General features: G+C 44.9%; 2 protein-coding genes across 3 annotated transcripts; one reads left to right on the forward strand and one right to left on the reverse strand.

Annotated features, from left to right (window-relative positions):
- Positions 1-11,744: 11,744 nt before the first annotated feature.
- LOC146207322 (caveolin-3-like) lies at positions 11,745-47,430 on the reverse strand. The gene is made up of 2 exons (XM_084585663.1): positions 47,092-47,430; positions 11,745-12,181 (listed from the first exon to the last, which is right to left on the reverse strand). Exons 1-2 carry the CDS (start codon positions 47,263-47,265, stop codon positions 11,810-11,812), a joined length of 546 nt encoding a protein of 181 aa, XP_084441789.1. The 5' UTR covers positions 47,266-47,430; the 3' UTR covers positions 11,745-11,809.
- LOC146207323 (voltage-dependent calcium channel subunit alpha-2/delta-1-like) lies at positions 22,791-254,236 on the forward strand. 2 transcript variants are annotated; one of them, XM_084585571.1, is made up of 39 exons: positions 22,791-23,151; positions 62,487-62,541; positions 204,511-204,592; positions 204,984-205,097; positions 205,726-205,785; positions 211,571-211,706; positions 213,429-213,560; positions 220,528-220,588; positions 221,722-221,772; positions 223,520-223,619; positions 224,391-224,459; positions 225,939-226,028; positions 226,655-226,774; positions 227,178-227,256; positions 227,383-227,432; positions 227,613-227,696; positions 227,801-227,857; positions 229,196-229,273; positions 229,376-229,450; positions 229,549-229,620; positions 229,705-229,776; positions 229,865-229,926; positions 230,103-230,170; positions 233,167-233,215; positions 234,212-234,300; positions 235,009-235,102; positions 235,890-235,952; positions 236,589-236,692; positions 237,326-237,418; positions 239,749-239,846; positions 240,354-240,428; positions 240,622-240,692; positions 240,922-240,997; positions 243,814-243,872; positions 243,952-243,978; positions 244,269-244,448; positions 248,199-248,314; positions 248,767-248,843; positions 249,917-254,236. In XM_084585571.1, the coding sequence occupies exons 4-39, from the start codon at positions 205,014-205,016 to the stop codon at positions 250,025-250,027; spliced, it is 2,982 nt and encodes a 993-aa protein (XP_084441697.1). In that variant the 5' UTR covers positions 22,791-23,151; positions 62,487-62,541; positions 204,511-204,592; positions 204,984-205,013; the 3' UTR covers positions 250,028-254,236. The 2 variants fall into 2 exon arrangements, with proteins under 2 accessions (XP_084441697.1, XP_084441667.1); XM_084585541.1 differs by lacking the exon at positions 62,487-62,541.
- The last annotated feature ends 238,264 nt before the right edge of the window (positions 254,237-492,500 follow it).

Consider the following 492,500-nt stretch of genomic DNA (forward strand, 5'->3'; position numbering starts at 1 on the left):
TGGCGAGCATGGACAAGGAACATCATCAAGGCAGACCTGCGTGATATAGTGCGTCAGCAACATATACGTATACCATTGCATAAAAGAAGCTCCAATAGTTGGTAATTTTGTACCAATATATATTTTATTACAATGCTTTCGATGCATTTCCTAAACGCCGCCTGATCACCTCATTAAAATTGGTGTGCCTGGAGAGGGAGCATAGTTGTGCATATCTATGCATATTTTCTTTTTTGTTTTTCAGCACGCAGCATTATATAGGCAATTAAAAAGAAAGTGACTCGCTACATTGAAGGCTTGAATCTGGAGGTGAATAAAGCGTTATATAACTTATGATTTTAATGTCGCAGCATAACGCAAGCGTAATTAAGGTAAGGTTAAATAAGTAAACGTGCTGCTTTAAAAATGAAATTAAGACTGGGTGGCAATCGGCAAGGGACCCTTGGATTCCGAGTCAAGCTCCTCTAGGCCGCACCAGCATGTTCTTATTGCATCGCTAAAGTGGGCTTCAACAAATGCCCAGGAACAGTAGCGTGGCCATTCTTGTTGAAGATAAAGAGGTACCACTCCAGCAGTTTCTCCATAGTGTTGGTGTTCTCCTGACGTGTGGGTCGAACTCGAACCTATAAAAGCTATAAAATGTCAGCAGAGAAAAAGGCGTTACATAACAGTTTGATTAAGAAGCTAAGAACCAAATAAATATAGAAAAAAAAACAATACTAAGTAAACTACTAGGTAAATAAGCATTTGGCTTCGCCAGGGAAATCGAGTGCCATTTGTTTTTGCTCGACAACAGCTGAACATATTGGAGGTTCAATTTGGCTGCAAGTTGAACCTGCGGACGGTGATAGTTTCATACATCCTTGCCCGGGAAATAGCAGCTGCACAAGACGCTCTCCTGGTCAATTTGTCTGGCATATAAAACTTACTTCGTTCTTGTTTGCTACTTCAGTTTGGTGGAAACCTCCTCGTGAAAGAAACCCAATGGGTCTTTCTTCTACCTTATGGAAGAAAAGGTGTGTCTCTGATGTATCGTCTGATGTAACTGACTTCTACACAAACATTCGGGCTGCCGCAGAACAAATATGTACCGTGCGCGCATCGAATTGCGGTAAAAAAAGAAAAAACCTAGCCATTTGTTGATGTTCGAGCACAGCAGAGTAGCACAGACCAACAGCTAGGTTACACGATGCCCTATCGAAAACTCACGTGTATACGATTTATAACAAGCTCGTTCATAAGATAATAGGGAAACAATTTTCCATACGTCGCGATGGTCGATTTATAGCGGTTGCGCCAAGTACGAATTAAATAGGTACGCTAGCGCTTCGGTGTTTACTTCGGTTATAATTTTGGTTTGAGGATCGGTTTTCTAGGCCAAGCATGTTTCCGTCAAAGATCAGCAAAATCGGGGACTGGTGGTCATAGTGGCAGCACACTATACTATTTTGGGGCTGCCTAACGCGCCCGAAGAAGGCAATGCGATAGTGACGTCTTCTGGATCCAACGAGCAGGAATGGAATTTGGTGAAAGTGAGAACATGCAGTGAATAGCTCGAGAGAGTGAACAGGGGCGAGAAGAACAAGAAGAAGAAGAAGAAGAGAGAGAGAGAGAGAGAGAGAGAGAGAGAGAGAGAGAGAGAGAGAGAGAGAGAGAGAGAGAGAGAGTGGGGTGCTTGGTTGAGGCGATGATGTAGGGGGGTCTAATGCAATGACTAGCGAAACTGATCTGTCTGCACCACCGCGGGTTCAATACCCAATACGACCATAAAGCATCATAGTTTAGTTTCTTTTCGCCTCAAATACTTCCCGCCGACTACCACTTGCAAAGACCGGACAAATATAGGCGAAATCAGCGAATATGTTCTCTATTGCCAGCACACTAATAATGAATAAAAACTTGTAGTAAAAGCTCGAAGGTTTGTAGCAGGTGCCTGTTTCGTGTATAAGACGGCTAAAAACGGCAGTGCAAAAGGCAGAACGACCGACATTAAAATTTTGGACTAGATGTTTCATTACAGTTTTCTGCCTGTTCGATTTCTTTTGTCCAGAGAAGAAATTGCGGCTGTACAGGCGGTAATCTCAGAGAGTGTGCTGAAGGAGATGCCTCATTGATATTCCGAAGCTTAATCCACGCTATGATACGCGTCGAAATGTTGTGAAATATATGAATTTTCACAGCGTCGGCAGTGTGGTCGCGCTCTTATATAGGGCACGTATTTCATAGCACATGCGGAGATCCGGCTTACCAGGGCCTCGCATTATGCGTTGCCCAGCAGCACAGCTTGCCAACGGATCAAAGCAGGTTAGATTTTAAAGTAAACATTTCATATGTGCAATCAAATGAAGAAGAGTTTGGTGACTGAAAGTACTAGTTTATATTTAGAATAAGAAGTTTTTCAAGCACAGAGAAACACGAAGAAAAATGCGCGAAACATGTGCCACGGTTTCTCGGTGCACATTACTGCCTAACTTATTAGAGGCTGCTTTTTCACGTGTTTCACGAAGAACGTGAGCGTTTACTCAAGAGACAATGTCTTTTGTTTCTTATAAGGCAAACGCCAGAGAAGTGCAAGTTAAATACGATGGAGCAGTCCGAGGGGTTGAGTGTTCGGGTGTGCCTTGTTGATGTGCCCCCACACAATGTCATCCGAGACGCACTATGACATGCATGGACTATTATGTAGCACATATGAATTCATAGAAGATATCTGCGGCACACAAAACTCGAATATACCGCATAGGATTTCATACAAGAGATATATTCACTCATATGAGATCTCTCGACAGACTAACAGGAACAAGCTAGATTTCAAGGTAACACGTGCAGTCAAATAAAGATCATCAGTTCTTTCTTTCTGGGTCACTATTTATGCTTCTTTCAGCGTACAAAGAGTGGCCGTACTGCAGTCCGGGTCGGCTCGTGGCTGAAACCGATTTCTCCTTCGCGGATTGCGGACAGCAGCGCATTAATATCGCTCAAGGGGACAAAACTTGGTCGCCCCACCCAGCTTGAATTCACGATGTCTGGCAGTGTCGTCAGAAAGGGCTTTCAGGCATAGCCTCAGATTCGCAATGGAAATGATTGAGGATGATGGCACAGGGCATTAGTCAGCAAGGTGCCTGTGCGTATCATAGCGTTTAGTTTAGTTTTTGTCTTTTTCCCTGTCATTGCATCCATTGTTTGGGCTGGAATATAGGCTAGGACGGTGTCGTCCTCTGGCGAATTTTGTACCGCCCGTTCACCTGCGTGCGTGTTTGTGTCATTAACAAAACGTAACGTGCCCACAATAATTCATCCTGAAAGTACGTTTAGAAAGTTTCGGAGGTGGCATGTGAAGTGAATTGAGGGACGAAGCGACTTGACACGAGCATTCCGTATCTTCATTGCGATTTTAATACTTTTGAGAGGCCCACTTAACGTAACAGTCCTCGTCCTCGCCGCCTCCCCAATCAGGTTTCCCTTCTCTGCAGTATCCATTATGAGTGCAGTATATAACGGCAGTTGAGCAGTCTGCTCCATGCACGTCCCGCTGATGTTCATCTCTTCTTTTACAGCGATTTTGTTTTAAACCACATCTCCATTTTCTGTGCCGTTGGTGTTAGTGTAATACATAAGCTGCGTATTGTTGATCGATCAGAATAGATTGATGTCAAGCATGACGTCGCGAGAGCACGTGCGCCATGCTGAGTGGGGGAAATGAATAGGAGTCACGCACAACGTGATGACAACACGCCTCGCTGATTGGTCAGAATGCGATTCACTGATTAGACCTATTACATCATATATTATTTAGGTCACGGAACATCATGAGCCGAGCCAACCTCCTTTTACAGGTAATGCTCTAATAAATGATTTCAACGGGTTCGGGTTCTCGGGAAGGCGATGAACGAATTTGTTTCATTTAGCAATAGGCGATACAACGCAGTAAGCAACATCCACTATTAATAATAGTTGTGGAGCACATTAACACAACACATATTTTTGTTGCGACTTTGTACGACATGCAGAAAGAGTGAACAATTTACACGGAGATGCAAATTAATTTGGAAATCTAAACCAATGTACATCGATAATTAGAATGTCCCTACAGAAGCATAGACAGTCTTCATGTAACTTCACCAAGGATATAGGGAAAGAAAGTGAACTGTTATCGCTTTCCTGAGATTTGCTGGCACCGCGGTCTCTATACTCAGTGCACAAGCGCGCATACAACGATGGCGCAATTTCATTTGTCAGCTCTTTGCTTAGCGTGGCCATCCTTCCAGGACAAGCGCGTAAACTGCTGGGCAAGCTGGTTCATAATGCTTACAGCGGCGTTGTATGTGTATCTCCCCTGTCCTGTCCTGCGTCAGTGTTCGCTGGTTCCACCTTTGTAATCCTTACATGAATGGTCACAGTTCGACTTCAAGTTTGGTGTTGTAAGGTTGAAAGTTGGGCGAGTTGAATCTGGTTCATTTTGAAGGTAGCGCGAAAAACGAGGACCAAGAGTAGAAGGACACAAAAATGTTCAAGTTTGGTACCCGATAAGTTCCTCTGCATCCGAATCTTCAGCAATTCGTGCTAGGGATAATTATGCAAGGATAAAAGTAACTTGCAGAAAGTGTACCCCTTCCTATTACAGCTTCGTTATTATAAGTGACGGTCAACGCCTTAAGCTGCAGCTGTGGAAGATAGGACGAAGTGGGCGACTCTGCCGGTTTTATTGATCCGAACACGACAGCAAAGTGCCCGATATATCGAAAGCTGCATTTTAGCATGTGCTACCAACCCGGTGATACGTGACCTGCGTGTTATTATTTGAAGCTATTTTGACGGGGCCTGTATAGTATTTCTTGCGGCGAAGTTTTACAGTTGTCCACACTTTCGCTTTTGACGGCCATTTTGTCGCGAGGAAAGGAGCGGACAACCACGTGAACCTGCTGGAATGCACGGTGAGGGACCTACTACCTTGACACCTAGTTTATAAGGCCCTCGCTTATAATCTCGTCATAGATCTAAGCAAGCTACTCTTGCTGCCGTCCACTCCAGACCCGATGTACGAGTTTGACAGCTCGGAATCCAAATGCAGCAATGCTACTCCGTCATTTTTTTTTTAGTTTCTTCCAAGTGGTAAGCCTCGCTTTGTCAAGATCGTCTGAATTTCAGCTTATCTTTCAGAAGTTCCTTTTTATTGGAATAAGTTAATGCATTTATCTGTCAATATAAACCCCCCCAACATGGAGATTTCAAGAGACTATAAAAACTTACTCAGACCCGTCTAGGTCTGGCTTCATGCATTCTTCATGCATTCCCTAGGCGCCTAAAGGACCGAGTCGTTTCTTTGCTTCAGTAGCTTCGGGCAGAAGAAAGGTAAACACAAAATGAGTGTTGAAATAACCCCTCCGCACATTTAGACATACAGTTGCTCCCTTAGAACATTCCTCCTTGGAGTCGGTGCATTACTGAGTACTCGATTACATATGGAGTGCTTCGACCAAACACTTCTGTCAAAGAAGTGGCACACTTTTCACGTGGTATTATAGTAAATCCTCCGGCCATTGGTGTTACTGGCAATGAAGAAACCTTGCTTGGATAGAAAATTCCCGTTATTCACGCTCCTGTTTGGAATAATGAAGTCTCGGCGAATAGTCACACATGCTAGAGCACATCGGAATGGGTGTACGACTGCGCTGCGTTCTGCAGCTCCATGTACTGTAACGCCAGTAGGTACGCTGGGTAGGTCCCTTCATCCATGGACACGACATTGTGCTGGCTGTGCAGGTGTTTTAGAATGTGCGCTTTCCCCGCCCGCGCTTTGCCTCTTGTTGAACCGGACCGCTCAATACGTTGCCGACTGCCACTTATTTCGAGGTTAAAACGTATGGGCGAGAGTGAGTGAGTGAGAGAGAGGGAGGGAGGGAGGGAGGAAGAGAGAAATAGGAGGGGACAGATGCGCAAGAGAAACGAATCGACTAACGAGCTTGGGGCACGTACTGAGCGCATCTGCGGCAGATGAAATAGATAATGCTCTCATGGCTGCGACACCCGGCTGGTCTGTTAGGAGAAAAAAAGTTCAGCAGCATGAGTGAGCAGTAAACTATGTTCGCCTTTACTTTTGTTGCATTCTGCTCTCTTTTTTGATAGCTAGGCTCTATATACATATATTCATTTTTTACTGGCCGGAGTAGGTCACTGGCTGCCAGCGCGGCAGATGTCGACGACCCCAAACTTTGAACCAGCTTGGTAGAATTTTCTATTTCAAACCCTCGCTTTCGTCAACATTCAGATTTGTTTTCCTCCGTTCTTAGTCGTGCAATGAGCTGCTATTCCCTTCATCAATTACCCACATTCTTAACAAATGTTTCAACGAAGGACTTTGAAGAATTGGATGTCGTTTTAACCTAAAATTCGCTTAAAACGGTGTTTGTTAGTTCACCTCTCAATTGGTGCAGGCATCAAATAAAATAAATAATAATAAAAACCTATCTTACCGTCAGAGCAATCATTGCCGAATCAGAAGTATTCACTGTGGCGCCTAATGTGTGCTGTATCAACTCCTGGCTGAGTTCTGTTGGTGGCACTCTAATGCGCACGTCGCCCAGTTTACTAATGCAGAATGCGTATTTCGTAACTTTAAAACCTTTATTTTATTTATTTTTACCTCTGTGAAAACTTTATATAACCGCGTGCTCTTTTATTTCATTTGCCGTCACAATGATTCTAGCGCAGTACGGCCCGCAACTAAATTTTCTGCAGTGGACGTGTAAGAGGGGGTGAGAAGAGCCGGATAAACATATGTTTCATTCTTGCGAAGCTGCGAGTTGAAACATGTATATGTTTTATTTATTTTGAGCAATGCGCTGGAAACATTTTTACAGGAAGGGCTAAAATAAAGGTGCGTAAGAGAAAACTATGTTGCATTGCCGTGTACAAGTGTCACAAGACCTACGCATGACAAGTGGATAGACAACATTTTGAGCGCATTATTGACGTTTTAAAAATCTAGGCACGCGCTTGTGATTGGCAAAAGCTTTTTCTGTGTCGGTAAAATATTTTACTGTCTGTTTGAAGGCTTCACTTGTGTAGCGAGCTTAATGCGGCAAGTTTCATAAAAGATTGCTGTGAAGGCTGTGTAAAAATTGAAACTTGCGTAAGTTTGGTTATGTGGAGCGTGGTGTCAGGATCCTGTTTTTCGAGTTTGTTACTATGTGAAGAAAGGTGCTACCGAGAATCGAGGTTATTATGAACCAAGAAAAGCAAACATGCTAAACTTGCTATTTTTTTGCCAGGTACTAACTTGTTTAATTTTTTAGTTGTGATAAGGATAGATAAAGATTCATAATTCCTGTATTGATTCTAGCTGAAAGGCACGATTGAGCTTTATCTCTGTTCAGCGCCTTCTCTAACGACCGTACACTTCTCCTCATGCCGTACAAGCTTCTCGCAATATTGTGTTACGAATGTTGTTAGATGCAGGATAATTCTGCTTCCCCCGATTCGATCCTGCATCCTTGGGCACAGCAGTCGAGCGCCTTAACCACAGCACCACCACGACGGGGAAAATTAGAGCGACTCCTGTATCACATGCCACCGATATACACTCATCCTGTGTCTACCATCCTTCTGGTCCCTAGTCTTTTATGCGCTGTTTTTCCAATAATGAACCTATATTAATTCGCCCAACTGAATGTTCTCCATGAACAGAGCTGGCTACCCCTAAACCTTGGTACTTCAATTCATTAAGTGCCTATCTTCCCTCTGGAGTCCACATCTCCTATCCCCTTTAATAAAATGCCCTTTCTTGGCGTTTTTTAAAGGTCACCAGGTCTTTTTCGCAGCGAGAATGCCTAAGCATCAAGCTCCGTTGAGGGCCATTGTTGTAAGAAGACCTGATAACATACCGTGTTGGAATTATTCTATGAGCACGTAACTGTCCTGTACGAACATTGAGTGTCTATTTTCTTTTCGTCGTAGCAGCCAGTGAAAAACATTCAATATAGACAGTGCGTCTGTTACATTTGACCAGGTCACCCGTCATTTCGATCTGACCTGTCGGAATTCTGTGCTGTTTACTTTCGACTAAATGTGTGCGTTCGGGTGTTTATGTAAGAGTTTTGACACGATATGCTCCTCCTCCTCTATTTTTTTATATATTCACCACATTTCTTTAGCTTTGTTTTTGTACAGATGTCTTTGACTTTTTTCGTGCTGTTTCGCTCACCCTGGGATAGCAGTACTGCACTTTCTATGGCAACGTTGACACGAGAAGTCAGCAAGCACGCCTACTTTCTTGCATACGTGACCCTTGTTGCCCAAAGTTATGATGTTTTCACTGCCTAGTAGCTGTGAGAGAGATATTGCAGTGAAAATGTATTGGGGGTGACGGGGGGAACTCGAATATCCCCCCATTGCTACGTATGAAAATGATAGCAGCAGAAATAGTGAATGTTGTTTGCTCATTGCAACTGCACTACTTCACCGAAAGTAGCCAGTGGTGACAAGTAACAACACGAAAGACGTAATGTTCGTGCAGATATGACATTATTCTTTATTGCAGTACAAATCGCGACAAGACATGACATTTTCTGAAGCCATATGAGACATGACATATTTGTACAAATCTTACGTAGCGCAGAGCAATCTCTGCCGATAACTTTGAAGCTTTCCCTTATCAAGACACCTACGATGATTGAGTAAACTTTTGGTTCTTTTCATATGGAATCTCTTAATAGACTACACACTAAATTCAATTAGGATCACGTGCACGCATGAGAATCAGGGCCTAGAACTGATTTTAGGATCGCTGATTGCAAAAGTGAAAACTTTGAGACACATGGACAAAATATGCCACTTTCTCCTAAAACATCTGCTTTTGCTGCACAGAGAATATTGTATACGCCACTGGTACCTCAAACCACTAGGCACACACATAAAAGAAGGCAGCGCGCACAGGTTATTGACGCCTTTCCGATGCTTAGAGCCAAGCGGTACTCTCTGTAGCATCGGATGGACGTCGTGAAATGTCTGCTGCACAGCAGGTTAACACCTCTTAAAATATAATACATAATTTCTCCCAACTTCACAGCAGCAGCATGTAGCACTTACATCGATGTAAAATTGAAACAGCGCTGTAACTGAAATGTTAGGAGATAGAACACTGCCTGCATCGCCGAGGGCTGGCAAAGTTTTAATCGCACTGTGATTCCGACATGAGAACATAAAGCTGACATGAATAAGCACGATTGTATTAGTAATGATGCTCACGGATGCTGTTACACCTAGCGCAAGTGTTAACGAAAAAGGAACGCTAATCCCCTTGTCTGTTAGGAACAGATATATTAGCTCGTTTATTCTCTGTTATTCTGCTTGTGCACGCGCTAATCAAAGGTCAAATAAACATCTTAGCAGTGCTCTCAAATAACGACACTGCAAAGTCTGCGAAAAAGCGCATATCAAAGGCACACAATAGTGAGGCACAGCACCCGAATACCCTCATTGGATGCAGTTAACAACAATGGTTTTTACACCCCGAAAGAAAACGCCGAGTTCAATAGAAAGAAAAATGATTAACAACTTCCTCTATGAAACTGCATTGGCTATCAAGGTAGAAAACTTAGCTTTTCTACTAACTTAATACTAGAAACTAAAAATTAGGTAACATTCATCGTCAGCTGCCATATGTTGATGGTATTTATTTTGAAGCATGCGCACATTACCGAAAGACAAACGCACTAAAATGTGCCAAACCAGAAATAAAATGATATAATGCAGGCACATGTGTATAAGTGAGACACTGTCTTCAGAGCACCAGCAAAAATAACATCGTAATGTTTGAGCTTGGAACAAACACGACCGTCTACTTTTTGCTTTAGGAATACAGTGAACACGTCCGTTATAATGCCCTAATAGATTAAACATCGGTGCGAATAAGCTGTAAGTAACCATAGAAAGAGGCAAGCTTTCTTTGAAGCTTATATTACTGTAAAGCGGTAGTATATGCCAGGCACTTAGCTATTTGATGATAGGAATGACAGGCTTGGTCATTGTAACAACACCTGCATGGGCTGGACCACTGTACTCAGCATGCTATCAGTATGGCGTCGGTCGAGCCACCTTGGTCATGTGATCACACAGAGTACGTTCCCGATATCCATCTGAAAACGACTTTGGATTTGCGCGGTCATTGGACTATGTCGGGTGGTCTCGCGGAAGCGCTGCCATAGTGTCATTCTGGGATACTATTTTTACTTGACAGTCGGATATTTTCTAACAGGAGCTAATGCCACGGAATCAAGTTTTATATAGCTTAGAAACCACATTTTTAAAAACATATTGTACCAACAATTTTTGAGAGAATACGGAGTGGTTTGAGGAGGGGGGGTCATTGTTATTGTCCTTTAAAATTGCAGATGATCATAATCATAATTTCTTTCGTTCCTAAGCAATTCAGACTCACCTGGAGAACACTGCATAAAATGGCCCGACAATCGTGTGCATTCCGAGAACTTCAACCTGATGTTTACAAATTGTATTAAAGAAATGGTATTCTAGGTTGGTTTAATTTTACGCAGTGGACAGCATGTTGATGATATATTACATCAAAATACGCAAAAACGTTTGTTTCTTCAGCATAAGAGGACTCCACTGATGTCAAGATGGCGGGAAACACAGCGCTAGGAAAGAAGTTCATTACGCCCCAGGTCTAGAATAAGGCAATGCATAAGGGGCAGAAAATACATCAAGGAGGAAACATTAGTACGGCCCATTTTACGTGACGTAAGTAACAAAAGCGAGTATCTCCTCAATAACGCCCATTATATAAAAATACAGAAGGAAGTGGTTACTCATTGCTTGGTTCGTGCATGTAGGGTTGATTGACACTGAAGTGCACTGCGTTTAGACACCGGGTATACGAAGCGACATTAGACGTCAAGACGATAACCAAAGAAATCGCAACTCTGCGACACTGCTCCGTTCCCGCGCAGATAAGACAGACCGCCTAAAAAGGTGTTGCTGGACGCGCCAATTTGTTCCCAAACCTACTGTGCCTTTTTTTAATGATACCACCACAGGGGCAGGGATATTTCCAAATCGCGGAAAACGTAAAATCAGATATGTATGAAAGAAGTCTTGCTTTTTACCTACAGGTTTGTTCAGTTTAAGTCATCACTCAGTTCCGGTAAAAGAACTAACGACATCCTTTCCCTTTCTCATCTTTGTTAAACAGAAACTAAAACCAGATTTTGCTCGAGTACAATCCTCGCCAGTATTATACACGAGTACTGAATGTGGTTTGGAAGGGTGAAGGCTGCCTCCGTCAAGGGCGCAATCCAGTCGTCTTTGCGGCATGTCTGCTTTCTGTTGCCCCGTCTTTCCCACTGTACAGAAGATGACCTTCTTGCGCCTATAGTTACCCAGAATAAAGGCAGTTAGTTGATATTCTTGGACGACTACTCCCCTGCAGGATTCTTCCCGCACCCAGTATTTTTTTAATTTTACGTAAACGTATTACATTAGAAGCTCTCCTGCTTATTTCACGTCTGCTCATCGAGAGGTGTATGCGCACATTTCAGCCAAGAAAAGCTTTCAGGACAGCGTCGTGAAATTCTTGCGCTCTGTGAATTTTGCGGACGGTAGAGTGGTTTCTTACGAAAAATCTCGGCCATATTCAGCTGACTTTAGCCAAGATATGAGCCTTTTTCTATTAAAAACTTAAGCGCCAGCTGATGGTCAGCACCCATACTATTGGTGGACATCATCTTACATGCCTTTTGTTTAATCCCCTGTGCTGAAGATGGCAGCACAGGGCAGCCGTGTAGATGACGCTCTAGATGGGTTCCATATGGTGCCTGTCAGCCCCGTTGTTGTGGAGGTGCTGCACGCGGATCCTGCTGAGCACGAGCCCCATCTCGGAGAAGCAAGGGGCGCAGCAGGACTCGAGGATGATGCGCATGTAGGCGCGCACCACATGGCAGTTGACGCGACAGTGGCGGATGGCGGGGCCGATGCACCAGATGTGCTGGAAGGAGAGGCAGGCGAAGCTGATGCCCACAATCAGCGCCAAGGGCACGGCGCAGAGCAGGCTGAGCGCCCGGTAGCACACGTTCTTGGTGTGCGTGAAGGTCACCGTGGCCGCCTTCCACACGCCGTTCAGGGAGTACGTGCCCTCTGGCTCTGCGAACACGTCGTCGAACTCCACCTGCGCGCACACAAGCACCGCCCTTTGTGAGGGAAGCGCAGCCTTAGCGGCTTTGTTGCTAATCAAACTTTGCACACATTTCAGCATTGTTCGTCTGGATTTACCCTCCAACTCAATGAAGCGCATGCTGATGCTGCATTTTCCTTCTGTGCAAAAGCACTGCTTAACGAGGTCGACTGACTCACCATTTCCTGCACCATCAAAATGGGAGGTGCGCGAACTCGGGTTTCGCCATTAAAATCGAAGGATTAGATCAAAACGCAGCCTTCCAGGACCCTTTTATCCCCAGTTAGACACTCTGGCTTTAGGCCACGCAGACACGTTCGTGCGGTGTGGTTAAAGCGGGGATTTATATCTATGTCACTGTTCGGAACTTGGGCCACGTACAGATGACGGTACTCCTCACGAGTTTACCTCTGGCTGGTGTTAGCGAGAAGATGACAACGTCAAATGCATATGCAATCTACCAAGGTAAGCTGGACCAAATTAGTGCTCTCGCACGTTATACTAGGTTTATTCGCGTTAAACGTCCGCATTCCGTATGCTTTAAAAATCATAACGCCACATGTCAGTATCTTAGGCTGTATGGCTAAGTGAAGCGAGATGCATGCTTTTTGCCCTTTCTCACGAGTTGTTTCTCCTGGAATGGAGCCAACAAATACAAGTATTAAGTACTTTACGCAATGCCGTAGTCGCCGGAAGAGAACAAGCATTCACAGGACCGCATACCTTTAACTCATTGACATATCTTCACTTGAACATAGTCCAACGGAAACACATTTAACGTGACAGTTGAAGGTCTCGTTGATTAGAAAATCGGGTGTCAACGTTGTTAGTCAGAAATCACAGGCATGACTCTCGCGAGGGGTAGTTGGTGGCTGGAATGGCCGGAAACTGATTGAAATGACGTCACGGGGCCACATGACGGGGCCGATTTGGCAAGAGCTGCCAACTCGGACATCTTCATTCAGATGGGAGGTGAAAATCAGGGTCAGCCTTCCAGCATTTTGTATTCTGAGTTAGATACGCGCTACCCCTTAGGTCACGCAGGCACGTCCGTAACGTTTGGTTAAGTGATGCGGTAATCTATGTCGGGGGGTCTTTCACATACGACTGTATGCTAAAGAGCATGTGTGAGATATTAGATGAAGAAATTAAGTTATTACTCATTGAGCGAGTAATAACTAAAATCGCTATTATGCCTACGTTTAAGGCGAAGCTCAAGCGTCTTTGTAAATCTTTTTTCAGGATAGAAATTTTTTTTTCTCCAGCGCTTTGTTAAGCGAAATTTAGGTCACAAAATAAGTAAAAAAAAAAAAAAAAGCGGGGGGGGGGGGGGGGGGTAAAATTTAGGCTTCGTATTTAAGCAAAATTATATATCGGCCTTACACGAAATACACTTGTCTACTGGCATAATGGCAAGCTTTGACATCTTTATGCCACATCACAAGCAGAAGGAAGAGCACAGACTAGATAACAGAAACATAAAGTAGTCGAAGACGAAATGTATTTCCGTACCTAAGTTAAGAGATCGGCATTCTTTAAATGCCCTACTGTCCGGAGCTTCTCAAGTTTTGCAAACTACAATCAGATATAACGAGGCTAGTTTAGTCAACGAATCTAATGTTATCTGTGTTGTGTGGCAAAAGAACATTTGCAACGAATAATTCCCTCTGGCGAGCAGAACTAAGATTTACCATAATTATACGGCGCAGTTCTACCAAAAGCCGCGAAAACTTGTTTTCGTATATGTTGAATTATTCACCGTTTACAGATAAAAAATTTGGTTTTGCAAAAAAAAAAAAAAAAAGAAAACATCTCGGGCTTTAAAGTAACGGGTTGGATTAGAAATAGACGGCCCCGTCCTCGAAAGCGACAGAAATATGTAGGCCGGCTGTCTCGAATGGCATAATTGCGAGTGTGTGAAAGTATGTGGCAGTCCAAGAAGCAACTCAAATGCCTATGGAGCTATAAAGTCTCTAGAAACAAAATGTATATAATAAGAAATTTTGAAGGTTATAAATAAAAAACAAGTTGCCAATATTTAAAGCGTGGTTTATTACTTTACATTAGGAATCCGGTGTCTCAAGTGTCGAATGTGTGTGTGTTGGGAGTGGCACGTGGTGCTTTTCGCACCGATGAGTGTACGAGTTTTTCCCGCACATATATTTCCAAGGCCTTCTTACGCTATTCCTAAATACTCGGCACAATCTGATACCAAGTGCTTTATTGCAGCCTCCTCTACTGAAGGGACGGTACGACGGTAGAGCACTGTCTCGGCTGCCGGGTGGACACGGCGTGACGCGAATGAGGAACCGTGGCAAGACTTATTGCGTATTCTTCCCGAATTAAATCTCCAGACACCATGCACATACAGCGATCGACCGAAGAATATCGAGAGCACCGCTTATCATGCTGGCTTCTTTCTTTTTACGCTTTTACAATAGCTGCGGCCCTTCAGAAAAATACATATAAAGGTGTGAAGCGTAGCGGGCGTTCTACGAGTGACGTGCTTTGCATAACGTGGCGCCGAACGATTTCTTTCCAATTCTATTATCCAGTCCGGAAATAATCCACGGAAATAGTGAAGTCACGTCGCATGGAGACATTGGGTAAGGCGTGGAGGAGATGCGCTGATTGCTGACGTTAAGGTACATGATTCGCGACGGGGCGTTGGCGTCAGCGAAGGTAAAGAACAAAAGAGGCAGATAGAACAGCCGCTTAAGTTACGTCACGACGTCGGGAAATTAAATCACCTTGTTCAAGCTGCACGTTTGTACCCAGAAATCCTGAAACGTGCAGGAACGAAAAGCACTGAAACGTCTAACGGTGCGTTTGTGAGGTCGAGGGCGATAATTTAATCCTGAGCTGAATTGCTGTTCAGAAACGAAGTGGAAAGTGTTTAAAGGAAACTTTGCGACGGCCGGTTGACGCTGAAAATAACCAGCTCTCCACCACAGCTGCATGATTATATGAGAGAGAGGAAAAGCTTGGCTATTCGACTATTCTAATGTCACAAGTGCATTCAGTTCCTAAACTGCGGTTCCGGTGTAAAAGGACGATGGGAGGCACATCGAAGTTGGCCTCCATCGACAGATTCTCGCATGCAAAATTGAAAAGTATAAAGCTTTAGAAGTTGAAGGAATAATTACAAGTGTCTTCATCAGTAGCTGATTTTGCAAATAAAACTCGGGTGAGTCGACAAAGCTTTCTTTTGCATGGATCTCAGTTATGCTGCACCGGCTGTCCAGGCCAAACGGTGATCGCAGTGTGCGTTTCCCTGTAGGGGCCACAAGGTTGAATCGAGTGGTGGGGAGAAAAATAAATGTTATTTTCTCAACCAGAAATGCGTGTTTTGGTGCTGTATAAACTCTGATGTATTTAATAGAAACACAAATTACGCATTTATTCTTCGGGGGAAAAAAAAAACACACATGGAGTTGTATTGAGCGTCACTTTCAGCTGTATGTTCCTTCTAAGAGATGCAGTTCGGCCGCAGCAGCTTAGCTGGAGCCCCTATGCACGCTAAGACAGGTGGGGCACCTTAGTATTCTTGTGAGTTGAAGAGGCTCGCTAAGGATTCCCGTCCTGAAAAACGTTCTAGCGCGAAGGGAACAGAACTCGGGCCTCGTCCGCTCACGAGGAAACTAAGTAATCCCCTGTCCGAGTTCGCTGGAATTTCCTGTACGGGTCTCGCCGGAAACCGTACTTTCTCGAAACCTCGAGAATGCTGAAGCCGCCCAAGTGATCCCGATAGAGAGAAAGTATGAGGAATAGTTAAACAAAAATACGAAAGCACTTTTTCTTGGCTGCACTTCTTTACGAGAACGGGTAGGTGCCCAGTGTGACCTGTTTGAAACGGGCTGAGTGGGCGTTAAGTTCTGCATGCAATGCCTCACGATGACTATACTCTCAGATATTTTCAGGCTATTCAGCCAAAGCTACAGAGCCGAAACGCATGAGCTCACTGCGCAGCCAAGTATAGTCCCTTAATAAATGTTGCTGATCGTGCTCTGGAACTTATGCCATTACAGAAATATTCCCGTTATTATTACATAACTCAATGCAAGCCAGTACAACGTCGGTGCAGTGCATTTTCAAACCAGTACAGTACGCCCAGCAAACAGGGTGGCTGCGCAAAGTGCCGAGATTCTCCTGAAGAGTGTGCCGTCTTCTTCTGCTGCGTCTACTCGCCGATTTCTGCACGCTTACGCAACGCGCTTGTTTCGGCACAATACGCACCGTGAGATGATCATTAACCACAAATTTACGTTCACTTATGGCTTAAGTCGTCTAAACAAAAACTTTCTGCGTCGTTGGTGGCTTGAAAACTATAATTTCAAGCAAAAATTGATCTGAAACCGTACCTGAGGCCAGATATGCCAGAACTACGGGGTGTAGTAATACCATAAAGAAAGCTCCGCCCCCGTAGCCAGAAAAGATCCAGGAGTAGAGTGCCTGTTTAAAATGGCAACGTGGGTTTGATACAGGTTACAGCTAAAGAAATGTCCGCTTCATAAACACTCTGTTACAATAAACTTCGCTTCCTTCAGTCTGATTGACCGGACTAGGAAGGTGGCTCGGGTGCACAGCTTCGTGCATGGACCCAAGAGACCGCCTACTTACAGCGGATAATTCTCGCAAGTTTTGTGTCTATCTTTTCCGACAGTTCGGACCTTTCTGTTGCTGCCTCTTCTCTGCCATAACTTCTCTGTTGCAGCTTATGCTGAATTACAAACGGCTTATTTCTGAAAACTTGACAATGTAAAGCTTAGCATCTGCTTTAAAGCGGAATGTTTACCAGTCCCACTGATCGAAAGAGCCCTCGGCGTGCTGCCACTTTTACTGTTCGTTGGCAGCATCGCGAAGGGGGGCGCATGTGAGAAGGGAGAGATGCGGCAATCCGACACTTGCTGGCGAGGTCATGTGGAGTTTCAGGTGTCCAACGACGTGAGCGGCGCGCAGCTGGGAAGACTCGGTAGCGCTTGTTCCGTGCGACGGCTCGTCCCCAAGAGCCGCAATGCCTGGTCGACATGTGCGATGTTTTGAAGAAACGTGTGCGTTCTCAGAGATTCCAGCGTATGTTTGCATAAGCACGGGAGTAGCGGCCGTGTCAGCACTTAAGGGTGCAATGCGAAACGGCCCCTGCGGCCTTCGCGGTCGTGTTCATGCTTTCACATAATCATGCATAAGCACTCTTAAGTGTCTTTACCGAATTTTGTTAGTGGCTTCCTCCATGGCGCGAGGGTTGGCGTCGAGAATTGGCGTAATACATCGCGTGACCATTGACGTTCGCTTGATACTAAGTGGCTTAATCAGCAGCAAAAAGCAGTCCGAGCGCGCTCCGCACAAGTGATGGTGGAACCTTTTCAAATAAGAGCAAATCTCAATGATGGTGGAACCTTTTCAAATAAGAGCCAATCTCAAAAGTATGAGGACCTTTTCAGGTCGAACGCAGAAATAGAAACCGTAATCAAATGGGAATTTTTGTTTTATGCTTGGTTGAGCAAACCAAGTTAATTTGGCATAGTAGGAAGCGCATTATTCCAATCCTGGCGGGAATAATTCCTGGTTACAAAATATTCATGCACTGTTCGATGCCTGCGCCAATAGTACAACTTAAGATGTGTCCAGGTGCATTTTAATATCCGAGTATCAATGTCGCACGTTAGTGGCGAAACAGCCTATATTATAAACGCCGGCCTGCTGAACTCAAAAACCAGCCCCAGGATTAGTCGGTATAAGGCAGCATAAGCGCTTGTAGATGAAAAATTGCTGGTTTCAGCTTTTCTAGTCAAACAATACTAACACAGACTGAACACTTTACACGAAAATATATATGCAAAATGAGCAATTATTTACTACTTTTGAAACTGTCATGTAAGAACAAAAATAAGCCTTAAACTAGCTTGCCTTCAATAATTTCGCCCCATTTAGTTTTGTATAAGTATTTATTGTTCATATTTGTTTTTTTTGTGTGTGTGTTCTGTCAACACCAATGCTGTCTAGGGTCAGTTTATTTTGTACTTTGTTTTATACCGTGCCTCTCCTGCTTGGACCATGTTTGGTCCGCAGTATGTGATAAATAAACAAATAAATTTGAAGTGTTCTAATTGATCAGTAAAAATGAGAGGAACTTATATATAACGATCCTTCTCCCCATATCATATAAGTGCTTGAGGCAGAAGCGTTAGTTCGTTGGCGCGCTAAAGAACCCTAGGCGGTCTAAATTATCCAGAGTCCTCAACTAGCGCGTCCTTCAAAGCTTTGAGTCGCTTTCAGACGTTGAACCGTACAAACAAAATCAAACCTATTTCACGAGACAGACCATATGTTATAAATGAAAAATTTAGCAAATACCATTTGACAAGCTTTCCTGAAATAAAGCAATAAGAGGGTATATTGAAGTGACAGAAGTCTCAAGGACGCACCTATGTGACCTTACGTGCTGCAGGGCGAAAGCATTTTGATCGCCCTGCTCCTTAAAACGCCCGATTCCCCGAAAGAAAGAGAGAGAGAAAAAGGGGGAGGAAGAGAGGATACAGAGAGAGGCTCACTCTCTACTCTCTCCATTTCTACTAGAGAGAGAGAGAGAAAGGGAGGAGGATAGGGAGGCTGATGAAGATAAGGAAGGGGAGAGAGGGGTACAGGGACAGAAGGCAGTGAGAGAAAGAGTAGGAGAGATAGATGGAGAGAGTCTCTCTCTCTAAAGAGATATTTTCCTATCTCTTTCTCTCTTTGTGAAAGAGAAAAAGAGTAGAGAGAGGCCCTCACTCTTTCTCATCACTGACTATCATTATTTATCAATAACTATAACTGTCGGTCGCTATATACCAGAACCTCAACGATATCCCGCGGAATCTCGAGGACATACCTCGCGGAAGCCATTCATGAGCTGTTAAAGGGTTTCGCCTTAATAATGAGTCATATTAGTTGCACCCATGTAAGTAAGAGATCGAACAATATGCTGCAGCAAACAGTCATCTTTCTGCGCTTTGGGAGGGCGCAGAAACTAGAACAACGCTTGTCATAACGGGAAGCGCTGCAAGCAAACACTTGTGGTGTCATTTCTGCCTCAGCATCGAAATAAGCCCTTAATTTTTGCAGTAAATCAATTATAAGATTTATTTGAGGTTGCACCCAAAGGCAGCGAAGATGAATATTTTATTACGATGATAAACAAAACGAAAAATTCTCGGAAGAACCCCAGCCCACTAGCCACTGAGCCATGCCTCGACACTTGTTAATTTTGTGTCATGTTGCCAAGGATATCATTTTCCTTCCTTCGCCGCTTTTACCGTATTATCGTAAAAGGAATTATATTTACGGTATTTTTTTTTTTTTTTTTTTTGCAAAGCCGAAATAGAGAATTCAATGGGAAAGTGGCCACCCACCTTACCAACTGTAATCGCTTGTTAGAAATCTTAGTACGCGCTAACACAAATCACATGCATAATACTGTTACCTTAAATCCATATATAAAATAATAGGTTCTCAGTGTTGTGCTGTTGTTATCATGATAATGAGACCGATTTAACGAAAGCCAATGCGGTTCCTGGTATCTTCCAAGCGATCCGATTAGTTAGGAAGCAAAGTGAAGTTTCAGGTACTCAGGTACCGTCCTTTTACGTCTGTACGGTCGGTAGTTGAGGCACGCAAGCTAGTTTTTGCTGCGCATAAAATTCGACCGCAGAAGGACACGGGCAATCGGAGGCTATATAAGACATAGACTATGCATTGACATATAAGACGGAACATACATGAAGCAATAAGCACAAGTGTCACATTAACACGGACCACGCGCAAATTGTACGCAGACATATGACCAAAAAGTATTTAAGACAGAAATGCGAGTGACATTAAACGAACACACCACCAACGGAAATGTCAGGGAGGGCCCGGTAGAAACACTGGCGGTTACCTTGTTCCCTTGAACGCCCTTTACGAATGGTTCATGCTTTTGCCTTGATTTTTATATTTCCTATTTCGTTATGGTGGACGTAAACAGCACCTTGCCATTTAACGCCTATAGCTTCTAATCTGCCGACGATAAAGCCTCACCAAGCATGTCCCCCGGCAGCACTTGGGCCTGGCTAGGCCACCTACAGGCCACGGAGAAGCTAAACAGCGCCACCTACAGCAGCCCAAAAACCATAGCACGGCGGTGCACAAATTCATTTTATGCGGTTGTTTGCTTTCTTCTTTGCGTATAGACACCACTAATGTCCTCCACAGCGACTACGTGATTTTCTGCACCGGCGTTGCGGATCCACAACTCTCCCACACCGGCCTCCAGCAACCTCCCCCATCCCCTTCGAATAATCACCCCTACCTGGAAAAAAAAAAAAAAAAAAAAAAAAAAAAAAAAAAAAAAAGAGAATAAATTATGACATAAGAAAAGAGAACAGCAAAACCACGTGTGCTATAAAGTGGGTCACATAGGCGTACAAAGTCACTGTGTGGCCCGAGCTTTATTAAAGAATTTTGCAAGAGCGAAAATATTGCCCTTTCACGTAAGCTGCAGAGGCTAATAGCACCCTTTCCTGCCTTGTCGAGTGCAGAGCCTTTAGAGGGACCAGCTGGTTACGGGTCAGAAAACCGCGGGCGCTCCGTTCAAACAACACGAAGCATGGTCGCCAACAGCCAGCAAAAGACGCGAAAAAAAAAAAGTAAGTAAGAAAACCGCAGCGCATAGATCGATAACACGGTACAGGTACGCCCGCTCCGAACGAACACGGGACGTTTCATTATTCGGAGAGTTGTCGCTTTTTGGAAACCACACGTGCTGGAGAGCTTGCGCCGCTTGGCACACAGACGAGGAATGAAAGCAAGCGGATAAAATATCGAACAAGTAAGACTGTAAGCTGCTGCTCGCTGTCATTGAAAGAAGCGTTTCTCTTCATTTTATTCCACACTATGTTTATCTATCTATTGAGAATCTGTTGCAGGGCACCGGTCGAAAGTTTACCAAATCACCAAGGGGACGTTCTCCACGAAATGCGCGGAAAATAGAGTTACTTTTGTAGAACACTTTTCAATTGTGAGGCAGCTTTGGGATATTGAAAGAGCTGTCACTCGCATGTCGATAGGAATGGCCCAAGTTTGCAGTGTGGAGCTAACGTTTCTATTTAAAGATTTCCCTTCACCAGTATCAAGTAGTTAAAATTACCAAAGTAAAATTATTAATTTATTTTTCAAATAATTGTGATGTAACTGGGAAATATCGTGCGATACCATTACGGACATATTGATAGCAATGGTCGAGGCTTCTTATGAATGCAAAAATTTCGCTTCTGAAGTTTGCCCTGTGCTCACAACAGTAATTACGACTGCACAAAACCTAAACGGGTTTTTATAAAAATAAATAGCGTAGTGAAGAAATTGAGCCGCAATGGTCGAGGCGGACGAAGACGAGAATCATTGCTCCCTGGCAGACTTTTATCTGAGGGCACAACAACTACTACTACGAGCTGCCAAAGTAGTCAACAATCGCTCCGTTCCTGACAACTTGTGGCCAAATATCCCGCCTTACGCCAGCAAACAACTACAATCATGCCGAGAGAGTAACTTGGTATATATTGATTGTTGAGGAGCAGTTATATAGTATGTTAAATAGACGCGTTCGAAAACTCATCTTGAGGATTCATCTAAAATTTCCAATTCAGAAGATTCAAACATTGACGGCAAATGAATCCTGCGCTTGTTTTACTAGAAATAACCACTGTCGCTCTTCGTGGCTACGTTGATGCTTACACGTAGCAAGACATGTATTTATTGTTATCATGTAATTAGGATTTTAAAAATGTAACACGCAACAAAGTGGAACTCCGGACGTTAATGCTGAATGCGACCACGCGATCACCTACCGGAAGACGATGAAGAGGAAGCTAGCTGTCTTGACATAACTGCACTATGCTTGCAAAAATAGCCGATGGTGCCTACACCTGTATTTATTAACATGGCATTTTCGAATCAGGGGTCCTTAAACTGTGTTTCGCGAGCTCCATGTAGACAGTACCCCCCTTTAAACGCGCGTGCGACACACACACACACACACACACACACACACACACACACACACACACACACACACACACACACACACACACACACACACACACACACACACACACACGCACGCACGCACGCACGCACGCACGCACGCACGCGCACACACACACACACACACACACACGCACGCACACGCACGCACGCACGCGCACGCGCACACACACACACACACACACACACACACACACACACACACACACACACACACACACACACACACACACACACACACACACACACACACACACACACACACACACACACACACACACACACACACACACACACACACACACACACACACACACACACACACACACACACACACACACACACACACACACACACACACACACACGCGCGCGCGCGCACTTTCTCTTTCCCTTACTCCTTTCTACGCATGCGGGCCAGGCACAGTGCCTGGTTCGTTGAAACCAACTTTAGAGCGTTATCTTTTCTTATGACAGCTTGATTCTAGCATGGCGCCGTCAGCGTCCGCAGTGTCAGCTGCACAAATCTTGGCAACGTTCTAATACGATCCCCGCGCCCGTGCCTGCCTGACGGCTTGGCCCCACTGCTCCGTCAAAGGGGGCATGGCGCACAAGATGGTACGTACGTGTGGGGTTCGTGCACTAGTGTGTGTGGTGACTGAAGGTATTGGCCGCACAACCGACTCAGCCGTGTTAGCCGAGTCAAGCCATCAACGAAAAGCTTGCGCGTCTCACTGGCCGTGCTTACGGGAGTTTCGATGACGTTAGCTGTGCCAGGGCGAAGTTCCACCGAAAGCGAGTCCCAAAAGAAGTATTTGCGAAGTAGAAAATGCGTCTACGCTGTGTTGCTTCCAGAGCAGTGAGTGGTAGACAACCAATGAAAGCGTCGCATGTCGTCAAGGGTGTTCGGTGAGTATCCATGGTCGAGCCGCAGGCGTTGACCGAGCATTTAAACTGGTATGAAACGCTTGTGAAACGTTCATCCGTTTGTCTTGTGACTAGTTTCCTGAGTTATTTAGAATTCTTAACATCGGTGATAGAAGAGTATTTAAAAACTTTGGGGTCAGTGCAGAAACTGCTTCTAATCGACGACTTGCCCACTCCGTTATGATCGCGCTATATTTTTCCGAATGATCCTATCCATATTTTCCGCTTTTGGCGTTTCTTGAGAAAAAAAAAAAAGTTTCAGGATCCTTTGCTAGACTGCGTAAGCTACGTTTGCACTGAAAGAATGGCTTTTGCTGTTGAAAGGCCACAATTTCTCGATGCAGGCCAACTTCCGCCCTTCGGTGTCTCGCTTCGTGCCTGAAAATCGTGGTTGGTCTTTCATGCCGTCACAGTCACACGACCTCGCGCGAGAAGGTAAATTGTGCCACGACTCTCACGTGAAACGGACGTCACGCGTGGAACGAAAGTGATTAAAACACAATATATAAAGCGAATTTAAATGCGCCGTATGTGTCAAATTGTTTTACTGTAAAAAATGTATTTCGCTTCAATACAAATGCCAATAAGTTTAGGCTGAGGGAGGTAGTTGAACTCATGACTTGTTCTGAGACACACACACTACCGGCCGAGTTAGGGAACAAGCAGTGATTGACATGTATGTCCTCTGGCCTGCCACATAAAGTGATATCTTGCCACTGTACGACAATGATAACTCGATCGTGTGTGTGTGTGTGTGTGTGTGTGTGTGTGTGTGTGTGTGTGTGTGTGTGTGTGTGTGTGTGTGTGTGTGTGTGTGTGTGTGTGTGTGTGTGTGTGTGTGTGTGTGTGTGTGTGTGTGTGTGTGTGTGTGTGTGTGTGCGTGCGTGCGTGCGTGCGTGTGCGTCTGTGTGTGTGTGGTTAGAGAGGACCACAGGCCGCTATCGCGTCGTACGCTTAATGCGTGTAGAGCTTAATGTCTCTTACCTTTATTTTCTTTACTTGCCCATTTCTATCTAGGTGATGTGGATTGAGCAAAATGCCTGCGAGCATGTGCTGTTTTATAAGGAGTCAGGGCCTGCACTCACAGATGTCCTCTCGTCTGTGCCCGGTTTGTAATTGGCAGATAATTTTATCATTGACCAACTTTGCGGCTCAAGGCCCGTGCGCAGAGAAACTACTTGATGTGAAAGCGTCGAAAAGGCAGCGTGAAAGCTCATTCACGTAAGCTTCCTCTTTCCATTGCCGGTGACTGCATCGGGGGTAGGATAAACAACAGCTAACTAGATGATAAATAGGATAAGCTAGTCATTCCAGCGTATATATTATGCAAGTAACAAAAGTTCCAGGACAACTTCTGAGGACAACCAAGCCCCTTCCCATTCTTCAACAGTTTATTTTGGCATTACAACATCACGTGGACAGTTTTTATTTCAACCTTTAGAATTCAAGACAGTGGTACATGGTGCAATAATAGGGTCACTTCGTCTCCGCCTTTAAGGATATGACACGAAAAGTCATTGCATCGTGTCTGTGGCTCCTATTGTGGGGACTCTATCCGGGAGATGCTCTTTAGTACTCACTGAATGACAAATCCCTTGACTGCTGCCTCTATTATCTCACACATAATCAATAGCATACAATCGTATGGTACCACTTTGTGTGAATGACCACCTTACATCCATATGAAACCTTACTTTAATCAAGCCTTCCCGTCTCACCTACCACATCGGCCATGTAATGACGTCACACAACCCGCTGCCGAATCAGTATTCTATAGTTGCGATGGTCGAATGAAAAAAAAAAAAAAAGTGAAACTTCCGGAAAGCACATTTTTAAGATTTTTTTTTTCAGGGCAGTTGGAAAGGAAAAATTGACCAGCATTTCCGCGAGAAAAATGTGCAGAAATAAAACTTTGGCAATACGTAGCGCACAACGTGGAACCGAAACGCCGAACGACGACTGACCAATCGTCATCAAGGTCACTTAATGTCAGCTCCGCCGTTGCTAAGCTTCGTCGTCTGGGTGCAGGCTTGTTTTTTATAGCTGTATTTTGGGTTTCTATCGTACACGCTTGCATAACCGTTACGAAAGTTGTCATTAAAAGCCGCATGGAAGCGGATTTTGCAATGGTACGGCCGCTTTCAGACGTGTGAATGCACTTTACGGTCAGAGACCATTGGCGGGAAACGGGGACCCGCAATCTGTAAGTATACTGCAAAAGCAGCTATGCTTTTTCAATGCCACTCGCCTTTCCGAGCCCATTTCTCAGTGAGTGAAATACCCAGGACAGGAAGTGGCGCCACAAAACTGCTCTCGCAGCCCTTCGTGTGGCAGTCTCAGCTTAATCGAAGCCATGAGTGCAACAATCAGCACAGCATCAGCGAGTGGGTTGCTAAATGTCATCCTCTAGGACATCGATGCGATGACACTTCAAGCGCAGAGGAACGCCTATAAAGCGCTCGCAAAGGCAAGCCATGCGTCCGACTCTCCGTTTACCTTGGTTATAGGTCATTACTCGCAGGCTGTATTTAATGCACTCTAACCTTCTTACAAGCTCCCCAAGCCTCATAGCTTGGCGGCTGCCGTACAAATGAAATGTTTTATTAAAAATGCTTCATGCATCACCCTTGTCAATGACGGCTGGACAGACGTCGAAGGATAATATGCCATAAACTTTTTTACGCTGCACATCTTCATTCTTTGTGAAAAGTCAATCAGTACTGGCGCAAAAGGCATGCCACAGCCTATATGAAAGAAGAGGTCTGCGCAGTTATGGAATCGGTCGGTATCTGAAAGGTAAAAGCGCTAGTAACCGACGACGCCAGCAACATGAAAGCGACATTTGCAATTGTTATTTACCAATTTTCTCTGAGATTGGTTGCTCAGCACACTCTCTAAATCTTCTGATGGTTGATCTTCCTACTCCGGGCACAATCAACGGGGTTTATAAGCAGACGAAAGACATAATCGAATACGTAAAGAAATTTCGCGTGACATTATGCCCCATTCAAGGTACGCCAAAGGTGTGAGCACAACCTCAACTTTCCGAGAAAGACAAAATGGAGTGGTCTTTCTCTTCTGTGAAAGGAGGTCTTGCAGGAAAGTCCGACAAGGCTTTCAGGCTTGTTGTTCTAGACGGAGAAGAGTTCTGGGTCGCATTGAAGTAATGCAATACTTTGCTGGAGCCTATCGCAAAGGTTATCGAAGCTGCATAAAGTGACCAAGCACTGTTGTCCGAATTCATAAATTTGTTTCACAATTTAGCAGAGTAGGCGCAATCGAATCTGCAGTGAACTTGTATTCCGCGAAGTGGACGGAACCTCGCCGAAAACGCCTTAAAGACACGCTAGATGTTTATAGTTCATACAATGTACTCTGCAGCAAACCTGCTTGACCCAAGATAGAAGAAAGGAATTTAAGTGACGCCAAAGTCGTGCCTTCATTTGACTAGACCTCAGAGTAAAGTAAGGACATGAATCTAGTAGTCAGAAAATTGTGCTTCTGTCTTGCAGAATGCACGATAAACACAGGCACATGGTCAAGGTACGGAATATGGGCCTCTGCTAACCACACGCGGCCTTTAACATGGTGGGAGGGAATTTGCACTCGGCTCAAAACGTTTTGCAGACTGCAACATCGTCAGCTGATTGTAGGCGGAACAAATTGAAATTCGTCAACATTCACCTTAGCGCAGGAACAGACTGCGTGATGAAACTGTGGTAGCCAGGGATACTGACTCTGAATAAAAGGTAGAACTTCATCTTACATCTCCTGGTGAGTGTTTCTGTAATCGGAGCAACGACAAAAATACGCTTATTATAATGTCTTGTAGGGAGGGCATGGAATAATGTGTGTGAGTTTATTTAAATTTATTTTTTAAGCATCGAAATCTCGGGTTCCTGTGAAATAGGAGCCGCAGAAGAGATATTTCAGTGCTCTGTGTTCTAACTGCCGTAACGATTCCAGAAAGCCGCACTTACTTGCAGAGAACTGGTTGCTAGACGCATTCACGGTTATGGTTCTAGAATGTGTTAAATCTGTTAAACCTGGAATTTGTTTGTGAAAGGGCAGAAATAATTTTACGCCTGTTATTTACATTATGAGAGTCATAGCTCTTGACTTTGGACAATAAATCGTTGTCATAGGCAAAATAACATTTATTCGTTTCCATTCTTTCAGTTTTTTTTTAATAGTTTAAACAAAAAAAATTTGAAACAGATTTTTTTTTGTGGTTCAAAAATTTTGAGAAAGTTTGTATCTCTAACTATAAGGCCATTCTACCTGCCCATTACCGCCTGTCATAGATATACTCATGAATTTTCTCTTACAACGCCGACATCCCAATTTCCGCCAAGCTGCAACTTTAACGCTGTCGACGTCACTGAAGCAAAAATGAAAAGTAAATACAGCTATAGGTCAGCGGCACAGACAAGTTGACGTAAAAAAACAAAGGACAGCAATGCAAGCATATGAGGTCCTACTCCCAGGCGAAGACTCGTTCGAGTGTAACCAAGTTAAGGTACGTGTTTGAAATTGTGGCCGCATCCGCTCGATACTAATCACGCCTATGGGGGCGTGTCCGGCTCAGTGGCCCGGAGAGCGAGTGCCTAGCGAAAGCTTCCATTCAAGGCGGCTGCTTCCGCGGTCGGAAACATCTCCATGCGTCCCGCGCGCACGTGTCCCTTTGTTATTTCCCTAAAACGGCGACCTGCTGGGCGAACAGCCTATTCACTTATGTGTAATTTCTGCGTCGCTGTTCGGGATGTTGTATGCCCTGATGCCGCATAGAGGTGGCGAATCTAACTCGCTTACTGCTGGCCGCGTCTGTGGCTGACGTGTAATCGGTCACGGGTGAGATTACGCCGTGTGGTGTAGCTGGTCGTGCGAAACAGATTGGGACAAAAATGGCAAACTCATATCGCTATGTATTTAGCAGGCGCTGAATGGGTGGAACGAATAGCGATTGTATTAGCGAGAGTGGTGAATGTTCCTGGTGAAGTATATTTCTTGCGACTGCGTGTGGTTGAACGTCCACGTCAAAAAAGTACCGTGAACTAGAGTCGAAGCGGTTAAGGTAATCAAAACATTGCTTTATATATTTGGCAATTAAAATAAATGAAAACAATAAAATAAGACCTTAATTGTCAGAGCGAATACCACGCGTGCCCGTAAATTTGTCACCTTCTTTAAATAACCTTATTGAGATATTGTCACCAGATTACTTGCTGATAGAAAACAACGTTTGCATTATTGTGTGCCTGCCTTAACAACAGTCGGAATGCAACAGTAATATAACGTATGTGCGTCTTTATTCATTCCAATGTTAGTCTTAGTTCGAAAGAAAGTTAACAGATAGCAAAATAAACATTAACGTTCCTGACTCGCTCACAGCTCTCTATCGCATTCGAAAATTTAAAAGCCAAAAGCAAAAACAGCTCACTGGCTTCATTGCCTTGATTGATTTTGAGAAAAACACGTGCGTTATCCGGCCGGCAAAAATTAAGGTAGTAAGTTGTGAGACTAAACGATTTTTCCACATCGAGTGAAGCGATGGCAGTACGCACAAAACTTCTCGCCAAATTCGAGCCAGTGTCGTGACGCTGGGGCTATGTCGACCCGGCCTTCACTTGGTAGCGTGCAGAGACTCGGGGTTGAAGAAGGACTGAATCTTCGAAGTTGGTGAAATATGTACAAGCAGGTTTAATGGCACTTTGAGAAACTTATTTACAAGATTATTTACACGAAAAAGAAGGGTACATCAGCAAAATGGCAAGCGTTAAGAGTTCATAGCGAGAAGCGTCTGGATGAGCCGTTTACCCAGGGCTCAGAGCGACATTTCGTGCTCTGCAGCGTCCTTAAAAACCCCCTATGTCCAGCCCCTCTCTGAAGATGCTGACCAACCAAATCCAGGGCACGCCCCTCAGGTATCGGCATCCAATCGAACACATCACTGCACTGATGGTCTGAAGCACTGACTGGTCCGGCATTCATTCGTTGGGCGTGATCACTTGTTGGCGGGAAAAGCTTGGGAACGGCGAGGAGAGGAGGTACATTTCTATTCTTCAGCAAAGAAACCACAGGCTGGTTCTGACAAGGGGTTTTACTTCTCAGAAACCCGAGTGCACGTGGCGCCGCATAGGGCTCCCAACATGGTCCCTTTTCGACAATTGCAAATCTTTCCTGCATTCCCGGGAAATCACTTAATGGCCGTATGAGTCATGCTCTTCTCTTGTCCTGCACGTCAGCGGACATGTCACTCTGTCGTCTCCTTTGGATAGGAGGCATTCATCACTGGAGGATAGCACTTCTCGACTGGAAGGGTGAACAAAAGAAAGCACTTCCTGCTATTTCCCGCAGGGGGACGTTTCTTTGTGTTTTTCCAGACGTTCTCTTGACAGGGCCAATTTGGCATTTGCAGGTTGTCCACAAAGCAAAACATGCTTACAAAACAGGATTCCTGGAAACAGGCTCACTTAGAGCCAATGGACCATCACCACATATTCACAAAACTTTTCCATGCCCACAGGCGAACAATAGAGCGCGCAAATGCGGATGCTTGGTCGTAACAGCCTCCTCCCCCGCCAGAAGAGACTCGGAGGGCAGCAGCCGCAGCTGCTGCATGAAGAGACGACTTAATGGCCTGCACGTGAACGCTTGAAGCTCGCTGTTGCATGTCGCGTTGTCTTGATTGTTGTAGGCCAAATTGCTTGAGCTATCTGAAACTCAACCACATGTCGAAGCAAGCACTCGGCTCCCGTCTGAAGAGACCAGGTCAAAAGAAAACTGCCATTGTTGTTCGAGAAAAGCCCACTCTCAAGACGTTCAGGACCCACGTAAACCTCGAAAACCAAACGTGCTGCTTTACATAGTCATCTATATTCAAGCGCACGAAAAAAAAAAAAAAAAAAAAAAAAACCTGATTATCAATTTGGATACATGGTGAGGAACATCTCGGACCGCTTAGAAAGAGCGGCTAAGCGCGTCCGCATTCCCATTTAACTTCCCCTTTTTGTATCTTATTTCAAAATTGTACTGCTGTAAAATCAAGCTCCACCTAAGAAGGCGACTGTTCTTCGATGTCGCAGTTTGCAGCCAAGCCAGGGGACAATGGTCCGTCTCTACGGTGAATTTGGCCCCTCCAAGATAGCACTGCAATTTTTGAATGGCCCATACAATGCAAGCGCATTCCTTCTCTGACGCGCAATAAGCCCTCTCTCTAGAACTCAGTTTTCTGCTCAAGTAGAGCACGGGGTGCTCATTACCGTCGTCATCTCTCTGGCAGAGAACAGCACCTAACCCTCGATCACTGGCATCACACTGGACCGTGAATTCTCGGCCATAGTCTGGAGCTCGCAATACCGGACGGCTAATCAGCACAGCCTTCAGGTTTACGAAGGAGGCTTCCTTTTGTTCGTCCCAGACTACATTTGTCGGTTCTGTCTTGCGGAGAGCGTCGGTCAGAGGGCTAGCCAAAGCTGAATAGTTAGGGATGTAGTGATTGTAGTACCCAGTCAGACCCAGGAATGCTCGAATTTCCGTCTTCGTGCTCGGCCGCGGGTAGTCTGCTACCGCAGAAATCTTAATCTCGCTGGGTTTCCTGAAACCTTGACCTACATTGTGACCCAAGTAGTCCACGGTCGCCCTTGCCAGGCAACATTTCTCGGCCTTTACGGTTAGTCCAGCTTGACGCAAAAGGCTCAGTACAGCTCTTAGATGTACCATATGGTCCGCCCATGAGTCGGAAAAAACCGCAATGTCGTCTAAATAAGGCACCGCGAATGTTTCACACCCCTTTAAAACCCTATCCATGAGTCGGGAAAAACAAAATGGAGCATTTTTGAGCCCGAAACTCATCATTGTTGGCTGGTAGCTGCCCGTCGGAGTGACGAAAGCCGCGTATCTGCTGGCGCGTTCAGTGAGCGGTACTTGCCAGTATCCTCGAGTAAGGTCCAGCGTAGTCACATATGCCGCTCTACTGACCTGTTCTACTCTCTCCTCAATATTCGGAATAGGATACACTTGATCCCTGGTGAGAGAATTTAGCTTTCGGTAGTCTACCACAGGCCTAGGGTCTTTACCTGGAGCTTCTACTAAGATCATAGGCGAAGCATAATCGCTTTCCGAGGGTTTTATTACTCCCAATTCCAGCATGCGAGTTACTTCCCTATCCAGAATTTCTCTTTGCCTTGGAGAAAATCGGTAGCACCTTGATCGCACTGGCACGTCTGAAGTCAGCTCAATATCGTGCTCAGTCAAATCAGTTCTGCCTGGCCTGTCCACGAAGCAGGCCTCAAACTCTGTTATTATCTCGCCCAGATCGGACAGCTGGGATTTCTTTAGTTCTCCTCTCTGCTCCGTCTTTTTGAGAAGCTCCTGAGCGTTGCTTCCTTTTCCGCTGAGGCAAATCAAGTTGTCCCCCATCTCCTCGGGAAGGTTTAACGTTAGATTTACCACGGCTTCCCTCTGCACATAAGGCTTCATAAGATTGCAATGATAAATGCGCACTTCTTTACGCCTACCGGGAATTTTCACTGCGTAGTTAGTGTTAGAAAGCTTTGCAACGACTTCAGCCGGTCCTTCCCACTGTACTTCGAGCTTATTCTGCCTTGAACTTCTCAGCAACATCACCTGGTCCCCGATACAAAACGTCCTTTGACGGGCTGACTTATCATAGTACACCTTGGAACGAGCCTGGGCTGACTTCATGCTGGCCTCAACGAGTTCCTTAGTGTTATGTAAGCGATTCAAGAGGTTCAGAATGAATTCTACTACTGTTGGGTCTTCTCCGCGCCCCTCCCAGGCTTCGCGCACCATTCGCAAAGGTGAGCGCAGTGACCTTCCGTACACCAACTCGGCTGGGCTAAATCCAGTGGATTCGTGCGGCACTGACCGCAAAGCGAAAAGCGCTGCAGGCAGGCAGGTATCCCATTCGCGCTTGTTTTCATAGCACAGTCCCCTCAGGACTCGTTTGAGAACAGAGTGCCATCTTTCTACGCTGTTGCTCTGCGGATGATGGATCGAGCTATGCACTACCTTAATGCCGCATCGCTCGAGAAATGAGGTGGTGAGGACACTCGTGAAAACGCTACCCTGATCACTTTGGACCTCGGAAGGGAATCCAACTCGTGCAAACACTGACAGCAGCGAATCCACTACACTCTCGGACGTCACCTCGCGCAGCGGAACAGCCTCTGGAAACTTTGTGGCTGGGCATAACATAGTGAGGATATAACGGTACCCTGACTCGGTCACAGGAAGTGGCCCAACTATATCTATTACTAACCGGTGAAACGGCTCGGTAATGATTGGTACTAACACCATCGGAGCTTTCCACTTATCTTGCGCCTTTCCAACCCGCTGGCACGTGTCGCATGACCGTACAAAATTTTCCGTGTCCTTAAAACATCCAGGCCAATAGTATTCTTGCAACAGCCTCTGCTTTGTTTTCTTTATTCCAAGGTGACATGACCACGAGCTGCCATGGGAAAGTCGCAGTAAGTCTCCGCGGTACTTTTGGGGAACGACTAATTGGTCCCGCTCTACTCCGCGCTTATCCTTGAATAAGCGATACAGCACTCCCTTTCTCATCTCGAAAGAAATATTGTTTGCTGTCTTAGTGGCGCGGTGGCGCTCCCTTATCTCCTGTATATTGGGATCATTGGCTTGCTCTATAGCTAAGTCCTCTCGGGTTCCACTTAAAAGTCTCGTGAGATTACTAGACACTGGCGGCAAGAGGTTACTCTCAAGAACGTCCTCATTCCGCGTCTCATCAAGCTCACTTTCAAGTTGACTTATCTGAGATGCCTCGCTCTCAAAGTTTTCTGACCTGCTATCTTCCGCATTTACCATTGTTTTAACTGCCGTTTCCTCCGCTGTGGATTTTTCTGGAATGAGCAGTGTAGCTAGTTCTCGCGCCTTTGAACGTGTTAAGGCTTGCACAACTCTGTCTCCGAAAAGGATGCCCCTCTTTCGCAGCAGCATGTCCGATTTGTTGGAGAACAAATACGGATAGCACTTAGGAAGCTTTCCTGAAACGGCAGCCTCGGTTGTTAATTCGCCGAAAGGGCCCTCGATGACCACGTTCGCGATCGGCAAGCACACACTCTGTTCCTCAACTACCTGTCGGATCCATGCACACTGTCCTGTATAGTCGGAAGGCGATACATACGCCGGATGGACAACATCCATCGTTGCGGCCGAATCGCGCAGTACCTTGCAAGGCTTCCCGTTGACTACTAGGTCATGCAGGTAGGGTTCTAAAAGCTGCATATTTTCATCGCAGTCCCTGACATACGAGAAAGCAATCTTTTCTTTCCGGCAGTTGACGGCAATGTGACCCTGCTCATTACACCTAAAGCATGTGAGCGGCTTCCTAGCCTCAAGCTTATTCTTTGTGTTCTGCACGTTGGTCACTTCCCCACTTTTCTCACTGCCGTCCTTTCTAGGGAATTTGCCTGAAGAAACCTTCATTTCTTCGTTTCCAACTCTAGCAAAGTGCCTTTCCTGACGGTTTTTCACACTGAACTTGGGATTGCGGGGCCTATCCACTGCTGGGTTGCTGAATTGTCGGCGCGAAGCATACTCCTCAATAAGTTCGGCAGCTTCAGTTGCCGACTTAATTTCGCCTCGGTCCTGTAACCAATTTCTTTCTTTTTCTGGGAGGCAGTTATAAAACTGCTCCAAAAGAATTTGCTCGACTACAGCGTCCCTATCACTGTAGGAATCTGTGCTCTTTAGCCACTCGCCCAAATTAACTCTTAAATTGTACAGGAATTCAGGGTAACTCTCGTCCCTGGACTTAGTAGCTTTCCGAAAACGTTGTCTGAACGCCTCGGCGCTAAGCCTATACTTTCTCAGAAGGCAAGCTTTGACCTTCTCGTAGTTGTCCGCGTCCTCCTTGCTTAGCCGCGCGACAACCTCCGCTGCCTCGCAGGGCAGAACCGTCAATAATCTCTGAGACCAAGTGTCTCGCTGGAAGGACAGTTTTTCGCAGGTTCGCTCAAAGTTAGCCAGATACAGACCGATATCCCCTGATATCACATATGGCTGCATGTACTTTGACATCTTGAAATCTGCCTCCTTGTTGAGAAGAGGTACCGCTAGCTGGGGACAATTGCCCGACCTCTTGCTCAACTCTAGTTCTAATTTCCGGAGCTCAATTTCTTGGTCCAGCTTTTTTGCTTCTCTTTCACGCTTCTTTTCCTCTTTTTCCCACTCACGTTCGCGCTCCCTTTCCTCTTTTTCCCTCTCAAGTTCACGCTCACGCCTCTTTTCCTCTTTTTCCCGCTCTTTCTGCTCTTTTTCCCGCTCCTTTTCCTCTTTTTCCCGCTCTTTCTGCTGTCTGAGCTGTTCCTTTTTTTGACCGATGAGGTTCCATGCTTCACTGAGCTCCTCATCATCGGCTCCCAAATCTGTGATTGCCTTTATAATCAAAGGTTTTCGTGCCAAACCACTTGTATCAATTCCCAATTCCTCACACAATTGCAACAGTTCCGGTTTCTGCAGCTTTTGTAGGTCCATGATCGCTCCGAGTGTCGGCTACTTCCAAAACAACAGTGCAAACTACCAAACCTAAAGGCGTTTCCACACTCTCTTTACCAGTTCTAAAATCTAACCCTGTTCTAGAACCTGGTCCACATCAGAAGAAAAGCCAAGCACTCACCCACACATGCGATCGATGTTCCGAGCTGCCCTCTTGTTGGCCGATTGTTGCTCCTGCTTGTTGCTTGAGATGCCACCTCCGATCACAAGGTGTTGTGGCTTGTAGCTTCAGATCCACCTCCAATCACCAGATGTTGTGGCTTGTAGATTCAGATCCCACCGCTGGTCACCAGTCGTTGTGCTTGTAGATTCAGATCCCACCGCTGCCACCAGTTGTCGTGACGCTGGGGCTATGTCGACCCGGCCTTCACTTGGTAGCGTGCAGAGACTCGGGGTTGAAGAAGGACTGAATCTTCGAAGTTGGTGAAATATGTACAAGCAGGTTTAATGGCACTTTGAGAAACTTATTTACAAGATTATTTACACGAAAAAGAAGGGTACATCAGCAAAATGGCAAGCGTTAAGAGTTCATAGCGAGAAGCGTCTGGATGAGCCGTTTACCCAGGGCTCAGAGCGACATTTCGTGCTCTGCAGCGTCCTTAAAAACCCCCTATGTCCAGCCCCTCTCTGAAGATGCTGACCAACCAAATCCAGGGCACGCCCCTCAGGTATCGGCATCCAATCGAACACATCACTGCACTGATGGTCTGAAGCACTGACTGGTCCGGCATTCATTCGTTGGGCGTGATCACTTGTTGGCGGGAAAAGCTTGGGAACGGCGAGGAGAGGAGGTACATTTCTATTCTTCAGCAAAGAAACCACAGGCTGGTTCTGACAAGGGGTTTTACTTCTCAGAAACCCGAGTGCACGTGGCGCCGCATAGGGCTCCCAACATGGTCCCTTTTCGACAATTGCAAATCTTTCCTGCATTCCCGGGAAATCACTTAATGGCCGTATGAGTCATGCTCTTCTCTTGTCCTGCACGTCAGCGGACATGTCACTCTGTCGTCTCCTTTGGATAGGAGGCATTCATCACTGGAGGATAGCACTTCTCGACTGGAAGGGTGAACAAAAGAAAGCACTTCCTGCTATTTCCCGCAGGGGGACGTTTCTTTGTGTTTTTCCAGACGTTCTCTTGACAGGGCCAATTTGGCATTTGCAGGTTGTCCACAAAGCAAAACATGCTTACAAAACAGGATTCCTGGAAACAGGCTCACTTAGAGCCAATGGACCATCACCACATATTCACAAAACTTTTCCATGCCCACAGGCGAACAATAGAGCGCGCAAATGCGGATGCTTGGTCGTAACACCAGCAAGTCCTCAGGCACGCGTCGATGTGCGCGCCGCTTTGACCCACAATAAACCCCAGGTGCAAAGCCGCGTCGGCCGATGGCACTTTCCATGCACGGCGGGGCTTTTAGCGGAATACAATGAAGCCAATTAGCTCCCCGCTCCTCCGCCCAAGTGCTCCCTCCTCCATCGCTCTTTCTGACCTGGGTCGGGGGCGTTCAATTAAATGACCTCACGCCTGGACGCTGAGCAGCGATTATGAAAGGGAGCGTGGGCGCGGTTTTTTGGGCCGCTTTCACAAAAATGGTCCGCTTCTGCACCGTCACGTGCGCAAACGCAAGCGAAAGGTAAAACCGCACTAACTAGTGACGTCTGTCGAAATGTCTCGAGCGCGGAATGTTCAGGAATAGGTTAGCATTGCAATTGAGAACGATAATTTCTTACAGCAGAATTGTAAACTTCAGTAAACCCTATTGTAAACATCAGTAAACCCATACCCTCATCTCTAAAAAAATACGAAAGAGAAAGTTTTTGCGATTTCACCTTAGGTTCGAAAGGCTTTCTTTGAGTAACTCTTCAATAATTCGATATGAAAAGCAGCCTTCTTTTTTTTTGAGAACGGTATTCTTTTCACAGACACAACAGCCGAAAATCGTAAAGCGACTACCAGAGCTTAATGTCTAGCTCCATCGGAGGGGTGTCTCTACTGATCCGAACACAGGTGGAAAGGAAAATAAAAAGGGAGTGTGAGGAATCAGCTGATGGCCTGTTTTGCGCATCTTTTTATACAAAGGAAACAAAACATTTTTTCTCTCCGTCTCGGGTTTTAGAAAACATGTTCTTATTAAGGCTCACTGCAAAACTATCGAAATTATAGAAAAGAAATGTTCTGATTACCACTGACGAGTAAAACTGATTGTCTGCTTCTTATTCATGCAGTCCTTTACTGTCAAGTGCGCGGGGTCTCAAACCCCTCTGAAACATTGGCTGGGGGTCCAAGACCCACTGAGACACCCCCGGCTTTAAGCCCTGACGACTACGCAACTATAAATGCGTTAAGTGATCGCCAGGTCACATGTGATTATGATTAAACACGAAAAGGAGCAGTCCACAACTATCCCTTACGCGGTAGCATAAGGATCTTATTGGGCTCAAAACAAAGCGCCGTCGTCGTTTTGCGTCCATCACAAAAAAAAAAAAAAGAAAAAAAAATCCTAGAAGTTTTGAATAAAGCTGACGAATTGCGGCAGAGTGGAAATGAAGCCAAAATTTTTGAAGATGCCCCTTTGATGGGAGCATGTAGGAAATAGAAATAATTTATAAAAAGTTGTCTCCATGGGGGTTCGAATCCAGGGTCTGTGCATGTGTAGCACATAGGACACGGAAATTCAGTGATATCAAGCGTGTCAGAGGTGAACCTAGGGAATACTTTGCGGTGGGTGTGCCTTACTGACGTGCGTTTGGAATGTGTACTGACGTTGAAGGCTCGCTTTAGCTTCTCTACACACAGGTGCACTTTTGCGAACTTCGGCTCGGTCGCTTTTTTTTAGACGTCGCCGCTGCAATGATGCACTCTTCCTATCCTCTAAAGAATCATTGGAGAACGAAATACCGAACACCGTGAGACCGACTGCTGCAACACGATCGACTGTACCCGTTGCGGGGAACGCAGCTTAGCTATGCTTCACTCTTCTCCGTTCAGCCGCCCGGCTAATCACTGCCTCTTTCCTGCCTTCACATTACAGTAGGCAGAAGACCGGTGTCTTGCGTTTCGATTCCTTCGGAACGCAGCCATCATTTTGATAGAGGTTAAATAGAAGGCGCCCATGTTGTGCGCAACCTCAATGCACGGTAAATAGCCTTGGGTGGTTAAAATTTCCCGGAACTCTCTACTACGATGTTTCTCGTAGCCTGAGTTGTTCGAAAAATCAATCAATCAATCAATCAATCAATCAATCAATCAATCAATCAATCAATCAATCAATCAATCAATCAATCAATCAATCAATCAATCAATCAATCAATCAATCAGGCGAAATATAGAAGACCGCCGTGGGCGTGCCGTCCCACTTCTTCCCTCCCTCCGACTCTCAACCACGAGAGAAATAGGTCCTGATAGCTTCTGGCGAAAAAATTTCATTTAATGAACGTACCATGCCATTATGTGCAGCATTCTTTTTGCTTAAACAGAAAGAAAAGTTAAAAGAAAAAACAAAAGAAAACACGGTTCGTGGTATTCACACCCAACCCATTTCTAAGGGAGTGATTGTATCATTGCACCATCCGTCTATACGCTTCTTTGTATAGTTGGTTGGTTCGTGGCTGGCACCGCTGCAGAGCTCTCCTGTAGTGAAGAATCGAAATTTAATCGAAGAATCGAAGAATGAAGAATCGAAATTTAATCGCAGGCTGGACAGATAAAAAATATCGAAAAAACTTTGAATAATGCATCGCACAGCATCAAACCCCATTGAGCTTATGCGTATGGCTACACGTCGGCTGTAATTCTAGTAAACCTGCTAAAGAAGTGCATGACATCGATTTCCGTCCCTATAAATGAAGCAGTTGTCTGCTCTGATTCTACGTTCTATACTTTTGATCACTCAAAATCGTTAAAAATGCATCGGTCTTTATTGTGTGTGCAAACAAAGAACTTTGCTGAATGCAGGGTCTGCAGACTCAGCCAGGGTACGGATATTGCAGAACGCCTACTGCCCGATATTTATATTTATTTCTTGGATATCTGCGTCGCCTTGCGGCTTTACAGCAGGGACGTCTATGCGCCATCGCCTGAAGGGAGACTGAATGCCAACAAATCCTGTTGCTGGTATCTACAATAAGCGAAAATGCTTTCTGTCGACATAAATTGTGCAGTGTGGAGCACAAAAGAGAAGAAACAAATAAAAAAGGGGACAAGGATAGAACGCAAATAACGTGGGTTGAAAACACGAACGAAGGCAACTAGCGAACTAACAAAAAAGTACGGTAAACACACATGCAGGCCGTTACAGCAGCATTACTTACAAAGAAAGAAATAAGCAAGTAGTTCGATACCGCAGGAGAGCAAAGGAAACGAATGTGGTGCAATTGTCCCGCGAAAGCAAGGCCGGCAACAAGAAAGGGCCAAGACGGCGCATGCGTCGCCGAGAGACGCGCCTCAGGTAGCGGGGTGGACGCTGGTCGATTTGTCAATGCGTGTCGCGCGAGAACGCGGCAAGCAAGAGCGCGTGCCACGCGGGCGAAAGCCCCGCCGCACAGCGGTCGGACGAAATGGCACGTGGGTTCCCAATCCCATTACAGGCAGAACACCGACATGCCCGGCTTTTTCCCCCAACTTTGCTTTTTGCGGAGACATGCATGCTCCAGCATCACGCGGTGCGGCCAGCATAGACAGGTATACCGTAGCGTAAAGCAATGAAAACAATTTGCTGAGGAGTGCTCTATCTCGCACGCAAGCCCACATTAACAAATAAGGGTTTCTTCTAGGAAATAGAGGTCAACAGATTAGCGAGGAAGTGAAAAAACAAAAACGAAACTGGAACGGCACGTACAGTCCTGAGCAAAAGTGGTACACAACACCCAGCCGGTGGCAGAGCTCGAAAAAACTGCATGCCAACTTTATCTAGCAACAGCTATCTAAGATCAAGGCAATAGTGGTAGTTCCCCATTTCATCCACGTGCATTTGTCATTGTCGCTATCCCTTAAGCTCTCACTAGATGGCATTTCGATGCAGTTTTCTGCGCAGCTGTGTCACTGGCTGAGTGTTGTATACTACATTTGCTCACGACTGTACATAAACGGAAGCAAGGCCTAAGGCTTTTTATAACTTGGTATCCAACAGAGCGAGGATAAAATAAGTATTATATTTAAATTCAACCCTGCTTTCGGTAGCTGCAATAGGTCCGTCGGCGTAGCTCGTGTTAAGAATTGTACATTGGAGGTGAAACACTAGGCGCCTGTGTACTGTGCGATGTTTAAAGAACACCAGGTTGTCGAAAATCTTGAAGGCCTCCACTACGGTGTCTCTCATAGCCTGAGTCGCTTTGGGACGTTAAACTTCAACTAAACTAAAACACACCGTAGGACACAACCCGTAGACGGCCAGGTCGAACACGCATAGAGATAACAATGCAATTGTCTTGAATGTTCCGCATGTACTTTTTTCTCTTCACAAACTAAACTAAACTAAACATTTGTAACCAATCCTTATTGTTCAGAGCTGTTGTGTAGCGTGTCGTTGTTGGCTGACATTGTCACCCCTTAACATGTTTTGCCATCTGGCCACTATTTGACCTCACTTCAAGCACTATGAATTAGGCGCAACTGAGAAAGAAAAAAGAACACATATTGGTTGATGTAATCATTAAAACGAGGGAGAAGAAGAAGAAGAATGGTAGTGGGTGCAAAATACTTCATTTCAAAGCACGCACGAACAGCTGAAAAGACTTGGGTAAACAGAAGCTCCGTATTTAAGGGTGTGAATATTGAACGTTAATGGCTCCTGTCTGCGGTTCCCTTTGCAGATACTCGTTCGTGTGCACGCATTGATCTCTTAACTTGGGTCTATCTTATTTCGGACATACTCATTACCACAGAGTAGTAAGCTTCTGCCGCTTTAAGGCCGGGATGCATTTGCTGATGCATTTGCTTTCGCATCGAGGGGTGGTGGTGGTGGTCAGTGATGGCGCTCGCGCCGCTTCGTCGTTCCATGTATCTCGAGCTGGGCGTTGCGACGGCGCGGCAGTTTTCGACGCGCGAAAATCGTGGGAAAAAACGCCGCATGTATCCCGGCCTTTACTCCGGTCATTTCTGCGCGCGTTCATAACGCGCGTCTGTTTTTGACAGGAACGCGTTGTAACTAGCGTCTTTTTTCTTTTTTTGACAGCGTACGTCGTGCGCAGTCCCGAGACCGCAGCCGAAGTCAGGTACTCGAAACTACATGGCGTAGTAACACAGTTAGGAAAGCCCCGCCCCCGTAGCTTTGGCTCCATTGCCACAGAAAGTTGTCCCCGAGTATAGGGATTCAAAAGTCCCGGTCAGATTGCCATCCCACTCACCCATCTCGAATAAGCTACCCAAGCTGGCCGCTACCAGCCATGTTGCACAGTCTTATGATGTAACGCAACCTTCCGACCAATCTATTACTGACCACGTCACCTGCCAACTACCATCTGCCAGAGGCATGATCGCGGGTTTTCGTTTACAACGCCCACGCTGGATTTTATGGAGAATGGGGCCATAACGCTGTAGGGTTAAAATGTATTTCGCCAGCCACACCAGGCCAAGCTTCATGAGAAGACAGTCAGAGGTTAGGAGAAGAGGAATCGTAATTAGAGAGGGGGATAGAAAGAGGAGAAAAGTGCCTCGGCACAGTATAAAAACTGCGTGCAAAACCGGCATAGAGTACCAAGCGGAAGAAGTACTTACTGGTGCAATTAGTACGCTTATCTGATTTTTCTGAAGAATATGAACTTCGTAAATAAAGGTTTGGGAGTGCGAGTGGACAGCCCCTTTCTGAATTGGAGGACATGAGACGGCCCTACTGACCAGAAGATCCTCGTCACACACTGATGGGCTGGACAAGAAGCTGTTTGGAGCCCAGTTAGTAGTCTCACGGGTGAGCTGGCGTAGTTCATGGCTGGTGCCGTGAAAGTAAATGTTGAATATGGCTTACACAGTACTAAGAGCAGTGATTCACGTTAAGTTCATGCTGTTTTCGGCCAAATGTAAGAACATCGTATAGATGAAATTGCAGTTGGGAGAACGCTTAGGTATGCTGTGAATAAAGATGTCCAGTTCATGTGGGCCGTGATGAATATAATTGATTTTGTGAAAATTCGCGTGTAATCAATCTAGTGACTGTAAGCACGGAACTACACGTTCTCCCCTACGGTACTGAAATCCCAGTGTGATGAGAAGAGTATCGCTATGCAAAAAAAAAAAAAAAAAAAAAAAAAAAGCAGTGGCCCGCTAGCTAATAGGGGCAGGGTAAGGGCACGGTTTAATTCATCCTGCCTTTGAAAATAAGCTCCACAGTTGAAATCACTCACCTTCTTCCGTGCAGTGGATGGAGCGCAAACATATCTGATATTCTTTGTACTTCCCAAAGGGGGCCGTACATTTTCCTTCATTGTTACCAGTTCATTTAAGTCTCATAATTTCTGCCACTGATTCTTCTAGTATGTTTAGTCTCTGTGTTGATGAATACATGATGTACAAACAAACCTACTCAGCTTCTAATCAAACCTCGCTATATACCGCATTTAACGATGTTATGCAACCGATAGGAAATGACGAGACATGTAGAACAGTTGCTTACGCAAATAACTGAAAGGAAATGCTGCAAAATCTCACTACTTAATTACTAACATACCTATTTCTGAGGTCATAAGATTTATGCGCGCAGGTGTGATATCCATTTAAGTAAGACCAATCACATTAATGCGTTAACAGTATAATCACGTCTGCAAAAATATGGTTAGGTCTCTTGAGCCATAATTTCAGAGATACACCCTGTAAAGTGAGGAAACTGGTACATACGCCTCTCATTACAGCAAAGCTCTCGTATGCTATTATAGTATAGGCTCCTATAAAAAAAAATCATTTTTGAACTGAAAGAACATATAGGTGTCCAGTGCGCTTTATTTATAATTGCCAATATAATACGGTCGCTTCATGTGAGACGCTAAATTTCTCGATTAATATTTCTTCAATCACTGATTCTCGATCGTACTGTAGCCTCATTTTATGCACTCAGAAACATGGAGGGAGCACCCACGACCACAATCACACACTGACCTTACAATAAAGACACAAATAAGTATAACTGTTCATATCTCCCGTCAACTATCCCGGAGTAGAACGCGTTACCAGATGTTTCAAAAAAAAAGTCTTAAAGATATCTTTACCACCTCTGCGGAAGGTTTTTTCTCAGTCGTATCTCTCTTAGCATTCTTAAATGTTTATTTCGAATTCTGACCACACAAGGCGTGTTTTCGAATTTTACGGCCATTGGATATGAATATCCCTAGTCTATAGTGTTTAGCTCATCCTGCTTGGGTTGCACGATGTATGCAGCGTCGCGTACAAAAAGCAATAGAAGTATATTTTATTCGGCTGGTCCGCTTAACCTATCATGAAAAGCTACATCACTATATGCACCTATTAATTAAACGTGAAAAAATAACAGATCCTGTAATAAGTCCCCCGCAGCCGCACTATTTGAAAAGCACATGCCAATGATTGAGTTGTAAGGCAGCCTAGGCATTGATAGGACAATGCAGTCAGTTCAGACAGTGCCGGCTGCATGGGAACCACGACTCTGGCATACTTGTGAAGAACGGCCTGTCTGCCCGCAGACACTTGAAAATGTAGCACGTGTATGAACATGTTTTTAAAACTCTAAATAGGCGTGGTTTAACCTGTTGGTGCACAAGTGCACCATTTGGCTACTTTATAATGCACGGCGTACAACAGACAAGCTCTTCAATTTCGAATCTCTCTCTGTCATGTGTTTATTTCGTTTCTTCATTCCATATATAGCAAGGGTCATGTTGGACATTGAAAGGGGGGAAATCATCAACCAATAACAGAGAAGATTCGCAATGATGCATGAAGTGCCGTAAAAATGAAATAAGCCAAGAAAAGGTCCATTTGCGCACGAAAAAAAAAAAATCAAATGCGTAGGAAAGCGAAATTGATAAAAATACATTTCGGATGATTTTGTTAATGCTTACAGATTTTTATTTTGAAACCTGCGAGATATACGCCTGTGCGGTGTATGCAGATGATTGCACAGTAAGATGAGCATATCTGTGATAAAGCAATTATCAATTTATTACGTACTCAACTTTATTGAATGTAGCCCCCGTTGTTGGCGACCTTGAGGAAACGTCGAGTTAGCACGGATTGTCATTTATCCGGGCACTGATTTCCCTTCATCTGGTCACCAAAATGTAAACATCCAGGCACCGAAAGAAGTCTAATGATACGAGTTCTCCGCTCTCTGAGGCTGCTTCTCCGTCCCTAAGGATGGCGCCACGGTGCCGCACACTCGCGCGTAGAACACCGCCCGACACTGTCGATCACCGTGCTGGCGAACGAGGCGGCGGCCGTTCGAAACGTTTTCGAGTGTTTGGAATCAAGTCCGTCGCTGCGTTCTGTCGTCAGCTCATGGCGTTTCTCTCTCTAGCAGGCGGTTGTATAGACACCCGGGGAACATTCTAACGCGCTGCTTCTCCTACCTCGTGGGCGCGTACGCATCTACATCGTTCTGCATTTCAATGCCGCCATCATGAAAGTCAAGTGCTTAGGCCGACCAATAGAGTCTGATGAAAGGCGCGGTAGGAAGCGTGTTGCACATAAGAGATCGCTTTGCGAGTTATATGCGCTACAGCAGAAGACTGCTTGTCCCTGCCGGCAACGGGCAATGCCCGTAACCATTTCCTGCTTTGTATACTGCCGATTACGTGAGAGGCAGAAGTATTTTTTTTTTTAATTTTTATCTAGAGGGGTACAGGTGCTGAATTAAAGATCGTCGACGTCGAATGTGAACCAGACTTGCAATTGTTTTTGAAAATTCCAAGTGTCATAAGAAACCGAAGTTAAGTAGAGGAGGAGTCTATTAGTCCACTAGCCAACGTTTCGACAAGTGGACTTCTCTTCGTTGACAAGCGCATATGTCGAAATGTTGGATTGCTGAGTGGTGCTCTACCTCAACCCTTGTTCGGTTTCCTTTTACATTTTGTGTACCCATTTTCTACACCTCGTTGCACCATTAATCCGCATCATAATTTATCAATTGAAAAGCAGAAATGCACATTTGAAAGGTCCTTGTGCTGGCTTTTCCGCACAGCATATTTATAATATGGCGTCGCTGTGAGTGGTATTATCGCCAAAAATCAAGTTAACTTTATTTTTGCATCACCAAAATAAATAGCGTCTGCATTGGACGCATAAGAGATGTGAGCGATGGCCTTTTATTATTATGCAAGGCTGGAAAACCAACTCGACAAGTTTACAAATGCGTATCTTTTGCGCTTTCCTGTGAAGACAATCGAGAAAGAAGGCCTTCAAGCAAAATGGCGTCAACCGATAATAATGACGTCATTTTTTGACATGCTAGCGTGACATTGCAGGGGACAACAGATGAAAGAAGATAATCGTGGTTTAATTGGACTGACTGCTTGTGGGATTGAAACAGTCGACGCTATTAGTTGGAGGGCGTTCTCCTGTTGCTTGGTCTTGTGTCTTATCCGAATAAAGCAATTATGTCGTCGACAGAGAGAGGAAGAGAGAGTAAACTTATCAATATGTGAGCTGCCCAGAGTTGCGACAGCTTGTGGTGGACTGAACCAAGTGGAACAGCCCGCCTCTCCAAGAAAACGAAGACTGCAAAGTAAACTTCGTAGAAGATAGTGCCTTAATTTGGTGATGCGTGAGAAGTACGGCAGGAAGGGTCTGTGTGAATGAGTGGCCTCGCTGATTAAGTAGCAGATCAGAAAAAAAAAAAAAAACGAAACTATTTTGCGCTCGCTGGCATGAGTAGCAAAATAAAAAAATAGAACGAAATGGATTATGTGAGCTAAAAATAAGAAAGCAGGAAGAATTATTTTTTAATTTTTGAAGTGTGGAGTAGTAGGACCGAGATGACAGGACTGATTAGTTATTTGACTCTCTCCCGTGCATGCTAGGAGTGACACGCGCGCCCTTAGTGCCGTAGTCTTCACCAAGGGGAAAGGGTTGCCCGGGCCTGTTCTTTTGCTTCAGTGCCCTCGTGACCTATTTCAGGAGGATATGTAACTTATCTTCCTAAGAAAGAAAGTGTTCAAATTTCCATGAAAACTTCTCGGGAATGAATTAGCAAAAACATCACATGAATGGCAACACTGCTTTGCGTGTTCACTGAGGTGGTGCTAGTCACGTCACTGCGGTGATGGAGGTATTTATTATCTCGTGTTTCAGCTGTTATCCTTTAATCGTGTCCTAATGACGAACTTCTTGGTGCGGGACCTCTATATGCAGTCAATACAATGGAACTTCAGGAGGAGGCGTGTGACCTGGGCAGTAAGGGCCATAAGAGGGGACCATGGAATTAAACACGCTGCTAACTGGGTAGTGTTAACTAATCTTCCCTCAAGTTTACCAGAATGACATCGGGAGGAGGGAGATGCATATCCTATAGTTCCGCGCGGAGTCGAGGTTGGTTCAGGGACTCACAATAAATGCGAAGTATGCTGTATCCCATTCTTTCCAGTGTGGTAAAGTCTTTGGGTGCTTTGGTGAAACGCGACAAGAAGGCAAGCGATGGCCCTAGAGACGAACAGAGTGAATTTTGAAAGAAAGCAATTGTAGCGGAGAGTGGCGAGAAAAAAAGTGTTGAGAGATGACATCAAAGTTGTTGGAGATAAGGTGGCGGCCTGGGCAGAGCAACGATACGTGGGGGAGATCCGCAATAAACCTTCATTCCGTCGTGTACTCAATCCTCCTGATTATGACGCTGAAAGCAGGAGGCCTACTGCCAGTGAAAAATTGTAATTTTAGGAGGCTTCAACTTTTCGTACGTAAATTGACAAAAAACACATAGGGACCGTAGCAAAACAAGGCGGTAAACAGGAGTTTGCAACTGCATTTACCTTGTAATACCATCAATGAAGTTCGGTGTGCTGGCAACTTCCTCAATATATTCCAGCAATGACTTCTACTTCGTTTTTGTACAACCTTTGACATCCAACCTCTGGCATTGCGTGATAAAAGCATAAATATCGCTGGAGCATTTGCGAAGTTTGCCGTGATGGCGTGGGCTTTATGTGAAGGCAAGGATTCTGGACCCTTTCGCGACTGTTTTCAACACAAGGGATAGTCATCTATTATTTCACAAGTTCCAAGCGTTTTATAATTAATGTCGGTTAATGGTAAAAGAGGATAGCCATAATTTGATCATTTTCAATGAAACCATCTGCAGCCTTCATCACGCTCTGGATAGAGTTAAAACAAAGTCCGCTGTCGTCGACGGGATGCACATAAAGCATTCCTGGCCGCTCCGCTGATCTTTGTCAAGCGACTGAACACCACTAGCTGCCACCCACCTGGAGGTACTCGCTGAGGACGTTGGGGTCCCTTTCGCCTCCCCCGCGCGTCGTGGTCGAAGGGCCGCCTGCTCCGACCCGCCTGGCACCCGCAGCGTCCACCACCACCACGCCGGCGTTGGTGGTCACGGGCGCGGGTCCCGTGCCCACCAGGGTGGCTGCGCTGCCCAGCATCTCGGGCCGCACTGAGGCCGTGCGCTTCTTGCCGGCCGCGACGTTGGCGTCGAACGCGAGCGTGGTCGCTTGCACCGCAGCCGCGAGGCGCTTCCTGCGAGCCGCCGCCGCAGCTGCTCCCGCCGCGGGCCCGGACACCGAGTGGCGCGCTTTGGCCTCGGACGGTGCCGCGGCCAACACTGCCGTCGCGGGCGCCGTGGCCCGCGCGTCCGGGCGACGCGACGCCGCCGCCAGCGCGGCCGCCCGCCGTCGGCCGACGCCCCTCCGTCGTCAGTCACCCCGCCCTTCCTCCGCCTTTTTTCCTCAACCGCCTCTTCTTCCTTTATTCATGCCCAGCGGCCGATTAGGGATCACGCACGCGCCTTCCAAGATCGAGACGCACGCACCGACGCACAACCACGTGGGCGAGGCAGGTGGAAGACGACGGCGGCTGCCGGGGCGACGCGGGGAGAAGTCCTTTCCTACCCTCCTCCTCTTTTGCTCCTTTCCACTCGGTGCTGGCTTGTGTCTCCTGGGAAGCGCGCTTATCTGCTTTCCACTGCTAGCTTTAGCGGCCGATGTCGCACTCGTGACCGCTGGCGTCGTCAGGTTCCTTTCCGGCGGACCCGCCCGTCCGCTCGCCACATCCGGCACCCCACCAACCTCGTCCGGAGCGAAGCGAACCAGACCTCGATTGAAACTGGAAACGCCGCTGACCTGGCCGCTGCAGCGGCTCGACCGCCGCTGGTTACTGCCGTTTTTTTTCGGGACAGCGCTCTGTCCGCGCACGCAGGGACAGAAGAGAGAGGTCACCTGGGGTCCACGACGCGGGATGCTTTATACTTTTTTGTCCCCGCTACGTTCCGTTATATTTCGGCGCTGACTGGGGAACTTTCCTTTCTTGTTAGGTAGCTGCATTTGACGACTGCCTGCCGTCGTCGGTTTATGGATGGTCCGCGCACCGACGCAAGCAAGAATTGAGAAAGAAAAAAATTGCTAGTGGGAATGGCTCGCACGAAGTCACCCCCCGCCTCTCTAACCTCGCGGTGTCCACTTTTGCCTGTTAGTTTCAGTGCAAAGTGCTCGGAAAGAGGAGAATAATGGCGCTCATCAAAATTCATTCTGCAAACTGAGCGGGCAGAAGGGGGTATGGGGCAACTTGGGGGAAAACGCAAGGGCTTACTTCATGTAAGTCCTCTTCCCCAGTGGTAGCGAAGGAAAGTGAAAAAACGACAAAGCGAAACGAAAATTCAGTTCTTCTAAATAAGCAATCAGCGTCAGTGTCATCGCTGTCGACAATTTCAATTTTGAGATTCAACGCGCCTCCCCTTTCGTGGCGCGCGTAGAAGCTCTCGATTATAGGCGAAGGTTTTTAGGTGACCAGAGGCGCAAGTTATTAAAAAAAAGAAAAGTGCGTCGTCAATGTTGTCATGGAAACAGCGCGTTCCTCTCAAATTTCTGCGAGTTCTTTGTTTATTTCTTTCTATCTCCATGGCCGCTCTAGTACGGGGAACCAGTGTCGCCATTCACAAGCGCGAGCATGCATCCAGGCGCACCGTCAATGCGCACGTCGACGCAATCACACGCACACAGATCCGAGTCGCCCTAGATTCCTAAGGAGCAAAACCTGATCCTTGTTATTAACAAAAAAATGTAATTAGAGTTCTTGAGCCTCAGTGCAAACTTTAGAGACTGCATAGTACCGTCGGGATAATGCCATGCTTATCCCCCATTTTAATTGCGCTGTGCTGAGGTATAGGCGTGCGTCGTGCACTGTTCGGATCCTGCCTGTGCTGATAAATTTCCCTGCCCTCGTGTACGATCCCCGTGTGTGCTGCTCAGCTGTTAGCATATCTACACGGCCTAGGTACCACGTCATAGTGTGCAGAAGACTGGGCTAGTTGGTTCCTGCGTGGAAAATGCATACATAAGCCTAATGACTAATTAGTTACAAAAAATGCAATATTACTTAATGGAGCCCGCATGTGTTACTTGTTAATATAGGACGGACAAAAGGAAGTGGTGTCTTTAAATACAAATGTATCAAAAAGTATAAATGGGTGCTTCCCCATTTCCGAAATGAACAACACAGATATAGACCACAAACATGCGCCGTTTCTTCAGACATAGAAGACACCACGCGTTTCTGTTATCCCACTCATCCGTGCATGTCCGCTTTGGTGGCTTTATAGCTGAAATACTTCCGTTTACAGGCCTTAGGTATATGTTACTCCACTGCTCAGGAGATGCCCACGACGAGCCGCCCCGACTAAGCAGGCACGCTCGCCATCCCATGTATTGCAATTCTGAGAATGCGTTCGCTGCACACGTCTCATGCTACTGTGGCGAAGTGCATGGCTTTTAATGCCAATGCATTATATGTCTCGTCGACAGAAAAACTGCCGCGTCAACACGCATAAAAAAAGAAAAACGGCGTTCAGAAAACTCACATTGGTCAACCAGGAGTGTGAATTCATCACTCCGAGGACCATTCAGGAACTGCCACCAAATTTGAAAGAGCCCCTTGGCTCCTGAAAATTTTCGGAGTCCTACCGTATAACAGTCGATGGTTTAACCCAGAATTTGGAGTCACCCCCGAAATTTCAAGTTGGCCCGTGCAATCCCCCGTTTTGTTTTTCGGATTCAAGGCAAAAAGTTCGAAGCAGTATTTGGACCATCCCGAAAGTTTGGGAGTCAACTCTGAAATTAAGCATGGCCCAGAGAAACTACTGAAAAAAAAAAAAAAAAAAAACAAGAAACAAAAAAACTGGTCCATCTCGCCAGTGACGACCGTACTGCCAAGACAAGGAAAACTCCCCTGGTCAGAACTTTGCCTTGCGAAATGAGGCTCCCTTTGAATTTTTGTTTGGTTCGCTATAGTGCAGCCAGTAATTTTCTTATATGCTTGGTCTTTCTCCTCGTCAGCTTTGTCCCACTTTAAAAAAACTTTTTATTCCGTAGTCATGAACGCGGCTTTCTTGATTAGGCGCGAGATATACAGCATAACTCATTCAAAAGAGATGCTTTGACAATTGCCACTGCACGGCCTCACACAGCAACGCCGCCGCGCGTTTGACCGAAGCGGCCGTTGTCCCACTTTGCTGGTTCGCCGACTTTCTCAGATTAGCGCCACGGCGCCTGGCCATGGCCGACATTTAGTGCGCTGACGCAATGCGAATATAGGAAAACTCTTTCATCAATAGATGCATTTGGAAATATGTTGACTCATTGACTGTTCATGTAACGGGAAGAAAGCGCTGTCAACGCAGTGTAATCGAGAATAAAAAAAAAAAAAAAAAAACAGGCTCTAGTGAGGGATATATATCAGAACGCACCAGAACGTCACAAAACACCCCGACCGACCATTGTCCACCCATGTCATTTGATAAATACCATGTGATGCTGGTAATTTTTTGCTGGAAACACCAACGCCGACAACGGATTTCCTGGAAAACGAAACCTCTCTATTGCGTTAATTCATGTAAGTTGTCAAATGATGCAGCGAGAGCGCAAAATTTTATTGTCCAACCTGAAAGGTGCGCGCCCCAACACCATCGGACACAGGCTGAGGATGCCAGTGAGGCGCACCCCGGGTTGGATTCTGGCGCCTTGACCTTGCTCCTCGGCGGGTGGAACGAATTTCTGCTGCTACTCGAGGTCCGAGCTTCCTAGCGAGGCTTCCCAGACTTCTTTGCTATAGATGTTCAGTGCTCTTCCCGGGGAAAACGAGCATTACTTCATAATGTGGTCGAGAGATCCCCTCATACGACAGTGATAAAACTGATCCAATCTTATTTTTGGAAACTTTACGTTCACGAAAACTGGATTTGGATATGTATACGTGTTGAGTCGCCTCCAGGCTATCGCCTGTTTATTATCCAGCGACGTGCAATGCTTCAAACGCAGCCTCGCACAGGGTGACAAGACATAAAAATACCCACAAAAACAAACACAGAAACACAAGCCAAACCAAACGTGTGCTTAATATCATTGCACTGGACAGTACCGCGGAACACTTTGTTTGTTTGTCTGCGTGCGCGCGTGTTTATTTGTTCCCCTGTCGTCTTTTTTTCGCGCTTACAAAATTTTGATCCTGTATGATGTAAAAAGAACCATGAGCAAGAGCAGAACATGTAATGCTTACATAAATAAACGATGGTTTGTAACAACATTGTAATGGATGGTAAGAGAAGGAAACGTAGCAGGGACGTCCCGCTAGTCCAGAGGGGCGAATAGGATTAGGAAGTCTGATGGGGTAAAATAGCCGCAGTTGGCTCATGCAGGGCTAATTGGAGGAATACAGGAACTGTCTGTGCCCCGCAGTGGTCATTGCAGCTTTTGCTGTTGCTGAGGAAGGAAGGAAGATGCAAAGCAGAAATTCTATAATTCAAATTTTTGGTGGTAACCAGATCGAGACAACTGCAAACAAGCTGCATACGAGAAAATAAACGTGCTTTGTATTTCTCAACGGCTGCGCTCGCAAGTTCGTAAAGTGAGGGTAAAAATATGAAACATAGAATCTAATCCGTGCGATCATGTCTTCTGCTGGAGGGTGCAACATACGATGATCACGCTGAATTCCTCCCAAACATCTTTGATGTGAGCTCATTGTGCGCCGCTAGCAATGGTGGGTTGGCCAGACTTCTCCATTTGGACGAGGTGGCCTCGAGTCGCTTACTGACGCTTTAGAGTCAGTAAGCTCTTTGATGTGACCCTTTCTATTGGAGACCTAACAGTACTTTGTCTCGGTTTGCGGGGTCTAGATCAGTTTTCGATATCAGCCGGCGAGCGAACCACCATGTGTCGCAGCCTAATGCTGAGAAAGATTGAAAATTAAACGTTAGCACTGGGGCGAGAAAAGCGAAAAGTGGCAATACAGCGGAGGCCGATCGTCGCTTCCCTTTGACCCGGCCCCACGCCCAGCCCTGGCGAGAGCACTTTGTCGCCGTTGCCGAGGCGCACCGAACGCGGGCAGGGCTGCGATCGAGGCACGTTCGGGCTACGAAACGGGCTGGGGAAAATTAATCTCGGGGGGTTTCTTTCATGGTCTCCCTCCCGGGGCAGGTGTTCACGCGTGGCAGACAGTTCATTTTAAATGCGTTTTTCTCGTTTGGTTTTCGCGACGCATGGATGTGCATTTGTTTGCCTCTTTAACCTTCAGGATTCGCCGCAGAGAAAAGCGATAGGCGCTGCAGGCAGTCCTTGAGGGGCCCTGCAGTCCGAACTAGCTGTCATGTCGTCGTCCACTAAGGCCGTCGAAGAAAAATACGTTGAAAATTCGGAAACCTGTAAACACATCAGTAAGTAAAGCGTGCTGGCGTTCTTCACATATTTTAAGTGCCAGCTGCGGGTATGCGAAGGACTTTAGTTTGAACATAAATAGGAAGCACGACGCATTATTATTATGCACTAATAATATTACTTTCATTTTCCCTTGCCGGAATAAAAAAAGACGCAGAATTATGTTCCTTATTGGTTCTTGTGCTTGACTTCATTAATAGTTGCCGGGGGTTGTCGCAGAAAGGCGCTTGAAATGAATGACTACAAGAATATATCCACAAAACAACTTTTTGGGATGAAAAGTTTCCAACAGCGACGTGAATAGTCCTCAACCCGTTTGTGGCTGGAGCAGCAATCCAAGTACAGATAATGACAGTTTCCACGATCATATAAAACGTATTCTAACAGCCATTTTCAAAGAGAATCGAAATAAATACTGATTCGGCGAGTATAAAGACTATAAGTAGGAACAAAATGCTTAAATGCACCGTGTTTACAGCAAGGCTCAACATTACTTAGTGCTAGACTAAGTCTTCGACGCTTAGGCCATTTAATACTTTAAGCATAGTGTAACAGGTCATTAGCGTTGCACAGCGGGTACGTGAGTGTATTGAAAACCAATACCCGAGACCCTCCGCAGCAATAAGGGGGGCTCGTTTCCTTTTATGGCTCATACTGTCGACCGCTCGCTAAAAGTGTCTCACTTCTTCCCGAGATTCCGCGGGATATGGAGAGATTGGGACGTCATGACTTGGTGATGTCATCGACCATGACGCACAGCATATGTTTTGTCTACCATGAGGGAGATAGGTAAATATAAATAAATAAATCTTGTCTCCACCGGGAATCTAACCTCCATCCCTTGGATCTCCAGTCCAGCGCTTTAACGAACTGTGGCATGTTCCGGACTGTGAAACCCTCATAGTAATTCCCCTTGTCTACCGTGAGGATGATAGCGGGATTCCGCGAGTGACAGGAACTGCGCCTTTCCTTTCCTGTAAACGAATTATAGAACGCCTATGAACTTTGATGCGTTTAATGGAATGCTGGTTGTGTTCGACAAGAGGCGCGTGATGTACAGTCACGACTGGTCATGACGCCACCAGGCGATTCATACAAGCGGCGGAGCCTCAGCAGGGGTCGAAAATTGTAAGCTTTGCTAGCCGGTCTTCCCAGCCTAAAGATAAGAAAGATGAGGAAATCGACAAACTTAAAGATAGAATTTCAGAACTGAGGAAGTAATTAAAAGCTAACTCAAGAATTACAAAGGCTTAAACAACCTGCAAACGTGGGATCCCCCTCTCCCTCCTCACAAAAAGCGCAGCCAAAAACTATGTCAATAACGACTCCCACGCCGCCTCCCAGGGCGCCGACTCCGTCGTCGTCTTCGGAGGAGGTAATGATAGTAGAACCACCTAGACCACCCCCGATGAAAGGCAAAGGGGAGGACATCGATCCGTTGGTGACACTAGAAAAGAGACCAGAAACTAAGTTCGAAGCTAAATTCACTCAAATAGAATCTAGAATAGACCAAATTGAGGCCAGAATCGAAGCCAAAATCGAGATAAAATTAGAGGCTTTCATGACTCATATTATGGGTCTAATAAATCACATACAAGGCCATATCCAAGCCCTTACGGTCGGGGCCCAGAGACCTAGAGTAGAATTGGCGGCCTTTGGAGAATGGCAACAAAAAACACACAAAAAAAATTCTAACAGCTTCAAGTTGGCTAGAGGAGAAACAAATGAATCTCTTATCGGCAGTAGAACTGCCGAGGCTTCCAACGCAAGCGAGCTCTTATGCAGCAATACCTTACGTTCATAGATGAAAAACCGATAGCTATTGCTCTCCTAGAAACAGGCAAGGAAGTTAAACTAACGGGGTATCAGTCATCCATTAGTGATAGAGGAGCGAAATCTCGCGTCGCTACGCTAATTAGGAAAAAGATTGTGGCCATATAGCATGATGTAAATTCTAAAGACATAAAGGCAATCTTGCTAGATAATTTAACTGGGAAAAAGGAGGTGCCCAGCATTTTCCTCTTAATGTTATATTCCACCCCGCGGCATCGAAAGGTGCGCTTCCGAGCCTTCTTTCGCAAAGCGATAAAGCCGGCTGGAATGAGCCCCCTGGTATAGCAGGAAACTTTAATGCGGCACACCCGGAGTTGGGGTACGCTAAACAAGACGTGACAGGCAGACAGTTATGGGAGGACGTGCACGAGCTAGGACTAACCCTTTACACGGACCCCAGCTGTCCGTCTATGGTGGGGAATAGCGTCAGTGCAGACACCTCCCTAGACCTAACCTCCTGTAAAAAGGGAGTAGATTTAAACTGGCAAATACGGAACAGAACTTAGATCCTGGCCTCTACATTTAGAAAAGGCGTAAAGTCGCGCAGGAACCATAAACCCAATGTTATAGAATGGGTCAACTTTCTAAAAACAAGAGACAAAAAGAAGGCCAGAGGCAAGATTACGGATATCGAGGAATGGGCGGAAGTCATCAAGCGACACGTTGGAGAGGCAACGAAAACGCTAGAAGACGACGACGTCCCAGAAATTTCAGACAGCAAACTGCTCCATATGTGCGAGGCGAAACACAGTATGGAACGTAGGCTTCAAAATCAAAAATGGAACAGGAACCTTCGCAGAAGGCTAGGTAGACACAGCAAAGAAATTGAGAATTACGCGATTAAATTATGGGAATAAAATTGATGCGACAGGTGTGATGAGATGAACGGGGGTATGAGCCTTTCCAAGGCCTGCTACGCCACCGACTAGATCCAACAAAGTCCAAAACACAATCGGGAATCAGGTTGGCTAAAGCTAGACACACGCACGAAGAAACAGACGCCTCTCCATGCTCACCGCATAAATAACATCTTTAGGAGAATCTTCCTTAGGGGCAGAGGCCTTAAAGAGAGAAGCCTACTGAAATTAGTACAGGCTTACATCTTTAGCCGATTATGCTACGCCACATCCTTCCTAAATCTTAGAGTGGATGAAAAGAGGAAATTAGGCTCTCTCATCCGAACATCCTTTTAGGCATCTCATCCTTTTAGGCAAATGTCTAAGAAAGAAAGAAAGAAAGAAAGAAAGAAAGAAAGAAAGAAAGAAAGAAAGAAAGAAAGAAAGAAAGAAAGAAAGGAAGAAAGAAGGAAAGAAAGAAAGAAAGAAAGAAAGAAAGAAAGAAAGAAAGAAAGAAAGAAAGAAAGAAAGAAAGAAAGAAAGAAAGAAAGAAAGAAAGAAAGAAAGAAAGAAAGAAAGAAAGAAAGAAAGAAAGAACATGTATCAAGAAAGCCCTAGGGCTCCCGATGTGCACCTCTACGGAGAAACTCTTCTCCATGAGGGTGCATAATAACTGGGAAGAATATGCAGAGGAAGTTCACATGTCTCAGCTAGAGAGACTAAGCAGCACCACCACAGGCAGAGTCATCTTGCACATGGCAGGTTAGCAGACTGACCGCGGGCTGCACCGTAAAATTAACATCTCCCTAAATGTAGGAAGAAAATAGGGATATCCCCACTCCCGAGGAATATGCTTCCGGAGCATAACACCGGGATGAGGAATAAGAGAAACGAAGCGATAACAAAATGCTTCGAAAAAAAAAAAAAATGGATCCCGAAGAGGTCGCCTACATGAACGCGGCTAGTGGGAAGTCAGACTCGGCGGTTGCCTCAGTAATCAACGCACTATGAGCCCCCAAGTCGGCAGCCTCTGTTCGCAGCCGCAATATAGAGACGGCCGAAGAAGTTGCTGTAGCGCTCGCTTGCGTTGTAACGGAAGCAAAATTTGTAGTCAGCGATAGTAAAACTGCTATCTGGAATTTTATGAAAGGCAGATTCTCGCCGGAAGCGGCGAGGATCATGGCCAGAGAAGAGTTCACACGCAGAGTCAGCCTGATACGGACCCCAGCACATGCATTCGTTCCCGGCAGTGAAGCGGCACACGAGTTAGCCCGACCAATCTACTTCCGGGTAACCGTAGAACCACCGCATTGCCACAACCTAGATGAACGCACGAACATATTCTGAAATCGTTGAGGATTAGAGATTAAACAGAAAACTACTACCACCACCGGATAAGATACTAAGTAATAGAGAGGCGACCGCATGGCGGCGACTGCAAGCTGGAAATTTCGTTAACACAGTATGGGCCTTTCACGTCCTACCAGGGGAACAAGAAAATTATCTTTGTAAATAATGTGAGGAGAGGGCTACCCTCGACCACATTGTGTGGGAATGCATCGACTTCCCTGGAGTCGAGGAAGATATCAATAGCAGAGAGAGCTGGGAAGCCCTGCTGCGAAGCGAAGACCCCGCTCGGCAGCAACAAGCCATCCGCCTGTGGGCCGTGGCCGCGAAGAGACAAAATCTCTTTGTTAGCTTTTAGTCGCGGAGGCTCCAGCCCCCGTCCCCTAGACCTGCGTGCCCGGGTGGGGAGTAAGCGGCCTCCATTTGCGGTGGACAATTAAAAGTTGTTATCTATCCATATTTACGAAGCTGACCCCGCCGGACATCCGATCCAGGCGTCTGTGCGCCGCCTTTCATTTGCCGCTTCCTGGAACGCCGCACCACACAGAAAACAGAAGCAGACCCAGATGTCTAGGAGGCGTTAGTACAGCAGGCATCAGCGGCGTTTGAAGTTGGTTTGCAGGATAGGAAAGCCACAGTACCTGTCATAATAACCTCAGAGTAAGCCCCAATAAAAAAAAAAAAAAAAGCGTAACACCCAAAACTAACCCAGGCAGGCTCGCGTTTCCCATCATGTTCATCTTACTAATTCCATAATCGTGTACACAAGTGCATCACGAACTACAATCGGAGAGGCTACTTACTCAATTGAGAGCTGCAGCGAGGTAGTGACGTATACCCTCGGTTCTTACATATACCCTCTTTCTACAGCGACTCGCGAGACCAATGGCTGCCAGTATTCAAGACCTCTCACAAGCATCCCCTCATCCTTCTGGATATACCACATACACTGATTCAATACAAGCTATAGCGCCATTCATACGGGTCGCATTGCTGAAGAACTACAGGATGGACTACATGGAAATCTTACCAAACTACGTCCACGAACTCTCACACTGAGGGGGATTCCTGGTCCCGCTGGAATCTCAGGTATTGAATGAGGAAGTGAATTGCCTCACCCGCGAACTTCAGCACCGGTGCCTGGGATTCCCTGGTCTTATCCACTAATGCGCAACGCTACTCTTCACTACAAAAAAAGAAATCAATCTTCACTATGACAACATTAGGGAAACTCTTCGTACACTTCCTCATTCCGGATAAATCTTCATTACCACGAAAATGCGCATTCTTCGACGTATAACACCTAAATACACTTTTTATTCCTGCCTGATCGTTTCTATACCGCGTCAGACATCCTCCCGCATGCCCGAACTGTCCTGAACCCTATGCTAACTTAGAGCGCTGCATGTTTTATTTCCCTGTTTCAATCCAGTCACCTCACTTTTCACACCCTCCTTTCCCAACGGGGTGAGCATGGTTAGCCTCTGACCAGCTGAAAAACCAGTTGGCCCTGGTGACCCTGGTCCAGGACATTCTCGATGTTTAATAGCGCGTTCCATTAAAGTTGTTTGCTCCTCCTATTGCGTACATTACCACTGGTGCATATCAGAGAGTTGCTAGAGAAAAAAAATATTGGCCCGCTGAGAATCGGGAAGATGAACTATCAAATGCAGCGTTCTCCTTAGATTGGTTTGATCATGGCTCGGAAATTCCTTTGATCGAATAGAGCGTTGATTGCAGCAGCCTCCTTGAACTGGAAGCGCCACCTTGAAACGATCTGACAAGGTACGACAAAAATCGATACGGGCTGCAAACGGCAACCTAACGCCATCTACAAAAAGCGTTTGAAAGAAGTGGCGATGCTACTCAGGTTGACAACGCAGGAGTCTAACCACTCTAACAAAGAATATGGCCCCTGGAACAAAGCGTGCGGACTCCTTATAATGGTTAACTTCGCTATTTTCACTTAGAGCCAGTTTCGAGCAAATGTGAAGGGGTGTGATGGCAGGAAATGTCAATATCAGCGCTCACATTGCGCAGTGATGAAACACCCTTACAGGTGTGTGTGTGTGTGTGTGTGTGTGTGTGTGTGTGTGTGTGTGTGTGTGTGTGTGTGTGTGTGTGTGTGTGTGTGTGTGTGTGTGTGTGTGTGTGTGTGTGTGTGTGTGTGTGTGTGTGTGTGTGTGTGTGTGTGTGTGTGTGTGTGTGTGTGTGTGTGTGTGTGTGTGTGTGTGTGTGTGTGTGTGTGTGTGTGTGTGTGTGTGTGTGTGTGTGTGTGTGTGTGTGTGTGTGTGTGATTCCGTATAAGTGGACATGGAAAAGTCCTAACGGGGAGACCAAAAATGAAATTGACTTCATAATGTGTTCTAACCCCGCCATTATGCAGGATGTAGAGGTAATCAGGAAAGTGCGATGCAGTGACCACAGGATGGTAAGGTCTTGTATTAATCTAAATGTGAAGAGGCAACGAAACAGATTAGTAAGAAATAAGTCCGTCAAAGAATTAGCGGTGAGGGAGAGGGCAGGAGAGTTCAGGATCTCGCTACAGAATAGATATCCAGCTCTAGCCGAGGATGACGGCATTAGCCTAGAAGCAATGAACAATAATATTACTGAGTGCGCCGTAGAAGTAGGCGGTAGGGTAGTTAGAGAGAGGATACCAGTAAGCTGTCCAAGTAGACGAAATATTCGATTAAGAAACGCCAAAGTATGAAAGCGTCCAATCCAGCACACCAGATAGAATTTGCAGACATATCAAAGCTAATCAATAAGCGCACTTGGCCGGTATAAGGAAGTATAAAATGGAGAATGTTGAGCATGCTGTAAAGAACGGGGAAAGCCTTAAAGCGATGAAAAAGAAATTGGACATAGGCAAAAAACAGATGTATGCGCCAAGGAACAAGGCGGGCAATGTCATCACGAATATAGATGAGGTACTCAAAGCAGCCGAAGAGTTCTATACTGATCTCTACAGCAGCCAAAGAAGTCAGGACAATAAGGAGATTGGCGGTAAGGAAATGCAGTCAGACGTTCCACCAGTGACGAAGGACGAAGTTATGAAAGCATTCAAAACTATGAAAAGGGGAAAAACAGCTGAAGAGGATCAGGTAACTATAGATTTGTTGAAGGAAGGGGAGATATCATGCTAGAAAAACGGCCACCCTGTATACGCAGTGCCTGGTGTCATCGACGGTACCGGAACCATGGAAGAATGCAAACATTATCTTAATTCATAAGAAAGGGGACGCTAAGGACTTGAAAAATTACAGACCAATCAGTTTACTGTCTGTTACGTATACGGTATTTACCAAGGTAATCGCTAATAGAATCAGGACAACCTTAGACTGCAACCAAGCAAAGGATCAAGCAGGTTTTCGGAAAGGGTATTCTACTATCGATAATATCGATCCATACCATCAACCAGGTGATACAAAAATGCTCGGAATATAACCAGCCCTTAAACATAGCATTCATTGATTACGAAAAAGCATTTCACTCAGTAGAAACCTAAGCGGTCATACATTTCGGAATCAGAATGTAGATGAGCCGTACGTGAAAGTACTGGAAGATATATATAGTGGCTGCACAGCAACCATAGGTCTGCATAAATAAAATAACAAAATTCTTATAAAGAAAGGTGTTAGGCAAGGAGACACAATCTCCCCAGTAATATTCACAGATTGCTTAGAAGAAGTATTCAGACTTGGAAAGGGAGCAGTTAGGGATAAGGGTAGATGGAGAATACCTCAGTAATCTGCGATTTGCTGATGACATTGCCTTGCTAAGTAACTCAGAGGATGAACTGCAAAGAATGGCTGATGACCTAGACAGGAAAAGTAGAAAGGTAGGCTTGAAAGTCTATATGCAGAAGACCAAGGTAATGTTCAACAGCCTCGGGAAGGAACAGCAGTTTACTTTAGGAAGCGAGGCACTGGAAGTAGTAGGCGAATATGCCTACTTAGGACAGGTAGTGACCGCAGATCCGGACCATGAAAAGGAAATAACAAGAAGAATAAGATTGGGATGGAGCGCATTTGGCAAGCACTCGCAGATTATGACTAGCAGCTTACCGGTATCGCTCAAAAGGAAAGTATACAACAGTTGCATCTTACCTGTACTCACCTATGGGGCTGAAACGTGGAGGCTAACCAAGAGAGTTCTACTTAAGTTGAGGACAACCCAGAGGGCTATGGAACGAAAAATGGTAGGAGTAACATTAAGAGATAGGAAGCGTGCAGAGTGGGTCAGAGAAATAACTCAAGTTATCGACATTCTAGTGGAAATTAAGAACGAGAAATGGGCATGGGCAGGACATGTAGTGCGAAGAGAGAATAACCGATGGTCGCTTAGGGTAACAAACTGGATTCAAAGGGAAGGAAAGCGTAGCGGGTGGCGGCAGAAAGTTAGGTGTGTGGATGAGGTTAAGAAGTTCGCAGGGATCAAGTGGATGCAGCTAGCACAGGACCGGGTAAATTGAAGGAATATGGGAGAGGCCTCCGCCCTGCAGTTAGTATAATGATGAAGATGATGATAATGATGATTACGTGCTATTTCAATAGTTAAGCTAGTGTTAAGCTAGGATCCATTTTCACCAGCGCTGTCACATTGAATGATAAGCATTTAGAGGTAAAATAAGGAAACTATGTTACAGAGGACATGTAGGCTATACAGCCAACGAACCGACCTTAGAACTGAAACGGCAGTCCCATTCGCCTTCCAACTCTCTCCATCTTAACCATGAGGAAAGGGGAAATAGGTGTTCCTTTTCTTTATACTGCTAACCTTGGTTACAGACATAATTGTAATTCCTTGTGACAACCGGCTGTTGCTCTGCGGAATAAATGCAATCAATCAATCAATCAATCAATCAATCAATCAATCAATCAATCAATCAATCAATCAATCAATCAATCAATCAATCAATCAATCAATCAATCAATCAATCAATCAATCAATCAATCAATCAATCAATCAATCAATCAATCAATCAATCAATCAATCAATCAATTTTGTACAGCCTTTGAAAAGGAGGGGTATGGGGCTAAAATTGTAACAGCTTGCCGAGGTCCCGACCCTTTAAAGCTGACAGAGCAGACAAGATGACGACCAGGCGTACGCAAAAATTGCAATGGAATGAACAAGCACTACTGGACATCCAACAATTAAAGTAAACGCCAAACAAAACGATCACATGTAACACATTTGGTTAGCAACAGCAAAGATGAAGGAAACAAGGCTTTTCCTAGTTCAGCAAACAAATAAGCTGGCAAAAATTTTAACTGGGTAGCTTGAGGTACAAAGAAGATCAAAATGTTTCTTTTACATATCTTACTTCCCCAGGGTGGTGGGTGGCTAGTTTCGGACCAGCTGACGACCAGCTCGCCTTGGTGATCCTCTCTCAGGGCATTTTGGCACTTATTAGTCTATGTTATTAAAGTTTTTTTTTTGCACTTTCTCTTCCTCTGTGCTTAATAAGTTCAGAAGTGAAAGTAGCGCGGAAGACAAATAATGTTCGTTGCAGGAATTTCTAGGGATGGGCACCACCCGTGTTCGTTTGTCTTGGTATGAAGGACACTTGTAGTTATTTGTTGCTTTTCAAGGTGGACTACATCATCAATGATATTTTTAACGAGATATATATGACGCAACATCAACGCTTAATTGTACAAGCAAAACAACAGAAATTTTCGAAAAGAGGTTTTGAGGCGCAAGTATAATGTGTATCGACTATGTAACTACTCATTGCAGCCATTTTTGTTTTCATAACACTTGACAAAGGAAAGTAAGCCGAACAAAACTACTGTTATGCACTCCTTATTTACTCACGCTACACGTGTAAGTAATAACTGGTATTGACAACGCATACAATTAGGAATTAAATACATTACTACTTCCAATTGGCGCAGACTTGCCTTTTTATTGCAGGTCACGCTGATCTCGTAAACGGTGCGAGAAATGGGCCCTAGGCACCTCCAGCATGGTATGTTTGCGTATTTTATTGAGACAAAAAATCATGCAAGTGCCCACCTAGAACTATAACAGATACGAAGTGATAAGATTTTGGCACATTGGTGATTCTCCTTTAAACGTACAACGGAGCACAGTACAAACCGTCTTGTCAAGTCATCCCCTCGATAAACAGTGCGTCAAAAAAAATCGCATCATAGTTTAGAGCAAATTCTCCCAAACTATACTAACCTTCGCAGAGGTCATAAAATGCAATCGCAGCGATCATAACAAATCTAGCATACGTTTATTTTCCCCTCCACTGCTGAACCCAAGGATGCGGGATCGAATCCCTGCAGCGGCGGCCACTTGTCGATGGAGGAAAAAAGCAAGGCTCTCGCGCACTGTGCGATATTAGGGCACGTTGAATAACCCCAGGTGGTCGAAATTCCTGGACCCCTCCGTTACGGCGTCCCTCAAAGCCTCAGTCGCTTTGGGATGGTAAACCCTATAAACCAAACCAAATTAAACATATATATTCGTTTCGTAAAACACAGACGGGATCCTTTTGAGAAGCGCGTCTTTTTAGTGAGCACTTATTTGCTCTACTAATTACAAAGAAATCTACTATGCCGAGTAAAAATGTGAACCCGCAAAGTGTCGTGTTTCGCCAGAAATTTCATTTGAAGCATTTGCGATTTCAATTTTCAACTGGTAAGCGAATTAGTGGTGGCAATATAACGGGTAAGCCTGTAGCAACACAGCCGAGCTCTGGTTACGCGAACGTTGACAATAAAACCCAGAAAACACTAATCTACTACGGCATACGACGGTATTGGGTGCGTGTATACTTACTACGGAAAATGGTTTGAGAAAAAAATTGCGAGTACCGGTCTGCAGAGGATCGTAGAATTAACCCAACACGTTTACAGTGTGGAAGTGGAATGATGGCCGAGCACAAATCCTCCTCATGAGAATCGGAGCCTAGAAGCCCACATTGATTGGAAATGACTTGAGCCCCTTATAATAGGAAATCTTGAACTCAGTGTTGTTGTTTTTTGTTTTCTTTCTGTACACACACTGGCAGAGTAGCTGGTGTAGATAGCCAAATATACATGATGAGTGTAGCCAGGAGAGCTTGAATACTACCTGAGGCTATGAGAAAAAGAAGAAAGATCTCGAATGTCATTACCCGCAACTCACTTTTGTCGCATTTTGATATTATCGTTCGGTGCCACCATGCTTGGGTACAGCCACAGGTCTGATTTTAACGCCATTCAAAACTTCTTAATAAAAACAAAACGTCTGCCTTGCTAATATGCTTTGATTTTTTAATCTGTACATACAAATCTTAGTATTCTCCTACTGCGTGCGTTCGTAATTACCCTTTTTATTTTGGTTTTTCATATTTACACTTCCTTCTGTATTGCCTAGCAATTATTTCTATCTATATTTTTTTGCGATGTAATTATACATCTCAAAATCTAATATCTCTGCACCCCAATTCTTGGCCGATCCCCCTGTGTGGGTATGTGCCATCAAATTAGAGAACAACAACAACAACAACAACAACAACAACAACAACAACAACAACAACAACAACAACAACAACAACAACAACAACAACAACAACAACACAACAACAACAACAACAACAACAACAACAACAACAACAACAACAACAACAACAACAACAACAACAACAACAACAACAACAACAACAACAACAACAACAACAACAACTTCGTTTTTGTTCAGGCATATTAGCATTCGGCGCCTGTGCAGCGCGGAATTACAAAATTCCCAAATACGACGATAATAAAAGCCTAGCAGCCAGTGCTTAAAGTCTGGCTCCTTCGGAGGGGAGCCTCTAGTGATTCGAGGACAGGCGGAAAGGGGAAAAAAAAAGAAAAATAGAGAAAGCTGCTGGTAGCCTGTTTTGCACATCGTTTTATGCAAAGGGGAGAAATCATTATTTGCCTCCAGTGCGGGTTTTAGAAGACATGTTAATTTTTCTTATTAAGACTCACTCCGGAACTGCTAAACGATAGAGAAGATATATTTCGATTAGCACTGAAAAAAAAAAAAAAAAAAAAGAATGGTTGCCTGCCTTGGTATTCATGAAGTCACACTTTCAAGTGCGCGGCGGAAGGGGGGGGGGGGGGGGTCTCAGACCTCTCCTAACTATTAAGGGGGAGAAGGGGGGTCCCCCTTTTCCTGGCTTTAAGCCCTGATAGCAACCATTCTTGCGCGCGTAACCGCTTAAGACAACGTTGCAGTGCTCTTTTACAAAGAGCGTGCGCTCTATTTCCCGAAAGAGAAGCCTTTGGTTGTTGCTGTCGATTCCAGTCCCTCTTGATTAGCTGCTCCTTATTTCACCTCGCTCAGAGAGCGCGGTCAAGGCGTTGCCACGGCGTTCAAGGTTGTCGCCACAATCTTGGTGGCCGCAAACGCGTGGCAAGGTATATTGCGCTTTATAGATGTTTGTATGCACGCTGATCAACTGCAGGGATGTCAAACATCCTTGACAGGCTCTGGAAAGGGTAAATATTTCTTCATTTGTTTTTCAAACTCAAACCCGCGCACGTGCCCCAGTTGCCAATAATAGCATTCCCTCCGTCACCACAGAAAGGCAAATCGGGTGGGGGTCCCAGTATCTGCCGGCATCTGGTGGCTCGCATGCAAACTACGCTCACGGACCATCGGTCAGAGCAACGCCAGCGCCGCGGCGCTGCTGTAGCTTCAGCCACAGCGGGCAGGCACGGAGCGCGCGGCGCGCTCCCGGCGTCGAGATTGCGAGCGCGGCGGGTTGCGAGAGTAAAAGCGGCCGTCTGGTATGGCGAGATGGCGAGTCTCTCTGGACGACGGTTTGTTCTCTGGGCGATTTTCTGGAGCACGTCGACTCTGGCAGACTTGGATTTCCCCAAAAAAGATTTGTAAGTACACATAACCCTCCGTGCCTCTTTTCAAAGCGCCTCCAATGGCGCGTCGTGACAAGTTTTGTTTGAGGCAGGGACAACGTTTCGGTCTGTAGAGGTTGGTTCCGTTTGTACGCCGTACGTTTTTCCGCGCGGCGGGTGGGCTGGCGCCAGTTGCCCGGCGCTCGATGTGCCGCGAAGTTGGAAACGGGCTGTGTTCTAGGCGGCGGCGGACTTTTATTCGCTCGCGTTTTGCCGCTGTCTTGTGCGTATCAGTCTGTTTGATTGCCGAATGCTTTTATGTCAGAAACAAGCTGCGAGTGATAAAACAGCTAGAACTGTGTGTCATGACAGGCGCTTCTTTCTTTTCTGTTACGTAACTTACTGGGCTCGAAACAAATGCAGCATGTTTTAAGGCAACGGTGCCCAGTATTACGATATGTTGGTAGGGAAGAAAATTATGCGAACATTCCTTGGAGAAACTACATCATTCTCCTAAGGTTCACGGGGGGATTGTGATTTCGGTGGACACGTGACGCATCCTTCTTTATTTTTATTTACTAAGTGGTACTCTCAGTTTCACGCTGGGAGAAGTCTTGGAAGCCGCGCTTGTATCTTATAGGGCTGATCGACCACAAATACCTTCACATTATTATGCCCCTGTAAAGCGTGCAGCACCGCAAACAGCTTCTTAGTGATGTGAAACCAACTTGTTCTGGCGTTGCGAAACTTGTTGCATGTCTGAACCTGTAGCATGTTGAAAACTCGTAGAAATTTATTCAGCAGTGCTGTAAAAAGATAACTAAAATAACACGATATCAATAAACATACCTCTATTGTCTGATATTGCTGAAAGCTTTGTATAATATGAATCTTCTGTTTATTCACTGTGCAATTTTTTAAATAACGATAAATGGAAAAAAGTCATACAACTTTGGGATGTTTTTGGGAGTGTAAATTTAACATTTTTTTCTTCATATGCGTGTGACGCTCTTGATCCAAAATAGAAAGTGCCAGAGCTCCTTGCAATATATCGCGTTAAGGTTAAATAAATTATTCATGCATTCAAAAAGAGATTTATATCGCGACGATTTGAAAACAACATCAAAACAGATGCAAGAATAAGGGCGAGAAACAGTTATCGTTCCTAGACATCATATTCTTAACATCAAATAATAGTTTCCATAGGAAAAATATTCTTTCACATGCGCAGCTTTCTAAGCGACCGTGGCCTAGAATGCCAAGGATTCTCTTCTTTTCCCTAATATAGATAGGGGCTACTATTTGAAGAGCATAACGTAATTTCCAGTAAGCGAGTCTGTTTGCTCTGTCGGACTGCTATGAACTGGTGATAACAAAATGTAGGGACTGTTTACACTAGGAAAACTGTGAACCCTCTACGGCTGCCCGTTCCACCGAATGAAAAGCGTGATAAGTGCTGTTTTTACTTCACATGACATTACCTTCCCAAATTTTATCTTTTAAATGCAACCAACTTTCCAATGTAAAAAATAATCAACATAAATGGGACATTAATTTTAATGTATGCGGTTTAAAATGATGACCTTTGAAAAGGACAGCTTCCGATGCTTCGCCTCTTATTGCCTGCTCTCTATGCAAGCTGCGCACGGACTTAACTTGAGCTTACAGACCGTTTGTCAGCATACATATAAACCTAATCAATACGAGATCAAACCTGCTCTCCGGGGAGAGAAAATAATAGCCAAACCTGAACTCTCCTGCCCTCTTACGTCATCCTTCTACACTTTCTACCAATGCATCAAACTTCGAAGGACTTTCTTTATAATAAGTATCGATCTTCGCATAAATTAGTGAGCGTCTTGGTAAGTGCTTGGTTTCGGACGTGATAACGGTATGTTATTAATACCAAATATTGGGTGCTGTGCTCGGACACTGTGCTGGAAATAAGTCGTTGGAAGCTTTTACAATTTTCATTTTATTTTATTTTCCATCACCTTTTTCATTCGCTGGTGTTACTACGCGCAACTTCGCAGTATCATCTTGAGCCACGCGAGATTTCTGACTTTCCTGGAACATTTACTTGATGTGTAGAGCCAAAATATGCGGTAGCTATACTCATTAAACATTTATTTCGTCGCGGGTGATGCGCTAAGCCATGTAGCTTTATTTCAGTAATATGATGTATGTATGAGCCATAGCCTTAGGAGTAGCCGAAAGGTGCCGTCTGACGTCTTGCTTCCTAAGTGGTACAATTTCGGTGTATCGAAGGCGCGATTTTCAATCTCACTTAAAAGGTACGAAAAGACGGAATACATACACTGCTTCTTATAGTCAGACGATAAGTCAATATAACGAAGCATTTTATTTTAAGGAATGTACGAGATGATGCTTAGATGATAATTGCTCCGCGCCCATCCAGCGCCTGGGGAGCAATGACACTTGAATCTCTGCAACAAAGCTCTACACTCATGAACGCGTTTTCGCTAATTCCTGGCGAATGCGATGGACACTTTATCGGTTACCACTTATACAACAGATTATATAAACTACCCTCACCACTTATATAAACGGTATTTGTCGCGGCCAATTTGATGGTATCGCTACAAATTCTAAGCACATTTTTCTCAAGCGATGAATTGAATGGCGTGTTTTCAACACGCAGAAAACTTGGAATTCGACCCACTATATATTTTAACAGCTTTTTGAATGAAGAACTGGTACTTCAAAAGGCTTGTAATATATCTTATTGCTTTCACAGCATTGCCTCAAAACTTCTAAATTAGGCGGTTGATGATTGTCAGAACCTTCTTTTCTTGAAGTGTAGTATTGGCAACATCCTTCGTGCGCTATTTTAATCCTCCCCCGTGACTCTTGTGGTGATATAGAACTGCAGGTATTTTGTAAGCTTCGTAGAAACTCGTCATGGCTGCTTTTAGATTAACGGTGTACTACACCGTTAACCCCGTTAATTCTCCACTGGATAAAAAAAAAAAAAAAAAAAAACGAAATCCGCGTGTCGATGGAACTGCATAAACAGGTTAGAAGTGCGCTCGGAAAGGTCTCTTGCAGCATGAGTGGTCAGCCGAGGATAACGCCATCAGGTGTTTGCCGACAGCGCAGACATATTCTAACAGGTTTTCCAGAAGTTGGCTGTGAAAGGGCTTCGGTGCTCTTTCGGCTGTTGCTTTCTTTCGATGCCTGTTTATTTGTTTCGATAAGATTTTTAATAACAAACCATAACTTAATACCAATGACGTGATGTTTTCTTCTCGCATGATATCGAATGATGGGCGTTGCGGCTTCGAGCGCATTGTTCTACCTCATATCGAAGCCTACCGCGAGAAGAGTATTGCGTTTAATGGGCCGTTTCGCTCTCACCTCAATGGTCGCTATCTATCTGGAGGTGGATAAACGTTTTCTACCCGCTGAGTAGCAGTATTACTTGAAGGACCAGGTTGAACATTGCTGCAGACTTTCGTAACTCATCTGTCTGTCAGAAATCGCGCGTCCAATTATTCGCTCTCTGGGATGTTGCTTTTTCTACGGACGTTGCCAGCAATACAGATTTTCTAGTATGGAAGGATTAGCGTGTCATAACGGTCGAGTAGCTACTTTCACTTAAAATGGCGCTTTAATGGCTTAGAAAAAAGAAAGACCAAAATGAACTACAGGTGTTGCCACTACCAGCTGTTCTCACAAACGAACAGAAGTCTGGAAGAGCAGTTATTTCTCCCGCTCCTCCAAGCTTGAGCTGCACCGCCACTTTCTTCATGACTTGTGATCACGGATTCCTTGTTCATGTCTTGATGTCATGAGTTTCAGTCGAATAGCGTAAGAAAATCCAAATTCAACTTTGCCGTCAATAACTGCATGTTTAGCTTAAGGACAAGCAGCGACATAGCCAGAAATGTTTGCAGAATAATTTTTTTCTACCAACCAAAGTTGGAAAAATTTGACCTCAGTGTCCGCTTAACGCGCCAGTCGCGAGTGCCCCCCGGCACCGAGACACAGATCAATATAATGCAGCTGCATAGCGACCACGCCATTGAAGTGCGGCATCGAGCCCAACACGGCCTGCTTACAATGACACTCTCAGCTTGCTGACAATGGGGTCGCGTAACGAGGCGCGGAGCATGGCCCGAACGCAACGGCCACGGAGCTTCTGAATGCCGAAATTGTGGCCATGGGTAAATGCGTAGCGTACCGGCACTCTACATAAGCAGGACGCCTGGTTGAAGTTGCAGCTCGCTTCAGCTCGCTTCAGATAACCTTCTCTCTCTCTCTCTCTCTAACTAATTATCTCCTTCTAAGCCGTGGGCTTGTAGCACACACTAGCCGAATAATAAAAAGATGAGCATAATCTATACAGACCAGTTGTAAAGATCATGCCTCGTAAGCAGCATCTTGGTTATGCAGAACGCTTACTGCTTGAAGAATATGCTGATTGCTCTCTTATACAAGAGAAGTTGTTTGTCATGCGGCAAAATTCATCAATTTAGCCATTGATTAACCAAAGTTGGCCAGAGCTCGGTCTTCAGTGTGACGAAGCTGGTTTCATTTTCTTATACGGCATTCGCCATCCTACTGGTGGCGTTGTCTTCTGCAGCCACGAACAGATTGCTCTCAATTTCTTGAAATGAGTCGGTTCTGATGCACCGACAAAACGTCTGCGAGACCAAATTCGTTTTTTTTTTTTTTTTTTTTTTTTTTTGCAGCGAAAACTCTTGTCGTGCGAACCTTCAAACACTTGCTCAGTTGTTACTTCATAATTTGGCATGATGCTAGAAGTGGTGATCATATTGTTGACATTATTAGAATACCTCTCTTGATGCCTGTAAGTTTTCCTCGCATATGTAATTAGTGTGTGCGTACCGTACAATCAAGAACCTTCTGCTGCTGGGGAAATTGACCAATATATATATGTGTATATATATATATATATATATATATATATATATATATATATATATATATCATCATCATCATCATCATCATCATCAGCCTGATTATACCCACTGCAGGGCGAAGGCCTCTCCCATATCTCTCCACTTAACCCGGTTCTGTGCTAGCTGCATCCACTTGACCCCTGCGAACTTCTTAATCTCATCCGCCCACCTAACTTTCTGCCGCCCCCTGCTACGCTTTCCTTCCCTTGGAATCCAGTTTGTTACCCTCAGCGACCATCGGTTATCCTCTCTTCGCACTACATGTCCTGCCCATGTCCATTTCTTCTTCTTAATTTCCACTAGAATGTCGTTAACTTGAGTTATTTCTCTGACCCACTCTGCACGCTTTCTATCTCTTAATGTTACCCCTACCATTTTTCGTTCCATAGCCCTCTGGGTTGTCCTCAACTTAAGTAGAACTCTCTTGGTTAGCCTCCACGTTTCAGCCCCATAGGTGAGTACAGGCAAGATGCAACTGTTGTATACTTTCCTCTTGAGCGATACCGGTAAGCTGCTAGTCATAATCTGCGAGTGCTTGCCAAATGCGCTCCATCCCAATCTTATTCTTCTTGTTATTTCCTTTTCATGATCCGGATCTGCGGTTACTACCTGTCCTAAGTAGATATATTCGCCTACTACTTCCAGTATTTCGCTACCTAATGTAAACTCCTGTTCCTTCCCGAGGCTGTTGAACATTACCTTAGTCTTCTGCATATTGATTTTCAAGCCTACCTTTCTACTTTTCCTGTCTAGGTCATCAATCATTATTTGCAGTTCATCTCCCGAGTTGCTTAGCAAGGCAATGTCATCAGCAAATCGCAGATTACTGAGGTATTCTCCATCTACCCTTATCCCTAACTGCTCCCATTCCAAGTCTCTGAATACTTCCTCTATATATATATATATATATATATATATATATATATATATATATATATATATATATATACCATCGGCTTGTTGTTCTTCCTTCCGCTTTTCATTTATATTATTTATCCCTGAACATCATCACAAGACTAATTCTTGCCAATGACAGCAAAAAAAAAAAAAAAAAAGAAATCCCCAACAAAATCCCCAACGTTCGTCTGGGACTCGTAGACTGTTGGCCCTTTTGATATATATATATATATATATATATATATATACACTATTGGTCTTACTTCATCCTGTATTGCTCATCGGCACCAATCAAGTAAACGACCGCCCTCGCTGAGTTATTAAATGGAAAAAGCGTCCTATTACACAAGGCTTCGATTTCTCATCGGATTCAACTTCAGGGGATAAAAATAGCAATAAAAATCCTCATATCACACATATTTATCCGTCCGCTTGGCTGCCTCGATGCGTCCGACCTCATTATTGGAAGAAAGGAAGTCTCCCACGCCACATAAACTCGTACCTTGTGCCTTAGCCCAACCTCTCCACGCGCTTCGGATAACTCGAGTGGGTGCGGCCCACTGTTCTTTGAGCGCTGCTTCCCCTTCTGAGAAACATTTATGCGCTTAGGGCAGTGCAGCTTTAAAGTACGAACGTCAATATCGACCACTCGCTACGGATGGGTTCAGTTATGGCTCCAACCATATTCGACCAGTGGGCAGCAGAGGACTTCTCGGTCTTGGTATAATTGTAATGCTCGTTGCGTTTTTTTATCTGTTCATCTCTTCTTAGATTTTTTATGACCTCGAACATGCAAGTCGCACACATATCGAGCGCAGTTCGCTCACAATTCGTGATTAATGAGGAAGTAGAAGAAATCGCACGAGTGGCGAGACAGGGCATTGTCTTGTAGCTTGTGTTATCACCTTCGGTAGCGTACAAATCCTAGCAATAAACGTCGTAATGCGCAAACAAGGCTCATTTTGAATACATTTCTCTTCTGCCAAACTCCAGTCAACCATGTTGTTCTCTGTGACCTAAAATGCGCAGCTTGCCTGCTAAAATTGATGAAACAGGACGGTCAAAGAGACTGCCGTGAAGCAAAAGCAGCAGCGAAGGTAGGTCCTTGCCGCCTACGCGATCCCTACCGGGCTACGGTAAGCCATTTGCACGCGTAGCGCATCTCTTATCACAGTGATCTGCCAGTCAGGTTTACAGCTAGCTTTGGACTGAAATTGCTTGCTGCTGCGCTTCGTTTTCGTGACCCACATGCGCACAGTGACCCTGGATAGTCGACGGCGCATCGGTTTTACGCAATCGCTCGCCGCCTCTTTTACTGCTTTAACTCACGTGGAAAGTGCAGTAAGTGGAAGTGTCGCAATGACGAGACTGCTGTTTTGAGTTCTCTAGATGCTTCGCCGAAAATTTAGACTAAAAAAAGAAGAGACTAATGAAAGCACGCTTCAGATCGAATAGCAAACACGATCCTTAAACTATTTGAAATTTCTGGTATTCGCACACCATTATAAAAGGCTCGAATGGTCGAAATTATTACGGAGCCTCTTTAAACCAGCCGCTAAGGCTCATTGGTAAAAGGGCTGGGCGGCGGCTGGCTGGAGTACCCGTGTTCAAATTCGGCCGCGGCGGCCTTGTTTTTGTATGCAGACGAAACACGACATGTGCCCTTATACAGCGCAATTCCAGTGCATGTTAACAATCATATTTTCCTGAATTGATCCGCAGTGCTCCACTACGGCACCCCTCATAGCTTTAGCCGCTTTGGAACATACGCCCTATACGCTATACAATCTATCTCGTTCAAGTATTTTTTTCACGGCATCGTTGAGGCGACCCCCGAGTGAGAGATTGGGGCTGCGTTTTTCAGACTCGTTCAGAGCAGTTAAAGCAGGTACAGCCGTTAAAGCTTACGTGGAAAAGGCTTAATGAAGTCCTTGGCCGGTCATCCACACCAGCTTCTTTTGAAGAGTTTACCATAAACGGTACTGCTTTAGCGGCTCCTGTAATGACCACTTTACAAATCTTCCAGTGCCTTCTCTGAGACTTAGCAGTGACTATTCAATTATCACGATGTCTTCTAGTAGTTTATTTCTTTCTCTTGCTAACGATAACGAAGTGTACGCGATATTTATGCAGCTGAAAAATTCAAGTGCGTGCGACGCACAGGGAATCCAAATAAAACCGGTTAAGTTTGTTCTGGACATTATCTTTACAGTTTTGGCTTACATATTTAACCCATGTATCCGCTCTGGTAATTTTCCTAAGGATACGCAATGAGAAAAAGTTAAACACATATACAAAAAGGTGATTCAAATAAGCTAAATAATTATAGCCCGGTTTCGATTTTACCAGTATTGTCTAAAGGACTTGAAAAGCTAATTCAGGTGCGTTTTCAATCCTACTTTGAAAAACACACCTTCACTACTGATGCTCAGTATGGATCCCAGAAATTTCGCTCCACAAAACTCGCTCTCTTGAACCAGAAGGAATACATACTAAGAAATATGAAAATCAAAAAGTTTGTGCTAGGTATATTTATAGATTTTACCAAGGCCTTTAATTATTTGAACCAAAATATACTTTTTGAAAAATTAGCATCTTATGGTATTCGTGGTAAATCACTTGACCTTATTAAATTATATCTTTCAGAACGTTTTCAGTATGTTGATGTGAACGGATTTTTTTTTCGTATAAAACACAGGCACACCTTGTAGTTCCCCAAGGTGACATTATGAGACCTTTCTTATTCAACATATATTTGAATGACATTGTTACCATCGATGATACAGATACGTTTGTAATCTACGCCGACAATACAAGTATCTTTTTGTACTGCTGTTACCAGCGAAGCACTGTTTTCTTTAGCTAATTAATTGTTATCTAAACTAGGTGCATGACCTGATCACAACTGTTTATTACTTAATCACTCTAAAACAAATGCAATTATCTGTCATTCCAGAGAAAAGCACGTTACATCAGATCTGGCATTTACCCTGAGCAACAACAACGTAGAAATCGTCACTGAATTTAAAACTTTTAGAGTTGTATTTTCAGAAAATTTGTCTTGGGACAAGCACGTGAATTATTTATCGTAGAAACTTGCGTCAGGGATAGGCGTTCTTTACAAACACAGAAAGTTTCTCCCAAAACACATATTCCTGCTGCTGTACAATTCACTTTTCTTATCCCACCTAAGCTACTGCATTATGGTATGGGGAACGACTACAAATAACAATATACAAAAGCTTACCAAACTGCAACTAAAATTATTAGTCATAACATGCTCGCCGTATGACTCCAACACTGAAGAAGTTGTTCTAACTTGGCGTTAATACGAATAGAAGATATGGACAACTTTAATTTATCTGCAATACTGATAAAAGAACGCAAAGCCAACAGTAATATTCTAGCGAGCTTAGCAGAACTTTCCATTAAAGAAACCTCCACTCATCACACGCGAAATCCGGAACACTGTAAGATCCATCCTTATCGCACAAATTTCGCTATGCAAACTTTACATTATAATATCTCTCATTTATTAAACTTGTACCTAAATAATAGGATTGATATCTTCAAGCTGATCCTGAAACGCCTTACAGATACAGTACTGCATACTAAATTAAAATGATCCTAGCAATATAAGTGACTGTTGCAAACCATTTCAATTCAGTTTTATGCATGACTGACTGCAATGTGACCACCTGCTTGTTAAGCTATTTTCGTATAGTTCCGAAAAGGTATAGTGCTTGTTAAATTTCCCTTTTTTTCTCCTCTTTCTTAGTGTACCTTGTTTTCTGTACCATCACTTTGATAGCTGTCATGTTATGTATAGATGAGTAGAATTTTCATCATCTTTTTTTTTTTGTTTTGCCTGTAAATCGTACTTTCTGCGTTATTTTTGTCATCATTAGAAAATGTCTTTGATATGTTATGTCCACACATTTGTGCTGTTTATGAGGTTGTGGCTGAGTATTTTGTCTGCTGTTTGTAGAGGACGAGGTCTAGTCAAGCTGCGAAAACCGACTTTTGAAGCGAGAAGCTTCACTAGGCTAGTCAACACCGGGTCTGACGTGCGTGTGATCACATTTAGCCACAGCTGCGCACTAGGCTAGTCAACACCGGGTCTGACGTGCGTGTGATCACATTTAGCCACAGCTGCGCATGCGCGAACTCGCCAAGTGACGGGACTAGGAGAGGCGCAGGTTTTTGAAGCGAAAAGCTTCACTACGAGGGTGAGAGCCGAGCTTCGCGTATGCCGTGACGTCACAGCCAAGGCCAAATACGCAGCCCCCTGACCAAGCTCTGCCGGCGTTGCCTAGCAATGCTTAAGAGGTGTGCGACTCCTCATTAAAAAAGTTAGTATCCATTCGGGAATCTAACCTCCATCTCTGGGATCTCCAGCCGAGCGCTTTACCACTGTGCCACGCCGCGGGTCGTGAAGCGCTGCTCATAATTCCGCTTGTGTACCTTGAGGATGATAGCGGGATTGCGCGCGTGACAGATACTGCGATTGGCGCGCAATTTGAAAGTACCAACGACTAAGATAGCTAAGACACTCAATTAGGGGGACGTCATGGATGGAGTCCCCCATCTGCCGTCAGCTATGAGGATCATGCGGGAACGAGTGCGCTCCAACGCCGCCGGGCGGCGCTTCTTGCCTTCCGCGAGTGACATATGCTGCGCCTTTCCTTTCATGTAAAAGAATTATAGAACGCCGGTGAACTTAGACGCGCTCGACATGGAAGCCAAGGAGAGTTTAGCTGCTGACGGACAGCGCAGAAGACTGGAGAAATTAGCTTCTGATCCCGAGGTAGTCACTGCTTTTCGCTACGTATATCGAGGCATAGCAGAGCTAATTGCCATCTTTCATTTTTACCTTGTCTCCACCATATTCGATGAAAATAAATTATTTATCTTATCTTATCTTAATCTGGAATAGAATCACTGGAGTTTATAACTGTTATCGGACGTTTTGAATAAAGAGTAAAATAAACGCTGTTTATTTGGGTCGCGTGTGCCCATTGTAAACAAGGCAGCGTTGCCGCTATTACGGCATTCTGATAGAATGAATGCCGAGATTCGAAGAGGCGGCGTGGTGGTGTAAATTGTTTCTTATCCGTGAACCCTCGATTTACTGAATGCCGGTGAATTACTGCGAATGGTGGCTTACACAAATCAAAATGGTTGTATAGATATATTGACAGAAACACTTTATTGAAAATGCCCATAGCAGAGCAATTGTACCAGCTCGTAAGAGATGTGAACTGTGGCCGAGGTCTAGAGGCCATGTAAACAAAAAAAGAAAAACATTGTGCAGGCTTGGAATGGCCTAAGGTTGTAATGAAACGTGTAGATTGTTATAAATTAAGACCGAGGGAACGTAGAAGGCTAGGATTCGGCCCTCTATTATGGATCACTAATAAAAACACGTGATACAGCGGAACGTTTGACGAGTAAGTTCTGTCAAGTTCAAAGTCGTGTCTCTTGCAGGCTGTTTTTTTTTTTTAAATCTCAAGTGCCTCATTACTCGCGAATCGGGTATCGCATTAAAGGTGCGCTCACAAAAAAAAAAAAAGGCAAAAAAAAAGAAGCGATTGAAGCAAACTGTGCACTGCGCATTATGCGCGAAGTATATCCGGATGTTGTAAAAAAAAAAGTCGGCCTTTCACTTTAGGAATTTTGTTTATCTGCATTTTTAGCGAGAGGACCAACCAGTCTGCTGTAAGAACTCTCGCTCGCCTCAACACATAAGCAATCACGAACGACGTCGCGTATCCTGCAAAAAAAAAAAAAAAAAAAAAGATAAAGTGCGGCATTTCATCTCTTTTTTCTAAAAATAATAAATCAAACATTTACACAGCAGGTTGTCTAAACCTAACGCTCCACTTCGAATTCTCAAATAACGCTCAACTAAGAACACTGGATTCAAGTTGAAGCAGCGATCACTTTTGTACCCGCATACACCGGGAAGCATTTTAGACGATTTACACGACCTAACCAACAGCACACGGTACACTCTCTAGCTGGTTAAAATGCTTCGCCAAGGATGTTTAGAATTTTATATTCGTCGTTATGCACTAGACAACCCTAGTTCAGACAATAGCTTCGCGCAAATGGTGAGAGTATCTCGGCGAATCCTTCCTCGCGACGACAAGGACAACAACAAAAACTAATAAGAACTGAGGGCTGAAGAAAAAGCGTACCAACACAGCATTCGACCAACATTTTTTTATCATATGAGTTGGAGCGCACGCAAACGCGCGCTCAGGTTGAAACCGGTTCCCAGCACATCACCGAAGCGGCTGCGAGCAGCTCTACTCGGGCCATCACACTTTTATTTCTCGTTCTCAGAACAGCAGCAGCAGCCTCGCTGCAAAAGAGGTAGAGGCACTCGAAACATATCCACCATCTCGGCAATCGCTGTGCCGGATGCGGAGAGGAACGAACACGCACCGGGCACCACGAAAAGATTGAGCGAATAAGAAAGAAAAGAAGGAAGAACGCGACGAGGACCGGAGGAGGCCGACGAAAGCAAGAGGCGGAGTTCGTTCGTGTGAGACGGACTCGCGGAAACGTTATGGGCTGAAATGAAAATCGACAAAACGAAGGAGGGCGTGTTCAAATTTTGCTCACGGGTGCGTGGATTTTCTCTTCGCCTAACTTTTCGCTTCGAAACAGGAAAAAGAAACAGAATTGTGGAGAGACGACAAAGGCGAGCATTTCGAGTGAAATGGACGACCACAGTCGCGGCAGGTGGCGTACACCTCGTTTCTCGGTGATGGACGCTCGTCCACTCAGTTCGTGGAGGCGCCACTGTCTGCGCCTCACTGTTTCTCTTTGGAGAAAAACTTGGGAATTTGGGGGGCGAAGGACAAAAGTGTACGAGACTGGCGATCGATTTGGGGCGGCCGCGGCGATACGCGTGACGTTTATAAAAAAAAAAAAAAAAGAGATCCGTTAAGAGAAAGCAGGAATAACATAGGCTCGATGGACGCCGAAGCTGGGGGGGGTTCTTAACGAACGCAATCACGATGGGAACACGGCGACGCAGTTGCGAAGTGTATTAAGGCGAACGATGTCTGTTAAAAGACTAGGGTAGCAATAACGAGTGAAACCATCATAAACGAATTTCGAATCGAAATGCACTCACTGAAAAGCTGTCGCGCAACGAAAACAGTAAGACGGATGCATCGACCGAAACCTCTGAAAGGGGTCCCGACTAAATGGAGTCTCCGTAGAACCAGTTTAATCGCAGCGTTCGGCCTTTCAAGGGAAAGCAAAGATGGCTGCCTTATTACGTAGAGTTGCTTTCAGTGCTTTCATTGAAGGTAATTTGTTAACAATTTTAAGCACTTTTCTTTTCATAAGTTTTGGTAACATAACTTTTTGCGATCCCAAAGCCGAGAAGACAAAGTCGCCAGGATCGTGTGACATCTGTGACAAAGCTGCGACGTTTAGGTTAATCCGAATGTACTGCACATTTATAAGAGCCCATGGTTTGGTTGGAGAATGTTGAACAACGCATGTCGCAATATTGACCGATGAACATGCGCAATACTGGCTTGGTGTGTGTATTCAGGAAGTAAAATAAATTCTTGTAATATTTAAGAAATGACACTTCGCGGAGCAGTCGAACAGGGTACTTTCTAAAAAAAGTCACATTCCGTTTTGTACGCACTCGCTAATTTATGGCCTGGCTCTCAAGGACTAAGAGTCGATCATTCCGACGCTTGTCATCGTCTCCGACAGAAGCAAAATATCAGCGATGTTCAAAGAGGTCGTAAATTGTATTCACATGAAAAAGAAAAAAAAATATCAGGCTTACTCTGGAAACACATCGCATGCATTGATTCGCTGACGACGGAACCAGTCATTTTCCCACGAACGTTTCTTAATGAATCAGTGGGTTTCAGTGCCAGAACATTTCGACCTTGAGCCCACTTTTAATGGGGGGGGGGGGGGGGGGGGGGGACACAACATTGTTACTTCCTCAGCCTGGCGGCATTCTCCCCAAGACGTCGTTTTTGACGCTTTTATTGGTTTATTTCTACCATTTACTTCCACTTAAAAGAGCGATTTTATAATAACCGCTTTGGCGATACGCTGGCGTATTCACTATTTCTAAAAGATAATGATGTAGCCAAGTCTGTGAGGATTCAGACTACCCTACGGTCTACGGAAAGACGCCCAAGTGCGGAAATGTAAAGGTAAATGGTTAGATTTTATTTGAACGAAAAGATGGCACAGAGCAAGGACCTTTTCTGAAACGATGGCCCTTAAGAACGCGTGTAAGTGCTACGGTCTTTGTGTAAAGGGAAACATGTCCGTGATCGACGTCTGGAAAATATGACTCTGACATTTGAGAGCGCAAGGGTTTCTGAAAAGAAGAATGTAGGTGGCGTGTGTGTATGTGTGTGTGTGTGTGTGTGTGTGTGTGTGTGTGTGTGTGTGTGTGTGTGTGTGTGTGTGTGTGTGTGTGTGTGTGTGTGTGTGTGTGTGTGTGTGAGTGAGGTGGGGGGGGGGAGAGAACTGCTGTTGCGCGCATAAAGAAGGCTTGGGTAGTTTCTGAATAATGTTTCAGAACGCTTCGCCGAAAATGAAAGATAAAGTGGATAATAAAATGGAGATGAATACTAAATATCGCCGTATCTTGAGGCATTCGTATTGCACACGCATTACTCTCAGAAGAACAAGTTGCACACAAGAGCTTTAAAAAATATAAAAGTCTTCCGTATTAAAACATAAGCAGAAAAATAAAAGAAGACAACATGTGGGCGGAAGGAAACGCAACGTTCGCCTTCAAACGAAATGATAGACCTTTCCGGTGCTTAGTTCGCGAAGTGCCGAGGAGACATGCCAGCCGCTTCTCATGGAGCGTTTTCAATTTGATAACGTTGTTTATTGCCTCAAGGAACAAGGGAAGTTGTTAGGAAAAAAAAAGGAATTGTTAAGTAAATCAGAAAATCTTTGCCTATCTAATGAAGTCGAGGAGGTAGCCATGATGTCCTCACGCTGCGCGTTGGTGTGCATGAACTTTGTCGGACATATGTTTCCGAGGAGGTGCGGCCCTGTTCCTCTGCCTTGCAAAGCGCCGAAGATGTGCCTAAATCGCATGGAGGTGCTAATATTTCGCACAGTATGGTATTACCCATATAGATTTCGATGCCGGCAAGGTCACTACCGCTGAGTTACAAAAGGCCATGTAATACTATGAACCGAATGTGTAGGCGGTAGAGGTTAGTAAAATAATCGTAGAAAGACTCGGGGCATAAAGGCTGGAAAGAAACAACAGAACATGATTTTAGTAGTATAATTCGGTACAACCTAAATCAATTTAGAATATGAATTTGAAAGAAGGATGAACTTGTTAATGTAAAGAATATGGGTGGCGCTGGTGAACACTCTTAAGGTTCGTATACAGACAACATAAATACCCAATAAAGTAGCAGGGGGGACAGCGGCCGACGTAGCTCAGTTGGAAGAGCACCGGACGCGTTATTCGGAGGTCGTGGGTTCGGTTCCCACCATCGGCACGTTGCTTTTTCTTCTACTTTGTGTTTAACTATCTTCCCCCTAAACAGATCACATTACTAATCTCTGTGATTATCCAAGTAAACATTAAAAAAAAAAGACATAAAGTACCATCCCCAACGCTTTCCTTGGCCTCGCCGACTGTTGGCTTCTTTCCTTCACACACACACACACACACACACACACACACACACACACACACACACACACACACACACACACACACACACACACACACACACACACACACACACACACACACACACACACACACACACACACACACACACACACACACACACACACACACACACACACACACACACACACACACACACACACACACACACACACACACACACACACACACACACACACACACACACACACACACACACACACACACACACACACACACACACACACACACACACACACACACACACACACACACACACACACACACACACACACACACACACACACACACACACACACACACACACACACACACACACACACACACACACACACACACACACACACACACACACACACACACACACACACACACACACACACACACACACACACACACACACACACACACACACACACACACACACACACACACACACACACACACACACACACACACACACACACACACACACACACATATACATATATACATATATATATATATATATATATATATATATATATATATATATATATATATATACATGAAATTGACAGTTGTCGCCCGTCATTGAACCGTTTCGGAATTTCTTTGCCCGGTTCCACATGAAACGAGCATGTTAGAAGTGCCGGTTCGTAACGTACACTTGACATGCATTTTGATTTTTGATTTGCATCAGTCGTAGCCCTTTACGATGCTAGTATCCCGAAGCGATGTAGACAGTTGATGAATACTGTGAAATTCTCAATCAATATGGGGATATGTATACAGTTTGGCGTTGTCACAATGATGATTTTTTGTTCACCCACTGGGACTCATATCATTTTAATATTGCCACTTGGCATTTCCAGATTGCGCATGGCGAAGTTGAAGGACGACGAAGTGTCTCTCGCACTTGCGCGTCTGTGCTGTTCCTTCCATTACATCTGAACTCACCCCCTGGCATAAACGTCCCTTGCACAGCCCATTGGTGTCCCGAGTCATCGAGTACGTTGCAATATAGCTACATTGGGCCTGCTATCAATGCGCGACTTTAGGAACGTTGAAACAGAATTTATTTCTATTTGTAGAAAGTCGGGCGCAGTGAGCCACTAATAGAAATGCCAAAAAAAGCGCCAAGTGAATGGACTGAACTTTGTGTGAGAGTCGCCAAATGTAGGAATGCGATGGGAAGAAAGGGGCCGAGTGCAAGTTGCATTCCTGTGGGTGCGCCGCAGAGTGCTGGAAAGCAATCAATCCAATTGATCTTTTCAGGTCGGAAAATGCTTGGTATGCGAACTTGTAAACCTAGGCACTACACACTTTTTAATCCTGCGTTCGCACTTAACTTCGAGCAAAGAGCGTTATTTCCGCGGTGTGTCGCTTTAAACAGAGCAACAAAATTTGGCGGTTCTTATTCTGTAAAGTTTGCATAAAATTTTGCACTGCCCTAATCGATGCTAATAATATTCATTTGAACAAGAAAGAACGAAGCTCCAGGTTGAAGTCTTTTCTCCCATTTTTTTTTTATTGTTCCGCCGTATGCAACGTTTTGTCGGTGGCAAACGCTATACTTCATTTTTAAATATGGAAGCTTCTGTGAGTTTGAAATAGGAGTAGTAAAAATTGTTAAAGCCATAACATTGAACTAAGCATAAAACGTATCACAAAGTGGAACTAAATCCTTATTTTTGTTGCAATCTCTGAAGTAAACCCGAATCAGATTGAATAGAAGAATTGGTCCAGACTCGCAACAATACTCAGCTTCACTCTTGAGCATCGCCTTCTCATGATGCGCAAGTTCCCTAATCGACTGCTGCGTCTAGAGTCATGGTGCGGCACAGGGGAGCCAGGCTATTCAGAATCTCCTTTTTATTGTGTTCCGTCCACGCCGAACTGACCTGAAAAAGAATGACGAGATAAGGAAAAAATCACGGCATTATTGCGTTTTCTATTAATTTATGCCGACAGGTTCAGCGGTGAAATATGGACCGGATGGAAGGCACTTCTTTGTGGGCGCGCGAGGCCAGCAAACAAAACCCTCGTTCGCCGGGCTCAGCCCGCAGACGGGGAGAATATCATCAGGGTGGCGCGGAAGTGGGAACGCCCAGTGTTTTCATAGGTGCCCAGGGCAAACGGAAGTAAACGGGAAGAAGTCGCACACGTCACTGCTTCGATGCTTACAATGACGCTGACATTCACGCTCAGAACGTTGCTGAGGGAAGTGTTATATGGGGTCGAAAGTTCAGACTGTATATATAGGTCGAAGTTGCGACTGTAGCCCAACCTTTCTCAAAGACTGAAGGTGCACAAGTATTCTTTCGCCACTTATGATGTTGGCAACTGAGCAGAAGAGATGAACACAAACAACATACAAAGCATGCACACAGGCAGACAGACACAACGCCCACGCACCCCCCCCCCCCCCCCCCCCCCCCCCCCCACACACACACACACACACACACGTGGAGAGCAGAGTAGACAAGCCATCCGCGTAAGGCACCGGGGTAGTCGGTTGAGCTACGTGGTCGTCAATTGACAGCTGGCCGCGACCTCTTCGGCTCTCTGAGTGGCTTTCAGTTGCGTGGTCAGGTGTGGGCTGAGCAGCCCATCTTCCTATGCTTTGAGTGAGGGAGTAGCCACGATATCCGAAAAAGGGGGATCCTCCGGGCACTGCTTAACTATGTGACTTAGGGTAAAAAGGTCTCAGCAGAGCATACAGTGTAGACAGATTTGATCGGGAAATATGTGCGCATATTCTGCAAGTAGAAGTGCCAGTAGGTATGGAGTGTGCGTCAGATTATTTCTTGATATTTGTATAGAGATGTGGGCGGTCGGCCAATTTTGTAGTCGGTCAGGAAGAACTGGGCACTTGGACAAGGCATGCAACGATGAGCGAATAATGTCGGTAGAGTAAGCAGTCACGGAGAGTTGCAACCGATGCTAAACCTCTCTGGCGGGCCATCTAAAACTGAGAGGGCGAGAGGGCTTCGCGGCAGCTTTCATTAAAAAAAAAAAAGGGCAAGGATGGAGAGTGATGATAACGTTGGCACAAAAACAACTCGGCGCAATTACATCGGTGTATTTCAGTGGTTTATTACTCGACTAGTGAGCTTTGGGTTCCGGGTCCGGGCAGCTCGACGCCTGCCGAAGGCGGCCAATCGCGAGGCATCCGTATTCTGTTCGATGTCAGTAACCAGAGAACACCACTATGGCGTGCCTCATAGCCTGTGTAGTTTGGAGATATCGAAACCTATATACTGTAATTGTTAAACCAGCAATGCTGAACTATCTGAACAATGCTAAACATCAACTCGCATTGCATGTTTTGCAGATTCGGCTCTTGACCTGTTGATAACTAATGTTGACACATCTACTCACAGTGCTGTCACAGTTGTTTCTGAATTCAGTGACCATTGTTGCTGTTTACGTGGCATATCGCAGTAATTCATTACGAATCAAGGAACATAACAAATAGTTCATTATGCAGTGCATCATAGGGAATAGCTTAGAGTTGTTTATACAAGAAAAAACGTCCCAAGACTGATCTGCTTTAAAATTCAAAGCCAATGAGAATGAAGCATGCAACGAATATATCAAGAACTTCGCAGCTATTTAGGCCCAGCATTTTCCCTTTAGGACTATTAACCATACTTAGAAAGCGAGGAAGCCATGGATAACAAAACAACATCTAAAAATGATTAAATGCAAGAACAGGCTTTATCAATCGTTTCTACGTTCATGATTGAACGCAAGATTGCAAGAGTTTAAAAGGTTTTGTAATAGCCTAAATGCTAAGCTGAAGTGCGCCATATTTGCGTGCAATGAACAAATATTTACAAATGACACTCAGCAGCGCCTCGATGCTGCGTGAAAAGTAATCAGTATTCTAGGCCGTGAAAACAATGGCTCTCTTCCAAATACTTAATCGGTAAATGGCCGTAAACGCAGCGGAAAAGCAGCTGCAGATTACTTCAATCATTTTATTATCAATGTCCCTATCCCTGTCCCCAATAATTAATCGGAAGCAACAATACTTAGAGGTAGCGTCAGTGACAGCATATTCTTTCAACCGACCGATGATTCCGAAGTATATAGTTCATTTATGCCTCTGCCAAACAGCAAAGCTTAAGATGCAGATCACTTTCAGGTAAAGCCCATACTATACGCCTTAAGCATAATTGCGCACATACTTGTTGATGTAATTAAATTAGATTTAAGGTGAGAAACTTTTTCAGCTGAAGTAAAAAAAAAAAATATCTAAGGTGTCAGTTATTCTTAAACAAAGAAATTAAAACTTGCCGATGAACTACCCACCAATATCTGTTCTTCCAGTTTTCTGCGATACACTGGAAAAAGTTTATTTGTTAAAGTTGCATAGTTTTTGAGAGGCATGGTATCATAACTGACGCACAATTCGGCTTTATAAAAGGTAAATCTACAGAAATGGATTTATTAACAATAAATGAAGATATTCAGAATAACATAGACGATGCCATGCTCTCTGTGGCCTTTTTGGGGATTTCAGTAAAATATTTGACTGACTGCCCCGACCCCAGAATTTGTATGCAATAAACTTCAGTCATATGGAATTTGCGGTCAATCCATAGGCATACTCAAACGCTACCTCAATAGTACCCAGTTTGCCTAATTAAATACGCGTGCCGCATGGTAGCCGTGTTAGGCCCCCTCCTTATCAATGTTTACATTAATGATGATGAAAGTATAGATAAAACAGTACAATTTATTATATGCGCAGATGATATCACCTTGCTTACTTCTGGGCTTAACATTCATAATTTGGTACTTAAATGCAACTAAGTACTTGCCAAATTGTTTGCTTCGTAAAAAGTAAACTGAAATATGATTAATGCTATCAAAACAAAAACAGTTTTTGTGCTAGGACAATAAAGATGCTCCGGTTAATATTATATTTCAGTTTGATAGCTGATAAATTGAGGTTGTTCACTATCATAAAATTCTTAATGTGTATTTTTGATATCATTAAACCGCGGCACTCACTTTAGTTACCCACGTAAGAAACATTCCTTGATTATAAGGGCTTAATCAAGATATCGACTCATACATCCTAGGAAGACGGAATTCCAAATATACAAGGCGTTGCTTAATTCCCAACTATATTATACTGCACCTTAGTGGGGTGTCCTACCACAAAAACAAATTTGAACGGACTTTTTACCATACAGAAAAGTATAATTTGCCATATTCAAACCATACCGAAAACTTTTATTTCTCCTCTGCTTCTAGTACTAAACAAATAGTCTCATTGGAATGTCTAATATGACACGAAATCTAGATATATGCGAAATCTTACGCTACCATACATTCTATTTTGGGTAAAAAAACAGCGCGAAGGGACGTAAGACAAAGAGAAGGAAACTACTCGGACGAGCGCTGGTTTCTTTCGAGGTTTCCTTCTTTCTGTCTTACGTCCCTTCGCGCAGTTTTTTCACCCAAAATGAACGTATACCAACTAGTCCAGCTTTCCATTCTAACACATTCTATAATGACCAAGATTTATTCCACAATTTTCCATCAATACTAAACAAATATATTCATACAATTGCTTTGAATAGCAGACAGATTAGGTCGTTATTTTTGTATATGAAGTAGGTTGTCTTTTATAGCTCATTTTTTAAGCTCTACGAGACACCTACTTGACTTTTGCCATATCATTGTTTTGAAATCTGATTTCATTACAAGGTTTTAGGTTCTGCCAACTTCTTATTTTTATTTGTACTGTATTGCATTCAAAAACAGCTACTGTAATTAAGTGGTCATCCTGGGCCTCAGTCAAGCTGCTTGAGCAGCGTTTAGCCCTAGAGACTATCCTGAGTTTTATGGGAAAATAAACTCAATTGAATTTAATTGTTTTGGTACTATATTAGTGATGTCGACGGTCTAGACAAAATGAGGCACACACTTCAATTGTTATGAGCGTGTTGCTCGTGCTGCACCGTTACAAATTTTGAGCGCTGCTGAAGTATGTGCTCAGGCAATCTGATTGTGTACATAGCCTCTGATCATTCGCAGCATATAAAGCAAGGAGGCGGTAAACTTAATCTTTTACTAATGACATGTCCACTAACCGATATGAGGCGTGTCTTTGCCTGGCTGCATCTCTTGTGAGACTGACTGCAAGTCTTTGTTACTAGGAAGCTTGCAGAATAGCAGAGGCAAGTCACCCTGCAAACAAATTTAAGTTCTTCGGAAGTATGTTGAAACCGGCTGGTAATCTCGCTCACACAGCGCCAGGTCAGCTCCCGCTCCTGAACGAGTCGTCAATAATTATAACAGATGTTTCCCGAGACATGTCCTCGCTTCAACGAGTGGCCTGTGACGCCGCACCTCGGAACGAAGCTGCCAAATTTGCATACTGAGCGCGACCCACACGCTCGCTTTCTAAGCCCATTACGCTTGCAGAGGGTCGCGATGGCATTGATCGCATTAGACTGTAGGCTTTCGAGGCTGTTTACTGCGTCTGTCGTCACGCGCTTGAAAGTGTGGAGGTTAACATGGGTCCGCTGCTAAGCGAAGGCCGTGGCGTTGATATTTAGAGGCCAGAAAAAAGAAGACACAGATTCATTCGCTCCAATAAGTATGCAGCGGGTGCTCAAACTAGGCGCCGCTTTTAATATTTTCTTTTTATAGTTGCTTGGCTTGTTTTAAAGCCCCGCATGGTAGCTCTGGCGGCATTAAATTCACGGAGTGCTTGCGGCGAAAGGGCACCTACTACCCTTGAGGTGTGCCTCAAAAGATGGTTGGAAATTTCTGCGGAAAATGTTCGTTTCGTTTCTTTGTCTAGTGGTTTTTAGGGCACGTTTTGACATGGTTCTTCAAACGAATCTAGATGTTCACGATGACTGCATAGCAGTGCTTTTTTGAGGCAGCAAGCTGCGTATCAAATGCGCTCTTCGGGGGCTATAGGAGCTCAACATAGCAAGAAAGTGCTTGAGTAGTAGGCAGTTATGTAGATACGCGTATCACAGCGACACCTTAAATGCTCAGGTTAATAAACACGCAATGCTAGAAAAGTCAAATTTCAACGAAATACCGCGGAATCGTATACATTCGACATCACAAATATCAAGTACGTATTCACAATCGTGCCTCACATCTTGCCAAAGTTTCAGCTGGTGTTCCGCAAGGAAGCATAATGGCACCCTTCTCTTCTGTCTTTATACAACCGACTTAATTAACAGAGATATTTAGATTAAATTAATCATTTACGCGGACGACATCGTATCGGATTACACAGGGCGAGTTCTTGCTGATGTGATTTTTGAACCCATTTTTGTATTAGCATGGTTTTTGCCACCGGACACTGCTAATTATTTTGCCATTAGCACAACAGAAATGAAAGACGTGCTGTTTAGGCCGAAAAACCTCGGAATAAGCACTAATTTATATCTGAAACTTGAAACAATAAATTGGAGTTGTCTCAAGTAAAATGCCTAGTCATTTTCTTTCAGGAACCTATAACTGGTACATGCGAATAGATTTAATCGCATCCAAGATTTCACTCGTGTATGGCAAAATCAGCACATTTAGGTTTTATTTACCAATAGGCAAGGAAGTCATAGTTGAGAGTAGCCTGTAACGTATCATAACTGACACTTTCCCTTTTCTGCCAGAATGCGCGCATTGTTTAGGTCTACGGAATATGCGGTTTCGTGCTGTGGTATGACAAATGAATGTGGCCGTAGTCCTCGTCGAAGTGTTTCTGTGGATTTTAGACTATATACGGACAGCCCTCAGTGTCGATGGGCTGAATGATGAAATAAAGATAACTTGAAATTGAATATACAATACCGGTAAGGCACAGGCGACAGTTCTTTGTGATGCAATAAAAGCGATGAATGCTGGTGTGTTTATATATAGCAGCACTCGCACATGCAGCTTACACGCTTCTCTGGTAATAAATACCAGTGCGAAATAATTGTGATGAAGAATTTCTCGTTGTGCAAAGAGGATCAAAGGTTTGATTTGCGAGTCAGAGATGCGAGGAAGGTGTGCATTTAGGGCATTACATTGTCGGGTCAAAACAAGAGTATTTAATAAGCGCCCCCAAGATCGGTACACAGCAGCACGCCTGTGATTACCTCGTTACTAAGGGTTAAGAAGCATTGAGCCGAAGCACAAACGCGCATGACATTGCTTTGTTATTTTTTTCTTTCTTGTGGGTCATTAGCATGAAAGCAAACGTATACAGCCATCCAGATGCAGCTTTCAATTCCCCCCCCCCCCCCTCCTATTTTTTTTATCCCCCACCCCCCTGCGCACTCTGCCAGCAGCCAGCGTGAAAAGCGGAACAGTGAGGTTTGTTTCTTCTGTTCCCGGCTAGTGCTGGAGCTTAGCCCGCTCATGTAACAAGCTTATTTTGCGACGAAGGTCGCGCATATGCGCCCGCATGAACGACTCAGCGCCAGAGAAAGCGTACCACGAAAACACAACGAAGCTGTCTGAGCTCCGCGGCGTTCAGGGAAACAAAGAGCCGCCCCATCGTCGGCGGCGAGGTTCAAGAATAACAAGCCACGGGGGCGGCGAGCCGATCGGGCCGCGTCCGAACGAAAGCACTCCCACTCAGGCTCTCCATTTCCTGTTGCACAGAGCAAGCATACGGAGTGCCGGGGTGAGGCTTGTGTTCTTTAGCGCTTCGCCCAATAGGCTCTTGTGCCGTCAGATAGTTTGTCTATTTTGTCAGCTTGTACGTGGGCTCAATGAAATTGTCGGAATTCATAGGCAGTGAAGAATAGTTTTTTTCTTCTTCTTTTTTTTTTTCCGGTACGCTTCAAGAAAGCGCTCCGAGGTGTTGCCAGCCGCAGCGGCGAGAAAACAAGGGTCAGCCATTCGAAATGATCGTCGCTCCCGTTACGTGCACAAATAGATGCAAATGTCAAAGCTAGCTCCCACACAATTTCGAAACTCGGCTCTAAAAGCGCTAACCGTGATGTCAGGACAGCCTGACAAACTACGTATGCACAAATTAAAATAGTTGCGTCTTATGAAGCGTGCTCGTTTTGTTCACGGCATGTGCAAAGTAGTTTTGAGAAAAACCCAGTTACGTGGTGGAATAGAGCTAAAAAAAAAGAACAACATGCGTATTGTTCTCCCTGGTGTTAATGTAAATCGGTTTGTAGAAAAAAAAGGGCGCAATATCTGTCACGTTTCTCCGTGGACACCTCAACCGCACCGTAAGGAAAGGGAGGAAGGTGGGAGTTACCATTCATGTTTTTTAGAATTGTGCGTTTTTCCGTTCACTCGCCGAAACTTTTCTGGTGGTGGTGCCCATAACAGTATCTTTTGTTGCTAACGTGGGAATAGTGCTGACATCTTCTCTACGTAAGGGTAAGTGCGCGAGTACACTTCCGCTGAACACAGAATTTTAGTCGTCTCTGCACGCACTGACAGGCCAAAAGCAAGTGAATGGCCACATACATCTCGGTTTAGCGCAACCTTGGTCTCGTAGCTCTACGCAAAAAGGGGGAAAGACAGCAGGCGCTCATATCTGGTTGTTGTGGTTCTGTAAACGTCTTTAAAAGGTAAACCCAAGGCAGTACGCCGTTGCGTTTCTAATGAGCCCAAATTGTAGTCATATTTGTACACATAAAACGAAAAAGGCAAGCAAGTGCGCGATTAAATTTCGGCTAAGCACAAAATCGCAGTCGTAGCATGCCGTACACAACAACAACAACAAAAATACAGGTACATGCGCTCTGAGGACTGAGTTGTGGCCATATAGCTCTAAATGTGGATGAAAAAGGCGAGCTATAGTGAGCTAGTACGTTTTGGCTCAGCTCTGAATGGCAGTCTAGTTTCATACCCAAAAAGGACGAAGGCAAGAAAGTGCCCGAATACAATTCAGGCGAGCGGGGAAATCTATTCGTAGCTTCAAGGCACGCTTTTTAATGGACTTCAGGCCTCCATTTCCTCCCCTACATTCATCGTACTATTGGAATCTCCCCTTTCAATGTCCTTGAACAACTCCAACAAACAGGCGCCCGTAGGGCACTAACAAGAAGCGAAGGCCTCGATTCTCTTTTGCTTTATTGCACGAGGTTGAGAGGAAAGCAACTTTACTAGCGATATCAAAACCCTTCATCCGGATATGGATGTGTGCCCGCATTAGTCTGAGTGCCGAACCCGCAAAACGAGAGACCTGTGCGCGCAAGAAAAAAAAAAAAAAACAGCAGCAAGGAGAGGTTGGCCATAGTGTTCACTGCGCTCTGTGGCCGTGAGAAGGATTGGATGAGTGCTATTAGAAATATTGCTTACTCAGGCCTCCGCTCAAAGAATCGGGACGCCGTAGCCAATATAGAAAAGGGAAAGCGGGTAAGGAAGAAGCTGAAGAAAGGGTCGAAGGTGTACATTATGCGGCAACATTCAAGCGTATAGGATGTACAGGCAGCACCTTTAGTGATGTTCTGTTTGTTTATTAAAGAACCAAGTTTGTGTACAAGATAATTTCAACGAAAGTTTATTGCTATACGTTTTTCATTCGTACGTACGTCGTTCTGAAAAAAGTGCTGAGGCATTCAAATCAGCGCTTCTTCATCACCTATGTTAAAAATTTTACTTATTTCTAATTTCGCATCAGTAGTTAGCACTCCTATATGTAACGCCTCAACGGCCCTGATAGTAACCAAATAAATAAATAAATAAATAAATAAATAAATAAATAAATAAATAAATAAATAAATAAATAAATAAATAAATAAATAAATAAATAAACAAACAAACAAACAAACAAACAAACAAATAAATAAATAAATAAATAAATAAATAAATAAATAAATAAATAAATAAATAAATAAATAAATAAATAAATAAACAAACAAACAAACAAACAAACAAACAAACAAACAAACAAACAAACAAACAAATAAATAAATAAATAAATAAATAAATAAATAAATAAATAAATAAATAAATAAATAAATAAATAAATAAATAAATAAATAAATAAATAAATAAATAAATAAATAAATAAATAAATAAATAAATAAATAAATAAATTGATACACAAAATCTTCAGTCTATAAGAGGGACGACATGTTGATCGCACTGCTGTGCGTTGTCAAATCACATGTGTGTTTTTTTTTCTCTCTTTGTAGCGTCACATTACGAATACTTCCGAAAAACAGGAGAACCTTCGCGATATATGCTTACATTACTACCAGAACCGAACGCTGGAATACGAATTAAACGCTGAAGCTTCTCATTCATAGGTAGATATTTCTCCTTGCTTTTTGCGCCATCCGAAATTCTCGCTCAGCTTGTCAGATATTGAAGGAATCCCCAGGGGGCCATAGCAGCTCAGGAAGCCGCCGCTTTCGCCGCTGCCTCAAGAAATCGGCTGCTCCGTACGATTTCATTTACCTCTCCTTCCTTTGCTCTCGCGATTCCGTTGACTTCCGGATTTAATATCGCTCGGGATGGGCGCAATACGGGACCTGCGAAAGAGAGTGCAGAAGTGAAAAGAGCACAAGTCCAATTTCGGGGCTCTTTTCCTAATAAGTTTGGAGAGATTTGTAATCTGGAGCGGCTTTTCGAAACTGAAAAGAGAGAAAAGCAGTGGTAGCAAGAAAAATTGCGAGATATGAATGGTTAAAAACAAGGTATTGGATCAGAAAGACACGTAAATAAATGAATATAATAGATAGAAATGTAAATGCTTTAAAAAATGGGCGAGAAATGCTTCCTAAACCAATTTCGAAAGTTTTCTTCAAATCAGCGCTTCATGCGCAGGCTAATAAGAAGCCACGGCTTGTGCGCTGAGAACAAAAGTCGCCGATGTTAGGGGCTGCTCTTTAATAAATAAGAAAACAATATTTCCAAACAAAAGGAGAGAAAAATGAATTGATCACTGCATACCTTGCGTCCGCTTCTTTTTAAATCAAAAACCAGATATCAGTTGTACCAAGTTTTGGCACAATGCTCTTTCCTCATGAAGTTAACATATAAATACCAACCGCCGCAGCGATTCTTGCTCGCTGTAGTTATCCTGGGAGTGAATGGACTTGAAGGCGAAGTACGAATCAGTGAACGAAGTGAAAAATTTGCTTTTACGAAGAACATTTTCGTGGACCTACTGCGAGGATCGCCGCTTCCATATAGAAACGGGAGATCACAACAAGGTGAAAGTGTTCAATAATGCAAACACGGGGGCCAGTTGGTTGATCATTCTGTGGAATACTCGTGTGTCGTCGTCCATTTGTCTCTGTATATCAAGTAGCGCAGTATTCCACAGAGTGAAAGTGTTCGCAGTTAAGTACTAGGCCTTGCTACGAAAGCTGGTTCATGGGCACATTGTGATCAATTTCGAGAGCGTGAATGGCTTAGAGCAGCCCTCAGATCCTGCGTCTGTGTTTCCGCTTCTTTCTTCGTGTTTCGTCTCGCTCCCGGCACTGTTATTCAGATATGCAATACCAACTAGCCCGACACCTCACTCTCGTCAGAGCAGCCTGTCGGAGAGCATACCTCACGGTGTGAACGCAAGTGATGCCAAAGCGGACCGAACGAGCTGTTGAGCAGTGAATGACCCCCGTTAAGGAGGGAAAGGACGAGATCAGTTTCATGCCATGACGCGACGAAGGACTGTGCAAATCACATTTGCGTTGCACATAGTGCTTGCGTGCGCACATAGAGATCGTGTGTGCGAAGAGTGGGAAGAGATGTATAGGTTTTGCGAACAATTTATAGATATACGAACATCATACACACTGTTTGTGATACAATTGATCAGAAAGGATCGATTAACGCGTTATTGTTTTATTTTATAATAACCTTGAGCATCCCAACCAACCAAACCAAAAACAAAACTCGTTTTCAGGTCGAGTCAAGCTGTGACAACCTGTTCGCTAGTGCTATGAAAAATAAAGTTTCCTTAGTAATCGCCGGCAACTTCCTCGGAGGAACCAATCGCAACATGCATAAAGGAAAATCGAGGGTAGCGCACTGTTTTGTACTGCAGTCTTCGTTCGTTTTGTTTTAAGTCAGCGGCATTGTGACGGATACTAAATTAAAGTTGTTCGCAAGTGGTTTCAATTTATCCTAAGATAACAAGAACGCGATACACAGGAACTTAGGAGGGGGACAGAGAGAGAACCTTATTGAGGGAATAATTAATCCGTTACTGGAAATCTACAGCGAAAGGGGGGGGGGGGCGGGGTAGGGGGAATCACTTTAACATTGGATTACTCACCAGTAGTTCAGATAGTTCTGGGAAACTATCCCTTCGAACCGAGAACAGTGGTTGACACGGCGTGCTCTTTATTTACTGTCGCTAATGATCGTTGCAGATATCCAATTCTTTAAGTTTTAACGTGATATCACGAGTACCTAGAGATGAGGTTTTTTTCTCTGCTTCTGACCGCTCGAGGAGTGCCTAACACACAAAGTTTGTCGCTGTTACACTCGTTCGCTTAAGCGATTCGGCATCCCAGATTATAGTGGCTCTGTTCTGCTAGTTTTCGTCCGTCGAACGCATCGCAAATACAGTCCCATAAGAATTATTAGGCAACTAAAAATGCCGGGAAACTTTTCAGTAGTTTCGGATAACTAACGTGTAGGCCTAGTTCCAGTATCTTGCAGTATGTGCACCCCGCTTCGAGTACAATGACGCGCAGAAATGGCCCTTCACAGAGATCGAGGTTGCCGACGGGTCCCAAGACGCGGGCTTGGACTTTGCAGAATGAACCAATGTCCTAACTCTATTTATCCACGGAATTGAGTGTCGTTCGATCGCGTGCAAAGGGGACGCCTCGGTTAGGTGCGAAAGTTTATGCAGAACTTTTACGCAATCGAACGGCAATGCAAAGAGCCCGCTTTCCGAGATTGTTTTCCTTGCACGGTCTGGGAGAAGCTTTCGAGAATTAGTTGGCCAGAGACTCGGGAGGCTACGGGATTCCTCGGGGAGATTTCGGAGAAGCTCGGTCGATGGCGACTGTCTAATTAGAATGCACTTCGCTTTCTCCGCCCAACCATGGCTGCCTTCAAGCAGCGACCAGAATCAATGCCTCTCGTCATAGCATACTGAGGAACACGGCAGGGTGAGGCCTCCTGCTGAGCTGCTTAAAATGTGCAAGGGGCGGTCCTTTTCTCTGTGCCGTCCTCTTCCTAACCTGCCACAATCAGGCAAGGTTAAGGAGAGTGCGTAATACTCTATCCAGTTATAGTCTTCTGAGTTAAAAATGACTCTCTTGTCTTTCTGGATCTGCTCATGCTTGTGCGGCAGCAGTTGATGCATTTATTATTAAGACAACTGGATGTAAAGGGTTTTCTCTCCAATGAATTCAAAACTTTACGTTGAAACCGAAAATGACGCCGTGATTCCCGCTTGGTACTGAATGGTGCTGCAACCTTGACTCTGAGATTCGCGCTCTAAAAAGCTACCCTGACGCACGGTAGTTTAGTTTAGAAACCGCGCGGTGAAGGCGGATTCCGTGTTTGATTATTTTCCCCTTTTCTGTCACAAAACCTCGCTTTCACTGAGAGTATAGTGTCTTTGTGGTTGGTACGCAGTCATACACTTATGCAGGCAAACATCTATTTCCCCTCATGACTAAGGAGAGGTATATATGAATAAGTAAGGAAAGAACCAAAGGGAATTCGGCCTAGTAAATTCCACCGCGTGGGCCCGAGCCGGCCGTCTAAAAGGCACGGCTAATGTAAGTTTGTGCGTGGCTAACGCAAGCGCAGCAGGAAGGCAAGAATGAAAGAATAGGCAGGCCATCTTTGCAGGGGGATCGCCGAAGAGGCCACTGTGTCTTCAGTTGGGTGGCGCAGCAAGACTGTCGAGCATATTTCGGAGAGCGGTGAAATGGAAGCAGCTGCGCTCGCAGTTCTCATCATCATCATTAGCCTAACTGCGTCCACTGCGTGGCAGAGGCGAATCCTTTATCTCTGCACCCAATCTAGTACTGTGCCGACTGCAGCCACCGTAACCGCGCGAACTACGTGATTTCCCCCTCCCATCTTCCCATGTAAAGTGTCTTGCTATATAACTGTTACATACTTTCCTTTCCGGGCATATCAGAACACTTGTATTTATTATTAGACACGAGCCTCTTCCCAATGCACCTAATACTTTCTTATTGTTTGTTTTATGTCACTCTCGTGTCCCGTACCTCCGATGGCCCGCAGCCCCAAGGTGATAAGCTTCGCTACCACTTGCAATGCCTCGCTGCTCGTTGCATAGACAACTGTTCTCTTACAGGAATGTCAGCATCACCCCAGGGCCCTTCGTAATCATTTTTATGTACAATTCTGATTTGTCTGCATAGTTCGTTATCACGCTTTGCAATTCGGTTTTTGAATTAGTTATAGGAAGCGGTTGCCGAGAAAAAGAATTGTAGCTAATGTGGCCGGCTTACAGCTTGAATCACCGAAAGCTGCTATGACTTAAGCCTTTTTGGTCAGTTTAGCTAAAGTGACTTGAAGTCACATCAGGTGCTTCTTTAGAGCTAGCTGTCTGGCCCTTAATCCTTATTCCTCGTCCTTATCGGGAAGTACGCCAGCCTTTCACTGTAACAATCGGCCAGGTTGTTCCAGGGGTAACCACCCCCAGGTCGCGTTTTCCTCCGCCCGCGCCAGGACTCCACCATATAAATTTTTCCCGTGGCAGCCACCTTCTGGCATTCCTCTTCAAGTGGAGAAGGATAGGGACATGCAGTTTGCATTCAGTTCATTTTAGATTAAATTACCTTAAAAAACAGTTTGTTCAATTCAGCAAGTAATTGAAGATCGACTCAAGGCTGACGACTTAGATTGCAAGGTTGTATTCAATTAAGTGCACCTGTATTGTGCACCTACCCTATGATATCTATCGCTGCAATATGTTCGGAATGGTCACAAAACGTGCATTTACTCTGTGCAATTAAATTTCATAGGAGGAGATATTTTGGAATCATGAAGCCCGTCCAATAAATGCAGCGCTAACTTCAACTGTCCGACCTTTACCTATACAGTCTTAACATACGCATAGATGATATGCATTGCATGGCAGCAAAGCCACGTCGCTTGGACTATGATGACGGATGCGCCGGAGGCGCAAGGAAGCGTTGATATATGTTGCTGGTGCTACCCTCAGTCGGCGCCTAGCCCGGCAAAAGCCGTCGCATTATCGAGTAGGGGCGAAGGATGAGCGGAGAAGGACGTCGGAGAGGAAAGAGGGGCTGCGCTCCCTAATAAGGGCGAGCTCGTTTCATCAGCGTGCCGTGTAGATCGAATTTCACCGATCGGTAGCAATACCCGGGCAAACGGCCCGTTGGTCGATCGCGTTCCGGATCCACGCAGATTCAATTTGGCGAAACGCGGTAGGATGCTTAAGCTCCGCGAGGTTCTTGCCACGGTAGCGCGAGGGACATCGATGGTCGACACGTGAGAGTCTGGCCCGCTTTGTTCAAGAACTAGATGGAGTTCAACTTTGCTCCTTAGCAGCATGCGCGGACGATACGCTGTAGCACTAAGCACATTGTTGGCCACGTGAATACGCGTGAAGAAAACAGCTACCACATGTTGAAAAAAGTCTAGTTTCATTAGAGATGGAGCTTTTGTAAGCAATGCGGTCAGAGAGCATAAAGCACAGACTGTGCCACCAGAGGCTCTTTTCCAATGAAAACTGCGATGCGTTGGGGCTTCTTTTCTTTCTTTCTTTTTTTTCTTTCTTTTTTTTCTTTTTTTTTGCTGGGATGTAGTGGGTGGCATTCAGTGAGGAGGTTCAGCATTGACCGTAAAAAATCACACTTAAGCAGGTATGGCGTCGTAAAGAGCCGTTGTCGCTTTGAAGGTTTCCTTAAATGCTTCAGCCACAGCTCAACATGTGGCGGTAACTACAGCAGTGTGGTTGCTCAGGAAGAGATAGGGTAATGATGCAAGCAAACAAGCAAGCATCAAGATTTTCGGGCAATCGGTACTGAGCAGCGTGCGTAATTTATACGATATCATCATCTTGTGCATAAAGCAGATTTCATAGTATTAAGATGCGAGGGAAAAACAAACAGAACCAAGAGCCAGCGGAAAAGACGCAAAATTCCTTATATCGCTATATATACCCGATATCCGTTTCGCGAATTTATCGCTTGTCAAGCCCACGGACTCTTTTTTCGTATCGGCATACATGCGCGCTTATAAGAATAGTGAATATTCTTACCTTCCCTTTTCTCTGAGCGCAGGTACACAATGCCTCTGAAGCTTGTTGACAAACTAGGCAGAAACTTAATTACTGATTGCTGCATGTACTGGGGCATATCAATATGGAGGGCCCTTTCGTAAGAAGCTTCACCGTGGACGGTCATTGTCGCGTCAAGCGCTGGACCCGGACGTGTTCCTCAACTGGCGTTAGCGCGTCTTTACACGTACACCAAGGCTTTTTGGCTTCGGACTTAGTGCGGACTCTTATAGATGCTTGGCAGGGAACGCACCAATCCAGGAACAAACAGCAGAGAACAGGTGACTGCGCGATGATCGAAGCGATGAACATCAGTACTGTTGTGCAATGCAATTTCGCGCCGACAAGACTCGGGGTGCAACTGCGAAGTCGCGTTTACGTCAATATTTTCACAGCAGATCGCAGTGCAGTGAACGCGTCACTGTTAGAAGAGCGCAAACAATTGCTTCTGTAAGAACCCACGGAAGCCTAAATAAAGTTTCAGATGAAGGCAGGTGCTTTAGTGTATTACCTAAGTCATATGGATAGCACAATGTTAAAATGTTAAATTAAACGAGTCGGTATTGGCTCTCTAGATTCATTTTTAGTGTTTGTTTAAGCACTGAAAAATGACAGCTCTCCATAAAAAAGAAAAAGAAAAAGAAACTAAGTTCGGGTGCTTACTCTTTCAAGCTTTTTTATACTGGAAGTAAGACCATGCGACGAAAGTTTTGTTAACTACTGGACAAAGTCTCACTGAACGATGCAAAGGTTGTTCGTAACCGACCAGTTTACTAGAACGTGTCCTCATGGGTACTTCAAAACTTGCGGCATTTCACCAACGCCCTTGTGTTGCAAAAAAGGAGTTATTGGCCTATTTTTCGCGCTTTGTATTAACATCCGATGCTTAAGAAAATGATTTCTCCCAAAGCAGGTCCAATATGATGATTATTATTTTGCTGTTTAAGCATTTTGAGCAGAAACTGAAAAACTCGATTATAGTTGTTAAACTCCCACGTGGCATCACACGCGTGCTGCTCAATTTTTTCATTTCGAATCTAGTGTGTCAGCGCAGTGCCATTTCTTCTATAAACCTTCGGTATTGCCTAGTTGCCTTGCTTGAGACCGAGCAGATGAGCTGTGTTATACAACCTGTGCGAGAGAAAATCACTTAGCTGTTTCGACACCCACGTGATTGCACTTTGTTTCCACTCTTTCGTTTTGTGTGTAGGTTTGTTTGTCGGTTCCACATTAGTGGCGAGTAATGGAACTGGCCGTCTCGAAGCACACAGAAGGTGGCCTGTTGTTAGCGGCAGGCAACCTGGCAGAGATCTCTGCTCGACCACTTTAGAGAGGGTAAACTGCCGGAGACTCGCTTTCCTTTCGCCTCACTGACACCATCAATTATCGGCGATAACATCTCGAAAGCGTGCCTGACATCGCAGTGTTGGTGAAGCGTTTTTGTAGGTGCATGTAGAACCCTCATTTTCTCCCCGAATTTCTCCTTTATTTTATTATTTTGCTAGAATAGATCTTACGTGAGACAAAAACCTTTGTTCCTGCTTGCCTGCCCCTTCTTTTAGAGGTACGTATCGTTTGTTCTCATGCAGCAGACCGCGAAGAAAAGCGTCGACAAAGAGTGCAGTGACGCCGTTCATGCGTTGCGCTGCGACGTGCCTGATCCTAACAAATCGAGCTCTTCCCTGTCGTGAACAACCAGCGCGCTTCATGTAAGCGTACGGGGAACGCTCTCTGCATATCGGGGCACAGTTGAGCCTGCTTGCTTAGTCGCCATGAGAAAGATCGGAAGGTAAAACATGCGAAAGACCTGATATTCATCGTGCTGCTTAAAGATGATGAAAAGGGGACTTCGTGATGTGTAATTTCCGCATTCACTGAGGCGTGAAAAGCTGTCCATATCAATAGAAGCGTTCAAGTATATTTAGGTCTTATGATAATCTCCTCGGCACTGACAAAGCCGAGGACACCAAAAGGGAGAGGAAACCCTGCGTATATGTTCTATTATATTTTACATACAAGTCAAGTCAGCCTTTTATTTCAGTTTGTACATACTAACTGGTGTGGTGAGTAAAAAAAAAAAAAGCCGTGAATTTACTCCGTTTCGCGGGCCTCACCACCCGTACTATCATCGCCCATACCCTCACTCGCGCGGCACTGCGGACGAAAGAGGGCACACTCGCTTCCAAAATGTGACGTGGAGGAAAGGCAGACTACAAAATGTGCTCTCCATAACGGAAATAAACAGTACGAATGTAATTGAATAGCAGAAAGAATTAAACAGGGAAGAATCAGAACTATACATACGAAAGTAGTGGTAACGGCACACTTTCTTAAAGTATATGTGTCCAAAATAATATTTTAACAATTTGATCTGTAGTCATGCTGCAGAAAGGACCACTGATGAAAGACGGTTCAAGTGATAATTCATAACCGAAGTAATGCCAACGGGAAGGTACTCCGAGTGTCCTGTTACGCACGGCATGACTGAACACAGAAAGAACTATTTTTCTAGTGACCAACTCAGGGGGACGATACTATGGCGCTGAGACGAGCTGAGTGTCCAAGGCTTGACGATAGTGCTTTCTTAGAAGCGGACAGAGGCGGAAAACCATCGCACACGATGACTAATGTGGCAGTGTAAAGGCTGAATTCAACGGATGACATACCCGAAGTATAAAGTTCCAGCTTTCGAAAAATTAAGCCGATGACATAATGTCGTGAATGAATTCGAGTCCTGACAAGCAATGCGATCATGGGTGCAATATTTTTCTATATTTAGGGTACTGCGTGCATAATTAAGAAAAAGAAATCGACAAGAAGAAAGAGAGGAAGAAAAAGAAGACAAATAAAAAAAAGAAAAACAAGCAAAGAAAGGTGAGAAGAGGAAGAAAAAGCGAGCGCCCGATCTGCCTTTGCTCCTTCTACGGGCTGTTTCAACGCTTATTTTTCGTTCATTATTAAGCGCGACACTTTGGTTCCTTATGTACCTTCCTAAGGAAAGAGAAATAAAAAGCACTAGTATTAGCAAGCTCATAGAGACAAAGAAAGAAAGAAAGAAAGAAAGAAAGAGAGAAAGAAGGAAAGAAAGAAAGACTGTTGGGTATCAAGACGAGCTGCAAATATGCAGCGTTCTTTTATCATGTTATGTTTGATAAAAAAAAAAAACCTTTTTGCAGGAAAAAAAATGCTCAATTAACATGCAAGAAATGAAGAAATCTATGGGCACTAAATAACGCATTCATCGAGACGAAAGCTCAGTTCGTAATGTTAGCAACTGCGTACAAAAGGCCTCAATGTTTTAAGGGCAGTATGCTGTGTTTCAACGCCTGACGTGGCGGTATGGTTATGATGAATTATCAGTCAAGTGTTCAAGCATGTACTGTGCATCGTATAGCTAGGTAGGCCAAACGAATTTTCAGGTGCATTAAGAAACCGCTTCGAGTGCATGGAAAGGCAGTTCACAGTGCGCATCAGTACAGAAGCGCTCGGTCGGAGCCATGGTGGCCGGGCAAAAGGCCTTCAACATGCTGTGTACGATGATGTTATGGCATGTTACTCGTGATTGCTTGCTTGTGAAGCGTCAGATTATGGTGAACGCGGCTGTATACAGTATATATTAGGAGTGTGAAGCAAAAATATCGTAAAATGATATGTAAATAAAGGAACAAAAAAAAACACATTTAGCAATAAAGAATTTTTTCGCCATATGAAAGCTAAGTGCGCTTGCCTGATTCCGTAATAAATACTTCAGAAACGCCATGGATTATTGCTGCGGATAATTTTTCAACCAGTACTTGTCCTCGGCCACATAATTACGCTACCTTTTCATGAAGCTCCCGACGCAGTTTTGATTGCACAAGAAGTGATCCTTGTCCTTCTATGTAACGGTGATAGAAGCACAAGCGCAAACCATCTATGGTTGCAGCGCAGTTTATTTTCCGCTCTTAATCACGTACAGCGGAAAGCGTGCGCAGTCCATTTAACGATAACGACGCTGAAAGGGTGGAGCATTCCTGAACAAAACACGATATGCTAGGCTACTACAGGAGGAAAGACTGAATGATAAGCAAGAATAACGCCCGCAAATACGCCTGGGGCAGCGTCTGTCGAGAGGGAGAGCAGGAGGGGGAAAGAAGCCAGTAAAGGAAAGAGAGAGGCTCTACCTCGGAACGGTGAGGCCCTAACGGCTAGCGGCCCTGTTTTATGTAGCCCAAGTGTGTTTTCCCGGCCCAGAAGGCTTTCTGCCTGGCCTAGCGACGCAGGGCATCCTTCTGAGGCCCCACGGCAACAAGCGAACGACCAACGTTGACAATGTCCGGAGGGCGTATCATGACGCATCCTGTGCTGCCTGGCAGGAGAAAGAAGCAAACGAGACAGTGCAACTTGCAACCATGCATGGACGAGGCGACAAGAATCAAAAGCAAAACCGAGCTAATCAATAGTCGGGGAGAAGCAGAAGGTGAAAGGAAAGCAGGAGAAAGAGAGCGCGTGTCCATGAAGCGATCGCTTCAATTTCGATGGCTCGCTGCTGTCAGTGTCAATAAAAGCACGGCGTCTGTGATCGCGCTTGCTGCGGCAGCCAGAGACTACGGAAACGCACATAAACCTGAGTCTTGGTGTGCGAATCGAAGAAGTACCTTCGTTCACTGCCTCCAACTTCAACGCGTACGAATGCGTGGTTACACACACGCCCGCCAATGCCGAGAAACATTTTGGTCGAATCTGAGAAGGCGGAACGGAAACGAGGCCTCTTTTTCTCCAAGAGAAACAGACTTGTGATGGCCGGCGCGGCACGGAGCCCACGTCCTCGGACTAAAAGGTGTACTGCGCATGCGCGAGCGTAACTGCAGCCATAGTGGGAGTGGGCGGCAGTTCTTTGTCCGCAAGCTTCTGCTGCTTCCTTAGCGTGCCTTTAATCATTTAAGATGGCTTGCCTATAAATAAGCGAATGCGCTCCGTGTGAGAGCCCGGTCACGAGGGAATGCTTGCGGTTGTGCGCAATGTTTGTAACGATGTCGTTCAGGCACGTATGAAGGAATGAACGAGATGGCACCGTCGAGCTCTGAAACTGATATACTGATAATTTCGGATGTCTGGTACAGGCGTTGATTCAACTGAGAGACGGTCGATAGTTATCGCTTCTTTCGAGCGTGCTCAAATAGAGATTCTTGACACATGCCTCTGAGAGGACAATAATTCCTGCTGGTATGACGCAAGTTTCTTCACAGTGACACACATTTCCACGCCGTAACGATCTGCAATGTTTATAACCCGAGTAATCATTCATCACACAGAAATAACAGCAGTAACTGCCTCGTCCGAACCGCATTATTGGGGAAAAGAGAGGAGAGGGAAGGAGTGAAAGGAAAGCGAAAGGAAAATTCCTGTAGCAAATCATTTGTTTATTCCTGAGTAGATAGTCATGTTTCTCGAATAAAATGAATCGAACCTAGCTCTTCTTCAGCCGAACTATGTGAAGGGAAATAAACATTGTGTTTGTTTAATGCAAAGCGCTTCACAGGACCTTTTAGATCTTCGTGGTCACCACTAGTTTCTGATGCACACCCGATAAAGCTACCCATGCATGCAACTCACAATATATGTCCTTACCAAAACCGCCGAGCGCATGCTTTACGATGGAAGAAAGCAACTTTCAACGGGACGGGCGTGCACTGTAGAAGCTGCTGCAATGTCCCGTGGGCACGACTTAAGATCTAATTAAATGCACACCGTGACTGTCGCACCCGCGGCGGGCGCTCGAGCCACACGGGGAGGGTATTTACATGAAGGGCGGAGGAAGAACAGGGAGGGGGTTTAGACGGGTATTGACTACGCACGCTCGAGGGCGTGGCATGCATCTCCGCATTTGTCTATATAGATGCGTGTGTGGGTGCGTCCAGGTGAGTTGAACAACAGCTCAGACCCACCCACATGCGCCCTGAAGACCGTGCGTGGTAAAAGTTAGGCACTACAACGATGTCTCCTCCCTTTTGACACGACTGTCTCACCTATGCGGTGATAGTGAGAGGTGAACGTTTAGTAGGAACAAAGAAAATCCATTTCAGCCTTGTTTTAATGGTTCACTTACCTCTTGTGACTTTATTTTGTGCTTGCAGTGAATTGTTGAAATGCTTGGAGGGAGGGATTTTTTTCAGCATTGTCGAAAGCAAGGTGAAACAGTCAGCCGCCAGTGGTGCAGGAGGCTGGATAAAATATAACTTCATCTAGAATCCAACTTAAAATTCAGAGCAGTTAAATTCGTTTTAAGTCCCCATTCGTCAAAAAAAAAAAAAAATCCGGTGACGGCGGCGTTGTCGGCATTGTGAGCCAAAACACTACAGGCATATTTTTGGGAGATGGCAGTTAGCAGGTGACATAACTGGATGCTGATTGGCCGGCAGGGTATTTTTTTCTTTTTTTTTCTTATACCTTCTTTCGCTTTTTAAAAGTTTTTTTTTTATCTCGAGTTCTTGCTCTGTTTTATTTATTTTTAATTGGTTTTAAGCCTGGCAAAGCTTTTGCTGGTCCAGGCTCCCTTTCCTTTTTTATGTTTTTTTTTGTCTCAGTTCGAGAGGACGAATAAAATGGTAAAATGGCCGGCGGGTTGTGTGACGTAATTACACCACGTGGTATGGCAGGAGCTGCCATACTATATGTGCGTGTTGAGTTTCGATTCAGACAGGCTACACCTGGGCCACGCAGACACATTCGTACGGCTTTGTTAAGTGGGGCTTTATATATATGTCCAGTTGTGTTCGACTTAATGTGGCAGTTGACGACTGCGCACGCTCTCGAACATGCGTAGTCAAGCCTTTTTCGGAAACCCGTCTGGCGAGGCGTAAGCATGGTATAACAAAAACGAACACTCGCCAAAATAAAAAGAAAAAGGAAAAATATTAACATTTCGGGGCCCGTACGGGCCCCTTGTTCACAATGAAGGCGGATGGACACAGAAAATGGCTTATGTACAGCTTAGGTGGCGTAATGAGCGTTCGCAAGTCTCGGGCAGATTACCCCGCGTCCAGTTTAAAACATGTGTCGTTGTTTGGATGTGTAGTGACTTGAAAAGTAGTCGTGATGACATATTCCTCTTCGTCGCGGTGACTGAGGCGTTGTCCCAATCGATGCTGCGCTTACCAGAGTCGCAATGTTCAGCCAAGATGTTTTCTTTTGTGCGGCCATTGCGAAGCGACGTCATTCTGATGCTGCTTCAAACGCCTGATGAAATTACCGGAACGGGAGTGAGGTAACAGAAGAAATTAAGGTATTAGTGATGTAGGTGATTATCAAAGTGTAGAAGCCATTAATGCTATCGTGACGGAAGGCAGACGGAAGCCAATAATGCTATCGCGTTGTACACTTAAAGTTTATTAGGGCCCTCAATTTAGTTGGTTAGTAACGTCGTTGGACAAGTTATTGACATGCAAGTTCTGAATTTTGCTCTTCATTTACTCTGTGCACTCAGATTTATCAAAAGCATGTCTTCTGAAATTGCCAAGTAATTGCTCAAAAGAATTATTGTGCTGTAACTATATTTATAGTTCCAAAACTCATTGATTCTTTTTTATTTCTACATTACGGTGTCTAAAAATAAATGTGCGTGACATTTATGCGAGATTTTTAACGCCTGCAGTCATTGGGGGACTGAGATGGGCGTTTGTGAGATTTACGTAAGTTCTGTGGCGACTCCAGTGACTACGCTTTTAAATTACTTGATCACGAGAATCACTGAGCCTAAAATAGGCTGTTGTGTTTTCATAACGCCTATTCATGACAGGAGTGAGTCAGAAGCTGCACTCTTGGTCATGTGCTCCTGACAAATGCTTGACAATCTTAGTTCCTTTTTCGAGCACCGGATAATAACATGGGACTGAGGAGGACAAGGCTGCTGTTTCAAAAGGAAGAAAGTTCATGTTGTGGTAGCGGTGTTATTACACAGACGGTAATGTTCGTGGACGGCTCCTCACTGAAGTCTGGGGCCTAAAATATATAAACAGTGTTGAGATGGCATTCTATCGTGACGCAAATTGAGGCTACGTCCTAAGAACTTAGGCCTTAGATGGGACACGCAATTTTAAACAGCGAAACGCTTCCTGCAGGGACACTCATTCGCTGTGAAACTGGAGCCGGGACAATGGGACAAACTACCATGATTGTTAGCATCTAGTCCAAGTTTTGCATAGCAGCCCTAGATGCGCAACTGATCCCTAATACCTACAGTGCATGCCCACGCTCAGGAGAAAAAGCTATTCTCAAGTCGATGTCTTGCATAACGTGATCACTCATGATGAACCCCCTATATCAGCTGTTCACAGAAAATTACAGGGTTGCGCTTAAATCTGCTTATTCTTTCCTTTAACTGCATCGTCATTGTCATCCCTACCATCATCATCAACATAATCATCACTATCGCTGCTATCATCATTATCAGCCAAATGCACTGCCATTGTCATCGCAACTATAATCATTATCATTGTATCTGACTGCTTCGTAGCTGTCATCGCTACTATTGTCACGCTAGACAAGAATTACGATGGGTTCGATTCTCGGTCGGACAGATCTGTCAGTTTGTGCGAAAGTTTCCCGCGAAAATTATCTTCCAGCATTTCAGCAGCCCACGAGCTTTACAACGAAATGCTTAAAGTGACGATAGTTCGCACCCGTCAGTTCTATACCGTTTCCAATAGGCTCCACGTTGGATACTCTCAGCTGGAAAATGTGATCGGGACTAGAGCGGAGTTTTGGAAGCTTGCACTGAGAATAAATTCGGGAATGCTATGCAAGGAAACCCACTACAACATTAACAACAAAAAAGAAAACGCACAAAAATAGATAAGAGGAAGCTGGGCAGTGCCTGACACAGAGGAGAAAGATGAGATAAGCATCTGAATACATGAAGAGCGACTTCTCGCAGAACAAAAATATATATATATATACATATATATATATATATATATATATATATATATATATATATATATATATATATATATATATATATATATATAAGGAAAAGCTATGCCAAATGAGGAAGAACCAGCTTTATCGGGTTACGCTCTTTTATACGCTGTATGACTGAATGTGGCCAGAGCACATACAAGCAACATATCGGTACAGCTACTGTCGCTCAGCAGGTCGAACCGGCGGAGGAACGTGCGCCACCCGTCTTTCCTACAAAGCATTTGACGCTTACACCGACTCTTTACGATGAGACAGTCTACAGGTCTTGTTGCGCGAGACCTCTTTTTGTCGTGAATATAGAAGAGCTTAATTCTCGCTCCACATTCTTTCCTCCAGCGACCTGCGGCTAACATATATAGTTCTACTTCACATTCTTTAATTCTCACTGAGTGGCGAAAATATGCATTGTAGTTTCGAACTACTAGTTTTTCTTTTTTCGTTTTGCATCCGCAGTGGACTAGTAAGGCGAGTACAGATGAGCAGAGCGTAACGCAAACCCTGATAGTGTCATGGGGGAATATGCAATGGTGCTAATTAAAATATGGAGTGTCTGTAATGTCGCAATCTGACTCGTACTTCGCTAGACTAGAAGAAAAAGGCACCCTCGCAGAACCGCTTTACTAAGCTACCTGCCAAGAATTCGAGGAAATAGTAAATAAAAAAACAACTTGTTCAACTATTCTTGAACCAAGCTTCACGAGTGCTGATGATCGGCCGCTGCCGCAGTCACTACTGCCACTTTGATCTCGGCTTGCTTCCGCGCCTCGTAAACTTCTCGACAACGGGCTAGTCTGGCTTCTCGTTCTTCGATATAGTCTTGGCAGCCTGTCGTACACGGCTACGGTCTGTCTTTAGCGAATTGAAGTATGTGTATGGGGTATTTACCTAGGCTAAATGACGGAGTGGCCTCTGATGAATCTTCATGAAGTCAATGATGTTTGCTGCAGCGCGCGTGGGTGTGTTGCAATTTTACATGAGGCGTGATCGGCTGCAGTGATAACATGATGATCTAGTGTTTGGACACTACCGTGAAGACTACGATGTTTTCTGCACAGCGGGAGACAAAACAATATGCGGCGCACGAGCACATGGCGCCATCTGCGGAACGCATGGAGAACTAGGGGTCGGATTAACGCAACTACTCGCAAATGAACGCTGTGGAGCTAACGCTCTAAAACACCCTAATTTTCCAGACACTTGTGGCTCCCGCCACCGTAAGAGACTGGCTGAGTTAGGCGATCGAGTAGAGTGAATCGGTGGAGGCTAAAGTTCTTGCGCATTACTTAGTTTGGCGTAAGCAGGTTAAGGTGTACATCTGAGATACACTGCTCCAGTCCCCGGTTGCCATGTGTTGCTAAGAGCCAGCACAGTGACGGGGTGCGCCGCCGATGTGGTGGATTATTCAGCAGATGCGCCACGGAATGGTCCCGGCGAGGGACGTTCGATCTCCAGTTGTCCGTGCACTCTTGTTTATTGCGGAAAGGGGATAAGGGAAAGAGCGATGGAAGCGTGCCCTCTGGAACGCACTTCGATGTTGATTGAGAGGAAATGGCTCTTTTAGGCACTGGTTTTAAGAAGCTGCCCAATACGAAACTGCTCTTGTTGGCGTGCTGAATTTTCATCTATTTCAACTTGTCACTTAACATAGTTAATAAAATTATTGTTTCCTTTTTGTTTGCACTCGTCCTCACTTTTTAGCATAGTATTTTTCTTGTTTAATTTTTCCCCCCTTTAAAGACATTTTTACATCTTATAAGCTATATTGTTTCCACTGCAGTGACTGCTCGAGTCGCTATTTTTTCCTTCTGTATGCTCCACCAGTACTCTAGTCTTCTTTTGCTCGTTCGTTCTGTTCAAGCGTTTTGTTCAATTTCCAATGCTCTAACTAAAAAGGGGTCATCATATAGCTCCATCTGCCGTCTAGCCAGACAATAATGTCTAATAACATGCGTTTCGAATTTCTCGTTGCACTGATCTTCCATTGGCTAGTTGATGAGCCCTTATCTGCCATAAAGGGACTTTAAAGAAAGCTCGACTCAAATTGTTCGCAGTAATAATCAGCTCAGCTCCCTGACTCGTTCTGTCTGTATTAACACCTGCTGGACAGCAATTAACAGTAGATGAGGGTCCAGGAGAAACGTAGTGGGCTTGCACGACGAAGAATGCAAGAGGAATTTGGGGGAACCCTAATTGCCAGTGTCTCCCTATAAGGCACTCCACTAAATGGAGCAGCGAGGACTTCACAAACACACATTAACAAATTCTACATCAGGAAAACGTCCTGCTCGGGTGGGTCTTGTGGGAAGCGCCCATAAGAATTCTGGCGGGGCTCGACAAAGTTTAAAGGTGGTAGCTGCCACCCCTCGCCTGCCCTCGGCGCCGTCACTGATTAACAGACGTGCTTATTTTCCAGAAAACTTGATTTAAAATTTTGCATATTGGTTTCCAGCCTGGTACTTCGCCGCTGCACACTAAATCTGGAGGCACGTACGTGTCAAAAATGTTCCAGGTATAAGTGAAACTTCCACTCATATAATTGCAACTTTCCCTTGTAAATGGAACTTTTTTGACTTGTATATGGAACCAAATCAAGGGTGTAGGAAAATCGCCAAAAACAGCTTTTGGAAGTAAACTACGGGGAAGTCTCATCTCATGGACCTGCACGAAAAAATACAACTACAACAAAAATGTCTTGGTGGCGCCGCAGTTGGATTGCGGAAACTGCCAGTTGAGTTGAGTCGTTGTATGCTGCAGGTGAGATTAGCCTTGCTTATTTTGCCGGCTCATTCATTGTTATAACAGGGAGGCGACAGCTTGATGGTCATATAGATGGTGCATCAAAACTATACCTGCAATCCCGAAAACGTAGAGCTGTCGAAGATTCTCGCGCAGGATACAATATGGCGCCAATTTCAGCAAGCTTGAACCTTTCGACCTCTGGGAAATTATCAACAGTCGTACCGTCTCCTGCACGGTGACAAATTTGTATATGAGACTTCTGGCAGAGCTCTGGCATCACGACAAAAAACCAAAATGCGGCTGATTTTGTGGCGGAAAAAAAACTACTCAGTGCTTAGTGCTCCCCATATTTTTTAGTCACTCCGTATCCATTTCCTCGATCAATAGGCTCATTTTTCTCCATCACAAATATCAATGAACTCGAACAGACGCCGCCTATGAAAACGTTCAGCTTGTTTCAGCATGGCTTCATTTATGCAATTCACCCTACAAAGCAGCAACAAGATTTAGAGCTGATGGGATAAATTATAATGAGGCCGCTAGGAAGATGCATGAGTTACACCAGCTACATAAAACTGGTGTATTTGGTGCGCGCGGAAATAGTATCATTTGCACGCAAATTCTCCTTCTCAGATTTCACTTCTGCCTACTTCGTTTATGGAAGGAGATCTTAAGCGGAATACCTTAATGGTGAGATGGGCGCTCACTATTAGCTAATTTGGCCAACAGGAAACATTTAGAGGAAGAAAAACAAAACAAAATATTCTTCATAATAAACGACGAGCCGAAAAGACACATAACGGCGACTAACGACAGATCAGAAGCAAAGAATCATATTTGCTCAACACAAACATTTTAAGACTTACCTATGCTCGGCAGGATCAACCCAGAAAGGCTTGGCAATGCAGGCTGCGGTCGGTAATGCCACGAAAATAGAAAAGGGATAGCAAAAATTATCCCGCTACGTTGATTCATCCACCTGAGATAACCTATTGTCCACTTGCGCAGAAAACGAAAAGAAAATAACATACAGAAAAGCACGCTCACCTAGGAAGCGGCCTGGAAGGTGCATGAAGGATATTGTTGTCCTAGAAAGGTTTCCGCGCAATTGGATCGCTTCGAGATGGCGGCATTCGTGGGGCGTCTTTGTGCGGGCATACCGAGCAAAGGAAAGTGGTGGAGGGCGTGCTTGTTGGCGAACAAAAGACAGACTGCGCGTGACAGGTCCTCGCGGTCAGTGCCGCTTTCTTCCAGGCCAAAGATGCTTGCTGTATATGACTACCGTGGCGAGGGATGATCCGTATATGACACCGAGCGATGCAGCTCTGCCTCCAGACCTGAGCCTGTCCTAAGAAGGGCGATTACCACCTCTAAGAAAAGGCACTGACTCTTCCAGGGGTTAAGGTGATGAAGCAAAACATGTATGTAGTGCATCCTGTTGCGTGGACACAGGTTGAAGTGTTCACGACAACATGACCTTAAAAGGAAAATTAATATTGTCGACCATAAACCCTGACTGCTCATTGGAGGGTGAAATTCTAAAGTTAAAGCTCAGCTACTTTTGTCATCTGATGAGAAGAGAGGAGTCGCTGGAGAAAGATTTGATGTTGGGAAAGGTTGAGGGTCACCGGAAAGGGGTAGGCAGCGAACGCGATGGTTAGATGGCATCCTCGAGGCGCTGCAGATGAAATTATGCGATTTTAGGAAGATAATGAGAGACCGGAAAGCGTGGCGTGATATGGTCTATAGGGTCACGAAGAGTCGGACACGACTGAACGACTGAACTGAACTGAATAACAAAAACTGGAAAGGGAATATATACTTCACGATGAGTTTTAAGAAGCGCTGGATTATGTTGATGACTAGATGGTAAGAGGGCTGTCGGATGCGCGCATTAAATACTTATACTACGAGTCGAAATGCATACATGAAAATCGATGTTGAATAGCTTTGTAGGTTAGCAACGAATCCCACTATTTCGTAATGCACAGTCACAACGTTGCTTTTGATATATGATTTTCATGTCCGCCTAATTGTGCAACAGCCGGTATTTTCATTAACATGTGTTTAGGGTCCTTTTAAGGTGAAAACCTTTGATGGCTCATACTGTCGTCGACAAAAGCTATCCGCGCGAGCGGCGCACCTGATTAGTCGACAGAGAAGTGACGTCACCAGTCAACAAATACGAAGCGACCAACCAGAAGTTTCCTCTTGTCTAACGTTCCTACCATCTGCAATCTCACACTTAAACGCGCACCAAGGAACGCCACGCGACAGGAGCGATGGTGTACCGTCCAAACACACACTTGTCGGAGAAAGTGTGAAAGATGCTGCGCCTTCCCTTTCCTGTAAACCAATTATAATTATATGTAGCAGTGCAACGAACGCCGATAAAAGGCAAGTAATGAGAGGTAAATGATAGGAGAGAAAGGGTAGGCCTTCGTCATTCTCCTCTTAAAAGACATCTTAGAGATCCTCTAATTTTTTTTTCTGATTCTGCGGCACCTGCCCCGCTGCGGTGGTGCAGTGGTTAGGGCGCTCGACGTCTGTGGCCAAGGGCACGGAATCGAATCGGCCCCGGCGGCCGCTTTTCGATGGAGGCAAAAAGCAAGGCGTTCGTGTGCTGTGCGATGTCAGTGCACGTTAAAGAACCCCACGTGGTCGAAATTACTCCGTAGCCCTCCACTACGGCGTCTCCCATAGCCTGAGTTGTCTTGAAACGTTAAACCCCGCGAACCAAACCAAACCAAACCAAACAATTCTGCGGCGTCGGTGCTGTTGGAACACCGCACCACCGTGATTGGTCAGAATAAACTGACGTCACACGTCACTTTACTGAAGCGGGTCATGACAACATGCCACACTGATCAGCCTGAACACAGCGACGCCATGAATGACAGCACCATGGGTTGCACCCGCTCTACCAATGGAGGGAAACATAGTGACTGAACAGTATCAAACTGAAGTCCAGCTTTCTCGGACATAAGGTTTAATCGCGAGGCAGCTTTTGAACATTGGAAAATGCTTTTCTGGACATATTGATGAATCCGGTACTAAGTAAAATCTTGCATTTGTAGTTTTTTTTACAGTTTTTCTTTTAGAAATTATTTTTGTCTCTTGTGATGACGGCTGCCATAGAAAATCAATGCTGGGAGTGTTTGACAATAGATAGCGAAGACTTACAAGATCCCGAAACACGATCTTGCGGTGTGTAGAGTGTTTGCGTGTAATCTTAGAATATGCGAAAAAAATGCGTTCATAAAGAAAATGTTCTATTAAAAAAAAAAGTGCGTTTTTACAAATTTTCGGCATACGCACCGTCGAAAACACTTGTACTTGAACACCGCGTTACACCTTATCGACCGTGTTGCGAGTATTCTTTTGTGCAAGTTGAAAAATTTATTCTACTTTTTTTTTTCTTTTTACTGGCGTGTTTCGCAAGTGGTCTATAATACTAATTACGAAAAGTGATCGAGTTCTTGGATCTTGAAGATATTCCTCACAAATCTGCAGATGGCCTATGTGATAGCAGTTTCCTCAAATGTTTTTTTTTTTTTTTTTGCTTATATTCGGTTCGCCTTTATTCTCAACATTTCAGAATATTTCAAACTCCCTGACAAAAAGCTTCACCGCCAGCTTGAAAAAGGGAGTCAGTCAACATTCTGAAATGGTGAAAATAAATATGAATATAATTGAAATTAAATTGAATTGAAATTGAACATCTCAGATTCTGGCCCTGACCGGTTATGCCCAGCGAAATGACAGCTGTGGAAAACGGCTTGAATTGCAAAGAGGCCGGCTAAATTTTGCAACCTGCCTTCGCTGTTTAAGCGCCTCATTACTATGCGTCGAGTTGGAGGAGAAGGCGGGGGAGGGGGGGGTGGGGGGGGGGATGAAGGGGGGATGTTGAAGGAGAAAAATAAACACTGCGGAGGTAAACCAAGACGCATAACAAAGTGGCCTGATTAGGTCTCGCAGTCGCAATTCGCTTTCGACCGACATTCACTTACCCATTTCTGAAGAAGAAAAGTCTCGTCACTGCAAAGTAAAACGATTTCGGCTGCGGTCAGAAACAAGCAGGGAGGCGAAACCAGCCAAAACTGATGCCCGATTTTTCCAAACGGCTAAAGGAACCGAAGGCCCAAACCAAAGCACTGGCAGCAACTAATCATCGTGACATTTCCCGATTGCGGAGGGCTGGGTGCGTTTTTTAGTTTTTTTTTTTTTTTTCGTGCAACTAGAGAAATAGAAATACGCTGTAACGCTCAGAAGCCCCAAAAGCGATGTCTTTAACGCAGCGCGAGGGATATCACTTCGCATTCGGGAAAAAAACGAATGCCGATGTTTGATCTTTCGTTGGTATCTTATAAGAGCGGGCGAGCACTTTCTAGGGCGCTGCTCAAAGCCGAAAACATCAAAGGCAGATGCCGACTGACCTCGAGTATGAAATAACGGACTGCTGATATATACCCAGTGCTCAAGGAGGAAGAACAGATGAAGAAAACAGAATGACGGAGGCGCATCGCCTCCGTCACTGATTGTCGGGGGAGAGGGAAAGCAATTTGTCGCAGATTCCATGCCATGCACAGAAACTTCCAAGTTTTTTTTCTTGCCTTTCTTTTGTCGCTCCTCCTTTGTGGTGACCGTAATGTTGTTTCTCGTTCCTTCCTTGCCCTTTTGATTTCCCCTCTTTTTTTTTTTTTTGCATTTGCCTCGAAAACGATAGAAAATAAACTCTTGCACCCAGGAACATGGTTTCCGTATTTCGAGTCTACGCAGTGATCGCGAATGGAACTAGAAGAAAAAGAAAATGGATAGAAATGGAGTAAGAAATCTTTCGAGCGAAGAGAGTGGAGATCAGAGAGCACTTGGCTTCGACGAAGGGCACAAACTGCTAGCATCTCGCTCGACGCGCAAACAAACAGAATGCGCTGGGAGCCCGATGAGGGCTAAAAGACGCACAGAAAGAGAAGGCGAGGTGTCTTGGAAAAGAAGATGCGCAAACACTGCTGTGATCTCGGAATACTTGGCAGCGAGAAAGAAAAAAAAAGTTTTTATCTCTCGTCCAAGGAAGTCGTACTGGGGAGCGTGTCTCGGAAAAGCGATCAGTTGAGGTTTCCCCTTCTCTGGAAGGTTATATAGAAAGTTCACCGCGCAGCCGATGTGTTGGTGCGGAACACAAAGACGGGTGGCAAACAATTGCCACGAGCAACGAACCCCGAAGGCCCCGATAAGAAGCATGCGTAGGGGCGCTGTTTGTGTGTCGAGTGGATGTGCGCTTACTTTATATTTTTTTTTTTGCTCACTAGCGAAGGCGTCGCGGTTAGCACAAAAATGCTTCGCAATGTATGTGAAGGATGCATTGTTCATGAATGTGTTTTTATGTTTGTTAGCATATAGCTTTCCGACCTACGACCGCTAACCGTGGAGTCCTTTCTTCATATTTTCTAGGAAGCGCGCTGCCGACAATTTGGGGAAATATGCTGCTGTAGGAGTTTGCAGAAGGGAAGATAACGCGAGTCTTAGTCATTTTATCTGTTGTAATGAAATTCTGTTCTTTCCTGCTTTGTGACGGCTTCTTCCATTTAAATGAAGTGCTTGCTTGCAGTTCAGGCTGCGGTTTTCATTGCTTAAGAAACGTCACAAATTAAACATGCCATTTATTTACCTCCTGTTGTAGGCAACATAAGGCGCACATCTTGCAAAAAGGCAGCAGAGCAGGCAACAAGACAGGTGTCTGTGTTTGCTTCTTTTGTCTTGTTGCCTGCTTTTCTGCCTTTTTGCAAGATGTTCGACCAACTAGCTCAACGTTCCACTCTATTAAGGCGAACATCGTCCGAACCTGAATACAAATATAGGTTGGAACTTAGGAACGAGCATGAGGCCGAATTTACTCGAATACGCCGGAACATTTCCGTTGGAATTGCATCCTGTAGAAACAAATCTTTAACGCCAAACAGAGTTAGACTCACCGCTGGCGTGAACAGATTACCCTCGTTTGCCGATGCCTTAAACCTCTTCTCCGTCGCCGCAGGCTGCCGTTGTGCATAAGCTACTAAACTCGCACGAGCTGCACTGAATAATCGCCTTCAAGAACAAAATAATAGTTTTCATCAGAAAAGTAAGGAGACCAGAAGCTTGACACTACGATATATATCTCAAGCACATGGTGAGGGAACGAATGAAGTAAAGAACGAAAGAAGAAAAAGAAAGGGACAAGCAATACAAAATGGATCCGAATGAATTATGAGCTACTGGAGTTCTTTAGTATGCTCTGACATTGCACTATACACTAAAGAGGTGCATAGATCGAGAACCTGATAAAACTGCACAATACAAAAAAGCAAAGCCACTGGACCGAGGGGGGGGGGGGGGGGGGGGGGGGGCTTAAAATACACGTAGCGATCCGCGAAACCAGAGCAAGCCGCATGGAATCCAAGCGCGTCATCCAGATATTAGGAATAGCAGCTGGTGGTGGAGGCTCCTCAGGTCTCGAGTCCAACTGCCACTAATTGCAGGCCACCCTGTAATGCAGCACACGTTTCCTGAAATGCATTTTAGGCTCATACCTGATCTCGACGGCGACATTGGCTAACATTTTATTAACTCGTATTGTTCATCGCACCCAAATATAACCCAGCTTTCAACGTCTTTGCTTCCTGTGTTAATGGCAAACGGTACACTTGCGATGTAGCTTCGAGAAACAACCAATTTTGGCGCCTTCTCCTTTCCCCATTCATTTTTAGTGCACTGGGAATGCTCGACAATATTTTGGTTGCTTGTCATCTGCTTCCATTTGTCCCAATTTTGAAGCTTGCCGAGAGTACGTTTTTTTTTTTTCTATTAAACTTGACAGGGTAGCGACCGCGCACCATACCCATTAAGTTTTTTTAGGCGTTCATTTTGCAGAGAGCACCACTTGGCGTAGCCGCATCGTGCGCGCACTTCTGAACGCAGTTGTCTTTTGATTGATTGATTGATTGATAAACTTTATTGGGGAAAATTGGGGTTAGGGGTAGTGGGTTAGGAAAGAGCAGTAGGCGGCAGACCTCTCTCCAGGAGGTCGTTGGCCCTGCGCTTCCGGATGATGCCAGTATCGGGATCTTGCGGTTCCTAGCTCAGTGAACGAGGCAATTAGATGGTATCCTTTGAAGTTTCAAAGCTAACACGCAGCGAGGAGACGACTGACTACCCCAAATAGCCCGCCGTACAGGAAATGGAGCTATTCTAACAGATCACATTATTTCTAAACATGCCTTCGTCGTCGTTCGATATCTGTCCCATGCGGAAGCCGTGCACTTCTCAAAGCTAAGGTCATCTCCCCCACTGATGTTCTCCTTCTTGACGAACGTGGTGTCGATGCATTCGCTGCTTACGCCCGTGCGATACTCAGGGACGGCTTCTCGTTCAAAGTGGCCAGGACAGAGTCGATGGAAGAGCCAGCAGAAGTTCCTTGAATGCGCATCTCCTTTAGTCAAATAAGGCCGGCAAAGGCTGATGAGTAAACTGTCTACAGAATTTCGAACAAGCGCCACGTGAGTGGCGGGCTTCTGCTCCTTCCAACGAATGCTTCCACTTACCCTGGAAAGGCCGAGTTTGATTCACTCTTACTGGTTCCCAAACTCTTCCTTCTGCGTTTTCATTGTCATCATTATCATCATCATCCGGACTATTTCTATTGCAGCACTTTACAAGACGGTTTGTATATCTCACCCTTACTTAGCTGGCCCTGAACGATGCCCGTTTGATACAATCTCGAATTGCAAAAAGCCACCGCATGCTATGCGCGATAGCATAATGGTTCCGTGCCTCCAAAATGCTGGCCTTAGCGTCGTCACCGTCTTTTGATGCAGGCGAAAAAATCCTGATTGGTCGACAGTGTCATGACGCCACTGCTACACGACATTGCTTGGGAATTTCAAACAGCCCACATCGCGCACGTTAAACGGGTCGGTACGAGGGGGATGAAAGTAATGAAACATGACATACAGCTAGAATTCAATTTTCCTGCACGTTTCGAATTCTCCTGCACGTTTCTAAAGTAATCGATCGCGCTTAAAGGAATATGACAATAATTGTAGGTTTGAGTGGGATTCGAAAACACAACCCTTGAGTTGCGAAATAGGCACGATACGGGCTAAGGTATGCAGTGCAGGCCTGTGCGACTTGGGAAAGGGCTGGGGTCTATACGTATATATATATATTGATGTTTCACTTAAAATGGCATCTTGCGACTGTATGCTAATTATTATGCGCGTCAAAAATTAAAGACGGCTACAGAAGCGGGAAACGCATGTGAGCGAAAAAGTGAGCGAAGCGACAAGGCGGTGCGGCGAAAGCGATCATGGTTCGCTCCGTCGCCTACTGGGGAAGACGCATGCACGCGACAGCGCGAACCGAGCGAAACGGCGACAACGCTCTGTGTAGGTTGTGTGGCTGGCATTTGGCTGGCATAGTGGCTTAGTACACCGCAAAATTATTGCCAAGTCCAACAACAGTCATAACGATTGCAAGAATTAAAGTTATTTTGCGACAACATGGCAAAGTAAAATGTATTTACAGCAAACCGTATCGAATGTGTGTGAACTTGCACTGTAATCGGAACGAATAGTCACGTGACCCCTTGTTTCTATTGTTGTTTCGGTTGCGATTAGACGTTCTTTGAATCCTTGGCTATTCATCATTGTTCGTACAAAGCGAAATGTTTACGCGGTAATGCACAATCACAATGCAACACAGCAAAATAAAGAAAGCATGCGAAATGAGCGGCAGTGACGTACGGTTACTTCCGGGCGAACGAGCGAAATTTTCTATGTCGGCAGATCCGAGCGACGAGCCAAGCGACACATTCATTTCTGTTCGCGCGAAGGCTTCGCGCGACGCGTGCCGCCGTCGCGTTCGCGTTCGCGTTCGCGTGAGTTTTCGCGTGCATGCGATTCAGCCCTTAAAGTGTCTTTTTTAGTTTTTTTCTTCCCGCTTTCGATCCTTCTTTTCTAGTTGCCACTAGTCGTTTGGAAGATTTGTCGTCCAAAGTGTTTGCATTACCTGGCTGAGAAAGGGGCAGCATGGCGAAGAAACATAGACTCTGGAGTGAGACTGGCTTGATAGCGAACTGCCAGGACCGCACCTGTCGGGTGCCATCCCATCGATCGAGTTCGCAAATATATACGTAACTCACCTTGCGAGGAGAACAGAACAGGTAAATGCTGTGCATCGGACATGGTAACACCACTACTGTGGGAAAAACATCGAAGCAAACACGACAGTCCAATCAATAGCAGTGCCTACTTCATTTACGCGCTGGTTGAACAAACCCCAAAATTAGCCTATCAAACCGTCCGATGTTTTTGCATTTTAGCCCTAGTTATGAGCGAACCCCCCCCCCCCCCCCCTCTCTCTCTCTCTCTCTCTCTCTCTCTCTCTCTCTCTCTCTCTCTCTCTCTCTCTCTCTCTCTCTCCCTTTCACAAATTAAAAAGTACGCCTATTATGCTAGTAAATACGGTATCTCAGTATAAATAAGGCATGCATGCTCTTCGCTTGCGTTTTCGTTGTTCTGTACAGAAGACAGCGATTTGTGCGCTGCTCTTTTCGAGGTGGTTTCTGCCCCTGAAAGCTATTTTCTTCTATGCCGTAGCCTCGAGTGTTTCTTGTCTTAATTGCCGATCTCTCCCTCACTCTTGACGCAAGGTTCAAGGCTCCATCTAGACGAATTAGTCCTCATCGTTGAAGTTGGACGAAGTAGCTTGTGGGGAACTCGGTAGCCCTCTACTCCTATCTCGCTAGGCTAGTTCTTCATCTTTGTCTTAGCGCTGTAACCCGTTTACAACTCCTGCGACTCCGCAGCTTCTCTGTTCTTATAGCTGTGGGTCCGAATAATTGTTAACAGCAAAAGAGAACTACTTCGCGCAACTCAGTTTCTCTGGTAGCACGAAGAAGAAAAGCAAGCGCTTAGCCCCGACCTTTCATTCGGGCAGCGGGGCCCTTCTTGGTGTTTTCGGTATTAATAGCGTCTGGAGCGCTTAACGTTTTTCTTTTTTACAACCACCTCGCAGATTCACGCATACGCAAGCTTTCGCAAGCAACAAAGACAGCAACACGCCTGGTAAATCAACGTCGATTCACTCTCCTGGCTTCCTTAATCAGCGGTTTCTCATTAGCGAGCACCTCCCCTCGGCCAGCCGCGCTCCAAACGCGCCCCCAGAGCACGACAGAAGCAACGCGTATACCCCGGCGGTCAGTGGGGCGGGGAGCCGAAGCCCCGGTAGTACGTGACGCGAGCATCGACACCGAAGCTCCACCTTCATTTTCTTTATTTCCCGAGAGCAAGTTGTGCTCGCCCGAGCCGCATCTTCGCGTTCATATTTCACGCGCCATGCCGCCACCGGGAGGGCAGATAAATGGGGGGCCAATAAAGAGCCTGTGGTGGAACGAAGACTCTAGGAAGAGGCAACCAGCCCACCTTGTGTCATCAAAGCAAAAGCGATGAATACTGAAGATTTGACGTCAAAAGTAATTCCTCACAGTTGTTCATTTCTTTGTTGCCATCTTTGGAACAGTTTAGCAATAAAGATTAGGAATTTTAGCTAGTTGGGCGGGCATTAGCACCGAAAAAGAAAACAAATCTGCTCCAGGAAATATAGAACACAATGTGAAGTTGACGGGATGCCCACAGTTGTACGATCGTACTTCAGGGAAATCGTGACGGCTAATGTGAATTCTCTCACTCGTATACCACGCTGGGAACACGGTGTGGGTCAGACTCGCAAAGCATTAGTGCTCGATTTTAAATGCTTGTCTGCATCTACCTTTTACTTCATGCGAAAATATGACTGAGAGTCTGTGAAATGGAAGCAAGGTAAATATTTCCAGCAGCCGGTAAACAAAGAAAAGACGGGTGTTATGGGCAGTTATATATGTTGTCTTCGGCTGACGGCCCTCGTAGAGTTTTTCTGCGCACTCCTGCATAGCCTCCGGGACTCTTATCTGTCTCAGAGGCTATCCTACGCTCTTACGAATGGTGTGTAGAGCTACGGCTAACTAGAGACGCCGGCGCATGCTGTGAAATGTTGCGGTTGTGGCGCTGTTGGTTTGTCAGGCACTGCCACAGTGCTCCACGAGTGCCGTCAGCCGAAGACACCAATAGACACATCCATCCACGGATTATGCTTGTATTGCCTTTAGTATCAGTAACATGGCGTCTGCGTGGCAAACATTGAGACAAATTTCTTAGCCAGGCGAATTTGTGTGAATCTGCCAGTTGATAGGGTTAAATCCTTGTAAATTTCCTTTGCTACTTGCCAAATAACAACTATTTGACATTGCTCATCTCTAGCAGAGATCTGACGAAAATGTATAGCGGATTGTGGCGTCGAAACGAAGAGAAGCCTGCCGCAGTGGCAGCAAGCATATCACCCATCGGGAGGAAACGCCTTGGGCCGCTCAGCACGGCAGTAACACGAAATGCTGTTAAACATAATAAAGAAATGCGTTATCTGGGCAGAAATAAATTGTACATTGTTTAATTAAAGCGACTAGTGCATAGGACGGGGACAGAAAAAAAAAATGAAAGATAGGACGAGCTCTCGTCCTGTCTTTTTCCTATTTATTTGTCTCTGCCCTATGTGCTATAATCTTATCATAAAACATGAGCCCCAATTACTCTAGCTTTCTGCCTTTACTGTAAATTGTGGGATTTAACGCCTGCAAATGGCACATGGGCTATGTGCGACGTCGTGGGAAGAGGGGGGGGGGGGGAGATTTCTGAGCAATTAATAATTTAGACCACCTTCGGTTCTGCCATCGCACAGAACGCGGGCGTTTTTTCACACTCGCCGCCGTCGACAAAGAGCCACTGCGGCTGAAATTGAAGCTGGATCATTCGGCTCAGTTGCCGAGGTGGGTAACCATAGCGCCTTCGCGGCGTGTCTTGGACTGAAGATAGGACTGAAATAGCGGTTGCAGAATGTTAAAAGATACCCATCTCATTTCGAGACTAACACTTTGTTTCGTCAGTTACGCAACCATTAATGACAGTAGCAAAATCCATTTTAAACATCAGCCAGCCAGAAAAACAATGCATTCTAGAACGAAGCTTTTCACAGACGACCGTGAATAAGAAAGCTAGAAAAGTGCACCTATTACCATTCTGCAGCCTGGCTTCGAGCACTAAAAGACGGCTGTTGCAATGGAAGAAGAAGAAAAAAAGTGCTGAAATTGCGCCTCGGTCTCGGGGATCCTATGATTTGCGTGGGTGTCTACAAACTGGAAGGCTAGGGAAAAGTGCAGGAAGGGGAAGGGGGGGGGGGGGGGGGGGGTAGGGGGGAGTTCCGAATCTATAATACATTAGGCGAAGCGTCACGGAGGAAACAAAAGCAAACCGCCTCGACAAACAAGCAAATGCCAGTGGCGACAACAGTCCCGCGCGCGCACGCCGAAGCAGGCGTGCCCCCGAGCGTGACAGGTGGAAACGCGGCCGACGCTTTTAGTCCGGCCAGGCGTGACTGATCGCCGAGCAGCGCCAGGGACTGTCTGCGCACACACGGCGCCCTTGCCACTCGAAACTGGACAGCAACGGGCACACATAAGCGCGTTAGGAGCGTGCAAGCCCCGTCTGTCCTCCGTAGAGGATGAGTTGTGAGCACAGCAGTTTTATCGAATTTCTCGCCGCATCGAAATGCGACCACCGTGAAGAGAAGGCCATGCCGAGACGAGCTTTCGTGTGTGGAATTCAACGGTAAACGGGGTCACCTCTACGAGTGAGCGTTGGTGTAGGCATCGGCGCGTGCAAACCACCGCATAAGGGAAACACTCCGGATCCGGAAAGGGGCTCTCGCACCTACAAGCGTCCATCCACCATCTACATACCAACCACCGCTCTCCGAAGGCATTCACAAACCTCCTTCCAACCCTCGGAAGGCGCTACTCACCACTCACGCAGATATCGCCCAAGCCCGTCAATGTTATAAACCAAGATGAAAGCAAATTCAAAGATGAAAGTGGGTCGTATTGCAGCGGTGTGTCAAGCTGTGTACAAGAACTGCAAACGGCAGGTAGACTCAAAAATAGCCCATATGTCACTGCATGGATCTCATTAACTCGTCGGAATACCTTTTTTTTCTGCTCAGTATTATTCGGATTGAAATACTAAATTTCTCGGATAAGTTCCTCTTTCTGTGCGGCTCGAGTTTAGACTTAAGATTCAAAGCAGTTTCCGGACGATGCTTGAATAAAATTTGCTAAAAACGGCCGCTAAAAGCACCTCAAGCAAATATTCCGGCATACACTCATCGACATGAATCCAGCAGTTAGAAATGGCGGATTTACTATCACATGTGGCATCAAACTACAAAGAAACTCCATTTATGTGTGCTGGTACGAGAGAACCTCAGCGGTTGCCTCACTCGCGATCATCAGCCCGAACATTTATTAGCAGAAGTGTCCAGGGGGCACACAGTTCAACTGCAGCTTTCTATAAATTATTCCTATCAGCGCTATCGTGGAGCGGAACGAACTACCTTACAGTCATTGTCACTGCACTTAAATCCACAAAATTGAAGCAGTAGCCAATAAAGTATTACTTTCCAGCTCCTTTCCCCGCCATCTTAATACTTATTTACTAATTTCTTCGTTTGCTCCAGGGCACTGGAAGTGGTAGAGGAATATGTTTACTTAGGACAAGTAGTAATGGCAGATCCGCACAATGAAAATAAAATAAATATAGGAATAAGATTGGGATGGAGCTCATTTGCCAAGTACTCGTAGATTATGACTAGCAGCTTACCGGTATCACTCAAGAGGAAAGTGTATAACAGTTGCATCTTACATGTGCTCATCTATAGTGCTGAAACGTGGATGCTAACGAAAAGGGTCCTATTTAAGTTGAGGACAGTGCACAGATAGTCATGGAACACAAAATGGCAGGTGCAACGAAGCGGCCAGAGTAGGTCCAAGAAATACCTCGAGTTGTGGACATTCTAGTCGAAATAAAGAAGAAAAATTGACATGGGCAGAAGATGGGATAGGAGTGGAGGATAACCGGTCGACACTAATGGTAACAAATTTCATTCCAAAGCAGGGCAAGCATAGCTGGGGAGGCAGGAAGTTAGGTGGGCGGATTAGGTTAAGAAGTTTGCAGGGGTCGAGGGGATGTAGCTAGTACCGGACCAGGTTAAATACTCGCAGAGTATGACCAGCAGCTTACCGGCATCGATCAAGAGGAAAGTATAACCGTTGCATATTACCTGTACTCACGTATGGAGCTAAAAAGTGGAGGCTAAAGAAAAGGGTTCTACTAAAGTTGAGGACAACGCAGAGAGCTACGGAACGGAAAATGGTAGGTGTAACGTTAAGAGATCAGAACCGTGCCGAGTTTGTCAGAGAGATAACTCGAGTTAATGACATTCTAGTGGAAATCAAGAAGATATATCGTGGACAGGGCATGTAGTGCGAAGAGTGGATAACTGATGGTCGTTAAGTTTAACAAATTGGGTTCCAAGGGAAGGAAAGCGTAACGGAGGGTGGCAGGCAATTAGGAGGGTGGATGAGATTAAGAAGTTCGCAGGGGTCAAGCGGATAGAGATAGCACAGGACCATGCTAATTGAAGCAATATGGGGAGACGTTCACCATGAAGTGTGAGTAGTCTGGATGATGATGGTGGCTGGTTGCAGTGCGTTGTTGCAATATGCACGAACTGGGTTTACAAGTCTCTATTCTTTTTATTTGTTTTCAATTTGATTTGTAACCGTTATCATTTAGGGCTCTGCCCTTATGTGGATTAAAACCACGGTGATGATGATAATGATTGTAACACCCGCTGCAGCGGTGTCATTAAGACACGTTGTTCGTGAGGAAAATGGTTGTTTGTCCAAACCACTCAACACAAAATCAGGAATGCGCAGGATATTATTGTTTCCTGTGATTCTTTAAAGTGTTCCGCACTTCACACAATGCGGGAGGTCGATATGGCAGCAGTAAACTGCTAACATATGACTGTGCTTGAAATAAGTAGTTAATAAAACAGGTTTCATTATTTACTCGTTTCGGAATGCCACATTAGGTTTAATCGGCAAGATTGAAGACTATGTTCTAAATCAGCTTGCTCAGTTTTTTCTTTAATATAGCTCTTGCGAAATTTTTTTGCAGCCCTTGTTGAGAAGTGGGTTGAACCAAGACTTTTGTCTCAGTTAGTTGGTCTATGGCTAAGGGATGAAAGAACAGCGTGAAAAAAACGAGGACAAAGGACAGCGCCCGTCCTGTGTTTCCGTGTATTCCTTCGTCGTCCTTTTTGTTCCACGTTGTTCTTTCATCCCTTGCAGAGAACCGTCGAAATGCAAAAGGAGGAGTGAAAAGGAGCAGGGAGACGGATCGGGTGTACAGCACTGCGACACTCACATAAGCGCCCAGTCTCGACCAGAGCGCGCTACGTGTATAGTATAGCTTCGTCAGGAAGCTGAAGCCTGTGCCCGGACACTGCTGATGTTAGGTCTTCAAGATGCGGACTGCTGGGACAAGAGCGAAGGAAGCGTCTTGCAGATTTCTCGAGGTCAACAATTTGGCTTGGTTAGTTGAAAACGGTCGTAGTAATGCTATAGGGTCCATGAGCCAATGAGGGGATCACCTGATTATTTTCATTGTTCCCGGACTTCCTATAAAATGTACATTGTTACACGGTTAAAGGACAACCTTGTTGCAACTATGCCTAGTACGAACCAACTCGCCCGACTTTCAATTCTTCCCGGGCTTTCATCGACATGCGAAAAACAGAAACACGCAAGAGTTTATGCTGTACACTGAAAACAGTGGTGGGTGTTTCTTAAGCTCTGTGAAAATTTTCAGATTAGAACAGAGCTTTAGAATTAGAAATTAAAAAAAAATTTAATACATAATTTTATTGAAGCTTACTATACTGCCATAAATATAGGTATACAGCCCCCAACTACACATATCTCAAATTCTAGGTGTTGCGAGCTTGTCATAGGCGTTTTCATAGGTTCAGCCTTTTCTTTTCTGATGCCGCCAGATATAGCATGGAAATTACAATCCAATTCTATGCTCCTGGCGTGGAATAATGTAACAGCTGCAGTTTAGCTGCAATTATAATAATGTTTCGCCGGAATTATACCCTGCGGACTACAGCGTTGATACGAACTCTTTCTCTCTCTCTCTCTACATATATAAACTGTAGTGTTCCAATCTTCGTCGTCGAAAAAGTTGATATATATATAACGATAAAAATAATAACAATGAGGTCTCGTTATGTGGAACATCCCTGGTGAGTAAAAACATCAATACATGCTACGCTTTCGTAACTTGCTCGAATGTTACCACCATGGCGCTCTGCTCGGGTGTCACCTGTGCATCGCGGGTCGCTCCTGAAAGCGGCTGGGCAGAAATCGATCCCCGCGCTCCCTGGCTTCGCACCACTCAGTCTTTTCCAGTTCGAAGAACGCCAACCCTGCGCGAGCTATTTTCGAGCCGCGGCACTTATGAACACTCGTCCCTTCTTTACACGCTATGCTATAGGCCTTGTGGCCGCCCTCCCCCTTTTTCTTTCAAGGGCCCTTTCCCCATCCAATCCCAGCAGCATTAATCGACTTTGTTTCCATCGGCCCATTTTTTTTTTTTTTTTTTTTTAAACGAGGAAGGCGGAACTGTAAGAGGGAGGCCATCCACGAGCTTGGGGCCAGATTGAATCGAAGGTTTGCAAGCTGGTTGGAAGAGAATTCTTTGAAAAAAAAAAATAATAATAAAGACCACTGGAAAACTACCCTGAGCGAAAACCTGAACACGCACGAAATCTTGAAAGAAGAAGGTTTGAAATCTATAGCTATCGACGGTAGCTCCATTCCGTCGTGCTGTTCAAGGGGAAAGCTTATACCAAAACAATAACACACACGTTGACAAATCAGCAGAAAGTATGCGCCGTTTGCATAGCATTTCTTTCTATTTAAATATTTTTCCACAATGCCTGTGCAATCGGAGTGATATAACTTGGTATTAAACTTTTCTTCCTTTAAAATAAACATTCTTGTGGATGAAAACATCGCTTTAATTTAACATTGCCCTGTGGTTTTTCGTCGTTTCTAGGTTTCAACCCCTTGTGCACAGACATCTGGACCACTTGTTTAGCTGTAAAAAGAAAAAAAAAAAGAAATGCTTCAGATTCGGTTTGGCGACACGTTCGCCTTTATTGTTTAGTGGCTTACATTATCAGGTGTTTTTATTTACTTGCATAATCTAGAGAAGGTTTCTTCCGTAAATTAACACTGCTGTGCGTACCTATTACGTGTCTTTTTTACGACCTTTGGCTATCGGTTTGCTAATATGATGGCCTCTCATGACCGGCGCTTTCATAGGGTAATAAAGCAATAGGGTAATAGAGCTTGGGCTTAAACTGAACATTAAAAAGACAAAGATCATGGCGTCTTGCCCTATCAAGTCCTGGAGCATCAAGGGACAAGAAGTGGAAGCTGTGACAGATTTTCTCTTCTTGGGCTCCAAGATTACCCCGGAAGGATATTGCAGCCATGAAATTAGGAGACACCTGCTCCTGGGAAAAAGAGCAATGGTTAGCCTTGACCTCCTAGTAAAGAGCAGAGACATTAGACTGCCAACGAAGATCCGTATAACTCGTGCTATGGTCTTTCCAGTTGTGATGTATGGATGCGAGAGTTGGACTCTGAAGAATGCTGATCACCGAAGAATTGACGCGTTTGAATTGTGGTGCTGGCGGAGATTCTTGAGAGTTCCTTGGACTGCCAGAAGATCAACTCAGTCGATATTGTCGACCATAAACCCTGACTGCTCATTGGAGGGTCAAATTCTAAAGTTAAAGCTCAGCTACTTTGGTCATCTGATGAGAAGAGAGGAGTCGCTGGAGAAAGATTTGATGTTGGGAAAGGTTGAGGGTCGCCGGAGAAGGGGTAGGCAGCGAACGCGGTGGTTAGATGACATCCTCGAGGCGCTGCAGATGAAGTTATGTGATGTTATGAAGATAGTGAAAGACCTGAAAGTGTGGCGTGATATGGTTCACAGGGTCACGAAGAGTCGGACACGACTGAACGACTGAACTGAACTGAAAGTACTTGCATAGCAAAAAGAACTGAGAGATTTTTTCAGCAGTTGTAAAAAATATGTCTGCGCAAGTGTACTAAAAGCAGCTTAAAAAAAAGAACCCATGAACAAGAGGCAGAACGCAGGCTGTTCTTGAATAGTCACATGCATGGGCAGTTCTGTGTTCGCTTTTTCGAAATTCCCAAGGTGTGTCTTTTGTCGTCAGAAGTCGGTATGGTGAGCACAAACACAACCACAGTTGTAAAAACACTAACTTTTATTTCCCTTTAACGAAGAGCGTACACGTAGGACAACTTATAGGTGGATGGGAATGTAACATGGTGGTAGAGACAGAAAGCCACTCCTGATGTCCTGTACGGAATTTCCACTACAAGATGTCCTCTAGCTTGGGCGGGGCTCAGAACAAGGTGCCAATGGTACACGCCGTATCGACTGACGACAGAGTCAACTCTTGTTCCTTAGCGACCAATGTGGAGAAGTCCGGAAAGAGTCACACCGTGCAGTGGCCCATTAGGATCGTGTTGGAGAGAGTTTGGTGTCCTTATCTGGGGAAGATGTGATGGAAAGGTTCGGCTCGAGACGGCTAGTTTTCGCCAACGATAATCTCGGTCTCGGCATCTTTTAATGATTCTCTATGGAGTATATCTAAGACCCCCTGCCGTTTAATACCTCGTCATGATACCTAGAATACCCGCATCATATCTTACTGAAACGAATATATTCGACTGATGTGTAAATGTTGCAGCTTGCACGGTGCCGCAATACCATAACAACCATAATTTTAACATTTCTGACTCTCACTTGTGTATCTGAAAAAATGAACGCGTGTGCTGTAATACCTTGTAGCGCGAAACCAGAGCAATTTAAAATTTCGCAGCACACTGAATGTCGGCTACGCCAATTTCTCATTAGTAAGTCTCGGAAGTTCTTGCGAACGGTGTTTTTCATTCAGACGCGTTTCCAACATTCGCCAGCACTGCGCGCGGGCACCCTGTAGGGAGAAAAGGAGGCCCGCCTGTATATGACAGGCCTCCTCGGTACTCTTGTGTTTTTTGGTCAATGCTGCCTTTCCTCTACCTTTCATTGAGTTTTCACTGAATGCTGTAGGTCGGCTTGCTTCGATAAGATACAACGCGTATTTTCGAATTTGTGAGGAGCCAAAGAAGGCGTAAAAATACAGAAGAAAGGGCTATTCACTGTTGGCAACTACTGTTGCAGAGCTCAATATTGTCGACAACGCTGAGGAACTTAAGCGAGTTGCCCTCGTTTTTGAGCAAATATATATATATATATATATATATATATATATATATATATATATATATATATATATATATATATATATATATATATATATATAATTATTATTATTATTATTATTATTATTATTATTATTATTATTATTATTATTATTATTATTATTATTATTATTATTATTATTATTATTGCAGCCAGTGTCTCTCAGAACAGATTACCGGTGCTTTCCTTTTTATGCATGCCTGCATCTACCTGAAACTTCATTTTTTTGTCTGGTCCCTTACCACGCATGGTCAACGCATTTAATTTTTTTCAGCCAGTTTGTTACACAAGCAGCCTACTTCCTTGATTACGCGTTTTGCTCTAAAACGGCCCCTTCTGCCGCTTCTGGTCCACTCCAACAGATAGAAAAAATGTGCAAAATCTTGCGTGGGTCCCCGTTTTGTAACGCTCCGTTTAGTTGTTCTCTCACTTGACCTTGCTACCTTTGGTGTCGAACGTCAAGACCTATATAGGTCACTGGTCGGTCATGATCAATGGCTGAACAGCAGAAGACAGGACTTTTGAAAATAAGGGCGTCGGTATCCACTCGCATTCCCTTCACCTCATAACTTTTGCCCAGCGAGTGCTTTTCGGAATTCGCTTGCCGCGAGCTCCGAAAAAGCCAGCTCTGCAGTGCCGCAATGGCCGGGAGTAAGCACGTCCGCGCACTCTTCGTTCGCCGGGGCATTGCTATAGAGCGCAGTGCCACAGCTTATGTTCTTTTTTCCTTCCTTAGTTGGCATTCTTTTTTCTACGTTCTTTCTCGAGCACCAGGCGACCGCTGGCACAGCGCAGGCTCCGTACATGGCGGCAGCACGGCTTATGTCCCGCAGAGTAGGAACATATTCCCTGGGAGGCAGTTGACGCAAGTTTTCGGACGACGACGAACAGATGCGTGGGACGACAAGCGTTGCTCTCCTTCTTTCTCATTATTTTCCCTTGTCTTTTTGTCCTTGTGCCCAGAGCTCGCTTCCACCTCTTATCTCCGGAAGGCCCTTTTTCCCTCAGTGCTCCGCCGTCGCGCCTGGTTCCCCAAATGGGCACCCCGCAATAATGGCTCTGACATGGGACGAATGGCATAACCACTTCCAACCTCTCGCGACAAAGCACTCCGTGTAGGCCTCCCTTCAGCTTTCCCTTCAGATGTCTTTTATACCTAGACGTCGTCTACCTCCTTGCTGAAAGCTGCTTTTCTGGCAGTTTTTTTTTTTCTTGCAATTCCTTTCCCGACTTCTGACCAACCTCTTTCGTGTCTTGTCCGCCTGTCTGCTCTTTGATTCGGAGGGATGAAGAGGAGTAAGCGTCCGAACAAGCCGTTACATCTGTTAACCCTTTTCTGTCCCGTCCTCCACTTCACTCTACGAATGTCGATTAAGCCTTCCAGGTATTTTCTAACGGGCGATTCGAGTTGTCATACCTTAGTACTAAATTACGGCTGCAGCGGCAAAAGGAATTAATAAAACAATTTCAGACGTAATAACTCGCTGTAACCAATTCTAGTGCTTAGAAAAAAAGGTGTGTGATACGAGTACTCTTTCTGCAGGCTTATAATTGAATTAGGGAAGACAGAACGCCCCTTTTTTTAACACACAAAAACGTCAGTGTGTGAATTTAGCGTGGCGAGTTGTAGTGATGGATTCCAGTAACATAATGTGTGCACATTACTGCATAGTGACCAGTCAGCGAGGTGCCTCGACCGATATTATGGCATATCGCAGTGTTCGAAGTCATGAGTGATGTAACTGCAAGCTCATCGATGAGTGGGTGCAGTGTTACGCCGACACCACAGGATAGAGAAATGTTCAATTAATAGCTGTCAACGCAAAATTGATACAGAGAAGACTAATAATTGTCGAGTCATGAAAAGGCTTCCAGGTGTCTGAGGAATTCGGCGAGAAAAACTGTGGGCAAAGTGGATATCATACGCTGCGATTTGCACACATAGGTAGCGGCCGCAGGGATCTGGTTGATATGTTTGTTGTATTAGAAGGAAGCTTATTGGCTCGGCTTGCGCAACGCCAATTCGTAGCGTACGCTGTAAAAGGTTCAGCTACGGTACATCAAGTTTGTGGTGTCGTACCATCCTAACGTAAATGACGAATCGTGGGGTAAACCAAATTTACTCAGCGTTTTGATGATTAAAAGCTTCTTCCCATTATAATTAATGACAGCAGTGAGTGAATTACCGTGCTGTTCTTTTCTGAAAGACGAAGAACATATAAGAGCAGAAAGAAAAAAAAAAGGTCAAACTTCATAAAGTGGAGAGCTGCTTCGACTGATGTGGTTGCCATGACAACAACGCACACCACAAAGCGTTAGACGTGACACATGCGTAAGCTATGTGAGCGGCTAAGACTAAGACTTGGCCCGAAGTTGCGCCGTGCTGGCGATCAGTGTGGTGTCTGTGGGCTCTGCTAACTGTTGGTTCATCTCCAGGGGCAGCAACTCTGGCCGGGACTGGCAGAGGGCGCCTAGCGGAGGCCCAAGGTCAGAGCAGCAACGTGGCCAGCTTGCGCTGGTCCAAGCACGGCTGCACCACACGCTTGCTCGCTGCCTCTCGCCGCTCAATGGAGGATGCCAGCTTCCAAGCGCTACACCGCAGGACGCCAAGGAAGCCGTTATCATTATTCGAAGTCACCGTCATCTGTCTCGCAAGGCGTCTCGGCGGAGCACTTTACGCGCCAACGTTACGACGGGAATGAAAGCCGTAAATACCGAGTGCAGAACTGCATGAATGCAGTATGCTGCTCCCGACTTTGCAAAACTTCAGCAAGACATCCGATCGCCATATTTTCACTTAACAAACGCTGAGTGTCGAGAACAGCCACCCAACATCGAAGCACTAAACAGGCTGAGGAGCGGATTTTGGTAGATATGACATTCGGATGTAAACCTATGGTGAACCCTCGCGAGTAGGGATCGTGCGTAATAATCGGAAACAGTTCAAAGTCTCTAGGCTAAATGAAGTTGAGATCAGAATCATTGACGAACTTGTGGTAACTTGTGGTCGCGTTCTGTACGTCTCACCTTCGATCGGTCTCCGGTGAACCAATGGGATCGTAAAGTATATGTCGGAGCAGTCCGTGCGCAGTGCGCGCGATTTTCAAAGCGGAACGCTAAGACAGTGTAGAGCTGCCGAAGCTTGACGCATCTCCTCTTCACTCCTCTCTGGAAGCTGGCATCCTCCGTGGCCGTTAAAAAAATGGAAACGCCACTGCCTGAATGAAGCTCGCGCCGACACCTAGAGTAGACTTGCACAAGCCGTAGAGTAATAAGCGTGCCTGCAAATCTGCTGCATTCTTTCAGCAAGCACAAGACACCGGCAAAGAACACGGCTACACGCGCTGGCGTAGAGAGCAGTAGAGAGCATTACTCACGCTTTTAGAGCGCGCTTCTCGGTCTGTAGGACCGCTTTCTGCCCTTTCAGCTGACGCCAAGACAAAAATTGTGCCCTGCGACTGATCTGATTTCAAGAGCTGGGGGACAAGACGTCGCCCGTTTGTTTCAGCGTGACATGGGGCGCTTCGCTTTTGCCGACAACAGAATAAATCGAAACATGGCGGGTAGATGCTAATCGATTCAGAACCTTCCAGAATGTTGCGTTCTGTGGACAGGAAACGAACACCGATGTGGTTGATGCCATGTGACGTAAGTAATTACGAGTCTGTCTTCGTAATCTAGGAAGAGCCCAAGTTTCATGCACCGTATCAGACGTGGCGCGTCTGTGGTGTATTTCTGCTGATATATTCACGTATTAGCATGCTCGAATTCTGACCGCGTGCGGGCCCTATTTCCATGGCGGCAATATGTAAATAAATCTGTTTACTGACCCATCAGGTCAGGGCAAAGAAACTTAGGTGGCGTCGAAGTTCATATATGGCGTTTGATTGGTCCGAGCGTTTTAAACGCAGCATGTCCTAGTGTTTGCCGAATGTTTCTTCCAATTCTTCAGAGAAAGCAGGTTTAGTCTGTGTTTGAAGACCGAAAGCAAGATGCCTTTGTCACGTGTTTTTTTTTTTTTCTCTAAAACTCAGGGAGATGAAGTACATTGTCGCTGACGGGTAGGAAAAGATAAAATTTTCAGCGCAGAGTGTACATATTGGGTTGACAGGCACGCCCTGCGCTCGAGGTGAGCCTCTCAGCGCGGAAGGGTTTTGGGGGCCTGTCTTGCTTTATTCCACAGCTCTCGAAGCACAGCGGCAAAGTGAAAACCTCTTTAGGCCATTGGCGCACCTTCTCGGAAGGTAGCGTCGAGCTGCTTCGGTATCCATCCGCTGTTGCCACGGAAACGGAGCTCTCACGTACAGCAAGAAGACGACAGCGCTCTTTATTTTTGCGTTTTTTGTTCGCACACCTGAATACCTGAAATTCGGACTTAGCTGCAGCTAAGTGCTTGAAAAAAGTCGTAAGGTTTTACCTTGTTTAAACTAATTAGGACGTGCAAAAACGTTTGTGCAATGATAGAAGTTGGTTTGGTTTGGTTTGGTTTTGGGGTTTAACGTCCCAAAGCGACTCAGGTTATGAGAGACGCCGTAGTGGAGGACTCCGGAAATTTCGACCACCTGGGGTTCTTTAACGTGCACTGAGATCGCAAAGCACACGGGCGCCTAGCTTTTCGCCTTCATCAAAAAGCGGCGGCTGCTTTTCGATGGAGGCGAAAAGCTAGGCGCCGGTGTGCTGTGCGATGGAAGTTGATGGACGCGCTTACGTGCAATACACAGCGCGATAGTGTCTTGCCAGTCTGCACACGGATCGATCGGCGGCGGCGATATAGAGCTACGACGTTCTGTGTTCACTTCCCACGAGGAATTCCTGGGTTTGAATCCGCTCTGCTTCGACGGCTTTTCTATCATCCGAACTCGCTGTATGCAAGCTACAACATTCTTGGTTGGGTTTTGCCGCGGGAAATAGTACTTTTGTCCTGAAATTATCCGAGTTCGACCTAGTTACACCGATGACACCATGTGAAAGCACTGTTTGAATTACCCACGCCAAGACGAGTGGACTGCGACAATAGGATTTGTTGGGTTAATCAGGAGTCAGACACAAGGACGATCGTTGCTCGACTCGGACGATCGCATGAGCAGGTTCGCTCTACAAGCTGGACTCTACTTATGTTCAAGGTTAAAGGTTGACTTAAAACAGTTAAACAGTTGATTACAGTACTGTCATCAAGGGGTCATCTACGGAGCTCTATAAAGCTGTCTCGTGACCAGTTGATAACACATATCTATCTCTCAGTGCATGCGCAAAGCACCACCGGGCAGAGCACCCCAGTGAAAATTGAAATTAGTTCTCTACGACGTGGCTTGGGTCGCTCAAGTGGCTTCGCTGTCACGTTGAAGGGAACTTTTTTATCGTGCAGTTGTATCTCAAGGCCACTAAAAATAAAATTATATAAACGCGTTTACGTAGTTAAGCTACCGCGGTAGCTTCATACAAACATTTCAGTAACCTGTTTTCAAGATCTACAACGTCTGCATAGACACTGTTTTCCTAAAAGCAATGAATAAATGTTACCTCTCTAGCTATCTGACTAGACCTTGAAGAATGAAAAAATGCTACCGACTAGGCCATGCCATTGTCAATAGCCCTCGGTTGGTTGTGTTAAACTAGGGCATCATGGTTTACTTAACGGTTGAATTTATATTTATAAAAGCTACGGTTTATTTACTGTAGGAATGCATGTGTGCTTACCTACACGTGCTTACCTACACGTGCTTACCTACACATACCTACATGTTCTCTGTTGCCATTAACAAAGTACAGGTTTTGACAAAAATTAATATTTTTAGTCACGTGTGTGCTCCGTGCTGTCGCGTAGGGCAAGGAGTGACGGCATGCAGTAGCTGACCTAAGAAACATAGTTCATGCTGGTTATATCGAATATATCGTGCGAAGATGTAATCAATGCAAGATGCACTTCTGGTAGTGGCTTGAAGTTGGTTGTTAACAATTTGGCTCTGAGTAATTCGCCCATGAACACTGGCAACCACTGTGATTTCTTAGCGTAGATATCAAAGCTGCCACAGACGATGAGGTGAGCTTCCGGCGCCCGCGCAATGCATGTGCTCACATTCGCGTAGTGCATAAATATCTGACTAGGACAAGCTGTCGGGCTAGCTGGTGCTGATCCTTCGTAGTTGACGAACTAAGTCGCAAGAAACGAGGACAGAAACAACGTTTGTGCCGTCGTCTTTTCATTTTCTGCCCTCTGTCCCTTTGCATTAGCGCTGCCAACCACGAGGGCTCTAAGAACCGTAGCCATTAAATATTTTGTCTTCGTTTGGGCGGTGTTTGGCGGAATGTATATTGACACTATCACCACGTCTCGCTCGCTGACATCGCACTCGACGGCACACATGTCTTTGTAGGTCAGCTTTTGCCTTTCGAGAGCAGCTGCTCTGTCCTGATTACACTATGCGTTTTCTGTGCGCCTTTCGTAAATGGCGACGCCAGCAGCTCTAACGTAGTGACGTTTGAAGAAATCAACACAGGAGGATCCGTCAAGCCCAACGGGCTTGTCATTCTTGTTTGAATCGCGGAGGTAGTACCAGGTGGCATCACATGTCACAAAGGTGGCCGAAAACAGCTGTCTTCCGCGCGGAAGCGGCAATCCTTGGCGTAGGGGCGCACACGCTAAAAGACTTTCTCAGACTAACAATATTGTGCCTTCTAAATGTGCTTATTTCAGGTAGTAAATAAAAACACCGATCGCAGTGAATACTGCTTTGTTTTACGACCTTTTTGAAATAATACGTAGTACAAAAACATACGACAATTTTCGAAACTCTTATGATCATCGGTAGGGCGACCTTGGTGGTCTTGTAGCCTTGGTGGACATAAAGATGACGGAAATTGGAAGTTGAAAATTCAGCTGTCTAATGCATTGTTGCATTAAAATAGCGCTATCTTGTAGACGACAGTTTATAATGCAGAGGAGCCTGTCTGTATTTTTAAGATCGCATTGCTATAGGCCCGAAAAAGTTAGACAGCTAGACTCCACTTGATACAATAATTCAAACGTTGTACCATGCCCCTGCTACCATGGTCTTGTTATTTTATTTCATGACTAATTGCAACACCTGCTCAATAGCCAATTAGTAGTGGCGTGCACATCAGAGAACTGAATTTCGAAAAATTTCTTCCTTTGGTTTGTATCGCCAAGTAATATTCCACCTAAAATTAGTAGGCATGTCCCGAAAAGCTTCGAAAGGAAGGCATTGAAAAATCTTGGAATGTACCTATATATTTTAGACAGCCCACAGCTACAAGAATCAAACAAAAGTTTGTGGTATCGAGGAGTAATTAGCGAATGTCGCCAAACGTGTACGAACGAAATTTCGTTTGATGAGAGGAAATATACGAGGAAACCTGGTGGCCTGTTCACGTGCGGACAAATTGGGTATTTTCAGAAAACGTCGTGCGGGCAACAGTTTTCCTAATGAGCTGATGTTTTGTCCTTTCGCCACAGCATTACAGGCGCTGTTTTACAAAAAGAAACAAAAAATCTGCTGTCGGCGTTGTGCGTGTTGTGATCCAGAACTCGCTTGCATGTCTCTGGCAGGCGATAGGCGCAAGGTGACATGGCGAGGCACTAATGCGTCAGGGATTTGTGTGAGGTCACGAGAACACATTACATATCCGAGTTTAAAGGAGTTGCTAACTCGGTTAACTCCTTTTTGATAGGAGCGTGAAATGGGAGTTAAATCTTCCAGGACAATTGGATCCCAAAGCAAACGTGCTCCTCCTAGGCCACGCAAGCACGTTGTTGTATGGCTTAGTCGAGAGAGGGTTTATAACTGCATGGAATGGTCATTAACATAATGTGTTAGCTACCACTGTATGATGATGAGTTTGTGTGAAATAACACACGCACAAGTTAACTGATCAGTGATTAGGCTAGTATGTAAGTGCATGACCGCGAACGAGGATGTGTAAGGGCAAGGGTGGCCGCTGACGGGACTTGTCAGACTCTTGAAGGTCATGCCTAAAGGTCCTGGAAATATTTACTCAACCTATATTAAGGATATTTAAAAGTATATACACGTTGGTTGAAACTATAAAAATAAATTGCTTCCGTTTCTTTGAAAAATAAAGCAGTCGGGACACCGAAGCCATACGTAGTGATTTCTACTGGAGGCACCCAACGGGAGGTCGTCGGAGTGAATTCATTAACTTTACGCCTCTCACCTCGCACGAGTAAGCCGTAAGAAATAAGGCCGGACCCACTTCCGTCGAATAATCCACATAATCAGAGGGAACAGAGGGCCTTGTTAAACGGAAACGGAGTACAACTCCATTAAATTATCGCTCCTAGTAATTAACTCTCTGGCTCTTTTTGGATCCACTAGCGTTTATAAGGCAGGGAAAAAAAAAAAAACTACCTATGATTGGAGAAAATGATCATAAGGCTCGATTCAAACTCGCGATGTCAGCGCGAAGAACCACCGGTTGCCGTAGTTACTTGAATGGTGGTGTGGCACAGCCTCTTTAAAACAACAACAACAACAACAAAAAGGAAGGCTCTACGTTCCCCATTCGTAAAACTGTACGTCTTTGGGCCATCTATAATTGTCGGCGCCATTTTTTTTTTCGGCAAGAAAAGAAATGCTACAGGGGCGAAATCTGCGTTCGCGAAATTGTTCAGCTGCTAGACGTGCTGATTAGCTTCCTGGCGCGTGGCTCTTGCGCAGTAACATTTTTCTTTTGGTAGTAGCTGTCGTCATCTTTGGCACCCTCTTTCAATAATATGGTTGGTTTGGTCCGGTTTGGTTTGATTTGATTAATATGCTTTATTGTCCAAAAAGCGACCGATGCCGTAGTAGAGGGCTCTGAGGTCCGACCACAAGGTATTTTTTTTTGTCGTGCACTGACATCGCACATTGCAAGGGCTCCTTGGTTTTCACCTTCATCGAAAAGCAGCCGCAGCGGTCGGGATTCGATTCAGCGTCCTCGAATTAAGCAGTCGAGCACCGTAACCACTAAGCCACCGTGGCGGGGCACGGCAATACAGGCCTTGAATAAGGCTGTAAAGGAACAAAAGCGCTTTTATTACGTTTCTTAATCTGAGGTTCACTGTTCTGCTAGAGATATGCCTTAAAGAAGGAATATTTTACGATAGTTTTGAAAGAAAAAGAACAAATACGGCTAATGTTGGCTAAGCCCGGCTATGCAAGAGAAAGATTTGTTATGTTTGGCTATTGAAGTTATTTTCCAGGTAGGTATGAAAGTCGCGTGTCAGTGGCTTGTGGGCACCCACAGCTTGTCAGTTACTAATGGCCGCAGCCAGAGCAATAGACGCTTAAGTAATCGGCCACTCACCTGGTATCGGTAAAAAATGTCCGTCTGCTCTGCACGGAAACTATCCCAGAGAATAAAGGAGTAATTACTCGTTAGCAGCAACCCAAGCGCGCACATATGACCAGAAAGGCAAGTACGCAGCTAGAAATACCACACTGAGCCGGATGCTAATGAGCAATTATTCGCGTAATTGAAACATATTTCCCGGTGTTTCCGCTAAAAGTATTGAATAGGGTGACGGGTACAGGCCGCATATAAGAACAAGCGTTCAACCAAATGGCGGAAAATAATTAAACTTCGGGTAATCATGACATGACAGAAACATTTTCAGTAAACACAAAGAAATTTATTTTGTTACTTCGTTTGCCGATTGCAGCAGAACGAAGGCATGGCCTAGCTGTCGTAGGAGGGTGTCTTGCACTGGAAGCTTCTTGAAGCCTTTTGACGCCAGTAACTTTCCTGTCCGTTTCGTTGCCCCGAAAACGTGCTCCGACCATATGCCGTTCTTGATAACTGCTGGTAAGATCAGTGTGACGCTTCTCATGCATGACGCAAATGGCGCGTCTACGTTGATGCGAGTCGCAACTTGTTTTACTCGCATAATTTTTTATTAAAAACGGCACCTGTATCGATCCGAAATGGGGCTGCGGGTTGGTTTCCTAGGGAACGTAATCAGTTCGCCTCCGCCCAAAGCGTGTTAAATGAGTCACTTGATGATTTATCCCTCGAAACCGTCAGTCGAAGCATGGTTTTACAGTTGTAAGATCGCAGAGGAGGCCGCAAAAGAATAAAAGTAGCAGGGAGACAAACATACGTTTTCAAGGCCTGATCGATTTCTCGCTGAACTTCAAGCGAGGAGACTTCCTTGCTTCCTCTACGCAACTTTCCCACCCTTCCTCACCAGATGGGGACGCCAGATTGTGAGCTGTCCGAACGTGCGTTTCGAAGGCTGTTCTCGCATCGTACTTATAATTGACCTAAAAACAGTGAATTGTTCCTTGCGATGAGCCCCTGCAGTAGCACAAAACTATCCAGCGTAAAATACGTCACCTGCATAAATTGTGGTTTTGATGCGACCATCTTTAGAAGATTCCCTGCCAGCCTAAAAAACGATATATTTCATGCTGATTTGAAGAAAGAGCTCTACGTGGCGACTGCAGCCACTTAGGCAAGATACTCTTCTTGGAGCTCGCAAGATTTACGTCTCGGCGCACACTTCTTCCAAACTAAAGCCTCGTTACGCATAAACCGTACTTTGGCAACAACATAGCTTGCGGCTAAGTGAGCGATTCTGGCTTTAAAAACTGATACCTTTTATTTATTATGCTAATTAATGTATTAGACAATTAGAATAATACACGTTAATTAAGGTACGTATTGGTAATTAGCTCTTTTAGCGCGACAAAGAAATGCTGTACTGTTTCTTTTCTATCAATTGCTCTAAAGGCCCCTATAGTAACTCTAAAGGCCCCTAGCGCCCAGCGACTTCTGGTGTCCAGGATGCTGCGCAGCATTCCTCATATCCGAGTTATGAAGGCGCTGTTGAGTCACATCCATACCATTCAGTGCATGTAGCGGGCACAAGCGCGCGCAACACCCTCCCTGGAAACTAGTTAGCGTCCTCCATTGAAGGGCGTGGCGTTGTTACGACTGTGTGCGCACTCGGTGTTGGAGCCTGCGCTATTCCTACCAGCTGTCCTATTCCTTGCAGATGCAGGTGAGGCGCCAAGCACGCACCCCTCGCGTGTGCTCCTCTTCTCATTGTCACCTCATCGCTTGACTCAATCTGTGTTCTCACCGCCTTCACAGCACAAGAGATTTCGAGTATAGTGCCCTTTAGCCCGACGAACATGAGCGGGTTTGATACGTAGCAGGGGGAAAAAGTACCCAACTTTGCACAAAGGATTCGGTTATTTCTTAAAACTTGCTTCGCTTGTGAAAGTTATCTCAATATTCGTGAATTTTTCTTATCACCGCAGCGAATACAATCGCTGCCTTGGATAAACGGGAGGCTTCTGCTTGCAAGTGAGACATGTAAAGGGTGGCGCCTATATCCGCGAAACACCTCCCACAGACATATTTCACTTTATAACGGCTGCAAACTACAAATACGTGAAGTTCCCGAGCTACGCTTCCTTGCAACGAAGCGAAAGCGCCAATCGGAGACGGGGACACCACAGAGGATGCTCACAGTTCTCGAGCATGCATTCAGCGCAAACACGGTTGGCGGGTTGCTGTTGAGAGACTCTCCAAGATGCCGCGACTTTCAGCTATCGCTTTTCACTTAACCACCTCATTCATGTGTAGCATCACTGTCGCACCGGGCACCGCATACAGGGGCACCACTGAGGCCTCCTAGCGGTCGTTTTCGAAAGTTCCTTCGGGAGGCGAGTCACCGCTGCCCATGCGTTGCTGCGAGAATTACCGACGTTCGCGGAGGCGATTTCTTTTTCAGCTCCCCCCGATTTCTTCTACGGTTGCATGAAGAATAAAATCAAGAAACCCCTCAGTGTAGAAGCGAAAACATTAATGATGCAGTCATCTGGGAGAAACTAAAGCTACACGTGTGCTCCAGTCACCTCCTACAAACAAGCGCTAAATCAGCAGCTGAAATGTTGAGCCCTGTATTATCGTGGGTATGCTACATCAGCTGATCAATTACTTCAACAGAATGTTCGTCGTTTTCGTTTTCTTTTTTATCCACCCTGCCTTTACTTTGAAAGCTCATTTGACTAGGGCTCACAGTGACACGCCTGAATCCAATATATGAGACATTCTGCACCACCATCCGTTACATCGCGCCAGCACCGATCTCTCTATTAGCATACTATCGGTTCATCGGCCAAATTCACAGACCTTTACACGATGTCTCTAAGAGTCCCGTTTCGCAGAAACTCCGGCGTCGTCGTAGTTGGCCGTGAGCGAAAAATCCCGATGGAACAATAAAATTCAGGAGCAGGTTGAAATCTTCTGATTAACGTTAAATGTATCAAATATGTTTAGTAACCAAATGAAAATATATGAAAGTCAAGACTGAGCCAACTTTGAGTGTGAGTGGAAGTCGAACCTGCAGGAATTTCGTGTTTTGAGACAGACACTCCGCTTATAGGTGCCGAAGGCTCGCTGGTTCAAGCTGAATAAAGGTAGATCTACTGAATTCGCGATGCGAACGAGGCCCTGCAAAGCAGTCATGTTCTGCTCTTAAAAAAAAGAAAAAGATGCTTAATTAAGCTCCAAACAGTACACTCTCGGACGCATTTCTTGCCGACCTAGGACGAGTAAATACAACCTCCAGCGCGATGTTTTCTATAGCTTTCAACCATTTACCCTGGGAAAAACCGTTGTTGGAGATGCTTCGTTGTTTGTGTCACATTGCGAGAAACGTATTGGAAAATGTTACCATAGTGTGTATTATGATTGGAAGACAAATTCGTACAGTAGCTTCCCCTTATATATTATATCCACCGAAATTGGGTGCGTTTATGGTATAGGAAAGTAAATTTAAGTGTAGTGCGTATGAAGTCAGAATAAGGCACATATATATAAGGACTCCCATTAACAACCCATTATTCAATTCAGACTACTGCCCTACAAATAGTTTAGCTTGCGCAATATTTTGCTCTCTCTGCCCCAAGAAATTCCTTTAGCATTTCCTCACGATGACTCGTGACGGCTGTATAGACACAAGTGGTAATTCAAAAACAATTTGAAGGGTTCAACGCTGCTGAACCGAATATTGAGCGAAAGTATTCGCTGCGGCTTTCCGAGCGTGCTTCTTCTTCTTTTTTTTTTCTTCTTCTTCTTCTCCTTCTTCTTCTTCTTAAAAAAAAAAAAAAAGCTTAGACGAGTCGTTTTAATTAAAACACGGCCGTCGGCAAAGGTTACTTTTAATAAGGTTAAGCGTACGCACGCACACGCACGAACACACACACACACGCACGCACGCACGCACGCGCACGCACGCACGCACACACGTACGCACGCACGGATGCACACACACACACACGCGCGCATGCACGCACACACACATACACACACACATGCACGCACGCACAGATAGAGCACCATTTCACTACAAGCTCAATTTTCGTGCCCATTTCGCCGTCGCCTTGTTTTGTTCTGTCACGTTCCCTTGTTTCGGAAATCTAATTATCCCAGAGCGACGGAGAAGCGCGCTCCACCAGCCGCTACCGCCTCGACGGAGGGAAAGGCGTTTCGCGGTGTACTCACCCCACAGCTAAACGCATTGCCTTTATCTTAGCGCCGCGCTGTATCGCCTGGCCACTGAAGACTTGGCATTTTGGGCTCTTCTGTGTGGCCCCAATCTGACCAGTCAGCATCCGGCGCCGACCGGGAGATGATCCACACTGGTACGCGAACGCCATAAATCATCCGTCGCAAGCACTTCCTGTCTGCTAATCTCCCACACGCGGCTTTCTTCGGCTGCGAGTTTTGCTACAGTCGCGTCTCCGTGGGCTTGATTGTGCGGTGGATGCGCTAACTCTTTCCTGCCAGTTTCGGCGGCCGTCGCAATCAATCGCGGTGGCGGCACTGCATCCCTTTATTTTCGCGGATTTGTGCGTAGGTCAGCGACAAGTGATAGTAGTTATGCCCTAAAGCTTGTAGCGGTCATTACACCAACCGTTGGCTTCTGCTATCTTGCATACAGCTGAAAAACAAAAAGTGAAGGACGTGTCTGTCAGCTATTGCATCTTCTACCAAATTGTCTAAGAAACAGCAAAGTTGAAAAACTAATACATACGTATTCTATGTTTTATTCGGTTTAAGCCCTAAAGATTACGTCGGCTGAGGGACTCCGTAGTGAAGTGTTCCGGTAGTTTCGGCTACCTGAGGTTCGTTAACCAGCGCTGAGATCCAACAGTGCGCGGGTGATTTGTGTTTCCCCTCTATCGGAACGCGGCCGCATCAGACGGGATTGAGCCCACGTCTTCGGGCTAAGCAGCTTAACGCTGACCAGTGCGCCGCCGCGATAAGGGGGAGGGGGGGGGGGGGTATTAGTAATACCTGAGTAAACAAGAAAAAATGATGCAATAGCCTAGAAACAATAATTAGGTCTACAAAGTCACAGACATAGAGCTGCGCTCAGCAGGTCTAATTAAACACGGGCAAGAACGCTGAATTACTGTGAACAGCAAAGAAGTGTCCAAGGGAAGTATTTTTTTTTTGTAGTGAGAGTTAGACTACGCCAGCCGCTTCGCCTCTTCACCGTGAGCGCACTTTCGTCGTGTTCGCACCTTGGCCGTGGTCGCACTGACCTTGAGCCGTTGCCTAGCAACTGTTAGAAGAAGAAGAGCAGGGGCCGAAGTACGTACCGCTCACAGTCACAAACCAGTCACAAACCGCCCACAATGCCCTGTTCCTATTGGTCAGCCCTAAGCGGCAGATCATAGGGCTGACCAATAGGAACAGGGCATTGTGAGCGGTTTGTGACTGGTTTGTGACTGTGAGCGGTACGTAATTCGGCCCCAGGTCATGGGAGGCGGTAGCTTGCAGCTGACATGGCCGAGCACTAACTGGACGTAGGGCTTCCTGAGATTACTTTTGGCAGGAGCTGCCAACTCGCGTATCTCCTTTGATATGGGAGGGTGATACCACAATCAGCCTGCCAAAACCTTTGTTTCACGTTATCCCTAGGCCAGGCAGGTACGTTCACACGGCTGGGTTAAAACGGGGCTTTATATGTTGACGAGTAGCTTACGCTATCGCGTCATCATGAAGGTGGGAGTGAAAACAGAGAGAAAGAGGTGTCGTAGTGGAGGTTTTCGGACCACCGCGCAACAGACGTTTTCGCCTCATCAAAATTCAGTGGTCAAAAGTGCCCCCTATATGGTATAAATAAAGCTGAAACCATAGAGTAAACTACTCTGTGCAAAAGCCATGCTTTTACTTTCAAGCCGAACCTAAGCGTAGCCATGCAGATAGCTCTCGCGTAACTCCAGGCTTAACCACAAGCTAAACCACAGCTAATTTTTTTCTCCGCATTTGACATGTAACTTTACCGTAATACGTGACGCAATAAATGCCAGGGCTGTTTCCTTCGCATCTTCGAGTCGCATGGTCCATTGCAGTTTCGAACATGATAGACCTAATATTGCCCACTAGAGTCTGTACGGCTTCCATCGCTCCTCGGCAATCCGTTCAGTCGATGTAAGTACTCGTAAAGCTTGAAGGGCGCGTCGGGCATATAGAGCAACGACTCGGAAAATCGGTGCCCATCTGCGACACTGAATAGCAGAGACGTAATAAAGAACAAAATCATGCAGCATCGTTTGAACAAAAAAAAAAAAAGAATTGAAACTTAGTACCATTGATTCAGATAACCCAGTGAGGGCGTCGCGAGTGCAAGGGCAAATAAAAGGCTCACATAAGACAACGAGCAAAATTCAAATTGAGCATGAAATAATATTGCGCGACGTGTATCGAGGTGGAATAGCTGACATCTCGCCCCTTTTACGCTTTATTCTGATCCAGACACCAGTGTGAGCTGTAGTTTCTTTAAAAGCGTTGCATTTCACCTATTTCGCAATCGTCCCTGAATGTACAAAATGCAGAGCTTTTTCTTTTGTTTTATAATGATATGCATTTAGGTTTCAAGGCATATCGCCTGGCTTTTACAACCGTACTTTGTAGCAGACGCTGGCGCTCAAGTTGCTAGGGATCGAAGAATGAGCGAGCAGCTGATGGTACAGGACAGCGAAATGAAATGCATTGGTCGGTTTGGGCCTTTTTATTGGTAAAAAAAAAAAAAAAAAAAAAAAAAAAAAAAAAAAAAAAAACAGAAGTTTTCTTCTATAGAAATTGGCCTCTCAGGTCAGGAGACTGTAATGAGTCAAACCTTATTTAGTCAAAAAGACGACATCCACGATATTCATAAAATGGTTGGGATCGCAATGGTGACATCATTGAGAACTCGACACGATGGCATGCGCCAACGCATGTTCGTGAAACACCTTAGCAGTGCTTCTTAGCGAAGCATTCACTGCCTTCTTTAGAGCCTTTTACATTTAGCGATTCATCTTATTCTATCTCTTTGTCGTCGCATAGCTGGCGTGGTGCCACACGTGACGAAACCCCTCCATACATTCACCTCTCTCATTGGATCTGCTGTGTCGGCAATCCCATTGTCTCCCTTTATCGATATTGCATAAACGGACCTAGACGATGCAGGAGTAGCCCAATCTCTTCGCGACAGAAATAAATGATCCAAGTTTCAGCCTTGCTTTCTAATAATTAACCAATATTCAATGCACTGGCCGCAATTAATTTGACTTACGTCCTCAAAGGTCCCAATGTACTTTCGGTGTGGGTTATGAAGAGTGTGACGTCCGAGACCCTTTCAGCCAATGGGAATCATTGTCTCACCGACGCAGAGTTTCTAATCTTCCGGGAATTTTAAAGTTATCACGTTAATAAAATGCCAGGCTCCACCAGAACGTGATAGTATATAGCTTTCCTCTGTGACTGAATAGTGGATTTATTCCGAGCAAATTCGAAAAATGAGAGTATGGGAATGCGCAAGTCTTGCTAAAGATTTCTCCAGTGTGGGATATAAAACGGGTTGAAATATAAAGCCGTGATTGCGTGATAAGAGAAAAACTGAGTTTATACAGGAAACACTAGGAGTATTTTGATATATGTCCTCATTTAAACAGCATTATGGTAAAGAATTTCTCTGCACTGGCATGAACTATAGGTGAAGATGAACAGAAATCAAGATAGATGCTAAGTATAGTAACATACACTATATAATGAACAAGTGCTAATAATAATAAAAAATATGCTAGTCTTTCTATATACGCAGAATAAAAGCTAGCATAATTGACCGGCAAGGAAGGCGTTGTGTACTATCGTGCGGTTTATACATGAAGGAGACACTGTCTCCGTATCTCGCCGCTTTTCTTGGCTTTCCTTGGTGAGTGACAAGGCGCTCAGCTAGCTTTGCCGCTTTGAGTTTGGCGACCTGCTTTACAAGCGCTCGACGTGTGCCAAAAGTGGCGGCGTGAGCATACGTTACTCAGAACGCTGAAGACAGGAATTAGTCCGCGTGCTCACACCTATTTTCCCTCAGAGGCAGGCGCTGGTGGAGTGCCTTTAGGCTGTGTTCACTACTGTGGTCACGTGCCAGAAACGGTGAAAGATAGCCGAGAATACTGTCGATTACTCTAAAAAGAAGAGACATCTGGGCGAGTTGGTATGGTGACATGATAGAAAAACAGCGCAAAAGACGTGCACGGAGGAGAAGAACAGACAGGACGAGCGCTGAACTCACAACTGAAGTTTATTGAAAAAAACACAGATATATAGCCCAGCCAAGCAGCACCAAACCGCACGTTAAACAAGAGAATCATGATAACCCCCCACACACACCATGTTCAAGAAATTCAACCTCATTATCTGTCAAAGCGATTGACGGTTCACTAACGCAATTTGCACCCAATCGTATGATATGCCTGGCCTCAATGATTTCCCGGTTAATCTTCCAATCTTCCCATCCGGCACAGATTAACCGGGAAATCATTGAGGCCAGGCATATCATACGATTGGGTGCAAATTGCGTTAGTGAACCGTCAATCGCTTTGACAGATAATGAGGTTGAATTTCTTGAACATGGTGTGTGTGGGGGGTTATCATGATTCTCTTGTTTAACGTGCGGTTTGGTGCTGCTTGGCTGGGCTATATATCTGTGTTTTTTTCAATAAACTTCAGTTGTGAGTTCAGCGCTCGTCCTGTCTGTTCTTCTCCTCCGTGCACGTCTTTTGCGCTGTTTTTCTATCATGTCACTCTAAAAAGGCTAAGAAAAAAAACAAAAAACATGGGGATAACAAAGGGTCCAATACCCGAGTGCCGCTACCCCCATCTATGGGCAATCCTAGCCTGCGCCATTGCAGCTCTTCTGCCATGCATTTCATTTCTGCTCTCGAGTCTGGACGACAAAACGAAATGAAAATTCCGATGTTTTTATTATTTGCCAGTGGCACACGGCTGATAGTTCTTGCTATTAAGTAAGTGGAGCGGGGGGGGGGGGGGGAGGTTACAGCGTGTCATACAGTGACTGACCGACTGGATCAGGCCACCTGCTTCGATGGTCTGAACCCATCAGCGGCAGCAGTACTGCTAAGACACAATTTTTTTCGTGAACCACAGTAATCGCCTGTACGTTTTTTGCCAGATAAATTGTTCTTACTTTTTGGCTGGGTTGCGTATTTCCGGTAAGGGGAATTTCTTAAAGGGATGTAATGCTCTTGAGAGGGCAGCCGGTCTTCTCTCCACTGCTTTGTGTGCTTTTGGTAGGTGGCAGCTTGGTAGGGTGCCCGGTACGGCACCTACGGCACCTTTAATAGGATTATGGGGTGTGCGGCACTGTAGGCAGGAGGTGGGTTAAGGTAGAGTGCCGGGGTAGGGGGAGGTTTCTTTCCTTTGCTCTTACATACCGACACCGAGGCTGGATTGGTCCGGAGTGCGGAGTTTGCTGGAAAGAGAACGTGAGTGTGTGCTGTTGCGACTGTAGGAAGAAAGAAAAGAAAATGCAGAGGCCTGCCACTGACTCTAGCTGTGCTACCATCACTGCCTACTGTGGACAGACGATAACTGAGAGATAGAAAGAAAGTAAGAGAAAAGGAGACGTGCGTCGCAACAACCGTTGTCTGCCCCTGAAGCAGCGACGAGTGCAATGATGGCATCCACAATAGATAGATACACCGGTGGCAAGGAGCTAGGTTCCCAGCTTCGGAGGTTCGGGTGTTTTCACCCCTCCCCCTAGAATGTATGTAGGTAGAGGGCTCTTTATGTGCTTGTCTGGTGATGGATGGAGGTGAAGCGGTGAAGCAGGGTGGAGCCCTCCCTTCGCTGCTCTCACACGCAGACGCTGGAATAATCTGCAAGATGAGGTTGGTGTAGAATGAAATTACGTGCAGCTTGAATCAAGAGCTGTTAGCTGAAGCATGCAATTCTCAGTAGTGTTCGCAAGGCCGCACAGTAATGTTAGAGAGTGAGCTCTACACTTGGCACTCCAAATCCTAAGGTCATTCACTGCACGTTCCTCCTTGAGCCCAAAGACGCCGTAATGGAGGGCTCCGAAAGTTTGTTGTTGTGGTTGTTGCTACTGCAGGAAGAAGGAAACTAAAATGCACGGGCCTGCTACTCGCTCAGTAGCTGAGCCACCTCCGCTGCCTCATGCGTACAGAAGAGAAAAAATAAAGAAAGAAGCAAACAAATTAGTTTTGGTTTAACTCTGGTTAATCCTAGTTGAAATTGCGATAGCGGAAGGTTCTTTTGCCTGCTACATTATTTCCCTATCACACCCTATAAGTGTAAGGTGCTACATTATTAGGGACACTTAAGCTCATCCTTTAAGAGTATGACGCGATAGCGTAAGCTACCAGCCTACATATAAATGAGAAGGGCTCAATGCTGCTCAACCTAATGGGGAGTGAAAGCATTAGCTGCGGGTGACGGAGCGTTCTTCTTCTTTTTCTTCTTCGTATTCATCTTGTTCGTCTTCGTCTTCTTCTTCATCTTCTTCACGGCTGTTCAAGGTCAAACGTGACCCTTCCCGGGACTACGCGACGGGTCGAAACCTGGCGTAGTATTGCTATCGTAATAAAAGAAGAGGGAGAGAAAGACGCGCGTCTCAACAGCCGTCCTCCACCACCAAAGCGGTGGCGGGTGCAATGACGGCCTACAACTGATACAAATTCAGTGGCAGGCGTTGACCTACCAGTCCCAGCCCCGTAGGGCCAGGTTCAGGCACCCTTCCCCCCCCCCCCCCCCCCCTCCGGAAGTTTCGGCCGCACGGGCCCATGTCGTATACCTCTGTCACACGGGCAATCTCAATGCCGATTGAGTGAATGGCCAATGGAATTTTCGAGGGTCATCAAGATGCGCCATGTACACAGCGAAAATGACTATTGAGTAGTGAGCGTTTCATCCGAGAGATGGCGCCACGGGTAATAACACCCAGTAAAAATATGAAGTGAAACTGGATAAAACAAGGCGGATATCGCACTAACAGCTATTATTAAATGAAAGTTAGTTCAGAGAAGGGTATTCAAATACGGCACGGCATTACCTACAGGGAAGCAAGAGCGGAACGACGACGAACGATGTGCAATCGCCGCATTCATTTTGCGCCAGCGATGCTTCCACAGCTCGGCAGTCTTCACTGCATTCGTAGTTCTATCGTTAGAAGCACATATGGGGCTCTTCTTGGTCTCAGTTGTCGCAAAGCGTTGCAGAGGCCGAACATGAGCTAAACACTGCAGCATGCCGCACTGCCATAGAACAGCACCTAGACAGCCTAGAGCAGCGTCAGTTTACAACTGAACGCCGCACGTTCTTTAGAGCGATCATTTTGACTTGTGAAAAACTAGTTGGTGAATTGTTTAATGTAGTCTAAATAATTTAATCCAGAATATGTTTTGCTTCGTTTAAGTTCATGTCTTGTTTTTCACCTTAGAGTGAGTGCGGGGCTGCTCTCAATGTTCCTTGGCATTCCAATGGCCACCCGCGAACCTCGTTGAGTCAAAGACGATCGAGTACAATCGTCATTGAAAACCGCCGTGTGACTGTAGCCGATTCCCATTGAGTTCGATCTCCATCGACTCAATGGGCATTGAAACTGCCCGTGTGACAAGGGTATTAGGCGGGAGAATCAACAGCTGCTTCGCCGACGCTTGGTTGAATGAGTATCGCCATGGATTAGGAGCATGCCGGTCTGTGTTCGTCAACGCTTCAGCTCAGGCGTCAGCTGGACGTGTAGCCATGCTTAATATAGCTTACGGTCGGATAACTAGGCTTAACTGAAATAAACCTCCACAATATTTTTTGTTTCAAAAATAAACGCGAAGGAGGAAACCTCTTGGTGTAGTTCCGGGTACTGTACCTTGGACAAAGATGACCTGACGAAGGTAGGGTAGACAGCCAATTAAGATATGCTGCGTGCGAAACTGTAGAAACTCGTCCTACAGAGAGAAAAAAAGCAACGCAATGTCCACGAAGAAAAAAAGGGAAGAAACACAAGTAAAAGTGGTAGCTGTGCAGCGATCGTTACAGGCCGTTATATGCCATCGTGTTTTTTATACATGCGCACACAAAGCCAGATTGTGCTTATCCCCCCCCCTTCTTTTATGCTCTCAGTGCCACAAACTCTCAGTCAGCGCAGCGTAAAAAGATCACGTTGAGCCCAGGGCCATGTAGGTACTCGGTCAACCTAAATAATGGATTAGTGGTGCTCCAGTCCAAGTCTGAACGCAGGTGCTTTTGTTTACGCAAGGCCTGCCGTTTGAGTGCTCGCAGTGGAAACGCTGCGTCGCGGTCCAAGAACGATAAAAAATAAGCTCCTATATGGAAAGGTGACAGGAAAGTAAAGAAAGGATACTGAGCACAGTAATTTCAATAAATTTACCTGGAGATGTCAATGACTAATATCATACATGCAACAATACGCGGCATCATCTCCTCACTAAGTTGCAAGGTTTTCTTTCTTAATGAAGGCCATGATGGAGGGTCGTTTTCACATTAATGCCTATCACAGCCTTATCACCACGTGCTCTTAACTGACGTTCAGCGGTGGACCTGGGAACTACATTAAATAGACTAAAAATCACCTTAAGCATGACACTCTGTCAGCTCTCTTTATCGGCAAACATGGCGAGTAACGTTTTAAAATTGTCAGAAATATTTTGAAACTTTCGTTCTGATCAGCAGACAGCAGAAATATTTGCGGTCACGTTCGTGCTACGTCCTGATTACCACACCTCACAAATGAACGCATGCCGTTCGGTGTTCGGATCTTATGCGTACGCAGAAAGCAACGAAAATAAGGTCGGTGTAGCGGATGCAAGAAAGGCGGGCGCAAGCGTTTGCAAAGGCATATTGGTGAACAAAGGCCATGCTGGCAGACATTAGCCGCTCGTACACTCTGGAGGTTGGTTTTGTAGGAATAGGGTTAGCACCTGTAGGAAGAAATATACACAAATGCTCTCAGAAAATGTTTGTGATTTTACAGCGCAGCTATGATGACATCGATTTGCGGTGAATAATCGTGTAGTACATTCTATGAGAGATTGTGAAAGTAGGAAACAAAAACGCGTAGGCGAAGTTTATTTAAAACTCCACAACACGTGCTTTTGAGTACCCGCTGCTGCAGGTGCAGGACGGGAGAGATTCATTCAAACACAGGTCTTTCCGAAATATTTTAATATAAGAATGCGCTGGTCCCCACTTCCACATTCCGTTGATGTTCGTATGTTTGTTTTTCCGCTCCACCTATCGAGCAAGCCTCTGTCAGGCGGTAGTTGGCAGGCGATATGACAGGCTCTGATTGTCGCTGGTTTGCGTGATGACACGAGTCCTAACGTCATTGCCCAATTGGCAGGAGCCGAAAACACGTGTAGCACTTCTGAGGGGAATACATTTTTTGATGGAGGCGAAAAGCTAGGCGCTCGTGTGTTGTTCGATGTCAGCGCACGTTAAAAAACCCCAGGTGGTCGAAATATCTGGAGCTCTCCACTACGTCGTCTCTCATAGCCTTAGTCGCTTCGGGACGTTAAACCCCGCAAACCAAACCAAACCAAACCAAACATTTCTCTTTCCGATCAGTTGGAACCAGATTTTCTATCGTAAGTAAAAGGGCCGTATAGCAATCGCACAAACTGGCCAGTGGCAGCGCAAGCCTTGGATTTCATCCAGCTTAAGTTTAACGATAACGATATAGGGATTGGTGGGGTTATGTTGCGGCTAGAAATCTTCGTGCAGAACAGCTTGCACCGGGTCACAAAAACCCGCGCTGTCCGCTTCACGCCCGGCATTAGTGGTGGCCGAAGACGCGGCCATTTCAGCGACATGAGGGAGAGCTGCAGCAGCAGCTTGACATTAGCATATTCAAACGAGTTATTTCTGCCTCCGAATGACAGCTTTTAAGCGGCAGTTTATACAGCTCGTTCGGTCGAAAAGCCATTGACGTCTTAGTAGTAGTTGTTGGCAGCGCACGTAGGAAATAATCAGGGACTGCGTGAAAAAAGTTTAACATGGTAATTTGTGGCTTTAGTGATTGAGGATTGATTGGTGTGTGATAGGCGAGCAGGAGTTTATGAAAAAATTTTAATCTATTGATGAATTGATGAAATAAAAACATGAAAAATGAGAAAAGGAAGGCTCAAGGTGTCAAAATGCTTGGAAAGAAAAATCAATGCTTGGAGATGCAAATCAATAAAAGTTCGTAGTTGATCAATTAATTATTCTAAATAATCAACAAAATGAAGAACTGAAAAAATGGGGTCTAAAGGTGTCAAAAAGCTCAGAATTGAAAGCCAATGCTTGATGATGCTGATTAAAAAAATTAGTGTGTAACTGATCAATTAGTTAATTGAAATAAACAAAAAATAAGGAACGGAGGCTTGTAAGGTGTCAAAATGCTTACAGTGAAAAGCCACTGCTTGATGGTGCGAACTGAAAAAAATTAGAATGTGTAGTTGATCAGTTTTTTATTGAAATAATAAAAAAATAATGATGCGTTCGATGGTGTCAAAGCGCTTACAATGGAAAGGCAATGTTCGATGCGGAATCCGTGTATACAAAATGGAAAACAAAAAACAAAAAAAAAATAAAGAAATAAAAAAACCTTGATCCGTGTGTGTGAAATGCTACCGCGTCATACCCTTAACGGCAGAGTTTGTGTCTTCCTAATGTTTTCGTTTCTCGCTCATACTTATTTCTCTCGATTCAAATTTCGCATACTTTGGATAGGTTGCGAGATATCGCCTTACTGCATGCTTCTCTTGCGCTCATATAAGGCTCTGGGAAAATCGCCTCGTGAAGTAGAAACAGAGTTCCACTACTCAGAGCATGCGGGAATACATGCTGAAATATGACGATGCATGCGTACGTCATTTCCTGGGGGTTAAACGACAATATTATTTGGTTTAGTACACTGCAAGCGCGCATATGTCTGGCTCAGGTTGAATGAGGTAAAGAAGGCACCTTACCGCCCCACAAACAAAATCAAAAAGAAGCAATCAGTGGTACGAGAGACACAATGAAAACACAATTCACGGACTTGAAGTTATGAAAGGGAAGACCACATTTAGGGCCTGGAAAGGAGTGACACCTTTCTAAGCACCGCGCTATAGAAATTAATTTGGCATTTAATCGCGTCCCCAATGTTTTCCAGTGTCCAAGCATAACAACAAATTAAGGACGAAACCATACGCAACATGAAAATGGCCATATTTAGGATATAAATTGCAAGTGAAGCAAGGAGCGGCGAGATTTCCTTTAGTAATAATTGATTAAAACCTGTTATTGAATCTAGATGCAATTAACAGAGACCACAGAAGGGCACCGTGTTAAGCATGAGTAGGAAATAATGGGGCTCGCAATGGCGTACTGTTCATAGGTTTTGCTGACTGTTCGCTTCCTTCGTACGTTGCTTAATCATGAAGGTAATTGTAGTAGCACTAACAGGCTCTGCAAAGTTGCAGAACTTATGAGAGTTGCTTATCAGTAATCTCTCAGAATTTTATTCTAAAATAAGTATTTTGTTGTTTCCTTTTTATTCTAAAGTATCTTATGGCTTCATTCGGAGCAGTGAAACCTTGAGACAATATTCGGATATTTCTCTTGCAATCTACAAAATTCCCACATTTATCTTTAAGTGAGCGAAAACGTGGACATGTTACTTGCTGAAACATTTCAAGTTAGTCACTGATAGTGCTATTTATGACGGTGCACCACCAGGATGCAGAGTATACCTTAGCTCAGCGTGGAAATGATAGTCGCAACTGAGAAACAAAAAAACATTACCTTGAAGTATGCAGGTAATGCAGGCTCCTACATTGCGATAGGGGCCGTCCGTTCGAGCCGACAAAAGCTTTTTGCTAATATCATCTTGCAACACATAAGAGTGGCTGAAAGAAGGAGTCGGTTGGGGCCGAGAAGACACCATAGAGAAGCTCTAAACAAACTGCGCTGTGCTAGATACGATCAATAACGAGAGAACGCACGTTAACTAGCGCAGCAGGAGACAACAACAACAACAACAACAACAACAACTAAAAGCAGAGACAATGCAGTTCTACCTGCAATATAACCTCTGCGGTAAGGCCGCCGGTCGCTCGCCATGATGTTTTCTCCGCACTCCCGGCTATGGAGGCGGTTGCGCAATAAAGCCGAAAAAGAAGTCGAAGGCCGCAAATGGCCAACCGCAAACTGTAGGGAGTAAGAAATCGAGGGGGCCGGCACTTTTCTCTTTCAGCGACGAGAAGCCGTCGCCAGGGCCGGCGTGCGTTGAAGGAAGCGTCGAGAACGAAGGGTAATCTTCCACCGAGCGAACAGGCGAACAGCGCCAGGAAACGGGCGAAACGGCGAAGGCTCTCAGGCAGTTTGGGCAGCGCCGTAAAAGTAGCCGGCCGAATAGGACTAATCGAAACCGATATTAGTCTCCGGGGGGGAGAAACTTGCAGCTGGCAGGAGAATGGCGGGACTCTAGACGCGCGCTCGGAATAGAGGTCTCGAAACTCGATATTGAGTCATGGCTGGTGCTTTCCTCCGCGCTCTAAGTTCGTACGTAGCTCGTCTAGCGGCCGTGACGCCAGCGAAACGATTTTGAATTTGAATTCATATATTTAACTCCGGGGCCGATGTAGCGCTCGCCGAGCGGCTCTGGCACTACCTCGCTACAAACCACTGTGAGGAGGGTTAGAATTCACCCAACAGTGTAAAAAAGAGGGAAATGCGGTGGGAAAGTATGGTTATTGTTTGCCGCATAACTAGTTCTTGTTGTAAATAATATCCGCGCATAACTGGTGACAACAAAACGGTGCTTACTACGGGAGAGCCTAATAATAATCTCACTTAAGCTCTTTAATTGCAGCAATCATCAGCCAGATTTCGATTTGAAGTTTGAAATTTATTCATCAACTTTGTATACAAAATGATTGCAGTTTTATATCAGAGGGAGACGACCTAGTATTCTGTTCTCTCTGGCGGGGTCACCCTGCTGCTGCCGAATACCGCGCCGACCGCCGTACCCAGGTTTCCAAACGGCGCTTTGCATTCTAGGTGGCGCCGCACCCGCTCCTTTTATTTGTCTACTGCAACAGCATTCAAGTGAAAAATGCTCCGGTTCTGTGGCGTTAGCGGCATTGAGCTAGAAAAAAGAAGTTATAGTCAAGGAGAGCGCGAAAGGGGAGCGGCGCTGCGTCTCCGAGATGGGTCGAGGTCCTAATTCATGGCGCCCTCTGTGCACGACACAGCAAAGCAGCACTTGCGCCGCGCCTGCAGGGTAGTGGCGATTTGCTATCATTCGGGTGCTGAAATATATTGCCAGATGTTTTCCCCACACGGCTGTGTCACAGCAGGTTTATTTGCTTTCTCAAAGAGACAAAACCGACGCGTTAGCTTAATTTAATTTGAGATTCATGTTGTGTTGGAGTTTAGCACGCCACACTCTTGCTTATTCTTTATGACACGTTAAAATCGAGAAATGTTTTCAAACTCTTATAAGCATTGCTGGTACGGGTGCGGCTCACATATAATTCCCATTCCTATGCGTTATTCATTCTTCCTGCTAGCTATATAGTGAACCTGAACCGCACAAATTAGCCTGCAGCGCATTGTCGCCTGCGTGGCTGTGTGTCAGTCACATTAACAAATTATCGCCGTGCGCTCAGAGAAGTTGAACAGCTAGCAGAGGTATTTTTTGCTGCGCTTATTTATAAACATCTTTGCAGTTGGATCGCTCGTTGATATGCTTGGCATAATTGGTGTCTATAAAACACTTCTGTCCGCACGTCTCCGCAAAATACATTTTTTAAAAATCCTCTACATTGTCTCACATGGCAAGGAAAAAAAAACAGCTAACAGATGCTTGCTAGAGCATAACAAGTCTGTTTTCATTAGATATATGTGATATACCGTCCCAAAATGCTGTCCGCTATGAGGTTTGCCTTACAGGAGGGCTCCGAAATTTTCGGCTACATGGGGCTCTTTAAAGTGCGCTGACATAGCAAGCTACACCGGCGCCTTTCGTTTTGCCTCCGTCGAAACGCGGTGGTTGCGGAAGGGATCGAACCCACCTCCTCGAGCTCAACGATCAAGTGTCCTAACAACTGAGCAATCGCTGTGGGCACAAAATAATTTTGCTAATTGTGTTAACTTGAATAAGTAATAACCTAGAACTCAAGCATACACAACAAAGGCTCATGTATCGCACCTAAAGAATAGACACAAACATGAAATACCAGCGCATCAACCTACTTATAAATTGCGATTCCCAATTTTTAACTTGCCTGGTGGACTAAGCACAAATATCGCGTCAACGAGGGAACAATGCACTTCAATTACCTGTAGAACCTTCCGTCACAGGAAACAATGGGAGTAGCGATGCACAGCACACGTTTACATTCATAGGTGGTAGAGCGCGGTAACCAAAGAATTGAACACTCGGATAGACACGCATTCTACACGACGTTCGCGCGACTCGCCGTGCCCAGGCAACGCATGCTGACAGATGGTGCCTGGTGTCGAGAGCAGGAGCACGCCAGGAGCCATTGTGCGAGGGTAAAAAACTTTGGTCTACAAAAAACTGTGGCCAATTTTTAGTTGCGAAATGCGATCGAGGAAAGAGCAGGAGGAGGGGAAGGAGGGAGGGGGGTTCCCCTTAGGGTTGGAAGAAATGGTTTACCTGGTATGGACTAGGAAGGCTACTCGAGACCATGAAGCCCTACATGCATAAGGACGATCTTAGTTAAGTTCTTCATAAAGACGCACACACTTTCTGCTGTGCTGTGTGCAGCTAGTCGATGCTGGCATCTTCTCGGCCCCGCTTGTCGGCGATTTTCTGGTCTGGTAGCGATCGTTAAACCTTTTTTAACTTCACTTACATAAAAAAGAGACCGAAAGTTACATTTAACTTCTTGAACGAGAGAAGCAACCTTTGCGAGCTAAACAGCACGATCACTTTTAATGGCGTGCACGCAAAGTCCTATCGCATCAGGAAATCTACATCAGACACCTTATTTCAGAAATTTGTCTTAAAAAAAAAAGCAATACAAAAGCAACAGGCGGAAGGCAATAAACGCTGAACCTAACGCATCATATCTATCATATCTCTCTGAATAAGAGCCATAGCAAGAAGGGAATATGTTAAGGACGTCTGGACAACCTCCGAACCTCCTTCGCTCGGATGAGCAATAAAAAGATTTTCAGGGATTGATGATGGGCAGTTGAAAAAATGTCTAAAACATTGAGAAAAAATTATCCAAAAGAGCTATCCTGGTTTGCACTACCTTAGGTGTCTGCACGTTTCTTCATAATCAAGCATCTTTCACGCGTCCTGCATTTGCCGCAAGCCTTACGTCAATCATCAGTGACCTTCCTACATAAGTACTTGTATGAAGTTAGCCAATTTCGTTGGATACCTGAAGTTTTGTTTTCCCGTGCTTTGAAAACTATTTCCTGGGACAATAAAAATAAGCCCAGAGAGAACAAAGACACCATTTCAAATCCTAAATCTTCGTGACACTTTTTTCTGAAGCGAAACTCTCCTCCATATTCCGATTGCGTTTATATTTGCCGAGCAGCCATCCTTGGAATTTGAAAGTCGTCACGATGTGCCGACACTGCTATCCGCGTGTCGAGATCTGAAAGTAAAGACACGGCTCAGAAAAGGAAACAGAACAGCGAAACTCGAATAACAAGCCATGAGTGAGAGGCTTAAGCATTCGAACGAAGAAAAGGAGAAGCCCGAGAGACGTCGACTTCCAAAGCTTTGGTCCTCTTTATCGCCTTCTCGTTGTAGCGCGCAGAGATGTCAGGAGACACGGACGCCTCTGTATCAGCTTTTCTTCACTTCTTTGTTCTTATAAAAGGGCCTCAGCTGGTCTTGCTTAAGACCAAAGAGCGTTAAAAAAAAAGCACCGGAGAGCTTTCCACGCTCGCTATGTACGGTCGTCTCGTATACACTGCGCAGCTTTCCTTCAGCGCGATGCCGAAACAGAGAGCGAAGCTGAGCCCGGGGGTTCCGTCTATCCGGGTGCCTGTTATGCCAGTCCGGCGCCGAGAGCGCGCGCAGTAGTCGTCGTCGTACGGTGTACGTGTGTCCGGGCAGGCGGGAGCGGGTGTCCCTGCTCTGAATTTCAAATCGTCAGGGCGGTGTAGCCGGGTTCGACGCGACACTGTGCGTGCGGGCGTCTGTTGGGAGACTACGGGAGAGCTGCTTTCGGATTCATAAAGGAGGAGCTCACGTTCACCTCACTCTTTTTTACCCTCTTTCTCTCCTTGCCAGGCAAAGGCGAATAACGGAATTACCACTGACACAGCGCCTCCGCATAAGCAGTGCAGGGAGAGTGACGGCTTTTCCGCACCTGGCGGTTTTTCGAGGAAGGTAGAAAAAGCGAAATAGCCCCTGGAAGAGGCGCCGACGTTATTGCAGGAAGAATTACCACAGGATTCCTCCTGAGCCTGACAGTAATACCGTGACGTTTAATAAGAATCTGATGACCCCGGCAAAACAAAATTGAGAAATGCAGAGGCCTAACGATGACAGCCAGGGTTTAGCTGGAGCCTCTTCATGACAACCTTGATTTCCCGGCGTTCGAAGTCACTCTTGTGTCTCTATGATGGTGCTAGTCAAGAACTACGAAAAAAACAACTGGAGTGATGAAATGAGCTGAAGAAATGCAACGGCGGGGTACTGACGTTGCAGGTATAGTGCCGCGACTGCGCAACCAAATTTGAGCTGAAAGTTATGCGCGAATATCCCGCAAGTGCGACAGATTGCATATGTATGCCGATGCAATATGAAAACCCACAGAGGCGTGGAGAGCGAAGGTGTAAAAAAAGAAAAAAGAATCCAGAAGTATAGAGAGCACTGCGGCCGGGGGAGGGGAGGAACGGAGAGATCCTGGAGACCAAATTCAAACTTTTATTTGTTCTCCGTACAGTTTCTGCTCTTCGTCGTTTCCCCATTCCTGCTTTCATTCTCTTCGCGTGACGCCGTGAGCCCCTTTATGTCCTGAGCGCAATTTGTATTCGCAAAGCGCGGCTGGCCCGAACGACCATCTACAGAGATCGCTGCCGAGAAGCTTGCACCCTGAGTGCAGGTGCGTCGGCACCAAATCTTCCTTCAAAACAGCGTCGACACCTCTGCTGCTACATTGCCGCAGTCCTGCAGAGCCTAAGACAGTGGCGGAAATGCGGAACGCCGCCTACCGTGAAGTGAGGTCGTCTCGGATGCGTAGGAGCAACGAGCGTACCTTTGTTTCTTTTCCGGTCTACGTGGATATGAGAGAACCCGCGGACTCCTAGTGGCGCCGTTACTGTCCTTCGCGAGAGTAGGACAAGTACGAGATGCTGTGCTGTCTCCACTGCCACCAAAGAACGCAACCGCAGTCAGTCAATTATTATAAGCCCGCTGCTAGTGTACAGTAGTGGTATTGATTGCATACTCAATGTGGAATGGCGGGATAGAGGGTTAACAAACTACTAAGTATAGTGCTCACTAATCTTCGAAGGTATCTACAGTGTACCACAGCCGTGCACTGAAAAATAAAAACAGCACATATTTTTACGACAAGTGGTACTGACAGAAGACTTGGACCAAAAAAAAAAAAAGAAATAATGAGGATAAGAATGGGATGGAGGGCTTTTTGCAGGTACATTCTTATGTTAAAAACAGCAGCAGCTTACCTGCACCTTTCGAAACGAAATCAGTTTTTAGCAGCAGACGGATGAGCGTGGTATATTTGAGTGTAGATGAAGAGGTGAGGTGAGATGAGGTAAAACTTTCTGAAGGGAAAAAGGGATGGAAAATGGGTAAGTGACGAGGCGGTTGGTCGGCTCCATTAGTCATTAGCTCCGATAGCTTTTGCTTCTTCACGGGCCAGGTGGACGATCCTATACCTGGACGTCTAAGGACTCGCTGGACAGCGCCGCCTCCCACTGTTCATACGTATGTTCTGTCTGAAGAAGATAAAGAGGGCTGAAAAACGTAATAGAACGCATCGAGGCGTGGAGGAGAAAATGCATTATTAAACTTAAAAAATAAAAGCAGAGTGGGTGACCAAAACAATATGATCTAATGATACTGAGCTCTAATCAAGGTCACATTGTCAAACCATGTTATCGCGGAACAAGTTATTGATGCTCTCTTACAATAAGAGAGTGATTCTTAGGAAGAAGGTGCGAAAAACACACACAAACAAAATAAAGGTAACGGGACTGAGCTCCTCAGTATTCAGACACCTCATATGGGCTCAGTTCCTTTACCTTTCATGTATGATTTTCGTGTCTTTTTCCTGCACTGAACTGTCGTTGACTAACCCATCAACGTGTTTTTCAATATGAGAGTGGATTTGAAAAGAAGCAGGCTGCAACAGAGACGACTAGAACGTTTTGTGTGATATCTGAAGCTGGTGCGGGATAGGGCTTACCAGGGGCTATTGATATAGGCCTTAGGGACTATTGGCTTTTGTCATTCTGTAGGCGCACCTAAGCTCATGACAACGCTGATGATGATAGTGAAAGTGCACCATGTACTTGAAGGAGAACGCTCCGATTAAAAGGAAACAGACGGGTATTGACCCTCTGACGTTGAAAGCTGCACAAACAAGGCGATGGTGGCGTGTTTGAGCGCTTTCCTTGATACTTTAACTTAGTATCATTCTTCCAAAATGAGCCAATAATAAAAACGACTGACATCGCGCGACAAGTAACGAGACGCTGGTATAGAGTTGGTGGTTAACCCTCGTGAATAATACCACAAGTGAGTGCCGGCGAGAAGGGGTGCCCTGCAAGATCGTGCTTCTACAATTTGAGCTATGCTATGCTTTTCTCCACGAAGAGGGGCATAATCCCCAAACGCTCGCATATGTCATCCTGGCATGCAGCCCAACTAGTAGGCCGCGAGCAATGACACACAAGGAAAAAAGTGCCGACGATTACGTTAATGCCTAATGAAAAATTTGAGCGCAGCTCATCAGCTGTTTCAGCTTGTCCATTGATTGAGGTATGCGTTTTGGCTCGGGCGGTGCACATATCGAAATTCACCGCCACCGATCCGGCGCTTTGATTTCCGCCGCACAGGGAGGAGGAGGAGGAGCGAAAAGAGCAGTTCAGTTATCGGGAGGTCGTGGGAGGCAGCGCGTGGGCCCATAGCAGCGTTGCGCGGCGAAGAGATAGCAACGAGTGACTGAGGCCGCTAACACCGCTAGCGGGTCAAGTCAACGTGGCTCTGTGTTTCACGCACCGTGATCCGCTAATGCAGAGCCGGCGCTTCGGCATTCAGGGGTACACGCAGCGGCGAACGATGGCGGCAGGAGCGCGCGTGGCCCCGGTTGCGGAGCTGGTTACGAGGAATAACGGCGACGGCACGCGAAACGTAGGAACGGGCGCCAAAGAGCTGCGCTCTAAAACTTGTAAGCGGGGTTGGGGTACAATAATTCGCCTGTTTTGCACTGTGACGTGCAGAGTTCTTTGCAAGACTTACACGCACAAGGCAGCATTAAGTTTAGCAAGCAGTGACATTAACCTCAGAAATGTCTGCAACAGTCAGCGCGGCTGTTGAGATTCTGATGAGGAGTAGATGCCTGCTTCTTCCTCCTTCGTAATGGCGGAATTCCACAGCGGCTTTCGAAGCATATCCCAACAATGGCACTGCCAGCGAGGGCAGTGCTTTTCAATCGAAGCGTGAACAAGCGTGAGCATAGATGAGAAGAGAAGGCGTGGATCTCAGCTATATTTATATGTGCAAATATCAACCTATGAGCCCACCTTTCTTCTTTATAGAAAAGAATTTACCGTCAGAGGAAAACCTGCGATGAAGTAGCAAAAAATATTTCTTTGTTTAATTAGATGTATTGTGAACCTCATTTGTTTCTAACATTCGTATTGTATCAGGGGTTATACAGTGCAACACAATAAATCAATAAAGAACGGCAATGAGTTAAATAATATTTTCTGTGGATTTCTTAAAATTGACGATGCTGGTGTAGACTATCGCATGGCGCGCTCACGCACGCACGCACGCACGCACGCACACACACACACACACACACACACACACACACACACACACACACACACACACACACACACACACACACACACACACACACACACACACACACACACACACACACACACACACACACACACACACACACACACACACACACACACACACACACACACACACACACACACACACACACACACACACACGCACACGCACACGCACACACACAATGAGCGTTAGGTCATTTGTTTGTCTTGTCCTTAGTGTTTGACAGTATATATGTCCCTCATTCCATATCAGGTGCTGCAGCATTGAGTAGCAAGTAATAACGAAGAAATGAGAGAGTTTTATGATTGATTAGAGCTTTCACTCGCTGTCCATTCACGACTGCCCAAGCATTAACCAATCTTACGTCTTACGTGCAAAGTAATTTGAAAGCTTTAGCCCTAATTAGCTGCGGTAAGCTGTACGTCGATTTCATGGCAAGCAAATTTGAGATCAAGTTCAACTGATAAGAGGCTATTTGCCGATACTAGGAAGGTGCTTTGAATTCTTAGCTCTGCTGAATGCAAGCTATGCAGACCGCCATAAATACAAGGCTATGCAAATGACATCTGGTCCAAGTGCGGCAGGCTCGAGAAAAATGTTATACAACGAACCTTCTGCCACATAATGAGAAAAGTTTATATTCAAATAACCGACCATGTGTCTGACCTACCCAAGAAAAAGAAAGGCTTTGGCAGGGCGGAAAGAGAACCACAAGAAATAAAGCTCACCTCAGCAAGGTGACTTCTGACATAGCAGTGAGTGTCCTGAAACTGCACTTTCAAACGTTTGCTAATTCAGGCGCAACCGAGGGTGAGTGGCGGTAACTATTCAGAGGAGAGAGAATACTGGTGGAAAATTCAAAACTGGCTAAATTGTACAGAGGCGGGGGATACGGGCTGACCACAACCAGAACTGCAAAAGCCCTGTTGAAACGCATAGTTAGCACACAGCAAACACGAACTTTGTTCCCTTCTTGCTAGAAGCTGGAAGCTTCGTTTCAGGGGTTCCGAAAAGAGCAAATAGCGTGGACAAGTGGGCAGGTGCTTGCAGCCCTCTTCCCCTTTTATCCCATGTGTGCTTTGCATGTGCCCCAGGGCGCTGGCGCAGGTAGAACGCGAAGTGTTCTGGGTGAAAAGAGGAGACCCGCTCTCGACCAGTACACGGATTGTTCCCGCTCTCCTGAAACAGGAGCCTTCGTCGCCCATTGCGCGCAGAATCAGTTTAAAGAGCCACGGTTGGAACACAGCGCTCAGGCAGTTCACGAAGAAAGTGAATTCAATTAAAATAAAAAAGGCCCGACCAGCGAGGACAACGACAGAACTTGAACTTTTCCGGAGAACCAAATCGTGTTGTTTCAACTGTGTAAGCTTTTTTTATTGTTTTGCTCTTTGCTGCCTTTGTGACGCGAACAGTGCTTTTCCGCTGTGAACAATGGATAAGGATCAAAGTGCTCTCGCTCAATTTGATCCGAAGAAAAGTTTCATTTTCCTGTGTCAGCAGATTTGGCAGCAACTTTTGTGGACACGGTGCAGAATAACTGGAAACAAGGAAACGGGGAAACGAGAACAGGCTTCAGGGCAGAAATCTCGAAGGGATAAGAGAGTACTGAATCCAAGACTAAAATCCGCACTGCCAAAAGTTCAGCGCTTTTTGTTTGCTCTAGCCTGTTTTTTTGAAGAATGGGCGCTCCGGCTTATGCTGGTGTTGAGAATTGGAGAATTTATCTTATTAGTTTATTCGTGCTTTTAGCGCAAATATTTGTCTCATATAGCAACCTCGAGCATTCGCTGGCAAAAATTACTAAAACAAGAATGATAAACACCATCACAAAAGATAGAAAATTAGAATATATTAAAGGAAACCAAAATAATAAAATATACTGGCAGTATAATACCTGTAACAAATATATACCCATGTAGACCAAGAATCTTTCCACTTCAAAATCTTTTTCTCTTCAGGAGTTTGCAAAAGGCCAGAATTTTTCTTGCTATTTATCACTGCTGGCTTTTTCCTTGCTATTTAGCACTGTTTTTTATTTTAACAGCTTCTCGGGACTGCTGAAGGACAAAGTGTAGGAAGTTGGCAAGTGCTGCTTGTTGCGTGTTTATTTATTTATTTTTTTATCGTGAGAAGAGTTGGCGGCCATCACCACCTACGACAGCGTGTTGTTAAAAAAGAAGACGAATTCAGTTTTAATCTTCCTCTCATCAGAGGGGCGCTATTGAAAGCATGAATAAAAATATGTGCATAAATTACTTAAACTCACTCGTGACTTTTACAACACAGGATATAGCATCAGCTCGACCATGTATAGAGTATTTGCTGCAAAATAGGTCAATCTGTCTTTTGTGCCGACAAATATGAATCTCGAGGTTGTAATGTCCTACAGGTGAGTCAACAAAGCCGTGAGGATGCAACATGCGATTAATGTGAAAATCACGGCATAAGGCATATCGGTAATGCACCATCACCATCAGAAGCTCGCCACGTGGAAATAGTGCTATAATTGCGTCCAGGACGAACGAAAATCGTAAAAGACAGAAGCGAGTGAGAAAATACTTGTTTTCATTCTATTAATGTTCGGCAGAGGTTAACGCCTGTAGCGTCACGGGCGTTATACGATAGAGGCAGCAAATAACCGAACAACGAGACCACTATAGTGTGAACCTGCTATCAGCGAGATGACAACACGGCTGGGCTCAGTGCTGACCGCCGTATCGGCGTTATATCGAACCTTTTTTCGTGGCTATTGGGCTTGAGGACATACCGTGGCGCCACCTCTCGGCAGCCCCGCGTGACGGACTGAGTGGAATAACGTGCGATCGTTTCCCATGTAGTTTATTTGTGCGCTAATGCTGCATTCACATATTTATTTACACTTCGGTTGGGGCCTGCTTTGACTTAATTTGAGGTATTAGGCCCACTTGTTCATCAAGACAGCACTTCATCGAGTCAGCTAGCTGCCGAAGCGTGGGCCCGACCGATAAGTTTACTTGGACGAGGACGCCGACCAGCCAGCATTGTTGTTGCCATTATGGAAGAAACTGGAGCTTCCACACTACCAGTCAGCAGCAAGCTGCTAGCGAATCTCAATTATAAGAATTCTTTGCTAGAGGAAGCAGAGCTGAGAGGCGCCTGACAGATGCTGAGCGCCTTCAAAATCGCCGGCGGAAGCGATACCGTTCACCTGCTCCCTACCCTTGAACATATAGCAGAACAGACATGTTAGAGTGTGAAGAAACCGTGGTTTAATTTTTATAGAAAGTGGGAATAAGTGCTTCCCATGCAGCGAATTCTGGCAGACGATGTCATTGTCAATCATATGGTTCGGGCCCGCATATTTGTTTTCCCCGCTCAGAGTAGCTTTGCTGACGCATACGTCAGCATATCACAACATGTAATGCTCTATTCCTCATTTATTCACGTACTCTGACTCTGACATTTGAAATTGCATCAGCACTGCATACGCTGCCTGAGACTACTCATCATGCATACTGATGCCCGCGGCTGCAGAATCTTTAGTACACTTCAGTGAAGCTTCCGTGTCAACGCCTCCATTCAGAAGAATGAGACCTTCTGTCTTTCGCACGATCGTTCGTTGTTCTGGGAGGGTACTACTCTGTGAAGGAAGCATCTTTTCCATCTTGCCAGGAATAGGCCTTCGTTGGCTTCACAAGTGATAAGCGCAAATTAAAACGCGCGCGCCATTACTTCTGCTGCTACTCACCGAAATGTTTAGCGCGAACTTCATGGAGGAAATCTTGCTCGTTGAAGTGTCTGCTGCACACATAAGAATGAACACTCGCTTCTTTGCCCATTTAAATCTTGAATAAGGAAGATTTCGTGAGCTTATTTTTCCGGTAGCAATGGGAGCTTGCGCCCGGTTCCGTCGCGTACGTCCGATACAGGTCAATAAAGAACCCTGGCAACAGCTTAAATAAACTTCAACAACCTCAGCAACGATGCAAGATCAAAACGTGCAGTGCTGGCACTCGTTAGCAAAACCGCAGGAAAAAACACGACGATTAGCGTTTAAAACGCCTAAATTGAATCGAGCGTCTGCTCCTGCGGCAGTAAGAGGATTCACGTGATCCCAATTGGGCCCCTAGTTCGAAGTTAGCGCTGTTGGCTCCTGTGGGGGCATTCGCGCCTAATACTTTAATAAATAGAAGCCACCTGAAACATTTGCATATCAGCAATGGTGGTAACATTTGTACTTTGCGAGGTCTCCAAGGAAAGTCACTGGCATCAATATCACGGTATTCTGTCTCTTTATGCAATCATTGTCTACTTTGCCGTCTAGCTTGAGCCGAAAATAACTTTTTTGCAATATGTTTCTTATATATTCCCACTGATTATAATGATTGCCTGGAAATATTGAATATGCTTTTTTTAGGGTTCAATTTATATCGAAAATACCATAAAAATAAAAAAAAATCTTACAGTAAAGCGTAACTGTATACAAAGGAAGACATAAAAGTGTTAGCCCCATTAAATCCCTTTAGCAAGAAATATATATATTGATATTCGCTGACATGGTGTAATATTTCTTTTAATGACACTAAATTAGAGTCGGGGAATGAGGAGCTCATTATGACGTACGTATGAAGGAAATCGAGTCACCAAAAGAAAGCAATGCTTGAGGGTTGTTATTGTATTTTTGAATTTTAGTTGCCGGTGAGAAATATTTAGGGGAAACATTTTTTTACTAATGCGATAATTGTTTTAAAGGAGGAAAAGAAGACGGACCACACACTAACGGTGGTATCGCTACTCATGATCTCGCGCATGATCGTCTCCCAAACCAGCTACTAAATGAAAGACACCAAAGTTCGTTGACCTTTAATATATCCGACAGCGGAATTTCTCACCGGAGAGTGGCGGGCCGAGCTCTTAGAAGCGTGATCAAGAGCTGATATTCCTCTGAGCAGTGTAAGGAAATAATTATAGATTCGGTGATGATTGTAATAGTAATATGTTTTTTAAATTTTCGGCACTACATCAACTTTCCTCTTTCCGCGAATGTTAATCTTCAGGTTCCCTTTCATTGTAGGCATAAAGCGCACTAGTGTCTCGGAGTGCCTTACACAATTTCGTTCGACCATATTTAGAAGCGTTACGGTCTCCCGAACAAACGGAGGCTTTGTGATGCAAGGCACGCGCCGCGCTCGTCCGGAAAGCCCAATCACCGTCCTTAGCGCGTAAGACAGAGGCCGCCTATCGCACCACCTGTACGCACCAGCGCGCACTCGTGCTCCCGTTTGGGCCGTGACCCGAATCCCATGCAGCACTCGCAGGAATTCGTCCAGATGTTGTTCTCGCTGTGTGGATCTGCTTTTATTTTAGGATAACCCACACTGGGGGGGGGGGGAGCTTCATACAAGGGAAATTTTCAGCCCCGCTGCGTGGCAGCTTTCGTCAGAGGAACTGGATGTACCACGTTTTAATAACGTTACCAGAACGAACCTTTGTTTTTGTAACGTTGCTTTGCGCGGACGTGGAAAGGTGACGCAAGCGGGCGTTTAGGAAAGGCCTTGTGGGTGTGGAAGACACTACTTTCGATGTCGCATGTCTGGAGTTACTTCCTTTAAAAGAGACTATTTTAATGAACAATTATAATTTTGTAGACCTGAACAAATATGCGCGCGTCAGTGACCTGCGATTAGCTTCGCCTACCCGTCGGGGAGGAGAAATGCGGAGAGAAGGTAACAGAGGCATAGTCAGAATATAGTAACGGGATGGTTAGCTTCCATTTGCGACTCATTTTCTTTGCCCTACAACTACGGCCTCCTCTCAGCGGCCTTCCAGCCTCTCGCTCAGCAGGAAGAAGCCATAGACCCGAAGTCTAGTAAAGGCACATAAATATAAGGATGGATGCGTGGTCGGCATGACTCGCACTTTAGTGTCGGAAATAGCTCTAGTATGCGGTTCGCCCTTTCTTCAGGACGCCGACAGCGACATTCACGCATAGAGTGCAAAACTCGGACGAGTGCGCCACCGCATTCCGTGAGTGCAAAAGAGGTATTTCTTTCATTGTTCAGCTTAAATTCTTAACTTCTTACCGTTCCCGAGTAATGCGCCGGCGTAAATATTGAGGAGGGAAAGAATATTCTTCGTTAGAAAGAAAGGAGCCTTTTTTTATTGATACCCATTTGAGGAATGTTTAGTCCAGGACCTCATGAGTGATCTCTTTCACGTGGGTGCATTAGTTTGAAGCTTACCCTCGCCTCACAGAAAGAAGGCGTGGGATAGACATAGAAGGTACCTGGTGTGCGTCTGTATATGTCAAGAATGTAGTGATAGTCATTCGGTGTCTGACACAGGTTGCGTAGCAGGGACCATAGTGCATGAGGTGGAAGAGACAAACGCAGTGGCGAGGAAAGCTCATTGCCAGTTCATCCCTACGTAAAACCTGAACTCTTACCTTTACAGCTCGACCTTAAAGAAAAATTCCACACCTGAATAGCTGCTGGGCCGGATGGAAAGGAGACAATCATTCCGGCGAGTTCTTAATTAAAGCGGTTCTCAAGTAATCGATTTTTATTTCTACCGTGGAGGGGCCTATCGATCAGCGGTATAAGCATACTGTGGCGGCGGAAACAGCGGCGAACTTGTGGGCAGGCTTCCCTCTACGTCCCGGGTTTGGCCTAACGCAGGTCGTTACGGAGGCATGACACATGGCATATAGGTCCCCCCCCCCTCCCCCCCCCCCCCCCCCCCACGCTTCAGCTAGGTCTCAGCACATTAATTTGCTCACGTAATAGCTGCTTGGCATTGCTACGATCTCCCTTTGTGCGATGGCTTTAAAAGGGAGTTGAGTGCAACGGAAGTTGCATGCTGTACATCGTGTTGTTTGGACGTGAGGCTTATGCACTGAAAAGTGAAAAGTGTCACTTTTTGTCACCTAGGTGAATGAGTTAACAAAATAAAAATCGCAGCGCACGGTGAAAACGCCATTCTCTTTCTCGACTTTATACAGCAACAAACATGGGCGCCAATAATTCAGCGTTGCAACATGAAAATTAAGTGCAGTGTCGCAAAAGTTTGTACCACGGAGCGGAAAGGAAAGGTACCACTTTTGACCGCGGTGGCACTGTACACATATACAGTCCAACGCGTGCCACACATAAATCTCAGAAACCAATAATATCAAGTTTTTGTCTTCGTGATAAGCCTATTGCTGTATTATGTGGAAGGTTGCATAGATACATCTGAGGTTGCAAATCTTTTAAAAAAAAAAAAACAATCTGCTAGCAACAAATGTTGTTCCTTGTAAGAAAATATGTAGCGTTCTAACCTCCTGGTGGACAACGTTATATTTCTTTATATTTGTTTGCACTAAAGAACCAAAAAGTATGGTAGCACTTGATCGCGACGGCTTGACAAACTGCCGCAATATCTGCACTGAAATGTAGTCCTCGGAAAATCAAGAAAAAAAATATTCAAGTGGTACTGAGAGAATACTTCGCAAACCAGCCACTAAAGGCACACCCGGAATGATATCAATAAATGACAGAGCTTCTAAATGTTTCCACATACTTCTGAAGGCGCTTGTGCAGATACAAAAAGCAAGAGAAAAGAACTTTACAGAAGGCAGAGTTGAGACTGGATAAAGCAAAGCAGGCGCAAAAGAAGCTCTTGTAACATGGCTTGTGTGTGCAATTTAAACGTCACGAGTCGACAGCCTTGCTTGTTCTTTTTTTATTCTCTCAACTGTAGCCCTCTGTCCTCACATCGGCTCGAAGTTCGCCTTTCATATACGGCAGCGACAGTGAAGAGCGAAGCAGTTTCTCAATTTATGTCGCAGTTACGCGCTTGCTAGTACCCATTTTGCTGTCATTTTTAGTATTTCGTAGAAGACGCCTTGCACAGGCGTTTTAGGCGATAACGGGTGTCATTAGCGGGGCTTCGCAACAGCTGTGAAACATAGTGCTTGCTGTGCTATCTGGTAATTGTTTTGTTCTCTTGAATGGGACGGAAAACAAGACTTTATGTAGTTCCTTTAGAGCTGTCGACGGTTACTAATAGAAAAAAAAAATGAAAAAAGGTTCATTTGCATATATGGGCGTAGAAAGTATTAAGCTTATTTTCAATCAAAAATGTAAATGTTTTGTCAGAAAAGGAAACGTGTCACAGTTGTCGTTCTGATCGGCGTACAACCGAACCTCGCTTCAAAGAATGAATGCAGAGACAAAGGGGCGTCGTAGTAGAGGAATGCGGAATATTTTTATGTTCTCAGACATTCACTTGAAAGAGTGCCATGTAGTCAAAGAAGTCGCAAGCCCTCTGCGCAAGTACTGCAGCGCGCGTTGTTTCCACCTCTCCTTCGATGGTAGTCAGGTTGAAAAAAAAGTGTCATCGAATGATGTTACCGAAGACTTTTTCAACGTTTATTCAGTATACTTTGTAAATCTTTCCAGTCACGCAGATCTGGTGGTTTTTATCGCCAGAATGATTTACCATGACATTACGACATCGTATTACACCGCATAAAAATCGAGTACGGCAACTTCTGCACTTTCAGCATGAAAAATTGGCATCAAGGAGCAGCAGTCCCGTCAAGCCACGTAATATCGTTCAGATAAAAAATACATATACTGATTGTCATAAAAGGATATGCGAGAAGTCTGCTTTAGCAGTAATTATTTACCAATGAGCCCCAAATGAAAGGAACAAGATAGCTGCAATCGATATTGCAGAACGAGCGTTCAGCGATCGAAGGAGAATATTAAGCGCCTATATTCACTTCCCTGCTCCGAAAATCTTTGCTAATAAACTCATTGTATCCTTTGTCTACAGTAATTGTTGCTTTTGTATTGCTTTGGCGCGTCCGTACAGCTTAGTCACATTTCATTTGACGCCGAGTGCAGGTTTCGCGTGACATTAGCCGCCTTCCCATTACGTATTTGATTTGTTTTCTGTTGTGCAGTCTGCCACAGGGCTAGTAAGTTAGGATAACAATGTGCAGAGCCTATGGACCTGGCCAGAAAGATCACGACTGCGCACCCGGGTTATTCAATAAGCAGCGCTCTCTCCGAGTGATGTATCACTTCCACTTACAGGTTAACGGACGAAGCCAACTAATTGTAGGCCTATGTCGCTTTACATATATCACATGGGAGAGTACCCTAACTTGATTTTGATTTAACTGCCGCTTTATCATTCCTTTGCAGCATGAGCTCAGGCATTTAAGGCATGACGGTGGTTTGGTGGGTGGCTTTTAAGGCGAAAGCATTTAATGACTCATACTGCCGGCGTCCGTCCGGTAATACTAAATTCGGCAATCAAATAACGCCATGAGGACGTAATCAGAAAAATAAAAAGCCTGTCTAAACCGGGAATCAAAGCTCCATCCCTCGGATACCCAGCCGAGAGCTTTAACCAACTACGTCACGCTCGGGATCGTGAAAAGCATGTCATATTTCTGCTTGCCTACCGTGAGGATGATATTAGCGATGACAATGACGCTGCAATTAGTGATAATGACAATGATGACAGTAGCGATGATAATGACGATGCAGTTACTTAATAATGAGAACAAACGTGATGCACCCTGTGCAGCAGCAACGCTCAGCCTTTCGAATTTCTGGAGTGTAGATTCAACAGTGCTCTCAGAAAGTTTAGGTGACAGATGAATTTTTACCAGTGGTTGTCCAAGGGGGCACCTACCGGGTGATCAAAAGCCGGTACATTGTGTCCTAGAGGGGACCCCGAAAGGGTGCCTCCAGATGCTCCAGTTCAGTAGGGGATGGTGCGTTTACGAAGATTCACAGAACATGAAGTTTCAGCCCAAAGATGGCTGTGCTAGAAATAAAGCCAGTGGAGTGAGCTCCGGGGAAGACGTTTATGCCTTCGCCAGAAAAACCTTGTGAATTGAACAGGCGGGTTGTGAAAAAGACTTTCGTGTTTTCCGCTTTTCATTCATTAGCATTAGGATCCCCATCAGGGGAAACAGGCACTCTCCACTTCCCGTTGTGTCCTGCCACCAGCCTCAGAGGGGACGCTAAGAAACCATCTACCACCTTCGAGGGTTGGTATAGGGCAGAGCCGCCTGCTCCCTACTGTGGTTGGCAGGAAGAAAAGGTGAAGAGAAAGAAGCCGTAAGGTGACCGTCCCAACGGAAGACCTCTCCCTTCGCCACCAAAAGAACCTCGTAACGACTGATAATTGCTAGTGACCACAGAGGAAAATCCAAATGTGAGATCGAGACCGGGCTAGGTTGCAAGGTAATAGGAACTTTCTGCCGAACTTTCCCGGTGAGGCCAGGGGACGCGAAATGGCGGACGACCACTGCTTTCGAGAAAGCTGCTTCTTTTCCATCACTGTCAGTAGGTGGTAGAACGAAGGTGCGGTCAGCTAATGCGAAAAAATTACGCGCAGACCGCCACCCGCCAGCCGTTTACTGTCCCGTCGATGCTACAGCCGGCATCTATGAAACGACAGGACGGCTTGTGCTCGTCGCCTCGAGGCTTTATACTGTGAGGTGCAATTTACCTCCTTCGTTGGGTCAAGGCTTCAGATAGTCTATCGAAGACGATCGGGGTCGAGCCCCATGAGGCATAGTCTGCTGTGCCAGCCCGGAAGAAATATCCATCAACGTCAGTGGCAGTCTGGAATGTGAGAAACCTCAGGGCACAATTATGTCGTCTCCCTCGATTGCACTTTGTGTCAACCATAACCAAGAGGAGAACAGGGCACAAAGGGTGATAGGGTACGGCCTCAAATGGCAAAGGAATCGCAGCAGCCCAAAAAGGACGCAGGAAGGAAAGGGATGGCCCCATACTAAGGGAAAGGAGGGAGGAGGACAATTGTTTGCACTTTAGCTCTGCTTTTAGACCGCAGTGTCTGGAGAATCTGACACGATTTCCTTCAGCCTTGCTACTAGGTGTCATGTGATTTGAAGCTGAGCATTTAGCGATTGGCCTTGGAGAGGAGGTGAGAGGGAAGAGCACATCAAGTAGAGATAAACGCTGTCTACGAGCACCAATCATCGATTGAAATGTCGACTACGCTCTGTGAAAGGAATGGCATTTGAGCGACGCGAAGAGTCACAGGGTGAAGTGAGAAGTTTCAAAAAGAGGAGCACAGAATTCGAGGCACGGTGTACACAGAGAACGCAGAATAGTTCAAAAGACACTGTAGGGGAATGCTGAGTCAAGCTACAATGATAAGTTAGCTTCACGTGTCAGCGAATATCTTTTTTTGTCACGAGCAATGCTCTGGTAAACCAGAAAATTTGATTAGTTTGGTTTATACGACTCAGTGCAGGTAAGGCGTCGCACGTTCCTACGAGTAGTCGTGGTCAACAGGCGTTTCATTGGTGCCCGGGTCCAAAGAGGGTATGGCGTTTCACGTGTCGGTGCGGAATTGCCGACGACACGGCGATGAACTGCTCAGGCGGTGGGAGAGTCAGCAAGAGGAGCTCGCATGAAAATTAGCTAGACACGCTCAAGAAGATGGCGGATGACGAAACCTTGAGCGTTTTAACATCGGAGGCTGCGGAGAGGCCTAGCGCAGGTGTTCCGAGGGAGACGCGGAGCAGCACGAACCCGAAGTCCATCAGATGTCGCCTCCAAGCTGGAATGCTATGTATCTACTTTACACCTCTGTTTTCCGACACGTCAGCTTGCCAGATCATGCCACGTCACATTACACTTCTTCGCTTTGTCGACCTGTGTCTCTGTTCCACTGATACGCGCGACGCTTGTGTCGGACGCACCTCACTTTCCATCCTTTTGCAAATGCGCACCTCACATCAGGCTGTGAGGGCCGCAGTAGTGAACTCTGGAAATTTCGACCACCTGGGTTTCTGTAACTTGCACGGACATCGCACAGCGCATGGGTGATGGGCCTCCATCGAAACGCGGCCACCGCTGTCAGGATCGAACTCGCGTCCTTGGGATCAGTTGTCGAGCGCCTTGGGCATTGAGCCACCGCTGCGGGTGGCAGAAAATTGCGTACAAGAAAAAGACTTGTGGGGACATACATCGCGGGTTCCTGCAACAACGCTGGTGACGTGAACTTTTTGCCGCTCACCATTTCTTCCCCACTTTCTCGTTGAGCCCTATTTCGCCATTGTTTCCAGTCTTTCCATGAATGCGAAGAGTCTCATAAGTGGACGCAAAGGACAAGGACGTATTCTACGAGAATCCATTTTCAATTTTCAATTTCGAATCATTTTGGTCATCTAGCCTCAGACACTCTGTGACGGCCGGTTCTCTCAAGGCTCTGTGGGAAGCGACCCGAGCGTTGATCGTTTGGCGATCAAACATTGCCATTGATTGCATATAACATCCATTAATGACAGAGTTCTCACTTGGGCGACGACGATGATGATGATGATGATGATTATGACGCAAATTAGGTATTTTTTTTTATTTACGATCTTTAGTTTTTGAGTAATATTTCTATTTTAACGTTTTTCTGATAAACAGTTCTGCCACATATCGGCGAGGGAAACAGCTACATTGTGATTTCTTTTATTATCCGCATGCTGCTTCTTCTGGTGGTGCCGTCACGCTAAATGAAATAAATATAAAATGAAAAATGTATCCTTATCGTAAGCGGCTGGAGACAGGAACAAGAGCGGCGAGCCTTTTGTCTGATATTCTGTGCACACAGCCTGTGGCATTGGGAAGGTGCCTGGCAAACCAGTTCGTACTACTATGCACTTTCCTAGTGAGCGTGCGTGTGAGAAGGTACAGCGCTCACTGCACATATGCGGGGCCGCCAGTCTGTAACAAGAGCCATATGGTCACCATTTGCCATGTGTGCCTTATGGTCAAGCTTTTTAAGGCGAAAGCGTTTAATGGCTCATGCTGTCGTGGACAAAGTGTGTCCCGCTTTTGCGGCGTTCTGATTGGCCGAGGCGGGATGCGTCCCTGCCATCTGCAATGCCACACTTGAATGCGCGCCAAGGAACGCCACGCGACAGGAGTGATGGTGTACCGTTCAAACTCACACTTGCCGGAGAAAGTGCGATAGATACTGCGCTTTTCCTTTCCTGTAAACCAATTATAATTATATGTAGCACTGCAACAAATGCCGACAAGAGGCTAACGATGGGAGGTAAATCATAGGATAGGAAGGGTAGGCTTTCGTCATGCTCCTCTTAAGGGACATCTAAGAGGCCCTCCAATTTTATTGTCTTATTTCTACCTTTAGATGGCAAGGAGGAGAAAGAGAAATGGCAGCCTAGAAGGGGCGCCTTCTGTGGCCATGGACTTCAACTCTTGCGGCTGCACGGATGTGGAGAATATTAAACAGCGGTTCGCACCGGTGGTTGGTGTGGATCGACTGTGCCCTTTCGATGACTTTTGTCTGATGCGTCTGGTGCGTGAACATGCGTCAATCTGGATGCTAGAACCTCCCTCCGGTAGCGCACGTCGTTGCTGTTCAGCGTTCGCTGCCGTACGCCGTCTTAATCACATCTGGCCGCTTATCTCAGTCCTTGTCACAGAATGAATTCGAAACGAGCGCATCCCCAGCTTTTCTCAGGGATTGGCGCGTGTCATTAAAGCACTCATATGTTCAGTAAGAGGTTGATTTCAAGTTATTGGGATTTTTTTACCATCTAATTCGCGGTAAATTTTACCTCGTCTATTACGACGAAAATGCAGCTCAGCCTGTCTTGCGTGTTCAAGTCGTAACGGATTATTCTGCTAGCCTCGAAGTTACGGATCCCTGGTTTGATTACAGCTAGTCTACGAGTCAAATGCAGCAGAACAGGTTTCATGACGTGTGCGCACAAAGGATGATCTTTCCATGGAGGCAGGTAGAGAATTGTTATTATATTGGGGGGTCATCCCATTCGCGGAAACGATGAGAGTTGATAAGGTCGCCGGCGTATTCCATATAGAGAGCGACACTTAATAGGAAAAGATAAACGGCAACTGTCCAAATCTTTTTTTCGTACCCTTCCTCATTAATAGGCAAATTTCTGAGCGCTTTGGCGAAATCTCCTTAAGCGGTGCTTACATAAGCCAGACGCTAACAAGTCGAGTCGGGTCGCGTCAGGTGCCGGGCTGGCACAGCTCGACCCAGGCGCATTTTTCTGAACATATTTATGTCTCGTTGTGATAGCTGCCACTCCTAGCGTCGCGCAAAGGGAAACAAGTGATGGAAAGGGGGAATACCGACTAGCAGTATAGTGAACTAGAATATATTAGCATTCATTGCTTCACGCTTCTTAATGCACCAGCGCGAAAGAAAGAGAAGATGTGCTCACACGACAAGACACCGTGTACAGTCCCGCCCACAATAACATGGAACATGTCTCGGTGATAAAACTTTTGTTAGGCGTGACTGAGGAAACATTACGAAGTACAACCTTGCAGACATTCAACAATAACTTGTGCTCCTTCTCGAAACGCAACATGTGAAATGATTCGCTAAGCTGAACACGTTATTGCTTGCTAGTGCAGCAATTCAACGCTAGGCGGGGTGAAGAATGTTTCCTTTTCTCTTAAAATATATTAGAATGGAATGCACGCGTTATAAGATCAGAATTAGTTAAAAATCTACATTATCTACAGGGCAAAGAGCCAGATAAATGAGCCAGATCAATCAGCGTATGCAGCAATGATTTTGATCCATCTTATTTCTTTTGAGTAAATAACCGCTCTCGAATGTTTGCAGAATAAAATTTGAATTTGAATTTGAAGTGCTGGTCACTTCTTTTTCAGGGTAAGTTCGTTTAAGGCAGATACGCTGCAAGAATACTTACATTTTACGTATGCTCCTTGTTGGCATTTTTGTCTTATATCAGACTGTGTAGGCTTTTATTTCTGACATAGTGAGGTAACAGGCATGGTATTAAATAAAGCGGGCCCTAAAATTGTACGCTATGCGCGGTTGACCCGAATGAATATTACATATTTAACGACGCCCCACTTGATATTGATAAAAATTAAGAATACCTTAGCCCATACTGCTGAAGAAGTTGGGAATAGTTCAGAATTTTGTCTTGCCGGGTTGTGAAACTGTATTTAAAGCTTCAGTGTTGGGTCCTTCTCAAGGTCGACGTACGTTTCGCTGTCCTACATAAGAGACATTTTCTGTTCGTAGTCCGACTTGTACAAAATCACGGTTGTATTAGTATTGCCCTTATCTGCTGGCAAGATCCCGATTTGCTTGATCTCATTGGGGCACTTCACGTCCCACGTCCTCAATTTTCTCGTCCAAATATATCGCTGGTACACTCACGTATGGCCCAAGTAACCATCACGTCTTCTCAACGCAACGGACGAGAAAATGTCTAGCACCGGAAATATGCTTCGTAACATTTTGGCTGAACTTTTACATGCTTCATGCCAAATGGGTCAGGTGTAAGGGGTCAGGTGTCAAGGAGCCGAGTTATCGTATGGCCCAAGTAACCATCACGTCTTCTCTACGCAACGGGTGAAAAAAATGTCTAGCAGCGGAAATATGCTTCGTAACATTTTGGCTGAACTTTTACGTGCTCTATGCCAAATGGGTCAGGTGTCAGGGGTCAAGTGTCAAGTGTCAAGGAGTCGAGCTATCCCTTGCTGTGGGCCTGGCCCAACCCGACTCTCTACTCTTTAAGGTATACATCAGCACAACAAGCGGCTTCCAGCCCGAACTCGACCAGACTTGGCCGGGCTCAAGTAAACCCCCAGATATTGCATTGGATTCATGCTCCGGATAAGGGGCCCCGGAGGCGGTTTTCACCCCCGATGGGTATATTCAGCCCGACATTGTAGGACCCATGAAGGCCCTCCGACTAGTTCTGCTTGGGGCGCTCCTGGATGCTTTGAGAGATAGCCTGAAAGTGCACTCGATCTCCTCCTCACTCCATACGCGAGCCACGTAGCATGAAATATGCAGCCGAAAGGCGAGCAGGACTACGTTTCCGCTTATAGCGCTACTCTTCTCCAGTCCTCTTCGGGAACGTCTCACTCTTGTCTACCGTTCCCCCGAGTGCTGGTGAAGTTAACCCCGAGTGCAGGCGGCCGACAGAGAGCGTGCAATTACGGGGCGTCCGAGAATCGCGGCCTACGGGAGCACTGACGCTGTACAGAAGAAGAGCACCGAGTCATGCGCGCCCGGAACACCTGCGCGGGCTTACGCTTGGGTAAACGGCTCTGCAAACATCGCCGCCGCTTTGGCGGAGCTTGCGCGCCCAGTGGCCTCGGGTAAAGCGTGTGTGGATTTTTTTCGGGCTTGTACGAGCAATGGCGCGGAACCACGCGCAGTGCGTTCTAGTAAGAGCTGGTGGCCATGGTGCTTGCGCTGTGCGGATGTTTTGTTTCCTGTTTTTGTTTTTTTTAGTTTTTTACACCTGCATCTCTTAAAGCTGTAACCGTTAAATAAGCAAAAAAAAAAAAAAAAAAGGAGCGCACTTTCGGCCGATTCTGATTATCTATAGTCTGCTGCTAACTGCACGACCTCACGAAAAAAAAGAAAAGACGGCGTAAGTATTACATGCAATGCAGAAATCTCATTTCTTCACCATCTTCTGTGGTAATACCAAGCATAGCAAGCGACGTCAACCTCTCCGACGTAGAAGCCTGCGAAGAAAGGAGGCAGAGAGAAGCCCACACTAAAAGGCTAGAATAAGCGATTCTAACTTGTGCATGCAGTCATGCAATTCCGGCACTTCTCCTTTTCTTTTCCACTTAACACCGCAGGGATGGTATGTGCGACTTACAATTTCGTACTTTAGAGAATCATATTTCTACCATGAGCGTCACATTTCTCCGCCAAAGAAGCAATTACACACTACGTAATTTCATGCGAGTACATCAGTAGATAGAAGTATGCCCTTCTTCATTCCGAGAATGTGACTTCTACTGTAGTATCGACACGTCAATCCGTGTGCAAGTAAAAGCCTCTATATACGAAAGAAGCGCGCAAAGAAAGTTGAGGAGCAGACGGAGTAAAAACGAGTGCGATGCATTTGTGCTCAACTGACTAATAAAGGTGACACAGAGGTACGTTTAGCGAAGGGTTAGCGCATGCACAGTGGCCGATACTCAAAGAGCTGTGAGTTATGAGGCCAAGAGATCCACAGGCGGATTAACAATACATTACGATACAATTAACAATAAATTTTTATTCGAGCAACCTCAAAGAATCGATTGCTGTTTGAACAGTGAAAGGGAAGTGCGAGTCACAGTTTTCTAAGCTTTCTTTTGGCGATTAATTGTGACATGCGCTGAAGTTCATCGAGTTTTTTTTGTGTACCGCTTCGAGATGAAACGCAAGCGACAGGCAGGCACTGCGCTGAACTCGTAAGACGAAGATCAACCTACCGTGCGTATTCCGTCTTCCGTGCGTATTCCGGCGCCACATAAAAACCGCGGCATCGCACCCGTCACATCCCAACTGCGGATTCGGCTGGAAATTATTGACTCTGCATTTTTATCCGGCAATAACGTTAGACTGCTGGTTCTACAATGAGTGAACAGCGCAGTGTCTCCTCTCAGGAAACGCTTGGCCCTTAATACTTTTGTGCCCCATTTTCATGTGTGCCTGCCTTCATGCACGACTCCTACGAAGTGCTTATTAGCATCTATAAAGAGGCTTAAAAATCGTTTAGTAAATGTCTGCAACTTTCCGAGGACAACTGTAAGGTCATTTTGATGAACAAGAAAGTGCGTCTCATGAGTCTCAAACAACACTAATGAATTGAAGAAAAACCAGCTAATGCTTATTCTTCCCTTATTTGGGTGGATGCCACAGGCCAGAGCTGTTGTTCGAGAACAGCTGTGGTTTCTGAGAAACATGAGTAAATTAGGGAATTGGCGAGATCCACGAAGGCTCTTTAGGGATATTGCTCTAGCCGGAGTCATCCATAAACACATTCCAAAGCCTGAAATTACTTGCTCGCGGCCGAAACGAAGCCGCAACGCAGATTCACCGACGTCCACGAGGGATAGAGTCCATTTAGCAGCCTTATCTTTCCGCAAAAACACACGGCGCACAGTCGGAGACCTCTGTGGCCCCAAAACTAGAAGAGTCACGTGACCGGAAGAGCAGAGTAGAAGTCGCTGACGACATCAGCAACGCGAAAGCTCGTTTCCTTCAGGCGGGCCTCATTTTCCGGCCGCTTGGGGTAGCGCCGGTTCGAATCGATCATGGTTAGAAACCTTCATTAGTACCGGCAGACCATTACGCGACGATGACACGACGGCCAAGCCTTGACAGAACAACTCGCACGAATAATCGTTATTCTGAACTGTTAGGCGTGCTTTTTCTTTCCTGCCTCCGACTGTGATGACTGCGATAGATTTCGTGCGACAAAAAGATCAGACATATTATGCACTAAACAAATTAGTCATGCTCAAGTTAGCCAAAATCGAAGATATCGAGGCAGCATCTCATTCTAGCCTAATTTATTTTTCAAATGGACCAACGAGTACTTATTTTCACGTTGCTGATAACTATTATTAAATCTCTGGGGCATTTAATCAATGATTATGTTTAGAGCCTTAAATTTCTAATATAATTCGCAAAGCTTTTTTTTCTTATTTTAGACCCGTGTGCTACCGCATTAAAACAGAATTACTTCGATTTCACAAAGTTCGTGTGAAGCACAAAAGACCGAAATAAAGCAACAGTGTAGCTAGCCCAAAATGATAGGAAGCCGTCGTGCGGCCGAACTATTGATCGCATGACACAGTTACACACACTTCGCGCCTGCATCGTTCTTTGCCATAATGATATAGTGGCGTGTACATATACACAGAAACGCGACTGTGAAACATCTGTTAGCACATGGACACGAAGCGTTCACGTAGGAGAGGTTCATGGCTGATTGCTTATATGATAGGCGAAGAAAGTGTAAATGAAGTTTGCGCTGTAGGTTGAAGATATCTCCATTCAGTGCATTTTGTGAGCGGAAGAAAACATCCGCGTTGCTTTTTACTCCTTTTCTACGTACTTTGTGCGCGCGTTTAGACGCGAATTCCCAAGTAGACCATTGCAGCTTTTGCACATTGGTAACATCAAAAGGAAGCTAGCGAATAATTACAGGTAATATATATAAAAGAGCCTTCACTTCTCCCATTTCACCAGACAGTTCACATATAAGCGAGCAAGCGCAATGAAGGTACCTTCGACAGGGAACTCCAAACACCATCCGCTGATACCTTTTTTTTTGTTTAAAAAATCGTAATTTCGTGCAATCGCTGAATATTTTTCTTTCCATCACGTTAATCCCGTTACGATTCGTCACATGGGCCGACGAATTTGATTTTAAATCACTTTTCCTAGCCCCGACAATCCGTTTTACGTTTGCCACGTATTGAAATCAATTTTAGCCTCACCTGAAAAGTTCTGTTCCTGATTTAGCTAGCTGGAAGCCGGTGAAATAGACTTGTTCCTGAATTTTTTTTTTTTACTTATCTCGGTAGTTGAAGTTTTAGAGCCAAGTTGTATGCATTTCATTTTTAACACTGCATACGACTACAGCATGAATGGGCGAGGCAGGAATAGCTACATTAAACCCGCAGCTGTCGATGGTCAAAACAGTCAGTTAAGTCGCACCTGAAAAGCAGCCACTATGGTTCCAGAGAACAACCCCGGGTCCTTTGCAGCGAGATGTGTAAGGACACGTTTCCCGGTTCTGCGGGGCCGCCAATGGCGTGACACCACGCCAGGCTGATTGGCCTCAGCAAATTGACGTCAAAAGTGGCAGCACAGGGACGTAAAGTGCACTCTGTCAGTGAAGGGAAACAATAAAGAAGGAGCTGTCACGGAACCCCGCTAGAAACGATGGTAGATGTCCTCGGAGTTCATTTTTGGACAGAAGGCTGCAGGTGGCTTCCCTCACTTTAATTTGCAGAAAACCAGCCATGGGAGACTTCATTACGCTTAGACCGTTCGTGCACGTGGAAAAAGCTTCGGACTCAACAAAAAGACGCAGTCGAATTCATAATGCTGCGCACTTTTGGAAACGCCGCGGTTTCGTTGACCGGGGCCAGCAAAGGGAGATCGCCGGTCAGTGCTGAGCCAGTAAATAAGTTATCGAGCCGCGAGAATTAGCGGACTCTTTCGGTTGCTTACTGCTTCCTGCAAAAGGAATTGATCGGAAGCCTTTTTTTTTATGGCCTTATCGGTATACACAAGCTCTGGAACGAGATCTCTCGGTCAGCGCAACTAATTCAAAACCCGCCGAAACCAGCCGACCGAGTAATGACTGTGGATGTGCTTGCGAGAGGACATAAATGAACTGTCGCGGCTCGCGGGCAACGTAGCAGCTGACGGCTACGTCTTAACCTTCGCCTCCTTTTAGCAAGCACCTCGATCAGCGAGAGCAAGGGCATGGTCAAACGAAAGGACCGTAAGAATCAAATGGACTAGGTCATAGTAACCGGCTCATAATCTCTGCCCGTTCAATGACTGACTAACTTGAGCCAGCGAATCAGCCTTGCAGGAGGTAGGGAACCTGCGCTGCCCCGGCGGCGTTGAAATAGTTCTTCTTCTATCGGCTATTAAAAACTGTTGCCGTCAGCTGCTTGGGTCGATACAACACGAGACCATTAGAGGTGAGCGTTTGGCTCATAACGTCAATGACCAACAGATTGCTTCGACGTACGATAGCATGAAGCTCGCTAAGTGGGACTTCAGCATAGCGCGCAATTTAATGGCTATAGGCTTCAGTAGAGGGCGTGCAAAATTATTGCAGGTGCACCAGAAACTCGCTATGCTGTGTTACAGCGCTGCAGTCGACACGGCAAATTTCAACGCAGGCGGCCTACAGGAAAATGAATTTCTCTTTTTTAAACTTTCATGGCGAGCTTGATGAACTTAAATAAAAGCTTTCTCCCTGGCTATGTCACTTAAAATGGCATGATAATGGCATCAAGTCTTCGTGCGGCTTCCGAGGTATGTTCATTCTCTGACATTTAGAGCACTGCCTTTACCGACAAATTCGCATAAGCTTTGCTGTTGCTTCCGAGCTATTGCGCGCTAGTAGGCAAAGCTACTGAAAATACAAGAAAAGAAGCTTTTACAAACGACATGTGGAAATGAAGCGGCAATTAATTTTCTTTCCACTGCTCTCTTCCGTACCCTTAAAATAGAATGTGAGGACTTGGACCCTGACAGCGATTTTTCGTGTTTCTTTAGCCTTACATTTGTAAATGTTGTGTAAATTTACGGCTAAAGGAGCACAAAAAATCGCTGTCAGGGTCCAAGTCCTCAAATTTGGTTGACCATAGCCAGGGATGGATCAAGATCGTAAGCCGGAGTGTAAACCGGAGTGTAATTCGGTGTGCAAGAAAAAAATGTAAGCTCCTTTATGAGGAAGCAGAAATATTGTCAACCCATAGGGAACGTCTTCAGCGCGAAATCACAGAGGCCTTTTACATTTCAAGACAAGGGAGTACATGTATAAGCACACCATCGATTGCTCTCACACAAAAACAACTGGCATATCTAGACCCCACATGGAACTTATAATCTCTCCCGTCGCTTCTTCCCCCTTTTTTGGTAACTGTTGTTTGCTTTTGTGACTATGAAGATCTTTGCTTTTGCACCTTATCCTAGTAAGCACCCCCACCAGCTGTATCGTGCCCTACACTTTTCCTTTTCTTAATGCTATTACGTTTGTTTTCTTCTGTTTTAATTTCGTGAGATGGGTATTTATTCCGTGTTTTTCAATAAAAGGTTAATTGCGAAACAGTGCTCGCACTGTGTCCTTCTACTCCTTGGTCCTCGCTTTTTGCGCTACCTTCAATATGAACAAGATTCAACTCGCCCAACTTTCAACCTTACTACTCATTGCAAGAATATATACTAGGCGCCCATATAACATGTGCCTAAGACTGAAAAGTTAAATATCAAAGGCGTTATGCTGACAGCCATCTTGCGCAACACAGGTATTTTTCTCAACACAATAATTAGTTATTTATGTTTGATAATATAAATTCCAAAATACTGACATCATACAATGAATGGTATTTGAAAAAATGGAGAGCACCTTCAGAAATTCCCCCCTCCGCAGTGGTGTGCCCAAAGGATGCGGGATTGAATCGCAGTTGCAGCGGCCGCTTTTCGACGCAGGTTAAAAGCAAGGCGCCCGCATGCTGTGCGATGTCAGTGAACGTTACCGAACCGCTGATGGTAGAAATATCCGGTGCTCTCCACTATATGGTGTACGTCACAGCCTCAATAGCTTTGGGAAGTTGAACCCACAAGCCAAAAAACCATACAAACAACCGACCGACCGACCGACCGACCTACCGACCGACAGATCAGAAACTGCCATTTAATTATTTGTGATAAAAAAAATGTCATACAAGTATCTTTTTTGTCAGCTTCAAAAAAAGCTCCCGAAATACAAAAGAAATCATGTGACTAGCGCATTCGCGAGGCACAATCCTGTTGCTCTCAACAAAGCGAACGAAATCAGCTCCTGGGCGTAAGTCGAAGGACGCTTTGCATCGGCATGTCCATATCATTTGTCTAAGTTGGTTATGGTTAAGTCGCCCGCGTCACCAAGTAATGAAACAGGACTATATATTTTCTTGTTTTGTGGCTTCAGTCACTAGCATCCGTAACGGGCATTATGCATTGTGACGGGCTGACGCGGGCGAAGAAACCATCACCAAGTTCTTGCTTACAACATTTCAGGAAAATGGCTTAGGTTAAATGGCGGGGTAGGTCGGGTCCTCAGTCCGGCGTTCCGTTGGCTGAAGCCGCTGCTCAAGCTCTCGCAACGAAGGATCTCTGCGCCACGAGGTCGTAGGTGGGCAGCATATCTGCATGCCTGCCAGTGCAACAGGGCCGTCGAGTCACGGCCACAGCTGATTTTGTTTGCTTAAACAACGATTGAGAACTGCATAATGGTGGCGTGCGAATGCACTACTCACGCGATTTCCTTTACCTCCTGAAGGCTTTCTTAGGAAGCCCTGGAAAAAAGGATACATGTGAGGTTTCCCTTATTAAAAAAAAAAAAAAAATGCAAGGTAAAAGCAGGTAACAAAAAAAAAAAAAAAAAAAAAAACGCTACAAAACGTGGAATGCTTCCGAGGTGCTCCCATCTTTGCAAATTTCGTTTATTTTCTAAAGTCAATATTTGATAATTTAGGTAAATTAAGAGAATTGGCCTATTTATTAACTACCAAGCAACAAATTGACTGTATTGCGCTAAATGGCTACCAGTAATAAGAAACTAGTTTCCCTAGCCTATCTAGAGTATGTTATTATCTTTTTATCCCTTGGCTGAACTCAACTAGGAGTGTGTTGTATTGCTTTGCAATATTATTTCACTCGTCTCACATTTATATGACGATAAACCACAGTATCCTTCTGGTATTGCATTCAACTGCTGGAACGCCCACCGCTTCATTCATCGAGCCGCTTCAGCCTGATCGGGTTTATCCAGAATCACTCGTGTGCAAACAAGCAAATGGTTTCATACACGCTCTATTACGCCCACGCTGTAGCGTGACAGGGGGAGACGGGATCAATGCAGAGGCGGTTAATCCAAATTTGGTCGGCGGGGCTGCTCTTGCCGACCTTTCGGGATGTGGCGTGTCCTGTCAGTGTTAATCTTGATCGCCCTAATTTCTGCCTGCTCTGCTGACGCCAGCCTTTTAACATTGCTCTGGTCGCAAAGCAGCAATCTCTGCAGCTTTTTGCTAGCAAGGATACGTGGCACTGGCGAGCTACTTATAGGAGTCAGACGCAGTTTTTTTAGTTGATGATAAAAAAAAAAAAAAAGCGAAAATAAATAGATGGCTCAAGACTGCTCAACTGGCCTCAATTTATATCATTCGTACTTTGTTAAGCGATAATCTTTGTACTGACGATTATATTTGGTAGGGCTATCGGGAGGCAAGATATTAGTAAAAACATGGCCCATGATTCAGACATGCCAGTTCATCACGAAATTCCGCAACCCGAAGCACCCGCAAATACATTCTGTTGTTAATTCCTTTTGAGTTTTTGTAATGCACTGCAATGTTGCTGAAGTCTAGGAGTTCCGAAAGGCTGGTTTACAATCGGGCTTAAAAAAGAAGACTACCTTCGACGATGCTGTCACCTGAAAACTGAGTTCATAGTGTTTGTGCTTTCTTTTTGTTGAGACCAGTGCGAACTAGGGTACCACCACACCAAAAAGAAATTAAGCATTTTAATGCAGTAGGATCATAATATATTGTGTTCATCATGCAACCCTAAGCCAAGAAAAAAAAAATAACATAGAAATGGGACAACATCTTTGTGGCTCCCTCTTGATGGAACCAAAAATCTTGTGAAATATATTTTAATTCCAGATGCTTTTAAATAATTTCAGTTAGTCTTCCTTATTACAGTAAGACACATTAGGCGAAAGCAGGACCTATGCCGCGTATTCATTTAAAGCGAAAAAAACAACAACTGCTCTATTAATTACTGTTCAGAGCAGCAAAAGTAGTCATTCTATAAATAATAGAGAAGCACAAGATTGGTTCCTACTACAACACGATATTTCTTGTCTTTTTTCTTCGCATAAAGCATCCGTGTTTTTTTATTAACATCTCCATTGTTCATGGCATCATTAGTCGTCGGCATAGCAGCATTCAGGCTCCTGATGAGAAAACAAATATAGTGAAAAAAGCAGTTGTGGCGCTTTTAAACTAGGAGACATTGTCGAATCGTCGTCGGAAAGACAGGAAGCCAGCGAGGGGCAGGGGCGGAAGTAGGGAGGTCAAACATATTTCTGTAAGTTGCATGATCGTAGAAAAGGGTGTGAAAGCAAGAAAGAAGCATTGCTATGCCTCGGGAGGTCGACAATAAAGGTGTAAGAAACACCTCGGGCTGTCTATTTTTGTTACAGACAGCAATTGCGTACTTCCTTCCTCAAAAATTTGAATGCGTTCTTTTCCAGAAAACGAGTCGCTTCGTAAGACCAGAGGTTGTGTGGATGGGACCGTGGCTTCAGCGCATGCCTGCCTCCTCAGAAGCACCATCTCACTTCATATCGCAGCGAAATGGTGCTTCAGAGAGTCACGTGACGTTTCTTTGTACGACTTTTTTTTAGGTTTCCCACTAAAATAATTCGAAATCAAAACCAGTGCTAATCTTCATTTCGCGATTATCTGTATATACGCCCTGCAAGTGAGACTTATATTTTTGAAATTTGGATTGTCACCAGAATGCTTAAATGCACCTGAGCTAGATTACGAATTTCGTAAGCTTCATAGTAATAACCATTAGATAGTAAAACAAAGCACCTTCTTAAAACATTCTGTGCAACAAAGGCTGTAATGTTTCATAGCAAAAGGAAAAAAAAAAGGCCTGGGAAAGACTTATTAAGGGTTCGTACTTGCAGGAAATGCGAGCAAAGAAGTCCAGCACATCAGTTTCAACAGGTGGGCGGTGTTTTGTGGCCATGGCAGCGCTATTATAAGCAAGATCTTTACGCCGGCGTGTGCTACCACGCTGAACACATGCAGCTTGAAAAGCATCATAAAACACAGAAGCCGAGGAGTGTTCGGTCATGCGAATATTTGCGAGAAAACCGTTCATTATTGTTTTAAGGCGGAAGCCTTTAATGGCTCATGCTGTCGCGGACAAAATGTGTCCCGCTTTTGCGGCGGCTGTCACATGGCGTTCCTTGGCGCACGTTCAAGAGTGGGATTGCAGATGGCAGGAACGCTAGACAAGATGAGACTTCTGGGCCCATATTCCGAGTTTGCGTCATTATCGAAGTGTCGCTATCTCACGTGCCCTCGAGTCATCTGATTGGTGGAAACAGCAGATGATGATACCGCCACCTCTTCCTGTTCCGTAGTGGCACCACCCGGTTCCGGCGTTTGGACCAATCCGATGACTCGAGGTCACATGAGATAGCGACACTTCGATGACGACGTGAACTTGGAATACAGGCCCTAGAGGAAATGAGCGTATCTGTCACACTTTCACCGCCAAGTGGGCGTTTGGATGGTACGTCATCGCTCCTGCGTGCAGTTCCTTGATGCGTATTCAAGTGTAGGATTGGAGATGGGAGGGACGCTAGACAAGATGAGAGTTCTCAGGCTTTTGCCTTTCACTACTTTAGTCGCTAAAGTCCCTTGTAATTTTTCTATTTCTAAATAGCACGTAACCAACAGACGAGAAATGTTGGTCTGTTTGGCTGAGCCCTAATGATATTTTTTCTTTATGGATTTTTGAAGTTTGGCGTACCAAGGCGGCTCAAGCTGTAAAGACGACACAGCAGAGGGCTCCGGGTAATATAGACTACTTCGTAGTTCTAATTTGCCCTGATATCGAACAGCACACAGACACATTGCGCTTCACCTCCATCGAAAAGCTGCCTTCATGGCGCCAGGATCGATCCCAAGGTCCGCGGCTGAGTAGTCCAATGTTCTAACCCCTGAGCCACTGGAGGCATCATGAGGGAGATATGCCGCCACCCCATCTCCAAATAATTCATAGCAGTGGTCTTATTGGTACATGATCACTGTTTGACATACCACCTGGCTTAACGCGTGCTTCCCTCATGCCATTGATGCCCGCTTGTCTTCAGGCTCCGAAGCTTCTCTGAAACAACGCGCGCGGCGCGCGACTAGTTATTAGCATGCTCTACTCTCTAGTGACCGCCGTCAAGAACACGTTCTCCGTTACTGAGGTGTCACTGTCGGCGTATCAGACACGCAGAACATGTCAGGCTCACGCGTAGGAGTGGAGTGAAACATAACGCATGACTCCTTGACAACATTCCATGCCGATTCGCCAGAATGCCAATTCCTGACTGTTTCATGAAATCAAGAACAGTAAAAGGTGCGCCTGCCCTGGATTACTGAGCACTACTCGTGGCATCAGAATTTCACACCGTTTGCCCGAGCTGTTACTGAAATTTGTAAGGCTAAACGTCGCGTAATTTTGTTATGTCAATTTAGGCATTCGGCTGTCCGAAATAGAGACCTAAATTTCGCGAGTTCCTAGTGTGGGTCTCTTGCCCCGGTCTCCAGAAAGCCGCGCGTTGGCATTGGCGTCGACGTTGTGAGCAAAAAAATAATGAGCGTACCTCTGGTAGGCGGTACTTGGCAGGTAACATAACCCGGACATTGATTGGTTGACGGGTTGTATGACGTCACGATAGCACAATAGCGGGTGCTTTCAACTCGGACAGTTCCTTTGAAATGAAAGAGTGAAATGGGAGTCGAATCCTCTGGAGCCCTTGGACCCCAAGTGAGGTAACATTACACAGCAAAGCAGATTAAGGAATTGGTGGTTAAACGAGTTGCAACAGGCTTGTACGCGAACGAGGATCTACAAAGTGAGCCGCGGACGGGCAAGAGCTATTAAGGCTTTTACATCGTCGTCATCATCATCATTATCGCCATTAACCTCACTGCACCCACTGCAAGGCAAATGTCTCTCCCATATCCATCCAACTATCTCGGTCCTGTACCAGCTGCGTACACCTAATCCCCACAAATTTCCTTATCTCACTCGCCTACCTACTAATGTGCTGCCGCTCCCTGCTACGTTTGCCTTCTCTTGAAATCTAGGGAGCTACTCTTAGAGACCATCGGTTATATTTACTTCGTCTTTATTTCCACAGCTCGCTGCGCTGTCCTCATTTCAAGTTGACCACTTTTCGTTAGTCTTCACATTTCCGCCTCGTTCGTGAGCCCTGGTAAGATATAACTGCCATAATCTGTTCTCTTGAGGGATACTGGGAAGCTGCCCTTTATGATCTGAAAGTATGTGCTTCACTCCATTTTTATAACTCTAGTTCTTTCATTCTCATGGTCAGGATCTACGGTTACTACGTGCCCTAAGTAGATCTAATATTTTGCTATTTCAGCTTCTTGCTCACTATCATCATTTTTATATCTACTATCCTGCTTTGCTTTTCTGGGCTGTTAATCACCCTCTGCGATTCGTCCCCTGAATTACTTAGCAATATAAGGTTATCAGCAAATTAGTGACGCTTTCGCGTCAAAGACATCAAGGCGAAGCTTAACTATCCAAACTTTTTTCCTCTTTTCCCTGCTGTTAGAGCGAGTAGGTTTCACCTGCTAGCCTCCTTTACCGCGCACTGCATGTTGCCTAGTCGCAGCCTGCACTGAGATAAATCTCCGTGACAAACATTGCGTGCCTTGTGCGCGGCTACACCGAACTGCTGTTAGCAGATATGTTGAGTGCCTCGAGCCGCGTCAGCAAGTTAAGTGGCCATGTTCTCCATGAGCACGCGATGCGCCCAGAGAGAGTTCGAAGCTAATCTCACTGATGGCGCCTGTCTGGCGTCATTCGCCATGCGTACTCACGCTAACCGATGGCTGACGCTGGTTAAAACAGAAGCTTGGGCATGTTGGTAATCCATTGTGTAGAACAGCGCGAAAAAAACGACAGGGACGAAGGAAGACAACAAGACGAGCGCTGACTTTCACCTGACAAGTTTATTGCATGCCTGCATCCATATATATGAGCACGTTCACACAATAAAAGAAACAAGAACAACTAAACAAGCACCGGAAAGTGTAAGATTGCAATCGAACCATGTGCCATCCAGAATTTCACAACGCATCATTTTCTCGTGTTCATAAACCTTACTTCACGTTCCGATAAAGCTATAGACGGGCTGCTGATACAAGTTTCCTTTATCCTGTTGATTTCTTTTGCTTCTAAAATCTCCCGAACTGTCTGGTCATTATGCCGATTGATTATTTTTGCTTCCTTTAGAAATGGCTGGCAAGCGTCGCTTTTACAGTCCCTGCAGTGTATGCCCATAGTTTCTTTTACCGTACCAAAAACATTATTGTGATGCTCCATTAGTCTTTCGTTGATACAACGCCCCGTCTGTCCGATATAATGTTTCCCACAAGACAGTGGAATAGAGTATACAACCCCCTTCTGGCAAACCACATAAGGGTCTTTGTGTTTTATGGTACAGCCCTGACACTTTTTTGCACATTTTCCCTAATTTATCGGGAGCCGAAAGGACAACTTTCACACCTGCCCGATTTCCTATACGTTTTAGTCTATGTGAGAGGTTATGAATATACGGAATGACCGCTATCTTTTCTTTCGTCCGCTGGTTCGTGGATAAGCTCTCCAGGCTCGCCTGAGAAGATTTTATACTTGATAAAATAGTCTCCGCTACCGACACCAACAGCTGCTTGGGATATCCTGCGTTTTGAAGCCGTCGAGTTTGATACATGAAGCTATCTTTAATAGAATGGATGCATGATTTTCTTCAAGCATTAATATAGCATGATTTCACTACGCTACGTTTCACTAATTTCGAATGTGAAGATTCGAAGGAAAGCAACGGCTTGCTGGCGCGTGGCTCATATGTCCAACACGTGTGATTAGGCTCAATTTTCAGTTTAAGATCTAAAAACCTGATCATATTGTCCTGCGGCCATTCACTGGTTAATTTTAGTGGATTCAAGACATCGCGAAATTTTCTTTCTACATCTGACTTAACGGTTGCGAAGTTATCACTATCAGGGTCTAACAGGACTAAAAAATCATCTACATACCGAAAGCATCCTAAAACATTCCAGTCACCCAAAGTTCGTTTTAGCGTTCGATCTTTTTCCGCCAGTAATAGATTGCTTAACACAGGAGCTATGCATGACCCTATGCAAACCCCTTGTTTTTGCAGGTAGGTGTCACCGTCCCAAGTGGCGAAGGTAGACGTTAAATACATACGCAAAAGTTCTAAGAAGCCCCCCACCGACAAACCTGTCTCATTCTGAAATGTCTTCGCTAACGCTGGCAGGCATGCGTTACTGCTTTCCGAACTACTTCCTGGCGGTTACGGGTCGAGTCGACGCCGTCGTATTTTAGCGGAAAGCTTGTGGAAACAAATGAACACAATATATGAATTTTGCATTTTTGTTTCGTGATTTCTGCGAATAAGTGCTGAAGCTAAGTACGTTTCTGACAATTCATGGACCAGAGTTTCAATGGCTTACACGAGGAATGGGCTTCTGTTGACTATAAAAGCTTACAAGGCCTAGATATGGAAAAACAAAATGGAACATTTATTTATAATCTAATGTCTTCAAACTTAAATCCAATGCGAACCCCACATGTGTGATCGAGACAGAATATGCAATCCACCTAATGCTGGTTTCTTAAATCTCAAGAAAATCGACATCTGTCGCTAATATTACGTGAGACGAACTCTTGTGCCCGCTTGGTGCACCTCCGACAGCGGATTGTAAGAACTTCAATCTTTCTGTGACATACTAAGCGTTCAGATTTGCGCTGTTTCATCAGGGATTTTATTGTATATTCTGTAGGTTACTACTACGGTTAATCAAAAAGACTAGCGCATGTAACGAGGACACACACACAGAGGACACAGGACACGTGAGCTAGTCTTTTTAATTAATCATGACACATGAACTAGCCCAGCTTTTTGCCTTGATTACTACTATGAATGTGCTCCCGTTCACACCCTGGCTCTGCGGTTTGAAACGTTATGCCTACTCAATCTCTATGCGTATTCCAACTTACACAACCAAATGCACTAGGTTCAGACATCTGCGAGAAAGGCTGGATGAGCTATCAGCCTCTCTGGCTGCTCAGAAATAACTATTAGCTTGCCAACGCAGGTTCGTCATTCACGTTTCCCTCGCTGTTAACCAGAATCCACGTTACTATGCCGCAAACAAACAGGGGTAGAAAAGGAAAACAAAGTGAAGCGAAAAGAAACACAGGTGCAGGGCCCACTCCACAGCCATAGAGGGACAAAAAGAAGTGCTGAATTGGTCACCATAAAATAGCGCAGAAATGGCCTCATCACCGGCGCACAAGCTTGCTTTCGCGAAGCACGTCGGAATGGGTCTGGCGTACAAACAACGCTGCGCTCATTCATTTCCCGTTGCGGAATCCTCGCCACGTGACGCGGCGCCCGGGATACCCTAGAGGGCGGGCACCGACAAACGCGGGCTGGCGAGAGAATGAAAAAAGAAAGATTGATTACGAATTTCCCAATTGTGAACAAGGCTCGTTGGTCCTGCGTATATGAAGCGTGTTTAGGAGCAAGCCTACACGACTCACCAACGTAAACAGACTTTAGAACGCGCAGCAAAAGCAGAATTTCTTGAATGCAAAGATAATCCGGGCGAACAGGCGTAGTTTCTGGCGACGCCATTTATGGTGAGACAGCTATGGCGTATCATTAGTCATCGGGACTGTTAGAAACGCCGTCATGTTTTCATTCTTTTTTTTTTTGTCTTTGTTATGAAGACAAAACGGACAGCTGTCGCATGCAAGAGAGCTCTGCGCGAAAGAATCGCGGTAGCGAGCTTATGAATCAGAAAAGCATTGTATATTTTTTTATCTGCAGACATGTCTGAAAGCCTAGCCTAGTTTCGTTATAGGATGTTTTCTAGTTCGAAGAAAAGCAGGGAACGCAATCCATACACTTTATATATATTGTGAGACAGCACTTGCACAAAACGTCTGTTCTATTCCAGAGCCAGCTGGCACACAGCGCGCGACGCTCCGAGCAGCAGTCAGCGATGATGATGATAATGATGATGGATCTATACAGATGAAAGAGGTGAAAGTTTACGCGTTGCGCTCACACAAATCCCCCCGACAAAAGAGCGGCCACCCTGGTCGCTGATTACAGGGATGAGGGACGACGGGCATAGGGCTTCATGCGCGAGGCGTGGACGATCTCTTCGGAGCGACGACGTCGATCTGCGACGGTGTGCGAGGGAATAACGCGATAGTTCACCGGAGACGTTTGTTGGAGTACTGTATAAGGGCCAATGTAACGATGGAGAAACTTCTCACATAGGCCAGGAATGCGGATTGGTGTCCACAGGAGAACTTCATCACCGGGGTAAAAGCAGGGAGTTCGATGGCGTTGATCATACAGGGCTTTGCGTTCCTGTTGAGCATCTTCAGTGTTCAAACGGGCAAGTTGGCGACACTGGGCCATACGAGTGGCAAACTCTTCGCCCAGAGATTCAGACGTAGAGGGAGCAGAGAAGAAAGTAGTGTCCAGTACTGTCGATGGTTGACGGCCATAAACTAAAAAGAAAGGGCTATAACCAGTAGTGCGCTGAACAGCGGAATTGTAGGCGTAGGTGACGAAAGGTAAAACGTTGTCCCAGTTCCGGTGATCAGGAGCGATATACATGGATATCATGTCGGACAAAGTGCGATGAAACCGCTCGATGAGTCCGTTGGTCTGAGGGTGGTAGCTAGAAGAAGTCTTATGGACGGTGTTGGCTGCGCGCAGTACTTCCTCAAGGACTTGAGAAAGAAATGTCTTTCCACGGTCGCTAATGAGAATACGAGGAGCACCATGACGCAAAACTATCGCACGCAGGAAAAAATCGGCGACTTCAGAGGCGGCACCGGAGCGAAGAGGTGCGGTTTCAGCGTACCGCGTTAGATGGTCGATGGCAGTGACAACAAAACGGTTGCCGTCTGACGTCAAAGGGAGAGGACCAAATAAGTCAATGGCGACCGTGTCAAAAGGGACAGATGGGCAAGGTAGAGGTTGCAGTAGGCCAGCAGGAGGGGATGTTGAACGCTTGCGATGCTGGCAAGACGGACATGATGAAATGTATTTGGCGACGCTGGCAGAAAGCCCAGGCCAGAAGTAGCGGCTCTTGATACGGTCGTAAGTTTTAAAGTGGCCTAAATGTCCAGCAGTGGGGTCGTCGTGGTAAGCCTCCATAATTTTAAAACGAAGGGAGCGAGGGGCAACGGGTACCCAGCGTTGACCCGTAGGGTGATAAACGTCGCGGTAAAGTGTTCCATGGTGAAATCGGAACCGACGAAGCTGACGGCGCAAGCGACTGTTTGGGACAACTGATTCTCCACGGAGGCGAGCGATGATTGTGCGGCAGTAAGGGTCAGTCAGCTGCAGGGACGAGAAATCAGCATTGTTCTCGAGTGGAGCTGTAGTGATGGGTGCAACATTCAGGTGGCCAGAAGAAGGCTGACTCGGATGGCAGCAGGGAGAGGAGACCGTATGTGGGGCCGCGTCAGTAGGTAGCAATGGGCAGCGGGAGAGGGCGTCAGCGTCGAGGTGTTTTCGCCCAGATTTATAAGTGATGGTGAAGGTGTATTCTTGAAGACGTAGTACCCAGCGACCCAGTCGACCCGATAAGTTCTTCAGCGATGACAGCCAACAGAGTGCGTGATGGTCTGTGACAATGGTGAAGTGGCGGCCATACAAATAAGGTCGAAATTTTTGAACCGACCAAACAACAGCGAGGCACTCTTGCTCGGTAATAGTATAATTACGCTCAGCTGCAGTAAGCGTACGACTGGCGTATGCGACGACTTGCTCTTCAGACACTGCGTTGCGTTGTAAGAGAACCGCGCCAATACCGTGGCCACTGGCGTCTGTGTGAAGTATGGTGGGCGCGTCAGCGTCAAAATGGCGAAGCACAGGGGTGGAAGTGAGTGCCTGCTTGAGAGCTTTGAAGGCGTCTTCACATTCAGTGGACCAGGTGTAAACCACTTGGGAAGACACGAGCTTGTGTAGCGGGGCAGCAATTGTTGCAAAGTTCCGAATAAAACGGCGGAAGTAGGAGGCTAAGCCAAGGAAGCTGCGAAGATCTTTCTGACGTTGGGGCCGAGGAAAATTAACGACAGCCGTAATTTTTTCGGGATCAGGCTGGATTCCTGCCTTACTGACGACATGGCCGAGTACTTTGATGGTCTTACTGGCAAAGTGGCACTTCTTGGTATTCAGCTGAAGCCCCGCCTGGGCAAGGGACGTGAGGACATCAGTGAGACGCTGCAAGTGCTGAGTGAAGTTTGACGAGAAGACAATGATGTCGTCGAGATAACATAGGCATGTTTTCCATTTCATGCCGCGAAGCACGGTATCAATCATGCGCTCAAAGGTGGCCGGCGCATTGCAGAGTCCGAAAGGCATCACGTTAAATTCGTAGAGACCGTCGGGGGTAGAAAAGGCAGTCTTGTCCTTGTCTGCATCGTGCATAGGAATTTGCCAGTATCCCGAGCGGAGATCGAGACTGGAGAAATACTCAGCGCCTTGAAGACAGTCTAATGCGTCATCAATACGAGGCAAAGGGTAAACATCCTTGCGCGTGATCTTGTTAAGTGCCCGGTAATCCACGCAGAAGCGGACTGAGCCATCTTTTTTGCGAACGAGGACCACAGGTGAGGACCAAGAGCTCGTGGATGGTCGGATGACATTTCGAGCAAGCATGTCAGCAACTTGCTCCTCAATGATTTTGCGTTCTGCTGCTGAAACGCGATACGGCCTTCGTCGAACAATAGCAGAGCCGTCCGTCTCTATGCGATGAGAGGTGACGGAGGTCTTCCCCAACGCTGAGGCGCACACATCAAAAGACTCTCGGTGCCGCAGGAGGACGTCTAGCAGAGCTGTGGACTGCTCGGATGTAAGGTCAGGGCTGATGGCGGCTGCGAGCGCAGAGGATGTCGGAAATTGAGGCTTGGCAGGAGGCGGTGATGCGCTGGAAAGTGTGTTGAGGGGAACGGGATCGCAGTCAAAAATAAACCCAACTGTGGCTCCTCTGGGCAGTAAGAACGGCTGGAGAGTTGTATTAAGGGCCGCAACGACCGCGCAACCGCGGGTGAAGGAGGTGAGGCACGAGGCAAGAGCTAGGCCGTCGGAGGTCCACCGAGGAGCGGGCATAACGAAGGCTTCGCCATCGAGAGGGTAGTCCAATGCCACGATGATCAGCTGCTCGCGTCCTGGGGGCAAAACGAAATCAACTGCTGCGAACACGTGTGGTGGTGAACAATCAGAAGTCGGTAATGTATCGGGGTCCGCAAGATGAATAAGGCGCTCACGGCAAGAGATGAGGGCGGACGCCGACGATAAGAAATCCCACCCCAAGATCATGAGATGAACGCACGTGGGGAGCACAATAAATTCAATATGATGCCGCTGGTTATCGATGAGGACACGTGCTGTGCATTGGCCGGTGGGTTTCATAAGAGTTCCATTAGCTCCACGAAGTGGCGGACCGATGTATGGCGTTATAACTTTGCGCAGATGAGAACACAGAGAGAAATGCATGACGGAATAAGCGGCGCCGGTGTCGATGAGGGCCTCAACGTACAATCCTTCAACAATCACTACTAACATATTCGACGGTCGCCCAGGAGGAATTGTAGATTTCGAACTCGAAGCAGCTTTCCCTCCAAAAACTGCTTCGGTTAGTTTTCCGTTATAGGTTGGAAGGGTTGCGAGGCAGGACGAAGCGGTGACGTGCGGCGAAAAGGCGAAGGGGATCGGCGTCGGGAAGGACGCGAGGGCCGTGAAACATTGGTGGAATTCGGAGGAGAGGAAGAACGCCGGTAAAAGTCTGAGTAGGGCAGTGCAGAATCATCAGGCTGGCGCACGCGGGCACGTTCAAAGGGAGCATAACCCCGTTGCTCGTCTTGTTGGCGGCGGCGACAGACACGGGCAATGTGGCCACGTATCCCACAATAGTAGCACACAGGGCGGGAGGGGCGCCAGGCTGTAACAGGACGATGCACTGTAGGATATGGTGCCATTGCCGCGACGTGACCGCACACGGGTGCCGAACAAGTCGGGGAAGGCGGAGTGGGTTGCCGTGAAGTAATCTCGGCATAGGTTGGCAAGGAATGTTGGGGGGCGTTGGGAGGCGGCGAGGGAGGTTGGGAGGCAATGGGAGGTGGGGCAGGTGCCACAGTGCAGTTGAAATTCGTCAGTTCATCTTTGATGATGCTGCGCAAATTCACCGTTGCTGGCGGAAGAGTTGGAGATACTGCAGAGGGGTTGGTGAGGCCGTAGAGCTCCTCCCGGATCATGGTGCGGATTAGGGACCGCAAATTTCCATCTATGAGGGAGCCACCATCACTGGGGTCTTGCACGAGGCGGCAGGACTGTAGCTGGTCCAGACGTTGACATGTGGATGTGATGTCGGATACGGACGACGGGTTTTTAAACACGAAGGCATTGATAGCAGCAGTGTTGATGCCCTTAATTAAGTGGCGAACACGCTCAGATTCAGGCATAGCAGCGTCGACACGGCGACAAAGGGCCAGAACGTCCTCGATGTACGACGTATAGGACTCGCCGGGCTGCTGGAGACGAGCTTCAAGTTTTTTCTTTGCCTGCTCTGAGCGACCAGCCGGAGTGCCGAAAATTTTCTTTAGCTGGTCCGTGAATGTAGGCCAGTCAGCGATGTCATCCTCGTGATTGAGGAACCAGGTTTTGGCGACGTCAGCCAAGTAGAAGACGACGTTTAGCAGTTTATGAGCGTCATCCCAGCGGTTAAATGCACTGACCCTGTTGTAGTTGTCGAGCCAGTCGTCGACATCTTCACCGCGAAGGCCAGCAAAGATTTGGGGATCGCGCTGGCGGCTGGTGACAGTCCAGGCAGGGGCAGCCGCAGTAGGAGGAGGAGACGCCGGGGGTGAGCGAGCACCGTTGCCCTCATCCATAGCACAGGACCGTGGACGCAAGCGAAGGCCTGAACGGAGCTCCAGGGAGAACGGTAGGCGGGTCTAAAGCGAGAGGTGGGGAATACGAATCGCACCTCCGCCACTTGTGAGACAGCACTTGCACAAAACGTCTGTTCTATTCCAGAGCCAGCTGGCACACAGCGCGCGACGCTCCGAGCAGCAGTCAGCGATGATGATGATAATGATGATGGATCTATACAGATGAAAGAGGTGAAAGTTTACGCGTTGCGCTCACAATATATATATATATATATGTGTGTGTGTGTGTGTGTGTGTGTGTGTGTGTGTGTGTGTGTGTGTGTGTGTGTGTGTGTGTGTGTGTGTGTGTGTGTGTGTGTGTGTGTGTGTGTGTGTGTGTGTGTGTGTGTGTGTGTGTGTGTGTGTGTGTGTGTGTGTGTGTGTGTGTGTGTGTGTTTCTTTTGCACCCACGTAACGCTTGATATGGTCCACGGCCCTGACGCGCAGAATGTGTTCTGTTGGAAAGGTCGGGGTGAAGTGAACCCGAGAAATGATTGATCTTTGCGAGAACACTTGTAACTAATGTAGAAAGTTTTTATCTCGCCGTGCATTCAACAGCTAAATTTTCAATTATTATTGTTCGTCACAATTCCTTCCCCTAAGGCTGCAAGACATACGTAGCTACCCTGGTGAAGCCCAGAGGGCTTTCAAAAAATTATATGTGTTGTTGTTTGTTGTATTAGCCTGCTTAAAAATATCGTGTAGTGAATTACTAACTGCGGGCGTTTTTTTTTTTATTTATTATCATACTCTAACTACATTGCGAAGAAGCAAAGCTATGATTTTGGGAAGGTTTCTAATCCGTGTGCCTCGGCGCCGAGGATTGACGTCGTCGCTCGGCATACAGCCGTGTCTCGGTATTGCTGTAATGGCTCAGATGCCAGAACAGCAATACCGAGACACGGCTGTTTACCATCAGATGGTGCCACTTGTCCGCGAGGTGGCATACGCGTCTCTTAAATTTCTGGAAAGGAACCGGCCGCCGTAGCTGCGCATGCGCAGTTCATGGCCTCCGCGGTCGGCTTAGTCGGGGCTTAAGGCGGATGTCACGCATAGTTGATATTCGTGACAGGCGTACGTGACAGGTTATGATAGCTGTCAAGCACACAAATCGCCACTTCGCGGACGCAGAAGCGTATATCGGCTGCATTGGCTGCGTCTCCCTAAGTACGTTTCTATCAGTAGCAGACGAATTTTCGCCTCTCCTCAGAGGGCCCAACATCTTGTGCAAAAGCTAACCAAGCGCGATCGTGCTTGAACGACCATTTTCGTTTCGAATACATCACTCCTCGACCGCCAACTATGTTGTTAAGACGCTCGACCTTACATAGTGGCGTCTTCATCGGCGTAATTTCCTACGAGTACAGAGTCGATTACACTTGTCTAGAGCGCTCGATCGCTGTGCTTCGGTGCAAATTGAGCGAAATCATAACGCAGCAGCTTCTGTCAGTAGGAGTGCGCGTGTCCCTGTGCTGTTCGCATGGAATTTCACTTCATCAGCACAGCACTACTTGAGCGCTCTAGACATGTATGATCGACTCAGACTCTGCACTGCTGCCGGTTACCGAGAACGCTATTTATTTATTTATATACCCACCAGTGCCAAGCGCCATTACAAGGGGAAGTGTACACATAAAAAAACAAACATAACATAAGCAGTGTCAGCCACGGAAACAATCAAAATTTTGTCAAAACAAACCAAAAACAAAACAGATGAAGACATTCACAGCACCACAAAGGTCAAATGGTTATTATGAGGCAGAAAATAAAACAAAATTGGACATAATACAAACACTGACTGAAGACAACTTGTTCCAATCCAGTATTGTTTTGGGAAAGAAATACAATCGAAATACATCAGTGTTTTTAGCAATCTCCCGTACTTTGAAACTGTGTTCTACGCGGTCCAATGTATAATGAGTTGCCAGTATGTATTTAGCTCCTTCAATGGCAACATACGAAAGATAAATCGCGTGAATTAATTTTAGTCGCAACCTACGAGGACGAGAACGCGATGTCCTTTGTTTATGGCAAAAAAATATGGTCAGCACAAGTGCATTCCTGCAGTGAAAAAAAAAAAAAAAAAAAAAAAGAAATCTAAGCGTATCACGAATCCGATCGCTAATTTTTCGCTATATTTCAGGGAAGTTGTTTAGAAATGGTCAAACTGTGTCTGAAAGAAGTTCAAAGGATTGAAATAAAAACGTTTGTTTTGAAATAGTACGATCAAAGAGCGAGTGTATAGAGCGAGATGAACTCAAACTATGGAAAAAGAAAAACGTGTAAACAACTGTCTCCGGATATGATATGTACAAAGCTTCTTAAATGCAACAGTAATTTTACGGAAACAGAGCTGAACAGTTGTGGCGCGTCTGCTGATCTCACAGCCGGAAAGCACGATAGGAAATGCGCACCCAGAGGGAGCGAACAGAAATCGGAGAGAGTAACAAATAAGAGCGAAGAAACAGCCACAACGACGATAACAACAACAACAAAAACCATCCACAGAGGCTTTATTTAAGACCATATTGGCGATGCATTCATGTGGAAATTTCTAAGGCAGGCTGCGCAATTACTTGTTGTTCTCCAATAAGCGTTATGTCACGCTTGCAATCAGGTGATCAGGTCACGGAGCAACCAGCAGAAACGAGCCAGGAAAAGCTAATGGAAAATGAGGCGCTTCTACCCACCTTTCCAATGCGGTGTACGTTTCCAACCTACGAGCACAAGGCCTCAGATCGAACCCTACACTGGAGGAAAACTCGATGCCAAGAGTATAATCGAATGAAGGGGCTTACCAGCACGTTTCAGCGACTTCCCTCCACACTCGCATCTTCCTACCGCGGAATGCTAGCAGGATGCGTTGTTTTCGTGCAATTTATTTTCCGGCGATCGGGCGGGCGCAAATTGCAGCCTGTTCGTTGACGCCGTGCAAGAAGCCACGCGACTGAAGAATTAAGTCGCCGAACAAAAGTCGGCCAGGCAAGGCGAGATGCGGAATAGTTCAGTGATGTGGCCAAAAATTCGCTTTTATTTGCCGCCGAAAAGAAAAGAGGCAAAGGGGAAGCAATGCGTTGATCTCCAAGAGTAGCGAAATGTTGTCGGAGTACGAAGTGCGCGGGCATTGAAGTTCCTAGGCCCGTTCTGGGTCCTTTCGCGTAAAAACATGCAGCGACGCCAAAGCTGCCGCGGCCGCCAACCAGTCAAAGCACTGAGTTCATGCGTAGACCGTTGGTGATCCGCCATCGCCAGTTCGAAGCCCAATTGCGGCAGCCCGCAAGGCATTAGTCTGAACTTTGCAAAGGCCCTCGCTCGCTACCAGATCGGCGAATTCGGTCCGGTTGACGCCCGCCCTGCTCCCTGCAGCGCTGCGCGATATTAGCGGAGGCACAGCTCTTTCCTGCGCAGCAGAGGCGCTTCCTTGTCAGGGCATAGGCGCGCGCGTTTTCTGTTTGCTCCACTCATTAGGCCGATATCAAGTGAACAACGTGCGCGCCGCTCTTCGACGGCGACATTCCCAAGGCGCACTGCTCGGAAGCGCGCCGCTAAAGTCATTTGGCCCGCCGCATCCCTTCGACGCCAGGGGCTTTGTGTCGAGCGCGGACGGCTCTTTACCTGCTCGAGGCTGGTACACTTTCGGTGCTGCAGAGACAAAGGGACCCGGGGGGAGGGGGGAGAGGGAGGGTCCGTCAGCTTACGAAGGCGCCCTGCAGTGCACAGTGCGAGGCTGTTCCCTCCCCGGGAATGTCTGCCTGGTTGTGTTAACGGCTCTTTTTCTTTTTACTGGATAGCACATTTGCTGGGCCTGTAATTTAATTTAGCTTCCACGTGGATTACTTAGTCATTATGTGATTAGTAAATCTCCGTTACATTGTCCTCATGCAACTGCGTGTAAGCGAACAGTGAACGCACTGCCCGAGTTAAAACACTTGGTTATTTGTTCTCGCCCATAAACAAACAAAAAAAAAAAGGACCCGAAATTCTGACAGCCCTTTTTTTTTTCTTTTCTGCTACACCGGTTGGTTGCGAAATCGCTATTTGCAATTTAATACTCCGATATGATGGAATACTCTTATAAACGCTTTGCTTTCATTACTCCTCATAGCTTCATTGTTTGCCCTCTTGACAAGATACCAACCTTTATCTGGTAACAAACACTTTTTGTTCGCCTAAAATTCCTCAAAACGAGCTGCCCCTTCGCGAGAAAGCGTTGTACTAATTAAGCATGCGTAATAGATGTTCTCGTTTTATGCCAGCCTGAAACTGATAACTTTTCCAGAGCATGGGTAGAAGAATTGTGCCATTTTGTTGACACTGTTTTAGCTTCACCTTTCATAGCACAAGAGTGAATGAGGCAATAAAATGCCACCCAGTCGAGGGACAGGTTGCCACTTGCCGCTCCCAGAGCAGCGCAAGACGAAGGCCACTTAAGTATAATAACAGTTCTGCCGATTACGTGGAAGCTCGCCATTTCGGTAAAAAAACAGCGAACACTTTAATTTTGTTGTATTTGCCAGTGAAAACAGGGCCCCTTGATGAGAGTTAATTCATTCTTCTGAGCATTCCCTAAAAGGCCACAGCGACAGTACTAAACCCACGAAATGAATACAGAAAATAAACGTATTTGCTGGCCTCCTAGATGGAACGAGTTCTGGAGTTGGAGTTTGGGGGAATTAAAGATAATCCTCTTCGCGCGTGGTATTGATTTTTTTTTTTTTTTATGTAGCAGAGTTCTGTGCGGGTGTCTTAATCTCCTTGCCTCAAAGCCAACAAAGGGCAATGCGTCGGTACTTTATTAACACCACAGGCTTGTAAAAAAAAATTAAGCCACTTCTCGCAGTTGAACCGGGCCACGCTCCTCGTAATCCAGGAATGAAGATAAATCTTCGTTGATTAAAGTAAATCCTTACGGCCAGAGTTCCCCAAGGTACGCTTGGTTCTCAATTAGAATCTATATACCCGTTTCAAAGAATATTGGATAAATTCCTGCCTTTGTATTGGCGCCGTACCAAGTTGCCGGCGCATGCTCGTAAATTATATAATTGTCGAAATCTACTTTTTTATTAAGACGCATCTCATTGAGGGGCGTGAAGCGTGTGATGACTTCGATAATAACGCATGTGCGAATGCATGTGGCGAGACATAAGCACTGCAATTTGCGAGCAACCCGTGGACAGCTGTGAACACCCGTTTCTGTTAAATAGCACCACCACAGTATCCATTTTTAAACTTGTTGCTGAAAGCTACGTCACTTGTGTGCCTTGCTTCCAGTTCAAAGCGCTTAGTGGTGATCTGACTGGAGCTACGCCTTTCTTACTGAAAAGTAATGTCTTAAAACTAGTTCTTATTAGAAAGAACTGTGTTTAGCAACAGTTCGTCGTGTGGAGTGCACGTCGCACGTACCGCGCTAAATACCAGAATGCATTTTCGCGAGAATTTTATCGCGAAACTATCAAAATAACTCGAGATTTCGTTAAAATGGAGTCTCCTTCTTGTGTATTTGCAGGATATACCGATGGGCGAACGAGTTGGATACGACCCTGGTGACGAGGTTAACTTCGATATCGGGCATCGAGACGCTACGAAATGTAAGAACGGCGACCTCTTGCTGTTGGCTCATATTACGAGAATCGTTAATTGCTGCCAGTTAATTGCTAGGTGGAAAAAACTTAACATTTCATCAGTTATAATAAACTACAGCGACCAAAGCCTTAGATAGGTCATTCTTGCCGGCTGCATCAGTTCAATGTTGTGTTCTGCAAATTAGGAATGATTCTTACTCAGGCGAAGAGTAAATTTACTGTTCACGTACATGGCAACCACGCAAAGCCGATTAGTGAAAACTGGTTACTTTCAGCCAAGTGATCGCCTGAACAAGATAGTTGTAGTGCAAGACAGTTGATAAATGAACCGCCTTCCCCACTTCATTTTTACCGCGTTCCATTACGTCGCCACCTCACAATGCGGGCGAATCTGCAGAGCTACGAGAATGCCGACAAGTTGAGCCTTATGGAAGTGAACGGCACGGAGCTACTGTTGAAGATGACCTTGGAGATGGAGAAGAACTTGCAGAGGAAGAAAAACGCTCTCAAGGTACGAAGCGTCTTTTGGCATACTTTCGCTACCCACGTCATTGTAAAAGACCCCAAATGCATTGCTTATAACCCGCATCTTCATAAACCGCATCCCTGTGGTTTTAACTGCGATTTGGTGGCCTTAGTGACTGCGATACGTGGGCATAACTAATGCATTCAATTACTATGTTATTCCGCCATAATGGGCTTTAGGTAATTCACTGATTGCCAATTTGTTATTTTCAAATTAGGAGCAGAAGGGTAGCGACGTGCACCAGCTTGCAAATACTTGAGAAGGCTGTCTCTTTGTCAGGTTCAAATCGATCAAGAAAATTAGGGATCACAAAATGCGGTTAAGCCCGCGCACGCTTAACGTCAGAGAAAATCCCAGAAGACTAAAAACGGGCAAAAAAGTGCGTCTTTACGAGATTTCTGGTGTAAGTGCCATATAACTAGAAATTTTACTGCGGTAGTAAATTTCTGAAATTAAATGTAATTGCGTGGTGCAGATGTGAAATTTCTACCAAATAACTTACCTATATAATCTAGCAATTTTCTGCTTTGTTTGGTGTTGCTCTAAGTAACAATGTGTTGCCAAACACGCACTTTTTCTCTGTGTTCACGTTATGCCCTGGCTTCTATTGCAGCGCCTGGTCAAAAAGGCGGAAGAGGCTGTGGTCAAGCACAAATATGCGTCCGATCTCACGGTAAGACAATTCCACTCAACGTTGATAATGTCGTCGAAGTTTCGTGCATTAAATAAAAATAGAACCACAGGACTCCCAGTTTAACGTTCAGGTAGCCAACTGAGGCGATATTTTTATTTTATTTAGTAATACTGTGGAGTCTTTTCACTCCAAGCAGGGGTGAGCAAATATACAATAAAAAAAAAAAGGTAGAACAAAGTTACACAAGCTTCATGTAAGGGCAAACAGATGATGCATAAAACAAACAAAGGTTTCACATGCGAGAGGCTCTCAATAAATATTTATACATTCGGGCTGTTAACTACACACATCGGCAGATCATTCTACTCTGCAATTGTTTTGACAAAAAAGAATGCTTAAGTGTATTGAAGTATGCTCGAAATTCTTCTAGCATTTTTCCATGATTAAAACGCGTACTTGCGCGTGAAACAGGAGTAATATAATCATGGGAGTTAACTTTAATCAGATTGTTGTATATTAGGTACAAAAATTTCAAACTTGCTTCAGTGCGCCTTGCCTGAAGGGATTCTAAACCTAGGAAATTAGTCATCTTTGCATCACTATCTGTGCGCTTGAATCTATTACAGATGAAACGGGCTGCGATCCTTTGCACTCTTTCAAATTTTGAAATATTCTTGGCTGTGTAAGGGTCCCATAGACAACATGCATATTCGAGACGAGGACGCACCAAAGCCTTGTACGCTGCCAATTTCACGTTTGCTGGGGCCTTTGATAGTTTACGCCTCAAACACCAGAGAGTCTTCAAAGCTTTCTCGCAAATAACATCGATGTGGGCGTTCCAACTCAAGTTATTGCTTATCTGGACGCCAAGGTATTTTACAGACGCGGATTCTGGAAGTTTTACGCCGGCTGTGTGGATGTGTGAGGACAGTTTTCTTTTTGCAAACTCTGAGGACCAAGCATTTATTAATGTTAAGAAATATGCCCCATTCGGTGCACCAATTAGAGATCTTCTGCAGATTACTTTTAAGCTTAATCTGGTCTACTGTGGAGTTAATTGTAGAGTATAGAACGCAATCATCCGCAAATAGTTTAACTCTAACTTCTTGATGAACTATATTCGTTAAGTCGTTTACATAGATAAGAAATAGAATAGGTCCTAGAACAGATCCTTGTGAGACACCAGAATCAACCGGTAGGGGATCAGAGTACTCGTGGTTAACATTAACATATTGAAATCTATCTTCTAGCTAGGCTTTAATAAGATCAATAATATTAAAATTGATTCCGGCAATGTAAAGCTTTTCGACGAGTTTAGTGTGCGGAACCTTATCAAAGGCTTTGGCGAAATCTAGGAAAACAGCTTACATTTGTAGTTTGTTATTAACTGAGATAAAAATTTCATGACAAGTTGTAATCAGTTGTGAGACGGTATATAAGCCATGCCTTAACCCATGTTTTTCATTAGATAGAAAATTGCTGGATTCAAAAAAACTCTGTCAAGGCACGACAAATCGCATGATCAAACATTTTGCAACTGGTCGAGAGCAAAGAAATTGGGCGATAATTAGATACACAAGTTGGCTCGTTTCCCTTAAAGATTAGTACGACATGTGCAGTTTTCCATTCTGATGGTACAGCGCACTGAGCCAAGCATGCATTGAAGGTAACAAAGAGATAATGGGACAACCATTCTGCATAACCGCGAAGAAAAGCTAGTGGAATGTTATTAGGCCCACTGGACTTTTTGGCGTCAAGTTTCAAAAGCAGGTTAAAAATACCTTCGCGGGAGACGATAACATCTGGCATTAAAGAGGAATAGTCATCTAGCTTATGCATGGATAGCCAAGACGGTTTCGTGAAAAATTAAACCTCGGTACCGAAGCATGTCGTCCTCTTCTAAAAATACTTGGGAGAAGTATACCCTATGGTCTTTGTTGCCACCTGGCGTTTAAATGTGCTGCTATGATTGTTAGTTCAATTTGAGCATCGATAATAGAGCGTATATAGGTTTACATTTACACTAACGTATAACTGCCATCCATTTTTTTTTTTTTGCTCATAAACTTCTGTTTTTCTATTTCTGCCTTCCAACATTTTGGTTGGTTGGTTGGTTGGTTGGTTCATAGGAAGGGAAAGGCGCAGTATCTGTCACACTTGCTCTGTGGACACCTGAACCGCGCCGTAGGGGAAGGGATGAAGGTGGGAGTGAAAGTGGATAGAGAGAAAGGGGGACCGTAGTGGAGGGCTACGGAGTAATTTCGACCACCTGGGGATCTTTAACGTGCGCTGACATCGCACAGCACACGACGCCTCTTCGTTTCGCCTCCATCGAAACGCAGCCGCCGAGGCCGGGATTCGATCCCGGGAACTCCGGCACAGTAGTCGGGCGTCTTACCACTGCACCACCCCGGCGGGGCCCAACATTTTTCTTGATCTGCTTTTTTGGGGGGAAACTCAGGCGTCAGATGTTCTTTTTTTTTTTTTTTCGCCCACGGTTTCGAGATGGGCGAGATGAAGTTTGGTGTTGCCGACCGGGCATGAATCATTTATGCACAGACGAGCTGCTTGATCATTTGTTATCCAAAGATCCACTAATACGTAGAGTGTAACATTTACTTGAGCCACCGTAGTGCGTGCTATTTTTGCTCCGATAAGTTTATGACTACGGCCCAAAGGGACGATGCTGTCAATGATGAAACATTGTGAATGTCACAGGGAAATGGGAAGGACAAATTTAGTCAGGGGTGTCACGCTAGGCCAGAGACTGCCCGGAAAAGAGTGAGAGCCTTGGCGAAATGGAAGCAGTGCATCTTTTCGGCGAGATACGAACAGCATCGATTACTATACATTGCGCAGTTGATTGAAATGCTTGACAAAAGTAAAAAGAAAAAAAACCAGCAGCCACGTAATCCTGGTCACTTCCAGGCCTCGAATAAAAGAGCACGTTCCGCAGGTGGCGAGGTCTTAGCACTGCGCTAAGGAAAGAGGAAAGGGATCAAGAAAAAAAAAAAAAGAAGACCGAGGTCGTCGATCAAGTTTTCTCTCTACTGGGCATCGTTTTTGCTCCAGGCATTCGATAGGCGCGCGGTTCAACCTTCACAGGTCGCCGGTGGCACCAGCCATACAGCAGGTTTCTATGACAGCTCTCGCTCACTTTTGCCTCTTTTCTTTGCGGTGCCTTTCCGTTTTCCTTTATTTGTTTGGCGTAACCTTGTTCGTTTCCTTTTCCCCATTTCCCGCGGCCACCTTTTCTGGCTCGAGCGTTGACACGCAAGCGTCTCGGGCGCTCTCGGCCATTCATCATGGCAGCCAGGCCCCGGTATCGGCAGGACAGGGCGTTTCATTTCTCCGCGCATCTTTCCAGGGAAAATAAAAAGGAAAGAGGCGAGAAAACAACGATAAAACTCCAGGAGGTTTTTTTCATTCTTCTCTTTCTTTTCTTTTTCCGGCAAGCACCTCGAGTTGATGTATTGTGGGGCTGACCAGGCATGAGCGCCCGCTGCAGCGGCAGGCTTGGTTCACCTCAGCTGTGCAACAGAGCTTATCGCTGGAGATGGGAGTCCTAAAAGCGCGTCTTCGGCCAGCAAGCGGTCAAGTTCGGGGAGGCCTCATTCACGCCGGCGACTACAGACAGGAGAAGGAGGGCACCTTTTTCGAGCCGGGGACACATGCAGGAGGCAAAGGGTTTGAGCCAAATGGGAAATGTTTCGAGCTGTGTCGTAGGAACAGTTGTGAGCGTGTTCCTAACTGCTAATTACTATCGTGCCTTGTTTCATGTTTGCTTATTTTTTGAGGCACCGCAATTATCGTCAGCGGCGGGGCTCGACGGATGACTGTGAAATCGAAAGGTGCTAGCAGCTCGCTGCTAACAATGAATTCGTTGTCAGCCGGAAATTAAGGAACGACAATGTGAATTACGTGGTCTAATTCACAACAGTTTGTTCGAAAATATTAACCCGCTGCTTTTCTAGTGCATAAGGCCCAAACTCTAGGTCTTCTGCATATTTTGGTGATCACGGTACTGATTGGGCTGCTTGTTCAATGACAAGTTCCGTTCCACTAACTTCAAGCCTGTGGGGGAGGTAGTTTGCAGGAGGCCCTTGAAGGCCCTCTAAGAGTTGTTACATGCGGAGGGAGGCTTGCGCGGACGGAATAGTGTTTTGAGTTCTAATGTTTTAGCTGCTACAACTACCTGACCCGAGTGACAAGCGAGTAAATACGCACGACAGCTAAGGCAAACGGTGAAGTGGAAACATGTTTAATGTAAGTGGGACGAGTCACGTGATCCAGGCAGTTTCGACGTGGCGACAGCACCAACCTAAGCGCGTGCCTTTCTACAGCTTTCGGTGCAAAACGCTTGCCTGAAGGGGACGGTGACGTTGAAGGAGAATTCCCAGCTGCCGAATGTAATCCGCACAACTCCATTGCGGTATGCCTCGTGATAACAGGAAAGAATACATATACTACGTCCTCGATCTCCCCGTACTGTTTTGTGTCTTATTCGGTGGCTCGCAGGGCTTCGGATTGCATAGCGAGAAATATGCAACAGAGGAATGGAAGTGTGATCTGCACGAGGGCTCCTGGGTGTGACGGGTGTTTTCTCCACCACAGGAGTAGCTTTGGTTAATTTTTGCCTCCAGCGGCACGCTACACGATTCCTCGGTATAACTACGAAATTCAGATCGAAAAATATATTTCACGAGCGATAAGCATTCTTACTGACTGTCGTAGTATTGCTTTAGGATACAAACGTTGTGGAGGCTGCAGTCGCAGCATCTAGTTCGGCACGAGTTTAATTTCAGCGTCAGACATCTTGATTCTTTGATGGAAAGAGACTTCTATACCAGAATCCGATTTCGTACTGCTTTCCGTGTCATATGTAGTAGGGATTCGTTTAGGCGTGAAGGAAACATCGTGCCGATATTAGCATGAACAATTCAATATTCTCCACATACCAGCTCTTCGTGTGCCATAGTCACTCCAGCAGCAGCAGCAGCAGTTTCTTGTGATGAATTCCTAGCGTGAAGGCTTCTACGGGATGCAGGGATGCAACTGGGCGTTGTTGTTTGCGCTGCCCATGCATTAAGCGAGAAAGCACTCACCTCAAAAATTGACAATGTCCCACATTTAAAGGGCTGCACGGTATTTGAAAACAACCCCGGCCTATGTAAGTCACAAACAACTCGCAGCAGAAATCAGGAGGTTAGTACTTATCAGCGTGCACACGGAAAATATCACGACATCCTCGTAAACGGGCCACTGTATCATATAGGCTCACCACAGAAAATGACATTGTAGGCGAAGTTGCTGGGTTATCAGGCGAGATGATAAGTGCGCACAGAGTGCAGCGGAAGAGCGTTCTCATCAAATTTTAGTACGTCTTTCCTGTGGTCTAAGTAGCGCGTTAGCGTTAAATATGTGGTCAACAATTTCTCTTACGTTACACATGTCATCGGCAAGGCACGCAGACACGTCCTGTAGAAACGACCAAGAAGTGAAAGCGTGGCATTTTCACAGCGCAAAAACTCGTCGTTCTTTACTTTAATGATCGCATGGCAATTAATATCTGCGGCCAGTGGGGTCTAAAATAGATATCACTTGGACACACACAATCTCAGCTGCCCCTGTTGTTGTCATGTAGCATAATGCCGTAGACTCTCGATTTGTCGCTTGTTCCCCCCCCCCCCCCCCCCCCCAGCACCGCTCAATTATCACCTTGCACCAATAGTTCGATAGTTGAGTGGTGGTAACCACAGGAAGTATGGAATTCTGCGTTAAATGACTGCTCGGAATACAGGATGTCCTTGTTCTTTTCATCCAGCGGGACGAGGTGGGCGCCGTCCTAATGAAAGACCTCACGGAGAGCGACGGCATGCTGCGCTACAGCGACAAGTTCCACCGCTTCGTGAACGAAACTTACTCCGGTGTCCACGTCCCGCTGGAGATCTTCGACGAAGGTGGGCTCTCTCGCCACTGTTACCGCTAGATAGAGTTAAAAGGATGTTCTTGAAATTTTTTTGTTAATTGGCTACACTAGCGTTTGCAAATATGTAAAGACAGAGCAATGATCGCTTGGGTTTTATAAAAAGGAAAGATATTTGTTCAGAGAAAAATGATGTGAAATTTTCTTTGGCAAAGGACGACGCACTCGCCCATATCTCAGTCCAGCTGTGATGAAGAAACTTAAAATGTGACGGTTATATTTATATGTGGGGCACTTGCATTCAATGAAACAGTTCCTTCCAGCCATCTTGGGGAATTTCGTTATAGAGAACATGTGAAAGCGGAGCACCATCAGTAATGATAGATATGGCCAATGTAGACCTTCGACCAAACTACAAAGGTAGCCACGTTGTCTTAAGAAAATAAATATCGCAACCAATCTCATCGACAAGGACACATGAGAACATGAATGCACTGTAAAGAAGGTGTGACGCATCCTAGGAAAGTTCATGTCGATGGTGACAGCCGCAGTGGAATCGTTGAACCTCCTTCGTCAGACGCTCAGCTTTTCATAGATAAAGATGGCGCTCTCAGCTTCGTCACCCCCTTTTTAGTCATTGGTGTCCCGCGTGGCCAGCCTTCAGGGAGGGGTGGCATCAGCGACATAAATAAACCTCAAGTTCCACTGCTCCATTTCTGTCTCCTTTTCATCGGAAACCATTATGTTGGACATTAGCAACGAAACCCACTGTTGTAAAAAAAAAGCAAATAAAAAACCCTTTGACGACATAGTTTTATAACCTTGTGGCGTAATTTCAAGTGCACCACAAAGCGCGTAGCATCTATGGTGACCGAAACATGAGTGCAGTGCAAATAAAAGATAGCAGCGTGTTTCAAATTACTTAATGTTAAAAATTGATTTCGCATAAAAGAAATTCAGTTACTGGCAAGGCTTTGACACTATTATCTTCATCTCACAAACCAGACGCTACTAAGCTTCTACGGCTTGGGAACAAGGGGATGTTTATAATGATGCCTTGTAGTCGGTGAACCGTCCATGTAAACTCGCGACGAGACAATTCTTTCGCTTTCACCCCCCCCCCCCCCCCTTGTAAATTTTGAATCAGTCGTTCCCATCCCTCACGGTGCTCATGAGGCCAGCACTGATAAGAGATACAGCTACTGTGTTTTACAAGAAGTCGTCATGAACATTCACGGCATTGAGCGAAATGATGAAATAGGAGGACGACAACGAAGGCACAGTGCGAGAGGCTGCTAGTTGAGCGAGTGGTAGAAGAAGCTGCAACGGTAGTTTAGTGCTCCAAAAAATATCCAGCATGACGAGTTTTTTTGCCTTAGAATTCGCTCCGCGCTTGAAATGCCTGCGGCCGCCGAACTTCGAAAAACAAAAGTTTCGTGCGGGTCAAATTTAACGCTGCAGAAAGTGGAGTTACTCTCTCTGCACCGTCATTCGTTCGATCGCGCTGCGGGCTGAGGACGATTTGTGTTGAATGCCATTCGCGCGGAAACTTCAGAGTATATTACAGATAAGAACGCCCTCATATTTTGTTTCAGGCCAGAATGATGTTCGCTTTAATTTGCGGATAATGGGCGTTATAAGGATGTTACACTTGCTGTGAATTGCGGTTTTCCGCAGTGCATGTCAGCACGTGAACGTTTGCGTTTCATAGAATGCTTGAGCATTAGTGCAGGTGAGGATGGCACTTCTCCCGCAGACGCCGAGGTACTGAACGGACTCAAGTGGTCGCAGGCCTTGGACGCAGCCTTTCGACAGAATGCCGAGAAGGACCCGGATCTCCTGTGGCAGTACTTCGGAAGCAAAGTGGGGTACATGCGGATGTTCCCAGGTACGCTCCTCTCAACGCGTATTGGCCGGCTTGTTTGTGAAGGAAGAAGAACCGTCAGTTGCTAGTCAACGCTGTATTCGTCGCTCTTCTTGTCTAGGATGTTGAATTGTTTTACGTGGTCCTTCAAAAGACGCGCCTCTCGCCACCAAACCACTGTACCATTGCGTCTGTGGCTTCGTCGTCTCTACGCTTTTACGCGCCTGAAGTGCGCCGCTGACTAGCTTATCATCATCACTACTACTGTCCTCACGCTAGAGAAGGATGGATGGATGGATGGATGGAATATAGGAGCGTCCCCTTTGAAACGGGGTCGTAACAGTAGCTATGATGCTCATTTTTCTCCCTATATCTTAATTATTGATTTAGATTGGTTAACTAAACCATTATTCTATTTCCTAAACTTTTGTTTCTACATTACTAACATTATGTCACTTCTCTGCTTTTAAGCCACCAATCTTCCAGCCGTTTTTTGCTGGTTTCCACCGCCGGTTTATTCACCCGGCCACTGTTATCTCTAAACCCCAGAGCTTCAGGAACAGTTATTGCGCCTGCAGTGAGTTATTAGGAGAATTGAGACGCGCTACCCCCTATGTTTAGCTATGTTGTTTTTGCATTAAATACGATATATACATCGTCTTTATGTTGTTTCTTGATTGCCAGATGGCGCGGCATGGAGTCAGGTGCAAAAATATACATCATACGCAAAATAAAAAGAAGCATGGATTTATCATACGTGAAGGACAGCCCCCCCCCCCCCCCCCCGAAAATAATAAAAAAAAAATGGCACTGCTGCGCATTCACGGCGATTTACAGTTGGTAACCACGCATGGATGCATGGTAGACTACCCTCGTATATTGCGTCACTGAGGGAACAGTGCGCTTCAAATTGCTGCAGCCCTCTGTGAAACAGGGACAAAGGTGAGTAGCGATGCACAGCACACATCTAAATGCGTAGATGGTAGAACGTGTTAACGACCCATTCGAATAACGCTCGCTCACAAACACGTATTCAGCGCGAGGCGCCCGCGCGACCCGCAGTCCCTTGGCCGCGTGCGCCGGACAAATGGCGCTTGGTGTCGAGAGTAAGAGCGCGCTAGCATGCAGCCTGCTTGTGAGGGTAAACAAAGACGAAGAAGATGGCTACGCAGTATGAAAGAGTACTGAACAAAGGCAGAGAGGGGGGGGGGGGGGGGGGAAGCCTCAGCTCACCAGCTGAGTCAATGTTTTGACAAGTGGACTTGTTTTCGTCTGGGCAGCGCGATCATCACTAGCGGGGGTTGAAATACGAAGAAAAAAGCTAGGGAGGGGGAGGGGGGGGGGGAGGAGGGGTGCAAAAGAACTAGTGCAAAGAGTGAAAAAATCTCTTCGGTATTCATTTCACTCCTTGCCCTACTTCTTTCTCCCACCCCCCCTCATTCCCCCCTCCCCCCTCCCCTCCTCCCTAGCTTTCCTTTTCGGAAGCAAGAGCGTATTTAAACCCCTGCCAGTGATGATCGCGCCACTCAGACGAAGATAAGCACACTTGTCGAAATGCTGACTCGGTCTGAGGCTCTCCTACCCATTCTCAGTGCTCTTTCATTCTATAAGTACAGCTGCCCACTTTTTCTATTTCCTTGATAAAACCACGGATGATGACAGGTATTTTCTGCTTTTGCGCATAATAACAATATATAATTCGGTATTGTGGGGAACCTGTGTGTTTCTTTTCATATTCAACCGCCATGAAGGGTCTTGGTCAGAAGTTCTGAAGCCAAAGGATTTTCGTCTCAGCCGTAAAATGAAGCTGTCATGGTGCCACTAAAGATTAAACGGCCGTGAAATGCTATGAGAGAAAGTTTCTTGCTGTGATAAGAAATCATTTCCTAATATTTTAACTGCAGTTTGCTCTTTAATCATGGCGTGGTGGCTCTATTTTGTGGCGTAGACAAAAATCGTTTGAAGTCTTGGTGAAAGCATGTCGATATGTGCATTGCAAACTGTCTCACTCGTTCAAACAAGCGACCCTCGATAAACTCAAAAAACCAAGAGAGCTTACTACTAGCTTGGTGCTGTGTTGGTACATGCACCGCTGTTTAGCATATGGCTCCAGGTTTGAATGGCACATTTTGAATAAATAAATCGCTTTTTTCTTAAACCTTCGCGCATGACTAGCTAAGCCCAGGACTATTTACGGCATTCGCCAGTGTACAAACCTAATCGAGGAGCGGCGACACAAAAGCCGGTCTTTTATCCAACGACAGGCCGATGTTACGGTCAGTAAAACACGGGGTATCACCGCTCTGTGCCGCTTCGCGGAAATCGGTGACAGTGCTCCTCGCTTCGCGATCTCTCGGCAACCCTTCTCCTTCCTTTGGGGCTCTTGCTGCGGTCATAGTGTGCGGGAAAAGGTCGGGCCGCCAAAAGTAGTCGCGGCCTGGTTTCCAATCGAAGCTCGCCGGCGCCCGGCACGGCGGAGCACCGTGTCAGCCTGATCGATTTTGTCTCTGGAGAGGACCTGCAGGCACCGATGGAAAGAGAGGCGCTGACGGTCTCAGTGCTCTCTCTCTCCCACCTCTGCCCTAGACCGGTGAGCTAGGTTCAGGTGAAAACAGCGTCAGCGAAGCCCCAATAAAGCGCGCGCAGGTTAGGCAAGAGCCGCCCAGAAAGCTCAACGGCGGAGCTCTTGTTTTAATGCCCCGCGTAATTAAGCGCACCGGTGAAGGAAAAAGCGCTTCATGCAGCACGCGAAATGTTGGCCTCCGACCACGTGCGATGCTGTGCAGGCGCACTAGCTTTGAAGGAAAGCGCAGTCAGCCACTAACGTGCAGACAAATCAGACATGACCCCACCAGCTTACTGCTGTTCGCCACACAACGGAGGCCATTAGGCAACGCTGTGCGTACACCCCTGCTTCGACATCATGCCGGAGACTGGTTCCGGTAATACCAGGGTGTGTACATGCAACATGTTCAGGACGTTCCAATGGAAAGCGTTTTCAGCCACAGTGGTGGCCTCCTTGTTTTAGCGTCGCGTCGCATGCGGGGAGGCCGGGGTTCGATCCCCAGTGCAGCAAGGTGTCAACTGGGGGCACAATAAATATACACTTTCCTCTGAAATGGTGCTGAGCTCATCTCGAGTGAACTGATTGGAAAATGAGTAGGAGCATCTTCATCATCACCGTACTCACCAGAAAATGTTTTATAGGCGCCTGTTCCGTCTGTGTATTTCTTTTATCTAGGTTTAGGGACACAAGCTTCTTCTCCGACAGCACAACAGGCACAGGGCCGATATGTCGATACATTCCATGTCAGCGTCCGTTACCAGTAGATTAGCAGATGCGATGAATCCGCAGCTGCAGGAAGACGGGATAAAACAATATCAGTGTCGCAGATCGCGCCATTTGTGACGTCCTCCAGCGTACAAACACGGGTTTTACTAGAGAGGTTTGTGTATCTGACGTCGGTGCTCCGATACCGCGAGTTGCTCCAGTACGGCGAAATGCAAACACAGGGTGCAATAGTACACCGTACACACTACACTTGAACCCGAAGATGCACTACGTGGAATGACTCTGGAGAAACGGCATTAAGGCATTATGTTATAGGCCCTCTAGAAGGGAGAAAATTTTAATTACGGAGTAATTAGTCATTTCCGTTCACAAGAGCGCAGCCATACTGCTGCTAAGAAGACCCGTGCACTCTACTATGAAACTCTGGAGGGAATTAGTAGAGCAGCTGCCCCACAGAGATGACGGTTCCGGGTTCGGTCCCCGGACATGCATGAACTTTTCAACAGCGGAGTTTCACAGAAAGCTTTGCACTATGGCAGTTCTTGTTGATGAGTAATGGCTTCATTAATGTTTAAAAACGAGAGCTCATCGAGGTTTTTATACGGTGCCATTCCTTGGTGAACGTCCTTGCCACGAGACAGGCTCGAGTGAAACTCTCGAAAATGAATAGATGCTTCTGATGGGCGTGGAAGAGGGTGTGAACATTGCTGTACACATGAGCACTGGATCGAAATTTGGCTTTGAACCTCAATAGTATATCAATGACTTTTCCCCACTTATTTGTAGTTCAGCGTATAATTTGATTTCTATATCGACGTGATCAAAATGTATAAATCTCAGGTTTTTCAGTCCAGAAATAGCCAGCTCGAAAAGAAAGGAGGTAGGGGTGGGGCGGAGGAGGGAGGAGGTTATGTCTTCCATCGCATGTGAGCAAAGTACAGTGGAAGATACAGAAGCCCAAAGAAAAACTACAGCGTCGCCTACATACACATATACTGCAGTCACGTTACCAACCCCGATAGTCAGCCAGGAAGTCTTCCATGTTCTGGGTTTTCAAGGGCAGGCGCGAAACCGCAAGAGGTGCGAAAAAAAGCAGCATAGCGTATATACTGTGGGCAATGCATGCTCATAATATTCACGGTGGCAGATCACACGTGACGACCTCAATGGACGGGAACACGGACGGATTCAAAAATAGGCAGAATAATTTCCTATGTGATTTATTGTCATACGTTCCCCAATACAGATGCCTACACGGTGTGTGCATGGCGCTTCGCGGATGTCTTAGACACCAAGGTATCTGGTAATGAAAGCGACAAGTCTGATACAAAAGCGCAGTGCTTCGGAAAGTAGGAAATGCTGACAGGGGCAGTTATCCAGGCGTTGGGCACGTTCTTGTAGAGTTCGGCGCTTCTCCCACCAGCAGCCAATAATGTCACGGTGGTTGCCACCACGTAAATTCTGGCAGTAATAATTGAATCATTAGATCCAGCGATCACGCTCCACCGAACGGTCATTAGCACGACGCGCCGCTTACAAGAGCTGATATCAGTGATGGTGTGCCGATAATAACAAGAGGCACCGGACTTAGTCTTGATAAAAGGGAAGAGGAAGGTGATGAGCACAAATCTGGTGACCGTGAGTATCTGTCTATATAGTTCCTCAACAGCGCCGCGCTCATTTCGAGTTCTTTGCACCTTTATTTTTTCAAATATTAATTTGATACCATTCGAGTTCACATGAGTGAAAAACCCGGGTGTAAACAACAAATTCCCTGATTGGTGGAGAGGTTGATGAAATCACAAGGTCAGTTTACATGACCGGGCTTCATGTGACCACTCAACTTGGCCGACCTGGTATGTTCTCTGTAAGGCGGTATTGGCAGGTGACGCTGCGTATATAGCGCTGACATGGGCGCGAGCGCTGGTGTTAGTATTTATAAACACACCTTACAACAGGCGTAAAAATATAAAAACAAAATAAAATCAGTGACAACGGGCACGTTGGGCCGAAATGACAAATGTGCAGGAGCAACGTTGCCTCTAATGCCTTAAGCGTCCCCACATTTTTTAAAAATGTTTTCCTGCCTCACTTGTTACCTGACCTGGCATCTAATCATGACACTCTCCGCTCCTCCGAAGTTTAAAAAAAAAAAAAAGCAATGAGAAAGCGAAAGTTTCAAAGCAAGAACGAAGGCGCACAACTCGACACATAAAAGCGTACATTCTATATAGGCACCCAACTCTAAGAATATAGGCGCGCCACGTCATTTGCGGGCGCGTTAATGTTCTCCTCCATCATCAGTCCGCACCGAAGCTCAACGGCGCTTTGGTGCGGAAAGGACCGAAGAGCTCCGATGAAGGAAGCCCCGCAGTTGCGAATCCGGGGCTCGTTCGGTGTTCGCCATTATTCATGGGACAGTATGCGCGGAAGTCACCGAATCCGCGGGGGTTCCCCGCTTTTGTTCTATGCCTTTCTGTTTTCTTCGCGTCTTTCGATTTCCCCCCGTGTCGCTAGCTAATTCAGTTTCGTGTTTTCGCTGCGCTCTGCGCCGGAGTCCTCCCGAGTCAGGTCTGCTCGGCGGGAAAACAGTCGGGAAAGTTTGCCAATACTGCCGCCGTTCCCCTACTCGGGATCGGTCTTTTGGTTGCAGTGAAGTACACGGGTGATTGGAAATTAATAGAAGCCGGTCGGTAACTTAATCAATGCTTCAGTGAATAAACGGGAAGGCAGTCGATTGTTTGCTTCACTCCTTTCTTTGACTAGCGTTACATATGAAAGAAGCGCAGATTCCGGGTTGAGTGCTCGTGAGGGTTGAGTGTGCGTTAACGAACAATCGCACTCAAATGTATTCATTGAGAAGATTAGTAATTTCTTCTTCATCCATAGGTCACATACCGCTGACGATCGTTGAGTTATATATAGAGAATATTCCGGCTTAGGAACTAACAAAAAAAAAAAAAAAATCGGCACCCTGACAAGCTCAGGCTCAGAACCTGGGAGTGTAAGTCACTTTTTTGACGAATATTGAATAGAAGAAAAACAGCAGATAAACACAGACATGAATTACACGGTTGTTTCAGTTTAGGCAGTTTTTTTTTCTGCAGAATGTGATATATATTTACTTTAAAAATTGTACTTAAGTATCGAATATTTCTTTCTACAGGTCCCAGTTATAAATTCTGACGGGAACCCTGAAAACACTCTGTGATGAACGTGCAGACATAAATTAACTGCAGTGTAACTTAGCTCCACAGATTTGCGCAACGTAAACTCTCTGGAGGCTGCCATGACTTTCTTGAGAACACAGCCTGTGACGGCCTGACCTGTATTTTTCTTTTCAGAAAGCTCTAGCTTGCAAGAAGTCCGCATTCAGTGAAAGTACTTTCTTCCTTATTAGAATGGGGCCCATTTGCATTTTGCAGACTAATTTGGAATGGTTTTCGGAATCTCTAATTTCTAGAAGTATTTTGTTGACACTGATGTGTTTTCATGTCTTCGGGCAAACTTCGCCGTAGTAGAGTAGCTCTTCATTGCCATTTTCAGTTGCAGTACAATGGTCGTGTTTATGACCTCAATAAAGGGAAACGCGAAAACGTACTCTGACGATTGCCCTAAGTCGCCTCATGCCATACTTAATAAATGACTAGCATGAAGTAACCAGATCTAACCAGAACATCTGGTTTTCCTACTCTTTAGCAAATCGTTGGAAGGTCGCCCCTGGAAAGCCCGACCTGTTCGACGTCCGAATGAGACCTTGGTGAGAAAACTTCGTTTCGTGCATGCTAAAATGTTTTAATGGTAATGGTATCTTTAGGCGGTGCGGCCTGGTCTTTCGGCAATTTAAACGAAAGACAATTTCTTTCCGCATTAGAAGCGGCCATAAAGATATAAAAATGCTGTCCTGCTTAGCATAAGTGCGTTATTTTACTCTGTCATATAAAATTTGCTGTGAAAAATCAAGTCGCAGAGCCGAATGTTTCAACGTTTCGTTTAATTTTCCTTCCATTTGGCACTTTACTTTTGTAAGTTTCTCTTGGGGGCATAGGCATAAAACCTAGAGGATGATGTCACAGCGAAGGTGGTAACCACAGGCCATGACACTGCTGCCTTGCAAAATTTTGCCTCATCACCTTGCTGATCAGGCGTACGAGTGCTGACGCCGACAATTGACAGGGCCACATAAAGCTTTTGAAGTTCCAAATGAGATTTATTTGAACGACTTCTGTCTTGGGAAATAAATAATGGTGTACCAGGGAGACGAATTAGCGAAACACTATCTTTGTAGCAGGTCCGGAGTGGATGCTGTGGTGGTAAGGCAGTCTGGAGACTGGAGACTGGAGGCGTCTCGTCCAGACCGGCCGTTCTGCGATTTGTCATTCGCCCACCCTCATTCACTTGCGTTCGTCACGGATGCTATAACTATCAAACAAAAGGAAAACGAAACGAAGGTTGCAAAGCATGGCTTTCAATGAGAAAACACAAGATGAAAGAGAAGCTGAAGGCCGGGAAGCGTCAGTCCATTAGCCAATGTTCCGAAAAGAATACTTGTATTTCCCTAGGCAAGCGCGCGTAACAATGGCATACGTTAATGTGCACTTCATTCGGAAACAACGAATGAAGTGGAGAATAAAGTCAGTTTCAAGTACAATTTTGCTACATTGCAACATTGCCGACTCCTCGCTATCGCATTCCTTACTAGCCGTTCCCCATCGAAGTATAGCTAATATTAAGCCCTGACAATTACGACTTTACAAGCCGACACAAAAGAAAAACGTTGGCTAGGGGACGGAGGCTGCCCTACCTTACAGTCCTTAGTAATTAGCTCATCATTGTCGCCCTCTTTCTGACGTGGCCCTTGTAATGAGTTTGTATAACGTCTTGTATCTGCAGGTTTATAGACGGTTCCAGTTCGCCGAAGGATGTCATCGTGTTGATGGACACGTAAGCTATACTTGTCTCTTATGTAAGATAAGGTTTGTCGACGTTTCCTGTTTCTTAACGATTATCGAGATGTCAAGTTTCTCCAGAGCTCACTTGGTACATATCTCGCAGGGAACGGGTACGTAGTTAATGGACCTGTAAGGGAACCGAAATGGTGATGTTTTACACAAGAAAATATCATAGAATTGATTTAGCCATGTAGTCCTGCATTCTACCGTAGAATTCGGAGGGCATAGTGTTGAGATCGTAAAGACCGTTGGGGGTAGGAAATGCCATCTGGACGGAACAGAGGGCGATTGTCGCTCTTAGTAATCTTGTTGAATTGGCGGCAATCGACGCAGAATGTTATAAAACCGCCTTTCTTCTTCACACGTACCAGCGAGGAGATGTGAGTAACGTCGCGTTTCGGCTTGCCTTCCAACTGATCTCTTATCAGGCGACGCTCCAACGCAGACACACGATATTGCCGCTGCCGAAAGCGCGGACAAGGCCAAGTGTCATTGCTATGAGGGAAGGTTATCCAATGGCCTAAAGAATTTGACCAGCGTCGAAGGTGGTGTGAGACGTATACAGAAGTGCCGACAGCTGCTTGTGCAGTTTGGAAGAAAGTGCTTCGTGAGCAGTGACTTGAATTTCGTCTTGCAAAGGAGATGTAGGCACAAACCCTAATCAGTCAGCGAAATAATTTATCATCGACATGATGGGCACGCGGGATTATAATTCAGAATAATTGTAACTGCATTATTGCTACCTGCCCACCATGGCAGGTGACAATGGAAATCAGTTAAGGAAAATAGACAAATTAATTTCCCACATGCCTCAGAGGCAAGAGGAAAAGTGGACAAAAGGAAGTATTTCCCCAATGAAAGATGCGAGAGAGACGATAAAGAGAAAGGGAAAACTGTCATGGGTATCCTAATGGCTTGGGAGGTCCTGACGAGAGATCAGTAATGCGCAAGCGAAATGTAGCTGCCGCACAAAGATTTATAGGATGGCCGTTATGGAAGAAGGAGGTCATAACGAGTGCGAAGAAACGAGCAATAAAGAGTGCTTCCATGACAGAATGCAGAGAAATGCGGCTAAAATTATACCGGCTTTCTTTCACTGGTGTGCATTAAGCTGGTAAATCTAGCTGTACTAATTTTCTTTTTCTTTTCCTTGGCGAATGTAGGTGCTTTTTCTGATATGTATAAATATCATGCAGTGTTACACTCTCACAATCTGTATGATTGAGGCAGTTGTATAATTGCTGTCTATTATACCCTTTTCTACAGAATACTTTTTGCTGCCTTCTTTGCTAGAATAATCGCCTCCTTCCTCAATTTCGGGATGTTAAATTTCTATCAAAAATTTAGTATGGGTTGCAGGGAGAGGACGGTTGATATTCTTTTAATGGATATATTCGCTAGAGGCAGTAGATGCGTGTGCGGAAACAAAACAGAGCATTTAAAAGAAGTGTAAACATAGCCCGAAAATGAGCAAAGAAAATCCCTTGGCAGTGCAATGTTGCGCAATACACGTTATAGTAGCGATTTCAAAACAAAGTAAATAATTAATGTGCAGCCCGAACTGCCACTTATTAGCAGAGTGTAAACTGATGGCGTTCAAACAAGTGTGCCCCGCACATTACTGCATTCCTTGTGGGGACATTGCGTTTAGTTGAAACAATAGTTAGCAACAGCAGCTTGAGAAATTAAAATGCAGTTCCGTTCTTGCATTGTCCGCTGACGTCTTGCAATCTGGACAGGAGCGGAAGCATGCACGGGCCTTCCATGGAGATCATGAAGCTCTCTGTCAAGTCCCTGCTGAAGACTTTCGAAGAAAATGATTTCGTCAACGTGGCCTCGGTAAGAGTTGCTCTGGCTTTTAGATCAGCATAGAACCAGCGCGTAAAAAAAAAAGAAAAGAAAAGAGGCGTGAAACTTGAGGAGGAGGATAATGTTTGATAACATATTAATCGACCTCTCCCGAATGAGCTCCTGAGCCCAGGAGCCCTCTAGCCGGTCCATGCAGCATGGCAAGGTCTATTATGAAGGAGGTTGTGCGGCCAAACTACTGGTTTGCGAGAAGAAAGAGGAGGTATAGAGGGGAGGAGTGCAGGTAAAGTGATGAGCATACCCAGTGGTAGTGGTAGAATAAAATGCTGTTGCATTTGGTGCCTAAGGGCAGAAAGCGGGCGTCGTGGAAGAAATGGGATACGTGAGGGGATAGGAAACAGTGCAAATAAACAAAATAGACATCGACGAGGGCTTTAATTCACCGCAGGGGAATGACAGCCGTAATGTCTTTACTGAGCGTCCTAACATAATATCTAATGGGAAAGCACTATAGATTTACATTAGCACTCCATGCCTCTCCTTACAAAGCGCATGTTAAAGAAGAATGATTTCTTAAAAGTTTGACTGCATATCTGTAATACTAAGCATAAATATAATGCATGCCAGAAAATGGCACAAACTTTTAACCTCAAACAAACACTACCATGTGGTCATGTTATTCTCTCCGCATTGAGAAGAATTGATCGCGTAGAATTATCACATTTACGTATTTCCTGCAATAGTTCACAAAATCCTTGTATGTTTTTAAGCCCACGGTATTTGTTATTTCTTTGCACGCAGTTCGCGGGTGAAGTGCGGTGGGTATCCTGTTTCGACACCTTGGTGCAAGCAAATAGAAGAAACAAAAGGGTGAGAGGTTATTTTGTTGGAATATTACTTCGAAAAAAAAAAAAAGGTGCAGCAAGAGAGCACACGTATGCAGCATTGCCAAAAGATAGAAAGCAACTGAAACTTTCCGTATTGCATGAAGTTTTCAAATTTAGTCTGGACATATAGCACAAATGACGTTTTGTCGACGGTGGTTGTCTAGCAGCTTTTTACTGAGGCGAGAAGAACTGCACGCATTGCCAAGGCAACGCATGCATTCGAAAGCTGCCGGTTAAATGTACAACTGTGCAGCGTTGGACAAGAATAAACCGTCAAAAAGTTGCTGCAGAATATCACGTTCATATTTGCTCTTGCGTGAAGTTATTTTATTTCATTCGCGCAGAAAAATGAAGAGCGTAGTTGTGCCGTGGGGTTTACGTACCAGGGGACCTTGCTCTTGTTGACTAATTGGGTACTTTCTCAAGACACATCAGAAAGGTGGACAGTTCGAGTAGTTCGTGCAGGCGCATAGCAGTAATGACCAGGAAAGCAAGGTGTAGTGTTTTCGCTGCTTATTACCTGACCTGTAAGTGCATCGCCTGTATTTTGTTAACTTTTGGAACAGTTAAACTATAACGTGTTAAACGTTTATAATAAAAATGCACCAGTAAGAATGGAGTACATGCACCAAGTAGTGAAATCGTGTATATCCTATCAGGAATGGCTAAAATGGTGAGAAATCAGAGGTATATCGTTCTACTACCAACTTGCAACTGTTCATTATAGCCATGGGCTGAGTTCAGAAGAAGCACAAAAATACATATGTGATAGAATGACAGGAAGCGCGAGACCTTTCAGAAGTGGTAATCGCTGCCGGTTAGTGAGTCAGGTAAAGATAAAAAAAATTGCGGACACTTTTGCGACTAAAGTAATGAAAGGCGAAAGCCTGAGTGCTGCATTCTGCTATACGACTGTTGCGCATGTAGGGATGAATGCTGCTACGAATAAAGCGAGCTGCTACTGTTTCATATTCTGCGAGTGCATTTATTCAGTGAATTCTGCTTAGCAGTGACGAGATCGCAGTCCTTATATCTTCGTAGTTGTTTTACGTACTAGCAATTATCAATTAGTAATTAGTAATTAGGAACTAGTAATTAATCAATGAATTAGTAATTGAGATGTAGTTAGTGATTACTTAGTAATTATTATTATTCAGTAATTTATTAATTGATGAACCATTAATTAGTAATTGGTCATTGATTGGCGTATTTGCGCATTCGCGCATACTGTGGTGGTGCTCTGTGATTAGTTGAGACCTCAGTGACGTCATCCCGTCTCGACCAATCAGAGCCGCCGCAAAAGCGTGACACTTTTGCTGACGACAACGATGAGGCAATAAAGGCTTTCGCTTTAAAAATAATGACATTCAACGTTTCGTGTTCTGAAGAAGATATAATAGTGGCCTTTGGTCGCGTCTTGTTCCTTTATCATGGTTCCCAACATTCGCTCTTGTTTGGACAGATCCTTTCCAAGAGCATCGATCGGATCACTGACGGTGGAACGGCGAGCCTGACGCACGCACTGGACTTTGCGTTCCGCACGATGGCCGATGTAAGCAATAAAAAAGTTGCCCTCACTCACGCAACACGTAGGCGTTCACGGCGTTCAAATATTACAGAGTTCGTCTGCGCCTGCCCACAAACTTCTTTGCAAATCCGGCTAAAGGAAATACTTTATATTTGAACGCGCAGGAGCTGACTGGCATTACACAATTGATTTATTACACCTCTCTGCCGTTGCTGTTCTGCGTGAAAGTATGGTATACATGGTTAAAAACAATGGAGAGTGTCAAATATCAGCTCCTTCACTGAAGGTGAAATAAGGCAGTAAATTGAAGGGAAGAGGCCGATACCCGTCAATAATGCTATATCGTGTGCACACAAGATTACTAGTTTTCACTGTAGTTTCATCCTTTTAAGAGGTTAACGCATAAATCTACTCGCATTGTCATTTAATGAATGAGGCGCTTTAAAAAGGTAGCGCGCGGTTGTATTGTGAACTGGCATAACGTTTATGTAATATAGCATGTGACCTTTTTTGTTTTAAACAGACGTTCGTTGCGTAAAACAGAGTTGAATGGCTCGCTCAATTTACATCTCACCTCCCTTCACATGACTCGGTTTTAACATGTGCTTCCCTCCCTCTCTTTCTCCTCCACTTTACCTGTATCCTTGCAGTTTCAAGAGAACAAGACGGGCCACGCTGGCGCTGAGTGCATACAGATGATCATGATTTTCACAGACGGCGGAACTGAGGACCCCACACCTCTTGTTGAGAAGCTGAACACTGACCTCAAGGTAGGACTCGACCGTGTGAATTCACCCAGCCTCCAACACGCACGTTCGTCCGCTGGTGCTAGCAATCGAAAATTTTATTTTCACCAAAAGCTTAACGTCCCACGTCTCACAGTTTCAATATTGACCCTAGATTGAGGCAGAGCACTTCATCGCTTTCTGTAGCTGACTACTTTCTGAATCTGGGAAACTATTTTGACAGAAGCAACATACTGACATCGCTGAGTACTGATATTTAGTTGTGCATCCGAGCGACATGTAATCGCAATTATCGTACAATGATGAGTCGTAGACTTGCGTAACCTTGATACTTAATAACAGAGATATTCGGTTCACTGCGTTTATCTATTGTGCTGGGACAAATAAAAGTCTAAGAGCGTTTAACGGATCTACATTTTCTCCGCAGATTCGTATCTTCACCTACGTGGTCGGTCCACACCCGATACCGTACGCTACACTCAAGGCTCTCGCTTGCAAGAATCGAGGTACGAATTTTCAGATATAAGTGATATCGAATGGGCAAGAGCGAAAATAATTAGATGCGATTTGCGTAGAGGTGATCAGCGAAAGTTTTTTGCACTCTGTAATTCTTTGAATGGTTTTTATCGCAGGTTACTTTACAGCCATCACGTCGTTTGGTGCGAGCAGGTACAAAGTGCAGGTGGGTGTCATTAACTACTCTATAAGCGCAGTGTGATTTTGTTTGCTTTTCAATGATCTGTCAGCATTGAGTGCCATTAGTAATGTTTTTCTTTTTTATCACACCAGAGATAGATGAAAGACTAATGGCTGTGAACGTTCTGTTTTAATGCGCCTTTGTGGTTCTATTTTGACTTTGCAGGAATATCTCAAGGTGCTCAGTCGACCCATGGTGCTTTCTGGGGATAAGCAGTTTGCGTGGACAAACTTCTACCAGGACTCCGGAGTGAGCAATTCGTCGATTTCTCAGAGATTTTGCAGAGGGACTCGTAGAAATATAAGTCTTTCACGTGTCTCCCATGGTGAATTATGATTTCTTTTCTTCTCTAGGGAATAGGTCTGCTAACAACAGTCACACTGCCAGTCTACAACAAGACACATGGAACAGTAAGCAGTTAAAACTTATGGAAAATGTAACAGTAGTTCCAGCAAAATAATTTATATTCACAATTTCAACGTGCTTATGTTTTGTACTTGATTTCACTATGTAGTCTAATGCATGGTCGTTTTTTTCTTTTATAAAATGGACGCTGGCTGAAGCTTTTACAGAAGACGAATTTATGTTTACATATATAATAGGAGAATCGTCGTGTAAGTCATTATCAAGTATAAAAAAATGACAATTTTCTGTGAACATTACTGCAAGATAAGAAAACTCTCTGGGTAGTGGCTGTTTTAGCCTTAAGGCAACAAGCTTCTCTGAAGACCCTCTCTCTACATACAGGATGTTTTATATATTTTAAAACAGTGCTTTAAGAGTAGCATGGCGCATACAATGGAAATGAAGCGAAAACAGCATCAGCTGCACGTCTGCAGCAGACAGAGGTATTTTAGTATGATGTTAAAAACATGACATGTTTTAACTCCTGGAGCTAAAGCCGGACGTGAAGTCGGACTTGAGGGAAAACCTGACATGGAACGTGAAGGAGAACCTTACACTGAAATGAGGGCGAAGTTATCCAAAATATTCCGAAACCATCCGACCGAATGGTATCCAGCAGGAAAAGAGCATAAGCACCGAAAGGGACCGAGATTTTAATCAGAGGTGACGCAAACAGACCAGCTTCGCCTTTTGCTGCCACTGGTTAATTACTCGGCCGTTGCCACTGCTTCTCGAGCCACGTGAACTACAGGTTCGCATATCGTAATCTTCATAATCTTATCTCACTCCTTTTTAGGCCCGGAACGTCTGCGAAGGCCTCTTATAAGAAAACTAGTTCTGTGGAAATGATAGCCTCAATCTCTGTCTCTCTGTTCACTTTAAAACTGAATGCGGCGTGAGATAGGATATTAAGTAGGCAGTGAATAGAGGAAGTAAGTTCGACAGTTAAGTTTTCTGGATCAATCAGGACTCCTGCGTATCTTAACCGAGCGCCATTGCGTTGCGCAAGGATGCCATTAGGTTTTCGGCTCCTTGGAGACGTGTCAACCGCGGCCAACTGATGCCAGGTCTTCGATCGCCACATCTGAACTCGCTAGCCACCAAGCCACCTCGGTGAATGTCGTTGTAGACCGCGCGAATGTTTAGGCTCTTCAGACGTCGAGAGGTAGCTTTTGAAAGGAGAGACGGATCGTGAAAAGCACTGCCTTGACAAAACATTAATCAATTGTCACCTGGGTTTGTAAAAGCCCCTCATTTTTCGGAGGACATGGGACCTTTTCTCGCGTTAGATAATTTTTCACAGCTTGTTGCATTTGTTCTGAGAAGGCATTTAAATTTTACAGAAGGACCAAACCATTGTAGGAGTTATGGGAGTGGACGTATCGCTTGAAGAGCTGAAGGACCATGAACCCACGTACAAGGCATGTTCTTGCCAAGTGGCAAATGCAACATCGAGCTTCAAGCATTCGCAGATCCGCTTTTACGTGTCAACACTATGCTAACGTTTTATTGCACCTTCACAGATCGGTCCGTCAGGCTACTCATTCATGATCAATCGAAATGGTTATGTCATGTATCATCCGGACATCAAGCTGCAGGTACGCATCTCATTCTTACTTAACAGTGAACCCAATTTTCGTGGTGATTATACTCACAAATAAAGCATTTTATCGATCGTTTTGTATGTTTATTTCAGCTGGGTTCTTTAGAAGAACCATTAGATATAGACTTCCTCGACGTTGAGATTGAAAACCCGCTGAAAGAAAAGGTATGTGCAAACAAAAAATGAGATGTTTAAGAATTTTGTGTAAACTTTATCTGTTGAGGAATGCGCTTAAATTTCTTCTCTTAGATTCGGAAGAGAATGATCGAGGGACATTCGGGGCATGAAACTGTGGTCAGTCTGATCAGGATGCCGGACGAGGTAACCAGCCTTCGAAACTCTTACCGTACGTTTGTTGACACTGGAGAGTTAGTGACATATCTTGCATTCCATGCTGTCATATTTGCAGAAACACCTCGTCCCGCAGAACATGGTCTACTATTACAGGCACATGAACGACTCGGAATTTGGGTAAGCGCGGCTTAGGCCATAGGTGTGAAAAGGGTTTCGCTTATGTAAACTTGGAACTAAAAACCATATCAGTAGCTGCAGTAGCAACTAGTGTGCAAATGATGATAGAGCGCAGAAAGGGCTTAAACAGTGTCCTTCTCCTCTCTCTCTTTCTCTCTCTCTCTCTCTCTACTCAGCGTCGCTCTGGCGTTCCCAGAAAAGCGGAAGTTGTATGTGCGTGTGGAAGGGATGCGCGCTGATGACGGTAAGGAAAATGCCTTAGCACGGGAATGATAGCACGATGGGTTGGTGCACATAATGTTTCGATGTCTGGCATTTGCTGGAACTAATTATTTAAGAAACAATTGCCGATGATTACGTTAATTCATAATGCGAAATTTGAGCGCAGCTCATCAGCTGTCTCACTATTTACCCTAATTACAGACAACAGAATTTTCGCGCATATTCCTTCAAGAAACACTCCACTAACAATTCTTTGGCTGTCATGAAAGAAGCTTTGTGGTCGGAGAAATGAAGAGATCAGTTATGTTTTCGGGAAGTTGTGAAAGGCAGCACGTGGGCCCATAGGAACATTGCGCGACGAACAGATAGCAGCGACTGACTGATGCCGCTGACGCCGCTAGCGAGTGAAGAGAATGTGACTTTGCGTTTCGGCTTGCGATGCACGCACCGTGATCCACTGATAGCGAGCCGGCGTTTCGGCTTGCCACCCCGGGAGCACTCTCCGGAAGTTGCATTCTCCGGTGTGTGCACTTCCTGTCACAATCGGCAACAAAGCATGCTCCATGTCCTAGCTTCCACCTTCCAGTAAACTCAGCCATGCACCCACCTGCACAAAGCAGGGCCTAATATAGCCAAGCAAACACATCGGCAAAAGGATAAAGCAGACGCGAAATAAAATCAGAGACGGGACACAGCGGCACTGAGCGTAGAAACAAAAATAAAAAACGAAATGCAAAGTCGATACTGTTACCGGTGGCATATCGCTTTACAATTTATTAGTTGGTTTCGAAAGTAGGATGGTTGAACTATTCAGTTTGCACCACTGGCACGGTGCGCTTCAGTTCACCCAATAAGGCAGCGATGAGGAGAACTGTTTTTCAGCCGTGTCTAGCTTTTATCATGCTTGTTTCGAAGTTTCACAATGAGCCCGCGCTTCATCGTAGATGATGGTGCAATCGGGTGAGTTGGTAGGTCGTGGATGAATTCATTGAGATGTCTAAATGAGGGGCGAGGTAACAACAATCTGCGTTCGAAAGCCACTGGCGTGAATTCCAACACTATGGTACAGCTTGTGCATGGGCTAGTCGTGTGACTAATAGAAACATTTGCGAGGGCTGCATAATGGCTAGACACAGGTTATAGGAAGGAAAAATAAAGGGTAAAACGCTATGTTCGGCGAATGAAACATACCGCCCCTCTCCCAACCTGTCTTTAGTCGATCATATGCAGCGACCTCAAATGTTTCCATTGGCTGGCGTGAATGCCGGCGTGGGCATGGGGGACATGCAGTTTGAAGGTAATTAAAAATCAATGAGCCCGCTATACTTTTGTATAAGATATGCAGTACTGAATTAATTTTTTTCCCATTCTATGGCGCAGGCAAGGAAAACTCAGTGATTGACATGGGGGTTTCACAGGAAAACAAGATAGGAACAATCTTACCATCGCACGAGGATTAACTGCTAAAGCTGCTCCTGTTTTGAGTTCGTTCACGCGTTTAAGCGTTTAATGACTATGGTTTGTTTTTGATACAAATATAGGTTTTTAACCTTATGCACAAGTTGAAAGGAACATTGGCTGAAATCTCCTCCGCGCACTACTTTCTAGGAGCGACCGCGCCTTGAGTTCTTTGTTAGTGTGGAAGCAGGAACGGAACTCACGCCATGTACCTTAGGAAGTTAGGATGCAATGTAGCCCCCTTATAACGAACTCAGTTGTAGCCAAAATGAGTAGTAAGAGTGCTTGCCCTGTTTAAGCAGAAAGAAAATAAGAAAGGTACTTAAGCTCCGCCTTAAGTGTTGACTCGACAGCGTCTTTAATACCGCGTTTTCATTCCGCGAATTTGTGCCATTGAGAAACTGTCACCGAGTTTCGCAAAATGTTAAAGAAAGGAAAAAGGAAGGCGCAGTATTTGTCTAACTTCTCGGTAGACACCTATACTTTTAATGAACGGCATACAATTATAGGCGCACGGGTCATCGGCTCGAATCGCTGCCGCAAAGTAGGCTCCGGCTTCACTAGCAGATGGATACTGTATGGGAAGCGAACTGGCATGACGTCACCAGGAACGCCGCACAAAGACTGATTGTGTCACAATTTGATACGAGGTCACGTGCGTATTTCTCCCGAGCTTCTTTTTTTCATTTCTAGGCTACGGCGACGCCTTTCCGACCGAAGTAGCCGTATACGCTATCGCGCAAAATGCGAAGTTCGGTAACAGTAGATTTCATTAAAAAAGAAAGCCGCTTATGGACGAGCTTATTCAATGCAAAACAATGGCGCCGTTTTTCAAGCGATGCAGCATGACCAACATGCTCCGGACCAAGGCCTCTCTTGACGACACGCCGCTTTACGAAATCGATAATGGCGACAGCGATTGCGGCGTTCACGGCGTCTGGTGGTAGGCCACCATCTGCATCTCTTATTCTCGACAAGGAAGGAGCAGCGACGCTAACATAACGCATACCTGTGTAGGATGTACTTCTGTGTGCGAGGCCTCCACGCGGCAGCGGCGCAGAAGGTGGAGACCAGATTATAGGACAGCGCCGCATGCCCCGAACTTGGTGGGCCAGCAAGGCGCTACGCTTGCGACGTTTGCAAGGCGAAAAACCCGCAGAATGACGAAATGGCTTCAACGATATATGTTTGCAACAACTTTATAACTAGAAAGTCTGAGTGTTGCGCTGAACCTCTCACGCCACGAGGCAAATACCGCCGCAGTGGGACATCATTTTCACGAAAATCCCCAAAACGACGTATCGACCAATTTGCGAGTAAATACGCTATATTTGGACGTATATATCTCCCTGAATGAAAACAAAACAAACGAAAAAACAAACAAACACAGGACGATCTTTTCCCGATAATGGCAGAAGTTTTGCCCTCAGGCCAAAACAAACCTGTCATCATCGCTGAACATGGCATCGTATACACGCGGTACGGGTTCCTATCGCGCTCGGAGAAAAAGGAAATATTGTGGACGAGGGCAATAGTAATAGGACTGTCATGTTTCCCCAGGTTTCAAGCCAGAGACAGAGAAAGGGGATGGTGTCCTTTTGGCTCCGTGGTGAGTAGTTGTTATTTTCCTTTTAGCCGTACTAGCATGCTTTGCTTTCACCATCGTTTACAACAGACACGGCACGGAGAAATTGATTTTTCTTTGATCGCTTCTTTTTGCGTGGCCTTGATGTGTACCTGACATTTATAAGCGAATGGGCGAACAGTCCCAAGCTATTATTTATGCATTCGTTTCTCCCATGGAACAAATAACGGGGGCTGTATCAATTTCAAAGTGATGTAAAAGGAACTCTCCAGAAGTAAGTGAGCTTAGAGAAACGCGTGTGTGCACAGACAATCTCCTGCCGTAACGCCGCCATTTTTAAAAGGCAAGATGTCCCAGCCATCTTCTATTTGACGACTATTCGTAAACCGCAATAACGGCTGCCTAAAGCAGTTGATAACGCCGCAGCTGTAATTGCTGAATCACAGTTCACTCAAAGAAATATGCTCCGCACAATGCCAGCACTTAATTTCAGACAAATCATTCCGAATAGGCTGGTTTATGCGGTTTGCATATCGACTGCTTGGCACAGAGTGTACTGAACAAAAGAGACCCGTCTGCGCTACTCCCCTTTCTCTCGTTGAGCTGCGGCTTCGGCCCGATCGTGTCGCCCATTCTTCCTCATTGCGCTGATGTGGTATCGTCCGCTTTTGGTAACGCGCGTGGAAAACGATGGCTCCAAATTTATTTGTTTGCTACGTTTCTTGCTAGCAGCTGTACGCAGCTATAAGGTTGCTCGAGATTGACAACCTCGGCTGGTCAAACCCTCGGTGCCAAAATGGGGACGGGTCGGAACTCGTCAGCATACAGTCGGGTTCAGTGTTCACGAGAAAGTTTCATGATTCTGAATTCGTGCGATGTTATCAAGATGCTCTAGTGATCAATGACACCATTTCCATGGCGCTCTGTCTGTAGAATGCCCCCTTCATCACCTTTTATCCTCCGGGCTTTGCGAGTGTTACGTTGCTGACGGCTTCGCGTGGCTTCTCTTTTGTTCTTCAGGCGCTACTGCAAAAACGTTCCGCGCCCCAAGGGACTCACGGGCAACATCAGCCAAGTCCTGGAAGCGTACCGGGCGGACCATCGTCAGTGTGAGTAGTACATGCAGTGCCAGCTAATAGGTTCCGCATTTTGATTTGTCATGGTACCTGATGAAAAGTTACTAAAGAATCCTGATGGTAGTGATAGGCACCGGTGACCACAATATCTATTTTAGACTGCAGCAACAGCATTAAAGAGACAGCGAGCCAGAAAAAAAAATAGCAGGGGTGTAACAATACTGAAACCTTGTTATAACGAGCGAAAATACTCGCCGCGGTGTTTGCGTGTTGCCTCCGAGATATCGGTTGCACGGATACTGCATTTCTTGGAAGCCGATGTACTTGCCCAGGCCAGACCGAGAGGGCGGCGCTGTCGCACGGCGTGGCCAGTTTGCGACCAGGCAAACGTTAGACAATGTCACGCGATTTTGCTAGACTATAAACCACCGGATTATTGATTTCCCACTAAGAAAAAAAAGGGAGCTGAAGAATGTGCGGTGCAACAATTGTCTGCCTTCCCCTATTTCTTCGCTTATAGCTCACTGAAGCCGGTGATAGAGAGAAAACAGGTACAGTGTAGTGCGAAATGACTAAGGTGCTGTGATGGCCTTATGTGTTGCGTCGGCCTGCAACAAGGCGCAAGTTATATTTTTATGAGGTGCAGAGAGTGAAATGCAGTCTACCTATTTTTCCGGCATCCTCTTATGTAAACGTCAGGTCACGAGTGTGTTCTGTGCAATGTACTTTTGTGCCTTGCAGGTGATCCTCTACTCATGCAGCGACTACTCTGGGATATCGAGAACACGCGGGCCGTTGTGAGCAATTGGACGAGCGACGCCTTCGCTGAGGAAAGGTGAGCCAAATATAATGGCACTACGGCAGAAGCAAAGTGTAGTGCCATTACCATGTGTCCCAGCTAAACGTATGCTGTTAAAGAAGGCACAGTGTCTCAATCAGTGAGCTTAACCTAGTGCTCTTAACAGTTGCTTGGCCTTGTGTAGGTAATAAACATGAAATGCCTTTACCACCAATCATTGGTGACCTTGAGATGACGTCGAGCCAATATTGGAAGCAGTCCTCCGGTAACCGAAACAGGACTGTCCGTGCTCCGAATTAGATTTGACGAGATTTAAAGAGTTTTATTAAGACGAGTTCTTCACTCTCGTACAAAACTTTCTTTGAGCTATCATTGATGTTGCGCATTTAAATGCGCTGAATTTTATATTGTCCTTTCTAATAATCCTTGGCTTCGGTTCGTGCTTCTTTTAGACATCAGTCATGCAGTATGCTACAAGGCAGTAACAGACAGTCTCTCAGCAGATTTGACGATGACGGTGCTGCTCCTTAACCTGCTATTTTTTTGTTGGGTGTTGTTTTGGAGTATGTAGAAAGAAGTTGACCGTTTCATAAATGAAGCTATGTACTGAGCGAGGTTGGAGTCTTTTTGTCCACAGAAAAAAGATTATACGAAATACAACGAACGTTCCCTCCTTGTGCGCTCAGAATTATTTTTCTACTTCACGTCAAGCATTCCAACTGGCATGAACACCTCGTGGAACACATCAGTTTCAGAAGAGTTGTATTTGGCAAACAAGAAACGTGCTCATCTAACAAGCTTTCTTTCTCCGTCGCCCTTTCAGGGATGGTATATTAGGGACTTTCGTGGGAACAGAAGGAGGACTAATACGCTACCACCCTGAGACGTAAGTATTCCTTGCATCTCTCAGTTTTGTTTTTACTTTTTCAGTCTGTTAAAATGCTCTGAAACACCAAAATTCGCTTGCGTAAAAGAGAAATAGCTTTCCGCATGAATACTGCATATTTCGATCTCATGAAAAAAACTAAACAAATACAAGCTGTTAGGTTTTCCAATGGAAAATACTAGCGCGGTATTTTCTGAAGAGGGGCAAAATTTAAGATGTGTACTATAGCAACATGAAATTCCATATTTTATCAGGCAAACACCCAAAGATTCTTGAGAATAATTTCTTTTTTGAAGGTCCATATTATGCCTGAAACTGCGAACAAATTGAACGTTACTAATTCAGGCAAAGTATGTCTGCATAAAAATCGCTGACAAAGTTGTACTGCACTTCTTATTTCATGAAATTTTTTTTCCTGGTTTCGCCATGTGGCACAAAAAAAGGCATTTAATTGCGAGGCGAAGAATGCGAAATTCACTCGAAGTAAGAAAAAATAAAATAAAAAGAAATCACTTCGAGGTGCAGCTCAGTTTCAGAAAAAAAACTTCGAGTTTGCTTTGTGCAGAGTTGTGCGCTTGGCACGTGGAAAGAGATGTACATTATTTATCCCTGGTGCCGTCCGTCTTTTCCCTTCAGGATTGCAGAGTTTCTGGAGCCAGAGGCTAATCCCCAAAAGGCCTCGTACTTTCGCAGAGCACTCTACGCCGAGGACTTCGTCTTCCTCATCAGCGACATTAAACGTAAGACATTGTTCAAGAAGACACTCACTTCATTAGCCACGAGTAATGTTTAAAATTCGTATTATTTAGGGTAATGTATTAAATGTTATTTCATTACAATGACCCCCTAACGCGTCATAATACAGGCGTAAAACACATACATTAAGTCCCCTCACTTTTTGTCGATGTTTATCATTGCAGGCACTGTTCTGTGCACCAACTCTTTCCTGTGCTCTGTGTTTCAACTATCGAGCTGTGAAGGCGCAGCCCTGGATACAATTGATATTATTTATTTATATTTACTTATTTATTATTCATTCATGGCGCTAAGTTTGCCACGGGGCATAACAGCATTAGCACTTTCGTTCGAGTCTTGTGCGAAGATTTCGGAACGTCACGCAGACGTATCGTCAAGAAACAACCGTCCATAAATACTAGATTCTGGCTTGGAGCTCTCCTTAAAATTTCGTTTTCGTACGCGAATTAAAATACATGGAAATATTGAAATTAATATCAGTCTACTCCTCGGAATGGCTATATTAACTAATGTGAAAGATGGTACGCTTACAAGTAAAGTGATCGTCTCGCTTATTCCGGTGTTCTGTTTGCACTGAACCGGAGCCGCTGCCATTCCATCGAGCGAATTTGTTACAGGAACGTGGGGTCCAAACTCGACCCGAGAAAACGTCATCATGGCAGCAAAAGCAGTGGACATTTACATAAAGAAGTCGGAGCTGACGCCAGCAGGTAAGGCAAGGAAGTTCTGAACGCCAGTGTCGAAACATGAAACGGATGTTGTGGAACACCAAAAGCAACCTGCTAACTTCGCTAATGGAAGAAACTCAATGGCTTTTCACATCGGTCGAGGTGTGCAGATAGAAATTCTTGCCTAATCGTTTCAAAACAGGAAGCACTCTTTTAACTGCTAATACCGCATTAGAAAAATAGTAAGAACGAGAAAGCACGTTATTTAAAATGATACGTGGTTTTCTCTTTTGAAGGTTATTTTTGGAAGTCAAAAAGAAAGCTGGGTCATATCTGCGAATGCACGAAGTTAGAGAAGCTTAGTTTCGTAGAAATTAAAGGTGTTCATTTTTGATTGGCAGATACTTGCTCAATTTCACCTGGGCAACTATTAGTGTCAAACGCACGGTGGCGGTATGATTCTCTTCCTATCTTTGGGCACACTTGAGAAAATCGTGGCACGAAGATTTTTTTTCTTGTTACAGCGTGATCTGCATCTCTTGAGGTCTAAGGGGGCTCAACTGAAAAAAAAAAGACACACACAAAAAAAAAACAAGGAAAAAAAGAACAGCCAGGCATTGAGGCAATGAAGCTCCAATAACATTCGTTAGAGCTCCACGTTTTTCTGCTCATTCGTCTGGGCGTAGTGTATCAAGTTCTGTTTGTTGCCTCGGATGAAATCTGAAACGGAATGACGTAAACGGCGGATTTTTGTGCTGTTATTCGTTCGCGCGAATGTTACACATTTAGTTTAGCACTACCGCTGACCGTCACCGCCTACCGCTGCCGTGTTAGCGTCAGTGCGCATGCACAAATCACCCTGGTGACGACAGATGGCGCCACGTTTTTGTAAAATGCTGGCGGGCTCGACACGCAGGTACCAATCAGCGCATGCTATGCAGCCGGCACGTGGCAGTGGTAGACGGCCCCGGTAAACTAAATATTTCTATTCTCATAATTTTGAGCATGCACAGAACGAAAGATCGCGCGCAAGCAAATCTCTGAAATGAACGCTTGACGCACTGAAGAAACTGCCGTGGTCTCTGTGTGACATCACGCACAACATGATGGCCGCATAATCAATAATAAGAGCAATGAAAAAAACAGCAAATGGCCTGCGAAGATGACTTCAATTTATGGCGTCGAGCGCTGCTCAGCTTCCTGGCCGTTGCATTCGGCATTAGCCTGACATCACACGTGCTAAGCAGCCACTTTCTCGCGCTGTGCGTCATCGTCTTCATCAACTTTCATTCGTGTGCAACGAAGTCTTAAAGCAAGACCACGCGGGAGGTGGAGCATACAAGCCAAAATCTCTATGTGCAGCCGCATCCGCTTGGGTAGCCTTGCCGCCCCTCAGCCGTTAACGACTTTTCGAACTGCTCTACGTTGTTGCTGTCAGCAAGAGCACGAAGGAAAGCCGGCAGTGTGCACTCTCGGCCTGGACCCAGGTCCTTCTACCATTCCACACATTTCGGCGTCAAATATCAATCAGCTCGCGCTGATTGTTGAGCCAAGCTGCAATATTTAGCTCTACCAATTTTTAGTGCGTAGAACTGCTAGCCGCAATCACGAATTTCACTGACCTCTTTTCGAGGGCGGGCAAGTTACCGTCCGCAAACTTAAAGATGCTTAAAGCGCGAATGATGGTGGCGGCGAGCTCGTCACGCGACTCAGCCAATGAAGAGGCGGAGGGGTCACAAGTCTGCAGCCGTTGAGAGAGTGGCGAGTGTCTCAGTTACGGCCAGAAATGAGCAGCCGCATGTCGCTTGGCATTACCCTCGGCCTCTCTCTTCACCCGTCAGTCAGCCTTCACGGATAGCAGATGTGCACGTGCAGCTCTCCTCGGTTCCACGCCGCAGCAGCTTGTGTTCACCTGTGGGCCTTAGCGGGCTTTCGCCGTCAAGCGCACGTTTTGCTCTTCGATTACCTATGGCAGCACACCAACTTTGCTTTTGACTAACTATGCAAGCTGGCAGTAGCTTTTGTTTCTTTAGAGGCATGTTCACGCAATGAATAGTTTGGCTTATGCGCGCTTGCCTATCCCTTAGTCGTAATCGAAATCTGTTTCCCTGGCTATCTTTGCTGGAACGTGACGATACTGTTGCGCTTCCTTTGCACCATGCGTGTGACGTTATCTCAAGTTTTGTTCTGGCTGAGTTGCACTCCCTTACTGGCACTGTGAAGAAATTCATATCGCAACTATTTCGCTTTCTTGAAGCATGCGCGATATTAGATTAATGGTATGCCGGGCATAGTTTTACTGTTATCGGTGCACCGGAAGCCCGGACATTGACCCAGGCCGGCTCAGTAGCTGTTAATCGATTTCGTTGCAGTTGTGGGTCTGATCGTGGAGGAGCGCATCATTCACGCCTCTCTGATGACGATGTCTGCCAACGGAAGTTCGGGCGAGCACCTCCGTTGTGCAGACGAGGTGAGCCGCCACCGCTCTTCTGCAGGCAGTCTTCACTATTATCGCGTTGTGAACGTTTAAAAGAGTTTACTGAGAAAATTCGATTCCTCTTCATCATAGATGGTTCGAAAACTATCGTTCGATGGTGGTCTTAGATAATTTCAGCAGCTACTTTTATGTCTGTGATGTCTCTCTTTCAGTAACTCGTTTTGCGGCGCGCCTTGGCATGCTTATATACAGCTAAAGATAACGCAATTTTTGTGGTAGCAACTACAGATCCCTTAACCCCCTGGTTCCTTTTCTTCACGTTCTTTCGCTCCCACCTTCATCCCTTCCTTCTCTGCATGGATGATAAGCGAGACCTCTGTCCCTTTCACCCCCTCCTTCAACGCTTCTCCTCGGCGAGTTTATAGCGTGGTTGAGATCGAGATGCGAGACAGTTACTGCGTCTTTCCTTTATCAAAAATTGGTTTTCGTTTGATCTCCCGGTAGAAAATACGGAAACTGATGACTGCGCCTTTTGTGCAGGACTTCGTCGTCTGCTACCTTCTCGACGAGGGTGGCTTTATTCTCACCACTAGCACGGACGACCACGCTGAAAACGTACGTGTCCAGGAGAATTCTCAGTTAGGGAAAGCATACTTTTCGTGTAGCACAAATCGGCTCAACATGTCTAAGTTCTTGCGACGGCCTTTTCTTTAATCATTTGTCAAGGCAACGCTGTAGCCTCAAGCTGTTTAAAGATTTCATGATGCGAAGGTAAAGCGATGATCGATCGTTGTATATTATTCCGCAGGTCGGAAAGTTCGTGGGAGCCGTCGATCCAGAGCTGATGGATGACATGCTGAAGAAATCGGTTTACTTCAAGTGAGTTTTGCATCACTTAGCAAAATATATTATCATTTCCTGCCAAAATAATTGACGTACACGCCTCTTTTTATTATTTTTAGGCGTTGCACAAACACCACATTTATTATGGTTTAAAGGTGATTTATGTCTGTGGTAGCTGGACTAATGCGTTATGCTTTTACTGATGCCTGTACCTCTATCGCTATGAGGCCAAGTACTAACATCCATCTGATGCGTGCTTCGTCAGGGTGGAGGAACTGCATACAGAGTCCCGGTGTCCAAGAATGCGCCGATACACAGCTGGTGCCCGATCTTCACTTCTGGTAAGCTTCCGGCGAAGCTCCAATGGTGGCAGCATCGCCTGACTTCAAATTCATTCCACGATCGTGCTTCCTTTAACATGCGCATTTCGCAGAATACTGAAAGTATCCGATATCTGGCACAACGCAATTATTTTACAATGCCAGTTACCGTTTGTAAGACCTCTGTTCGCTGAAACCCCATTGTTTTATCAAGCGCCTACTGAAGTGATGTATGGCATTTCCTAGTGCCGTACCTAACGCGTATACCTAGTGCTTTCCTTGTGCGTATGACACTAAGGTACGAATACAGTGACAGCTTACAAAGGGCCAAGAGATGGTGCAACTGCAAGTTTTCGAATAGTTGACTTACGCTAGCGCCAAACATTCCCAGCAGCAGTGCTTAATCTTCATGTATGTGCGAACATATTGTTTGCACTATATGCCACAACATATTTGCTCGTGTTCGTGCTTAACCGAATTTCGCGCGCCAGACAAATGTCGCGGGTGCTAGCGAGTTTCTTGTTTTGGAGACTACTCACGTAATATATTGTGGGTAATTGATCTAACCGAGACATAAACCGAGTTATGGGCGTTTCTCTCTCTCTCTCTCTCTCTCTCTCTCTCTCTCTCTCTCTCTCTCTCTCTCTCTCTCTCTCTCGCTCTCTCTCTCTCTCTCACACACACACACACACACACACACACACACACACACACACACACACACACACACACACACACACACACACACACACACACACACACACACACACACACACACACACACACACACACACACACACACACACACACACACACACACACACACACACACACACACACACACACACACACACACACACACACACACACACACACACACACACACACACACACACACACACACACACACACACACACACACACACACACACACACACACACACACACACACACACACACACACACACACACACACACACACACACACACACACACACACACACACACACACACACACACACACACACACACACACACACACACACACACACACACACACACACACACACACACACACACACACACACACACACACACACACACACACACACACACACACACACACACACACACACACACACACACACACACACACACACACACACACACACACACACACACACACACACACACACACACACACACACACACACACACACACACACACACACACACACACACACACACACTTCGTTACACCTGTTGCTTCGTAATAGCCGTAGGTGACTTTAACCGCTGCTGTCCCAGCTTCTGGTTAGTAGAGTCTTTGTTCTTGATGTTTGCGGTGTTCGGAGCTCGAATGGCTACGAAACTGCTCAACGCCATCACAAATAGATGTACGCAGTTGACAAATCACCAGTGACTTCCGCTTGGGGTTTGTTATAAGCCTTCGTGAAAAATTTTACTTCGCAGTAATATGGTATCTATTACGTCATCTTCCATGGGGGTTGTCAAGAGCAATGGTTATTCGTATGTTACGTCCATTGTTTTTTTTTCGCACAGTTTAACTGCATTTAGTGCGGCGTAGAGGATCCATTACTGCAAGTCAAAATTGGTTTGTAATTTAAAATTCATTAGGAACGAGCGTTCTCTACCATCTGTAGTTGTATCACCGCTGGACATTTTTATGTTCCGAAAATTGATAGTACCATCTCGATAGTTTAGCTCAGGTCGGGAGCCGAAGACGCAGGGTGGTTTGCGGAGGAATCTACTTGATCTGCAAATTAAAGAACGGGTCGCAGTGCGGCGGCTCAATGCATGGGGCAAATAAGGAGACTTGAAAAGAGGCTGTGTTAGCTGTGTTGCACTCCATCGTTTCTCAGCATTTTGTCGGCGCCCCTTCTTTTTATTATCATCATGACTGCCCGCAGAATTGTGTCCGATTCAATCGGCTGTTCAATGAAATGCTGATAGCTCAGTTACATTTTCTGGTAGCTCTAGCCGTGCTCACATGCGCCTCCAATGCAGTACTTCATTGCGAAGAATTTAGGACAGCTCTTAGCCAGCACCGCTTAGCTTTGCGGCCTAATAGCCTTCAACTTGATAACCGAATTTTTCCGCAGTATATAAAATTAAGTTATAGGTGGTTGCCCTCAAGCATTACAGGCAGCATCGACTCAATATCTTGCCACATACTTGTTTCGCAACCCACTCAAAATTTTAAGCAATGTGCGTCTATAGATGCATCGAACACTGAAAGCCCTTATATAACATAAACAGGATTCTTGACGTACCTAGAGCGCCAATTCCTTTCTTTGTCTAGCAGCGCTAAAATATACGAAGGGGCAGGATCTTATAGCTTAATGCCATGTTTGTGGAAACGATCACAAAAATAATTCAAGACAAAAATTGATACCACAATGCTATCTTATCTCTTGTTGTAAGGCTCTAAGCCGATGCGTCTAAGCGAATGCATAGGCCGCTAACCTAGCGATTTAAATCTGCGCTACACAGTTGAGCATCCTCAGATTGAGCCTTAGCTATTGTCATGCATTTCTTTTCTTTTTTTCTCGGTACAAAAAATACATCCAGCATTTTCTTGTAATGTGTTCGGTGATGAAAAAACAAATGAAGTGTTTCCCCCGATTCCTGACTAGAAAAGTACAAGGACAAAAGCAAAAAACCGAATAGATTGGCATCTCGCTATTTTCGCGGCAAGTATTCCCGGAGGGAGTAACGTTAGGAAGCGTTCATTTCATATTCTGAGCGGGGTAATTCAAGACGGCTTTATTTAGAAACTTGCCTTAAAATGGACTGGCGTTTGTGACATTTTTCAGCCCCTTGAGAGCCTTATCAGAGCATTCGACATCAGTTGGATCTTCGATGCATCGTCTTGGTGAGTATTGCGTTCCTTACTCCGTGTTGATAGCTGAAAGAGGCTAACATTTACCTAAGTTGCCTTTCTTTTATTTCAGGCAAATAATCAAGATGTGGTTGTACGCGTAAGTACAACGTTCGAGTCTCTTTCTAGATGGCTTAGCAACGGGCTCAAAGAAAGCCCGGGAGATTGAGAAATTATACCGGTGTGGCAAGCAGCCTGAGGTGTAGGAGTAAGGGCTATGCTGTGGGTTTGTCCTTGCGATCTGCATGAAGCAAAGGCAAAAGCCTACGGTGACGTTCTCGGCCTCCCAAGAGCCATTCATGGGCTTCTCCCAGCATTACAACGCCACAGTAGTGCAATCTCGGTGCACCCATCCGCGAGGGGGTGCTTCAGGGTGGATGTGTCTCGCAGCTGGCTTCCGACGCTGGGTGGTGGCGGCTGGGGCGCGGATTCAGCGCGGCCGCCGGATCGCAGTGGTGGTCGCTACATGCCGGACGAATACCGCGTGTGCACCACCCGCGAGGCCCTGTACCACTTTGGAAACCGGAGCAGCTACTTCATGAGCAGCCTGGACTGCGGGAACTGCTCCAGGTGGGCATTGCTGGGCTCCTCCTCTGCTTCTGTGCATGTTCCTCTCAATGCCGTCGTGGTGCTGTTGAGGAGGCAATGCAACCTACGATCAATGAATGCAAGAGTGTTATATATGCATCATTAAATCAGAACACTTTGAGAGTTATAGGTCCCGCGGTTAACACCTCGATTACAGTCTAATTTGTGAGCCCACTGAGTTAACGGCATCGGCATCGATGGTGACTGGCTCGTTCTAGATGAGCAGTTTCTGTGCACATCGACAATGTATGAATTATTTGTTTAGTTTAGATCCATGAGATGTCACGTACTGCAATGTTGCTTTACAGAGTGTCACTTTATTTGTATAAATATTTTTAAAAGTACTGCAAAATAATTAATGTTTTTTCTCTAGATAATACGTGGTGAAATCCATCGTTTCGAACCTAACACTGTATTTTGGTGATTGGAGGAGAAAACAGCCATGTATCTCAGATTTGCGCTCTTCGCGTGCGCCGTTACACACCATTAAAGGCCTAACATAAATTAGTTGACCGCGGACTGCCAGACGCAGAAGAATAAAAAACGGCACTTTTTTTTTTCCTTGGCGGCGGGGGGGGGGGGGGGGGGGGGGGGGGGGGGGTTGGACGTACCTCGTCTAGGCGTTTCGCTCGTTTTTGCCTCGATGCGTGCCTGGCCCTGCAAAAATTACGGCAGTGCGTCGCCAACGCTGTAACCACCGCAATTGTTCAAGAGAGAGATGCGATCCACTGCTCGGTGGCAGCTTATCTGGTAGGGAATGAATGTTTGTTTTCCGATGTGTGCAGCACTGTCCATCGTCGACTTGTAGAATCAGCCTCAGCATGTAAACTGTGCCGAACTTTAAAGTACGGGCCAACTTTCAGTAGCAGTGCATATTAAGGTGCACTGTATGGCTCTTTACGCTGCTTTTCTTCACGACTTCTTGTGTAATGCAATTGCTTTATTTTATGGAACTTAATACAATCTATCACATCGCATTTTTCAATGACAATTCAAATTCGCCGTGGCAAACATAAACAATTAAGTTTGCAGGTCATCCAACGAGTCGGATTGCCATTTTCCGTGTAAGTGCATTGGCAAATAAAAATCGGCTGTTAGGTGGTTGGCGGATAGAAAGCTGAGAGCAGAAAGGTGGAGGTAGTAGCTGATGACGGTACAGGTACGGTGGCTGCTCAGTGGCAACTTCTTCCGCAGAAAACGAGTGCGTGTAGTAATGTGAACACACCTGGTAAGGGTGAATACACCTGTGTGTCTCTATAAATCTCCTATAAGCAGGTTATTTCTCCCTCCCGACATGCAGCTCGAAGAGGGCCGCATAACAAGCGCTCATAGTTCAAGTTCTAAAGGTTCTGTTGGCAGTTTTCTTAACGGTCAATGACGCACGAGAAGCCTTAATGAGATGCAAGAGGGAAGGAAGTATTGTCTTTGTCAAGAGATCTCCTTCTAAGTCCTTTAACGGGGCTTGTCGAACACCACGAGCGTTCGTGATCCTCGCCACCATTCCCGAGCTTTCGTATTCCAAGATTGGCATCAGCAACTTTGTGGCTGATATGTTCTGATAGTAATAATCTGTGCTTGGACAAATCTCGCATTATAAAAAAGTCTGTGCCTTGAGGCCTAATAGAGCCAAAAAAAGAAAAGAAAAGGAGCTGTCTGCAACACATTCTTGGAAAGGACAAGCTGTCGAGCTAATTGAGTTTGGTCCATGGTTGACTGTGCCTGAACACATTGTTCTCTGCTTTGTCCATATGATTAAGCGCTGTCAACCTTGAACGTATTCTAAACGGTTCGTTACAAGCAAGGAATGTGGCAAATTTTGTGGCGCGTTGTTCTTTTTTTTAGGCACACGTAGACGCAGATATGTACGAGAAGTACAGTTCAACAAGGAATGGCTTGCACATGAAATACTAAATTATTCTAATAGAAAATTGGCAAGAGACTGAGTAGCATGAACTGAAAATCTTGGCGGTTTATTCACGTGTTAGTGAAAATTAGACACATTGCATTTGCAGAACTTCTTGTACACTTATATTAGATACATGAACTAAATTTTGCTAGAACAGTTAAACCGTTTCTTCAATGGACGGGAGCTCTTAGATGACTGACGGCCAGAACTTTTTCCCTGGTTGTATACTAATGCATTATTTATTATTTTTTTTTGGCAGCGCCATGAACGTACACTTAATAGTACCGGCATTCGCGGAACTTGAGCTGAGGCGTTTCCTCTCGTGAAGTGCGAACTCGCGAGAAGCATGATAGGCACAACTGACGTGCCCATAAGATGGACGAGGAGCATGGGTTGATCAGCCTGTAAAAGTTTAAGGAATAACAGCGCGGAGACGAACATGTACCACTAGCTCAACTCTCCGTTTTATCGATCAGCCTGTAAGGTGAGGAAAACAGTAACCAGAAAAAAAGTTAGATCTAAGCGACCATAGGGTTTCTCAAAATGTGATGAAGCTTTTATTGGGATTACAGCACGAAAGCGTAATAGTCATAGCGCTTACCTAGCAGTAATTAATTTGTTAAAGTTTGAAAATATTTGCCTGTACCTTAACTATGCTGATGCAATGGTCATCATTGTACCGTGTTTCAGCGGCTCATAAAATTAGAACTTGTAAAGCGTCCCCCTGGTGGTGGAGTGGTTAGGGCGCTGGACTGCAGTGCCTAAGAATGCGGCAGCGAATCCCGGCCGCGGTGACTGCTTTTCGAGGGTGTGAAAAGCCAGGCACTCGGGTGCTGAGCGATGTCAGTGCACGTCTAAGAATCCCATGTGGTAGAAATTTCCGCAGTCCCCCATTACGGCGTCATAGCCTGAGTCGCTTTGGGACGTTAAACTCCATAAACCAAACCAATTAGGAACTTGAAAAAAAAAAAAAAAAAGCTCACAATTTCGGGTGCCCTGTTCAGATAGCCTTCTCTCATAAAATCATAACTGCGAGACAGAAAATTATGACCTTTAATAATGTAATTCTTGTTATATTTTAATACCGAACCTCAAATGAAGTTGTTTCGAGAAACGACACACAGCTGCTGTTATGCAATTGGGAGGTGAAAGCAGGATAGGGAAAGGATAAAGAGCAGAAGACTTCGGTTTATAGCGTATTATGAATGTTTACCAAGTTTCGGGCTTGATTACTGCCATTTTTGTGAAAATCCACCATCCGCGGATTTTCTTGGCGCATGTGGTCTGTATATCAACCAAAACTGCTTGAAAGAACAAAACAGTATACCTTAAAAAGCGAATTATTTATAGAAAAGTTTAATCGGTTTTGTTTTTATGCTACCATATGAATGAGAACGCACAGCTGCTTTTGGCGCACCGCCTGGGAGGTTACCAGTAATATTTAACGAGGTTTTATTTTGAGGAAATGTGGGATACCTAATACATTTTTAACCTTCCAAGGCAACAATGAGGCAAGCCGAAAGAGGAGATTATGCTTGATTTCGGCTAGGTGGAGTTCTTTCTTCTGGAGTGAATGTTCACTGCTGCGGGTATTTTTATATCTCTCTTCTTTTGAAACGTGCCAGCCATGGCCGAATCGAATCTTATATCTGCGTTCATCTATCGAACGGCGAGGGTAAAAAGCCAGCGGAGAGAATAGCGTGAAAGAAGCAGGCGGACCACCACATGCTGCAAATTCAATCGTCTTGAAAGAATCAGATGCGATGTATAATTCAATGTCTGTGTCTTATTTCTTTCTTTTTCTGTTGTTGACTGTGCCCCAACAGGCAGTACGGTGTGGGACGCGTGGGCTACACCAACGTGATCCTGGTCATATCGACCGTGCCCTGCGCGCCTGTCTTCTGCGACCCGCCGCCCACGCCTCTGCAGGCACCCACCGAAGGTCAGCCGAGCATTCTCTCTCCTTTCTTTACATCCAGTTGTAGAGCTGGCCTTACGCGCCCTTCTTCAAGGGCTTGTGTTTCAGCCTGTGGAAAATCAAAACGATTGCTTGAAGGGTAATGATTACATATGTGCTTTGAAAAAGATAACAGGTGAACTGCCGCTGTACTTAACATTAAAGCATTATTCAATGGACGAAGCGTATTATATTGTATTCCTGTGCCATAAAGAATTAACTCAATGCTCAAGGAGCACTGCGTGGCCCCAGCTTTGCACCCCCCCCCCCCCCCCTACCACTACCCACTCCCTTCGCAGAAATCTTGGTTTTGTTTTCTTCAATACCGCTTAGACTTGTTCAGCTGTTTCTCCTCGTAGGTTATTTGTAAACTTGAGCCAATAAAACCGGCTACCATCCATGTTGTACCGACATCCGTACTTTTACGTCATTCGCAGTTGAAGACCCTGCGCCGTGCGACCATCCGCTGAGGTTCAGGCGACGGCCAGACAAGTGCTACGCTGACCATGAAAAAGTAAGTGAGCTTCTTGCTCGCCAGTCTTGTCTTTATTCCGCTTGCACGCTATTTTATTGCGAAAGCACTGCTTCATATGGTCAAACCCAACCAGGTATGGCCGCTGGTTGTGGTGACGTTCAGGTTGGCGCGGTCTGTTCTTGGTCACTCGTCTGTTACGAAATAAACCAACAATGTTGCGGCTTCCATGACCTTGAGGCTGGAATTGGCCAACCCAGGATAGGAACAGTCCATTTATAGCCTAGTGTACCATTGACCATCTATGGACAGGGTGATGCGACCTTGATTTGACCTTTGCCGTTTGGCCTTTCGGTATCGATTCCCACTACTAGATATCGCTCCTTAACGAGCATCTGACTGCCAGAAGCCACGGGTTTTAGCGATGACGCATGCTTTTGCTCTTCCACTCAGTCAACTACTTTTAAATACTACAGCTCTATTGTGGAATATTCTCCATTAATCAGTGTTATGCTACACAAATATCCGCGCAGAAGCGGGTTTTGCCCACACATACTGGCGCTTCTTTGTTTCTTGTATGTAGAGAATAAGATTAGTGGATTAAAGAATATGAAATTTACACTTCATACGAATGGGGTACAATTTACAGTTTTCGTAGCGCCAGAATCCCGCCACTATGAGAGAGGGAATTTGTGATTGGTCGAGAAAAAGATTAAGCTCCAGAGACCACATGATCACGAAAGTCTAATCACACAGCACCACTCGCAGGATTTAAAAAAAAAATGATACTTGGCCGGCACGCAAATTCGTGGTTCATACCTGAACCATCAATTGATGCAAAGTGTTGTGTAGGAAATGCAGGTGAGAACCCTCTTTCCTTTCGTTTGTTAAATTTAAGTGACAAGGAGCAACGTAAATAACGCAAGTACGGAGTTTTTATCCATTTGTCTATCAGAAATGCACGACATTGCGTTTCAATCTACAAAAGAGCTAAAATTTGTTCTTAATCATGCCTTATACGAAATTGAATAGCTGTGGCTATAGACCATGTTTTAGAACTTATTTCAGTATCTGCATGCAATGACGTGCTCTGGCGACATCGTCCACTAATGCAGGAGGACTACCATGTCTGCGGCGGAGGCGCCGGACTCGTGGCGTACTCGACAATTCAGCTGATCGCGTCAGCGCTGGCGCTAGTGGCCTTCGCCATTGTGACTAGACCGTAAGACTGTGGATTTCACGGCCCAAGCCACGATGTGGGCCCAGCGCCACGCCAGTAGACCTTCGCCCCGGTGGACTTACGGGGCAAAAAAATACCCCCCTGTTTCGTTTCGCTCCCGGCGACTTGGACGTGCACCGACGAGCGGACGACGCGGAGGAGAACTGCACAGTTGCATTTTCTGTTCGGCACTGGTGTTGTGTGTTTTACCTTGGTGCGACTTTTCTCAGCCCTCTCGGTGGACGTGGATCACAGAAACTCTGCCTTGAGGCTGCCAAAAGTGCGAGGAGTGCACATGGGACGGCGTCAATGTGTACTCAGTGACTCTCTGCGGTGTAAGGGAGGAGAGTGTGGTGCCTCCGACAGAGCTGCGTCGTCAGCAGTGCCTAGCAGGTGGAAAGGTGAAATATGGGCGGTTAGGAGACCAACGAAATTCAGATCTCGAATGCATAGGCGAAATGTTGCACCTCATCAGAAATTCAGATCAGAAACGTCCCGCTTACCTCTGCTCCATTCGGGTGCGGCAAACGTACAAATAACGATATGGCTATGTGATGCAGCCAGGTACGACAAAACATGAAGCCATTTTTCTTCATCCACGGCTTCCTTGCCTGGAACAAATTAGCTGCCTGACTGCGCACACCTATACACCATCAACTGCTCTTTGCTGACAATGCTGACGACGTGGGTGGCATAGTGAAGATGGTCTCGGTGTAGAGGCCCAGCGAGCCGGATCCCAAACCGTCGTCCAGTGAGTCCCAGTCAGAGGAATACGCTTCATGCTACAACCCTCATGCCGCGCAGTCTAGTTGTGACCGCGCGATGTGAGCCCTATGAACAGTGCTGGCCATCGTGCTAAGTGCCGTATTCTCTCCGGAAGGAGCTCTCCTGACGATCGGGAGAACTCGCAAGCGCCGCCATGTTAGAGCGGCGTTTCAGGAGAAATTCCGCTGAATGCGCATTTCGGCGTCTTTTTTCTTTTAGACCGAGTGTGAGAGTCAGCTCGCCCTCTCACACTCTATGCGGTGAATGGTTGGATGCGGGGTGTTCTAAAGCCCTTGTTGGTAGCGAAGTACTGTGTTATCGCATCGTATTTACTTCACCGTGAAGACATATGTGGGACGATATATTTTATTCCCTTTATTTCACCTATTTGAGTGTAGAGTAGCGAGGGCGTTTTTCGAAAGCAATGTGTCCAAGAAGACTGCGCCTGGGGCATACAACTTGGTCCAACCGACCGAAGTGCGTCATTCTGTAAACACATTCGCAGGCCATGTTTTTTGTCGATTTCAAGTGCCCCAGTACTGTCTGCTTGTAGTGGAACGCCCTGACAGTTGCACTGTAGGAATAACCCCTCACAGAGGAGTCAACACGCATTTAAGATAGGATAAGACGCTGTGCTTGCAGACGTTCCCAGAGACGTCGACATGCTAACGTTCTTTGTGCGATAAACGGCACGTGAGCAGGCTGCTCTCGCCAATTAACCTTTGATATACCGTCAGCAACACAGAATCCTTCAGCCACACAGGTGAAAATAGCAAAAGAAAATGTTAAATTCTCCCAAAAAGACCTCTCTCCCAAGCTTCCGCAGCTGGCGCGTATAGCTAGAAGAATTAACGTGCATCGCTCGAAAAGCGAAAGAAGTAAAAATTAGATTATGCTGAAGAATAAAGGGCCAGAAAGAAGGCGATAAAGAAAGTGTTTTCGATGGGATATATTCCGAAAGTTGCTGTCAAAACGTACCCTACACAATACTATCTCTAAAAACACTGTAAGGTTTCTAGAAAACTTTGTTTTGAAACATTTGTTGTCCTTGTGAATGCATGTAGTGCATGCGTGTGCGTGTGTGTGTGTGAACGATCCATTGTAGAAATAACCATGCGCGCGAATCAAGGGCTTTTTGTGCAAGTGCTGTCCCGTAATTGCGCGCACTGACAACCGCTTTTCTACTTACCAATCCACGGAGCGAAGGCGAAGAAAAACCGCCTATGGCAACAAGACGCAATGACAGGTTCTTGTTGACTGATCAACAGGTTAAACGAACACATAAGTATATATTGATTATAATTAAGAGACCCATAATAAGTCAATATGTAGGGGTAAACTTGCCGTGTTAAATAACGCGCAGTGTTTAAAATGTGTTTCTAACACATCGATATGGACTTTAATAGCGCTCCTTTAATCTTAGTCCTATAAGAATTGTTGTAAAATCTATTAAAAATAATGCAGATAACTTAAAACACAGACACAAATTTGTTAACAACTTCCGCTTCTTCGCCAGCGTTCCGGAAAACCTCACAAACGGTTCGGCCTTTACAACATAGGCAGTTACTACTTAATTTTATGCTTTCGTATTTGCAATGCTTTTCAGCCCTCGATGCTTCAGAATGGCTTAAAGTAATGTGTCTCTTCTAAATATTTCGTTTGGGTAGCTATTCAATTTCAGGCTCTTAAGGGACAAGTTTAGTCCTTTTAAATGAGAGCTGCCAACCTATTACGCAGTCATTTACTTCCGCGAAGGCGCACTTGTACAATAACGAAAGCGCAACGCGTTGACGACGGCAATGAGTTGAAATATTACTTTTTCATTGTTCCTTGAGCGAAAGCATATTTTAGGCTCTGTTATATTTTTTTCTAAAACAACAGTCAAACTTCTTCAAAGTCATGTCCGCAAGGTATCCTACCTGTGGTCACTTGCTGCTAAGGGAACATTCTTTGGACATTTACGTTCGTTGAGGACGACCGATGAAAATTATTCGCTTGCTAGAATGGTTAATTTTATTGTGCAAGTTTGCTTTGAGCAGTTGAAAATGTGGCTTTTATTGTGTAGCGGGAAATCTTCATTTGTACCATTCAAATCTGTAACTAACCTTTGCAAAAAGAAAAGGAAAAAAGAAATGGTTGGGTGTCCTTAGCTATATCGAACTCCGCTGAATTTGCGTTGAGCAGGAACTTGATACATTAGCTCATATCAATATTACTTTGTATAATGGCATTTCTGCGGAGTCATTTTGCCTTCGAGCTTATCGCTATCTGTCGAAATTTATTCTTGCATCGGATTACATTTGGAAGGCATTTTGATAGTAAGAGATGTGAGGATGTGTCAAAGTAATTTGCTAGGCCAGTCGCGTGTTAGACAAAGCGCATAAATGTGAGGCTATCAATGAGTCAAAAATAGACAAGAGCAAATATGCCAAACTAATCTCCATTAATTGGCAGCTATCTCAGCGCAAGGGAAGAAGATGTTTGCGTGAGCTTTGTCGAGAAATCTTGAAACTAGTTGAATCGCAACGCAATGTATTAGCGTGATGTGCGAAGTGATATGTTGAAAGCTGACTTGCTTTGACGACAAAATTGGAAGCTTTCGTCAGACTAGTTCCTGAAAAATTATGCAACCACTGACCATCATTATAAAAACCTAAATATAGTCACAGAATATGAAAAAAAAAAGAAAGAACGGAGAGCAAAATATTGCATATTTAGCAAAAAAAGAAAAGAAGAAAAAAAGAAACGTCCTGACAATGGTTGCTCCTTTACGAGATGTAATATAGGAACTGTGAACCGTCAATGTCATGTATTCACAGGTTCATTGCTAGACAAAAAGAAAGGCAAATGCCAAATTTTAGTATATCATGACGGGCGCTTTGCACAAGTAAAATCTTTATTATGGCAAATGGAGACATGAAAGAAAACATTGTATGAAAAAGTAGGCATGGAAAAACTTTAATACCTTCAAAGATAATGTTTTTTTTTTTAAGACGCCATTTCATTTCATTATTTTTTTTTAATTGAGGAGGGAGTGATTGGACTAAATTAAGACGTCAAAATTCTTTCATGCCACTTTGTTTTTGTCCAACAAAAATACAACTGAAACCCAAGATAGACGACCTCATTGATATTCTTGTCTGTTACAGCATAAAATGATCAAAACTCGTGGCAGCGCCATAGATATATTGCACAATAAAGAACTGTCCTTATTGCTCATGTGTAAAGCTTGCAAAGGAAGAAACTGCTTCTCGATTGAGGGCATGGGTGGTAAGGGGAATTTCTTTTGATTAGAATCAAAAAGTCAGGATAAAAATGATTGACAGTTTCCTCTCCAGATCACGCAGCGTGTAAAGTCACTAAATCGAGAATTCGCAACTTAAGACGACATTAGACCAGCTGTGGACAGTAGTTTCCCGTTTGCCGCGAAAACCTCGTAAACCTCCAGAAACTCTCGCACGTCTTAAAAAAAAAAAAAAAAAAGAGAAATTCTATGCGCTTTTTCGCTCTTCTACCAACCAAGATCAATGTGTGACCATATATATAAATAAATATAAATATATATATATACATATATATCAATTCTATACTTGAAGATGTGTGTACGTGCATTATACGCATGGATGAGCGAATCTTTCGAGAGCTGCCAGTTGATGTCCCGCGTTCCTGTGACACTCCACAAAAGTACATGCACAGTTCCACCCCGCTAACTCAAACCTGACACCAGATACACAGCACAGCACAAACACGATCGTCAAACTCTTTCTCGGGCTTCCAAGACACTCCAGCAGAAAACACGAGCACCTCCAAGACTTACCCTCTCAGATTTATTTGCGCCTAGTCGCCTCCGCACCTTCGCCGAAAAAGCCTTGACATTGGACTGAAGTCCTGAAAATTCAAAGCGCCAAATTAAGACGCGTTCGAGTTCTTTTTTTTTTTTCATTTTCGCGAGTTCTGCTGTTTTCCTATTCATTTAGACTTAATGTGTGTTACCGACAAGCTTCTAAGACGGATAACCTTTTTATACTAGTATTAGAAATTACAGCTGACATATCTAGACATTCTTTTTCCCCGAAATCGTGCACAGCAGGTTGAAAATTTTTGCAGCGGCCTTAAATTTGAGAAAAAAAAATAATTTAGAGGAATTCGGGCGGAATTTTACCCAAGTTAATGTTATTTTGCTCGCAGTTATTGGCAAGCGCTGTTTGCCAATAAATTTGAAGCTCGTTAGAGGGCGCGTACAATTACTTAATCATAAAGCGAAAATGAAATTATATTACATATGTTGATGTTTCGCCAATATAGTTAGCTGCTTCTTTTGTTGCAAATCGCAAAACAAGGGGTACCAGCAGGCATTGTCTGAAAGTCTGGCAGAAACTGATAGCCACGTTCAAGCTTTGTCTTTACAAGTTATAAAACGCAGCACGGACCACGAGCGTGCAAAGTTTAGGGAGTAATTTTTGCTAAGCTTTTTCAGTTTTAAAATGAAGGTGCTATACAGTATTAAAGGTATTACCGTGTCCCTAACTTGTTTTCTCTCTCTTGTACATCAAGCACACCGCACACACTGTCAAAGCAAAGTTAAAAAAAAAGACGTACTAAGTGGACCATAATATTTTATTTTTGAAGAGGGGTGGCCGAGGCTTTACTTTTTAACTTAACCAGGTTAACTACGTTGACTGTCGCTCGCTTTTCCTACGTTCAAGAAATATTTTAGCAAATGGGGCATCGCTGCCGAGAGGAGGTTTACAGAACTTGATCCACTCAGCAAATCAAGAGCGCTTGCAACAAATACGATGACTGCCTATAATAATTTCCTTGCAGTGCATACTAGAACACGGGCGTTAATAGGTTTTGGCTACTGCAGCAACGAAGGACTGCGGCGGACTATCAGCTCAATTTTAAAAGTGCAGACACTTTGTCAGCATTCATTAATTAATATCTACGCTTGCTCACAATTACTCCCACATGAATGCTATTTGGTGAGAAAAAAATCTAATTGACTCATTGGTAATGTTAAGAATGGATATAAAATAGAACTGACACCTTAGAGACTACGAAGGCCTTCACAATTATCTAGAGTTTATGAACATAGACAACAGCGCCAAGAATGGGGGCAAGATAAATAGATTTCACTTTTCAATGTGGAGGGGCGTTGTAACTCATGTATAGAGCGAATATGTGATCTGAAAAAACAAAAACAAAACAACTATTTGCTCGACTTTAATGCACTGAATATTACTACGACTGCTGTGCAGTCTGAATCTCATCTGCAGAGTACGAGAGGCAGCGATGCCCCTGCGTTTATTTTTGTACAATGTACAAATCTGTGCTCAGACTTTTGTCTTTGTTTTCGTGCGCTTTTCAAGCAAACCTAATTCCTCACGAGTGCGTAGCCTAGTGCTGTTTGGCCATTGTGGTTTGAGAAGTTTACGTCAGTGTTTCCCTAGCGAGGCGCCGTGTTCGAATGAGTGCGTGGTTTCCGACATTCCACGATTTAATCTCGTTGAGACTGTGCTCGTTTTCTGTGTATTTGTCAACATTACAGCGGCCGTTGTGGCCGCACCACGTCGTTCGACTTTCACTAAACTCTGCTGAATCCGTTATCTTGTTAGTAGTCGTGAGATGAGAAGTTAGAGATGCGAAGGGATGGAAAAAATTTATTAGCTATTGTTTTGTAACCGGCGCACGTGGCATCTTCAACAGAAAATGCTAAAATGTTGCTGCACAATTTCTGCGTTTCGACAGCAGCGCGACAAATCTGATCGGGTGACCACGCATTTGGAAAAAAAGTTATGCAATCCTTTGCATTAAACAAAAGTAAAAAACGTTGTGAGCGTGATCGGCGGCGTCATTCTTAAGTTACTTGTGGGGAACAACAAACCTTTTTGGGATTGATATAATAGCCAAGTTTTTCTTACCCTATTCTGTTAAGTGATACCATGCTGTCAATTAAAAGTTCAGTCACCTAACTAGTGGCCCTGGAGTTGCTCGAGTGCATCTCTCATCCTATTCCTCATAGGAGGGCAAACACAGACACGCGCGCTTTTCAGCCACTTTTTCAAGTTACCGTATCGTTTACAGTTTTGTTTCCGTTTTTGTGCAAGGTCCGCCGTCGGAAACGGTTCTGTCCGCAACAACGGTCACTCGTACTGAGCGACACCTATCGGGCGTGTTGCCCGAGCGTCGGCACCATGTATAGTGCTTGATGTTGTTGTGCCCTTAGGAACATTTTGCCGCGGATTCAGCCAGTTTTCGCGACGCTGAGATCGTACCCTTCAAAGACGACTCTAGAATTGCAGGCATGCCCTTGTAACTGCAGTGTTCGGGCCTCCGAGCACATGTACATAGTGTTTATGCTTTGCGTACACCCGAGTGCTGCGGCTTTTTGACGTGAACAAAGCGAAGCGCCAATATTTCCAGTGAAAGAAACTTCGCAAGACAAGCAGGGAGGGAGAGAAAAATCCGTCATGGTGCTTCTCTCTTTACCTCACCCTTTAACGTCAGCAATGAACGACCCGGAAAAGTCTGCCTATAGGAAAATGCCCGCTGCAGTGCTTTATCTTATTAATAATGCATCTACATAAATACATTAGAAAAACTCAAAGTACTGCTGGAGTGTGAGACAGCGAAAATAAATTGGTGTTGTTATCACTCTAGTAGTGTAAACGCATGAATCGTTGTGTCAGTGTTGAAATTAAGGCTAAGGCTTATAGTTAGGACCTGTTCAGTTACGTTGGCACTAAGCTCAGTACTACTTGTTAATTGATGTAAGAATGCAATATGGTTATGCGTGAGAATCCTTCCGTGCTGATTGAAATATATGAGCGTACAGCACCACTGCTAGTTTCAGTGTTATTCGTCATACGAATTCGGATGGGTATAGGCATTCTAAAATATTGTACTTGCTGCAACGGCTATAGTTCCATGTTCAAATAGCGTACAATTTCGTACTGCAGCTGCTGCGCACGCGACCTAGATGACTTCTCCGAGAACTGTGAACACTTCGTCCCGGAAAGCAATTGAATGAACATTCGCTTGAGGCACCGGTCAGGCTACCGTCGATATTTCAAATGTCGTTCATTGCTGGAAACGTTAATGTGGAGTAAAAAACGGGCCACATGTCTCGCCTGTAATTGTCACCGTGTCACAATGATCCTGAAATGAACACTGGGCATCGTTTACTGTTGCTGAATTACTGTACCAGAAGCAAGACACGAATGACGTGTTGGCTTTACAAGCAGCAGTTCTGCGTTCGCATGCTTGATCAACATTTGTGTCTGAAGTGAAGTGTTGCTTTCAGAAGAAACAATCCCGTGATTGGTGTGCTTGCTGCCTAATTCCTTCTATGTGACACCAAAATTTTGAAACTTTATTTGTTGCTGTCTGGAAACTCAAATAGCGGGTTTGTCTGCAGTGTCACATTGTGTGAACTTCGTTGTCACGCCACCACGTTGTGTCGGCGCGATTAGTTTTGCCATGACGATGGCTTTCTTGCGTTGAATGCCTTCAGCCCCGAGTTATGTGTTATCACCGTATGGGGGAACAATAAAAGAAGTTTAGAAAAGTCATGACAATTTTTTCGCGAGCAAACGCACGCTTTCTTATTTGCGACAAAAAGATTTCGCCGGATGGTCCGCGGAGGCCCGATGGTCCGCGGAGGCCGACAGCTTTGGTGGCACGTACGAATGAACGGTCAACTTAAATTACTCAATGGCATTTGCATATGCAATGCTTTAATCTACTTTCTTTGCATCGAATGAGCTTTGAGCTCGTACATAAAGGTTTCGTGGAGCATGCTAACTGACATTTTGATTCAGATCTTCATGAAGAAGGTTAATTTTCTATTTTCTCGAACATTTCAAGTCATTCGCGATGCCCCATCCTCTAAATGTGCTAGATACGCACAACACTCTCCAAAGATGTCTCGGCAGAAGTGTATAGTACTCAACAGTAGTTTTGTGACTTCTGAAATACGTTTGCTTCTTACAATACCTGTAGCTCGTACGAATGAACGCGCAGAAATCGCAATGCGAACCCGCAGCTTTTTTGAGAATATGCTGCGCCTACCAGTGCTTTTTCTGCTCTATATGAGTGTATTGGATAACTCGCCTCGCAATTCGGTTGTTTTTACTGTCATTCGGTAAAGGCAGACGGGAATGTTTTACTAGACAATAAACTTGATAGAACACCAAACGCAGTTTTCATTCAAGCAACCTTCCTTCAAGCATGAGTATGATACTCTTTTTTTCTACAAGAAACTAACTTTACATTCATTTGAGTGTTCATTCAGATATTGCACTCATTTCAGTTTCACAGTTTTAACCACTATAGACTTTCTATCTACGAAAGTTTTATTGTCTTGATGATCATTCAGTTTCGGTGTTTTGTAATGGAAAACCATCTGCCATTCTTGAATTTCTGATACGGTGTTCAGGTTTCTTTTAATTTGAAATGTCAATAGGCGGTTGAAGGCGTTAAGTAGTACCAGCAAGCTTTCATTCATCCATTCATGATCAGTGGCTGTATAAGATGTAAATAAAAGATAAACAATGTGCTTCGATTATACAACTCGGGGGGGGGGGGGGGGGGGGTAATAGGCTGTTTTACTTCCTGTTCGCAGCGCTACAGATGGGAAGCCCGGAAAGAAAGCGCGTGGGCGGCGGCGTCGGCTGCCTCGTTCCCCTCGAGACCCATATGAGCAGGCGCCCATACTATTTTCCGGTAAGCAAGGTCCCCAGTATAGGTGCAATTTTGAAGTAGTCGGTAGGCTAAGTATGGCGCCCAGTCTTACTCGACGTTTCGACAGGCTCCTCGCGAGTCGGAGATAATTGTTTTGGAATCAGTATGGGTAGCTTTCAGCGCAATGGCGACCTCCTTCGCGTGAGTTATGTCAGGAGCGCGAAATGTAAGCCCGTTAACAGCTTTTGACTGGTGCACCACTGCTGCCGTGTACCATCCCCCATGGTGGGGGCCGGAAGCGTCCACGTAATAAATGCCGGGTTTCGACCCGTAATGGCGGCCCAGGGCTTCCGCCCGCGCCAGGCGCTGGCCATTGTGGTCTGCACGTGTCATGTTTTTAGGAAGAGGGCGTACGTGGAGGGCGCATCTTCACTCGAAAGGGCGACGTACACGATCTTCCATAAGGGTGGTATGTTGGATGAGTAGCCGGGCAAGGAGGCGGCGACCCGACAGTGTCTTAGAAAGACGTGTGTATTGGTTGGTTAAGTGAGCCTCTCGGATCTCCCGGAACGGATTCACAATGCCCAGGCCCAGTAGACGCTGGTTGGAGGTGTTCACGGGGAGATCGAGGGCTCTCTTAAAAAGTTTGGGAAGGATGACTTCGAATGCATCCTCGTCTTGTTTCCGAAAGTGGAGGTAAGAAGTCGAATACAGGATTCGACTGGTCACAAATGCTTGCGCCAGCCGCAAGGCGCCTTTGCAACCGCAACCTCCTACGTTTGTTAGAAACCCGGCAAACCTTGCGGCCCACCTGGTTCCCCACATTACGGAGTTTCGCCAAGGTAGTGTCCGACCGTCTATGTTGATGAATAAAGAGCCCCAGTACCCGGACTTCTGTGCGTTCAGGAATTGGTCCTGTCTCCAAAGAGAGCTCAGTTTTGGCCGTACACTTTGGTGAGGGGCGTATATGTACAAATTCAGATTTTTGAGGGGAGCATTGAAGGCCGCAGCGGCGAGCATAACGGTCCACTATGGTTGCCGCTTGCTGCAGGTTGGCCTCAATATCTCCAAGGGAACCTTGCGATGTGCACTGACGTCGCACCTCACACGGACTCCACTTCGTTTCGCCTCCATCGAAACGCAGCCGCCGGCGGTCGGGATCGATCCCGGGTACTCCGGCATAGAAGTCAGGCGTCTTACCATGCACCACCGCGGCTGGGCAAGAACGAAGATGAGCCTGTAGCTTATTTTTCCTTCTTCCAAAGTTTGTGATGTACATGGACGCTGATCCATTAGTGCAATACTAGTTTTGGTGAAATTTTGCGAACGTAACAAACGGTCAACTGAACCGTAATTCTAGTGGAGACTAATTTTGTGAATGCGCGTGAAAAACGAAGAAAATAAGCGCCGCAGATTTTTTTTGCAGCGATTCCTTTCATTTGGGCATTGAGTAATCGTTTAGACAGACTAGTTAATGAACAAGAAAGAAGGAACATGCCGGACAGAGACCGGTTCTTCACAGGGTTCAGACATCTGCAATGGCTAAGGGATTGAGCGCTGAGTGCAGAAGGCTGCACGAAAACGACCCGGGAATTGGTTCGCTTGTTCTCAGCTAGGCCACGGTCTGCCGTTCCTCTCTACACGCCCTATTCCTTTTACCGAGCTGTCTGAGGTTTCCTCGGCGTTATCAGATGATGGTCCAGTGTGCGCAGCGATTGCTCTGCCATACTCTTGTTCCTGATGTGCCCCTACTTCGAAGTATGAGCAATCATCTGCCATGCCGTTCCCTTTCTTTCCAAAACCAGACATAAGCGTGTAATCAGCCTGCGAAGCGCGAACATCGAGCTCTGGCCTGTAATTCTTGTGTAGTGGCTGCCAACCCTTGACAGGCCTTTTTTCACGCCTCAGCAGCAGTGTTTTACAGAACAGAGTTAAGTGGCCTTCTTATTTATTTCATATTTATTTGGAACAGGCTTTTACACATGGTTTGGTTTTGGATAACGGGGCTAAATGAAGACACTATCCGCCCTTCGAGAACCCTGTCACATGTACACAGGTCACCAGATACAAAAGATGGATTGAAACTTTTTACAAATACAAATGTTAAATTTAAATAAGCAGTATTGAAAACACCAGCAGCACAGGTAAGCAACTGTTATGGAAACAATACACTTCTGGCATGGAATAAGCAAGAAAATACTCATGATGGAATAGGACAGCATGCAAGTTGTAAAGACTTCATTATAGGTCCTAGGTGATCTAATTAAACTGCAGCATGATATCTTAGAAGTATGGGACCAAAATATTAGAGTAGTGCGTGTATTTATTTTAGCCTGTACTCTTTTCAGTTTAATTACTCAATAGTTTCAGGGTTACTCGGAGCTTCTCGATCCCGTTTCTTGCTGTTCGCCGCATCCGATTCAGCACGCCTGGCATAGAGCTTAGAAGCAGCCGTCACTTTCGGCTTCTTCAGAAATGTCACGCTGTGAATTCAGTACAGGGAAAAACGTCAAACCGCTAAGAATATTCCGAGTGGCAGGGAAAGCGTGTTGCGCTGCCTCAACTAAGGGTGACTTGCCAGCCACTGTCCTCGGAAGGACGCATTACGCAAGTTTCTGAAACTGGTTCCCATGAGCTTGGTATTAAGGAGTTTGCATCTTAACTCAAAATTTTTGAGTTGTCTCTTAGCGCTCCGGGGCTTGAAGTTTAAGAGGCTACGATGTAAGACAAACATGGCAGTGTCACCAAATCTGCTGCCTGAGCTTCGAAGTCTAAGTGCGCGGTTCGAAAAGTTTGTACATAAGCGCCCGCTTCTCCACATTTAATCCCCAGGCGACAACGTTGATCAAAGATTACGACGTTCGTGCACATTCTACATTGCAATTACCGGCAGCAGTTTTATAATCCTAAAGCCGTCAAAATCATAGCGGGAAGAGATGGGACTCGGAATCCCCAGACGCTATTGTGGCTTTAATGTGCCGTATATCGGCTAGGAAGCATGATATTGACTTCCGCTAGACGCACATACTAATCCGCGCCAAAGGCTAGTGCGAGGATTAAATGGCTTTTTAAAGGCACGTCCCGCTTGCTTGCAGTATGTATCCGGGATCCCAATGGCTCTTTTCATTGGAATAAAAACTCTTCGCCATTCTCTATATTTCTATTTTATGCCTTTCTCAGCTTTGCCTCGAAAAAGCCGGCATGACGTTCCACCATTCGCCGCTTGATCCTTGAATACCCCACAGCTCGCATGCCATGTTCGTGTGAACCATTAATTGTGCCTCGTGTCACCGCGACAAATGGACGTGGAGCCGTGCCAATACAGCGCTAATCTAAGCAGTAAAACTGCAGAAACAACGCACACACTTCTTGAGCTGTGCAGGCACAAGAACGACGGATGTGAAGAAAGGAAGGGAGGCAGACAATAAGGATTGGACAGAAAAAGGAGTGAATTTAGGAATGTATAATCTAAGAAAGAAAAAAAAAAGAGACGGGGGCACTGGAATTAACAGGCAACTGAAGTGAAGAAAAAGCAAAGTAAAATGCGGTGTCCGGTACATCTCCTTATGCTGTTTGCATTATTGCTTCCCACATTGTTTCTGGAATACTTCCTGGCCGTCTATCCTATGCAATTCTGTTGGATTCCGAGATAAAGAACGAGCGAATGAGTGAATAAGGAGCGAAACAGTGAACAAGGTATTATAGGCGGCTAGATATTATCATCCTGCATTTCGTTTTTGTTGGTTGGCTGTCGTTGGCTGATAAAACACTTCCGTCCACAAAGAGGGTGTGAACTGAATGCAGTGTGGCACGTGGCCCCGAAGTTGGCTAAAGGAGCTTGATTCTTAAGACCACGTATTGCGTGTCACGCAAGTCAATGTAGGCAATCGGAGACTACTAGCGGAAGGCGGAGGAGCAAGAAAATTGTGCCGTTTTGCGTTTGAAGGGCACAGCTCAAGTTTCTGCCGGATTAAATTTGAATGACAAAATGTAAGCCTAAACATCGTTGGACTACCCGTCCCATCGAATGTGGGCACTGCCTCAAAAAAATTAATTTCATCGGGTTAACAACAAGAACGAAGAGTTCCGTAAAACAGTAGAGATTCTTTGTAAAGAAAAAAAATAAAGAGCATAAGATAGAAGGTATTTCCAAAACGTGCATTGCTGTTAGGTCATATTATGATCAGCTGGCGCTTGGTAAGGTTAATGAAATCGCATCTACTGTTCTCTGGAGCGCTGTCGTGGTGGGCCTATTTGAACATGCATTGGGCAAGGAATATCAGCCAGCTGCTGGTAACATGATAGCTTCGGTTGAAGGAGAGCAAATAAAGCTACGTAAGCTGTACCTTCATGCAGATACCGACGCTATGCAGCCACCTATCTCTTAAGGTATTCAACTTTTGAAGTGGCACTCTTATCCTCAAGGCAATAATGAAAAAGGGGGATGCAGTTTATTTTTAATAAATAATTACCTATGAGTAACAATGTACTGCAGACCAGATCAGATGACTCTCAAGAGCTCTCAGTTCGTTAAATAATTACCTATGAGTAACAATGTACTGCAGACCAGATCAGATGACTCTCAAGAGCTCTCAGTTCGTGCGTTTTCAAAATTTGGTAACATATAGCTAGGACTCCCGATATAATATTTTTCAAGCAGTATGGACGTGGCTGAATTCATGTGTATTCTGGTACTGACCAGAGCATTTCATCTTTCGTTTAGAGTGTTTTTAATACATCAGCAGATGTGGGCATTTTCTATCGGTCCCTTGACAGGCCTTTTTCTCTCCGTAATTCAGAATTTACCTGCATTTATTTGCTTGAGTTCCTAGCAGTGGCTATTGGTCTGCGCAAGCTCCCCAACCATTTCTTCGTAGCTTTAATAATCACGGACGTACTATCTTTATATACTCCCCAATCCGCGTCTAATGCTTATATAAGTTTCTGGTCCGTTCTCATGTTCAACTGATTCGGATTGTTTGGGTTGCTGGACACAGGGGCCTTCACTGCTATGAGTTAGCTGATGCTTTAGCGAAAGCTGCTTTGAATGGTCCGGTCGTTGAGATCTTTCCAACTTGTGCGTTCATTACGACGGAATGGTTTCTTTTGTGTAATTTAATGCGAGAAGTTTGCACCTCAGCGCTTACTTCCTTGGATGGTTTTCAACACCTTTTGTTCCTTTGGAAGAGTAAAGCCTGGCGGTCTCGCAAACTTGGTTTTCTTCATGAGAATTCGTTGTTGTGTTCCGCAGCTAAACTTCTACCTCTACTGGCCTGGTTTCGCAACCTCCCCTTTGTGTCCTTACTACAATGAGCCAGAAATAATAGGTCATTTTCCTTTCTTTTGTCGCCGAGGCACTTCACTCAAGAGGTGGCTGTTAGAAGTACCACTACAGAAATTTAGTTTTCCCCTGTCTTTTGCCGCTATTGTGTTCGTTGGGACTTCTGTGCTGCTGTGTCATAAAAATTGTTTTGGGATCAAAACTTCTTCCATCATGACCAGTTGTTATAGCCCTTAATCAAATTATTTTCACATTCTGTTTTTGTTTATTCTCAGTAGGCTTCGGTATCACCCTCAGACATCTCTGTCACTGAAACTGAGTTGCTCAACTTTATAATATCATCTCATTTCTGCCGCATGCCATCTACGAAACAGCCTGCTCATGGACAATTTTTCTTGTGAGTATGCGCCATTTTTGTGGGGAAAACAACAACAGCCGGCAGGTACTGCTTGTTTCTTTGAAAAACTGTTGGGCTGTTGAATTCAGTGATATATCAATAATTGGGGCGAGTGCACTTTGACCTCACTTGATGCGGGTGGAAATGCCCAGCCACTCTTCGGCCAGCATTCGAAACCAACTTGTGTCATGCTAAATTGATCGCGTGCAGCTGAAACATGTTAGAAAGTATCTCCTCGCGCCCATAAAGAAAATAACATTGTTTCTTTGCGCTCGAGGTTCGTTCTTGCACCTCTTTACGTTACAGACCATCTATCAGTATTTCATAAAAAAAAAAAATAAAAAAATCCAAGGGTGCACGTAGCCTCCTACGCGCAGAGAACGCGTAAGTATGCCAAACTTTGTAGGTGGCCCAACTAAATTTGGAAGTCACCACTGAGTTGGCCAGTCATTAGAGGCGTGCCGACGCGAGCATTTGCCACTACCTGTCTAGGGAACGAACGTGCCTTGGGGCAGCCCCTCCTATATCTAGTCTACTACATTCAAATGCTGCCGTTCCCTTCAGTGAAGGCTTCGCCACTTGCTTGATCTTTCGTTTATCTTTAAGGTAATTAGAAGAAATGACAGCTCTTCAGCATGTTTGCCAAAGCGGGAATTTTATTGGTAACAACGTTAAAAACATCGTTAATTGTTGGTATTAAGGAATTGAAAGCGATAACTGTTCCGCTCAAGGCAAACGGCCGAACCGCAAATTAGAAGACGGGATACGAGACGGGGTGGAAGAATGCTAACACAGAGAGAAGACACAGCGGAGAGGTAAGGATTCTTTAGCGTACAGGCATTGACATAGAACAGGGCAGGAGCGCCTCTTTGCATTTCTTCTGGTCAGAGTGCGGGCGCGGCATTAGGGTTTCTATCCCGTAACCTTGTGCTCTGAAGCTGAACACCATAATAACTATGCCACTATGGCGGCAAAGCGGAGCCTCGAGCTGCAGAAGCAAGGAACTCTGAACGGCGGTTGCTCTGAGGTTCATCCCGGCCTACCTGCTTCTGGGGCCGCATTCCATGTTCTATTTGCCCGAATCCTGGTTTATCGATTTCTGCTTACGTCTAAGGAAGGCTGCCCTGCAGGGAGACTCTATATTTAGCTGCCTTTCGGAGCAACCACCCCGCACACTTCTGCGCGCAATACGGCCACTGTGCGTGGTTCGCCCCATCACGTTGTGCGAGATGCATATGACTAAGAAAAAAAAAAAACGATGTTTTCGGATTCTCTAGGACGATACGTAAGGAATTCAGACCACTCGAAATAAAACTCTTTTGTAGCACTGTTTTGAGCTACGTGCCCTACTTCCGGTTTGAATTTGCGTCGGCCCGGAATGGGAAGGAGACGGAGCGATATTTGTAGGAATCAGAGAGCTTATAGTAAAGTCAAGACAATGCAAGGAAACGTTTTCCATCAGCTACTGTGACCGCAATGCAAACTCTGCGCAGCGGAGTTGTGACAGACGTGTACATGCCGTGCCTCTCAGGCATCAAAGAACGGCACATGTCAATGAATCCTGCGCCATCAATTATCATGCATAGTTTGCGCCTTTACATCGACAGGCGCTAAGGTGCAAACCAGGAAAAGGATGGTGATTTAGTGTAGATGACAGCGTCCACTGCATGGAACTATGCTAGCTATACTCTGGAGTTCTCCTTTCGGACTATGAAAGCCGGCTACAAGTTACAGGCGACGTACTGAATCTCGCAGCGGACGAAGAGGGTCTGACGAAGCAGCAATTGTTCGCGTTCACTTGTCCACAAGCTCTGGCGGGTTTTCGAGGGGCTCATGTTTTGGCGGTTATCTGCTGCTGACCTTAACCGATCGCGCCGTTCGTTCCTGAAAACTATGTTGTAGTTGGCGGTGCTGTCCACATGGGCTACGGGAAGCCTCAGGGCTTGGAGGTATGATTCCCCTGAAGAACTCCACCGTATGCAGAGCAACGCCCACACGTAAAAATGCATCTCTCTCCTGCGAAGACAGAACGTCTCACTGGGCGCCTGAACTCTGTTTCCAATCCTGTTTGCAGCTGCACGAAAGGTAAGGGCGACTTGGGCCAATAAGAATGGCGCGCGCATTATTTAGTTCCTGTCTTGCTATTACACCGTAGTGCCGATGGCGAGTTTGTAATACACACCTCCGAACCAGGCATCATGGTCAAACTTGCTACCAGGCAAAAGCTATCGCAATGTGCAAGCGCTGTGCGTAGTATCACTATGCGGATAGATTAAAATATTCGAATACGTTCTGCCTTCTGTTGTCTTGCGTTGAATCGGAATTGGCAGGACGCAAAAACTTTTCGTGTTTCGCTCTGCATGACAGCGAGGGAACTTTGACGGCCCTTATGCAGGGGGATTTTTATAACTGTTTAAAAATGGCAGCGAGTGAACCTTGACGGCGCTTATGCAGGGTGAGTTTCTTTAACCATGCACGTAAAACTTGTTTTGAAGCTTCGAGAGATAAGTATGCGCTATCTGTGGAGGTGCGCTTTACAGCAAGATGGATAACATGCGTGTGATAGCTTACTTATTACATCAGTAATAATTATAATTAACTGAACATCTTGTTAGTTAGTTTGTGGAGCAATATTAAAATAGGAGTTTCAAGACCCTCAACATAAAAGGTGATTGCAGTCTCTAAAATTTCTTAATTAGTAGTTGGATTACAAGTATCAAACGTCGAATGAGCTCGCAATAAAGCTTGTTCAGTCAGTTTTTCAGCATTGCTTATCAGGATTAGGTTTGGGATTATGAGGCTTAACGTCCTAAAGCAACACAGGCTACGATAGACGCCGTAGTGGAGGGCTCCGGAAAGTTTTACCATCTGCGGTTCTTTAACATGCACTGACATCACACAACACAAGGGCACCTTACATTTGCCTCCATCGAAAAGCGTTCGGCGCGGCGGGGACTCTATCCCACTTACTTGGGCACAGAAGTCGAGCGTCCTATCCAGTGCACCACCGCGGCGGGTTGCTTACTCATAAAATGGCGTCTATCGTATTTCTTATCTGACAAATGCAGACGCGTACTTTGTGTATTTGAAAACATTGATGTAGTTAACAAGGCTTTGATCACATTACCGCTCATGACGTCGTCACTATGTAATTATTAAATCCTGGGAAGAAAACTTTACGCGTATTCAAGTGCGTATTTTGGCTTTTGATACTTCTAACTACATTAAAAATTCAATAAACGGGGACACCTTTAATGTTAAACTTTTATTCCGCATATTATGTTGCTCTTCAAAATGACAAAATAAGAAAGAAGATTAGTTATTCTCAGAACACTATCCGCTAATCATCAATCTATATCTCGTAAGTGATACCAGACTCATTGAAGGACATACGTATCTCACGTAGCTTTTAAAATACTAGTTTGTAAACGGTTAAAGGATCCCCCCGCATCTATATAGGCCTTGCGAGGACGCGAAACCCTATGCTGTCACTTTTTCCAGTTACATCATTTCTCTCACCGCGTGACCTAGTGGGCCCATTACGGTATCTACCCTACATATACTCGTATGTACATTCGATGAATTGTTTACAGGTGTCACCAGAGCATTGGATAAACATCCGTCTGATGCTGTGATTAAGTGAAGCTGCTAAAGTGACAAGAAATGCCCACTCCATTTTTAGCCTGGTTTTCACACATCGCGCTGTACGGCCTACGTAAGTGGCCTCCTAAGTGGTACGCTTGCAGGTTCGAAGCCACCGCGATCGCATACATACCAGTTTTAAACATCGCTGCCACATCCAATCCTACATGGGTAGCGGGCTCTGGCTTTTAACCTGTGTTCATTACGTACTGCGGCTAGCAGTTCTATTCGTCTCCCTGCGCTGAACTTCTGCTGAGTCTAGACAAGCATTGAAACCATCGCGTACCGCGTTCAAATAAATGCACTCACGGAGCACTACCCTCGTCACCTCAAATCCGCCCTCACACGTACACAGAGCAGAAAACATCAGGAAAGTTTCTGCCGCTCACCATATTGGGCGTTCTAGGTGCATTTTGTTCGTTCGTAAAGCTTGTTTACATCAATCATCTTCACGCGGCCGTTGATCGCTCTGAGGCATATTCTTCGTTTAACAACTTACGATACGTATACCGGTATGCTGCGCGGTACTTCTGCATTACAAACTGCAACCGATGAAGCCCACCGGGCCACGCAAAGTCTAGACAATGCCCGATCAGCAGGTAGTCGCCCATATCTTCATGTGTCACGGGTCACAATTGAGTGCTTAATAACCTCTGCCACTTAACATCTCCGAGCAGTACACAACCTGTCATACTACATGGACGTTAACGGCGGCCCATAGACACGGCTTCCATTGAGAAGCGCCTTAAGCAGGCGTGATCTGTCGATAAAGTTGGGCCTTACAATATTCAGAAGCTCGAAATTGGGCCATGTTGGATTCCCACATTGAGACCGAAAGAAAGACGGTGTCCAGGCCAGAGCTACAACGGTGGTTAATGATTTTATTTCCTTAAATAAAGACTCCATTCGCTGTGCTTCATCTCATTTTTCTCCTTTTGTCAAATAACGGTTTTCTACAACTACAGTTCCCATCATGAAGAGCCACCTGGAACTGTGAACTGTTTATTCTGGTTTATTAGCCCACCATTCTATCTGAGTTGCAAACAATGCAATTAATTAGCGTACGAAAACAAATAAGTAGAAACGCGTAGGAGATTTAGGACATAGTTATTGCGCACACATTAAAAAAAAAATCAAAGATCATTAAAAAAAAAACATAATCGAATGCATCTCATTTTTCGAAATTGCGGTGTTGGTCAATTCAAATTTAGTAGTGTGATTATTTGATGACTTAGAAATAATCTGTTAGCATGTAGAAGAAAAAAAAAAACCATGCTGCCGCTGAGATCCGAATTCACGACCTCCGGAATGTCGCGCACGGTGCTCTGCCATCTCTGCCATTTGAGATAGTGCCACAGGTGTACAATGTTCTACTTGCGGGGATAAATTAGGCTGGATGCATATGAGCTTGAGCAGCTTGAGGCGCAACACGATTCTTTTCTCGGTTTCGGTGGGTGTTTCGTCCTTAATGGGCACATTCGATTATCAGTCCAGGACTGTCCGGGACTACTTCGATTTTTCTCGGGCAGCCCAGAAGCCCGCCCACCACTAAAACTAAAACTCCTGCCTGGGCGGCCCTAATGAGTTACACTCCGAGCGCATTCTGAGTATTTTCCGTTTTCCTGCATACAATATCATGCGTTAAACAATGACAAATCTCTCCGAGCATCTGTAAGACGTTTGAATCTAGCGTCTTCGCTTCCTTGTTTTCAATTTGATTACACAAAGAAGGCTCTAAAGCCTCGAGCACGGATTGTTTGTTCGTGCTACCTAGAAGTCCTTCACCGATTTTGCAACCTTTTTAGCGAGCGGGTCTGAAAGCGCCGCAAGCGAACCGCTGTGTGCTGGTGCAGACAAAGCTTGTTGCAAATGCTTTTGCAAACGCTTTCGTCTGCTTTTGAGCGCAGTGAGCTGGGCCCTTGGAAGAACTTCGTGAGCAGCAATGTCAAAAAATGCCTGCCAGACTGAGGTATGTAAACCTCTTCACACTCAGACATGATACGCTCCGTTCGCAAAAAGCACCGATTGATTGCGCCTCTGTTATCTATTTTTAGTGTTACGCCAAAAGATAAATGTGCGCGCGGCGTCACTGCGAGAGAGCGGAGTCGTGGTGACTGATAGTTGGCATCGTCTGCAAGGTCATGTGACCGCCAAGCTGCTTTCTGTTAGAACGGAAGCCGAGACCTGTCATAAAGTAGTTCGAGACTGGAAAATTGAATGTACTCAATGTGTGCCGCAGTAGTAGAAACGTACCTGGAACCGTATCCGCAGTTACAGATTCTAAGCAGCACCGAAGCGGCACAGCGCTGCAGTGAAGCGCGGTTACCAGCAGCGTTGTTATCGAAAACTAGGATCTAACGTGTCTGCATGGCGTGGCCATGATTCTTCATGTCTAATAACTGATGTGTCAGCGCAGCACTGGTGCCGGTTGTCACGGGCAGAGGCCGCCGTAGAACGCGGGTGCCTCCGTTATTTTAAAAGCGACAGACTTGTGTTTAAGACGCCCCCAGACATTGCCCACGCTGATAGGCAAGCTGTAGTGCCAGCGGCCACACACAGAGGAACTACGTAGCTATGGATTTTGCTTCTCGGTGTATATTTCAAATTCAATGCATTCTGTGTTCTCTTGGGGGTGGTACAGGCTGCAGGTGTTTTTGTAGAGGGGCATGTACTTCAGCATAAAAGGTTTCTCGTGGGGTCGCCTCAACCACGAAGACAGTTCAATGGTACTCCCAGTGCACCGATTATTTTCAGCAGACAAGTGCTCCAGGCCAAGCCTTCTGATGCAGATACAGCGGATAGCACAGTCCACCATGCTCGCATAGGTAAGGCTTTTGACTCTTTACTTCCTTTCATTTATGTGGTTTTTCGGATTGTTTGCGAACAGAAAGGAAGGCATGAGCAAGCTCTGAGATAGATTGATGCTTGTGCTTCAGAAGTTGGGCTCTGTGCTACGGATGTGACTTTTTGCGCTCCAACATTGGGGTTTTCTGCCACTTCGGCGTTGTTACCAATTCGCATAAAATAGAAAATGAATATTCAGTGAATCATAAACACGTTCCCCCCAAAACAACTTTCGCAGCGCACGCTATCCCTGCTGTTAAGTGATGAAGGTTGTTACTCAACAATAAAGCAATTCATTACTAGCAACCGAGGCTACAGTTGGCATTTGATCGGGAATCTCTACGAAGCTGACAAGGATTATTTACTTACCTATGAATTGCTGTAAACATTCGTCCGCAAATGTTTTTGTCAACCTCTCAGCTCTGTGATGTCTCTTTATCTACCTGTGTTGCTCCTTGCTTTGGAACATTCGTGAATCAATATTAATTGCCATGCAGCAATTGCAACGTGTTCTCGCGCAGTGCAAGCTAGCAGATCCTCACGACATGCAGCGGGTAAACAGAAACCTAATTGCAAAACTTCCGGGTAACGAATAGAGTTAAGAATTTTACCGGATTTTGCAGCGACCACTTTCAAGTACTCTTAAAAAAGTGAGATCGAACCCGAAGAAAAATTATATTCAGAAATATGCTCTGCGCTGCAGCTTGTACAACTTAAAAGAAAAAAAAAAATGTTCAACCAAAAAAAGAAAAGGAACTGAAGTACTTAACTAAATCTTAAATTAACCCAGCTAGGTGCTTAGTTCGAATTCGTAGATAAGATGCCATGCAGGTGTTTAAAAGAAAAAAAAAAAACCCTGTATTCCCTAAATGCCTGCAGCGCGAGAAAATATAGGGCTTTTGCTTACAAAAGGGAGACAGACCGCATTAAACACACAGGAAATGCGGTATATGGGCGATATCCGCCGATGACACACAGTGATGACCTCAGCACTAAATTAGGATTGCTTGCTTGACTGTGCAGCGGCCTTAACTTTCTCCTATTCTGTCGCCCCCAAAATTACTAACAAAAAGTTGGAAATGACTCTCCATTTCTATGCAACAAGCGGAGAAGCAAAAACGTATGCATGACGTATGCATGGCGTAGCAAAATACGCGCAGAGTTTGAATCGCGCGCATTAGTCGCTGTTTCACGTTATGAGCGACGTCGTCTGCTTCCGCCGCGGTTCTCTCCATGGAAGCACCTACTGGCCTGTCCTTCTTTTCGCCTGGAAGTGGAGAGGGAAATTACTCGCTCCACATTGAGATTTGTCAGTGGTGGTACACCATTAAAACTCGATTTAACAATGTTAAAGGGAGCCATGAAATATTTCGTTAAATCGGGAACTTCGTTAAAATGAGTGAGGAATTTCTTGGCCACTCCGTTCGATACAGTAGTTTACACGGTGTAGCAACATCGAGAAAGCTGGCGCAGTTTCATATTGGCAATGTGTAACTTTATCGACTATAAACAACGGTCCGCGAAGACAATCGAGACCACTTGCACAAAAAAAAGCAAAAATTACCTGAACAAGACCCCAGGGAACTAAAATTATATCTTCCAACAAAGAAATCGGTGATATTTGCTTACGGGCACTTTGTAAGAAACGAAAGCACGGGCTCCTCATAAATTTGTTGTGCGTCGACCATATTTTTCGTCTCCTCGTGTGCTGCGCCAGTCTGCCAAAGCAGACAAAGGACATGCACCACTTTACACTTCACCCGCCATCTGGTGAATTCAGTTCAAAATTATATATTTCGTTTTGTAAAAGCAGGATGAAGGCAGTCTGCGATGTTATCGTTGGCTGAAATAAATAATTTTAGGGCGTTCTTACAGACCCAAATATGCACTTTATCATCTTAATATCTCGGAAAAGGTTTGTTAATATATCACAAAATCGTAAAATCGGTTTCGCGTTTCGAGTTGGAAAAGCATTGGCGTGTGAGGCCGAATCATATATCCTCTTTAAATCAGAAATTTCGTCAATCAAGTTTTGACTGTAGATACTGCGGCGGCTTTTCTTCTCGATGGTGCTTGCATTGCATAAGTACCCATTGAAATATTGTTCAGTGAACGGAATTTAAGCAGAAAATACATAAGTGAAAACAAAAGATATTAAAAATCAGCCAGTAGCACGATGACGTTCTTAGTAGTGAAGAAAACCTTATGAACTATTACTTTCTGACGCCAAGAAGAAAGAAAACGACAAATGACACTCATAGCAACATGAAGTGATAACCAACTTACCGCATTTTTGTTGTTGTTGAGGGGTCCTAAAGGGCGACAAAAAAGCCTTCTTGATGACTCATTTTTTGCTGCCACAGTAAACAAATGTCTGCATCGTAAGCACTACGTACACAATGGAACAATAAGCTATTTGTTGCTTTGTCACTAAAATATGTACTAATTCATTCAAATCCTGCCCACTCAAAATAACCGTATGTGCGAAGACCGCGTCCATTTAACTCTCATCTTCCACACTTAAATGGCAGGAATACCAACACGAAGCAAGAAGCTTTCCAGCGGTAGGCCTGTGGCACAAAGGGACGCCGTCCTTCAAGCAGCAATACGTGCCCAGAATTCCTCGAGCATTTGCACTTCCTACTTTGGTTTGTATGCGCCACAGATAAGAGTCTCTCCTGCGAGAAGACGTATTTTGGAGCGCCCCAGTGGTCATCTCATTTCGCGAGGAGACAACGCGCGGCGCGCTCTAGGGCCCTTCGCCGGGATGGCGTCGCTTTGTTCAAAGGTTTTTATTTTATTTTTTTTTTCATACCTTGCGCCATTTTTTCAAAAATGTACTTTCTTGTTACTTTTGCGACGATAGGCAGGAAAGTGTCGATTTTCTTTTTGTGGGGCCTGAAAGAGAGAATAAGGTAATGGGGTGGGGCTGAAAGAAAAGAGCCCAGACAGGAAGAGTACCTACAGAAAGTCTCCATTCGTCCAGCCCGAGGTCTTTTAGCCCGTGTTGGTGTAGAGCCACCATATAGCGGCCTGGTTTCGAATGGTTCCTTTTCGGGAAAAGATGTCGGCTGCTTTAGAATGCAAGGGACTGCCTTGCATATCGCCACAGTAGAACAATGTACCGAAACGAAATGAAAAAAAAAAAAGCTACAGCGGAAGGAATATGAAAGTAAGCACGTCTTGAAATACCAAATATTGATAGGAATGGTTCTTTCCTTGCAGACATGACGCGAATAGCATGTATGCGCAAGTAACCGCTCGCCAAAATGTTCCCTTCGGTCAGTAGGCAGCGAAAACATACCAAGTGCAGAGAGTTTGTTGCGTCATAGGAGCGTATCATGTTAAGCATTTTTGTCAGGCCCAGAAACTCTACAGACTGAGGCACCATAGGGGTACTATATAGACCTCGTGTTATTCTTTCGTATGCAGGCTATATATATATATATATATATATATATATATATATATATATATATATATATATATATATATATATATATATATATATATATATATATATATATATAGAATGGTTCCAATTTTTTCTTTCCTCAAAATTCTTTCATATGCGGGTCAAGTATGTGCAATCATTTTTTGCAAAGACGGGGTAAATTTAGTCCGAAAATCAACCCTTTCTATAAAAGGCAGCGCTGGCCCGCTCGCTTAATTTGCTATTATGTGATTTTCATTTCTCACGTTTTCCCATGACAAGCTTTCTTTTCTGTAGTTTAACGTCCCAAATCATCTCTGGCTATGAGAGACACCGCCGCGGAGGACTACGTAAATTTTGATCACCTGGGATTCTTTAACGTGCACACACTGAAATCGCACAGCACACGGGAGCATTGCTTCCGCCTCCAACGAAAGCGGTCGCCGAGGCCGGTATTCGATTCCGCGCCCTTGGGAACAGTAGTCGAGCGCCGTAACCACTGCGCCACTCCGCCTGGTTAACTTTCCCATGAGAAGTAGCTGCCGAGTTTGGGTTGCGGAATTTTGTGTTCCTTTCAACAGCAATTTGAACAAAGAAACTTTTGACGTGAGCCACGAAAAACTTCTATTGCAAAAAATGCGGTAGTAACGCTCCAAATAATGCAGCTCAGGAATTCGAAACAGATCTAAGCAGAAGTCGAAATAATAAGGGCGCTAACGAAGGAAGTAGCGGTGTTAGTAAGTGGAAATCACGCCGGTAACAAAAGATACACAAGGAAACCCTTAAAATAATTGCAAGTGGAAAGGGCGGCTGGTTAGGCGAAGGTAGTTCCAAACCTGTTCAAGGACAGATTAGAGAGTCCAGTATACGCAGCACGTCTTTTGACCTTGACCGCACAGGGTCCTTGAAAATAGGTTAACACTATTATTTCCAGAAAAAAAGGGCACAACAACGGCTAGGAAGACTACACACAACGAGATTACTCTAGATTGCGTTTACAGGAGCTGTATTTATGTAATCGTTAGCAGAATTTGATGATCTGAAAGTTCAACTTATTAAAGGCTCAGGATGGTTTTAAGAAAAGCTACAGAACATTCGACCACATCACACCATCAAAAAGTTGACAGGGAGATGCTCATAACATAACTAAACTCTTTATATAGCTTCCATAGATTGCAAGGACGCACCTGACTCAGACAAAGCCTCAACTGTTATGTAGGCACTGCGCAACTAGATTGTACAAGATACATGTACGGATATCCTAAAAACATCTCGCGGCTTCACAACATAGCCCAAGAGAATGGCAGTAAATAAATCATAATCGAGAAAGGTACGTGTCAGTTAAATTGCGTTGACCTCCCCAGTTCTACGTACTACGTCCATACTACGTATGTACTACGTCCGCCGCTATGTACGAGGCTAGCGCTGAACGCCCTTATATATCTGTTAGACGGCCCATAAATATCCCCGACGAAAGTAGAACACTGGACGGCAGGAGGTGTATGCCTGTTTTATTGCGATAGCAATACTGCATCAGGTTTCGAGCCGTCGCGTGGTCCCGGCGGAGGCTACGCTTGACCTTGAACAGCCGAGGAGGAGGAGGAGAAGAAGAAGAAGAAGAAGAAGAAGAAGAAGACACCATTCACGTAATGCGTGTGTCCCTTTTCTACTTTGCAATCAATATTTTTTCAACCATAAAGTGATTGTAATATTTATTTCATATTCATCAACATAAGAAATAGAATATAGAACCATTTTTCCTATGTTTTCCTTGGCTTCGGTCACTGTTGGCCTCAAAAATGGAATAGAGGACACCCACCATATATGATATAGTATGGAAGTATATGTTAAGACTTGCGCTCCGATGGGCCGAGCTCAGCTCATAAACTTGAAGGGCCATCGAGCATCCACACTGTCTGCGTCGTCGTCTTCTGGAATAGCCCTTCATCTTTCAGGTGCTCCTCGGCCGACGTCATCTGCGAGCACACCACTTCTTAGGATACGCGTTCCCCGGTAACAGTATGCATGTCATAACGAGTCACTCACTTCCTACCCCTCGACCACACGTTGAGCTGATTAGAGGTTTGAACCAAGCACGAGTACTCTTGGTGTATGCTTGGTGAATTTAGCTGTATACTGTCGATACACTCGAGGATTACAGCACAAAGTTCGAAGAGCGCGCACGCACGCACGCACGCACGCACGCACGCACGCACGCACGCACGCACGCACGCACACACACACACACACACACACACACACACACACACACACACACACACACACACACACACACACACACACACACACACACACACACACACACACACACACACACACACACACACACACACACACACACACACACACACACACACACACACACACACACACACACACACACACACACACACACACACACACACACACACACACACACACACACACACACACACACACACACACACACACACACACACACACACACACACACACACACACACACACACACACACACACACACACACACACACACACACACACACACACACACACACACACACACACACACACACACACACACACACACACACACACACACACACACACACACACACACACACACACACACACACACACACACACACACACACACACACACACACACACACACACACACACACACACACACACACACACACACACACACACACACACACACACACACACACACACACACACACACACACACACACACACACACACACACACACACACACACACACACACACACACACACACACACACACACACACACACACACACACACACACACACACACACACACACACACACACACACACACACACACACACACACACGCACGCACGCACGCAAGGTCGATCTGGATAGCAAATAAAAGCAAAAAACTTGGGATTTGTGCGCGCTGGGAACAAAACAGTAATAAGAATAAGTTGAAATCGGCACTTGTAAGTAGCGACAGCGAGGACAAGACGCGTGTCGTAAACACATATTGTTGCATACGAAACTAGGCGGGGGAGTCTAGTTTTGCGCAAAGGCCTTCGGCGCCTCTGCGCTGTTGGGCCGAGAGCGGCATCCGGAGCGTGCGGAATATGAAGATTTACGTCACCTGCGTTTCAGAGAGAAGAAAAGGGAAGCTTCAATACTGTGCCCTTTCGGGTCTCTTCGGCTCGTCTTCGTTTTCATTTTTGTCGAGCGTTCCTTGTGCGGCCGTTTCCCTCCTTTTTGCTGCTCGTCGGCTGTTCGAGTGCGTTGCTCAGTCTGCGAGGTACCGAAAGCAGTAAGTACAGGCCGACAGGACCCTCGGGAAAATCCAGCCGTCGGCCCTTCACAAACAGCGTCAGCAAGTATGCGTCCTTCCATCGTCGCGTTTGGCGACAGTGCTTGTCGACACGGTCTGATTCTGGCGTCTCCGAGCATCCTGATGTAAATATATACGGGCCTAGATTTCTTTGCTTGCAAGGTTCTATCGAACGGCACACAGAGAAGGGTTTCCGACCTCTCTCCATCGATGCAAGGCCAACGGCTTTAAAATTCGTTGGCGACACCGAGAAACGGTCGCTCGTCGAACTATTCCCTCAGCGTTTCACTTGTAGCGTCATCGCGGCACTTGCAACTTTGCTTCCCTCGAGCGAGGTTCAAGGTGAACTTCGACGGCATTATAAGGCCCCTCTATTTTTCTTCAACTGCAAACAAATATAATACGAACGCCTTATATGCCTCGTGAGAGGAATTCTTGTCCTCAGAACCTGTCTGTCAACGCTAATTGTGCGCATGAAATGGTACCGGAAGTTGGTGAATTAAAGTATTAATGAATTGAGAGAGAGAGAGAGAGAGAGAGAGAGAGAGAGAGAGAGAGAGAGAGAGAGAGAGAGAGAGAGAGAGAGAGAGAGAGAGAGAGAGAGAGAGAGAGAGAGAGAGAGAGAGAGAGATACTTAAGGATCAAGTTTCGAGTCCGAAAGTATGGACAGTCGTTATAGTCCTAAATTCAGGCCTGGGGTTTGAACCCAAATTAATGTCCAGGGTTCGTCTCACAAAGGATCATAGGTTTGAGTCTCTCGTTCGTGTAACAGTTGCCTTTCTATAAACCCCCAACTGTCAAGCCATCAATAAGCATGCTGAAGTGTAACAAGGCAGTTACAAGTATTCCTGTAATTTCAACACGCATAACTTAATAACTTAATAGCGTGTGTCTGGAATGCATTATTATGTTGTAGTAATGATCGTCCAATGCAACCGCTCTGTCGCTGCACCTACGCAGTGATTGATGATGATAGGTATCAATGAGCCGAAGCGTTACGCGAAATAAACACAGATGAAACCTTGAATGCATTTTGATTACGTTTCTCTACCAGGTCGTGCAAACTCTGAAACTCTTTTCTCTTTGTAGCGACAAGGTTCGAATTTCGCCGCTCTGGTGTGCATATAAAATGCAGACGTGTGAGGATTTTGGAAACATATTTGCAGAAAAATCAAGGCCTCACGAAGAGTGATGCTTTCGCATTCTCACACGCAAGATTGTCTTAGGTGTCACTACGGAATGAAAAGAAAATGTTTGATAAACTGAGCAGTGGGCGCGAAGCGATAAACGTCGACGTACGTGTGTCTGAGCCACTGGAGCCTACGTAGACAATGGTTACTGGCTTGTGAGGGCCACCGAAAGCCAAGTTCAAAAAACTGCTTGCGAAGCAGAATGCTCCAGGGCTGGCTCTGGCATTGAAGGCCAGGCCGCGTGCACTTATTCCCCGGCGAGTTTCTGCTTGCGAAGTCATAAGCCAGACTCTGGCAGCCTTAGAACCCTAATTAAAAAAAAATATGTGGGACACCTAAGCTCGCCCTAAAAGTATGACGCGATAGCGTGGGCTACCACCCTACATATAATGCCCCGCTTTAACCAAGCAGTATGAACGGGCTATCGTGATCTAGGGGTGAATGCAAGGGTTCCTTCAGGGTGATATCACCCTCCCATATAAAAGGACAGGCCCGAGTTGGCAGCTCCTGCCAAGCGCAACTTCAGGCGACCCTACGGAGAGTGCGTGCGCTGCCATGTCAGCTGCCAGCGCCATGCTCGTCGTTTTTCGCTTACAACGCCAAGGCCGCGTTTTCGGTGAATGAGCGGAGCATTTATTGCAGTCGCTTTGAAATATCTGTTCCTTCAATCATTTAGTATTCTACAGAGAAAGCTGGGACATTGGTGTTCGCGTCGTATTAGTGCGGCGCTGAGCAGATCGGAATGTAACCTTGCCGTGAAAATGTGGGTTAACTCCAGGTATGAGCCTCTCGCCGAAGGTCCGAGCAAGACGCACGAAACGTGCTCATTTTCGGGTTCACTTGGCGGAAAACAGGAACTAGCCAAAATGGGTGCTCAAACAAAGGTCTTTTCCAGTGACCTTATTCCATCGATTTGATTCCCTGTCAGGCTTTTGAAGTGATGATGCATTTCATTTGGATCGCGTGAACCTCCGAAAGGCAGGAGGAAGATGGAAAGGGAGAAGAAAGAGGAAACCATTATTAATAGAATTCAGGAAGGGATTGTTGCACACATCCCGCATCATTGGCCATCGTTCACCGGCGCAGCTCAGAGCATCCAAGTCACCGCGCATCAGCGACCACTAGAAGGAATTCAGCATAGAGGCGTTATAAATAGGCTTCTGGGCTGTATTTTGTTTCAAAGAAACAACAGAAAGCAGGGCGTTTTATCGCACGTAGTTTACGCGGCACAACTGGAAAAAAGTTATCAGCCTCTCAACGAAGTGAAATAAATTATTTTTAATTTCTTGTAGTTAGAACTCTTTTTTATAATAAAACCTTAATGACAGATATTATTCTAGTTTCTTATATTTTGCATAAATTCCCTTAATCCACACCTTTTTTGGATATTCTTGAAATTGCAACTCAATGGGGCGAGATACTCATACAATCTGCATTGGCATTTTCAGGATTCCTTCAGCTAAGAATGTTAGGTCGATGGATCAGTGATTCCTTCCGCCGTCGGACAACCGTAAGTCCGTCTCGTGCGGCAGAAGCCCTTATGTGACCCTTTTTTTGGTTCTATGATCTTTTTCCCAAGCATTCCACTCCAGTAGAGCCGAGAACCAGGCCGGGGCAAAACTTGTACCCATTGGAAACCGGTGGGTGCCCGGCGGCACCGGGGATCGAACCTGGTACCTCCCGAATGCGAGGCGAAAGCTCCACCCATCGGATAGTCACTTATCTCCACCAAGCGTTGGGGACGTCGTTAGATTCGTAGTTGGCTCTACGGTGATGCTATTTAAAAATATCACTTGTAACGTCCACTGCAGACCGGAGAGGAGGTTTGCGCCAATCGTCTACGCCTCGCATGCGTTCCTTTCGCTGCAGCCTACCGCTAGAATTTTCTAAGAACATGACGCATGCATACCCCATTACTTCATAGTGGTTTTTGTGAGACCGTCATAGTTTTGCTTCTTCTGTCTTTACGTTTTGTCATCCATATGATCTAATCATTAATTTTATTGCCCTGTGCGCTGTGCTTATTACTTCTTTTCTTTCGCTGCCGCATGAGTAGCTTTCAGATATACATTTTTTTTTTTCGCGTCACGTGTTGCCAATTCATTTATTCTGTAACAGAACTGTTAGTTTTTAATATTCATGAAGTGAAACTTCCTTCACAAGTAAATTTACGTTTGCTTTGTTTCATTAGTTCGTTTTGCTTCCAAGTCCTGCGAGGTCCCCTCGTGCTTGGTAATTTGATTCTCGCTTTTCTTCGACTTCTACTCTAAGAGATCGTCTTTGCGTCCTCACTCAATCAACCGATTCACAGCCGCTTGATACTGCCTATCTTTACGTGTCGTACTGTATGCGTAACGTTACACGACTGAGTACCTAGAAAGAAATGGCGGCTGATTTAACCTGACTAGGCCGAACGGGAATTAAGTATGCCAGAACTTCAGTTTCGGTTTTGCACGGCGCTTGCTCATTAGCCCTCAGCCGTAATCTAACAAATTCTGTGGAACATCTGATATAGATACAGAGCCACACTTTACCAAGGCAGAACCAGAGTGAGGAGACGGCTGTTCGGTTTGCAAGAGAACCGAGCAAGGTTTAGGGGGAGCCTCGGTTCGCAATCCAAGGACTATCCTGTCTAATAATCTATCCAAATGTCCCGGTGGCTTGGACTTCCATCTGCACTGTGCTGCCCAAGTTGTCAATTGCTTCATAAGGACGTATGGAACAGGGTGCGGAGAAGGGTCGTCCACTTATAGCTATTACACGGTCATTGCTTCCAAGGAGCGATTGTGTCTTACCTGGCTAAGCAATAACGCTAAATGGCACGCCATGTTAAGCACTACCTCCAGGTCCCACAGTACTTATATCGCGTTGCTTTGATATGCGCATGCGCTGGGCGCAATAATGCTTTAAAAGAAGTTGCCCTGTTACAGCTAGAAGTGTCCGACCCTGTATACATAAGCGAAATAGGTGATATAGAACTTTTACTGCTCGCGCATTAAAAGCAACCTACTGCTTCTCTAACGCTGACGTGGGGAAATTAAGCGGAGCTGACGAGAAGAAAGAGGGTGAGAAAGTGGCGTTTTAAATGCGAGAAAGAGCTGTCAGCCCGACCTGATGCCGTGCTGCCACAGAACCTGCCGCCCAACGTGCGCTGCGTTTTGGCAAACGAGCGCCGAGCACGCCACGGCGCGAGTGCGGCGGCGTGCATCCTTCTGCTCGCTGGCGAAGGGGGACAGAAGACGGTGCCGGCTGCTTAACGGCACCTTGGAGGCACACGCCTGCGGCCCGTTATGCAGGCCACGGCGGTAAACGGGCCAGGTTGTTACGCGCACGGACCAGAACGAGATGAGCGCCATTAACCTGACGTCGCCGCGTAAACGTCGGCCAGTGTGCCACGCGGAGGAGCTCGGCAAACGAGGCTCCGGTGCGTGACTGGATTGCACACCGCGAGATCTTGCTTTATGTGCATAAACTTTACGGCTGGTTTGTATAAAGACATCGCTGGCTTTTCTCTTGACAGGCGAACTCGGGATAAAACTTCTCTCTATAACAACCGAATGATACAATGCGAAAGGTTCGTGCCCCGCGGGGTAATTAAGGGAGGTAGACAGAAGGAAGGAAGCGCTACGAGGTTAACTGCGTGGTGTCCGGGTTCTTCGCGCTCGGAATGTAGGAATGCGGATGATGGGAGCATGTTTTCTCATGCCTTTTCTACCTTTCTTATGCTTATTGCCGCTCTTCAGACCAGCTACACGCCTGACATGGCTGGGCCCCGATTTTGTCTGCGCGGTCTTTTTTGGCTTTGTATTTTGTGTGATTTGTCTGCGTAGAAATTCTGCGTTTCTTATTGTTAACATAAATAAAAGATATGTGCTTGCAGTGCCATTATTTTTCTTCGCCCGTGCTTGTTCTTCACGCTGTTCTCCATAACGAATGGAAGCCAGTTCGTTATGACAGGAATGCAGGTTAGTGGTAGGTACAGTCGTCAGCATGCCTCTCTAGAGCGCTACAACACCACTCTCTCGCATAATGAAAATGAAATGTTTGAGCAGGTGCCCGGTTGCAGAGACAATTGTGGTGCTAGACAGAAGGTGCGTAGGAATACTATTTGCCCTAACAACTGCATTGAACCGGTTACAGAGTAGTTAAGCCAAGATTATGCTTTCTTTGCTCTTCTGCACACCGCTCCAGCGCTCTCGGCAGGCGTGCTGACCACTGTGCTAGATGCCAGTGGGAGGTTGGTCCAAGCAACTGACTTTCATCGAAAAAGCATAGCGTCTGCGCCTTGGGAACCTGCCTTTATCTGACGCTTGCTACGCTTTTGATTTCGTATTGGTGACGAAAGGCTGTCACTACGAACACTGTTCTGGTGTGGGTGGCTCGTAAGCCAGCACTCCTAAGCCGGAAAAGTAAATAACTGTCGATTGGAGACAACGCGAAGCGTACGGCATACCTGTATTCAAAGCCAAAGAAATGAGCCGTCATGATCACCGGCAAAGCTACGCTGCTGATTAAGAAGAAAAGGAGTAACGTTTGCTTAGTGCACGCTTCACTCCGCACTCCTCTTAAATAAAACGCTGACCCGCATTATGGCGCAAAACCGACATGCGGGCTCGTGCTATCAGAGAGAGAGGACCGAAGATGAAAACAAACGAAATAAGCTTATGTGCATGAAGCACTGGTTTGCAGAATTTGAGCTTTTCCTTCCAGCAAAGCTGTCAGTTGCGCTATTGTGGCGCATGTAGCATTTTTGGCGTTATGTATCACGTCGCTGTGCCAATGTGATTGATGACGCAGCGTGATGCGTCATTGCATAATTATGACGCCACCGTCAAATAATGTGCTATTCGCATGACATCCTGTCACAAGCCCCTGTCGGACAGCTGTGCTAGTCTAACGTTCTGACGAGGAAGCACGTATAATGGCAGAGCCATTTTAGTGTCGAGGTTGGTACTATACGTTAATTTGGCCCCGAGGTTTTAGAATAAATGTGGTAAGAAGGAGCGCCTCAAAAGCACAGGTTTGAGCTTCGCCGGTCAACATTCCGTCCTTGCTGAAAATTCTCACTAGACAACAACAACAACAACAACAACAACGACAAAACGCAATTAGGAGTGTACTGGATTCTACGTGCAGCATATGCATACAATGTCGTGATGGTCGAGCTGGTAGGGGATAGGAATCAATGCTTTTCTGCCCCCTCCCCCCCCCCCCCCCCTCGCCATCTTCCCCAATTTTGTTTGGGTGTCATATTTAAATCTTCGACAACAATTTGAGGACCTACTGCGTTGGGAGGAAGGGATTTGTGTGAGAAACATCGTCTAAATCCTGGCAGTACGAGCCTCGTTGCCCCGCTGCAACTTAGTGGTATGATGCTGGCTGGCTCGTTTCTGAAATTAAAGGGAAGACAGGGAACATAAAAATGACAAACGGGCCACTGTTTGGTCCCGTCGGTGTCGCGACGAAATGAGCGATCGCGATAACCAGCGCTTACTTGCTAAGGGCTGTGTATAAACCACATAAAAGTAAAACAGGAAAGCCAACTGTGATTGCGAATACACTACAACGAGACCGATAAAGTATTTTTTTGTAATGAGTCAAGGAGGTCTTACCATTTTAGACGATTCGAAGCGGAATGGAACACAAATGGCGGACAGCTTTGTCTAAGCAGCGATTGCCAAGACCTCAACCAGTGACAGCTCAGGAATTGTACAGTAGAGCGTTATAATAAAAATAGTAAATTTGCCTTGAAACTACCTCGTCGCAGCTTCAACAAAAGCGATATATCCTGGACAACAAGGTTTATTGGCAACGAGCGCTATTAGACAGCGTTCGAAACTGTTTAATCCGGTAACTTCAGCTTCTGCTGGTGGAGAACGTCGGCATTAGTGAAACAAAGTTTAACAATTTGTTACTGGAAACTTCGCCGTGTTAATGAGATGTATTTCTTTAATTTTCCAGTGTTTATAGCTGGCAACTGTGTTAACCACATATTGGCACCAATACCTAGGTCGCCGGAACAGCATAACGTTTACTTGTGAGCGCAAAACAAACAAACAAACAAACAAACAAACAAACAAACAAACAAACAAACAAACAAACAAACAAACAAACAAACAAACAAACAAACAAACAAACAATAAACACGTGTTTCAATTGTTTCAGCTCGATTCATTCCGTATTTTACACATAAAGAATATTGGCAATGTTGTACGTTTTGGGAGAAATTAAAGCTGTAGGCAGAGACTGTATTCCGCTTCGTACAGAAGGTTCGTTTCGTTTAAGTAGCTTCCGCTTTGTTCTGGGGAAATTTAACCCGCAGTATAGCAAATGCGGCTGTCAATAAGTGATACGGTAGCATCATTTACTACCTTGATTACAAATGGATTGAAAGCAAGGTTAACGAAACTACATTTTCACCTACTGACCAAATTTTCGGTCGAGCGGCAGGACTGAAGTTTTACAAGTACTCTTCGCTGTCATCAGTCGCAAGTACCAACAGGATATGCCCTCCCATATCGTCCCGCCCAACCACCATGGGTGATGGATAAACCTCTGGTGCACCTTCGTGTTCTCGGGATGCTAAAGATATCAATGGTGCCACCTAACGTGCTCACATAGCTTACTCTGGCGCACATCTGGTGAGAATAACCTAGTTATATTCACGTATACACCGACGAATCTGTGTCAGCATAGGCATCCGCTGCAGCTGTGGTCATACCAGCTTGCAAAAATGACTTTATATTTTCTTTTGGGACATACTTCTACATCAACCGCTGATGAACTTCTCGCCCTTGAGGAGTCTATTCACTACATAAGTGGGGAAGCACTTCATAAATGGTGTATATTTACGGACTCAAAGACTGCATTGGAAATGTTTCAAAATTTCTTACGTCACACCACCTACTAGGTTCTGGCACTAAACATTACGGAGCTCATTACATCTGCCTGACTGCTAGGTCACAGGATAATGTTTAAATGGATCTCTGCTCACTGTGAGCTCCATGAAAATGAACAGGCCGATGTTGAAGCAAAACGTGCACTCAGCAATGGCCTCCAAGCAGCTTTGTCTTTTTCAAGAGCGGATACGACATGTCTTACGTGCTGTATTAAAAAATGCTACGGCAGCATACTGGGCCCAGCAAGACGACCGATATATTCGTCTAGAAGGCTCGATCGAACATCGACAGTTTATGTACCGCGTGAAATTCCGCGCCATCATGCATTCTTGCTGCATAAACGTCGTTTAAACGTGACTTTCACGCGCAGGTACTTACATTTAATTGGACACGTGGACTCCCTTGAACGTTAAGCTCGTGGCATCCCCAAGACTGTGGACCATATATTTTTGGTGTACCCAGTGTATGCGTGCGAAATAAATGTGCTAACTGCTTCCTTGCAGCGTTTGGACAAGAGGCATTTGTCGGATGAACTGCTACTGGGCGCTTAGCAGGAATAGGATAAGGGCAGTGCGGTTTTTTTTTTGCCGTTTTTTGTGCTCCACCGGACGTATTCGCGCTTGTAAAGCAAGTTGTCGCACCAGTATATACTTTCACATGCTTTCTCCGATATTGTCACCCATCATGATCCTCTTTCTTCTCTCCTCCTCCTTCCCCAGTGCAGAGTAGGAGGCCAAATTTTAATCATTCCGGCCAACCTCTCTGCCGTTCCTTTAGTATATCCATCTCTCTATTTAACTATTAACACAACTATTCAATAAATTCTAAATACAACAATGCAGGTAACATTCCTGCCCTTTAGTATAGTGTCTCTATGCGCGGGTCGCAGAATGCGCCAGCATATATTTGCAAATTTGTATAACTTGTGCGCAAGAAAAGAATTTGTTTTGAGTTCTTCCTTTCATGTTTCCTATATTACTTAGCTCATTGCATGTTGGAAATCAAAGAATGTGATAAGTCGTTCTAGGTTGGGAAAAACCAAATTTTAAGTAGACATTATGGGGTGCTTTTGCTATGACTTAGAACGGAATTTCAACCTTTATGCTTCTCGTTAAGGCTTATACCGTTAATACGTTTATACTGTTAAAGCTAGTAGCACTACTACAATATTGTTCTGATATAATGAACAATCATCTAGCTAAAGTTTCTGATATGTTTCATAACAAGAATAGAAAAGGAAAGGTATGCGGTCGGATTAGTAACGTCACGTGGCGAACCTACCGCATACGCTCCGACACACAGGGGCGCCGAGACTAGGGAACGTCTATTTGTGAACGTACAAAAAACAATGCTTTTGCGTGTGCTATTTTCGTTTCACTAAATGTTATGCCTTTTTCCCAAGTTTTGCTCACATGCACCTTGTCCTAGTACTATGCATATGGTATGGGTATTCCAGTTATTCTAGATGTTACACTTTTTTTTTCTTGTGATCACCATTCCCGTTCTTCTCTCTATCTCTCAATATATATATATATATATATATATATATATATATATATATATATATATATATATATATATATATATATATATATATATATATATATATATATATATATATATATATATATATATACGTGCCTCTAACGCATGGCTCGTCTCGTGTTGAGACACCCTTCTTTCTTTGCATGTGCATGGTTGTATGAATTTGCGAGTAAAGTATCAGTCATATCTTGAGAAACAGAAACAGCTGCAGCAGGGAATATTGTTTCCGCGATTGAAAGAGCGCAAGTAGTTTATTTAAATACTCACTGCTTGGTTTGGTTTGGTTTATGTGGTTCAACGTCCCAAACCAACTAAGGCTATGCGAGAAGCCAAAGTAGAGGGCTCCGGAAATATCGGCCACCTGGAGTTCTGACATCGTGCACTGGCAACGTGCACTGACATCGCACCGCACACGGGCGCCTTGCTTCTCGCCTCCGGAGAAAAGCAGCCGCCGCGGCCGGGATTCGTTCCTTCAATTCTCATGCTTCTGGTAGTTAGCGCCGCAGTGGCAAAATTGAATTCTACGGGTGTATTGCTATGAGCATCTGCTTTCGAAATGAATTAAAATCTGCTCGCATTGGTGAAATTCAGACATTATTTTATATTTTGTCGTGAAGCAAGTGTACTGTTCCTTTTTCTAGAAACACTACAAACCGAAATGGCCTCCGTTGCTGCTGGCAAAGAGATTGCATTTCTGAGGCTCTAAAGTGCTTATTAGCACCTTCCGGTCCTGGGTCTGACACTTTCACTTCCCCATTGATGGTTCTATTTCACATGTTTTGTATATATACAATTTTAAAACAGCGTCACTCCCTCTCAAGTTTTCGACATTGTCATGTGCTTATTTCTAGGAGACACAACTGAGGGAAGCCCAGAGGTAAAAATTTTATATTGCTTTTTCTGCATCTGAGTTAAAAAAGAGCCTTGGGCAGCACCACGTTCTCATAGCTGGGACTATAAAGCCATGCGCTTCAAAAATTTGATTCCCTCTTTTTACCATAACCTCGACATTAGAACGAAAAGCGGTGGGTATAATAACGTTTTAGTAGGAATTTTATTTAGCTTCTTTACAGGTTAGAGACCTTTTCCGCGTTTGCATTTACACTGTGCGCAACATTCCTTAATGAGCGTACGAACGAACTTATCGGTTTTCAGGTTACCATATTTGTCACCTTTTATTGCGTGCCTTTAAGGTTTAAATCAATTAGAAGCTGGATAATTAGCGTCCCGTCTTCATGGTGTGAAACGATTGGAGAAAACGTGCTATTTCGCTGACTTGAAACTTGCGGTCATAAAATGGATGGGTCACACTACCCTTCACTTCCTTTCATTCTTTCCACAAAGCGTTAGTTCTAGCTCAAAGGCATCGCTCCCTCTAGGACGGCCAAGAAAATATTTCAAAGGGCCAGAGAAAAATAAGCATAAAAAGCCGACCAGCTTCGATGACAAAGACAAAAAAGTAAATACCGCAGATGAAGAAGAGCAAACGATCTCCCAAAGCGCTCCGGCCATTTGCCCAAATTGTGGATGGGCGTTCATAATTTCGCAGCTTCGCGTAAACGTTTGCGACCTCGTCTTTCAGAAGCAGAAGAAAGATTACAGCGTGGCTGACTCCGTGCTTTCTTTTCGGGACATGACTGCTTTGACTTATTTTCCGGGCTTTATACGCCGAGGTCCTAGCAGTCGAGCAGTCGATGTTTGGCGTATTGGGTGAGGGGGAGGGCAGTATTCGAGCAAAATAGGGGCCCATGATGGTTGACACAGAATTTGAAATTCCAGAAAAGCACTATACTAGTTTTTTTTTTTTCTCCTAATGCCCAATTTTGATCCATATACATCTTGAGTGCATAAGAAACAAACTTAATGATTCTTGCGTGCACTCTCTGTAGCTGGTTTGAAGCTTAGAAAGGACGCAATATAGGCCATATGTCACTCACGCCTTCGTCCGCAAAGCTTCTTTATTATTTATTGCAGACTCAAATTCGTAGCCGAAAGAAAGGCTTGTGAATCCGACAAAAGGGCGAAAAGATAGACAAAATTGGTGTCTTTTTTTTTTTTTTTTTTACTGACAAGGGCGTGTAAAGAGAGGTTTCCGCGTGACAGTGGCGCCAAAAAATATTTTCCTGAAGGGTTTAGGGATAACATCACAAACGGCGATAATATACAAAGGCAGTACACAATGCAGAGAAAAGCGAATAAAGCTCGAGGGTCACAAATCTGTGCGGGAAACTGAAAATAAACAGCAAGAAAATGCTTGGCTCACTCTCCGTCCGGTGATTTTAGATCGTGGATGGCAGTTTACCAGTGCAGGCTTCGCAGGAGCACATCGAGACACCGGTTTGGGATTCCAGCCCTAGCACTTCGTAATTTGTTTCTGGAGAATATTGAATATTTCGACTGGCCGCAGTGTTATCTGTTACATATCCTGCCAATTTAAAAGCATCGTTCCCATTTGACGTTCTTTCTTTTGGTTTGAGATAACGATTTCAAATCGAAAGGACACAAGTCAGTGAGCACTATTCAACACTCGTTGTGTATCGCGTCCCTGTTATGGCGTTTTTAAGCCGCTTGATCAGTTTTACTACGATTGCTTATAGTCTATTGCTATAAAAGGCACAACTGTGTCTTTTCATTCAGTTGGTCTAGTATAATTCATTTATGCTTAACAAACTATATAACAGATAATCATTAAAAAGCAGAAAGTTTATTTCGGTTTCCAAAGCGGTCAATATCTAATGCTTCAGTTGACCACTTCTGTAGGAAGAACTAGGAAGAAGTTGTAGCAGGCCAGTGCAAATCCGAAGGCACAAAATCCCACAACGCAAAATAAGCGCTTACAGTATTTCTTTCAGCAAAGTAAAGATTTAGATCGTTCTCCGAAAGGAGGGGACAGAGATCATGATGCCGCTGTTATAGATCCAAAGAAATAGACCAATGGCCGATTACATGGTGCTTTTTTCTTTTCCGTTTTTCTCGAACACGCCAAGATCAGCTGTGCACTACTGACAGAGGACAACGGAGCGTGGCCGCAGAGCTGCAGCCAAGTAAGGCGAAGGGAAAGAACAGTTTTCACTCCTTGGTACCTAACATAATGAAAACAAAAACACGCATCAGTGGAGGCGTGTACCCCACAATTAGACATACAATGGGCTTTTTGAAAAAGGCATCCCGTGAGGAGAAAACGGGCACCACCCGACACGCAATGGCGGTTTGCGATCCAGTCCTCTTGACAGCCCTTGGAAAGAGATGGAAGCATTTGAGAAGGAACTCACCGCCCACTTCTGCGCATTGTGTCTGTCTTCATCGATATCGTATTTGTGTTGGAAGCAAGGTTGCTTGCGGCACTAACTACCGCTTCGGGGCATGCAGTTGCTAGTTTGTTCAATACTGCGCCTCTGCTCCACTTTTATATTATTTCTGCCTCGCTGAATATTTCCTGATTTACAGCAAGACCAAACAATTGTACTTCGCTCAGCAGCATCGGCACAAATTTGTCAGGAATGAATTTCATGTTCAAACTATTCAACAAAACGCACCGAGATGTCCCACATCTCTGTCCAACACCGTCACAAGCATCGTCGATAGTTCGCCTGCGACCTCAAATATTATACTCGAGAACGTCTGTTTTTCACGCCATGGTTGCTGACAGTCGTTCTGAACGCTAAATTGTAATTGACAGACTTTGCACAGCCTTTAACACTTTTATAGTACAAAAATGTCTTGCTTTGGGTTTTGACACCACATCGTCTGAACGCTTCCTTTCACACATGAGAGGTGCATGCAGCAGTTACCTCAAGTTTGAAAAAAATATTTTCTTAAAATTGATCTATTCCCTTGAAAAGAAACCGGCCGTTTCTGTGGAATATAATAACCTTGCAAAACTGCAATGAACTATAACGCGGGGTCTGAACTGCGCTAATGTCGGCATGTTGGCACATAGGGCAGGCTGCTCGCTATATCTGGCAGCGGAAAGGCATACTACACCGAGTTGTCCCGCAGGGTACGAAATCTCCGATTTTAGCTGAGAACCTGCACGCTAGCCCTTACAATCATTTATCATCAATCAATCAATAACTTCTGATTGATTGCTCTTCTCGCTAGTAATGATGCTGGTGGCCTTGCATTTCATGTTAAAATACGCAACGCAGATGCCCTCTGAGTATGCCGCAGGAACTATAAGTGAATATAAAGCCCCAAAGTAGATCCGGAGGAGACCCGGGTCTTTATTGAGAGTTCTTGTTTTAGCCAAAAACGTTGACTCTCGACGGAAACTTTGCTCCAGTCAGAGCACGCCGGCGGTAGTCGCGCGGCAGACGCAAGAAGCACTCGGTATGCCTCGCGCGCCTTATGCAGAGAGCATCTATGGAGGCGGCGTTTTACATCGAAAGCTGTATTTATGACCAAAGCTCCAAAAGGGGGCCATTTTCCAAATCTCGCCTTGATTTAACCTTGTTAGTCTAGAGTAGCAAGAGTGCGTCTTAGAGTTAAACCAAAAATGTAGTGTGGTGTACCATGCCAGCCCAAGAGGCATTCAATGATCACTATTCACCATTGTCGGCATGACCTTTGTCCCTTGACCGCTGGCAAGGAAAACACTAAATTTGGTCCAGGTGCCCAGAAAATTGACCTCGAACCAATTAGACTACAGTTAGCATCCGAGTATAATGGGCCACGCCCATGGGGTTCGAGGGCCATCGCCAAGATTTGCCTCGACCAGCCTTCAAAATTGACCTTTGTCACCCAAAAATTGGCCAACATGCTCACAGAGTGGACCACAATTTCGCACAAGTTACTGGAGTATCCACGCTATGCTGGGACCCCATTTTTTCTCTTCTTTTGGTTGGCTCCGCAATTGCGAAACCTAAGCTATATACAGTGAATCGTAACGCACCGAAGCAATCAATGCGCCTGTAAAGCGTGGTTTGCCTGCACGACAACAAACCATCTGAAGAAGCAAACTTTAGGGAGCAGCTTAATTTTTTTTCCGTGATTTTGCACAAGTTACTGGTGTAACCAGTTTAAACTGCTAGGACCACATATTTTTTTGTTTAGCTCCGGGATAGTGAAACTTAAGGTATCTGCAGTGAAACGTAATGCACCGAAGCAATGCGCCTGTAAAGCGTCGTTTGCCTGTACGACAAAAAGCCACCCGAAGAAGCAAACTTTGGGAAGCATATTTTTTCTTTATCCATGACCCATTTCTCAAGTATTTCACCACAGAAGAGCCGAGCACCAGGTCGGGGCAAATATTGTACCCATTGTAAGCCGGTTGGTACCCGGCGACACCAGGAATCGAACTTGGTACCTCCCCAATGCGAGGCAGATGCTTTACCACAAGGCCAGCGCTCCTGTAAGGCTTTCGGCGGTAGTGATAGGACGTTGATCAATGCAACCCAAGCTGAAGTCGAGACCTGACCCTTCTGCGAAATGAACACTTCGGTTGAGTGTTAAAATAGGTTGCGTTGCTTATTACCTATCGTCGACGTCCGGTCGATGAGCGGTGACCATGTCAGATGTTGCGCAAAGACCGCATCCCGGAGATCAGAAAGGGTTACAGGAATGCTGCAACTTTCCAAAAAGCATTCCATTCTATAATCGCTATTTACAGGATCCGCTCCGAGCATTTGTTGTTTCTTCCATTTATACGATATTCTTCGATTCGATACGAACTATACGCGCAGACTAAAAAGGGCTGCATTTCAACTCAAAGCCAATTACAGAGTCTGAATAGTACTGTCTCGCATGGGCTAGCTTTGAAAAAGTGCAAAATACTGCTCCGGGCTTCCCAGCTGCTAAGCATCCGAGTTCATGGGATATGTTCAGCAGCGATGTGGTAGCGAAGTGCAAACGACTGCCTCGGATCCGGTAGATATAGGGTATCAACGTCCTTATTAGAGGCATTCGACAGCATCGTCTGAATTATCGTCAATATTTGCAGACAATGTTGCGCGCTTCATTCTTCAGTTGTTCCTGTCCAGTCTGTTGAGATCAGTAGGAGCGATGTTTCCGTCTCATGCTCTAGTAAGTAGTATCCGAAAGTCAAATCTCTGTGGTTTACCGAGCTTCTATTGGCTCTATTACCAAGGGCCTTACTTGGGCAAAAATTCTATATATAATTGTAATCGCGGTATCAGAGTTCTTAAGGAAAATGTCAGTAGCTAAAAAATTCAAGTTTTCATATATTTCTTGTATATGCGAAGCTAGATGGATTGATGAATTTCGTTTCTCAACTTATAATTCCTGATTAGAGCTATGGTGTGCGTGAGGATACACCTGCCCTCATTCCTACTTCATTTGAGGGACTCAGAGGTCCCAGAGTACGGCGCATGCAAAATGTTCCTTACTAGGGCTCCGCTGCGGCTGTGCATTTTCCCGAGTATCACAATTGATTATGTCATGCATATCTTTGAAATAAGAGGCTCAAAATTGCTAATATATGTTGAATTCAATTCCCAGGGAACGGTGTATGAGCAGAGACCACTGCAGAGACCACTGCTGTGCCCGTAGAGTTGTTGTTTAAAGTGCTAGTCAGAAATGTAATTTATGTGTGCTCCGGCCTTCTTGCGTGTCTACAGATATTAGTGTTATACTCATATATTTATTTGCTCGCATGGCATTGCCTATGACGTGAAGTGGGCAATATTCACTGATGCATGCGAGAGTAGAGTAACAGTTATGCAATATTTACTAAACTTTCATCGCCCAGGATCGGAGGAAGGCTGGTGCCGAATCAAAAGTATCACGAGGAAGGGTATTAGTCTCAACATATATCAAAAAGTTAGCTAGGACACTGACCTACACATTTTCACCTTGAAACTATGAGATAATGTAAGCGTTTTGCACATAGTGCCTATATAACTAGAGGATACTCTACCACAGACAGGGAATATGAGCGCCAATGGGGTTTTTCGAGGGAGAGCCATGTAGACTAATAACCGAAAGCGGCCCTTAAAATTAGGCTTAATAAAAAAACACTTCGATGGAATACTTCTCACTTTTTCAGGGTATGACGAGACAGCTTGAACGGCCCTCGTCGGCTGCTTTCTTTGCGCATGCTCGCTCGCGGACATGCACTTTTCCTCTCTCTTAGGCATGAATCCCTTATATTGTGCCTCTATTAGCTCACAAATATTAATTAGCATGCAGTCGCAAACTACCACATTATGTTAGAGATCACCCGACAAAGATGTAAACCCCACTTAACTATTCCGTATGAACTGCCTGCATGGACTAGCGGTGGCTTGTGTGGCTCTTGGAACGCGAGGGTCCTGGAGGTATCTATTCTCAGCCTCCCATCTGATTTGAGGAGACCGAGCAAGCAGGTCCTGCCAAATCAGCTATTTTACGGGATCGCATGGCCATTAAGTGCCTGGGCATGTCAGCTGCCAGATACGACCTGCCGGAGCCATGTCCGTGAATTTTCGCTCACAACGCCGACGCCAACGCCAACAGCGGATTTTCTATAGGATGGAGCCTCAACGATGCCGCGTTTAGAAGCTAACGCTACAGCTGACATCTTAGTTTTAAAACAACAGCGTGAAAATTCCCTTATTTAGAAAAGACGACATGGGTGTTGTGAGCGAACAATCAAGAGCTTGCCTATGGCAGGTGATTAGCTGCCATGTGACATAGCCGGACACTTCAAAGTCTTCGCACCGTGCACTGTTTCAGTGGTCAGGGCGCTAGACTGTAGGACACAAGGATGCCAGATCGAACCTCGCCGCGGTGGCCACTTTTTGATGGAATTGAAAAGCAGCACGCCCGTGCGCTGTGCGATGTCACTGCACGTTAAAAAACTCCAGGTGGTCAAAATGTTTGGCGTCCTCTACTTTGGCGTCTCTCATAGCCTGAGTCGCTTTGGAACGTTAAACCCCACAATCCAATCCAAACCAAACAAAAGCACTGATTAGTTGTCAGATTCTGGGACGTAACGAGATGGAAGGAGCTGCCAGCTCGCGTTCCTTGTTTAATATAGAGAGTGAGATGGAACTCGGACCCGGTGCCCTTGGATCCTTGGTCAGACATGCTACTACTAAGCCATGCAAGCATGTTTGTGCAGGCGACTTAAGGTAGGGCTTCATAGTTATCTCGGATAATCTCTCACATGCTGTGGCAGTTTGCAACTGTATGCAAATGAACATGCGTGAGATAACAAGGACGCAAATTAAGAGATTTAGGGATAATCAAAGTGGAAAATAAAGCAATGTGCATGTACACGAACGCGGCCACGGGCATTCGAAACTGGAGCTGAAGATGGGAGACATTAATGCTGCCACGGCATGGTCCTAACGGCGGAGTTCAGTATCCGTATATATATATATATATATATATGGCTCCGCAAAACACAGCAATTTTAAAGGATCCACACATGTGGGCAATCTTCAGCGTTGCGCACATCACGTAAAATCACTTTGCATAGAACGGTCAGTAGCGGGGACGACAAGCTTGGTATATGAAAAAGCGTAAGAATACTCAAGCGCAGAGGAGAAAAAGCATTTCGTGGTGATAAGACGGCTACCCGTCCATTGCAGGCTTCGAGTGAACACTGAGGTAGATGCAGTGACAAGGCATCTGGGCAAAACCGCTACACTTAACCTTCCATTCTCAAAATGTGAAACTCGACGCCTCTGAGGGTCTTACGAACAAACATGAACGAAAATGGTGCGGTTTGAGGTAATTCATACCGCTTATGAACTGAATATAATTGCACCATCACTAAGCAAAAGGTTGAGAACAATCATTCGCCTCTAACAATTTCGCTTATTTACCGCTTACTATTACTCAAGCGCCATTTACGAAGCAGGATAAAACTGTTTATGCAGGAAACTCTCAATGTGTAAGCCTAAGGTGAGCAACAGGCTCACCTATTTTGTGATTATCAAGAGCATGCCTCCAATATCCAAAAGTTATTAGATCCATGAACAAAGTGTGTGCTACAAAACAGGCACTAATAATATATAGCGCTAAAATCTTTTCTCAAGGACGCCTGTTACATTTATCAGGAAGCACATTGACTTTTCTGCTTCAGAATTGAGGGTAGTGTGACCCTTTGCTATTGAAAATGTTAGAGAAATGAAAGAAGGACAAAGAGGTGGGGTATTTTTCGCTTATTTGTTCAGAACACGCCCTTACGTTTAATCTGAAATAGGAGAATGATAAACTAGGGCGAACTCAGCCCGTTTGTATGGTCCCACCTCATGATTTCTTTTCATTTGTATGCAATTCATATCATGTTCGCTGAAGTGTCTCTATTATCTGATCCATATCCATGCACACTTGAATATATAGTGTTTTACGGTGGGTATATGTCGGCACGTCGTCGCTTAGCTCTATTCCCTCAGTAACTAAATTATGTGTTAAAGGATCTGAAGGAGTCCAAGACACTACCCCCCTTTCTTAAAAACAGGTAAAAAAAAATGGCGTGTCACAATACACCTTCGACCCCCCCCCCTTTTTTTTTAATTTATTGTTTGTTCATACCACTGGCTTGAAAGTAAGAAATAATGTGTGGTCAGAACGCTTGCGTTTTAAATGGTCCTCGCTCTGCACGCTTTCTCCTACTTGTTTTCCGCGCGCACCTCTGTTACCGGGGCATTCGGTCGTGTATGGCTAGAAGATATAAATAATGAAATGAAATAACTTAAAAGGACGACCCTGCGATTATCCCGCTTCCTTTCCTTCTTAAGCGTCGCCGGAGATAAAGAGGGCGGGTGGAGCGCAGACAATAGGCCCCCCACAAACACAGGAGAAGCACCGCAGCGTCGCCGTGATCATCAGAGGATACGACCATTAGGATAGATCAAACGCTGAAAATGTTTTCAGCCCCTTGGACAGGGCAGAACGCTTTAGAAGCGTCTCGACACAATCTTCTGTCGCGCTCGGTTAGGCAGTCGCGCGGCACCACCGCTGCGGAGATCGGTTCATCGCCCTTTGTTGGTTCGATGACTCCTCTCTGTGGGCACCGGGCTGTGGTGCGATCTCTACGCCAATCTAGCTCGCAAAGATGGCGTGAAGACAGGTTACGACCACTTACTGCGTCGCAGCGCGAATGGCACAGAAACGTGTTCGTGACATGACTGTCTCTAGTTGTTAACGTGTATCTTGCCCCGCAGTTCCAAGTTACTGGCAGTGAGAGGGAATACATTGCGCACGAAACAAATTATTATTACGTTTTATTAGGAATAAGAACATTTTTTTTTTCTGATTTTCTAGTATTTTCTCCTGGAGTGCAAAAATCAAAAGGCATTTCCAAGTTTAGTGGAGAAACAGCAACATAAGTGTTCTTTTGTGCAACCTGATTGTTCTACCACTACGTTAACGTTCAGAAACAATGAACACAATATGAATTAAGACAATGGAGTCGCCTCTGTGACATCATTCGGCGTGGTAAAGACACGTGTTTAGAAGTAGTTAGGGTAACAATCGCCGACCATGCATAATGTTAGGATCGCATTGAGAAATTCCGACGCACCACTTGTGACATTTGAAGACAACATTGCAAGTTTTAAAAGAATACATTGGGAAATTAATGGTGTGCAGGGAGCCATCTTTCAGGTGGCTGCTCTATAGTTACAGACAAGAAAAGCGTTTCGCAGGAAAAAGTACTCGGAAGGCATTTTTGAATCCTCCATTATGCGTCGCTGAATCTTTTAAAGAAGTGATTTTTTTTTTATGACAGCTGAAATTTAGAACCATTAATCAAGATCTAGGGTATTTCAGTTCCTTATACTGCATCGGTACTCTGATACGTCAAACAGCGCTTTTATATAATTATGCAGCCGTTGTTTATGAGTGCGCTCAGAATAAACGCGTACCATATATGTCTTGCCGCAGACAAAGGCTCCCAGGATTAGTCGCAAATATGCGCCCGCACCGAATGTATGCGTCCACCATCACAAAGAGTAACGCAGTATTGGGTGGCACTTGAGGCTTGTTAAAAAGGATAAGGCATCTCATAAACTTTGTAGCATGCACGTTAGTGCTCCACACGCACGCGCTACTTCTGTATAGTTTGTTTTAAGATCGATGAACATATTTTTTTTTTTTCCGATTCGCGGTTGTGTATTTGTCTTATCATGCATAACGAACTGGTTGAGGCAACGGTGAAGCAATCCAAAATTTTTATAGGATTTGTTTGAACGGGGATAACAATGCGCCAGAAGGAAAAATGTCTGCAGCGGTGCAATGCCTGAAGAGGAAATAATGGCGGCGAGGTTATAGTGAGACAGATTTGACACAACTGTACAGAGATTTAGGTACTTTGGGACCTAGCGACTTAAGCAAGCATAGCGCGGTGCTATTTGTGTAATTTACAGGTGAAAAGGCTGTATATATAAAATTACGCCGAAAAGAGAAAAGGAAATGGAAAGGTTCTTTTCTAAACAAGAAACAACATTGCATGGAGGCGAGAAGAACATTCCTGCACGTCCGAAAAGCTCCTTTCATTTCTTAGAAAACTGTTTTTTGCCGAGCCCTCGACTTGTCTTATCTGTTTGCTATGACTGTTCTGGAGTCGTTTGTTTTTACACCACTTAATAAAAGGGGCACGATCATCAGCGTGTCGGTGTAGGGAGGAACACTACTACAGTTAACCAGCGCAACTGTTGATAGCAAAATGTCGGCAAAAAAATTGACGATTAAAGGGTCTGCAGAGGAGAATCGCCTCGAGATGGTTTTTACGGTTGGGTTATTAGGCAAATCTCTATAAGCTTTAATCCATTGCTGATAGCAAATAAAATCAATTAAATAGACGATGGGCGACAGCTGTGTACTGATGAGCCTCGAGAAGATCGATAATTAAAACATTTACAGACTCGCGAAATACATGTTCTGTACCGTCTTCAATAGGAACAGAACGACGCTATTTGGTACTTAAAGAAGGAGGAGAAAGAAAAGCAAAAAATTAGCAATATGCTGCAGGCGTTTTGTATCAGTCACGAAATTCTCATTCGTATTCTCATTATTACACACACATTTGTCCTCAGTAATTCTAAATCTCCTTCTTAAATGAAAGCGTCTACCATCAGAATCCTGATTTTTTATATACTTTCAAGGCTTATCACATGAGACTTCTCCAAGAATATCCATCTAAGGATCCAGATTGACCTCTTCTTCTTATCAATTACCTCAGAATTCTATCCTTGGAAAAAAGCCCCTTATCACCGCCTGCTCATGGCTAATCTCTTTAGTGGGTGTGGGCCATTACGTCTCGAGGATGACGACAACAGCAGCGACACCGATCCCACAGAGTGGGCGTGCTCCTTTACTTCTCGCTTGCAAAGCACCTTCGGTGAAAGTCAACTGTATGGCCCAAATTGCGTAAGCGGAATCGTAATTGACCGAGAGGTGGCGTGTCTGAACCACTCTATCATGGTTTAAGGCTTCCTCTTTCGTGGCCCACCGCTTCTTTGCCATGCGTAAACCAGAGCACAGTTAAAAAAGAAAATAACCTCGCTAATCTCACTTCCAAGTAGCAGGATCCGACCATGCTGCACGACGGCCGGAATCCCAGCGCGCCTTGACGGGGAACCAAGAGCTAACGGAAAGCTCTCCACTCTTGATCCCGTGAACCAATTCGCCAGTGAGCCCTGATCTGCCGATCCTCCGAAGAGAACTCAATCTCCCAAGATTTAAGTCCTGTCTCCGGACCCTTCACTCGCTCCTTCCTCCTTACCTTCGCCCGTACTGCTCAGTCCAGTAGCGCTGTTGCTTCTGCACCCATCTTCACTTGTCTTTGTTACCAGACTGCCTGGCCACAAATAGATGGAAATTCGGACTGCAGGAACAGCGAATCCTCGAAGACAAATGGCGCAAAAAAAGGCAGGCAGGAAGGTAAGGATGCCAAGACACGAAGTGGACAGGACGTGGAAACAGAAAGTGGACGCGACACATATTGAATCACACCGCCCTTGTGTCCCCGTTCTCTTGTACTGTCACCGTTCCCGTTTCTGTTGCAAGTAGTCGCTCGTTTTATTTAACCGTAATTTTTCCCACTTCTTTAGCAGTTAATGAAACTACAAGAAATAAACCAGGACACTTTTTATTGTCATATCGTAGAATATTTTTTACCCCATTCCTGTTGTCTGTGGTATTAGTTCTTCTTCATAGATGTTTTTACTTACACGAAAGCGTCTACTTACATTTCTTACTGCTAAATAAATCCAAGCATTTACGTTGAAAGAAAGCGCTCAAGGCTACCGAATTGTGTGTCACGGCTGAAAACTGAAGGCAAAAAAAAAAAATAACTTATTTAATTTAGCTCTAGAAAGGCAGAAGCTAGGGTATCCTTTTTATTGGCGATGCGCCGAAATGCTTATTTGTTTTTGCGAAAGCTACACTGCTGTAGGTTTTGAAGCCGTGGGCGTGGCACCGTGAAAGACGACGACTATCTGTATTCGTCCCTGAGCCACATTTGAGCCGACTGATGCCACAAGGGCGCGGCAGTTGAGTCGCAGTTACTACGGCCGCATTGGCATTCAGGTGTGGGGCAAATTAAATCAATGGCCTGAAATGCGGGCGCGACTCCTCCTGGTGACTGGTTATGTCGCATTCGTCTTTCGTGGACAGTCGCGTCGTTGATGTCTCAAAACACGAACCCAGATTCCTGCTTCGCGCTATGCTATAGACTCTGACCAATCGAATTTCGCAGTGCAGCTTCATAAAGGCCGAATTCTGACTACCAGGAAGGGAGCCCCCGACAGCTGCGCCACAAAACGAAAACCATATTTTTAGTAGCGTCTGGTCGGGTGTGTCGTGGTTGCGTCTCTTTGTAACGGTGTTGCGATTGCACGTCTTATATACGTGCAAAGTCAAATTCATGCTATCATCACTAGTAACGCGTTGGTGTCACGGTCGCCTGCATCCGACACAATTTAAGCATACTTGATTGCATAGGGCGTGAACAGGAATTTTCCTGTAGAATTTTTTCTTTCCCCTTCTGAGTCAAACAGGACGACAAATAACCTGTTTTGCAGAAGAGGGCAAATACTGGCTGTTTGGCAAATGTTGAAGAAGGGAATAAAAAAGCGCCAGGCAAGACGGCACACGTTTGCCTGTTCACGTGTCCCGTCTTGCCTCGAGCTGTTTTATTCCCTTGTTCAACCTGTTTCGATACGTTATCCAAGCAAACGTTTGAGGTAATTAATCATTATATCTTGCTACAAAAAAAAAAAAAAGAAACGCTCAAAAAATGAAGACAATGTACGCTCTAACAGTTTGGATGAGGTCGCTGAGAGCTTGGATATGGCTGTGAATGACAAGCAGCGAAATACGCTTGTATCCCTTCCATGACGGCACAAAAGATGAGAATAATAATCCTAACGCTGTAAGTGTTAATACCATGCACATGGTGCTACAGACGCGAAAACTAATGGTATTTCTCGTATGTTATTTTCAACATAATAAGTTCGCTACAACTCATTCGACCCGAGTTCGATGATGGTATGGGTATTTCGAGCCCAGCGCTTATGCCAGTTTGCATATATTTCGCATATGAAAAAGTCATATATTAACTAAAAAGAACATATTCATAATACCTAGCTTAAATAAGCAGCTTACAAGTAATTGTTTTTAACGTTGTTGCAAAATTCCACTACTATAACGAATATGACCAGAAGTGGGCTCTTGTTGGCTAGTACTGTGCTTGCACCTATAGTCGTCTGTTTTCTAAGAATGAACACCAATTGTCGAAAAATCAGCTTTATTCCTATAATTTTCTAGCACTGAAAACAATTTCAACAAATAAAGAAGTATTATATCTATTGCAACATATTTATGAATATGCTTTATCACCATCATCAAAAATTGTAATGACATTAGATTTCTTCGTGTAGCACCGGCCAGGAAAGTGATGGCATTAAGCAGTTTAAGGCATTGGCTGAGTAAAGTAATTTTTTTTTGTGCCCGTGTGGCTGGAATATTAGACGTCTAAAAACGCTAGGAAGGCAGTTGGTGCGAGAAACTTGGATAGTATACTGCTCCGAGTGTTCTATTTTCTTTTCCGGCTGAGTTTTTTCCAAAATAGCCCCTGCCAACTTATGACACTGAGTGCGCGCACAGGAAAACACGGGGAACGAATGAAGATGTTTTCTACAATACGAGATATACAGAAAAAAAATTACAGCATAAATAACAGTATCTAAGTGCCAAAACAGAAAAACTGCCTTTTAAAAGCGAACGCGATTCCTTGAAGGAGCCGCGCCTCTTTCGAGTTCTCTATGCCCTCGCTCGCAATAAAACTTTCCCGTCTTTCCTGATCGTATCAGCGCTCATAGTAATAACGTCTAGGCAACATTGAAACGGAAAGGACTAAAACATGGGTCAGTTCCCTGAACTGCAGTATAAGAAACACAAGTGCGCGCAGTATATAAAGGAGAAAATGTTTTAACACTGCTCCGATTGAAAAGCAGGTCCCATCTAGATCAACCCCACAGGCTCTGCAACTGCCAATACACAATGAAGTCGGTGTCTATGGGCGCGCGCTGTGTACCGAGCCAGAAGGTAATGACGCTCCCGCTTGAATATGTACACATATTTATACCTGACTTTAATGAGAACTTTGTGTTTATGTTCGAACGAAAACGAACACATGGGAGCGCGTACCTTAGTTTGAAGTGAAAGTTTCTGGCATGGTAGCATGAGAAATGGGAGCGCTTCGTCATTGAATCTATATGATTCGTACCACAAGCCATTGCGTTAGCAAGCCTTCGCGAAAGGCTCATTAGGCATAGCGAGCAGCGTCCCTTATCAGAAGCGTCATTCCTTCCTCTTTCTGGTAAGCACGCGCTCTTCCTTTGGGGGTAGCGTGAGACGTGCGTAAAGCTGAATAAAGGAAAAACGAAAATGAGCGAATGACGAGACTGATTAGCTAGAAAACCGAAACTGTAGCTGGGATTTGCGCAAAAGTTGCATGGGAAGTTTCTATCGCTTTTCGCGTCATTCCAGGGCTTCCTCTTTCAGCCCCCGTTTTACCGCATTCCGCTGTGAATCTATTTGCTCTCTTTCTCCAGTTTCTCCAAGAATACACATTTGCTAAAAAAATTCTAGCGATATACGATGTTGGCGTCATGTAACGGCTTCGGTGGACATAGATACAGCCGTAGAATGCTAGCGTGTCGTTCAACTCCTTGATGTGGAAGAGATGCCCATGGATAGACTTTGCCTCTCAGGATTGAACAGACAGCTTCACACTGGCTATTCTACATTTCAATGAAGGAGCGAAGGGATCGAAACGGGTCTTAGACAAGTTACATGCTTCTTGTGGCACACATTTCTAGGTTCATAGAGAAGTGCACGAAATTGTGAGTGGTGCAGGCGCAAGCAAGAGCGCTTCAGAGCTCGAAGGGGACTAGAAAAAAAAAAAAAAAAAAGCGGTACCTTGAAGCCACTGCAGGTGGGCTGCTGCTTAGACATGAAAAAGAAAGCTGAACATGTATTGCTAAGGAATTTTCTCGAGCATTGGAGCTTTGGAGGTAAGGAGGTACGGTTTTCGTTCTAAATGTCAGCATTTTGTTAATGTAAACTGTCGACTTAGAAAAACAACCGTTCCGCCATTACTTCATAATGCAACTATAGTAGTCCGCTTTCAGGTGTGAAATTTTGTGTCGAACAAAGGTGTTTGATGAGAGTAATGTTATTGGGCTTGCCGGTGATGCAACAGTGAGACACGAATGTCAACTGGATGGGACAAGCCAGTAAGTTGATGGAGCAACTTGGTAGTGAACCGGAGAACTTTACACAAATTATATACAAGAGATGGTACAGGAGCCAAGACTAATGACAATTAGCCGTGGTCGACCGCGCCGACCGCTAAACAGAGCGACAAGGGACTCCACGTCCCCTCAGTCGAGCTGGCTCCTCTTGCACCAGCTCCAAGGTAGCCGCTACTCCCAGCGCTCGGCCAGCGCGGGCGCCATATCGCAAGGAGTAGCTCCAGCAAAATACTGTCGGGCGCATTCCACGCTCAGCCGATTCAGTTAAGAGCGCGCACCCCTTTCCTCATGACTAAGTAAAACTCTCTCCTCGGAAACCTTCGCAAAGTGCACCAGATGTGTACTACACGTCGCAGTGCAGCGCGACGAAAAGCCTGACCCCTCTCGCGGGTTCCACGCCGCTCCCACTCGGGCGATGGGACAGAGGGAGAACGCAATAATGAGGGTCCGAGTCGAGGCAAAGGGAGCGCTTCTCCCGCCCCCTGTACCAAAGGGAAAGCAAACTCAGCGAGTGTCCGAACGAAGAGCTTGCGTTTTAGAGCTAATGCTCTCCTTCTAGGAACCAGAACGCGACGCGCAATTCAACGCTATGACACCCTGCTGAGAAATGCTCTCAAAACACAAGCACACATATACATCAACACATGCATGTTTGTCCGCCATAGCAACTTGCACTGACAATCCAACAACCGCCGAGGTCGAACAGAGCACGGGCCCAACAATCAGTCTGTCTAATTTGCTTTTCTTTAGCATCTTAGAGTTTTAAACAAGATGAGGGTGATGAAAAAATCGCTTTCACTGTAGCACCTGGGTAAAATAGATAGCAAACCTAACCAAAATAACACAGCTGTGCACTTCGAACATCCGTGAAGGCAAATAACACAAAAAATGGGGAAAATACCTTTTGTTTTCTGGACAATAGTTTTTCTGGGCAAACATAATCATCCTTCTCATATAGGCTGCATAAAGTTCTTCATGCCTGTTCTAGAATAATAAGGTTTCGCAGAGCTGGTCTCATCACAGATATAAACAAGTTCTGCAAGTTTGAGTGAAATCGAGCCAGCGGTTCGAAAGCTTACTCTTTTGGGTTGGCTCGATGAGAGTGAGGAAGCAGCAACAACAAGACGGCAACAAGCCCTCGGGCTCCTCTAGATAATCGAGCACATTTGGGCTGCGGTCACCTTCAAGGCACAGCCTGCGACACGAAGTTGTACCTCACGATGTGAGCTCAGCAGGGCAGCCTCTCATCGCTTCTGTATTCGTAACCCTTGAAAAGGGGGAGGGGGGGGGGAGGGTCGATTTGTAGGGCAAGTTGGTAAAAGTGCATGAAACCCGCTCTGATGATTTGTCAAAACCGATAGATAGTTCGAAAATTTGTCCCTGTTATGTATGAGAGAGTAGGAAAGTGGATGGTATGGAGACGGTTTGTCATCTAAGCCATACCTCCTGCTCTGTTTCGGTCAGAGAATGCTGAAGAGGTGGATGAGGGTACATTTGGCAGGCGTTTCTATAATGTAGAGTAATATAGTGATAAATAAGCAGGTGTTCTCCTCGCACTGCTGAACGAGGGCTGGCTGTCCACTATCGTGTTGACGACAGTTCTGCCAGCGTTTCGCCAGCATCGGCTGCTGGCGCCGCAAGCTTCGTAGAATAGCGATTAGTTAGAACATAACATTCATTCGTTCCGTTTCGACCGCCGTTATACGCGCTCTGCAGCCAGTAGGAACAGATATTGACTCTCTACAAAACCAGAAAAACGAGATAGACAACGCTCGCGACGTCTTGCAGGCTCCGATGCTAATTCCACTCAACAAATAACTCACTCTCACGCGCTAAGTGCAACGACCACAGGGAAACGAAGAAGCATGGATATGGAGGCCGAGGCTTGGCAGCGGATAAATAGGGCCGATGTTTTCTCTCCACCTGATGCCGTCGTCACTTCGGCCTAAGCGATGAAAGGGCCTATGGGAAAATGACCCTTATCTCCCCGAAAGAGAGCAGCTCTTATACAGGTGCTGAAAATAGAAGATGGTAGAAAGCGCGGTCATTTTGCGGTGCGCCGTAAAAGTAGCTTCCGGAGGGGACTAATCGAAAGGGCTATTATCCCTCGAGAAAGAGCCACGCGGCAAGAGCTGGGCGCGAGTGTGACGACTACGCAGGTGCTCAGGAGCTGTAAAAGAAGCTCGCGAGTCCATCCTTGACAAGACTACTCGGCTGATGGCAGAGCGAACCTCAGGAGGCAAAGAAAACTGTGCCGATGCGATAGGAAAAAAAGAATAAAAGAAGGTGATTTACTTCATGTGCCAGAGGAAGAAATCAGAGTCCGAAGTGGCGGTTCTAGTGCAAAGAAAGCCGTCTTTGCAATGTCTGGTATAGCTCTCTCCTTTATTTTAGACCCCCTTGTTGATCAATGCAAGTTGCTCAGCCCATATTATATTTATGTTGGGTTATCATTGTTGTCGTTTCACGAGTGTCACGTGGCCACATATTCTACTTCATTAAAGCGCAGAAATTACTTGAAAAAGCAAAATTGTAGTAGTGCACTGTTGACTATCCTAATCATCCTCGGAACTGTCAACGTGTCTGTGTTTGCTCACCCTCCCGCTTCGAATGGCGGCACACTGCAAAAGGGCCTATGCTACAGTTCGTGCGTGGTATGAGGTGAATGCTTCCGTCATTATCGCTGCCATCAGTTCCTTTAGTGGACTACGTCTGGCACCTCCACTGATTGAAGTTAAAATCTACGCAACCAAAAAATGAGAAGGGTTCAACCCTGCTGAACCGAATGTGGAGCGAAAGTATTAGCTGCGGGTGACCAAGCGTTGTTGTTGTTCTTCTTCTTCTTCTTCTTCTTCTTCTTCTTCTTCTTCTTCTTCTTCTTCTTCTTCTTCTTCTTCTTCTTCTTCTTCTTCTTCTTCTTCTTCTTCTTCTTCTTCTTCTTCTTCTTCTTCTTCTTCTTCTTCTTCTTCTTCTTCTTCTTCTTCTTCTTCTTCTTCTTCTTCTTCGACAGCCAAAGCAAGACCACCCGAGGTCTTGCTTTGGCTGTCGAAGAGGTCTTGCTTTGGCTGTCGAAGAAGAAGCTTCCGCAACAAAAGCTGAGCATGCAGATGCCGAGTTGAACATCGCGGGTGTGAAAAAAGGGGTCTCGTCATGCGCTTTATAGCAAATGGTGAGATTTTGAGAGCAGCTGATATTCTTGCAAGGGAAAAGTTTCAGTAAAGCCCTAGAAAGAATAATGAAGTTGACGCAGAAACCAAGAGCGTAGCCAGTTCGGAAAACAACATGACGTGCTCATCGTTATGCGGATGGAGACGGCTCATGGAGATTTGAAAGCTGTATTGTCGGAATACAGGGAAAGCGAGACAGGGTGTATTGTCTTTCGCTTTTATCCAGGCAGTGATGCCACCCCATGTCATAGCACTACTTCGATTTAGGACCAGTTCCTCATTAAACTCGTAAATTGGAGCAATGTTGACAACGGTGAAAAATTAGACCTCATCAATGATAGCATTCTGCCTTGGGCTTATTAGTGAGGCATATACGTTTCGGACGGCTCCACTAATTGTGGACGTAAAGGAGGGGATATTAAAAGCGCTTTAAATAGTTCATCATTTCTAGCCTTTACAAACACACTTGTAATGAAAACGCGTATGCTTTCATCGAGTAAAAGCTTCAGAGCATGGCGTGTAGAAATGTAACCCTAAATCATCTACACGACGGCTCCAAGCTTCATTATTAAAAACATAAAGCCCCGCCTTATGGAAACGGTACAAATGTGCCTTAGTGGCCTAGGGGTAGCATCGGGTCCAGGATTTGATTCGCATCTCTTTCTCTCTGTGTTGCGAAAGCAACTCTACGCCAGCCAGCTCAGCTCGTCGCGTATGCTCGTATGCCGTAGCCGCAAAGGGCAGGAGCTGCTAACTTGGGTCTCGTTTCACATGGGGCGGTTACGTCAGACTCAGCCTACCAGGACCCTTGCATTCACGTTACCCCTATAGGCCACTAAGGCACGTTCATACGGCTTGGTTAAAGCGGGGCTTTATATGTGGGCTGGTAGCCTACGCTATCACGTCATACCCTTAAAGGTGGAGCTTAAGTATCCTCAATATTTAGATACAATAAACGCCTTTATCCCCACTACCTAAAACGCCGGCGAAATTTGAGGTAAAAAAAGCCGGTGCAGAAACCGTTCAACGGAACGCTGCTGGTGTTCGATGCAACGCTCGGTTGCCGGTAGCCAAAGCTTTCGCCCCACACTCGGTTACCCAGCGTTGAACCCATGCAAATTTTTCATTTCATTTCAAAAGAGATATCGCAGCTTCTGCTAAACTGGCCGCATCATGTGGTTTCATGACGTCACAACACAAGCCATATCACATGCCAACATCACCTATACGTGAGGCATTATCGTGATTTTTCGCCGACAGCACCGACGCCGGAGTTCGTAGAGGACTAGGGCTCTAACGCGGTCGCGTTAATATGTCATCCAGCTAGAGAAAACACAAGCAGCATATCACCCAGCCTTATAATTCCCATGACGTGTACGCTTTCTACTTCGGGTGTGTGTTTTGTGGTCACTCGGCCTCGATAATGGACGCACGCCGTCGCTTCCCGTGTGCGATTTGCAGCCGTATACAATCCACCTCACCTTTTCACTGCACTGGACGGGCTGCATTCGAACCGCACGTGAGCAAACATTTGCAATGAGCTCTGGTAGGACCCACGTACATGTCCACAATGCTCGCTGCGTAAGACAGTGCTTTGATATTCATTTCGAGCAGAACTGGTGCGACAGTCGCATCACGCCCTCGTGCCCACGTCGAAGCACTTTGTGTTTGGCGCATACGTGCCAACTCTTTTTAGTACGAATTCCAGTAAAAAGGGCGTGGCCCCACCCTGTTCTTTGCTCCCTCCGACACGCATGAGCCTGCTGTCAACAGACGTTAGGAATAGGGGCTGAAGGCTAAGAACGGCGATGTTCCAGTACTCCATCTGCGGGTATGCCCCGCTTTTCAGTCGTGCAAATTTAAAAAGTGTTAATGGCTGTTGGAGAATCACCCGCATTTGGCGAGTTACTGGTTCATTCCTGACCAATTGGCAAGAACCTGCTGTGAAAACTCGTGATGACGGCTGTAAGCTACGTTAGTGCTCTGCATGTATTTTATGACTGGCCCAGATGGCTCAGGTGCCTACTGGAATAAAGCTTTATGATAGATCAATCTAATGCAAGGTTGGCCAATATATATGGCATTGTATCACAGTACTGCGACGTTTGCGTGGTATTTTATGACAAAGCCTGCAGCGGGTTAGCGTATCATGTAGCTTTCTTAGATAGGAGTGCAACGCAGTTATCGATTCCGTGGCTGACTGTCCTGTAGTGCAAAGCCTCGATCCGGAGTCGACGCCTGTGATGCTAGAAGCCGAGAAACCTCTTCCGCATTGCACTACCGAGAATGTAAAGTGGCGACCGCAGCTCTCGCTGTTGAAGGAATTTAATTCTGCTTTATCTTTCTATCAAAAATGAAATCTTGGCCCTGGCTTTCGGACTATGACATCGTTACACGCTAGGTGAGCCCACGTAGCCAGTTTACCTCTTATGTTTACATAAGCAGCCATATGAACGTATTTTTTGGTGTCGATATTTAAACCTGACACAGCGCACACTTAAGACACGAAACTAATTGGCTGGCATTGATAAACACGGAGACGAATCACTGCAGTAAAGGAGCAAGCCAAATGAACTAAGAAAATCGCGTTTATGCCCCAATAATTATCTTCTTACTCATAAGAGCTCTCCCCCGCATCCTTTCTCTCGTTCGCTGAAAGACAAGTATCTCATGACAATCTTGAATCAATGCGTTTCCCACTAGATTTTTTTCTACACTGCCCTCTGGATGTCTGCAACGCCAGCACTCTGATAATTATTCATAATTTCTCTGCATAGTCATGCAATGGCACGTCACCAGAAATAGGCACAGCATTTGTACTGTAGTCTGGCCAGGAGGAGCGGTGACCGCCAATCAGGACCGTGGCCAAATAACTGATGGTGTACTGCTGCAAATATGATTGTCTGTGATGACACAAGGAAGGGCAGCTTTCTGCCAAAGAGCACCATTGCACAACATTGTCACGGTGCTGGCGACTGGTTAACTGAGCCGGTAATGGTTAACGGTGTTAACAGAGCCGGTACAGGTGGAATTCCACAGTCCGAGGTGTTTGTACGTCCTGCAAGTGCAGAGCCGATTCACTTCAACGTCTTTTGGCTCCGAGCGCCATCTGGCATTCCTCCCTCCTTAAGCGTAACGAACACAGTCCCACGTGCACACAAGCGGACAAAAGCAAACAAAAAAGAAGTTTGCAGATGCAGCTTGTCAGTCACCGTGCAAAATACGGCTTCATCCGCAAGATATGAACTGTCTATGGACGAGGTAGCCGACGGCCTCTGTACTCTGGTCCATCCGGGAGCACCTCGTAGTTGACGTTGCTGAGGCGCCGTAAGATTTTATATAGTCCGAAGTCGCAGCAAATTAGCTTTTCTGATAGGCCGTGGCGTCGAACAGGAGTCCACACCTACACCTGGTCTCCGGTGATGTAGGAAGCTTCTCTGTGGCGCAGGTTGTACCGGCGTGAATCCTTGTCCTGTTGCTGGGTGATGCGGACGCGTGCTAGTTGGCGTGCTTGCTCAGCAACTTGGGCGAACTGCTCGACGTCGGAACAAAGCTCTCTATCTGTTTCGCAAGGGAGCATTGCGTCCAGTATCGTCCGAACCTCCCTGCCGTAAGCGATGCGAAACGGCGTGTAACGTGTCGTCTCTGGGACAGCCGTATTGTACGCGAATCGCGAAGTCTTGTGCTGGGTGTCGACATACATCGCCAGCATGTCCGCGATGATTTTATTAAGCCTTTCTGTCAGCCCGTTGGTCTGCGGATGGTAAGATTTAGCTTTTAGATGCGCCGTACCGTTGAGATGAAAAACTTCTGCCATCATTTGCGAAGTAAAGGCAGTCCCTCTATCAGTAATAATGCAGATAGAAGCACCATGTCGCAGTATGATCTGGTGTACAAAGAAATGGGCAACTTCAGATGCTGTACCACTAGGTAAAGATTTGGTCTCGGCATAGCGAGTCAGATAGTCTGTGGCGATGATTATCCAACGGTTTCCACCGGAGAACCGAGAGAATGGAACGAGAAGATCCATGCCGACTTGATTGGTACGGGACATCAGACCTCACCTTCAACAGATTATGTTCTCCTCTATAGAAAATTAGTCAGAATCCCGTTTTCCAAACATTTCCACCCAAGGCATGACGAGCAGCGAGCTCGAAAGGCTCTACCCAATGCAAACCGGAAGGTACTTGGCGACATTTGGGATGCTAATCCAGCATCTCTAGCTTATCAGGCTGATCCCATGAGTAGGGATCACTACTGCTGCAGCATAGTAAAAGCAAGGAGGCTACAGCAGCCACCGTGCACCTCAATATATTTTTTCGAAATAAAACGTTTACTGCTCTTACTTGAACCTTCCAATGGCATTTATGTTGAGCAGGGAGTCCTCCTTTAACAGACTCATCAACTGATTGTCACTGAAACGAACTGCAACGGTAATTTCGGCGTCTTTAGAATGTTAATGAATACTTAATAGCGGATAGATGTGTACATTTTAGCAGCTAAACAGACCTGCGAAAGAAAAAGTCGTTCAAGTAATGCAGGTCGTAATACAAAGGCTGTTGTTTTACTGGCTGCGTGAAAAGTAGTTAATAAATAAAAACAAATGCAGACGCTCGAGCAACACATCACACTTAGGTAAGGCGGCGTTCTGAACATTATAAGTTCTGTAGACGACTATTGCTTTCCGGAAACAATTACACGAGGGGTAGGGCAAAGCGTCCTCGTCCGATCGACAATATGCGTGAATGAAGAAGCAGGCCAGGGACATTGTCCACTCCATCAAAGCACTTTTTTTTTTTTTTTTTTTTGCGGCTTCTCCCATCGTCCATTCCCTATAAGGCAATTCAGTGGCATAGTTAGTTCCACGTGCCTCGGTTCACACGAGCACCCGGAAAACGGACATGAACAGAAAGAAGCCAAGAAGCGCTTTGTAGTGTTTTTATATCTCTGCGTGTTCGTTTTTTTTTTTTTTTTTGCAACGAAACAAAAGTCTGTATCTTTCTGCATTGCCTTTTTTTCTCTTCTTTTTCTTTCCGACAGAGGGTGACTCAGACACGTAGACACGTCGCCACAAAGTCCATTGGGGTCTGGCCTGCGGCCCACTGTTTCGGAGGCGCCGCAGCCGGAAACATCCATCAATGTCGGTGACAGCCCAGAATTCGACACGCCTCGCGGCAATGATATTCGCAGCGGCGCCAGCCATTTCGGAAACTCCACACACAGAGACAAAAGGAGGGGACGAAGGAAACGCCGTTATTCACTTGACGGAACGCAGAGGGTAAATGAAAAGCGGGAGTGGGGCAGCCTCTTTTCTCCGCATGCAGGCCACTGGTCGAAGAGAGACTCGTGTAATGAAATCTGCTAGATGGGCAGTTCTTTGAACAGTGCGACTCTCACACGAGATAATTGGTCCAATCCAATACCACCCCTACTGAAAAAATTGTGTCAGGCACATTTCCCCACACAATCTCACTCAATTCACATAAGAAATCGCATATAAGTCCCATATAATTGCTTAAGATCTCATAGTTTCTTGTACATTATAATAAAATATGGGAGGTTTTTTATGATAATGATGTGCACCGTATGAGAGTCTATGCGATTTGTAGAGATTGTGTGAGGTGAGACCGTTTGGTTTTTCAGTAGGGACCCGACATGGTCCTTCAGATCGTTTAGATCTTAGGATGCCCAGAAGGCGTGAAAGCAAAGGTGATCAGTTACATTTCGTTTTTCGTGGTAGCCGTAATTTTTTCCCTCATGGCTGGAGAATGAGACAGCGGCTATGTCATGCCGTGCCTTTATAACCCCCCTTTCCTCCTTCGTAGTTTTAGCGCATTGTATCCATGAGTGATGTAGAGATATGCTTTTCCTATGGAACCGCATCATAAACCCAACAATGAGGTAAAACACTGTAGAGAATTCCTACATACGTGTGCTACCAGATTGTGCAAAAGAACACCCACCATGGATGTCAAGCTTCGTTTTTACTAAGCATCATGAGCTTCCCTACGATGTAGTTCACAACTGAATGCTAACAAGTATGCGGTAGTTAACAGAACCACATAAAGATATTAGTCATCACGCGAGCAGCAAAGTGCATATACGCGGACCAGGATCCACTGGGGAAGCCGCAGCCAGACGCCATTGACGATGTCGCATCATCTTCTAAAGGTTGAGCTAAGTGTCCTCCTAATTTCGTTTTTGAAAATAGCGTGGTCCAGATGCACAGTTCCTTTGCTATCACAGCAAGCCGACCTGTGCCACGCTTCAGAGGCCCAGGACCTAATTTTCTTCTACTGCTTTATGACTGCTAGTAAAATAACAAGTTTAAACGCAGAAGGACAAGAGCCAACAAATCGAACGCACGAGAAGTGAGCCTCCAACACCAGAAATGAACCTCTGAAGCTGATCGTTTGCTTCCATGTAGGCCAGAGTAAGGCTTGTGCACGCTCATATTAATTATTGATACGCAGTCAATTCTTTCGGACGTTCGCAACTTTCATCTGGGCCATTCCAAATTTGCAGCTGAGCAGCGTGACCCGGCCGAGGTTAAGCAGTCAATATTTTGACTGCAGGCCGTCGGCGTTACGTTCGATTGCAATCAACCGTTTCCAGCTCAACATATAAATTTTTCTCGCATTATTGATCTGCTAAGCACCGGCAAAGCGGTAATACGAAAAGTGGACCGATGTGCTAGCAGCTGCTTTGGAAGGAAGGAACCAGTGCACGCCATCATGTTGAGAACCACAAATATAGGAATAAGTGTTCCCTTTGGCGACACATCAGTTGGCAAATTGATTTCGCGTATTTTGTTTTATATTTTATCTGTAGTTCGTCACACATCAAGTAAAGAAAGCGGCAGCGCGAACCCAAACACGAAGTGTATTGAGACTACTTAGTTGAAACACTGTCCAGTTTTAGTTCCGGCTTACAGCGGTTTCTAAAGTGGCTGTAAAATTACCTCGTGTCTTCGTCTTCGACATCAGGCCTGATGTCCTAAAGGGCACCGGATGTCACTGCCGTCAACAGCGCCACTACATCGCCGATAAAAAACCTCTGTCACTTATCGGGTGGGATTTAAGAACAAATGCTTCGATGCCTCCTGGACACTTTACACACGCTACTGTACAAACGAACTCACAAATTTACTGAGCGTACTGCGCCTAACAGTGATTTTATTGTTTCAGGTAAATTCGGAATCTTTTATATCGCAATTTCAATGGACCTTAAGGGCATCTATAGAGAGCTCAGTTCACAACATTACGTATAGTAGTGAGGTTGGTAGAGCACCATTGAACATTTCCATGATGCCGGACTTGGCTGGCATCAGTATTGTTTGTTTCATCTGATTTTCGAAGGTATAATTCAAATTTTAAAAATCGAGATTGGCCCAAAATCTTTTAGGTGCTCATCAGGCAAATCATAGCGTTGAGATGCTAAGAAGCTTAACGACTGTGGCATTTATATAAAGTTTGTGCATATCATTGAAAAAAATAATGTTCTAGCCTTTTGCATTTAGCACACATAAACTACTGGCCTAATTGAGGCCAAGATATATTTAGTAGAAGAGTCTGATCGGGAAATATTCCTCGCTACACTAAGTACCGGGGTGGTCCGGGTATAGAATTCAACTGGAATAATTTTCGTGTCTACCTGTAGTAAGGAGATGAGAACTAAAGAATTAAGCACAGTGTAACCCAGATTTTCCGCCAATCACTAAGGAAGAGCAGTGATGTGCATTCAACACGGCGTTACCTTTTACTAGCTTCATACAGCTTCCCACCCATAAGGAGCTGCTTTAGATTCGTGGCCTTTCTATGCGTACGGCTTAAATTTTGTGATCATTAGCCATCTGCTCTCTCCTGCTAAAGCAAGAACTTAACATTAATTAAAGCATGAATGAGATCATCACAAAGAAAAGTAAGGGAGGAACTAAACCACCTTGCAACATCCTCGAAGCATACTTAAATGCAAAATATTACGATAGACGAAGGAGGTAGCCTGGGTTTTGCAGACTTTGCAAAGCTTTGAAAGTAACGCGATTTTGGGTTTTGGGTTGCATATTTTTGGATTTTGTGTTTGGGTGGAGCTTTACCGCATCAAGAAGAAACCGCTGGCAAAAGACCCCTTCTCGCTCCTCTCCCCCACCCCCTCATACACACATCTCCCCCTTCCGCCCTTTTCCGTTTCCTTTTTTTGATTACCTCCTCTTATTAATTTCATCATAGAAAACGGGAGAGGGATTTGTGCGCAAACGAAATCAAATCTCAGAATTTAAATCAGCCAGGAAATGCTACACCTGGTTTCCTCAAAGCATGGCCTTCTAAATGCGACGTGGCCGTTACGGCTTTCACCCCAGGAGCAGTCGGATAAAGAGCGTGATAATTTATTGTCCGTGACGTTTTTCTTTTCCAATCTGTTCCAGTGCGCTGCGCTCTGTGCAATCGCTGCAGTCGATTTATTTATGTTCAGACTTTGAGGATACTTTTAAACGTCGGACCGGCGCCAAATTCTGTTTCGTAAAGTTACTAGCTGTCGCGGAATATTTCGTGCTTGTATTCTGCTCGGATGGGATGTCGGAAGCATTTCTGAAGAACATCTGCTCGTCGAAGTGGAAGAGTGCTTTCCCGGCGCTCGCGGAAACTGCCAAAGCGGAGAATCATGTTTTGTTGGTTTCCAGGCGTACAAGGGCAGCAAAAACATGGCAAGGATGAACAGCAAGAAACGGCGGTTGGATTCGCTACTAATACGCCGAGGGATGTCGTGAAAACTCTGCCCTATTTCTTACTGCCGTGTACATTGTCTGCTGCCTCTTGCTTTGCATATCTGGATAATACAAAGAACAGTAACGTGTTGAAAGAGAAATGCATGTATCATTCTACGGCCCTGTATTGGGCTTTCGTTCGTTTTAAGCTTTGAACGTTTCATACTGAAAACATCTTCCGGTGCCTAATATTTGTATATTTTCATGAACCCTAACATCCATAAAGGAAATAAAACGCTCAAAAACTTTTTTTTTTTCTGGTGTGGTTTGCAGTTGAAAGGACACAAAGAATTAAAGGCCACGCTGAGAACTCTGAGAAAGTAGGCGTAATTTTCGGCGATTTTGGTCGCCTGGCCACGGGAGCGCTTCGTCAGTTGATCTTTTGGGAGCACAATAAATGCCACGAGAAATACGTGAATTTTAGTGAAGTATTCAAAGTAAAATAACCGTAACTGGTGTAGCTAATGTAGAATGTGAAGGAGAAAGAAGGCGCAAAATCAACTTCTGTTTGAAGAATCGCCAAGCGCTTTCAACTCTACTCTTTGATTACCTTTTATTTCCGTTGATTTACTTATTTCCGTCCTAAGAAAGCATCGATTATCTCTTGTCGAGTCGCATGTTGTGTCGTAATGCATTATTGGCATTAATTGCTGGGGAAGAATATAATAAACTCGAATTTCTTGTTCCCGCCACTCCTTTCTTGCGACTCTTGCAAGGACCCTGAACGAATAGACTTAGCGGCTCTTTCTGAGCGCGTGAATCGGGAACGCAACTATGCCTTTATTGCTCAGAAGATTGCGTTCACAGTTATTTCGGCTGATCAGTTCAAGGACGTACCGCCCACTGTTGAAAACTCCATGATCCCCGTATTGGAGTAAATGGCGGTGCAGCCTAACCATAGTTTCCTAACGAAATTTGCTGGTGATTGGGGCACCTTTATGTTCTTTCTGTTTTCATTCTACGAGAAATTCAGAGAGACCTTGATGCTGGTGGTATACAGTTTGCTTATCGTCACAAGGCTCGAGAGAGCTGTGACGGGGCAAGAAAGAAGGGTCAAGACCAAGCCTCTTATTGCGTCATTGAAGAGAACCGAAGGCACATAGGTTCTGTTCGAATGTAGAGATTTAATTCATGGGGAACTGAAGCTCGGTCGCGCAACGGCAGCGCCGCATTTGTGGCCCGACCGCGAACCATGGAACGTCCGGGGGCCGCAAGTCAACACGAGTGCATCTTCCCGTGTTAAAGCACTCACATGATTGTCATATTCGAACAATAACGTGTCTTGTGTCTCACTGGTTCCCATAGCAACTATGATGACAGCCATTGTAGGACATCGAAGCGGCCAGAGGCACGGCGGCAGGACGGCAGGACAAAATGATACTCATGTGGCAGGACCTCTTCCTGCTGCTTTGAGGGCAATTTCACGCCATTCCGATACCCATTTAGCATCTATCAGCTAGTCAAGTTAGTGGCTATTTTGAGATAACGATTCGAACCGACGATATATAAGCCATCAATTAGATGCGGTGCATAAAAAAACCAACACAAATTTGTCAAACTCTTTGCCACCCTCTCAATGCTAAACCTCCAACAAAGCCGTACCGGACTTCTTTTCAATGTCTTAATCAGATTATGCGGAGCTAAACCCTGACTAATTTCTACTGTCTAAAGAAAGTGTGGTGGTAGGGAAAGTAGGGGAAGATGTGTCGGAATCGCATAGAACGCATAGACAGGCCCGTTCTAAGTGCACAGCGCATAGAACGGGCATGTCGAAACATGACAAGACTTTTCTGTCTACTTGCAATCTGCGGAGTGCAGGAAAACCTCTTTCAGTCTTATACTTCTTCGACTGCACACTATTGCATTTGTAAGGTCGTAATGCAATAAACAGAACTGTATATTCGTCGCATACAACTACACACGACGGTAAACGTGTGTGCCACTTTATATTACAATGCCGATAGTACGTTTGCTTATTTTGAAGGTAATAAATGCGATAATATCAATATGCAGGGAACTTACGTCAACATGCACATCTTGTACGATATTGTCGCTAACTTGGTAAATGCATAACATGCTGTTGAATTTAACTCGTAGTCTCCTCTGCAGACCAGACGTAAATAATGTTTCTTTATTTAGTTCAGTTTTCTCACAGGAATACACTCCAGGCTGGCCGAATTTGAAGGCACATTGCCGGTGGTATACACTGCAACAATGAGCCAGCGCGAGCGCGTACGTGTACAAAAAGATGCGCCAGTACACTGGGTGTATCACTGTGTGCAGCGTGTACCATGATCCTAACACTGGAGTTACACCCCACAGCTAAGAACACATTTCTGGTGAAATACAAGAGCCGTATTTGGTAGTAGAAGTTGTTAATGCACACACTCCTTTGTGGGGAAGTGCGAAAACTCACACGGAAATTCAAATTGTAGAGAATAGCTGCCTTTTTTTTTAATTAGCGTTATATGTTTGCTGAACTCTGATAACCCTATATACGCTCTCTCAAACTCGGGGAAATTAGCGTTCGAGATTTAATTTTTAGTTCGTCCTCTATTTTTAAGGATTCTAAATGGCATGTCTTAAACAAGCTGTATGGGAGCGATCACCTGCCTGCAATAATCAGTTAATTATCACCATCAGTCATCCCGAGAAAACTGCCACAATGGATACTTCATTTTGCAGACCAGGAACCTTTAACAGCAGACGACAATTGAGGCTAAATGTTTTCAGAAACCCCTAGCATATAAGAAATTAGAGAATTGTTCACGTCTTCTATTATTGATGCCGCACAAATTGTCATTCCGCACATCACCGGAGTGGTGCGACAAAACCACGAAGTGTGCTAGACATGCGAATGTATGGCGGCCAAACAACAACAGAACAAAGCATTGGGTGTCTTTCGATGATGCCCGACATTTTAAAAGTTAATAATTAACAAAAAGGCGAAAGTAAAGCCCGTTTGACTTGTCGCAATGCTTAAAAAGAATCACGGAAATTATACATGTTATGCATAAGTAGCTCGACCACATCTAAAAAATTTGGGAACAAGTTTATAAACTCGGTTATTAGCTTCTCTCACTTCTAGTTCCTTTTCTCACAACCCTTGGTACACAAACAAGTACTAAAGAACAGCCATATATGTTAGGGGGACATGCCTCTAGAGTTCAGAGTTCTTCACATTAAAGGGAAATGTTTTTGAAATGCAAAACAACAGCTCATAAATATAAAATTCCAACAAATGGTAGATAAGAGTAACCATATAATAGTTTGGTTGTACTAAACAAGCAAATGAAGTCGTCTAGCTGCTGATAAACAGACTACTACTGGCCCTGAAGAAATTTATCAAATTCTCGCTCACCTAGTGATAGAGCGGACAAGTGCACGCCTGGATCAAGTAAATAAAGAAAGTAAACATTCATCCTTGAAACAGGTAATTGCAATGCACATGTTCGAAAGACTGAAAAGAGGAAACACTGCAAGCGCTGCGAAAGTAGACAATCCCCATAGAGACTTAGGCCGAGGCTAATTTCATGGCCTCGTTGCCTTTTCTCTGTATGTAGAAGTGTGTCACACGTGCGTTCCCTGCGGGCTGACTGCAGAAGCCGAGTGGGAAAATGGAAGATGCAGCACCGCTTGCGAGCCGATGCAGCTGAGGCGATATCTTCCTAGGCAGCCAATGGTTCCGCGAAGAATGTTTGGCAAGTCGACGAGAATTTGATGGCTGGTGTCAGGTCGATGTTCCTAAATAAGAGAGCTGTGTCTGCAAACGTGCGAAATGGTGAACACATGCAGGTGCACGCTGTCACACGTATGCACCGGTTGCTCTCAGATGGTCGCTAAAACAATCGCCGCGGTTATCCCGAAAAAGAGAAATGTCCGCGCCAGATGCTCGTTATATGGCGAAACTTGGGAAACGTGCCCGTGTGGCAGCGGCGGCGCGACTCGCGTTGATAAGACGCCAATGACTGCTTTTCTGACATGTCACTGACAAGCTGAGAACGCCTTCTTGTGGCTAAATCCTCCGTCACATTTAATCTATCGCGGCTGCGTGACTCACCTCCCCTCCTTCCGCCAATGAGAAGCCTGCCGGGTGTGAAAGCGATGGTGGAAGTGAAAGGGAAGATTCCCACGAGACAAGACCGAGATTCTGCGACAGGAGAGAGGGTTCTGGCATTTATTTTTGTTTGAGCATTTTGGCCGACCAACGGGTTTGAGGCCTGCCCGACCCACATAGGTGCTGCACATTCCGCATAAGCTCTGTTCGGTTAACTGATAATTTGGGCGGGCCGCTCAAAATGGGCGGCTCATTCCTTTGTTTATTACTTTTATAAAAATGCCACTCAGGTGAAGAGAAGGTAGTCCTACTGCAAGTCGAGACAAGTTCACTATAAGCAGTGCTCCATAATTAGCATGTAAAGCGGAAACACTTACTCTAGTTTAAAAGAATGTTGATGTGTAAAGCTTTGCAACCCAAGCCGAACTACAAGGTTAGAAGGGTTTGGTAACCTTCCTGAAGACGAAAAAAAATCTTCGGATGTTTTACGCGGTTAAACCTAGTTGTACTGTGAAAAACTGCGCCGAAATAAACACACCACAAGAAAGAAGACGGGACAAAGCGCCTTTGTCCCGTCTTCTTTTTTGTGGTGTGTTTATTTCGGCGCAATTTTTCACAGTACAAATATGAACCAACTAGCCCAAGAAACGGTATTAAACCTAGTTATCAGAGCGTAAGCTCTATTAAGCACCGCTACACATCAGCCTCGCCTGCACCGAAGCGTGTAAGCACTCGGACCAGCGCTCATCTCAACCATGAGCAGACTGAGCAATCAAGTGTCAAGAGACTGAAAGGCATTTAAGTCCCGCCTAGTCCCGTGGTCAGTGTATGTTAAAGAATCCCAGGTGGTCAAAATTTGCCGGGACCTCCAGTGCGGCGTATCTCGGATCAAGGTGAAACACCAAAATAAATGACCTTGAACCCAGGTGATTGAAATTTCCTGAGCTCTCCTTTACATCGTCTCTCGTCCCCATGCCAAATAATCAATTGAATGGCCCTGGACCAATGTTCCTGTCAAAAAATGATACCCTACACTTCCTTGACGTCACGTGATTAGAAATTAGAAGCGACACCTTTTGCTTCACACGCGGTCACTCCAGGTGGCGGTGCACCCCGTTACGTGCCTAGGCTTAACATCCTTTCTTCCGAAAGATGGATGACGAGTTGACTTTGGGTCGATGTCGAAAGGACTTAAAATAGAATACCTCGTATGAAGGCGTCCAACATACCTGCCGTGGCCACGATATAAGTCGCAACCAGAGACAGCGTCACCTAGCTTGAAAGGCTGAGCTTCGCGTCTTTGAGGGTATGTATGACTCCTATGTAACAGCTCACTTTCGATGGAAACAACCACAAAAATGTAGTTCAATATCAGGCTGCATTTTATCAAAAGGTCTCCTTATAATTCTTAATAGGTTCCAGACATGTCCTTCACTCTGCCCTTTTACGTACCACATTCAGCTTCTCAGAAGTTGAATAAATTATCTCGAAATGCATCACTCTCAAAATAAAAATATCGAGGTTTTAGCTATAGGATGAACACCTTCTTTTCCTTACATAGCTCGCTACCATCCATCTCAGCAAACTTCGCTTCTTGCGCACCAGCACCTTGCTAAGTAAACAGAGAGGAGACATTCCCCACGCAGCCATTTATGGACGTCAACTTTACATACGTCCTCCCTTGATCCTCGTCATCTCTTTTATTTATTTTTTGTTGCGTAGCGCTTCTCTGTAGCTCACGAAGAGGCTTCCCTGGTGAATTACATCTTCTGGGAAGCGCAGGTGTCGCGGGCGCCTTTGAGAGGCACGGGGTTTTCCGGCCGCTTGCTTCGCAGACAGCTGCTGCCACGCACAGACTCCACTGCCTCGTTGGGCCACGCAGGGTTAATGGCCCGGCACACGGGAACCTCTTCTTCTCGTGGACGGCACGTTCTCTCGAGTGCGTGCCTCTGCATGCCCTCCTTTTGCTGATCTGACAGGTGGTGCCAGAGCGGCGATAGGACGAAGCACGTCTTCGGCCACTATTCAGGGGCTCGCCCTCGTTTCCCTGACGAGGGGTCTTTAGGCACTGCACGCACTGCACGAACGAAGCTGGACTTGAGAAATGTGGCAGTGTGACACAACTGTTGCGCCTTTAGACGGAACTGTTATACTAATGGGTGTTTTAATAGGCTCGGAAAATATAAAAAACAAAGCGGGTTAAAAAACGAAATTCTCGACGGATGCGGCTTATGCATGCAGCCAATGGGAGCTGAAGACCAAGAAAACTTCTTTTTAAAAATAAAAGTAAACAGGAATTTACGATTTACTGCGGCGGATGTGCTATGCTACTGGACAGAATGTCATGCATAATTTAAGCCGTAGTCATTAGCAGCCGGTTGCTTTGCAAATAAACATGTACCCTCACCTATCGCGAGAGAACTATATCGACCACATCATATTCCTATTGTGCCGCAATTGCTGAGGCACTTAACGTCAAGTCATCTGAGAGTGCTCAGCACATTGCCAGGCACCACACCCAAGAGAAAGGAATAAGATTGCTCCACTTACTTGGAACTGGAATACCAATAATTGATCGCCAGCGGCGGCCGCTTAGTGGTCATTTAGTGCCTCCCTTCTCCTTCGATCACTCAAATATCAATACTTCTTGGTGGAACTCGCAAATCATTTTGCAAACCCCCCTAAAGAACAACGCTGAGTATTGGGAAGGGACAGATCCATTCCACCCACGAGGGCTTTTTAGGCCACGTCATTTATTACAACTCTTTAAGTTATGTTATATGTTACAGTGATGCATGCTTCCCTTTCCATATTTATCTTGAACCCAACATACCTTCTGACCGGAAAGCAGTCGAGGATGCCTCCGCTGTGCGCGTTTTCTAGAGTGTTCCGCAAACTTAATTTCGAGAAGATGAAGTTTCGGGCTGCCTGGTGGCGTGGGTATTCGTACGTGTCGCCGCTCTTCTCCCGTGAATTTTCTTAAAAAAAAGGAAAGGTACAATGTATTACTCTCAATGCCGACACAACGGCTGTATTTGCTTAAAAATGGTGTTCAATCAATCAATCAATCAATCAATCAATCAATCAATCAATCAATCAATCAATCAATCAATCAATCAATCAATCAATCAATCAATCAATCAATCAAATCAGTTCTAACCTAATCAATTTAAGATAAATATTAATTCTGGCTGGAAGCACGCTCAAAGTAAATTTTATAAAATTATACACATAGTCATGGTCGCTGAAAATAATTATGCAGGCCCTTGTTCGTTGTTTGCTAAATGGCTCCTTACAGCCAACTAACACGCTAAAAAGTGAAAAGTCGCAGTTTGTAAATCAGCGGTGAGAATTTTGTCCTGTTTGTTTTGAAGAACGCTAGCGTGTTGTTGTGGAACACAAAACTCAGAAGCTTCCTCGCCTTAGCCACGAAGTTGTTCGGAAGAAACAGCAGCTTTGAAACTAGATCATTGTATCCGACCGGTACAAGCTTCCAATGTTCGTTAAGCAAAAGCCAGTTCCTCGCTGATCACAGCCTTGCCCCAAACAAAGTATTCTGAGAAACTCGATGTGGTGGGCTAGTTTAAACCCCTACTTAGGTAGTCAAGGGACCAGAAGAGGTCGCTGGCTGGCCTCGGTGGGCCTGTCTTTGTGGGTCTTATTTCTTTTTTATTCCCGTTTTTGTTTTTATGATTCGTCGCCCTATCGACACCCAACGCTGGTTGCCTTTACCGGACGACGGTGATATTCTTAAGAGCTATTCATCATGCAGACCGCGGTATCAGAGAGAGTAAGAAACGAGAGTTATGTCTGCTGCCACCATCAATTGCCCCAGGCTGATGAATGGCGCATGCCATAGGCCAAGCAGCGGCAAAAAGCTGCCTGGCCTGCGCCGCAGCTGACTGTGGGAGACTGCGGCAGCGTGTGTTAGCACGCTGCACAGCGACCGAGAACAGAAGATGCGTGAGGAAATACGGCTCCGGAAATTAGGAGGCATACATGAGAGGAACCGCTCAGAAAGAAACAAGGCTGAAAGCGATTGCCTATGAAATACACGAGAGAGGTAACTAGGCTGACTACATATGGGATCATTTCTGAGCGAATTCTACAATGTCGAACATACACGAGTGAAATACATGTAGCAACATCAGCGACCGATTTGGCAAAAAACATGCGACGACGCCAATTTTCGCACGAATAACAAAGGCTACGCTAGACCGTCATACAATTCAAAAAGGTGACAACCGTCCTTTTCACTAACGGTGTCCCAGATATTAAAGAGGGTGCCAGAAAGATTTTGAAGTCTGGTTTTCTTGGCGATGAATGGTGCTCTACTTTGCTGTCGCAGAAGTGATAAAAGAGCTATAATATCAGCTTCTATTGAAAATAACAACAGCATCTTTCCCAGTGCCTCTTTATTACGCGCGCCCTTCTGATCACCATGGAATGCCTTTGGATGCTCTTGTTACTGTGAATATATCTTATTCCGGTAGAGCAGCACTATTACGAACATTGTTCTGTGGGAACAGCGATGCAGCAAATATCACAAAATTGCCTCATTTCACATCAGGGAGGAGGATACACAAACATATTACTGTTTAACACACCCTTCAATTAGCCAATAACAGTTTCGAAGCTCGCGCCACAAAACGTGCAGAAAACAGTACGAGACTTATTTGAGAAGCCATGCTCCTGGCATCTGAACTGAAAGATGAAAGTGACCCTCAACCAATTTGCACTGGCGATCCGTTGCTTTCAAGTACCATCCTCAGCGAAAGCGTTAGTTGGAAACGTTTTAGCTGCAATATTATTCAGATAATTTTGATGAAGTGCCGAACGCAGCGCATATCTTTCGCTTTAAAAAGCAGGGCACTGGCAAAGGAGATGCTGTGTGGTCTCTTGGCAGCCGCATCTTTCACAGTTAGGGCTATCCGCCATTCTCATCACATAAGTGTCTTTTTTGGTAAATGAAACACCGAGCCACATACGGCTCTGGACCCTCTTGACAGCCGTCCTTTCACAGAGGAGAAAATCCTCGGCCCATGGCCACAGAAGGCGTCTAACGGCAAAGCCTTCAAAGCACTTATGTGTTTTATGAGAGACACAGACTCGATTGAGAAACTGTGACTGTGCTCCTCGCCGGCTTACCTTTCCTATCATTCTCTTCTATCTTTCTCCTTTAAACTCCTCATTCCCCTTCCTCAGTGCAGGGTAGCAGACCGGAAGCTTTCCTGGTTAACCTCTCTGCCTGCTCTCTCTTTCTCTCTCTCTCTCTCTTTTTTGATGAAGTGCCAGTAAGAGCAGGTATGTAAATGGCCTTCTTAAAACTTTTTTTTCATTGCTGCCCTGTCTTTTTTTTAAGATATAATAGAACATCGGTAACCGGAGATGTCTTGTTTTTTAGCTCACAACGCACGCATCATATTTTGAAATATCGAGGAAGCTGTTCTTGTCACTCATACTTTCAGAAGCGGACAAAATGTCTAAGTATGCGTCCAAGTCTTCTGAGTTTAATTATGTGTCTTAAGCACTGGGAGAGTACTTAGCGATAGGCCTTACATTACACATCTTTACACTTCGCATAAGTTAGGCGTACACCATTCAAAATTTTATTTGAGAAATTTTGGCTCACAAGCTGCCTTCAACGGGAGGTGATGGGTATGACCCTTAAAGGAGAAGCTTCCTGAGAAAACAGCTGGACATTAGGCTTCCAATTCAAGCGATACGTAAGCCTTGACAAAGGCGTTATTTGTAAGCACATTCTCCTGTTTGGTAGCAATTCTTGTGTTTTGGCCTAATTTTATTATGGTAATAGTATTTTTCGACGTGTAGTACGATTTATTTCTTCCTCACCACATCTCACCGCACCGCACCGCGCCGCAACACGCCGCACCGCGTCTCACAGCACAGCACAGCACAGAATGCCACGCCAGATCACACCACGCTACGTCACATCGTACCGTACTGTACCGCATCATACCATACCAGTTTGTATTCTAGATCTTTGATCTGTTGCGGACGGCGTAAAGGGTAGTGCACACACGCACTGTCTACTAAAGCGACTTTCCACACTCGGGGATAATGACATGTAAAATGAAGGAGACTTAAGGCGCCGACTAAATACCGAAGGTAAAATTGCAAGGGCCTCTTTGGCTGCATGAAGGGCAACACCTTACGAAGGAGGCAATTTTTACTTGACGTAAAGCGGATGGCGGCAGCGCCTTTTCATTGTTTCGATGTCCCACTTTTGTCCCATGGTCGACCGGCGCCAGCTATCCTGGCCCGGTTTCAAATCGAAGCGATCGTCGCCGACTCGCTTGGCGACATACGGTGCGCGCCCGATCGATTCCGTCTGCCCGGCAGAGACTGCGGGCGCAGCCGTACGCAGCTTCGGCGCTCCCTTCGCCGCGCTGCTCTTGACTGGGCCCCTCTGGATGCGAAGAAAATTGCGCCTAAGCAACGAAATTGTCCCATGTGGGTGAAAGCAACAATAGGCCAAGTTTCACGCCATGACCTCTACACTCTGTTGCGGTAGATCAGCTGCTACGTCGTGTGGTTGCTGCCAGGTACGAAGTCGCGGGTTGGACTCTTGCAGAATCGAGAGGCGCAGCAGTATGTGTACGTACCGGATCTCGTAGTGGGACGTGCCAAGTCCAGCGAGCCGAACTTCATCGCCTGCGCAGAGTACGTTAGCGTACTGTGCTGATTCTGATATCAAGGAGAAAGCAAGTAAAACCATAGAAGTGTAAATATGTACGAAATGACGAAGTGTGCAGTAAAGGCGGACGTAAATCCGACTTCAAACTGAATATGTTTGTCAAGAGTCTAACATGTTTTACTCCAACCAGCGCTAGTGTCCTTGACCCTATAGTGCTTACCACCCCATATATCTGAAAATTATTCACTCACTTTTATTTTTGAAGTGAGCATTCTTATATTCATACATACAAGACTAACGCTTGACTTCGCTTGGAAGTACGTGTAAAATTCACTCGACACCCTAGGATAGCAGATTATCCTTCAATTATCGATAGACAGACAAGCCGTTTAAGTGAATGTTTTTATTATACTTTGTGGGTGCACAAAGCAGACAAATTGGATCACGTATAAAGGGAAGATACTCGAGCATACCAACCAATTCATCCTTGTGCACAAGCTAAGAAACTACTCTCATGCACCTTGATTTACATAGTTCTTATTTATATTAGCAACTTACCTGATAGTATTTATATATTTCTCCTAAAATATTTTTCGGAGGTTTGCATTATTTATCCTTTAAATAACAAGCCATGTAGTCCGTCGTAGACTTCCGTTCTATGTTATTAAAATTTATTCTCTTTTCTATAATAACGACACGCAATAGCTTTTCTTGCATCGAAAGGTTTGCCTTCAGTCGCGTATTCGTCGTCAGATTACAGGCCCTGCATAGGGCTTTACTCTTCATACCTACCATAAAAATATTTATTTTGTGTAATAGTTGGCTAACGGTTACTAAATGGCAGTCCATGAGAAGTTTCGCTCATGCATGAAGTCAAGTAAATTGTGACCATTCGTTCAGTGAGACTAAGCTGGTAACCGATGTTTCCTTTTACAAATACCATGGTGTACGTGTTCGTGGTAACGTTTGCAAGCAAGTTCACGTAGGCTACAAAAAAGGTAACAGTGATCGAACTATCGGTCGTTTACCAAGCAATGTTTTATGCTCAGCCCACTAACTTGAAGCTTCTGCTTTAGTAAAATCTAGTGAGGCCGAAAATTCAATTTAGCACCACTGTTACGGAACTCTGACTTCTGTTCGCTAATTTTAACGGCTGAATCCATACAAAGTAATGCAAAGTTTGATTTATTAAGCAATTTTCGAACGTCAAGTGTTATTGAAATGTATTGAAATATAAACTAACTTACCTTTATCTTTTGTGCTGATATCTTTTCCACAAAATCTACCATTATAACCGTCATCTCAGAGATTCGCAAGTAACGTCACTGTGTTTGATTTCACCACGCAGTAGCCACAGCTTTACGGTTCATGTGCCGAGCAGCCGTGTCAACTTACCTGTCGGTTGATTCATTTCTAAGACAGCCAAGAAGCACACTTATATACACGTCCCCTCACCCCATTACAAATGCTGACCCGTTTACAAGTAGTGTTGCCTATTGCATATTGTAGTAAGAGCTGTACTAATTCTGTCAGCGTTGAGTTTTATATTGTTGCGACTCTCTGTCCTTTTTGGTGATTCGGCCCTGACATGAATTTAAAAAAAAAAAGAAATAAAACGAATAAATAGCGAGATACAGCAAGAAATCACAACGTGGTCATGGTTGCCAGAGAAGGCGACTCGTAGATGTTTGACGATCCGTTTAAAAACCGCATCCTAGCCAGATCAAGTTGAACAACATGAGGTATAACACTTGAGTCAGCAGTGTCTAAAAAATGGTGCGACTTGTTGGGCGTCTTCAAATGGACTTTGGCCAATGCGCTGATATCTATGAGCCATGAGTGATCGACGCTCGGAGTTCGGAAATAAGTTGTTGGTTCTTCAACGTCTAAACGTTCTAGTAGTAAGTAATGAATAGTTATAACGCGTCTTTCATGACTATCGTGGCTTATATCAAAGCTTGGCGTCACCGCTATCGTTTGGCGGATGAAACGCTAACTGATGCAGCATGAAAAAAAAAATATAAATAGTTATACATTGTCTGCTAGTCGCAGATGATAAGCGTGGTGTAAGCAATTTATACTCTTACGTGTAATCAAAAGAAACAGCCATAACCAAATGTAGGCGCCTGTGCTCGTTGAAGTAACCCTACGCGAGTTCTCAAAACTGCGGATTCCAACCGAATAGGACGGTAAAATACGAGTCATAACATGAGAACAAATCAGGACTGTAGCATCTAGTGATGATCCGGAGAAGCCGCGACTTAGGCAGCGGGAAATGTATTTATTTGCTTTATTTATTTATTTGGTTACTATCAGGGCTGTTGAGGCGTTACAGATGAGAGTGGTAATACTACTTATACAAAATTAAAAATAAGGAGAATTTTTTAACATAGATGATGAAGAAGTGCAGATTTGAAAACTTCGGGTTCAGAAATAGAGACGATGCAGGCGGGCACGTGGTTCCGGTCTGAGCTGTTCTTGGGGAGGAAATAGTAGAAATACTGGTTAGTCCTGCAATTTGGAACATTGACTTTGAAACGATGATCAATGCGGGATGATACGTAACTAGAAGCAGTGAAAAGACTTTGTTCCAAGATTCATTTGTGTAATATAGTTTGTGGAATGTGGTAAGTAGAGACACATGAAGCCGCACCGAAATATCTAGGAGATCTAGGGTTCTCTTCATGAGTGTGACACTAGATGAACGGGAGTAGTTATTGAAAATAAAATGAGCTGAACATTTGTGGATAGATTCTAAGATATTATTAAGAGTCTTGATGTTACAATCCCACACAATAGAGGCATATTCCATCTTACTACGAACGACCGTCTTGTACAGAAGTAGCTTTAAAGAAACCGGAGCAAGGGAAAAGTTACGGCGAAGGAAGCCAAGCATGCGATTAGCGTTGTTACTTATATGTTCGATATGCGTTTTCCTTGAGAGGTCACTGCTAATGTGTACGCCAAGATACTTGTATACTGAAAGAAGTCTGAAGGAGAGCCATTAAGAACGTACGGATGTGGGTTAGCCTTGTTAGGAAGTCGTGTTACTTTCAATGCTTTACATTTGGATACGTTAAGTTTCATTAGCCAAGTTTCACACCTTGCAGAAATGTTATTAATGCTGCGCTGCAGAACAACAGTATCAGATAAGTTAGAAATTTCCCTATATATAACACAGTCATCAGCGAAGATCCGGATAGATGATGTTACAAGATCAGGAAGGTCATTATTATAGATTAGAAATAGGAGAGGTCCTAGTACAGATTCTTGAGGAACGCCCGATGTTACCGATGAAAGGTTGGAATTATGATCATTAGCTGTCACATTTTGTGTGCGGCGCCCCAAAAAACATTCAATTCAGTTTAACACGTCATTATCTATGTTAAGTTTACGAAGTTTCAGAGTAGAAGAGGATGAGACACGGTGTCAAAGGCCTTAGCGAAATCTATGAAAATGCAATCAACGACCGAGGAATGATTCAAAGCTGCAAAGAGATCATTAGTAAAAGATATTAATTTTATTTCACAGGAATGATTAAGTCGAAAACCATGTTGATTGGCTGTAAAAAAAAAAAAAAATTGCGCTCAAGATGTTTCACAAGGACAGAATAGAAAACATGTTCAAGTAATTTAGATGGTATAATTGTTATCGAAAATGGTCTGTAATTTAAAGGGCAGTGAACATCATCAGACTTGTGCATTGGAACCACATTGACCACAGTCGTCAGGGAGCGTGCCGGACTGCAAAGACTGAGTAAAAAGTTCTGACCTTCTTACTTTCTGCCGGCTCTCTCCTCCATATGCGCTTAACATCAGAGTAAAGGCCACTGGGATGGATATTGCAACTCACATTCTATACCGTGCATTTTAAAGGCATAAAAAAAAAAAGAGCGGGACTAGAGACACGACTAGCCCAGCAGCAAATTTTGTTTTTGCAGTTCTCTGAAATTTTTTCTGCTTCCACAGATTTTTTCAAGAAAAGGGCGACTATAAAAGTACGTCGCTGAAGATGGAGCATCGGCGGCGGTCACGCTCAGCGCATGCGGTAAGCAGCAATGAGCGAGGAGGAGAAACAGATCGAGCGGACTTCAGATTTTAATTCTTTCGGTTTAACACGTAACGTGAAAGCACATCCCGTAATTTTATTTTATTTTTACTATTACATACCTCCTTTCAAACATATTCTCTAGCGAAACGTACAGATGGCATAATTCTGGAGTGTAGAGAAAAGAAAAAAAAAAAAAGCATGAAGAACCGAAGACCGTAGACATGCAAATGTGAACCTGTTCTTCGTCCTTCGTCTATTTTTGGTTACAATTTTAAGGCACGAATTTTTCCAGATCGGCAAAGCTCATTTACATGATGAAAAAAGTAAAAAAAAAAAAAGAATAAACGCAAAGAAGGAAACGGAAGCAGCAGTCTCGGCATCCGACGAGATAAACGGTGGCAGGAAATTTGATTCGCGTAGGAGCGTATTCTTCCTGGTTATTTGTTCGTTATATTCTTTTTATTACTTGTGGCGGCCCCACACCCGTGGAGTTTATCCAATTTGCCCGTAATACTGAGAATACAGAACGAGGACATCCTCCGAGAAAGTCTTAATTTCGGCTTTTCGCATGCTTAGGCGTGCTAGGCAATGTAATCCTTGAAATAAGGAACAAGAGTTGACAGACGAAGCTTATAATACTGCCAAAAAACAGTCGAAAATAGTTTTGAATAGCATCGGGAAGAGAACAACCTTCTCTCCAAGCCATTATAGTTTGTTCTAAACTGCTCAAAAGCGTTCGGCCACGCTGTTTCATTCGAGAAATTATTATTACGTGTTTCAGAGAGCATCCATTTGGTTTCGGTTATCAAAAAGGTGATCTTTCTTCTTTTCAGCTGTACAATAAGCGATGGTGAATACATGATTCCACACTCCATTTCACAAATTGTTTGCAGCACTAAGAAACGTAATGGGGACCTGGGCATGCCAGCATGGCGCGCACAACATGGCTTGCTCCTACCCAGCAGCGCCGTCGTCCGTGGCGGGAGCCTAGGAGCACAGATCTGCAGCGTGCGCCATTCCGAATGACCCGGATTGCCCTTACCTTCCTATGGCTGTAAACAGCTTACGGCTAGAAATAATAACTAGTGTAAAACAAAGAGACGTGAACTGCGGGCAGAGAAACCGGCAAAGGGGCGCATTTCGGTAGCGATTTCCCAACAATGCCCGCACCTCCAGCTGATTTCACCGGCATGTATCTTGGCTTGCGCAAGCTTTGGTGAGTGCGTTGCCCTTAGGGCAGTTGTTTATTCATGGCGACTCTCATGTGGACACTTTGCCTCTGCTGTGCGTCCCTTGTGGGGCGCAGTGCAAACAATACATAGACGTGCATGCTGTTGCCTGGTATGGAGCAAAGCTCGACCTGCGCCAGGGTGCAGTTGCGGGCAGATAGGTAGTTCGCTTTCAGAAAGCTCGGTCCTTTTTTGCATCACGTTATCAGTAGCAAATGAGCACTTGAGTACAATGCGGTCCCCAGAATTTACTCTCTGTACGTTGCTCTGGGCAACATTGAACACATCCAATATGGGAATCCGCACAATTTGTAGATTTTGCGCTGTCATTTCAGTCGTGTAGAATGTGAGCAGTTCTGTAACAAAGTTAAACATTTCTGAGGATCTGTAGCCAGCTCAGAGAAGCGAACAAGAAAGGCTTCCCTCCCGAACAACGTGGAGAGCAACCAAGAGGAAATGCTAGACTTCAGGCGCAGTGCCTTTCATCCTCCTTCTTGGCTGGATACAGCCGGAGATACAATATATTTTTCCGTCCTGTCGGCCAGCTTGTCAGCGCACTGCACTGGCTGCCACGACGAACATATTGCTCTAAATCACAGGTTCCCCCACATGTCTCAAGCTGCGGCCTGCTTGAGATATTTGAATCGGGTGTCACCTGACACACGCGGAAGTCGTGTCTCCGCTGTCGAGAGGTGCGGTACAGATGCCAATATGGGCGCTTGGCGAAAGCTCGCGCCTCAGGCTCTTCCCAGATAACCATCGAGCTCCGCTGTTCCTTTTGCGGTGGGTGGTTCAAAACACATTGGTTGGTTTCTCTAAGTCTTGTTGGCTTCATCTGCAGAACGGTGCTGACCTGGCAGCCTACTGCTCCGAAGAAGAAGAAAATATATGGTCCTGACGGAGATAAAAAATTATGGACGTGAAAGATTGGGGCCGGAGGTCAGAGAGCAGACAGATTTAATGTAGTTTCAGAGCACATCCTTAGCAGCGTTGGAAGATATACAACCTGTCAGTTTGACTCTGCTGTTAACTCCAACATAAATCTCTCAGGAAATGTGGTTTAGCTGGGCAGCCCTCTACTTTGTTCTTGCTGTGGAACTCAGGGTAAAAAAAGTGATACAGACAAATGCAGGCATAACGGCAATGATGCTCAAGCACCAAATGAAGTTTGTGCATGTTTTATGCGTGATTCGCTTCTCTGTCCCCTTCTCTCTTTTTCTTTGGGACACATTTATTTGTAATATTACTTCCTGAATCAGAATTCATACTGGTTCAGATAATGTTTTCATGCAGATTGTATTTTATGTCAGAGAATAAAAACCAGCCAAGGGACGAGGACGAAGAAAGACGATGTACACACGGAAGCTGGAACTAACAACCTTGGCTGGTTTTTATTCTCTGGCTATGTACCAACTGACCCAGATTTCAACCCTCCTTCAATTGTATTTTATGCTTACTATACCCGAAACCCCCGGATATTTGTAATGATACTGCATCGATGGAAACAATGATGGCTGCTTTTAGTATCAGAATATCTAAGCTGTCAGGCTGAATAAGCCATTAGTGGCAGCAGTGCTTAAGCTACCCTCAGACACGAGCATACAAGCAACCGGAGCAGTTCTCCATCGAGGACGCTTCGCAATGGCCGCATCGCATGAAATATCATGTAGCAACAACGAATGCAAATAGTGACAACGTCTCAGGATCCTGTCCCACAACAGGTGGCCATTTTGCCTGTAGCCGCCTATTATTGTCAATAGCGGGCTTAGAATGCGCATGTTTAGAATGCGGAATGCTGGGACGGAAGGGCGGGGTGCGGCTTTCACTCTGAGCATGCGCTCTCGCGCAACGCTATTACCTATTCACTTTGCCGATAGCGTCCCGCTGTTCTAGAACTCGCTAATAGTAGGATATGTCGTTAGTGCAAGATCTCGACAAATTTACTTAAATTATTCTCAACATGGGCCGAAATGTCCGAATATTTATTACTGTAAAAATAATGAAACGAAATTCCTTACAATCGAGCGTAATCGCATATCATGCAATTTCATTGCCGTCTTTTCAAACACTCTGCTTGCCAGTCACAGTGCAACGGCCTTTTTCCCAGGCTTGTTCAGACTTTCGCGGCGTCCACTTGCAGCACGGTGCCGGTAGTGACGTGGAGTCACGCAGCCAATTCGCCAACACCCCGCTCTCTGCTTGTATGATACGCCCTGGAAGGCTTGAAACTAGGCAAAACAACAGGGCGCGAACTCTGGAAACACGCCTGCGCACAATGCTGACTTGCAACTCCTTTCTGTTCGTTCTGATCTTACTCGGCAGAGGACGCATTGAAGCGCGCTAGCGCGTACGGACCAACACAGTCGAAAGGGGTCAGAAATAAGCTGGAAGGAAACAAAACATTGAGGAGCAACAAAAGAAAATAGCAAGAGCGCCGAGAAAGGAGCACGCGTGGCTGGCGCTGAAATTACTTAAGTTTCAGGAGAGAAACAGAGCCCGGGTTGGGGGTACGAGCTATAAGACACAGCTCGAAAGAAAAGGCATTGAAAATGTCGGTTTTAATATAGAACTGCAGAGAGATTCAAAAAATAAAATACGATAAGAGATTACGAAAATGGAGCTCCTAAAGCAAGACTTTACAGGAGAGTGAGAGTACCAAAAACAAAGAAAACGTAGACATGCGTAAATTCACACATCGAGAGAAAATAGAATAGAAGATACAATTCGCTCCCTCGGCACGTGGCTAGACGTCGCGGTGGTCTGGGAACAGCTTGTATGACATTGAGGCTACACCCTGTGATTGCATTTATACGGCAAAGTTACGGCCCATTATTCGAGTGTCAACAGTCCTATGGCTGACCGACAACAGGCGGGCGGTTTCAGGTATTCTTTTTCTTCTTACATTCTGCAGGCGCGAATCGACAAGCCAAACTCAGTCACAGCCATAAATCTCGAGAAATCCGTGGCCTTGTCTCGTCTGCACCATTTCCCGCTGCCCATAAAACTAAAAGGCGATAGATGAGCGCCAAGGTCTATTTTAGAGTTCTGTTGCGCCAACTTTAAGCTGCGAAGAACATGAAAAAGCCTCTCTTAAGACTGCGATCAAAGCCTTTTTATGCTACAGTGCATGTAATATCTTATAGCATTTGTTGAAATGCACGTATATTATTAAAAAATAACAGCCGAAGAGGCGTGACAAACTGTGCTTCGTTAGATCTCAGTGGTATCTTTCAATGGGCCTTGTTCAATACATCATAATTCAGCGCCAAGTATAAGTTCTGCCTAACGACCCTAAGCCGGTGACCTCAGTACGAATAGAGTCTTTTACATATTGTATGAGTTGTCGCAAGAAACAAATTACGCAAAAGAGGAGAAGGAAAAAGTTTTATTGTTTCTTTTCCTTGCATTCCTGAGTGGAACCCTCATTCCAGAGCTCCATGTGCCATCACGATCTTGCAGACCAGCCAGAGCAGCTGTCGCTGGTCTTGCGGGTTGTTGCTATCAGAGTGGTCTCAGGAGCAATGTGAACACTTTGTCCATAGCCCCGTTGTTTACAGCTATTCGCTTGGCCCGCTCGATCAGCCGGTAATGGTCAGTCAGCTCTGTGCGGAACAACCCGTCTTCCTAAGAGGAGGGAGTGGGCAGTTATGAGTGGGGCACAACCGGTTGGATTTTGGGAGGTCCAAACAGTATTATATAGTGTATATCGGTTTTCTTGGCAGATGGTACATTTCTCTGGCTAGCAGGTGGGGAAGAAAAGGTGTTGAAGCTGGCGCCATGTCCGGCTGAGCCTTTGTACCTAAAGCGAAAGTGGCACGTTTCACTCGAACCGCCTCTTCGTCTCTGTGCGGCAGCCTCTCGGTGACCTACGTCCACTAGATGACGACGACTACTGGGTGTCCGGCGGCGGGTTTCGAACTGACCACCACCCGCAGCCGACACAGGCGCCCAAGCCACTAGGCCACGACTGCTTTCACTTTAAAAATTGAGGGACACTTAAGCTCAGTCTTCAAGGGCATTGTTAATTGCTGCTGTCTGTGTGGCTCCGCTTGCGGATCCTCGTTCGCGCATATGCACTTTACTACTCGAATAATCCCCAAACTCGGGTCTCTATTATCGCACTCATACTTATCTGTATAGAGTTGCAAGCTACCACGTTAATTTCAAAGACCACGTGGCACAGATATAATGCCGCACGCTTAACGAAGCCGTGTGAACGTGTCCGCGAGGCATAGGAGTAGGCAGTCTGCTTCGGAATGCATGGTTCCCGGAATGTCGGAATTTATACTATCCTACGATCTCAAAGGAGCTGCCGGAGTGGGCAGTATACTTAGCCATATCATGGGGCCTCGTAACTTGATACATCCCGAGGAACAATCAGCACCTGGCCACGTCATTTGCCAGCGAACACCTGCCAGACGCTTGTGCTTGATTTTTCACTACCGACGCTGATGCCGGAGTTTCACGGGAGCGGGCCGTTCACGCTGTCACTTTAAAGAACAAACAGAACGTTCATGATAACGGATGAAAAAAATAAAAACTGTAACATGAGTTTCATTTACCTCAATGGCAATGTTCACGTCTTTACTTTGAGTCGATGCTTCGCACTCCTCACAGATGAGTTCTGTAGAGTGAACGTAAGCGAACTCAGGTGGATGGCTCTTTTAGAGCACGATGGTGGGGAGAGGAGGTGACTGCTGGGTGGTATCTCTAGAGGCCAATTCCTTTTCCCACTGGTTCTTTGACTTGGGTTTTGCCATTTGTTTTCCATTCCGCTGTTATGCGGATATGTCTAGCGGGCAGAGGTCATGTGGAGGGTAAAAACAAATGGATTAGTAGAGGGTGGTGTGTCTGCAGAGTAATGATCAGTGAGTGTGTTGTGCGGTACATCTGAAGGGTGAAGGTGGGCTAGAGTGCGGTTGTAATATGTGTTCAATCGGGCGGTGAGTGAATGTACTTCGAGTTTTGAAAACACTCATGTCCCCAGAAGCAAACATTTTCAAGGCAGTAATGTCGTAACTTTTTTTATACGTTAGCCATGTTTCTTTCTGGAGCTTAACAACACAAACGAAATATGCCTCTCGTCGCAGAAAGTGGTGGCTCCTCTTTCGAAAGTAATGCGGGGCACCTAACATTGTATCTGTACACGGACCAATATGAACACAATTTCTTTGCTTTACCTCCGGGACTATACGAACAACGAACAGGACAGTAAGCGGGAAAGCAAACCAACGCGGAGTATCGTGCTATGAAGGTGCAAATATATCAATGCTGCCAGAATTTCAATGCGGGAGCGTAGGCATGAATAGACGAAGAGATGCATACTAATAATCGGCAGCGCGAATAGACACGGACGAACACACAACAGGGCAGGCGCTGACTATTGAGATGTTTATTGAAAGCGGGGAGCTGCTTATATACGCGAACAATAACCCACGTTACATCATGAGAACAAGAGGAACAAAATTATCAATCAAGAAACGTCCTTCTTATATTGCATCTAAAGGCCCTTGTCTGAAACGGTTTAAAATCGCTACACAGCTAAACGTATTCTGAGTGGATGCACATAATGATAATAGAAATCGATGAATGGGACACTGTTAACAACGACAATTTGTATGTATTCCCACCAATAAGCCCAATTCAAGACTCTAGACGAGATGCAAACAGCCGCAGGTGCTGTCAGCGTGACAGCGCCTGCTTCTTTCTATTTTGGCCCCTCACAGGACGTCACATCGACAACAGAAGCAAGAGTATTATTCGCTATAAACAACAGCTGAATAAGCAGCCTAAGGAAGGAGGCGACAGCTTATGACCGCCGAAACGTTTGCACTGCGTTTCTCTCGCGGCGACATTCGCAATGACACCGAGGAGAGTTCCCTCTCGTGCTGTCAGCGGTGCAAGCGCGAATGCTTGTCACGCATGCGGAGAGCTGGATGCTTTATGCAGATACTTTGCTTCTAAGTTCCCCGATACAACAGTTACCTTTACAGAAATCTCTCGTATACATCGGTTATTTACTTTTCTTGCTATTCTCTTTTTTCCTTTCTTTTTCTTTCCTGACAGGCTATGTATTCTTGCACGCACGCCATTTAAGGCGTCGCAGAGAATAGGCTGAAAGGATTAAATCACGGCAGATATTGCCAGCAACAGGATATATGTAATGATGCACTGATCACAGTGCGGTGTGCATGTAATGCATCCTTGGCGATTGTTCACCACTTGAAGCGAGACGCCTTTTCGGATGTTGGCAGTACTGGCCCGATGATGTGGAGAGGTTTTGCTGTAGAAATAAGGTAAATGTCAGTAGTTGAACTATGAAACCCTTGGCAGTGCACGTAGGATGTGTGTAGTTTGTATTGCGAGTGCAAGAGCAAGACTACGTATGTTTCCGTAAAGCGCGCGTCCTACCAGTCTCGACATGATCGCGCTCAGCTAGTCGTAGAAGCACAAACTTCAAAATCACGTTTCTTAAGAAGATAGGATGGCCACAGAGAATCCGATTTAAAATGATCCTAACTCCAAGCTGTACGTTTCCTGCTGCTTTCAGCTAGATTGTGTACAGTGAGGCCGTATGTGGCACTGATTTGATTCCACCACTGAAGAAAAGCCTGGAACACAGGACACAATCACATTTTTTCAAATAACCAAACCTAGTATGGCATGCGCTTCAATCAAGAACCCCTAAAGAAGTGCTGTTATGTTCTCCTAATGAGCGGCAACTATGGTTTTTCTGCCTGGAATTAGATTAGCCATTGCCTAATTCTCCTCATTTTTCATGGGAGGATAATTTTTATAACAACACAGGCTCTGCCAATAATCAACCACCCAATTATATTTGCGTGGTTGTATGGCTTATCGCCTGTTATTTCATTTGCTAACATAATTGCGAATGGCCTTCTTTTAATTAGGCCCCACGTGTAACATGATTATAGAGATTATGAAGCCTTGCTATAAATCTGTCCGTGTGATTAATCATGCACATAATTAAAGCAGACAGGCTCTTGGAAATTTGCTCATAATGGCTGCTTTCATGACTTTTTCAGATGCTTGTAGTGCCCTTTATAAGTTTTCACTTGGTTAACTTAATTGTTTCATATGCCAAGCACTTTTTATGTAGGTATTCACTGGCGACCGAAAATGGAAGTTGAGGCTCGTGCAGTGGGAAACATTCAGATAATGTTAGTCCTGAAGTTGAAAATGTCATATAAAAAGAGGCGTGCAGTAATTCTCTGCCTCTAAAGGGCTCCTCGCTTGCCCTGCCAAAGGAGGGCATCAGAGTTAAAGAGGCGCCATAATGGAAGGTGCCAAAACTTTTCACACCCTGTAGCTCTCTTTAAGTTGCGCTGACATTGCGCAGGACTCAAGGGCTCTCCAGAATTCATTTCTATGGAAACGCGGCCGCCACTATTCAGGTTAAAAGACAGTACAGCGGACGAGCTGGCGAACATGCAATATACACATTTGTGATTCCTTCATGAAACCATAATTAGCCTTTAAAGGGACAACAAAGTTGGGAATTAATTACCACATGTCTTACCCAACCATGTTCATTTAGCATATATCCATGGGCCTTTACCGTCACCCACCCTAACTACTTGCCTACAGAAAATTCCTGTGCAGCAGTACGCATGCCCCACTTATTATATAATGATTATGAAGGAATATGTCTATTTTCACAGTGATTACATTGGTGCGCTGCCATTAAAACATGACAGGCGCCATTCGGGACGCACCAAATCACAATGCACTTTCTTAACGAAAGCAAGCGCATTAAATTCCCTTCGAACCTGAACAGACCTAATTTCGCATCCTGGTATGTGCTAGAGGCACTCGTGTTGAAAGCTTCTACGCGGCGTTTGATATGCAAATGAAGGCCGGCGCGTACCATTCTAATTGAGATGCAAATAGAGTGCGAACCAAGAACATTGTCCTCAGAAAAACCTAACCGAGTGCTTCAGGTCTCATTTGATTAACGATTTCAGGCGGTTGACATAATGGCTTCCCCCATGAACGTAAGGTGAAAATTAAGTTAAGGTTGAGTTTCATTTTGACAAAAGGACAGTTAAAAAAAGACGCTCGAGGTCTCAATGTAAGCCGAAGGAGCAGAAGGATATTTTCATGAAAACTCGGTAAAGCACATTACTTGTCACTTTGAAGTGAGCATTTCCTTCTTGAATGTAGTTATTGAACATCCTTAGAGCTTAAGTGTTGGGCATCCTGCAAGGGAAAGTACACACTAGCGTGATTTGAAGGTGATTACTTCAGGGCTAACCTACTCAAATTAAACAAATTGCTCGAAGGCAGTTCATTTCGCGAGTACCGTAAAGCAAGCACGTGGCCGAATGATTCATCTGTCTTGCGCCGTCATGTCTGCTGTGGACTAAGCGGCCGTGACACCACGAAAAATTTGTTGTTCCGTTATGGCGGAACGAACGCGATAGCTATCATATTACGCTGGACTTTACAGGTCACTCCGACAGCGCGGCTTGAAAGTGGCCTAATGTCACCAATAGCACACGAATAGGCGTTGCTGCCACATTGTAGTCATCGCCACCAGCGACAATTTGCATGCAACGAGCTTCATACCTATATCACAGCACTGACCCTCATATCTACGGTGTCCACACTTCGGAAATTGTGCCAGTCCTCCCGGGTGTGCCTCGGGGCTCCGTTTTAGCCCCCATTCTGTTCTTTTTGTTTATAAACAACATAATTATACATGTGGAAACCAAGGTTAGTTTATTTGCAGAAGACTGCTTCCTATATAAAGAAGTCTAAAATGGTAAAACCAAATTGCATTTAATAAAGATTTTAATCCTGTAGTCTAGGGGTGCACAAACCTGCAAATGGACATCTACCTTAATAAAACAGTCACAATGTCAATAATAAAAAAAAAGAAACCCCACCTTTGTTGTTCGTACGGTTGTGGCAGTACCTTCCTGATCGCGGTCCTGAGTATAAGTGCTCGGGCGTCGTGGTATCATCAGGTCTAGGATGGTCGGCTCATGTAGAGCATGTGAAAACAAAGAAATGTTTCTTTAACGGGCCCTGTACTATTCTATGAAGCAATACATGTTTCTCGGTTATGTCAGGATTATACGCCCGATCTTGGAATATGCGAACATGGCATGATGTCCGTTTACTCAAAGTCAAATATCCCGCTGGAAGCTGTCCAACACAAAGCCGCGCGTGTTATGTGCAACCGATATAGGCGCACCGATTCACCCACGCAGAAGCTGTCCGAAATCGGTCTTCACACACTAACAGTTGTGCGATGCTACAACACCTATTTTTTTTTTAAATCTCATTGTGCATAACAAAAATTACAAGTAAATTCTGACACTTGTATTTCATTTAATATTTTAGATCTGGCGGGTAGGTGTAAGTACGCTCTAATTATGGTTACATCGCTCTCCTTTTGAAGTTGATTAAAATACAGCGGGATGCGTGATATTACCTCGATAACTTGAAATACCCAGCTCTCCACAAAATCCAACGTCGGCTCTGTTAGAAAAAACTCATAGGCATGGTTCTGGGATGTGCCAGCTGGCAGTTGGAATTGACGGACACTAATTGGTTGCAGGGTTGTGCGATGTCCACGCGATGCATGGTCGATTTGGAAAGAGCTGCTCGCTTGTGAAGTGCTATTAATGAAGGATCATATGAACGATGTGTTATAAAGACAGGTCTTGAGCAAGCAGAGCACACATCTCATTCAAAGGCATATGACAGTCGGCAGTTGCATGCTGCGTTCTGCATGCCAGAAAGTGAACCGTTTTAGAGACATACTATAAGGTGTGCGCACTGGAGTGCTCTTGTGCATTACATGGGACATTATGTTGAAGCGAAGCGACCACTAACTGAAGGGACAGTTTGCGTTTGACTGATTCCATACATACATGGCCCAAAATACGTGGTATTCGAGATTGAGCCCGCCGCCTGTAGAAGCGTCATTTACGCGTCAAGGAAGCCCGAACAGAATCACTTCAGTGGAAAAGTGATATTCAGCACCCACTCGGTTCTCTGATATCCACGCTCCTCACCTCAGCTCCCTTTCCTCCTCGCTTTCTAACTTTCACGTTAGGAACCTCCCGAGTTCCCATCACGGCAGCCACCACCTTGTCTCCGTGCTCCTCAAGCAAAGAGGGTGATTTCCCTTATGCCATTTTACGCTTTTCGACTATAGTAAGGGAGTCTTGGGGGGGGGGGGGGGGGGGGGGGGGCTCAAGAACATTTCTGATGGACACATTTTTTTTTGCGACATCCTGCTTCTAGTGCGAGCGCATAAATGTAGAAAAACGCGCAACCTTCACTGTAATGGCTGCTGCCTTCACATTGTTTCTGTGCAGAATGAATATTTCACCCTCTCCTGGAGGAGTGTTTTAGACGTGCTTGCTCTTGCAAAAATGCATATATTTTTTCACGTTTTATCCTCATTTGTAATAATTAAGGCGGCATACAGTGACGACGTTAACGGCATAACTGTAGATTTATATTTTCTTCACACTATCCGGATAATCTCAAGGTACTTTTTTTAGATCTGGCTGGTCGGACACAAGTGGGCTTAGGACTTGCAGATGATATTAGAGCGTCCCGTTTGAATATGAAATTCCACGTCAAGCTTTCCAGGGATTTTTCGATGTGCCAATAATGCAGAATCTACACTTACTGAGTAAGACGAAACTGTTTACGTTTAATTTACGTTCTACTATTGAAGCACCTAATTTGAACTGAAGAAAACTGTTTATTGATGAGAATCAAGTACTACATTTGTTTATTTAGCCCGGTTTATGATGTTTAATGTCTCAAAGTGAGTCAGGATATGAGAGATGCATTAGAGAGATGCTGCAGATAAATTAGGCCCCAAGGGTTCTTTAACGCACATAAAAATCGCACAGTATATTGGCGCCTTAGGTTTCGACGAAAGCGAAAGTCAAGTCGAAAGCCTATAAGGGAATAACGAAACAAAATTAATAGCCCCTACATACGACACCCCTTGAGGGTCCTAGTTCGTATGCGTGAATCTCCCTGCTTTCTTAAACACTAATCCGCTAATTTGAGCTCTTAATATCTCCCTCACACCCATTCGCATACAATCACATACATTTATGTGCAATGCCACCTGACCAAGATATTAAGGCCCGCTTTAACCAATCCGTGTGAATGTGCCCGCGTGGCGTATGTCTTACTGAGGATTGAACGATTCGAGATGGTTCACTGCCTATCGCGCTCTCCCATCTCCGTGTGGCAACATGACTTGGAAGCTCCTATCATGCCATGTGGTCTAGTCACGCCACACAATCCGCTTAAAAGTCACTGCCCGACCATCTTGGTTGCCAACTGCCACCGGCCTGCGGGATGCCCGCGAGTGTCCCCTAACAACGCCGGTTTTTCGGCAGAAGAGGCATTTATTGTTGTCCTGGTAACGTATAAATTTGATTTCTTCTCAGATTCTTTAACATTCAGTGAGGGCTGTTATTAACAAAAACAAGAGAAAAAAAAACTCAAAGGAAAATAAAAAACAAAAACACTTGTCTGGCATAAACTACGGATTCCTAAATCGGGAGACCTTTTATTTTATATACCTACGGATATTCTGTGCGTGCTTGCCTCTTCTCGTCGAGAGAGCGCTGGCACTTGACACGATAACGGACCGAACAGCGCCGGGGCTTATGCCATTCTCATGTTCCCCTCTGCTGTGCCAGCGCTCGTTTTCTAAAGCGGATTAGATTATAGGAAGCAGCCATACACCATTCGCAGCGCCTGACTTTTATTTCTTTGTGGAGCCTTTAGTCCGGGATCGCGCAGCGCGGCGCCTGGGCTCAGCAGGAAATGCTGAGGGTTATGTGCAACGATGCGGATAGATGCGGAGGGGTGACGTTTCTGGCAAGGTAATATATAGAGTGCCGCCACCTTGAGAACGTTTTAAACGTTAGTTTTTTTGTCGCAGCCCTGAAGCGATACAAAACAGGGGACAGGGTGCACGCTGTTTTAAAAAGTCGTATGGTTTGCGTGCGAATGATAAATTATCAAACTTTAAAGACAGAAGGGCTGGCAAAGGTAGGCTTACGTACTAGCTTCTTCTAAATACAACCAGGAAGCACGCAAGCACAGGCAGACACTTTACAACGAAGTGGGCTGTGAGATGCCAAATTTGCCCAGGGGGATGCGGCGGCCTGTGAAAAGCCCTAGCTGTCAGTCACCAGCGGGATAAGCAAAGGAGCCATTGAGACGGTGCAGCCGACCCCACCAGAACTAATTGTTTGCTCGCAGGATTCCACTGAATTTTCTCGGTGAGAGCTGATCACAGAAATACGATTTCTGAGCCTGCTTATGGGGAACTACATTTTTTAATGCTCATGAAATTACGCCTTGACCACAGTAAAGGCGTCGTCCACGAAATAGTGAGTTCTATGAAGATACGCGTGAAACTCATGACTGAACGCTCCACTCTAGTCGCGTGCTATCGACAAGTTAGGTTCATAAGTTAAAATGCGCATAAAGAGCCTTCTGCTACTTCGTTTCGTACACTAATATTCGCAGTTTTTGTAATAAAAAATGCTTAATTAGGCGGAAAGATCAATGACTTAATGCTCATGTGACTGTATCAACAGAAACGTGACTGAACATGCAACAAAATAGCGAATATTGAATTTTGTTTCTCAGACTGACCGAAATGGCAAACTTCATAATATCTTAAAAACTGTTGATGAATGCATTTATTTTTATTTTTTTTTGCACCACTCACTAAGAAGTTTCATGTAATGTAGGGCAGCTTAAACGTTAACTTAAAAACAAGAGATCGTAGGTGCATGTTGATGACCTGTCTCAACTCAGACATCATTTTTGTTTTATTTGATACTGTGAATCCCATCAGGGATTGTAACAGGAAGGGCTGTGAGCATATGGGCACTAAAGCTTAAAAGCATACTAATAATACATTGTGTAGAGTGTTACATGCAGCTTACAACAATCGAAGAAAAAAAGGGTATATCATATATATTAATTCCATGATTACGGATGATAACTAGTACAAAAGGCTTATGACAAGAAAAAAATTCAGTCGCAGTGTCAGCGACGGGATCAGTATTAATTCTAATTTACAGTCGAGGTACAATCAAGGTTTAGGATACTAAAAAAAAAAAAAGGAGAAAATCGACTACAGTGAATTCACAACTAAAATCAAGCACAATCAGGCACGTAAAGATAACAAGATAACAACGAGGCATAAAAATAAGGAATACAATTATTACTGCAATGGGTATAGTTCATCTGCAATAAGAGAACTAAACTGAGCTAAGGAAGTGCTGTTAGTAATGCGCGTGTGTAAATCGTTTCATTCTCGTGTTGCCCTTGGAAAAATTGAGTATTTGAAAATATCAGTATCAAATGAAAATTCGCCTAATGTATGCGTAAGGTTAAAACGGGTTAATGTGTTCGAGGACGTCGGCATGTACTCTGTAATAGGCAGTTTTAGTTGACTGTGTATTACCTGGCATCTGATTTTAAGCCTTGCAAGATAGTCTCTGTTTTCCAAGATTAGAAGTTCTGCACGTTAGAGTAATTCGGTTGGTGAGTCTGTGATAGAGTGCTTATTATGTATAAATCTTAGTGCCTTTATTTGTACCGCCTCCAGCGGAAATGGGCCCAGAAAGTAGATGCCGATTTGGTCAAACGGCATCCGAGGCGTCGCAAAAGGTTGAAGCAAACCCCTGGGCTTGAGATGTGGCGCCTTTGGACGTTGGCACTCGCGGCAGCCTCTGACGTAGCGATGGAGAGCGTAAGATTCTGGTTAGACTATTGCCAATGATTTAGCGAGCGCCTACATCGCTTGCATCACGTCCTTCATATCAGCTCAGTCGAAATACTGCCGCCGGTGCGGCATGAGTTAGATTACACAAAATAGGAATCAGCACCCCAACATTAAAACCACTGAGCGCCCATCGCGGGTCCCTATTTCAAGCAATTGCTTCCCTGAAAGAAACGAGCAAGTACTTATTTCTGTTTCTTTATTTGTGTAGCCTTCTGTGATGCCCATGCGCCGCAATGGGGATCTAACAATGGATCCCCTGTAAGGCGTTTCTGTTTCAATACGATTAATAAAATAATTATTTCATCTTTCTTAATGCAGAGGAAAATTCTATCTTAGGGAGAGTTCAAAGTGTCCGATGCACATTGTCCCGAAGATCTGTTAATTAGCGAACTGTTTAATATGTCTGTGGAGTAGGGCACATCTGCGCTAAAGGAGCCCGAGGCGCACAAAGTAAGGACCTTCAGGTAATTAATATGATTAAAAGGACTCCAACTTTACAATAGCTGCGGCAACTCAGCTGTTATTTCGAATTTACTAGCGACGATTGGTGAACCTGGCTCGGAATTGTTACCTTTAGGAAAAAAAAGAAGTTCGCTTTAATGTCTCGGAAAATGTATGTTCTGTTGCATTCACGTTCGTTGCATTGGTTTCTTATAGACTAACCTGATCTTTGTACTGGGAGAGTCAATAGTAACACGGTTTTGAGATATTATTGAAAAGTTGAGCTATACTGACGCGCTGCTTTTCTACGGACTTATTACGTGAAGTTCTCACCTCGCCCCGTTCAAAACTAAAACTGCTTGTCAGTGGTGAGATTGGCGTTGAGCACATTTCGATTCTACGACCAGCTATATATTGTTACAACTTTAATTCGATAAAAACTTCGCAGCATTACCGCTTGCTTTGGTACACTTAAGGTGTCTTTTCTCTATGTCAGATGTGTGCTGTATCTTTTCGTTTTATTCGTTCACAATGAAATGAAAACTTTCCTTTCCTTTGTCGCCCTCCTCTTCTGCGTACCGTTACCGGAACTTTTTCAGTAGATACAATGGCTACTGAACGTAATCATTAGGTAGAATGTTTTGTTACTACTGTTCTCATCTGTTTCTTGCCAGAGCGCCGGAGTAGATTTCAAAACTCTGACTGGGGCCCGCAATGCACAATAAAGTGATAAGCCCTTATTGTTCACGAAAACGTGGGCACTTAATTATGAGTTCTAAAATTTATAATAGCAGGGCCCACGTTATAACGTCATGTAGGCAGGCCATAACATTTCAAACCCATTTATTTCATTTTTACTTACCCTAAAAGCTTTTTCGGGCATTGCAAAGGAGGGACATTCATTTATAGGGGCTCTCAGTTCTAGCATGTGTAGATAATTAGGACGTTGGCTCTCAGTTCTAGCATGTGTAGATAATTAGGACGTTGTAAAGACTGACCCTCTGCTCCTTCTCTGACGTTACGTCAGATGGTGATGGAGCGGTTGCTAGACAATGACGCCAGGAGCGGTACGACCATGGTAAATGTGACTTTGCTGCCAGTTCAGCTCTCGCTGCAAAACGCGCGTTGCGCAGTACTATGAGGATTTGATACAATTTTTGTAATGAAATGGAACAGTCATTCAGAAAAAAAAAATCTTTACAGCCTTAGGAAAGAACGAGAAAATGCACAAACCCTGTAGCAGCTCGAAGACTAGAACAATACGAAATAGAAAATACACAGCAAGAACCTGTTGTCTTCTTCCTCCCGACGTAATATTCCAAGCAGAATGAACTTGTCAAGACTGCGAAAACCTGTCTAAGCAGCTGCCCTTACAGAATTGATGGAACGATTGTAATGCCTGATCCGTCTGATTATAAGATTTTTGCGAAAACTATTAGACTCACACTTCGGTGTGATCAACGATGCATTTACTTTAAGCTGAAGCTTTATTAACGTTAAAAAACGTCATATGTGATGCTTAAGCAATGGAAATGCGCAAATAAAGGCACGGACAAGGAGAGCACAAGGACGGGCGCAAGAGAACAAGAGGACGGATGCTCTTCTGGTATTTCTGTTTGAGATAGCTTGGTCAAAAGCGTCACGAGCGCAAAGGCTGCGTCATCTACGGCCGAACTAGACACAGGGCTGCGTGATTTGCATGCCGTGATAGCAGGAGTTGCATCGCTGACAGAGCACTGGCGACAGAGCCTGCACGAGCACGTATTGCGAAGCACGTACGCATGATCCCGACGTTATTGCATGGCATGGTGCTGGGTAATTCCCCAGCAGTGTGGCCGCCGCGTGATACTGGTATGCTTGCAACTCAGCAAGCAGTGCTGTTTCGGCGATAAATAGCAGCAGTTCGTGACTCGCAGAACACATAGGCCTGCGCATTGGTCGGCCGCAAATGCTGCCACGTCGACGCTTGTGGCACCAGTCGCCAATTGCCTGGCACCTGCCGCAAGGCATCGCAGGTGCAGCTCCATGGGTGCAGTGAAGTGCGCTCTTCATACCACAATAGTCAAGCGTTGTCCACTCTGTACGCGATATCCATGAGTGAACCCTAGTCCAACAGCAAGCAGTCAACGTTGGCATGCTGACGACGTGAACGATTCTGCGCTCAGAATTCAGTAAGCTCTACTGTTTTGTTTGTGTTTGTGGGGTTTAACGTCCTAAAGCGACTAGGGCTATGAGACGCTTTGGTCGGTTAATGGATGGTTAATCCAAGATCTGCTGCTTGGTTAATAGGAGTGGCATACCTATTGGCTATTGAAGAGCGCTAACAATTCAGGCTCTTCAGTCCCCTGTCTGTACCAGGGTGCATGATTTATACCTCCTTTATAAGTGCTTCAGTCAACAGCTGCAAAAACGACGGAGCTCAGACCGAGCGTCTTGTGTTGCAAGTTGTCGAGGAAAGGCAGTTTTAGACTCTGTTAAACGTATTCCGCTACTCGAAATCGGCAGTGTTCTTCGATGCTGCCTTGATTTCGGTGACCGGCGCCAAATTAACGTTGTTGCGGACCCATCACCTCTGCACTATTTCAAGTAGTGACAAGGCTGTTCAGCACTTCAGCGGACATCGAAGGACATCAAATATTGCAGACGGTTTTTCCTCTCGTTCTAGTAGTCAGACAATGTTTGCTTGCGAATACCTCCATGCACCCCGCCTTGGTGATGTATGTAGTGGTTAGGGCGCTCGACTGCTTTGTGCAAGGGTGCGGGATCGAATCTCGGCCCCGGCGGCAGCCTCTCGATGGAGGTGAAAGACAAGTCGCCTGTTTGCTCTGTGATGTCAGTGCGCATTAAAAAAATCCTTGCATGTTGAAATTTATGGAGCTCTCCACTACGGCATCTCTCATAGGTTGAGTCTATTTGGGACGTTAGACCGCACAAACAGACAAAACCGACTTCTATGCTCCCAAGCTTTATTTTTATTGTAGAAACGTGTGTAAGTCGCTCGGCTCTGATTTCTGTTTGGAGCTATTGAGCTTAATCCCGAGCCTACGAATGCCAAAATCAGACAAAAAAATCAGCTTACTGAATCTCTTCGTGCGGAAATAGATACCAGGCGATTGATAGTTTTATTTAATGAATTCAAGGACGCTCAAGCGTTACAAGGCCCTCAAATCAACGACGTTGGTAATAATTTTCCTTTAATTCGAGATATCCATAGGCCACGTATCGGAGACGGCGCGAAAACCGAATCCCTGTATGGGCAGTGATCACAAAAAGGCTGAACTAGCTGTAAGCTGGCTCTCAACCCGAGAGCCTAATACCGTGCGGAATCACCGATAGTCGATATGAGATGTCCACTCAATGTAAAGGTAAAAGTGGTGTCGCTCTAAACTCAACGGTGAATGTAACCTTGGGTACTGGTAACTACCGTATAGCTCGTGCCCATTGGATATTTTCGTCCGATAACTTCGGGCCACTTTTATTGAAAATTTGAGCAAGAAAACTTTCCGACTTAATATCTTGTAAAAGAAGAAAGCTTAGTCACTCTACCGTATCAGTAAATCGTATCTCTAAACCTGACAGAAGTTACCTGATACCCAGTATGTATGTGTGTATATACCGGGTATCGCGTCAAACCTGATCCAGGACTAGAATTTAAAATATTGTTACGGGGAACATTCACAGTCCAACAGTAGTCCGCACCACTGAGGATGATCACAGCACAGACCTCAGCACTCGTCTGCGTCGTCTTCTTCTGGGCGTCTGTCGCACTTCTTTATCCTCAGCACGACCAGCAAGTCTATATATGGTTATTTAATTAATACCTTAACCAATAAATTTGTCTGAAAACAAACAAAAAATGCCTGTGGTGCGCAAGCAGGCTACCAACAGTAAGAAACTGGTGTTTCTCACCTGCCTCTAAGGTTTTTATACGTCAGTTCTTGACTCAAGTTATCTTGTACACACAGTATAGAGAACCTTCACTGGCTAGGCGGCGCTGAATTTGTTCCGCAGCGCGCCTAAAGACTGCTGCTGTTTGCCGCTTGGCTCGCGATAAACGACCCAGCATATTTATCTCTGTTATAGATACGCATGTGACAGATAACTTCCTTGCCTAGGAGCTCTTGATGTAGCCCAGTTATCTGATACGTCATGCAAAGCTTCTACAGAGTGTGCAATGTGATCCCTGTAAGCTCATGCAGGTGGTATGAAAACGCACTAGGAAAGCGCTTTAAAAATATTGGCTGTTCTCGCTGGCATATGTGTTAAGGCGCGGCGATGGACACAGCAAACTTCACTGTAGGCTTCCTATATACCTGTACACATTGCGGTCGGTCTACGTCAGGCAATTCGAACAAAATCTATGGTCCAGGAAGAATGGAAAATTGATTCTTCTGGCCAAGCTGTGCCATGGATAGTTTTACGCTATATGGTTTTTGTGTGAAGCGACAAATAGCATCGAACGACGACAGCAAACAAGAATATAAATAATATGCCATTTTAAATGAAGTTATAGGATATATAATTCTTTGTATCTTTTCAATCTGTTTATGTGCATGCAACACAATTCAGGGTTTCAGAAAATACAGTGGCACACAAAACCCGTAAGAGAAGGTACTTCTGTTTCTTTTTAAACTCGTAAATTTTGGCAAGCGAAATATATACCGGCCATGAGATCTCTGAGACCTACTCGTGTCGTTAGTGTTCATTCATATTTTATTCCTAAATGTTCCTCGCCTTTGTCCGCCGCCTGACGTGCAACGCGCTCTCGCTCGTGACTTTTCTCTTTCCGCCCTTCTTTACTTCAATATGCTGTTGTGCTCCGCCCTTTCTTCGTGCATCCTTTTCCGCGTGTCGTTGCTTCCCCCACTGTTTTCTCTGATCACTAGCCTTGCCTTGATCTCTCTGTCTTTGCCCTCTGCTTGGCTTCTGCATAGAGGAAAGCCTCCTCTTCACTTGCCTCCTCTGCGTCTCCCCTTTTGATATGTTTCCTTTCAGCGCATGTGGACCATTGGCGGGCCTTGAGAACGGTTGCGCGTTGCGAGGGGTGCATTTCCCCCGTGAGGCCGTTAGCGGCATGTTCTAGGCGGACGAGGAAATGTCCCGGACGAAAACTGTCGTGCCTCTTGGTTTTATATTTTCCTTCCCCAGGATGGCATGCCGCCTCTCTATCCCTACCCAGCCGCTACCTATGCGGCTGCTGCAATCACCGCACTCGTCCGAAACCCACCCTCTTTTGTTCCCTTTTTTTCCCGAACGGTGCGTGCCTGCTTCTCGAAATGGGCATCCGGCAATAATGGGCCAGGCTTGAAACGAACGCATAACCACTCCCTTTCCCTGCACCTCTGCATCTGGAAGAATAATGCATTCCTTTTGAGCCCTTTGTGCTTGCCTCTTTTTCCACTTTGCGTTTATTTCTTATTCCTTTCTGCCTTCTTTTCCCAATGGCAAATACTGACTTCTAGATTACTTTCCGGCTATCTTTCGCTGCGTTTTACAGCTGACTACACCCTACAGAAAGAGGGGTGAGGGGGGGGGGGGGCGGGGGGGGAGGTATAATACTGCTGGAATACCACCATTTTTTATAGAGCTTTAAAAACTCTGTATGCTGCATGGAATATCTGACGACGGGAGGGGTGTTGGTTAAAAAGTAGAAAATTGTGTTAGATGTAATATTACTGAGATTTCTTTCTGCTAGCGATACAAAAATTCGGGGACATGTGAACTGATTCGAGTGGGCTAAGCAGCGGCATCACTATAATTTATTTCAGCTTCGCGATCCTAGTGCATATTCGACGAATATGATCCCTTTAATTTGACCGAGTGCAGTTTAATTGTTGACCTAAAAACGATTTGTCAATTGTACCTTTATGATATTTGTCAGAACGTTGGCAGCATTGGCGACTATGTTGGCTAACCTTGTTGAGAAATGTTAACGTCACTTTCAATTGTTTGATGCAATATCTTTCTTTTTGCCAGGAGTTTAAAGAAAATAACATTGAGTTGTAACACATAATCGGAACAGGCAACACCAGTTGGTAAGCTTCGATATAAAAAAAACAAAAAACGTGGATTTACAAAAAGAAACAAAAGGTGCAGCTTCGCACATAATATGCGCCTGCTCTATGCCCGTAGCACGCCTCAAGAGCAGGGGCGAGGAGGCTGAAACGTAGGGTACAGAAAAAGTGTATGTAAGACCCCTGATATGCATGGTTCGTCACGAGTGTGAGAGAGAATAAACCTTATTTGAGTGCTTGAAGTGGGCGGCTCCCTTATGGCGCAGGTGAGTCTTGAGGCTTTGCCAAGATGAGCAAACTGCACCAAAAGGCCCAAGAAACAGCCTTGCTGAGCTATAGCAGCTTGAGTGCTTAGATATCTCGGATCCCAGCGACCTGATCTGCTCTGTCATCTTTTATTTCCAAAGGTCAGAGATGCACAGCGCGCTCTCGCGCTGTCGCTAAATGGTTACTGGCGGAAAGGTTTCTTACTTCATGCTCACATGATAAGTTTTGGGTCCGCATACTTTCCGCAGCTATGCATTCTGCAGAATGTGTCACTAGGTGAAGTTTAGCTATTAATGCTGGGTTCGTAAGTGCGCTTGTTTGGAGGCACCTGAGTGATTACTTCCTCTTTCTTTACCTTGGAGCCAGTAGGGGGGTAATTCGTTCTGCCTCCCTGAAAAACGGTTGTGGATTCATCAGTGTGAATTAGATGGTCACTGGCTGATCTGGAGTCGTGGTTGCAGACGCGCCTGCTCTATGCCCGAGTAGTGCGTCCTGGCGCTATTTGCAGACCTGTGGATGTCCTGGTAGGATTGAGTGTCCGGAGGGCCACATCAAATTCATTTCAGCTTCTGTAAGTTTATTGCCTAAATTGTTTTATGGCTGAAGGGTGTTGATCTGCCTTTGAGCAGCAACCAATTGCAGGAAAAATGAGGGCTCATTATGGGGTGTTTGTTCCGTTTCGCCTTCACTGCGGGTCTGTAATCGTTTTCGTCCATTTATTGATCATGAACAGCCTACAATTTGCCTAACTCTCCCTTTTGTTGAGCCCATTATGAGATTTATACAAAGGAAGCCGGCACTCACGACCACTATAATAAGCATAGGGGAGATTTCTGTTTTTTAGTGCAGGAACATTACTTCAACAGGTAAATCGGTTATATAGGAGGTATATCTGAGCCTTAAACTTGTTGTGAGACTTTTGGAGATGCCTCTGGCAGGTGGTAGTAGGCAGGTGAGATGATCGGTCACTGATTTTTGGACGGTGTCTGTTACGTGACGAGATTACGTGTAATGGCCGAATTCGGCGAGATGGGTGGTTGGATACTTAGACACGCCACCCTAAGGCCATGCAGGCACGTTCCTACGATTCAAATGAAGCGAAAATTTATGTCTACGTGTCTCCTGCCAACGTGTGCCACATACATTGCAGTCCTGCTCACGAGTGTGTCTCTGGCAGGTGGTAGTTGGCAGGTGACATGGCCGGACACTGGGTGGTCGGTGGTTTCTGTGATGCCACCTTAGCAATAATTACATTCTTAGTGTTTGCTTGTATTAAAAGTTTCTGTGATATTGGCATCGACAATGTATCACTTGCTTTTACTGTTTGAATTCGTGTGATGAGCCAGGCAAAATTCGTCTGCGTTGAAACAGGTAGCAAGTTTGTTCCTTCGCGCCAAATTTTGTAGCTTGCTACAAGAAGCGGCAAACTGCGCGAAAAAATAATTATAAAATAGCGAGAAGACAGCGACAAAGTGATTCACATCTACCATTCGTAAAACTAAACTGCGCTAAATAGCCACGTGAAAATATCGGCTTGAGGGGCTGGTTGGTGCTGCATACTATTACGAAATGTGGCCCAACAAACACAAGAGAAGAGACACAACACACGCGCACATTACCAACTGTAATAACGATCTGAAAACACTTCCTCTTCACCACTCCTCTTCTTCTACACTCAAGGAGGAGGAGGAGGAGGAAAAAACTTTATTAAAAAAAAATGTAAACACTCCCAGGAGGACCTCTTAGTCCAGGAGCCCTCTGGCTGTTCCTTCTAGCTTAGTCCGCTCGACCAGCCGTAACTGATCTACAGGTTGCGTGGCTAGAAGGGCAGCCTCCCAGGATAAGGGGGTGGGGTGTTTGACGGGAGGAACGCGGATTGGATGTGGGCATTCCCATAAGTAACGGTAGAGGGTGGGTGGGGTGGCGTTGCATGTGGTGCAGTACGGTGGGAAGTCCGTGGGGTGAAATATGTGGGCAAATTGAGGAGATGGAAACGAATGTGTTTGGAGTTGTCGCCAGTACGTGCTGTCGATGTGAGAAAGCGTGGGATGTGGTGGCGGGAACATGGCACGGCAGCGACGATAGTACTGAACAATTGTAGTGTAGTCAAGAGGTTCGATGGTGGTGTATAATGAAGGTTTGGGGAGGACATCTATCGGCGCCCGGAAGCTTAGTTCTCGGGCAAACGCATGTGCGCGCATTTCCGAGGATGTCCTCATGCCCAGGAACCCATGTGATGGTGATGGTATAGGGAGGGGTAGGTAGAGTAGATAATCTCATCTCATCAAGTACATCTTCTCATCTTCCTCTTCTTTGCCAAGGGGATGTTGGCACTTTCTTCCCCGCTTGCCATGCTTGGACGATGTTTATGTTCTGCGAGGAAGAAAGTGCCAACATCCCCTTGGCAAAGAAGAGGAAGATGAGAAGATGTACTTGAGTGTAGAAGAAGAGGAGTGGTGAAGAGGAAGTGTTTTCAGATCGTTATTAAGTTGGTAGTGTGCGCGTGTGTTGTGTCTCTTCTCTTGTGTTTGTGCTTTTTGAGCCACGTGAACCCTCTGCAATTTTTTGGCGTTCATCAATGTCAAAATTATCACATATTAATCCAAATAAAAAAACAGTGCACTACACTTTTCTTAGTGTCAGTGGCTATTGGCTCCCTTTGTATGTATCCGATAACCAAAGCGTAATTTACCTTACCTTTAACTGCTGGTTAGCCTAACGAAATTGAAATATTTGGAGGAACGCCAATCCGAAAGAGGGATTAAAAAATGTCAAAATGCACAAAAGTAAAATCCAATGCTTGAATATGCTAATAATTAAAATTTAGCCTGTAATTGATCAGTCATTTGAAGTACTTAAAAAATGAGAAATGCGTTAAAAGTTTCCTAGCTGCTCAGAGTTGGAAGCCAATGCTTGCTAATACTAAGTATCGGTGGTGATATTTCTCTGTGAGGCTTTCATTTCTTGACGTACGCTATTCCAACTTCTTGTGCTTGCTCCTATTTTTCGCCGTAGCGTTAGGTGGTTAGTTAAGAACAAACAAACTAGGGCAGCTCGTATCAAGCAGGAACAAGGCACCAGAACTGGACGCCGAATTCCTCAGGCATCTTGACACCATGTCATATTTCCCGCGCAGTACGAATCACGGTGTTTCCCCTCCCCGTTTGGTGGAAATTGCGAATTATGCCACACGAGAAAGGCATCTCGAAGAATCAAGAAATAGGTAAAATCCTCGATCTGAAATCTGAGTAGTGGAAGCGCGAACTAACCAACGACAACCAGAGTGGCAGCCTCATCGAAAGGGCCGGACAGTCGCCCAGATACAAGATGGAGTCCTGAATTGAGGACTTCAAATACATGTTTCAGTGTTCAAGTGAAGTTCCTCCTACTCATCCACGCGGATGCCAACTAGTAGAGCATGTCTGCTCTGCAATTCCTCGAGTGGGTTCGAAATGATGCAACGCCGCATTGTGGATACTGCTACCTTGGTAGAAGTGGCGCAATTCGGCGTCACTCTCAATAAATTTTTGGCTGAAAATTTTACAGCGAAGAGGAACGGCCCCGAAGACCGCGTACTGAGGCGGGTAAGTGCTTCTTCTTCAGCTCCAGTGCAAAACAGGCTCATTACTGATGAAAGAAAAGACGATACAGTGCCCGTGTCGTCTTCTCTTTTGCCGGTCATTTGTCTGTTTTGCACGGGTCCTCAAGATGAACTGCATTCAACTCACCTAACATAACGAGCTGTTAAATTACAGTGCTTCCTGTAGCTTTTTGGGTTTTTCATGAGCGTCTGCTTGACCACTAAAGATTGCGTTGTCACAATATCAGTAAATTTATGCTTCCACTGATATGAGCCCTAACCATATGCACAGTGTGCTATGACCAGTTGTCAAATTACAAGACAGGAAGGAAACACTGAACGTAAGACATTATCGCACCGCTTTTACCTACGGAAAGGTCGCCGGGAAATCACTGCTGAAAGAATGGCTATAAGGTTCACCGCCAGGGAAACATCGTAAGCTCTTTTTCTGTAATATTACGGGCTTTCATTAAATTTTTGATCTTACTATGCGTTCGAAGAAAGCGCCATACCGGGGAAAAAGAGAACAAGGAAAGAGTATTGAATGAGCCTTTGTCCCACCTTTCATCTCTTGTGCTGGTTTCGAGCTAAGCTTATCTATAACAAACCCAAGAACCTGGTTGGTACAATGCGCTACCTTTTTGGCCGTCTTCAAAGTGTAACTGTGGAAAGAGAAAGTGTTTAAACATAATATATATATATATATATATATATATATATATATATATATAATAGGTCACATGGGAACATCCTAAGGTTCGATCGATGGAGGCCTGCTCGCATTTTGTTTAACAAAATGCTTAAGCGAAAGCACTGTCTAAACAATGCCTTTTTTGTAGTCTTCGCCTTGGAGAGTACTCGAGCGTTTGGTGCATATTTTTTGTTCATTTCAAGTCACGAAAATTCAGCTTCTTTGAGAGTAAACATACTCAAAGTCACTGCCTTTAACCGCGTCTGTCGAGAACTTTACTTTTATCAAGGTCAATGACGCATTCCTGCTTTTATACCTGTGTATTTGTATTTTATAAACAGCAAAAGGAGGCTCCCTTTTGATATGCTTGGATGACAAACTGTCGCAATATCTGCTTTGAAATGGCGCCCTCGGGATTCTCGCAAAAGTAGGACGCGTGCGACAGCCAGAGGCTGTTTCACAGAGCAGCTCGCATGCAGGGAGCGAGGAAATGAGGCGCCAAAATGGAGAAAAGTAAAGACGACTCCGTAAAAGTAGCGATTGAGAAGAGAAGCGGGGGCATCGCTAAAGCTTTCTGCGCGACCGTTCAAGAAAAGGAAGGAAACTGCGCACTGGGATCATATACGACGAAAACGCATCCCTTAAAAAGAGAATCTAAGAAAGTTTTCTTGACGACAGCGATATGCAGGCACTCATTCAGGAATTGAACAATCGTAAGCTCACCCGTCTTGGTCTGTTTTTTGGTTGCCTGTAATATGTCCTCTGCATGTATAAAAATGTGATTTGCAACAGAATGGAAATTTGGGTCAGTTTTTAGAGGTAAATTGTGTTATAGCACGAAAATACCAGCAGGAGAAAAAGTATAGAATAAAGTGCTCACCGTCCAGTTAAAAAATTATTATATTCACGCAACGTGAGCGAAAAGTGTTATATGCGCAGTTTAGGCCAACTTGCAAGAAATAACAACCACGACTTATTTATTTTGTCAGTTATTGCATCATGGCAGGAAAGTGCGTGTAACGCTTTTCGTTGATTAAATATTAGCACAATAGCGGAAGCATTACGAGACGCGTAGGCATCATCGAAGGGCTGACGCGATAGCGTGATTGTGTTAAAGCGTTAGCTATGCTGTGTTAATTGGTGAATTTCGCGTTGAAAGAAAGAACGGCGCTCTTTTGAGTTGCTTAGAGTAGCTTTAGTGCAGAGATCCGCGATGGCCAGTGCGATATCTATTTCCTTTGTCTCGCGTATGGAGCTAGCATAAAAGGTTATGGCGTTTGGAGTTTGGAGTGGCCATACATGCCACGTATGCTCCATTTTTGATGTGCTGAGGTGCATCCTCGTACAATGCTTGTGGTTCGTTCTCGTACTGTTTCTCAAGGGTATGTGCCCTTGTCTTCCTGCGGGCGTCATGTCTGCCTGGTAGCATGTTTTTGGCTATTGGCTCGACAAATAGTCTCCTAGTGATGTCAACCGTCAAATCCGATGTTTCACACACCTCCTCAGTGGGGTGTATGTGGAGCTTATCCAGAATTACGCATTCCGCAACGCTGCGCAACAAGCTGGTCACTTGGGCCGTCTTATGGGCTTCAATTTGCTCAGGTAGCATGTTAAAAATTCCAGCTGCAGTAGTCGATCTGAGTTGGCGTATACCGGCAGGCCAAGGGCCGTTTTATAAGCTGTTCTAATCCTGCTATTAATCGCTTCTTCCTTGCGACGCAGATGGTAGTATGGGCAGGCGTACATGATTCTATTTATCATGAAGGCTTGCATGATCCTGCACAAATCGGCTTCTCTCATACCCCTGTGATGAGTGGCAATGTGCCTCACCAACCCACCTATCTGGTGCGCCGTGACGCGTAGTCAGCGTATAGCTTCTGTTTTATGCGTATTATTCTGAATCAACATACCGAGAACTCTGATCGTGGCTACCGGGGTATCAGATGGTTGTCCACGCGAAACTGGACGGGTTCTCGAAAATCGGGTTCTGCTTGCGAGGCTTGTTTTTTTCCTTAAATCTAAGAGCTCTGATTAAGTCGGTGAACACTTAAGGCCGTTTTCCTTCACGAAAGACTGTACCGTGTCGATAGCGCGCTGTAACGACTCTGTAATATCTTCATCGGAGACAGAATTGGTTCATATGGTAATTCATTTGGCGTATATAGAATGATGTATGTGTGGGATAGCATCTAAGAGACGCGGGAGGCCGACTTTGAAGAGAAAATGTGAAAGTACGGTGCCTTACGGTGTTCCTCTCGTTCCTAGTGTAATTGGTTCGCTAGTTTTGTCCCCGAAATGGAGCACAGCCGCACGTTCGTTCAGAAAGGTAGCAATGTAGTCGTATGTCCGTTGGCCTACGGTCATCAGTGAGAGGTGAGTGAGGAGGGAAGCATGTGACACATTGTCAAAGGCCTTACATCGAGCCCCAGGATGGTTCGCGTGGCTTTTATGCGATTTTGATCTGGAATGTCATGTTGCATTCGCCACATGATGTCCTGAGTCGAAAGACTGCTCGAAATCCAATCATGGACGGGGAAAACGCGCCTTCCGCGTCAGTGTGCATGAGGAGCCTGTTTAAAACAATGTGTTCTATTACTATCCCGAGACATGACGTTAGCGAGGTTGGACGGAGGTTCCGCATCTCGAGTGTTCCACCTGGTTTAGGTATGAAAATAATTTTAGAGTGCTTCCATTCGTCAGGGACGCTGCCCTCTGTCCAGTACCCTTTGAAGAGTTCCGCAAGAGTCTCTATTGACTGGTCCTCTACGTTTCGCAACATCTTATTGGTGATGCGATCTTCCCCCGGTGCCGAGGAGGTGTTAATTTGGTTAAGATCGGCTCTCTCGGCAACGGTAAATAGTCTATCCATGTGAGCGTTATCCTGAGCACCCATATGGCGTGGGTATATCCTGGGAGGTGTTAACGTACTAATCTTTTAATGTGTTCATGAGCTCTTCGTCGGTGCCCTGGAAATATTGCTTGATCCTATGCACGTTCTCGTGGGATTCGGCCTTAATTCTCGTAGGATTGAGTAAATGCCTGAGTAGAAACCATGTGTTCCTGTTGCCCAGTTGCTCATTAAGGCGGTCGCAAGTCTGATGCGACTGCTCTAGGCTAAGTTCCCACGTGTACGCCTCTATTTCCTTTTCAAGTCGGGTTAGTCGAATTCTTAAACGTCGGTTATGCTTATTTTTACGCCATCGAGCATGTATACTCCTTTGTGCTTCCATCATGGGCACTAGCTTAGCGTCCGAGCTGGAACCGCTTTCTTCCCGTAGTACACTTTTCGGAGTGTTTGCGGAGTCTTGCAACAGACGCTCCGCTCAGTCCATTGTTTTAAATCTACTATACCTTCTGCTGGTCTTTGCGAGCGGAAATATCTGATGGCATCCCAATTCGACTGCTTAACATCCCGGCGACGCATTTTGCAATGCGTCGCTACGAAAGTGATACATAGCACATAGTTATCGCTTCCTATGTTTGTGGTCAGATTTTCCCATCTCGTATCGGGGATATTTCTGGCAAAGGTAAGGTCAGGGCACGTATTCCTGGTTACACTGCTACCAATGCGCGTATGTTTATCAGGGGCGATGAGTAAGGTATGCCCTTGCCCCTGAGCTGTCTCCCATAATTTAGTTCCGCTTCTACTGTTAGTTTAGTAGCCCCATTCTGCATGGGGTGCGTTAAAGTCTCCAACAGTCAGCAACATTCCTATTTGAGTGGCTACATGCTCCTTACGGAAGAGTATGGCTATTTTCGTTCTGTTGTCTTTAGGTGGACTGTATGCGTCTAGAATGTAGAGGGAAGATTGTGCTCGTTTGTTCGGTAAGATTTGTATAAAGATATGAGAGACCTCCGGCGTTTCCAAATCTAATTGGTTTGCAGTTATATTGCGTCGAATGCGTACTTTGATGCCGCGCTCCAAAGCGTCACGAGCGCTACACGCGTTAACAATAAGCATGCATGACTTAGGTGTGAACCCTGGTTAGAAAAGAATGCAACGGCAAAGTCTATGAAATATATAATGAATATAATGAACAAAATAATGAATTACATGATCATGTCGTCTTATTAGATGGCGGTCTTTCGTGCTCGTTTCCTATGGAAACTCTTGATACGTCGAGGTATTTGTGTATTGATGTGCTTGCTTCTTCTTGTGTCATTTTTTTACTGTTTCGATACACGCTGTTTGCACATGTTTTACTAAATCGCTGAGCCTTGGGCGGGATCCTGCACTTTGGGTGCATAAAGGCTTTAAAAGGGGAGTCATGTTCCCTGTCTTCCTCGTGATTTACCGAACTGCAGTGGTCGATGGTCTGATTTAGTAGGAAGGTTCGTGCTAATCGGAGTCATTTATTAGGCAGCGTACACACTGAAGGAAAGACTGAGAAGCGACGATGCAGCCAGCTCTGATACCTCCCTCCTGCTTGTAAAGCCACTTTCGCCTCTCGAACGTCGTCGCTGACAGGAGACCGACGAAAACGCGAGCTTATATTTCACCCTCCACACCGACTCATGGCTAATCGTTCTCGCCAGAGCTGCACCTCGCACAAGCTCACGACGAAATTCGACTGGGACACCAGCACTAGTGAGGAAAGCAGGCCGCTGCATGTGCAACGACGCGCGACTCCCCTCCCCTCTCCTTTTGTCTCTAGAAGCGTGTCGTGTCTGCGCGCGTGCTTCGACCTCTTTAATGAAGAGCAGGGGTCCACCAGCGGCTGTGTTTTCCTCTCAGTGTTTCTTGCGCCCCCTTTCCTTTCACAAAAGCTGGCTTTCGGGCAACTACCCTGTACCTTTAATGACGCTTCCTTGGTTCAATGGCTTTGGCGACTTGCCACTGCATGTCAAAGTGAGTGTAGTGCCGCACACGATCGGAGGGCTTCAGCTGAGGCAAAGTACAAACACGGTTGCCTGCTCGGATATTACTCACCATAGCGCAAGCTTCCGAAAGAACCTGAACCTCTCCTTTATAGGGTGTCTCGTTGACGCTTCATCAGGTTTTGCACAAAAATATTTTAGATTCCCCTTTTCTTGCTTCACATTCCTGGGCTTCGCGATATTGTTATTGAAAATGCCCCCAGGAGTGGGTTGCTCTGGCCACTTTTTTCGGAGAGCAATAATAAACTTAATTTAAACTATGGTTAGGCAATGGGCTTGATCGGTGAGGTGGAATACGAAGCCATTTGCTCAACAGTTCACTGCAGGTCAGTTGTTTTGAGCTTCTCGCTATCACTGCTCTGTGATGCCAACTGATGGCCGGCGTTGCATTGAACGCCACTGGCGAGTAAAATTTCATAGCCACCAACCAGCTGTTTAAAATTTACGAATCGCTTTCGTGTGAGAAGTGTGCCTTCCTGTCAGTCCCATTCAATTTGCAGTAAAAATATTATAGCGGAAAACGAAACTGCTAGAACAACCCGGGCACGCGAAATGGTTTAGTTGCTTTTATGTTTGTTTAGCCGAAATGTTCACGGCCTAAACATTTATTGGAATAAGATGATATGCTTTATTCCACACTATTCGTATCGGCAGCTTTCATACCATTTTCATTTCAGCATTATTGTCCAGTATATGAATAACGGAAAAAAATAAAATTATATATACCAGACGTATTTTAACATTTGAAGATTTGTACTTTGATACCTGCAATATGTATGTCAGTGCAGCTGAAAGGTTCATCGTACAGCTAGGGAGACATTGTGAAAGTGATAGAGATGACTAATTAGATGACAAGGTAACCAATTTTGGTTAATAAACTGTTATTTTAGCTTTAAGAGCAAGATTACGTTAAGACATTGAAGGCCGTCAACGCGGAAGGTCCGCCCAGGTTAATTTTGTTTTAAAGAGAAGTAAAGTTGCAACTACTGAACACGAACAATAGGCATCTAAAATCTAGTCAAATTTGATTTTGCACCCTACATTTATAAATAAAGGCATCATTCCGCGTGGTATCGTCGCCGAAATCAAGTCTACTTTTTCAACATTGAATGGGGAAACGGCGTCTGTATTTCACGCATAAGAAGTGAAAAAAAGGAAAATCTACAGTCATGTGCGATGCGACAAATGAGAATTGAAACGCATATTTTTGAGCTTCGATATTCTTTACTGTTAGGAAAGTTATATCTTAGGCTCACCTCTGCTGATGGCGGCCTTAAGATAATAATTTGAGCCTTGCCTCCTGCCATGTAATAACTATTACATTATTTATTATGTCCTCATCGCCATTAATATGTTATTTCAGTCATTTTATCGACTAAAAATTAACTCTAATATACATACATAATGCCAGCCTTGCTGTTCTGCAATCCTACGCAGACCACATCGACGTAGTTTTAGCAGCTGTTCGAACAAGTATCTGCAAACTCGGAAAAACGTACTCAGTGTTTAACGGGCTTTCCAAAATTACGTTTACAAGGAACCCTGTTCAGTAGTGAAGGACGTGCGGTCATAGGTCGGCACCATGAGAAGGGGCTCACTCACACTCACACTCGCGACCAGTGACTCTCAACCCCACTCACTCGCACTCACACTCATGCCCGCTGCCATTCACCGCCACTCACTCACACTCACACTCATGGCCACTCCTGTTTGCGGCCATTCACTCACACTCGCACTCACGGTCACTCTGGTACCCATCCACTCACTCACGCTCACACTCACACCCTCTCTCATTCACGGCCACTCACTCACACTCGCACTCACGGCGACTCTCATACACGTCCACTCACTCCCACTCCCACTCATGCCCGATCCCACTCACGGCCACTCACTCACACTCACACTCATGTCCGTCCACACTCGCATCCACTCACTCGCACTCACACTCATGACTGCTCCCATTCGCGGCCACTCACTCACACTCACACTCATGCCCGGTCCTGCTCACGGCCACTCACTCACACTCACACTCAAGGCCACTCACTCACACTCACGACCACTGCGTGAGTGTGAGTGAGGCGATATGAGTGCACTCATCAGGGAGTGCGCCGACCGATGCAAGAAAGTATTAGAATAGAGAAGAAAGTATTAGAATAGAGCAGATAGGTTTACGCACGCTAAAAATGCATTATGCAGGACATTACGCTATTTGTTACTTCTGCGCTTTTGGCTCAGCCGTTAATTTAGTCTACTGGCGTCATCTTGTTGTTAAAACAGTAGCCGTTTTTATAAAAAAAAAACAACAACACTTGTTAGGTCCCATTTCTTCGGCAAAATCATCACTCCGTATAAAAATAAAAATAAACTAAAATTAGAGCTACGAGATTTGTTCTAAGCGATGGGTCCGGCGTCAAAGTGAGCCGTGATTTTGGAAACGATAAACACGAAAAAGATTCGCGCATGCTAAACGTCCGTTTTATGTAGAGCGGTTTCACCCGCGGACATTGCGATCATCATCAGCCTGTGACAGAACAGTGTATGTCTAGCCTCAAACGGTCTGAGCAGCGTCACTGTGCTCGCTCTGCGTCCGAACACTAACGAACACCGGGACGTCTTCTGATGTACGGTCACGTGAGATAAATTGCCGCGGCAGAGGTGAAACTATTTGTTCTAGTTAAATTGAATCTTTCACTGAATCTGAAAGCGCACTGATTGTAATATCAACGCATTCCGTATTGTTAACATTACAGCGAGAAATCCCGGATTCCCTATGCAAACATCAAGCAACCCTGCATGCTGTCCTTGTGTGTCGGTCGAATCGTACTCACTGCATAAGCGTGGCATGCGAAAGCACTAATTAAAAATCACACTGCAACATCAACATCAATATTTTCGTTTGGCGCAAGCGCACTAAATTAATTTAAAGTACGGTATCTCAGTTATCCCCATGGCGATTTTATCCTGCAGCGTTTGAACATATTCATCGCAGCTTTGGTAGCGCTGCCAAGAAGTACAGAGATCGAGTATAGCTGTGGTTCTCTAGAAGATTGGGTTCTAGAGCTCGGCATAGTATAGCCCTTTTTTTTTCAGTTAATGAACATTTTTGACAATACCGCACTCCTGGAGCGGATGAAAGGTGAAGTTTGCCGGGTCGGGTCGACCCGTATATTTCATCTCACTCAACTTTTCGGTTATATCTATACTTCTCGTTCTGACTTCTTTCGTTCTTGCCCATTCCTCCATCCAACTTACTAAAAGCTCGTTTTTCGCCACAGCACTTCTCATATGTATCGCATTAAAGTCCTATATTTGACAATTCAGCAACACATAAATAACGGTCAAGGAACACCGAACGCGACCCGTCGCCGAGCACGGCGAGTTCCCTGGCCATAAGATCACCTTCGAGAAAGTGAGCTGTAAAACATACTGCCCTCAAGTTTTATCACACCCAGCTCACAAGGGCGACTGCAAGCAGATTACCGGGAACGCTAGCTCGCTAGTTCCCTTCCGCCCACCAGCTAACTAAAGAGGGGAGGTGAAAGACGCGGCCCTACTGCTGCTCACTGATCATATGGTTAACATTAGCTTCGGGCTTATTCATCCCTTTAGTGATTGTTCGTCTCCTCTATCCCCCCCCCCCCCCCCCCCCACACACACACTGCACGGGGACAAAAGCTCATTTCCTGCCTTGCTGTAAAATTGTGCAGAAATTATTTCACAATGGTGAGGTGGGCTTATATTCCAAGCAGTAGTTGTGCGCAGAGCCGTTTCGCCTAACCTGGGCAGAGCTGCGAGTCAACTGTGGACCCACCGTGACTCACTCCTCCCTCCGATCCTTCTTCCGCTCTACCCTTTTAACCCTTGACAACAGGACGGTGACGAACCTAGCCATGTCTCCTCGCTTGAGGAGGGGAGACAGGGACAATGCAATGCGTACATTCCGAAGGCCTAGAAGATGCTAGCACTGTACACAATTATTGTGCAACAGTTTGTTGCGTCGATGAAGCAAAGGACGTCGTTTGGCGGAAAGCCACGGGCAGCGAACACCTCCGATCATTTTCGCATGGCATGAAAGCAACCCCCTCGCCGAGCACTGCGCTGACCACAAAATCGCCTTTGAAGAGGTGAGCGTCCTTGCCGTGGAAACCAATCTTTTCAAAAGGCGACACGTCGAGTCTTGGTTCATCCGAATGACAGCAGCAGCTGTAAATAGGAATTTGGGGACGCCACCCTCCGCGTACACAATTGGACTCCGCGAAGTGCTGGGAAAAGGGAAGCGAAGGCCGCTGCTTGCTACTGCTGGCCCTGCATTTCAGTCGTTCCTGAGAAAGGGACCGAGTTGGTCCTGAAACGTCAGGTTCTAATAAAAATTTTGGTTGGTGATAGTGTTTCTGAAACTTTTGTTTCAAGAACCCAGCCAGGCAGATTTCCGCTGAAGATGTTCTCGTTCAAATCCAGGCGAAAGTGGCGGCCGAGAAGACATCGCGCGTGCGCAGTAGTGTTACTTGAAAAATGTCCATTGGTACATCTTAAGCACCTGAGCTGCAGCCGGCGGAAAAAGAAATACGGTTCAAAAAATTACTTCATATGCCTGAAGCCTTCATTTAAGGCTTCATAGATCGCTCGTGTTGCTGAGCATTCGCATGGCAGGGGCGTGAGGGCGCTGCAAAGCGCCAACCAAAAAAGGTATGCAACATTCTAAACTGAAATAAAAAGAAAATTATGCTCTGAAGATTGCCTCCTTTTTATACGAACGAATGAAGGACAATAGGAACACACAAAACAATGCAGAAAAAAATTAAAAGGACATACAATAATCGTAATTATAAAACTGCCAGTGCTCAAATTTCCCGTTTCATTCAGACATTTTATTTGAGAAAGCCAGAGCTGGAATTCTCAGAGTTATGGCCCTCATATAAGGTTCTCTAATCGTTCAAAGTTGGCCTTTCTTTGTTTTATTCTTTCCTTTCGATGTATTATAAAGGCGCCCCTAACAGCGTTTACTTTGAATGCGGCTTTCACTAACAGTCGCAAGCCTTTAGATTTGACGACTGGTGGTGGTAGTGCGTATTTATTGAATAATCAAACGACAGGAAGGAAAAGAGTGCTGCCTGCCGCGGCATCTCCTGCCTAAAATCTGGAGCAAGCGAGCTGCTACCGGCGGGAAAACAAAGGGATAGGGAGCGGATAGCGAGGAGATGTGCAGAGGGGAACGACAGCAAGAAAGGACACGTGGAGCTTTGTAGATTATTTCCAGTTTGCCTTTCAAGCACTGCAACATCGTAATAAATGCCCTGATATTGGGCCTGCAGCCTTTTTGCTTTTCGTAGAAGAGAGCATTTATTTTGTCAGTTAAAGGAAACACTATGGATAGCAGTGTAGAGCAGCAATAAATCGAATTGTATAGCATAATAGGGACAAAGTATACAAGTAATTGATCATTCTTGCAACCAGTACAGCACAGACCACGGATTGACGTAGTACGACTGCTTGAAAGGTCCTATAAAAATGGCTGTCGATCTTGGCTCACGCCCGACAGCCGAAAGGTCTCAACAAATGTGGAACAGGCTGAGCTCGGCTTTCCGGTGTGCCCCGGTTGTTGCAGTGCATTAGTCGGATGTTGTCATGTTTTTTTTTTTTTTAATTCTCGCCATGCCTAATTGTTGTCTTCTGCGTTTATGACGCCCTGCTTTTAAGGGACATAGACTGACGTTGGCTTTTATTGATGTGTTAACTAACAAAGATAGAACTGTCGTTTGCCAGCATTTCATTAAAGTTATATATACCATATCATAATCAGACCAAAACGGGGATTTTGTAAGGGAGGAAAGGCAAAACTACTTGTCCTTTCTTCCTGTCGCTCAACTCTTTTCTTATCCGTCTTCCTTACTATCCCTTTATTTCCGCCGCTCCAGTACAGGGGCTTCTGGTGATCAGATAGCAGATATCGGTGCTGGCGACCATCTTTTTACTTTCGTTCTTGTTTACGTGAATAAAACCACTTACTACTACTGTATTACTATTACAGGGAAGGCAAAATATTTACCAGATATATCACTACCATCGGCTGTATTCACAAGCAAAATCATATCAACCACGTGCTGCCTACTTGGCAGCCCTCTCCAAGAACTTTCAACACATGATCGCTTATCGCTTATAAATGAAGTATGGTGGTAAAATGCGCGAATTCTTGTTTTGTTTGTTTTTCACAAAACGCGGAATAAATTTGGAAATTTCCCTAATTTCGCGGCTAGTTGGAGGTGTAGCTATCTGTTTCCAGCCAAGGTTTACTTTAATCATTGAACCATTGCTGCGGGAGTATTATGCTCAGAAATAAACTTGGTAACACGAGTTTGGATGTGTTCAAGTTTTTCTCGGGGATACAAGCGAATAGCGTATGGCGTTCAGATTTGTAATGAAAAGCTGTTCTTTTGCTTTTTTTTTTTTTTTTTGGGGGGGGGGGGGGGGAGGTGACCTTATGCAAGTGACGTCGAATGCGGCTAAGAATTTGAGGATACGCATTAGATGTTGAATATATCTACTCCGTGTCATGCTTACTGAAAACTCGACCCCAAGATATTTATGGTGTAAACCCTTCTGAGACGTCGGCAGACGCGCACGGGTGATTAACATGTTGACATTTACCATTAATCGGCATGCCCCACTTTAAGAAACATAGGTTGCTGAGTACACTCTTAACATGTATAGTGATCATTTTGCACAGCATGATAAATGACAGAGTCATGCAATATAACTAAATTTGTACTCAAAGACTACGACATTACTTATATAGATTAAAAAAAAAAAAACAAATACCGAGACCAAAACAGACCCTTAGGAAGTCTGGACTCCTGAAAGAACATAAGTTGGCCAACATTGAAATGTGTTTATCACGTGAAAATCTGTAAAAAAAAAAAAAAAAAAAGTGCAATATTTTATGATTGTCTACCCCACCCCTTATGTAATACCCCGAAAGGGGCCTTTAAGGTTAATAAATGAAATAAAAAAAAAAAAAAAACTCTTTTGAACAAAGCATGCAGCGCTCGGAGACGAATGATTTCTGAACTGAGCAAATATATTCACTATGGTACCCGAACTATTCATTTTATTTCTGAAGCATTCAATGCATACTTTACATTGTTACAAAAGGAAGTGACGTGCACACGCACATTTCTGTGACCTACGGTCAAAGGTACCAGTACAAATTTTCCATAGCAGGCACTCATGAAATGACTTGTCGCGAAGGCTAAATCCTCAAGAAAACAAACAAAAGAGGAAAAGACAACAACACACCAATTTAATAAGAAAACTCAGCCAACGCCGAGTAAACAAATGGCAACAACCAAAGTGGCTATGATGATTGCATTGCAAAAGTGATGGTGCACAAGACGTAAAATTAAAAAGGAGTCATATATATCTGAGGCAATAATTGACAAGGCACAACGCTGATAGGATGAGGGAACAAAAGAAATTGAAACTTTCAAAGGGATCGTTGATGGTGGCAAGTACAGCATTGGGCTTAAGTCAGGTGGAATATATATTGATCCAGAGATGGACGAAATTTCTTCTTTCCAAAGGAATACAATGGTGTGCTACAATTCAGATTGCTTATTGATTACAGGTGATGGCTGCATCAAGTATTTCGCGAATAAGCTGGTTTTCTATTTGCCGTCATACTTGTGTTTGTAAATGTCGGAGGGCAGCAGCTGCAGTGTATACTTTTAGGACAGTGAATGGTCAAGTCACCAAATATTTTTTCTCTCTTTGTGAATATGCTTCTGCAGTCTTTTGCTGACACCAGTGGCCTGTCCCCGACGTATTCTTTGCGGCTAAGAAAAAGATTTAAAATATACGACCCCCAATGGCGCATATGAAACAACAGGTGATCGATACGCCTTACTGTACATTCATGCATTCGTTAGGCTGGTTTGTCCATGCGTCGATAAAATCTAAATAGACGGTGACGAGCACAAAATATTATAACTCTCGATCTCTGTACAGTCGTTATTAGAATGTGGAACGAGATGAACGTCAGAATTAAAGACCAGTTTTTTGCTTGATCTCTTGCATTCGGCGAAGTTCGATTTCATTTAACAATGTCTCGGCTTCTTAATGACTGGAAAATACTATCTGGTCCAGCAACATATGCAGCAGATACATGATAATTTAAGTAATATCAAGACGTGAGGAATTATAGCGAGGCAACCGGCAACGGACTACCTTACAACGGGTGATCATAGAACTCGTTTGTTTTTCCGTCAGGTGCTATAATCTAGTGTTGGGAGAAACAATGTTCTGTTTTTGACATATTTTCACTCTGATAATTGCATCTTTTTCGGTTGTATGAACGTCAGTATGGCCAAAAAAAAAATATATTCTGTTCAACAAATTTCGGCTGCTGGAAAACAGAAAACCGCAAGTTAACAGAGAGGCATTATGCCTTTCTGCCCTCTAAGTTGGGTTCCTTCTTCCACACATAACTGCTTGGTGAAATTGTTTTATATCTGTGAAGTTCGCTGAACTTTCGGATGCGGTATTTGGTCTCCCGCGCAGAATGGTTGGTGCGAGGTAGTAATCAGTGTGCACCTGTCCCCGGTCACGGAGATTGCCAAATTGTACCCTTTACCGATGTGCTGGGACCACCGATGTGCTCGGTTGTGCTGCAGAGCACTCGTTCCCCCCTCGTCTTGCATTCCTACCAGAGATGTCTTTTCAGCGCCCAACTTCAGGCAGCATTCACAGTGTTGAATGCCATTTCAGTGGCCAGTGGACATTTTTTTTTTTTTTCAGGGCTATTGTGCGGAAGCAGGTGTACAGTGGCTGAACAGTGTGGGATGAGGCACCAATGGTCGTTTGGGCTGCAGGTGCAAGCATTTCACCCCTCAGCGACAACTTTTTTTTTTTCTTTTTTTCTTTTTGCTCCTGCGGCATACGTTGGTTCCTTATGCACGTGTGCGGAAAAGAAAACGTAGGAGAAAGCAGAGGTCCGGAATGCAGTGACGTCAATGCTGTTCGTATGTGTGCTTGGGACCACTCCTTTCCCAAGTTTTTTCCCCGGTCTTTGATTAGCTGACGAAAACTATATCTTCCCTTCCCTAATCGTCGATTGGTGAGAAGTGTTGTCTTTTTGATTGCCGTCCCCGCCAAGGGCGGAGACAGAGGGCTTAAAAGTAAGCGCTCTGGGTGAAACCAGGGCTGATTTTGTCTGATCAACGGGTCAGTCATGTAAATAGTTTTCTCCTTGCTGCTTGTTTTATTTATGTGTAAATAAATAGTTACCCTTTTTTTCCTGCCGCTGAGTAATGTGAATGTTTGCGAGTCCGAACCATCAATCCTTCAAGAAACCCGATTTCATCATCATCAAGTGCTCCTCACGTCGCCACATGAAGGGGAAACTCAATTCAGCCATCTTCAAGGAAGATCCTGCCACAGGCGCACACAGTCCAGTTGGAAAGGCCATTTCAGGCCCGGGACATCGAAGTCCTGCTGACGGCTGGCCTGAAAGTTGATTACGACTTCGTCGGCAGCACGGCGCATCAGAAGCAACTTCTTCGGATGCCGGCGTTGAGGAGACAAGTGATATGCAAGAATTCAAGCGGACTTATTTGACGCCACCTTTAGGTAAGCGGGTTCATCACATTTTGTTTGATTTTATAGGCAAAAAGTTACATATTTAAATGGCGCTGTGATACATGGTTGACAATGCGTTAACAAGTACAGGCTTGTAAGCAGTCGCTTTGACCAAGCCAGGAAGTCTGATTTATTTTTGGGGCCATTTCACTGACTACTTAGCGATAATTATACTCTTTAGTAACTTTCACGTGTTCCTTCTTAACGATTAATCCGGCCCGCAAGATTTAAAATTTGGAAGAGGCTGAGCGCTCCTGAGTTGCAGCGTTAATTTAACCAGTGGCATAAGGTTGCACAGTGAATAAAGAGGTCACACTATTGGTTCGGATATCAGCGCAGGCATCTAATTTTGCTATAAAATCATGACAGTAAAACATACGCGCAATTTGGACAGCGGTAATCTATTCTGTAGTGCGAAGGGGCGGCGGTGTGGTCGCAAGCTTTTGCCCTACCTTGATCCTAACAAAACGGTCAGGCCATCAATATGACCGGTGGCCTGCTTTCCTTGGTTTCGTTAACGATCTCCTAAGTTATGGGAAGTTTGAAGGTCAAAACATGGCACGAAAATATAGTCACATTTGCATATTTTGTACATCGTGGTATTTATTTGATGCCCGAAAAGACGAAACTCACCCATGTTTGAAGAAAATAGGCGAAATGTGGATTTCTGAACACGCTCTTTTTCGATTAAAACTTTTGCAGTAAAAAGAATGCTAATTTGACTGCGCACTAGGTGGCTCTTCATAGCGCGCACTGTCGTTGCACTTCGAAAATATCTAGCTTCTCTAAATGGCTACAATTCATCCTCAGCAGACGAATGCTTGAAACGCAGAGCACACTACCCATTAAAACTATTACCTATTCCCTGACCACGTCTGGAATGTCGGCAGTGCTAGCGCAAATGGATTTGTCTTACTTTTCATCGTTGTTTGTGCTATTTTTATTTTTTGCTTTTCTTGGTGCCATTTACTTTTCACCTTCATGATTGCTTTGCTTGTATTGTTTCTAAAAGACTCTTTTCAGGTTATCACGACCAGTAACCCTGCTTTTTGGATCAGCAGTCACAGCCTGTGCATTCGGATATTTCTTTCAAGTCTAAGTGTTCTTCATTTTTATTTTAACGCTGGTCCCTGCTCCTGAAGTGAGGAGCGCAGCACATGGCATCAGCTAATGATGGACGTACTTGGGATGACAAAGAAGTTTTTTCATTGAACTGTTGGTTAATGGACTGAGGCTTTCCTTTCATCCCGATCAGTTTGGCTGTTTGGTAATAAAAATTTGCTGATCCTTGTGGCTGTACAGTACTGAGAATTTACTATCTGCATGGTAATTTGATAAAAATGCCTGCCGAGGAAAAATAAAGGAATCCGGGTTGATGATCTTTTTGTATCTGGATGTCTGGGAAGAGAAGCATTCCGACCCGATCATATTGCTAGTCTTATTTCTATTCTGACACTTATCCACTGATGTCTACTCACTCGCACTCAAATCTACTCTCGCTCACAACCACTCACTCGCACTCACGTCCACTTTCGCTCACAACCACTCACTCGCATTCACGTCCACTCCCGTTTGCATCCACTCACTCGCACTCACACTCACGTCCACTCCCACTCGCAACCACTCACTCGCACTCACACTCACGTCCGCTACCGCCCACATCCACTCACTACAACTCACACTCATCGCCGCTCCAATTTGTGGCCACTCACTCGCACTCACACTCACGTCCACTACCGCCCACATCCACTCACTCCCACTCACACTCATGGCCGCTCCCATTCGCGGTCACTCACTCGCACTCACACTCATGGCAGCTGCCATTCATAGCCACTCACTCCCACTCACACTCACGACCACTCTCATACGTGTCCACTCACTCACACTCACACTCACGGCGTGAGTGTGAGTGTGAGTGAGGCGATATGAGTGCACTCATGAGTGAGTGTGCCGACCTATGCGTGCGGTAGAATTGTCGTAGTCTCAGCCTCGTACGATCATCAAATATGCTGTAGCATTATTTTGGATTATCGTGTGCTCTGGATACATCACTAGAATATCCATTCATCCTTCATTCCTTTACAAATTTAGAAGCGAGCGACGAGGCACACCAGTAGCAAAAGAAAAGGGTGATTGCGCGAATGGGATGCGCCTGCCTCACTATACTATAGGCTTCAGCCGGGTACCGGAAATTACTTCGGCTAAAGCAGCAGCAGGGGGGGGGGGGGCAGCTTTTGTTGGCGAAGGCGATGTGAATGAACGGCAGGCGACAATACAGAATGCGTCTGAACAGCACACAACAAATGGCACAGCGACAAAGCAGAACACGGAAAAAGCAGCACAGCGCTGCCAAGTACGGTGCAGCGTTGTTTGAGGAATGCGTGTGGCAGAACGAGTATCTATGGAGTCCTCGCTTCCTGGTTTTATTTATTTAGTTATTTTTCTATTGTGCCTACCCGGCTGTTCCTACAGCAGTTGCCTGGACCTCACATTAGTTTCTTGATCTTTGAAGCGGCCTGTTCAATGGTTGTGGGATGTGGAGACCCATGGGAGTGACCCCAATTCTACATGTCTTAAAATAAACGGACTATGTACGTCCGCCCGAGCTAAGCACATGCACATTGACTGGACTGTACTTCAAAAGCATATGGGTGAGGCAAGCAAAGAAGCCTTCACTGACAGGTGAGATGAAAATATAGCAAACGCTGTGACTGCGGCAAGGAATCACATATTGTCATCTAATATACGCAGTGACTTTGACATCGAATTAGAACGCTTACGTGCTCTTCGGCGGCGAGCAGAAAGGCGATACAGACGAACCAAGTGCTTAACTGATCTGAGAGCGGCTAGACGTATGCAGAAAAAAAAAAAATCAGGCGAAGAATGGATACACTAACGGACCAGCGCTGGAAATCTTTCTGCGAGCAATCGGATCCCCGAAAGCCAATGTTATTTATCAAGTGGACTGTGCGGGGCCTTCGTACGTCTGCACAGAAAAGACAGCCATTCTGTGCTTTGGCTGCATATCGAGATCGTAAACAGATTGAGGTAGCAACTGACTTCTGTAAGAAAATTGCGGGTGCAACGACAACCTCGGTTTCCCAGCGTGTTCCTCCTGCGTCACGGGAATCAGCAATGGATGTCACTTTTTTCTCGCGAGGAATTCGACTCTGCTTTTGTAGGATGTAGGCGTTCGTCTTCACCAGGGTGAGATAGAGTCACATACGCTGCGCTGTCTCATCTTGGCAACGACATGCGAGTACAGCTCCTCAAACATTATAACCACTCTTGGCTCGACGGTGTTGTTTCACAGGAATGTAAATCTAGTCGGCTGATACCCGCACTAAAACCAGGGAAATCGCCACTCGCGCTCACATCCTAGAGGCTAATAGCTTTGGCCAGTTGCGTGAGAAAGGTCATGGAAAGAGTGCTTGTGACGCGCCTTGAGTGGTACTTCGAGTACTATACAATATAACCGAAAGCAATGACCGGTTTTCGGCCACCACCAGACACTTTTTGGCCCAGTTACGTTTTGTTTCGTTTTGTGAGCTGCAGTCAGGTGTACTACTTTGTAATGTTCTGTTTATTGTGTGCTACTGTTCTCAAGAAACATTTAAAGTAGTTAAGGCGAGTAGGAAGTGCGAAAGCCTTCGCACACAGGTGGTTTTCGATGATGACGACGTGCAATGCGCAACGTGAGATTTTGTTGCAGTTGCACACGCAGGGTGTTTGTTTTCAGGTAAGGCAAACAATCAGAACCTGCCTTCGTCTGACACATGTTTTCTTTTGATAACGTTGTATAAACCGTGATCCTCACCTTCTCTCATAACCTCTCGATTATTGCTCTTACAATATCGCCACTATGACTACTTGCGGTGCCACGTGGGCTACCGAAATTCAAAAGCAACGAGCAATACAAATGCACATCATCTTTGTCCATTTTCTTTACAGGTTTCTTGCTGTTACACCATCTGCACCAGGTTAGCCGATAGGCATGCCGAGTGTGTGGGCGATAAACGTGATGTAATTGTCATTTTCGCAGCGAGTCGTCACAAAAAGTGCAAAGCCTGGCATTGCTCCCATGTGAAGGCAGAATCCACGCAAGAAAAAAAAGATAATGTCAATCTCGCAACCTTGTTTTTCTTGCGTGGATTCTGCCTTCACATGGGAGTCAATGCTGGGCTTTGCACTTTTTGTGACGACTAGTTGCGAAAATGACATGGCCTTATAACGATGATTTTTCGTCGCCCTCCCGTCGTCTTAATATAATTTTTAAACAAAGAAAACCAATGAGTGCCAGTTTAATGAATATAATATTTTCTTATAATATTCGACAACCCCGCCGGGGTGGCGCAGTGGTTACGGCGCTCGACTACTGTTCCCAAGGACGCGGGATCGAATCCCGGCCTCGGCGGCAGCTTTTCGATGGAGGCGAAAAGCAAGGCGCTCGTGTGCTGTGCGATGTCAGTGCACGTTAAAGAACCCCAGGTGGTCGAAATTTCCGGAGTCCTCCACTACGGCGTCTCTCATAGCCTGAGTTGCTTTGGGACGTTAAACCCCACAAACCACAAACCAACTATAATATTCGACATGCGTAAGTCCTCAAAACTCTGCACAGTAAGTCATATGACGAGGAAGGAGGCTTAGTATTGAGGTCTTCAGCCAACGGTAATTAATTTTTACTTCTAGCAACACACAACACGTGCACGTCAATACAATGCGTACTCAAATTATACAAGCTTTAAAATCGGAAGATGAGTTCACAACCACACCTAGATATACATGTGCAGCGACAAGTTCAAGAAAAAATATTTGCTTCCTTGTTTAGAAAAAACCAAAAATCAAAACATGGCCTCTGAAGCTGTGGTTAGTAGTTTGTGGAAGCCTTTTACAATGTACTGGGAAATAACTGCGTCTACCTTCCGCCGTCGTTCGCTAGGTCGTTAAGCAAGTCTCGACGGTGTTCAGAAGCGGTTCAGAAGCGAACGATGCCAGATGATACTGCATGAAGCGATGCGTTTTTATGCATGAAGAATCGGCGGTCGATAGCAGCCGACATTGCTGGCGAGTATAACTGTCGAGAGGAATCAGGCCTTAGCGCATTTTGTTTGCCTTCTGAAAAGCTCTTTCTTCTTATGGGAAAGCTCTTCCTTATTTATCTGTTTAGCGTCTCTCACATATATAATGCGTTTTTCCAACATGCACAGGGAATAGAAACGGTCAAGTGCCAGTAAGACAGCACATATCGCAATACAGACAGTACCGCAGGAAGTTTCCTACCAAAGCCTTGATATTATTGTGTTCGGAATTTGTGTATATTTTTTTAGTGTTCAACATGTCTCACTGTAATATACTTGTTAGCTATGTTTCGTATTTATGTTGCGATAAACGGAGGTTCCACATTACTGTATTTCTTACGCCCCTCCCGCTAGGGCCCACTGACGGCCAGAAGTATGATAAATAAATAAATAAATAAAAATGGATCGTATAGCGGCTTATCGGTTCTTCTGATGCTGGTGGATCAATGCATATCGCTCTTCGGCTGATCAGCTTACTAACTCACTCTGGCGATTAGCATGAAATGCCAAAGTAAAGAATGTTTTTAGGCTCTTTTAATGACCGGCAGAAGGAACACGTCTCTATGGGAAAAGCTGTTGGCGTAGAAATAAAGCAGCATTAATTCGGCTTGTGTTTCTGAGCACACTCTTAATGAAAGCCCTAGCAAGTTCTTTCTTTCAATAGCGCAGTGCATTGCATATTAGCTAATACGCCACCATGTCCTTGACGATGCCAACCATACGCCGGCTGTAACGCTTTAGAAACTGGCCACTATGTTTCTAATAGTACGAATAGTTTCTAATTTCGAGTGCATTGTGAGTTGTAGCAAATTGTTTGCGTCCCAAAACTGGCATTTTCCTTCTCTTATCTTCTTATATTCGTGTCTGCTCTGTTTGTTCGTCGTTATTTCTGCGTCGCGTATGCGCAGTGTCTGCAATGCAATATCGTTTTGTATTAATGGGGAGAGCGGGAGTGTGGGACGTACAAATAGGAGACAGTAGGACAAAAAGTGACAAAACTTATCAGCATTAATTTATTATTGCTCGCATGTTTAAGAAAACAAATATATCGCAGCGTAATGTCTGGGCAGTAGTAAAAAAGCCGGCGCTGGTAACATTCATCAGCGGAGTGTAATGAGCCGAAATGTACACCATACATGCTTCACACTGAAAGTTTCAAAACGCGGGACCAAAGGGGTTTACTTTCGTCAAGTTTTTACATCAAAACGACCAAAATCAAAATCAATAAAGAGGCCCCACTGAGGCGCTGTATATGCATCGCCAAAAGGCACAAAGTTTCTGCGAGCTTTTTTACAAGTTAAATGAAGAGAAATACAAAAATCATGGTTTGAACTGTGTCATCGGGCTTTTTTGCTGTCCTTGAAAACAGTGGTAATGACACGACTGAATTCTATCGATCCCGATTCCAAAAACTATTTCAGCAAGATGCTCTGCAAAGGTCAGTCCGAAGGTAGTGGTAGCTGCTTTGTTTCTGATCGAAGTTCAGTGGCGTCATGCTCGGCGGAACCCCGGCGACAGACCGATTCTCTTTCTCAACCTACCTTGCACGGTCGGTGTCCTTGGGCTCGCCGTTAGCATACGTGACCGTCCCCGCACAGCCACACCTCCCCCCTTTGTCTGCTGTTTCCGTGCGAGCTTAACTGAAGATAATGTACGTTAATAAATGCGGCGCTAGTCTCTAATGGCTTCGCAGAATGACACTGCGGCGCTCTTCCGTAGTTCAGCAAACGCAGATAGTGCAATAAAAAAGACCGTGGATATGTTGCAATAATTCTGTGCTGCATGTTTCCGACCTTAAATTTTAAAGGGTTATCGACACACATTCTCAGAGCGATCAAGCAGTGCGGATAGGCCCACCACCTGTACTAGCCGATCACGGCAGGTATGGAGTAGCCGACGGATGCAAACGTCAGTCCACAACATGAGTGATTCCGAATATGGGTGCAACAAACAGGTTATTTACGATACTGTGAGGCGTGAAAATGATGTGCATGCGATGCAAAATTAACTCGAAGCACTGAAACCCAGTCACCATCTCATTGCAGGTTTTTCGGCATTCCATTTTTGATTCAGCAAATGACCCACTATCAACGCTCTTGCCCGTCCGCATAGGCAAAATTTTTATTCCCCTAGTCCCACATTCTTGTTGCATTCTCGTTTCTAGGGATCATGGTATGAAGCCAATCTTGTTTTCACATGCGCATCCAGTCGCGTCAACAAACAAAGTTTTGTATTCCACTGCACTTGAAAAGCAATAGTGATTTTGTTCAGATTTGCAATTTTTGTGCAACATTAGGCGTGATTGATAAATTCTTGGAATCTCAGTGTACATGACAGAAATATTGCTACAGCTCACATATTCTCCGTAGTGGAGGGCGTCTATGACATCTGCGACTGTGGTTTAAAGAGAAGCAGATCGCTCGTGCCTAGCTGTGCGCTTGCAACGCCTATCTATGCGATCTCTGCGGGTTTAAATGAAAATTGGACATTGCGCAAAGGAAGAAACTAGCAAGACGATGAGTTTGACAGTTAGATGCATCTATGTATCGTCACATACCACTGTTTTGTTTTCAAATAACAAAATATGGTTTTTCGGCTAGCAGTTGACTTTACACCACCGCTCCAGGCGTGTGGCGCTAAGGCCGCTGATCGCATTCTCGAGTGGCACCTCGCTCGGTAGTCGCAACAGACCACGGCTTGCTACATTTCTTAGCTCTCTCTACGGCCTCTTCTTTCCACGTTTGCCAGTTTTTGAGTTCTGTCCATGGTAACCACACCCCGTTCTCTCATTCCACCGCTCGGTCCATACGCTTTCCTTCTATGGCAACGCCATCTGGATGAGCCCGGTAGTAACCACGTTACGGCTACAGGTTACTCCTCTCTCTTCGTGGTCTCCTTTTGAGTCATCCACTCTCGAGTTGATTGGTTCACCTCTCTCTTTATACTTTCCTGGCACGACAACGGCCCTCCCTCTAGTTCCCATGGCCAACCACCTTCCGGTCGCGCATACCTATCGCCAGTTCGCCCTCCTTCAACAGTAATTATCTCCTCTTATCCTTTTATCTGTTAACGGCACACGTTAACGCGTAGCACGATGCCACGGTGATTGGTTGGCATGCGACAATTAACGCACGAGGTAGTATTGCGACGCTCAGTGGTAAGAACTCAGGCGTGGCAGGAGTTAGTGTTTCGACGTCACTTTCACTGTTTTATTCGAAACGAAAACTAATAATTAATGACCTATATTCGCCGCAGCAAAAAACTGCCAGTGGACATTCGAGTTACACAGCTTTTACCATCCTGCGAGTTTCTTTGTTTTTCTTGGCTGGTCTGATCGAAAATTCTTACTAACGTTTACACTTGACCCACCGCCTCCAGACAATTGCATGATTGTAATAATAATAACCATCCTCAACAGCGCGAATACAGCCCACTGCAGGCTAAATGTGTATTCACAATCCTCCAATTAAATCGGTCTTGAGCAGAGGTACGACCGTTTCTTTACTGAGATTCAGTAGAATAACAACAGGTCTTGTTAATAGTGTAAACCTTGCCCTACCTTAAACAAGCCCCATTGAGAAATGCAGAATTCGCCTCGCTACAAAGATACTGTTTTTAGTGAGCTGTGAGCGTTGCAGGTTAAAGGGTGACGCAGCGCAAGGCGAAAATTCTCCACAGATCATCCACCTAAACGCTTGTCTCCGTCTTCTGAAATTTGAAGAGTTTGAAGAGAGCAGTGACTGCGTCGTGGTTATTCCAGCAGTACTTCACCCTTGGTTCACGGTGAATGAGTCTTATCGTGGGCGTAGCACGCCTTTTATATTCCTGTATTTGTAGCATAGGTGAAAGAGAAATAATTTCGAGTTGTGTAGCGGTGAATCGATTTACGATGGCACCCCATAGCAGCTGCGGGTTAGTTTTTTGTTTGCGGATCGCATCTTTAGCATTATCAGGGCAATTGCTCCTCCTGTAGGCGCAAAAAGGAAAAAGAAAGAGAGACAGTAATGAACTCGCCAAGTACCACCTAAGCAGACATTGTTGCAAACCTTTATTTCTCCAGAAAGTCAACACTAGTGGGCGGTAGCAGTACTTTACACCCTGAATTCATGTGGCTTCGGTGGCTATTATGCGCTGAATGGGTGCTCCCAGAGAAATGCGCCACATTACAAACAAGTTTACCACAAATGTGAGAGCTGCGATCAAAGCGCTGTAATGTGTATGTAAAGGTGGGCATTTGCGTAGAATATGTGCTGTTGAAACCAGATATTTGGATAAATAATATAAAGGCAGCTACAAGAGAAGGCGCTGAATTTTTGTGCGTGTAACATGACTGCGCAAATTCTATAATCGCGCTTGATCTCTCAGACGAGATCGGCCGCATGTGTTCCCTTTTATCTATTTGATTATTTTACAGGCCCTCAAATGCAGTGAGCAAAATGGACCCAATCGGAATATACTTTATCTAGTCTGTGTACGCTCGTGACATTTGAACACTTTAAGAAGGATAGCAACTTGAATAAAATATAACGGAAGAAGTGGACACAGAATAGTTATGGTAGTGAGTCATAAAGAAGAGGGCATTTAAAAGTTTAAGGAATAGTGCTGTAAGGGACTTTCGTGAAACGGTAGACATAAGACAGCTGTACATGGCAGACAAGCCTGGATGGAGAGTACTGTTGTTTTGTACCGCTACAAAACTATTGCTTGGCACCAGAGCAGATTGGACCAAATTGTTCTGTACTACAAATCAATTAGCGCTCGACAGATGTGTAGAAAGCGATAATTTATAACCCACGTTAGAGTAGCGCCCATTGAGGGAATGGAAAATCAAACGGCTGACAGCAGAATGTAGAGAAAGAAACATTCTATTGGAGATTTAAACAAAGAACATTTGCAAAATTTTAACTCAAGCACCGCTTTTAGGAGGAATACGCCGTGTGAAACAGGCTTGCTTAATGTGTTCAAGAAAATAATAAAGAACTCTCAGTTTAGGAAAATGATCCCGCAAGGCACCAGCTAATGCCAGTGTACAGTTTCAGCGCTAGTCTTTAAGGACGGAGGGCGCCTGGCACCACTGAAAGCAACGAGAATTTGTTTGGTAATTTAATTTGTGAATATAAAGTTTTATTATCAGGAAGTCTTCCATAAATTGTTTCCAGAAGACAAAATTTACACTGGAGCAGTGTGATTTTTTCTTGTTAAATCCGATTACCCTTTTTAAGCCTTAAATGTACCTCAGTATATAAAATGGAGTGTTAAGAGACACAAAAAGGTGGAGGAGGCTGGCAGAGCAGCACTAACTTTTCGCACATCATATAGAAGATGCAGGTAATTATGAATGTCTAACACAAATCCTACAGCCGGCACAGGCAAGGCAATGTGCGTATGATTAGTCTATAACATTACGTGTTCGAAATGCGACGTGTCCCGCGGTGGAGGCGGTTGGCTACAGGGCCACGTGTTCACTAACTGGAGTGTCTGAAGGTTACTGCTTTCCACTCCACACGCCACTTTCAGTGGGCCACTAGCAGTGAAGCTGTGCTTTTATTACGATTATCTTGACGACGTGTCTTACTAACACACTGCTTCGACTCACTCGCTGGCCAAAGGAAGGGCGAATGCTATTAAAGCTGTACGTGTGTGCATGTCCAAATAAAGGGAATGGTGTTCTTAATGGCATAGCTGGGTAGTTTAACACAAAAATAAATTATTATCATATGAGGACTATTTTATTGTTTCTACAGAAACCATAGTTGAAACAGCTCAAGGACTGCCCTTGTGCCTTATAAACTTACTCCTCGGCGCAACCTTTCTTGTACGACATAACGGCGATAGAAAGGCGACATTTAATAAGTATTCCCTTTTGTTGTTGGTTGTTCATGTATTTGGAGAAAATCCCAATCGAAATACCGCTCTTCTTTTTTCGCGCAATGATCCAGATTTGCGTGCTTCATTGCTCATTGCAAGAAACGCCGTGGCGCAAAGCAAGCATCACGGAAGGCCCCTGGAACGGAGGTAGAAATGAATATTTCCTTGCAGTGTTACTATTCTCTTCAACGAAATAAAAGAAGTTGAAAGCAGACACAAAGCAGAACTTTACCAGCAGTCGAGAACACAAGAAGCAGAGAGCGAACGCAGCACGCGAAGAAGGCAAAAACGCGAGAGAATCCGCTAAAGAAGCACCGGGGTCGGCGCTGCCTTTGGCGCTAATGTCTTCTCCCATCATCAGTCACATCTCACACCTGGAGGAGAGTGGCGCGCAGTGCGTGTCTCAGAAATGCATGCAAGGATGCTGAGAGCTTCGCCAATGTCGTGGCCCATGGACATTATTCATGACCCTTAGTGCAGCCTGCTTGGATCCGAAAGTGAGACCGGTCCGCGCTTGCGAACGTCTCCTTCTGTACTTTACTTCCGTTTTATACTGGCAATCTTACCAGCTGTATTGCTTGCATCCGCAATGTGGCAGCAAGAAAGCGAAAAAGAAAAAAGAAAATAGTCGAGGGGCGAGAACCGAATATCTCACGCTGCTGCTTTCGTGCGAAGCAGCGGCAGAGCATGTCTGTTCCAGTTTCTTGTAAGGTGAGAACGCTTTTCTTTTTGGTGAATGAAAGGTCTGCTCTTTTTGTGTTCATTTGACGGAACTTCTTGCCCCTAAAATTATATATGAATATACGATCGCACATCTTGCAGTGGCGGTTATCTGTTGCGCAATACGTCTGCCCGGGAATTTGTTTTACAACCGGGTAACCTGAAATCCAGTGAGAAGTTCCCGATCCCTTGCAATCAAACGGTTACGCAATCGCCTCTGCCTCGCATGCTTCCGAGACCATGCCCTGCGTTGCTACGCCCGCATTCTACTTCTTTATTGACTTTATCGTACTCACTGCCTTCGCGTCTGTTCATGTGATTTGTGATGTTCATTGCTTTGCTTTGTTTAAACGTTTACAGTCTGGATTGCACGCAATTGTATTTCCGTAGTTTTTTCCCGGCTATAAAGTTGGAAGCAGGTCACTAAGACTGATGTCAAGAAATGGCTGGCCTGGAACGCTCATTTTAATTCAAGGCGTTACACAAGAAACCTTTTTATAAGACGCAAAATCAGAAATAGTTTAAGTTGCGTTGCAAGTGCGCAGCAAAAGAAGTACGCAATTGTTTTCAGTACGGCGCTTAGGTGCTACTAGTGAAACAACTGTGAGGATCATCTATCATAATCACGCGAGTTAACGACGCGAAATCGTGCAGAAAACACGGTCTTGCGATAAACTGCGACACGCTCAAACGATGTCGCCGATTGACTTTGAACATCGCGATGCCACAGTGCATAGTCGATTGATGAAGTGTGGCTCTGCTGTGCACAACGAATGAAGAGAAGCTATTCGCAATCTAGTGCAGGCCTTGTTAATAATTGGACGACACATAAAACTGGAACTAGAGCACCAAAGGATAATGTCGCGATGTAGTGCCAAATAACATTACTGCTTCCATGAAGACTGTGTAGGTTTACTTACCTCGATTCGCAATGCAGAAATCGCATGCGTTATATGCGGTATCTTTCGGTTATTATCGATCATGTCGCCATGTAATGAGTGGAAGAAAACATAACGTTATAGAAATATTGAAAAATGTTGCCTTCGATTCCCTTTTATAGAAATGCGCCTCTAATTGAGCAAAAGCCTAAGACGAAATAGAAACGAGAACACTACAGCGTGCACGCGAGACGCGAAAAAGCAGGGTAATAAAAGTAGTATCTTGTTTTCGATCTGAAAGAGGAAAAAAAAAAAAGAAACATAAGAGAAATCTGGCACTGAACAATCGCAATGTAAGCCCGACGCGCTGAAAAAAAGAAAAAAAAAAACCGTGGAAAAGTAAACAAGAGTCAAGAAAGGAAGGGAGGTTCGGGCAGACATATGAGCATCGATTGCTGCTCTGGACCTAAGCTTTCTGGCCGGGCAAAGTCAGTATTAAGCAAAAAATATATATAGTCGTTCGCCCCTAGAGACAGGCATAGGAGGAAGCCGAAACCGCCGACCGTACGTACGTACAAAAGTCACGGGAAGAAGGTGTGTTGGTGAAGGAATCCCCGGTTAAAGGAATGAAGGGAAGAGGGGCGCGAGAGTAGAGGGAACGGAAGGAGAGCGGCACAAAAAAGCAGCGCGCTTTTTCCCCAGCGTCTTCAATCACGGAAGTAACAGGTGGCGAGCCAGGAATGGAAGTATTGAACACCTCCCTGGTCTGCACGGCATTTTTTGTATTAAGTAACCAATCAACACAAAACAATGCGGGACAGCCGGTGCCAGATGCTCTCTTGCTAGTTTCTTCCGGTTCAATAACCGGGAACTTCCTCGCAATTGAAGGCGCGGGAAATAAATGGAACATTATATCTCACCGGCATTCTGCTCATCCGGCTTTCGCGAGACATCGCAGCACACGCTTGGATACTGACACACATTCAGAGGCAAGTATAGTTTAGAGGAACGCTGGCTTGGCTTTACTACTCTAATTCATCGGTGTACACTGACCCCCTGTAGCGCTCGTTTTCGACCGTTACATACTTTTTAACTCTTCACACACAGTTTAAATTTCAGTGCTAACAGCTGTCCGATGGTAAGGATAGGATTAGTACCAATCACCGACGCCATGAAAAACTGCTGTACAATTTTCACTTCCTTTTTTGTAGTCATTCCGACTCTTGAGACGGATGGGTTTAAGTGTCTTCGGGCAACAAAATGACGAAGCAGGGATTATTCCGGTGCCCCGCCGCGGTGGTATAGTGGTTAAGATGCTCGACTACTGTGCCGGAGTACCTGGATTCGATCCCGGCCGCCGGTGGTTGCATTTCAGTGGTGGCGAAACGAAGGGGTGTCCATGTGCTGTGCGATGTCGGCGCGCATTAAAGATTCCCAGGTGGTCGAAACTACTACGTAGCCGTCCACTTCGGCTCATCTTTCTCTTTTTTCCGTTTTCATTTCCCGCTTCCTCCCTCCCCTTACGGCGCGGTTCAGACGGCCAAGGAACGTGTCACAGATACTGCGCCTTTCCTTTCCTGTGAAACTATTATTATTATTATTTTTTAAATTTTTATTATTATGTTGGTTTTTAATGCCCCACCTGACCTGGACTAAACTAATGCCACAGCCATCATGCAAGCGTTGAAGGAGAGCATTAAACATCATCAGATAATCTTAAAATTTTAAATGATTGGCTGGTCAGAGACGAAAGCCACATGATTATTCGCTTAAATTAATATCACGCTTCATTGCAAAGAAAACACAACTCTGCAATTTTGCGTAAGTTTTATTAAATTACTCTTCTCAAGTGAATGTGCTTGTTGTCCCTCAAGCTGTTATTCTGAGAAGAGGATGAGTGGTGAAGAGGAAGTTTGTATTCAGATTCATATTGTAGTTCGTAGTGTGCGCCTGTGTTGTGTTTCTTCTCAAGTGATTGTGTTTGTTGCGCCACATTTCTGGGTACTATGCAACACCAACTTGCCCCTCAAGCTGTCATTCTCTCTCCATTTCTCAAAATCAGGCTTGAGCATCAAAGGATGCAAAGCAGAAAAAAAAAAATAGAATGGCCACATATATTGCCTAATGCCAACTTTGGCGTTGATGGGAAAGCCTATTTATGTGTGTGCGCGTGCGTGCATGTGTATGTGTATGTGTGTGTGAGAGAGAGAGAGAGAAAAAGAGAGAGAGAGAGATAGAAAGAGAGAAAGGAGTGCCAGAGAACTCACCTTCCTAGTTCCCTTATTGGACAGGCAGCACGTGGCATGAGTAAAGGAAATGGGCACCGTTTTTGTAAATTCGTTCTTACACTTTTTACTGCTGCCCACTGTCCTCGAAGACATTTATAATTTATACATTACGGAGAAAGGAATACGCCTCCCGTTAGCGAGTTAGCTGAACCAGAGAATTTATTTGGCAGCACGAGGCGACAAGAAGCGGAGAAGACAATTTGGATTCTGTATGACATGAATACCTTTAACAGTTCCTTAACGCTTGGGTAATAAATACTGTTTTGTAAAAAAAAAACGTTACCAGGGGGACTTCGAGAGACGAAACGAAGAATTCAGTAAGGTAGGTGTATTACCATCTACGCTGCTTTCCAATGAGCATCTCAGTATTAAATAGTATTTTACATTTAGCGGGAGTGTATGAAAATGGTAAGTGAAGAATATTGTTCTTTTACCGATGTCATCTCAGAATGATTAAGTAGGCGGTTATGTAGACGAGGAAACAAAATACTGATGGAAAACGAAAATAGCATTGCTCAATCTAGCAGATATTTGAATATTCATTGCAGATATTCTTCAAAAATGTGCGAGTCTAAATTTGCGTTATTCAATACACATCCGCAGATGGCGCTGCAATCATCGAGGCAGCCGAGGTAGCTGTAAATTATAGGCAGCGGGTTCAGTGTATCAGCACGCCGTCCGTGTCGTCGACTAAGACAGATTTTGTTCTGCTGGAGATTGGAGGACTTTACCGATTCTGCAATTGATTGTCAACAAGGCTATGTCGCATGTGTTGCCGTCGGGCAGAGATTAAATACCTGTGCATCCTCTAAGTAGGGGGTATTAGAAAGTCTGGACTGACCGTCTCCCTTCATTATGCTCCGCTAACTTCTGCGGTGAGCTCATAGCTAAATGAAATGTTCCTCAACTTCAGGAATTGTTTACTAACCGATGTTTTCAAGTCCGCATTACTTTTGTCTTTGTCTGAATTTTTCTTTGCACATTTTTCTCATGCATGTTTAGGGTGATAGGCAGGAGTATACTTTCTCGCGTGCCAAGGCTAGAGATATTTTCATGTGCAAGCAGCCAGTTCCAGGCTTTAACTGAAACCAGATATGCTTTTGATTAAAAAAAATGCTGCAAAACTAATATTGCTCGCATTACTTTTTGACATATGGCAGCTACGCCAAAGGCAAGCAACTAAGCTTCCACAGTCATAGCCGTCACACATGGGTTCTCATTTTTATACCTACCCGCTAGGTCGCATTCCGGCTTGCAAATCTTTCCTCTTCCTACTATAATGACACTCGCGTTTATATAATGGGAAACAGTACGATGAGACGAATTTGCTTGATATTTTTATCGGTTGGTTGGTTTGGTTAGTTTGTGGGGTTTAACGTCCCAAAGCAACTCAGGCTATGAGAGACGCCGTAGTGGAGGACTCCGGAAATTTCGACCACCTGGGGTTCTTTAACGTGCACTGACATCGCACAGCACACAGACGCCTTGCTTTTTGCCTCCACCGAAAAGCTGCCGCCGAGGCCGGGATTCGATCCCGCGTCCTTGGGAACAGTAGTCGAGCGTCGTAACCACTGCGCCACTCCGGCGGGGTTGATATTTTTATCACGCCGCCATTTATAAACATTTGCGCAAATTACGTGAACCGTAAGAATCAAAGTCCCGGTTTAATAAGAAAAAAAAATATAACCGCATATAGTCAACATGAAAAAAAAAAGCACGAATAAAATTATACTAATTCTAAACGTTTCAAAGACAGCCAGCGTCGGAGGTTCTCTATTTGTGAGAATGCAAAACCTACTTCGCGGTCATATAGTTTGGTTATAGACGGTAAGCGTTTATAACAGTTGCTTTAACAATACTCTTCGCTGGAATATTTGATTTTCTATTTGAGAATAAATAACTTTAGCGTCATTTTGTTTCAAAGACGCACACAAAGACACAATACTAGACGAGCACCGCCTTCAGCCATATTTCGCTTAACATGTGTCACTTCATTCAAAACATGACACATAATGTCTTTTCGGTGGCTTTTTAAAGAGGCAACGCACAAAATGCATAAATATTTTGTTCTTTTTGCGAGAGGGTACAAAAGACGGCGAATAAATGTGAAAGCGTTTAAGCGCTGAGACGTGAACCTTAGATTACCTTGAACATCCCTCCGCATTTTATTGCATTTTTATGTGTATCAGTGTTTTGTGTTAAGCATACAGCCCGACTATTCAACGCAGAAGCGCGCCTGTATGATACTCGTAGCTCTTTTCCCTTGACGCCACCACAGAATATGGTCCCATCACAAAGGGCAACAGAGGCGCATTTTTCTTTTCCTCCTACGATACTACCATTGGTGCCAACACACACTGAGCAGCATCTGAAGCGCATTCGGCGGAAAGGACATTTTCGCCGTCGATCGGAAACGCGCGCGTCCGGAATGAGCAGCAAACATCGGGCGTCATTCGTATTTCCGGTTTCCGATGGTTGAAACACCCGTCTCGAGCTCACCTTCGAAAATCATTCTGTTTTGTCATTCCTTTCTTTATTCATGGGCCCAATCTTTTCGAGGAATTGATGTATTACTTACTGCACTTCCCCACTACACACTGTAAGCTACACAGTGCAATCCCGTTCGGCGATTTATGTGTGGAAGCTGAGTGCCAATATCAATGGGGAGGGAATGGGACAAGATGTCTCTTCAGAGACCAACTGGTCACAAAGCGGCAAGATTGCCATCGATCCTCTGCACACTCTATAGGGTCCTTCGCGCTAACCTACTCGCCTGCTGTCCCTCGGCGTCATGCGCCACCGCGGCGACGTTCAATGGCTATAGCAAAGCAAAATTCGGGGAATAGCCAACTGTTAACGAGTTCCTCTGTCCTTTTTTGAGCTCCCAGGGCGCTGAATGTACAAAAATGTTCACTTGGCGGGAAAGAACGGGAAATAATAATAAAAAAGAAAGCATTTTGTTTTTTTGTTGTTCTTTTTTTCAGTAAAACGTTTGAAAGCAGGCACGATGTTTCTGCCGATGAGAGCTGTTTTTCATGTCACTTTCGATTTAGTCACGAGATTTGACTGCTTCGTTTTCTCTCCGACGAGCCAAGGATTTTCACAGACACTTGTCTTTCGGTGTTAAAAAAACCGTTCATTGGAAGCTCGTTTCCATAATTAGAAAAATAGATATAAGTGAACCTTCCCTGAAGATTTGTCTCCGCTCTGAACATGCTGCCAACTAACAGATGCAAATATAAATTTTCAAAACGCCATCAGCTAAAACAACGTGACTAATATCTGTACTCCAATGAGTCAGATAAAGAGCACAGTTTCTTTCTTGGTCCGTAATCAGTTGCTCCCCTTATTTATTAGTCGTGTTGTAATCTTTCTACCTATTTAATTATTATTGTATCTGAAATACCTATACGGGCATTGAATGAACGGTGAAATATAAGACAAGAAAGGCAATTATGGCGCTGAGTTTAGAAGACGAAGCCTATAATGAGTTTATCAGTGTATGAGCCTATCAGTTTAGAAGATGTTTAACTATAATGAAAAATGACGGGAGTTCACGATAAGTAGCGAAGATTCAGAAGTAGCAAAGGAGTACATCTACTCAGGCCAGGTGGTGACCGCAGATCCGAACCATGAGAGTGAAATAACTAAAAGGATGAGATAGAGCCTATTTGGCAGACACTCGTAGGTAATGAACAGCAATTTACCAATATCCCTCAAGAGATGAGTGTATAACGGCTATGTCTTACCGGTACTCACCTAGGATGAACAAACATACAGACTAAGGGAACGGGATCAAATTGTGAAAACGCACGAGCAACTTCTAGACAGGAAGGGAGCAAAAGCTAGTTAATGACATTCAAAGCTTAATCAAGAAAAAAATAAGGGCATGTCTGGTCATGTAATGCGGAAACAAGATAACAGGTGGTCGCTAAGATAACAGATTGAATTCCTAAAGACGGCAAGCGTGTCAGGGAGCGGCAGAAATTTAAGTGCATGGATCAGATTAGAAAGTTGGCGAGGATAACTTTGTCGTACTACTGTCACAGGAGAGGGTAAATGCATGGCTGTGGAAAATGCTTTCGACCTGCTGTGACAATAGTAAGCCTGATGACGATGATGATGATGATTGCGATCCTAGACTAATGAGAGATATTTTGTTTTCGAGCGAAAAACTGTTTTCTATGCCAGAAAGTTTTCAGATAAGTTTGACAGATGTGAATTACATCTACAGAAACTAAGTCACCAAAATACCTTGCCAGGAAAGTCAGTGTGATGCTCGAGTGTTACATTACTGTACATGTGAACCTTAACATATTTATTTATGCCGACAGCTGAATAGTTCATACTAAAATATTGTGTTCATTCTAGTGGTAGATATGAAACATTTTGTGTTAAGAACGTTTATTTGTTTGTACCAATGTACGCAATACGCAACTTGTTCGTTAAGGTGTCGCTGTAAGGAAAGCATATTCGAAGGTTCATGTACTTCCCTACAATTAGCGCAATCATTTTCAAATAATCTTATGGTGGAGAAAATGCAATTACTAACGAAAACAATCCATACTTTCGCACCTTGTGAAAGCGTTGTTATCTCTGTAGATCAGCGAATGCATTGTACAAATAGACGTGGCGTTGCATAGGCTGTTCGTCAATGCCTAGCCTTCTTCACTGCGTTATGTATTGAAGTTGATGCTCAACAGCTGTTGAAAAAATATAAGATGTATCATTCCATGTGCCGGCACTGCTTACGCTCATTTCGAGAATAAAGTACAAGAACATCGTCTGCGGGACACCAAGTGGTCCAGAGCAGAAGAAAAGCCCAAGAAACACGCTTGTCTGAGATGATTATTTTTCAGTGGAAAAAAAGAGAACAAAAAAAAAAGAAAGGGGGCCCAGCCAGTGATCGCCAGTAGCCGGTTGGAGCGCGATAGCGGGCTGCGGGGCGCCTGGCCATTAGCTTACTGAGTGCGGCAAGCGGGTTGGTGCTGAAAGGCAAACACCTAAAGCACACGATGATCCGAGCAGCAGTCAACATGGCTGCATATTTAATGGTAAAATCGATGGCGCTAACCTTTAAATCGCTGGCGACCATTATTCAGCGGAACGTCGCCTTACACACCCGGCCCTGGGATATGCGTGGCGCGAATCTGTTAAGGGCAGAAATAAGTATTCCTTTTTCTTTTATCTTTCCAGTCTGATTTCGTGCGTCGCCCATGATTTTCTTTTTCCTTTAGTCTTATAAATGAACATTCGCCAAGCGTAGTGCTCTAAGTAATTCTCGGTGAACACTGTAGGCTAATTTGTCAAGGATATTTAGCCTGAGCCTCTCCCGCTGCAGTCTTTCTCAGAGCAACGATGAGTGAGTGAAAGTTTGGCGCTGTCTTTTTCCAGTGTTTTTCAGAAGAGGAAAAAGATACGGGGGCACTTAGTTATCATTATGTGATAACAAAGCGTTAGCATTAAGCCTCCCTCTTACTTTTTATTGCTTCCATTCTACTTGTAAATTTCTCTTTCTATTTTCTGATACTCTCCGCCAAGTATTTCAAATGCGCTCATGAAAGGTTATTTTCTCAGCGTTCCTGAGAACCCTTGCTGTGCCTTTTGAGGAACTATTGATAGTTTCACTTATTTCTGCCTTGTCTTTTATAGTCATCGTCGTTTTTTTTTTAGTTATTGTTTGCCATTATTATTTGTTATTCTGATCAAAATCAATCCTTAGAGGGTTAGAAATGGAGAGAATTTCAGCGATGTCCTTCACTGAAAATGGGCATGAAACGGGCGCCGTCACATGGACTCAACCATGTTATTGCAATACATCGTTAATTAAGTTTACCATGTAACGCCTAATGTGTACCTTACCCCCGAAGGCCTCCCAGGTACTGCTCCGCTTTATGAAAAGCACAGGCCTAATCTAAATACTATAATTTTGCTGTTATGCTGTTATATGACTGCGACGTGATGTGATGTGACATGTCTGTGATGTGACTACTAACTTCACATATCCCTCTCTCACAACTTTTATATCCACTCACCCCTTTTCCCCAGTGCAGGGTAGCAAACTGGTTTCTTTTACGGGTTAACCTCCCTGCCTACCTGCTCATCTTCCTCCTCCTCCTCCCTTACCCCCGATATTCTTCGATCAACCAGGAGTCACCTTAGTCTTGACCTAAAGCCACACTTCGCCCGTACTAATATTTTCAAATACAGCTTTTTCCCCCGGCCAATTGAACATTGGAACAAAAATCCTGCCACAACGCGGTTTCTTCCATTGCGCACATTTTTATCAGCCATCGATGCCGCATGATTCTTTTTTTGTGTTGCACTTATTGTGTATTGGTTCATTCTCTTTTACATTTTTTTTTCAGTGTCTGTACCTATGATATGTACTATGTGTGTAAATATGTTCATGTAGTTTGTTTTTAATGTGGCATTATATATGCATATTTCCTAACCCCACTCTTGAAATAGCCTTAGCCGGGGCGGCCCAGCATGTGAAATAAATAAATAAATAAATAAATAAATAAATAAATAAATAAATAAATAAATAAATAAATAAATAAATAAATAAATAAATAAATAAATAAATAAATAAATAAATAAATAAATAAATAAATAAATAAATAAATAAATAAATAAATAAATAAATAAATAAATAAAACCGCGTGCATAGATGGATAATACGTTTCTTCAATCGCAACGATCAGTCTCTTGCTGAGTCGGGCTTGACGACAAAAAAAAAAAAGGCGGACACATCTCTGAATAGCTCCATTCGTTTCCAGAGCTCTTTTTTTATCGAAAATTCCAACTTATGGAGTGCTCATATGCAGGGGAGACTGATTCATCTATCTTAAATTTCACACTACCAATGGATCACATATAAACAGGAATAATTCTGGACATTAGAGCATTGGCGCAGACAGGAAATACTATCCAGCGGAGTATCTAAGAGCTGCCTTCTCATTATGCCGCCACCGTCATCTGGATAGTTGACAGGCGTCAGGTCACTTTATGCTGGCTTGGCATTATCCTTCGGCAGAGCAATAACCATTGAAATACATGTTTTTAAAAATGACGTTGATGTTCGCAAATGTTACTAATAATTTCGAGGGCCATAATGGTTGCGAAAGGAAAGAAGGTTCTGTAGCGTGGTTTTTTGGGCTTGTTGGTACATGATTTCAATACACTATAGCGCAGCAAAACACGAGGACACAAGAGACGAGAGACGAACACCACGAGCGCTACCATAGCGCTCGTGGTGTTCGTCTCTCGTCTCTTGTGTCCTCGTCTTTTGCTGCGCTATAGTGTATTGTATAAGAAGGTTCTGTCATCCAAATATATTTCAATGCGTTCCGAGTCATTGCCGCACCTTTTGTAACAAAGCGGTTCCTGCGCAGCCCATGTCGCATTATGTGAATCACACGTACCTTATTCCCCATTCTCTTGGGGATATAAACGTGTAGCAGATCACACAACATGTTTGCCTCGATCGCCATGCTCGTCTGGCGCAAGCTGCCAGAGAACACTTAATCTCTTCACATCGATCCAAAAGTTTGGCTTCCTTTTTTCATCCGCTTTGATGAAATGCCTTATTTATCTTTGCCCTTTCGGCTCTATGATGATAAAACTGGAGCAGTAGCTGTGTCTTCGGTAAGGAATTTCATGCCCTCAAACCACAATTAAACAAAAATTATCCGTCCTCTGCAGCTGAGTCACTAGCCTTGTATAATGAATGTATTGTATCAGTATTAAGTGTGTGCAGTCACTACTCCGCTAAAATATTCTCGAAGCAAAACCTTATCTGCTTGAAAAGTTATAATAAAACAGGAACAGCTGGAAATCATGTACAGTAGTACATGATTCAATTCATAGTTTGATTCAAACATAATTTTGTAAATGCAAAAGATCCGTCCTAAGCAGCAGTTCAGCTCAGGTGGTCGGTAATAATTCAGTCTTCTAGTACGGCACATTTTATTTTGCTATTATTGTGTTTCCTATCTCATCTCGTCTACTACGGCGCCTTTTTTCCCATTTCTTCATTCTTTCATTCAATGCTTGATCCCTCCCCACTTCGTGAAGTGGGTGACCAGAGAAAAATCAGTACTTCGCGTTTCCTTGCAAGATAACTTAATCATCACCAACAGCAGCCGCAGCGTTAAGGCATCATCAGTACGATAGACACTTCTTCACGTACCTCCAATTCATCCTGCTCTGTAGCAGCTTCTTGCCACACTATCTCCACGAACGTCCTAAATCCCATCGACCCAACTGATTTTCGCATACCGCTCGCTACCCTTGCCTACTTTTTTAATACATTCCTTTGTATTGCCTTCACAATACATGAGCTTTTTTTTTTATCACAGGTATTGTTCCATATATGCCTGCAAAGAATTATCCCTTCTTGAGGTCACGTTTTTTTTTTCCTTAGCTTTAGAGGGCCCTTCTTGTTGAGATTCTGGTTACCGTAATTATTAAACTAAGAGTTTATTGTTAATGCTAATGGGTTCGATGCGAATTGGTCGATACCGGTTCCGAAGCAGTTTGCAGCACAACTAATGACAAATGCAACACATCTGATTCATGATTGCGTGTTCATCATTGCAGGGCTCATGCCATGATCTTGTATAAGATGCAAGCAGCAAACGCGTAAAAGAAGGGTGATGGGCAGGCGTTGGCTTAAAAATTGCACGGAACGTTCTTCAGCAACTTGACGTTAGCAGCACAAAATACTTGAAATAAGTAATTGCAAAAGCGCATCAGCCTGAAGCATTGAACTCCTGACTAAATTAAATATACACTTGTGATGAAACATACGCGTAGGACGCACTAAGATGCAATGATTCTGTATGAGCAGGGAATGGTGAAATAAACCTAGTAAAAAGATATCCTCTGACTGTGAGGAATGCAGGATAATTGGAACAGCAGGTTAGAGATGAAACGCTAATGTTGCGTGGCTATGAGCAGCGAATGAAACTGCTAGCTTTGTGTTGCACGGCGTCATAATCAACCAATCAATGATGCTTGCTAAGGATTTCAAATAGCGCATTCATGCTGATATTTTGATCTGACCAAGCAATTGTGTTAAAGAAATTTTACTTATACAGAAGCGTCGAGCAGATTAGGTTAAAGGAAGTTTATTTGTTTAAATTGTTAATGCGATTATGTTCGTTTTTTACTTCTTTTCTCCCTCATCGATCATTGTCGATTGTCGTGCGTACATAATATTTTAAATGGGGAAAAATGAGGAAGACTAAGCTTCGCCTTCAGATAACCGCTGCGCTTTAGCACTTTTTTCGTTTCGCTTGTTTAAATTTTTATTACTGTATCATCAGTACACATCCCAAACGCAGGTGTTTTAGTCATACGCATCGCAACGCGCTTAATAGGTGCCCCTCTAACACACTTGGCACGAACAACCTTTCAAAGCCTCTTTTGCGAAATAAAGGCAATACATAAAAAATAATACTTAATGGCATATGCGTTGCATTCCCACCTATTGTGCAGAGAGCCTGGACTCGAGCCCCATAGGCGAAAAGTTTATTTTATTGGATTTTGAAATTTTGCCGACCCGCCTCCGGGTTACAGTTCTCAATTCTAGGTTAGGGCGACAGCGTTTTCGCTGGAGAGGTCAATACGCTGTCGTCAAAATTTCGACAGTAAAATGAGAATTTGCGTATGCAAAATAATGATTTTTTTTCTTTCCACTTTTAGAACGCCTGAGCGTGAATATTCAGTTTGGTCAGCGGTCATATACAGTAGATAACACTCTCTTTGCTCCTAACATTATCTTGGCCGTGTCTGTGTACTTGTCTCGCCCTTACGTTTTTTTTTTTGCTTTTTGTTTTTTACTCTGTAGCAAGAAGCACTAACCAACGTGCCCAGGATTCCACGTTGTCATGCAGTAATTCACTTAATTGCTTCTGCCTCGTTTTAAATGAAGCAGTATTCGGAGAACAGGCATCTGTCCCGTAATACTTTTAAAGGCAAAATAATTATTGAAGAACAAGAGGCGACCGGCACAGTTGCTTGAGGAACACCTCTTGCTACCAATGCATAGTTGTATGAGCAGTTGTTAACGACAACGGAGTGTGACCAGTGTGTGAGATGCTCTTTTATTTGTTCAATGATATCTCAAGTCACAAAAGCTTGTTTTCATTACTTTCACTGCGTTAGAAGCTCTCTAGAAATTCCGCCGTCGGCGATGTTGGCATTGTGAGTGAAAAATCATCAGCATGCCTCTGGCAGGTTGTAGGTGTTATGTGACATAGCCGGACACTGAATAGTCGGCGGGCTGTATGACTTCACAAGAACACGTGACATGGCCTGCTGCAAATTCGAGTCGCTTCTTTGAGATGAGATGGTGAGATGGGGATCGAATTCAGCATCCTTGAGTTCCGAGACAGGCGTGCTAGTGCTCACAGAAGAATTCGTACACTTTAGTTAAAGGAGGACTCAGTTTCAATGTTTGACAGCTCTTTCCACATAAGGAGTCGATGTAAAATAATGGAGATTTAAATCAAGGGAGTAGCGATAAAGTTTGTATGGTAAAGGGCATTTACGTCAATTAGGATCCACAAGCGGAGGCGCCTACCTGAACCAATAATTAACGCGGTCACACAGCATCCTTAAATGCGGTCCTTAAATGGGCCCTAAATTTTATAAAAATAAATTCAAAGGCCGAATTCCCATTGTCGACAGAGCGTGCGAAAATGCCGTCTCTATTCTTTGAGGGAAACAGGGTTTCAGGGCCCGTAGCCCTGCACGCAATTACAGGTTGACACATCAAAAGAAATACGCCGAGTGCGGTTGCTGCACCGAAGCCTCAATGGGTCGGCGCTTCCGGCACTGGGAGCGGCCAGCGAGCCGGAAACAGCTCTTCATATTGGGGATCAAAGAAGAGGAAACGAGCGAAGGCTTCGGCTCGTCGACCGCAAAACACAAACGAGGCAGCGCCCGGCTTGCTCCAACTGTTCCCAGCGTTGCGAGGTGCTGTGCTGCGAAGGAGCAATAGAAAGTTGGTGATACCAGGGCCTACTTCTGCTCCCCCAGTTGTCGTGCTCGTCAGCTACATGCCTTAACGTCATTTCCTCATTCCGCTCTTCTGACTTCTGGTCTTTCCGCTGACTTTGTGTGGGGCGTCTGTCTAGGGAGCGGGCATTTTGGCTATTCGTCGTTATTTGCGCTGCATACGTGTTGCTTGGTACCTACACTGAGGTACTTGTGCCCTTTAATAATATTGGGTCACCTCATATCATGCTGTAAGACTACCCTTGCATCAAATAGACAAGCACTTACACAAGCGGATACGCCATGGTGACGCTATATGATATCCCCAAACGTTTACGCTTGCCTACTTTCTCTCTCATGTCCTCCAACATTTTACGCCATGTCGCCTTAAAGACAGTGCCCATTGAATGCGACAGCATATAAGATGTACTCACAGCGAAATAATTGCGCTCTTTACGTTACACGATGGCAATCACTACATGACTGTGCTTCTATGGGATCCTGTCGCCGACGGCGGCCCAGGAAGGCAGCAACACAGTCGTGCTCTGAACGTATTTTGATTGCCCTTGATCACTCTTGCATTCGTAGTTCTGCCAACACTTTATGCTAACAAGAGGACCCAAAGCCCACATACGCACTGGTGCCGCTTCCTCCTTGTCGAATCAAGCTGCCTGTGAGATGTCTTAGCAAACAGCGAAAAAAAAAAAAATTTGTCGTGCTGAAGTTAACTCTAGTTGAATTGCGAAAGCAACGGCGGAAGCTTCTTTTGCCTGCTACATTATTCCCCTATCACGCCCTATGAGTGTAAGGTGCTACATTATTGGGGACACTTAAGCTCATCCTTTAATGGTATGACGCGATAGCGTAAGCTACCAACTCACATATAAAGTCACGCTTCAACCAAGCCGTATAGACTTGCCTGCGTGTCGTAGGGGTAACGAAAATGCAAACGGTTTTGGTAGGATGATTCTGATATCGCCCTCCCATATGAAAGGAGCAACCCGAGTTGGCAGCTCCTGCCCGTGGCATAGGGGTAACGTGAATTGAAATGTCATGCCAGGCTGATTTTTTTTATTAGGAGACCGTAGCTATGCCTTTTCACGGGGTAGCTGCGGCCACCCGAGGTACGATGAGGAGGTAAACAGCTTCCGTCGACCCGTAGTTCTTCTTGTATAGGATGACGTCTAGTAAAAAGAACGATGACAATCCGCGTAAGAATATTCGAGGCGGAGTCCGATTATTTCCTTCCAGATACTCAATCAGAGGCCGCAGTTCGAGGTCGTCTCTTTATTGTTGAGCCAAAGTGTGCAATGAAATAGCGCCAAGAAAAAGAGAATCGTCTTCGAACTCAGTGCTGTTATGCTGAAGGGCCGCCCGGGACAAACAGTCTGCATCACTATGGTTCTTGCCTGATTTATAGACGATGACCACATGAAATTCTTGAAGTCGAAGGCTACAGCGTGCTAGCTGCCCTGATGAATCTTTGAGGCTCGCCAACCAACAGAGTGAATGGTGATCGCTCACTACTCGGAAAGGCCGGCCATACAAGTAGGGGCGAAATTTTGTCACTGCCCGCACAATAGCTAGACACTTTTCGGTAGTGGACTAGCACACCTCGGACCGGGATAAGGTGCGGCTTACGTATGCGAATAACGCGTCCAACACCATCCTGCCATTGTACAAGGACCGTTCCAAGGCTGGAGTTACTAGCACACCTCGGACCGGGATAAGGTGCGGCTTACGTATGCGATAATGCGTCCAACACCATCCTGCCATTGTACAAAGACTGCTCCAAGGCTGGAGTTACTTGCATCCGTGTGCAGTTCTGTGTCGGCTTGCTCGTCGAAGTGACCAAGTATAGGCGCACTTTGTAGAAGAATTAGTAGTTCCTCAAAGGACTGTTGTTGCTCTTGGCCACAACAGAATGATTCATTCTGTTTTGTTAGGAGAGTTAGGGGCTCAGCTATCCGCGAGAAGTTCTTCACAAAACGCTGATAGCAGGCACAAAGACATATAAAATGACGTACGCTTCGCTTGTTGGTTGAAATGGGGAAACAAGCAATGGCTTTCTTGTCGGGGTCTAAAGCCCTTGGCACTCACAATGTGACCCAGAAACTTCAGCTCTTGGAAAGCGAAATGACACTTTTCTGGCTTAAGGAACAGACCGGCTGAACGAATTTCTTCGAAAACGGCGCGCAGGCACCTCAGGTGTTCCTCGAAAGTGTCGGAGGAAATAACGTCATCCAGGTACACCAGGCAGGACTGCCATTTAAGGTCAGAAAGCACTGTGTCCATCATCCGCTGGACGGTCGCCAGAGCCGAGCATAGGCCAAAAGGGAGCACCCTGAATTCGTACAAACCGCCCTGGGTAATAAAGGCGGTCTTCTCCCGGTCGCGTTCGTCCACCTCTCTCTGCCAATAACCATGGCGTAAATCGAGCTATGAGATGTATTTGGCGCGGCGCAGAGTCATCAATGAGCGGTAGAGAATAAGCGTCTTTTTTGGTAACTTTGTTTAAACACCGGCAATCCACGCAGAACCGTATGGTCCCATCTTTCTTTGCCACTGCAATAACAGGCGATGCCCATGGACTCGTCATCGGCTGGATCACGTCGTCCTGGAGCATTTCCTGAACTTGCCGGCGAATTGCATCTTGCTCCTTTGGAGAGACTAGATAAAGCGACTGGTTTTTCGTCTCTGGTTTTCGTCGACTATAATTCGATGCTTTGTGAGCGGTGTCTGTCTAACCCTGGAGGTCGTTGCAAATCGGCCGGGTTACATAAAAAGTTATTTAATAAGTCTTAGTTATTTTCCAAATTTATGAGAAGTACACATCAATTTATTGTTGCCACGACGAAGAGTTCGTTCCTGAATATACTTTTTCCCACTCTAATTTTTTTCCTTTTTAAGAATTGTCAACAGTTCATTGAAACATCCGGCATAAGCATCACTTTGTGGCTGTCTCCTGTAACGAATGCTCCTTCAAGCTACCCGCTGATATAATGGCAAAGCACGCTTTACAGGCACCTATCGAAGTGACGCGAGCAAGACTCCATTCAGCATATAATGATATGTTGGGGCGTTTAGGTGACTACCAGGGTTCAGCAACGGTAAGTGACATTTTAGCCATCGGGTGCACTCTACTTGTACCAAAAATAGAATATTTAGTTGCATATGCCCATAAAATCCGCTCGCCTATATTTTGTGGGCGTTAGCGAATATTGCGTTTTATCACATAAAGCATAGTGTTTTCTTCGCGGTGTAACGTAACATAACTGTTCCTTGTGAGACCTGACGTTTTTTATACAGGCGTGCATTCCATCTACCGCATCTATTACAACGTACTTAAGCAGCCTCACGAACGGTCATACTGATAACAAATATTGACCTACAGGAGCGCAAACTGGCCATATTAAACGAATTCTTCCCATGCCGTTCGAAATCTCTTATCGATTTCATTCTGGTGGCTAATTCGTAAACTGGTTTTCATACCTTTGCAACTTGCCTGCGGCCACAAAGGCCACTGAGAGGCTTTTAATGCAGCAATGTGTTTAAGCGCTACATATTTACCTTCCGTTGTCAGTCCGTCCTCTTATTCACAGCGGGAGAAAATTTATTTCTAAACTAGGCCTTATGAATTCAGTAACAGGCCAAATATATTCGAAATGACGCCAGATTTCTGACGTGGGCTTCTGTAACCGAAGGAAAGTAGCTGATGTGAAATGAAAATTTGGTTAATTAGGGTGGGGTGAGTATATAACTTATGACCTTCGGATTGCGAGACGGATGTGCTACCTATAGGCTACGATGACTTATTTGTATTTTTTTTTTTTTATTGTGATGACTCGTTTGTCTTGTCTGTTCAAGGTGTATAAAGCTCTACGTAATGAATAAGCGATGCGAACGGGAGAGACTTGAAAACAAAAACGCGTGCACCTCTGAAGCACACATGAAAAGGAAACATACAAGAGGTAAATTCCGTCGCTTTGTGAATGCATGATATCTTCTCGAGATGACCAAGAAGTGATTTCATGCAAAGATTGCTTTGTGCCAATTTGGAATATGCAGTGTGTCTTCCTTTATCATTCTTTGCTGCGTTCGAGCTCGCAGTAGCAGCCTCCCTCTCGCCTGTTCTAATCTGCGCTCAATCGCTCTATCAGTGGCCGCGTTTGTTTTGTTGGCCTATGACTGTTTTTTAGGTCCTGTCGCCTCGACGCGTGCGTAAAATGTCTCATAAAGTACCTCCGGCCAACGCTTCAGCGTCCTCATTGCTTGCATCCGCCAGACATTTCGGACCGGCAACACGCGGCACAGTTGCACGGTAAAAGATGTAAAGAAGAAATGCTTGCGCTGCGACGGCAATAACCCGTGAGGATTGTATGTAGTGCACGCTAGATCATCGCTATTTCCACCCGACTGCTTCCACGTGGCGTAATAGTGAGCAAAGAAATATTTAGGCACATCTTTCTCCGTGATGTTCCTTGTGTATGTCCGAGATCATAACAGAGCACGCACGCATTCATGCAGTGGGTTAATCTTGGTGTATCCTGCATTAGACCTTAAATTGTTTCAGCAGGACCTACCAACCGATCGTATTCGAATGAGGACAAACAATAAATTCGGAAGCGATAAAGCTACGGTTGCGGTGCACCTCATTTGGAAGCACCTAGTCATACAATTTTCCAACGGCCAATATGGCGCTAAGCAGTTTGGAAAGGTGTATTCACAGAACTTCCGTCGATACGGCCTACCACTTTTGTCAAATTCTCTACTGAGTATGTGGCACACTCTGTGTATTGAGCTCTGCAGCAGTGTTATAATAGCAGTCTTATGCGTGCGGTGGTTGCGACGGCAGAGAGCATCCAACTGGAGTTCGCTAGTATGCACGGATGTCGCACAGCAAACTGGCATTTTTCATTTCGTCTTCATCAAATACGGTCGCTATGGTTGCGATCGAACTCGCTTCCTTGGAATTAGCAGCTAAACGTCGGCTCCATAGAATTAGCCATGCATCAATAAAAACGGAAATAGCCTACATTTGTGGTCCTTGCTCACCGTTAGTTAAAACCCCTTCTAGAGGGGTGTCTACTCCAAAACACCCTCGGGGCATGTGGGTGTAGCTTGGGTGAGAGAAATTGCTATCGATAAAAGTCGTCGGGATCCATCTTCCTAGTGACAAAAAGGGGTGATCATTTAGTACCCAGCTTTCTCCAGTTGCAAGCCAGAGGTTCGGAGAAAGAGAATTATGCAGCGATGAATGAAAAGAGAAAAATTGCAGAATAATAACAGGAAGTGTAAACGTACTCTCTTCATCCCGTAGACACGCGCGCCGTCATTGGTCAGGCGCGGTGATACTTTCTCGAACTTTCGAACTTCTTCTTCGCCGGTCGGTTGCGGCCGCTTCTAAGCGGAGTGGAAAAGGCACTATTTAATACGCACAAAGATACGTCGTCTTCATTCGTAAACAAAAAAGATTACTCCAAGGTTGTCGTATTGTTTCCTTTGTTTGCAGGCGCGATGGTTTCACGCACAGGGTTTCAAAAACGTGCGAAGATTTCATAACACTGTGCTTGGGCATTCAGTAGGCTTAACAATCTAATTTTAACATAACAGTGCTATTCGAATCTGTGGCGGGTGGCTTTAGGAACAGGGAGATAGAAAACAATATGATCGTTAGTAGTTCGAGTGTGTTCATGATGGCACTAAGCAACGTAAGCAAGGAACGGGTCATAAAGCCGCAAAAACATGCATTACCATTGAAACCATTGAGATACTGCTCTAAACGTCAGCCCGCAAAGTATATTTATTGCTGCTGCTGCTTCAGAATCTCTCCTGGTTCTGATAAAACTCTCGCGTTGCCTAATTCGGCCCGAAGCCCTGCTTTTTTCACTGAGCTCAGCGCGCATCCTTGGGAGGTTTTGAACTCCCGGGTGCACCACTAAATTCTCGTGAGCGCAGCCAACGTGACGCCTCTTGCGATTTATAGCTGAGCAAGCAGGGATTAATTCAGCACTGCTCACAGTTTTCCGCTGGTCTTTCGTTTATTTTTGTTGCCGCTCACTGCATTCACCGCCTCGCCGTCCGCTCGTTACATATTCATGTGCACGTAACAGCCCACTCTCAGGTCTGCCATCAGCGCGAACGAGTTATGCTGGCATACCTTGTCGGCCTGCTGAAGCCCGACGGAGAAAGCTACCTATGCGACGATTGATGGGCTATCAGTGCAACGCATTTATTGCAGCTCGAGAAAAGAATAAATAAGAGTGTTTAGTCAAAAAATAAGAAAAATCAGAATGCGCTGCGTAAGCCTATTTTCAATGCACAGTTATTTTCCAATTAACTTATGCGGGAGAACACAATTTCGCAGTGATTAGTCTCCTTCAGTAAGTTTAAGGTAAATATTATGAAGAATGTTTTTGGGATGGCGTTAATTATGCGGACGACACTAGATTTGCAAACAAGACTTAAGGTTTTCATCACCGAGCCTCTAAGGAGTGGTAAACGAAGCCAATTTGTCAAGGTTTTTTGTTAAAATTTACTAGCAAGGTTGGAAAAAACTCTAGAAGACTTTAACTATGGACTGCATAAAGTGAAACGTCCCATATCCCAAGCCGCTGGCAGGCTGATTAAAATAACTCAAAAAGCTTTTAGAGTATTTTTAAATGTGTTCGCTTGTATCTGAAATGGCCCTACTGGCAAGAACGAAAGCATGACTGCACGGTACAGAGCCCTGGTTTTGGTGTGCTGTAGTGAACGTCAAAGTTGTCCGCTATAGTCCGTGGGCATTCATATGGAAATTATGATTCTAAATTAATGATGCCAAGTTGGAGTAGAGATTTGGATCTGACGACAACTAGCGGATAATGCCCGTGAACTGCGCTTGATAAAAAACAGGGCAGGAGTCATCGTAATTAAAGCTGTACAATTGATGCACTGGGCGTAACGCGAAATCACGCAATTAAGTTATCATTTAATTATGAAACGACTGAAACTCTTAAGGCCGATGCGAATTAGATGTAGAAGAGAGTAAGCTGCAACACACGGCAGCTTCGCGGAAGTAAAAAAACAAAACAAATATGCGGTAAACGAGAGCCGGTATAAAGCTGCACAGATACTAATATAAGCACGACAAAGGTAAAGGTATAATTTTCCTGAAGAGGATAAAAACCTACAACCTTCCTCGCAAGGCTGCCTGCTTCGATATCCCGGTTGTATAGCTGTCATTCGGCGCGCTGTGATATTTTGTAACTAACTGCAGTCGTATTTGCAGCCATCCTCGTCATGCGGAAAAGTCAACTCTCCAGAAATTCAGGATTTATAAGTACTGTACTGCCTCGGCCCGGCAATCATTTCATTACAGTATAGAGTCACTCTCCAAACCGAATTGGTGCACGACGCCAGAGGCAGGGCGTCAAGTTTCCGGAAAGTGGCATTATTTGCGCTGAGCGGACACCAGCTGGCCCCCGTGAGTGCACATAGTAGTCACACGTACATACGTGGTCATCTGTTTTAAACGCCCACTCCGCAACTCACGATCCCTCTGAGCAAAACGTGGACGAAAATTATGCCAGCCAGTAAAGAACATCACGCAAAAACCTTAGAAGTGAATAATGAAACCTGTGCACTTTGCGAATCTGCAATTCAAGTAGCAGGTACGACCACTAGGACGGCACTGGAAACTCCAAGTTTAGGAAGAAACTGTCTCCACGTCATACGTTAACACTCACAAAAGTACTGCAATAGGAAGGACCATTAAAAGTGGTTAGTGAGCGGAAAGTAACACGCTAATGCATGACGTCACAAAAAAAAAAAAGAAATGAAGAAGTTCTAACGTTAGCGTATGTTTCCGTGTAATACAATGCCCCATAACGACACATTGCCACCATTAATCGCGTGTCACTGCGGCTGAATACAGCACACCACCGGCATAATGGCTTGACCAGTCAAACCAGTTAGGCTGAAAGGCTGAATAAAGCACGCACTGCATTGAGAACCACTGTTTTGTTAAAACACTGGGATGCACAGGTTTCGCTGCTCGAGTGTTCTGAACAAGAGTGTCTAAATTTCTAATCAGCCGATAATTAGGGGACACGCCCAGGGAAGCACGGCATTAAAAGCATGGACTCGCGGACAAGAGAAATATCAGCCTCGGACCGAGTTTAACGACTGCGGCACACACAAGCATCGAAAGCGCCACCGACTTGTTCCAGAAAATACATTTGCGCTGTAATTAGTAGCTGAATCGTTTCCTCCGCCCAAAGTGCATGGCAAGGGTTTAGCTTTCGGTGGTTCGGCGGTATTTCAGGAATGGATTAAGGAAAAGAGTAATTACTTTTCTGCTGACTTCTATCTACTCAGCGGCCCGAATAAAGTTTGGCATAGTACTAAAAAAAGGTAACAAGAACAACAAAAAGAAAATTGACCTTTTGTGTCTTGTAATGAGAAAAGGGAAGTAAACACTTTTGTACAATACTGTGAATGTTCAACACCATTGCTATGCTTTGTGCAAATAGAGACGAGACTGAAAAGCAAAATGGATTTGTTCCACATAACGAAACGAACTTTCCTTCCCTCTTCTCACTTTCTTCTTTCATCAGCTTTTCTCGAGTATGATGTCGACAAGCATCCGTTGGATAGTTTTTTTCCTTTATTTCATTCTTTCATTTCTTTATTCCGTTCCTTCGCATTCATTTCAGTGTCCTTTTTTTTTTCATTTTATTTCCCTGTCTCCTTCATTAACTTTACTTTCCCCTGCCTTTCCTTTATGTACCTTTTTTTTTTTGCTTTTCTTTCACTACCTCAACTCCTTTTCTTTCTTTTCTTTATCACTCTTTCCTTTCTCTACCGCTCTTTACTTCCTTCATTTTCTTATCTCTTTTTCCGTCACTTTTCTTTCATTCTTCTTTTCTTTCCTGTGTCTCTCTTTGCTTGCTATCCTTATTTATACATCTTTCCTTTTCTTTCCCTGTTTCTATTTTCTTTTCTTTCTCCACATTATTTTCTTTGTGGCCCTAACTGAATCTATCGAAACCTTATATCACGTAATAAGGAGGCACAGAAAAACGCACAGCAGTATCCACTGTTAATGCTACACTGCTCTGTAAAACAACCTGTTGGCCTTTTCACTCAACCTCATAGTACAATTACCTTGTATAGATCAGGTGATCTTGCACCTATAACAACAGATAAGTTCAGTGACTAGCGATGGACAGAAGCATTTTACATAAAAACAAACCACGCTTTTAGGGAGCTCAGAGTGGCCAACAGCCACGATATTTACCACACGATGGGAAGTTTCAATGTTCCAGCTTATTAAACTCCTGTCATATTGCAAATGAAACCGGTTGTCAATGCAGTAAACAAAACCAGTTTTTGTTTTAGCACCACCACCATTTTATGTGATAAAGCATCTTAGTCCGGGTAAAAAGCATTTGCGCCTAAACTCAATCCACTTGTTACCCCCCCCACCTCTCCTTAAATTCACAGACAATGATGAATACATTCCATGATAAAATATCAGCTTTCACATACAGTTATATGACTTGACCGTCCAATAAGAGTTATTTATTTCAAGGCCATCTTTAACGATGAGCTAGATCTAGATCTTATAACCGTTTGGGATGAAGGCAATAGCGAAATGACAGCCATTCGACACGTTTTATTAAAGCTGCGTATGAAATAATGATGTCAGAGCGATAAAATTGAACTTTTGTAAAAAACAACGTCGCATTTACGTCTGCTATCAGAACAAAAAAAAAATAAACACTGCTTGTTTTTAATGTTTAAGGAAAACATAAATAATCTTAGAGCCCGAAGCTTCTTTTTCGTTTTTCAGAGTAACTCTACAATGGTAGACATTCAATGTAAACAGTATTCTGCTGGAGTTTACTGTGCTTTTCACATCAGTGAAGTGAAGCTAAGCGAATTTTTATTGCAAAGAAATTTAGAGTGCCGGCGGAAATTTTCTCTTATTTCCTTTTTACGCCTGCTTTTATTCATTGGATATATTTTTGAGCCTGAAATTGTACTTCGCCGTATTACTGTGATAAGTATTCGGGACGATAAAAAAAGCCTTGCCGTGGTGGTGCAGTTGTTAGGGCGCGACTACTGTGCCCAAGGATGAGGGATCAAATCCCGGCCTAAGCAGTCGTTTTTCGATGGAGGCGAAAAGCAAGGCGCCCGTGTGCTGTTCGATGTCATTGCACGTTAAAGAATCCCAAGTGATCGACATTTCCCGAGCCTCTCCACTGCGGCATCTCTCATAACCTGAGTCGCTTTGGGACGTTAAACCCCAAAACCAAAACAAACAAACGAGAAAGGAGAGCTCGAATCAACCTGCGGGCAGGTAAATACCTGCGGAAAAAAGCTGGCTGTTTCACTTGGAACCTAGCACCGTGGAGTCACGCTTGCAGGAAACACTGAAAGCCTTATGTTTTGAAAGAAATAAAGTCTTGCTTTGTCTTCTTTGGTTACTGTAAAATGGTAGAAAACTGAAATAAGAGTGCTCCGGCAGTTTGAAAAAGAAAACTATGCTGCTTTTTTTCTGTGTTGCTTTCTCCTGTGCCGAAAATCATCCATCCGTGAACACAGTGGACACGCGAACTAAAAGCTTTTTGAAGACGTGTCTCCTGAAGTGTTATTAACACGTGCGCAAGTATTTGACATGCCCTGTGGAATTGGTCATGCAAGGCTTGTTTTGAAGGAGCTTTGCTGTTCATCCGCTATCCTGCTGTCTTTTATGCTTGCTTTCAGTGTGCATAAGGCACGTTTGTTTTTACTCTGCTCTAACTTTACTGGCATTCCGAGAAACGTCGTAAGCTGTGCTCATTGTCGCGATGCTCGTTCTTAATAGCGGTACAAAAACGAAGCTCAAAGCTCTGGCGTCCTTGAATTTACCTTCACTAGAACCCTCAACAATGAGCCAATATTTGTTCTCCATGAAAAGAAAGTAACATCACAGATACTCACTGTCACAACAATGGGAAATCGGCAGTCCCGCAAACGCAGAAGGTTCCTTCGGTCATATAAAGGGTTTGACAGGTCTAATGGGTCTATAGCGGAAGTTTGTAATACATGATGGAAAAAATATCTCTTAACGTCACCACACTCTGTGGAATGTCGCGTGCTTTCTTCAGTTAGTTGCGGGAAGGTATGTAGCTGAGAACTCAGTAGCTGTCTGCGGCAATAGCACCAGCAGTTGTTAGATTCCTAGTTATATTTCTTTTCAATTTCCTATAGAACAAAATATTTGAAAATAGTATTTTTCTTGGAATTCTTTTTCCATGTTAGTAAAACATGCAGTTTTTTTCTCAATACCTATCTAGAGTAGCGCAGTATATGTGTTGTGTGTGGATATTCGTTAAAAAATAACGGCTTGAGGGGCTAGTTGGTGCTGCATCGTATCCAGATATGTGGTGCAAAAAACACGAACACAAGAAAAGATACACAACACACGCGCACACTACCAACTGTAATTAGAATTTGAAAACACTTCCTCTTCACCACACCTCCTCTTCTACACTCAGGCACAATTCATCTTTCTCTTCTTCTGATCTTCCTCTTCTTTGCCAAGGCGATAATGGCACTCTCTTCCTCGCAGACCTTAACATCGTCCAAACATGGTATTGACCAATCTCATCTTCCTCTTCTTCTCTTCTTCCTCTTCTTTGTCAGGGAGATCGTGGCACTTTCTTCCTCGCAGACCATATACCTCGTCCAAACATGACAGTCACAAACTCTCACTGTCTTGTTACCGCACACCTCTGCTTTTCCCAGTAACTCATACCACGCTGGACAAGCAAATATCACCACATTGTCACATAGGCATACACTAAACACCACCGCCACACATATCCAGTAGGACATGTCCATCCACACCACATAACTTGTGTCCAAGAATAACAACTTTAGGCTAAGAATAACAGCTAGAGGCCCGATAGTAATCTCGTTCTTTGCATTACTCAGGAGGTTTGCTCAATAAAATTAAATTCGTTTCTACATAAACTCAACGAAGCTTCACTAATGCATCTCTCTTCTTTCTTCTGTATCCAATACGCCTCTAAAATTTCGCGTGCCATCTTATCCCGACTCTTGCCTAAAATGTTTAGCCTGCTAAAGATCGGCTCACACTTGCACTTTTGGCAGCGCAAGGCCAAATTTGACCCTTTGCTATTTTCTATGGACTTCTCGTGTTCCCTCATTCTATCATTAACACATCTTCCTGTTTGCCCAATATATACTTTACCGCACGTCAGAGGAACCTCATAAATCACTCCCACCCGACATCGAATAAAACTCTTAACATGCTTCTTATCGCATTGCCCTTTCTTCTTCCTCCCTATTAATGAACATAACCCACCCAGTTTTTTGGGGGCAGAAAACACAACTGGCACCTTAAACCTACCAGCCACCTTTTTCAGGCAGTATGCAACTCTATGTATATAGGGAATCACTTGTGGTCGTTTATTTCTCAACTTATCTGGCGATCTTCTTTTCCCTTTCATTTTCTGAAGCAAAGACTCTGCCACCCCACATATAATCATAACCGGGAAACCAGCCACCTGAAGCCTTTGTAATTGATTATTGAAGCTTTCTTCTGCCTAATGTACACATGATTTTAACAAGGCCGACTCCAAACGAAGGGAAGCTATCCCTCTTTTTATAGTCTTAGAATGGGCTGATCCATATGGAAGTAGCTCTTTTTTAGCCCTGGGAAAATATTTCCAACACACTTCCCCATTACAAATTTTCATATTTAAATCAAGAAACTGCAATTTGTTATCCACCGGTAGCTCATGAGTAAAAGTAAGCCCTTTCCCTTGTAACTTAAAAATAGAAAGCACACTTTCCACACTTAGACTCACTGCAGAGCCCTTATCCACAATGACTAAGAAATCGTCAACATATCTAAATATTTTAAAACCTAATCCATTAAGGGATGCAAAAATTGCTCTGTCAACACAGGATAAAAATATGTTACATAGAACTGGGGCAACACATGGCCCTATAGAAATGCCCCTTCTCTGCACATACAAATCAGACCCAAACGACACAACAGTGGACTTAAGGTAAAACTCGAGTAGGGCTAGAAAATTGTCCACATTAACACCAGCAGAGTTCTGAAAGTCTATAGTCCCGTTACTTTCAATGCATTCCCGCACCGATTCAAACAATTCTAAATGTGGCACCGAATAGAACAAATCCTCTACATCATTAGAAAAAAAAGTACCCAAGATTGGTTTGATCTTTTAAAAAATTGATCACTTCAAAAGAATTCTTAGTAGCAAAGGGATCATGAACCTCCAAACCTTTTAAATGTTTAAGAAGAAACCTGCTGTTTGAGAAGAAACAAATAAGGGGGTTTTGCTGTGATACCGGCTGGACTCTTTGAAGACAAGGCGACAATTGCAATTGAGAAAATTTTGTTAAAGTGAAGAAGAAAGTTTGCAGAACAAGAGCTATTGCGTTATGTAATGATATGAAGTTAACCAGGTTGGCAAAGGGGATCAGTGAATGCAAGAAGGCCTGTTTGGATGTGTTCACTGTTAAGACTCATAAATCGGACTCGCCTTTCAGATGTATTGTGTCTGAACGTGATGCGTGGCAGCAGCAGATCGGCAGGTTTCTTCTTAAACATTTAAAAGGTTTGGAGGTTCATGATCCCTTTGCTACTAAGAATTCTTTTGAAGTGATCAATTTTTTAAAAGATCAAACCAATCTTGGGTACTTTTTTTTCTAATGATGTAGAGGATTTGTTCTATTCGGTGCCACATTTAGAATTGTTTGAATCGGTGCGGGAATGCATTGAAAGTAACGGGACTATAGACTTTCACAACTCTGCTGGTGTTAAAGTGGACAATTTTCTAGCCCTACTCGAGTTTTACCTTAAGTCCACTGTTGTGTCGTTTGGGTCTGATTTGTATGTGCAGAGAAGGGGCATTTCTATAGGGTCATGTGTTGCCCCAGTTCTATGCAACATATTTTTATCCTGTGTTGACAGAGCAATTTATGCATCCCTTAATGGATTAGGTTTTAAAATATTTAGATATGTTGACGATTTCTTAGTCATTGTGGATAAGGGCTCTGCAGTGAGTCTAAGTGTGGAAAGTGTGCTTTCTATTTTTAAGTTACAAGAAAAAGGGCTTACTTTTACTCATGAGCTACCGGTGGATAACAAATTGCAGTTTCTTGATTTAAATATGAAAATTTGTAATGGGGAAGTGTGTTGGAAATATTTTCCCAGGGCTAAAAAAGAGCTACTTCCATATGGATCAGCCCATTCTAAGACTATAAATAGAGGGATAGCTTCCCTTCCTTTGGAGTCGGCCTTGTTAAAATCATCTGTACATATGGCAGAAGAAAGCTTCAATAATCAATTACAAAGGCTTCAGGTGGCTGGTTTCCCGGTTATGATTATATGTGGGGTGGCAGAGTCTTTGCTTCGGAAAATGGAAGGGAAAAGAAGATCGCCAGATAAGTTGAGAAATAAACGACCACAAGTGATTCCCTATATACATAGAGTTGCACACTGCCTGAAAAAGGTGGCTGGTAGGTTTGAGGTGCCAGTTGTGTTTTCTGCCCCCAAAAAACTGGGTGCGTTATGTGCATTAATAGGGAAGAAAAAGAAAGGGCAATGCGATAAGAAGCATGTTAAGAGTTTTATTGGATGTCGGGTGGGAGTGATTTATGAGGTTCCTCTGACGTGCGGTAAAGTATATATTGGGCAAACAGGAAGATGTATTAATGATAGAATGAGGGAACACGAGAAGTCCATAGAAAATAGCAAAGGGTCCAATTTAGCCTTGCACTGACAAAAGTGCAAGTGTGAGCCGATCTTTAGCAGGCTAAACATTTTAGACAAGAGTCGGGATAAGATGGCACGCGAAATTTTAGAGGCGTATTGGATACAGAAGAAAGAAGAGAGATGCATTAGTGAAGCTTCGTTGAGTTTACGTAGAAACGAATTTAATTTTATTGAGCAAACCTCCTGAGTAATGCAAAGAACGAGATTACTATCGGGCCTCTAGCTGTTATTCTTGTCCTAAAGTTGTTATTCTTGGACACAAGTTATGTGGTGTGGATGGACATGTCCTACTGGATATGTGTGGCGGTGGTGTTTAGTGTATGACTATGTGACAATGTGGTGATATTTGCTTGTCCAGCGTGGTATGAGTTACTGGGCAAAGCAGAGGTGTGCGGTAACAAGACAGTGAGAGTTTGTGACTGTCATGTTTGGACGAGGTATATGGTCTGCGAGGAAGAAAGTGCCACGATCTCCCTGACAAAGAAGAGGAAGAAGAGAAGAAGAGGAAGATGAGATTGGTCAATACCATGTTTGGACGATGTTAAGGTCTGCGAGGAAGAGGGTGCCATTATCGCCTTGTCAAAGAAGAGGAAGATGAGAAGAAGAGAAAGATGAATTGTGTCTGAGTGTAGAAGAGGAGGTGTGGTGAAGAGGAAGTGTTTTCAAATTCTAATTACAGTTGGTAGCGTGCGCGTGTGTTGTGTACCTTCTCTTGTGTTCGTGTTTTTTGCGCCACATATCTGGATATTCGTTAAACTCTAAATGACTGAATGTATCATGAATCTGCTCAGAATAATTCTGTTCGTGAGTTTTTTCAATATTGTTGGTTCCGCGCACTCTGTGAACATCTCGTTACAGGTCCCGCCTCAGTGTACACGTCCCTATATGAGTCACGTTATGTCACCGCCGCTTTACTTCGTTGTCGATCTAATTTTGTCGATGAACCTGGCATGAAATACACCTAAATTCTGCATAGAATCCAGGTAATGGCTCAAGCTGACGTTTATTGAGGAGGAACTTAAGGCACACCTCACCTGAGGTTTCCAGTGCGGCAGCTGCTGTTACGCGCGCCAGCTAATGCCTTCAATAGCACGTCGTGTATACGGCGGTAGTTTATTCTTTGTTGGGAATAGTTATCTGTAATTTCGGGCATGCGGCGCGCTTCTTTATTTTTAAAGAATACGAGACATGCCCCGCTTTGTGTAATAAGGCAAAGTGAAACCCGGATCTGAAGACAAGGAGAACAGACAGACCAACCAGACCCGAGACAAACGACCCGAAAGACCCGAAGGACCCAAAGGAACCGGACATGTACATGCAACCCCCGCCCAGCCGCTCGTCGCAACCTCGAGCCATCGGTCACATGGACTCTGGTGGCGGATGGTTGAACAGCTCCAGGGGAGGCCGGATCACTGAAGCATCATCGTGTTCATCGTCATCCACTTAGGCATAGTTGTGTTCATCGTCATCGTAGTGGCAAGCGAATCATTCTCTTCTATCTTTTCTTGAACATCTAAACCATCACGTCACCATCGACTTCAAGGAAACGATCGGGACGATCGCTCGGTGGCCCCGGGAAGGGTTGCCAAGAAGAAGATCGGCAGTGGAGCGAGAGGAGCCCTCGCACTAGGCCAGCCATAAAATCATCGTTCATCCTGTCACCACGTTGTGCCGTCACTTTGCTTGTCACAAAGTTACAATATGAAAGTGGAAGCGCTTAAATTTGCGGGAGCATTAACAACAATTTTTAAGACATATAACGGAGCTGTGTCAACAGCTACTTCGTCTGAAATTCTCTTGTGGACACTCGTTCGCGTGCCCTCCCTTTCCTTCTGGCTTTTTCTCTAATCCCTTCATTTGCAGCTCGTAAGCTTCAAATGATGTAAGGACATCCGTAGTAAAGCCCCGCTTCAGCCTAGCCTTGCGAACGTATGTGCGGGGTTAGGGGCGAAGCGTCTGACTCGGGATCTAAAGGAGCCGGAGGGTTCCCCAATTGCCATCTCTCTCTCTTTTCCGAAAGGAGGAATCCGAAAGGGTAGCTTCAGCTCACTGGGTCATGCAATGTGCCTTACACAACCCGCTGACGTCTTTGCAAGGTTTCTTGCTCCAAGCTTCTAAGTGACAACTCACGTTTCCTGCCAACCCGCCACAGCGATGCTCCAGATTTTTTCTCACTGCACGGACAACGCCCGATTTTCTAGAGGACGTGTGTTTGACGTGTTGAAAATTGGACGGGCGTTTAAGTTCCGTCTTTCAGTGTTGGGTGCAACAGCGGTAATTGCTCCCGCTTCCAGGCTACCATTGGGGAATCCTCATTCGTGAAAGGGCGCATTTATGCTCGCCTAATCGATTATCTTTTGATTTGTGCCTGTATTATCGCACAGGTACTCATTCGCGTAAAGTCGCAAGATTCCCAAATGTGTGAAAGAACACTCGGCATAGATAAAAGCACCTTCTCTAATCTGCCGTACGAGCGTGCTTGTGGCGCAGCGGCAGCCTGTCTCAATCGGGACCCGTGAGTCATGAAGGGCTGGATTCCAATCTCACCCTCGCATCTCAAAGGCAAATCCCTCATTAGCAGCGCCTATCACATTTCGGCCATGCCCTGTGATTTCTTGACTTTGCAACACCTGAAGAGTAGTATTTTCACGGCCGTGTCAATGCCTACCAGCCTCTGCCAGAGCTACAATCGTGATGTTTCGCTCCCAACGCCGACGCCGACGCGGACACAGACGCCGACGCCGACAACGGCTACGCTGACGCCTAATTTACTGGACTTTTATGCGAAGCATATTGCTAGAGGTAAACCACAGCCCTTCGTGACGGTTACACGCCGTGCAAAGAATGTGGAATGCTACGTCACACCACGTGATACGCTGACGTCACGACAGAGCAGAGACGGGGGTCTAGCTCGCGCCGTCGGCTGCGGTCGCACGCCGTGCGGACCACGTGGTATGGTGACGTCACACTACGTGATACGCTTGCGCCACGACAGAGGAGAGACGGGGACCGGCTCGCGCCGTCGGCTGCGGTTGCACGCTGTGCGGACCACGTGTTATAGCGCGCGCAGGTTTATATATAAAGGGGAGACCATGGAAAGCCGAGTTTAGCAATCAATATGCTTCGCATTTGACCAGGCTTAACCAAGCTAAGCCTCAGACATTTTTTTTTAAAGCAGCTTTGCATGCCATCGTGTCAAAATCTAGATCACCGATAAAGATACAGGCAATCTGAAATTTGATCAAGCCCTTTATGTCGTAGAAAACCTGGCGTCTTGGTCGTCCATTGCGCGAGCGAAAAGCGTGCATCCTCTATGTCAGTGGTACAGTCCCAGTGCCCCACAACCCACAGTGCTTCCGCACGAGTAACGTCACGCAGAGGCTAATCCGAGAAATCATGTGAAGACGAAATATGGCGCTATTCCCATAGTTCACCTTTAAACAGCACCACTCGCGGGAAATAGGAGAATTTTTGTGAAAAATCAGAGCAATTATACGTGCTACTTCTCAGTGGTTTAGCGGCGCAATGTATTGGCGCTGCGTTTTTGAACATGAAAAGCAACAGCTCGAAACCACTAATTCAGTTTTTTTCGCTTTTTTAAGTTATCTACCGGATGTTTTTTCTTAACGTGGAAGAAAATTTTTCTTGTCACTTAAGCTTCGCTTTTAAAGCCAGGACGCGATAGCGCTAAAGGGTCCCGCAGGATCCTAACGCGGCCATTAACCAGATTGTCCGAGCCGCCTGTGTTCCGGGGAACCATTGCAGGCTGCTGGAGGCCGAGGGGCAGCTTGCATCGCACCTTGGCCAGTGTCAAGCCACTTGAGCGTCACTACAAGGAAAACTACCATAGTTTTAAATAGCGATCAAATTTTTTTTTTTTTTTTTTGCTGCCACGAATCAGTCTTACCAGTTTGTCACCCTCGCTCTTTGTTGCTGAAAACAGAGCTAAGAAATTGCAAGCGTACAGCGGCCCCCGACAATTATGAATTTGCGCCAATCCGAAGGATGTCTAAATGAGAACTCATTGTCTAAAATTTATCATATCCTTTTCAAGACTATAAAAGCGTTTTTATCTTTACTAAGCGTTGTATAAGCCCTGGTCACCGGGATCTTTTAAGGAGGGGCCTAGCGAAAATTGGCAGCGCTCTATAATACCACCGGGTTGCAATCCTTAGCATTATTGGGCTTATTCCGAGAGCCCCCATTTAAGCAAGTTCGTCGCGCTGTCACATCAAGAGCGGGTACTAAAACAAGTGCAGGAAATAGATGACTTCCCCTCTCTGTCATTTTGGGCGATGGTCCGGGCCCTTTGTACTAGAAATGTAGTTGAGCAGAATGGAAAGTTGGGCTAGTTGAAAGCGGTTCATGATGAATAAGAGGGCGCAAACGAAGCGTAGACACAGAGAAGCTTCTCTGTGTCTACGCTCCGTTTGCGCCCTCTTATTCATCCTGAACCGCTTTCAACTAGCCCAACTTTCAATTCTGCTTTAATAACAACTTCATCGTCAAGGTTTTCCGAGCTTGAGTCAATTGAAGCGTGGACGTGTTCTGTTTATATGTAGTACATTCTCAGTGAGCGTGCCATACTTGAATAACAACAACGCTGGGACTGATAAGCTGTGGCAGTTGTCATAGCCTGTCATTCATAAACGCGAAATAATGTGTGCCATTCCGTACACGAAACCAGTATTCTGACATCGCACATTTTCAGTGCTATAGGATATCCTTGCAAATCTAGGAGTGCCGTTGGCGTAAGCAAGTTATTGTAAGTAAAATGGGTGGTTTTGTTTGCAATATAAACTAGTTAAAACCTTCGAAGGTTAATCCCGGTGAAAACTAGCCATCCGAGTGCAAGCTTACTGAAGTATGGCTACACATGGGCGTCACGTCTGGGCCAAAGCACTGACGCACGTGGACTGACACGTATCTCATTCATGGCGAGAATTAGTAACCAAATTCCCGCGAAGAGGTTACTCCTGTCTGGTCATCCAGAGCGGGTCACGTGGAGTGACGTCACTGTTCGCGCTTGATATCCGCGCAATAACACTTTTGTTAATGCTGGAACTATACGCGTTCTTCTCAGCCACGCTGGGGTGATGCAGTGGTTAAGGCGCTCGAGTGCTGTGCCCAAGAATGCGGGCTGGAATCCCGGCCTCGGTGGCCGCTTTTCGATGGAAGCGAAAAGCAAGGCGCCCGTGTGCTGTGCGATGTCATTTCACGCTAAAAAAACCCATGTGGTCAAATTTTCCGGAGCAATCTACTACGGCATCTCTCATAGCCTGAGTCGTTTTGGGGCGTTAAACCACCATAAACCAAACCAAAAACACCTTCTCCTCAAAACAAACAGCGTAACCTGAAATTCGACCACTTGCTAGGTTTTCAAACGGCTATTAGTAGCTAATAAGCCACGCAAATGAATACGGGGCGGGAAAATTGTACTAAGGTTCCTTTTAATTACCAGGAAGTTTACCACTTCGCTAGAGTAAAAGCACCGAGTGGCATCGGGGCTGAAATTAAGGCTAGTATGTCATTTTGTAGTTTCTCGTAGCTGTGTTAATGGCGCACTAATGCGTCGCTCATGTACTGGCTGCAAGCAATAGCCGTACGTGTTCGCTCCAATCGTGTCGAGCAGTTTCTCTGCGCCCGAGCTCATCATTAATGCAATAAGTGCTCCCGAGTCAAACTCGAAAACCCATTTACCATTCGCACCCCACGAGGCGTTCCGCCTATACGAGCCGAGTAGATTCATTACGAGGAACCAAATAAGGCTTTAATAGCATTTTGAAATGGGCTCAGGTCACTGTTTATTACTGCGCACTTCTGAACGCATTTAAGTGAAAAATGTAAACAGAACACTCCAGATCTAAACCATAATCAATGAACGCATAAGGCGTGGCCTTCGAAACGATTTGAATTTGTTGTAATTAGCTGTTCAGGTAGAGTTTGGAAACATTGGCAGAGAAGCTATCTTAATAAAAGTTTTATACCCTACTTCAGGATTAGGATTATATCGGTAGTGATTAAATTAATATTAAGAGAACAAAAGTAATGTTAGATCACTGGCGACGGAAACAACAGGTTTCAATAAGCATTCAGGCATTATAAGTGCAGTAACTGACGTCAGACATATATGTATGGTGCCTCACGACTGTCAACAGTCATTTTAGACAGAAGAACCTTGATCGAAGTGCATTTGCAGCAATTATAGGTTATGAACAACAGCTCAAACAGTGTCGGTCTCCCCAAAAAATTGACAAGAAACAAACAAGCTTAGGAGTTTCATTAAACTAGTTAGCGCGCGTGGCTTTGCTTCGAGGCTAATGACATTGCTTGAAATAAAAATTTGCGAAACCTACGCCTTGAAGGATATGACACGAATGTGTTAACCTGGCAGCACAAAACATGCACCCGATATTGTTCTGGCCCTATGTCTGTCCCTATGTAAGATGAAGAACATTCCTAACACATTGCATTGTCAATGTCCAATGATTAGGGCTGCCAGGGTATTGACAGTTGTTTGCCTTCTGCCCATGCAGATCTTCGTGTGCATAAACTTTGCTTCTCGCTTAGTCCCTAATCTTTAAGTTCCCTCCTATATTATCCCATGCATAGTCATTCATATACAGTCGGTATGCTTGTGCATTATATCAAAACCCACCCAGCCGCAGTGGTGCAGTGATTAGTGCGTTCGACTGCTGTTCCTAAGGATACGGGATCGAATGCTGGCAGCAGCGGCCGCTTTTCTACGGAGGCGAAAAGCAAGGTGCCAATGTGGTGTGCAATGTCAGTGCACGTTAAAGAACCCCAGGCAGTCGAAATTTTCGGATACCGCCACTACGGTGTCTCTCATAGGCTGAGTCGTTTTGGGACGTTAAACCCCAAAAGCCAAACTAAAGCAATTATATCAAAAGCCCGCACGACATAAGCCACGAGTGTGGCGCGTCTAATTCGGGAGCCAAGGTTCCTAGAATGGATTCCCATCTTACCCTGCCATCTCAAAGTCGAAGCCGTGCTGATGCGAAGCTTAAATGCCAGAAAGATGTCGAATTACCGCTGTCTTTCGATGATAGGTAGGATTTTCTATATTCTTTTATTCTCTTCCATCTCCGAAAGCGAAACAAGAAAAACCACCCCGCTTCCTCGCTAATTCTCCGTCTTTATCCCGGAGCTCGCACCATCGTCCCCACAAGTATAGCCATTCGAAATTCAGAGCAGCTATGCCGTAGCGCACCTGAGTGCGCCTGCACTGCCTGGAGAGTCTCAACAAGAGTTGAAGCAACAAAAAGAGCCCTTTTGTTCGCCCACCCTCTTCTCCAGTTTCTCCTTCGCTCACCTTTCTCGCTACTTGGTTTATATGCGGCTTCTAGGTTTTAGAACGGTGTCGGAGCAGTCAAGAGAAAACTCCTACCTTATTTTGGCACTTATTTTTACTCGACGATATATGCCCGCCACTGGTTCCTTGCCAGCTGGCTTAAAGACGAAACCAAGCGACTTAAGCACTTCCCGAGCCAGGATTTAGGATAGAAGAAAGTTCACTAGAGCACACACATTTTATGCTATTGCACCGTATTTCTAGAGGCGGTTGACGAAGCGGCGGCAGGTAAATAAACCTCACCCCATTCATTCAAGTCTGCGAATTTAATGTCCCACGCTCAGCGAGCAATGATTGAAATAGTGACACAAGAAGGCGATGTTTATCGGAATTGTAATCCCTATTTGCCATAGCGAGAACAAATAAGCGGCTGTTAAAGGTAGGGGTTTATTAGTTTTTGGCGTTGATACATAATTGTGGCGAAAAGAAAGAGCATCAGTTAAAATTCTGTTGTGCTTTCATAGTTGCCCGGGATTTTAAGGCACCATTCACTCAATACCAACCCTATTTCCTCCCATTTTCCTTGTTCACGGCAATAGCTAGAAATAAACGCAAGCACCAGAAACCAAGATACTTTATTGGGCGAGTTGAGTAAGCGCTTTTCCTGCAGCTTCCTTTTATCTTGTCCTATGTCTTCCTACTTGCGCAGTTTTCATTAACACCAGAAACCAAAAGGCACTAAGAAAAGGAGGTTGGAACCCCGTGCAAAGCATGAAGCTATATTAGATGTAAAAATTAACGTGGTGCAGATTCTCTAAAATTTGCTTCTTCATTTTATTTATTCATTGCCTATAACATTCCCGGGGGTGAAGCGGCATAAAGTAATAAATCAAGCATGTTGCGCACCTTTCCACTATAAATAGTGTAAAAAATAAAATAGTACAGCAGAACGAGGGAAGCGAACCATCCCATACTGAAATAAATGGAAGCAATATTAAACGCGAAACCTGTGGGAACACGTGGGCTGTTGACGTGAAAAATGATCGGCGAAAGTTAAATGCGTAATGCCATCCTGCATGCAGAGAAGTGAGGCGCTGCTTCTCATCAAAAGCTATTTACAAAGTTTCTTTCTTCTATTCCTTTCGTGCAATTTTTATCGACTCTTTTTTTAGCATGATTCTTAAATTAATTTTTCTGAGGTAACTGAAAAAGCGGGCAAGGCTAATGAGGAGGGCCAGGATTGAGAAAGCTGCCCCGCGTAGATGTACCTATGGAGTGCGGTCGTAGATTATTTTTGGCAAAATAAGGCACTAATTTATCCAAAGCACAGAGCTATGGCAAGGCTTAGAATTCACTGTCGTGAGGCTTCTCTGGCAATTGCTTACTTTACAGCGCATTATTTTGCCTTATGGCTTGCGTCGTTGTATTTAAAGAGCCAGATTTTAGCCAAAATGTCGAGCTATAAATAACTATGTTTATTTTTTGGCTGAATTCACATGGATAAATCATGGCGAATATGTGTCGATAAATTCATAAATATTAATTGCTTCAAAATAGAAGTTCGAGTATGCTCTTGAGAAAAACATTCAAACCACATATGTTGGAGACATCAGACTAGTTATGAAGTATACCTATGCACTTTGGCACCCTGGAGAAGGGACGCATGGTACTATGCTGAGACGCGACAGAATAGCGCAGCGATGTTAGAGATGTTCACAGCAGGCGTTTCAAGCAGAAGCTCTTAAAGAAAACTCTTTACAGGTGCGCCAACTAAGAATCGGTAGAAATGTCTCTATCGCATTTAGTTCAGTAAACCTCTTAAACTTGAACCACACTTATTGCCGCCACATTTTATATTCAGATGGGGCGATTATGAATGCAGTAACAACAGAGGTGAAACGAAACTGGCGTTGTTGACGCCTCTCTTTTTTCTCGTGGCTTCAGTGAAGAAAACTGGCTGCTTCATGATGTTGCCCACTGCTCATTGTTCCAAGCACTGCTATCGGACTTGAGATGCGTAGCTGCATGGATGCCGAGTTCCCTTTCCGCTTCACATTTTGTTTTTTAGTTTATATGTCACAATTGTGACAAGGAGATGCATAGTGTATGTACCTCTATTTTCGTACATTTTTTCCGTTTTTCTCTTCTCTGGCGTTCATTTATTTTTCCAGTACGCATTGTTCGCGATGTCTTTTGTACAACTTATGCAGGTATCTTCGATGAAATTCGACCTTCACTGCTCCGCAGTAGCCACAAATAAGTACATAAATAACATATAAACATTTAAATATCTGAATGAATGAATGAATGAATGAATGAATGAATGAATGAATGAATGAATGAATGAAATTTGAACCGATGAGAACTACGGAGTTGTAGTTTACTGTGAAAGGAAGTCACTCTTCTTTGTGTTTATTTAGCCACTTCGGACTACTCTCTTCAGTGTTCGTACATCTGTGTTTGAACGTCCAGAGGGAGTTCTCCGGGAAGCAAGTCTACCTCCAAAATGCTTTAAGGAACAGCTACATCAACGGCCTAGAACCTGAGTATAGATGCGAAACTGTGCTCAAGCTCATGACTTCTGCCATCGAAACTTCCAGAGGGTGACCGCCCTAGCGTGTTGCAGCTCAACAACGTTGAGGTGTCTGTTATGCACAGATAAAATTAAACGAAAACAAATTTCAACGGTTAGGCAAAAGTTACCGCCGAGAAGTGCAAGGATAATCAACGAATGAGTTGTTTTGCGGCACAGGAAGTCTTGCGACGTTGTTAGCTGCTCATGTTCTTGTCAGCAACGAATAGTTCAGCACGTCACGCAAAACGGCCCGTGATCAGAGTAAGGTATCATCCTGTACCTTAAAATTACACAACGTAGATTAAAAAGCTATTTTACAGGGAAATGTATTAAATGTCCGTTTCCCGGTTTTCGCCTAGTTGATGTTACAACTAGTTGCAGTAGTAGTAGTAATAGGAAATTGGTAAAATGGCGAGGTCTGAGACGAAGCATGGTAATAGAGCCTAAATGGAATTTAGTTACAATAGGAAGCACTTAAGGATTGCCGTTGAAGGGCGAGGCTGTGGAGGGAGTGAGGAATGCGCTCCGAGAGCGTTGCTGCAACGGGAACCAGGAGAACAAAGTTTCGTCAGAACTAGGTGAAATTGTGTGGCAAAAGTGGATGATTACAGTACCGGCCGTCTACTGCGACTACAGCGAAACGCACCACCCGAGAGGAGGATCAGCCTTGGTGGCGCCGCGACCACGTGCCTGCGGACTGAAGAGGAGTCGTATTTGACGAAATAGCTAGTGTGGAAGTCTGAAAATGGCTCTGTAAATATACACACTTGTATGCCACTTAGAAATTCTCGACCTCAGTATATACTGAAATGAAGACACCTCTGCAGCTTTCGCTTACTCTGGCCCTACATAACCTTAATCCCATTCTAAGTTAGCTGGGCACGTGTTTAAGGCAATACGTGCTGTTAAAGATCTGTGAAAAATTACCAGCATCATTTTACAGTACATTTCAGTATTGACCCCTGTTCTTAAGGCGACTGAAGTACAGACACCAAGGCACACCAAAAATGGGTAGAAAGCAAGAATATCCTGAACAGAACAATAAATTGAGACCTTCTCGAGGCGTCACATCTCGTAACACATCGTAACCATTACGTCATATTTGAGTGATATGCGCTTTCATGACGTCCCACTGATACCTATGTAATTTGCGTCTTAGCACGTTTAGCACAGGTGCTCGACTTTCTTTTAATCTCGCAAATCAAAACCTCAATCGCAAAACGGCGAACGGCAGCATAGCGCTAGTGCGTTAATGAGAAACTGCCGTCGGGCTCGATTAATATCCTGGGTGAACAGCTGAGCAGAAGTCTATGATATGTGCTATTTTAATACGTCATCATCAGAAACCCTATCGTGAAAAACAGGCGCAACCGGGTTAGTGTTGTGTGCACCACCTATCACGAGTGCCAGATGGAAAGGTGGAGGGAGGCACGTTTTTCTGTCCACTTGTCGGCCAGAGGACAGAGAGGCCTGAAGGTGGCTACCGTGCTCGGAGGAGGTTCTGACGCGGCTGGAGGAAAGCGCAACGTCGGTGTGGTTATGGCGGGAACAGCACGCCGGATGGCTATCATGGAACGTGGCAGACCAATCAGAAAATGCCAGTCAGCTTACGTTGATTATTGTTCTAAGCGGGCAAGTATAAGCAACATCATATTGCTGTTCCCGCTGCGCTTACCTTAAAAACAAGTGAACGCTGAACTAAATGTGAACAAATTGGCCATGAGGGGGCATCAAAAACACCGAGAACCGGTTGCACAACATCTTTATTGTCTAAGTGATGAAAATAGCTAAATCTTTCTTTGGAACTCTCACATCCCTGCCGATGCAGTTTTCCCCTTTGAAACAGCCGGATTTTTGACTTAATCATTTTACGTGCAGGTCACGCCTGAGCCAAAAAGGCGAATAAATTTATTTCAAGTTAAAACTCCCGCACACACCTGGTACCATCTTTTCTCTTCTACCGTACAAGAATCCGGGACGGCGCGCGTACCTGAAAGCCAATTTCATTGCAGCCTCGTGCATACATCTCACTTAGGCTCGCGGACAGGTAATGGGGGAGACGTCTGCGGCGAACTACTTAGCGCCTAAATAAAATTCCGGGATTTGTGCCGTTGGACGCGAAGGAGAAGCTCCTACCCGCGGACAGTGTATTTTAAAGGTATTTTAAGAATTCTCGTTTTCTTTTTTCTTTCGGCTGTGGTGATTTACATATCTACATTCGGATCCTTCAACATAGTCGATTTCTCAAGGAACGCTCATTTCTTTTTTACTTTTTTTTTTTACTTTGTAATCTTGATATTATCACATTTGTTTTGAGTGCAGATGCTTGGATTTCAACATAACTGGACTTGCCTAGTCTATGGCATCAGAGGCTGATTTCGAGGTCGATCATATAATTAATAAATGACTTGAACGAAGTTATGAAACACTTTGCGTACTATGTAAAAACAACTCCATTCTTTCAAATGATGTTTGGATTGTAAAGTTTTTCAACAGGCGTACGGATTCGTGACTTCGTTAATACTTTTCAAAATCAATAAAAGGTCAATATACGTTGGCTAAAATACAGAAAAAATGAGTAGAAAAAATGATAGAACTCAATAAAATTTTCTATCTTATTCGGTGGAGCAGCCCGTCTGAGTGGAAACCTATAGGTGAACACACTAATCACCAGCGTTGTCAACAAAGATGGTTAGGTGTAAGTGCTCATGCGTAGATAACACAAGGCTACGGACTTACAGACGTCGTGTTTTGTTCAAGCCAAATGACGGAGGAGCTGCCACGTTTAACGACAATTCGCGAAGAAGCGAACCTCACCGCCAAATCTTTGTTTGTTTTTTTGTCTTTGTTCATCGTGGGTGCATTTTTCAGACGCTGTATTTGCTGCTTTCTGTTCGCCACCATCACCGCCATAAATGGTCGTGTTTACGAAAATATGGCAACGCGCAACGGCGCGACTGTTCGGTCTAGTTTTCGCTGAAGGATTTCGACGGAACTACTTCGAGGTGGCCTAAATATAGAAGCATGCGGCTGCGGAACGTAGCCATCACGCGGGAGCACGGAACTGTGTATTGCATTTTCCCGCCGGGGAATCAGGCACTATACGACCTGCTGCATCTGAACTCGCCAGACGGGCGGTTTATGTGCGTGTTTACTGGCGTAGGAGGGAAGGGTTTATTGAAGCTGACACCCAGGCACCAAAAGTTGGCCGTTTGCCTGGGCACTTGATTTTTCCATTGTTATTACTCGAAAGCTTTCCTGGAAAATATTTGCTTCCCTATTTCTTTTTTTTTTCTTTTTTAACGGCTACAGCCTCATAACCGGAAATGTCTTGCACCTGTGACTTTTGCTTTGTGTCCTACTTTCTCGACCATTCGGACGTTTTGTTCTATGCGTGTCGTCTTGGATGTAGCATGTTACAAAGCGAATAAGGATTGCTCTGGAAAGACGCTACGACAGCATAAAAATGCTCCATTCTTGTTGCGTAGATTACTTCCCAGGTTGTCGGAAGCGAAGCTCTTGTGTCTCCCTCTTTTGACGGTAAGCAAGCTTAGCGGTACTCCCGTAGGCTCGCAGCTTGCATTCATATCCTTTCTTTCTTCTTGCTTAAGCATTCGCAGTGAAATGATCTCAAGCAGTGTTCGCACTTCGCGCAACTCAGTTCGAAGCACCAAAAGCAGAATTCAGGTTCGTGGTCCTGTTATATATATATATATATATATATATACATTATATATATATATATATATATATATATACCTTGTGTATATATATATATATACACAAGGTTCTCCCCAGTGAATAAATCTTGTTCTCCGAGTTCTTTGTTGCATTAAGACCTTCACGGCCTCCAGCTAGCACGCAAAGCAATGCGGTCAGTGTTTTGGGCGATGCTCCAAAGAGAATAGGCTCTTCTTGTTTCGTATATAGCGCGACGGCGAACATTTGCTCACTATGTGGACCATATACGAAAGGTAACAATAGCTAGGGCATCTTTTATTGCGATAGCAAAGGCAGCCATTAAGATTGGGTTTAAATGGCTTTCATTAAGAGGGGTTTTACTGGGAAGGCCCGCGTGCTACAGCTGGTAGTCGCTGAGTATAAAAAACAGCATAAATGAACGAAAACAAAAATGGGGCCTGATATTTGTTTGAAAATGAGGCGATAGAAACCAGAATGCATGCTAGAGGTCTACAGGTCTATGCTTTGTTAGCTCGTTCAATTTGGAGAGATCCTCGTTCAAAAGGCCTGATCTTTAATATTTCTGGCTTCAGTGAATTCAACTGCTACGAATCTATTAAATGTTACTTGTAAAAGCATTGAACGGTGACTTGGGATCTTATATAGCATTCACTCTAAAATGGGTTAGGAGTGACAAACGGATATCACTTAACTGTTGAGAGACTATGAAATATTTGAGAAACCGTTATAGTTTGGCTTGATGTATAGGGTTCAACGTCCCAAAGTGATCCAGGCTATGGGAGATGGCGTAGGAGAGAACTCCGGAAATTTATGCCACCTGGGGTTGTTCAACGCGCATTGAAATGACACAGTACACCGGCGTCTAGGCTATAATATATAAAAGGCTGTCGCCGCGGCGGAGATCAAATCGGGGTTCCTGCCTTAAAGCGGCGGGTAGAAATATGCCTGAAAAAATAGACCCTGCTATGCGTGCACATACTGTTAGTAACTGTTTTTGCTTTCCAATGCGTGGCAAAATCTCTGAAATCTGTTCCGCGCTGACGGGGTACATCAATGAAAACCAATAATGTCATAAATAGCAATAATAACATAAAACTACCTGCATCCTCTGAAAATATTTGCGAATATGTTGATTGATATGGAGCAGGTTTGCGATACGCGAAAGATTTCCGCCAATAAACAACAAAAAATACGTTTTCCGAGTACATTAAATGGGACGATGATGGGGGCTCGTGGTGAACAGTGGCCCCAGGCTTAACACTGGGACACTTACACGGGTAAGCTCAGCTGAATAAGAATCGCCACTACATTCAAGGTATAACATCGAATTTTCGGTGCCCAGGCAAGCCCGATTATGGCGACAGGTAATGGCACACGTCGATATGTGTATGTTGACCAAGTTTACCGGATTGCTTAAAAAAAAAAAAAAAAAAAAAAACAGAAAAAGAAACGAGTTGAAAAACTCGCAACAGTAGTCATCTAGCGAAATTGCTTGGGAAGAAATCGCGCCAACAGGTAGGCACCCAGCGTGTTCTAAAAAGGAAGGATAGAACCCGAAGAAAGAAAGGAAGGCGCACCACAAGCAGGCGCTCCACCTTGTTCTCTGCAATGAATGCCTGAGTGGTTCTTCGCTGACAGACCAAACACATGTTTTGGGTGCGATCTGCCAAACCATCGCTTCGAATTCTCGCTCCGATGATTTTGGATATGAGGTGGTGTTTCCGCTTCGATACCCGCTCTCAACAGCGGATGTGTCAAGAGAAACGCGCATTGATCGCTTACGCCTCCACGGCTTGTTTGTGCGCCCGTCGAACATACATATATATCCCTGCGAGGTGTTAATAACTGTCGTCAGGCCTGCGGTTGAAGGCGGAAATCAGCAGAGCTTGGGTCTCGTCCAGTGGTTTCCTACATACAGAATTGTTATCATACCAGGAAGCAACTCATTTTTCCGTCTTAAGGAAAACTCTATGTCAATAAACGAACCATTCGTTCGAATGCACACCGAATAGAATCCATGAACCTGGAAAATACTTTGGTGTGCCGAATAGTATAGGTGCCCGGTTATTCCCTGGGGTGGCAGTACTGCAGCTACTCGCCTTCCGCAAGACAGTTAGTTTCCCATTACTATTTGTTGTTTTCTGTTGTGTTTATTTTTTGACATACTGATGACCAAATAAGGTTCGAGTAGGGGGAACCCGAATGCAGACATCACACTACACAGATTGCTACTGCAGTAAGGAAAAGCAGCAGTGGTGTTTGAAAAAATTACACTATTAGAGGCAAACGTTGTGCATATTTTGAAATTTAGAGACTTAATTACACTTAGTAACTGTGCTTATAGAAACATCAGAAAGACTTCCTTACTACGCAAAGTCAGTGATAAATGAAACGTTCACCGGCATAAACCAAAGGTTTCGAGAGCAGAAATCCGATGTCGCATAATATTAGTTTCTTCATATTCATAAAAAATAATCAATATATTGCGGAATTTAAAGGATTTGGTGCAATGAAATCCCGGTTTGTTTGCAAACATCAGAGCTCTATGTTATTTTAACTATATCCTCCTCATATACAAGTTTCTTTTCAAAGTTGCCTAACTAAAATGTTTAGTATAGAGACAAGCGTAAGTGAGGAAAATTATTGTTACCGATATGCTCATGTTCGCAAATGGTGCTTTCAAGCGAAATCACTTTTTGGGTGATTTTGAATCATGTGGAAATAGACCAGCAACCTCATTTTAGTCGTGAATCAGTCGAACACCCTGCCCGGACCTCCGTGTTTGGTATGCGCAAAATTAAGATAGCCGGCTTTTTTGCGTTACGGCGCAATCGTGATGAGGCTGTCGCATTAAGCCGGCGTCTACGTGCGCTTTTCCCTGCCCTCGCGCGTCTACGAAAGGAGATCGTAAGCTCAGGAACTTTTCTACCTTGGGGAGCGAGGGTTCCTTCGCCAATGGTCTGGCCTTTTTTGTTTCCGTGTCATGGACGTGTTCGGGTGGTTTTTAACCCACCCTAGTACCCATTTTGTAATTTAAGTATTTATGCAAATTGACAGCTGCATACATCGCTATACACATATGCAATACACACTGATAATGCAACTGCTCTATATGTTTGTATCTGTTTTTATTTGCGAAATTATTATACGCTGTGTATACCTTTATGTACATTGCCATTCAAAATTGTATATATAATCATCACGAACAGCAAATACACACTGATAATGCAACTGCTCTATATGTTTGTATCTGTTTTTATTTGCGAAATTATTTACACTGTGTATACCTTTATGTACATTGCCATTCAAAATTGTATATATAATCATCACGAGCATCAAATTTCTTTCTGGAATGTAAATAGTGATTCCTGATGTATTTCTCGTTATGAGGTATGTTATGTGCGGTGTCCCTTGTTCTTAACATGCATGTACGTTTTCAGTTTGGGTCATTTGTCACCGCTCATCTCCATGTCTAATGTATAATATTTTTTTTTTCTAAACACATAATAAGAGCGCAATCCACGCAGACGAGTTGAGCGTGGTTGTTGGCTCCAATTAATGTATCAGATTTTACCGATATACATTCGGTAAAAAAGGTAGTGTACGACCTTCCCGAGCTGCATCGTCCGCCATCTCGTTGCCAGAAATCGCCCTGTATCATATAATTATTTTTGACGGTAAAGTCAGGCCAGCGACACTGGCGGAGTGATGACTTTGACATCATTGAATTGGAAGGATATGGGCAGGCCTCTTTGCACTCTAATGGATATAGTCAGACTGGTGATGATGATGATGAACAAGAAATTTCACAAAGTTTTTTTGTGAGGAAGCATAGAAGCCTTGCTGGAGCAAAATCCTGGCGTTCATCGGCGCCTTCACATTGTGACATTACACGCCACGGAACGCAAAAGGCTGCTGCAGCACAAGCAGAACGATTAGCTGAGCGAAAAACTTCGGAGGTCATGCGAATCAGCGCAAGTGAAGAATGCACAGTCTTTGTCAAAAGTTGAGAGCCCAGAGCGTTTGCTTCTAAGCCACGTAGCTGCTCCTGCACGGTTTCTGGAGCTCCTACCAGTTGGTAGGAGTCTGTTAACTGGACTAATATTTTGTTTCCCTCCAGGCAATCGATAGCACTGGGAATGCCTTATGAGCCACATGATGTCACTCAGGCGTAAATCCCTTGGACTCCGAACATTTAACAAATCATGTACATGTTAATATCCCTCCTAAAAATCCGACAAAAAACAGGAAACTTAAATGTTTCATGGCCTTAAGCGGGACATCCAGAAACCCACGGGGACGCAAAGAGATCAGCTTTGCTGGTAGCTGCATTAGACAACTACGCCACCGCCGCAGCTTCATTGTTTTGCGTGTTAAACGTCGTCTATAGCGCTGTGCTTGGTATGCTGCCGCCTTCATCCACTTCCACTGCAACGCAACTGAGCCGGAAATGCAGGACACGAGAGCACAAAAAATTAGATGATAAATGAGATTAATGCGGCATATAGGCGCCTTGTGTTTGTGCTTTCTTGTGTCTCTGTGTCCCGTCCTTTGCGCTGTTCCTTAAATATAAATATAGGCGAGAGCGACACTCATTTAGAGCATGCTACAGGATTATGTTATCGACTATTTAAAATAATCAGAGACATTATATGATCGTTTCGAAATGATTTATTGTGGGGTGACAATTTTCTTTTAGGTGATTTGGACCGCAAGGGTTATCCTGTCGCCGATGGCATCTCTTTCTGGTGAAGCTTTCGAGCTCAGCCTTCTTATAGCCTTCTCGTCAGAGTAGTAGACCCTCATAATCCACCACCTAGAGGCATACTCGTGGTTTTTCAAGGCAGCAAGGCTTCATGAGGGGCGTGAAAAGGCCCTGTCATTTCCGATTTTTATCTCATCCTTCCTTATGAAAAGGCTTACCCGAGTTGGAAGCTCCTTCCAACTCTACTGTGCTATCTGGTCTCGTGACGTCACACGACCCACTGACGAATCACACGTCCGGCGAATTTTGTGTGCGCAGAAGAGAATTGATAGCTGGCGCACCGTTACTCGTCTGACCTATCCGTGCCCGCCACATTACCTGTTAATTACTACTAACAAGATGAGTGCTCATGATTTCACACGGGCGCGAAGCTTCAAACTGTCGACGCCGATGGCGCCGGAAAATATTTGCCGAAAAGGGGTACTAAACGCTGTCGCGTTAAAAAAGAAAAACCAAAGAAAAAACTTCTCGGAAGCCCCATCTCACAAGCACCCAGCAGATTATATGGCACAGCGGTAGATTTGAACCAAGAACTATAAATTTCATTTGTATGCATTTTCTCAGTTAAAATAACTTTTAATCCAGCCGCATTTCCAACCGGTGAAACTAAACTTCTACCGAAAGTTTCTAGGTGTCTGCAAATCTTATTATATAGGTTGATCATTTGGGCTATAGTTCTGTTTCGACAATGACGTAGCCAATACCAGAGAATGAAACGCGTCAGAATCAATCACAGCAAGAACGTCAGACAAACCGTACCGTAAATATCACCCGTTGTTTTCATGGGGACGAGAAAACACAAAGAATTTATGGATATGGCCCCTGCACCATGGAAACGAAATTTAATAATGTCTAGTTAATTTCGTAACATGTGGATCGGCGGCAGCAGCCTCTCCGCCCAGCCAAAGATTCCGAGCGTTCTTGCCAGCGCCTGCTGGCCTTACTTCTTTTTCTTCGGCATGCAGCCTATGTCGGCCGCGTGGGTCTTAACCAATCGCTTTCTTGGCATTGTGTAGGTCTGGGTATGTGAAACATATTATCCGATTCAGGCGGTAGGAGTGGTTATAGATAAAGCTTGAACTCCGCAAGAAGACGTCTCATGTGAAGTGAAATGAATACTAACGATGTGGGTCTCCAGTGAATGTATTAGAGTGGTATATATCAGTCCGAATCCGTACCAATACGTCCAAATTGCTGATTTGCTCGATGAAACTGAAGTTGAACTGCGTATCCATGGATTACCACAATCTATCTAGAAAGACACTACTGTGACTGAAAGCAACGGAACGCTTAGTGAAAGCAACGGAAGCTACGCACTTGCGTGCGTGGCACCGTGCCTATCGCGTCTCGGATGACTTCAGTTTATGGGCTCTTCTTGAGGTTGAGGTACTTCACCGGAATGACAAAGAAAACGTTGTGTAGCAAGAGGTAGCGCGTGATTTTCTGTGCACACCGTAGTGTGTCAGTTCCACAAACACTTTTTGGAGAAAGCAATGCGCGTGCTGCAGGCGCTCTTTTAAGAAGTTATGGTGTAAATTGCTTAGAGACAATCTAAAGCGTGATGATGACTCCAAATGTGGACAAGGCATGCTTTCTTGACACCACCTTTAAGTGTAAGGCAGCTGTGGAATTTTATAAGATCGTGTTTTCAATATATTGATAGTCATTGTAGAATTCTTTTATGCATTGTAAGATCTCGATTTTAAAGCTGGCGTTTTGATCGCTTCGGGTATTTAGAAGTACCATAGAAAACCAGTGCGGTACGTTCTGAAACTGCTCTCAAACTTTGCTAATCACATGCAATGGCTAAAGTCAATATTTAGTCATTCAGAAAAATTGGCTCAATTAGTAATCAAGTAATTGCAAAAGAAAATATTGCCTGAGAAGCGCTAGACGGCTGGCAGCTGTATACATGCAAAGGGCTGTCCTGGCCTAACTCATACATTGTTATTGTGAAAGACCCTTATCGTGCAGAAGTTTTTTATTATCAAAGATTCAGGTCTACAAGGAACCATAGCGCTCATTTCTTAGTGATTTTAAGGGAATTTTATCATTGTAGGTAACTACTCTTCAACCTTCAACGCGACATGCCCATCTTTTGATGAGCTGTATATAGAGGCAGAATTCTCCTTTCGCTCTACAAAAATACCGAGGCCAAAACGTTCGAGAGCCAAGGAGCGGAAATGTAATGGGTCTATTTTTTTTTTAATACAAGGGATACATAACAGAGTTAAGCAACAACAACAAGAGTGAAGTGGACGGGCCTCAGGCCAAGCGATAGCAATGATAGCGCTTTTTTGGAACGCAGCACGGCAAAGGCGCTTCTGCCAAAGCCTCGTGGATGGTTTCGTGCTATTTGTTTGGAGCACGCTCGCGGACGAGCGAGATGACTAGCATAGAGCGCAAAATTGGTTGCTGTGGACGGCGATAGCAAGCTCATTTATTAATATTATATAAACAGTGTACAGAAACAGGAGACAGCCCGCTGTAAACGTAACCTACGATAAAAAATTGGATCAAAACTTTTTCTTTTTCTGCTGCACATTCTTCCGAGTAATACAAGTGCGAGCTGCACAAGCCTATAACTGGTGTTGCCTTTTCTTGTTTTTCTTTGCATTGAAAAGTATTTTTCTTCATGACAAAACTGCTTTATTTATTTTCGCGGCTTAAAGAAATAATTGGTCCTCAGGACAAGAAAATTTTGCGTTGAGAAACACTTCGTGAAGAGACTGAGTTTCCCCACGAAATTAATTGGAAGGATGTTATAGAAAAGCTTTATTCTTATAATGAAGTGTGGTGGCTGTTTTCATGAACGACGGGTCTTAATTTTCAGTGCGAGTGCTGTCGGAAAAGCAAAACGTGTGAAGATTTATTGAAAGAAAGAGGAGGCATATGACTAAGCATGACACGAAGGGAACTTTCGCAATCATATCTCTTGCTAAAACAGCTTAAATTCCTCAAGGATAAGATAAACTCCATAGTTCTGTACCTTTATAAATTCCGGATGAAGACGTCTATTTCCTGACTTTTGAATTTCAAACTGAGAGGAGGACTTGGTACAGTACGTCGAAATGGTATTATACGTCTATCTTTCGTAAGGAAGAGGCCCATCGTAGACTACATCAGACATTGCCCTAAAGTACCAACACAGAAATACGGCGTATGCTCTATGTTCTCTATAGAGACTAAAACGCTTACATTTCCTTCACTGCTGCTATTCTTCTGATCATTCTTTATTATTTTTTTCTTTGAACAGGGGAATAGGTGCTGTACGATGCAGCGTATACACCCTGTTGAAGCCGTTCTTAAGGGGCAGGGGGGAACCGTCACACCGCAAGGCTCTTTTAGCGCGTACAGTGCCCCGTGCTTTTAACGCCATCTTTACCCCTCACATAGTGGATATCTCAGTGCCTTCCTTGGAGCGATCCGCACCGCTCTTCTGTCTATGCACTTGCATTTACTGTCGGTTCTCACGCCAGCGTTTGCAGAAATTCTGCACGCGGCGTAAGCGTGGCCGCACATCCCTTAAGGAGAGGCGTGATCTTGCAACACTTCAGCTGGGCCAGCATGCCATGTACGACTCCATGTCTTGAGTAACTGGAATGCGGTGCATATTTGCATGGCACCCATTTGTGCTACGACGTGCGATACGCATGTCCGCACGAAGCATGCCCAGGTCTAAGCTGACTGTACAGATTCTATCACACTTATCCGGAATACGGCTGCGCATGGCGACGCATCTGTGGAGCGCCATAGCAACTAACCCGGTCACGAATTAGTGAAGAGTGGCGCATGAGTGAATGGGAATCTAGGAGCTGCTTCGTTTTGGCTGCCACAGTTCATCAATTGAATACCGGCTTGGACGAAATGGTGCTCAGACGAAATATGCGCCGCCATGCAGAGCTGTGTTCCCTCTAAATGTGAGTGGCTCTGTAACATTTGTGCCAAATCAACTTTTAACGCTTCTCACCAATCGAAAGTCTCTTAGTTATTTAAGAAGAGGACAGCTACAAGGAAGTTTTACGTAATGTACGTTTTCGTTGCAGCCGACGAAGGCTGGAAACCGCATCCTTATCGCCCCACCACCACCCCGCTCCCGAAGTGGTCTCGGCAGTCAGATCACTTTTGATACAGGCGACACATTGTTGTAGTAAAACACAAGTTCCCAAAAGACAGCCCACATGACTCGAGGGAAACGTTCCCGTGCAGGTAAGATCCTGCTCAGTTTCTCCCTTTGCCTGAGACACTTCTGTCCGACCACAAAATATTTAGTTGCTCACTGCTTTGATTTCGCATTGCTTAACGCAGCTTAAGGAAGGTAGAGAGATACCTCATGGTATGCCACCATGGAGTGTTAGAGGCTCTATACCTGTGGCAACAAAACAAAACCCTTATAGCTATTAAGGAACATTAATATTTTGCCTTAGTAAGAGTGCATATAGGAAGAACGGTCATTGAAAGAACAGGCGCCATCTGACCGGCATAAAGTGCTAAAGAAGCTCAACTTAAATGTTGCAAATGGAGCAGATACCTTGAGAAACAAAAGAAGTAACAGCGAACTCCTTTAGCCTTAGAGGGTCTGTGTCCTGTATCAGTTGCTAAGCATGAAAAAGAAATGGAGAAGCATTAACTTATGATTCTCCGCAAACACCTTTCATATAATATTGGTGGTTGCCTGACTCATCACGTTTAAAAGAAAGAAATGACTGGCGAATAAATAAAAAATTTTGCTCGCGCAAAGCTGTGGAGAAGAGATAACTATTCACCTTTTCAATTATTTCTGTTACAAATTGTCAAACATAATTCGTTTTCATTTGTTTTATGTTTGGTTTTTTGGTTTTTGTTTTTTCTCTCTACCTCTGCGGCATAAGCTATGAAGAATAGAAACATAACAAGCCTCTTTTTAAACATTTGTTCAGCTCTAATACTTCATTATGAATGTCATCATATTTTCAGTTTTTTAGGATGAAATTATTTATGATGAAAACGGAAGCCAGGGCCTCCAGGCGACCATGAATTTGGATCGCAAGTATACCTTCACAACGCGGGGCATTCTTCCTACAGAGAATGAGGGGGCAAGAGATGCTGAAGTTGGGTTCCTGTTATCCTCGCCTGCGGTCGCAGAACGTGTATAGTTTATTGCTCTGGACCGAGGCAAAGGCCGGATGTAAGGGATAAACAAGCTGCGTCGCATAGAAAGGGCTCGAGAGGTTCCTCGGGACATCCGGTTCACTCATATTTTAGCACATCGACGCATTTGCGCTGGTAGTCAGTGTGCCTGTTGGTTCGGCTGCCAGATTGTCGAGCCGAGAATTCTAATGAAGACGGAAAGCATTGAGGTAAGTCAAATATTTAGGGGAATCCCCCAAGGTGGCGTAGATTTCTAATAAGGGAGTGATTAATCATTGACGTCCACCCAAGCGCAGCCATACGGCTACAAAGGAAAGCTGTACAGCTTTCTCAGAAACTTCGTAGTTTCTTGATCCGAGGATCGAACCCGGCACCACCGCCTTTCCGGAACAGTCGCTCTACCGACTGAGCTAACCGGGACGGCTAGCAGATCAGATGGTAGCGCGAGAGCGAATTGATCTATAACTGGAAGTGGGAATGGTGTTTGTCAAATATTTAGGGGAATCCCCCAAGGTGGAGTATTTATTTTTTTTATTTATTTACCAAATACTGCAGGCCCTAACTGGGCCCTAGCAGGAGGGGCGAAAAGAATACAATGCAATGCAATAAAATATGAATTCATCAAAAGTAACATACTAAACACAAGTGACAAGCGAATTACGATAAGACATGTTCAACACTAACAAGAAAATATACACCATTATGAAACACGACTATGGTTAAAACGCCAGCAATTTATCAATAGATTCAATGGACATTGTTACATCAGAAGGCAGCTTGTTCCATTCTTCAACAGTACGAGGAAAAAAAGAATACTTAAATGCATTGATTTTGGCTTGATACGGAGTTACAGATTTAAGTAGATTTTTAATAAGGGAGTAATTACTCAATGACATCCACCCAAGCGCAGCCATACGGCTACAAAGAAAGCTGTACAGCTTTCTCAAAAACTTCGTAGTTAAAGAAAAATTCGGCGAGAACCCATATTTATTGGTACGGAAGGCTAAACAGTGCCTCTTAGCCGCGTTGGACAGAGGCCAGGAGCTCATACTTCTAGTTTTCCCCATCTGCTCAAGTAAAAACAAGTCGGCGTCAAAAAAGATTCTTATGTAGAGATTAAGTGAATTGTGGTAACCTACTGTAAATCAGTTTGGATGGCACTGAAGTTGCGTGATGGGTGAATGTAATCACTGCCGAATTCACGGCATGCGAACAGTGACTAGAATTCTTTGCGCTGCCTCTTTCGTGGTTTGAATTGAATTAGGTTCGTTGTATGTCGAAACGGAGAGTGAGATATTTAACGTCGGATATTGTATTCAAAGTGGCAGGCGTGGTAATTGAGTTCCGGCGATTGATGAAAACTGCCACCATTGTTGAGCACTTCTACTCACAAGCAACAGACGTTGGCCCGTACTCCCTCCAACGAGCAGCTGGCACTTTCGATCAGGGAGGCCTTTCATCAGATTCCCAAAAATGGGCTTCAGCGTGAAAACAAACCACCTATTTACCTGCCCCTTTCTAGGCCGCACTGTGTAATTACGAGGACCGCTGCAGCTGGCACGCGGGCCTATCGAAAAGGCCGTGGGTCGGTGCGTAGGCGTTGACAAAAAATGCCTGCCCGCTGCGCTCGTATAAAAGCTGGCTGCAAACATACCCTGCGCATCGGGAAGAAATAACGTTGAAATCTTTTCTTTTTTCGTGATTGCTGTCATTGCATGCGCGTGCAAGGTACCTCTTTTCTGACAGCAAAATTGTTGGTAAGCGCGGCGTCTATTGGTCAGAATGGAGACCTCACAAGGTATTTCACGTTAGAGGCTACAATCTTGCATTTGACTATGTTGGATTCAACTCTCCCGTTTGGTTTCATTGAGCGCAGTGCTGCCTCGGGCCGTGTGTAAAGTAATTCTGCACATATTGGCGCTATGATACCAGAGAATCATCAAAATTGATGATGAGGAAAGCAAATTTCTCGCCTCACCATTTGAGACTCCTGTGGAAACGCTGGCTAGCATACTGAAGCTACCCCTTTGTCTTTATTTTATTTGTGTTGTCAATATTCCCATCTTCGAGCCCTTTCTCTAACATCAGTGTCTTGTAAACAGTCGTTACGTCCGGGAAACGAATCCTGGAAATTCCTGCAAAATGTTTACAGAGAGGCTCTATATTAGATAATTTTTTTTCAACAAATTATTAGCAGAAGAAATACGGACTCCTGTAAGGGATGCTATGAACATGGCCTCGGCGATATTGATAGCGCGGGTTTACGGGCCAGTATGTGTCCTAGGGTTATGTTAATTGTTTGCTTGTCTTGCTGACATCAACGAAGATGAGATATTAATGACAGTGATCTACTACTTTCAAGGCAAATGAGAAAAACCAATATTTTTTACCAACCGGAGCAGACGGTTCCACACTAGTAAGGACGGCAGACTTTGTTACTCCGACTATCTTTTGATCCTATAGCTTCGGTTGTTTTCATAACCTGCACAGATGTGATAACTAGCAGCCTGGAGCTTTCTGAATATTCGGCTGAATCCCAAGACTACACTGCCTTCTGATAGCACGTCTTTGAGGGCCTGTATCAACTTTTGTTTTGTATTCATAGATTATGAGGCCTGTATTTTCAAAAGGAATGGATATCGGTTTTGCTGCCCGTGTTGATATTTACTATTCACGGTCAAAATATCAAGTGTGTGGCTGTGTGAACGTGGTCACATAAACATGAAGCTAAATTAATCTGGATAAGAACAGAGCGAGTGATGGCATCTAAAGTGTCAACAACCAGTTCGCTTCGGCAACCGCGTTTCTGAGTCAGAGCAAATAAATTAGATGCATGCCACGCTACACTATATCTTCGCCATGTTTACTGTTTTCCAGGCCAAATTAACTGTCCCGAAAAAAGAACACCCTGAATGTTTTTTTTTTTTTTTTACGAGGTAACCACAACAGAAAGCATTTCAGCAAATTTCGCAGCGTGGATTAGGATGTGGTTTACTGCTCATCAGGAGCCTGAATAGTGGGGAGGGATCCCTAGGAATTTTGAAAAAGCAGGATGTAAACTGCTCTGTGAGTACTCGTTATGTTAGAACAACGAATGTAACGCGATCTTTTAAAAATTCGGTGACGGGGATTGGAGACAGGAAGGAACACGAAGTCAGCGTTGTCCCTCATCAGTGCGGCCAGCGCATAAGGGTACAGGCACTCTGAACCCTCTAGGCGCCGCCACAGCAGAAGCTGCTGCGTTAAGCGCCCGGCGCGGCCGGTTTCTCGTCCCTGTTAAGAAGGATCCCTCCACGTCTCCGCAGGAATGTTGTCTGCTAGCGGTGTGCCGCTCATTGTAGAGGCTAGATTTGGAGCTGTTAACGCGGTTGAAAAATTTTTTCGAGGCGCAAACATCAGGATCGGAACGAAGCTTTTTGATGCAGGCCATGCGCACGACGTAAAGAAGATAATTTCGTGTGATGAGGTCCAAGTAACAGCCCGGTATGTTGCGCAGACAAGCATCAGTGGGCCATCGAAAACCATCAAATTAAAGGTAAAAAATCTATTTATCTGCTGGCATTTTAGCATCCTGACTGTTGTGCTGGTAGCGTTATGCAATATACCAAGCAAATCGGATTACCGCTGCATTTTTGCCACTTCCAGCGATGCCTGTGATAGCATCCGGTACAAGCACTGGCATTTTTTCAGACTGAGAGGAAAATACTTGCGTCGTATTATGGGGTTCCCTCCTTCGTTCCATTTTGCATTTCCCACGAAATGGCAGCTGTATGTATTGGATTTCGCCGAAGGCAACCAGTTCATGCCATCTTCGCTGCCGATGTAAACGCAAAAACAAGTAAGCAGCACACTCTGCTGCGCACATGCAACGAACGATCTATGGCGCCTTTATCCAACGTCATGTATGTGCAGCACGTGACGTTGGATAAAGGCGCCGTAGATCGCCCAACGTCCCTTTCGCTCATCTTAAGACTTCAACAAGTGCCTACTTCTATAATATTATGTGCCTAACAAAAAAAAAAAAAAAAAAAAGAGCGGAACTGAAAACTTACTTTTCGCGACGAAAAAGGCGAATCCAACGCCGCCTTCATTCCGTCTCCAAATGTCGCTTTGGGAAGCCATAAAATTTTGGTTCCAGCAGGCGAACTCATGTATGATGCGTACTACAACACAGCAGTGTTTCGAGCTGTTTTTATGCGGCATTTGTGATGAAGAAAGAGGCGCAGAGCCCATTCGTGACGACTTGCACAGCACAGCACGCCATTGCGGGCGCCGTCGTCTGCTCTAGCCTTCATTACAGGGACGCGTTAGCTGCCGCCAGGGGCGCACATGTCGCTCCGGAATTAGATGCGCTGGGTACCTATACAACTGTGCTTGATAGTTTCTCAAAGCCAGTTCAGTCGCAACTAGTCCATCACGGACAGCACTAACTGCAAACCGCCAAGACAAAAAGAAAAAAAAAAAACCATCTCTGCCAGTTTCAGTTGAGCAAAATTTTTTCACCCTTCCCGGCTGTAACATAAAGAGTACTCACAGGGCAGTTTACATCCTGTTCTGCGAAATTCCTAGGAATCCACACCATAAGCAGCAGCGCGCAAGAGCAGACCTGTGGATCGCTCTTGAAGGATGCGGTGTGGACAGCTGGTATCATCTGAAAAATATGTTTCTAGCGCTTTTACCTGTCTACAAAGCGGGCTTCAGTGTAATTTTCGAATTTAATTCCTTTCGTTTGGGAGATGCATTCCATGGCGGCTTCGAATATTTCGACCAACTGCTTTTTTTTTGTTTTTTGTTTTTTTTTTTTTTACTCTGGCATCGCACATTACCGACTTCTTGCTTGTCACCTCCGTCCAAAAACAGCCGCGGAGTCCGGTATTGAATCCGCATACCTAAGTTAAGCAGTTCAGCGCCCTAACCACTGAGTCACCGCCGCCGGCCCAAACTCTTTTATGACCTCTTTGTTATTACAGTCTAAGCTGCCATAACGTTTTATAGACAAGCTTCATAACAAGACCTGCCCTAGTCCAGACAATAGACATAGCTTTTAGGTTGTGTTGCGCTGTCCAAATCTCTTTTGTCACTCCTTTACTGTTGCGGTTATTACCCACGGCCATTTTGGCAAGAGTTTTTTAACCTTACCTGCCGTCATCCAAAAACACGGCGTTATTTTTGGTCTGTGTCATGCGGACTTTCCGCTCGTTTCACCATTATTTAATATCCCTGTGGTGCTTTCTCATCGTGATGTTTTTGTAATAACCATGCGATTTTGGCGGGAGTCTTTTTTCCTAGCTTCCTGCTGTTATGATACAACCCAGTGTTTCACGCATAATGACCTTAGTTTGCCTATCCGCCACTAAACCCAACTCAACACACCCTGTTTTTATACCATGATGTGTCGTCGTTCGACAGTTACCAGTCTACCGCCCTGGATTATGTGGTTCAATTGTAGCGCAGAACAAAGGTTAACCTGCGCGACTGCGGAAGCGTTCCAGTCTCGAAACGCTGACTGATGTAAACGTGGCTATGGAATCATCCTAGATAATTACTGCTCAGACGCCACACGGAAGGGTGGTAAACATGTCGAGGTTTTATTATTAACGAGTTTTTATAATGAACCAAAATTTACTTCTATGTAGCAGAGAACAAAATGCCTCAGAGGATAAAAACTGAATCGTTTGAGAGCGTGAAATGTACATCTCTCACCAGAAACATACACCTTTATAGGCTGAATATTTATTACAACAAAAACGTCTAACTTAGGGTTTTCAATGAACGCCTGCTTAGATTTGATTAGCAATCTGCTTAAAACTCGCTTTTTTAAGTGTTAAACTAGTGGTTACCTCCGTGTTTGTGTTCCCTCATGTTACAATTGCATTAGGTTGCGCTTTTAAAGTCTTGGTATTGGATGTTAACTTTTTGCATTGAAATATAACAAATTTTTCACAACTTCAACGCCAGATATTCTTTAATCATGCGACGACAATGTTCAAAGAAAAAGACAGGCTGTATAATTATTGTAATAAGTCAGCCTTCGCAACTGCATTGTCCGAATTCAATAAACTCTTTCGAGAGTTGCATAAAAGTAAGAAGGCCCATCTCTAATTTCTTAGCAGTCATTCCAACTTCCCAAATCGTGATCCGCAGCCCTTTTATCGTATTATTATCATGTGAAATTATCTTATTTTCTTATTATCCAAGTTATGACCAGCGCTTCGCTTCTGGTCATAACTTCCGTTTTGCTTCTCGTTTCTGTCTTACTCGTTTTCGCGTTCTGGCGCTAAAAAAGCAAACTTTACTTGTTAGCCCCCTATAACATATCATGGTTATGGTGCGCGCTCATGGTTACTTTTAGTGCATCCGTAATGTGCTTCACACGGGCAATTAACCTTGACCGCTCGAAGTTTAATTAGAGTCGATTCACTGCACTGGTGGGCAGGTCCTGATAGAGAGCGACAGAGAGCCCAGTTTGAGCAAAGAAAAGAAAAACAAGAGAACGTACACTGGTGTGGTCTTGCGATAAACAGTTAACAACGTAAATTAATGCGGGCCTCGATGAAGCAAATTCTTCTCTCTAATTTAATTTTCTTTTTAAACCAATCTAACCGCAAGCCTTACAGCCTTTTGCTGTCGCCACTGAGAAATAATTGCTTTCACTAGCGGAGGCAGCCAGTTAACGCTCTTCGAGTTCACGCTGAAACTGAACCCTTCGCTTGCAAAGCCGACGCCCATGCACTGTTCTCAGACAAAACCTGCAGACGGTTATTCTTTGTGCTTCCTCCGAACGCCAGCCATTTGACCAGTTGCATATCATCTAGCCTTTTATAGTGACAGTACATCACTCAGCAGCGTACAGATTACTTGATGCCACGTTTATCGATCAGTAACACGACGCTTTCCAAAGCACTGAGTCCGATCAAAGTGGAAGCAGCAGGAAAAAATGACGGCTGCAACTGTGCGCACTTGCAGATACTAGCATCTAGGGGGCTAGCGGAGCATGCGCTGGAAAGTGTTCTCTCGACTGTCTTCCTTTTCTTTTATTTGTTTTTTGTATGTGTGTGTGTGTGCATTTCGCAAGAGGGCATACGCCGAGGTCTCACACCTGACCTTGAATCTGACACCTGAAAATGAATCTTCAGTTACTGTGCCGCATTTCCAGATTAATGCCCGCCTTTTGTCTGTGGTTTCAAGCTGGCAGAATAACTGCTTCCTGGCTTGACTTACGCTAGATGAAATCATCATCAAACACTTTGCTTTTATGTACATCCTTACTTCCACTGACTTACACCAGCGGTAGCCTAGTTTCAGCATGCACCTAGTGCACGGGAGATGTGACGTTCGATCTCCAATCCTGTCAGTTATACTCGCCGGTTTCCTAAGGTCACCAGCTGTACTCTGGCCTGGCGCTCGTCTTTTCAAGGTTAAAATACTTACCTCGCGTACACATACCTCAAGGTTTTGAGCCAATGCAGCCTGCAGACAAAGCTGCCCTTGCACCATTGCAAGTAAATCGACCTCATCGTATCTGTATCGATTACTGTTCACGTTTCGCAATAGGTTCACATGCAAGTACTACTTTGAGGCTTGTGGTGGCAAGAGCGAGCGCAGTTTTCTTTTTCTTGTTAACATGCGCGTACACTCTCGTAGCTATACACGCTGATCAAGTACGCGGCTGTCTTGGCCAGAAGTGTGGCTGCAATTTGGGAGCAGTGGAAGCTCCGCGGGATGAAGGACTGCTGAGGTTGTTACAACTTGCGACTAGATAGCAGGGCTTCGTAACGACGGACAACTGAGGGAAGAAACATTTTTTCATTGTTCACCAGTGATTCTACTAATATCACATTAAGGCGTGAAGATACAAATTAGACAATGAAGTCCATATAGCCTTTCGCCACAGTATTCGCCAGTCAATACTGGCTTCCAGAAGGTGAACGTGGCAGCGTTGGGGAATGCGCGAGCCACCAAGGTAATAATTCAATCACGCATTTCACCTTGTAGACAGTCTTGTATCGAAAGTAGGGTCAGTAAAACTTGCGTGCTGATTAGTTGGTCGCTTCTGATAACTGTTGATCCTGAAAAGCGCATAAAAACACACGGACAACAGCAAACAATGGACACACAAGCGCTTGTGTGTCTATCTTTTGCAGTTGTCCGTGTGTTTTTATGCGCTTTTCAGGATCAACGTATCTAACCAACTCGCCCAAAAGCAGCCATTTCTGATTACTACTGGCGCTGCATAGTAGTACGTCACAGACACAAGAGATAACACTGGAAAACATTGACACCGGTGGTGCATATGGTAGCAACTGACGGCTTATTTCTGGTGTGCAGAAAGAGAAGAAAATGTTTCAGAACTAAACAAAAAGGGGGAAACGTAAAAAATGTTCGATTTGAAGAAAAAAATCCCTAATAAGAAGAAAACTGGGAGGGTAAAAATTATTGGAGGAAAGCAAAAACAAAAAAACAATTTTTGGGGTTGATGAAAATAGCAACCTCAACAAGAAGAAAGCTTGGAAGAGAAGAAAACATATTGCGAGGCGGACATCAAGTACTTGATAGAGCTCAGTGGTGAAACGATTAAATCACTAAACTTAATTGAACAGCTCTCGTACCTTTTTTTCAAGAGCAACATTTCATTAGGAAATTGAAGGCTGCCAACGCAGAAGTTTCTAAATTTGCTTTATTAGCCTTACAATTAGAAATATATAACGTAAATATGCATATTTGGCTTCCCGCAATGCACATATTTAAAATTGCGTCTCTGGCCCTAGCATTGGCGCCGAAATCAGGTTGTCTCTTTTTACGGCATAAAATTTACAAACGACTTCTGTATTTGTTGTATTATATCACAGGAGCATTTGCTATTTGTTTGCAATTTCAGGCTTATGCTGTAACTGAGAACTGGGCCGGCTTGCACGATAAAGTCCGAGCTAAGTCCAGACTTAAATGGTGTCTTTAGAAAGACAAAATTTATATAAGACGGCTCGTGTTTTGAACGTCGAACGCTTTGGGTTCATGTTCACCAGAGTGGCTTCCCAGAACGGCCTCAGCAATCACTTGGGGCATTTTTCCTCGTAACACAATCTTAAGCCGCAAAAAGCAATGGCACGGATTTTACACAACGCAAAATTGACGGAATGTGTACATCTTACAGCAAATACAGTGCCAGCGAATCCCTGTATTTCCCTAATTTCTCTACTTAGACACCTGGCGTCCTTGTGTCTTAACCAAGACAGCACTAGAGTCGTAATCATACAAGCGACTTATTCAAGTCAGAACTGAAGCCCAGTCTTGACTCCAGTCTTAAGCGGCCATGCTAGTGGCCTATTGTTTAGACTCCAGTTAAGTCTGGACTTAGCTAAGACAGTCTTAAGATTGTTTTGTGCAAGCGGGCCCTGGTTGGCGCCATTGGCGGAGGGACCTGTTTGAGGTTCATTCGCCGGTGCTTCTTGAGTCGCATTCGATACAGATGTTTGGAATAAATGCTATCCCCTAAATATGTATGAAGTATGGCCGTGTTGCCGAGTACAGGAACGTCACAACTGCGCAATACGTATATTGCTTTGCGTGATAGGCGCGTAAATACGTCCGCGGAACCTATGAAAAAAAAAAGTAAAAATAACCTCGACTGTAAGTCTACTCAATGTGCGAAAACAAGTTCTCGCAATGCGACCAACATACGCAGTAGTAGTATGAGTGGATTGTCACCCTAAATGGTGGTTGTAAAGAGATAACAAGGCGGCGTATTAAGTTGACGAATTGGTCGACCAATGTGTTCTGGGAATGCGCTCATTGTGAAATAGATTAAAAATTGGCAGTGACTTAGCTCGGTTATGCCAGGATATACTTAACGAAAGGTACGTTTCGCTGACTGAGCGTGTTCTGGTTACTGTATGTTTAGCAATGAGAGACATTGAGTATACACATCTTGTATTGAATAAAAGTGGCAAACCAGGTAGTAAGAGTGGATGCCGATACCCATAAGGTACACCATAGAGTGAAATTTTCTGCTTGTTTGGAAAGCCTTGCACGTTCCACGAACGCTCTCCACAGTCTCACCCGAGCATTCTGAAAATGCAAATGCAAAGTCTGATACATTAGGTTACTCACCGGTGTTAATTTGGTGCCACAGTCTCTCGCACGCACTACAAATGTGTCCAAACAGATTGTTCACAAAGTCTGCTTCAAACGCCCGGGTCGCTAAAAAACTTTCGGAAACTCGAATGCTGTGTTCAGTCACACAACGGGCCTTCACATCCTCTTCTGCTGGTTCCACTTGACTCTCGTCTTGCATAGGCTCTATCTCGGCGGCTATGCGCCGTCTATTACCCTCGGCAGTAGCATCTCCGTTTGGCAAGCCGTTTCTCTTTTTGTTCGGGCGTCTCCGCTTCCCCTTTCGTCTTTTTACGCTCATTCTCTTTTTGTTGAGTAGTCAAGTGCCAGGCGACAACCTCAGGATCGAAAGAGTTAATGTTCTCTTGTTCATACCGCCTTTTAGCAGCCGCTGGACTCTCCTTCTCTGCATCCATGCCGAACGTTGTGATATAGCCCCCTATTTCATCTCCGCCTTTTATAGGGCTCCGACCGTAGAGCGGGCGCGCGGCCGTGGCGACGACAAAGCGCACGCCGCACCTGCTGCACACGTGCCATTTTTCAAGATGCCAACAACAACAACAACAAACTGCTGCTTCTCTCCGGTTGCCATGGTAACGGCGCATGCGCACAACTGGCTTCTCCCGGCCACCGCGTAATGCTCAACTGGTAGCCCAGGGCAGCTTTTGCTACAAAACTGGAGGACAAATTAGACATTTATATCAAATATACACCATCTCGAAGGATTCTCCTAAAGACGTTGAGTGGATAGTGGCCTCACCTGGAAGAGGGCGAATAAGGGCTGGTTGGCACCTGTTGAAGAATCGAGTAAAACAGCGCTAGGCAAGATGGGACACATGACACAGCGCTTGTGTTTGTCCTTCACACATGTCCCATCTTGCCTAGCGCTGTTTTGCTCGATGCCTCAGCTGTAGTTGGTGAATTCGACCTAGCCCTGTCACCCGCTAGCTTTTCCAGTTAGCTTAGATGGCGGAGGGACTCCCTTGCCAGCACAGACACTTTTTCCAAGAATTTAATTCCAGAAAAGCCGCGCCCCGCACTGAAATAAATTTTATACCCTATAAAGAACTGTTGGGCACCTGGGAACTGGGAATCGGCCCAGTAGATTCAGAATGTGAGGTCGATATCTACTTTCCCTCACAGTTAAGCAGCGGAAAATAACTCAGCACTTCCTTATTTGATTGCTTCCTTGGGATAAGATTTAGCGGCAAAAGTTTTCCTATTAAGGGCGTACGCACAGACTTTCCGATGTCCTGTTCCAACCCATATATGATCTCATTTAAGTTCACTTTCACCACTATTGCGCGTTGCTCGAGCGAAAGAAGATCGTTGCTCGCCATTCTGGGGGAAGAGGAATAAAAGAACAGCAACCATAAAAATTGCCAGGGCAGTTTAGCCCAGCTCTCAGCAGCAGACCAGCGGCGGAATATTCAGGGTGCCTCGCACAGTCGTGAAGTATCTCCTTTTAGGCTTCTCTACTTCTTGCGCTATCCGGACAAATAGCAGAAGCGCAACGATCTGCCTAGACGACAATCGCCACTCGTGTAAAACACGCACTGACTTGAGCGCGCTGCCACCCATTACAGAGGCGGGTGAGCCACGCGGTTGGAACCGAGGCAGAGGATACAAATCTTTCCGGCCAGTTTGTTTTACGAAGCGGACTCCTTCCCTGTTAGGAAGCAGCTGGCACCGCTAATCGCTGGCTACGGGCGATGTGAGCCCTGTAGTACGACTAGTCCAGTGTACAGCAGCCGCCGCCAGCGTACCAAGCAGTCGGATACAAGGTTCGAGGGTTTTGTGTCTCTCTGCCGGGGCTTGCCGTCTACGTCTGTGATGTACGCAGCTTATCCAGAGAGATTACGCTCAATGAATCTGCTAGCGAGTTCTCTTAATCTCCTTTCGTCCTAATTTGCGTCGGTCTCCCTTTTTAGGGCCGTCTTGGGGGCTTCTTCGCCAAAATTGTCAGATCGCCTGCTCACACACTTGGTTGCGTACAATGCTTATATTTTCTTTTCACTTCTATTCGCAGTCTTTTTGTTTCAAACTTCTCTTTTTCCTTGGAGACCTGTCCCCATTCACTTTTTTCTTCCTGCCAGGCTAGGGATAGTCTTCGCCTGCTTCATTGCTTGCGTAATCAGCTTCATAGGGAAAGGTAGAGCGGATGGAACTTTGCTGTGAACATAGACGCGTAGCGGCAGGATGTACACGCGGTGGGTATCTACATGACATGGCGCAGCTCTGCTCAACCGTGCTGAAAAAAAAAAGCACTTTTATGACAAATATATTATTACAGGGCTCTGTAACAATATTTTTTTATACATAATCGTTCTTCCTATCTGGTGCCTGCCGGCTTTCACCAAAAATATAAAAAAGTTGGATGCGTTTAGTACGTGTTTCCGTAAACTGTCACTGTATCGGCTGCATCTGTATCGGCTGCATAGGATTAATGCTAGAGTACCAAAAGATCGTTTCCCTAAGGTATAGCACTATAGTCTCGTAATCAACATTCTACAAGCATATTCACTAAATAAAAATCACAAAGGGGCACATATAGGTGATTTCGCGTGACAATGTGACACAGTAACCACCTTCTATAGGCACCCATGCATGTATTAGACCCCAATAGGGTGACCCGCGCCCATAGAAACCCTTCAGAAGCGTGAATCGCTCGGCAAGTTAGCTCATGTTCAAGCACAAAAGAACCGCCGCGCAAATGGGCGCAGTACCAGAAGACGGAACATGGCGACATTTGTAGGACATAGAGCCACTTTATTTCCATCTTAACAATATACTTGAAAGGACCTTCTTACGCATGCGCATGCCCATAAATGTGTTGACTGTGGGTTTGACTCCCGACCGATAGCTGGCGCTGGATGCGACTAGGGGTTTGTCCCCCGAGCGATAGCTGGCGCTGGTTGTGACTGACAGTTCGGTGCTGGATATTACGCAGATTCTAAAGCGACCAGTTCCCATTTTTGCGAAGATTTTAGGGGCACACATTCTTTGTCAGAGGAAAATGCATGCGCCGGTTTACGGTTCAGTTTCTTACGTAAGCAGTTCTGCGCTACATCTCCATAGAGTGGAACGCGGTCACACCCTGCACCTGTGGGGACAACAATTTTTGCCGCACGAACCACCACCTCACTGAATGGGGCAATGATACAACACACAAAAAATTCTAAGTGGGCTCTGCATACTATCGTGTAAAATCTACTTCAATGCCACAACGGCATCATAAATTATATGAAATAGCGTTTAAGGGCACCTTTCACTAGAAAATCCAGAGTCGACGTGTGCGCCAAAAATCACGAGCATGGCGTTGCCACAGATGGTAGCTGGCATGGCCGTACAGTAATTCTTCGATGGTTTCTGCGGCTTAATCAGACCACATACTACCAGAAAGGTGAGAGAGGAGTTGCCAACTCTATTTTCTTATTTGAGGTGGGAAGTTGGAATAAGACTCAACCTTCCACTTCTCTTGGATGCCGAGTCAAACACGCTACTCGTAGGTCACGCAAGCTCATTCATGCGGCTTGATGAAACAGGGCTTTATATGTCAGGTGAGGTCACTCACGCTATTAAGTCATGCCCTTGAAAGCGGAGCTTAAGTGCCCCTTAGTTTTTAGCAATGAGCTGAGTGATTTCTCAATTTTAAACAAAGGGGGAGAAAGAACAAACTGCCCACTGGAGTGACACGATTAATCATGCGTGGATGCAGCGCCAGGCGGCTATCGATCCCGTATGCAACAGTTGCAAATAAATAGTTCGCGGGTAGAATTGTGCTGAGAAATTGGACTCCATAACAGATCGGTCGCTGGTCTAAGTTGCTGAACATTCCTCGACTGCAGCTTGCGAAGCCCGGCATTACAAACTCCTCGAAGTTACACCGACTGATCACTTCGACAATACGCTTCCCTGCCACACACCTTTCCGACCAGTACTTTCGTTGTTCATTTTTGCTCCACCTTCTTCCTCTCTCAGGCAAACTGGCTGGCCTCAGGAGGCTTACGCATTCACACTTACCGCGGCACGAAAAGCCCTTGGCTACTCTAGCTTCCTACATCCAAATTTCTAACCTTGAACGCCTCAGAACCTTTCTGCAGTGCATGTCTTTTTTGTAGAAGCTTTAATTTGAGATGCTCTGCATAATAACAAAGCATTCTATAAAATTATTACTTAATCTTTGTCACGTGCCACTAGATAACAATCTTCAAGATCGAACAAGAATAAGTAATCACATTTTACTTGCACAGTTCTTTCAGTGCAGATTAAGATAGTCTAGCCGCTCATAAGGAAAAAAAAAACTTCGATCCAGAACATTCGCTGCACTCCACTCTTCGAGTTTTGTCTTCTTATCTTCACTTTAAAAACACATGCGCAAAGTGGATTCGAATGGCTGTCATTATTGCCAGAGCGAACAAAGCCTAACGTCGTATAGTCAGATAATGAATCGAGTAAAACGGCGCTGGGGGGATTTTCTATCGCTCATCGTTCATAGATCACCAGCTTCCTTTTTTGCTAAAAAACTTTTTAAGAAGCGACTGCAGTCGGACTACTGTGGATATATGGCAAAGTGCGGCAAAATGTAAAGCATACTGTTTTTGATCGCACCTATATTAACGGAGGGTTTCTTTTTTTGCACATTCCCATTGATTAACTATTTCTCCTTTGATCTTCCTGAAGAGGCCTTGCGCGGCAGATAAAGCTCGCTAAGCTTAGGCATTGGTTTATTGGCTCATTAGCCGCTGCCTTTGGGAAACGTCAGAATTGCTTTGCATGTGCACATTTTGCGTAAGGTGGAGTTTTATTCTTGTGCACGCTTGTGTTATGCGCGCGCGTGCATGTGAGGATTTCGACGTAGTGCGCGCCCCTGTCATGCCACTTCTGCAGAACCTATTTGCTAGTCCCTGCTCTGTAGTCGTTGAATGCCGCCAACAACCTCGTCTTCCCGAACAAGGTAATTCAGATTCGTGTTTCGGCATCTCTTCAGTCCTACCTTTGTCTGGGCTCTTGCGTTTTGAAAGAACACTTCGAGCTGCAGTTTTCTAGTGCAGTCATTGACTCGGGAATAACTAGCCTCTTCTGTTTTCCTGATTTATTTGGCGACCGGGCGATGAGATATGTATAATATAGACCAGCCCTTCTTGCTGAAATTATGATGCTGAAGTAGAAATTTCATTTTAGAATTACTGCTACTAAACATTCCCTGAATACTTTTTCTTCATCTTCCTGTCACCGCAATATTTAACGACGTTAAACGCTACTAACGTTTTCACCATATATTTAGATGAGAATCGTAAGTAAAAAGCTTGGGGAACGAAATCGTAAGCAGCAATGAAGTGTGAACGCGATAACGTGCGAAGATCTGTCTGCATGAAAGCCTTCTTCGAAACTCGTTTCGTAAATACATCTGCATTTACCCGCAACATTGAACCCGCTGGGGTTCAATGGTTAGGGCGCTCGTATGCTGAACCCAAGGACGCGGGGTGGAATGCCGGCCGCTTTTCGGTGGAGGCGAAAAGCAAGGCGCCCGTGTGCTGTGTGATGTCAGTGCACGTTAAAAAGCCACAGGTGGTCGAAGTTTCCGTAGCACTCCGCTACAAAGTCCTTCATAGCCCGAGTCGCTTTAGGGCGTTAAGCCCAGAAACCTATAAACAAAACCCTATCGCAAATGTGAAGCCTTCCCTGTCTCTACTATCCCCGAACCTTAGAATACCACGTGAATGACACGTGACGGCGCGTATCTATTATATGCTGCGGTGGAACTTTCCACGTATCTTATCCGCTCCTTTCAGAAAGGAGCAAATGGCACGGTGGCTGACACAAATTAACCTCCATATGTCCATTATTCTTGCGACAAGCGGTACATTGCCCACCTCCTCCTCTTTCTCCATTGCTGTTGAATACACGTGCTTCCGTGATGCGTAGGTAGCGGACTCGCTTCGAAAAAGAAAACGGATCAAAATTCGATCTCCGGTAATTATTCAATTTTATTTATCGTGCAATTATCTTCATAGGTGCCATGAAGGTTTGATGAGACATCAGACCGCGTCTCTCAAATTCCCGTAAGTAAAAACGTAACACCGAAAACAAAGGTGGGAGAAAACCCGCGTCCGAAACAAACCAAGACAACACTGGCTTCTGCCGTCAAGATGAAATCTGATTCTCTATAAGAGGCCTGATCTCAGAGGCCCGTTACGTCAATCCGTCTTTAACGTGACACCTTCGGCTTTCTTGCCGAACGAAAGATCTTACGTTATGCCGTCAAAACTTGCCACTACATTCCTACAGATTGGTCTCTGTGGTTGGCAAACTATGGCGTAGTTAGGAACTGAACAATCAAATTACAATGTTGCGTGACTCATGTTCTCACAACGACAGCATCCATGTAAAGAAAGCAATCGATTTGGTGAAAAGGCAATCACATTTATCGTTCTTATGCCTCTCTAATTTAAGCTAGATTTTTTTTTTTTTTTTACGTCAATGTCTGCACTTTGCGGTTTCTTCGGATTTGTTTTTCTTTTGCGATATGTTTTCAGATGTGCGATGTATGTTTTCAGATTTCTATTCTGAAATATCTAATTGTTGCCCCCATAGCGAAAACAATACGTATAGTATTGAAATGTCCAATGATCACTTTACTATCTCAATATCTATTAGTCCTTGTTTGTAGATCCATGTACTCAGTTCATAGTCTTTCAGTGCTTTCATGACGAATAACCTTTATGACACCTCTTTAGGAGGCCCGCAGTCGCATTCTGGCAGGTCCTCATTGACACATTGGGCTATAATTAATATGTGTGATTGAATGAAGAGAAATGTATCCAGTTCGCAAAGAACTCAGTGGAAGACAAAACATTTGCGTTAGCAATTAAAAGAAATGCTCGGCCATATGCATCCGTCTTCCGCATTCCATGTCGAAGTGTAACAAGAAGAGTAATCGTGTATGTGGGGCGACACGCGTAGCTACAGCTACGTCTCTGTCAAGCCAAGAGTAAGATTTTGCAAATAAAGCAGTAAACAAAACAAATAGAAATGCAGAAAAACATAAAAAAAAATAGGAAATCTAGCCATAATAGGAATTTGTGAATGCCCGCCACCTTCATCCCTCAGATTCTGCAATGAACTTCATGATGTAAAAAGTTCTGTTACTACACGTTTTGCGGTATCCTCGATTTTTCTACTCGGCGATTTTAATTATCCTAACATTACATGAATCTCCGGCATTCCTATTTTCTCACCATTATAATTTCTAAGTAGTAAATTTTTGCATGTATGCTCAATCTTCTCATCACAGCAAATGTACACTCAAGCCACAAGGCCAACAACTAATGCTGTCGATGCACTAGATTTTATCCTTAGTAATCTATTCGACAGAGTTTCAACTGCAGCTTAGCAATCACGCTCTGCTTAATTTTTCTATTATGTTAACTTGCCTCAAATGTTACAAAAACGTAACAGTGATACGCGATAATGAGCGGGATGATTTTCAGGCATTAAACACTCAACTCTCTTTTATTGAAACTTTTCTTTATGGCTTCGACAGCCGCACTCTTCAGTCTAACTGGAACATTTTTTACGTCTAAGTAAGCAAATCATTGAACGGTTCATTCCTCAAGGCACCATTATCAATCACACTAATGCTGCCTAGCATGCCAGTGCTTATTCAATAAATATAAATGACTTTATCTCATACCTAAGGGTTTTCCCCACTTCAAAACATTGGGCTTCGTACGCGACTGCTTTAGAAGCATACGTGGAGAAAATTCAAAAAGTAAGCAGCACTTTCATTCACAGATAATTCCATTTATGCTCACAACATATACTTAAATAACTAACGCGTTGATAATCCCACGGCTGATGAATATATCGCCTAAACCAAGCCCAGCTCCACTTCCCTGCAGGCCTCGTAGGAAACCTCCATACCGACACAAATCGGCGGCCATTTCTTGACTTCAACATAATAGTTAGGGAATGTAATTTTTGTAATTTTTGCACGAATTGCCAGTCTGGTTTCTGTACACATGCGGCAGTTGAAACGATACGGCAGTTTAAAAAAGCACAGAAAAAACCCCATTTTTCTTTTCCTCAATCCATCGTTCCCTCCCTGTTAAGAAAAATAGAGGCGTGAAAGTAAACGCCACAAGAGGTACACATGTTTGAGGAGAATGGGAGGGCGAGAGATAGAGAGGATGAGAAACTTGGCTGCTTTCGTGGACAGTTTGCGATTTCCATAATTTGCGCTTCTTCTGCTCTGAGCAGCAAGTGCGCCATGGTGTTTAGCTTAAGCTGGAATACCAGCCTGTACATAAGGTGGTCAACACTTCTGCGGCACTTGTGCTGGTTTAATTATAAAACTACTTTCTTTACTTATTAATTCCGGGTGCAGCGATGGTCTTCAATTCTTGATGCTCGATTGCATTTAAGGCTGCATTCTAACTATAGATACGAAATCCATTACTCTAAAAGGAGCGCATATGTAGCGACGGCCAGTCCGAACGCTACTAGTGGAGACAGAAATGGTCCGTGCCAGTAATCTCGACATTTTCTGCCCAGAATCATGAGTGCGAGAGTTCTGTCTGTTTAACGCCATGTTTCAAACGCACAATGAAAGGGAGACTTTCAATGCGCGCTGAACGGACGCATAGATCATTTCAGCAAGGTGTCTTTATTCAACGTAAGAATATAAACTGAGATGAGTGTAACTCTCATTTAACGATATGAGTCTCTTTTCCTGCCAATCAGCTTCACTTCGAAGAACTAGATATCGTATATCAGAATAAACAAAAAATGATCTTCGAATCGTTTCACTGAGCAAGACTAGACGCTGCCATTGCATTGATTTTCTTTTTCGTGCGTGACAAGCGTAGACTTGCTTTTGGTGAAGTCGCCATGGAGACTAATGCAGAAACAATTGCTTTAGCAGCACGCCTCACTGCCGATCTATGCGCGTTTCAGTTGCCGTCTGTTTTTAGAACACACGGTTTTTAGGAGAAGCGAATCTTTCAGGAGGGTTATTTATCTTATTGTCTTGCAAATGAGATCAAACTAGAAGCCGTTCTTGTTAGTCAGTACCAAATGCGTTCTCATGCCCTTTCTTCTCCACACAATCTCCCTGGTGACTCCTTATTTTTCTTTCGCGCGCGTTATTATACCCAAGTAACGCCCAAATAAAAAATTTCAATTCTCAGCAGCGACTCAAAGAAGCTTTGAGGACAAATTAAGTAGTCATCGAATGCTAAGCAGCCTATTTTCACTAAAAATGAGGCTTTTCTAGACTAGAAAAGGCCATCAAAAAGGAATTGAAGTTTTCGTACCAGTGAGCAATTTCTCAAGTGAAGTGAAATGCGTCGGTACATATTTTCATTTTGTTTTTGCTCTTCAGATCCCGGAGGTTATGCCACACTGCTATTCATTTTTAAATGGTGTCATCATTAATGTTCGCGGTGGCTTCATCAATTTTAATCATGGAGCAGGAATATTTTGAAATAGAATGTTTTTCATCATTTAATGCGTCTGCTGCTTCCGGGGTAACGTCAGTATACCCAAAAAGAGCGACTGAGTCAATTTTCGCTAATTACAAGGTTGGGATGCAGCTGTCATATGTTTCCTTTTAACTGCAAGATAGAGAGACGGATTTATTGAAATGAAAGGCACAGAGGTTGGTCGGAATGATTCAAATCTGGCCTGCTACTCTGCATTGGGAAAGGGAAGGGGAGAAGAAAGAGATCATAATGGGTGACGATATGGGAGAAGGCATATGAAATATATGTACAGGCACAATAGCTTGCTTTACAACCGCGAATCAAGTCCGGTGGCGCACAAAGAAACGGCGAAGAGCCCGCACTGCCTGGACACCCTTCTCATTGTCCTGCCAAGCGCCCAGTAGCAGTTCCTCCGACAGAGGCCTCTTGTCCAAGGAAGATGAGGAGGAGGAAGATTAGGAGGAAAGGCAGAGAGATTAACCCGTAAAAGAAACCGATTTGCTACCCTGCACTGGAGGAAAGGGGGGAGTGGATAAAAAAGTTGTGAGAGAGGGATCGGTCAGGTTAGTGCAGTCACATCACAGACATGTCACATCGCATCACGTCGCAGTCATATCACGTAACATAACAGCTAAATCATAGTCTTTCGATTAGGCCTGCGCTTTTCATAAACCGGAGCAGTGCTGGGAAGGCCTTCAGCGCAGACGATCGCCGTGGCCAGGAATCTAAAATCTTAATTTCAGTCAATGGGCATCCATATAGATGCTCCAGCGCACGGCATAGACACTGTCTTTGCTCACTGTATATGGGGTTCTCGCAAAGAATGTGGCCTATACACTCGTCGCACCCACAGTTTGTACATGCAGGGCTGTTTGCCATACCTATCACAAAAGAATACGAGATTGCGAATGCTACACCAACCCACAGGCGACACAGCAAAGTTTCTTTGCGTCGGAGTAGGCCAGGTGGAAGCCCGAGCTTCAGGCCAGGGTCCAGGGAATTTGAGCAGCAGTTCGCCAACTGGCCAGAATTCCACAAGAAGAGCGTGTGTTCCCGCACAAGTGCGCGAAGCCTGCCCGCTGCGTCTGCCCTGGAAAAGGAAATCAACACACAATCGCCGTCTTGGTGGGTTGTTCGCTCTTGTGTAAACGTTTCAAGGTGTGCCCAGCATATGCGTGCGATAGAAATGTGCTAGCCGCTTTCTTTTGTCCAAACGTTTCAAGGAAGCGGCTAGCACATTTCTTTCACACGCATATACTGGGCACGCCAATTAAATATGGTCCACAGTCTCGGGATCATATTTGAACGTAATGCACCGTATCTGAACGTCATCGCAGGCAGCAAGCTTCCGGACAACGCCGACATACGCAGATCGCAGGCAGCAAGCTTAATTCTGGACAACGCCAACATCCAGTGCGGCCAAGATGAACGCAGACATGCCAGCGCGGATATTTTCACTGATTAGAAGAAAGCGACCACGAAGCTTACTTTATCCAAACAAAAGTAAAGTCGTGGAAACAGCAAAAAGCCACAGTCACAGTAATTCGTAGAAACAAGTGTCAAGTTAAGCCAATAAGGACAAGAGTAAGGTGCTTCTACTGAAAGATAGTATGTCACGGCTTTTTCTAGGGACAACATATTCTTCCACGTAACAAAGGCGTCACTCTGATTAGGTGCATGAGTCCTTGTTTTTGCGCCAGAACCGGAATACAATGAATACGTCGTTCTCCATGTTGCTTGACAGTAACATGAAAAATCCTGAGATACTCTCACTTTCATTTCATTTATTTTACCATCAGAGCTTTCGCATTACACAGGGGGGAGGGGGGCAGTGAAACAAAACAAAGAGCAAGCGAGATATAAAACATTGCTGTTAAAAACAGTTCAACATAAAACTCAATACAAAGGAAATCAGATATGCAGGAGTCAATAAATCAACCAAAAATAAACATCCGAAATAAATAAGTGAAATATAATCAGTGTGTAAGATATCAACAGTTTTCAATTAGTCAAATCTTAAAAGGACAATTATTTTGGCTCTAAAATGCGCAGGGTCGATGTTGCAAGTAACTGTCTGAGAGAGACGGTTTCAATCAAGGCATGTTTTAGGAAAAAAGGATTTACAGTAGATCCCTGTCCGAGAGCGGTGAATAGCGAATTTTTAATGTGGTCGACTTGAAGGGAGACGAAAGATGTTGCTTTGATGCAAGTACCTTACAAGTGCGTGTCGTGGTAGTATATTTGGTGGAAATGTAAAAGCGCGAAATGTTATGGCGAGTGAAGCTTGAGGTTAGATTTTGACCGCGTAACGCTTTCTATCCGATTGTAATTTCCAACAATGAAAAGGGCGCTCCGATTGTGTACAGCCTCTAGTTCTATTTTTAGTGTGATATTAACGGGGCCCCAGATAAAGTATGTATTCTCAAGCTGCGGACTGATAGTGTAGAGTACAATAGCATTTTAAATGAACGTGGCGATGAAGAGAAATTTCGGCGGGCAAACCCAAGCATGCGCTTAGGCTTCGAAGTGGCGGGTTTGATGTGAAAATTGCAAGAAATATTAATTAACGCCAAGGGGTTTGTACGATGTTACCGGTTCGAGGGAAGTATTATTATTAAAGTAGTCTAGACCTGTTTGTTAGTTATGAGTAACACGCATGCATTTGAATTTAGATATGTGAAATTGCATCTTCCGCGATTGGGAGAAGTCATATTGTTATGTATTTTTTTTTAATTTTGTTTAAATTAGTTTGTAGACAAGCAATGTCATCCGCGTTATTAATTACTCTGTAAAACGCGAAGTCATCGGCAAACAAGCCGATATTAGAAGAGATCTGAGGAAAGTCATTTATGTGGATCAAAAATAATAATGGCCTAACAACCGACCCTTATGTACGCATGAACATACGGGGTCTGATGATGAGTCGTAATTGTTTATAAAGATGAACTGAGTGCGGTTACTACGGCAGGCACGAATCTAGCTAAGTATTTTAAGACCAAGGTTAAGGGATCAGTTGCAAAAGTAAGAGAGAAGGACTTATTGTAAAGGCTTTTGAAAATTCTAAAATAAGCAATCTGATATAAAGCCAGAGTCAGGGAAAATATGAAAGTCAATAATTAAAGTCAATAACTGTACTTCACACGAGATATTTTTTAAAGAAATTATGCTATGTTGTAGTAAAGAGCTGGTTAGATCCTAAGAAGTGAACGACGTGACTAAATATAATGTGCTCAAGAACTTTACGAGGGACGGAAGCAAGTGATATAGGACGGCGTTTAATTCGGTCGTATCTCCAGATTTGCGCACTGGAATTGCTTTACTGGTGAGCCTTAGTTTTCCCCTCGGGGTCATAGGTTTGCGACATGAGTAGCTTGAGATTAGCGTAGCATGCCCTATCTATCACCAAGAAATTAGGTCAGAAAGCTGGGAAGATTCGTTGTGCACCCTTTTACGTAAGAAAAGATTATAGCTCTGCTGATAGCGGCAAAGAGATGACACGTACGGATCTCTAAGAAGCATACTTGTCTTCCAAATCAAGTGGTTGATACTATATTAATTACACCGTTTGCATCCACCCGCATGATTAACGCTGCCTTAACATCTAAGCCCCAAGAGTGCTGCAAGTGACGTAGTCCTCTTCGTAAGTAGAGTGCAAAGGCTCTCTGATGTGGCATTAAATTAGTCTGCATGCCTTGTGGTATCTAGCTTCTTGCTCTACCTGTTTTGTAGGGAGGCAGGAAAAGGAGAACAGATTTGTCGGTCTCATTAACCAGGTGTCCAGTGACATCGGTATTGGGCGCCCGTTGAGGTTGCGTAGTCTGATGCCATATTATTTCTTCTGCGGTGCGTTTTAAGGCCAGTATCTGCTAAAACACACATCGTTGTTGATTCGGGGGAGATGCTTTTCCTTCTTGTGGGGCATATTGGAATCAGTGAGACATAGCAGACGAAAAATACACGAAAATAAAAACTCCTGTAGATTTAGGTCGGTGAAGCCCGCGCCTTAACTTCATACTGGAAACGAAGGGAGCTTTCATCACTCCTTGAAAAAACGTTAAACTTCAACTTTGCACGGTAATTACAAAGCTTATCTATGAAAGAAGGTTAGCTTTGTAAGGCAGGGGTTCCGAATTTTAATATAGTTTTCTCTTTTTTTTTTTTTTTTCAACAAGATGAAGTGAAGTGAAGTGATCCTTCCCACTACCGAAGGATCAACATTCCTCCATGGATGGAAGACACTGTCCAGAGCCAACATACTTCAAGCGCCACTGACTGAATGCGATCGCCGTGCCAACCGCCGTCGTCTCCCGCAGCGACACCGAATTCTGCAGTAGGCAACGGGGTCCGGTGATTGCCTGCCGAGGACAACACAACGAAAGAAGAGCCTCCCACGCAAACAAAAGACGCGTCGCAATGCCGATCAGAGACTGGCGGAGATTTCATTTCCGGTCCCGCAGGCACTGTTTGTCGTCCTGGCTCGGATGCGTCTGACATCCTCAGCGGAGCAGCAGTATCAACAACTGTAGCAGCTGCAGGTTTACAAGGAGGTAGGGATTGGGAACTACGCATTCCGAGCATGTGTTGACCCGCAATCTCGGAGTCCTGACTGACACCCTGTGCGCAGTGAATCGTCTGCATGGCATAAGAAAACACGTTACATCGCATCAGCCACTGAAAATAAAGGCCTACTAGATGCGCATGAGCCTGAAGAGCCCTCGTGAAATATTGGACTGATAAAATGAACAAGAGAAAAATTTCGCCGGTGGGAAAAGTCGAGAATTGCAGCGAACAAGGCCGACATTGTTGCCCAGTGACCTCCGATTTACAACTTTCCTTTCAACGGATGTAGATTTCGCATATATAGCGTCACGCCTCTAACGCTTCTTGTAGTTAAGTGACGTCACTGTATGCGCACCGCCGTCTCTGCCAAATAGGCTTGGTTTATTTTGGTTTGGTTTGTTAGGTTTGAAATCCCAATGCGATTCAGGCTATGAGAGACGCTCAGTAGACGGTTCCGGAAAATTCGACCACCCGGGGTTCTTTAACATGCACTGACATCGCACATTACACAAGAGGCTTGTTTTTCGCTTCCACCGAAAAGCAGCCGCCACGGCCGGGACTCGTTCCCACACCTTTGGGAACAGTAGTCGAGTGCCCTAACCACCGCACCACCATGGCGGGGTTATACCAAAAAGGATTTGGTTCGAACGCGAACCACTTTTCTTAAAGGGTGGGGTGGGAAACGTTTCGTTTTCTCACGTATTTGCAGGAAGTGGCACCCCAGCTGGGAGAAAAGACGCTCCGAAGAGTTTGACAGACTTTTTTGACTACGCCTAGGGTATATTAGCAACCGAGTTTGCACAAGGTGTCATACCCAGGCTGTGCGCACGGCCGGCGAAGTGAACGTGCGCATGAGAGAGCCCCATTCGAAGCCGACGTTGGCGGCGCGAGGCACGAGCGTGTACCTCGCGTTCCGCGAGTAAGCATCAATCGAAATTGAAACAGGTACTGCGCATTTATTTCCTCGCATCGGTTTTACTAGTTTTCTGCCAATTGACCCCCACCCACGCTTACCTTTTTAGTGTACCGGCTACTGCTCTGGCACATGGCCCGTTCCCATCGTACAACACGAGATTCGGTGGCAGCCCTGTCCAGCGGTGATGAGCTACATATTTGAACACGACAGCGCTAGAAACACTGTGTCGAAAAAACTCCGATGTCTTCGTCGTTGGTCATTAGCGAAACATACCGATGGGGCTAAAAATTATTTAAATGATAAAAAAAATGTTCGCATGACGCCAAATTTCTCAGGGAGGTGTCTAGAAGCATATGAAAGCGATTGAGCTGAGAAGGAAATGGGTTCGTTTTGGTGGGAACCGAGCGCAGGGCCTTCAGAGGGCAAGGCGGGCCGCTGTCCGTAGCCCAGGAAGGCTTTTTGGTTCAATCCTATAATGCTGGCCTAGTGAATGTGCGCTGAAAATGAAGCCCGTTATGGCAGTTCTATTCTGCTCTAGTTTTTTTCTGTATTTTTATCAACGCGTTGTTATCAGACATGTCTATGGAACAAAAACTTACCCCCATCTGTTAGGCGAACTACTTCTCTTGCGGATGTCAGGTCGCATGGCCGAACGCTGAATGGCCATCAAATTGTGTGACGTCATAGGCGACAAGTCAAGGCGAGGCGTGGAAGGTGAGAGATGCGTTGGTAACGTTATATGGACGAGAGCGGCGGTAATTGCTTGGATAGACTCCGTTTTATTAATGGAAAACAGTAAAACGTGACAAATAACACATCAGGGGGCAAGTGACAAAAACCTGCATAAGTAACATTGCTTCCAATGACTTAGTTTGACTTCACCTTCCTCGGAAATGTTTTTTTGCTCTCTTTCTACCAGAGTGCACCTGAGGTCACTTTGCTGAAATCACTCAGTGCGGAACGTTGCAGTAACGTAATTCATTACATCGCTTCATGCCATACCCATCGGCTACTTTATGTCCAGCCAACAGCCAAATTCAGAACCGGAAAACCGGCAGTGAGCATATCGGTGGATGAATATAGTTGCATAAAAGAATCAAATTGTTCCGGCTACTAATGCCGTTTTCTTTAAACGATTATCGTCGCTACAAGGCAATGTGCTCGCCATTCTTGTGGTGACGTGCAAGCCGGTCATTTCAGCAATCCTTAGAAACAGGCGAAATCATTTACGCGTCAGCACCCCCACAAACCGTTTAGCGTCATGTCTGCTACTGTATTCGAGTTTTCCTTTTGCTTTCGGAGCTCACAATCGTTATGTTGCTTTTCTGCTACCTCTTCGCCCGATCCCTAGCCGTGTTTCAGAAAGGCTGTCAAGGGATGAAATAATATGACTTTTCTTATTTCCTGCGAAAGAGCTTTTTTTTTTTTTTTCATCGTTATTACGTAGCATAATTATCTTCTCTCCTTCATTTTCATTTTCTTGATTTTGCTTGGCAAATATTTACATGTCATTTTGAGCACAGAATTTTCTATTATAAAGCATGAGAGAGTTAGCTTGCTATGACGCGGATCGCTCGCATCAAAGAAGCAGCATTTTACTTCTTAAAAACATGGAGTGTTAAGAAGCGTACAACATTTTTTTTTTCGACTTTGAGTCACAGTGAACGTTTGTCATCACATTTAAAGACGTGCTAAGTTTTCGGCCTTAATGCTTTCAGGCTATCGATACAGGGCAAGCCGCTGTTTATTTTGTTCTTGCAAAACAGTGCGGAAGATGTACTCTGTAATTATTGTCCTCTCGGAACACGCAGGAATTGAAAACAATAATGAATAAGATTTATGAACTTCTGCGGTTTCCTCAATAGTTCCCTTGATTGCAGAGGAGTAAAAGTAATTGGTAGATTTAAGAGAATAAACAAGATTAGAGTATGTTTAAAATTAGCTGCTCTTTATGAATTCATGACACAAGATGAGGCTGAAACGTAGTATGCACACTCGCATACAATAATTCATAAGCGACCTTGACTTGCCAACCCAGCGTTAAAACCATTGAAATTCAGATTTTGTTGCCATTGAGGTACGCTTTCGCATGAATTTATGCCGCTGTTTCCCGCGCTTTCCGAGCACGGCGGAGGTTCGTCGTCTTAAATTTTTATCCTGAATAGGCTCTGCTATCAGGATTTATATACCTGCGAAGACTGCTTTTCTTTAGTGGGTGCTGCAGGCTACAAAGTGTTTTTCTTTTGCTGTGGTCATTGTTGCTAGATAAAGCTTTGTGCTTCGTGTTACTAGAACTTCTAGCGCATTGGACGAGTGTTTGCAACTGGCTTACTTCCTTCTATAGCTTTCGCGGCCCTATTGGGGAAGCTTGTAAACTTAGTAAAGTGAAACGTTGTTCGAAAAAAAAAAAAAGAAAAGTGTATGACAGCTTGTTTTGTCCAGCCAAGTCTTTCAAAGCCCATATACAGGTTAGCGACGCTCATGTTTTCGTTACTGTAGGAGACTGCGAGGCACCCGACTTTATTTTTCCTGCGGGTGTCACCTCGCGACGATCCGTATCAATCCGCTTACACAACAACGGGCCCACACGCGCTCACATTCTTGTTACGTAAGAAGCGTGCTGTGAAAACTGCAGATGTACGCGGACAAAATAACCTGCCCCGAGCTGAGTCAATAACCCGGACTGCAACAGCAACTACGCGGTCCCATAGTGTTGACGTGCATTCCGCCATGAAGCGAAGCGACGACTGCTGCTTCCAGGAACGGCTTTTACAAGAGCAGTAGAAATAATACAATTAGAAATGGGCTCATAGTGCTGGAGCGGGCTTGTCAGCTATTGCTTTTTACAGTTAAGTTGTTACTGAGTTTTTGCAGCCTTATAAACCATCATACTACCCTAAAATCCCCGAAGTCAGACGTAAAGCATTTTATGAATAATTTATTATACTAATAAATTAAATCATTTTACCTGAATTGAATTTAAATTACAATTCAATTACATATAAACCAGCAGCAGCCAGCCGGGGATGACGGGCGGCAAAATGAAGAGAGAGAAGAGCGATGCTGGAAGCTGAAAAAACCCAGAGGATAGATAACATGGACGGGAGAGGTTTTGGTGCAGGTGGAGGGATGCACAACCTGCGAGCATTTGCCGCAGAAATCGCGCGAAGCGTAGCTACTCTTTGGAAGGTAGTAGACAAATCAGCCAGTGCCATTCAGCACTTAGCTGCCGCCGGCTTTCCCGGTGACGCCACGCCCTCCGCGAGGCGGCAAATCGTCAGCACAGTTAGGCTTTTTCTCACGGCTGATTATGTTTCACGACAAAATGCAAGGGGAACTCGCGACGCCTAAAATAAGACATACCAGCATTTAACGATCAATACGTAAGCCGACAACCAAAGGTCTACAGTTTTGTCGAAGATGCAGGTTAGAGAGGATAATAGTTTCGCAGAAAACGAAAATTTTCGCATTTGTTTTTAATTGTCATGAGCGTTCACTTAGTACTTCCACTGCAGAACGCTAGCCTCATCCATGGACGCCCTCTGTCATACGTGAGATGCTGCTATTGAGCGTACACTAAGACCATCTTTCATAGTTAATACAGACTAAAGGTTCTGCAGCGAGATCTTGAATTTCTCTTCATTCCATCTCATCGCTACTATATATATATATATATATATATATATATATATATATATATATATATATATATATATATATATATATATATATATATAAACTTGAAGTAGGTGACACACGGTGAAAAAACAACACTTTAATCCGACGTTTCGGCCGGGGTCCGGCCGAAACGTCGGATTAAAGTGTTGTTTTTTCACCGTGTGTCACCTACTTCAAGTTTGTGACCTACCGGACCCATTCGAGTTTCAACCCCCTCCCTATATATATATATATATATATATATATATATATATATATATATATATATATATATATATAGTACTTTTGGTGTAAAGCTCGGCACCCCATATACCGGCGAAACTGCATGCATTGCCATCGCTGTTTCTCGGACAGCTATGCACGAGATGGCTCTGCTGAAATCACACAGGCAAGAAGATTTCAATGACTATTGATTTTTTTGTGAATAGTTAATATACAGAACAGTTTCCAGCTAACGGGCAGCTATGATTTCAGCTTAACGCAGTCGCCAATACACCAAGCATATGTTTTACATACGCAGAGAGACATAAGCATGAGCTACGCTTTTTGTCTACCCTGAAAGGGATCCTCAACTGCTCTACAGCATATCTTTATTCGTGGTTCAAAGCGTGTCTTGTTCGGTTTCAGTAGCTAACTTAATTTCCCGCAACCCAGATGGAGGGGCAAATAAAAGCTAGAAAAACAGGCACGTGAAGGAGCGGGCTCAAAGTTGCAGCCAGGAATCCCGCTGCGAAGGCCTTTGATGAGTTACGTGAGCTGCATCGTCATGAGTGCCGGACGAGATGCCCGGTAATTCCATCTCACTCCATGGAATGGGCGTGGCTTAAATGTTAGCTTTAAGCATTTCTTTCTTACTGCAGACTGCTGCACCTTACGCATTCCTTTGGGCGACGTTTCGATGGTGAATTATCAGCGTGCGTTGGGCAGACTTGACTGCCGATGGGTGCGCACGACGAAAATGTGATTTAGACGTTCAGTTTTCTTCTTCATCGTAGAGCGTTGTGGAGGCGGCTGCAAGTCTTCAAAGGAACGGTCCAAGAGGAGCAAAGGCATTCGGCAGTATTTCACCATCGATTATTCACTCTGTGTAATCCGGCCTGCTCGTAAGTGGAGAAGTTGGCCGCAACACCGTTCACCTTACCGGGAAGAGCCGCTCTTTGCCTGCGCGCCACAGGCTCGTCTTAACCGAGTTATTCCAGTAAGAAGCCATAGGTTGCGTCCTTGGTGGCTTTCTAATTTGCGGCTCAGTAATTTGATGCCGCCACCCACCGAAGTTGAAATTTGAACATTGAAGTTTCTTTATGCCTGCGGTAGGGTATGTGTCGCACAAAGCGACTCGATGTTGTTTGTATATATATTCAGCATGAATGCCAGGGTTTTATAGCTGTGGTCCTTGTTGCTTCTCAGAAGTATGTGAGTTTCCCGTGCCGTTTCCTCCTTTTAAGCTTATTGTGGTCGTAAGGAAGGTCACGTCATGTAGGACAGAGTATGAGTACTTCACGATTTAGACCATCGCGAGCTTTACACCTCTTTCCCTCTGTATGTTCATAAAAAGGTGCGTTTGCACCACGGTATAAGATTATGGTTTGCACGCAGGCACAATCTTATAGAGCTGACGAGCAAACACGGGGCCATGCCTTAAAAACATTAGGAAAACATAGGGCAGAACAGCGAGCCAACAAAAGAGCGGTCGGATAGAAAAACGAGCACAGCTGAAGAAACACGTTCAAAATGGCGCCTCTTCGGATAACACATCCCGCGCCGGGATGAATGGAATACGCATGAAGAACACAAACGAGACTATATAAAAACACGGGCGCAGGCGCCTCCGCAAATGGCGCCATCTGTTTTTCTGGCAGTGTCGAAACGATATGTTCGCACGCCGTAATAACACAAGCGTCTATGACTCCGTGTTACCAGTTTGATCATATATATATATATTTTTTTACATTCCGTTTCCTCCGCGTAGGACCATAATGTTTTTGTCTTCTATGCCTTCAGTTCCATGCCCACTCGTTTTCCAGCGGCCGATCTTTCTTATCCGCGAGCATGCTTTGGCGGGACCCGCGCACGCACTACGCATTGGTTCCTCGCTAGGAGTTCTTCCTCGCGTGACTTTCCCACTACATAGCCAGGAGTGAGCGCAGTTTGGGTGGACATCTGCTCGCTACTATTATCTGTAATTGGCGCTATCGTTATCGTCGCCGCCTGATCTTCAACCTGATCTAATGTTTACTAAGCACGCAAGGTTTACTGCTTTACGAAACATTTCTATAGAGGCTTCTTGTACTACTGCAACCACTGCAATGTTTGCTTCTTCATTTCATTGTTCAAGGCAGCCAGCACGCACCTTCCCTCGGTGCAAGAGTATGTAATAGGCGTTGCGTAAAACACCACTGAAACATGTACCGTATTTGCTAAATGTAACCAGGCTGCGGAGTTTGCTTTTCAGTCGTGTAATGGAGCCTTTAAGGCATTAATAGAAGCAAGGTCTTAAAAGCTAAGTTCGAGTGACTTTTCTTACTAACAAACTGATTTAGGGTTTAATAGGTACCGTGAAGGCACTTTTAAATGGCTGAGAAAGAAGCCGTCCAGCCTGGTTACTTTTGGCAAAGACGGTAGCTTTCCGCATTTATTTTATTTGCTACGTTTTCTTGTATTATCGACGAACAGACGAACGGGCTGACGGACTGACCGGAATAAGCGGACTAAGAGAGGTTTAAATGTGAAAGGTAAATGCATTCCTGCATTAAAATGACGTAGAATTGTATATGTATTTCTTTTTATTAAGGGCACTTCGAAAATAATGAAACATTTAGAGACTATATAATCTAATAAAACACTTCCTCATTGATTACCCACACTAGCTTGGCTGTTGTGGTGTTTAATTCCATGGATGCTGTTTCCAATGTCTGCTGCTGTGCGTTGCGATGGGCAGGTCTGCTTTGAGGAGAAAGGTGAATCAAGAAGGATTATGTGTACAGTCTAGCGCAATTTGAACATCGCGCGAGCGTCGACCATCCTAGCCTCCCAGGCGCCTAGCGGCCGGTACCGGAACAGGGAAAATCACGATTTGGCGTTTTTTCTCTCCTTCGCTGTTCCATGCTAAAACAATCACCTCGCGACAAACGCACCATGCTTTCTTTCAATTCTAAGCTTTCTATTCGTTGGGATAAATGGTGAACTTGGTTCCTTTTTATCTTCGCCAACGAAATTAGTTCCGTGCAGTACGATCACTAACTGTTCGCTAAAGCAAAAAGAAGACAAATTCAAAACCTACTCGCCCAGAGGGAAGTGGCGGCTCCCTAAGAAACCGCAAAGAGAGTGAGGGAAGCAGGCCTGATACCTCCCTCGCCACGGCAGAGGATTCTGGGCTATGCATGGCGCTGTTCATGTTCTCGGCCGATGCTAGCGCGATAGCATTCAAATCCCGCTAAACTGTACATCTTTACTGGAGTAAGCTGAGCAAGCGCCATAACGTGAGGTTATGCTGGGATGACAAGAAGCATAAAAAGAACAATCAAGTATCATCTTTAACACGGGAGTAAATGCTCATCGATATCTACCCCGCCGGGGTGGCGCAGTTGTTACGGCGTTCGACTACTGTTTCCAAGGATGCGGGATCGAATCCCGGCCTCGGCGGCCGCTTTTCGATGGAGGCGAAAAGCAAGGCGCCCGTGTGCTCTGCGATGTCAGTGCACGTTAAAGAACCCCAGGTGGTCGAAATTTCCGGAGTCCTCCACTACGGCGTCTCTCACAGCCTGAGTCGCTTTGGGACGTTAAACCCCATAAACCAACCAAACCAACCAATCATCGATATCCACCCAAGCGCAGTCTTCCAAGAAATGTATACAGTTTTCTCAGCAACTTCAGTGAAAGAAAAATTCATCCTGTGCTGGATTCCAACCCGGGACCACTGCCTTTCCGAAGAAGTCGATGCACCAACTGAGCTAACCACGTATAGGGAAATTAGTTTTCCTTTGTAGCCGTACGGTTGCGCTTAGGTGGCGTTCAATGAGGAATTACTCCCTTAATACACATTCTGCTTCATCTTGGCGCTTTCCGCTAAACTTTGGACTAACACTCTTTCCACTTCGAGTTATTGATCAATTCGCTCTCGCCCTACCATCTATTTGGCTGGCCATCCTGGTTAGCTCAGTTGATAGAGAGTCGGCGGTGGAAATTCGGCGCTATCGTGTTTGAAATCCGGGCGAAGATGAATTTTTCTTGAACTACCAAGCTTATGAGAAAGCTGTACGACAGCGATTAAGTGGATGACAATGAGTAATCCCTCCCTTATTAGAAGTTCTACTCAACCTTGGAGGTTTCTTCTAAACTTTGGGCTAAGAAGTATAATCTGATTAGTTAAATACTTCAGTTATCCCACGCGGGACCACACGCCAACTAGAGCAACTGTCTAACATTAATACCGCGCACTGTTATGTAGCAGCTCGTGAAAGTCGTGTTTCGCTCTGTAAAGAGGAATTAAAGCCCTGTGCATACCACTACTGAGAAGATTAAGGCATTGTTCTAATTGTCTTGGCTGTTGTTTTACTGCTCCCGGTAAAAAAAGACCGACAACAAGACGAAGGTGTTCATTATTGTGTCCTTTCACAGTCCAAGATAGTGCACTGAAGTGAAGATAACGCAAAGTGTCAGCTGCATAAGTATCTCGATAACGAGCGCAAATTTTCAGCTATGAGAGAAGTTCCTTATTCTCTTTGTTTTTTTCATTCGTCCTTACAGGCAAAGTACAATATGTAGTGTAATACACAGGATGAGGCATAAGCAATGCTCTGGCATGCGTAATTGACGTGCGTTTACACCATTATTTTAAAATGTCCAGCTGGTAGGAACCCTTTTAAACGTTCGACTAAGATATAGGCTTACGCAATGTGAAAGGAAAAACGCTGATTACAATGCAAATATTGATTGCGTTCAATATACCTTAATAAACCGAATGCTCCTTTCCAAGATTTAATTCATGGAAGCGGCACTTATAAAACAATTGCAACGTTTATCGAGGAGCAAAAGTAAATTCACCTTTGAGTGTTATGTAGGCGGACTTATCTAAGTTATTTATGCATGTGGATAGCTTCGTCGCCTTTTCTAGAAATTTGTCCCGTGACTCATGTAAGCTTTCTTTCAAGACATTTGCCCCACTGCTTTGATGTTATTGATATTTATTTTTTGCGCCTGGCAGAAGTTTTCATGGGGGCGAAAAATTCAAAGCCAACACTTTTACAAAAACGCACTGCTCCCAGACAGACCCCGGGCGGTCCTCTCCTATGTGACACATTTCACACTCAAAGAAGACAAATGAGGTCGGTGAAAACAAATGCGGGAACGAGTCGTTGAGTATGAAACTGTAGATAAAAACACGAGGAAAAAAACCTCTGCACTCTAGCCCGCGTATCGCCGCACTGCTGGTCATTCATTCTTATCTATGGTACAGAGTTTGCGTCACTATTCCATGTTGCCGTATCACTTCTAATATGTATTTTTGCCACTATCATTCCCTCTATTTATACTGACGACCCTTTTTCTATTACCTCCAGACCTGGCCTCGTTGGTAGATGGCTTGAACAGAATTCTACTCGTGGCCTCCGTAATGGATCAAGGACTGACAGAATAACAAATGGATAAGGCCGCCAGATTCTAGTTTGCCGACGTATATGTTGCTGCTGTAGGGCATGGCTACGCGTGAGTGGAATACCTTGAATGAAATGGCTGCTCTTCTACGGTAATTCAGTGCCCTATTTGCTTGTTGAGAACCAACAGAGACGTTACTGCATTATGAAATGCATGAAATTGGAGCGAAATGAAATGTCCTGAAGCAGGAAGTGGCGTGTTCGCGGTTTAACTGTACTGGATACCTCAAATGGAAACATGCATTACTAACATCCCTTACAAATACAATGATATCCCTTGAACATAAACTTAAGGTCTATGTGTTTACTGTGTTCAATCCGGTAGCGTCCAGTGAACTTTCTTATTAATAATACGTTATTTATTGCCACTGCTTTGGACTCCGCTGCCGAACACAATATTTGTAAGGACTAGCATCCAAAGGCCTCTGACGAGCGCATTACTCTCTTTTCACCTCAAACATGTAGGTCGGCACGTTGTTCGTAGTACATTTCTGCGTGATTGATTGACCTTAAAGTTCTTCTTAACACTTTAGCCATACATACTGGTTGCGATTTCTTGGTGAGCTTATATATCTAAGTAGGTATTTTCACAAAGCATTTTTTTTTATGTGTGCTATAAAGCAGGGCAGGCATGCCTTTCCTTTTTTGTTAACTGAAGCGTGCTGTAATATTTTACTTTAGCGAAGTTGCTGCTATCTTTGCCTCAATTTTTGCAAGTCTCATTATCTGTCGTCAACAGCATGTTTAGACCCACTACAGAGACAGGGCGTCTCCCACATCTCACTCATTAATATGGTGCTGGGCCAGCTGCATCCACCGAAACCCCGCAAGCTTCCTGACTTCATCCACCGAACTAACTTTCTGTCGTCTCCCGCTGCGCTTGTCTTCCCTTGGAACCCAGTCTGCCACCCTTAGTGAGCATCAGTTTTCTTGCTTTGACATATTACGCCGTGCCCATGCCTATTTTTTCTTTTTTTTTTAACTACAATATCAAAAAATTGCATTTGTTTCCTGATCGACTCTGCTCTCTTCCTGTCCGCTAACGGTACAACAGTAATTTTTAAATCAAAATCAAATCAAATTAATTTTGTCGCATCAATTTATGAATAGCTCACTCCGTTTCCCTCAAGTCTGATTCGACCCTTTCGGTTAGTCGGTACGTCTCCGTACCAACTGCCAGCAAGGCTGCCAGCTAGGGTACACGCTCTCCCCAGTTACCTCAAATAAGAGAAACGAGCGAAAGAAATCCGCCGTATGTACGCTAGTAATCTAATTATCTGGACAATACCCAAGTGACGCAAACGCCATCTGTCAATTGTTTTTTTCGGAAGCGATATTTTTTTCTCGAATGCGTTTCATGCTTACCTCTACATTCTGTGACAAAGAGACCCACAATTGCTTGGGCGTTTCTGTCCGTGCTCCCAGTTCATCAGTGAGTAATGCGTGACAAAGCGCTTTCAGTCTAATTAGCCCATTAACGGCATGGAATAAATGTTCATGCTCACCTTCAGTCGCTTAGAGAAAGGAAACAGCCGACGCATGCTGGGTGTGCCTCCACTGAGCGCCTCATGAAAGGCAGACACGTTGCAATAACTCAATTCACACATGTTGTCCTAGTCTCCGCGCCTCAAACTATGCGTAAAACCATTTGCCTGAGAGAAACTAATTACGCGTGACCGCCACTCTAAAACTACGTTCCACCCATTCGTTGGAGCCCTTAATGAGAGCTTGCCGTTTTTCCGCCGTATTATCCTGACCCTGCGATGCAAAGTCGTCGCTCTGGTTGATGAAAAGAGAAATTCCGACGATGCTTAGAATATAATTAGTGTCCGAGTCGTGTTGCAAATGCGCGAATAGTTTCGCCGTCTATCACTCGTTTGTTTTCATTTACGGACAGATGTATGTATTACGTGCGGCCCTGCTCAAAAACCGCTCACTTCGTGTGAATAAAGACGAGATTATAATCATAGTATACATTAGGGCTATATGAAATGGAATATGTGTGGACACAGACCTTAGCGTCCCCTTTTTATGAGTTAGGATAATGTTGGCGTTCTTCCATGGTTCCGGTACCATCGATGACGCTAGGTACTGCTTGTACAGGGTGGCCAGTTTTCCGAGCACGCTATAGCACGCTGCGGGCGACATACTTGGCAACGAGTACGATTTTGAAAATTTTCAAAGCATGCTGAATAAGATACCTTTTTACAATTTAGGGCTACCGTTGGATGAAAGAGCGCATACAGCGCGATAACCATGGGACAGCATATTAAGACAAGGCCACAAGACAAAAAAAAAAAAAAGCTCTATGAATCTAACATGCTGCTTCTTTTCTTCGACAACTTTATTTTAGTTTACGTGCAGCAAGAATCACAACAGTACCTCGGTATTATTGACGACAACGAGCATTAAACCAGCAGCCACGCAACCTCCTATACAATACTGCTTGCCGTTCCTCGGTTCAGCTACCCTCAAGCTTGGCGGAAACATGAGCGCCGGTCACTAGATGGCAGCACTTTTGCATAAAGTATATACATTCGTTGTGTTCGACATGAACGCTGTGAGCCAAATTTAGATAGCAATGTGTACACTAAAACACGACGGATCGTTTGACGCCATCCAGAACGTTCGGCATAAGCGATTCAGTCACAATATCCGTTTGAAGATCCCCGAAGTTCATTGTTTAGGAGATCAAACGTCTCCGTTCCGAATCCCCCGCGTAGGATAGGCTCCGATTAAACTAGCAACTCTTTTGTTCCGTAACCAGCCTAATCGTTTGAGACCATCCGGAACCTTGTGCGCCAAGTGGGTGGCCAACAAATTTTACACAAATGGTGGCACTAAGGGGTCCAACCCTGATGCCCGCCAAAGTGGGCTATATAAGCGAAACGAATATATTGGTCTGAATCGCGGCGCTCTAGCACCGCCCCTTTGCGTCCTATGTTGCTGTACGGCTGTCGTGCAGTCGCGTGGTATGGTAACCTTGTTTGCGCGGTATATATACATTGTTGCTATGTGGCGGCCACGCTGGGTTGCCATTTAAAACTTCTGCTTACTTGTCCTTGGATTACGTAAATCGTGACCTTGAGAAACTTAACTAGTAGAGCTCACGCTCTAAAAGTAAATGAGCGAGTAGCTTTGGGATTCTCAGATACGAGTGAGGCGCCGACATAATGATATCGGCTCTGTGTACGGCAGGCGACCGGCGTATACTGAATTCGCCTCTCTGATCTGGGACAAAACGCGCAGGAATTCACTTTCCGGTTGCTGCATATAGTGTTCTTTTCTACACATTGCCTCACCTCGTAGGGGTTTTTATCCGCAGCTTCCGTTCGTAGCCTTCGCACATAAACAGTTCAGAAGAGCCACATCAGAGCTTCATGAGGCCTATAACTTCATAGTTGTCTGGATGCGGCAGTATTTTTGCCATCCTCTAAAGCGTGGCGTTAACCATGACATAACTAATTCACGAGGCAGCTTGGAAATGGAATGCCTGCTGCCTGCAAGGTCATACAAGTAAACACCCTTATGCTGTTCTCTGTATGAATACCATACATTAAAGTAAACGTTTCGTAATCATTTTACTCCCTTCACATTCTGCCTATGAAGTGGTTCTTTCGTGAAACAGAGAAAAAGTGAACTAAATCGAAGAGCTGAGTTTGAAAGTACATTACGTAATTTAAAAATTTTGGGTGTTTGTAAAACACCGCCACACTGCGTGGCAGAGGCACCCAAACTCACCTGGGGTACTTGGAGCGATCGGAACGCGTAGAAACACGCGTGATAATTTTTTTCTCCAAAGGTTGTGCAACAGCAGAATAGCCTCGGAACAAAAACCCAGTGCTGGGTCGATGTTGTCCCACCTTGTGATGATGAGATGCGGTTACGCAGAGAGTAAATAACTCTGTACTACATGTACTATCTCTAACTGCGCTTATTTGGTAGGAAAATAGCAAACGAAACACAAAGCCTCGAGAGAAAAATGGCGCATTGTAGCCTCTTTCCATCGACTTGATTGCCTATCCATCGAAATAATGTGTAAGATTAGGCGTAATTTAAAAAAGGTGTTTTTTTTTTTAGAACCTTGAAAATTATGTATCATCGTTCACTATTATATTCAACTGAGTATGTGGCTTGTGTCTTTGCTATCGTTCTCCTGTTACACCAGATACTCTTAATACCCATTATAGCTGAGCCAACTGCGCATTTGTTCAGATGTTTTATCAACGCTTATGCTCTTTTTTCGGCAGATAATAGGTAATTAACAGCTTCATGCCTATGTAGACGCGATGTATACATTTGCTAGAATCAAATTTGTTCAGTTGTGTCCCCGCGTATATTTGGAAAGAAAGAAACGCACGGCGTAAGCTGAAATCTGGAGCAGTCCTTTCCTCTGTGAATTTTTGCAAAAAAATATAATAGTAATCAATTCCCAACGGAAGTCGGAGGACAATATGAGTGCAGAAAAATAGTTTTATTGATTTGCTGAAGCCCGCCCACTTGTGTATCTTCAGTATAATTTTAGAGCCAATATTGTTTTCTTTTTGCCTGTTAATTAAACAAAATATTGGATGCATTTTCTGGTTCTTACTTTTCCACACAACGGGAAATGCGTATGCCGCAGAGCTGGCCTGAAGCAAACCGTTTTGAGCACGTCGCATTCCACCGCGGTTTTTCAATTTATACCGACTTTGTTTTGAGGAGTGCTGTACCTAATATCCTTCTAAAACCCTCAAGTAATTTTCTACCATATTTTGAATAAAGGAAAAACAAATTCGAAAGACCCTGGCGAACAGAAATATTCATGGAAAACCAGTAAGCTTTTTGAGGGCGTGTCGGGAGACCTGCAACAAATTGCTTTCTGCCTTCTCTAATCAATACACCACAATAGGACCCGCGTTTTTTTTTTCTTTCTCCCGACAGGGATGGCGGAAGCGCGGAAGAGAAGCGGATCAATGCGCAGTGCGCGCCTCCTAGAACTCGTTACACTTTCTTAAACCTATTCGCTTTAGTCTGTTCTTTTCAGTTTGCTAAACTTGCGAAAGTGCTCCAGGAGTTTTAACGGTTGAAGGGCCAGATATACGTACTCACTTTCTGAAAAGACACTTGGAACCTCACGTATCAGACGGTAAACAAATTGCAGTGTCTTTGAGATTCTTTTTTTCGACATTTATACGAGCGGGACATTATTAGGCTGAAGAAAAATGCGCAGTTAGCCATTCACTATCTCTACACTTACAATACGTTAGAGTATAGATTGCTGAAATGTGGGCTACATTCACCTCCTCTTCTCTCTCTTTTTTTCCTTTACCTCCCTAACCTATACTGCACTCTTACCAGGGCATTCCGCATGCGTTCTTTCTCCGGTCGTCTTCGAAACATTGCACCAATACTGCTTCCGAATCTTTATTTTCAGGACTAGAGGTAAGTTTTTATTACCCTATTGCTCTCATTTTGCGAAAAATGAAAAAAGAACAGCGTCATTTCGTGCGAGCTTTCGGAACAGTCTTTTATCGTTTAGTTTATAAATCTCCTGGGAATCACGAAGTCATGAGCTCAAAGAATCGCAAACCAACGAGCTCAGAAACAAGTTATTTTGGATGTGAGTACTTGTACCGTCAGAACAGTTGACATCTTGTCTGAGCCAGTTCCAGCTTGCATGACAACGCGTAGGGACATAGCAGCTCGTGTCCTATGTGCTTTCCACACCGTTTAGGTGATGCCAGAAAGACGCCTCAGTGGGCGTCTTTTCATTGTAGTGGCAAATGTAAGCAAGAGCAATTACGCGTAGCATGACCATATAGACATATAACTGACTTTTTAAGCACGCTCTTTGGGTTCATTGTCTCTAATTGAACGCCTGCTGGGGCACGCTAGCAAAGAAAATGAGAGCTTACACACTTTACTTGGATAGGCTTGAACAACACTCGCGCCTATGGAGCTTCCAGGGGCTCTGAGCGTGGCGTCCTTGCGTAGAGAGTGAAATCCAAGCGAATGGCTCGACAGGTGTATAATGTTCGACTTATCAGCAAGGCGAGCCCTCCTCTCACGGAATCTCACCTGCAATAAATACTGCATACAGAATGTAGACAACAAATGTACTTGTAGGCAGAAGGCCCCATCTAATGAGCATCACTGTGCGCAAGGGGCCGTGGCTGATTCTTGGGATCACGGAAGTAATAACGTTGCATCTTTGCGGCCTTCAAAATGCGGAGCTCCAGGCTAGGAATACGCTGGGTTCGCCACTCATTTCGCGAGCGTTCAACCATGCTTTTGTTTTTGTTACTTTGCTGCCGTCATCTTATTTTTGTAATGGCATGCGCCGTAGGAAAGACGAAGGGAAAAGTTGTCTGTGGCGGAAATTGGCGGGAAGGCGAAATAATGTGTGCGTTGCGTCTAGGGACAAGCTGTTTGGAGTTTTGTTTTCTAGCTGTACTTAGTTTTTGTATGAATGAAAACTAGAAAGTAAATTAAAAGCAACTGAATTATTCAGCACAAGTAATTGTAACGTAACTTATAATTACTTTTTGGAACATTAATTACTAATGTAATTTAGCTACGTTTCTGAGAATTTAAGGAAAATATTTAATAATGTAATTTAATTCCTTTTCAATAGCAATTTTGTCATATATGACGAGCTTAGAGAGATCAGTGACTGGCTCCATGAGGCAATAATGGGGATAATGGGTTTAAAGCAATATATGCGGTTCTAGCCGCTGGAATGTTTTAATCCATGGTCCACTGGCCGTAGGACAATGCTACTCGAATCGTCGCCTTATCTTCAAAAAGATTCAGAGATGAGATACCATAGCTCGCCACCGCACATTTCAAGGCGACTTAAGCTTCTGGAGCAACGTCTGAGAAGAATTCCGCTAAATCAATAATCGTAACGATGATCTAACTACCACAATGAAATTTTCTTCATGCAACATTTCCTGAAAGACGGCGCCGCTTCAGCCATCGCGGGCCCCACTTTGAGGGTTATTACGTGAATGTCGTTATGCTAAACAAATTCTTCTGTGAGAAGGCGCTTAGAAAAGAAGAATGTCTGCAGATTTCACATGCCAACTTCTATTCGCTCGCCACTGCATTGCTTGCTGGCTTTTAAAATGGTTTCAAGGACAGGACGGTCCAGAATGATTGCACGTCTGGCCAGTTCGCGAGAACTAGAAAGGCACGTCCTACACTTTCGCTGCTGCCGGTTCTCGCGAGCTGTGCCTTCTGCATGGTAGAGTAAGCATTTGAGCTGGTCATACACAACTGAACTTCCTCTCCAGCAAAAAAGACAGCGGCCACTTCACATATAAAAAAAAATAAAATATATCCGGAAGGGCTGAATCGCAAATATGGAGGTAATGTAGTGATTCTTCTTTTCTGCTTGCAGCTGATCTTGCAGCGTCCGGTTACCGCGCGTTGTACAGTAAGACGCAAAAAAATTACAGAGGGAGAGCGCCACTTTACAGGAATATCGTCACTAACTTAATCAATTTTGTAATCGCTGCTGTCATACTCATTATTATCATTATCACTGTCATCATCACTATCACTATTATCAACGTTATCAAATGAATTAACCGTCATTTTCACCGCTACTACCATCATTATCATAGCTTCGGCGTCATTATTATCGTTACTATCACCATTCATATTCTCGCTAAATACATCGTCATTGTTATCGCTACTATCATCCTCACGTTAAACAAGGAGAATTACGAGCTGTTTCTAAGCAGCCAGGCGTAGAGTAGTGGTTTGCACGGTATGGCGGGGATCGGCGGTATAGTGGTTCAATTCCTGGCGGAGACAGATCTTCTTCTTTAAGTGTCAGTATGTGCGAACATTCCCGGCGGACACTCCTTCTGTACACCCCCATTAGCCAGGACCGGCTTTCGCCATAATAGAGGCGCTAGCCACCCAGCTAAGAGAAGCTATGCAGTGTGCAAATAGAACAATATCGACAGAACTATAGATCGCTTAGATGCGCTTCACTTTAGGATCTGTGTTGAAGGCGTACGAAATGCGCAAAGCGACTCCAGATCTGTAATGCGCTTGGTCGTCTTCCTCCTCGTCTAGGTACAACGCACGTTGTGAGCTCATTTCTTTTCCGTCATAACAAAAATGAACATATGTTCGTGTCGGAGCTTATTGCTTTTCCTTCATTACACGCTTATGCACTGCCGGCATATTTGAGATGCACACGACATATTGTAGTCCTACCTTGCTCTCATTTGGCTCTCCCATATCCAGATGCAGTTCTGCTGTTCAAAATTTCATAATAAAATTACGCCCTCTGCCACGCTAAACATTGAAGAAAAAACATTATCACTTATGGAGCACGTTAATGCAGCTCGGACCGTCGAAGAAGCTTTTTTCACATGCATAGTTTTCGGAAAGAAAATTATGCTTTAGAGGCGACGTTGACTGAGATAGCGTAAGCGAGTGCTAAAACCATCAACGAGCGCAATATTCGGTGCTGTTAAGCTTATATTGTTGTACTCCACGCAGATGGTCTCACTGTTTCATTCTGAATGGAAAGAATAAAGATACAATCGCATTTGTATGACTGCTCGTTAGGATTAGGGTGACAGCTTGCGCGGAAAAGCCTTTTTCGTCGCAATGCCAACGATTCTACGTCTGTGGACAAAACAGGTTGTTCAGTTCCCGAATAGGAAAATATAATAAGACTGCGTCTCACCACAGGAAGCTAAATATTTAGTTATTGGCTTGCAGCCAGCAACAAACTATTTCGTGCTACAAATAACTTGCTATAATGGTGCGTACCAGGTGAACATCATGTACAGGTATAATAGGAAGATTTGTACAGGAGTCAGGTAGGCTCATATGAAAACCAGCCGAAAGACACAGCAGAGAAAAGAGCACTGAACAAGGATAGAGGCGGGGGGGAAGCCTCAGTTCGCAGGTCGAGCCAACGTCGAAACATTGGCTTGACCTACAAACTAAGGCTTCCCCTCCCTCTACCCTCATTCAGTGCTCTTTCATACCGTGCAAGCGATCTCCTTCCTCTCGTTCTACCTGAACAGAGAAAGCAAAGCACACAAGACAAGCCAAGATGAACCAATAGCAACTTGCCCAGTCTTCAGCCCTGTGGAAAACCATGAAGTTCTTGTCTCCGGTGTATAGTTAGCTATTTGGTCGCGGAGGGGTTAAAATCTGTTTCTACAGTTAGTTGGCAGGTTTTCGAATTGGTTTGCATTAAGATTTTGAGCACTGTCAAAATGCGTCTCATGTATGATATGGTCCTCATTAAGAAGAAGGGGCTACCTTTATTACACCCACTGCCTTTTCCGTTGCCGCTATACCATTATTACGCTATTGTGAGTGGATTGAGTCCTGAGAAAAGCAGTAAGTGGAGTGGATATCGGAGGGAACTGATGGCCCAGCTGCCGTTTGCGCACATCCTCAAATGCCCGGGCATAACTCTGGCCATTCCCCTCTACTTTGAAATGGACGTGCAGTGAATCCTGAATGAGGACCGTTGTAGGCGTGCCCCGTCTTAGACAGACTTAGTGCCGGGCGCTTTCTTTATTTTTAAGGAGAGAGGAAGGCCTTGGAGGACCAGACAGTCCTCACAAACGAGAAGAGGAATCGTTTCATAAGATACGGGCTGCTCCCTCGGTCTTTATCGGTGGCACTCCCCGACAGCTGCTTCCAGAGACAGAATACACTCATCGTATTGCAATACAATATCTGCACCGGCAAACTATGGTTGCCCTCTAGTGTACATGTGAGGGGAGTTTGCAAGAAGTGAAAACTAAAAAGGATATATATTATTTTTTTAAATGCTCGAATAGCTTAGGCACAAGATGGTGTTAATACAAAACTGCCGATGCTAGGAAGAAGCCTAAGACAATGTTCTCTTTTGTTGATTCTGACGGTGCAATAAGGGTACTGGAAAAACATATTTGCGCCCAGCAAACTACTAAGATACTGCTGAATATTTTGAATGCAAAGTTATGGATTCGCCGAAGCTTTTTGCAGCCTTTAGAGGAGGTGATCCTACAAAGAATTCCTGAATCACCGCAGACATTTCTTGGACAGAGCAGAGTCCCGCTCAAGTTAGAGAATTAGAGGGGATGCCCCCAGGGAAGAATTTATCGACCGCCACTTACGACACCCTGGACGCGGAGAAACTCTTAGAGAAGGAGGAGCTGACTTCCACTCTGTTTCGCCGCAACCAAAGCAGGTGCCTCGCGTGTGTCTCTACTCTTTCTGAGTGGAATCTCCTGTCGTGAAATGCCGCCGCTTTCCCGCTGCCCAGACGCCAGGTTGTAGCTTGCGAGCAGGGGAGGAGGAAACGACCAGAGCTCAGCGTCGGAATTTCGTGCGCGCGGCTCATTGAGAGTCTCCTCAGAGTTCGATAGGGAGTCGGGGCGGACGCTTCCCCAGTGCTTGGGCCGAAGGCGATCAATCTTTCCCTGAAGCAGTTTCGAAGAGGTCCAATTAAGGCTGTCGTTTCTCTCTCTAGCTTGCTTGGTTTTTTGATATGTCATTAGGGGACCCTCCAGCATTGACTGTCGCACTGTATGGATTGGCACTTTTAAAACAAAAAGGTAAGGGCAAGCTTCAAAGATAGGATGCTTATCACGAGCTTCTAGATGTAGGAACCTTCAGGCTGGGATGGGGTTGTGTTGTATGTGGTCCCGAAGCGACACAGGATACACATGGACGCGATAGGTGATCTAGGCTTGGTATTAATTTAGACTTTCTGAGATTTTGCTGTTGTGTGCTGACGTCACACAGCTTGCGAAAACTTTGCATTCTAAGTTCTTCGAGATGTGGCAGCCGCTACCGGGATACGATCCCGGCGACTATAGAGTCGGTACCGTAGTGCCGAAGCCATTCAGTCTTCGTGCTGAGTTTGTAGCTGAGACGAGCAATGCGTTGATATGCGCATTTAAAGACGCAAGGAGACATATCGCTCATCCTCATGAAAGTGAAGCCTGCAAGCTGCGACAAATACTCTGATTCGGAAGGATCCGACTATAGCATTTTGCAATGCGATTTGCTCATATGTAAATTTGCGATCTAGTGTGTGTTCAGCAAAACAGCTTTTCGATCATTTTGAGAAACCTAGAGCAGAGGACAAAAAGGTATGACTGCGTGAACTGAGCTTTGCTTTCACCTGTGTAGAAATTGCGAATGAGCTTGATGAGAAGATACTGTCACGCATGATTGCCGCAATAGCATGCAATATATAAAAAAAACTATGTTTATCTGCACATTAAACTGTTATTTGATAGCACATGACATTTGTAAACTGAATTGTGCATTGCATAAAAATATAGGTGATAAGTGTTTCATAAAAAAAAAAAACCTACGCGCCAAATTCAAAAATTCCTTTTCCTCATAACCTTACGCCGTCCTTTTTAGAACGTATTCTTCTTCCGCCAATCACCACTTGACGCCACTACGAACCTGTGATAGTACATTGCACAGTCCTTGCTTCCTCATTCTTGCAGCAGTCGGCGGAATTTCTCTTCTGCGCTGCTCGCATGTTTTGAAAATCAGGCGACAGAGAAAGACTCTCCAAGATTGTTACTTTGCATAATCTCAGAAACGAAAAAATTCCGAGTGCAGAATTCCACGCCATCAGGCACCCAGCTGTATAGTTTCACGTAAGAAGCTGACAACAAGGCACTTGCGCACAGTGTTTTGAAAACTCGTTTTGTTGAGTTTTCAATTGGGTTTTGTTGAAAAGGCCCTAACGAACCCGTCTTAGATTTTCACATGTGTCACTCGTCGATATGGCTTGTTGCAGTGGCGTTGTGACTTCTCCTTCCTTGTAACTTGCACAAAGAAATTAAAATTTGATTTGATTTACTATATTATGCTGCAAGAAAAATGACATTCTGCTGGGGCGTTTATATGAGAAAACTTGCATAGTTAGCCTTTGTGAGGTAGTTTCCACCGATGCCGAAACTTTACGACCGCACACGACTGAACACATAAACAAGAGCGATTACAGAGGCAATCGCAACTTCATAAGATACGAACGCAGCCTCCTATCTCATCTTTAACGTTCCCAGCATTCCTTGCTTAATTCGAGTCACTGCTTTCACGGCAATACATTTTCTTGCAAATGCAATGTGTGTGGACAAACTTCAAATTACAAAGCCGCCTCTTCACGTAACATGAAAGAGGGTGGCCCGGTGGCTTGAGCCAAGCCTGACTGAAAAAGACCACGGATGGTCGGACAAGGTTTTGTAGGGTTGTTTTGAAAGCACGGATTTCTTTTCAACGCCAAGTATCATATTCATTACGTTTTCAACAGAATGCAAAAAAAGAAAACAGGCCACAGTTTGTAGCGCTTTTTTTTTTTTTTTTTTAAGAGGTGGAAATGTAACGTCGTTTCTAAAACTTAGGACGTGATGTCGAACATAAAGCTATCTCGGCCCCATTTTTTTCTTCATGTCGCTTTAGCGACGGTAGCAGATTCTCTTCGCAAAGGGGACGTTGTCGTGTCCAGAAATAATGTTACTGCGCTACTAAGAAAATGCACCCCCTCGCAAAGAATGCCTGCGTTTCTTCTGGGTACGGGGGAAAGATAGAGAAGCGGGAACGCGAGACGAATTCTCCATGCGCGAATTTTGTAAGGGCGGACGATGGATTGTTGTGTCAAATGCTAGCTGCATGGAAGACTTGTACCCTTACGATTTTTCAGACCACAACCCTCTTCCCCCCCATTGCTTGTCACTGCAAAATAAAAACCTGATGGGCGATGAATAGAATTTACGAGGCAAAGCTGTAAAGGCTCTGGCGGGTTACCTTTGGCTCTCAGGCTTCAACTTTGAGGCAATGATTTTCCTCTTTGCTGTCAAAGCGTGTTGTTGCCTAGGCATATACAGAACATGTGCTCATGACATTACTGTCAATAATTTGGCTGGCGCGTTGGGTTTTTTGAGAGGGTGTGGTAAAATTGTGCTGTGTTTTGCTTTGGCTTCTAGAATTCTTCCTCCTACTAATGCCTTTACTTGCACTGTTGCAGTTATTATCACGGGAGGCCTACGCTGGTCGGCCCGTCTAGCAAGTCCAGCTTCCTCGTTACACACCAAAGGTTTTCATTTTTATTGTGGCCGGAATCTGGATAGTTATGCTTCCATTACATCTGCCATAAAATTTTCATTCTGCTTTAGTTGGTGTCATAGCAATTACCTCTGTCACTGAGGTCTCAGTCGCTGTCTCTAACAGCTAAGGTAGCGTTTAGGAGTACTTGGTGTGGCATATCGAAAGGTACCACACGTGAACGAGAGTGCTGCAAGTGTTGATTTTCTTTAATGGTGCTGAGGCAGTTGAGTTGTTTTTAAGTTCATTTGCAGACACTGCACTATATTAAGAAAAAAAATAAATAGGTCAGGACAACTATTGTCTATATATATTTGTGTATTACCATCCTTGACGAATATTCTTTATCGATACGACATTCCAACCGATTCCTAATCCGAAAATTCAACATTCGCAGATTACTAGCATTAAGAAATCGATTTTATTACAGCCTATATGGCATTGTCATTTGTATCTCAATCAGACTTGGTTTGACGCGATAGTTGTGGAGGTAATACATACCGGCAATTTGAGGCTAGTCGCAAGAGCTACCAAATATAGGGAGTCGGGAGGTCACAGTTTCTTTAGTGCAATCATGACGAGCTTCTGAGCGCTGAAGTGCGCGAGCAAGTGTTCGATGTACAGGACTGTCCTCTTCTGAGGTTGAACACGCGAAGAGATGGTCGCTCGCTTCGGAACGCCGTTACAGCCAATACATTTGCACAGTAAAGCAAACTCGAGCTGACATTGAGGGATATTGAGGTGGTGCTTCACATGGCTTGCCACTTAGCTTCATTGCGCGGTCGGGACAGGTGCTCTGGCGCTTCGAAGAGAGCGGTCGCGTGCTCGCGTGCTCGCGTGCTCACCCTAAGAGTGGACGACCCTGTACTTGGCGAATTCATTTCCGGAGACGCGACCAATGAAAGTGCTTCTAGGCTGCTTCTAGGCTTGACGGAAGTTCCTCCAAGACGGAGGAGGCGCAGCGCAGGAGTAGAGGACGGGCACCTCGTGGCTACCGTGTCACCGTTAATTGCTTTGGTGCATACGTTTTCCGCTATTTATTTCAATAACCAGTTTTTATTTATTTCAGGTTAATGCGAGTATTACTGCTCAAGGATTAATAGCCGCTTTCATGCTTTGATCAATTGTTGCATAAGTGTGTCTTAAAGGTGTCAAAAATTTCAGGTTGAGTTTTATCTCAGCGTGAGCATTCAAATTGTCACACCTAAAAGAGAACCTGTGACTGAACGCTCGTAAATTGCCTAAAGGTGTGCTTGCGGATCGAAATGGTATTGGCAATAATAATTTGCTTGATATTCAGTGGAGGAATAGCAAGAAAAAAAAAACAGATATGAAAGCTGATAACTGAAAGGTGGATTGCCGCGTTATCGAGGTGATCTGGGTGTTGAAGACAACGTTGGATCTGCTACTTAACTGTCCGGTTAAAGATATCATGTCTCTCTTTCCCAATAACACGCAAAGTAACGCATGTAGCAATTCCTCAAAACACAAATTTGTGCTACTCCACTTAATGTTACACCGTACCATCGCTGTCCTAGTTTCCACTATTTTATTAGTTCTCTGCATTAGCTGCGTATGTCTCCTACTAACAACCAGCTGATAGCCGCGTGTGTCTCGATTAAAGCAATTTTGGGAAATCAATTAAGACTGTTTTAAAAAATGAAACTTACAAACTTTTATCGCTGCTTTCTTTCTTTAAACGAATATATGCTACAATGCCGATAGTTTCCAACATAAAATAACTCAAGCAATCTCTGGTCAATATAGCACACTCTCTGTACAGGATGCAACTTGCCCGCTCTCATCGGAATGCAGAGTCATCACGCAGTTTGTGGGATGCGGAGCCGCGTAAAACTATTTTTGTTTTCCATCGCTAATCTGCCAGTTAGAACTTTTTGCGGAAAATGGAATGCGCATGTATGACCCCTCAAGCATCTATTGTCCTCCTTCTCCAAGCCTCGCCTAGCTAAATATTTCGCACCGAAGCCGCATTCTGCAAACTTCTGTCCATGTCTTGCGAGAAGGTTTCTTCAGGCTAGTTGGTGCATTGCTGAAATTGGCTTATAGTGCAGATAGACAAACACAGGAAAGAACGAAGTGACAGGACAGAGCGCTATCAAATAGCACGTTTTCAATAGGCTGTAAGTTGCTCTATGTTCTCCGTTTTTCATACAAGCATTTTCGTGAATAAGCCTTTAGAGCGCGCCATTTTGGGCCAAAGTTCAAAGCCGGGGGCGCAGTTGATGCGAGCGGTTGAATTCTCACTTTTTCAAGGGGAAAGATTCCACGTTCTTGAATTAGAACGGCTTTCCTAGCTATGCTGAGAGACGAGTATAAAATAATAAGGCTAAAGACCCGGCATTGGAGAATTCGATTCCACGTCGAAGTACAATGACATCTCGACAGAATGGGAAGCTGAGCATGTTATTAAAAAGCCCTCTTAATCCCTCGTCTGGCGGAAGGCGATAGCGCCCAGCCTCGTCGCTAGAATTAGTCTGTTTCACGTCTGGTAATTACTACTTCTCTTTGTTTTTACAATCCGGTTGGCTGCAGCTTTGTTTCATATAATTCTTCTGAAGTTACTGCTGCCGAGTGACTGTACAAAAAAAAAAAAAAGACATCGAAGCTTCGCAATCCTTAATAGCGCACAGCGCTAAATGATAACGCTCTGGAATTGCCGGGCCGTGCGAACAATTTCCTCGATACGTACTTGGGAAGTTTTAGTACGCATGCACGCATGCATCCTGCAGAACTGCTTTGTTTCTCACATTATTAACTTCTTTGGCCTCGATGGTCATGACTTCCAAGATATCATTCAAAATTGCTTCTGCGTGCCTTCGTTTATCGTATATGAAGCATGACGGCAAGTATATCTATGCACGTGTGCGCGTTTCAAGGTAATTGTACAAGAGGCCATTGTTAGTAATCATGCGTAACCTGGGCACTGTCGCATTGCTAATTAGGTGTCGAAGTGGCATATACCGATGCATATAGGCTCCGAATGGCTCGCGCGGCGACGCAGCTGCTTCTGACGGAGAGCATCCTCTGGGGCATAAAAGTATAGTCTAGGATTACGGGCGGGGCCGCGCGTTCTTTTTGCACTGCCGCATTCCAGCTCCCTTCCGTGCGCGTGCGGAGCTCTCGGGCTGCATCTGATGTGTGGTGTGTCGCTTTATGCCGTCATCGACGCGACTTCAAGGAGACATGTTGGCTTGACTTTAATGTTCCGCGATATGAACTCGAGTAAGGTTAATAAGCTCGCATATGCGAAAGCGTTTGACTGCGTAGATCACAGCAGATTGTGGCAAGCTCTCCAAGAGATGGGAGTTCCAATTCACCTCATCTGTCTCCTCAGGAACCTGTATGAAGGACAAGAGGCCACAGTGATAACTGGGCATGGTCTTACTGATTGGTTTCCGATTGAAAAAGGAGTGAGGCAAGGCTGCATACTATCGCCCTGCCTATTTAACCTATATGCAGAGTGCATCATGAGGAAGGCCTGTCTGGACGAGTCTTCAGCTGGAGTGAAGATTGCTGGAAAACGTATCAACAACCTTAGATATGCGGATGATACCACTTTAATGGCAGAAAGTGCAGTGGAACTCAAGAGACTTCTGATGCGCGTACAAGAAGAGAGTGAGAAGTTTGGACTTAAACTGAACATTAAAAATACAAAGATCATGTCGTCTTGTCCTATCAAGTCCTGGAGCATCAATGGACAAGAAGTGGAAGCTGTGACAGATTTTCTCTTCTTGGGCTCCAAGATTACCTCGGAAGGAGACTGCAGCCATGAAATTAGGAGACGCCTGCTTCTGGGAAAGAGAGCAATGGTTAGACTTGACCGCCTAGTAAAGAGCAGAGGCATTAGTCTGCCAACCAAGATCCGTATAACTCGTGCTATGGTCTTTTCACTTGTGATGTATGGATGCGAGAGTTGCACTGTGAAAAAGGCTGACCGCCGAAGAATTGACGCGTTTGAATTGTGGTGCTGGCGAAGACTCTTGAGAGTTCCTTGGACTGCCAGAAGATCAAATCAATCGATATTGTCGACCATAAACCCTGACTGCTCATTGGAGGGTCAAATTCTAAAGTTAAAGCTCAGCTACTTTGGTCATCTGATGAGAAGAGAGGAGTCGCTGGAGAAAGATTTGATGTTGGGAAAGGTTGAGGGTCGCCGGAGAAGGGGTAGGCAGAGAACGCGATGGTTAGATGGCATCCTCGAGGCACTGCAGATGAAGTTATGTGATGTTAGGAAGATAGTGAGAGACCGGAAAGCGTGGCGTGACATGGTCCATAAGGTCACGAAGAGTCGGACACGACTGAACGACTGAACGACGACTGATATAACCTGTATTCTGAAGCAGACAATCCTCAACAGTGACCGACTGGACGCGAAATAAGCGATCTCATCGCTTGTGCCACAGCCTTCGTATTAGTTATTTTGTTATATGCTCAAATAACCGAACGCTCTATAAGCTGTAAAATCATAGGAGCAGGTTTTATTTGATTTTAAATAGCATGCTTATAGAAGAAATTGTGTTCTCTCAAGGACGAAAGTTAACTGCGTGCGCAAAAAGATTTTTCTATCGCAGTGACATCTATCCACTGAAAAGCCTTGGACGCACCCACTGGATTGTTAGCCAGGCAACGGAACTCTTCTGAAAAGCTCGGCTAGGCTAGAATATCGGCTTAGGAGCTAGAAGTTTTGTGAGAATATTGCATTAGCAACACGCAACAGGCTGTGAAAACGCAGTGCTCAGTACCATACGTGCCAAACAAGTGCACTTTACGCACAGCTGTAAATAACTAGGGCACAAACACACGCGAAACTATGTTAGGAAACTTTCACAGAAGTCAGAGAACCTTATTGTTGCTTTATATCACCTTCAAGATTAATTACAAAGAGGCATGATTGTGCATAAAATTCGAGAGCTTTACGTTCAAGACGGAAGATGCTTTTGAAAAGATAAAACGCGCTCACTGCTAGCAAGAAGCTTCGGTGGCCATTATGTAGAATATCACGAAGTGAATACGTGCACCAGCGGGGCAATAGCCAATGTTCACACCTCTTCGAACGCGAGTTGGAAAAGCATTCATATTGCATAGCCGTAGTGCATTGTTATAATCAAATCATCAATTCTAAACCCACAAGAAATGCTTTCTGGCGAAAATGAGTCCATTTTTAAGTTAAAGGGCAGTTTACACTTTTTGAATGAATTATTAACCTGTGCACCTCTCATTTCACCTTTTATAACACGTAAGGACCGCAAAATTCTTGAACCAAAACTTTCTGAATCAAATCTTTAGAACTTTTCAGACATACGCATCCACTGAGAAAGTGTGCGCCTGGGGCCGCTCCCCTTCTACTCCCTGCTCGGACTGAAGGGTGCGGATAAGCTTGCGAGCTGCTGGGGCTGCCGCCGCCGCATAACCTACGGTGCGCACTGCGCTGCTCCCCAGTAGCTTGGACGGCTCGCGGCCACGGTAGACGCGGTGCTGGCATCGCGCAAGGAAACTTGAGTTTGGATTACCTATGCACGCAAATCATGGTGCTCATAGAAGCGTCCAATACACGGGAGATTCTAGCGACGGAGTATTTAGGCGAGAATTATTATTAGTATTTAGGCGAGGGTTTGGAAAGGCACTTAAGCTCCACATAGGGGTATGACGGTACATTGCTAATGGCTGCCGCTTGTTGGGTCTCCTTGTGGACCCTCGTTAACTATACATGTACTTTACTACTGCTCTTTTTTATCTCACACATACTCCTCAGAATACAGCAGTAAGCTACCCAGTGATTTTAAAGACCAACCGAATTGGATATAAATCCCCGGTATAATGAAGCTCAGCGAATGTGCCTGCGTGGCCTAATGGGATCGTGTCGGACGAGGGAACCAAGAGTCGTGGGTGGCGGAATTCTGATCTCACATTCCCATCTCGAAGGCAAAGGCCTGGTTGGTGGCACCTGACGGCGTCGACAAAGCCGACGTCGGATTTTCCAGAGAATGGGGCCTTGCGTTAATACAGCCTGACTGACGAACGAAATCGTGTTAAGATTTGAAAACTAGCAAGGTATGTATGCTTCTTAGGATAGCTTTCATAAAGATAACAAAAGTCGGCTTTAGCTTTGCAGCGTGTTTACTGTACAGTTCCTCTGGACAGACTCAACATTGCGTCGTCCTTAAAAGAACCTGGTTGTTGTCCAGTTAATGGGACACGGTAAGAAACAACGGCGCAGAAAAGACAGGACAGAGGCAACGAGACAACACATGACGGTACTGACAACTAATAATTATTGAAGACACCCTTGGATTACATGGATCAGACGCACGTGATCCGATTACGCGCATCTTTAATGCGGTGTTGTTTCCTACTATTGCTCCGCCCCTCAGACCCCTCTCAGCTCGACAGCTTTGAAGTCTCCGTTCTGCAGAAAATCCGGTGTTTTCGGCCTTATCGCTGGTGTGAGGGAAAGACTGACGGGCATGGCTCTGATAGGTAGTAGTTGGCATGACCGAGCACCGATCAAGACCACACGTCAGCACAGATGTGGGAGCAGCTGCCAACTCGGTTTGTTCATTTGAGGTTTGAAGGTGAAATAAGAAACAACCGTCTAGGTCTTTTATACGATGACCAAGGCACGCCACTCCTAGGCAATGCAGACACGTTCATAAAGCTTGGTTAAAGTGGTCTTATATCTATGTCGGAGGATCGCTAACGACCGCTAGCCAAGCAACGTGGTAACTTCGGATATTAGAGGCACACAATAAGGGTATGGTAATTTAGCGAGCAGAGACTGCATGTACGCAAGCGAGAACCGCAAGGAATGCCACCGAAGGAAGCCATTAATGCCTTCGCGTTGTGACATAAAAACGGAACTTTAATGCCCCCAAATTTTTTATTCCCTTTATTTCTTCGAACGACAAACGACCGAGTAACTCGACCTCAGAGCTGTGGCACCGGCACTTTCCAGCGAGTAAATTTCGCTGAATGCAGTTTCGCATTTATTCTCTTACTAAATTTATTTATTACCTGGATTAGGTAAGCACAATTAATCTGCCAAGTTTTATCTGAGGGAAACCTCAGGGCGTTGAGAATACACTTCAAGTTTCATGAGTGAGGTCATGCATGAAAGATAAAATGAGGCGGCTGCTCGTTTTTTTGCGCGAAGACCAGGTGGTGCACGTAATGAAGATATATGCGGAAAGAAGTTCTCTCACCAAGAAAAGGCAGTAAATTCAGAAAAAAAGGCTCAGACGCAGTACGATGCTACGTTATGGCTATATAAATCACTTCCGAAACAGCACAAAAGTTATTTGACTTGGGATATGAGTGGCAGCATCATTAATCTGGATGGGTACCAATATGCTCGTATAAAAACAAATATGCCCAGAAAGCTGATTAGTGTGCAGTATGTTGAGAACCTGGTGGGAGGAGAGAGCACGTTGTGTTAGAACTCCACAATATTTATCGATATCTCGATGAAGTTGCAGTCAGCAATCGTGTCGCACGTTCCAGATTAAGGTAGTTCTGCGGACACAAGCAACTGGGATGAGGATGTTGGCACAGGGATACGTACAGACATTGTGCGCAGGCGTCACCTTATGATAACCCGGAGATGCGCCGGGGCTTGCGAGAGTGGCCATTTCAATGGTGTAGGCAAAAACCGAGACTGTCCTCATTGGGTGTGTCAGGACTGCGTGTTATCAAGCCTAATTGAATATATTTCGAATTTAGACAAGTTGTAATGTGATTTGTAGCGTCGTGACTCGTGAGGCACAAAAAAAAAAGAAAATAGCGCAGTTTCCATGACTTTTTTTTATGCCGCGTAGAGGTGAAAGCGATGGCCCGCGGCCCTGGAGAGTGATACGCTGGCATTTTTTACTTCGGTGGCAGATAGCTGCTAGCGTTGCACTTCTGAGGTTATACTTGATCAGCCTTATTCGCTCGCTCAATTATTAATGCAAGAATAAACTCCGGCAGCTGGTTCACGCTTTGTCGCGCTCTCATATGAGACGTTTAGAACGTGTGATCTTAACATGACCACGACGAACGCAAGCAGCCCTCGTGATATTCCATTGTCCCGCAACGTCATGTAGCTGCCTGTCACCTTCAGCGGTCACATTGAGCCACTGATTTCGCCATGTTGCCGAAGTTGCAACGCACCTGGGAAGCACGATGCAGTAAATATGTCTCCACTTTCACTTTGGAAACCTTCAACGAATGTCTGTTACAGAACCGGCCTTACAAAGCCTTAAAACGTCGATTTGGCCTTGACAATATCGCGCATCTTTATTTTGCACAATACTTGAATTTTTGTCTTTGAAGGTGGTTCATAGCATGACGAACACTCGAACTACTCCAATCAAGAAGAGTAAGTATATGTCTTATGGAATATGGGTTGTAGCGTTCCCAAATGACGTCGGCTATGAGAGATGCAAAATAAGCAGAATAAAAGGTGCAATTGAATACAGAAATGTAAATTTTAATTTTAAATATCTAGTTCACCAGAGTGAACGTAACGTTAGGACGAGGATCGAGGGAAACGTCTATATATACGTTCGTGCCCGCTGGTAAAGCCAAGAGAGCAAAATGAGAACTTTCTAATCGCCACCTGCCTCAAACGTCTGTTTCATCAGGCACAACATAGAGGAAGTTAAGCTAACCGCGCACTCTGCAAAATTACAAAAACTCTTAAAGACCGCACTTTTGTATTCAAGGTAACTCCATGACCCTAATTCCTGGTAATTTTTCACGTTCTCTAGAGTGAAGATGCTTGGTGAAAGAGCAAAGTAGAACAAAATGTTTGTCTTATGAAAACCTTACACTGCGTCGCTATCGTGTCTTTTTCCTTGCATGCGCTAGCAATAGACCCTGAGATTGGCAAGCGTAGACAGCATTT

The sequence above is a fragment of the Amblyomma maculatum genome, chromosome 1, assembly GCF_055883805.1.
Source record: "Amblyomma maculatum isolate TAMU_Amacu chromosome 1, ASM5588380v1, whole genome shotgun sequence".
Lineage (NCBI taxonomy): Eukaryota > Metazoa > Arthropoda > Arachnida > Ixodida > Ixodidae > Amblyomma > Amblyomma maculatum.

What these genes read in the sequence shown, in the direction of transcription:
- LOC146207322 (XM_084585663.1), bottom strand. Translation starts at nt 47,265, where the DNA reads ATGCTGGGCAGCGCAGCCACCCTGGTGGGCACGGGACCCGCGCCCGTG. An exon ending in TCCTCAGCGAGTACCTCCAG is followed by an intron (nt 12,182 to 47,091) that starts GTGGGTGGCAGC and finishes GTGTGCGCGCAG; the next exon opens with GTGGAGTTCGACGACGTGTT.
- LOC146207323 (XM_084585541.1), top strand. Translation starts at nt 23,072, where the DNA reads ATGCGTCTACGCTGTGTTGCTTCCAGAGCAGTGAGTGGTAGACAACCA. An exon ending in GGTGTCCTTTTGGCTCCGTG is followed by an intron (nt 233,216 to 234,211) that starts GTGAGTAGTTGT and finishes TTTGTTCTTCAG; the next exon opens with GCGCTACTGCAAAAACGTTC. An exon ending in GTCGGAGCTGACGCCAGCAG is followed by an intron (nt 237,419 to 239,748) that starts GTAAGGCAAGGA and finishes ATTTCGTTGCAG; the next exon opens with TTGTGGGTCTGATCGTGGAG.